Consider the following 436350-nt stretch of genomic DNA (forward strand, 5'->3'; position numbering starts at 1 on the left):
CACTCTCTGACTTCCCACTGCCATGGAGATGCCGTTCCATATTAATATTATTGTGCTGTAGTCTACTCAACCCTAAGAAGGTTGTTGACGCCTCCCCGTCGGCTCGCTCTCTTTCGCTACTGCAGGCTTCTGCTCCCTATTGTTCCTTTCACACTACAGGATTCAGAATCGTAAATATCTCAAACATGTTTGATATTTATCATTTTAAATCAGGGAGACTCTGAGTCAACCTTAAGATTATGTCTGTAAACCCCTCACACGGCAGGATCATTTGAGCAGATGATTGGTTCAGATGAGTTTCAAATCTTGAACTTGTGCAGTTTATTTTGAATTATTGAAATCAATTCTGTTATTTTGACAATCAACACTTTCATTCTTCCACAGTTTTGTTTCACCGGTCTGTTGTTGAAAAAAACAATCACAACAGTTGTGTGTGATTACATAGAGTTGTTATTCTCACTATTATTCCGTTCTATTTAACGATATTAGTATTGGATGCTGACCTGACCTAGTTTCCCAACTTTGATCAATACAGTTTCATCTTATTCAATTGACTCCAGTTCGTCTGTGCTCCTTATGAAGGGATCGATCCCAGCGAAGGAGAGGTCACGGGTGGTTCACTGGTGTTTGGTGGCTCCACAGTATCAAAGCCTTTCACATTGCAGTCGTTCAATAGGTTGTTGTTATGCCCGACAAGTTCATTACGGAGTCTGAGATGCAAGAGAAGAGACACTTACTCTAAATAAAAATATTTCACTCTTTAGGTTGAGTCTGCTGTAAAGACTTTTTGCATATGTACAGTAGTCTTTGTTGTTGAAATCATTATAACCCAGTTCCACCCATATGCCCCAAGGACAAATATGCTCTTTAATCTTTCTCAATGTCTGTGTCACTGACAGATGTTGGAGGAAGTTCAGTTCAGTGTCACATTTGGATGGAAAAGAGACAGAGAGAGAGAAACATATCATAAACAGCTCACATTATCTTTTGTGAAACTATGCAGCTTCCCCTCCATCAGCCTCAGTCCTGTCAGGATTGTTGTCTTCAGAGAGACGTGTTTTTACGTTCAGAATTTCATGATGTGGCATGCTCAGTGGATCAGTCAGAACCTCAAAGGGGACACCGGGATGGATCCAGGACGAGGAGATATGGACGCTCCAGCCCTCGGGCTGCCCAAAGGTCCCTGTGTATAGAGACCAAAATTCTTGATTTTAATGTTTTGCCAGATGGCATGGTGTAATGCTGAATGAATGTGACACAGTCACAACTTGGCTTCTTAAAATGCCACAATGTCTGAACCCATTTGAAATCATTTCTCTGCAGCAGTGCCCTACTGTGCAGCACACCTCTTAGAGTGCCAAGGAAAAATGTAATCTTTATTTCCACAGTTTTAACTCAGTTATATTTTAATATCCATGTGAATTTCATTTTTTTCTGTCAGAAGGCAAAACTGAAGATCATTGACACAAAAAACTGATCATTATACATTTTTACACAAAAAAAAATCATGTTATATATACATTAAAATTCAGCCACTTTCTGCCAAGTTATTATTTAGAAACTATATCAAACAGTTCATTATGGATTCCAGCTCCAAAAAGCTTTTAGTTCACTAAACATACATTTGTTTGTTTGAAATATGCACAAAGCAAAATCACAATTTTAACCAAACTGTTAACTAGGTCCTACTTGATCATCATTTAAATGACTTTGTGTTACGAACAAAAAAGTAACTGCCACACAAACCAGGCACCAGATAGAAGAGGAGTGCTGGCTGTTTATCGGCTCTCTAATCAAAATACAATTAAGCTGCCACGTAGTTTGCAGTGTGAACTGTCGCTGATGAGTATTTAAGGCTGACAGCTACAGCTCACTTTTACCCAAGGGCATTTAGTGGGTCAGTCAAGACATGTCATTCACACTGAATTCATTAACATTAATAATGTTTGAATGAACATTATTAAAATGTAAAATATGGGGACTGACGTGTGCAAAATAACACCCACCTATTAATTCTCCTCGACCACTCCAAAGGCGCACAGTGCAGTCAGTGGATGAGGTAAGGACCACTTGATCACTGTCAACAATCTGCAGGCTGGACCAGAATAAAGAGACATGGGATGAAATGGGAGACGGCATCTCTGGGAGAACACTCTAAATCATCCACTGCGCTGGTACTGAGTCGGATGGCAGATGCACCCCAAGCACCATCTCACCTATACTGATTGTCATTTTAAGACCTTCCCACCCACAGTCTCTTCTACACTTTGTTTGTCTGCTGCCGCAGGAAGAGGTTATGCTGTAACTGCTGTCACCAACACCTCAGACAGAGAATAATGAGACCTACTCAGCACATACAGTACCCACGGACAATTTTAAGCATGCAACTAAAAATTAAATCTACGTGCCGCCGGACTACAGTTATCGGATAGTTAACCAGATGAATTTGTGGCCGACAACAATGAAACACATTGTGTATTTTACATACCCAGTAATGGTGCTGGTGTGGGCACGCCAGGATTTTTCAGCTGAATTATTTTAGAAAAAAAATAGAGACACTGAAAATGTTCAAGTAAACAGTATATATTCATATTTTCTCTGCATGTCTTATCAAAGGCAAAAGCAAGAAAAGAAAAAAAAAATGAAGCTAACCTCTTGGTGATTTTTGCTCAGGGGTGAACTTCTCCATGCTGTAAACATAGATGTAACCGATTCTGTCAGCCGCGTACAGCAGCTTACTCTCATCTGTTTTAGCCAGTTTGGTTATCTTTTGTTGGAATTCAGACTGAAAATTGCAAAAGGCGAGAAGAATTCGAATTCGAATGGGTATTGTTACACAGACATATCACCAAACATTCATATTCATTATTTGGTAATGGGTGTCCTCAAGCAGAATACAAGGAATAAAATCAATCAGTACCATTTGAACTACATTTTACCTTCCCTGCAGACTGACAACGCATTCTACAAAAAAACAGTTCTCTTCAAATAATAATATATACACAGTAATTTATTTCAAAATGTGCCAGGCAGCAAACCCTTGAAAGTAATCATGAAGAAATGAAAAAGCCATTATTGGTAGGGAACTTAACATAAAAGGGTTTTGACAGTAAAGTCCAAATTATTCAGATTCGGGAGTGTTTTGTCTGTCATTTTTTAAAAGAATAACAAATTTCTTCATAACATAGTGTAAAAAAAATCCATTCCTGCTGTTTAAGGAGAATTCTATTGTATGTTATATGTTTGATTTCAGCTTTGAGAAGTACCGCTAGGATGCCCCCATCTCCCAAAAAGTAAGAGTTCCTGCTTTGCATTACCTGCAGTCACTGCAAGGAAAGTACCTGCTAAGCAAAGAAACTGTACACCATTAATTATCTTATTCTTAATTCAGCAATTTAGAGATAAAAGAAAGAAAAATAGTGTTCCTTCATAGCCAAAAGGAAAACCGAAAAATATTGCAGAGTAAAATGTCTCACCACTTTGAAGCTGCTCACAAACTTTCTTCCACTGAGCACATTCCAGAGATTTACACAACCTATAACAGAGTAAATACATAATTAACGCTGTATTGAAAAGCATTATGGAAAGCAGTAAAGTGTAACCGCGCGTGGTAATTAGCACTGTTCTTACCTTTGGCCCCTGACGACAGGAGCGCTGTAGTCAAGGAAAACTGCTGTAAGTCTGAGTTCTTCAGGAAAATTATGCTCGGTACACTTGTATCCAGTCCTGTGAGACAGAGGAAATACATGAGATAAATGCAGTGACTGGATCACATGAGAGTATATTATCTCAGGATATTTTACTGAATATCTTTCACTTTGAATCTCCAAAATCACCTTCAACATTTTGGTGTTCAGCTGCAGGAGGGCCAACGAACCGACACTGTATACGTCCAGAAACCACATTCCACACGATGATCTCTCCATCGTAGCTGCTGGTGGCCAGGAGCGATGGGGGACACTGCGTCACACAAAGGATGTCCCCCTTATGGCCGTTTTTCTGAAAAGAGACGAACTGTAAGTCTCTCTAACCCACTGCAGTATAATGAATTTAAGTTGAAAAACACTGCAGTTCAATGTGACTGTGAGGTATTGTGAGGAACTTCTGTTAATGTGTATATAACTAACTATGGAAATGGGTTGACACTTCAAAATGAATCTCAGACACTGGAAAGGCAAGGACTCTTCTTTTAAAACCAAAAGTATTTTCTTAAAGATAAAGCCTGATAGGGCAATAAAGGTACAGATCACATCTTTAATGAAAAGACACTTTTTCTTACTGTGCAGTAGTTAAATGAAAAGCTCAATACCATGTTTAGAGTGCATTTCTCTTTTCATTTAACTTGGCAATAAAGCAAAAAGGCATATTGTGTCACAATTTATATAATCTTATACATTTAAAAATGATCAAGGGGTTTGCACTTTGCACAAAATAAGTAAACATCTGAAAGGTCACAGTGCGTAAACCAAAGACTTAATGGAAACGAAAAGTCAAGTCTCGTTAAAAAGCTGTGAGGAATCTGGATGAAAAATATTTCAAGCTTTGTGTAAATGTCAAAGAGTTTTCACCAAAGTCTAAATATTACTTAAAATATTCCAGCCAAGTGTGCCACACATGGATTAGCATCTGATGTGATGTGAAACCCCTGAGCGAGCAGACAAGCCAAACATTACTCCTGCTGCTGCACTTCACACCGATACAAAGTGATTAATCTTATTCTTCATGAGCTTATTTCCCACTGAACCCAACAACAACATTTGCTTGGGAGTGATGCTGCCAACATGACATTGTACACACCAAGTACCAAATCAGAAAAGCAGATGGCATTTTGAACTTTTATTCCATGCCAAAGTGAAATATTTATCTGAACTGGGCCATGTTTTCAAAATGTAATGAGATGAAACACAACACTGACCATCTGGAGGAAGAGAAAAATGCACAGTGAACCCGAGGCTCACTGGCTGAAGGGAAGAAGAGCAACACATAAAACAACCCATTGATCTTCCTCCTGCAGGCCATTAATGAAAAACAATTTCAAGCCAGTCCTCTGCAGATAATCAAAGGGGTCACTTCTCTTCTTGGCCACTGTAATTTAATCTTTCTGCTCTGTTAACGGGCGTTTTTGGGAGTGAATGCAACCACTAGCCATAATGAAGGAGAAGGAAGGGCTCTGAAAGTCACCTCATCCAATGGATCATGCAGCATTAGCGAGAATCAGTTTTCCCTCCTGCAGCTCATGAAGAGAGAAATGTATCCTGCCGTCAAAACTAATTTGACCGCATTAAACATTTAAAAACTGTGTTTATTTATCCTCTGATCCAGCTCTGAGGCCTGAAAATATTCAAAGAGGAAGACTGATCCCTGCACATGGCAATTTTACTTGATAATGAAGTGAAGCATCGTTTGATTTGTAACAGTAAGTAAACGATTAGAGCTGTTTAGCACAAATGCCTTAAAAAAATGTTTATGTCCATGGTAATTAGACCGTGGTTACAGTAGTGATAATGCTGAGCCATCAGTTAAAAAAGGGAATTTGTCCACTGCTTTGATTTTTTTTTTTTTACCAAATACCTGCAAATCTAATGATATTTCCATTGGCCTCAGCTGTGCTAGTGCTAACTAGCAGTTGTTAACATGAAAACACATCAAACTAGGGAACACTGTAAACACCATACCAGCTGAACAGCTGTATTTTCCCTGTTACCATGCCAGGAAGCTGACATTAACATTCAGCTCCAGGTACACTGTTCCAAAACACAACCTAGCCCAGCTGCTAACACTGGAGTATTGTTTATATTCACCAAATAGTGTTAAAGATAAATACTATCTGAATGCACCTTTCAGAAATCTAAAAGTTTTGTAACAAGTTCAAATGAGTATTATTTCACATTAATATGGCCCGAATGGAGAGCATACGTTGATATTCCGATGAGCCTTGGATCGAAGGACTGTGGTATTTAAGAAGATGGAATCATCTGCATTTGTAATCGTATTTTTGCCTTTTTAATACTTAATAATTGTGTGTCTAACGTTTTATCCTGAAACTCATTTAATAATATCACATTATGTGCTCATAAAAACGCATGCGAGAATTATGCTAATACTGCAGACAGCCTTTAAGACACTGTGGTAAGAGTTTACAGCTTTGTGCTCAGGCCTGAATCAGTGATCAAACCATCCTCACATTTCAGGCTCCGTGGAGCAGACCTGGTCATAAACAACAAGCATTGACAGGTCAAAGCTCAGCTGCACTAAAACGTTAACATAGAATAGTACATGATATGTACAGAATAACATGAACTACGAAATATTGCCAGTAATTATGATTTGTTTAACTAAAGTATAAATGTGTTCATTTGTGTAAAGGGTACATTGACGGAGGTAAACTGAGAACATTTCCAAATATGAATTCTCTACACTGAGAGAAATGCAACAATAAAGAGCGGAAAGAAAAAAGGGAGAGAGAGGGGATGTGGAATTTCGCTGCTGGTGTTAAAAATGTCTCTACAGGCAACGCTGCGCAGTATAGGGCAGACATCAGGGAGGCTTTGTTACCCATCCCTGACGGAGTTTTCCGGCTAGTCAGCGAAAATTATTCTTTGGCCCTTCTTAAGACGACAGTGTCCTCTGTGTGTCTGCGTAATGTAAACACAGAACCAGCAGGAAAGCTTTAGGTCCAACAGTGACTGAGACAAAGCGTGGACAGAACTGGCCCGGCACCCCTCACTATATAATGTAGAAAGATGAGTTTGTCTGTGGCAAATGCAATGAATAAACTTCAATGAACTTGGATTGAAGCAGAACAGGATGATGGTATTTGACCGTTTGAAGACCTTTGTTAAAGAGATTACCTTGATCTGTCTGAGGGGCGGGGAAGAGATTATATTATCGGTATTTGAGTGCAGCAGAGGTGTTTTGCCATGGAAACAGAGATCGCACAAAACGCTTTATATTTTAAGAGTGAATTGCCACACAATATGAATACATTTTGATTACATATCTTATTTAGTTGCCAACTTCTTGTATAATATTGCTTTATTTTTTGATTATATAGTTGCAAACAGCAATTTAATGATACATTATGTCAATTTTGAAACACTTCATGATATACTACCGGCTGGGTTCTTTAAAATACGACAATCGTTAACTTTTATTAGTTTATCATATCATGTGATCTTTTCTGCAATGCAGCAACAGAACAATACAGTCTGTAGCTAAAAAAAAAAAACAGCACTGCTTTTGCTGTGATTTTTAAAAATAACCACTCGCTGTGCATTTGTCTTATGTGTTTTTGATCACATCGAGTTCCCAACAGAAAAACCCACTTTGTCTTTGTGTCACTTTCAGTACAGAAAACTGTGTTTATTTTAGAGATGGAAGAGGAACAAATGAATCCATCCATTAATTCTACGGTTGTCATCTAGTCTGCCTGAAATAAATCTCAGAGGGGCAACGCTCAGTCAGAGCACATTGAACTACCAACTTTTTTTTGGGCCTACCCGAACATCTGATGTCAAAGCTGTTGTCGAAAGAGTTTTCTGTTCATAATCACCAGATCATCCTGCCATGAAGGCTGCGGCCTCTGGACATGATGGAGGTCCTCAGGTATGTCCTGACAAAATATAGATGTTCAATTAGCAAAATAGAGACATTTTATATCTTAATATTTATACGTGTGGCATGTTTAAAATGTCCCACTGGGACACAACCTGATAAGAAGTTTCACTCGCCATGGAGTAAGAAATATACATATTTCTTTCTCAGTTTCCTGCTTTTATAACACATTCATAACAGGCACTGTGTGGCATGAACTGTTAGTATTTTTTTTTTCTATTTTAGGATGGCGTTCAGGTGGTAATGAGAATGTAAAGAAATGCAAATTGAATGCATGGAAGGATGGGGGATTGGAGAAATAATTGGGAAGGGATTTCTGAAATACAGCTGACAAATAATACCTTGAATTCCATCATTTCTTTTGTACTCACTGAATAAATGTCAATCCTCCGGTCCCTTCCGACAGACATCACATAGCTTCAAACATAAATTGTAACAATTCAGCATAGATATAAAAGTACACGCAGCCAAGAACACTTGCCAAATATCAAATAATTACTCACGAATTCCTGTGAACTTTGAGGAAGATGCAGTCGCATACCTCATTACATTCACCATCTACAGGAAAGATTGAAAGTCATTTTTCACAGTTACTAGATAAAAAGGTATTTCAAAGTATATGTTAAGAGGGAAATACAAATTTACAGTACGCACCCTTCTTTAGTGTCTTCAGGCACTGACCGTTGTTGAAGTTCCAGATCTTTAAACACCCATCTCTTCCACCAGTAATGAGTCTGCAAACACACTAGCTGTAGTGTGATAAAGAAGGGGCTGATTATATTTTATTAAGGGTGAAAATACTTTTTATACCTTACCTCCTCCCTTTGGGGTCAAATGTCATGCATGTGATGGTAGATAGATCGTGTGTGCCACCAAACTCAAAATCCTGACATCCAGTGTCAAAATCCCAGACTTTCACCACCTAAAACCAGTCACAGCTTGACTTGTATGGAAAGTTGATAGGCACCATGTCAAATATGACAGTCATGAACATGTGCTAGCACAACACGAAGCCATTTTCAGACAAAATGTTAAGCTGCTTATCAAGTTGCAAAGCAATGATTTACTCACAGATCCCTCGGAGCAGCTGATAACTTGACGAAACTCCTGATTGAAGCCGCAGCACCTTACAGGCTCGTCATGTGAAACGGTCACATGTCTGTGAAGCAGTGGCCTGACAAAGGGAAAAGATAATAATATGTCTAAAAGAGACATCAATATTAAGGAGCTGCAGCCCATCTATGCAGAAAATAAATTGAAAATATCTATCTTTGGAGTGAAAGTGAGGTGTTAAATCCATCAATCAGCTGACCTTCTTTTAGAATCTCAAAAATCGCCCAACTTACATGAGTTTATTTGAGGAGTATTTTCAAAAAGATATCTTCAGAGCATGCTGTATTCCGTGATATAGACTAGAATAAACCACAAAGGCATAACAACCCACCTCAACTTTAAGAACAGTGCAGCCATACAGTCTGCTGCAACGTAAAGGCACTTCATAGCAGGGGAATAGCAGCATGCAGAAATATCACCATGAATCCCGCTCGTTTTGGGGTCTGCTGTAAACAGGCAGCACTGATCCGCAATGTGCCAAATCTGGAATGAGACCAGGTGAACAGCAATGGAAGAAGTGTACACATTGAGTAAAGTAGCAATACCACACTATAAATTATTTCAATGAAAGTTTTGCTTGTAGAGAAATATTAGCAATAATATACAGCAAGAAAAGTACAAGTGTTTATCATGCAGAATAGCTGCTGTTAGTTTTATATTATACAGCTGGATCACGGTTATTAATGTCTGTAATTACAGTTGTAATAATGCATAATGTGATATGTGAATTTCTAACTACAGCTATAATATAAACTTAGTGGACCAAAAAGCACAATATGTTCCTCTGAAATGTGGTGTAAAGTTCAGATGAGTGCAAAAAAGCATTCAAAACTCAAGTAATGTAACATTTTACCGTAGCAAAGTACTTCAGTAAAATGTAATTTGTTACTCTCCACGACGGCTGGAGAAATGGTGGTTGATTCAGTAATATGGATTCTGTATTCATTTGGATCATCTGAACACACTAAATCACGTGTGAAACTTCTCAAACAGAGTCATGACTCACCTTCACGGTGTTGTCTGTGGAGACAGAGAAGATCTGACTGTCCTCTGAGGAGATGCAGAGGGACACGATGGGAGCAGAGTGGCCTCTCAAAATACCAGTTGGTTTCCTAAAAAGAAAAAAAAGAAAAGAATGACGAGTAAAGAAATTGGCTTTTTAATTGAATGACGTTCTGTATTCCGGTTTCTCACCCAGAGAAATGTGGGTTCCAGAGGCGTATGAGTCTGTCCATGCCTCCTGTGACCAGCAAACTGTGCTTCTGAGAAAGGTCAAAGGTCTTGACACCTTTGTTGATGGTAAAAACGGTCCGATCACACAGCGCCCGCACCTGTGGAGTCCAGCTCAGTTGGATCTTTTTGGTTTTACCTTCATAGCAGGCCTCTCTGATCTCAGTCAACTGCTGCTCAGCGTCTGTTAAAGGCAGTACACAGCCTCAAGAAGGAAAACAAAATAAAAGCATTTCATTACAAGGCCGTGCCTAGGAGCATCGATCAACACATGCTTTTTGGGAGCAAAGGTAAATCATTATCAGAATAAATGACCAAGCCAGCAAGGGGACATGCCCACTTACAGGGTGATCACGCACACACACATGCTGGCATTGATTGGTCAATTTCTGATGGATGAGTCATCGTGAGTCATTCCTCACGGCTTGCTCAAGCAGCCTGATGTTCAACACCGAGTTCAATTACTGCACACTCTAGATTGAAAAGAGCTGATACTTTTTTTTATCAGCTTTTTCAGAATGTGTCATGTTTTGTTTGGCTCTCTTGTTACGTGTGTGTGTGTGTGTGTGTGTGTGTGTGTGTGTGTGTGTGTGTGTGTGTGTGTGTGTGTGTGTGTGTGTGTGTGTGTGTGTGTGTGTGTGTGTGTGTGTGTGTGTGTGTGTGTGTGTGTGTGTGTGTGTGTGTGTGTGCAAACAAACAAGCATGTAACAAGAATAAACATCTTGAATAGTTTGCTTTTGTGCTGAACATATACCGAAAAACAAGAACACGGAAAAAACAGTAACAAGCAAACCGCAAATTACCTATAACAAGAGAAGAAGATTCTTCATTTGACGAGGAGACGACACCTTGAAAACTATGAAAATATTTTGCCTACATTTAGAGAGAAGAGTTTGTATTTCAGGATTATCACTTCATCATACAAGCTAAATGTCACACAGCTTCTATAGATCACAGAAGTTGTCACTTCACTGAATTTAAATATATTTCCTTGTGAAGGAAGTGGACATAGAAACGGAGAGTTGAAATGTCACCTGTGTCACCCAGTCATGATGAACCTTCCATCTCACAAATGTCACATTTGGAGAAAGCGCTGCATTGTTGATTGCTATGTCGGGTATATTTTCAGTCTTTGGTAGTTTATTCCATAATCTGAAAACAAAAAGCCAGAAACATTTTCTGAGATTCAGCCTCACACATACACACTAAAGATAATTGTTTTGCCTGGCAGGATACTGAATAGAAGCAAAGGTATAATTTTCAACCATATATTTGAAGTGGCCATGCTCACATGGCTCCGAGCTAGGCTATTATGAAGGCGGTCATACTGTGTGCCTGTAAAACCTGAATATAAATGCATGATTTTTTTTACTGTGAAAGGCACTCTGTGAGTCAGACTCAGACACATGTGTTTTCATCTTAAACCCATTGAAAGGTTCCACATTGAAATGAAAAAAAGACTTTAAATGGCTTAATATTTCATATTAGTGTAATACACTAAAGACACTATTATATAACATAATTTTTTTTAAATGGTATTATATTAGGAGAACAAGAAAGTTGGATCCATTGTAGTGTATCATGAAGAGTGATGTGACATGAGTAACAGTATTATGCATCTAATTGAGCCACTCGGGATCTAATATGGCAGTTATTGTAAATCTATGCTATGATTGAATTATGCTGCTTATATTCTGTAGACAGTCCCAAACTTTTAACTGTTGTGAATTTGCTCAGGAATCCATTGCATTGTATCGTTAATACTTTTTGGTGTATTCTAATTCTTGCATAAATAATACAGAATAACAGTTTGTGTGATGGTTAATTGAACAACTTAAATACGAGTGAGTGTCGTTGATAATTAGAAAAGCAATACCTGAGGGTATCTCCAACAGAGGATATTAAAATTATAGTCACACATCCCTGAAAGACAAACACATAAATTAACCTCTCCAGGTATGTATAATTTTTGTTTGATACATTTATCAGGTTCGAAGGACTTACCTCAGCATCTCCATACACAACACAACATTTATCAGGGCCAGTGTTACTATAAAGAGACAAACACATGTTAATGTGCTGATAATTACTGAGGCGTTTCTAAAATGATGCTGACACGCTGTTGTGTCACTCACCTGTAGTCTAATGTCAAAGGTATTGTGTCGAGAGCACTGATTTGACAATAAGGCATCAGAGTGGAAACCTCATAGAGTTGGATCTCTCTGTCCCTACAAGATTAGGAAAATATGAACAATAAACAAACTCAGTATGGTCTGAGGATTGTTGTTAACAAGAGTAATCAGCGTGCTCAATAAATAGTCATTTTATTTCCCCGTTTCTTATTACCCTGTTCCAATCATCAGCTTGTTCTGCTCTTTCATCAGAGCAAAATCACTTGCCCACTTTGACTTTCTATTTGCAGATCCTCCATTCTGTGAAAAGCAACACAATAACACATGTAGTGCTACTACAAGTGAGCAAAACATCAAGGACTCCAGAATAGACCTGCAATAAATCCTTTTCATGACTTAATTTGTGGTTGTCAAAGAAACTGATTTAATGCTGAAGTCAACATTGGTCGGCCATATGCCACGTGACTGATTGACGAAGTTACACCATTCATCGACCAACATCCTGTATCCGTTACAAATTAAAAGCTGTCTAGCAGAGGCGGTCCAGTGTTATTCTTGTTACTGTCATAATTGAAATTGTCGTCCCTCTGATTAAGTGCATTCATGTGTTGAACATCTGCCTTATTCTTTACTATTTTTACTCAAATTAAAATTCAGATTGTAACTATTTGCCGATACTGCCCAAAACAAGCATCAAAATGTGAGTAAAGGAGTAGCCTACTGGCGCTTATTTTAAATACAACTTAAAGCAGTCCTCAACAAATATCATATCACCCCAACTCACTTGATATTCCTACATGAGGAATTATTTCTACAAAACTACAATGCCTACCTTTATTAAGAAACTACTATACTTTTTTAACTCTATGTTTGTGAGTCATTATTTAAGATCTGTGTCCTCAGCAGGAACCATTAGGTTTGTGGCTGAGTGCAAAGACAAAGTAAGAAAGTCAGAAAGTATTGATAGATGAGACTTTAAAACCAAGACAATGTTGGTTGGGATGTTTTGACAAATGACCTCTTGTAATTAGCCTATCAGGCTAAGTAATCGCCCGATCATAGTTATTTGAGCATCATTGTCAACATTTTGCAAAATCAGTGGAATCGTGTTTTTGGTTATGTCTATAAAGTCAGATGGCTGAAATTAAAAGAGATGTCATATTTTCATCAATCTTTTCACGTCTTTTACCGTCATTTAATGTTTGACTGGCGCTCTTTTAATGACATCATCTCATCTCGCTCCCTTCTTCTGTTGTGGTTTGATGGCACGTGAACAGAGAGCTCAACTTGTAATATTCTACCGACAACATTCCCATTATCATTTATAGACTTAAAATAGACTTAAAATTTGTGGTGGCGGGGTGTGGTTAGCTCAGCTGCAGGGGGTAGAGAGTGAGAGGAGTGGTTCAGGGAACGGTGCCGGGCAGGTGTAATGAGCCGAATACGGACTGATGAGCACAGCTGAGCTGGATGTGGACTGATGAGCTCTCCCCTATAAAGGGAGCAGGGAGAAGGAGGCTGAGGGGGAAGTGGTTGCACGAGTATATTGGTGTATGGACCGGGCAAATAAAAGCATTTTACACCTGAACGTACGGCTGAGCGTGTCATCTGTATCCAGGAGAGATCCCGGTAGCACCAACCTTGCTACAAAATTATTGATTTATTTGTAAAGCCAAACACCAATACCTATAAATGGCTCTTCTTCATAAGTTCTATATTATCAAAATATAATTAGGCTTTACTATAGCAGTGGTATAGAATGGACAGAAAAAGATCAAAATTCATTATCATGAAAATGCTAATTGACAATAAGAACTATGCAAAATCCTGAACACGAAAATAATTCAGATAAATGTAAATTAAAACATACAAACACGTGTTTGTTCTTCTGTGGTTTAAGTTCAGGACTCCAGAGGCAAACAAACCCGTCTTCTCGCACTGATGCAATGGTGCCATCATAGGTGGAGTGGATGTTGATGATAGGAATGCCATAACCAAAGGTGTTCATAGTGGCTGGCAAAGTGAAGGCCACTCTTTTACTGCGTCGTGCAGTTTCCTCGTTCTCTTTATACTCCTGCAGCATGTGTGTGCAGAACTCACCCTGCATCACATTACTGTGTGTTAGAATGACAATGTTCATTCTGTCTATCCTGCATACATTTGGGACTATTCTTTAACTCTAACCAAAAAATAAGTCATACTCCAATGTCAAACCAGCTACCTACAAATATCTCATTCAATGAATGTGTACAAACAAGGACGCATTTTGCAGCATTACAAACCATACAACCTGTAAAAAAAATTGCTTTATAGCCAAAGTGACAAACAGGATATCAAAAATGAAGTCTAAAAATGTAAGTCAACCTCAGCTTTTACTTTGCTTTTGAGTCAGCACAAGACGAGTGTTAGTGTCCACTCAACCTGGTGCAAGTGAGGCTAAAATAGTCCAAATACCTGTGTTTAGGTCAGTTTTAATTTCACATGCTCCACTAATCCTGACTCAATTACAGTGGCAGAAAAGGCCCTATTGCATTTCAAGCTGGCCTAACTTTTTATTGCAGATTCCCCGTCTTGGCATGCATCAGAACGTGTTACAACTAACACAGTTCTCCTTACAATGAACAAAAGGGTTATGTGCTCCACAGGAAATAAATTTCATCTCACCCATGAAATCCTTCCTTGGCCTGAATAATCAATCTTCTTAAATAATGCTTGAATCTGTGCATTGCCCTGTGAAATTTAAAGAACAAAAGAATAAGGAACAATGACACTTTCTGTACAGTAATTAGGTAATTGTAAAGGCAACTGACAAAAAGTGAGATTCAGAGAACACAGACATCAGTAAATCAGAGTCAAAGGTATAAAGAGAAACGTCATGCTGTCTTACTGCGTTAGGCAAACCCAAACACTTCTTCACTATTCGTCCAAAATTCTTCACATCAATGCATCTCAAGCCACCCGTTTCAAATTCCTTCATAAAGAAAAAATACAATCAAATGTCGGAAACGAATAACCAAACATGTCAGTGTGTTTTATAACGATGCAGTTCACACAGTACCTCAAATGCTAGTTTCAGTTTTTGTAGGTTCTCGAGTGATATCTTCTCATTAATCTTAAGGGAGAGGGGTGAAATGGTGACAATTACTATTATGTAGGGTTATTATGAACCTTGCAGTAAATCAGCACAATGAAACCAGCAATTAAGTTTAATTAACAGGAATGCTCTTTCTAATTTTTTTTCAGTGCTCTCAAATCCACTCACCAGGTAGTTGATAAAGTCTGAGTGCTAAAAAATACAAACCAAGGTTAGAGAGGAGATGTTCATGGTGAATTTTTTTCAGCAAACCCTGTATCATTATGAACATATAGGATTAAAGCTCTATCTCTTAGTATTAGTGACAAATGGCCACCATAAGCACCACTAGCTATGGCATGTCTGTGAGATACCCAGCCAAGGCCAGATGACAGGCCATGCTCACTGTGTTAATGGCCTCTCTTCAATTTCCCATGGTTTCCTAGCAACTGGTCCTTGATCCATGACACTCTTTGATCTGTCATTAATAAATAACAGGGATAAACAGCCTAATTCCTCAAGGATGTAACTAAAACCGAGGTTTCCCCACGGTATCTTCTGAATTGGTGAGATAATTGTTTAATCAGTCAGAGTGATGGAAGCACTGAAAGTGTTCTCATAATCTCTACTTGCTTTCCAAATCCCTTTTTATTAGCGATGCATAACTTTGAACTTCTGAGCCTGTTCCACCTAATCTGTTATGGCACATTGCTCATTACATTAAACAGGAGAGTGAGACTGACATCTGCAACTGAAACCTACAAACCTGAGCTGGTGCATTTGCAACCAGCCACCTACATTGTTCTATCATTCCTGTCAGCTTGAAAGCTTGAATTTGAATCTACTGGGGACCTTTTAAGTACTTGGCTCAGGAACGATGTTTGTTTTTCTTTATCCTGAAACATGGGCTCTGGAATAGATTGTGCTGCCCTATTCTCTGTCATGCTGCAAGTAAATTGATCATCAACTTGATTTAAAATTGCATTTTTGGCATTACCCCACACTCATTCAGCTACTGGTGGGACACGCTTCAGATGAGTTTGAGCACATTGGAAAGGTTGTCCAATCCGGCAAGTTAAGCATTGTAGCACTCTAGTGACATCTTTAGGCTAAATGTAGCCACTGTAGAAAATTAGGCTGATAGGTAAGGGTTAAAAACCTATGACACTAAATCATCTCGACATCTATTTTCTGTTGGAGAGAAAGAGACGTTGACATTTATTCACATATCTGTTTTTCATACTTGATTTGATATTTTGAAAATTGTACCTTTAGGCTGCAAGTCAAATCAGAACTGTGGTGTGGCCGAGTCATGACTTGAGCCTCATCTCCAAGTGTGACAGAGTGTCTTCGCCTCTTCTGTTTTAGCAGCTCTCGCGTCAACCATTCAGGCTGCTCTTGTCTGTCCTTGCTGACACCCACATGTCTCGATGCTGAAAAACCATCTGCTCTCTCACCCCAATGTGCTGGCTCAGCTGTGCTTCTTGTCTGCTGCCCTGCGCTGCCCAGTTCAGAGAGCATGCTGGAAGATTTGACAAGTCATTTTCATCAAAAGTATGCACTGTTCTTTTAATACACATCTGCTATGGGTTAATATTGTTTAGCCCTCATTTAAAGTATATAAAAGGAAACTTTTGAGGGTATTCACATTGTTATAGAAAAGAAGGGTCAGCAGAAGTTCCACATGATCGATTTAATCCTATGAATATGATTCTAATTCCCAGATGACCAGACCTGCTTTACAAGGTAGCTCCTCAGTGCACCCACGGATGGCAACTCAAGCACCGTGACAACAGCAAACATTTTATGAAGAAGGCAGAGGAATATGTGACAGAGTAACAAGGCAAAGCCTCAACCTATTCTCTCACCATCCCTGGTCTAGACAACTCTTTGTGTAAAAAAAAAAAAAAAGTACAATTAAAATAATTAAGCATTTGGCATGACATCAAAAACACGGGATTTAAAATGCTGGTGAGGTGAACGAAAAAAAAAACAGATTACCTGGTTACATTTTGGGTTTGTAATCTTCCTGTAGCTGAAGAAGAGCGAGCTTTTTTCCCCAATGGCATTATTATTAGTTCCTTTATCTTAAAGATTGACGTGACGCGCCAAGCAGGTTTAAACGTCGAGCATTTCTTCAGTAAAACCTCCAAGCAGACGTTAATGAGACAGATCTCACACTAGTCTACCTGACACTCACTCTAGCGTTACACCTGAGCAGAGCAGGTGGCCCCATGGTAACTAAGAGACCAAGAGTGACAACTGAGACTACCAAACTCAAAACAAGACTCTTGCTGAGAGAGGAACAGCTTTGTGACCATGTTAAATGTTTAAAATGAACTGTATATTATCCTATTCACATTGAATTACAGTGACAGTTGTTTTGGTTATTATCATTAAATTCATTAAATTAATATTAAAGAAATTTCACGTGTTTATTGCAGCTGCAAAACAGAATAAATGGATGAAAGAAAACGTGTTTAAAATTCTTTCGGGATCCTTCTGGAAGATCTGAAAAACAATATTTCATAATGCAAAACTGCTGGTGACATTATGTGTAGACAGAAGTGATTAAATCAATGCAACACGTTTTATTGTTATCACGCAGACTGAATAATATCAAATAAGAAAGATAGAATCAGATAAATTTCTTCTTATCTGGCTCAGGTGTTTAATTATCACAACACACAAGTAACCCACAAACCTGAAACAGCAAATTAATTCTGTCAGACACATTTAAGTTACAATATCTTGTGCTATTTTGTTCATTTTCTTTCACATTTCTATAAAAAATTATTACATGAAAACAAAAGCACACTTCATCAAACTACTAATAAGCAGTAAGGTTCAGAGAGGCCCTGGCCAGTTTGTTATCCACTCTGGTGTGCAGGACCCATGCACAACAGCTGGAAGTTTGTTCATTTTCTCCCTGTTGTTTGGACGAGCATCTTTGCTCAAAACTGTTCTTAACGCCTCTTTTTCTGCAAGGCCAGAAGACATAAACGAACACCAGTTACCGTCATTTCAACCGGACAACCTGTTAAAATTCTCAAACATTCAGAGACAAATCGATGCTCACCATCCTCAGGTAAAACTCTGCGTAACTGCTGCAGCTCCCGGGGCAGCAGAGACTTTAGGATAGATGTGACATTACTGACTCGCTTCCCATAAAACCGGTCATAGGTTGTCAGATCTGATCCTTCCTGCTGAGAGCGGATGTGCCTTTGTACAACAGTCGGAACTGTAACACATGGAGAATGATCAGCGACCAGAAATCATTGGAACTTGTGTTTCTGTGCATCCCCAGTGGTTTTTGAGTAGACCGTACCTATTCCACAACATGCCATGTTGGGATCTGTGTTGCAGCTGTAGTGAGAGGGAGTGCCTGGCAGTGCAGGGTTTTGCTTTGGTCGGCGGTAATTGTCCCGCATCTCAGTGTCAGTAGAAAGTGTTTCGTGGCGCCTGTTGTGCATAGGTGCGAGTTGTCCTTCCGCTTTATAAATGTCATCATAACCTGTCAAAAAGGTTCCACGACAGAAGAAAAATGAGCTGCACAGAGATAATGGTTTAATCTGGACATGCCTGAGTGCCGGGCCACGTTCAGTTCTGCTGTTCTCGCATGCTCTCATATACACACGACTGACACAACAAGCACATCTTACCTTGCGGCATACCCAGGAAGTCACATCTGTAGGTGGAGTGGTACTGCGCTGTTCGGGCCTTACGCATCTCCTCCTCAGATGGGGGACATTTCCAAGGTAACACAACACACTCAGAGCTTTGTGCAGCATCCCTAGGCAGCCTCCACGTCATGAAAGACTTGAGGAAAATATAGCTTGATTTAAAGGTTACGATACACTGCGAGAGGTCAAGCTTGGCATTCGACTGTAAATGTACAACTGAGGTTAACCGTATACCATATAAATACCAACCTGGCTGGGATGTGGATTGTTTCTCCTCTGTCCCGAGGCTGTTCCTGTGCGAATGCATTCAGGCTTACAGACGGGCTTCCAGCGAAAGTCCTTATTGTATACAGTTGAACCAAAAGGTCTAGACCGTGAATAAGAGTCTATAAATGATGATGACATTGGGCACCTAGAAAGACATCAACACAAGCATAAAATTACACAGACAAGCATGCAAACTGTGTATACATATTCAGAACTATAAATAAACCTTACAGCAGAATTTGTGTAGCAGAGTTCGGCCGGCAGACGAAATGTTTTCTGTGCGATGTTTCGTATGGATCCCACCACTGTTTGTCCTCGACTAAATAAATAAACACACACACACACACACACACTATTAGATTGTCATCAATGCAAACATAGCAAAAATAAAACTCAGCTAACTCAGGGTTTAAATCAAACGTTCCTTCTTAGACAGTAAAAGCAGTATAACAAAAGAAATGTGTACATATTTGTATTGCAACCCGACTCAAAATCATTTTTAGTCGCCTTTATAGATACCTGATACTTTCTGATAAGCTGTGAAGCATAACCATAACTTATATAATATAATTTTTTTTTTTAACTGCTTGTCAGCTCTTGCTTCTCTTAAGGACAACACTTTCTATAAATTGTTGTAAGGACAATATCAAATTTTAAATGCTAGAACTACATAGGTGGGGAGACAAAAGCAGCATTTTGAAAAGTGGGAGGGGGGAAATGTCCTCCCCAGTGGAATTTCCACATCTGCTCATACTGGCATTAGAAGGTAGAAACCAAAGCTAGTCTGGGGAATTTAATATGAATGTTAATGCTACGAACAATGCTGTAATTAACATTTAAAGTAACTACACATTATAATAATTAAACGTGACTCTGCATGACCAAATAATATTGTAAAATACCAGCCTGATTTTATAGCCTAATTACACACAATATAAAATAAACTTAGCATCTTACAGTAAGCCAAGATGTAAATGAATTGTAAGAACATAAAATGTTGCCTGCTAAATAAAAAAAATACATGTTTTTACAGTTAAAAACTTAACTTCCTGGAGTCTTTGTCTCTTTACATATCCTCGGTTTAACATTACCTTTGGCTGCCATGGGTGACCAGTTTTGTTTCGGCACCTTGTTTTACAGTTGCTTTCATTGAACTGAAATCCTTTCCACTTCCAGATGAGAGTTCACTTCATGAACGCATCCCCCCAAAAATTTAACTGACAACTGTGGATCCTGACGCCTGTGATTTGAAAGCTTCACTTTCAAGTATAATTTTTATGTATACGGAGGCAGAGCCGATCCCAGCAGGATGTTTCTCGGCGCTGTGGTAATGGAGACCTAAAACATTTGAATGTCTGCTCTGAGCTGCACAGCAGGGGAGATGTTGCATAAAAAATTTAGCATTGCCAGAGATGTCTTATTTATGTCTCTTAGTGATGATAGTGGAAGGTACTCAAGTACTCAGCCCATGTCGAGTTTTGACGAACTTTATAACTTCATTTTATTAATCATCTTCATCAACTAATCTTCTAGTCTGCAACATTTCAGAAAGAAATACCGTAGCCTATTTTTGACTGAACGAACCCTTACTGTATAACAGTTAATGGTTCCTTTGGAGATAAACATTTTATACACAAAACATAAAGTCATCTTTTTAAATGATAGATTGTGTAAAGTAAATTATTAGTCATTGTTTTATTTAAAAAAAAAAATCAATATTCTGTGTCAAAACGTTCCAAATATATATTTTAAATACTAATTCAGAAAATTGCTCATTATTTTAATAATTTTTTTCAAACAAGTTTAAATATACCATAACATAAAGTCATCTTTTTAAATGATAGATTGTGTAAAGTAAATTATTAGTCATCGTTTTATTTAAAAAAAAAATAATAATAATTTTTTTTTCAATATTCTGTGTCAAAACGTTCCAAATATATATTTTAAATAATAATTCAGAAAATTGCTCCTCATTATTTTAATATTTTTTTTCAAACAAGATTAAATATACCATAACATAAAGTCATCTTTTTAAATGATAGATTGTGTAAAGTAAATTATTAGTCGTTTTATTAAAAAAAATAAAACATAAAATTCAATATACTGTCAAAACGTTCCAATTATATATATTTAAATATTAATTCAGAAAATTGCTCCTTATTATTTTAATAATTTTTTTCAAACAAGTTTAAATATACCATAACATAAAGTCATCTTTTTAAATGATAGATTGTGTAAAGTAAATTATTAGTCATCGTTTTATTTAAAAAAAAAAAATTTAAAAAAAAAAAATTCTGTGTCAAAACGTTCCAAATATATATTTTAAATAATAATTCAGAAAATTGCTCATTATTTTAATAAATTTTTTCAAACAAGTTTAAATATACCATAACATAAAGTCATCTTTTTAAATGATAGATTGTGTAAAGTAAATTATTAGTCGTTTTATTAAAAAAAAAAAAAAAATTCAATATACTGTCAAAACGTTCCAATTATATATATTTAAATATTAATTCAGAAAATTGCTCCTTATTATTTTAATAATTTTTATCAAACAAGTTTAAATATACCATAACATAAAGTCATCTTTTTAAATGATAGATTGTGTAAAGTAAATTATTAGTCATCGTTTTATTTAAAAAAAAAATTTAAAAAAAAAATCAATATTCTGTGTCAAAACGTTCCAAATATATATTTTAAATAATAATTCAGAAAATTGCTCATTATTTTAATAAATTTTTTCAAACAAGTTTAAATATACCATAACATAAAGTCATCTTTTTAAATGATAGATTGTGTAAAGTAAATTATTAGTCGTTTTATAAAAAAAAAATAAAAAATAAAATTCAATATACTGTCAAAACGTTCCAAATATATATATTTTAAATACTAATTCAGAAAATTGCTCCTCATTATTTTAATAATTTTTTTCAAACAAGTTTAAATATACCATAACATAAAGTCATCTTTTTAAATGATAGATTGTGTAAAGTAAATTATTAGTCATCGTTTTATTTAAAAAAAAAAAAAAAAAATCAATATTCTGTGTCAAAACGTTCCAAATATATATTTTAAATAATAATTCAGAAAATTGCTCATTATCTTAATAATTTTTTTCAAACAAGTTTAAATATATCATAACATAAAGTCATCTTTTTAAATGATAGATTGTGTAAAGTAAATTATTAGTCGTTTTATTAAAAAAAATAAAAAATAAAATTCAATATACTGTCAAAACGTTCCAATTATATATATTTTAAATACTAATTCAGAAAATTGCTCCTCATTATTTTAATAATTTTTTTCAAACAAGTTTAAATATACCATAACAGCTTTAATAATTTAGTTAATCTTGAAAGAGGGAATTATAGACCTATGTGCTTTGTTCATCTCATTTCATTACAAATCAATTGATTGAATCCGTTCGATGACTTCAACAAAACCCCTCTCAGTCAGCCCGATGAAGAAACCCCCGCGTCCCGTCCGCGGTCGTCCCACTTTGTCGCTCGTTAAAAACTTCACGTCTCAGGAGGAAGCTTCTTCTTTCCTTTTTCCTTTTCTTTTTTTTTTTTTTTTCGTGGCTTTTGACGTCCCGGAGACCGCGATTCAAGTTTAGCGCCGCGGCTCGTCACATCGTCGGACAACCAACCGTACGACAAGCAGCGCCGAGACAACCAGTGTCCAATAACACACTCCAAGGAGTTGGCGGCAGCCAATGTCGGACAGCCGACAACAGACGGGATAAACACGGACGGATCGTCGGCAGCCAGAAGAGCGCGCACCGACGGAGCTCCTCGTCCCCATTGTTCGAGACGTACCGACGTGTCGCCGGCCTGATTCAAACCGCTGCGAAAGGGGGTTGTTGTTGTTGTTTTCGGGGGGTAAGCTTTTTTTTTTTTTGTGTTGTTTTGTTGTAAATCTTCTCTTACGAGCGCAGAGTGCGCAGCTCTTATGAATGAAACCCGATGCGTCGGAGGGTTTTGTTGTTGTTGTTGTTTTGTTGTTGTTGTGGTTTTTTTGCACCGATTTACGAAGGTTAGTCGCGCGCGCGGCTTTGAGCACGATGCTAACTCCCCCTCCACCGGAGCTAAACGGGTTTTTTTGTTTTTGTTTAAACTTAAAAAAAAAACAAAAAAACCACACCGAAACTTTTTCAGGCTGCGGATCGTTAATTAGAAAAGAAAAGCTCCGGGAGTTAACGCGTTTCTAACTATGATCTATTCTCCAACCTTGAAATCGCCGCTAACTTACAAAAGCCTGCTTCTGTTAGCGTGTGTTGCTAAAAGCTAAGCTGCTAGGCGGATGCTAGGTCGGCGGCGGCCCCGGAGGCGGCGACACGCGTCCCCGCGACATCACGGACGCTTTGACCGACGCTCTTAAAACAAAAACATATTCATCTCGTATTGTCTTAAAAACAAAAAAAAAAGAAAGAAAAGCAGGCCCTGAAGGCCCCGGTGTGGCGGTGGTGGTGGTGGTGATGGTGGGTAAAGGGGTGTGACAACAGACCCGCTCCGCTATTGTGGGCAAATCAAATCAGCCATTTTAATAATCGTCTCGTGAAACGAGCACGGTTAGCATGTTAGCTTAGCGTAAATGCTAAAAGGCGAAAAGAAGATGACACAAAGCAAAAAAAATTAATTAAATAAATAAATAAATAAATAAAAGCCCGTTGTTGGCGAACAGCTAGCGAGGAGAGGCTAACGCAGTCGTCTGCGTATCCCAGCTGGCGAGCTGCAGGTTTTTTTTTTTTTTTTTTTTTAATTTGATTTATTAAATGTATTTATTTGATATCATTTTGAGGGAGTCTTTCGTGTTATTTACACGTTTTGCTGCTTTCCGCTCGTTTGCGTCGCGTCTTTCTTTCTTTCTTTGCGGGAGCTCGTAGCGGCGGAGGAAGTAAGTTCATTGCAGTTGTAAAAGAGGAGCATCGTTGTTGGCCCTCTTTTGTACAACGGATCATCTGTCACCCCAGACACCCTCCTCCTCCTCCACCTCCTTCCTCCACCACCACCTCCTCCTCCTCCCCGCTTTAAACAAAAGATGGACCCGACAAAGCAAAGAGGCAGACAATCGAGCAGCACGGGGCATATTTAGATATCGTCACTGCAGCTGCACGAGTGGACTTTGGATCCGGGTTTTTTTTTAATTTATTTATTTCATAGCGTATTTATTTATTTATTTGTTTGTTCTCTCTGTTTTAGTAATCCAACATGGGGAAGGACCCAAAGAAGCCCAGGGGCAAAATGTCCTCATATGCCTACTTTGTGCAAACGTGCAGAGAGGAGCACAAGAAGAAACATCCTGATGCCAGTGTCAACTTCTCAGAGTTCTCCAAGAAATGCTCTGAAAGATGGAGGGTAAAATCAATCATTCTTGATATCTGATTATTATTTAATAAAAATAAAAATTAAAAAATATTTTTTTTTTTTTTTTTTTTTTTAATTCTCTATCCAGTATAATTTTCTTGAAAGCCGTGTTTATCTTTCAGATTGCTTATTATTACTGCTTCTGTTTTCTCACAGACGATGTCACCAAAAGAGAAAGGCAAGTTTGAAGATATGGCCAAACTAGACAAGGTGCGCTATGAGAGGGAAATGATGAATTACATTCCCCCCAAGGGCCAGAAGAAGAAGCGATTTAAGGACCCCAACGCCCCCAAGAGACCACCGTATGTAGAACGATCAGCATGTACACAATAGTCTTTTTTTTCTTTTCTTTTTCCCACAGTAAGTGCTAAGTGTGTTTTCCCCACAGGTCCGCTTTCTTCCTGTTCTGTGCCGACTTTCGCCCCAAGGTAAAAAGTGATACTCCTGGACTTTCTATCGGGGACACGGCGAAGAAGTTAGGAGAGATGTGGAATGGCTCATCTGCAGAAAACAAGCAGCCATATGAGAAGAAGGCTGCCAAGTTGAAGGAGAAATATGATAAGGTAAAAAGCCATCGAGCGACCGAAGATAGATTTGTTCATGTTAATCTAACGAGCATATTTTTTTTGTGAGACCCAGATTTGAATGAATCGGCTTTCTCTGTTGCCCTAAAAACACATTTGTCATGGTTTCCAAAGGACATGGTTTCTTATCGTACAAAGGGAAAAGTAGATTTGGCATCTGCTGCTGCAGCTAACGATGATGATGATGAAGATGAAGAGGAGGAGGAGGAGGAGGATGATGATGACGATGACGATGATGAGTAGACTGCAAACGGATGGGACCTGAAGTTTTGTTTATGCCATATATATACTCAATTCACCATCTTGAAACAAGTCAAACTGAACAAAAACATGTGTATATTTAATGTTTTTAAGATGTACAGTGTTATTCTCCTTTTTTTTTTTTAAAGTTAACACTACATATCTTAAGTTTGATATTTTCTAGTGGTAGCTCTTTACCCTTTCCATTTTACGTAACTATTTAGGAGGAATACAAATACGTATCAAAGTAACTAGTCTTTCGGTGTTACAACTCAAAAATGTGATTTCTGAGTTGGTAGTGTATTTTTCTTTATTTTGAAAAATATTTTTTTATGTGCTGTCCCAATGTCTTTTTATTGTTCTTTGAATACCACTCTAACAATAAATACCAATAAAGGTAGTTTTTTTGGTTTTTTTTTTACGAAGTTGTTCTTTTTAATTTAATGAATTAGTTTTTTTGGGTTTTTTTGCCTCTTAATTTTAGGGCTCTCAACATCTCCAAGAGTCCGGTCAGTTATCAGACCCAACACGTGGAACATGTAGCGACATAAATAATTCAAACTCTTCGGGGCTTTTCATTTAAAATGGATAGCTGATGTTCTGTGAAAAAGTGCAACATAACATAATGTCGCTTTGTTCTTGTTATTGCTGTAAAGTTCTTTTTCACAAGGATAGTTGAGTTTTCTTTGTTTCTTATGTGATGTATAAATCTCTAGAATGATGGTTCTGCTGGATGGACGATACATGGTTCCATTCAATGAAATGCTCATCAACAGAGAAGGAAATTGGCAACAGTAAACAATATGAACTCTTATCAAGAATGCATTATTGCTTGATTTGGAAATAAAATCAGCTTTTGAGGCGTTTATCTAGTCCAAGCACACGTTGCCTAAGGACTGTGATTATTAAAGTGCTTATGAATCCACACCCTGCAGGATTATTTGATGTTTTTTTTTTTTAAACATACTGTGGAAAGTGAGTAACTTCTCTGTTCATTGTACTGCAGTTTGAGCCGACCGTATCCAGAAGGTGGCGCCGTGAAGAAGTACATCGTGCAGTATAATCAGTAAAAAGTTACTTTTTTAGTATAGTTTTATTTCATGTACATACAGGTGCCCAGCCTGAAAGGACATATCCAACAAACAGAAATGACTTTTGTGTTGATGAGACACCTACTTCTTGAAAATCTTTGCTAACAAAGACCTTTTTATTTTAATTTCATCAGAAATTAAGGACAATTTAGAATAAAGATTGTCCTAAAATTATACGATGAGTAATCAAATACAAAATAGACTCCATTTTCAGTCTCAAATCAAATAGTAAATAATATGTATTCTTCGGGGAGACCACTGAAACCTACATATTGTATCTGAGCCTCATTGTGCACACAGATCTTTGACTTTAGGCTAAATGTTGTTTCACATAAGGCTCTACGTTCATGAGTTACATCGACCTCATCCAAAACATAGAATTGTGAGTCCATTTGAGTCTTACCAGGGTACCAGTAGTGTGTTGTGTGTGTGTTCTTCCGCAGTGAGTCGAGGCAGAAACCTTTTGTGATCCCTTGCAAGGATTGATTTCCCATTCTCTGTAATTAGAGACAAACTCGCAGTCACGGGGGCCTCACAGTCACTTAAAGGGGGCTCACATTTCCATTTATCTGACTTTTCTCAGCAGTACTCTCCTTTGCTGTATAAATAACTACTCAGAAGTGTTTGCAAATATGAATGAAGACATTCGTCTCCTGTAAAGTGGGTCTAACATAGGCTCAATGTTCCTGCATGTAGTTAATATTAGGGTCACAATAGTTGTTTTTATTGGAGAGTGATAATGGTAGTTTTTCTATTCCCTTGCAGCCACATGTTGTGCTGTAGTAACAATAATTATGTAAACCATAAGAGGCAGAAAGGTCATAGAGAAATGCTCGGGAATTCCAGACAAATTCTAATTATTTAATTCATTATAGTTGCCCTGAGAAACTGTTTATGTTGTTACACACACACACACAAAAATCTGTTTTATCATTTTGTGATTCAGAGTGGAGGGTTTTTTTTTCCCCCTCTCCTTTTCTCCTTTTACCCATTGAATGAATGCCTTGCAGTCTCTGAATGAAACCTCTATCTGACATGCAGCAAGGAAGCCTCCCTCTAGGCTACCTTACCGCAGGCAACTGTTCAAAGATTCCATTTCATGTCTACAATGAGTAACCTCAGTCGGAAAATCCACGGAGAGAAAACAGGACAAGGTTGATTCATCCAAATATTGTATGAAATACAAATAACAGTCACTAACTTTTAATCAGCTTCATTTTGGAACCTGAAAATATATAGATTTTTTTTTCTGACTGCAGGATTAGCATAGTGATGTCAAAGAGGCGTGTCATTCAGGATTACAAACTGAGAAGATTGAGTAATCACTGGGGATACAGCCTTTCTAGTTTTCCAGTTGTTGGTCTTGTGTGGAGGTAAAGCTGTGCAGTTTCCAGGACTTTACTTTTTAATGCCTCGCCTGTTTCATTATGCTTAGTATCCTAATTTCTTACTAGATTTTTTTAATTTTGACGAAGACAGAGGCATTTAGGAAGTCAACTTTATAATGGACTCTTCCGGACAACGGACGATATGTATCATTATTTTGTTTCATTTTGTGGTAAGTTGGCCTGTTAGCTCATATGTCGTAGTAACTGATAACAACTTTTATCAAATTTATAACGCAACAGTGCCTTTATCTATATGGAATGTGAAAAGAAATCTCCCATTTTAGTTATTTAGATGCCTCAAAAGTTGTAAATGTATGCATATTTCACCAGGCTGCTTTTTTTTTTTTTTTTTTTTTTTTAAGGTGTTAAATTCTGCAACCTCTCATGAACCTTCATCTGGAAAAACACTGAATGTGAGTCGTGAGAGGGACTTTGCAGAGATTGTCTCAGGGCAGCAGACGCCTCCCTCCTGGTATCATACATCTGCTGATGCTGTGCTGAAGCATGGCACAGCCAGCTTACACTCTCGTAACAGATGGCGATCACAGATGGCTTTCTCCAAAAGTGTGTATTCATTTCAAGTGAAAGAAGACACACTACCAGGTTAGTTATCTTTCTTCATGGGAGCACAAATGTATGTTATAAGTGCATATGTTAATATATATTGTTGGCAACACATAATTTAATGTTTTTTGCAATACTAATATGCAACTAATTTGATCTTTGCTATGTTTGCCAATAATGTTGTCAACATTTTTGAACTTTTTCACTTGGCAGTTATTAGACCACCCTGTAATGATGCATTATGCACTGTGTTGACAGGAACCGTTGTGGGAAAGGTGGAAACGCAGTTTGAGAGTCTCACGCCTATCACTTACTCAGTTCAGGAGGATGATGGAGAGAACCTGTTCCTCCTCAGCCCCATCTCAGGGGAGTTCCTATTATCCCGCAGCCTGGATTTTGAAACACAAAGATTCTACATTCTCACAGTTGAGGTGCAGCAGGGGGATTCGCAGGTATCTGGTGTCAGGGTCTACTTCAATGTGCTGGATGTGAACGACAACCCCCCGGTTTTTTGTCAGGAAACCCTCTCTGCATCGTTGCTGGAGGACACATGCATTGGCACCTGCTTCCTGTCATTGAATGTGTCAGATAAAGATGATGGTAAGTGTGCAAAATACTTCTGAAATATTACTACCAGCCAACACGAGGGAAATTTCAGTGTTACAACAGTCACTTTATGTAAAAATGTACTCTTGTAGAATGAAGACTAAACATAGAACCAATATACACTGAGAATTCATGCGTGTTTGGGAACCTCACCCTCCTATTGCTGTGGACAAATAACATGCCCACCTTTTGCTCTGGAGGTTGAAAGGTTCTTTGCTGCCTTAACATCATCTATAAGCATTTGATCAAAATATATTATATTAATGAATTATGTTCCTTATACATTATTCATTCATTATATACAGGATGTAAAATGAAAGAATAATAATAACAATAAATAATCTATCTGATTAAACAGCTAAATACACATTTTAATTTAGTCTATATGATTATGATTGATACAAATCTTAGAAAAGTGAGCACAAATATACAGATAATTAAAATCCTAGTTTTATACGTTATATATTTGCATTGATTTTTACATGAATAGTTTGAAATCTGTTTGTACTTTATACTTTCTCCTTCGTACACACTACAAATGCAGGATTTATTTTCACTGTGTTGTATCCATTCTTTTTGTAATGGAGCTGCTCCTCCAGCAAGGGATTTATGGGTCTAAGCAATTTATGGGGGTCAAATCTACAACCATCCCTGCATCTCATGGATCAGCTAAAGTTAATGAGAAGCTAATGCCATGTATGATAAAAAAATAAAAAAAACATTTTGGCCAATAATATATAGTTTTTTATAATTAGCATTAACACCATCCACATCTTTCAGTGTATATAACTCCAAATGAGTTAGACTGACCTTTTGCACAGATAACTGTGAAAATAAAACCTTCCAGGTTTTGAGTGTGGAAGCAGATAACTCATTTTCACACATTTTTCATTACACATGCAACATTTGGCAAGTCAAACCTAGACATGAATTATGTTTATTTTTTCTAAAAAAAATATTTAATTATAGCATTCAGAAAATGGTCCCTTAAAAATGCAGCATTAGAAAAGAAAGAGTATTCTGCAACAAGACACAACACTTTTTTAAGTTAATGAATGCTTGATTGTAGTGTCATATGTAAATAATTCTTGAATATGCATAAAGGGCTAGAACATAAGGTTTTTAATTGGGATTTAAGAGTGTACAGTATGATAATTCACTTATTTATGCTTAAAAGAGAGGTCTAAGAGTTCCCATATTACCTTACAACAGGTCTTTATCAGAAGGCTTTTCTATTATTTGTGATGAGTCGTTTGTTATCTTTTCTTTTCTGCCAGGTGACAATGGAAAACTGAAACTAAAAGTGGTCAGTGGAGATGAGGAGGAAGTGTTCTTCTTGCACGCCTCTGGTAGTCTATGCCTGAACAAAGAGTTGGACAGAGAGAGACAGTCCTCCTACAATCTGACCGTGTCAGCCAATGATTGCGCCCAGCCTGCCTCTTCACAGTTCACCAGCACAGCACATGTTTTTGTGGAAGTTGAAGATGTCAACGACAACGCTCCTTTCTTTGTGTCAGCCAGAAGTGTTAGAATACCGGAGGACACTGCACTTCACTCTGTTGTCATGACTGTACACGCTGAGGATGAAGACACTGGATCCAATGCGAAGGTTTTGTATTATTTAAACAACACCTCTGATGGGATATTTAGCATCGATCACAGAAGTGGAAAAGTATACTTGGAGGAAATATTAGACAGAGAAGAAGTAGATACCCTGACTATTACCGTAGCAGCCGCTGATAGAGGCTCACCCCAGATGGTAAACACCATGAATCTCACCGTGCATGTTGAGGATGCAAATGACCATGACCCTGAGTTGTCACAAAGCAACTACAGCCTGTCAGTCAGAGAGGATATCCCCAGGGGAACGAGCCTGTTGCAGGTTCAGGCTCGCGATCAGGATATTGGGCGAAATGGCCAAGTGCGGTATATGTTGACCCAGGCGAGTCCGTTTGTGGTGGATACAGTTCGAGGTGTTGTCACAGTCATAAATCAGCTCGACAGAGAGAGGGACTCAAACTACACATTAGTAATAACTGCTGTAGATCAAGGGGACATACCCAGATCTGCTACAGCAGCTATCAGTGTGACCGTGTTGGATATCAATGACTTTGCGCCGCAGTTTTCACCAGAAACACTGATCATTCATGTCCAGGAGAATGAGGATGACCCGTCTCTGCTGATGTATCAGGTGCGAATGGGTCTCAGTAAGAGTTCACTAAATGTTGATGGAGAAGGTTTTGATGTTAATTTCTTATTTTTGATCAGGTGTCAGCTTTGGATGAAGATTTAGGCATCAACAGTCAGCTTACCTATTTTATACAGAAAGGAAATAGTGATGGTTTGTTCTCCATCACTCCCAGTGGCACGCTTCAAATTTTACACAGCCTGGACAAGGAGAAGGAATCGCTCTACATGGTCACCATCACTGCTGTTGATTCAGGTCATTTAGACTCTTAATTTGATATGTAAATAATATCCTACACAAACTGTTTCTTCAAACAATGTGATAACGAATGTCACTTTGTCATTTGAAGGACTGCCACCGTTAACAGGAACTTTGACTGTACATGTGGTGGTGGACGATGTCAATGATAACCATCCAGAGTTTACAGAGAAAGTCTACAACACCATCGTGTCTGAGGACAGTCCTATAGGCACGGTGTTCGCCATGATAACAGCATCTGACATTGATGAGGGTGTCAGTGGGGAAATACGGTAAAATGTCACATCATGAAGTCACTTAAAATTTGAAAGATTATTGAGAAGGAATTTGGGGTAATTGCTTTCTTAGTTAGAGGTCTAGGGAAAGTTATTGGCCGTTTTTTATTTTTTTATTTTTTATGTCAGTTCCATGTTTGTATGAGATAAGGATAAAGACAGAATCCATATTTCTCTCTATTTCTTACACAGTAGTCTCTTCTTGAATTTACTGCATATGCTGCATAGAGAACCTTTCAGGATATACAGGATGTTTACCTATATTCTACTGCAATACACTAAGAATGTGTTGTATTTTTCACTTTAGGTATTCCATGGAAAACCTTGATGTACCTTTTGCCATTGAGGAAAGATCTGGAGAACTTTTTACAACCAATACCCTCGACAGGGAAACAGCAGCTATTTACAGGTTGACAGTTATTGGCAGTGATAAACATCCAACCCGGCCTCTCTCGAGCTCCGTGCTCGTGACTGTACTTATTGGAGATATCAATGATCACTTGCCTCAGTTCATGAACAGCCCCTATGTGGCCTATGTGCCCACTGACTTGGCTCCAGGTGAGGGACTGTATTTACTTTTGACATTTTATACTGTATCTCATTCCAGATAACAATGATAAGATTGAGTTTTATTTCTTGAATGTTGTTTTTTTTTTGTGCAGGCTCAGTTCTTTGTGCTGTAAAAGCAACAGATGGAGACACTGACATGAATGCAGAACTACATTATTCATTGTCTGGACAAAGTTCCGATCTGTTTTCCATTGATCCACAAAGTGGCACTGTATTCACTTCAAGTGCTCTCCGGAGAACAGATGATTTCATCGTCAATGTGCATGTGGAGGATGCTGGAGAAAATCCCAAATCTGACATCACTACTATAAGCATCAGGTTTCAGAACGCCTCGGATTTCCCAGAGATGAATGTGGACGTTCTGAGTTATTCCCTCTCTGAGGATGAGCCAGTTGGGACCCTTGTGGCTGTGGTCTCTGCAGTGAGCAGCAGAGCTGAACCGGTCTCTTTTTATCTTGCTTCTGGAAACGATGAAGACATGTTTCATGTGGAACAATTAAGCGGGGCAGTGACAGTGGCGAACCCTCTGGATTATGAAAACAAAAAGGAGTTTTCTTTGTTGATAGAAGCCAGAGACTCTGGTTCTCCTCCTTTTTCCTCATTTTCCGAAATTCACATAAACATCTCTGATGTAAATGATAATTTCCCTCAGTTCACTCAAGCTGAGTACAGATGCGAGGTTTTTGAGAATTCCTCACCATCCGGGTTTTGCGATGTTCTTGCCGTTGATGCAGATTCTGGCTCTTATGGCACAGTGCAGTACAACATAACAGAAGGAAGCACAGATCCTTTTTTTACAATCGACCCTGAAAATGGTTTATTGAGCACCACTGTAAGTCTAGATAGAGAAAATACCCCTGAATTTAATTTAACAGTTGAAGCTGCAGAACTAGACAACCCTCATCGTAAAGACAGAGCGACCGTCATCGTCATTATTTTAGACAGAAATGACAATGCCCCTCGTTTTTCTCAGATTTTTCTCACAGAAGTGCCGGAGGATGCCTCTGTTGGACACACAGTTATACAAGTCACCTCTGCTGATGATGATACTGACGCTAATGCAGTCATCACTTACTCCATAATTGACCAAAGTGACGGGATGCTTTTTCATATTGATGTCACCACTGGTTACATCACTGTTGAGAGACTTCTGGACAGGGAGGTGCAAGATCATTATATCTTGAAAGTAAATGCAAATGACTCAGCATGGAGTATAAGCACAGATGTCACTATCGTCATTTCAGACGTCAACGATAATAGACCAGTGTTTTCTGATCCTTTTTATACTGTAGTCCTCTCTGACACAAAAGACCAAGACGTGTTTGTTTTGCAAGTTCATGCTACAGATGCAGACGTTGGGCAAAACCGTGAGATTTCTTATGTTATTGAACCTCCAAATGAGGAGTTTTGGGTGAATGCTTCCTCTGGTCAAATTTATACAAAGCAGCCACTGATGTTGCATAATCCTGCTTTTGAACTCTATCAGTTTACAGTTATTGCTTTCGACTGTGGCCGTGTTCCCCTGTACAGTAATGCCACTGTCGTAGTGAGATTGGAACAGTACAACCACCACCCACCAATGTTTCTGCCTTTCCAGCCTCTGATTGCTCTTCCGTATCACCTGGCTGTGGGAACTGAGGTGGTCCAGTTTACCGCAATAGATCTGGATGTCAATAGTAGCCCTAATATTGAGTATCTTTTAAATGGAGGTAATGCAGCCGATTTCTTCTGGGTTCAAGCCGACAATGGAAAAGTAATCTTAAATCAAACTTTAGCACAGAGTGAAAATCTGTCCCTCACTTTATTAGTTGTGGCCAAAGATCAGGGCTTCCCCTCTTTAACAGCACAGACTGAAATCACTTTTGAAATCACGGGCAGGAATCGATTCTCTCCGAACTTTAGCAAATCACATGTTACTTTCTCTGTCCCTGAGGATTTGCCTGTAGGATCGGTAATTGGGAAAATTCAAGCAGAAGATGGGGATCGTGGTCCCAATGGTGCAATCATGTACTATATTAACTCAGAAAATCCTAATTTACCATTGTCTATTGGAGAAGTGTCAGGACTGCTGACACTAATCAGAGAGCTTGACTTTGAAAAAGAAAGTATTTCTTACCTTCAAATCAAAGCCATAGACGGCGGTTGGATCTCTAAAAGTACCATGTTAAATGTTACAGTTATTGTAATGGATGTGAACGACAATCCTCCAGTCTTTTCATCCTCAGAGTATACCACGTCCGTGCCTGAAAACTCAGAAATTGGAACAAATGTTGTAGAAATGAAGGCTGCTGATATTGACTCGGGTGCAAATGCACAAATATTCTACTCTGTTATCGCTGGCCATATGGATAAATTTGCAATTGATTCAAGAAACGGCACAATCACCACTTTGGACGTCTTTGATTATGAGCGGGAGCAGATCTTCGATATAACGATTAAAGCCTCAAACACTGGCGGACAGACTTTATTTAGTTTGGCACACATTGTCATCCAAATCTCAGATGTCAATGAGTTCACACCTACTTTCAGGAAAAAAGAATTTCACTTTTCAGTATTTAAAAATGTGCCTGTTGGAACTCTGATTGGAAAAGTGAAGGCCACAGATAATGACCGAGGCTCTGAAGGTCAGGTGTTTTACTTGATGTTTGGCCAGAACAAACATATAGGCTTTGAGATTGGCAAGCTTTCTGGAGAAATATATACAACTGCTAGTTTGAGGAAACAGGGCAACAGCCGTGCAGTTTTAAAAGTTCTGGCAAAGAACTCTGGTGTTATTACAGGCATGGACATAAATGAGACTTTGGTCCACATCAATGTGATCGACACCAATGATGCACCTATGTTCACCTCTGCGCACTATGTGGCAAATGTCACAGAAGACAGCCCGGCTGGGATGTCTGTGATGACTGTGAGTGCTCTGGATCAGGACTCCTTCTTGGACTGGAATCGTTTTTTCTTCAGCATTGCAAATGGAAACACAAACTCCTCTTTCTCTGTTGATCCATCCAGTGGTGCTATTTCAGTTAACTCTCCACTCGACAGAGAACTCTGGCCACTTTATAATCTGACTGTCACAGCCACTGATAACGGCACGCCACCAGCCACTGGGACCACTAATGTCATGGTAACTATTGGCGATGTTAACGACAACGCCCCCGAGCTCACATCCACGGAGGCTCAGGTGAAAGAAAATCAGCCTGAAGGCACCGTAGTGGCCAGATTAAATGCATCTGACCGTGATTCACCACCAAATCAGGGTCCTTTTACATACTGGATAATAAATCCCTCAAGAGGAAGTGCTTTTTCTCTCACTCCTGATGGAGTTTTACTCACCACACGGACTATTGATCGGGAGCAAATCTCTGCATATCGAGTCCTCGTGGTTGTCAGGGATGCGGGATTTCCTTTGCCACTATCATCTACAACAACGTTCCATATCAAGGTTGTGGATGAAAACGATAACCCTCCATTACCTAGAAATATCTTCATTGAGGTGAAATATTTTGGCACTTCTTTCCAAGGAGGCATGATCGGTAATGTACATCCGGAGGATCCGGACGAGTCTGATACATTCAACTGCGCCATAAAAAGTGGTTCAACTAACATGTTCACAATACCTAATGGCACATGTGAGCTGTGGTCTTCTCCTTTTCAAGGCGAGGCAACGTTTAACATCACAACCGAAGCTACAGACCAGCTTCACTTCCCAGTAAACAACAGCATCTATGTCAACTACAAAGGTTTCACGAACGCTTCTATTGACAGCTGTATATTATTCTATGTGTCTTCATCCTCAATGGAAGAGTTCTTGTCGAATAAGTATTTGAGGTTTGTGAAAGCTCTGGACAGTTTGTTTAACCTACAGGCCTCTAAGACTCATGTGTTTGGAATCAAACATATTGGCAGTGAAATCCTGCTGTTGGCCGCCGTCAAAAATTACGACGGTCAGTATCTCAGCAGAGAGGTAGCGAGAGGTGTATCTGCTGGACATAAGAAATTACTGGAGACTCAGAGCAATGTAACGATTTCCCACATCACCAGTGATCCGTGTCTTACCAGCCCTTGTCAAAACGGGGCATCGTGCAACAAAAACATTTACATCAGCCAGGAGGCGGCTGTCCTGGAAAGCGTAGTGGTCATCTTTGTGTCACCACAGAAGGAGATTCTCAATTGTACCTGTCTGGTCGGATTCACTGGTTCCCTCTGTGAAGATGACATTGATGAATGTGAGGTGAATCCCTGTGAGAATAATGGCACATGTGTGAATACAGCAGGAAGTTTCTACTGTCAGTGTCAGAGCGACTTCTCTGGCTCCGTCTGCTCCGCTGATGTAGATGAATGCCTGAAGGTGAAGTGCCAGAATGGTGGAACTTGTAGTCCCTCGCAGGATGGATATCACTGTCACTGTGTGGCTGGATTTGAAGGTATGTTTCGGCATATAAAGAAACAAAAAAAAAAAACCCACCTTATTATGTGTCAACAGAGGGCAGAAGTTCTTTACAATCTGTGCTTTATTTCATTTTGCCAGGGGAAATGTGTGAGGAGTTAATTGACCACTGTAGATCAACACCCTGCATTCAGGGCACCTGCATCAATTTACTGGCAGGATTCTCCTGCAACTGTCCCTTTGGTGAGAATAAAACAGAAAAAGGGATCTTTATAGCAAAAGTTCAGCATTTTAGAAGGAGAGTGGTGTCAATCTTCTCATTATTCTTCACAAAAACAGTGTTTTCCCCAAACCATTTCACTATTTATTTGAATTTGAGAAAAAATGCACGAACTTTGTCAAGTGTTTTTTATGTACCAACACTGCAATTCATCTTTATTCTAGGTGTCAGTGGAGTCCACTGTGAGGAACACAGTTACGGCTTTGAGGATCTGTCCTTCATGGAATTTCCCCCGTTGGATCGCAGGACTAATTTAATCTCTCTCGAGTTTGCCACGGCGCAGAGGAACTCCCTCCTCCTCTACAATCCCGGAGGAGCCTCCAGCAGGGAGTTCCTCGCACTGCAAATACTGGATGGGGCCATTCATCTCTCTTATGACCTGGGCTCAAGAACTGTGAGGCTGCAGACACACAAACAAGTTGCAGATGGATATTTTCACAGTGTCACTGCCAGGAGGATCGGCAATGTGAGTTGTCGTAGCACAAGTTTAATCAGTTTTCAACAGTTTTCAGAGAGGAGTGAGTTTGAAAACACTCACGTAGTTCTGTTTGTATTAACAGATGGGTTCTTTGCATGTGGACAACTGCACAGATGTTGAGGAAAATGGATTTTGTTTTTCAAAGAGTGATGGCAGTGTTTCAGAAAGGTAACAGTGAAACAATATCATTAATGCACATATGCCTTCTTTCCAATGACAAGTCAAAATATCTGCCTTCTGAAAGGTCCATTTATCTTCTCTGTTTTTAGCCCTGTCAGCAACTACAACTTGTGTCAATCATTTCTCTTTCTCTGTCTTTACATCCAATCAGGACACTTGATGTTGGCAACAATAATATGACATTTGGAGGCTTGAGGACTATTGAATCTATTTCACTGCACCCTTCTCAGATAAAAACCCACGACTTTGTTGGATGTGTACGAAACATTCATGTTAATGGCATCCTGCTGAGACCTTCGATGGCCCTCGCAACATATAACGTACTTGATAGGTAGGTTTATTAAATTTAAAAGGTAAACCAACAACTCAGTCCTTATTTTTGAAATACTTGAGTGTTTAATACATAGTTTATTACCATGTTGTTTTTGCATATGTCTGAGGTTTACAAACGTGTCTTTCATCTTTGTTGTACACAGGTGTCCGCGAGCAAAAGTGTCAGCGTGTCTCAGTGTCCCGTGCAAGAATGATGGTGTGTGCTATGACCTCTGGTCTGACTATCTTTGTGAGTGCAAAAGCCCTTTTACTGGGAGAAACTGTTCTAAAGGTACAAAAAAAAAATAGATAAAAAAAGTATATACATGAAAGTGACTTTTGATTTTATGACTTTATGATTTATATTTTATATTTAATTTCGAAATTAAGCTTTTTTTCCCTTTTTGAACAGAAATGTCAGAAGAGCTTGTGTTGCGATTTGATGGGAATGACTACATTGAATATGTTATTAAGGAGAGATTCAAGAGAGACTACCTGCTAAAATACTTGATGGATGATGAAAAAGAGGGACAAACAAAAGAACAAAATGTTGTTAACATCAAGTTTAAGACCAAAGATGATGGAGTGTTAATGTTTGTTTTTGGACAGACTGGATATATTATGCTGAAGGTGCGTATTAAATACATTTACTGTAGATATTTATTCATGTTGCTTTTACATTTGAAGTGTAAAACCTTGTTTTTCCTTATTAAGATAAAAGGCAGAAAGCTTGTGTACATTTCCAAAGATCCACTGTCAGAACACCTGTCAGAGTTCACTGTGGACCTTCCTGTGGCTGATGGGGTCTGGCATGTCCTCTCCTTGTTCAGCAACGGGCAGAACACTTTCCTTTCTGTGGATGGTAGTCCTGTGTTGAACACCACCGATCAAAGCATGGATCTGACTCCTGTTAGTGTGGAGAAGATCATTCTTGGTGCAGCTCCAGCTGCAGAAACAAAGCTTCAACAAACAGGTAAAGATGTACAGTTTATCTATTTTGAAAGGATTCCTGCGTGAACGATTTATGTACAGCACAGTTCTTCTCCTTTTCCCATCTAGCTGTTCTTCCAGCTGCTGAGGTTCTTGCATAGAGACTTCCTATTTCACTTCTTACAGGAGGTTTTCTTCTTTCTTTTCATGACAGGGTTCAGTGGATGTGTGCAATACTTCAATGTGACCGGTTACACTCTGCCTGTCAGTGGACACAGTGTAATGGTGGACGTCTGGCCGAGCTCAACCCTCACCCAGTCCAGCTGCAGCTCTCCAGGTGTTTGCCTGCCCTCGCCTTGCTCTGACGAGGGCGCTAACAGGAAGACGTGTTCCTCATACTGTCCAATCCGGTGGAAGTGCGGACCTGCTGTGCAAAACAGGTCCTGCATCTGTTTACATAATGTCTCTGACGACTTCTGTGATGTATGTATCTCCACAGCGAAGAGCCATGATCATTGCTCTGAAGTGCAGGGCAGCGTGCCGATGTGGCTCTTAGCTGTGGTTCTTCCTCTGATCTCCATCTTGGTGATTATAGGAATGCTTTATGGCCTGTACAGAGTGAGGCAGCAGGATGCAACGTGTCAGAGCGAGCGCTTCCCACAGAGAACAGAGCAAGGGACAGACGACATAGCTTTTTGTTTTGATGACAGCACAATCCTCACAGATGCTGTGTCTCCAGAGAAAGGGAAACGACATGACCCAATGATCGCCGATCAGCAGAGGTCAAGTGTGGAGTTTTACTGTGATACCAGCCTGTCAGGTGTTCAGCCGGTGCCAAAGAGTGAGGTAGACTATTGTGAAATCGGCAGCATCTGTAGTGCATTTCATTCCGACAAGACGTCACTGAAGCTCAGCTGGCACAAACATTTATACAGTACAAAATATGCAAAAAGTGATTCTAAGCATTGGGGAGACTTGAGGACGCTGTTTACAGGATTTAAGAAAGAAAGCTCCAGTGAAGAAAAAAATCCTACAAAGCCTCAAAATGTTGCTTTCCTAAACAAGCAGTTGTTGACTAAGCTTGACACAGAGCAGTCCCAACGGACACAACCTTGTTACATGAAGAGATTCCAACAGCCACAGCTCCTGGAGCCGATACAAAGTCTCTCCTTTGAAGAAATTAGAAAGCTAAATGCTCCTCTGGAGCAAACATCACATCATGCATCCCTGAAGTCTGGACCTGCCCAGTCCACCTCAGTCCCATCTGAGAGTGAAACATACAGCACATTCACCTGCTCAGAGTCTGAGTGCGGACCCTTCACTGTCATCAGGGGCCAGACATATATACATGACCAGTCAGCCTTGTCAGAATGTACCTTAAGGCAACAAGGCTTCCTGCCTGCCAACTCATTCTTAAAACAAACCTGCCTCTCTGCCGCAGGTCAGGATGAAGCTGATTGTGCTCCCTCCGGTACGTTTGAGGAGCAATGGGGAAATGTTTTAAACATGCACTTTCTTTTTAGCAGCTATGCTCCCGTATTTGAGGATATTGCACATCTACCTATTGGATCTAGTCATAGCTGCGACATGCAAAGCGACATAGAGGAAATGATTTGACTGTAATTACACAGGTGTAATTAATAGGTCAGATGGATTAATACATTCTGTTACTTAGATATTATTGACATATTTTGTATGTAATGATATTGTTAAATGTATCTAATCACTCAGTCATTTACTGTGTCAGTAAATATTATTAACATCATAGCAGTTTATAGAATCATGCTTACCAGTAAGCTGAAGGACTGATTTAGTAACATTTTAAAACTGCATGCCTCCACCTTCTACAATCCCATATAACCTCCTTGTTCAATTTGAAATTAAAGGTGTAAATTGACTTACATCTGTTTCCTTCCTTTATCAAACATACAGTAATGGTTTGGCTCCACCTAGTGGTTAAATGCAAGGTTACATTCCAACATGTTCTGTTCACAGTCCTCCAAAAGAACATATCCCCATAGATTACTTAAAACAGGCAGTGCATTGCAACCCAGTTACATTTTATTGTGAAAGCATCAATCATGTGAGACAGCATCAGTTGTTATTGTTCCAAAAGCATTTTATCATACATTTCATAAAGCCTTCTTGTAGCCATAATAATTATGATGGCCAAAAATTGTGTTGAGGTGAGCTTAAGATCGCGGTCTAGTTGAAAGATTTGTTGCCTGTTACACAGTATACATTATATATTTGGCATACATACAGTAGTGGAGTGCTGATCTTTTAAACAGTTATTCGATTTTATTCTGAGTATATTTTAATCATAAGAAATATAGTACAAGAAACCTGAGTAAACAGCACATTACACAATGTATAGAATATTACACAGCAGAATGTTTTCAAAAAATATTCTGAAAGTTTTGAAAATTGTATGTATTCTTTGAAAACACAAGTAGAGATTTTCAATGAATTATAGCATAATTGTAATGACAGTTACTCTCAGTCTGTGGAAGGTTTATTTCGCATTTCAGTGCAGACCATCACATATTTAGATTTCAAGAACTACTGACATATATAAGGTGGATTTACATCCCCAAAAAACGATTTTCGGATTAATCCGAATGTAAGCAAGAAAGTAGGATTCAGCACTTGACCGTATTCTGTCTCCGTTTTATTTTACAGGTTAATTTGGGCAAAGAAAGCTTTACTAAATCAATTATAAATTCAATTAATTTATTACATAAAAATATAGACACTAAAAGCACATCTTGAAAACCATTGAATGGATTTTTGAAATGAACTCCAAACTTCAAAATAAATACAAGAATGGCAAAGTACTTTTCAAGTATATATACGAATTGAACTTCTCTTCTTTAAATATTTATTATTATTTATAGTGTTATTTATTTTGGTATACAACACGTTCTGCACATCCAATAAGATGTCTGTATGCAACATGTTATTTAGTTCTTTTTTAACATTTAGGGTAAAAAAAATGCAATCAGCAAAACTTTCTAGAGTACTACGTAATACCAGTGTTTATTTTTCTATTTTTAAGTCTCTGCATCAAAGCTTTTTTAATGTCTTTAGTCTTGAAACAGTATATTATTGGATTAATCACTGTAGGTATGAGGCTGTACATCATTGCTATTATAATACGAGCAACGAGACTAAAATGTAATCCCAAATTGTTAGCCAGATAAACAAAACATCTTGGCACATAGTAAAGGCAGGTAATAAAGAGCTGCGGAGCACAGGTGGACAGAACTTTGTGACGCCTCTCAGTGACAGACATTCTCAGAACAGCTATGATGACAGAAAGATAAGAAAAAATGATGAACGTTAAAGGAACTAAGAGAGTCACCATTGCATTTGCAAGTGCAACATTTTTAACATATGCAACATTTTCACCACATCCCAGCCGAGTTATTGATATATGATCGCAGTAGCAGTGCATGATGGTATTTAGGTTGCAGTAAGGCAGAGTTGAGGCGTGAAGCACAATCCCCATCATACGTATGAATGTTAAAACCCAGAACAAGCTACATGCAATGGAAATGGTTCTGTTTGTGAATAAGAGAGGATATCGGAATGGAAACCAAATGGCAACGAAGCGATCCAATGCCATCATCATCAAAAGCAAAGAATGAATGGCTCCCAAAGAATGGACAAAATACATTTGTGCAAAGCAAGCTGTAAATGAAGATATCATGTCATTCCACCAATATCTGGCAATGATTTTTGGAAGAGTCACAGTGCCAAACACGATGTCTGACATTGCAAGGTGAAAAAAGATCAAGTATGTTGGTTTGTGAAGAGACCGCTCACAAATGATAACAACTAAAACAAAACCATTTCCAATCACGATAGCAAGGAAGACCAGGAGGAGGAGGAAAGACACAGCTTCATAATAGTCAGGTGAAAGTCCGGGGAATCCAGTGATAACAAAGTATTTTATATTGGTAACATTGGTGTATTTCATAACCACAGGTAGAGAGAAACAGCCTGAAAGAAAAAAGAAAAAAGAAAACAAACAATCCTGGTTGTAAAATCAGAAAAGAGTGAATGAATAAATACCACTCAACATTCAATACTAATCAAATATAAGGCAACAGGGATACAATAGGATATTCCAAAGGTTATAGCAATGAATCCTCTTCCTGCATGTCATATGTCATAAACTACATCTCACCTTTTCAGCCTTAATTTTGAGAGAATGCGGTCTGGTTCCAAAAACAGTCTTGATGTTTTTGGCACTTTATATTGTAAAGGTTTCCAACAGAGTCTGGTCTAATGATGTGTGTGGAAATGAAAACTCAGAGGAGCCAACTCTCATGTGTACTCAAGCTTTTGAAGTGTCTCACTGCTTATCTTATGAAACAGATAGTGAACAGTTTCAGGTCTGTGCTGTGGTTGACTGTTAAAAGCTTTTCTGAAAAGTTATGTTTGATGCATCTAACAGAAGCAGGAATAAGTTTGTGCATGCATGGAACAATTTCATGAAAGAGTTGTTTGTTTGAAACATGAGTCTGTGTGGTAGAAGAGAGAACAAACATTCTGAGTGCATAGAAGTTATTAGAAAACCTGTGGTATCGATACCACAAATTAAAAAACTATACAAATAAATTTCATCGATAGTGCCCTTAAACAAAAGATTGCAGAAGAAGCAGGATGTCTTTGTGAAAAATTCAAAACCACATCTTCTGCCCCAGAATTTGTTGCTTTCTGACATTTCTTAAATACATTTTTGGTAAAAAAAAAAAAAAAAAAAAAGTACCTGTTTGGCTGTAATGTCATATTTTCATGTTTTGTCATCTGTATATTGAATATTCCTGATGTTTAAATATCACATACGTGTGCACATATTTATGTAGTTTTATCAAAACATTGTGAAGAGAAATTGGTCATAAGTATTCAGACCCTTTGCTCAGTATTGAGTAGAAGCACCCTTTTGAGCTAGTACAGCCATGAGTCTTCTTGGGAATGATGCAACAAGCTTTTCACACCTGGATTTGGGGATCCTCTGCCATTCTTCCTCGCAGATCCTCTCCAGTTCCGTCAGGTTGGATGGTGAACGTTGGTGGACAGCCATTTTCAGGTCTCTCCAGAGATGCTCAGTTGGGTTTAGGTCAGGGCTCTGGCTGGGCCAGTCAAGAATGGTCACAGAGTTGTTCCGAAGCCACTCCTTTGTTATTTTAGCTGTGTGCTTAGGGTCATTGTCTTGTTGGAAGGTGAACCTTTGGCCCAGTCTGAGGTCCAGAGCACTCTGGAAGAGGTTTTCTTCCAGGATATCTCTGTACTTGGCCACATTCATCTTTCCTTCAATTGCAACCAGTCGTCCTGTCCCTGCAGCTGAAAAACACCCCCATAGCATGATGCTGCCACCACCATGTTTCACTGTTGGGATTGTATTGGGTAGGTGATGAGTAGTGCCTGGTTTTCTCCACACATACCGCTTAGAATTAACGCCAAAAAGTTCAATATTGGTCTCATCAGACCCGAGCATCTTATTTCTCATAGTCTGGGAGTCCTTCATGTGTTTTTTGGCAAACTCTATGCGGGCTTTCATATGTCTTGCACTGAGGAGAGGCTTCCGTCGGGCCACTCTGCCATAAAGCCCCGACTGGTGGAGGGCTGCAGTGATAGTTGACTTTGTGGAACTTTCTCCCATCTCCCTACTGCATCTCTGGAGCTCAGCCACAGTGATCTTTGGGTTCTTCTTTACCGCTCTCACCAAGGCTCTTCTCCCACGATTGCTCAGTTTGGCTGGACGGCCAGGTCTAGGAAGAGTTCTGGTCGTCCCAAACTTCTTCCATTTAAGGATTATGGAGGCCACTGTGCTCTTAGGAACCTTGAGTGCTGCAGACATTATTTTGTAACCTTGGCCAGATCTGTGCCTTGCCACAATTCTGTCTCTGAGCTCCTTGGACAGTTCCTTCGACCTCATGATTCTCATTTGCTCTGACATGCACTGTGAGCTGTGAGGTCTTATATAGACAGATGTGTGCCTTTCCTAATCAAGTCCAATCAGTTTAATTAAACACAGCTGGACTCCAATGAAGGAGTAGAACCATCTCAAGGAGGATCAGAAGAAATGGACAGCATGTGAGTTAAATATGAGTGTCACAGCAAAGGGTCTGAATACTTATGACCATGTGATATTTCAGTTTTTCTTTTTTAATAAATTTGCACAAATTTCTACATTTCAGTTTTTTTCTGTCAAGATGGGGTGCTGAGTGTACATTAATGAGAAATAAAATGAACTTTTTTGATTTTAGCAAATGGCTGCAATGAAACAAAGAGTGAAAAATTTAAAGGGGTCTGAATACTTTCCGTACCCACTGTATATCATGTATATATTCTGACTGTCTTCATTACTTTGAATATTGCTTCATTCCTTCTTTTGCTTTTTGAGATTTGTACGACACAATATCGTTGAAATTGCTGGTTTTAAAGCAATATGTGATTGGATTAATGCACAATGAAAGGGACTGCAACAATCCTGCAGCATGTTCCCGGTGGCGGTTGGCGGCGTCTAGTGGGTATCCCTGGGATTTTTGGAGAGGGCAGCAGATCGAGGGCTTCCCTTGGGTGTATGGGTGGCCTGTGTGAAGGCAAAACAATCGTCATCATCGTCAGGCGGGCTGAGGAACAACAGATCCATGTTTGGTCCAAGGTAAGATCATTTTTGTTTTTGTTTTTTCCTTCTGCGTGGTGTCTGGTTCCGGATGCAGAAAACGCGAACAGGCCGAGGTTTAGAGTGGGTGGATATTTATAGGAGTGTGGCCCGGAAGTGGGGGAGTGGTTGAGGCGTGGTCCTGTTCCTGAAATTCAGCTAAAACTTTATCTCCAATTAAATCAGCGTTTGATAGGAATTTAATTATTTTCTCAGCACATACTTTATTTGAACAACTTTGACAGAGCAAATTTGACACCACATATCAATTTGAACACATTTAAAAACCTAATTTTATATAACTGTGAAATCCTCATAGGATTAAAAACACATAATGTCCCAGTTTTACATGTGCAGCAGCTAATGTATTCAAATGTAAGGCAGTAATTTGTTTTAGTGGGTGTTAATTTCTTGTTTGATGAGAGATATTGTGTTTTTTTACTGAATACAACTTGTTGGGCATTTAAGCATCACATGACCCATGAAAAGAAAGGTGGGCTGTTCAGTGGACACATCACCAAATCTGACAGATGAGCGGAGGACCGGCAGCCAGATCAACGCCACATCTCATCAACAAATAATTACAGATAAGCCTGAGACTTTATCAAACTCCATTTAAATGTCAAAACACATAGTGATGATAGAATACGGTGGTGTTGCTTCACAGCCCTGAGGTTTAAAACTGTTCTACTGTGGTGAACAAAATTGCACCAGAGCTTCCCTGGCTCCAGAGGATTGTTTGGTTAGTGGTTCACTATTGAAGTCAGACAGAAAATCTACCTGTTGCTCTATGTCTGGGGGGACCATATACCTACCACATGTGTCGTTTCTGTGCCCTTCAAAACAAAATGTTTATTGCCCCTTTTCTTTGTAAACATCCTAGAAAAATGCAGATGTGAACAGGTTGTAAAAAAAAGTCCATTCCTAAAAGCTTTTTATGCGTGTTAGTGAACATTATCTACACTTTAGACAATGGTAAAATGCAAAGTGCTGCCCAAAAGGAAAGTAAAATACACCCTTGTGTGTGTGTTAAAATTAGAATTTAGTGTTGGTATCTGGAATCCCATCATAATTTGGGAAATTGTACAGTGCAGAGCGGAAATTGCCAGTAAGTACCGTTGAGATATCATTATCATCTGAGCTGCTGCCAAACACATGCTTTACAGTAATGAAACACCCAACGACACAAAAGACATAATTTACACATTGTCTTGACCTATTTTAAAATATTTTTCTATTATACAGTCACACTTATGTCATCATTCAGTAATTAGATAGAAAGTTTCACCTCTATTCCAATCCTAGTTGTTCTGAGCTCCTTTATCAAAGTCTGCTTGATGTCCTGGGTCTTGAAACAGTATATGATTGGATTAACAGCCGCAGGAAAAAGACTGTACAACAATATCAATATAATGCGAATATCTATACTGAAAATAAAGCCAACAGCACTAGCAATATAAACAAAACATCTGGGTAGGTAAAAAAGACATGTGATGAATATTTGTGGTGTGCAAGTTGATAAGGTGCTTTTACGCCCTCCAACGGTGGACATTTTCAAAATAACTGCAATTATGGAAATGTAGGAAAACAAGATAAATGCAAGAGGCAGCAAAAGACAAAACATGGCTACACACAGTGAAGTGACTGTAACTATTTTAACATCCTCTCCACATGCCTGGCTTGTTATGGAAATGTGGTCACAGTAGCACTGAGCAATGACATTTAATTTACAGAAAGGTAAAGTAAGAACATGAAACATAATAGCTGCCATTAAAGGCAGAGGTATCAACCAAGCAAACCCACACAGCACAGATACGGTTCTGTTTGTAATTAGAACAGGATAACGCAGTGGAATACATATAGCAATATATCGATCCAGAGCCATTACCAACAAAATAAAAGACTTGTAATCCATTAACCTTGGATATGTTTCTTTAAAAGTTGCTCAGTTGTTTTTCTGTTGAATAACTCTCACATTTATGCTGCTTACTAACATAGGCTGTATATGAAAGTAGATGTACTGTATCTTTGTGGTCTGAAAATTGAGGCCAATGCGGAAGTGCCTTAAACTGCAATATCACTGAGGGCTGTTAAGGGTTGGTTCCAAAAAGGCTTTGTGTTCCATGAAAGAAGTTAAATGGAGGTCTATGGAGCCAAAGTCAATACATTTTTTCCACAAGGCATGTGACATTCACTACAATTCTTCTTATTAGTTTTTTTGGCAGTCCATCTGAAAATAATTCCGTAGTTAATTGGATTTTAGGCCTTAAAAAGCGATATATTTTGGGGGGGAATTTGTGTTTGATGGACAGGCCTGTGGTGCGGTCACGTTTCCACTATAGGTGGGCAGGCGTAGTGTCCTCGGAGATTGAGTCTGATCCACCGCTTGCTCCTCCCCATCTTGTCCAAATATTGTCACTTCTGTCCCAAATATAGCAAAATGATTATGGTCAAAATACTTGAGGCTTCAGAATGGGAGTTCACAAACCAATGGGTAATGTCACGCTTGATTGTAACTTGCTTACTCGATAGCTTGTTTAGTAAATAAATAAAAACAATGGACACTTGCTAGATCTCCATCATTATTACCAAAGGTCATCAGATTTTTAGGTTAGGATACGGGTTAGGTTGTCCAATTAATCAGTGCAGATTGGACATTTTACAAACTATCTTTTAGGTTGAATTTGGACTCTATAGTAATGTGATACCGTACTCCTTGGGAAGGAGGCTCCATACAAACAGTCAAGGGAATTAGGTAGTCATTAGAGTAGTCTGTTAACTGCAAAGCATACCAGAACAAAACCCTTTGGTCAGCCACATTAGTGGGCTGGTGGACCCACAAACAAATCTGTAGTTTTTACCAAACCTCTCAACGTACCTGTCTTTTAGGATTCACAGGAGAGTGTGCTTTGTGTGGGCTGGGCTAACTGGTCAATCATTGACCAAACTTAAAGTTAACTGAATGCAAGACAGATTTATTTGTAGGTTCTAAGCATGATAAGGTTGTAGGTTATGTTATGGCATTAGTAATGCAATAGATTGAAGATAACCTGATGCTCTGCAGAGAGCACGCTGTCTGTTTTGCTAGAAAGAAATTAATGTCAGAACTTGAGAGACAGGGAGAAGGGCTGGCTGGTTTAGAAACATTTTTATTTTATATATATCATGTATATATTCTGACTGTCTTGAGTTTCTCTGTATGATATTGTAAAGTTCTGCTGTAAGGACTTTGATGTTAAGTGCCATGAAATAACCTTTGTTGTGATTTGGCGCTATATAAAAAAAAGTTGAATTGAATTATAACTTGAGAGATGGGGAGGAGGGCTGGCTCGTTTAGAAACATTTTTATTTTATATATATAATGTATATATTCTGAATGTCTTCATTACTTTGAATATTGCTTCATTCCTTCTTTTGCTTTTTGCGATTTGTACTACACAACATCATTGAAATTGCTGGTTTTAAAGCAATATATGATAGGATTAATGAACAATGAAAGGGACTGCAACAATCCTGCAGCATGAGCTAAAAAGCAACAAAACATTTTGGCTGCTAATAAACAAAAGAAAGAAATAACTAGCGGTTAAAAAATGTGAAATGATGACAAATGGAAGTGGAAGCTAGAGACTAAATATTGCAAGATAGACACCAGGCAACTGAACATATTTTCAACCACATGCCAAGTTTGTAATGAAAACAATGTTATGTGGTCACAATAATAAGGCGAGGTAAGGAAGTTAAGTGAATATTGCTTGTTGTTCATATATAAATGTATATATAGAGAGAGAGTTTTGTTAGTAATAAGACCAGGATACTTTAAACTAAGACAAACTTCAGTTAAACAATCAAGTGCTATATTTAGCTGATGAACAAAAATGATACCGCCCAAAGAATTAACAAAATACATCTGCATGAAAGAGGCACTATACATTTTATTTCGTCCCCCTAAAAATGTCTTCATAATTTTTTTTTATCAAGTCACTTTCCCACATAACATATCATTCATTGCCAGAAGACAAAAGAACAGACATGTTGGCTTATAAAAAAAAGACCTCTCAAACCCAATGAAAACTAAAATAAATATCTTTCCAACAAGAATAACCACGTAGGTGAAAATGAGAAGAGCAAACGCAAGCCTACAATATGTTGATTTAAGTCCTGGGAGTCCAAGTATCATAAAATCTTTGATTGTCAATATGTTCACATATATCACTATTTATAATTAAAAAATATGTATGTTTTATAATAGTGGGAAAAAAAGCTCTGAAATAAAGTTTCCAATCTCTATTGGCCATCAATAATCATTCATTATCATCATCCCCATGAGATTGCTGATTTTTTTTTTTTCAGTCAAAGTGACTGAAATGCATCGATTAATCACTTACTAATAGCTGAAACTTTCGCTTTTTGTAGAACCTTTTTTCTGTGGAATTGCTTCCGCAAGCTTTCCCTCATGTCTTTAGCTCTTAAACAGTAGATAAGTGGATTGATCATTGGGGGGCCAAGGCTGTACATCATGATGATTACTATTCGCACATCAGTATCAAATTTAATGCCAACATTGCTGGCTAAATACACAAAACATCTGGGCAAGTAATACAATGAGATTATTATCAGTTGAGTACTACAAGTGGCCAGAGATTTTAGACGACCTTGCAAATTGGCAATCTGAAGCACTGCTCTAATTATAGAGCAATATGAAAAAATTATAAACGCAAGAGGTCCCATTAGCACAACCATTGCAAACACAAAAGCAGGAAATCCATAAGGAGCCCTGTCGGTGCATGCCAGCATTGTTATACTGATATGATCACAGTAACAGTGATTGATTATGTTCGAAGCACAGTAAGGAAGAGGGTATGCCCGAATAACTAGCATTAAAGCTCCTGCCTTAGAAACAATCCATCCAGTAACACTGAGAATATGGATAGTTGAGTTTTTAAAAACATTTGGATATCTGAGCGGATGGCAGATAGCCAAATACCTATCAAAAGCCATCAGGAAGAGAATATAAGAATTCACTGTGCCAAGATAGTGAACAAAGTACATTTGGATAAAACAAGCAGTAAAAGAAATGGTCCCTGACTGAAACCAATACTTACTGATGATCTTTGGGAGAGTGGTCGTGCTAAAGAGAATATCACATGCACACAGGTTTAAAATTATATAATACATCGGCTTATGAAGAGTCCGGTTAGTTGCAAACAGAAAAAGAACGGTAGCATTTGCTACTGAAGTTAACAAATACACCAAGAACAACACAGCTGAGGCAAGACCGTTGTATATTGGAGGAAGTCCAGGGAATCCAGTTAAAATGAATTCTGTCACAATGCTGTGATTTCCCTCTGGCATGATGGAGCAGAAATACCCTTTAAAGTCTGAAAAGCATACAACACATTAGATAAAACACTTTGGCTGAACATTTAAACAAAAGCTGTACTACATATATTACATATAGAGTTGACAATTGCTTGTTTTACAATTCTTGAATCCCCAATGATATGCATGAAAATAAAACCTAAGCATTAGTTTGACTATAGTTACCTCTATCAGCTTACATGTGCGCTCTCTCAAACAACATAGTCGTGAACTTTGCTGAGTCTCCTGCTGGTTCACCACTTAAAAGCACTTGCCTAGTCATGAAGGTGTGGTTTCCATCCTTTTTGTGTTATCTGTGGATCATTAATGTTCAGTCAGTTAGTCTCTCCAAGCCACATGATTGGCAGTTTTTTTTTTTTTTTTTTGGGGGGGTCAAGTAGAAAGACATCCATGAATGACTCTTAAGAATAACAAAAAGTGCAGTACACCCACTGGATTCATTAATGGTGTAATATTCTGTAAATAGAACAAATCTTAATAAGAATATGTTTTCAGGTGGTGTTACTCTACTTTTTGTGCTCTAATTAATAATAACATGAAATTAACCAGTGAGGAGATATTACATATGCTTTGCATAGCGAGGAACACTCAGCTCATTTTAGCTCATTGGAAGAGCCACTGATTTAATGATGCTACTACTAATGCTAACCGTACTGCTTGGGAAGGAGGCTCCATACAAACAGTCAAGGGTATTAGGTAGTCCTTCTGTGACTAAAGTAGTCTGTTAGCTGCAAAGCATACCAGAACAAAACCCTTTGGTCAGCCACATTAGTGGGCTGGTGGACCCCCAAACAAATCTGTAGTTTTTACCAAACCTCTCGATGTGCCTGTCTTTTAGGATTCACGTGAGAGTGTGCTTTGTGTGGGCTGGGCTAACTGGTCAATCATTGACCAAACTTAAAGTTAACTGAATGCAAGACAGATTTATTTGTAGGTTTTAAGCATGATAAGGTTGGAGGTTATGTTATGGCATTAGTGACGCAATAGATTGAAGATAACCCGATGCTCTGCAGAGAGCATGCTGTCTGTTTTGCTAGAAAGAAATGAGTGTCAGATGTCCCGCAATCGAGCTGCATGTCTCTGCTCTGCGATTGTCATCCCCACCAACAGTTCTTGTCTTGTATATCTCTGCTGTCCTTTTCTCTCTGCTCTCCTCTCACCCCAACCGGTTGAGGCAGATGGCTGCCCACCTCTGAGCCTGGTCCTGTCGGAGGTTTCTTCCTGTTGAGAGGGAGTTTTTCCTTCCCTCTGTTGGGGTTTTTTCTCCCTTAAAGAGGAGTTTTTCCCTTGCAGCTTATGTGGGAATTGTTGAATTGTTGGGTTTCTCTGTATAATATTATAAAGTTCTGCTGCAAGGACTTTGATGTGTTAAATGCCATGAAATAACCTCTGTTGTGATTTGGCGCTATAAAAAAAATTGAATTGAATTAGAACTTGAGAGACGGGGAGAAGGTCTGGCTGGTTTAGAAACATTTTTATTTCATATGTATCATGTATATATTCTGACAGTGTCTTCATTACTTTGAATATTGCTTCATTCCTTCTTTTGCTTTTTGCGATTTGTACTACACAATATCATTGAAATTGCTGGTTTTAAAGCAATGTATGATAGGATTAATGAACAATGAAAAGGACTGCAACAATCCTGCAGCATGAGCTAAAAAGCAACAAAACATTTTGGCTGCTAATAAACAAAAGAAAGAAATAACTAGCAGTTAAAAAATGTGAAATGATGACAAATGGAAGTGGAAGCTAGAGACTAAATATTGCAAGATAGACACCAGGCAACTGAACATATTTTCAACCACATGCCAAGTTTGTAATGAAAACAATGTTATGTGGTCACAATAATAAGGCGAGGTAAGGAAGTTAAGTGAATATTGCTTGTCGTTCATATATAAATGTATATATAGAGAGAGAGTTTTATTAGTAATAAGACCAGGATACTTTAAAGTAAGACAAACATCAGTTAAACAATCAAGTACTATATTTAGCTGATGAACAAAAATGATACCGCCCAAAGAATTAACAAAATACATCTGCATGAAAGAGGCACTATACATTTTATTTCGTCCCCCTAAAAATGTCTTCATAATTTTTTTTTATAAAGTCACTTTCCCACATAACATATCATTCATTGCCAGAAGACAAAAGAACAGACATGTTGGCTTATAAAAAAAAGACCTCTCAAACCCAATGAAAACTAAAATAAATATCTTTCCAACAAGAATAACCATGTAGGTGAAAATGAGAAGAGCAAACGCAAGCCTACAATATGTTGATTTAAGTCCTGGGAGTCCAAGTATCATAAAATCTTTGATTGTCAATATGTTCACATATATCACTATTTATAATTAAAAAATACATATTTTTATAATAGTGGGGGAAAAAAAGCTCTGAAATAAAGTTTCCAATCTCTATTGGCCATCAATAATCATTCATTATCATCATCCCCATGAGATTGCTGATTTTTTTTTCAGTCAAAGTGACTGAAATGCATCGATTAATCACTTACTAATAGCTGAAACTTTCGCTTTTTGTAGAACCTTTTTTCTGTGGAATTGCTTCCGCAAGCTTTCCCTCATGTCTTTAGCTCTTAAACAGTAGATAAGTGGATTGATCATTGGGGGGCCAAGGCTGTACATCATGATGATTACTATTCGCACATCAGTATCAAATTTAATGCCAACATTGCTGGCTAAATACACAAAACATCTGGGCAAGTAATACAATGAGATTATTATCAGTTGAGTACTACAAGTGGCCAGAGATTTTAGACGACCTTGCAAATTGGCAATCTGAAGCACTGCTCTAATTATAGAGCAATATGAAAAAATTATAAACGCAAGAGGTCCCATTAGCACAACCATTGCAAACACAAAAGCAGGAAATCCATAAGGAGCCCTGTCGGTGCATGCCAGCATTGTTATACTGATATGATCACAGTAACAGTGATTGATTATGTTCGAAGCACAGTAAGGAAGAGGGTATGCCCGAATAACTAAATTTAAAGCTCCTGCCTTAGAAACAATCCATCCAGTAACACTGAGAATATGGATAGTTGAGTTTTTAAAAACATTTGGATATCTGAGTGGATGGCAGATAGCCAAATACCTATCAAAAGCCATCAGGAAGAGAATATAAGAATTCACTGTGCCAAGATAGTGAACAAAGTACATTTGGATAAAACAAGCAGTAAAAGAAATGGTCCCTGACTGAAACCAATACTTACTGATGATCTTTGGGAGAGTGGTCGTGCTAAAGAGAATATCACATGCACACAGGTTTAGAATTATATAATACATCGGCTTATGAAGAGTCCGGTTAGTTGCAAACAGAAAAAGAACGGTAGCATTTGCTACTGAAGTTAACAAATACACCAAGAACAACACAGCTGAGGCAAGACCGTTGTATATTGGAGGAAGTCCAGGGAATCCAGTTAAAATGAATTCTGTCACAATGCTGTGATTTCCCTCTGGCATGATGGAGCAGAAATACCCTTTAAAGTCTGAAAAGCATACAACACATTAGATAAAACACTTTGGCTGAACATTTAAACAAAAGCTGTACTACATATATTACATATCTAGTTGACAATTGCTTGTTTTACAATTCTTGAATCCCCAATGATATGCATGAAAATAAAACCTAAGCATTAGTTTGACTATAGTTACCTCTATCAGCTTACATGTGCACTCTCTCAAACAACATAGTCGTGAACTTTGCTGAGTCTCCTGCTGGTTCACCACTTAAAAGCACTTGCCTAGTCATGAAGGTGTGGTTTCCATCCTTTTTGTGTTATCTGTGGATCATTAATGTTCAGTCAGTTAGTCTCTCCAAGCCACACGATTGGCAGTTTTTTTTCTTTCTTTTTTTGGGGGGTCAAGTAGAAAGACATCCATGAATGACTCTTAAGAATAACAAAAAGTGCAGTACACCCACTGGATTCATTAATGGTGTAATATTCTGTAAATAGAACAAATCATAATAACTCTACTACTTACTCTACTTTTTAGGCTCTAATTAATAATAACATGAAATTAACCAGTGAGGAGATATTCTATATGCTTTGCATAGTGAGGAACACTCAGCTCATTTTAGCTTATTGGAAGACCCACTGATTTAATAATGCTAATGGCTTATAAATCCCCCATGAGCTAATAACTGCAATTTAACAAAACCCCAATGTGTACTTGAATTAATACTGAGCAACGTAGTGTTAATATCCCCAGGGTTTAATGGTGGTCCCTCATCTCGTGTTCAATGTTAGGCAATTTCTTCACCGCATAGCCCTCAGGGTTACAAGCAAATATGCGAAGCCTTTGGTCTTAATGTCTGCCTTTTAGTTTTTTATCATTACCATTCGGTAATAAATTGTAGCTGTGGTTTAACTCCAGGGAATGTAAGTTAAAAACAATTGTATATTTGGCGTACCAGAATCTGGAGTTCTGCCAAAAAACAGATTGTTTTGTGATGCAGATTACTTTTATACTGTAGCATGCATTTCACCGCATTTATATTTCTTTTTCATAGATTTAATAAGATCAACTAATATGTCAGCTGATATACAAGGTGCATCATAAAGTTGCGAGACTGCTCCTGTTGCACGCGAACAGCACTGTGACGTGCATGGAGAAGGAGGAAAATACAACCTTAATGAGGTAGTGTTACAAATTTCATCGCTTGATGAAAATCAGCACCCGAGTTACGCACGTTTTTGTGAGTGATGGTCTGGCGTGTCTGCTATTGTGGACATGACCACAAGGTGCTCATCAACTTTTGTGTCGAGCGCTGGAAATCGATCACAGAAACCCTTCAAATGCTTCAGGCAGCCTGTGGATATGAAGCAAGGAGCCGGGCGGGCTGTTTTGAGTGACATTCATGTTTCCGCAACCATGAATTTTGTCCCTCATACTGTCCAACACCGAATTCTGATGTGATGTTTTGAGGTGTGAGGGAAAACCACCCATACTCGCCAGATTTGGCTCCCTGCTACTTCTTTCTGTTCCCCAATAATTTGTCACAAACTTAGATGTGTGCTCTCTGCTCAAGTTTTAGGTGCGTTAAACATCTCAGATGCACCCGGAACCACTGCTCACAAAAACATGTGTCACTCTGGTGTGGGTTTTGATCAAGTGACGAAACTTGGAGTAATTACTCACAAAGGTTATAGCTTCTCTGTGTTCCATACATGTCTTGGTGCTGCGCTATCTATCTATCTATCTATCTATCTATCTATCTATCTATCTATCTATCTATCTATCTATCTATCTATCTATCTATCTATCTATCTATCTATCTATCTATCTATCTATCTATCTATCTATCTATCTATCTATCTATCTATCTATCTATCTATCTATCTATCTATCTATCTATCTATCTATCCATCCATCCATCCATCCATCCATCCATCCATCCATCCATCCATCCATCCATCCATCCATCCATCCATCCATCCATCCATCCATCCATCCATCCATCCATCCATCCATCCATCCATCCATCCATCCATCCATCCATCCATCCATCCATCCATCCATCCATCCATCTATCTTCTATAGATTCCATTTTTAAGAGTTGACGCTCTCAAACATTGAGCAAAGAACTGATTCAACAAAAAATACATGTTAACTTGATGTTAAAAGTTCAGTAGAAAACAACATTGCACAAGATTGTTTTGACATAAGAACTGACACACAGAGGCCTCTACTCACACGCACACTTTAATTAAACACTTGAGATCACCATTGACATGAGACACTAATTAAGTGCCTCCATGAGCTCTTTTGTGTTGTTGCTTGTATCACTGGTCTAAAACAAACATGTTACTCTGGGAAAAACTTTGTACGATAAATTGTTGCACTAAATATAACATTAGTAGATAAAGATTGCACATATATTATTAATGTAGTCAAAGCCACGTGAATTGCAAAAGCTTGTTAAACAATTTTGTTGATGACAAACTGTAAGATGCTGTCTTTGAAATTATAAAACTACTTGTTGGATTATTATTCAGATTAAAAATTGATGATGTAGTTACATGCTTTTGCATATCTGCATCAGAGTAATCCAGATTCCAGAGACATTTAGTTAGGGTCAACTGCAATAGTTAAATCTTAAAGTGGCTATTAAACTATTAAACTGTCACACTTTAGTCACACTCCTGTTGAGGATGTAATGTAGTTTACAAATGTCGGTGCTACCTGCTGCTGGTGAAAGCAAAAATCTCAGCTGATCATTTTTGGCATTTCCATACTCCACACTATTATCACACCACATTGCATGAAATTATAATCTTACATTATATATATAAACTGCCCAAGAATAGGTGTGCCAAGTTTATAGCATCATACTCAAAAAGACTTGAGGCTGTAATTTCTGCCAAAGGTGCTTCAACAAAGTATTGAGCAAAGGCTGTGAATACTTATGTACGTGTTATATTTTCGTTCTTTATTTTTAATAGATTTGCAAACATTTTAAACAAACTATTTTCACTTTGTCATTATGGGATATTGCGTGTAGAATTTTGAGGAAAAAAATGAATTTAATCCATTTTGGAATAAGGCTGTAACATAACAAAATGTGGAAAAAGTGAAGCGCTGTGAATACTTTCCGGATGCACTGTATATGGCAGTTTTAAGGACACTGAAGTCTCAGACTGGAGCTATTTGTCAGGCAAAAACAAAAGTCTCATGCATATGAAATACTTACTTTGTCTCTGAGAAAAAGTATTTTTATTTTTTGTGATGGAGTAATGATACACTACATCATTATAATTTTAATTTAGGAGGAATTCAGTTGATAACCTCAGGGTCTTCTGAGAACAAAAAAAAAAGACAAAACTGTTCTGAGAGAATATTTTCCTTTTAATAAGAACATCAACAACAAAAACAACAAAACTTCCTGCTGATAACATAACTAGGACATAATATTCTCAGAAAAGTTTAAAAACAAAAAACGTTTCCTTGGGATGGACTGATCATTGTGAACAGAAAGAGGACTGAGGCCTTATCAAAGCTGAAGTGGAGGGAGTCCTCTCAAATGAACCCACAATGAGAATGCAAAAAGAACTGAGTCCCTTTTCTGATGGTCCACTTTAAGGAGACTGAGTTTGGTTTGTTTAAAATGGACCATATGTGAAAACAACCTGTTGACTAATATAATTAGTTACTACGTGCAGTTTACATCTAAGATCTTCTTGTATCATTTTCATGGTGAATTTTTTTTTGGATTATTTCTTTATAAAGTCCAACCCAGAGGAAATCTACTCTTTAACTTTCACAACTCTCCTGTCACTGTTGGAAATGTTGCCAAGTAAAACAGTAGCTGTTTACTGCACTGTGTCACCAAATCCTTTGAGGTTCATTACCAGAGCGAAGTACTGAGGACTCATCACTCTCGAGGACTGAGAGAGACACTTTCATCCGATCAACACTTTGTAAACAAAGAGGTCATTAACCTAATGAGCATAGTTAAGAAAACAGTAACCAACTGTTGGTAACCATGACGCAATGAATAGCTGTGCCTCGCTCAAAGTTCCTCTGAAGGCTGATGACACACCCACAGTTAACCAATCAGATGTGGGTAAACATTACGAGGAGCACATTTTGATTGGTTCTGTGTTTCCCAAGGTTCATGAACTGCAAAATGAGAAAAACATATTTTTGATATATTTCTGAGAAACTGTTTCATAAGCTCTCCTACACTCGATGAAGCAAAATACAATGTAGAGCACACATTGGGTTCTATAATCAACTGCGAGGAAAAAATATCGCAAGGGAGACAATTTAAAAAAAAAGTGCCAATGTAAGTGTAGGATAGTCAGTCATGTAAAACAGGGCCCCTTCAAATGATGTAATACCTTTTATTTGAACATTTTTATTTAGGCTAATGTTTTATTGTCTGCCCATATTTGTGCTTTATGACACATTCAGATTTTACTCCCATGTCCCCTAAAAATATGTGTATTAAGTTGTACGGCTTGTAACGGTTTCTTTACTATTGATGTTGTTTATTTTGTTTCTAATTTTGTCAGCGTTCATGTTTTATGATGTAGTAAAATATTTGAAAATATAAAAATATAACAATATCATATTTGCCACCAAACAAGTCACATCACTGTTTATGTGAGGGTAAATGTGTATTGTATTGTAGACACCTTTAGTAAAGTCAACTTTAGCTGTGGTGAGTAAATAATCAAATTATCATCTCACCCCATCGGTATAGTTCAAAGCACATTTTATCCCGTGGTGATCAGAATTGAAGAATAGCAGTGAGATTTTGTACATTAAATCATTTTTGTTTTTACCGTTTACTTGCAGAAAAAAAGTACAGCTGAAAGGAGCTGTGAAATACAGATGTTCATTTTTGTGGCCTCTTATATATACAACAATTAGTTAGTATTATTGGAGTTTTGTAAAACTGTAACATCTCTCTGGATCATCAACTAAATCCACTACATCAGGAAAGTTTGTTGATAACTCTTCCATTGCTATTATTTGTTTATTAATGAATATTAATATCATGCCAATAAAAGCTTAATGGAGACAATGAAATGTTAGTGTACAGTACACTATAAATGAATCATGAGGATGAAGTCAGATCAATGTGTGCAATATCAAACTTCACCACAGAGTGGAGACAAAAGTATATTTTTGTTAAAGTATCTCTAAGAATGATTATCAAACAAGTAATTATGTTTTTCATGTGTCAATTTTGAGGAATTATTTTCATTTACAGTGTTTCTAAAGAATTTCAAAATAATACAATGTTGGCAGGGAATGTTTTCCTCTCATACAGCTATAAAGACAGCATTTAACATCAGCAGAAGAGAGTAGAATAGATGACTCAGGTGTCAAATTGCAGATTATGAGATTTGCTGTCGTGCCTTACTCAGTCACAAATTTAAACACTGTAGTAAAAGGCTGTATGTCTCTAAGTCTAATATTACACCAAGAACAAGAGTAATGTGCTTTTGTACAATTTTACAATTTAGACTTATTTGATAACTTCACAACATGCAACCTAAAAGCATTAATTTAATAGAAGACAACACCATTCTTTATGAAAATCAGCTTTATTGGCCAAGGTTGTCTAAACTTAAAAGGAATTTCAGTCAGATTTCGAGTTGCTCTCAATGTGCTCGCACACAGTGCCAAGAACAAACCTACAGCAAGCGACACTGACATATTCTGACAAAACAAGGACGACAGAGCTAAATAAAGCAAACATTTAGCCATAACAACATATAACAACTATGGACAGTTATTCACATCATAGTCATTAAGTAATCAGGGTTCATTATTTATGAACATATTTATAACAAGATAATCCTCATTACGGTAAGGGTCAGTCAGTGTACTACAAGGTAACTGCAACAGGTTCAGTTTTATTTACTATTACTTATATTTAGCTGCATAAGAAGATTCTCTTGAGTTTCTGGCAAAAAAATAAATATATATATTTATATAAATAAAAACTATATATATATTCACTAAAGATAAAGAAAAAAACAATACATTTGTAAAACAAAAAATAAACAACCAAACCCAAGGCACCTTAATTAAAAGCCAAGCTAAAAAGACATAATGATAAGCGGTAAATTTCAGTCTAGGTCCATTAATTCAGTCTCATAAAGAATGACTCCATATTTTCTATGGCAGAGAATAAGATGCATCATTCAAGTTAGGTCACATCTAATCAGTTGCATACAAGACCTGAAGACAGATAAATAGAGTTTTTTCTGAACTTTAATCAGTGCAGCTTTGATAATTTCTGAATGGAAGGATGAGACAGTCCTCAAAAAATTTTTTTGAGTTGAGTTGAAATACAGTGCGCTAAATTGGATAGATTTTATTCCTGGAAAAAGTGCACCATTTTTTCTCGAATTTCTTTTGTTTTTAATCCATAGATGATTGGGTTCAATGTTGGTGGGAAGATTAATGTCAACATCCCCATGAACATTCCAAAATTGGGTGAAATGTTTTTGAGTCTGTATGATATGATGGTGAAAAGGCCGAGACATTCCAGCAGGAGATAAACCAGGAGATGTGTGGCGCATGTCTGCAGAGCTTTGGCTTTCGTGTCTGAGCGTTTAGATCTGAAACATGCAATAAGGATCCGGAGATAAGTATACAAAATCACTCCATTTGCTAACACCTGTGAAAGAGTAGACCAAGACAGCCCATAAATGTTATTGATGGTTGTGTCGGCACAGACCAAAGTCAGCAAAGTGGGATTATCGCAGTAGGGGTGTGCTATTTCAGATCGACAGCGGGGTAAACGCAAAAGTAGAAAAAATAGGACACCTATTAGAATTAAGTTACTTATCCACACACTTGTGATTATTTTCATAATGTGAGCAAAAGTCATCAAAGTGTTGTACTGCAAAGGGCAACATATGGCAATGTATCTGTCATATGCCATCATAGTCAGAATGAACACAGAACCTGCTGCATAGATGTGGACAAAGAAAGCTTGAGCAACACAAGCTGAGTGCTGTATTGTCCCACTCTTTGTCACTATTTCTTTTAAGAATTGTACAAAGAACGCTGAGGAACCGATGAGGTCATTGATGGGAAGGTTCAGCAGAAATATATGCATTGGCTGATGCAGGGATTTGTTCAGCACAATGGTGAGGATTAGAATAAGGTTGCAGAAAACTATGATCATGTAGCTCAGAGAAGCAAAAAGAAATGCAGGAAAGGTGCTTTCAGAGGAGAGATTAAAGCCCTTCAGCTGTAAAACAGACGACGTGTTGTGCTGGTTGTCCATTTTTATGCTCTTCCTCCCCAGAAAATGTAAAGCTCATTCAGAGCTTCAGTATCAATTCCCAAAACCACTTTAGGACATAATCAGATAGAAAATGTGTAAATAAGAAATTATGTGAAAAGAATGAAAATTACAGTCATATTTGAGTTTTAAAGAACAAACTGTAAATTCTCACCACTGAGGGCAAAATGTATCAAATTAAAAGCCGAATACATCCACGTCACTTCCCTTTGAGGCCACATACATTTCAGTTAAATATGACACATCATATATAATAAACAGTACATAATGACAACTCTAATGTTTTGGCTCTGAAACTCCAGGAGCAAAATATACAGAGGACAGACATAAAACAGTTCACTCATTCACTTCCAAGCAGAATAAAGATTGCATGAAGAAGTGGATCATCTTTACCCAGTCATGGCAGTGCTCTCAATGAAGAACTGCTGCGATGTTCAGAGGGATCAGCAGCTCTATTGATGTGACCTTTGTTGAACAGCAGGCAGCTCCTAGGTGGGTTTGGGTTTTAAAACGTATCTTTAGATTGTTATTGTTGGCCCACAAGGGGTTTAGGAAGAATGTGAAATGTGTTAGTTACTGCACCACCTCCCTTAACTTAAGATAAAGTAAACAGAAACAGATTATTAAAATGAAATATACTCCCTATAGGTATAAAAAAAAAAAAAAAAAAAAAAAAAAAAATTCACTAGGATTTTCTACAGTTAACTTTGACATCCTTCACACCACTATATCAGACTAACCGTGCGTGTAAAGGTGTATCAACCATCTTTATACACAGTGTGGCCCTTATGGGTGAACAGAGATACTGGACCATTAAGGTCTTCTAAATGTAAGCACATTTTAAACAGCATTTTCTATGGAGATCACAAAGTGGCTGCGCATTAGACTAAAATGACTGCATTTTTTCTACTGCAATAAAAATATGCTGCAACAGGGAATTGGATCTTGATACCTCCTGTATAATTAAGGCTTTGCTAGCTAATGTTCCTTTAAGACATTATTTTGATCTGCGGACATCACGTCTGCTGGTGAGGCAGACAGACAGAGAATTTGTGACCTCACTGTTTTCTTTTTCCATCGTCTTTCAAACAGCTAATGCTGATAAGACACACAGTATGTAAAGCTTCAGGAAAAAAAATACAAAAATAGCGAGGTGACAGTAAACTATGTACGTAAAAACCTAAGTTTGGACCACAGATAGGCTTCCTCATATTAAAGTGAAGAAGTGAATGGGCAATGAGCCTCCTCTGAGAGTCTGTGGTGGGAACCAGGACTTGGAAAATCAAGATTGAAATGTATGTTGTGTATTTTTTGTTTGTTTATTTGTTTGTTTTCCTATGGCATGCATATGTATGTTTTTATAAATGCTGTTATGCAATGTCTAAAATGCCGAATTACATCTATCAACTGCAGCAATATGAGTCCAAAACAATTTGCCAACGCGGACAATAAAGAATATTGTTTCACAGCAGATTATCTAATCAGGAGATGATGATATTTTATCACAATATGATCTCATATACTGCTGTATATTCACTTCCCGTACCTGAGAAGATCATTTGTCGTTGAAAAGATGTCAGTCACATTCACAATATTTTTCTTTTACTTACACAGTTATTTGCTTCTCAAGTATTTATTTTTTTCAGTTGTCACTTTCTAACTCAAGTTGTGATTTTGATGATTACTTTTACAGTGGTGCTTGTAAATGTGTGAACCTGAGAATTTTTGATATAAACATGACCGTAAAACCTCATCAAGTTCTGACACAAGTCCTCTAAATCGATAGAGACCCCAATTAAACAAATGAGACAAATACAATGGCAAAATGGTTGAATGTTACATATCTGACCACCACTGCACTTCCACATGTTTTGTTTTCACAAAGTAAAGGTACTTTAGTTTAGTTTAGACTCTGCTGCTGATGTTCTACTTTCCTGTTTTAAAAAGGAAATACATATATTCACTCCAAGGACATCAAAACAAAACTCTTTCGCATTGCAGACAGAAATGTGTTTGCCATAGACACAAAACAATGATTTGAAGACATAGTAACTTGTCTAAGTAGTTGTTTCTTGAGATACAGTTTTGATCAAGTCATAGATCTTAAAATATATTCATCTTAAAAATATATTAGTCTATTCAGCTTTCCCAAAACACTCCCAGACTAGTGAATATATATATATATAATTCACAACCACAGCATTTTTAATACATTTTTCTGACATTGTCAAGGAAAACATAAGGGCAGCATAATATCAAAAAATACATCACTTAAAGTCATTTTTCTTGTCTATTGTCCAACTTATCAGTTATATATTTGCAATGAGCCAATCAACCTGGAGATTAACACACATGCTAATCCATACATTTCATATAAAACTGCAAAATGACCACATAAAGCAGACTATTTCATTTGCGTTTTGTATTTATTTGTATACATTTCACAACATGTACTTCATTATTTCCAAGTGTATTCACCTGCAGTGGAATATAGACCGATTTTCCTTTACATACTGTATGTAAGATGGTTTTTATATCTTTCAGCAGTTTTGAAAAGATCTATCATTTCTCATATCCTTTATTAAAATTAGAAATTACCGTCGGTCTGTAGAGGTTATGATAATGCAGAGGAAAAGGACAAAACATTCACATCTAGGTGTTTACATGTATTTGTTTAGATCTCCATTAGCCTTTGCATAGCAGCAGCTACTCTTCCCAGGGTCTTCATAATTTACATTATGACAATACAAAGATACACTTTATACAACTCATACAAGACAGAAACATAATACATTGTTTTAAGGTGTGAATTGTATGTATAACTGTTGAAGCATAGTTTTATTTGCTTCTTTCTGTGATCTTTCAGTTCTGAAATGACTGATAGTAGAACAAAATAAGTAGAAAAAGGCTTGTAATGCTCATAAACATACATGTTAACATAAATTAGGACAAAATACAATTTACACATTCACAAAATATCTAACAAGCTGAATGGAGAAATTTGTACATGCTTGTATTTATTGTGCATGTTGAAAAAAGGCATAACAAATATTTTTATGGAGATTATTTATGCTCAAAGTTTTAAAGGTAGGTTGTCAATAATTTATCCAAATAAAAGTTTAATTCACACTTATTTAAAAAAACAATTACAACATCAAAAAAAGTAAAGGCACAGTAGAAAAGCAGTTATTTTGTGAAATCCACATTTCTTTTTAGGAACATTATCATGCACTGCTTAAATTCTTTAGTTTTCAGCCCATATATAAGCGGGTCCAAAATAGGGGGAAATACCAGAATTGACACGCCAAAAGCCCTTCTTATGAAAGGGGACACGCCATTAATGCGATGAGAAATAAGTGTAAAGGCAGTATTGATTTGTAAGATCAAGAAAACCACTAAATGTGTACCACATGTCTGAATGGCTTTTTGACGTGCATCCGCATGATTAGTCATGAGACAGGTACGCAAGATTTGTGCATATGTGTATATTATTATTGACAGTGGGCCTCCCTGAAGCACGAATGAAGCCATGATTCCATAATAGTTGTTCACTCGGGTGTCCTCACAGGTCAGTTTCATTAATGATGGATTGTTACAGTACAAATCCACAATGTGTGTCCTACAAATTTTAAAACGCACAAGCAGCATAAACAACGTTAACATTATCGAGAAATTTATAAACCACACTGAAATAATCATTTTAATTAGAATATGTGTATTCATAATGGCATTATACCTCAGTGGCCGACATATAGCAGTATATCGGTCATATGCCATAGCAGTCAAGATCAACAAGTTGGCTGTGCCGTAAACATGAATCAGAAAAGCCTGAATAATACATGCAGAATAGGAAATCAGTCTGTTCTGTGTCGCAATGCTCAAAAGGAGTTGAGGAAAAAAAGCTGTAGCACCCACAATGTCACTAATGGGCAGGTTGAACAGCAGGATGAACATGGGCTTATGGAGAGTTTTACTCACAGCAATAGTTAATAAAACCAGCAAATTGCAAAAGACAATAATTAGATAAGTAAGTGTTCCAAATACAAACGCTGGATACATTTGAAGAGTAGATAAGTCCAATGTTTCCAAACTTAGTACATTATTTGAAGACGAATTTGAAAACATAATTGTACCGTCTTTATTATGTTGTTGCCCTCCCACTTGTAAAAAAAAAAAAAAAAAAAGTTGTCCACTGAAGAAGTATTCTCACCTGACAGACATGTTCTTATTAACTAGCAATTTCAAATAAGCTGCTATTCATTGATTCAAATGTTCCAGTGGTTTTCTTTTTTTACCTATTGCAGTATGCTGTGTTATCCTCACCCGCACTGCCTTGACAGAGAAAGATTTAGTCTTTTATATAAGACAGTGATCTCCCATGAGATCTTAGAGCAGAGGGAAGAGAGCTGGAGTCCTTGCATAGTACTTCTATCTATCTATCTATCTATCTATCTATCTATCTATCTATCTATCTATCTATCTATCTATCTATCTATCTATCTATCTATCTATCTGTCTATCTGTCTGTCTGTCTGTCTGTCTGTCTGTCTGTCTGTCTGTCTGTCTGTCTGTCTGTCCGTCCGTCCGTCCGTCCGTCCGTCCGTCCGTCCGTCCGTCCGTCCGTCCGTCCGTCCGTCCATCCATCCATCCATCCATCCATCCATCTCTACCTGTGTACAATATATATTTTAATTGAATATGGATTTTCTTAAATTTACACAGGTCAAAAATATACACACACCCGCTTACATTATTAATTTGGTAGTGCCGAAAGATCCAAAATGTGTTTTACCTCGCAAAGACCTCTTAATTTCTCCATGCCCACATAGAAAGAGCTTGTTTGACACCACTCATTAGAGTGACCAGCACAAAGTACAATGGGAAAGTCCAAGGAGCTCAGAGAAGGTCTGAGAAAGAAGATCGTGGATTTGGACAAATCAGGAATGTTTCTAAACTGCAGATGCCAAATCATCGGTTCAAACAACTGTATGAAAGTACAAGTTATTGTCCCCCTTAGCTGAGAGGAAATCCGTTGGGATTGGTCAGGAATAATCCAAGAACCACCAAGGCACATTTCTGCCATGGACTGAGAGAAAGAAGCCTCTGCTCCAAAAAGGACACATCTAGCGCTACCGACGTTTCCATTTTTCGAGACCACATGGACAAAGAAAAAGACAAATGGAGGAAAGTTTTCATGACAGATGAGACGTAGATTGGGTTGTTTGGCTACAAATGTAAAAAGGCCGTCTCTAGAGCCAGTGTTCAGTTTGTCTGCACTGAACTACTGTAGAAACATGTGGGTGCAACATGGCGTGCTCTTTGGAAGAGGACCTGCTCTCTATGTATATAAAGTATTGAGGCCTCATTCTCAAAGTGATTCAGTGATTATACACTAATGAATACAGTTATAAATATTATATTCCATTTCTGCTCAGACATCGCTCTAAGTCCTACACACTGAACCCTTACAATTAATATTAGGGGATGCACATGTGAAAAGTTCACACACTATATATATATGTATGCAATACTGTCCCATATGTGCTAAATTTAGTTTATGGATATATTTTCTTCCTAAATTTATTTTGTATCAATCAGCTTATTTTATTCTTATTTAATATCAGTGTTTATACACTTTGTGGGTGAAGGCAATGGTTAAAAAGATGGAAGAAGTCTATTAGTTTGTAGTAGAGTTCCTTAGTCTGTTGTATAGACGAATATATCACTGTTACAACAAAAGTAAGATTAGGGAATTTTTTTTTCACTAAAAAACAAAAAATTCATTCATGCTGCACATTTCTGTTACTTTCTTAGCCTTTCGAACAATTCTTCCGGAAAAAAAGAAAGATCATTTATAACTATGTACCTTTAGCAATAATAATAAACCTTTGTTTTAGTTAAGAATATAACAATGATACCTGACAAACTTTGTTTCAGAATAGTTGTATTTTATTAATGGACCACAAACATCACACAACAATCCATCTGTTATTTTACATTCCACCTATTTTTGTTTATTTTGAAGACAAAATGAGGGGTCATATATGTGAAGTCATTTGCACTTCCTAAACCAGGAAGCTGTGAAACATAAAGTACACCATCAGTACATGAAAATGTGAACAAGTTAAGATGGGCTGCAGAATTCCCTCCTCTTTATAGAAAACAATATTTAAACATACAATCCACTGTGAATATGATGAAGACAAGTAAAGAACTGGTTCAACATCAAGTCAGTTTTAAGTCCTTAAATCAAAGTATGATTTGAAGTATTACATGTTGGTGCAGTATACGGTCAGTATTATTGACTGTTATGTATTAAACAACACAAACCACTGTACACACTAAAAAAACACACAAGAACAGATCCCAATAATGAGAAACAATTATGTCATCTAATATATTTGAATGATCAGAGTCAGAATCACAGACTTTCACCCAGATTCATCTCATACTTATAAATTGTGACCCCAACACTCTTAAAGCCCAGCTCACTATTGCTGACTAAGATAACTTGATATTTTCCCCACACTTCACTAACCCTTTTAAAAAAAAAAGTATATTACATTGATTCAAAACTATATGAACAAGAAATGTCAGTCAATGAAATAAAGAATACAATTTCCTGTTATGAAGCTTAATTTAGAATTCAGGGTTTCCACAATGAACACAATGCAAATATGATTTTAGTTTATGCTCAAGTTCATATTGATATTATGGATCCGTTTAGAGTTGATATTGCTTTTACAATATGTCAGAGTGCTTCTGAGATAATACAGTTTTATGAGGATGATTGCAGTTTAGAAAGAAAAAAAAATTCTCTGCTGCAGTGAAACATTTACAAGGGCACTCTGTTTTTTAAGACTCTGAGGAGAGTGGTTCGAATTTCACTTGTATACAGCCCGTATACAATTGGATTTAGAAGCGGAGGTACAAGAAATATTAGCATGCCCATGATCCTTTGCAAGTCAGCCGAGACATTTTCTAACCTGTGTGATAAAATTGTGAAAGTTCCCACCACTTCAAATATCATCAGGATAACTAACTGTGCGACACACGTGTTGACAGCCTTCGTCTTTGCTTCGGATTTCCGTGTCACCAGACACATGATTAGAATTTTAACATAGGAATACACCTGAACAGACACGCTCACAGCCTGCATGATGGCTGTGTTAAACAGGCCTATGATGTTATTGACTGCCATGTTTCCGCATGTGATCTTCAGGAGAGACGGGTTATCACAGAACACATTCATGATTACAGATTTGCACCTTGGAAGCCTTGTCTGCAAAGAGAACAACGATACAATCAAGACAAAGTCAAGACCCCAAACTAGAGAAATGATGCAAATGACAACTCTGGGGGTCATTAGAGAGGTGTAGCGTAACGGCATGCAGATGGCAACGTAACGATCAACGGACATTGCTGCAAGAATAAACAAAATCCCGCCACCGTACATGTGGAGCAGGAAGGCCTGTAAAACACAGAGAGGGTAGTAAATCTTATTTGTCTCTGTAACGATATCTGAGAGTACTTTTGGTAGCATTGCACTTATTCCTATTAGATCATTGAACGGAAGATTAATCAGGATGAAATACATGGGTTTGTGAAGGTTCCTCTTCAGAATAATCAAAGTCAGCAAGGTCAGGTTGCAGGAAATTCCCCAAAAATAAATCACAATACCGAGAAAAAATATGGGATACTTTCCTCCAGGTGAGATAACAAAAGGTTGGAGTGTTAACTCAGAACTAAATCCAAAAGTTTTGTTTTCCATTTTTGATTTGACTGGCGAAAAGAAAAACAACCATGAAAATTAATTAATGTAAATCAAGTCAATGTCTCAGCAGAAGTCTGGACAACATGTCACTTTCAGAGTGAAGCTGCCTGAAGTGCTGAGAGCTGCCCTGCTCATCTGGCATCACGCTTGTGTCCCTGACCGTAACTTGTTCACGTCATGTTTGCCTCTGGGATTATCAGTGGCTTCACAAAGATAAACAACATTCAGTATTAGAGGGAATAAAGTTTTGAGGAGAGCCCGACTGATATTAGGGCATAATTAAAATTCCAATATTTATACATCGGCCAATATTCTTTACATACTATGTACTGTTTATACAGTATATACAAACACTCTTTTTTGCAGTGATCCCTCGAATGTGTCTATTCAAAACTTTTGAGACCTGTGTGAAAGAGATCTAATGGAGGCAGGATATTTGACCATCTGTGCACTGAAGCAGTAAACTTCACTGGGGAAAAAACACAAATACAACAATTTTTTTTATGCACCCCAAGCATCTTGTTCTGCATTATGCTCTGTAAAAACGTTTTCAGTTATTGAAAAGTTATTGATGGGTTCAATGTCTGTATGTTTGAGTAGGACCCTGTCTGCACATCCACCATACGTCCAAGATGGGTTCAAAATCCTTCTGGCTCCTCAGAAGACATCGGCTAAGATTTTAAACTGACATCTTTTGGCTAATTGTTGAATAGGAGGAGAGGAGAGGAGAGGAGAGGAGAGGAGAGGAGAGGAGAGGAGAGGAGAGGAGAGGAGAGGAGAGGAGAGGAGAGGAGAGGAGAGGAGAGGAGAGGAGAGGAGAGGAGAGGAGAGGAGAGGAGAGGAGAGGATCAACCCTGGTCCTGCAGTCCTGGGTTGTCGATCCATACTACCTCCTACGTCCACTCACCCGCAACCTGTCGTCAATGCTACCAGCCATCTGTCCTATTCCGTCGTCTTGCCGCGGACTACCTCTATCTAGCCTGCTGCCCTGTGTCGGACCTTGGGAGACCACACACTCTATCCACCTTGCCAGCCTGCCTCGGACTCATCCTCCACCAGAAAATAAAGTCTGTTCTGTACTTGAACTCGATTCTGTGTCTGCATGTGGGTCCTATCCAGTCCCACCTCATAACAATAGCAGTATTAATGACCAGTCTAAAGAAGTAGGAAACAGATGAAGAACATACAGTGCATCCGGAAAGTATTCACAGTGCTTCACTTTTTACACATTTTGTTATGTTACAGCCTTGTTCCAAAATGGATTAAATTCATTTTTTTCCTCAAAATTCTACACACAATACCCCATAATGACAAAGTGAAAATAGTTTGTTTAACATTTTTGCAAATCTATTAAAAATAAAGAATGAAAATATAACACGTACATAAGTATTCACAGCCTTTGCTCAATACTTTGTTGAAGCACCTTTGGCAGAAATTACAGCCTCAAGTCTTTTTGAGTATGATGCTATAAGCTTGGCACACCTATTCTTGGGCAGTTTCTCTCATTCTTCTTTGCAGGACCTCTCAAGCTCCATCAGGTTGGATGGGGAGCGTCGGTGCACAGCCATTTTCAGATCTCTCCAGAGATGTTCAATCGGGTTCAAGTCTGGGCTCTGGCTGGGCCTCTCAAAGACATTCACAGAGTTGTCCCGAAGCCATTCCTTTGTTATCTTGGCTGTGTGCTTCGGGTCGTTGTCCTGTTGGAAGATGAACCTTCGCCCCAGTCTGAGGTCCAGAGCGCTCTGGAGCAGGTTTTCATCAAGGATGTCTCTGTACATTGCTGCATTCATCTTTCCCTCCATCCTGACTAGTCTCCCAGTTCCTGCCGCTGAAAAACATCCCCACAGCATGATGCTGCCACCACCATGCTTCACCGTAGAGATGGTATTGGCCAGGTGATGAGCGGTGCCTGGTTTCCTCCAAACATGACGCTTGGCATTCAGGCCAAAGAGTTCAATCTCTGTTTCATCAGACCAGAGAATTTAGTTTCTCATGGTCTGACAGTCCTTCAGGTGCCTTTTGGTAAACTCCAGCTGGGCTGTCATGTGCCTTTTACTGAAGAGTGGCTTCCGTCTGGCCACTCTACCATACAGGCCTGCTTGGTGGAGTGCTGCAGAGATGGTTGTCCTTCTGGAAGGTTCTCCTCTCTTCACAGAGCAACGTTGGAGCTCTGTCGGAGTGGCCATCGGGTTCTTGGTCACCTCCCTGACTAAGGCCCTTCTCTCCCGATCGTTCAGTTTGGCCGGGCGGCCGACTCTAGGAAGAGTCCTGCTGGTTCCAAACTTCTTCCATTTACAGATGATGGAGGCCACTGTGCTCATTGGGACCTTCAATGCTGCAGAAATGTTTCTGTACCCTTCCCCAGATCTGTGCCTCCATACAATCCTGTCTCGGAGGTCTACAGACAATTCTTTGGACTTCATGGCTTGGTTTGTGCTCTGACATGCACTGTCAACTGTGGGACTTTATATAGACAGTGTGTGTCTTTCCAAATCATGTCCAATCAACTGAATTTACCACAGGTGGACTCCAATCAAGTTGTAGAAACATATCAAGGATGATCAGTGGAAACAGGATGCACCTGAGCTCAATTTTGAGTGTAATGGCAAAGGCTGCGAATACTTAAGTACATGTGATTTTTTTTTTTTTTTTTCGTTTTTGATTTTTAATAGATTTGCAAAAATTTCCCCCAAAAAATATTTCACATTGTCATTATGGGGTATTGTGTGTAGAATTTAGAGGGAAAATGAATTTAATCCATTTTGGAATAAGGCTGTAATAAAACAAAATGTGGAAAAAGTGAAGCGCTGTGAATACTTTCCGGATGCACTGTAGATAAAACAGAAAAAGATTAATGGACATTAACTAGTCTTTTAAGACACCAAAAAGTGGACAATTGCGCCCAGACCAGGACGGACTGACTGAGTTTTTGTAAATGTAGAGCTGTTAAATAAAATATGTCTGTTTCAATGTTTAAAGGTTTACAAATCCACTCAGAGAGCTGATTGCAGCTTTTAATGGTGGACTATCAGGTCTAATAAAAATTACATTTAAGTACTGCTGGTAAGATGTGCTGAAGATAGAAATGTGGCCACAAACTCATATAACATCTACTTTCAAGTTGTAATAGTATAACGATATAATACATATCATCAGGAATAAAATAAATCATATTTTCCAGGAACCTTTTTAACTAAAGGGCTTCTGCAAAACTATTATGTTGGCAGAATTACATCAGCTAGATGCCTCAAAACACAAGTATTAATGGGCCCCTCTGAGATACAATTGAATGATGTGTTATTATCTGTTTCCCTTTGTAATTAATCCCTGGACAAATGGTAAACCTCCGGTCGGTAATGAAACACTGTTGCATTTGCTAATGAGGGATGTTGTTTAATATCACCCATGGGAGGCTGCATGTAAGTCAAATGTTTCCAAGTTCTTATGTGAGGTTGCATTTGACTAGTCAACATTTGATTCCATAACTTTAATCACTAAGTGTGTTAATAAGTTCAGATTTTTAAAGTTAAAATACGAGAATGTTGTTTTTCTGAAAATGCTTTTTTAGTCATTCCTCTGAAATTTATTCACAAAGTATTTACAGTATTTTCATATTATGATTTTTAATTATTTATAAAAACTGTGCATGTGTTACAACAGTTATTATTTAGCCTTTTTACTTTTGTTTTCTCTGTCTAAACACTAAAATTATAATTGAAACAGAGCGCTGAAGTGGTTGCATCAGGCCACACGGAACAAGCACCTTTTTTAATTTACACAGATGGGCAGTTAGGACATGAGGACATTAGGAAAGACTAAACGTCTCACCGCTGAGAGATGGACGTGATGGACCCTTGAGCGGGTTTAATAATTGATTTGACCCTCTAATTACTTTGTCTTGCCTCGCAGAAAACTCCATGGTGTGTACCAGCTCTCTCAGGCCTTTCTTTGTAGAGTTTTCCGTGATCTTGTGTTCTTTCCATGAGTTTTGTCTGAAACTATAGCACCCTTAATTTGTGGATGATGTAGAGGTGGCCTCTGGGTTTGCTTATAGGTATTGATCCAGTAATAAACTGGTGACCAGTCAAACTCTGCATGGGTTTATTTTTTCTGACATAACACTATTCTGTTAGTGACCATTCTGTTGCAGTGTGTTGGTTTTGATATGACTGAGGCCTAAAGTAGCTCTGAGATGGTTTTGTGCAGTTTACATTGTTGGGCGTTTGTCTCTGGAGAAGGCCTCAAGGCTCAAAGAGTGAGTCTTTTTTGTTTTATGTCTCTCTGTTTATAAAGTTGGACTGTGGTGTTTTTACACATCCATACAGTAAATATTTTTAGTTACTGAAAAGGATACATTTCTGGGGTGCTCAGCCTCCGAATGGTTAAAGTGCATCATTGCACTGTCCACAATTCAATTCATAACTAACTCATTTTTCACAACCTCCTCATTTCTTGACTGTTTCTTCATTTACCCATTCCAATAAAAACAATAATTCCAAATAAAAAAGTTCAAAGTCCTGCAGGGTCCTGGGCTACCAGTTCTCATCCCATTGCGTCAAATACTGCAGTTGTGTCACAACTTGCTGGCCACTATGTGGCTCGGTGTAGGAAAAGATGATGTTCAGCGGTAAATGTGGCACAGTCGCAATTCTGCTTAAGTTTAGGGATCAAAACATTGGGTGAGGTTTGGGAAAAGATCACAATACAGCTCAAATTAGATAATTCTACATGTTACACTTAAGTCCGATAAGTAACTTACAAAGTACTTATGTTACTTAAAACTCATCAATGTGTTTAACCAAGCTGTAACTAAAATACAACTAAAGACTTCAGGGTCGAGACACCAGGGGACTCTTTGAGGAGACAAGTCCTTGTTAAATTTACAAAAAAAAAAAAAAAAAAAAAGAGCTCAAAGGCAGAAGACAGTGAACTGACATCATATGTTACTCATCCTGAAGATAAAAGAAATCAGCATCCAACAGCTGACCTGGGACTCCCTCCTCCATAGGCCAGGTACTTACTGACATACAACAGTGTTACTATGCCTGTTTGGTGGTTAAGTTGAGCATTTATTTCTAAATGTGTAAAGAGAAAAGGTGAGCAGCATTGTTTCACTTTAATATACTGTTGTTATGCCTATTGTATCTTTATAATGTAATTGTCAGTAGTAGCCAATAGTCAGTGATGATTTTTTTATTCAATTCATGTATGTTTTTTTTTGTGTATTCTGATATGTTTATGTTGTCATGTTTTAGATTTTTTTTTAATGTTTCAGACAAAAAAATTAAGCAAGTAACAGAATTATACCCAATATGTACCATGTATCGTTTACTATTTTTGTTATTACACATATTGTAAAATTTAACATGTTTCAGTGATTTAACTTTCTTTTTTTTTCTCTTTCAGGTTTTCCATCAAATTAAACAGAATGGAAAAAAACACAACAATTTCCACTGATATCCTCGAGATCCAAGGTTTTGACATCTCTCCAGGGTTCATACATCCTGTGTTTTTCTTACTGCTGTTTGTGTACTTTTCCCTGCTTTTTTCTAACATTGGAGTTCTGGTGCTCATCATCACCGAGAAGAGTTTGCACCAGCCGATGTACATTCTCTTCTGTAACCTGTCCGTCAACGACCTCATAGGTAACACGGTCCTGCTGCCTCGGCTGATGGCCCACGTCCTTTCGACAGAACGGTTCATCACCTACAACCAGTGTGTGGCTCAAGCCTTTCACAGCCACACGTTTGGCTCGGCCTCGCACATGATTCTCGTCATCATGGCGATTGACAGATATGTGGCGATATGTTACCCCTTGAGGTACAGCTCCATCATGAGCACCAGGACTGTGGTTGGGCTGTCAGCAACTGCATGGGGGGTCTCCTTAGTGCTTGTGTCTATTCTGATAGGGCTAACTGTGAGGCTGCCACTTTGTAGATCGGTTATACAAAACGCTTACTGTGACAATGCATCGCTGTTCAAGCTTTCCTGCGAGGACGTGTCTATCAACAACATCTATGGACTCTTTTTCACGGTGCTGCTGTTTTCTTGTTCAATCGGAGGCATAGCTGTCACCTATTTCAGAATAGCTCTCATCTGTTGGATCAAGAAAAACAAAGAGCTGAATAACAAAGCGCTGCAAACCTGTGCAAGCCACCTTGTTCTTTATCTTATCATGCTCTGGTCAGGGTTTCTGACAATCATATTGCATCGTTTCCCCAATTACCCCGATTTAAGGAAGATTGCGTTTATTTTATTTCATGTTGTGCCTGCTAATTTAAATCCAATCATTTATGGGATGCAAACAAATTCATTACGGGATAAAATTATTCAAATACTGCAAAGAAAAGTGACTCCAACATAGCTCTTTCTATCTTCTATTCATATCAAAGGCTTAAACATAAAGACATGTGTGGTTGATAACTTTCACTCCTGTTCTAAAGTCGTCTGTATCTGGAACACAGAGATGTTGTTGGACACTTTTGCCTGCTTCAGGAAATGCTTGTTTCCATGACCCCTTAAAATCCAACAAGCTAGTCTAGGCCGAGTCTGTCCTCTCTCACTTATTTTGATTATTGCAAATCCACTAAAATCACAATTTCTTTTGACAGAGCATTAAATATTCCTTTAATGAACTTTAAAAATCATGCAATTAAAGTATATTCATATATTTATTTTCTGTGCGTTGCATAGATATGGTGATGCGGTGTATCTGTTATGAACAGCTTATTATTCTAAGACTTTAACTCAGAAGAAGTTGTTAATGATATTTTTAACTTCTAAAAACTCTGCATGATATATTTTATGTCCAACTAAATTATCCAAATATCAGTTTCTGTTTGATGGCCTGCTAATGTGAGTGAGTGTTATCTATTAGCCTTTTTCACTTAATTTTACTGTTCAAATTAGTTATTGTGAGTCGTATTGAACATATTCAGGGTCAGTAAAGAATAAGCGGTAAAGAATGTATTTGAAAACATTTGTCTATGATAAAGCAATTACATCCTCATAACATTTTTTTCTATTGGAAAGGTGCTTATCTGTTCTCTTTGATCCTATGTGGCATTGCTCAATTTTCTATTGTAGTAGTGACTCTTCTTTTGTTATTATTATTATTATTATTATTATTATTATTATTATTATTATTGTCTGTCACAGCTGTGTATAATCTTAACAGAATGTTAACAGAAATTAACAGAAATTTACAGTGGTGGGCTAAGTATTTCTGAATAGGAAATTAATTAATTTTAATCCTCAAAACATACAGCCCTCATCTGTCCTTGATAACAAAGAGGAATTCTGCTCTTATATGCCACAGGGACCTCAGGGACCTACATCTTCCAGGTTTAGTGGCCTGATTAAATTGTCCATCACATCTCAGTTTAATCCAGAAATTCTTCACTTCTCAAAATGTGCATTTTAATGCTCTTTCTAACAGTTCTTCAAATATATTCAAACACAGTTCTGCTGTTCATTCTATTATTACTAGAATGGTCGTGATTTAAATTAAAGAAGAATAACCCATTTTGCAGCATAAAGTCCAGAGATAACACAGATGACGAGCAAAGGAAATGGTTGCTATCCAGGGGATTAAACAGATAATCCATGAGTCTCACTGAGATGTTTTTTTTCTCTTGGCCTGATTTTTTTGTTCTGGATTTTACCTGGTTGTGTTTCTGAACATGTTGATGCTTCTGTAAAAGTAGGTCACACGCTTTCTTTTACTGATCGGCGGAATAGTAATTTTTTTTTGCATCTTCCACTTGTGTATTCGTGTATTTTTGTATTTATTTTCAAAATTGAATTAGTCACATAAAGAAAACGTAATCTAAACTTTGTTTTCTGGAGACCAAAGTCCGGCTTCATCCCCTAAAGACACCAACAACAATATTCAGTGTTTTTATAAATAAATAATAATTATTGGTGTCTGGCCTGTTCACCTTTTAGTCTCCTTCTGAAACTCACTATCTGAAAATAATAATTATAATAAAAGAGAATTAATGTTTGAAATTTGTGAAGCAACAATGGATGCTGTCGCCTTCGTCACTTCTTGACATGCTTTTGTAAATTCCATGATAGTTATGAAAGTACCATCATTAGAAAAACGCATTGATTTGCCTGCAGATTTGTAATTTCTTCAGTGGGTGTAAAAACTTTTACACAACATTGGGGCAAATGTTATCAACAACAAAACAGGTAAACAACACGTTTATCAAAGATCTAATTCTACTACTATATATATACTGCAGTAGGGCCTTTAGAATAGACCATCTCTAAAAAACAAAATCTGAATGTTAAATAAACGATTGGATAATACTCAAGAAATCCTGTAACCTCTGTGTTATGTACACCAGACCAACAGTTAGATGGCTTTGCCCATGATGAGAAGGCTCATTAAAAACACCATGATGAAAAATAACCACATAAAGAAGCGGTCTAAGACTTTGGCCACCTTCTTCCACTCCCCAGTTCTTTTCTGTGTGCCCCTCTGATCTCTGTAACAGTTGGCTATGTACTCTATGTTTCGCAGCAGCTGCATCTCATTGTTTTGGGTGCTGCACAATATCTCTCCGTCTTTTCTCTCTCCGTCGCTCACTCCTCCCTTCCTGCATCTCCTCGGACCCTCCGAATCGCCACAGTCCATGCTCATGAATGTGCCATCCTTCCAAGCGCTGTAGTTTTTGGTAGGGTTCTTCCCCATTGAGCCTATCGGACTCATCATGTGATCGACGTCTTCTCTCTCCTCTGCGGCCGTGTAGCCGACTTCTGTGTTTTTCACTGAAATAAATGACTGCTGTACAGCTGTCTCTTGCCCTCTCTCCATTTTGAAAGCACACTCCTCTCTGCCCGGTCCTGCCTGGCCATTATTGGTGCAGTTGGTGTTCTTTACAGGCGGAGGTTCCTGTTTCTCCGGCTGTGGTGACATGCAGTTTTCCCCAACTTCATAAACAAAGCACATCCTGGCCATGTGCTGCAGAATGAATGTCTTGGCCCACTTGGGAACAGGCTTGGCGTCCGGGCCACAGTGGTGTATGTTCATGATGAAGATGGTCAGGGCAGTAGAGGCAGTGATCATGGTCATTGTTGCAATGTAATATTTCCCTGTGGAAGGAAATAAGACAAGGAAATCATCATTGAGAGTTGTAGTGTACAGCCATTACACATAAGCCCCTTTTCGGTTGCTGGTACCAGCTCTACTCTACTTGACTCGCTTTTAGTATTTCTCTATTCTGTTTTCTCCCCCTTAATGTGGCATTGTTTATTATAGTGACACCTCATCATCTTCAAGGTAACAAGAACACTGACAATGGAGATACGGAGGCTTAAAGCAGGAAGACAAAATACAAAATAAAAAGAACAGGAGAGTTTAGTATTGGAAGGTTTTTGCAAATGCAAAGACACAGGCATCTCTCTGACCAATCATTGGTATGCATTTAAGTATTGACCTTGATGGGGTGATAACAAAAACTTGGGACAGGTACTATCCACAACATTTGCCCAACGGAAAACCAAAAAAAGCGAGCACAGTCGAGACCAGCAGTCTCCAGCAGTGGAAAAAGGGCAATATTAGGATTTGATCCCAGTTTACTACTCTTACCAATAAGTGGGACATTCTCAGAGGGTGGCATGATTTCTGCAACCAACAGCTGAAACACAGTGAGTGCCAGCATCACAGTGACACCCAAAGACACCTTTTCTCCAGAGTCAGCAGGAAGGTAGAAGCCCAGCGGAGCCAGAAAAGAGATCATCACACACGGGATGAGCAGGTTGAAGACATAGAAGGAAGCTCTTCTCTTCAGTTCCAGTGTGTAGGTAACATCTGGGTAAGGGTCAGCACAGCAGCCATACACAATAATGTTCTTCTTAGTTGGCATGCCGAGCACCTCCCACTCAACATTGTCCACCAGGTCGGCCAGGTCTGCACTGTCCATGGCATTCAGGATGTCAAGCTGGTTCCCGTTGTAGGTCCAGGAGCCGTAGGTAAACCTGCATTGCTGAGCGTCGAAGGGGAAGAAAGACACATCCACTTTGCACGAGCTCTTTGTGATAGCCGGGGAATCCCACATTATCTGGCCATCATGTTGGATCACCACGTTGGTGTCCATGGGGCCAGTGAAATGATTGTCTGCACTGAAAAACAAAGAAAACTTATCCTGAAAAAGAAATTAGAGCAACACTGTTCATATTCTGCGACAGAGTATCAGGTCCACATTAAGAGAAGCAAAATAAAAGCAGAACGTTTTTTTCTTTTAACTTTGCATTTGAAAATAAAGTCTGATAACATTTTGACATTTTCATTTTATTATCGCCATTTTTACTATATGAAGGTTATTTCCACTGCATTGTCAACAATTTGACATGTATAGCAACTTTATTTTCCTCATCGATCTTTACTATCTACATATTAATTTAATTCTTGACATTTTCCCTTTTATTCTCAAAATGCAAAATCATAATGTGACCCTAATATTTAGTCGTAACTTTCACACAAGAGCAAATATATATTTTGGACACCTTTGAAAAAAAAAAATCATTGAGGACCTGCTGTGACTAGTTTTAATAGCTGGAAAATGATTTGAGAAAGAAACTTGATCAGAATACAAAGGCACAAGTAAACCAACTGAGAAGAGAGTCAACACATTTTGGAGAGTTGCACTCATTCCTCAGCATTGTGTCTGCATTTTATATCCCTTCATAAATGCAACATGCATATTTTTCTATGTCATTATGTGGTCGGCCTACATTATTGTTTGAGGTTGTCATAATCACTGTAATTTCCTCAGAAGCATCACGAGCAAGGTAAGCTACTTGGCCCCACATCCACTCATACTGCTTCATCTCTATGTCACAAAAACTGTGCCTCTGACTTTAATATCAAAATGTGTTGTTATCAGCTGAGCTGTTGGATAAGTTGGGATATAAAAAGCAGACGAAGGCCTGAACACTCCCATAAATAATGGCTTCAAGGAATGTTCAGATTGTGCCTTTTATACTGACCAATATAAGGCATCCTGGGATGGCAATAGAATGATTAACCCAGTACCAGTCCGACCTACTTGTTATATAGGACTATATCAGGTCTCCATACATAACTACCAGGTATGCGGATGGTATCGAGTCCATCGTAATCATCTTTATTCCATTTGAGGTGTGCATCAACCCACACTTGCCGTATCCATAAATATGCAGTCAAAATCTGGTTTCGCTCATCCTGTGAAATATTGACAGTTATGAAAAGTTTTTGACAACAACAGGGTACAAATAACCACTGACAAGATCAAATATCAAAATTCCATGTCTCATTGATGTACGGATATCTCCTCTGATAACTTTTACACATATAATCTTGAGCTGAACTTGTGTGCACTGCGGGGTTTTACCATGTCAATAACTTGTGACAGTGTAACCTGCAGAGTCACATTCAGGATGGTGTTAGTGTCCTCTACGGGCCTCAGTGCGCTGGTGTAGTTAGTGAATAAGTCATTCAGGAGCTTCTGGGCATATTTTCCATTAGCGCAACGACAGGCTGGAAGGCACGAAGAGAAACAGGTTACACTTGTATTACCATAAAGCAATAATTCAATATTATTTATTTCAATAATTATGTCAGTCATGTTACATTTTAGTTAGAGAATAATTAAGTATTTGCTTAAATCAACAGCCTGATGTGATCAGAATGTTTTTTTTAAACATATGACGAGTTATCTTTTCTGGCCAGTGACATGCAGAGTAAAGCCGGTGCATTTGATTCAGCTGAGGTTGGAAGAAAAGGAGAAACATGTGAGCCAAAATGCGAACGCATGGCAGATGGTGAGAGGGGACAGAGGGGATGTCAGGCTAGATTACCCCTCTACAAAGCTCTAGAAAGAGATCAAGCAAATCTGCCATTACGTACACAGCAGCAACTTTCTCTGCTTCGGCTGGGTATGTATGAGTGGAATGTGTCAAATGAATGCTTAATCCACTGGACACACATCATATGAGTATGAAAATGAGTCTTGACAGGGATGCTGGAAATTATTCAGCAAAAAAAAGCAGCCATCTTTTCATTTTTTTTTCTTCATGTTTTATAAGGGAATTATTCATTAAACCGCTTTCATCTCAGGTACATCAGCCCAGCAATCAATCTTCTTCTCATAAGGATCATTATTTTCAGTTATTTAGTCTAATTGAGAGAGCTGTTGATTTATTTGAATGGCAATTTTGGAGATTGTAATTTTTTATGTTGTTTACGGGTTATACCGCTGGCAGGTGTCCCCAATATTTTTTCGACCCAGTTCATTGAAACAGGAGAGGCAAAATATTAGGAACACCTCTCAATACAACACCACAAATTACAGTATCCAAAGACGCCATTTAAATGAATCCACACCGCTCTCAATCAGACTTAGTGATAACTGAAGAGTAGGATTTGTTGCTGGTCTGTTGTTGTATTGTATTAAATGCTTCACCCGTCCGTGGTTGTAATGTTATGGCTGTATATTTGGTGTATATTCTAGCTGGCATTGGTTTACAGAGTCAACAATTCAGGCTGGCCAGATGTTAACACTGAATCTCTGTCTCAATAAACCTCTGAGACCCTCTGCAGCTCTGTGGCTGCAAGTTTGCGGATTTTGAGGACCAGCTTGCGTAGGAGAGGAGAGGAATTCCAAGAACCCGTAAAATATGAAAACGATACCCTCCCCCCAAAAAATAAATACAGTCGATGAGGATCGAAGTTGACAGACAATATTATATGCAACATTTCAAAACATTTTGTCTTCATCTTTACAGGGACTATGTTTGAGATCTTTTCGATCTCACAAATGTTGGTTTCTTTTTCATATAATATTTATCACTATGAACAGTATGCTATTTTCAGGGAAATTTCACTGCCTTCATATCTTGGTCATTTAGCCATTCTTGTTTTTTTCAGAGCAGTCTCGGCTATGCAAATCTTTCATCATTTGATTTGATAATATTTTCAGATTTTTTTTTCATTAGTCTTCATATGAACGAAAAACATGTCGTTTTATGAAATTATTATGATTTTCCTCTCTCTCAACATAAAATATTGGAAGTATAAATATTTTTTTCATAATTGTATAGAGGAGATGGTCTGGAATCTGGAAACATCTGAACCATATTTGTGGGATACTCTATGACTTAACAGTTTTGAAACATATTTGCTAGGTGTCATTCGTTTATTCAGTTAAAATCTTGCTAATTTTTTGACCACAACTTTTGTATCATTGCTGAGAAATCTATTTTTGAATCTCTTCTCTTTTATCTCTTCTATTTTCCAATAGATATTATTGACTCCAGGTAAGAAATACAAGTGAAACCAAGTCAACATTTTAGATGACATAAACCGAAAATAAAATGAAAAGAAACTTACTTGGCAAAATACACAGACAGAGAAGTAAGGGAAATAACGTTTGGATCCCCCATTGCTTCATCTTGCTGAAGCAAATTATCCAGATCCCAGGATCATTTGTGAAGCTCTGTGCCAAACAAGTTCCATTCACTAAAGATAAAAAGAAAATAAAGAAAATATAAATAAAAAGCAGAGAGACGGCGAAGTCAGCAGTGCGTTTGTAATCTTCTCCTGCACAAAGAGCACTGAAAGGAAAACGAGAGGAGGGGCAGAGGAAGTTATGATACCATCACCACATGCACACTGGACATCGGATTTGTAAACGACAAGTAACCTACCACACGTGCATCTTTAATTTCGGGGGGAAATAAAAAAACAAACAAGTAAAAATCGGTCCCTAGTTTGTGGTTCAGCACCACGGGGAGCTCCCAGCTACTAAAAACCGAACATTAACACAGATTCTCGCTTTTTGTCCTCACCTGCTTTTAACATTATTCATCATGTGGTCTGTGCATTATTGTTGACAGGCTACGTGGTCCAAACGCAGTGAAGCAGCCTCTCCTCCGCTCGCTTTCTCTTCCGGGTGCTGGTGCTCCCCACCTACTCCTTTCTCCTCCTGCCTCACATGGAGGGTGTTGTTGCATCCGCAGGCCTGGTATCATCTGGTGGGAGCGCTCACCTGGACTCTTGTGGATGCACAACATGTCGCAGAGATTTAACAAGATGGCTGGATCATCCTGACGTCCTTTTCACCCTCTCGGTGATATCTGGAAGATTCATGTCCATCGCGCAGCCGGATGTAATGAATAGTATCGTTGTAGCGTTGTTGTTGTCGTTTATTAGCCAGTGCGTGTAGTTGGGGAGGACATTCTTGGTAAACAGTAAACAGAGTGGAGGTAGGTTGTTTTCATGTTGATTTCAGATTGCATATGTCCAGTAAATGCGTCCACATATCAAATATCACGTGTAAAGGTATGCACATATCACAATTAAAATGTGTAAATGCATGCATTGCATATAATGAGGCAGATTAAATCAAGATAAAAAACAATACATAAAAAAACGTGTATCCTTCACCCTTTTCCAAACTTATCTCTCAAGTAGCCTATTGAGTTCTGACTCATTATTGCGAGTGCATTATCGCCTTGTGTGATAATCTGGACAAGCTTGTGTTAAATATGTTTTTAATCATTTATTTGTCACTGTTGCAGTTTTAAGATGCTACACGGTTCAAATATCTTGGGGCATGAGCGGCCCTTGGTCATCAAGGTATCCTTCGCCACCTGTGTTCTGGGTACTGTGTGCCTACCACTGCTTGGACTAATAGCTTGTGTCTTCATCTCCTCTGTTTTCCATTTTGAGGATGCTACTGGTACACATTGCCAGGTACTGTTATTTATCAAATGAAGCAAACCATTTTTTTCCTTGCCTGTTAATTCAGTTTTTTTTTTGTGGTTCTGAGAAAACTAGGCTGTTATATTCAATGTGTTACTTTTTGTTTTCAGGTTCCTAATTATCTGCCATCGATTAGTGCCTCAATAAGCCTAAGTCCTGAGTGCTACATATGGCGGTTCTGCATCGGACTGCACTCTGCGCCGAGGTTCCTGGTGGCGTTTACCTACTTCAGATTTTACAAGACACGTTTTGCCTCTCGGTTCCCCGAGAGTTCATTCAGCTGCTTGAATCTGGCCTTCTCTATTTCTGAAAACCTTGGCCTCTTGCTCCTCACGTACGTGTCATCCAGTGAGACATACTGTGAGTAATCCATATTTTCTTTACTTTTATTTTGAAGGGGTTTCATTCAAACATGTACTTTCCCTTTGCATCACTGCCCAGTGTGAAGCTAATCTACCTCCCAAGTTAATGGAAATGTTGATTTGTTTTATATGAAGTTTTTCTGAGATACTTTTAAATACCCAGTGGAGACCATATGGGAGGTTTTAATGGTTTAATGATTTGTGGAAATGGCAAATAAAACCTAATTTATTTTAAGCTCCTCACCGCCTATTTGGCAAAATAACGTATATTGAATCAGTAATACAAAAAAAAAGAAATAGCAAAGTATTATTTCAGTTGTTTGAAGTATGGCACAGAGTTCAGTCACTGTGACAAACAAGTTTATGCATTGATTCAAAGTTTAACTTTCATTTTGGTAAGTAATTATTACAACTCTTGCCCTTTACTGACTAAAATGCACCTTTCTCTTTTTGTTTAATTTGTCTGCTTAGTTGTACATAAGGAGGGTTTTGTCCTCTTCATTGTCAGTTCCCTTATCCACATGTTGATAACCTGTCGTTTATGGAAGGCTATTAAGAAGTATTCATTAAGTCCAGAGGTAAGAAATTACAAATCAAACACTACAGACTGAAATCTGTTGTGTTATTTTCATCATTCTAGTCCAATTCAGTCTTTCTTTTTTTTTTTTTTTTACCTTTAAAGGATGCCAAGTCTCATCATTGGAAAGTGCGCTTCTTACTTCTCTACGTGTGCTTCTGTGCTTTTGCCGGATTCTTTTACTGGAAACACAACATGTACTGTGAATCAGGGAGTAAGTATTAAATCAGTCCTGTGGGCTGTGCATTAAAGAAGAATATGTAATTCAAAAACATGCTGGTCCTATGAGCAGTAATGCAAAACCACAGCCACAAAATGCTGACCAAAACATATGCCATATGTCACAGTATACCTCTGTTTCTTCTTTTAACAGGTTACACATTTTTTGCCCTGTTTGAGTACCTGGTAGTCTTCTCCAATATGGCCTTCCATCTCACAGCCGTGTGGGACTTTAAGAGCCGGGAGGTCATGGTCATTTCATCCTCTGAGGATAAAGACTTCTGACTAGAAATTCAAGGACTCAGTAATAAATGTACAGCCACTGAACCACCTGATGATAACAGCCTTGATCCTGCTCAGGAGGAAGAGTGGGATGAAGGTCTTTTCCATATATTTCCATGATGACAGCTTTCAAGTCCTTATAGAGTGTCGATGTCAGATGAGTATAAATGTTAGGGTTGTTCAGTTCACTGTAAGTGCTTTTTTTTGCCTCGGTGTCTCATTCATGGATGCCTTCACCTAAATACAGTATGTTATGTAATTTGAAATTTCCACTTTTGTACATTGCACAGCACAAGTGTGGTCATACTGTATGTGTGCCAAAGTAAAGTGACTTTTCTTCAAATGTGCTTGGCTTTTTTGTTTATTTTTATTTTTTTTGTACACAGCACAGGGGTGCACTGGTTAGCATTGTCGCAGTGAAAAGGTTCAGGGGTTCGAATCCGGGCCTGGGCCTATCTGTGCGGAGTTTGCATGTTCTCTCTGTGCCTGCGTGGTTTCTCTCTGGGTACACTGGCTTCCTCCCACCATCCAAAAACATGCACCTTGGTGGTTCTACAAATTGCCCTTTGGTGTGAATGGTCTTTGTTTCCGTCTGTCTCTACGTGTTGGCCCTGTGATAGACTGGCGACCTGTCCAGGGTGTACCCTGCCTTTGCCCAAAGTGAGCTGGGATAGGCTCCAGCACCCCCGTGACCCTGTTCAGGATAAAGCGGGTACAGATAATGGATGGTGCTCTGCTTTTATTTTGCCAAATACTGAATGCTTTTCCTTTGAGGATTCCCAACTGTGAGTCACAGATACTGTCCAGGCTCAGAGAGTATGATCTCTGAAACTATGGTTTACACCATTCAGATTACACACAAAATATTTCCACCTAGAGCTCCTGTCCTGTAAAGAATGCAATATTAAGACTGTTGTTTGTAACAGAAGTTATGCAACAGTATTAAAAAACCCGTAATGCTCTGTTGTATGTGTTATGATTACGGACTGCTTACCTAACTGTGACCTTAAAGTTAATGCTGCTGAATAAAAAACCCACATATGAAAATTCCAAGGGATGCCAAAAAAATAGCATATCATAGCACTGCCTTGAAGGAAAAAAAAAAAATCTTAAAACTATATTAAATTCAACTATGCAATTAAAGATGGCCTACATTTGCAATGCTCTGGAGCCTCTTTGTATTGTCCATCCATAATTCTTACTCTGATGATGCAGGGGGAGTCAAGGACTGGTGAGAAGTCACTTTTTGACTGCAAGTCCTTGAATCATAACAGATAGACAGACAACCATCATACTCACATTCACACCTACGGGCAATGATCAGTTAATCTTTTGTACTGTAGGAGGAAGCCAGAGCCCCTAAAGGAGTGGGTTACACAGGCACATGGAGAACATGCAATCTTGCTGCAGTGGTTTGTTCCAATACCCTTCTTGCTGTTTTGAGGCAACAGGGATAATCACTTGACTGAAATCTGTACTTTGATACTAATAAATTAAGTTTTCAATATTAATGAATATCTTGACATGTTAATTCGAAAAATGAAACATGAGCATTTTTTTTCTCAGCAGATATTTTGAGTTATCACAGTAGGAGAAGATGTCACTAAAAACATTTAAAAAGACTCTTGATTATTACCATTTACCCAGGCCTCGCAATGCTTAAACAACCCAGCAGATGGCCCTACCTCTACTTTTTTTTAAAATTTATTTATTTAAATTTTAATGGACGTGACAGTCACACTCCCAGACGGTAGGGGGCGACATCGGCGGATTAACGACCAAGCGGACTGTAGAGGAAGACAAAGCTCGCGGTCAAGTCCACATCCTGCGGCTGTTCCGGCTCAGTCCGTCGGCCGGGGGAAGACTGAGACTTCCACAGGAGGTGGAGTTCGCAGTGCTTCCACTTGCCCGCCACCAAGGCGTCTGCTGCAATGGTAAACCCGTCTGATACATGACCGGTAACTTTTACGACTTTGTTCTGACACGTTGTAATCGCCTCGGCGGTGACGTTTACTGCAGCTGCTTTTCTTTAACGTTTCATTGTTGTTGTTGTTTTTTTTTTGTGGTGGTTAGCGGGATGTTAGCGGTGGCTAACGTGAGCGTGTAAGACTGCTTGCAAGTAGACACGGGGGAGGGAGGGGGGGGGGGACAACAAAACAACAAAACACGGAAGCGTTGGTCGGGGTGTTTTGAATGTTTCTGTGACGTTTCCCTCGGTGGACATTATTGGACTTAATTTCCTGGTTAGCCGAGATGCTTAGCGAGCTTAGCCAGCTAGCCGAAGGGTTGCCACACACCCGACTCGTGAGACGCAGACGGACTCGGCTGCTCTTACTTTTTTTTTTTTTTTTTATAATCCTATTATTATTATTATTTTTTTTCCCCCACTAAAGTGACACGTGTTTGCAAACACAGACGCAAAACCCCCTTAGCCTGGCTAAACCGGCAAAGTGAGTGTTTTAAAGGCTTCCTTCGCTGAAGCGTAAAGGTGTTCACGTCTCCATGTGGAAGAACAGGGCGCACTGGAGAAGTGATCTTTACGTAACTGAACCTGTTTCTGAGCGTGCTGTAAGCCGGATAGTGCGGTTTCCGTGGGTCGTCTGGCATTTTAAAAGACTTAAAACAGCACAAACGCTGTTTAATTGCGGACAGAAACCAGAGTTTTAAAGTCACTTTGCTGTCTTCCTTCCAGCGCACACCACCAGTCATGGAGCTCCCCAGATTGGTGCCTTTGTGGATATGTTGTTTGAGTCTCTTTGGAGAAAGTTTGACTGAAAAGCTAAACTCGCCAACAACAGAGAGTCACGTTGCGGAAAATGGGGTGTCAGGTGAGTAAAATATCACGACGTCGATTTCTTATATCGTAAGTCTGTTTTCTGTGACCTGTTAAACTAAGTTGGACCCGTTCCAGTTGATGACAAACCTTTGTGATTGACCAGGCACTAAATGTGGCCATGCTGAGAATAGTCCAGCTGGCATTTGGCATGAAGGGCTTCATGCGTCTAACTGAGATCAAAAGCCACGTAGTCAAACCGGAGGTAATTGATCAGATGTTAAGTGAACTTAATGACCAGGGCTTGAAGAAGTGTTGTAATGCTACTCGGTGTGTTAACCCATTCCCAATAACTGACAGATCAGGGTAACTATTTTTCCAACAATAATCACAATGTATTATTCATTTGCATGGAGTCGTGGTGCTTCTTAACTGAGTTACTTTGCATGTTAAAAGCAACATGGCTCTCACAGCAGCATATTTCTGCAGTGACCTAGTTTAGTACATTATACATCATGTGGCTTCTCCTTTTTTAATTTTACAACTTTAATTTAAAGTACAAAGATGCTGAGCGAGCTTCACAAGTTCTGTAAATATACAAATGTTTTTAGAGAAGCCTTCTTTTATTGTGGTAACTGCTCGCCTCAAAACATGGAGTGATGCAATTTCAAGCACACAACGTACTGTGATTGCGGGTTTTAAGTGCACTAGTGCAACACTTTGGATAGGTTTACAAAAGGTTTCATTGTTGGTCAAATGAACATTTGAAATTATTATTTCACCAGACATTATTTTCTATACTTTTCGCAACAACTGGACAAAGACCCAATGCTACTAACTTGCTCAGTTGGGCTCTTTGGTTAGTATTGCTGAACATTGTACGAAAATGGAAACTGCTGAGACATTGCCCAGATCACACACACTCCCAGCAGTCGCAACTGGCCACTGTGCATGAAAGAATGCATTCTTAACAACGGCAGTGATTTTCAAAGCTTGATTGGTATTCTACATGGCAATAGAAGATAGTAGCCGCTGTAGTTATGAGGTGGCAAAGTCATAAAGCGTATTCTTCATCTGCATGCAGCAACACAGAATGGCTTGCGTAACTCAAGCTCTTACAAAAAAGCAGACTGACGTGTATGTAAATATCTTATCTTGTGTCACCGGAGGTTTGCAAGCCAAATGAGGAACAGGGCCAGGTTGGGTGTGGGAATATGTTACAGGTGGTAGACTTTTTTTTCCAGCGTATCTGTCAGTCTTTGTGTGAATGTGGGACAGACAGATTGCCATTGTGGTATGTGGCTCTTTCAGGTTTACTAAAGCTGAACACCTTACACAAAGCGGCTCAAAAATTAACTTTTTACTACACGGAAGTTCACATCGTGCCTCCAGCCTTCCTAGTTCTGGTTTAGTGGTTTCATGCAGGGTGTGAGGCGCAGTTTGCCAAGTACAAAATGTTTACAGGCACACACATTCATGGACACAGAAACTCTTTCAGAGATTAATCTGTGACATGCTTTACTTTCTGTTTTGTCTCTAATCGCTAAGCCTACTTGTCAAAACATGTCGTTCCGGGAATACAGAAAGCCTGGATTGGTATGATGAAGTGATCAGTGGGAGGGGGCATTACATGGTAAATTCCAGCACATTATAAATCAAATGCGATTTGTTATACATAAGTATGTGGGTGACAGTGACTAATGATGAAGCAGCATCCGTTGAGAATATGTAGACCTCATCTTGAACATGTGGAAAAGGGGTAGTGAGGTTAATTTTGCACATACCGTATTGTTGTAAAAATGGTGAAGGCTACATGAAAAGCAATGGCTATTTAGGAAGTCATTCTTCCCAGTTTTCAAACCAAAACATATCCATCCATTAATTCATTATAATAAAATAGAATCAAGTATTTTAGTTGATAAAGATGTATTGTTATGAATACAAAAAAGTTCTGTACAAAATGTTTCAGCGGGAAGATGTTGTTTTTGATAAAACCCAAGCTGAGACCCGGTTAGAAAGTCAGAGCCACTATCAAATGTTGGCAGTGAAGGCCAACCTCACCCTTAGCCCTGACCTTCTTCTTCCTCTCTTTCTAGATGTATTTCAATGAAATACACAACAAAAGATTCTGTGCTTGACATATGCTTCTTAATATGAAAAATATATATGCAGAAGCTTTAAGGGGAACTCTTCTAAATTCACCTGAACCAAAGTGCTTTACATTGAAATAAGTACTTCAACCTCCTGTTATCGTCATGTCATTGGCAGTATATGCCAAAAATGGTTTCCTCTTAATGGGATGGCCAGCATTATATCTGATCTATGGCAGAAGATGTGTAATCCCTCGGGAAATAGAGGGAACACAGTGGGTAGAGAGACACATGATAGAAAGACGTACATTTCTGATTTGTCTCTTAACTGTGGAGCCCTACATACAGACATTTCCACACATTACTCGATCTTCAATATGAAAAAAACAAGCCCTTTTATACATATTAAACAGAATTGTGACATCCAAATTAATGCTAGATATACAAATTGAAAGTCCATAATTATTAAAGACCGATTCATCTTAGGATATAATCTGTTTTTACACTGTAAGTTGGTCTGACCATCATTTGTCTACACATGGGTCTGACAGTTACAGTCAGACAGTGTTGGGCATCTTAGTATCATCCCGACACTAAATCAAAGGCCTTATATAAACAAGGCCTTCTCTGCAGCCAAGGAATTTTGCAGTTCAGCAAGAGAGAGAGCGGTTTAGTGGTGGCCTTTTGAAGGGACGCAGAGATGAAGAGGGCAATGCTCTACCAAAAATAATCTACAAAAAGAGTTGGACTTTCTAGTTTTTGTTGTTTTGAAAACAAACATTAAAACCAGTATCATCTATAAATGCACTTTGTTTAGCTGTGCATAATTATGCCTATTCTCAATCTGTTAGGTTATTTATTTAGTCTATTATCTAAAAAAGTCAGCTTGAGTTTTTCCTTTTAAACAGGCTGAAATTTGATTTCATTAGTAGGAATATAAAGTAGAGATGTAAATATGATTTGAAGAATCCGTTGGTGTCAAAATTACTCTGTTTTTCCACCAGAGTTTTGTCGCATCGATCCGCCACTATGCAAGGACGAGAACGCTTTTCTCAGCTTCGAGGCCATCCGTGCTATCCACAAGCAAATGGATGATGATGCAAACGGCAATGTGGATGTGGCAGAGACAGACGGCGTAAGTACCAGCCTTAAAAGTCATAATCAGCACAAGCTCGCACTCTGTTGAATAGTGGGGTCTTCTGGTTTGTACAGTCACAGATGTGGTCTTTATTCAGTGTCAAGAAGCTTACACGTATCATTACTGTGATCCTCTCTGTCATCTGGCCTGTCATAGGATTTGCTGCTAAGGTGGTCAGTTAATCGCAGCCCTATAATATCCTCAAGGATTGCCGCTTCTCTTTTTGATACATTGCAGTTTAAGGTCTGTGTAATGCTTTTCTCTGACTGTTGCGTGTCAGACATCTTTGGTGCTTTAGGGGCGCTGCTTATAGTACGTTTAGCTTACATCCTGGACTTTAGTCTTCATTACAAAAAGCCTCTCTGGAGCCTTGTTTCGGTTTGGTTCAATCTGTGGCATGTTGTTGAGGCCGGTACAAAGCAAGCAACATCATCGCTGCAGCCGTTGCTGCTTTTAGAAGAGACACTCGCCATGCAAAATACCCCCCGAGGCAAAGACTCAATTGCAGTACAGTTATCTGTAGGGCCTTTGAGCTGATGAAATGGTGTTCAAAAGGATCAAGAATACTTAAGATGGTGTCTTTGTTTCCTGTTATCACCCAGTGATAAAATAAAGAGAAAAGTTTATTTCTTTACATCTAAGATCAAAAGGTTCGTCCGGCTTTAAAGAACAAGCTTTAGTCCTCTGTCGCAATATACCCAAAGTCCTGTGAATATATATATTGCCAGGAGTGCTGTATTTCACCTGCAGTACAGAATCTCCCTGCACTGTAGTAAAGTCCTCCCACACAAATCTATCAAGAAAGAAAAGCATCATGACTTATTACTTCTTTCACCCATGTTGCACGACTATGCTTTTGTGGGAGTGTTAAATGTTATGTGGGGTTCATTTTGAAAGGGCAAGTTAGCCTACAATATAGTGGGCATTCAGCAGTGTTGTTCCGTTGGCCAAGCAGGTGACAGTTCCAGTGGGGGCGAGAGTGGAAACAACAGTAGCATCTTTTTTTTTTTCTTTTTTTTTTTACGGTGCACCACTGTGACTCGTGTACAACATGCAGAGTTCTCATTTTAAAACAGATACCAAAACAGCAATCTAGAGAACCAAACAAATTGTTTCATGATATTTTGGATCCTTCCAACATTTTCCATCAAAATTAGCCTCAACATCCGATGTCGATTATATTTAATCAACCATGAATTTAGCTTATATTATGGTGTCTGAAAATGTAGGAATTCCAGTGTTACTTCTGTTCAACTTGGAGATAGCTGCAATCATTGACTATAAAATTGGACGTGGCTTCCGGTTATGAAAAATAAGGCGAAAGTGACTTAAACTGCTATACCAACAAGGGCCACTAGAGGTTGGCTCCAAAAAGGCTCTGGCTTCTTGGACTCCCATTCAACAACATCAAGAAAAACTTAAGTCACTACATTTTTTCCCACAAGTCATACCAGTGTAATTTGCTGAAATCCCTCCTTGTTATTTTTTTCTTTGGTGGTCTATATGAAAATAACCCCATAATTATTTAGATGTTAGGCCTTGACAAGCGGTATGTCTGGCGGTGCATCTGTTTGATTGACAGGTCTGTGGTGCAGTCAGGTTTCCGCTAAGTGTCCTCTGGTTTCCAATCAGATGGAGTGAGATTCACCACTTGCTCCTCGTCTAAATATGGTCACTTCTGGCTCCAAAATAGCGAGATGGTGACGACCAAAACCCGAACTCGAGGCTTCAGAACGGCGGTTCTCAAACCGATGGGCAACGTCACAGTTGCTTTTCGCTTGGCTGCACCTAATTTCCAGATACCCAACATGTTTTAAGTATTTTCGCAAACATAACTGTAATGTCAGCCAACTGGTTGCTCATGAAATCACTTGTAGCTGCTCTAGACAAGCACAATGAGAACGGGAAGGGCAACAGGTTCTTTGTGGTGGTACACAATAGCTTAAGTGTTGGTTCAGATATTAGAACTATGACACTGAATTCATTTTAGTCGGATTTCTGAAGGGCTGACTGTGTACTTGGTTGATTTATTTAAGGTGCTGCTTGAATTTTTTTCACGAATCTATCAGAACACTGCTGTAGCGCTCAAAGTCACCAAACCTATTCCAGTTGATTTATTTCATCTGTTGGTTTTTGATGATGGCACATTCTGACCTTTTGGTATTTGTAATCAGTACAGGTGATGTAATGTTGTGTAACTATTAGCACCAGTGAGGAGGAAGTCCTTTGCTCTTTCAGACCATTAAATAGTGACTCAAAAATAATCATCAGACATTTTTAGGGGCATGCAAGGTTGACATACTTATTGTGTCTTGTGTTTCTTTAATTGCACACATACGGCACAAGAACTGTATTTTTTTTTTTTATGAGGGCACTAAAGACCACAATATTTAACAAGTGTCAGTGCTCTTAATAAATTCAAACCTCAACCATTTACAATGGTGGTCTTTGTCCTTCATCTATTCATACATTTTATTTAATCAACCCCCACTCAGTCGGAGTGTCTGTGTTTTATAGATATAAATATATATATATATATATGTATCTATATATAAGATACAAGTATACTGTGTCTATTAAAATTCTACATTTGTCTTACTTCTCTTCCTAAAGTATGTTATGCTGACCTTTTGTTGGTAACTGGTAGAAACTGTGTTTTCTAATGTTTTCTAGCTACTTTTCTCACTTAACTCTTCCGCAAAATACATATTTTTGTAACAATTACAAACATCCTTGTCATCCTGCAGTTCCTGAGAGAAGATCTAAACTACCATGACCCCAAAGCCAAGCATAACACTTTCCACGGGGATGACCAGTTCATCAGTGTGGAGGACTTGTGGAACGCGTGGAAGGGTTCTGAAGGTAATTCTTTCAAGCCTCTCTCTTCCCCTGAGGGCCGGCAGTGACTACACAAATAATCTTCTCTGTCAGATAATTCAGATATTAAATGAAACACTTCTTGTGATTTTGATTGCCAGTTTAGAGGATGGCAGTGTGTTTTATAGCCACTAAATTAGCGCTTACGCTCTAATTATATATACATTTCCTTTCACCTGAGCGTGTTCCTCACACATGACCCCTGCTTGACCTTCCCATTCACCCAACAAAGGAACAAGTCAGATCAGCTTGCACGTCAAGTCAAGTTCAGCCTATTTAATGAGCTTCAGCCAGTGGCAGAGTGGACGTCATTGAGTCTGTCAACACAGAATTCACATCCACACTCTCACTTCCTCCTGTCTATCTGTTTGGCCGGGCTAATGTGTACTCACTGAGAGCTGTGCCTTATCTGGCACTCAAGTCTGTTCACGCCCTTTCCTCTGGCTGCTTTCCCCCCTTTTTAGCTCATAGCACTGACTTACCCTGCATTGCAGTTTCTTTATAAGGCTCTGGAGGTTTTGAGCAGGGAAACAGGGTTTTCTGTTCAAAAGAGCAACAGACAACACGCAACTTTGACTCTCTGCCAGGAGCTGGGGAGCAGGTTCGCCTTCCCCAATTATTACTGTTGGCAAGCCAATGCATATTATGCTATTGGGAACCTCACAGATCATTCAGGATGTGAATACACGTGATCATCTCAACCCATCTTTAATTTGACAGTGTTAACGTCTATTTCAAACGGCTGGTGTAGGTAGAAAGGGAGCAGACAGTATTTGGTCAAGTTATTCCAATCTCTGAAACAGTCTTTATGATTAATACTTAGTTGCAGAATTTTTTGTAGTGATTGATTGCCTGCAGTATATGACGAAGAAATCAAGAGAGCCCTCACCCTTGGTTTCTTTCCTGTTTAATGCTCTGCAAGTCTGAACTGAAGCAAACTAAAATTATTTCTGCTTTTAAGAACTTAAGTCTGGTCAAGTTAAACACATAATCAGGTCATGTTGAAATCAGTTGCCTGACTCCCGATTGTTTAGGGTCGCTGTGCTGCGGCATTGTTATAAGATTAATGGTTAGAAAGCTAAAGATCTGTACATTGTTCACCCTCAAACACTGTTAAATAATAAAGTCATTGTTTCTCAGTATTGATTTGTTAGATGACAGCAAAAACAGTTCAAAAGTCAATTGCTGCTATTTTCTGACTGCATTGTATGTGACATATCGGTGCCATGTAGCCTCATCAAGGTTAAATTATGTTGGTATAAGATGAGTGAGAATTAATAAGAGCTGCAACTTCATGCTTTGTTTCTTCTTTTTGTCCTCAGTGTATAATTGGACAGTGGATGAGGTGGTGGAATGGCTCATCACCTATGTGGAACTGCCACAATATGTGGATTCATTTCGCAAGATGACTTTCAATGGAAGCACCATGCCAAGGTAAGGACACCTCATTGTGTCAACTGCACTTTATGAAAAAGATGGCGTGTGACGACAAATACGTTTTGGGTTATATTTGACTGGGAATAGTGATGCATAATGTGGGAGTAAAGCCAGCACAAATAGCGTACTTGCAACTTCTTATTAACAGCGATAATACAGCATTTGCATTACCCTCTTTATCGAACTCATTACATGTCCTATTGTAATAAACAGTCAGGTTTTTTTTCATTTTTTTATGTCCCACTTTTTATATGCCTTCAATTAAAGGGGTCTTAATTTGTGTGTTTAATAAGCATTAATGCTTTAATAATGAACTGTTGGATTTGTTTGGGGGGGGCGGTGGGGGGGCGGGGGTTACATTATAGAGAGCTCACAATGTATTACACCCTCTGGTCTTTCTTCCTGCAAAATGAATATGTTGTGTCTGTTCTCTCTCAGGCTTGCAATAAAGAACGTCACTCTGACGCTCTCTATTCTGAAGATTTTGGATCGCAGCCATGTGCAAAAGTTGCAGCTCAAAGCTTTGGATACGGTGCTGTTTGGTGCACCCCTGAGTATGTAGACTTATCCCTTTCTTGCATTTCTGTTTCATCTTAGATTGATGCTATCATTTATCAAGGACTTGTACCTCAAAACCCCGACAAGAGATGCATTCATTTTCTCTTTCCTAACATTGATATCAGACTGAAATATTTTCCTAAATTGTCACATATTGTTCTGATACCACTGTTTATTAAGATACTGATCTAAACACCCATAAAAATGTTAATCTCTGAAGTGACTAACTGCAAGATGTGAAGTTTCCAGTTTTAGAGCGACTCATTGTTAATTCGATCAACTGTGAGTTTAGCTCGTAAAGGGTTAATGGGAAAAAAAAAACGAAAAAAAAAAAAAAACACAGTCAATGAAACTTTACCATGGCAACAGGTAGATATAGAGAATAACCTTCATTTTCATTCACCGGAGGTAGAAATATCACGTTGATGATGCACACTCATCTTTAAAAAAACAAACAGACGCAGCTGCAGTGAAAGAGACAATAATTAAGAAATTAACATTACATTCAGCATAGCTCAGTCATTTAGCATTTAGCAGGCTTCTATATTTAACATCAAATGTTAAAATGTGTTTTATTGGTTGTAACATGTAGGGGACAAAACACTGGTGTCAGTCACCGAGGAAGAAAATATAGATCAAACAGACAAGACATGCTTTTCTTTATTCACCTAAGACATAACCTCACAATGAGTCCAGCACAGTAATAATGATTCTGGTGCTCTGCAGTTGAAAAAGCGTCTACGTTACAACCAAGCATGCGCGTTTATTGGATTTTTAACATGAAGCAATGCCATTAAAACAAGTTAAGCTTGCAGTCTATAGTCAGTAACTGAATACAAAGTTCATTATCACAAAGACAGACAGTGTATAGATTTAATTCTGTGTTGAGTATGAGTCCGCAGTGTGTAATATTGGAATCTCAGGGCAGCGACTGCTGTTTTTGTCCTTATGTTTTTAACTGATTAGTTATAAAAGTTGCAATGTTATTTTAGCCTGACTTGAGTTTCCCTCGAGTCGAGTAAAGAATCTTCCAAACAAAAAAAAACAAAGAAACAACTTGATCCCCTGTGTGACTCCCTAACAGAAAAGCTCTAAATGAATATTACAGTACAGTTTTGAGTTGATGCAGTATGAACACCCTCCCAGCATAACCAACATCCTGACTACTGTTGTCTGCTGCTGTCATTTTTCATCAGCTCTTTGTCCCTGTGATGTGCTGTGGTCACATTTTGTTTGCTGTATTTATTAATACACCCATTTACACGCTCACTTCCTCATTTACCCACTCGAGCCAAATCGGCCTCGATATGTGGTAAAAATCCTGTTCCGCCTATATCTGTTTCAGGGATTAAACGAGTGAGCTGAGGGTTAGCCCACACTGCTCTGTATTCCAGACACACCCCTCTGCGCACTGAGACAAATCAACACACCGATCATCCTCTTCCTCTGCTTCTCCAGTTTCACTGCTCCAGTCTGTATTCACAGATTTTCAAACCTTCAGTTTTTTTTGTCTCTTTAGAGGTTCATAACATCACAATGGATGCGGTGTGTTTTAGTTGTTATACCCCATGGCAGGACTTCACTTTTTTTTTTTTTTTTTTTTTTTTTATGTTATCTGTTTTAAGAGCCCAGTTACAGTGTGACTGCTGAATGTTGCCATTTTTGTATCACTAGACGATCTCTTCTAAGTGCTTTTGTGTAAAAATATGAATCTTAGTTTACACACAATTTTACAGGTTTCTTTCGAGACCGTAGGGTGCATATTTAGAAGAGCGGTACTTATCAGAGCTGATACATGGAGTCATTAGTGAAGCGAGAAGAGCAAATGTAATGATCCTTCACAGAAAGCTGGCATTTCCAATGAAAAAAAGATGCACAGGCCAACAGTGTGTTATGGTCTGTATCTGGCATGTGTCATTGTGGATGTGTTTTGTTCGAGTCACACACGAAGAAAGACATTTGCAAGGGCTGTCTGGCTTTGACAGCCTCTCAAAGCCACAGCATCTCCCTAACAGTCAGACGGACCCACTGCACAGGGCAGCAGCATTTTAAGACACGCTTCACAATAGGTTGAGTCTAATCTAGTGGACAGTTGTATGATACTCAACCCAGGCACATTAGCATCCAGTTGTTTCCAGTTTTGTTGTTAATTAAATGTCACTTGATGCTCTCTGGGTGGTATTCCTCAATGGGATTGAATGTATTGTTCACTTTATGTCATAACAAACTACACAGGCTAGACTGATAGTGTTGTAATGGTAATAAATAGACCAGCAGAAGAGTAGCATTATATGATTTGATATTATCTCTGAGATAATGCTCAGTATTTCATTTGAGCCGCAATGACAATTTTAGCACACATGCATTTCAGTTAAATACTGTGACCTCATTTTGGGGACTTGTGTTCTTGGTGATTAAGAGGTAATGATCTGGATATACCAGCCAGTCAGATGTACTGATGCTGAAGTGCAGCTGCGTTATTCTTGCTGATCCTGTACACGAGTTGCAGAAATGGCAGCATGTTTGTAAAGAACTGTTTTTCTAGGTGGCATGTTCTCCTGATCTTATCTCAAGAACAAAAGAAAGCCAACACTGACTCTCATTTTACTTCCCTTTGTCTCACTCCAGGAAGTAGAAGTCATGTTTGACATCTCTTTCCCGCTCACCCCAATGCAGGTTTTGCAAGAAAAAACTTGCCTCATCTCGTGTATCTTGCAAGGCTGAAAATGAGGCTATGTTTTAGTTGCTGCATGCATGCTGCTCCTCTGATTTATGAAATAAAACATTTTGCTTCGTTAAACCCAAACTTGATTTTGGGTGTTTAAGATGGCCTTTGTATCTTTGGCTGAAAGGTGTTCTGAATCTAATCTAAGGCTTTTATAGCTGCTGTGGCTTTTAATAGCTATTAATCCCTTATAATGGCAGCATAGTCACAAATGGCACCTGAGGTTTGATTCACGGTACCTCGTGTACCAAACTGTTGTAGTTGCCCTTGTTTGGTTTTCTATGCATGATTATTATTCCTGGTTACCAGACTGAAATAGGTTGTGTTAAGCTGCCTTTATCGTGGTCTTTCGCACTGGGTTCTTCTCATGCACCCTGAGGTCGTGCTTCTGACTCCTATTTGTGTCACTCCACAACACTTGCAGTATGACTCGGCTGTGGTCAAGCTTCTCACCACATCCTTGTGAAGCTTGCTTATTGTCAAACAGCTTCATCATATGATCATGGTATATATTGCCTGGCTGAAATGCATCTCCTGAGCTGCTGAAATTATCAAATGATTGTGATGTTTATTATCTTACTAAAATGTATCTTGTCTTCTTTTTCTCAGTGAACAGACATAACCACTTGAAGGACTTCATGCTGGTAGTGTCGATAGTCATCGGCATGGGTGGCTGCTGGTTTGCCTACATCCAGAACCGTTACTCTAAAGACCACATGAAGAAGATGATGAAAGACCTGGAGGGCCTGCAGAGAGCCGAGCAGAGTCTGCATGACCTACAACAAAAGTGAGTGGTTTTTCCACCACCTACACAACCAACTTCAAAAGTGCAGCATTTTGAACACGCACCCTTGATTTTATACTTCTTTAAAACGCAGTATTAAGTCTTCCCATGAGAATGGTAACTCATAAAGTACATTTATCCTCACTATCTTCCTGTCTAAAGTATAGTTCTCGTACATTAACTTAAACTCACTTCAAGCTAACTTAAACACTGATAAATAAAAACGATTACTCTTAAAATTCACATCAGCCAGTGTTGGGCTGATGGTGATGCTTACATGTGCGCGTGTACATCAGTAGCTCTTCACTTGAGTGGTTAAACTTGAACGGTTACTCAGAGGAAAACCAGGTTTCCCTTTTCCCCTCAGGAACATTCTGCTTGAATCCGTTTGGAGGACAATGAAAACAACAGCCTCACCCAAAGTTTAATAACATCATCAAGCCTTCGTTGTGTGAAATAACATCCCTGCTCTTTTAGTTTTATTTTATTTTATTTCCGTAGTGTATTTATTCTTTTAGTCAGCTGAAGCAGGTGTTATTTCAAAGGAGGCAGCCAGCAGAAGGAGGATTTTACTGTGAATGCATGTTTGAATTTGAATGGTGTGTGTGTGTGTGTGTGTGTGTGTGTGTGTGTGTGTGTGTGTGTGTGTGTGTGTGTGTGTGTGTGTGTGTGTGTGTGTGTGTGTGTGTGTGTATTTACACAGTTATGTCATTGTATATGTTATCCTGTGAAAGTTATGACTCATGAGTTCGTTCACACGTAGTTTCACAGGATTGCCTGGTCGTTGGCACGTAGTTCTAAAATGGGAAATGAAAACTGTTGGGCAATGAACGACTGGAAGAGCTGCTGTTCATTTCACCGGTCAGGCCTTTTGACAAATAACTTGACACAAATTGGTCTTAAACACGTCACATTTGAACTCTATTTTACAATTGAATTAGTTGGTATTTAATCCATTTATGGGCAGGAAGTGCATGGAGAGCACTGTAGGACATTCAATAAAGGTGCAGTCAACCAGGAGTTCAGTAGTGAGCATTGCAGTAAACCTTTAGGCTACTGTGGCATACGCTCTAAACGGCTTTTAAAAAGGGAAAAATGTCCTAAGAATTACAAATATATTCTTAGCTAGTGACTAATCTATTAAAAGCCTTTCTTAACTCGTGGGTTAAATACAGAAAGATTTGCTTTGAGCGGTGGCGATTAAAGCCATGCATATGGCGTGAGTGTTTTTTCATTTGTTGTACCAGCTTTTATGAGGCAATTTCAGATGAGGACTAATTCAATTAACATCCATCCATCCATCCATCCATCCATCCATCCATCCATCCATCCATCCATCCATCCATCCATGATCTATTCCCACTTTATCCTGAATGAGGTCACAGGGGGACTGGAGCCTATCGCAGCTGACTTTTGGGCAAAGGCAGGATGCGCCCTGGACAGATAGGCAGTCTATCACAGGGCCAACACCCAAAGACAGACGGAAACAAAGACCATTAATTCAAACAAGATATGCTGAACATATCAGAGCTCTGTTAAAAGCAGGGACTTGTGTATTGGTGAGGTCTCAGACATGACTATAAAATCATAGGACAGCATATACATATGCTTCTCTGAGATCCTTCCTAAATTAAAGGTATATGTGGGGTCAAACTCATTATTGTTGGTAGCGCTGGCTGCAGCAATACAGGCTCTGTCTGTATCAGACTTCAGTGGTAAAGATATAGCTTAGCTCTCAATTTAGTTCCCAATTTTTTTTGTCTAGCCTTCACCTCTGGTCATAGTCATTTTTGAGAAGTTATCAAAAGAATAAATTGCAGATGCAAGAAATCAAGGTCAGACTTTTGTGGTCGAAGAGAAGAGGCTAACGTTTATAACAACATGGAGTTCAGTGAATTTTGGTTTTGAGCAAAAGGAGCCAGCTAATGTGATTTGTTACCTGGTTCTCAGGCCTCCTGCTTTACTTTTATTGTTAAGTTTAGATTGGAATCACCTTAGATCTTTTGAATATTTGGTCTTTTGAATTTATTTCAATTAATTGATGAAATGGCCGACCTCTGTACCTTGCAGTTTAGCCACAATTTAAAACGGCTTTTGATTAACTCCTGAATTGAGTGCTTATGCCTGAAGTTCCTCAAACTTTACAACACCTGCTGTTTACTGGCCATCGTGCCTTGTTTGCATTTGTTGCCTTTGTTGCAATTTGAAATGAGATGTAAAATAGACATTTGAAAACAAAGCCCCCTGAATGGAGTCAAATGCATTTAAGCGCTTGGTTGTATCACGTGGAATAATTGAACGTTGCAAGAGAATTCGAAACCACTTTGGTCATGTTAATACTTAAAGGAATGCTCAGAATGTGCTTTAAAGTGTGCTCAGTGTCCTCTCATTCCTTTAAAGGAAAACTCTGACACAACTTCAGGTTGTTAGTTCAGCTGTAAGAGAGCTGCCTTCACCACAGATGCATAGCATCATTATTCATTTTTAAAATATGAGAAGTAGCAGCTTTTCTATGATTAAAGACATCTACGGACACCTGCTGGTTTGTCATGAAGTAACAACATTAAGTGCTCCAAGGAAACACAAGAAAATACTCTATCCTCTCTGACCAATTTTGATAATAGCACCAAGTTAGATTTGGCTCGAGGTTAAGCGTAAAGGAAAGCTGATGGAAAGGCCAAACTGGAAAGATTTTAACCTCTCGGGATGTTACGTTTTGTTATTAAAACTGCGAGGATGTACTTGGGCCCGTTCCTTGGCCAGAGGAAGGTGCAGTGACGGGCAATGGCACATGACTCCACAACATTCCTTGCTTGATGAACTGGGGGCATTGAGCAGGCAGAGATGAGTTGTTGTAGCCGTCCACATGTTACTCTCACTGCCCCTATTACCCACATGAGTTGATCTTTGTATCAGCCGGCTGTTTAGGAGACAGGTTTTGAACATGGTCTGCTTTGATCAACAACAAAGAGACTTTAAAGACTGAACTGAGATTGGTGTTTGTGTCAGCCATCAACTCCTTCATTTTCTGTACACCTGTATCTCCTTTGTGTGCATATTTGATCTAAAACAAACAGGGTGTTCTTTGTTACAGCAGTACAGTAAGGGAGGTGGAAGTATTTTGTGGGATTTGTCTACTGAATACCAAACAACAGAACTACTGACTGCTGCAATGGGGACAAATCAGAGAGGTCAAACTCTGTCCCTCTGATAGACTGCCAGGTCATCTGTGTGTTGCCTCTGTGGCTTTATACTTTGATCAGCTGTAACAGATCTGCCACTGCCAACTTTGAAGTGGGCTTTGATATATCCTCCTTCCTAAGCTAATTGCTCGTATTTATTCCCCCCCTGCAGATCAAACCAGAGACCTTAGTAAATATAAAAAATATAAAATGATTTAGTATGCTGCGCAAATATCCAAACTTACCGCAGCTGCTTGTAATAGCTTGTAAGTTGTTGTTTGTGGGCAGCGTTGTGGTGCTTCACATTAAGCACCTTGACAGGTGCAGAAACTGCATTCGGCTCAAGTCCCTGAGTTACGGCTATTCATTCAGCATGGCAGTACAATCGTTCTGCGGCAATTCAGCAGTATTGTGCAACGACATTTAAATCTAATCTGTGGTGGGTAAAAGTTCAGAGACAGAACAAACAAACCAAATGTCTTGTGTCTGTTTCTAATAAAGTAGAACATTGTCCATCAAAATTAAAAGGCAATGTTAAGTATGTGAGCCAATGCACGTACTGCCAGAAGTAGGTTACTTCAAACCTCAGACATTTCAGACTTAGGGGGAGAGAGGGAGAGGGGGGAGAGAGGGAGAGGAAGAGGGAGAGAGGAAGAGAGAGGGGAGAGAAGGAGGGAGGGAGGGAGGGAGGGAGAGATGTCCTCTGTCTGTTGCTGTGCCTTTCTTCCTGATCCCTGCTGCCAGCTGCTCTCTTTCCATACATTCAAGCTGATCCTGTGGTGATATCAAGTAGCCTTCCCCAGACATGGCTTCCCTAGTGGGAGACAGTGGGAGGGGACTTTGACCAAAGCTGGATTTCCTGGGCGCCTTTTCCAACCCTGTTTGAGCCAGCCTCTGCCTCACTGGTGGGAGATGGTGTCAAGTATGACCGCTTAGCACGTCAACTCTCTTGCTATTTCACCCACATTTGGATTTGGGTGTGGTGTTCAGACAGGGGTCCTGAAAAAGGACTGGCAACAAGGGCAACAGCATTGCTTGTGATAGATAGTCATTCATAATTTTGTTGGCTGGTAAGATTAATGCAAATGTAAAATTAGTCTATATTATTTACCGTTACCTGCAAAGTCTGCAGAGACATTGTGTCTGCGCCCTGTGAGCGCTGTAATGCAGGTCAGTTGGAACAGCGTTTGGCATCTCCGGACATTGTAGCTCTGCCAGTGCTTTCAAATCTTAGCGAGAGAATGGCAGAGGTCAGGGTCGAAAGCATTAGCAGGACTGTCCACTAGCCACATTTTCCATAGCTTATGGTCTGGATCAACTTTCATTTCCCTGCCCTTCCCTCCACAGTTGTATTCAGCCCGGCTGGAGGAGTGTGCTGCCCCCTAGCGACTGAAACCGTACGCCCTTCAATGCAAAAAATAATACTAAAACCCTACAATTTGGATTTTGCTTTATTGCGTCACATCATAATACTGGGAGTTGGGGTTGGAAATGCCTGTTTTGGCAAAAGCCATAATTCCTATTGTGAGTTGAATTACCTGCAGGCTCAATCTCAAATTAGGTTACCAGGTTAATTAAACTAATTATTTTTAATTGAATGCATTGTATTTTATTACATCACAATTGCTTCGAAGTGGATTAGATCTTTTTACAGATTGCTGTCTAATTAAATGCGGTGGGTCATAGCACAAATAATTATGTAATGGGTGACAAACTCCTCCTTTTAAAATAGTTTTTTTTTTTAGGTTAATCTAAAAGTATCCCACACACAAATCAACACATGTATGTTCTGGACCCTGTAGGAGCATTGGGTATCACACTGTACTGTGCTAAAGTTACATGCTGACAGCTGTTCCCTGTCGTGGCTCTACCCCCTCTGATGTCAGTTTAATGTGAGCTGCTCAGCGTCTGCTCAGCGTCTGTTAGTTTCTACTTGTTAGCCATTGTTTCCGGTGATGCTTGGGTAGTAATGCAATGCCTACGACGTACCACACGTGCACGGCACCCCGATGCTCACATGTTATGCCTGCTCATGGAAAATTACCCTGGCACCTACCAGGCTTTGTCTTTTCTGCTCGTCTTTAGTAGGCAGCCACTGATGTCTCGCTTTTGTGACAAAATAAACCTGTAACATAACCGTTTGTACTTTGTTCCCCACCCTGTCCTCAGGCTGCAGATTGCCCAGGAGGAACACCGTACAGTCGAAGTGGAGAAGGTGAATCTGGAGCAGAAGCTGAGGGACGAGATAAATACAGCCAAGCAGGAGGCCCAACGATTGAAGGGGCTGCGTGAGGGCACAGAGAACGAGCTGAGTCGCCAAAAATACGCAGAGGAGGAGCTAGAACAGGTACTTCCAAACTCATCAATGCCATCTAAACATGGAGTTTTCACAGAGAAGAGAGTGAAACTGAGTGGACTTCCAAGGTGGCCCCTGCACAGTATGTTTAGGTCCATCAGATTCCCACTGGCGATAATATAAATCCACCCACTAAAGTCTTTGTCCATTAGAAATTTGGCAGGCAGAGTGCAGCGCTGTGCAGCCCACACAAGTAAGAAAAGCACATGAGTATTTGCTCGAAGGATTATCACAGTGATCTAAGACACTTGTGTCACGGTGAGTTTTTTCATCAGAATCACATTGATAAACTGGAATCAGGCGTTCAAGACCAGTCACCACTTACTGTTCACTCCTATATTCAGGATGCAAGCATCAAGATCTGCCCGTCCTTAGCTATAACCATGGTTCATAGTTACCTTCGAGTTTTGAATTTATGGGATGTAACGGCCATTTGCAAGACTTCTTTGCAGTCCTGAAATGTTTTGGTCCAGTGCTTCTCTGCTGAATTATTATTATTTTATTTTTTTTAAACCAGAGTCGAGACAACAGGGTCCTATTTTATCTCTTTAGAAACTAATGTTTTATTACTTTGCACTAAGGACACTTCATATCCAGGTCATCACACACACACACACACCTGTGAGATAAACATATAAACGAGAAACTCGAGAGCTCAACGAAAAGCACCGGATAGATGTCAACAATGGAACAATCAAAGATGATCAAAAGAAAACAGTCCTGCAGCTTCACATTACTGATGTCACTAATGTTACAGCAAATGTTCTGATTTGATAGGAGGACAAGGAAACACAACCCCTCTAAATTTGGAAAGATATCAGATTTAAATTTCCTGATTTAAAAAAACAACAACAACAAAAAAAAACCTGTTTCATTCCTACCATAGGAAGATAAACAAGGAGCCATTAACACTGGTCTCTACCTACAGCTCTGAGATGAATATGCAGGGAGCATCTGAAAATTACACAACACGTTTTTTTCAAACCAAGAGTTGTCGTGTTAACAACAGGAGACCATTAATATGTGATGCAGTGGTTGTTTGTCTGGTGCTGGCAGATTCACAGAAATGTCTCAGCAGGGTTTCACAGTGTGAGCAGACAAAAGAAACGTGCGTGCTCCCTTTACCTCTGCTGCTACAACTCCATCTTTTGGGGAAACACTGTGGTCCAGATTCAACCTCAAAAAGCACTCTGGAATGTTATTTAATAAGTGCCGTTTAAATAGATGTTATTATTATTATTTTGTATGTTTTATAAAAACGTTGTAACAGCTTACAGCAACTGAGAAAATCATGTTCTACTGCAGGTGCGCATGGCATTGAAGAAAGCGGAGAAGGAGTTGGAGTCTCGGATTAGCTGGTCACCACCGGAGTCTCTTCAGAAGTGGCTGCAGCTCACCCATGAGGTGGAAGTGCAGTACTACAACATCAAGAAGCAAAATGCGGAACGGCAGCTCCTGGTGGCCAAGGAAGGGGTAAGGATGTGAAAACCTAAAGGGGAAAGCCATTTTTAGCTTCAATGTTATTGCCTGGATCACAAGACGGTCTGCTTAAAATCCATGAGGCATCCTTGAGTTGTTAATTCAATAATAATAATTATAAAAAGTTAAATCGGCAAAAAAAAACAACGATTAATATCATTGAATACGCAGACTGGTGCTGTTACCTTTCCACTTACACAACAGAAATACATGTTTCATCACTTGTTTTCACAGGCAGAGAAGATAAAGAAAAAGAGGAACACCCTCTTTGGGACTTTCCATGTGGCTCACAGCTCCTCCCTGGATGACGTGGACCACAAAATATTGGCAGCAAAGTATGTATAATGTTAGAAACGCTGGTCATTTTCATGTAATTTGCATTGTTTAAAAAAAAAGAAAGAAGAAGTGGGTGAAGATGATTTCCTGCTGATTTATTTTCTAAGATTTCAAATTTAGATTATTATTATTATTTTGTCTCTTTATACAGTTATAATTGCGTGTCGCTTTTCATGTTTCCTCCCTCCTCGTTTCTTTTCATCTTTCCTAGACAAGCCCTCGGAGAGGTGACGGCCGCCCTGCGGGAGAGGCTGCATCGCTGGCAGCAGATCGAGATCCTCACGGGTTTCACCATCGTCAACAACCCGGGCCTTCCTTCGCTGACCTCGTCCCTCAACCTCGACGCCAGCTTCCTGGGCGGCAGAGCTACACCTCAGCACTTCCTCTTGTCCGACGACATGGACGACATGGACGAGGATATCGTGCCCGGAACTCTGCAATGTAAGAGTTCATCCGAATCTCTCGGCCAGTCAGTGGGGATTAGCAAACGAGTCCCGAAACAGTCGAAGGCCCTGCTGGGGAAATACAAAAATCAGCCCGCATGAGAATTTGGACCGTTTATCCTACATTTTGCCAGAATATGTCCTTCTGGCCTCACTGGTGTTTAAAGTTGTGAGGGTTAAACATGTCTGTGATTAAATGAATGTTGGTTTTTTTACATTTGCATTATGTAAATGTTTCTAATTGTCTTATCTTTTTACACACAATTCCATTTGGATGCATTTTTGTTAATTGCTCTCATTTTGGATACAAATGTTTACTTGACTCTCAGTCTGTGATTGAGACCAAAGACTCCTGTGACTTTCCTCTGCAAATTGAACTGTCAAGAAAAATATACTTTGTAATGAGAACACGTTTTTTTTGTGCTGACCTATTTGTAGTGGTTGTGTCCCAATATGTGCTACAGACACTTTGAATCAGCTTTTGGACAAATAGCTGTGTCAAAAACAGGCGTGTCATATGCAAGCTGTGGTCCAATTAAATTCTTATTTAGGTTAAATATGAGAGAGAAAAAAATACACGAAAGCTGCCAATCAAATACATAAAACATACAATATGTATCACGGAAATCGTCGGTGAACACATCTCATACTATCTCATCTCAAAAAGCACCACAATGTGTTGTAGCCATGCTGTTCCAGGTTCTATAATATATTTGACTCGTTACTGTGACAAAACTTGACACATTCGGTTTTGGGTTTGACTAACTGGAGTGTGGATGCTTCCAGAATCCCTTTGCGGCTGCAAAAGTGAGTGAGTTTTTTAATCAACATTAACAACACCCCCTATCTCACTCCCCTATCTCACTCCCCTATCTCCCTCCACCACGTCTCTGGCATTTGGCTCCCACTGCTGTCTCTTTGGCCTCACTACAGATGGCAACCGACCGTCGGAGCGGCGAACCAGTGACCTGTGGTCCGTTGGTTCGGACTGTCAGCCTCTGTGGAAATATCCCGGTTGGCCATTTATTCATGCCCCCCAGTTCAGTCTGTAGTCTCACAACCTTGTCTCTCCCCTTTGCCTAAAAGCCACAGATAGATGTAATACTATATGTAATAGTGCGCTGCAGATGGACACAGCTGAAAGGGGAGGAAAAAACAACAACGTCTCCATGCTGTGTTCATCTGAAAGCACCCCTGATCTTGCCTTCGTTGCTTGCCATACATAGTCCCTGCTCTAAATCTTGTCACCCCTGCGTTCTTCCCACTTGGGTTTTACTACTACCTTTTGTATATATGTATATATGTATGTATATATATATATATGTATATATATATATATATATTTCTTTATAAATGGGCACTTCCTTTCCTAAAAGGGCTTTTTTTTATTTTTTATTTCTCAATTTCCTGATACCTGTTGTCTGCTTTGATTGGTTTGAATATTTTCTTTGTTCGGAGGAGAGATAAAACAAGTGTTGGGATTCTATTTTATTGTAATAATATTGTAGATTCAAAAGGCAAAAATAGTAAATGGTATTTTTGAAATTTAATCATGTTTAAAGTCAGAGAAATGGATCCCACCACCTGAGTATATTTCCACTTATCTCCCAGCTGTCCCATCAGATTTGATTTCATGAGTGGTTGTTAATAACGCTGTCGTTTTGTGCCAACAGCTCCCAGTATGATGTCTCTGCGCCAGCGCCACATTGACCCGCAGCTGGCCATGGGCTCCCAGAGGTTGGTAGAGAGTTGCCTGTTGGCAGGGCAGCAGGGAGAGGGAAACCCCTACCCCTCCAGGTCTAGGGCTACCTTCAGGCAGTCACGCAGCCAGTCGTTCGGTCAGCTCGATTGTCTTTCCCTGCCTCCTCTTTCCTCGGCTGTTTCTCACCCGTCCATCATCTTTACTTCCAACCCAAACGCTCAGTCCTCGTCCTCCTGCTTACTCAGCTGTATGGGTGGGGCCGTCGCCCCTCACTCCTCCCATGTATACCATACTTCTTTCCAGCCCATGGACCCCATTCCTGATTTCTCAGACGTCTCCAAAGTGCTCTCATCATGCGGCGACAGTTTCGGGTACCCGTCTCTCTCCAGCTTTCCGCACGTGCGTGGTTGTTCTTCACCACCTGCTGTCGTTTCGTGTTTGTTTTTTTTAACACGTGTATTGTAACGTGTGTGTGTGTCTCATTCTGTACATCCTTTTGCTTTCATTTCATCACACCTGATGACCCATTGCAGAATCTGTACATTTACTCTTTTTCAACCTCCCTCAGTGTTCATGGTGTTCTTTGCCTGCATAACTAACGAGTGTAGAGTTCCAGTTTCCAGGCTGTGTCCATGGCTTTGCAGGGATAGTGTATACAAACCCAAGCATGCAAGACCTACTTTTAGACTATTCAGATCTCTTTTTTTTTTTTTTTTCTAATTTCCTATACCCTCTTTGTTTTCTCCCCACTACAGGGACCTAAATCGCTCTGACTCCGACTCCTCCCTGTCCCTCTCCCAAGTCGGTGATCGGCTCTCTGCCTTCAGCTCCAAAGGCCACCTGATCAAGCCCACCTCTCTCCTGCACGGCCTGTCCAGCCGGACAGATGATGCCACCTTTCTGCCTGCTCCCAACGGAGGGAACCGCATTCACGAGGGAAGTCCTTCAGAGCCCGTCCCCGACAGCCCCATACTCATGAAGAAGGTGTACGCCATTGAGAAGTCGCCCAGCCTGGGGGAGAGCAACAGTCTGTCAGAGTCAACCCACTCCCTCAGCCCAAACTCCACTGAACCTGACACGCCGTCGCCTACAGGAGGGCAGGCGGGAGCCGTGGGGGCAAAAGGCAACACGCGCATCCCACAGCTGTCCTCAAAGAAGAGCCCTCTGGAGGAAGACAGCGGCTCAACTGGAGAAGACACGGATTCCACTGCCAGCCGCAAGAAACACACCTTCAAGATCTTCAAGAAACAGAAGAAATGAGAGCTACACGAACTACAGGCTGTCAGAGCTATTCTGACTGTTTTCCTCTGACTGGCCTGTTTAAAAAAAAAAAAAAAAAAAAAATTACAAAAGTTTTAATGTTTTTGGGCTTCATCAGTGGTCAAATGATGGCACAATTTGTTGCCATTGGATCTTTTTGTAGGTTACAACACCTACTCTGAGAGACTGTTTGAGAGACTATGGGAGCAACCAGCTATCCAGCTGTGTCTGCTCATTTGGTCAGTGTTGAATGGGTTGGTTTGTATATTGGAATGTAAAAAAAAATATTTATTCTGCAGGAAATTGTGCTAGTCTCAAAGAGAAATATGGCTCCCACTTGGCTTTTCTTTCTTGTTCTACAATCTATAACATTTTGCATGTCTTCACTTTTGTTTGATACTCGAATGCTCTTAGTGTTTGCTTGGTTCTTGTCGTCAACCTGCTTAGACGACACTTGATGTTTCTTTTATTACTACCTAACCAGCTAGCCTACAAATCCAAAATGAATGCGCACTCCTTTTTTTTTGTTGTTGTTGTTGTTTTTTCCTCCTCTGGGTACTTTGTTCTTATCGATGGTTACATGTTTATCTGTCTTTTGTTGTCGTCTTGTTGGCAGAACAAATGACACATTTAGGGGATCTTCAAACACAAGAGTAGTTGGATTAAGTTCCAGTGTATTAATAAACTTCACTTTTGGTTGTCAAAAAAACAAAATGTTAGGTGTTTCAGCACAGTATGTCAGCAGTGGCTCCTGGGTGTGATTAGCTCCTCAGAGGTGAAACAGTATGGAGTAAAGAAGAGGCTTAATAATAATGTGCTGAGACTACAGCATTAGGCCTTTTGATTTTGTTTTTTTTTCTATATATATTTTGGGTTCAGTGCATGCGAGCCTGGGAGAGGGAGGGAAGTCTGATCTGTCTCTGCTGAAATGCTCAGCTTAGTTCAGGTTTAAGCACTTGCTGTATCTCAATCTCAAACATGCTACGTCATCAAATCCAACCAAAAACGCTGTTGAAAGATGTTAAGAATCGATCTTTTTTTTTTTTTTACCCACAATCACATGTGCACGTACAGGGGACTTTTCAGTGACACGCTGAGAATACAATACGCCAGCAGGTGGCAGTAATGCTCCGCCTGCTTGTAATTTGTCATTACAATGAAGAAGAATGACGGAGGGAGTCTCTGCCTGGTTTCTCTGTTACCAAGGATGCATCTCTGAGATCGAGAAACACCCACTGATTGATTTTTGGGGTTCACATGTTTGAAGATGGTGGCTAATAATATCCAGCTTATAAAGCAGCTATAATTGTATTGTAAGGTAGAAATGCTACCAAGAAAGTACCAAAAATTTCAACATGGCGAAGTCTGGACAGCTAACTTTTATTGAAATATGTATTGAATTGTAAAATTAGAAGATAATCCTTGAAGGAAAGTGTGCGTCGGGTGTTCGCTTTGTGCACCTCCGCACCATAAAGAAGAATAAACAGCTTTAGTTTGTTTATGAGGTTAGCTTCTTTAGAGTTAAATGGGACCCCACATCTTTCATTTGATGTTAAACTGGTGAACAGGGTACGAGTCCAAATTGAATTTATGCTTCTGCTATCTTGCGTCTTCTCGTTTTATTGTTGTTTCTTTATTTAGGTGGACAATTAAAGCTTCACAGCAGTTTCTCAGTGGAGGATGGGTGCTGATAAGGGCTACAGTTACAAGGAAAACCATTTGTGATCCACATTTCTATGAAAGAAGTTAAGAGACAGAAGACGTTAAAGTGCCAATCGCTATATCTGTCGGAGGCCTTTGTATTTGTATTGTGTTCGACCCTTTGAGACCCTTTTACACGACACAGAACAATAGAGACAGTACTGTACATCCAGAGTTTCAATACTGAATGTCCAATGGTATTGTTTCTGGAACGGTATCGTCTGTCCAGTATGTTTACATTTGCTACCGATGATTAGCATCCTCAGATTACGAAGAACTTTGTGCCAGTTTTATTACTGACTGCTTCATTTGAGCACAGAACTATGCATCAGTAGCTGTAGGTGATTTCTAAAGTAGTAAGGACGCCAGTACACGTAGGGCGCTCCTGATCCATGAACAACCAAAAAGTGCTGCAGAAAACGGTCGGTCTCCCCCTCAGCCTCGTAACGAAACAGATGGTTTGGATGTACAACACATGTTTCAATGTTTTATTTTAGAAACCGGTTACAAGAAAAAGATTTCCTACTGGTACTCTTTTTTTTTTTTTTTTAAGTGTCAATTGTAACTTTGCACGACACGGCTATAAAGTGGTTATACCCGCTGTGTGTGTGTGTGTGTGTGTGTGTGTGTGTGTGTGTGTGTGTGAGTGAGCGAGTGTGTGTGTGTGTGTGCGTGCTTGCGTGTGAGAGTGTGTGTGTGTCCGTCCGTCCGCTCCCAGTATATTGCACTGTAATTGTTGATGCATGTCAACTGTCAAAATGAAACCTATATTGGGTTAGAAGAGTGGATCAGCTGAAGCTCTTAAGTCCCGACTTTTCTCTTTGTTTTGAGCTTCTAATTATGAGCACATGCGGTATATTTGTACAGAGAAAATCATTTTGCATCTACTGTGGTGGTCTAGACTTTGATGGCACTCCTGCATGATGGCAATAAACTATTTTGAATGAAAGATGGGCTGATTGTTTTCATGCACAACACTTCCCGTCAGCTCTGCGGAATTAGACGAAGGTGTCTTCTATTTAAATGTGAATTAAATGTGTTTCCTAGAACAACGAATCCGGGCTCAAATGTAAATGTAGAGTCGCGTGAACGATCCTGGTCTATCAAGTATTGGAATGCAGCCTAGTTCACAGAGCTCCACCCTAACTACACTGTGCATATAGTAATTGGGTGGAGCTGTGTGCTGTTAAATATTTACCCAGCATTCAACTGAGGTGGAGCAGGATAAAATACGGATCTTGAGGCTGCTTGTTTCACTGCAGCTTGAATTTCCTTTATGGAACGTTTAAGGGAGCCCTGTAGACCATGGATTCCCATACAGTGTACAAATACATCTGCCAGTTTTGCCTGAGCATGCAGGTAGGAGCATCGTCTCCGGTACGCCGGTCCCTTTCAGCTTCCAGCTGATGTCATCAGAAACCGAGTGCATGTCTTCTGTCACCTGCAGATTGTTCGGGGTTTGGACGAGGTGACGCTCCTGAATCCTCCAGAGGAAGTTGTCCCAGACCATCTTCTGGAAGTGTTTTACTCCTGTGACGAACCTGCTACCGTTCAGCTGGACTTTGTTGTATCTTTTGAAACCGGCACAATTTCCACACTCCTGCTGACACGGTGGCGTTGTGACCCCGGCGACCCCGAAATAAAGACTGTGGAGCTGAACCTGCCAGATTGGTTGGTGTATCAAGCTGATGGGATCGTTCCAGACTCTCTCTGGGTGCTGAGTTGCATCCTCCGAGTTTCAGTCGGAAACGGTGGATCCGATGATACCGAGAGGTCCGTCACAGCTCAGGATGTGGCAACTCTGCAGCCCAAGCCCTTCTTTAGTCGACCTGCCAAGCAGCATCAGCTCTGTATTGCCTGGAGCTCACAAATGCTGCAATTAACTCAACAGTTTTTAAAGAAGCAGTGCCCCTTAGAGCAAGGTAAGGTTGGAGAAGGCGGCTCAAAACTGAACATGTCAGGCACCTAAAATCAGAAAAAAGTTCAAGTGGATCTTAGAAATTCTACATTTAATCTGACAGCAACTTGTTGAAATGTAAATTGAAATGATGTCATATCGGGGCGTGTGTTTTTACATGATGGTGATTAAATATAAAACCCTACTTCCTACTGAAAACTCTACATGTCATTCAGAAACAGTACATTTGCTGTCTTCAATTTATGCTTCAACCGGAGAAAGTTTTGGCATCACAAAGACGCTGGAGCCCTACAGGAGTGAGGCTCTGGAGTACCTGCGCGTTAAAGCCTCCTCTTTTGCCTGGTAGGACAACCAAACTCGCATCGTACATAACGCAGCTTTTTACTCTAACGATGCAGATTTGATTTAGGGTCCGTTCACCGTGTTGTTGCCAGGTGTACAGTCTCCATCTGGATATTCGTGACCAGCCACTGCCAGGAACCCTCGTGCAGTGTGTTTCATCATATCGACTCCCATGATAATTATGTCACTCCAACACTATTCCTCACAGATTCAGGTATAATTAAGATTATTATTTTTTTCCTCTCACCTCTCAGATATAATCATTGTCTCATTATCTGGATTTATGCGAGTCTCTCACCATTTCCTCATGAAATGCAGGCCAGCTCCACGTCCAGACGACAGGAGAGTCTGAGGAATCTTCTGCATTTCTCTCTTCATTCAAGGTGCCCTTAAGACAGTGGTGCCAACTCAGTGTCATGCTGCACGGCACAACGGTGAGTCGCCTCTTGTTGACAGAGGATATTATTTACTATGTGCATAGTGGTAATGAAAATAAATTGGTGTCTGTCGCTGGATCTCAGGTGACCGTCTCCATGGTGTGCATGGAGGAGGAGCAGAGAATAGTAAAAGTTATGGAGCAAACGTAGGTCTACCTTTAACACCACTAAGAGAGTCAGCTGTAACACAAAGAGGAAGAAAACAACAGCTCAAGTGTTCTGCTCATCTGTTCCCAACAGGTTGAGACATACTGTGGTGCTGGATGACACAGAGGGATATTTTGTGATTGGTGGAGGAAAATATATACGAGGTGTGGAAGGTTATTTTGGACCGGTGGTATATTACCGTGACAGAATATCACCGTACACCACGGTAACACTACTCCTACTACCACTATTATATCACTACTGTCTACAGTTACTGTCTGTGTCAGATGTTCACGTGATTTATTTCCTCTGCAGTCTGAAATTGTCCTTCCAGAAGTCATTAGGAATGTGAACCTGACCGGGTGGCTGCACGCCTGTCAGGAATTTCGTCTTGACATGAATGTGAAGATCAGTGGCTATTCACTCAAGGCCAAACTGGAGAACCCAGAGTCTGGTAATAGGCTTGTATATCCACTAGGTGGGGCTAAAGCTGCTGTATCTGAAATATATATATATATGTATCGTTTTTTTTTAAATAAATTCCTCTGTAAAGTAGAAGGAAAAGGAAAGTGTTTCTGTTTGGTATTGTTCTTTTCAGGAACCTGTTTGGATGCTTTCCACGAGTGGACGGTAAAGAAGAGACCACCATCATTTGCACAGAGTGAGCTGTGGGAGGCAGCTGACCCTCACAGAAGACATGCTGCTAAACTGGCCAAGTTGTTGGCTTTCAAACATGGTAAGGAGGAGGGAGTTTATTTATACAGCACCATTCAGAAATATGGCAATTCTATTTACTTTACAGAGACGTAGAAATACATTTAAAAAGACAAGAAAAACATTAAGAATAAGGAACTAGGAAGAAATTAAAATCGCATGTTAAAGACAAAAAAAATAAGGCAGGTCACAGTGCTTCATAGAGCATTCATGAATATTTGTTATTTAATGGAAAGCCTCAGCAAACAATAACGTTTCAGAACTTTATTCCACAGGTGGGAAGCATAGAAACTAATAGTTATTTCACCTTGTTTGGTTTTGATACTGTGAACACTTAAAGTAGTAAACTTATCTCAGATAATGTGAGGGGTTTGGATGTTTCATAATGTACATGTAAATCAAAGATTTAGTCCCGAGACTGTTCAGTGCTTCATAGGCGAGTAACAGGGTTTTAAAAGAGATGGACTCTACTTAAAAATATACAATTGGCGTCTTTGGAATCGCCAATACATTTTGAATTGAAATGTTTGGCTGCACAGTGAGAGTTTGAAATGACTGCTGGTTTTGCTGAAATACGGAAACACAGAAATAATCTTAATTCCTTCCTTGCAGGAGGAAGAGCAGTGAGCCTGCCAGCTGTGGGCAGAGCACTGTACTCCTTATCACTTAATAAGCTGGGCAGAGCGAGCAGCACTGGAGTGGTCAGCAGAATATTACCACTGCTGCTCCAAGCCGGCTGCCTCACTGATAACCAAGCTCTGCACATGTCGTCGGTGCTCTACAGCGCCGGCCTGGGAGTCCAGAAACAGCCCTATAAGGTGTGTTTTGCTGGGTCAGCCATAACTAAAGCACGCCGGTGGTTAAAATGTCCAGTTTTTCTATCCTCACCTGCCTCTTGTGTTTGGTGCCAGGCTTGGCTTCTCGCCCTGCTGGCTGCCCAGAAGGATGATCGACTGGCTCTTCTGCAGCTCGGGCACCTGCACCACCAGGGGCTCCACGGTCTCCCCACAGATGCAGATCTGGCCTATGCATATTACGCAAACATTGCTAAACAGACAACTGTTGACCGTCATAATCTCACACCACAGCAGGTAACATATGCATTCGCTAATGGGTGCTTTGGGGTACTACAGTACATCTAAACAGACCATATCAGAGTGCTGTGTTCGTACACTGCTTTACCTCAAACAGTAATATTAACGCAGAGGCTGTGAGGAAACTATCACATCTGATCTACGCATTTTTTTTTTCTCATATTATGTACCTGGCAGTTATTACAACATTTCAGGCGATATGCTAATACTTTTTTTTTTTTTTGTTCCTCAGTTTATTGGGGCTTTAGTTTTCAGATTTCCATCATCAATATGTTTACCTGTGTCACTGCTTTCCATATGAAACAGATAACAGTGTGGTAAAGGTGGTGTTATTACAGAGCAGCATTATGGACTATTTGGAAATGTTTTAGGTAGAAAATCAACAGTAGAGAGGAAAATACACAAACTTCTCTTTTTCCTTTTCTTTTTTTTTCCCAGACTTTTGTTGAGGATGTTTACTTGAACAACGAGGAGACGGTGAATCTGCAGACCAATAAAGACCACTACATCTTTCAATGGCTTAAGCTACAGGCACGCAGTGGAGCAGCTGAGGCAGAGGTAACCGATTGTGTTGTGAACCTGTCTTTTTTTTTTTTTTCAAGCATCTTGGAAAACTTGCAAAAATTCTTCTGTGGATGTATGCCGTCTCCGTTCCTTCTGTCTCTTCATATAATCCCACTCTGTCTCTGTAATGTTCAGAGCACGGAACGGCATAAACTCATGGAGCTCCTTGACCGCTCCGTGCCTTTAAGCACTGAAAGTCGCAGAACTTCACTCACCAGGCTCTGTATGGGCCATCTCTCACAGGCTTGTTCTCTATGCAGATGATGACAGTCTGATGACTTAATGATTCTGGCTGTTTTCTTTGAGCTCATTGTGATGATGCGGAATTAATTTAAGACCGCAGACACCTCCCCAACTTTACAAGAGCTCAGTAATTCTGAACAAATCTCCAATTCTGTTTGCAAAAATGCAGACCCGGAACCTCCACCACGCTTCACTGTGGCCTGCAGATACTCATCCTTAAGATAGTTTTTTTTTTTATTAACAACACAGCAACTGTCTTGCAGCAAGCTGTTGCCCGCATGCTGTTCTGGGGTCAGCAAGGAGTCGCTTCAAACATCCAGGAGGCCGTGAGACACTACAAAAGGGGAGCTATCCGGGAGGACCCAGTGTCAATGTATGACTATGGGATAGTACTTCTGCAGGTGAGATTATGTATTTAAATCTATTGAAAGTGTACTCCTTACTTCAGTAGTACTTATCTGCTGTCTATTAAATATGAATGTTTTTTCTCTGTAGGGACGTGTGGTTGAAAAGGACGTTACAAAAGCTGTCATGTTCCTGAGGAGAGCAATGGACCAGGTTTAGAAGTCCATTTGAAGTCTACTTTGAGCTGCAAAAAAGTTTGCACACCCCACATTGGTTCTTACAATAGTCTGCGTTACAGGGTTATGTTCCTGCAATCAACGCCCTGGCCTGGTACTACGAGCAGTTTGAGCAGGACTACGAGGAGGCGGTGCAGCTGTGGGAGCAGGCCGATCTCCTCGAGTCTCCAGACGCTGCTTTCAATCTTGGTGTCATGTACTCGCAGGGTCTGTATCCAGGAAAAGCTGCCAACCAGGTTAGCCCAGCTGTAAAAACATCATCTAACTCACTAGTTTTGAGTGCTTCAAGTAAGTGGCAAACGATTTGTATCTCTTACAGCGTAAGGCCTATAAGTACTATCTGAAGTCTGCAGAGAGAGGACACATTAAAGGAGCTATTCACCTGGCTGATATCTGGACCACTGGGATACCCGGTCTCGTCAACAGACGTCCATCAGAAGCCGTTTTGTCAGCTACTCTCCCTTTAACTTACCCCACTTCACCTACATATTTCCTCACGTCTTGACTAAAATGTATTTTTAACTGACTGCAGGTGGGTGAAGTGGGCCGCTGAGCACAACGGCTACTTGGGCAGCATCTTACGGAAAGCCTTGGATTCTTATCTCAGGAATGACCTGTAATTGTTTTTTTTCCTCTATTCCCACTCGATGCTGACCAGGTAGCGGTGACAACAAATTAACATTCTAGCTGTCCTACAGGTTCACTTCCCTGTTATATTACCTGATGGCTGCTGAATCAGGGTATGAGGCTGCACAGTTTAATGTGGCATATCTGTGTGAACAAAACACGGTGAGTGATAGAAATGTAAATCTGAAGTTAATTTCTCTGCTTTAGCTCAAGTGTCATGGTCATATCCCTGTTTTATTCCTGCATATGTTCATTCTTAGAAATTGTTTTCACTCTGTGTGTCAATAGGGAGATTTTCTGGATCCTGCATATGCATCACACTGTATGTGGCGATATTATAACTTCACAATCCAAAGTCAAAATCCTGACACTTATGGTAATCACTCGCCTTAAATTAGATTAAATATGTGCAGACCTGTGCATGTTACACGTCATTTGACCTCTAATTCTATTATCCCTCCAGCCTTTATTAGGATGGGTGACCTGTTGTATGAGGGACACGGTGGCAGGCAGAAAGACGTGTTTTCTGCAGCACAGATGTACACACAGGCAGCACTGAGGAACAATCCACAGGTCGGTTTCTTTTAGATAGATTTTCTTGCTGTGTGCATATTTTCTTCATAGCCTTTTTTGATCATAGTTGTGTGTCTGTGCGCGTGTAAGTCATACTTGTCATCTTCCACAGGGATGGTACAACCTTGGCCTGCTTGCTGAGGAGGGTTACCGGCTGCCTCTCTCTACATTGATTGAACTTGGCCTCTCGGAGTTGTACCTGGCAGACAACACTTTTTTCCTAAGTGCTTTGTACAAAAGGTGTGTTTGAATTGTATGTGTTTGTACATCAGTTGTGAAAGTGAAGTAAAGTGTTTGACATATAAATCTGTAAGGACAAATATTCCATATTTCCAACAGGTGCAGAGACTCGGAAGATGCAGATTCATACTTGCCTTGCAGCCTTGCCCTCTTCAATGTATATCTACAGTCATTCCAGAAGGACTATAGTGTTGCAATTAAGGTTAGTGTGATATGCTATTGTACACTCCTATATATTAACTCAGTAATCATCATAACATTTACCGGCTCAATATTTTCAATATATTATATTTAAACTTCATTTTATTCGGTAGGTGGACTCAAATATGTTTCCCTTGATATATGATGTTTGATTGGCCACTGCAATTCATAACACCGCATTCAATTTCATAACTTGATCTTACGAAGAACATTTTACCTTAAAGAAATAAATCATTATGGAGTTCAGATAATGCAGAACAATAGCACAATGTTTCCCTCTGGAATGTTGTTGAACAAAAGTAAAATGTGGCATCCAATAGAAAGTAAAACTACCTTGAAATTAAACTAAAGTACAAGAGCAGGTTCACCCAGCTTAAAATCTTACAGCACTGTATTGTTTTATTAACATTACTCGTGTTACTTCCCACAGTTCTGCACTGCTGTTGCTGTGGTTGCAGCTCCAACAACGTTCTTAATCCTCGGTGCACTCCGGATGCACGTCTTGTCTCTTAACTAGAACCGGGATCCTCGTACAGATTGTTGGCAAATCAAACTGAAGGTCTAAACAGCAAAGTAAACCCTCACTGCCACAGCACAGCAATATTTTGTATCTGTTTACTTCCTGTTTGCCATGGGTAACAAAACTGCTAGAAAAATGTATATTCTGTATAATTATAGAATTTTTTTGGACATATCTTGAAGGACTGTTTTTGGATTGTACGTTTATTCATGTTAAAAGAGTGAGTTTTCATTAAAATGAAAAAAATAACAACTAAACAATAAAGGGCCTGAATATGCGAGACGTGTCAGTGCAGATTTACAGGTAATAATGTAGCCTTAGTTCCAACATCATCGCTTTACAGAGTGCATCAAATGACACATACATGTAGCTTAAATTTGAAAATTAAATGTGGATTTACATACAGTAAACTGAATAAATATACACATTTGTTTATATAGAGTCCCGTTTTTTTTTAATCACTTGAGGGTACAAACACACTGCTGCTCAATAAGTACAAAGAAAACCCCAAGTATGCCAGAGAATTTCTAGCAATTCATATTCCTCACACCAAATCAAGCAAGCAATTACAAACCCTTCTCAAGAGACCACATTCATTCAACACAGCTTCTTATTAGCACCAGCAGAGTTAAATTCCATTTAAAGGAATGATTCAGCTCTGAAAGCTCTGAAATTTGTACTTGTAATCCTTTTTAGGAAAATGTGATATCATTGCTCTTGAACTTGATAAATATTGGATCATAATACTAATAACAGCAGATCTTTTTATTAATAGCCTTACAGAGGAATTGTAGTTCTATATTTTTTGCCTTTGATTCCTGGCAATAATTTCGTACAGCAGTTATGTTCCACCAGGCATCACATGACTGCAAATGCCATTGTGGACACTAAGTTACACGAGTGGAGTTTACGTTCTTAATTTAAAGGTGTACACATGATGGGTTTTTGCAAGCGGAGTATTTCAGCCACTGTCAGATAGTGGTGAGAAAAAGTATTCAGATCCTTTACTCAAGTAAAAGTACCAATACAGCAATGTAAAAATACTGCCTTGAAAGTAAAAGTACGACATTAAAAATGATACTTAAGTGAACGTAGAAAAGTATTTGCAGCAAAATGTAGTTAAAGTATTAAAATAAAAATAAAGATTTGGTCCCTGTGACTGAGATATGTTTGTATATGACATTAGTAGATTGTTAATGCTGAAGCATCTAATCAGCATTTTACTGTTGGAACTGCTGGAGTTGGAGCCAGTTTGAACTGTACACAGTTTTACATACGGAGACATCAGGTCAATTTGAAGGGTTGTGAGATGATTACTGGGAGAGAAAGGAAGAAGAAAATAAAATTTAAAAAAAGTTCTGATAAAACATCTGTTTTCAGTCCTCGGTGTCATTTTTGGTGAGATGTTGGGTCATTTTAATATTTATAAAAATGAAACCACGTGAGACATTTAGTATTGATATTATCTCTTTTTATTATTGTACTAACAGGCCTTTACACAGCATTTAGATATTTCTTGCAAACGGGTGCGTTTGAGTAGTCCCAAACATTCTAATTATTTGCACATCACATTTTGCCAATCCTGTATCATTAATGTATTTCTGTTGATGCATTGTGTCTTTATGTAATCTATAAACCACATGTATTGCATTTATTATCACATGCATCTTTTTTTTAATTTAGTTTTTCATGTATTTGTTTCTCTGTATGCGGTTGCAAATGTAAGTATGACCCTACATGATGCTTAATATACCTGCAACATCAGCTACGGTTATTTTGAGGGACTCTTGTGATTTAAGTCTCCTTTTTATATGCATTGTCTCAGGCTGTTGTTTTGTGGTTCAAACTGAACCACAAAACTATTTGTTCAAAACATTAGTTTTAGTATGTTTAATTCAGGCATCAATGAGTATACATACAGTGGTGTGAAAAAGTGTTTGCCTCCTTCCTGATTTCCAATTGTTTTTGCATGTCTGTCACACTTAAATGTTTCAGATCATCAAACAAATTTAAATATTAGTCAAAGATAACACAAGTAAACACAAAATGCAGTTTTTAAATGAAGGTTTTTATTATTAAGGGAGAAAAAAAAATCCAAACCCCCATGGCCCTGTGTGAAAAAGTGTTTTCCCCCTCCTTTTTAAAACATAACTTAACTGTTATCACACCTGAGTTCAATTTCTCTAGCCACACCCAGGCCTGATTACTGCCACACCTGTTCTCAATCAATAAATAATTTAAATAGGACCTGCCTGACAAAGTGAAGTAGACCAAAAGACCCTCAAAAGCTAGACATCATGCCGAGAGCCAAATAAATTCAGGAACAAATGAGAAAGAAAGTAATTGAGATCTATCAGTCTGGAAAAGGTTCTAAAGCCATTTCTAAAGCTTTGGGACTCCAGAGAACCACAGTGAGAGCCATTATCCACAAATGGAGAAAACATGGAACAGTGGTGAACCTTCCCAGGAGTGGCCGACCGACCAAAATTACCCCGAGAGCGCAGCGACGACTCATCCGAGAGGTCACAAAAGACCCCACAACAACATCCAAAGAACTGCAGGCCTCACTTGCCTCAGTTAAGGTCAGTGTTCATGACTCCACCAGAAGAAAGAGACTCGGAAAAAATGGCCTGCATGGCAGAGTCCCAAGACGAAAACCGCCGCTGAGCAAAAAGAACATTAAGGCTCGTCTCATTTTTGCCAGAAAACATATTGATGATCCCCAAGACTTTTGGGAAAATACTCTGTGGACTGACGAGACAAAAGTACAGCGCTGTAAAAGACTTATTGCAAGTTATCACGAACGCTTGATTGCAGTTGTTGCTGCTAAGGGTGGCCCAACCAGTTATTAGGTTTAGGGGGCAAACACTTTTTCACACAGGGTCATGTGGGTTTGGATTTTTTTTTCTCCCTTAATAATAAAAACCTTCATTTTTAAAAACTGCATTTTGTGTTTACTTGTGTTGTCTTTGCCTAATATTTAAAATTGTTTGATGATCTGAAACATTTAAGTGTGACAAACATGCAAAAAAATAAGAAATCAGGAAGGGGGCAAACACTTTTTCACACCACCATATAACGGCTTGAAATATTACAACATTGTGTTGCTGTTTTCTATTTAAAGAAAAGCTTCTGTGAGTTTAGGTGGTGCTGGTGGCACATGACTAATGTACCTTTTGGACAGCAGCTTGTAGTCAGCAGGGAAACTGTCCTTCAGCGGTACACTTGGGTTCAAGTCCTTGCGTCAGCTTCTGTTTTTGTGCAAGTTGCAAAATTCTTTGAACCTCAAGGGTTTCTGTTACCGTCCTGTTGTCAAGGGCAGTGACGCGGTTACAGAGGGTTGACAACATAACGTGAAGATTTCATTACGTGATTCAACTGCTTTACGAACACAGTTAAATGTGGACAGTGGCGGCACGGTGGTGCAGTGGTTAGCATTGTCACCTCACAGCAAAAAGGTTCCGGGTTCGAATCCGGTCCTGGGCCTTTCTGTGCGGAGTTCGCATGTTTTCCCTGTGCTTGCGTGGGTTCTCTCCGGGTTCTCCGGCTTCCTCCCATCATCCAAAAACATGCACCTCAGGTCAGGTTACCTGGCGCTGCGCTAGTGGCAGCCTGCTGCAGCAGCTCCCCCCTGAGAGCCCCCCTGCTGTAGTGAAGAAATTTCCCCTCAGGGATTAATAAAGTGAAAAAAAAAAAAAAAATGGGTGTTCAAAGTATACAGTACATATCTGCCTCAACAAATCAAGTATTAACTGGGCTTTACAAAAATCTGCCGCTCTAAATACTTTCAGACACAATAAGTCAAAGGTTGATTTTCTCTCTGCCCTGAACAATTTCTGCTAAAAGTGCCATTTTGTCAGACATGCACTCTCAACTATTCAAATGGAGCTACTCAATAGAAAAGAGCCAGACTGTGGTTAGGCTGTTTGTCTGATGAGTGTGTATGCTCATGATTTTCAATGAAAGCGTTTGCAAATTAGTCAGAGACTTCTTTCAGGTGTCTTTGAGTGCTTTCTGTTACCTCATGTTGCTTTATAGGACAACAGCGTACTGATTTCTGGACTTGGTTTACTGATGATAAAGTCTTTTGTGAGTTTGAAAAGAATCATAAATTGCATAATGCCCCTACCAATATATATATGATGAGCTAATACTGTGATATATTGATCAAACTTGTCCCGACGCTAGTTTTTTCTGCCCTGTGCCATTACCACTATTTGAGTGGATCTATTAAAAAAGAAAGGTAGCTTTTACACAAAACTTGTTTTCCGGCTTCTAATTGTGAATTCCAAATATTTTCAATTACTTTGTACATTGAAAGGCTTCAGCGTGCGTGCAGTGCTTCAATACAAATATTGTGGTTCAAGTGCACTGCAGCCAGCCTTGAGAATTGCGGAGAGAAATGAATAGAAAAGGAAACGGCAGCATTGTGGGAATGTGAAATCAAATTAGTTTAACTCTGCGAGTTTTACTTTGTGCACATGTGCTTACCATGAATGCAGCTCCTGACAATCTACATTATCATTGCAATCTGTCTCTCTTTTCTCTTTCTTCTCATTCCCACCCACTGTTTTTTTTTTTTTTCTCTCCTGTTGTGTTTTTTATTTTTTTCCTTGTTTACCCTCTGTTTCTCTCCCCGTCTTTGCAGAAGGGCTATTTTGGCCGATGAAAGGAAAGAGTGCTGTGCCAGTTGTGAGAGTACAGCGCCGTGAGAGCTCCACTCGTTGATGGGATATACAGCAGGGATGTAACACGGAGGTGCAGATACAGCACAGGTACTTTGCGTGTGTGTGTGTGTGTGTGTGTGTGTATTCAGGAGGCAAGTATAAAGTAGTCATCTGCAGTAGTAAGTTCTGAGTTTCTCAATATTTGGTATTAGACAGATGAGAGCCTTTCACTGCAGCAACCAAGAATTGCGGCATCTTTTAAATGGTCCTTTTCTGAAGCTCACAACAAATTTTAAAAGTTAGTTTTGACTTCAAATGGACATATGGAGACAAAGTTTTAGTCAGTTATCTTTAATGTTTAAAGGTAAGTCTTCATGTAACCGCGTTAAGTTTAAACATTCTGAGTATATAATGATTTATGCTGAGATATGTTTGCTGTCTTTTTTGTGTCTTCAGCTTAATGACTGAATCGTTTTCAGTTCCGGTTGATATTCTGCTATAATTTATTATGAGTTATACACCTCATAAATAATTCAAATTGCCAGCATGAAGTAGTTTTTGTAGAAAAAACATTTATGTTTGTGTTTTTGCTTTCATCTCAAGCAACTCGTTAGATGTCAATTGAAAAAAAAAAAAAAAGAAGAGATTTTTATGGTAATATCAATTTTATGCGATGATCAGTGTGCTGTAGGTGCAACAACACAAACAGTTGGATCCAGAATTACCCTGAAGTAATACATAACATTCATGGTCCAACTTTGAAAAAAGCCCCTCTAGTTACACTGCATGATGCTAAAGAGACAATATTTGGAATTGAGAGAGTGGAGGCGTGGGAGGACAGATACGATGCACTGAAGTTAAATTATTTCCATGTTCTTGTTTATTCTTAGCCCTGTAGCCCTTACTGCAGCATCAACAAGTCAGGCACCCAGGTCTAGGTAATCAAACCTGACCTGTTTTCAGCCTTATTAGGTTAGTTTAAATGTACTACTCGTAGTACCTAAATCTAATGGTCATGTTGAATATGAGAAATCCTCTTCTTTCCTGAGACTTTAATGTTGAATGAAACTGCTTTTAGAATAACTGCCGTGTATTTTTACTCTCTTTGGTGATTTTATGTGAATATTAATCCGATTCAATGTTACTTCCGATCAGAAAGTAATGTTGATATTTTCATTGGTCAGACTTGTTTTTTTTCTTCCTGACGTGAAGCACCGTTTAACTTGTCTGACAGCCGACCTCGACATGCGTTAAATGCACGTTCTTACCACTGGACATTGTTTGAACATGGCTTTCTTAAAGGAAATATTTGGATTTCATCAAATATGTGTGACCCCATATATTTTGTTGTTTGCTGCAGTTTTTGACCAAACTATCCTCACCAGCATCATCACCAAACGCTTTTGACATTTGACTTGTTTTTAGCTGCTTCACTATGTGTTTGTTAGAATGTTGTAAGAAATAATACCTCAAAGACATTTTTGAAAGTATGTTTACAGGTGTGTTATTCAAATATCTTTAATTGCTGGTCAGTTAATACTCTTTGGTTGAAGATGGATATTTAATACTAAACATTTAGTGAATTTAATATCTACCAGATGATTTGTCTTTCCTGCAAAGCCATATTTTTTCATGTCATGTACTAAATGTTTTTTTTTTTTTTTTTACCATCTATATCAATACAATGCAAGTAAAACAGAAATACTTGTCAGTATCCTAATAGCTTGTTTTTCCACTACATACAAGGGCACCATGGTCACTAGGAGCCAGAGCTCTGTGGGATTCAGAGCTCTCCCAACGGGTGGACCATCGGCCATCTTCCAGCTCCTTCTTATTCTCTGTGGTCGCTTACTGGATGCTCAGGGTCAAGGTAAAAATATTTTCTCCTATGTCTTTTGTCGTGGGGTATGCAGGAAGGAAGGCATGCAAAGAGCCGTTATATATTTATGGCACTGTGATGTAGAATATTTTTTCATGAAATGTTTGTGTTGGGTACGGCTGCAATAACTGATCAAAAGAAAGCTGATCACCAATGAATTTAATAACTGCCTCAGTTATTTATCAAGCACAGATGCCAGTTATTTTCAGGTTCCAGCCTCTCAAATGCGAAGATTTGTTTTGGTTTTTATTATTGTAAATTGAATCTCTTAGTGTGGTAACAAAAACAATCTAAAGACATATCCATGGGCTCTGGAAATTGTGATGGATGACTTTTTACTTTTTCAGTTCAATCAAAACAAAACAATAATTTGACAGATTAATAAATGATACAAAAGATTGGTACAGTTGTGTTTTTGGGACTGTTGGAGGATGACAGTCTTAAAATGTTGTTCAATATTTAAACAGATAAATAGAAAAGTTTTTGACTGTCTGCGCACGATGTAAGAAACAAGAATATGAAGTGACGACAGCAATGTAAACACAGCAGTTCAAAATGAGAGTAACAATAAAGCCTGAGTAAAATTATTTGGTCATTAAAAAATGGCATCAGTCATGAAATGCACAATAGTAGTAGATAAGATATGTAGCGCATCCATCAGTTTGTAGACCAGCTTTAATCCTCCCATCCTGTGGAGACAAGGCCACTATGCCCTCTGCTGTCAAAGCACTCCACTGGCTTTCATCCCTCCCTGTGACTGGTTTTATTTATAGCATGGCAGGAGTTGCTACACTAACAAGTGACAAGAGCTCAAAATGTACACACATGTACACGCACGAGCACGCACACGCACACGCACACGCACACACACACACACACACACACACACACACACACACACACACACACACACACACACACACACACACACACACATGCAGCACACTAGTGCCAACTTTCAGGGGTGGTAAGGGGCAGCAACAAGGTTAATGCATGAGAACTGAGAGTAGTGTATTCAGCCCTTATAAAATGAGCTCTGATTAATGGACCTCAGTTGTGGCTTATGACGGGGTAAACTGTGTGGAAGGACAGGAGAGGACAAGTGCCATACCGGGAGAAGATTAGAGCCATCCTATTAAACAAATGCCAAATATTGATCTGACATTTGGAATAATGAGTTCTCAATTCCAGTTTTATAATTTGATCTTTTAGCTGCTTTTTTTTTTTTTTTTTTTAAACAACAATTTATAAGTAAAGAAAACTATTTCCACTTGTGCTCTAAATCTAAGTTGCATTTATTAATCAGATGAACTTAAACTTTTGAGCTTAAAACCTGAAACTAAAAGATTGCTTTGTTTAATTATCTTACACTAAGAGGTAATTTAAAGATACAAGATACGTTTCTTTGTGGCCGACATGTGGTTAATGGCTTTTCTGCTTCCCATGCTTCTCTGCCTTCTGTTGAGGGTATGGTGTTCTTGTGAAGGTGAACTATCTGCTGCAGAGACACAGGCAGGAGAGGGAGCATGTCCTGTATGCTTTCAGTTTGCAGAGCCAGATGTGAATAATGACACATCACACTGGTGCCAGAGGTAACTAACTTTTCATAGTTATAGTTTTTATTGCTCCATATTCTGTTTTTTACTGCAACACTAAACTACAATTATATTAGAACTAAAATAAATGACACTCCAACTGGTCAAACAAATACTTGAGCTCTTTTTGTTGGATTGGCGGTTGGGAGAAGAGGATGTCTGTCGAAGCGGTAACTCATCTCATTCATTTCAAGAAGTCATCCTGGAAATTGTACAGGCGCAGCCTCTCCTGCCTTTTTCAAATAAAGTGGGGTCCATTTAACATTTCAGAGTTGAACCGCTGGTTGAGCAATGTGGCCCTAAAATGATATCACAATATTTCAGGGTATTTCTGCAATAATACTATTTATTATCTCACAATCTTCAAAAAAATGTATATAATTATTAATTTCAATAATACACAGTTGGATCAAAAGTAGTGTTATACAGTAGTTTATAGTTCAGTATAAAAAAAGCAGTTTGCCTTCAAATATTCAGTAAAACTAAAGAAATATATCTTTCAGTTCTTTAGTTTTCTAACAAGTAATTCAGAGTGAGATTCAGATTCTGTTTGAAATCTGGCTGCTTTCAACTGTGCTTGTTGCACTCGTAACACGTTTACAATGCGTAATGGTATGACATAATTACATCAACAAAGTCAGAATATCTTGCCATTGTTAAGGTATAAATGTTTTTTTAAAAAAATCATATTAAAAATTATATTTATAAAACTTAAAACAATATGATATTGTGCACCCATAAATGCATTCAATATAAGAATATTTTATTGGATAATATTAGTTAGCTTTTATTATGGGATAACATGAACTTGTTTGCCTTTTCATTGTTGTGTTATGACATTTCTAGCCCCAGATTGATTTTAGCACTTCTTCTCTAACACTCCTAACAATAAGTTTAATTTCTCAATTTGGAACACCCTGTAAGCTGTGTATTTATAGTTATAGTAATATGGTCATGTCAGCACTTGCTTTGTACCTCATACTTTTGGTTGATGTAAATCTTTGTGATCTTGTAATATGAGCTCATCTCGCTGCTGCACTCGTTCTTAATTGCACTGGACAAGAGTGTCATTAAAATGACTAAACTAGAACGTGTGCTGTATGCTGTTCCCGTGCCATCCCATAAAACTGTCAGACAACTTTATTACATCTGTTTACGGCAATTCTGCCAAGTCATGATCTCTGATTAAACAATCAGTGTGAATGATATCCAAGTAATTCTTTAGATACTGTGGACAACCCTGGAAACAGCACTGAAGGCCCTTCAGCTGCTTGTAATGTGCCAAAAGACAACTCTGCCTTATCAGCAGCTGTGGAAGCCTGCCAACTACCTTGCCGATTGATTTTCTTTATTTTTTTATTACCGAGAATAAATGGATATTGAATCTGTGAGTAACGGCGTGACCTGGCAAGGAAGGCACTTATGCATTTAAGTCGAGTGTAGGAAAGTACAGTTTTACAGCCAAACTGATTCTATTAGATGTAGTCTTTTAAATTTACACAATGAAAAGTGCAAGAAGGGACATTGAGAGACTCACTTCACTGACACTGGTCATCTTTTTTCAGCCCCTTCTTTTAGTACTGTTTGATTTTCATGCTCTATTTCTTTCTTAAACTAACAATCAGAATGTTTCAGTGTCTCTGGTGACTTTGAATCAATCTACAGTATATTTTAGAGCGCAAAAGTGTAACTTTAATAGCTGGACAGTGTTATGGTGGCTTGCCATAGCCACCTCCAGACAGCTCACAGTATGCTTCCACAAAAGTAAAGATATGTTTATACCCAACAAATATACCAGAGGGCTTAGACAGACGCAAGATACGACTATGACTACGACGCCATTTCTCACTGCCGCCATTTATGTCACTCCGGCACCTGAGTCAAGGTTCAAAACCTTGAGAGAGCCTGGCTGACGGTCTTAATGGGAGTGTGACGGAACAAGGTAAACACAACCGTAGCCGTGCTGAAGAAATATGTGATTTGTGGTTTCACTTTCTGGGGAGGATGTTGATTGACTGTAGAAAATGGAAAAACGTTAAAGGAATGTTAATGACTGAAAAATCCTCGTATAACCGAGTTCTTCTCAAAACTCAAAACTCTTTTTGGCGTTTGTGCAACCAAATGTAAACATCTGTACGCTTGCAAAAACTTCCGATCCCATATCTAGCATATAGTGATGAAGAAGTTACTATTATATACCAAACTGTGGGACTGAATTACATATTCTTATTGTAACCTTATTTTATTTTGAAATAGACAGGAAGTTTGCATCGAGGCAGGTGTGGCAGACATAGGATTAAAATAGGAAAGAAAACAAGGTGGCAGAAACATTACCTAATTAATAAAGAGCTCATTTCCCATTTTTTCATGTTCTTCTCTCTGTGATAACAAACTTACTGCAGTCTTTGGTGTTCCTGACTTGTCCATGCTGCAACGTGCTGCAAGTAATTTTCCGATGCAACCGTTGTGAGGTATGCAATCGTATTAATCTCATTTATCTCTTGACTTTGGACGAATGTTAAGCTGTTGAAGAAGTTGCTGTCAACATATGTTCTGTTACCATTATTACCAGAAGTTCCTTTCTCACATATTAATGGCTATTTTATTAGAAAAAACTTGACTCTAAATGTGTCAACAAATATATTTCAGTTTCATTACTTTTAAGATACAGGCTCAATAAACTATATTTCTGTCATGCTCGAGTCTTTAGTTTTCTTAAATATCCTTTCTGCCATTGCTTTAAAACAGTTTGGACCTTCTTTGTTGTTGAAGAAACATCATGCACAATATTTGAATTGCAGCCCTTCCTGTCTAGCTATAAATACATATGGCAGTGTTTTACATATCATTTTTGGGGATATACTGAATCTGTGAAGACAGTTCTAAATCTCTTGACACACTAGAGGGCACTGTTGCTTTGTTTAAAAGTAGTAATTCGCCCTATATTGTAGGTGGCAACAGTCACATGTCAAAAGGACCTGATATTTTTTTTTAATTAAAACTACAAAGGTACTTAACCTACAATAATTTTTCATTTATCTGTAACCATTCACATAACCTCAGTTTATTTGAGGAGTAATGCAGATCTGACATTAAAATACCCGAGATAAATTAAATTATTTTTAATTTTTATAACAAATCACTTCTATTAGCCAGAGATGGTATTATGGCTTAGAGTGGGATGATTTTGTAAATTTTGTTTTCCAGACCTGTGTGTCTGCAGTCTTACAGTGTGTCTTATTTTTTTAATGAAAGTGTGGAGAGTCAAACTCATCAAAGATTCATTAGCTCAAACACGGCTGTTGTAGTCAATCGAAAAAAAGCCCACAACACGGGAGGGTGCAAGTCCATTACAAAACAAATGACTTCAGGATACCATCTTATGAAAAACACCATTTAGGGAGTTCATTTAGGAGGCCTGGTTTCACTTGCTTACTTTGATGACCTTAATGTCACTGAGCCAAAAGCCATCACGCTGCAAGTGTTTTTGTGACTGTTTATTTTAGAAGACTTTGACTGTTGCTGCCGTGCTTTTCATCTGCTTCACTCTGATTTACCAATGTATAGGGTCATGAAATATTACACAGGGTCATAAACGCAATGGCACATCTACCGCCCAGTACCGAACAGGGGGAGTGAAGTCTCAGTGGACTATGTCACAGTCACAGCCTCTGACTCCCTACACACAGCAAGGCCCATTAAGTCTTAACTGTCTGACTTTATGCTTCCCACCAGCAGCACCTCTTTTACAACTAAAGTCGGCATGATAGTCATGTTTATTCAGGACAAAAATGATTTAGTGGAACACAGTAATTTGGCATAATGAGGTTGTGCTGTTTAGATTCTCTTCCTGAGGAATTGGCGAGTCACAAAAACATTGCGTTGAAGTACATTTTGTCCTCAGGCTGAAATTCCTACTCAGATCAGGTTGCAAAGAGTGAAACACACAAAACCCTCACAAGCAAACAGTCGTCAGACTTTCGAGAGGAGAGGCAAACGGCATTAGCAAAGCAAGTCGAAGTGAATTAATCTCAGCCCCTGAAATGATAAGTTGGTCGACAAAAATATCTCACCTTAAGGTCTCTTTTAGCTTTTCAGCAACTTCAATTGCATCACACAATCTCAAGATGGAGGTTCTCCTGCTGTAAGGGAACTGCAGATATTCAGCTGTAAATGGGAGTCCTATACAGGCTCCATGAAAAGAGATGCGTGATTTCTTCTGCAGCTCTGGGGATGAGCTTTCTAAAGGTTGAGAAAAAAAAATTAAAATCACCTTACTGACATAATCAGGGATATCTCGGCTTGAGCTTCTATGCTAGAGTTTTAAAGACGTGGCATTTGCTGTATAAGTAAAGTAACACAATATGCTATCATCGTAGCATTATGGAGATATAAGATCAGGCATTTTTGGAGCTTGTATTAAATCTCACCATCTGTTACTTCAATATTTATCATTCTCTTTTGTTAAATTTACAGGTCTTTCATAAGATTCCCAACTCTGTAAGTCCAGGATTAATTTGCTCGTCCATGTTTTAGTAGTTCACGTTGAGATTCATAGTTAGCTCTTTAACTTAGAAGCAGTAGTTTACAAAAAAAATCTTCCCACAAGGTCCAATAAATATCTTGCCTTGGCTTTAACCTCCTTAGCAGATATGTTGTGTAATTCCTTTAACCAAATATGTATGTTTTTGTTCTGGAGGTCATATTTTCCATAAGAAAGTTCCCCTGTAATGGCTCGAATAAAGGTCAGCCACATAACCCTCAAAAGGAAAACAACATGGACAGTCTGCAACAGGAATAAACACTTACAGCTATAATAGAACATGCTACTGTGGCTTTACCTGCCTTGAGGGAAGAGTCAAAGCTGTAGAGGAAAGGGATCTGAACCTTGTCATCATACACAATGACCCCTGCATTGTGTACTCTTATTTAATGCCCCTTTTCCCTTGAGACGAGCCCAGATTGGACTCTCTCCTTGTGATCCTGCAGCTTTAATAGCTGTGGGCTCAGGAATTAGGCATATCACTGCATGCCCTTGGAGAGGAAATAATTAAGGAGATTTGTTGGCTTTGGAAATCAGACTCGGTGCCTGTCCTTGCACTATGTGATGCTGACTATGCATGTGAGTCTTTTTTTTTGTGCTCACCAGTGTGATAATACGTTTAGCTGTGCTGCCGGAGTGGGACGACTCCAGATGTCCTCGGAGCGTGCAAGTATTTGTCCTCTGATCATGATGGTGTTGTGGTAAGGGGTGTGGCTGCGTGAGTGGGCTCCCGCTTTGGTGTTAGCACTGACACTGTTCTTCAAAATGACATCTGAGGGAGGGACCGTTTGGGTATGGGACCATATGCATCACAGTCTCATCAAGTGTTGCAGTCTGCCCAGATTAATGGGGCTGAGAGCTGATTATGCAGAGCTGTACATCATGTCTGTCTAACTGCCTGCTGCTCTCCATGCCTGTCAATGATCCACCCTTCTAAATTCTGTCCTTTTGATTTAAAAAAAGGCAGAAAAACTGGCAGTGTGGCCTTCAGCAAGAAAGAATCCCGTGGTGTACCCACTGACTTATGCAATATGATGTGTTTGAGCAGTTTGTTATTTATCTGTGGATAAAATACAGGTTTGTTGAAACATCCCTATTATCCTGAATACTATTCTCACTTGTAAAGTTGTTTATGAAGCATGTTTGAGGAGTCATCTAATGGTTTGGTAGAACGAACAATATTTAGGAAATGTGTCACAATGCGTGGTCTGCGTGACCTACATCTGTGTGGTACTAGAAGGTTTAAATTCTAATTAAATAGATAGGAACTGCTAGTATACAGGTATTTGAACTCCAAAGGCCTTAACTGCTGAGTTGGGATACCTGCATGTGTAAATTACCTCTGTCGTGGCACCCTGTGAGCCCAGCCCCATGTGGGGGATGGATTAATCTTCCCAGCACATTATTGAACGTGTTCCCCTGCTTGGGAGCAGCCGATAAATTTTGCTTGTCACAATAGCTCTGCACCTGCTCTCCATAGCCCTGGAATTTCTAACAAAGCATCACATTTCTGAACATAGCACTCAGGGCTATGAAAAAAAAGAAGAAAGAAAGAGTCATAACATGCACAGAAACGCTTCAGGAGAATATGAAGGATGGTGTTCGGAGAGGGTTGTTAGAGGAGTTGGAAATAAACACAGAAGAGGTAGATCATCCTAGTTGTGGTTTTACTTGTACAAAATACTGCATGCAAACACCTCTCCAAAGGTGCATGTTAAAATTGTATTACTTTGGTATCAACACTGTTATATAACACTATAACTTTTATAATATAAAAATACTCAACGTTCAAATGATATTCTAAATGTTCCTTTGCATTTTATTGTTGTCTACAAAGCTATTTCTTTACTTTCACAAAGTCCACATGCAAAGTTTTGACTAAAATAGGTTGTATGAAACATTTGTAGCAGTGATGTTGTGAACGAGGATCTTCTGCAATATAACTGCAGTGATACAATTTTGATACCGAAGATGATCTTTTAGTTGTCTCTTTATAAACATTTTGAATCTATACCTGTAAGCATCAGTGTTGCAGACCCCTGGATGATGGTTTTATTACAAATAATGTATTTAATTGACTTCTTATCTTTGAGTCTTACAATCGAGGACTCTGTTTTAGTGTCTTTCACTATTTCAGCCTGATATTTTGCTGTTGATGGGACTGGACATTTCTGTGTATTTGTAGACTCCTATTGGCCTTGTGATTCTTGTATAAGTGGAATTCTTGGCTATTAACAGCTATGAACAGTACACTGAGCAGAATTAGCCAGGCAGCTCAATCTGATACGCTTAAATACACATCCTCTATGAGTATTTCACATTTGGAAACAAACACAACACAATGAATGGACTCCTTTTACATCCTTTGCACTGCGCAATGATTGAAACAGCTCCCACAACTATATATTTTTCAGTCGGTCTGACCGCTGCTTTTTCCATGCAATTATTGTCATCCAAATCAATATTCAGTACACTCCACTGAACTCACTAACGACTATTGACTTTGTAAAACTCTTGGAAATGTCTTTGCTCCCCATTGCTCTTATTGTTTAGTTGATGCATGATTCAGCAACATTTCTAATATAATCACACCATATTGTTTCACTGACTGGATATTTGAGCCCAAAATGTTATGTTCATCTATGACTTATAATGAGGTATAGAATATGGTGCAAAAATGCTTTTTTTAGTTTCACCACTAGGGGGCGCTTGCTCACTTGCCATCACCTGTGTTCTTTACAAGCTCTTTTTGTCGTCATGTATCTATATTCAAGCCCTCCCTTATAGCCCTTTATAGCTTTTGTTTTAGTCTCCATCTTAAAAGGTCATATGGTGTATATTTTTATTGCTTTTGTTTTGCCACATTAGTTGTAAATGCATTGCACGGCTCAGACACCAGTGATTAGTTTGCTTATTGTGCAGTCAATGAAAACATTGGTTTCTCTAAACAAGACCGGTGACACCAGTTGTCAAATGAATTTCACTACATCTCCTACTCCATCTTCACCCTCGTCATTCTTGTCTCTTTGTTTTCGCTCACTCACTTCTCACTCTGTCTTGGCTTCTTACACATACCACCCCCTCCACCCCCGCTCCCACACCCTGGCTTCGCTCACGCAGTTTCATTCCCAGAGGTGAAGAGCAGACTCCTATAATTACCCAAGTGTCTGTGAAATGAATCATTGGGCGGCTGATTGAGCTGCATGATGGGAAACATCCATCCTGAGTAGTACGACTGAGTGTTCTCAGCCCTCTACACCATCTCTCTGCTGATGCCCAGGGCTGGCACGTGTGCATACTCAATGCCACTGCTGAGAGAGACAGGGTGTGGTCTGCAACCGCTGCACGCTGTAGCAGAGCCCACAACAGCTGACATGAATATGTAATAATCATGAATGTTCTTGCATAAACAACCGTTACAACACCTGGATTACTGTTCCTGTATTGCTTTATTAAATTGGGAATAATGATTTTAAATGAGCCAAATAAGTGGATGACCCACATAATAAGATTTATGTGTGTGTGTGTGTGTCCGGCTCCTTTTGTTTTCTCAATCTGCGTTGTCAAATTGAGTTTTTGGTACAGTCTCCTTGTTTTAATTATTTATTTTAGAGGCTTTGTTACACTGCCATCTTATAATTAATTGTGAGTGCTTTGGGCAGAAAATGAGGCTTGTTCACTTGTGCACATTTTCAAATTCATCATGATTTCTTTGTTGAAGGAAATTTGCTTGCAGGTGTGTGCACAGTTTTATAAATCCCTTTTTTTTGTTGGTCTGCACCGTTATGTCTTTCATCCTCAGTATGGAACCATATGCACAGTTTCATAAATGAAGACACAGGTCCTGGGTTAGTACTTATGTTAGCCACATATCTAGTAATGATGGTCATTTTAAGCATTTGATATTCACTGGGAACTATTTGATTAATACTGTGCTAGCATGCACACACAAAGAGAGGGAGGAACCCACTAACGCCATCAAACAACTACCTTCAAACTTCGAAAACGTTCTTTCAACAAATCTGATAAGAAGCATGTTTTTAGCTTCATATTCGAGGTAAAGGACCGCTGATTGCTATGAATGTCGAACATCAAACCTAACGGCTTAACTTTGACAGCTGTAGTCGTCTATGCATGTTTCTCCTCTTTGTACCGTAGCATCTAATCTTACAGTGCACAGACATTTTACCAGAGCCTCGTAGTTCCTCTAGTTCTTCTTTTTTTGCTTAGTGACGGTTGACAAAAAACTTTTAGGTGCATTACTGACACTCTCTGGTGTTGGTAACAAGTAGTGACAATATGGTTGTCGACAAATACTATACATACTATACGCATAAACTATTCGATTTTTTTCTTAAATATTTAATGATGAGTCACGAATTTAAAAATCAATCTAGTGATATTTCATGATGTGAGCAGTTTACAGAGCAAGCAGTATAGGATAATCAGGCATGACAATTTTCTTATTTTTTTAAAAATTTTTACTGATGCCAGTACATTACCCACATTTTGGGTAAGATACTAAATTGGGCACCTAATTACTTAAACTAATGTATTTGAAAATGTTTTTATTCAACATCCTTCATTTTAATGTTTTGATTACAATCTTTTTCTGAATGTAGCATATGTGTGCACCTGTTTTAATGAAAAACATCTGTGAAATTATATTTCTAAAATCAAAAATAAAGTTAAATAGTAAAGTGTGCAGATCAGAAAATATCAGCGAAAAGAAGAAGCTGTTTGTGAACACGTTTCTCTGTAAACGTCAGTAATATTTTTTTATCACGTTTATGTTTCCCAGTTTAACTGTGTTCGCAGTTATCAGACAAACACCACCAATCCTGCAACTCGTGTGGTACATCAAAATTGAGTATTTGTTTTCTTTTGTTTATTGACCTCATGTACCAGTGAACACTTAAGCTTTTCAATTCTCTAACTCACCATGACAACCAGCTTCAGAATCACAGTCGCCACAGAGCACAACAAACCAAATATGGCAATTTCATTGCCAATAAACCTCGGTGTCCTAAAGACATGCAAAACAAATTTGCAAACTAAGTGCCTATCTTATTATTGGTGATCATAGGTGCACCACAAAGTTGCATTATCCTGACTTAATCTCGTCCTTTTACACTGCTGAATTAATGTGTCACCAGTGATTTGAAAATGGCTAAATTTACAAAAGACACCCCCCTTCAGTCCTTAAAAAACATTATTGTTTACTTGGGGCAGGTGACTTGTTATCAGTAAATGTTTTCACATCTTGACAACGTGATCAATCTCTACAAGAGCTGCTCTTGCTGCCTTAAAGCCGACCAGAGCAGATCGTTCTGAAGTTGCCTGATGATTTCCCAGGAGAAATAAATGGCATGACTGTTTGCATGACTGACTGGTTTAAGTTCCTGGGGACTTAGTCACCTTCAGCTGTAATAACACCTCCATCTTTAAAGCTTCAGATACTCAACAGACACAAAACCTTTTTGATGATCCTTAACTTTGTAGTGCAGTTTAATTTCCATTTCTAATTTCCATATTTAAAGAGCAACTTGACTCTCAGTCTTGTCTGTAGGTAAAGCATTGTTGCACTAACCCTGTATGGGTCTGTTTACCTTTTAATCATTCTCCACTGGCAGTGGAACGGTACATAAAACTTAGGGTTTGGTACATATCACGGTTTTGTGGTCACGGTTGTCGGTCCGGTTTTTGGTATTTATTGACTGCATTTACAATGTTCTTTACGTTGTCTGTGGTAACGGGAATTGTACTGTTTCCAGTTTCCAGTCTGTCAGTGCATTAGAGAGGGGTTCGCTTATGTGTTTCTTATGTGTGTCGCGAGCATAAGTAACACGTGTTGCACAAAGTCCAAAAACAAGAAGTTTTACTGTTTTTTTTTTTTTTGTTTCTGTTTTTTTTGGTTGTTGTTTCATGCCCCATAGCCTATTTCAAATCGACCTAACAATACAGACATGGCCTAGACTGTGACCAGCAGGCCAAATGCAACTGACTTTTTATCTGGACTGTTCCCACTACTCTCAACTCTCAACCCATCACTGACTGTGATGTGCCATTCCTGTTTGTGCATTGCAGATACAGTGCAAATTATTTATCCCATCACATTTCTGGCTGGCAGTATAGCTTCCTCTCTTGAGATGTTTTTAACTGTCATTTCTTTATTCAACATTACATTTAACCGAGTTAACTTTATATAACTTTGGTTAACTTGATATTTACTGTGGGCGACATTGTGTTGAATATGGAATAGTGTACTTCCCAGTGTGCAAAGTCCTGTATATTCTTACATCCTATTATGAGTAAGTGCTGTGTCTAATGGTTCATTTCTCGCATCCATTACATCAAGAGAAAGTTATTAAAAGACACTTTTGGAGATTCAAGTCTGCAATACAACTTCAGTCATATTTGTGCTCAGCAGTTTAGCTTAAACTCAACACTTAAAGCTTTGGTTTGCTCTCTCAGAGCTCAGTATGCCTGCTGCTTTGATGCTGACTGTGCTCACAGAGACGAAGAGAGATAGGAGGACAAACAGTGTGTGACAACAGCCCTTCTCCCTGACTGGCATTAGACATGGGACTTTATACTGGGGAGAGGATGAGTGCTGTGACAAAGTCAATAGGACAGAAGGGGAATGGGACTGCATGGGCTTGATTGTTTAATTAGACTTTACTTCATGGCATGCCAAGCCAAATTTAAAAAAAAGGAAAAAATGATTGGGGACAAAATTCTGATATTCTTGGCTAGAACTCATTGTCACAGATTGTGATGGGCTCATGAGATTCTGGTAAGTTGCTGATAGTGTTGTCATTGTAGAGTTTGCATTTCTGTTCAAAGCCAAGACTTTGCATGTAAACAATAACATTTTTTACATATGATTTTATTTTTCATTTAATTATGTTAAACCTGCCAGCAAAGTCATGCAGCATGACATTGAACATTTTATTTTACTGTGTTTTCTAATACCTTTCAAACATTCACTGGTGTCACCCAACTGTGTGAAGATACATTAGAATTTAGAGCGCCACTGATGTCACGTTGGACTAAGATGGCCCAGCTTCTCAGTTGTTTCATGGATTCATCCTCGTTTGATGCCATTGAATGCTGCACATGTTACCTTAGCTGGTAAATGTGCAAATGATAGAGACTATGATTTATATAATCTATCTGGCAAATAAGGCAGTGAGCCTGACTGGAAGCTCTGATAAGACTGGACCCTTTTGACCTGACATGAGTTTTTTCAGTTCTGATGAAATTGTGTAGATCGGTTCATTAGATCAAATAAAATAACAAGTAGGGATGAATCATGATTTTCAGATATTCGAATAGTCTTTCAAAAATTAAAAAAATCGATTTGTATATGTGACTATCATTCGTCCTTATTTGCTGTTTTTACTGCCGTCTTGTTGTAATGTGTTACTTTTGTCAAAAGGGGGCAGTAATGTACCTAAAAGCTGTCCTGTTAGCTGCTGTTAATCAATATAAGGAGAAAAAGAACAGGTTTCTATCAGACTCTGGAGCTTTGAAAGTAAAACTGTGTGGTAGATCATCAGTTTACTACAGCTAGACACGGTCATTACAGTGAGGCACCAAACAGACAGGTTGAGTAGTTGATTAAAAATCTACTAGTTCCAAGTGATTATCTAATATCTTTGAAATACCCATCCCTAATAAGAAGTTTCTGAGATCGCCGTTTCATTGTTTTTTGTGTCACCTTAGACAGTATATAAAAATGGACATAACTTTGGTTTGAAAATTGAGGCCAGTGCAGAAATGCCTTAAAATGCAGTACCACCGAGGGCCATCAGGGCTTGGCTCTAAAAGTCAATACATTTTTTCACCAAGTCAATATGGTGTCATTTGCTAGATTCACTCCTTCTGATCAGTGTTCTGGTGGTCTATCGAAAAACAATTCCATCATTGATTAGATATAAGGCCTTAAAGAGCGGTATGTTTAGGGGTCGTGTCTGTTTGATTGATAGGCCTGGGGTGCAGTCAGGTTTCTGCTATATGTGGGTGAACGTAGCGTTCCCAGGCAGACTGAGTGATATCGACTGCTCGCTCCTCCCCAGCTCGTCCATATATGGTAACCCTCTAGCTCCAATATACCACGATAGCAACGGCCGAAATAACAAAATCGAGGCTTTAAAACAGCAGTTCACAAACCAATGGGTGCTTTCATGGTTGGTTGCCGCCTGAGTGGCACCCATGATGATTTCCCAGAGATCCAAACAGTGTAGCCTGTGTTAAGTTGTTAAGTTTTCTTAGGATTTGCAGTTGCTTTTGAAGTTTCTTCGTCTGTATCAATCTTTCTTTCTTTGTTCGTGTATTGTAACTCGCAAGGCTAGGAGAGACTAGAAAAACAGTACACCGCGTCTTCCTCTTCTTGTCAGGATGCTGCTTCACACACAATTGAGTTAAACAGTGAGTCTGTTGCCTTGCTTGTGATTTTTCTTGGGAATGTCACCACCCACACCCAGCTTATTCAGATCATAAGACTTCAAATTCAAGGGCTTTTATCAGCGGGCCAAAAGCTTAATCATCATCTTGTTACCTCATTTGGCGATAGCTAGAGACTTAAAAGAAATTCTTCAAGGTTATTACTTTAAAAGGTAAAGAAAGAAAACACTGTTTATATGTGTCTGTTCAAGGTACTTAAGAGTGACTCAGCATCAGATAAATGCCTTGTTTTTGCTGACTGTTTAGGGCTGAAGGAGGTTTGTGTTTTAGCCACCTGGCAGAGGAGAGAGAAAAGGGCTCTGGATGCCCTCTGTTGAAAGAGGGTAAACTGAGCAGTCACCACTGGTTTTTTTTCTTCTCTCCAGCTAAACCATAAACAACAAGAGTGAAGGGAAGACTAGTTGTCCTTGTCTGATATGGTTCAGACCTGCTATTGAAATGCTGTGTGACATGCTTTTGGACGTGTGACAGTTTTTACATTTTAAAACAGAAAAGGCCCAGAATGGATATTTCCAGCTTCATGCCAAGTTGCTCTTCGATAGTCACATAACCTCAGTCCTTCCACTGAACATTACTGTATACGAATACTGTGGCTATACCCCACAGACTTGTTTCAGTATGCTGTAATTCACACCTGATTTACATTACCACTGATTTAAGAGCGATTCCAACCTGTCTTGAGAAATTGACAGTATTGTATTGTGTGACATCTGCTTGCTGTTGCAATGTACTCTGGGTAATCCATTGCATTTGTATGGAGCAGCCCCCTGACAACTGCAGTGGCTCCCTAGCAGCCTGAGAGAGATTATGACTGCGCAGTTGATACACCTGATTATTATCGAGCCGGCACCTCCACCCACACACAATTTGAACGATTTGAGCCAGCCATCATGGACTGAAGAAGAATGATTGAGCTCTCAAAATATTAGTCCTTCTGGTGTCCTTTCTTCTTCTTCAAGGCTTTATCATGGACAGTATTTTCAATAATCTGCATTCAGTGAACAACAATCTTTTTTTCATAGGACATGTTCAGTAAGAAAAATGAAGGAACATGTTTCACATCTGTTGTCATTTTAATTATGGCTTTATCTTCTGTTGACTGGTAACCACAATAGTTCTGTCTGCAACACTGACCATATATTACATTTTTCATACGGATTCTGCTATGAAACAAACAAAAGATATTACTTGTTGTTTTTCCTATGTTTAATGTATTGCTTCTTGAATATAAGTGCTTATGAGGCCTGATAAGGTCTCTGATATGTGACACAGTGTAATATCACTGCTGTAGCCATCGCTAGTGTCTGAAATTGGGATATAATGCCTGCAAGGACTGGCTTCGCAAGGTGGTTTGAGTGTGACAGCGTGAGAGGATTGGTGCAGATTTATGGAATTTTTGATAGGAAAAAGAGAAGAAAAAACACTCAAACTAATAAAACACAATGGGCAATTTTCCTATAGGGCCATATTTATGACATTTTTCCTCCTCAATATAAGATCTGAGTGTCACGCCTTTGTGCATTTGTCTCCAGGCTATGTTGTAATTATGAACTCCCATTGCCCTGCTAAGAAGGAGCGGAGAGAGGGCCAGTCACACTGAATCCAAAATGACTTTGGGACTGCCTTTATTCTCCTGTCATTCTGACACAGTTATATTTAGTCTGTCTTTTCATTTGCTCTCCTTTATTGCAGTTTGATTTACATATGCAAAAGATAACATTGAAGTGGAAAGAGTGGAATGAAGTTACTGTGGTGTACATGATATGTTTACTCTAAGGGAACATGTGTGGGTGGGAACACTTGCTGTTTGTGTTAACACTATACTTCAAACCAAAAGGAAAAAAAACGTTAAGTCTTATTGACTGACAAATGACTCATTGGTGGGATGATTATTGAGACTCTCATCCTACATCAACTGAGCCACATGGACCCATATTAGAAAATAAAATTCAGTTACAAACATAGCCTGGTGTTGCCAAATTCCCTGTTTGAATATAAGGTGCTGGCCATTGGGAGTCATTTCTGGATGTTGCATCCACTAGGCCAATCCATGGGTTAATTTAGAAACTATTGGAGAGGCCTGCATGGTTTTCCCTATGTTTCTGGAGGGTTTAGATGCTGTGGTAGCGGTGGGGGATGGTGGGCAGTTATTTGACTGAAAACTATGCATTTTCACATAACTTTGGATGTTTACAATTACAATATTATTTAAAAAATGCATTGTCTGTCATATAAAAAAAAAAGAAAAGAAAAAAGAACCACCATTTTAACAGTTAAAATAAAGCTTATAATGAAGCTATACTGACTTAGGTGCTATAAAAACGCATGTTTGTGCTGCACCTAAGTGTCACAATCTAAATGAAAACCACAATATGTGCAATTGGAAAAAAAAAAAGCCTGACTTGAGTATAAGCATACCCTACTGGTCGCTGATTGAACTGCCCTTCAGAGTGGCTTTGCAAACGTCAATGTGAACATGGTTTCCAGACTATAATGACAGAAAGGAAAAGTGAAGCTGAGCAGTAGTCTGGCAGAGCATAAAGGTCATAAAGACCTGCATGTGCAGCATACATGTTTATGCAAATAAACACACATCATAAAGTGAAAAGGAGCTAAAACAACAGGGGGTTGTGCTACCTGACAGTTTCTTATTTAAAAGTCAGTGACTCGTACATTATGCTGATTTGCAGTCTTGACTAACAGTGAAAAAAAAAAACCAGATGGATGTAATAGTATAGCTTTTTGAATGTATGCTCAAATTAACTGACAGCTTTTACACCAACCTGAGCGACTTGAAGAAAACAGGCAACTGCAACATATTGACTGAAACGCACTAAACTAGGTGTGAGGCAAAGTGGATAAAGTAGCCAATAAAATATGAGCTTCTGTACCAGAATTTCTAAATGGGTCCCTCTTAATGTTTTCTTCTTGATTTGCTGGATTTAAACTCAGTCAGTGTCATGCATTAACAAATCGTTTTACCATTATGCTAATTTAGACCATATGGAGCAAGATATTTTAATTAGATAGCAAAGCCTCTTCCTCCTCCACATTTCCTCTTTTTAGCAGTGATAACTCTAATCATCAGAAATTGATATTTGAAATGCCAAGTCTGGGGCTTCATTATAGAGGTGTCAGGGGCAATAATAAATATATTTAAAGTAGGAACAAATGTGTTAAATAACGACTTTAATCTCATTCATACCATCATGTTCTCATGGGGGAACTGTAAAATCCTTATGATTGGCACATACCTCTTTGTCTGGAGGCTAAAATGAGCAATGGCCCATATTTTTGTTAGCATGATATAAAAGCATTAATTTTCACCAGCAAACCTGACAGAACAGGGCTCCCAGGGACGAGTTAATACAAAATTATCACATTTTCACTCATAATCAATATTGGTCAGTGACAGTGTTCCCCTATTTTTCATCCCGCTAGTTGTCTGGAGAGAATGATATGTGGCTCTTTCCTGGTAAAGGGCCCTCTCAGCGACTTGGAGATGGAAATGGCATTTTTAACAAGTGGCCTGGGAAGCTATTGATTATAGTGCCATTTCCGGGGCTGCAGTTTCTATGTCCTGAGAGCCTTTCCTGCCATGCCAGTTGGTTTTTAACAGTGTGAAAGCAGGAATGTTGAAATTGTATCTACTGTTGTGTGTTGTTATGTTTGGAACAATTACTGTGCATTCGTCAGGATGCCACTTTGCTGACTTTGTCAAATCTCTTATTTTATAATTTCCATCTCAGTTGAGCTACTTGCAGCAGCTGTTTATAAGTTAAGTGGTGTACTGTTGTTTGTTTCTGCTTTTACATTTTCGTATTTGAAAGCCCAGCAAATACTGGCAGTCCATCTGCAATGGACTGAGTTTTTGTTTGTAAACTTATGACAACCTTTAACTTAATATTTTTCAATTTGTGGCTGAAAACCTAGTAAACTATTTGCCTTCTTTGTTACCAATCAATCTTTTTTGGGGCTGTATTTTAGCCTTTGTGGTTAATAATGGATAAGGATATTCCATCGGGACATTGTGTGACTTACCACTAGTGGGCCATCAGTTTTCTGAAAAATATTTGAAATACAAGGTATTTGTCCAAATAAGACACACATTAGGACATGTCATAATCTTATGGCACAGCTACTGAGTACATTTCCACTACATACTAGATTGAACAAACAGTACTCTTTAAAAAATTCACCAGTCATATGACAAAACAGCAAACCCAGTCACAACTGTTCTCCTAACCATGTCTGGTTGTTGCTTTTTAACATTTCTATGAACTAATTAAAAAAAAATCTTTACAAATCTGCTGCGATGACTCCACTGCAAACACTGCTGTTTGAAAGATCAGCTTCTGGGAGGTAATACAAGATCCCATCTGCTCTGCTCATGAATTTGTAGGGAGACAATTCTTTACAGCTCTTTGTTAAATTGACTTGAGGCATAGTTCATTTTTGTAGCTTATTTCCCCTCTGACACCTTTTCTTCATTGCTCCCAAGCCTTCTATATAATATTGTAGCACTGAGAGCAGAAGCTGTCCAGTAACTTGGAAGCATCAGCACAGTAACAACTCAGATTGTTTTTGCAACGTTATAGGTCATAACCCAATCTGAACATAGGACTAGAAACCGTGGATGTCCAGAGGCGATCAGGGATCAGGTGCTGATCAAAGCTGGCAACAACTGAATTCAAGGAAGAAGATCAGTGTTTTGTGTCTGTTGAAGGTTAAAATCTTAAATGGTGACTGATGCATATATGGTTGAATTTCTTCTATAATTGTGGGGCACTTGAGTTGAATCAACAGTTTGTGTTAATTTGTACAAACTATGGAAATAATCTCAATATTCAAGATAAATCTCAATTTAATTACATTGCTATTGTAGATTTAATTGCCCACACAGAACACAAACAAATATTTCCATCACAGATGGCAGACAAATGAATGTGCATCTTGCCTGTCAAGCTTCTCAACAGGATTCTCTGTGACCTTAGGGCACCTTAACATTGTATAAATGCTTACAGAAGCATCCATTTTCATTGCTCATTAATTGCCTAATTACTTCCCAACTGTCTTTGTTTCAAATGATGGCTTACTGACCAAGAGGGCAAGTCTCCCAGCTGGTGTCTGAAAACAACTTATTAATCCTTTCTTGCAGAAATGCTATGAACTTGCTAGCAATAGCAGTCCATTCAACTCTTATCACTACTTGAACTTTGTTTTTGAGAGTGGAAATTGTTGTAATGTATATTATTAGTATAATTGTCAACACTGATGTATAATTAGAAACGATCCTGTAAAAATTAAATTTCATTATGTTGACCTTACTACACCTAATAAACTGGAAGTTGAATGAACAGTATAATGTAATATTTCTTGTATAGTAAACCATTTATAGAACAATAAAACCTCAAATCAATGGGGATTAATGTTTTTATCTCATCCAGAAAATCAAAAACTAAACAAAAATTGTATCTTACACTGTCATTTTGGAGAAAAATATATTTTTATCCAAATTTAGCTAGAAATCTGTGTGCAAATCAAATTGGGAACCACATGGCTATAATATCCAAACAATAAGAAGGTGAGATATTTTAGGAATACTACAAACATCACGGCTTGCATTGTACTTCATCATCTAGAAAGTAATGTTGGTTGAGAAACAAACTGGTATCACTAGTTATTAAAGAAACAAGCAAACAAACAAACAAAAAAACAACAACATAGTTCTCATTGGGGTAAAAAAAAAAAAATATATATATATTTTCAGTATACCATTATCCATACAGTGCTGATGAAGGATTTTCCCAGTTGACGCCATTTAAACCACACATTTAGGCCCAGTGTTTAACCGAGAAAGCGGCGAAGCAGCTATTCTAGTAGACATGGGAACAAATCCAACAAGCTTTGAGGAGAGCCACCTGAGTAGCACTCACAGTTTTGTGTGAACATCACAAGCAACTCTTTGGCACCTTCACCCGTGAACAGACAACTGTCAGCTCGAGTCTCATGTTTTGCTAACTATTGTAATTAACCAAGACTACACAGGTGATAATGCGAATGGGCTGTGTTATGCTGCTGCTGCAGATGAGTGGCAGTTTACAACCACAGATCTGGTAATTGTCGCTGATAACGTTGCGCACATGCTAGAGGTTGAACAGCTGGGCAACATCACATACGTAGCTACTCAAGGAGTCCTGTGTCTGAACTACCTGGAAGGATTAGGCAGATCACCGCAGCTAAATGTACCCTGGAGGTGAAAGAAGGGCTTCTGCAGTTGCCACTTTATGCTGCTAGGAAGTGGAACAGCGTCTTTCACAGGGTAAAAAGATTCCTTGTACAGTCATACTTGTGTTAAAAAAAAAAAAAAAAAAAGGTCACGTAACCTTAGCATAAAGAGGTAATGTAGGGTTTGAGAGTTGTCATCTATCTTCCTTTCATACAAGTATATTTTGACTTCAAAATTTTAAATCAACATTTTTTTGATAGCGCTAGGGAATTGGAATTTCATGCAGAATTCAAGGATTTACTGTACAGGCACAACAACCGCATGAACGCCGCCACCATGTGCGAGATGATAATCACCTTGTCCTTGTGTCCTCTGTTGTTGTTACGTGTTGATCATTAAAGCTGCTTAGTGTGGGGCCGGGCCACAGCTGTACACACGTGGCTATATGCAGCGATCTCCCTGTCCTTCCTCCTGTTTGACACATAAGCTCTGCTGGTGCCAGATGAGCTCTCACTGAAAGCTGGATGTAGGCCGGTCAATCCTCATGGGTTCACCTGTCAGCCTGTGTTTCTCTTTGCCTTCTAAAGCAACGCTGACACTTCCTCTGTCCCTCTCGTCTACTCCTCTGCTGTCACTCTTGCTTCTCTCCTTCACATTGTGACTGACTCACTGACTTCTATCACCAGTACAGGGTTAATCATGTAGCTGCCTGGCTGGGGCACATGTCCTTTCCAAGATACTAGATCCTCCTACACTATTTATCTGTCTCGTCTATATCCTTAGTTCCCCTTAATTCAGGACACTGTTCTTGCATCACTTCCAGTCTAAGGGCTTATAGCTCAACAGTGTGTCAGAGGTTTTATAAGACACAAATTCACAGTGTTTTATCACATCATCTCATTTCTGTCTAATCTTTTGTTAAATAATCACCAACCTGCAGGAGAACAATTGAGTATCGCACAATTCCTATTAAAGTAGAGCAGAGCATATTTACAAAAAACAATAAAGCCTTGACATTTTTAATTTAATTAATGTTACCAAACATATTGTCATAATAATTAATCAACCTTGTTTTTTCAGCTCTTCTGTTTGTATGTGAACAAACAACATATGGGGAAGTAATTTATTAACAAAATCTGCTGTGGGTATTAAACTTCAAATAAGAACAACATGAGGATAATTAATGATGTTAATATTGTATGATTCGTCCCACAATTGAAAAGAAATAAAAAAATACTGCTAAAAATACTAGTATTTATACTATAATAGCACTTTGACTATAATGTACATGCATGCAAACATACACAAATGCATTGACACGCATCCTTTTAGCAAAATGTAATGAATGCTTTGTGTCTCAATACGCACATGATATCAATACTGTGTGCAGCACACTGTTATTAGTAACAAACACACATCTTTATAGATTTAAGAAGCATTAAAATAAACCAGGAGGTGGAAATGGATTAGTTGGTATTTACTCTAACCACACATCTGTTTGATAAACTAACCTGCTTGTACCCTATTATTCTGCAAAAATGACTTCTTCCTCTGAAGCACACCATAATGCAGGATTGTATACACTCACAGCACACAAAGCAAACAATTAACATTTATGTCACACGTTTGTTGATCATATCTATGCTGGTTCATTTAATCCATCTCGTAGGAGGTTTTGTTAATTTGTAATAATATCGGCATCAGTTTTGTGGCTGTGATTTTTAAGTATTTTTGAGATTCTTTCTTGACTAGAAAATTCCTGAGAATAACAAATACCTAAAAACTGAGGCAAAACAAAAGCATTTAAACAGTATATGGATATTTACTTAATAGTTTTCATGACATTAAGATGCATTTGTCAGATGCGGAATGTTCAGCGTCTCTTATCACTCAAGCTCATCCAGCTCATCTTCGATTTCTCAGCTGTAGCTTGATGTTAATGCTAATGACATGCTGTATCAGTGGAGACCGTAAAGGTGATGGCTAGCCTGAGTGGACTTCTGTCCTGTATAAAGCCCCATCTCCAGGTGGACCAAGGAAGATTTAGTGAAGAGCGAAGGGGTCTTTTAAATGAGTGAGTGCTGGAAATGTGGAGACGCATCTCCACACCCGGCCATTTGGACTGGGATTGCGGCGAGGTGAGCACCGAGGTCCTGTCCATTTGGAAGAGTGACAGCACAATCAGGGATGTCTTAATCACATCTGGTTGTCTCATTAATCAAAGGAAGTACTATTGTTAAATGTTATGCCCCATGTCCATCAATGCACCAGTACATTTCCTTTAATAATTTGGCTAACCTTCAAGGAAAGTTCTTTAAATGAGCACAGCTTCCAGTTGATCTGCTATCTCTCATGGAATATTTTTGTGAAATTGTTCTGTGTAGCTCTTGTGCTTCTGAGAAACAGCAAGACAGTTCTCCAAGCAAAGTTTCCAAGTATTTCGGAGTGTTTTTTTTTTGTTAGAACTATAAAGCTACTACTTCAATCCTGGTGTGTACTGTACACCATCTCTGCCACATTTACAGTCACCTGAGTTTAATGTGGCCCGTGGAGTATTCTCGTCGACAGACTCACGTAATGTTTACATGGAGCAGTGTTCTTCTTCGTGTTTGTCTGGGCTCTGCTAAGTTGTTGAACGTGACTTACTCCAACTAGCAGTCGATCAAACTGAGAAACCAGCATCAGAAATGTTTAGCATGCGGCTTGTGCTCTCGCATCTTTGCCTCATCTTTTCTTGTCTTGTCTTTGTGCACAATAAAGACAAACAGAAAGTCTGTAATAAAAACAATGTCTTATAGTTTTTCCTGGTGTCCAAAAGTCCACAGTGGACATTTAAATTGTTGCCTCAGTAGTGAATGTGCAACTGGAAATAATTATTTAATTCACAGGCTCCATCACATTTACAGATTGACCATGTAGTTTATGACAACTTTTCTTTCTTTTCTTGTGTTTACAGTATTATTAACAAACACTGTTGAGAAAGACAGTACTTCTTGAAGCTTACCTATAATAGCATTTGTGCTTATTTTCTCTATATTTAGCCTCCAGAATATTTCTGATGATGTTTGTTGCTACAAGGCTGTACACACAACCTTGAATATAATGAAAGATAAAGTAGAGTTCTTTACTGTGGCATTTATCACCAACAAACTATCACAGCACTGAGCAGTTTAAGGTGGTCTGCTGCCACGGTCAAACTCCTCTTTATATCTCTACTCAGTTACAGTGTACTCATTTCCACCAGATTTCATTAATCTGCTGAACTATTATGACCTCTCAACTCTGGACAAGACTGACGTCTTAAACACCCGTCTACTACCCAGAAGAGTAGTACTTAAACACCCCTCCTGAATGTCTTAGTTGAGGTTGTAGTTCAATCATTGCACTTACCAGACTTCAATGTCCATGGAGCTTGACACCTCCCGAGAACATAAATTCATAAAACCAAATTGATTTGTTGAGTCAATCATCACCAATCAATATGTTGCAGAGTGACACTGGTCCTTCGTTGTAGGTGTACATTTTATTACCCTTTTTTTCTTGCTCCCACTCGCTATGACATGATACACTGATATAATGTTGTGGGAAAAGGCAAACAAATGGTTGCCTTCCCCCAGTGTTGACATCTCTCTACAGAAAGGTGAGGTTCAGTCAGGGACAAACACACAGACTCATGATGAGAGTCGGCTTGCAGCCAGCTATGACCAGATGACAAGCAATTTGTCTCTAAAACATTCATATTCAGTTTTGCATCATCACCATAGCCTCTGTGATGAATGCATTGTGGTCAGCTTTGTGTCTGGCAGTTACTGTGAACAGGATTTATGTACTAAGGCATAGTTGTATGCATAAAATCAAGTTTATGTTTTTTAAAATGGAAAAAATAAAAGTCCAATATAAAACCCTCTTCAGTTCTTTGTGGGTGAGTTTCAACTGACTTTCTGCAACCTTCAAGTTGGACTCATAAAAGCTGGCTAACTGTCACCGCTGTCAGCATAGCCTGAGAGGTGGACGAGACATGTCATCCCGACAAAATTTAAAATGTGTTCTGAGGCCCCCTCGTTGAGTGCCTGCCACTCTTTCTCATCCCCAGGCAGATTTAATGCCCTACACTGCTCCCGAGAGCAATGGGCCCACCCCGACACATCTAGGGGTGTATTTCTCTTGATCTCTCTCTGTCGATGTGAAGGGACCCAGGCGGGGGTATTCTGGAGCTTGAACCATGAAGTCCCTACACAATGTTACTTATAGGTCAGTAGTCTGACCTCTCTGCTTCCTGTTGAAGGCATCCGTATAGGAATTATGTGTATAGGAATATAGGAATTTGTTTGCCATTGCTGTACAGGAACCAACAAGTTATCATAATAAAGCATAGTAGTGGAACTGCATATTAAGTTTAATGGCATATTTTCATAGTTTAAATACCCTTGTGTAATATTTACATGGGTTACACTCTCTGACTCTAAACTGCATGAAAACTAAAGAAAAAAAAAGTGTCGTTAGAAGCCAAAGTATCAGCACCGGAAATTATATTATGATATTATAAAATATTTTAAATCATCAAATAATTGACCATTTATCGCAACTAGACATACAAGTGGATTTGACTGACATGTCTCTGCTCTTTTGAGGAAGCTCTCCACAAATCTTGGCAGCAAAAAAATATCCTGCTTGAGACCTACTATACCCCTAAACACAAACGGTGTCTCTGTGTGGTGGAATGAGTTTCAAAACTACATTTGAGCCAGAGAGCCTCTTTCTGTCTTCAGAAATTGCTTGAACACCACTCAGAAGATCAGAACATCACTTATGAGAGTACTTACTCACCTTGTGTGCCATTTCCCTTTATCTCTCTTTAGATCCGTCTCTGTCTCTGCCAAAGCAGCTGATGCATGAATAGAGTCGAGTTTTGGAGTTTTGGTTCTACAAAACAAGCAAAAATAAAGATTTGTCAAATTTGTACTGAGGGAGATATAATTTTTTCAGGAGTTCTGACATTATAGACCAAATGACTGATTAACCAAGAAGCAATACCTGATTCATTAACTGTTCATAATCATTATTTGTAGCCCTACTCCATATTTGCACCTCATTATTGAAGCTATAAGCTGAAATTCCTACTTTCGTTTTTGCTGTCATCTTTTCCAGCAGCAACATTTAAATTGCAGCAAAGATTGTGACATTATTTAGACAGTTGTGTGGAAGTGTGACGTTTTATTTAAATCAGCCAATGCCAGAATTTGCTTTGACATTGGATTTATGCTGTTGATTTGCAGGCATGGGAGTAAAAGGATGGTTTGAATTGTCAGAATTGTCAATCATGTTAGGTCAAACCGGGCAGTTAATAAGCCCTTTGAGTAGCAGAATGTGGATGTACAATATCAACAATTTACTGGTATTTATCAGTCAGACAGAAACATTTTCTCTGAAGGCAATGCTTTAAAGGTAGACACATTTTCAATATGCCCACTGTATGTATAAATAAGTGAAGTTGTAGGCTGCATTTTGTTCCCCGTATGACAAGTGATCCTATTTTCTGGAAGAGAACAAAAGAGTCCGGGGGAAAAAAATAACATTATGGAAACACCTGACTTCAGTCTGAGTGCACTTCTCTCCTGCTGTTTCTGTGTGGTCATATTTTGAACTGGATACAAAGGGGTACATTTCATATCGACTGGCTGATTATACTCATTCAATTTGCAGTGATCAAACGGAAGGATGAGCTTTATCTTTGGTGGCTGTGTGGATGCTGGGCTGGTAGCTCCAATAGAGCCTGAGGGGGGCTCAGGTCTACCTGGAAGTGTCTGGGAGATGATGTGATTGTTGCTGATGATATGAAGTAATGGATGTGTATAGCTTTCAATCTACTGACAGTCTCTCCTACTTCTTTGCCTTTAGTGGGGGATCTCATTTTGTAAACACCTGCAGAAAAGTATTCTGAGAGACTGGGTGTCTCACTCCATCTATCCCACTAAGTAGCACTCCCACAAAGCTTTGGGTGTGTGTTTTATAATGAGAGCTTCTTTTGCTGATCCCAGACCACCTTTTGGCATTTCTGCCACGGGGATTTTGTGTTTGATAATAAATAACCCCAGTGGAGTTACTTTATATTCTTTGAGCAAACAACCCTCTGGACTGTATACAGTTGATGATCGATTGGCCGACAGTCTAATAGTTTGCAAATGTACAGTATTCAAATGAATGAGACGGTGCAACAGCCTGAAGCAAAACTGAGGTAATGATTTATGTCGAGTGGCACATTGACTTCAGTACAACCCATTTCTCACCTTTCCATAACATAACCTATTATGCTTCCTTGCTACACCAGTATACGGTAGGTAGTAAGATTAGCATTAGTGTGCTGTGCACCTGCATGCTGTAAAATGATCAAATTCAAAACATAAATAATACAAAAGATGTAAAACTGTAATCTGTATTCTTTAAAACCAATTATTTATGTATTCATAATTATGAATATGTTAACAACTGACATGCAAGAGCTAGTCTTGATCTCGAAACCACTAAAAGCTGCTGGTCAAATGACCAAGTGACCTTTAGGGTTGCAACAGGTCAGATGAGCTGAGGTTGCTTCATTGAAGCACTAATAAACAAGCTGTAACATTTTAAAATGTAAACATGAAATATGCTAACACTGTGTACCAGGCAGGAGCATAGCTGCAGCTTTCGTAACCAAGTGCTACCAGGATGTTAGTGCATGGGCCATTTCAACATACAATAGTCTAGCTTCAAGTAGTGATGTTGTAATTCTATTTGTGGTGCTAAGTTCAGTTTCCTAGAACCGCACAGCTCCTTTGAGGATGAGGCTTCATTTGCATCATGTCAGGCAGGGAAGTTTAGTGTATTTACTGTCTGTGCTCCTGCTGAAATGACTTAGTGTCATCACTTAGTGTGGCGGCTTTCAAGTTGAAATGTTTCTCAAAAGAATATTTTATTCCCCATTTTACTTTTTCCTCCATTTTGAAAAGTTGTGATTCGTGTCCTGCAGCTTCACTGCACATTTATGTTGCAAAGTAATCAGAGTTAGATGTAGCTGTTGAAATACTAACCCTTATTTGGGCAAGTCTGTAGAAACTGTCTTGGGACATTTGGATAATTTATTAGCCTACAAATGTAGTCATGTTAGAGTGGCGGGTTATGTTTATTACATTATTCATTAGTTTGTTATACTCATTGCCACAACAGTAATCTGTGATAACTTTTTGATGACTGTGATGTCATTAAAATGTGATTTAAGCTGTGTATGTGACTTGTCATTTTAATAGCATCATGATACCAGCATTTTGCAGGACTTTGTAGTGAACAAGTGAATAGTTACAAACTAGGAAGCCTACATTCTACTAATGTCAATGCACTAGTAGAAAACAGAAATGTTGTTTTGCAGAACTGAGCTGAGTATGTAACATGATATTTTATGGTGTTTAGAAATATAAGAGACAGACGAGGAGAGAAAGTTGAAAATGGGACTATTTAAACCTGTTATTGAATTGAGTGTGTGATACAAAGTGTGCATTGCTGCTGGTCTGACGAGATGGTGACCTTCGCCAATGAGACTGTAATCAGGTGAGGCTCTTCAGCTCGAATAGGGGTCAGGGCACTGTCCACTTCTGTCCATGTACTGTTTCCCTCTGTTTTAGAGTAGCAATACCTATATTGTTGTCATTACAGTTTCACGCATAAACAAACCTTGTGCATGCTGTATTGGTTTGAAGCAGTGTAAATTTCAGCTAATGTCTGCATTACATATCTGCTGTGGTTCCCACAGTTCCCGATAACTTTAACGTCACCTCTGCCTTGTATTTATCCAACATATTTTCCACTGATCAGATTTTCACTTGGATGTAAATTGCTGTCAACTCTTGTTGATGAACAGGATTGCAGTGCATGTTTTTATGGTATGCTTTATTTTCTTGATAAGTTCAAAGCTAATTAAGTAAGAACAAACATTTAAAACACAGTGCTAATGTCATAAACCTTGACCTTCATGGTATAACACAGTTCCTATTACCTTAGCTTTACAATCCATATGTATAATTCCAATCTCGTGTTACCTTTTGAAATACTTTTTTTGAGGGGATTGTTTACAGCTTTTGTTTGCCAAGATAATTAGGTATTTTGTATTTCAAAGATTATATTTTTAACTAATATTGTGACTGTCAAAACATTGAAAAAAAAAATATAGTGTATATACAGTAGCCCCTTTGGAAAAATCATATTTTAGAGAGAAGGCACAAACATAATGGGAAATGAACCCAAAACCCAGAAACACAACAAATACCAACATGTGTTTTGATATGTAAAATGTGATACAATTTGGTCTCAGAGTATAAATATATTTGCTGCTGCCAGCTTACCTGAAGGTAAAGCAATGTTTCCTGGTTTTATGGGATGGTATGTGCAAAGGAATTTGGTAAAGTGCATTCCTCTGCCCTCACTTAAATGAATTCCGAGGTGCGTTTTAAAACTAAAACTCACCATACTTTTGAAATGGCACAACCTTTAACAAGCTTAATAATGCATGCTATTTCAGTGGTGTTGATACGAGTCCTAAAAATCCATAATGTCTGGGCGGCACGGTGGTGCAGTGGTTAGCACTGTCACCTCACAGCAAAAAAGGTTCCGGGTTCGAATCCGGTCCTGGGCCTTTCTGTGCGGAGTTTGCATGTTCTCCCTGTGCTTGCGTGGGTTTTCTCCGGGTTCTCCGGCTTCCTCCCATCATCCAAAAACATGCACCTCAGGTCAGGTTACCTGGCGCCGCGCTAGTGGCAGCCTGCTGCAGCATCTCCCCCTTGAGAGCCCCCCTGCTGCAGTGAAGAAATTTCCCCTCGGGGATTAATAAAGTGTAAAAAATAAATAAAATAATGAAATGAATCTGGACGCAGACCGAATCTTAAACGCTTACAATATACTGTCTACAATCACCTGTTATTCAAGACATTTCAATGACAACTGGGCAAACTCCAGCCGCTGAACAAGTCATAGTTGAAAGCGCTGCGAAAAGTGAGTTAGAACTGTCTTGCTAAACCAACACAATGACATTTGCCATTTTCACACTAACAGAACATCTTTGTAATGTGTGTCCAGCTCATAGCAATAATCAATGTCATATTTTGTCACATTTTTGTCCATTATTTACAAATTTTATCCCAATGATAATGCTCTATTTTTTCCCATGGCATGTGGAGGGAAATTAACCTGTTTTTTGTGAAGTAGAACAATGGATTGATGAGTTCTGTTTAAAAAAAAAAAAAAAAAACTGCACAAGGCAGCCGTTTGATTTGGTCTCCGAGATGAAGCAAAGCTTCCGGCTGGAGCCATGCTGCCACCAGAATACCATATAAGCATGATGCTGTTGCTTTTTTTTTTAGCGCCTGCTTTCCAGTTTGCAATGGTCTATTAGACAAAATGTCCATCTGCCAATATATTCAAAATGCACTATGCAGGTTATTAACATGCCCTTGGCAAAAAGGGTTTGGCTCCGTGGGGCAAGCATCTCCATAAATCGCAGCAGAGGCAGTTTTATTACAGGTTGTAAATAGAAGTCCCCGCCATATTTTATGACAGCCATCACTAACTCATTGTGATTCTTATTACTTCTCTGTTCTTTGACTTGTGGGACCATTCACAGACACATTCTGTGCACAAGTTTATGCGCTGTAAAGGATTGATTGTAAATGAATTTATTCCTGATGTAATTGCGCCCTCAGCTTGTGCCACACTTTTTACTTCAACTGCTGTTTTCATGTACATTATAACAAGCCCAGCCTGTTTCTGAATGATTACATATAAAATGTACATATGGATGCTTGTTCCAGTAATTTGATTTAGGAGCTATTTTGCACGTTATGAAGGGGCTGAACACAATACATTTGTGATTAGACCAGTTTAAAACAAAAAAAAAATATTCATCCACATTCAGTTTGAAGCGAATTGTTGAATTTTTCTTTTTATTTAATTAAGAGACCAGATCGCAGCTTATTGCATAGGAATTGCCATGACCTTTTATCAAAATCAAACTACTTCGTATTTAACAAACATTGTGATCTTGCAGTTATGATTTCCAGTTTTCACACCAACCGGTCATCAGAGAGACCAGCCAGGCACATGTGTACATCGCAAACATATTTACTAATCGGTTTCTACAAGCGCTCCCCTTTTCTAGTCTGGCTTGTTTACTTATTTGAATTGGCTGACAGAGCCATAATCAGCTTATGATCTTTAACGTTTGGTTGCCAGGAGCTGTACTGGCAGTATTTCTCTATTCAAGTATGTTGCTTTGTTGATGATAATCTATACATTTTTGTGAAAATTTTAACAGAAATACATACAAAGATACATATTTGTCCTTGCTTAGATGTGTTTGCTCTCAGTACTGGTGACTTTAAAATTCAAGGAAAAGACAGCATTTAGCTGCTCACTAAAGAAAGGTTCCAGTACTGATTATTTGATTGTTGTCACTTAGATTTTGGTGAATTGTTATTGGAGCGCTGTAACATTACCTAGAGGCTAGCAGTGCAGGAGAAAAAAAAAACATTTCAGTGCTGCACAACAGTCATTTCAAAAGAGAAAAAAGAATCTTTTTTCATTATTGACTTCCAAACTACACCCCTGTTCTGTGCTGGGACACACATGGGCGGAGTGAATGGGGATGGATGGTTGGATTAGGAATGCCGGGAGCGAGTAGATTATCCAGTATCTGGGCAGACAGATGCGCAAAGGGGAAAATGACTACACAAAGAGCCAGATCTCCATCAGGGGATCAATTCATGGTGCTCGGTCTGTCACTTCCTGTGAAAAAGCAAATTTCATGGTGTGTTTTCAAGAGGCCACCATCGGAAAAACATGAAGAAGTCAGCTTCTCTCTCTGTGCCTCGTTCTTTTTTCTCTGCTCGGTTCCTGTCTACACTTTAGCTCTTTCTACTCTTCACTCACCTACTATATTCTTTGGGCTTCTTTAGTGAGATGTGCACATACACAGTTACACTTAAGACACACGACCGCATGCGTGCAGTAACCTATATTTGCTGAGTATGGTGAATGCCTGTGTGTAAATTTTTTAAGAGGTTTAGCCAGCGAGAGCTGGAATGAGCATTGCTGTTGGCTGAGTTTCTCAGCCCGGGGCCCCTTGCCTCACTCCCCCATTTCGCCCAGTCGAGCTTCATCCTTATCGCTGTCCTGCACCCCATCACTGTTGAAGCTGGGCTCCTCTTCTGCTTGACCACATTTATCCAGGGGGCTCTTGTCTGGGGGTGATAAGCTGTCAGACTTACCAGTATGGGTATAGGGGTTCCCACATCCCCTCCTTAACTCCACTCTACTCCCTCCACAGTAGTAGGGGCTTGTTTGTTGACTTCTCCTACTATTGGTCTGCATTGTTTTCTGTGCATCTGCCTTGACCATCACAGGTTGTGCAGTTTCCCTCTCATCCATCTCAGCCCATCTCCGTTCCTCCTTTTCTGCATTTGTCCTACAATACTAAAACATCTTTGAATGGATAGTGTAATGAGCTCATTGGAGTCGTAGACAAAGTCAATGTGAGTGCTGATTTCAGGCACACTTCACCAGATTTTTGTCTGTGAACTAATTTTACGCAGGAGGCAGCTAACACAGTCTGTTCTTTCTGCCCTCTGATGACACTCGTAGTTTGTTTTTAGAAAATCTGTGATGTCTTCTTTTTCTGAAGTTTGTTCAGAACATATTCCCAATAGTTTTACAAACACATCTGCTACAGATTCATTTCTTGTGTCATTTTGCTGCTTATGAAGGGCTTGTGGTGGGCAGTAGCCGTGGTTTTGTAAATGTAAAATAACACCTAGGTATTTGATGTCGTAGTGCGATGAATTAATTAATCAGGAGGACAGTAATTATAACAATCATAGAAATAGTTGTTAATTAAAGGTTCTTGCTGTGCGCCCTTGATTTATGACAGACCTTTACCACGTGACACAGGCTGTAACAAGTTGTCACTGTAGACGACTTGATATTAACCACAAGCTATACCATATGCTCCATGTATTTTTAAGGTCATCCTCCAATAACCACTTGCATCCAAGCTACATTGCGCTTAGCCTTGCCAGCATCATTTGAATTTTGAAGCCCAAGGTACCATTCTAGGCTTTTTACATACAAAAAAAAAATAATCCCAGAGTATTACTGTTTAACACAAAAAGCTCCAGGCTACAGAAGAAAAACTCCCACTTAGAAGTGTAGACATGCAACAAAACATATTGTAGTAGTTGACTTTGAATTTATGTTGTCTGGTCTGGAATTGCTTTGTAATTTTTTTTATCTAAATTAACAAGGGGACCGTCGTACTGTAGACTTATATACTTTAGCTCTGGTCTAACCCAGAAAGGGGCAAACATTACGCTGCTTTATCTGTCATCGGAAATATGTATTGCCAACATATGCTCCTGCTGGTGTCTTAGAGGAAATACACATCTCTTTTTTTCATGTGGTGTGAGTTTAATTATAGTTCCTGGTGTTGTTGCAGGTTGTTATGAAAGAAAAGCAAGATAGCATGAAGGAATAGGAGAATGGAGGGGTAAACTGGTAAAGACTATGTGAGGGCTCAGAATTTTAATTTGCACCGCGTATAAAAAATTATGGACTTGATTATCGGTTTCCTCAGGAGCTGTAATTAGGACATTAAAGCCATGGTGTGTGTACGACAGGCTGTTCACACTCCCCGCTTGTGAAGTACCTGTTTTATGAACTTGGGAACATAATGACCTTGGAGAATAATATCTTGATAAATGGCATTTTTTCAAAAACAGTCTCCTAGAAATAATGGCTACTTATCAATAGAATATTGATATTTTTAATTCAGTGAAGTATTGGAGGTGCTTGTGCTTTTCCACGGTATATATTGCAGCACTACAGGCGCTAGCTTGAAGGAGTGACTGGGAGTAGGCAGTGTTATGAGACAGCTACAGTTGTTTCCTTTAGGTGATGAAAATCTAGTTTCATGATGGGATGTGCCATAGTTTATGACTAATTATTAGTCAACAGAAAATGAATTCAAAATTTTGCTGATGATCTCTTAATTGTTAATTATTTATCAATCAATAATGGCAAATGTTTTTTGTTTGCTATTTTTCTCTTTTTTTCAATGCAATTTGTAAATTAAATATCTTCAAGTTTTGGACTGTTGGCTGGACAAAACAAATAATTTGATGATGTCACCTGCAAAATGCAATTTTCATTATATTAATTGAACAAAATAATTAATTGGCAGATATAATAACCATCAGTTTCGCCGCTAGTGTGTCATGTTGTTACCATTTAAACTGTCTAGAATAATTTGTTTAACTTGCACTGCTCCAAATGTTCAAAATTCTCTGCAATGATTTTGTTTGACTTTGTAGACACAGTCCAGGCATATTCAGCACTCTTTTTCTGAGCGTGAGCTGTCGCTAAGGGAGTGGGACATAAGGTGAGAACACTACAATTTCCCCACCAGACTGCTCCTTTTTGATCCCCTAGTCTCTTTTCTCCGCCCTCTCTTTCTTCTTCACTCCTTGCTCCATTGCCCCTGGTAAAGCCCAGTCCTTTACTTCGTCAAGGGTGACAGAATATCCATTCAATTGTCCTGCTGATCAAGAGTCACCCTGCAAACATGGACCTTTCTTTTTCTCCTTTGCTCACCAGGTAGCTAATATTCCTCCTTGCCTGTGTGTTGGTATACACCACCAGACAGCCTGAGTCCAACACGCCCATGTAAACTCCTTTCTAGAGTGCCGAGGGTGGAGTATGCTTCCATCGCTTGTCTCCTCCACGATGTGAAGCTCTAAGCAAAAGACAGAGCGCACAGGAACAAATTCCCCGAGAAACACAAGCGGGAGAAGGGCAGGAAATAATCAGCAGCAGCCCCAGCAGCAGCATCAGCATCAGTAGTGGTGGCAGCAGTGAGCGTGAGAGAGACAGAGACAGAGAGAGAGGGAGTGTGTGAGTGTGTGTGTGCGTGTGCGTGTGCGTGTGTGTGTGTGTGTGTGTGTGTGTGTGTGTGTGTGTGTGTGTGTGTGTGTGTGTGTGTGTGTGTGTGTGTATGTGTGTGTGTGTGTGTGTGTGTGTGTGTGTGTGTGTGTGTGTGTGAGCAAGCCTGAGTGAGAGCGAGTTCCTATGCACTGTGCCGAGCGTAGCTGAGCCGAGCCGTCGCATGGCAAGCTGTGTGTTCCCGTTTGGTTCCCAAGCGCTCTGGTGAGGCAGAGCTTAGAGAGGCGGGGAGATGTGGCTTCACTCGGATCTCCAGCATCAGTGAAGACCAGCACCCATCTGGGGCATCACAGAAGCAGCATGGTAGGACTAGAGACCCACTGCTGACACAAGCGTGACTGATAATGACAGCCCACGCGTGGGTTACCATGCGCCACAGCCGCACCGCTCCAGGAGGACACACAGCCATGTGAAAGTGACTCGGCTGCCAGCAACTCTTGGACATGTTTTCCAGGGCAAAGTCTGGATTTCTCTTTGTGTTTGAACTTGTTTTTTTTCTCTTGCTGCTGTCTGGGTGCCCTGAACTCACCTATCAGGCAAGGACTAAAGGCAGATGGAACAAGGGGGGTAAGTAGTGATGGACAACAGTGATTTGTAATGTTTATTAATCAGAGTATTTGAGTTGAGTCATTGAACGAGCCTGTGCGTGGATATTCTGTAAACGATTTATCAGCTGGTGATCTCAGGTGGGACAGTGTTACAATTTTGGACGATGCCTTCTCATCACAGATTGACCTTGCCTTGAAACACTTTTTGGATTTTGGTGTTTTGCGGCATGACATTTAGATGTATGTAAATCTACTGTAACCTGTCTCCACGATTATGACTCACTCTGGCTGCAGAGGTGTGTTCAAAGAAAGTTGACCTGTTTTTAAGCACAGAAAGAAGTGATGACCACTCATGTCCTCTCACAGGTGATGCACAACTTTTTGGAATGTACAGCCGCCCAACAAGGAGCACTTAGATTAACGTTTATCATAGTTTGAGGTTTTCAGCACTACTTTGTTGTCTTGCAAATATCTTTTAGTGTTTTAAAGGTCCCTCCACACATGCTCACGCACACCCTGCTCTCTGTGTGGCAGAGCGTGTTGCGCGAGATCACATTCGTCTGGGCACCCTGGACTGTTTGGTTGGCAGGACATGCCACCTGTCTCTCAGAACTGTGATTTTTAGGTTTAAAGACTTAGATCACCAGTCTTGAGGGGAGGTGTAAATAATTCATCTCAGCCCCTCCGTGGGAGCGGTCCTCTCGCCTCTCTTGTAGCATTTAATCCCCTTTGTCGGATTAAAGGAACCTCTAATCTTAGTGCTAGCGCTCAGTGAGAAGGCTGAGAGATGCTCCCTGCAGCCTATCGGCATTGTTAGCACTCAAGGCTCACGCTCAGTGGGACGTATGTGTCTTCAAAGAGGGTGTTTCACCACCGTGATCTATTTAATGATTCCTCCACTTTGCTCTTGTTCAGCCTCAACAGTTCTCTACTTTATGTTTCTTCAAATGCAACTTTTTTACACCTTCCTCGCACCGTGTCAATGCACTTCTCACCGACATGCATCGTTAGCACACAGAAGTTCTTAATGACTTGAGCCAAGCTTTCACATTGACATAACACACTTTCAAGTATTGGGTAATGAAATAATTCCCGCTTTAATGTCCAGGTCTTCTTTTACTCCAATGAGTTCATAGGTGTAGAAATATGACAGGTTAGATATGCAGTGTATCATACAAATTCAATCATTTTATGTCCCCTGATGCATTTTTTTTTCTTTGACAGCAATCAACATAAGCAACATTTTCAGGTTGATTGAGGGATAACAAAGTTTTATTTTCCCAATGTCTTTTAAAAACAACAAGCATTTTCAGCCCAATTTTTGAATCACTTGAAATGCTGGGTAAAATGTGTTCGGGGGTGAAATTTGATGTGTTTGGTGCAAATATAAACCAGCGATCTGTTAGCCGAGGGTAAACAGATACAGTATGAAATCCCAGCTATCATTGGCCTCTGGTGAAATGGAGGGCAGAGACCTCCATCGGTGTAATTAAAACATCACCTACATCCCTATCTGTGCAAATTTGAACAAATCATTCCACAGCCATTTTCTGAATTGCAACCTTGCTTGCTTAATTATCATTTTGTGACACAAAAGGAGGTGAATATTTTCTGTGTTTAGGATAAGGCCTGTGCAGGGTTAATATGCTTATGGATGTCCTGTCATTTCTGATAAAATCTACTGGCTGGGTGGAACTATTTAGCATTTCATTTGTGTGCAAGTAATGTTATTGGATTTCTCTCACGATTGGTAATTTTCATTGGCTGTAAATTGCTATTCATTAACGCATTCAATATTTCCATTTTAGTGCTTGTGTAATTTGACACTGCACAGTGTCAGCTAAGATAACAACATTTACGATACTGTTGTTATTTATTATACCACAATGGAAATGTGTGCACATTGCACATTTACAGAAGGCATTTAACCATTGTGATTTACTTTCTCTGGTATTACTGCTTGATGAAGGTCACATAACAGTGAAATAAACAACATTTTGAAATAACCACCAGCAAAACAACAACAAAATCTGAACAAATTCCTTCTTCACAAAGAAATCCAGTTTATATTCATTTCAGTTACGCTGGATTCCAATTGTGACAAGTTGTCATGATGGAAAAGTGATCAAAAACTACTTCTGCCATCTAAATAGACTCCCATATTGTGCTGTTGAAGCTCTGTTGAACCAGTGTGAAAAAAGAAACTATGCTGCTAACTTTCACCACCATCTTTTGAGCCTGCATGTGATACGTGTTTGATACTCAGAAGAGCATTGAGTAAAGGGGGGGATACTGGAAAAATATATTTTTATAGATGTTAGAATCTGAAACATGGATGCATTGAATACAAATACAACATGCATGCATGTATTAAGTTGGTTAAATTACAGCACTGAAAAGGAGGACAAATTCTGTATAGTGGGTTGCAAAAGTTAAGGTCAAACTACGAAGTAATAACTAAATGTCAAAATTATAAGAAATATTTTTTGGAAAAGGCAATACATTTTACATCGTAATATATATATATTTTTTTATACACATACAGGCCTAGACATGCAAACCTATATACAAGACATCATTAGAAACACATGTTCTGGTACGTTTCAGTACTGGAAGGGGTTTAGTCTCTTGTTTCTTGTCTTTGGTCCATGGGTGTTCATTGTGCAGTATGAGACCAACATGTTGAGAGAAATGGAACATTTATATTTCTGATTGTGTGGGACCAAACTTTGTTTCCCAGTGACTTTCAGCCATCCTTGCACAGCCTGGTGTGTGCTGACTGTGGGTAGTCATTGGATTAACACCATGCGTACCAGCTGTGGTATGGTGAAGGTTGAAACAACGGGTGCATTTTATTTATTCTCATCCCATCTCTAGAGTGGGAGTGGAGAACTCGTTCCGTGTCTTTTATGATCAGGAAACAACCGTTTTTTTTTTTTTTACTTCTTGTGCTTGATGTCTGACATTGCCCAGAATTCAACAAATTACTGCTCACTCATATTGTCCCACCGCCCTGGAGAGAGAGCCTCCATAACTAATATCATCCAGGCACCCAGATCAAGGGCAGCGGAGATTGAAGTGAGCCTGGCAATTGGGGAGAAATCCAATTGGATGTATTATGATCCCACCAAGCTACAATAAATGGTAATGTGAAGACGGTACCAGGTGGAGAGAAGCCCGGCTGTGTTAACGCAAGCCTATGAAGACAAATGATACAAGCACGAGCGCAGGATTAGAAACAGGGTAATTCTTTTGTAATGTTTTCATAAACTGATTTACTAAACATGGGCCTGCTGAGGCAGTCAGTGTAAGAGTAATGGTAAAAAGAAGTGACCAACACCTATTGCAGTAATAACACTCACACTCCTCTATCCAACAGCTGAGTGTATCTGGCCGTCTGGAATGGGAGTGAGACTATCAGATTTATAGACCGGGAGAGGACAAGGGGAAGGAATATTTTCACTTCCTACTCACAAAGGCATATTGTGAAGCCTTCTACACATAAACAGTCCAGATTTTATACGTTATCACTATGTTTGCACATATTCCATAACTGTGCAATTACTAATTGTTATTCATTGCTTCCCAGACCACAAGAAACATTCAAACAACCATCTCAATATGTTCATCAACAACATTAACATTTATTGAGGAGACCTACACTCAAAGTCAATTCTAAACATTTTAATTAGTAAAACATGTTTTTAATTATCAGCTCATCCACCTAATTTTGAGAGACTTCCATTTTTAAAAGATAATTCCTTTATTTTTCACTCACCAAAATAACTGCTGAGACAAAAAAAATGAGTAAAGAATTCCTGGAAGCACAAGCAGCCTCATGATTATACAGGTTTTGAATAAAGCGTCAAGTTAGCCTGATTATTTAGAAGAACATACAAAAGTGAACAATTGTTATCCAGACAGTCATTGTAGATTTGAATGATATACAGTATAGTTTCAAAGAACAACATACTGACCAATTCTACTGGTCATTTTTGACCTTCTATGTTTGCTGTAGTCATTTGTGCACAACGCTTTCGGATAACATAGTTAACCTGCTGCCTGGTTGCCTGCTCAGGCTTTGTTGCTTTGTGATTTTGCACTGATTTGAGCTCCTTGAAATAAAAGTTTAACTAAACTTCAATTATTCTTTAATGTGCAGAATTCTGCAGTGTGGCATGGTATTACATTAATCTTACTTAAATTTATCAGTTCTTAAGCAGCTTATCAAAATATTTGTTAATTTATTTTGGAAGTTAAAATATAGATTTTGTCTTTATTTTCTATTAGCTAGTGGAATAAGTGACATAGCATGTCTTTGTGTTGTTATTGGAGTTGGTTTAGTCTTACAGATTTTTTTTTTTTTTTAAGCCTTAAGTGCATTGTTTTTATGAACCGGTCGTCTCTTTATGTAGGATTACTATCAGAGGATATCTTCTCCTACCCCCCAGTATGCCTCTCATGCCCTGGTTCATAGCAGGAAGTCAGAAGTGGCTGCGGGGTTAGAAATATACAAACTAATGGGGGGAAAATTAGGCAACAGCCCGACAGAAAAATTAAATCCCTGTCATTAGTTTTACAATTAATATGTTTTGATCTGTGTCTTGGGGGAAGGAGCACAGTAAGGGATGTCACAGAGCAAGGGGGAAATCACTCACTATCTGTTCCTGTGATGCCTGTTGCCATTTTGCTGACATTCTGTGGCTCAGTTTTATTTCACTCTGAGAACAGTTTTCAGCCTCCCGTGATTGCTGATGTAAAAATGTAGGCCGAGTTTTCAGTTCTGCTTAATATTTGATTTTATAAACAAAATGTTTACAAGACAGCCAGCTAGTACATCTATAATGAGTGAAGTAGCTCCCTCATAATTGCTCAATCATGATGAAAAAGGCTAGAAAGGCAGACAATGTGCCTGCTGTTCCTTGTTCAATCCAATTAGATCATTAAGCTTTGTGCCAATGCAAGTTGAGAAGAATCATCTTCTTAAATGTAGCCTACTTGCCTTATGTACGCCTACGCCTTGTTAGTAATAAATGCAATTTGTACAAGCCGAAAAGTGTGGGCGAGATTACAAACACAGTGGTAACAGGATTGAATCAACATTAGGTAAATGTTGTCGGTACCCAATTTAAAGCGTTTAGAGGGCTGTCATCACATCCAGAGTTAAGAAAAAAAAATTGTTGTACTAGCCTTACTATAGTGTATAATAAAAACTAAATCACGAGATGACAGACACATATCGAAACAAACGTTGAAAATATATTGTAATTACCATAACATTATCATATTGTAATATGAATCTCAGGTTTTAAGCAGTATAATTCCATCGCTGCTATACCTGGTGATTGTTAATATTGGTGCTGAAAATCACCTGCTTTACAGTCAAATATGTGTGTTTATTTGATATTATGTAACAGACTGGGTGTTTATTTGTGACTCATGCAGCCATTATGAAGGACTGTCTGAGATCATTCATTTATAGGTTGGCCTTAGACCATGTTTGTACATGTTGTTTTCCCTTCCTGTTTGAACCCTGAGTTTTCAGGCAGATGGTGTAAGTCTGTAGTTAAACCTTCCACAGCTTGTTTCTAACCCTAACCTTTCTATTATTGAGTTTTTAGTTGCTTTTGTCTTCGATGCCATTGTATTGATGATGCAGTTTGCAAGTTCAGTAGTGCATAGAAAGCTGTCATCACTTGGTAAAACAAAGAGTTGGTTTTGACAAACACCTGCGTGTAATGGCACCCTGATTAGAAAATGTTTTCTTTTCCCACCCAGGAGGATGGAGAGATGAGACAGAAAAGAAGAATCCTGTACTGGATATTTGTAGGTTTGCAATTGATTTGAATGACTACATTTACATTGCACTTTAAACTTTGGACCAAGTTAACCTCAACATTTGATGAGTCACAACTCAGTTTCTGTCATTCTTCAACTATCTATCTATTAGTCACTCCTATTTTAGTGTGTTTAATGAAATATGTTATTTTCATTATGGCAATGTTGAATAATGTTTTTAACTGTTTCACACAATTTTTTTCAAATGTGACTTTGGCTGCCAGTCAAAATTAATAAAAATGTTACTGTCAGGTTAACTAATCTTGATATCACGCAGCTATATATAAATAAAGTATTGTTTATTATTGTCACACCTAGCTTGAAGTGCAGATTTATCATCACGTAAGAACGTTAGCTGCGTATTTGATTAATCTGAAGAAATACTTCATATTGCGATAAATTATAAACTGAGCCAATGAAATAACTGATTCAGTAAATGAGTAAAGTGCCATCACTGGATGTTGCACTTCTCACTCCTCACCACCTCAACCCTCCTGCCATATACAGCGCAGCTTAATTGCCACATTCCAGTCACACGTCCTCTAATAAAGCTGATTTCTAATTGCAGAGGAAATTACACTTTACAATAACAATGTTTTATGGGTGAATTTCAGACTGTAAATATGACAACTTAGCTTGATGGATAGATGTGGGTGCGTTTTATGGCCGTGGCCCCTTTCACCCTGTCCTTCTCTGACTTGGCTGCAACCACGTTGCAAAGTATCAGCCTGATCACAAATGAAGATGGTCCATGTGTAATAGTTTATGCATGATTGCTTTACTGCACACACTATCTTTCCGTCTTGCTTCTCTCTCATTTGCTCACTGGGGATGATGACGGCTGTGATTGTGATGGAATGCAAGTTTTGCCGTTTAAATTTTTGATATGAATATTTGTAGCGCTGCACAAGCCAAAGTTAGTCTGCAGATAGTGTAAAGCATCCTCTTTCCATCCAAAGCATTTGTTTTATTTCCATAGAAATTCCAGCAGTTAAGGCTAGAGTAACATCAGTCTCTCTGCCCAATTGAATTTTTCTACTGTTGCCAGGAAGATGACGCTGTCACGGTCAGAAACAGGAATCCTTCACAAAGCATGTCAGTAGACAGAACTACGTCTCAGTAAGCTTTTTTTTTTACCTTATCTGTGAGTCTCTGCCTCACTCTAACTCACTTTCTTTCGATATACCTCCTTACCTCTCTTTGCTCTCTGCAATAAAACTTTAAAGAGATAAGAAGCTTTTTTCTATTTCAGGGTCACCATTAGCCTGAATAATGCATTGACAAGAGAAGAGCAGTTTGAGTTCTGTGGAGGATAGAAGCACAGCCTTCAATTAAATTATACATCATTATCACAGCTGGCAAGCCTGGTGCGATGGTACCCTCTCCATCCTCCTCTAAATGTTCCATGTTACTGTCTTGTCCAATATTGTGTGTCAAGCAACAGCCTCTTCCTGTGCCAGAATAAAGCCGGGATGCAGATACGATGCCTGTGCTGAATGGAGGAGCACATTTAGAAATGGGAACAGTCCAATGCAGGGACATATCTGGTGTTATTCTGACTCCTTGGTTCTTCCTGTCGTTAATGGACAAAAGTCCTCCAGTTTGATGGCGTTAAACTGACACAATCAGTCCATTAAAAACTTCAGCCCTGTGTTTAAACCAAATGGTGAAATAGTCTCTTGTTTGCATTTTTATATATATGCTGCTCTTAGTGTTCACCTTTGAATAGTGCGTTAGAGCCTTGGCACAGAAATGTCTTTTTTTATTTGAGGAACCCCAAGATAGGCTGCAGAGATTAAGTTGGCATACACAACATGCTGTAAATTGCCAAACAAATACAGAAGATATACGTCTCATTACTGTTTAAAGGTGAAATACTGAGGGTATGCATATACTGTCGCCACATACAGGAAGTTGTCATAGTCAGTTGTCCTTGAGTAGCAAACATGAAACAGTCAGGATCTGCCATCAGGACAGTTTGACACATGTATGACAGAGGCATAAACTACATTTGAAATTCATATGCATTCATGTTGATGACCGTTCCGGCTGTAACACATTTGCACTCATATGTTTACTATATGGATATCATACAGAATACTACGGCACACATGCAGAGCTTTTTCCTTGTCAAGCAGGCCCACTAAAGACTAAGTGTATTTTCAAGACAAAACAAATCAGTAAAGAATAATTCTGTGAAAACTGTATCGACAGATTTACACACATATCCAAACAAAGTTTGTTAAACAAATAAATGACCTTTTAAGGGAGCAGAAATACACCATTATGGTTCTTTAAAGTAGCTGTAGGCAGCCTGTTAGGTCAGATGAGGTTTTGTGGAATTTAAAGGCGGCTGCAGTTTTCTTCTCTGTGCCTCTCTCCAGAAAGTATGTCCAGCCAGATGCTGAATGTCATTTAGGACCCCAGGAGATGAAACAAAAATGCTCTGGCTTTGTGTGAAATATGTCAGTGCAGTATTTATGTGAAGCAAGGGATTTTCACTGCCAGATTAAGGTGTCTACAAAAGCCCACTTTACAGTTTGCATTTCCATGCATGTTATGCAGATCCCCCCTCTTACCCTCACCAAGATGTCACCAAAATGGCAGATGGAACTGAGCTATTCAAAACAACAACAACCATCTTTTTGGTTGGTTCTTGAACCATTTATGAAACTGAAGTTGTAAGAATACATCAGACTATGTTTCAAGGTCGATCGTCCCACGTACTTCAGGTGACCAAAATATTGGTTTTGATGAAATGTTAAAAATATTTGATTAAGTGAACAGATTTTCACTTTTTGATTATGTATGGAAAGGCAGTATAAGCGAATGGCATAAGGTTGGCGGTTTGATCCCTGGGTCCTCATGACCACAAGCCAAAGTGTCCTCAGGCAAAACACCGAGTTCCTCCCAATGCCAGGCGAGCACCTTCTATGGCAGCTCTACTGCCATTGGTGTGTGGGTGGGTGGGTGGGTGAGTGAATGGGAGGCATACTGTGGTGATTGAGTGCTATATCAGTGCAGACCATTTACAAACTGCTCATTAGCTGTGCATTAACAACAGTTCTTTAGTTGAGCTCTAACGTTGTAAAGAAGATGTCAGGTGTAAAAATCATCTGTTGTTCTCTGGCATCTGAAGGAATTTAAAGACTCAACAGGGCTACATCTAGAAATAACATACATTTGTAAAAAAACAAACCTCACTGTGAGAATTGAATTGCCTTGCTGTATTCCTTTTGAATTAGTCTTCAGTCAAGTAATCAATCTGATTCATGACATTTTGTTATCCTTTTGGTCATTTCAAAAAAACATTTTAATTTATTTTTCAAGCCAGAAATTAATGGCTCAGCAGTATTGGAAACTATATTTTGTCTGGTTAAGCTTAAATATGACTTTATGTTAAATAATTATAAATAGCAACTCTGCTTATTTCAGGATGGAGGATATAGTTTCTGTTTTAAGTGTTCCTATTAATGCAATGAACGGACTGCTATCACAACAATGTAATATCTGAGAACAGAACAACTTAAAGCAGTGTTAATGTGTGTTATTGTGAAGAAGACATAGAAAATCATAATTGTCAAGAGTACAACGACTTTCCTACTTGGAGAAGAACTGAAAGCTGGAGTTGAGAAGGACATTCTCAAGTGTGTTATTACCTGCCCCATATTAGTGCTGCATTATTAACATTGTCCTTAGCCCACTAGTTAATTAACCCCAAAGACCTTAATTTACTGACGAATAATGCATAACAATGGATTAACTTCCTGTTCTCATTACTAAGATTGATTGATTAAAATCACAGCTGCGTTATCGGTCATGTTTGAATATGACCATATTATCAGAGAGTGGCCATGATTGAGGCGCCGCTAGAAGTTAACTCCAGCTTACAGTGTTCAATTTTCTTTCATGCTGACAGAGCAGACACATGAAGCAGGTTTGAAACTAATCGCATGAATACCATATAGTTGTACGTTGATATTTTAAGTCAGACTTGTTGTTCCAGCTTTGTTGACACAGTGAACTGTCTTGTAGCAGCCAGTTTATTGAAAAACACTTGTCCAACATTGTCATGATGTGGAATTAAGTATCAATAACGTAATGTGGCACTTGTGCTAAAGTTGTATCTTATATTGTATTTGTGTAAATATAAACTAACAACTGACAAAGCTGAAAACTGGAATAAATTAGTTCAAAGGAGACACAATTGTGGTATACTTAAGGAAGACACTGAATTTGTAAACTTGGAAATAACTGGGCAGTTTTTCCTTGTTTGATGGATGGTCCAGTACCACAGCCGACTTGGGTGCCAGACATCACTGTTGGCTTCTCGTTTCCAACCGTGAGTCAACACGGTTTAAAAAAAAAAAAAAATGTGTTGAATGTTGCCATGACGATGAAGGTTGCATAACTTTAAGGAAGTTGTAACGTAAGCACACAGCACGGGTTAATTCAGCATTTTAACCCAAACCATAATCCTTCCCTAACCTTAATCAAGTGGTTTGTGTGCCAACACCTACAGTAACCAAGGGGAACTCATTTTGGAAACACTCCTGTGGGGCATATTTGAGCGTCGGAACAAACAAACTTTATGGCTGAACAGGTTGGAGGAATGTTGTTTGAATTTTGTGCTTTGGAAATATGGGAACATGAAAACTAAAGGTTCTCTTCTTGCAGTATTTAAAACATGTAATGGTTAATACCAGGTTGGGTGAACGAAAGTCCTTCATTGTGTTCGTCACACTAAGAAATGTACCTGTGTGTGCCTATACTCAGCCACGACGCCGTTTAAATTTCAATTGCAAAAAAAAAAAAAGTATTTGTTTAATAAACAGCTGCATGTGAGTCTAACCGTGACCACAACATTATTTGCTTTTGTGCCTGTGACAGGCAGTGTTCCTTGTTGTAGTAAGGTCATATTTAGTGCAGCATTATTCCTCCGTGCACTTTTGTGTCATTGTATTAGAGCGTTTATTGTCCAATTTATCATGTTGAGTTTACCTGCCGTGAAAAATCTCTCCCTATCTATGAATACGTAATGTCTCTGCTTTGCAAATACAGCAAGACACATATTAAGAGGTGGTCTCTGCAATCTTGCCACTGATGCCCCACAAAGGTTCGAGAGCACGATTTCCTGCAGAGACCAAAATAACTTGTAGAGTATTAACCCAAAGGCAAAGAGCATAAAACAAAGTAATTCTCAGGCTACTGCTGTACCTGCCAGGGTCATTTCTGCTTAAGCATATAAAATGTATGAAATAAGAAAATGCTGGCTCACGGTGAACTTCGGTCTTTCGGTTTCATCTATGTCACAAATGTTCATTCAGAGGTTTCTCACCTTTGCTTGCTGTAGAAATAGGTGGCTGTGGTGCAGTGGTGGAACGAAGAGATATAAGGCCTCGGATGCTTTGAAAGATGAGATGGACGTCTGCACACTGAGGCTGGATTAAGAGTTTAATGACTGGTAAAATTGTGGCATTTCATCCAAGGTGACCCCTGTGGAGAGGTGATCATGCCAAAGCTAGATGAATAGTGAAGGTAATCCTTTCTTCCTCATTTACAGGAAGCTGTCACCAGCACAGGCTTTGTCACCAAAGCCCAAGGCATGTAATTACACTTTTATTGGCTTTAGGGAGACTGCATCATTCATTTAAAGAATCATCACACTTGTGAGCTAAAGCCACAGTAAAGATAGATCATACCTGCATGAGAGCCTCTTGTTCTGACTTGCTGCGGTTTAATGGACTTCTATGAATATAGGTTTGATGCATTGTTAATAGTGTGTAGGGTGTTAATATCTGAGTATTATCCACAAGTCATCCCTCTCTCCTCTTCAGCCAGGCATTTTGTGAGTTGAAGAGCAAGGCCATATGAGTGTGACAGCGGCAGCATGCGAGTGTCTGGGTCTACTGCCAACCAGCCTTGACACCATTAGCTCTGGTGACACATTAAGGTTCTGTTTACCTTGTAATTTGTTTTGTCTGTCAATTTGATGGATGTCTTGTTTGCCGGCACTTCTTCACACATTGGGAAATGGTAGCTCGGGGACATTGTTAAACGAACTTCAGAAGGGGAGGCAGAAAGCATTTGTTTTCTTCAAACAGGTTTTTTTGTGTTAATGGGTGTGTGCAACATTCTCTCCACTCCTTACCAAGGCAGACACTGGCTAATTAAAGGTGAAAAGCTAATTTGAGGAGGAAGGCAGGGCAGGTCCAGGGGCATGAGTGAGCTGGAAATAGAGATCCCAGTGACACTCTTTGCAGTAAACGTCTCTGCTTAGATCAGTTGAAATTCAAGTTCTGTGTCGACAAACAGTTTGTGCTGAAGTGTAAAGACTGTATAAACTACTATAATGTTGATTTAAAGCCCATTTATTTCCTGTAAATGTATGCTGGTACCCCAGTACATTAATTCTACCACTAAGTAACCACCACTAATTATATTTCAGATTCTTTTATCATACTATTGACCTCACTTCTGTGACTGAGCAGCATGGCAATATCCATATAACTGCAATTTAGCACATTTGTGGAAGTGTAGAGGTGTGACCGAAAGGCTTCACCTGCTTCTGCTCAAATGACAGGTTGGGAAAGCGGCAGTGCGGGACAGTTGAAAATGTTGCTGCTTTGGCCACTCGCCCCCCAGCTGAGCAGTGTGGGAAGCCACCAGAGCCCTCTACCTGGACCACTGAGCTGTGGAAACGTTTCCGCTACACCACCAGCTCAGCCTAATGAGCCACCTCACCATTACCTACAGTACATGTAATGCCCCAGACGCTGTGTGAATGAATTGAAGTCCAGGCAACACACTTAACTTGGTAAACAAGCTGAAATGTTTTTTTCATTCAGACATAAGAGACTTTTATATTGTTGTTTGCTTTATCTTTATGCATAGATCTTGGTAATATTGCAAGATCCACAGGTCATGCAATATTTGGGGATACTATGGCTGCTTTTGAAAAGTGATGAGTTAACTGATATCAGTGACAGAGGTTTGTCAGTTCTTTCAAAGGCTGCATCAGTTTTTCGGTCAATTCTTAATGACCATTGTTCAGGGACGTTTGCTGCTGCTTCTCACACTGAATGTCTTATAAGTTGAATGCCTTTTTTAGATCATTGTACTGCATCTTTTATAATGTCCAACAGTGCACTCAAATGTTTTGATGGGTATTCTTAATTCATTCATTAATTCTTAATGTGCAATTTTAGGCCGTTTTGCTCCAAGGTGCAGAAAATGCAAATGCCATCACAGTCAGTTGGCCATCTCCAGTACAAACAATTATTAGATGGTGGTAGGGAACACTGCGTGGTGAGATATCAGGTGCCACGATACTGTTGTGTACTGTCAGCACCAATTGACAGTGTACGAAAGCAGAGACCACGGCAGCGAGCTTAGTCTCAGAACTTGACTGAAGTTAGTAAGCCCCGGGTGTCATTGCTCTTCACTCTTTCCCTCCACTGGCTTCATTTGTCACAACAGACCCTGAAATTTCAGAGACTGTGTGAAGAGCAGTATAAGACTGTAACAGACATATCACAGTCTCAAAGCCATGGCTTCCCTCTACATGTGGAGAAGATAATATGTTACAGCTGAATCTTTTCACCACTCTAATCCATAGAGCAGGGGATGAAATCTTATTTAGGGATCAGCACCAGTGCATCACTGCCATGATAGTAACAACATGCAACTCTAATGCTCTTAAAAAAAGAGCATTAGAGCCTAGAAATGAATCAGTCAGCAAAATACTTCTTGGCTCAATTATTTATTTATTTATTTGTTTCTTTTTCAATTAGAGCAGAAACAGCTGGGATGCTGCTTTCCTACAGTATGCTACTGAAATAACCATGTCTTAATCTCCATTCACTCCAAATATCATCCATACTAGCCACTAAATATGTATACATTAAATATGGATGTCTGCTTGAACTACTATAGCAAAATATTTGAGACGGAGAGCCTTGGATTATTCAAATACAAAAGCTCAGTGAAGGAGCTTTGCTTTTGTACGTGTTTGTTTCCTTTTCTGTCCTTTTGAATCTGACGCCAAGCCTGTCTCAGAAGGATATGCAAATTTAGAAGAAGAATGGCTGTCTGGCTCCCTGAGAAGCTCTTATCCTGTACTGTAGCTTCAATGCTGAATAGAGCTGGGAGATTTGAATGTGCTATACGGTGCCGTTTTGACAAACTCATACCTTTTAGGGAAGGAATAAATATGTGTTCACTGTCTGAAGAACATAACTGGACCCTTTGGTGAAGATTAAAGGGTTTGTGTTTCTCTGTTCTGTTGCTGATGGTCTGAATAATTCTATTCTTGTCTATAAATAGCTAATATTTATTATCCCGCACTCTGTCATCACTTTGATTCTCAAATCTTATTTTAGATTCTGACAAGCTAGTATTAGTTTGAATAACACCTACTTGTACAAAAGAAAGGAGGGCACCTCACTTCCCACTGTGCAGACTCATCAGAGGCTGAACTTGCTGCTCTGCTGCACTTGCATTGAAAATAAGAGTCTCCGAGAAGCCATGAAAATCTGGTGGAAAGTGTCAATGCTTAAAAACGGGAGCTCAGGAGAGGTGTTACTCTGCAAAATCTGAGAAGTGAAACTGCAGAACTGCAGTTTGACAAGCAGGTTCAGTCTCTGTGTTACTTGAGTCACTGCTGACTGTGATTGCTCGCAACAAATATTCTCCACCACAAAAGCTTTAATGGTCTCACTTTGGCTGCTAAGTAATGCTTGCAATGTTTCCAGCACTTAGTTGGACGTCTTCAGAGATGTGGTAATGCAATTATTCAGTTTGTCGATTCCGCCAAAATCTTTTTCCCGTCAACATGCGTTTTTGATTAGGAGGATGACATTAGCATATTGGAGCACTGTTCCAATTAATGAAGATAATTTCATCCATGCCCACACATGCCCCAAATCTGTGCTCGGTGGCAGCCTACAGTAACAGCTGAGAGGATAGACTTTGACTCAAACAGATGAATGAGCAGATGCCAGATGACAGTTTGCGACCACAGGTGAATCTAATGGAAGGGATATTAAAGAAAAACAACCTATGTACACCCAAGAATCATAATAGGGCTTCATTTTCAACAATGTACTGATTCATTTGAACATCTTTGGAAGATAATTATGTACCAAAATATTGTAATTATCCTAATCTAATTATTCTTTACCATATTAAACGATATGTAGTGTGAGGGTTTGTCTTAAAATTGACCATCTTTATTAAAAAAAAAAAGAAGTGATGATTACAGATAACAAATAACTGTGGCCTTCTGTGGTGGAAAGAAGGCCAAACGTTCTCGACCCTTTGAGCTGTACTGTTCGGTGGATAGGATGTAGAAGGTGTGGTGCTCCTGTAAATAGGCCATCATGACCACATGTGCATATTTTATTGCATGTGCCGTAATGGGTTACTTCAGCGAACCTCCAGGGAAGAGTATTTCTAGCCACAGCTACTCTGTAGTTTTGCCCCTCGTAAGTAACCTTTTATTACCCTGTAGACCCCATGAATGTAGCATCTAATGCTTAAAATGTTTGAGCCATTAGTTGAGCATTATTTTACTGTGTAGTCTTTTTTATTCTTTCAAGACGGTAATGGGTCTATAGGAACACATTTTAGTAAGAAGATACTTGTGTATAGTGTTGAATGTTTCTTTGAAAATGTTTCTTTCAGCTGGATTTAAGTCACAATAACAGCAGTAAGTCATTTGTGTTATTCTCAAATCCATTTGTTGTGTGTTTACTTGATCCTACTTGTGCAGGAGTGTGTGGAGTAGCAGAGATTGTACTGGTTGCACCAGGAAATTGTACTTCTGCCAGCTAGCGTTTGTGCCACTGGACACCTCAATTATAAAAAGAATGTGGACCAGGCGGCATGCCTTCTTGTCTCTAGTCTGTAGTTGCCGGTGTGCCTAGTTTCAGGCAATTACAGATATGAGCATTCTTTTGTCTTCACATACACTTTGTCCGAGAGGGACATCAAGTCCCTAAACGTGACTGAAGCAACTTGGTTGATCATCAAAATTAGGTACATTACAAATATCTCTGTATGTTTGGCATATTTATCTTTTTTAAATGGTAAAAGATTGAAGTTTGAATAGGACTTTCATTAGATAATTCCCACACAATACTTTTGTTAGTTTAAGCCCTCTACCCAGTAAGAAAAAAAAAAAAAATCAAAGACAGAGGGGATGGTTTATTCTCAACCTTGTCCCATTGGGATGACATGCTGTCTTTGTTATCTTACACCCAACATCAAACTCCTGATCCCAATCATAGCCTTTTTTTTTTATCTGTCCGTGCTCTGAGAGCACACTTCTCTCCCACGTCACCCCGCTGCTCCAGCGCTGCTCCTCAGATTAGAGAACTCGCCAGCCCTCAGCTTTATCTACCATTGTTCCCCACCAAACAAAATTGGCTCCAGAGGGGAGTAGGATGGAGAATCACTCGGAGACGAGACAGACTGGCTTTATCTTAATCAGCAGCAGGCATTAAAAAGTTACACAGAATTAGTTTTTTTTCTCCCTCCTCTCTGACTAGGGTCATTAGTGTTAACACTGTAAAGAAGTTATGGTATGTAGGAGAGATTTGTCTCAGTGTGCTCTGACTTAAAGTACAAGTCATCAAGAACAGTCGTGAATTGAATACACCTGGTAGAGTTTGGAGGGATAAGCACAGAAATAATCAATATGATGTTTAACAGCAGTTTCTTTTTTGGTTCTGGGGTCAAGAGCTCCTGAGGGATGCCTACTGTATAATGAGCTTTGCTTTGTTATTATAAAATGTCAATTTCATAACTTGGAAAGTTTGCTTTACTCGTATTCTCATGGCAGATTGTGTGGGTGAACAAGGCTTTGTTCTTAGATGTGTCAGACTCTTAGAATATCCATTCTTGTACTGAACTTAGAGATGTCGCTTTATAGTTTGACCAGATTCTCAAGATAAAAAAAATCTGCCCAACAAGTTGAAAAGGTCAGCTGGATCCAGCTTTTTCTGCTCTTTCAAGCAAGTCTGGCAAAAAGTACTGGTTGCTAGATAATACCTATTGTATCATATTTGAATTTAAGTTGTGCTTGTCTAAGCAGCGAGGAGGAAACGTGTTGCTTAATAGCAGTAGAGAGTTTCACTGCCCTTGACCCGGGACCACCAAATCCACCAGCTCCATCTAAACTAATCTAATATTGAGATGTGATTATAATGTAAGCAGAATTGCGATAGCGAGAGCACTTATTAATACCAAGACCCAGGCAAAGACCCATCATCAGATGCCATTTTTGAGATGAATCACTCTGATACAGGTTTTTCTTTAAATTTGAGGTGGAATGGGGGTCTAATTTCGGGAAACTTGTTATCTAGCTGGTTATTTAAAACCATGTAATTGGTAAGATAGTTATTTTTTTGTCATTACTACAAATCACATGTCACTTTACAATAAAAAGTTTCCTTAATGGGTGTTGGCCTTAGCAATCCATTAATATGAACCTATTTTAAACTGTTCTTAATAATGCTTCTGGTTCTTATCAGTTCTCACATAATGGACTGGCTTGGTTTCAGCTCCACATCACACAATATTTAAATGTGAGGAAAGAGTCAGTGCAGTACAGTGTCGATGTCCCTGCGGCCAATATCCAGAAAGATGGACTTCAAACATGACAGTGAAGGCCAGGGGTTATGGACAGAACCAAGTCCCTCATCAGAATTTGTATTGAAACCATAAGACAGTGACAGATTCACTATGACCTTGACCCAAGCTGACATGACCGCGGCGAGCGTGTCAAATGTCTCACCCATGACGAGCTTTCAGCCCCCTCAAAGACTTGACCTAACCACTGTGTTTCTCTTCCGCTCTTAGTCATTAACTAAGACAGAGACTTGTGGCTTCTCCTTTACTCATCCTCACTAACTCACTTCTATGTAACCCTTCACATCAAACCTCCCATTTGGCCTAATTTTCCCATGAGCTGCATGTATTAATCAAGCCCAAGGCCTGATTGACAGGTGTTATCACCAGTGAATCAGTTCAGCTCTGCCTATCTGGCCCTTTCCGTCTGACTGGGAGACTATCAGAGCTTCTGCTATCTCTTGCGCCTGCAGCCGGTGTCTACCATGAGGAAGGGCTGCTACATCTGCAGCTCCCTCTTATCTCTTTCATTTTTAAACATCCCGCAATCAAAGAGCCCGTAGCATTTCCTGGCTAATTGCCGGAGGATAATAAATTGCAAAATCCCCCAACAACCCCCCCCCCTTCTCTCCGTTAACCTCCATCTCTGGTGCTTACAGTAACGCATTGGTAGCAGGTTAGCTAATAATCCGCTTCATTGCCACCTCGCTTGATCGCCTGACTGTAAGCATATCCACCAATCAGTTACATGTTGAGTGACCCACTTTAATAGAAACTGTACCTGAATCCCTGAAACACATCAAACAAATGGAAAACTATCCTAAGCATCATTAGGCTACAGTGCCAAGATGGAAATATGGAGCACTGTGGATGAGCTAGAGTTTTTCATTTAAAGATATTGGTCTCTCTCATTGCCCCAATTTACAGGATTACTATCTTTTCATTATGAGCCGGTTATGTTAGACCAGATTTACTGTATTTAAACAGATGGCATACGAGGGTGTCAATTTTGCATGACAGGATTAGGCTGATCTTGCCATTTGGGTGTCTTTTAAAAAGCAGCAGAATATTAAAATATGAGCGCATTAGGCGAGATGCTTTTATGCAGTTTTGCTCAGTGTAATGCCGAGGGGGGATAATTACTGGGGATACACCCTTGGTCCTAATAATGCATGGCTTAATTATTCTTTGAAAAAGAAATGTTGCCTTTGGGGGACTGATGATCTCAACTCCAGCATTTCATCCCAGCCTTATCTAGATTCCTATAGTCTTTATTAGCTCTGCTTCAGCATTTGTACATTTTCTGATATTAAACAACATTGACCCATTGAGACTTATCTGTGTCAGGATGTTCTTTCTGATTATCACTTTAACAGGAGCACAGGAGCAATCTTCATTTTGACGCAAGTGTGACAGTTTATTAACTGTATTAACTCATTACACAAAAGACATGCATAAACACAAGCGTACAGTCCTGTCTCTTTTTAAAATAACATTATCTCATACTTAGGACATGTAAACATTTATCTAATGTTTTGGCACGTGAAGTCAAGGCTCCTTTTATGTTTTCTATACAACAATGAACCTTTTACCGACCCATAACCAATCATGTTGGTGTTTTGGTTTTACAGTTTGAGGACTTTTAAGATTAGCACCAAAATACGTAATGTTTTTAGCATCACCACAGCTTACAGCTGGTTACAACTGCTGATATTTGCTTTTAGAAAGCCCTTTACCAATCTCTATTCAATTTGATTTTACAATTCTATTTAATTTGCAGGAACATGGTCCCAACACACTGTACAAACACAAAAACAAAGTTATTATTAGACCAAAAAAGTGTATGAGTAAGGGACTTAGTTATGCATAGAATTGCAGTGAATAGAATGATTGACAACCACCTTGAATTAAAAATGTTGAAATATCAATATATGTAAAACAACATGCAATAGTGGCAAACGCATGGAGAGCAAGGGAAGGCATGATGAGCGGATGGATCAAGATCATTTTAGTCTGCCCTAATTGTAAGCTGTATCAAAAAGTAAAGTTTTAAGCTTATGCTTAAACGTAGAGAGTGTGTCTGTGTCTCTAGTACCAGAGACTTCATTCACTGTGACACATTACTGGTTACAAAATACAGCTGTATTTGTCTACGGATTTGTTGTTGCTTATGACATTTGAATGAACATTCAAGGTTCTGCCAAACAAGTTCACACAACTCTGCCAAACAAGTTCACACAACTCTGATTAAACCTACCAGTACCACATAAATCTCTCTGTATTTCACAGTAAACTGAGTTGTTACATCTGCTGTCTAATGGGATATTTCTGAGCTCGTCAGATGAATGCAAACTGTGCACCAGAGACTTCTGCCGGCTGACCGGACGAACTTCTGGTCTAGCCCTATGCTAACTTAAAAGAGATAAAATAATGAATTCATATGCCTCTTCTAGACTTTTCAGATGTTATCATACCGAACAGATTATCATGTAAGCACGTTACGACAGAGTTTTTGTAATTACTCTCACTGGCATTCGGGGGAGACAAAAGTTTCTTACTAAAAGGTTAGGTAAGTCATTACATAACTGTTAAAGCAGTGGTAATATGAAATAACGTTATAATAATTTAGGTAATAATATTTTAAATGTGAAGTATTTAAGTAGCAGAGCATTAATCTAAAGGTAGATGCTCAGTTGTTTAAGCTAGAAGGGGACAAAATTGTCCGATTGGTCATTGATTATTTCCTGGGAGATTTGTGAAGATTATTATTTTTGCTACTTGTTGGTAACAAAGGTTCTCAAAAACAAACTCGTCTCGTCTCTACAAGGATTTCAGTGTTTGTGAAAAATAAAAAACACCAGCCCGATAGTCTCAGAACAGCTACAGTAACAATAACATAGTATCATAGAGCGAAAACTTCATCTATGTTTCAGTAGTGTGTCCTCTGGAGTATGTGCTGTGCTCTACCTGTCATTAGGGGATCTCTGTTATAACCCCGCCCCCCTCCGCCCGCAGTCATCTTCCTCACCGTTCCTCTGTCCCAGTTCCCCCTCCTCTTCTCCTCTGGGTACTAATTAATGTGTGGAGGAGGCTGAGAAGTTAACCAGCAGCCACATTATAGCAGCATCCCTGTGTCTCTGTGGCCCCTCCCAGGACACAAGATGCTACTTTTAACACCATTTCAACAGACACACAGATACAGATTGGGATATTCACCGATTGAGCTCGTCCTCACGATCTCAACTCTTATTTCTATTTACTTTCTTTTTTTATTTACTTACTTTCCCCTCACATGCATATGCAGATAAACAAATACACAATGTGCAAAGCTCAAATCAGAATTGACCAAATGCTAGTTTAAACCATTTGACGCTATAATAAAATTGTACACACTCTCTCAAAAATATTCTACCTGTTACTTTAGTGGTCACATGCTGTCTTTGGCTAGAATGACCTCATATTTGGCTAGAATAGTGAACAGCACCAAAAGACCAGATTTAAACTCCTTTTCCTCCCTGTAATTAACACATACTGTATCCATTGCATAATAAAACATCCTTCTACAATAGATTATTGTAGTATTTTTAATTTAGTAAAAAGCATATAAATAAAAAGTTAACAATAAAGATAAAACATGCATAATCCCACTGATTAATAAAGCACGTAACAGTAATGAATATGAGTTAAGAGCTTCGTTTATCCTACCACGTGTTTTTTTTTTTGGACTCACCTATGTTGCGACATTGGGAAAGCAAGTCTATTACAGTGTAAGCAAACACAGTTCAAAGTTAACACCGATATATTTGTTATTGATTTTATATCAGTTGTAGGCATTTAATCATCACTATAGTTACTGCAATATGAATGCTAAATATATGTTTGCCTGCTCAGGCAGCTGTGATTTTTCTCAAATATTTGAGGGCACACATCTATTATGGACAGACATAATACAATTAAATCACACGTTATTAGAATTAATGAATAGCTTGTTTAGACTGGGATGCCTTCAACCAGACTTCACAGAACATAAAGAATGCAGCCACTTATAAAGGAAGTTGTTTGCTAATGTTGGTGTTTAGCAAGTGCATTATTGAATTTTTACCATGCTGTGCGTAATAAATCCTGTTGACTCCTATTATTCATTGTATGTTGGCTTCCATTCATCACTGAAAACATAAGGGATATTAGCCGGCGAAACCTGGTGGTTGGCTCCCAGGCTTTGCTGAAATAATCTTTTAAATGCTTTTTCCATTAGTTCATTTCAGAAAGGAAATCTTCCAAAATAGAAAAAACACATCATTTTTTTTTTTTTACCATAAAATAGCCTTTCTTAGAAACTGCCTTTACTCTTTACGAATGAAATATCTTTCTGCAGTGAAAATTTGTGCGCTATTGAATGAGAGATATTTGTATGACCTCACACAGTCATGTATTCCACAGGAAATAAACCTCACATTTCCTGCTCACAAGGGCTTTAATTTTTAGATCACATTGCACAGATGTGTCTCCTCCCCTTACTTTCAACCCTTCCCCCAAAATGATAATTATACAAGGAATGCGTCAGAAAGCCCAGAATTAAAAAAAAAAAAAAAATGTAATTATGCATCCCTCAGATATTAATCTTTCATGATTTGGGAATCAACATTCTTAATTATTCAAAACTGCAAAATGTATGAAAAGTTAAATGTGGAAAAGGCAGAACAGATGAATACAGAAATAAGCAAAACAAAATGCACATGAAGGTGGGCCTGTACAGGTCTGATACCACGTGGTGTGCAGCAAGGTTTTTCTCAACTCCCTTGTCCATAAATCAAAAACGTTGATCAGGGAAGAGGACTGGGTTTCAGTACCTGATCAAACTTTAATGCGGGGCAGAGGGACAGAAAGGCCTCAGTGGTGAAGAGGAGATCTTTGACCTGGAACAGCGGTCCTGCTGAGCACATAGACCAGTGGGGACCAACGGTCTTATTTGGCAATTGTGTTGGATCAAAGTGAGGTTAAATAAAGTAGCGAGAGTGTAGAGTATATCAATGTATTCATGGTGTTTTTTGTGTTATGTTCAGTTTCAGTGTTTAATATCAAGCCATGAGAGTAACCTTTATGCAGATTTTTGAAATTGTTTGTTTGTTTTTTGTAAATTAAATTGTTTCTCATAATACATTTTAAATGTTTGCAAAAGATGAAAGGCTCCATTTTAATCCACCCATAATTCAACAAAGACAACATCCCCATGTATATTTGTTATAAGGTCACACTAATGCTGTGCATGCTTTTTCAGTCTGTTTGTGTAAATATATACATTTTGTTTGTTTTTGGATAACGCCAGTATGAAACAAACTCAATTAGTCGCCCTCACACTAAATGCGTTTCCACTCCACTCTGTTGTGCATATAAAAGGGTTTCAAGTTGATGTATTCTGAAGGTCCTTCCGAGGTAGAAGTGGAACAAAGCACTGACCTGCGTCTCTGAAATCTTCTGTAGTCTGACAGTGGCTCTGTAAACCCCTACCCTAGGAGAGAGTTGTTACTGTGGCTGGAGGTCACCCAGGCTGGTCTGTGGGGATGGCACAAGGGCTCCCAGCATGTTTCCTGGCCACTGATGCTTCCTCCGCCGGCCACCAAAACAAAGACAGTGGCTTGAGCCAGTACTTGGCCTCTCTCTCCCTGGCCCTTTAAGGCAATCACAAACGTGCATGTGCATACACACATAACTGTGTTTTGGAGTTGACCAAGGTTCCCCATGAGGGTCTTGGCCTGTCATCTGACAAAGCCTAACAATAGCAGGAGCAGATGCCTGGGTTCCAGGGCCAAACAGATGGATGAGCCAAGTGGCTTTGGATAAGGATCACCTTCCTAACCCATAAAGGCAGCTTGGGGTTCTGGCTGTCATAGTGTTATGTTTTTAGATAAATTAGCACAGTGAGAGGAAAAACAGAGGGCCTTGAAAAAGTCCAGGAACAGCTTGCAGTAAGGCAGACATAAAATAGGAGGTTGCTCAGGGCCCAGAATCCCACCCTGTCTAATCCCTCACCCATGGCTTGGAAGGCCAGAAGGGATGACTGGTCTCTCTCCATGAGGGACTGAAATATTAAAGCAGTTATAAACCAGCGGGCTGGCCTGTGCCATGGCTGATGGGCTGGTTTGGAATGACGTCAGGACATAGGATGCCACAGGCAATGTGTCAGTACCTGATTAAACCCTGAGTGTAGCAGCCTTTACACTTTTCACTTGTCTGACTTTCATCTTTTTGTAAATTTTGCCAATGCTTCCAAGCTGCATTTTTTTTCTTTGCTTGTGTGTCGTGTCTAAATTTGCTCTTCGATGATTTCTTTGTTTCATCACATACTCCAAGCCGTCTCCACTGTAAAAAAAAATGTTATAGTAAGAGACCAGTAAAGGTAGAGTCTTCGCTTTCAAACAACCGCAGTGTGCTGCTGATGCTACACTGTTGGGCCTATGATGAGGCCTGTGTTGGCAGGCAGATGTAATTTGAGGAAGAGGAGGTGCTGGCTGTCTCACCCTCAGCTTGTCAGGCAACTCTCACAGCGCGCATAGTATTGAAACTCTGGCAGTCAAACAGGGAGGGGCAGCGGCATAATGGCCCTGAGTAGAGTGGGAGAGGGTGCTTAGCCAGGGTAATTTAAGAGCAGGACATACGGATGGAATTGGGGGCAGAGAAGAGGCTCTACAGGGCAGCAGTAATTAGACAGAAGGGCTCTGTTAAACGCACCAGTGGAACTCGCCACCATGACAGAAGAGGGGGGCAGAAGAAGGGAACCCACCTCATGACATCATCCAGGGGGTTAAGATGGCAAGGGTGCTGACCGTGGAGTTTGGGGACTCCATAATCAAAGGGCTTATGTGAAGTCCTTATGACACAGCTGATAGTGCTGTTTGTTAAAAAGCTCCAATAGGACACCAAGTTGCTAGGCTCAGTAAAAATGTCCCTGCGGTCAGCAATGTACAGTAAAGGTTTTCCCAGAGGATAAGGAGAGGGGCAGGTAAACAATCACCAGCCAAGTACTGTAATGCTATCCTGCAGCATCAGGCTCTGTGCACACACCATCACAATAATTAAAAAAAAGAAAACGAACAAAGCACAGGTCATCATGCAGTGGACCTGCAGGGTTGTTAAATAAACACCCTGAGGTTTAAGAGGTCCTGTTGATAAGGCAGGGAAACAATGAATGCGTGCAAACTTACCACATAGGACTTGATGGCAGGATGTTGCCGACCTATCAAACCAAGTAATGAATACACTATGCCTGCAGTCCTTATGGCCCCTGGCTCTTATTTATCTGAAGGTAAAACACAAATGGAAAACTGAAAATGGCACTCAGCACCTGCAATGCCGCACATGTCTGTTTGGACATTAAGGGTAATGAAAGCCACACGTCTCCTGTCTGGACGGGTTGGAAATGACGCAGCTCAAATGAAGCCGCCTCTCAGTTAAATGTTTTCTCACTTCACTTTCCATTACGGTGCCGCTGATGTGAGCGGCTCCAGGTGAGCAGCGGGGATGAAGGCTGTCAGTGGAGGAGAGGGGCTGTGGTCCTTAGAGTGGGAGTGGGAGAAAGGAATGAGAATGGAGCACAGCTCATTGGGAACATCCGCCTGCCAGGGAGAGGACAGGGAACATGACTCATTAGGTATGGCCCTCTGCACTTCCTATACTGAGCAGCATGCTAATGTAGGGGAGCCATGCCGGAACTGGGACTTCGGTCCGAGAGGATTACAATGCTAGAAAACTGAAAAAGGTTGTGGCTTTTCTGTGTAACATATGCTAGATGTATTAACACACAACCTTCTAACAAGCTTGTGTTACAGTCAACATGAGGTTCACATTGCCCTATGCGATCAACATTGTGTTGTACTTTTGTCTGAGTTTTTCTGGGAACATTTACAGCAAAAGCCACATGATTGACTTGAATAGTTAATGAGAAAATAGTCTTGGATCATATACATAATGTCCATTGAAAAGCAAATGAGCCCTGATGGAGATTGAAGAAGATGGAAAACCTTTATCATACTAATGAGCGATATTAGCCATACGTTCATGGCTTCAACGACATTGACAATTTTACACTTGACATTAATTGCCTATCTCAACAGCTGAAAATCTTTTTTAACCTCAAGAGTGTAATTTTATGAGCCTGAGTTAAATATGGAGGGGGCCGGTAATGACTGTGGACAGGAGTCAGCCAAAAGTTTCCTATTTGCAAGGTTGAGATGTCAATAAAAGGCATCTGTGATGGCTTTTATCACCAAAGGGACACACACACATCGTTTCTGTGTATACGAATGTAAACAAGGCAAGTCACATTTAGTGGGATAAGCCACCATGTAAACAATTATTGTACAACAAATACACTAAGACGAACTGTATTTGAACACTACAAAACAAAGTGTTTGTTTGCGCTTGATTTTTTTCTTCTTCTCCTGACAAAGCCTAATTAGATGCTTGGGGGATATATCTGATTAAACAACACGCCACTCTCACAATTAAATGTCGTGCAATTACTTTGAGAGCAGGTATCTTCATACCACATAACCCTTTTCTTTTAATTATCTCTACTGTCCTTCCAGCTCTGTTTTTGGCCTTTGCAAATGCAGATATTGTGAAAGCTGTCTAATTACTGCTCTGAAGATACAAGCTGGGAGAATTTTGGACAGAGTATACAAAACCTAGCATTTAGAACAATTCAATTTAGCATTAAATCAAATAAAATATAAACAATGTTTTTCAACTCTTTCATCTTAAAAGATAATGTCAGCAAAAGGGGAAAATAACAACAACAGCAAAAACACAAATACGTTTGACTGTTAGTCAAGCTGTGTCCATATAATTTAAAAAAGGCAAAATTATTTCTGCTCGACATACTTTTTTTAGCAAACATTAATCAAACATTTAGTAAAGTGTGCATCTGTTTGGGACAGTTGTTCTGCTGCAAGTTGGTGTGTTCACATTTAAGGCAGCAAGACAGTTTAGGATGTGTTATTGACTATACATATATATTGACTAATAAACAACAGTGACCATGTTTATTGTTATAATGCAACATAAGCAAATGTTAAACCTGTTTATTTCGTTTTAATTGTTATTTTATAACAATATAGAACCGTGGTAGAGAATAAGAGACATCAGGGGAATCAGTGGGATCTCTTCATTGTTATTTTTGGTGTTTGTTAACAATACAACTTATAGAATATCACTAGACTTATCATTTAACAACAACCGTTGATAAGTAGTACTTTAGATAACATACTTTAAGTTTTGCTGATGGTCCTATATTCCAAACAGAAGTGTCCCAGTTTTAAACAAATTTATGTGAGAATTAAAGTCCCCAACTGAGGTAGAAAACATTCCCTCTGGGCAGAACTCCCACTCACTCACACCAAAGTGAAAAAAGACAACTAACAGTGAAGTCCCTTTGCTAGTTGCCTTGAGACTTGGAAGCTTTCTGCTACATTGTTGTTGTGTTTTGCTTGTTGCTCACCTGCAGTGATTTGTGCGTATAGCTGGAGTGTTTTGCTGACATAGTTTAACTTTATTTTTAGGGCATTTTGACGTTATCCTCTGGCACTACAGGCTGGGAGTTAGACTTGAGCCTCAGAGCCACGTTCACCTGCTCCACACCTGAGCCTGCTGCATTATGGCCTGTTTCAATGTATCGAATCACTCAATCCCAACCAGACTCCTTCTGAAGAAGCACTTCCATCTGAAGTGTTTTTGATTTGACTCACATGAGGTGACCGATTCCTTTATCACAGTCTAGCCTACAACGCTTTATCTCTAGGGGGCTTCTTTAGATTTCCCCCCGTGCCACTGCGCCGCTGTGATCAGTCACCTGTTTTCTGTTTCACACAAATCCTGCGTGGGTCGTGCCGAGTTTTCATCCCCAGTCCTGCCATATCACTGGGAGAGGGTGTTTTCTCCAGAGTAATCCTGATTTACTCCTCCGTCGAGCCCGCACACTGCTACTTCGATGGCTGTGGAGTTGTGGCATCCGGCTAGATCCACCCTACTCTTCCTCTGTCTCGCACATTACCCCACCCATCTTACATGTTCTTCATCTGTTTCCAGAGGTGAGATTTGGAATCGGGTGGGAGTGTATCCAATGGCATTAACCCACAGTGGAGCTTGAATCACAGATTAGAGCAGAGGCGGGACCATACACAGTGGTGCTGGGTGGGAGGTGATACAGTGGTGAGATGGGCTCCGGGCGCCTGGGAAGGGTGGACAGCTCTCATCAGGGCCAGCAGGGATTGAGGAATAATACCGAGATGTGGGGCTTTAAATCCAGAAAGGAATAGGCTTAAATCTTCTGCTATTGAGATGGAGCTTTGGGGCTAATGAAGAATTCCCTTGAAGGAAGACTGAGAGCTCGGCAGCCTTCGGAGTTTGTAGCGTCCCTGCCGGTGCCAGTGTCGACCGATTTATCATTTGTGTTCCTTATGAAAGTTGCCACAGTCATGGAGGAGGACAATTTGCCTTCGTGTCAGTGTAGTTTACTTACAAGTCATTGTGGTCTCCAGTTTATCACTTTAAACGTGCTTTAAATGTGCTTTTCCCTTCCCTTTTACCTCTTCCTTTTTTAGTTTCCCTGTTCCTTTAATTTAAAATACTTCTACATTTGAGTGAGCTTTAAAGATAGTGAATACATCCATCATGTATTTTCTGCAGTGATTAATACCAGCCATGTTCAGAAATAAGAGGACTCTGAGGGCCTGTTGTTTGCATGCCAGTGGTACCTATATGTCGCCAGCACACTACACTCAGTAGAAACACTCTTCGTTTAGACCAGTTACTCCACTTCTTTCTGAGAATCACCGGGAGATCTATCAATGATGAGGCACTTGAACAGGCCAAGTAACATAAGTGGGTGGAAAGTAGTTGAAAGCGTTTTAGTTATTTGGGAGCAGGTGTGAGGGTCAATACACTGTGGCACTGTGAGCATTAGGGTGAAGTGCAACTGCAAGAATGTTGTTTGTATTATTATTATTTTTTGAATGTGTACTTGCAGGGTATGGAGCTGGTTGTAGATGGGTATCTAGGTTTGCTTTTGTGTAACAGCCTTGTTTTCTACGGATCATTGATGGATCTAATGTCAATGTAACACGTACTTCCTTGTCCTGCACATGCATCCCCAGATGTTTTGTTTCCATTAAGGCTGCACTACTAACAACTAACAACTATTTGATATGTCAATTATGTATTTCTATTTCTTAGTTAAATGTGTACTGACATTGTATAAAATGTCTGAATTAAGTGAAAAATGTCCCATCTTCAAATTGGTAATTATTTCATCACTACCTGCCTTTGTTGTACGCTGTTTCTCTGCATTATTGTAATCTGAATACTGTTTGGATATGAACTCGTAGTTGGATGTCACCTTGGTTTCTGGGAACATTTTATCAGTATTTCATAGAACTTTCTGCCATTAGATATAGGCTAAATACGATCAACAGATGAATCAATAAAGAGACAAATCCCAAGTGGCAGCTGCAGTTGGAGTCTGGCCTTCTTCAGATCACCTGGCATTGTTATCACCCTCCTGAATTCTTTAAGGAACCTAACCTCCCTTCTTACAAGTACAGAAATGAGGACAGCTAGCCTGCACCAGACATTTACACTGCACTAAGCCAAGTAGTCATTATTATGCTAATTCATTCAATTGCAGAAGTGGGGGAAGAGTGGTCTTATGAAGATGAGGAATTGCAGATAATTAGTAGGAAGGAATTTTGTTTGAACCCAGCCACTTCGACTTGGGATGCACTGCTAAGGTTGGGTAATAAACAAGCAATGAAAAAACACAAGGGGGAAAGGGAAAAAAAAAGACAAGAAACTCTTTCATCTAAACCGGCGCAAAGATAAGTCTCAGGAATAATCAACTGTTGTCTTGCTAAATGTTGTGGGTATACAGCTGTGGAATTAGCCATCTCCAATCTGATTGTTCCCGGCACTTCAATCTGTAAAGCAGACAAATGTGGCTCTGAAGTCTGTGGGAGCGAGTGGCTGCAGAAGCCCCAGGTCTGGCCATCTAACAGCTTCTGTCTAAATGGCTTTGACTGTCAATGAAACGAGGCTGTGGCAGCGGCACTGATGTGATGTTAGCTTGCTCTCTGTTTGTCTGTCTGCCTGCTTGTTGTTCGCTATAGGTATCATTGTTTCCATTCCATTTCACAGCAATCGGCCTCGGTGAGAGAAAAGTGCTTTTCTATCTCTGAGCTATGTCTTTGTCATATCAAGGCCTCAAGCTTGAGCTGCAGCTTTTTTTTTTATTAGCCCAGGAGTGAGTGTGTGTGTGTGTGTGTGTGTGTGTGTGTGTGTGTGTGTGTGTGTGTGTGTGTGTGTGTGTGTGTGTGTGTGTGTGTGTGTGTGTGTGTGTGTGTGTGTGCGTGTGTGTGTGTGTGAACTTGTATGTTTTTATGCTTAATCTACAGCATGTTATATACTTACAGCAGTTTAACATCATAGTGCATGGGTTTTTCAGTGTGTGCAAACTTGTACGACGAGTGTGTGAGTGAAGCTGTTTTTGTGAGCAGTGAATATGTTGAGACTGCTGATGGATCTATTTTAGGCTAAAGGAGTCTCTGCCAAAAGAAATTGCATTAGTATGACAAGAGACATAAAAGGCTTGTTGAAAGCACAGTCACTAGAATAAAGAATCTTTTATCACAACCGAGCTAGCACTTTTTACAAATTGTATGCAAAGACCTTTTTTGTGCTCCTTTATTTTTCAAAAATGACAAAACATATTTAGTGTGGCTATTTGAATTGCCTGTTTTTTTTTGGGTGGGGTTGTGGGTGGGGGCTTTCTTTTTTTGACAGATGCATTTTCAGGCACGTACTGACACTGCCTGGTTTTGATTTAGCGGAGTGTGTCCTCAATAAAGCACCATTTTTAAGCAAACACATTTATGCAACTGTACAACTCTGACAGTGTTAGAAGCTGATTCCTTTCAGTTTTAATTGTATCCTGATAACCCAGGTGGAAGGATGCGAGAAGTAATTAATCACACACCCTTTTTGCAAGTGCATTTATAACACACAAGCAGACTCGCGCAGACGCACACATGCAGGACTCCGGCAAGGTGATCAATCAACCCGCGACAATGTTCCAAACACACCATCATTCCCTCCATGGCTACTTTTATCAACAGGCTAATTTGTCTCCCCCTGCACCTCAAACATTATGAGTCCTCACACATTTAGCCCCACACCTTTCCCTTTTATCTTCCTACCCACCACTTAATACAGCAATTAGAGAGCTGCGGAGGTTGCAGCTTCCCATTAACTCATGCCAACGCAGGGTAGTTGCCACAATCACACACTGTAACCTGTAGCCTACTGTGACAGCTACCTCGGCCCAGGTCCTCTCTCGCTGCCTCTGCTCCGTCTCTACTTTTCATCACACATCCTGCAGATATTCTTGATTTTGTTTGCATACCAGTCTCATCGATTTTCCTGCTTGCAATTCCCCCATCTTTTACACATGCTCACTGGGTTGATAAAGCAATCAGCGCTTGCATTAAGTAGGTAAACATATTATCCACTGCTGCTGTGCTGCTTTATAGTTGCCCACACCTTGTTTCTGCTTCGCTCCACGTCTCTCTCGGCCGCTACTTCTCTCGCTCTCGCTTAGTTTTCTGCTTTTCATGTGCTCTCCTGCTCTTGTTCTGTCCTCATCCTCTAATCTTTCATGTTGATTTCAAAACTGGCAAATCCACAGTTGAAAAGTGGAATGGAGTCGGTTGAAGAGAGCCAATTTCCTCGTCTCTTGTGAAGATTAGCTGAGGCTCACTGGAACGTATGCTTTGTGTTAAAGAGCCTGCCAAATGACAGAACACGGTTGAGAGATTCATAATTATCTTTTTATTACTCCACATGTATAACGACTGCCCCCATTATAAAACCCAAGACGAGGTACACAATTACATTACCCCAGACATCACTGAAACAGGTGCATCTATTGCACATTAACGTTGATGTCTTCTTGATAACATGGCCATGTATTTATTTTTGGTCATTTTCTTTATTTGTTCATGTGTAATGAGTGACTGAAATATCAACTGTGATATTCTGCAAACAACATAACATTGTCAGGTGTTTTTTGCGTATTAATGTGGTTAACAGCACGCATAAAGCGTACGACATGTTTCTTCACTACTGGAGCTTCTGGGACAAAATGAATGCAATTTTCTTTATGGAGCAGCAAAGCTGTTTGCCATATTTACCATATTATCTGAATTATGTGTAATTTTGAGAAACAGTGAGACCTAGTGGTGAATAAAATATGAAGCCTCATAGAGGAAAGAGCATCTGTTATAGATGCAGCCTGAAGGCATTATGAATTACTGTAGATTGCCACACAGTGCTGCACCAAAAGTGTTGTCTAACATGTCGGGTTTACCTGCTGTTGCTGTATTATTTAAAGTGGAATATGGAGTATTATACACATTTTACCTGGCTGAAGGTTTAAAAGGTTTGAGGGATCACAGAAAAAAAAAAAGGCTAACGTTACAAAAGCTTAGGCACAGTCCATGCGTCAGCATTATGTTGAAAGCTTTTGCAGTCCCTGCATTTGCCCCTTTTGCAGTTTTTTTTTTTTAAGCAAAATCTCATTGAATAGCAAGGTTTTTTTTTTATTTTTTTTTCCTCTTTCTATTCTGTCGTCCCTTCTCAGTTGCTCCTGCAAACCTTGAGCATTACATTGTAAGGACAATTTTAGTTTTGTAATAGTGTTTACATTTCCTAGAAAATGTGTGCAAATGCAAATAGAGGCACCATTTGAGCGATTGTGTGCACATACATGTTCTTGCCATTAGTGCCAAATGGTACAGATGCAAGCGAAGACTGGGTTTATAGGCTTTTGAATGGGAATGGGACAGAACAAATGGGCGATTTGGCTGTAGTATTTCTGTCATCCCACCACAAACAGAAAAACAACAGGACTGCAGGCTTGTGAATAGACTCCGTTATTAACCCCATAAATCACTGGAGTGCTGATGGATGCCATATATGAGACAATTCATCAGATTTTCTCTCTCTCTCTCATTCTTATTTGCAGTCTCACACACACACACACACACACACACACACACACACACACACACACACACACACACACACACACACACACACACACACACACACACACACACACACACACACACACACACACACAAATAAGCACACGCACACGCGTGCAAACACAAGCTTGAAAAATGTGAAATGTTGCAGATCTTCAACACAGCAGCATGACATTGAATATTGGTCACTTGTGTTGTTTTGTTCTTTTCCATTTTTCTGCATATCAACACTAAAACGGATGATTTCTTTTAAAAATCAGTCGCATCCTCACTGGTTCTAAAAATTGCTGTTAAACAAGGTTTTTGCCACCTGACTACTTGGACTACTTGGAGAAAAAGATAATCTGTCCATGAATAATCCAGGTGATTCTCATGGTTTCTGTGAAAAGAATAAAGGATAGATAAGATTATAGGTAATGAAGAGGAATGGATTGAGGCAAAGCAGATGGAGGGAGTCTTAACTCCATGACCAGCAGCTTTGTGATAGTGATTTAAGAGGTCAGAGAAGGAAGATAAAGGCTTGTGCATTATTAATGCTGAAGGGGTCTAACTGGATGTGACTGGAAGTTTCTGCTGGTGCTCCTGCTGGAGAAAAACGAAAATTCATCAAAGTGTTTTATCACTGCCTCATGAAACGATATATTTGAATCCTGTTATTTTAGAGTCTAAAAATAGAACAAAGATAAGCTTTGTTTCGCTAGTTGCTGTTGTCCCAGGAGGAACGTATACGTGAAATGAACTAAATGCATCAAAATTAATTTTTTTTAACTCAATTGCGCTGAAAGTGGGCCTCATTTCTCAGCTGCAGTGATTTCAGGATGAAACAAAACAGTTTTCTATTGGTGTTTGTGACACTGGAGCATATCTATTTGGTGGAACGTTTGGGCAAAGAGCACAGGTGAAAAGGCAAACAGTGTCAGTGAGGCACAGTCAGGTCGGATCGGTCCTGTGTGTGTTTCTGTGTGTACTGTACTTGTACATGTATGTTTGCGTGCGAGACACAGTATGAGTTTGAGGTTTGCTGTCGCCGCCAGTGCAGACTGATGGCTTACAGACAGGTAATTTATGACCTTTCTGTGGCAGGCATGGAGAAGGGTGACATGTGACTTTCCCTGCAGATAAATAAGTGTTGTGCTGGGGCCCACGTCACCTCTACCCCTGCATGTGAAAGAATACATTTACCTCTGGCTTTTTATTTATTTTTTGTCTTCTGAAACATCTCTCAGCTTTCTGGGTATCTTTTCATCTTGTTTTCTTCAATACTATTCTGTCGCCCTCCACGTTAGGAACATTTTAAAGGTATTTTCCTAACCAATTGTTCTTAAATAAATTAAGGAATGAAATACAGTAGATATTTTTCTATTTGCTGTTGAAGTTGAATTTTGCTATTTTCTAAGGAAACACCAAGTCAACAGTGTGCAGTCCTGCTGTCCTGAGTGTTAGAAATGTTAGCAGCTACAGCACCGCTCTCTGCTGTCTGACCCTCATCTTTCGGCCTTCACTAACCCAGCAGCTTCAGACATTTTCTGAACTTTAGGCGGCTGTCTTCATCAACTTTTTTTTTCCTCCTTAGATGATTTTGGGAGTTTGTGCGAGTCCACAGACACACCTGCCTCTTGCTCTTTAATGTCATTAAAAAGCAAGTGGCTCAGTGAGGTACTGCAGCCAATCTGCGATACATTATCTGACAGTTACACTGCAAGTCCCTCGTTTTCTGCATTATACATTTAGAAACAATTTGATTATTAATGGTAATTAATCAATTAACAATTAACCATTAACAAACCTACTTTTCACCACAATCTTTTCTCTGTGTCCCTCATTTAATAACATGCTCCCTTCCTCCCTCTTTGGGTCCCAACTCTGGTTGTCTTTGTTTTACTCCTCTCTCAGTAGGGAGCTGGGGACTTTGACATGCCAGCCATCATTTATAGGAATATGGTGTGAAATCGATCTCATGGAGAACCCTGCCGCAACAGTAAATTTGGGAGGGCTGCAGATTAATTTCAAGGTCTTTTTCGCAAAACGTATGGTCTGTCTGAAACGGGGAGAACATATGAAGGTGTGATATCATATTGTAATTTATCATGTGGCGATAGACTCTGCTGCCCGCACGTCTGTGCCAGAGGATTATTGAGGGGACAAGACAGTTTAATTTGAGCTGAAATAAACATCAAATGGTGGCCTAGCTCAATCAATCCCTGTGTCGGTCCAAGTAATTCTTCCCCAGAGAGAAAAACTGTAGTGAGCAGGAAGGAAGGAGACGCAGAGAGATGTGTGAGCAGAGGTTGACTGATGGATGGGGAAGTTATTACACCACTGGGAAGACGTATCATTTATTGCCAGTTGCTTGTCTGTCGTTGCCTCTTGTTTCTTTTATGGCAGTGATTACCGAACGGATGCATGGACAAACAGCTCCCCCCAAGATTCCCATCAGCCATGTGAAACACATGCACTCAGAAATACACATACAACCTAGATTTTAACCTTCCACAGCAAAAACCCCAGCTGCCATCGGGGTGGACATGATGCAGGTAAAAAGGGAGGGAGTCATCAAGGAGAGATACGACGTGTGATGCCTGCTACAGGACCTTGTCTGTCACTAATATGATGACATGCTAAATCCCACAATTCAGCAGACTTTGATCAAGGTCCTCGTATGTCTGCCAGGGACCATTAACAAGCACGAAATCTGCCCAGACAGGAGACGTTAGTGCCTGTTTAAGACCGTGACTCGTTCCTACACCATTCAAGGGAAATGTCTGTGGGACAGCTGGATGAAACCGTATCACAGTACCGTACAAGTGTTTCAACAGCGTAGCTATGAATACATATTTATTTATTTTCTCCAAATTTGACTGGGCAACAGAATTTCTAGCTTTGTTGTGGACTAAGTAGTACTTTTTATGCATTCAAATCAATCAATTTTAAAAATGACATTAAGATATTATACTTGGAGTTGCATGCTGAACACTGTCCACTTAAAATAGTCAAAAGTTGGCAAAATTATGATTTTTGCCAGACCAGACCTCAAATGGCTAGTATTTGCTAAGAATAGGACCGTTTTACATTGTCCGTGCTAAGGGCACATTTAGTTTCTTATCAAAAACATGTTGAGGTTCAATCCTGGATGCCGCTCTGCATAGCACTCTCATGCACGTCATCCTTCAGTACCATGTGTCCTGAGTAAATAACTCACCACAAAAGGCATGTTGCTGCTTTACCTCCATTGCACCATGGCAACAAGAAAGATGCAGCAGGACAATTGCGGCCTGAACGTACAGCTCAGCCCAGCCCTAATTTTCTATCCAAGGACAGTGGCAATTTAGTAGTGCCTGTTCCTGGCACAGAGCCAAGTCATGCTCTTCTTGGTTGTTCTATTTTTCATAACACCACTTTCTTCCAGGGCTAAACAATAACAGAAGGGAGGGACTTTAATAAGCCTCCATCTCAACCCTGCGCAGCTCAGGGGCTTGTGGCAACAGTAACTGTGTGTATTTATTATTGATGGCTAGCACCTTGGCCCTGTGTTTGCAGTGGAGGAACAAAACAGGAGAAAAACCAGGTCATCTGCTGCACTGTGGAGAAATTGCCGGAGGCCCAGCTGACTCACCCAACCAGCATTATTGCATTATTATTGCATTTCTTTCATTACTGCTATCGCCTGCCTTTTCAGTACCTCTGGCTTGGAGTCACATTTGCCATAGAGTTTACCTTATGGCCTTATAGAGAGCCACTTCTCACATCGACGCTATTACATGCACACACGTCCCCGCTCCCCGTGCCTTTCTGTTTCTCACCTCTCAATCTTAACAGCTCCCGTACACTTTCTTTCTTCTTTACCCCCTTCTCCAGAGTTATTTTTCTCCTCTTTGAAGAGCAGTGATAATGATTTGCCTCGGAAACACTCCTCTACTTTACACTTCTGTTGAGTTGCTTGGAGGTATAACTTGCCGAATCAAAAAGGATGTTTTGCTATGGCCGTTTAAACAGTATTTTACTCTGGGGTAATATTCTAGCCTCGTAGATGATTATTTTCTGTTTAACAGCCTGGTTTTACACGTGGGTCTTTGCTGTGGGTGCAATTAGGTTAGAGAAAATGTTGTTGCTGAAAACAATGTTTTGAGGTCCAAAACATAGTAAACACCTGAGATATATCACATTGACCCCCTGTGTGTTTTTTTATGTTTTAGAGGGGTACATTAACTTGTGTTGCGGAAATTATACTGCATTACATGTAACGCCCACACATTCAAGGTGAAGTAATTCTAGTTCATGGGTTTAGGAGAATGGTCACAGAGTGTGTAAACATTGCGGCAGAACATTTTTATCCACGTCGTACTGCTCTTTCTGTCTCCAAGACGACAGTCGTGGGTGTTTGATCTCATTAATGTGGTGATTAAATGTTCATTGTCTCATATTTCTCAACTTGAAAAGATTTTACTCTCTTTATGTGCCTGTGAATTGTAAATGTAATGGGACTAAATGATACCATCACGTCCTGCATGAGCCATTACTGTTTCAGGGTAATTGTGTTTCCCAGAATTAGCAGTAGGTCAGCCCATTGTATTATCACACCCAGTGATCATGGAGATGAATACGGACCTGAAATGTTTCCTATTCAAACAGGTAAAATACTTAAAAGTGTATAATTTTAGCTTTTATAACTAAAGCACCTACCTCTGATTTCTCTCACTTTAAACCCAAACGGCCTTGTCAAGTACTCCAACATGCATGTCAAGTCCTACATGTTGGTCCGAATTCTGGATGTACTGTGAATGAAAGAGTTAGTTGACAGGAAATGAATCAGCAATTCATCAATAGTTTTGATTAACTTTCCACAGTTTTATCTTAATTTGTTTAACATCACAGTAAACTAAATTAGTCCAAAAATAATGCAGCTTTGGCAATGGTGGGAATAGTTTCTGTTTTCCTTCGTTGTCTTTTCACTGTATATCTAGAGTGCTACTGTATGCTGCTGTCTATTTGCATGTTGTAGCCACTTTGTTTTGTTTATTTTATAAAAGCTATATTATGCTCTGTCACAAACTGTTCCTGGCCTTGTTTAATGGAAGGGTCACAAGAGGCCATTGAGGGTCACACATTCCTTGGCTGAGATCTAATTAGCTGACCTGCTGCCTCGGGCTTCCATAAAATGCGATAGGTCGTCTCAGTCTCCAGTCCTCTCGGCAATGTTTTTTCCTTCGCTAATTTTAAATGTGTTCCGTGACCAACAACAAGTTGCAACTCCATGAAAAACTATACAATGTTCCTGCACCACCAATAGTCAAGTCGTGTTTTTATTTTTTATTAAACCACCATTGATAGGATGCATGAAGTTGCATGATGTCTGCCTTGCTTTCCTTTAAATCTTCTGGACATTCTCTGAATATCGTTGGTTTTGGCAAAGTTGTGTTCCCCTCATTAGACAAGTGTAATGTGGTTCATCTTTATTAGAAACCTGCATATCTCACTAATAATAACTAATAGTGTCAAGGCAGAGTTCAATCAGAGCAATAGCAAATGGGGTTATATAACAAAAGCACTGTCTCTGACACCTGAGTGTTTTGCATTTGTGATCATTAAAGCTATAATGAGTTCTGTACAGCAGCTCAGTTGTTTTATTTTTTATAGTTTTAATTTACAGCAGTCAAACTAGAGGATTACGGCCTATGCTCGATAAATTGGATTGACAAATAGCTGCAAAGAGAAAAATGCAGGGTGTAATTATATGTTTTACATGTTTACATATACAAATTGAGGTCAAAAATATACGTCAGTGTCAGTGGATCAGGGCAGGGAGTTTCTGTTATTATTGTTGGATGATAAACATCCTCACAAAACATTATCTTTAAAAAAACAGACTATTTTGTTATGAGTTTTCCTTGAGTGTATAATTTTCACGTCTTCAGCTTCAGCTTACTCACTTGTTCTCCAAAATCCGTTTTCAACTCGCCTTGCTATGATCATCATTTATCTTAATACTCCCATCAAATTCAGACAGTGGCTTCTTTTATGGCCATTATTAGAAATTATGTCTGTCTTCAAAAGCTAGCATGAAAGTGTGCGTAGTTCCTTGGGCACTGTTTTCTATCAAGGTTAACTTGTAGTGATTAGGATAAGGAGACGAGCAGTTGCCATGGGGATGAAGGAAACGGCACTGAAGAGGATGATAAACCTGGAGTGGCAGAAGTCTGATGTTTGTGTTGCCATGTATAGCTCCAGCAAAGTTAATCTAACTACGGTTCATATGTAGCCTACTATTTTCTTCACACGTTTTTTTTGTTGCAGCATTAGTCATGATATGATGACATAACAACAAATAGATCCCTCTTACATAATTAGGATCATAGTTAAATCATGATGTCTAACACAAGAGTGTAATATTAAGACTATTTTTTTAAATTGGTTTATTTGCAATTGTAACATTGATCAAAGCACAACAAGGCTCATGATATTTTCTGTTCACGGATCTTCGGTTGGCCATCTGAGCTTGGGCTTTTTGCCATATTTCATTGAAAAACATGTGGAGAACATGAGTCACCATTTTAACTGCATTCCAACTCTATATTAACTTCTTGAAGAGTACTGAATGTACTGCCAACAATGCAAAGGTCATTAATCTAAAACCTGTCTTGGATGAAAAGTTTATTTTCTTTCACTCATTTTAGGGACTATTAGAGGGTCTTTATGGCAAATCCCCTTTAAATCATAATCCCAATTTATGTAAAACCCTAATCTCAATCTGTTACTATCAATTGGGTCATCTTCTTTCTTTAGAAAAAATTGTATTTAGTTGAGGGATATCTTAAAATGATGCTTTAGACCATTTTAGAACAATAACTGAATTATTTTTCATTTAGATCATTCCTATACTGCCCTGTAGGTTGAGAAGACTTTGTCATGGCACCCACTTCTTTGCCGGAGTTGTTCCAAAATCCTCTGTGGCGTACATTTCCCTTGGCAGTGCCTCGAACACTGCATGGATAATCCTTGGAGCAGAGGGCTAATGCCCGCAGATCGCCCCCATGAGAGGCGCTATCCTCGCAGCCCTAATGCAGAGTGCTCTCTTCTCCCTGGCGCCGGCCCCAGCAACACAATAATTAATGAGCCCAACCAGCCTATCACTGTAGAAACCTCCCTCCCCAATCTCAATTATCCACATCATGCAATGATAATTTGACTTACGTAGGTGCTAATTTCTTAGAAATTAAAAGGCAATTAGGAAAATGTGTCTTTTTGACGGGCAGAGGGATTAAGGCTAAGCAGTGTTGCCACCAGTCTTCAGAGAGTACAGGCTTATACTGGTTATGAAGACCCCTGCTTGGCAACTCCCATTATCGGTCATCGCATTAATAACCCCACATTTCACATCTCCATTTGATGTGCTACATTTAATTAAAATGCGAGGTTGTGTGACGAATTAAGGCCTAATTGGAAAGCACCTTTTGAACATTCCTTTTGCCCTACACCAGATGTGGTTAGTTATGGGGTGAGAGAAGTTGTCTTATTTCTTGCCTAATAGTAAAATTAATTCACATACTGGACGTGTTTCTTTCGTTAGATATGTAAATCACTGTGCCACATACAGTATGTACAATATACTGTATTCTCCCACAATTCTGTCACAATTCTGGAAACAAAGGGTTCCTTTGGTAATGCTGTAGTTTGATGTGACAGTGTTTTTGCTTATTTTGCCTCCAAGAATAGCAAAAACACAAACCCAACTCACCTGTCTCCTACAAGTATGGGTAAAAGCCTTGCCTGCATGGATGTCACATATTATTGAACATGTGGACAACTGGCCTCCATCTCCTGTTTGGTACCCTCAACATCTGCAATTCCAGATTATAGTTGTAGTTTAAATCTCATAAAAATGTAAATCTGCCATACAGGGGAGGAGAGTGTGTAGAACATTATTTATAAATACCTTAGACAAACTGTCTATTTCTCATGCATTTATTTCTCCCTTTCAAGGCTGCTGGCTGCATACGAATTGGAGTTAATCTGACATTTCATACACATCAAACTATTTTGGAAGATATTTGAAGATACTGCTTCCCTCTCCTGCCTCAGCATTCCCATTATGGTGGAAGGATGATTATTATGGATTTGCTGAGAACTGGTGTTAACGAGTTTACTCACACTGTTTAGAGGCTAAAAAGCAATTTTAAGCAAGGCAATAACCGTGCAGGATATTGAAATATGATGTATGCTCAGCGGAGTTCCTTGACATATTCCTGAGGACATTTTGACTATTGTTTCACCTGCTGTTCTGTTTAGATCCGGTCTCTCCTGCCCCTGACTGTTTGTCTTGAGTGTTCTGCTCTGACAGCGACCTAACAAATTAAATTTGTCTAAGAGCGGTTGAAAAACTAAGTCCCATTACAAACAAGTTAACCCCATTTACTCTCCTGCCGTGTTCCAAATTAAAGCCTCAAAGTTACACCAGGCTTGTCCTCTGTTAGATTTCATCCTGTTGCACGGCAGTCAGATTTTTCTCATGTAGTTTTTATCCAGTCCCACTCCCAGTCTGTATTATGTCTGCATTTTTTTCATAATTTGCACCTCACACTGTGTAGTAATGACTCCCAATGCAAGTATTGATTTCCATGTTGAATGCATGGGCTCCAGTGCCATTCATCAAAATGCACTGGCATATTATTAAATTGTCTGTTTATATTTATGGCTGTGCTCAATTATAAATTATTAAACTCATGTTAGTATTATTTAACATAGGGCAATAATGCTGTCTGTAAACAGAGAGCAAAGGTTGAAACCTGATATCCATCTTTAGTGGAAGAGGTTCATCTAAAAACACAACATAAGCACATGGTCTTATTTTAGATGCCTGGTACTACCGGGGGCATTGAGTGCACATTAGTGCAGTGAGAAGATGGAAGATCAACATGGAAAATGTTGATGTAAAGTAATACTTATTATTCAGATGCACTAAGTGTCACTATTTCTTTTTTTTTTTTTCCAGCAGGCCTCATGTATTTCTGTATATTACTCTCTATAGCTGATATTTAAAATACAAGCAAACATTTTTGTTTGAATAAACAGGGAGTTAACTGGTACTGAATTGAAGTCATTCCCTTTATATATAACATACATGTCATTTTAAGAAGCCAATATTTTAGAGCATTCTAAAAAAAAAAAATCCTTGCCGAATTATACAATAAAAGCTTTTGGGAACCACCTCGTTTTTAGGTTCTGCCATTGCTTTTATCTCCAAGTGAGTCACCCGACTCACTTTCTCATCCCTGATAACAACCTCTACTCTTGGTACTTTCTCCCTTGTCCATCATCCTTACTATAGCTATACACACACACACACACACACACACACACACACACACACACACACACACACACACACACACACACACACACACACACACACACACACACACACACACACACACACACACACACACACACACACACACACACACACACACACACACACACACACACACACACACACCGTTTCTGGGTACTGGGATTATGGACTGCGTCCCAATGCATCCATATTTCAGAGTTGTATCTCCAGTGTCACTCTACATCTTGTCTGTGGAAGCAACATGGAGGATAGGGCTTGTGTTTAAGCATGTTTACGTTGCTGACCCAGTTACTGGATTCTCGCAACGTTTGTTATGTGAGCAGGGTGGGGCAGAATGTAGGCGTCATTTATTTCAATGTGGCGCTGCATTGTCAAGTATGCACACACAGGAAGAGATGTACAAGACCACAGATGCGCACAGTTGTAGACACACATGGACGCACACATCTTTACATCCATGTACATGCGACATGCACTCGACAACCTGACCAGTCCTTGAGCTTTTCATGGGATTCTCCGATCGGATGAATGAATGTTAGCATTACTCACACTACGTAGTAGGTAGGCAAGATGCTGTGGAGTTACTATGAGGTTATTATACAAATAGTTTGTGATGGATGGATAATTGAAGACCTAAACTGTGTATAAAAGTGGTGAGATAACCAGGGGAACACAGAAGCATGTGGAATGCTTTAGAATTTCATTTAAAATCCAAGGTATTCAATAATGCAGCAAGACCTTTGAAAGCTCAGTCGAGTATTCAAGCGCAGCGGATGTCAACAGTGTTGGGAAAGTTAAAGGTACAGCTTGTACCGAGCAATGTTTGTGGTGGGTTCGGATGCCCGTGTGTGATGAAGATGCTGATACAGAGGTGTGTGTGTGTGTGTGTGTGTGTGTGTGTGTGTGTGTGTGTGTGTGTGTGTGTGTGTGTGTGTGTGTGTGTGTGTGTGCGCGCGCGTGCAGGATTTAATGTGCGCTGTTGAGATGATGTGAAACACCAATGTGGCATCTTGTCGTGTTTACGATTTTCTAGTGCTTTTTTTCGCTCCTGTTGTGCTGCCTACAGTGGGTTGAGACTGATGAACTTCGTGACATTACATTTCCCAGAACTACTGCTCCACTCAAACACATGTAGTCAGCCTGCCATCTGAGCAACCAGGGATGAAGTCATACAGCCTCCTCTCTGATGGAGTCACCATCAATGTCCACCCTGTTATTTTATTACATCCCGTGTATGTTTGAATATCTCCTATATTTCACAGAAATGTGAAATATCTTGTGAGGTGTATTCACTGTTGACATTTGTTATGATATACATCTTTATTGCGGTGATTCAGAAGTGCATTTGGCAATTGAACAATGTAGCTACTATATAAAGCAGCATCTGGTGCTATTTGACGTCTTTTATGTCATGTGGGCTGTTATTTCGACTATTCCTGGTGTTGCTAACAATTAGGTCATCAGTCTGTTACGTTTGTTCTCAGAATCCGGAGCCACTGGACATGTAAAATGCATGACTTCACATGGCCGACCTTCCTGGTTTCTATAACAGCAGTTGTACATCTTCCATGAACCCAGCAGAGGTCAAATCATGATTGTGTTACACCCGTGAGAGTATGAATATCTAAAACAGAATTCAGAATTGACATGCAATTATACACACATGAAAGAACAGTGTGTACATTGTCATTGGATGAAAATTTATCAAACTTAAAACACCAAAGACCTTAGTCCCTGAAATCATTTTTGATGCAAAATATCAGACAATACAAACTGCAGAGATGGGACAGAGTCCCAAGTCCTTACTGTAGAGTCCCAAGCTGGAACCAATAACTCAGAAAGTACAAGTGCTAAACTTTATGTTTAAGTCCTAAACAAGTTGGTACAGGCTTCTCACCAAACAACTGATAATTTAGATAAAATCACATAATAAATACAAACAATAATGAAAGCAAGATGACTCATGCTCCAAATGGTATTCGTAAGCTCGTGGTTAAAACATGGGAATTCATGTGCACTGTATGCGTGGCGTTCAAGTGGTTAAGTTATAAAAACACTGTTGCTAGGCAACAGCAACGTGGAGAGTGTCTAGAAGCCCCAAAGGCTAACAATTTAGCAAGCTAACGGGGGGTAATGTAATGCAGGCACAGAAGGAAAAGAGGAGATGCAAATAAACTCGACATGACTAAATTCCAATATATTAGCTTAAAATCCAACAAAAAAAAGGAACCATGGTCATTTCCGTAAACGACAGCAAACACATCACAACTCGTGAACTCGAGGCTTATAGAGAATTTTGAGTTCCAATGTTGTGAATGCCACGAGGGGGCCGTTCATATGGACTCTTCTGGTGTACACGGTTAATACGACCCCATTTGAACACAGCATAAATTCCATTGCATGTTGTAAAATCCGATTCTAGCTGTGAATCCGTTTGTCTTCAGATTTCCACATTTGTTACATTATATCCCGGGAAGATGTGACCTTCGTTTTTCACTGTTGTCTTATATTTTATAGTCCAAACATCTACTTGAGAAACTTATCATTAGATTAATTAATAATGAATGTAAGTTTCAGCACCAAATTCAATATTCTCAACAAAATTATCTTGATTATTATTTTCCGAATAAGAATTTGCAAACAAGTATTATTTAAAAACTAACAAATTAATTTGGGATTTTTTATATCGGTGAAGACTTTCATTTGTTGTCATTAAAGAAGATTAATAATAATTTTATCCCTTTGCTGTGTTTTTATGTTTTGTTATGTGAACAGATATCCAACAATATTAGCAGATTATTTCACATGGCCCTACCCTGACCTGTTGCAATAGTGTTTTCTGTTTCTCCATTCTCAGTTGCTGTAGCTGAGTGAGTGGTATCTCTCACCTTGTTTAATTCCACTGTGGTAGCTTTCGCCTGTAAAATGCCCTACCGAATGTTTGGGCCCATCACAGTGTGCCGGATCCCACAGTAATGAGCCATGTCACCACATGTGAAGAAGCTGCTGTCTGTTTTCGGTAGAGACATGCCACACAGAAACCTGCACCGAGCCTCCAGCTTACACGAGCACAGATGCACGGCTCATTCACCTCCAGCTAGAACTGCCAGGTCTTAAAAGAGAGACGTTTCCTCTCTTGTGTCTCCAACAGGTGTACTGTCTCATGTGGAACAACAGTATCTCTCACAATCTGTTCATCAGCGTTAAGATAGGTTATCAGCATCTTGCTTTTTCCACACACACATCCACACAGGTAATTATTAAATGATACAAGCTGCATAATTTGCCCTTGATCTGACTGACAACACATCCATCTGTCTGTCCTTTAGAATCCTGCTGTTAGTGAACATGTGACACCACTTGTCCTTGTTGCGAAACGTGTTGCTCTGACGGTACTGTGAGATTGATGTATTCACAAACCTGCACTGATATATCTCTCTCTCCCTCTGTCCTCCTAAGCTGGAGACTGTCGGAGTTATGAATGTTAAGAATAGTATTACCATCACTGGGTTGTGCCTCAGAGCCTGTGTCCATGTTCCTTGTGGTCTCTGTGGGAATTTGCATGATGTTGTCACACTAAAATAAAGCCAGACAGCTGACATAATTGACCAGCTCCCCCTCTCTCTATTCTGCTGTCAGGATGGCACTGACCCTCCCTCCACTCTCAGCTAAGCAGAAGACAAAGGAAGTTAGCTGGTCTTGGCTATGGAAGTAATTGGAATGCACACTTGTTTGGTCCTTACATAAGTATGCTAATTCAATCCATTAATCTTGTCCCCTTGCATGTAAACATGGGAGCCAGATGCTGCACCAGTTGCTCCTCACACTCTAAACTCTGTTAATGCTATGCTGGTTTTGCTGGGATAGAGCAGTCTGCTGGAACATAATCAAGTCTGCCTGCTTTTTCTGGCCGGGGCTTCACCAAGGCAGCTCCCCATGACCCCTCCCTGTGTAGCTATCAGAGGTATCTGTGGATTAATTAGGCTGACTATGAATTTGCCCTCTTCCATCACCCTCGATCAGGAGTCCTAACTCTGTCCACTGTTTATACAATGGCCCTCTGATTGGAAAGGGCTCCCTGTAAGAACGCAGTGTGAAAATCAGTTTCTAATTGGTAAAACATTTAAAAGTGAATTAGTCGAATCAGTTTGCCAAAAGAACTGAATGACAAATTCAAACCAGGACCGTGGATTTCATGGTTCAAAGCTTGTGAAGGAGTTGGTAGCTTTAGACAAATTGTCCTAAATTAATTCACTGAGATAGAAAATTAGTAACAGATAAGGTCATGGGATTGACCCAGGCTTAAAGGTCCGTATTTGGGATTATTATTAGACACAAAGTGACTTGACTTTTGCACCATGTTGCTGTTGTAATCATTATGCTTGTACATCACATCATTATTTTATGAGTTTGTAATTCCCAAGTCCCTTATAATTATATTGGTAGCCCTTTATGTTTAAGTGCTATTGCTACACTTTGTAATTATGTTTTATTATGCCCGTGGCAATAAATATCAAAGCCTATTATAAGTCATCTACAAATCCATCATAAAGAATAATAAATATATCAATCAATCATAAATTAATCCCACTTAATTCACAGACTTCTTCTAGTACAGTATCTAACAAACTCAGTTGTACACAGTGTGTTTCTTGGACTGTTTAACAGCCAATATGACCTCGTGTTATTCCTTGTAAAACTTATGGCCCAATCAATCAATCAATGATTTTTCAGCCTGATAATGCTACTGACATGTGGGTCTGGTACAAGACTGGTAATGGTGTTCAGCCCATATTAATTTTCTTTACACAATAAATAAACACGTTTTAACGTTGCCTTCAACTTTTTTCAACCAGTGAAAGAAAATCTCTCTGGTGAACAAAACCTTCCATTTTTACTCAAAGTGTTGTGACTACTCTGGACCACTGACCACCACTGGTAGCTGATCAAGCCACTTTATCAGTTTTATCAGGCGCTCAGCTGTTTCACTTGTTTGGTTGAGGGGAGAGGGGGGGGGGGTTGTTTTCTTTTTTCACGTCATGCTTTGGTAGCCACAGCTTTGTTGACCAGGGTCTGCCTGTATGTGTACTTTGGGCTTGACACGAGTACTATGCTGGATCAGTGGGAGAATCAACGGAACAGAACTTGACAAGAGAACATGAAGGTTCCCTGTGGAGGACGTTAGACAGAAAAAGACTCTTCCTCTGTAGGGGAAACATTTCATTCAGTGTTTGTTTGACCCACTGTTGCTTCTTGTTTCACCTCGGATAAGCCCTAAGCATGATTGCAGATGGCTTCACTAAGATGCAGTGGATGGTTAAACTGTAAGCGTATTGTAACTTCTTTCTTAAAAGGGAACGCCACACTTTTTACATGTCAGTTATTTCTTTGGACTGAATGGTTGTGTAGTTCCTGTACCTTTTTTTTTTAGTTAGTTATCCAAGTTGAATTGTTCGTGTCATTTTAGCTGTCTTCTGCGCGGATTCATAACACACCGGAGGCGTTTCGGAAGCGAAGCGTTTTGTCTGCCTGTTTTTTGTACTTCCTGGTTTGCTCATGTTTTCTTGATTTTTGTGCTTCGAGCAGGTAAACCTTGTTAAATGGTTTCTTTTGTGTCTGTTTTGTGTTTATTGTTGTTATTTCCTACTTTGTGCCGTAGCCTACAGACCAAGTTAATAAAGCTTACTTTGTTCTAATCATTAAAAACAATTAATACTCCAAATTATTTTGAACTTATTTCACATGAAATGCCTATAGCAGGAGGAGAATGCATTTCTTGTTCTAATTGAAAGACTGCAGGGGTAGACGGTGATATGTAGTGATGTGTTGTACAATCAAGAGTCTGCACATAGTTGTTTTATTTTGAAAAATGACTGGATGCTCTTTGTTTTTCTGTGTCTGACTTCCTGTCCGGTCGACCTGTTTTGTTCAACTTGTTGTGATCTTAGTCCGCCGTCTGTCAAAAATAGACTCTGCACCTATATTTGCCATCGCTGAGTGCCGGCCCGCTTCTGGGTCGCTGCTGACAAGCATCAGTGTTCGACAGGTGGATGAAGCATTTAATTCAATGGGGGCCATCAGCTCTGGTGATTGTGGCGCCAACATAACTGGTGAAAAATACCCTTTGGGTTTGTTTTTTAGACTTTAATTTAACAGAAAACCTGGATTGTAATCTTGGTGCATGCAGTCCCTCAACCTTATTTAATTGCAAGACAAGTTCATGAAGTGGTCATTAGAAAAAGCTATTTCTTTATTTCTTTTTTTTTTTTTTTTTAAATTTGGCATTAATAACAATGATTTTTATTGGTTGTCAAATATCTCTCAGGCCTAAGAATTGTGTATTTAAAATGCTTTATGCATCAGTTTGATCAGTGTTGTGTGTTGGTGAGCAGAAGATGCTGTGACTTACTGTCATAAACAGAAGATGAAGTGTTATGCAGCTCAGCGGCACTAAGTTTGATTCAGTGGAGGAAGATTGCAGCAGAAAACTGGATATGAAATCAGATGAAAGGCTCAGAGAGCAGAATATTTATTTTACCGTAATGTAAACATTGAATTCTTGAACGCTCGGAGATACTGACCACGGTTCAGCGAAAACAAATTTTTTTCAATGTAACAAATATTTTACATTTAGGTTATTAGAAATGACACAACTGAATTATTTACAGTCAAACTGGTATAATGTGGTTGGCACAATGTTGTTATTAGTCTGGATACAAATATGCTTGCTAAAATTCCACAAAGGTTGGATGACCATCTTTCTACCTGAGGACATAAGGCTTGCAGAATCATTGACTTCTTTTAAATCACTTCTTAACACTTTTTAAATTTTTTTTTATAGAATTGCTTTTAAGTGATGTCATCCTTTTATGTCCTTTTATGCAGTTCTTTTGTTCCCCTGTTTTTATTTGTGTATTTTATTCATTTATTTATTTGTTTGTTTTATATTCCATTTGCTCATTTTGGTTACTTGTTCGGTTTTGTTGTATTTATTACCTTTATGGTATGGTCTTTTTTGCCTCCTGTTTTCTTAAATGTTTACCGGTATTGACATTATGTATGACTATGCTTTGCTTCTCTGCACTTTGGAAACTCTGTTTTTAAAGGTGCTATATAAATGAAATTATTATTATTATTATTATTATTATCATTATTATTATTTCTCCCCGTCATGATATCTCACTGTGAATATCTTTCTGTCGAGTAGAACATGGTCATTATGAGTTTCAAATGATGATTACCTTTCGAAAGTTTACTGACGTGTTCAGCGTACAGAAACACTGTGAACACTGACGTGTGTGTAAACATAATCTGCTCTGCAAACCCAGATTTGTCACTTGGCTGCAGGATCCCTTGCATGGCTGGCAGTGACGCTGTGTGAGATGGCTGCTCTTGTGATGGTTAGTTGATTATGGCTCATCTGCCTGCCAGCACCCTCAATCAACTTCCACAACTAAAAGGATGAGGAAGAGGGATGTTTATTTGGACCTGGATTCTGTAAATTCCAGTGTGGAGACATAAGCCCCTTGCCTTTTTCTGAGCTCAACTTTTCCTGCTTTCTCTCTATACGACTGCCTCTTTCATACTCCTTCTCATTCTCTCCCTGTCATCTTTCTACTCCTCTTCCCTCAGCCCCTCTGCCACAATCAGAGAGAAATGTTTATGAGCCAAGCTTGAAATCATGACCCAGGCCACCCTGTCCCATGTTTCCGTCACCTGATGTATTTTTCTCCGATCTCCTGTCTCCATGCCAGAGTCAAATTGGCCAACCCTTAACATCTCCTACAGCCCCACCAGACAACCTCCTCCCTCTCCCTCTAGCCTGCCTCAACCCAGTCTGCCAGTCTGCTGTGCTGTTCTGTGCTCTACACGCTCCAGTGCGCTGTCGGCTGGTGACAGGCTATTTGGGATTTACCCACTGCTGCTGTGCCTGTCTCTTCATCTGCAGCCTTTCATGGCAGTAAAAAGCAGCCTCTCCTCCCCTTATCCTTTTCCTCCCTTCTCCCTTCTCCCACCACCCCACCCCCAGCCCCCACCTCATCACCCTTCAGCTCAACTCATTCCACCATCCTGGCGCTGCCCCCTCCTCTCCTCTCCTGCCATCGCTGCTCCTAATCCCATCCTCCTAAAGACTGTAATTGAGCAGCTCGGCGTGCTGGGATTAGGACTGTTATTGGGGGTATTATCATTACAGGAGAAATTTGGGTGAAAGTATGGGCGACTGCAATCTACTGACACTGAGAGGCAAGCAGATGGTTGGGGATTGCGGGTTTGCAGGGCGAAAGAGGAGGGGGTGGACTTTTCAGTGGCGGGGTCGGCTGAGGGAACTGCCGTCACTGGACCCCAGTTCTGACAAGGTTGATCTCCGGGTCACTGCTGATATCCAACAAACTGACAGAAAATCCATAAAACCATCACGCTTAAACAATAAAACATCAGCTACTACAGGCCAATATGACATCAGATCACTGAACAATGATGGACATATAGTATTCTCCATATAGTATCTAACATTTGGAATTACATTTCACAAGAAGTATGGGGGCCATTTGAGTGATGGATAGCTTTAATAGCAATCAGTAAGAATTCATGGCATAGTGCCTGATCTGCTGTGTCCTGAGAAAAACGTATGACCTGGGTCAACTGGGTCTGTGGTGGGGATTTACTGGTCGGTGAGAAACAATGCTGGTTGCTTAGATGCGTTTGCCAATTATTATTGATCAGGTCCTTGGGACCTTGATCCTGTTTTGCAAGGCCACCATGTTTATTATTTTTATGTTTTCATCCTCCAAAGGGAGATCTGTTAAAAGAGACTACACAGATACGCTGATGTGGAGTTGATTTTTCCCTCCGAGTTAATTGAGGGATTTGCCATGACCCAGATGAATATTGATTCCTAATGGAAACCAGATATCAACTGGAAAAGCAGGCCGTTGAAGCAGCCAGTGGAAAAAAGGAGCATCAGTGTATCAGACAACATCCAAAACAATTAAACGTCTTTAGTTTGATATGTCGGAACTATACATATGCATTGAAGTGTGCAAGTTTTTGATCAGCCAAGTTGTCATGTGGCCAGCATGAGGTGGGATGTGTATTTAAACTCTTTAGGATTTAAAAAGTCTTGCAAACTGCTGTGGAATCATCAAGTTTATTTCCCTGTACTTTGTAAGCTGCTTAAGTCCTGTGCCAGCTTAGCATTGCCATATTAACATCACCCAGTGAGACAGCTCTGACAAGCTCCCTTCCTCCACAGTTGCCTCCTGCTCCTACTGCCTGACTGGCACTGTGGAAAAAAATAAAAACTCTTCAAAAAATATCTCATGAACTGCCATACACAACCACATGAATACACATGAGCACATGCCTTTTGCTACATGCACACAAACACACACTTAAATACACATTAGCAGATGTGGGTTTTATGTACTTCATATCGAAGCTTTGCATTTTGATATTAAACAACACTTGCAAGCTGTTATGTTTGCCAGAAGTGTTTTTTTTTTTTTTTTTTTTTTCTTTTTCTTACCGGAACGATTAAAAAAATATAGCTGAGGTATGTATATGTGATGATTGACAAAGCTTAGTGTCATTTCACCAGATGATCAACACATTTGCTACCCTTGCGTCCCTGGCTTGATTCCCTGTTTCCCTCACTGCTGAGTTTGTACTCCTGTGCCAGTGTAAACGTAGGCATACGCAGAGCGAGGATTATAAAGTCACTGTGAAGCAAACATAGGAACACAACACAGTTGAATGCATGAGGCGATTAATTAATGCCGTGTCATGTAAGTAGTTTGCATTACATCACCTTATGATGAAACCAGCTGCCCTTTGAGTTTGATGAGTGGGTTTGTTAAGTCTGGTTAGCCGTCGGACATATTAGAAGATCTCTCTGCCTGTGCGTTGTCATGTGGCCAGCCTTAGCTAGCTATTACTGTAGCTACAAATACGATTGTGGTCGGGGTTAGACTCGGGGAATGATGACTCCTAAAATACAACTTAGTGCTGCCTATTTGTCCTGGCCACCTACCAGATGTGGTAAGACAACACTCGTAGCTGTTTATAAAAGAAAAATAAATCGAGAGCTACAGAAACACGTTCCCTCCAAAGGTTTGACATGAGACTGTGGAGTGCAGCTTTCATCTGAGCTATGTGTCAGCAAAGGTGTGCTGACGAAAAATGTGTGAGACTTATTTTTGGAAGGTGTGCGAGTCTGTTACTAGATGTTCAAGCTAAATCAACCTGCGTTTCACTGAGTGCCGTTATGGTCCATGTCAAGTGTATAAGTGTGCAAGAGCAGCATGGGTGAGTAGTGAAAGTTAATGATTGGAATTGCCATCAGGAATAGTTTCTCTTGTATTGACATCCAAATTTTATACGTTTTTTTATTTGGTTTCATATGCAGACACTTTTTTTTCTCAACACATATAAGAACGTTAGTAATAATTCCTTTCTTCTGAGACATATTGTAAACATGGGATGAGCTTTAGCTTATGAAAAGTGCAGCTTTTTGTCTCCCATCCTGTCAGTGACTAAAAATAACATGCCTAAGCTTCTTACCAATGCAGCAGCAAAACAAGATGGACTTCTATTGGTTAGTACAAAACAAAGGTATTGTTATTATTGCTTGAAGGGATTTTCTCACAAAATTATGTTTGCCTGTCAAGTTGAGTTTTGAGGCAGTGCACAGCAATAAATTGGGAAAGTGAAAATGTAATTCTATGTGTGACATTCCATATTCCCTCAATACTGTAACATTTATATTATGTGCTGGGCTGGTTTCCCTCTGGAGTCCATCTCACCTCAAAGCCTTCAGTTTCCATAATGAAGACCTTATAATGGAATAAAGGATACCCAACATTTTCATGTTGCCTCCTACAAACAATTTGGCCCTGTTAAGCCTTTTCTATTGCCCACATTTTAACATAAACCCAAATATTTACCCCTTCCTTACTCACGGAATGATGGTTGGCACAATGGAGCCCGGGGTTGCTGTGTAATTTATAATATGGGATGTATGATTTATCTGGATAATGAGAACAGAGCTCTTTTCCAAGCTGTTCCACCCACCGTATGCCCTGATTGATTAGACCCTGGCAAAACAAACTCGGTGGATTCATGCTCCCTTAATGCTTTGGACCCCAAGCTACAATAATAACCCAGATGCATTACAATAAAATATTCACCTCCTTGTGCTTTATAAATCACAAAGTGAGCAGAAATTACAGTGAATGTGGCACTAGTGTGATCGGGGTCAGCCCATTTTCTGCTCTCCCTCTGCTCCTCTTCCTTCTCTGTCTGACTTCCTTTTATGCCGAGACAGTAGGAGCATGTCAAAGACAGACCACAGGGTGGGGTAGCAGGACACATAAACAGCCATATGTCTTCACTCTGCAACACAGCGGCCGTGGGGGGAAATGGGAACACTGCCTAATGCATCACACAGTTTGTGCACAAATGGACACACAGATTTAATTTCGTAGTCTTTGTTCTGAGAAGCTCTTTTTCATATTTTATATCTGCCTTAAATTAGATTTAGTAACATTACTAATTATGTTTTGGGACTTTTGTTTTGAGTGGATACAGATTTAGCTTTAAATTATAGTCTCTCAGAATGACATGATTAAGATACAAAAAAAAAACATTAATGACATGTATTATAGAACCCAAAGTACATTTGTTTTTTTTATTTAATAGGTTTTGATAGCCATATGCATTCCTTTTGTTTCGCTGTATATACCATCATGTGGGTGCTACGTTATGCCCCCCAGGCTGGATTGTCGGTGAATAATGGGGGTGTGAATGTAAACACTGAGTTTGAGGGAAAACACTTCAATCATGGGCTCATGTTTAGACCTTTAATATTGAACTGAAATTCCAGTTTGGCATAAAGTTTCATAAAAAAGACATGAGAGACATATTAACAGTGTTTCCCAAGAGGAACCAGAACAATGCCCAAATACACACACACACACACACACACACACACACACACACACACACACACACACACACACACACACACACACACACACACACACACACACACACACACACACACACACACACACACACACACACACACACACACACACACACACACACACAAGGAGACAGGAAGACAAACAGTTTCCCCGATGAGAGTGCCACATTAATGCAATTTAGAGATGAGTAACAGCGAGAAACAGACAGCATATTATCAACTAATGGCTTTGGTTTCACAATCCATCTAACTGCAAATGTGCATGCTGATATAAATAACGTTACTAACCGTGCTTGAAAAAAAAAAAAGTATCCACAGCAAATAAATGATCACGAAACTATCAAATGCAAATGAAATAGGCTAGATCCTGCTACAATGTTTAAATTCGGCCGAGACAAAGCTTAGACATGAAAGATGAGCAGCTCGCGTTTAAGCTCAGACCTGTTTTAAAGCATTTACCACTTGTGTGACGTGACGGCTGACATCAAAACAAGAACAGCATAAAAAGGTGTCTGAGTGACTGTATGTGCGCTGACAGCCGTTAGATTTATCAGTCAACAACATAGATTCCTGGAGTTTTCCTGGGTGACATCTTTTATTGCTTTCTTACTCCACTTTTTTCCCCCTGTGGATCACGCAATACTATGGTGTACTGTTTTCAAACATGGTCAATTTCACATCACTTACATCAGTGATTGATCTCTGAAAAATAAGGAAATGGATATATGGTATTAATTATATGTAAATATTACTTCCTATGCCAGGAGTCATCATATGTTCTGTATAATTGTTTCAGTTTCTATGTCAACTTTGTTCAAACTGGGACCATAGGAAAAGCTGAAGCAGTGTTAAGTTTCCTGTTGGCCTCATAAAATAAAAAATAAATAAAAAGTTTTCTATTGCTGAAAAATGACCTCCTGGCTGCAATATGAAAATCTGCAGTATGTCGTTCGGTTTCCTCCCAGTCAGTGGTCCAACAATCAGCAGCATCTGTTTTTACTGCACTCGACTACCATTAAAAAGGGAAAGGTAAAAATAGAAGGTTGCATATTAACCAGGAGGAATGAGATGTAAGTTTCACAGCCTGACTTTGCGCCTGCAGCATTGAGAATTTCTGAGAATGCGCATCGGAGTGTCTCAGGGTTATTATTGTGCCCGTCCTCCCCGGATGGGAGCTGGTGGCAGGAGCTGCTCAGGGGTACGGAGAAACTAACAGGATTAACAACGCCAGTCCCCGTTTACCTACTTTGGTCCTCACACATGTAAGGGGCCATTTCTATGGTAATTCACTGTTACATGAACGTAAAATATCTAATATTTGTCATTTTAGCTGTAAAAGCAATGGTAAATAGTTTGTTATCTCATCGTCACCAGATTCCTTGTAGCTTTATCCCTGTTTGGACTGATGTCCACACTTTAGATCGAACAGACTTTCGGGATAGTAAGTAACTGGAGTGCGATCTCAATCTCATTTCAGGAAGCTACATCTGTCTCCATCACAACAGCCTTGAATTCATACACATTTCCAGACGTGCTTTTTCTTCCCCTGTTCATCAAGGAAATAGTTTTTATAAGTGATTTCACAGCACATTTATAGCAGTACTATTCGTGATTTTGATCATCTTGATGACTGTAACCATCAGCTGTAGACACGTAATACACCCCGATATACACAGTAAACTGGTTTACACTGATGAGCTGGGACATAACAGAGAAAACCTACCAGCAGGGTGCACACTCCTCGCCATAAACTGCACCCCAAACAGCATGTGTTAAGATTGTCACGGAGGCACAGCTAGCTTGATTTCTACACATGGGAATGTCGCCATCACCTAATTGTTAGATAAGTATTCATATCTCAACAACTGATCCCTACAGAGACAACTTCACAGCCACACCCCTGCTGCCTGAACACAGTACTGCACCACAAAACAAAATGCTATTCTTTCTCCTTTTTGAATGTGAGAAACTGTTGCGGTGACAATGTTGTTTTCACTCCAGATAAGTGCGTTGACTCAGTTGCTGTTTACACTGTGTGTGTGTTGGTTAAACAACCCCAAGGGTTTTAACCAGGTTGGCATTACTCCACATGGAGGAGAGACTAGTGAGTTGGCTGCTGTCGTGTCTGCTAATAAAGACATCACATCCAATAGGCATGCATGCTCACGTCCTTCGTTGGCAAGACAAATAATACCATTAACCCTACCTCCCAAAGCAGCCATTTTGATTGATGTGCAAGCAAAAGAGAAAGGCGTGTGTGTGTGTGTGTGTGTGTGTGTGTGTGTGTGTGTGTGTGTGTGTGTGTGTGTGTGTGTGTGTGTGTGTGTGTGTGTGTGTGTTTAAACTACATGGCCTTTACTGCTCTGACTGTTCTTGTCTGTATGGTCAGCACTCCTATTAAAATCGGAAATGTTGCATGTGATGATTATGGCGTTGAAACCCAGATCAGATCTTTGTCTGATGCCTCCACTGATTTTTTTTTTTTGCTGAACACACATGGGGTGCCTGTAATATATCACCAGGTGGCAGCATTTATGTACAGAATAAGCAGGAGCTGCTGTCAATCTGAATTCCTGCACTCTGCAGACCCTTTTCGCTTTGCAAAGACATGCTCTATGGTTTTGCACATTTCAGATTAGAAATTAAAAATCTAATTTCTGAAGATCACATATTTCAATGTGTCATAATTAAAAAATGGAAGACATTTAAAGTGGATAAAAATTTAATGGCTCATCCATAATTTACAACAACAGATGGGCATTCTGGCACATGGGATTGGATGCATATGAAATGCTGTCACTTTTCAGGGGTTGTTGTGTGCTTTGTATGATTATAAAGTGATGGGGTCATTTTGTTTTGTTTACCCAGAAAATGATCTCCTGTCTCAATAAAACAGAAGGTCTTTTTGATCGTGAAAATGCACAGTTGCTGAAGGTCAGTGGTCACTTCAGAAATTATTAAGTAAAAGGACGTTTCCAGATGGTCACATTTATACAGTAATCAAAGGAACAGTGCTTTTCTTGTCTGGTATCTCAGTTTCTAATTGTGGATACACCGGCAAAGACTCTTTTATTTACTTGTTTAATTCATGCAGTACAAACTTACCAACAGCATTAGTGATGCAAAATGTTAGGGTGAGTGTGGTGCCTGATATGAGCGCAAGACAGTCCAACTCTTGTTGTCGGATCACGTCTAACTGTGTCACCAATTCGAAGCTGACAGATGCACTCACATTTTTTATTGTCCTGTTTACCAGTCAAATGAGTGAATTGTGTCCACTTGTGGCCTTCCAGAGTTCTGTGTGTCACCATTAAAGCCGTCATTAAACAGATTTCCAATTAACATCGCCTGCATTTCACCCCCAACAGTTCCAACAACCCCCCCCGTCCCTCCCCAGACTGCCCTTCAGACAGTAAATGCTGTGTGACCCAGAAGCGCTGAGCAGGACTGAATGTCTGACGGTTTTAATAAAGGAAATTGCAGTCAGAACACTCTGGACCCAAATCAGATTTGAGTGATGATGATTTGACTTACGGCAAGACACGCTGAGAAGTCTTTGTGTCCTGTGCCGTGTGCATGTGTGCGTGGGCACTTGCTCACTCGCACACACACATACACAAACCAGGACGTATGTGTGATTTGTGGGGCTGATTGCATTAGGTGCTAGAAGTTAGTCCCCGTGGAGAAGCCACATGCTCGTTGTACCCCAGCTGTAGCTGAGATCTAATATTCCTCCACCAGCACCATTATGTCCTTGATGGGCCAAACCCAATCTTCTGCTTCTTTGTGTCTGCCTGGCAGGGTGGAGAACAAAGTGAAACACCGTGTGAGGAAGCACATCGTATGCAATATTCATTTGTGATCTACCAGATTTACAATACCGAATGTGAGGCGACGTCAGCTGAAGATTTCTCTGTTTATCAAACTGGTATTTTTGGTTTCTGAGAAGCAAGAGAGGTCAGGCACCAGTCTGAAGAGTGACACTTTAAATGATTACTGAACGCACTGCACTCTTCTTTTTTCACTAAAGTAGACGGCGAACGTCTCCATCACTCCTTTGTTAATTTTCCCATATCAAGACAGGAGTTCATTCATTTCAGTCTGCATAATAATATGTAGTTGATGTTTTTGTCTCTTTGGCAGCAATTGTTGCAAAGGCAGGGTGTATTATGAAAGGACCAGACAGAGGGCACTATCGTTTCCTCTCTTAAAATTGCCACGATGAAAGCCTCTATTAGTCAGCATTCAAATTGTGTTCAATACCTCCATTCCAACAGAGAAGCCTCGTCCGGAGTGTGTGCACATCAGTTTCAGTTGGCCAATTCAGTCTTCATTTTAATATGCCCCCCATGCCAGATGGTCTAAGTGCAAGCTATATTCCCCATTTAGGATTAATTTTACAGCTGTTGTGTTTGTTTAGCATATAATGAAAATCCTGTCTTTTTTAAGAGACACAGCTCTTTCTCATTCCTCTGTACGCTCCTGTTATGGAGAAGAAATCGACCTTTTCGGTCTGTAATCTCACTCCATTGTCTCTGCTGATTACCGTTATTGTCATCAATTCATAAGCATTTAGGATGGTGCCATGTTAGATTGACAGTTGCAAGTGGAGAAGCAATTAACACAAACAGCTGGTTAGACAAAGAGACGGAGGCTGTCATCCATTGGGGGGAAAAAAAAAGAAAAAAAAAAGCACACCCTGTCTCTGCAATGCTTTGTCACATCGGGGGAGCTGATGCAAGTTGCAGGTGTATGGAGTAGCGTATCTATTAAAGTGTGACTTGTAGTATGATCATATGTTATACTTGCAATGAAAAATTAGATCAACTTAAAAAAAAATCTGGAGTACAACACAGAGTGACTGCATATGCCATTCTTTAGCTGTATTATAAGCTGGGAGGCAGGAAAACACCATGACTAGGTTGACTTGCACCTGTTTGGTTGATGGGAGTTAACATGCAAACACATTATGAAAGGTGGGTCCTGTTTATTTTGTAATCACAAAGGTAGCTGGATGCAGCTGTACATTGTACCTTCTCGAAGGTGGACTGTGTCGTTACCATAGAGAGTCATTCCTTATAGCCATCCAGTGTTGGATGTGTGATTATTTTACGCAGAGTTTATTTATAGTCAAAATCTTTTTATTCAAATTTAAATTCAAAAATGGCATACATAAAGTGCAGTGCTGCTCAGTCCATGGACAGCAGTAAAAGTCAGAGGTGGATACCAACCAAAAATATCAACAGAGGCGCAGTAAGAAAAAAACAACAAACAAACAGAGAAAACCAAAACATAACAACTACAGCCAGTATTTTCAAAAGAGAAAAAAAAGGACAAAACCAAACACAGCAAAACAATCCTTTCCCAGTCACAACCAGTGGATGACAGAAGTTGTTTTCCACCACTCACACTAAGGACCCGCCAATGTGTGGATCAGTGAAGCAACATGTAGTAAAACTGCACCTCAGTCAAGGGTTCACAGGTTCTGGAAAGCATTCAGAAAGAGTCCCCATATTTCCAGGAATTTCTCATTCAAATGTTGGAGTCAATATCTAATTGTCTCCAGCTTTATGCGAGTGTCTACCAACCATTGTGTGTGAGTGGGCGGGGCACGCAGAGTTTATTTATAGTTGCACGAGTTATTTTATATCCAACAGCGGATTTTCGATTTAAAAGTTTTGATGGCCACATTTATTGGCAATGCCACAGAAAAAAAAACATTGATTTATTTGACTGACTGGGTAGTTCAACTATTTTCCAGAGTAGCTACTTTGTTGCCATGGCAACGCTTCATTCTGGCAGCACAGCGAAGGCTATTGAAGATAAATTAAGCTAGCCATTTGCCACATGTTGGCTCTTTTGCCATATGCGTTCATATCTGACACCAGATTTATGTGCTCATATGAGCAGCAGTTAAGATACTATCTCTTTCTACTGAGGTGCAGATTCATTTCCTCAATGACCTGCTTGTTTACCAACATCTGCTTAATTAACCTCCTGCCTCGGCTGCCGAGGACCTGACCGAACAGACTAGTGAGCGCCATCGCCTCGGTCCAGGACAGCTGCCAACTGGCCGGCAGGTGACTGCATAAACCAGTAGACCCAGGACAAGATTGATCGCTCCAATAACACCTCAGGAATAAAATGTGGTAGATGATTGCTATAGTGATTGGATGCCCCTAATAAACAGCAGGACATATTTGGGAGATCTCCCACTGGGTCATTTAGAGTCCACAGGGTCCAAACGTGGCAGCTCTCTGTCCAGATGTTTGAAAAGTGAATTTCATCCAAGTTTTTCAACTTCAGTAGCCTTAAAATCATGGTTTGATGAACACAGCGAGACCAAATAATAATACATCGTTATGTCATTTCTATTAATTACAGGCTTTTTCAGAATACAAGTATTCCATTCTTTCGTGGTCATGTATGTGCTGTATAAGAACCGATTTCAGCACGAGGCAGTTTTCTGATTCTCCACGTTTCATTCACTTTTGTTTTTCACTGTTGCTTGATTAAAGTCACAATGTGTTCCAGAGACCAGACATCTATCCACGTAATAAGGCATTAGATTGTATTACAAATCTCTTATGGCTTCTAATCATGAAATATTAAACACACCAATGTGATTATTGAGAAATTATGTCATTCTCAATATTCAGTTCATGTGCTGAAATTATATAAAAATGCTTCATTGATGTGATTTAAGTCCCCTTCAAATATTTTGATCATGGCCGCAGGACACAGATGAACTTGTACTGGTTGTGAGAGGAAAGGCAATAAGAAAGAAAAAATTGGGAAGTAACCTTTGAAGATGATCTTCTTTGTCACCTCTCGTTGCTACCGGCGAAGTCTCTGGTGAGGCAAAAGCTAATTTAATTAAAACATGGGGGATGATTTGTGTTTGCCGCACAATTGAGCCTACATTATTCTATTTTAAACTTGGGCATTGTTTCAGAGAGAGTAAAAGGAAGATCAATACATCGCTCTGCAGGGGCTAACACCAAAGCAAAGTACCTGGCTGACTGAAATCAAACTGTGCATCCATGAATCAGCCAGACGGTGGGAACCGCAGCGGTTCAAAGTGTCCACGTGGGCAGCAAAAGTAGTGCGAGTCTGTGTTTTCTTGAATCTACTTTCTGCCTCTCACCCTTCTATCATTATGCTCCCAGCACTCAGGTGAGCAGCGCGAGGTAGATTGGAAGGGAAAGCACTCAGAACATGACTTTATCTCTTTTCACCAGCTGCTCTCTGCTCCCATCTATAGAGGGAGCAGGGCAGGCGAGGGAAACCCAGGGCCGCGGTGTTGTTGCACCGTTAACTACGACAACGACGGTAACTTCCAGAGCAGTGGAAACCAACGGGGTTCACTGCAAACCAGTAATTGGGGCTTAGCTTTGCTGTGTGCCTCAAAATTGCTGAATGAGCTGCAGTATAACCTCATAGTTTCTTCCCATGTACGTTCACTGATCTCTGTGTTTTTGGTTAGCCAGGCACAGTAATCCCACTGCACACACAGGCAGTGCAGTGCAAGCCAAGTTTAGTTGTAAAGCACATTTTAACAGCAAGGCAATTCAAAGTGCTTCACATAAAACTATTAAAATCATCAAAACATGACGAAAAATAAATGGATATTTAAAAACAATTAAAAAGAGTGATTGAAACATTCAAAATATTAAAAACAGTGATTAAAACATTAAGCAAGCTAACAATAGGATACAAGTTACAGCACAACTACAAAACGGAATGACACTGATGAAAGTTCTGTTCGTTAATTTGTAGGCATGACATTGAATTAAGGAGTCACTGATGGTGATTTTTTTTTTAATATGCGGACAGTGATAAATATTACCTGCCTAACTTACCTTCGATTAAACTTGAAATCTGTCATTACTCGGTTCAGGTCTAAATGATAACTTGACTCTTATTCTGAAAAAAAAAAAGAAAAATACATGTAAGGAAACTGTTGTAATTTGTGTGTGAACGAGCATAAGGCTGAGTAGGGGGAGGGGAGTCATGGTGCCCTCTGCTACTCCTAGTCAACATGTTAATTAAATAATTATTAGCACTGTTCCACATGTAGTCAGACACTGGTGATTAAAATGAAAAACTATGTTCAGCCTTTTTTTTGTTCTAATCTGTGAAGCTGAGCCTGTGATATGTAATTACAGCTGCGGTATCATTTAGATTAGAATGCTGCTGACATTAAAACGTCTCATTTAAATACTGCCGTTGTCAGATCCAAATTCAGTTTCAAGAAAACTCATTTGTTTGAGCTGACCTGCCATATTGCGGGTTGCACTGGTTTTAAAACATCTGACATCAACAACTGAAACCTATTGATTCATCTTTTAGACAGAGACTTTGCAAAGGAAAAAAAAACAAACATTAAAAGCAAAATGTTTGTAAATTAGGACATTTTCAGATAAAAAAACAACAACGTTAAAAACAAAATTTATGATACAGAGATGTGTTCTTTTCTAAAGTGAATGCAAACATGTAACGTGGAGCACTTCAAATATCGTTTTTTTTGCTTGTGAATTGTGAAGTCGACCGGCTGGTGAGCCAGATTTTTTGGATCCTTTTTTCCATTCAGAGTTACGGGGAATAGACTCAGCAGAAATGGGATTTAGTATTATTAGTGCTTTCACAGGATCACAGGATTTGCTACTTACAGTAAATGCTGGATTAGTGCAGAGAAATGTCAGTAGCTTGCAGAAATTTTCAGGAATGTAAACATTAAAAACAACATGTGTGCATTTAGTCTGTGTGCCTGGAGATATGTAAGCCTGCCCATCTGTTTTTTTTTTTTTTTTTAATTCTTGTGTATTTGTGTTCGTGAATGTGCGTGGGTGTACCTGTGTGGAGACCGGGTAGCCTTGTTGTCTTATTTGCCCAGCCATGGCAGAGCAGCAGTCACTGTTTGGCTCATGCACCAGCTCCTGTCACATTTCAGGACACACTGTGAGTCATTCAGTTTATACCCTTCACTGCCCATACACCTCCTCAGGCCTTTCACTTCTCTCATGGGTTAGCAAACTGACATCTCTGAATGTGAAGAGAATTGAAGTGCACAGTACACCAGGGATTCATTTTTTCATTCATTCACGCGGTCGTCAATTACATTTTTTTTTAATGTCTGCAGCTGAAGAAATATTCACAGTATTAACAGGATAATGATGAAAATATTTTTTTAAAGAAAATTAGAACTGAATTATTAGATTTTGTTTTCCAGGCCACCAGCGGGCAGTGGAGAAAATAATACATACAACACCTACATTTATAACGTTTATTTTTTTTTTCTGATTTAATGACACATCCGGCAGACATTCAGCAATATTTTTGGCCATTCATTCGGATTATTGTTTTTTTGGCAGTCTTCCTAAGCTTTTTGTTTTCACCAACTTCACAGAATAATTTCCGTCCAGCTGTTCACAGGCGAGCTGCTAACGTTGTCCAACTTCTTCGCTTCCAGGGTTTATCAGAAGTGTTAACTTGTTGGAAAACAGCTACTTTTTGCTGCTGAAACAAATTTTTTTGAGTGTGGAAATGTTCCAAAATGGGTGACAAGTCCAAACGAACAATTCCACTCACATGCAGCATGATCGAATTGTTAATATAAAAAATACTGATTGCTAAAGCTTATGCTGCAGACTGCGGCTAGGTGATATGGCCAAAAAGTTTCATGGTTGTTTTAGGTGACTGTCTCCTCCCCTTCTGCTTGCTGTGTCTCACCATTTTCAAAATCCCCATTGAAATGGGAAACAACAACAACAACAGCCTCCAAGCAGCAACGCACACGCTGAAAATGGGAGTTTGATACATGATACAGTCCTTGTTTGTTTCTTTTCAGTCTTTTGCTGGGATTTAGCCATTTAAATGCCAGGACTCACCTCCCCACGTGTTCCACCAAAACAAGTTCCCCATAACACTATTTTGCAAAGGCCTCCTCCTCACTGCATCCTTAGCGCCACCCAAAGTGATTGTGGTTGGTTTATAGAAATACAAACAAGCCAGCGAATAATTTACGAGTGCAGCCAGATTGTTCTTCAGCACTGGCACAGTGCGGTGGAGAAAGGTCTGGGTATGCAATACTCTTGTCTTTATTCAGCTTTAGGAAATAAACCAATGTTATGTGACTCGTCTTCACCACAATGTCCTCATTCTTAGCCCTCTGACTCTCTTCACTGTTATATTTTTACTTTTTCATTAACATGTACGTGTTTTCTTTCCTTGCTTTGACTCGACACTTGTTAGCTACATAATCCTGTTTCTGTCGGCTAATAGGATGATTGTGCAAATGAGGGATCACCCCAATAGAAAAAAAAAAAAAATCCATTTATATTTTACTCAGCCACTATTAGTTTATCACCGTTATTGAGGAAATTGTTTCATGATAATTATTGAGATGGCTTTATAACCCATACCGCACCGATGCGTCTGGTTCACATTTAAAAAAGAACATAAGAACTGAACTCTTTTTACATATAAAAGTTGAAACTGCACCTTTTTTCCTGTTTCACTTTGCAAATGAAAAGTCCATTTGTCCTCTGTGTTTGTACATTTTGTCATCTCATAGTGCCGTGGAGCTGCTTTTGAGCCTTAATGATAAGTGGTGGCCAATTCCAAGTACATAATGAAAGCGGTTTTAAAAGTACATGGTGATAATTCAAATAAGCTTGACAACAGAGTTTTGTACTTGCCAGTAACCAGAAAATCACATAAACTCCAGCTCATTTACCTCAACGAGAGGGACAGAAAGTAAATAATGATATATATTGCTTAATATTTTTAAAGAAGCTGTAGGGATTTGGTGACAATAAGCAGGTTTTATTGATATACTATGTCTTGAGCTGGAGAGCAAGAGGTTATTCAAACAAACCCCCTTCAAGCAAACATGGAGCTCTGGTTGTGTTTATCAGCGTTAATGCTGTGTTATTTAGCAGCACAGGCCCGTAGGGAGCAGGGTTCGTCTGCAGGGTGAATATTCATTTGGGACTGACACCTGAGACACGCAAGCTTCTCACCGAGCCCATCCTCATTCTGCATTAGATATGTGACGGATGCCCAGTATCGACTGCATTGTTTCAGTGAAAATGTTCAGTCAAAACATTCATTATTCACCTGTGTTTATTCCATATTAATGTTTTTGTGGCTTTGTAGAATTATGCTTGATAATTTGTTTATTTATAGAAGTGAGATTGTAGTACAAGGCAACTAGCATGACATTGCGGTAAAACCTTTGGACACAACTAAACAGTCAAGGTCATTACAAGCAGATTAACAACAAGAAGTAACAATAGATTCCAACAGTGTGTTATAATACAACATTTATGCCACCGTTTATGTTGGTGTACTGGGAAGCACAAAGCTGAAACGCCCATGCTTTTGAGCTCCCGTGGTCTTCTTTTGTGTGGGATATAATGAAGGCATTGAGTGCTTTATGAAATCCATTTCCCTTTAGATCAATCCGGCCTAATGTCATCTGTCTCATTCACATCTAACTGCCTAGGACTGTATTAATAATTGCATCGGCTGTATTGATTTCTATCGACTGTCGGAGCAGCCTTTGTGAAACACTGTAGTTTTCAAGCGGCCCGACCCTAAATCAAGTGACATCTCATTAGAACAGACAGTGGCTTTTAAACAGATCTTTTTCCGACTATAAAAATGGAAATGGGGATTGGCCACTAATGTAAAAAAGGATTGTTTCTTCATTCTTTGCTGATATGTCATTCCCTCAATAAGTCAACATGTTCCCTCTAAGGTTGACAAAAGCTGCCTTGTTAATTTTTTTGTTATCAATTTATTTTACTGCGTTTCTTTTTCTTTTTTGTGTGTGTGTGTGTGTGTGGGGGGGGGGTAAAATGCACACAGGTGCTTTTTAACTGGATTTTGGAAATACCTTTGTCCACACTCAGATAATAAACACGTGTATTTTGTAACTATGCTTCCATGCTCTTTATCTCTTCATTCTACCTCATCCTACACATTCCTATTATATTGATCTGGATGTTCTTTAGGCAAGAACTTGAATTGCTGTACTTTTCAACAATGTAAAAGAGTCAACACAGTTGCTTTTTGGGTCTCACATCGACCAGTTAATCATTTGTTTTCACATAACAGCCATGAGATGTTTCCGTTTTAAATGTATATCACCATTCTGTATACACTTGCTTGAGATGCAAAAGACAATGTGCCCAGAAAGTCATGTGCATCCCAAATAAAGAACTTGTAACGTTTGAAACGTTAACAATGTGTATCGTGAGAAAGGCATTTGAGATAGATGTTTGAAAATCAGTTGATGCAAATATTTCCAAATTAACTGAAATACATAGGTGCCATAATTTAGACAAGTACAAGTACAGAACACAGTCTCCTGAATTTGCAATTGTAACCAGCCAAATGCCTTCAAAAATAATGCTTTGAATAGTTTTCCTTACCAATAAACTTCATTGAAAGTCCATTTAACAGAGAACAACTAAACTCAATCTCCGGTGCATACTTTGAATTTAACAAGGTACAAATCATCCAAGGGTTAACAGTTGGAAACATTTTAAGGTGTGTTGGTTGGTCCAAACATCCTGGAGAACTTGCTACAGTTGTGAATTTAGGCTGTTTTAGTTGCTTCTGTCTTCAATCAAACCTTTCTGTATTTAGACCCACCAGTTTGTTTTCAGAGGAGGGTCACTGATTGTACAGTGTGTGGTTCTGATAGAGAAGAAGTAGCAAATGACGTAAGATCATGTGATTGTCTTTCTTGGTCATTCAGTTGTTGAAGGGCGCATACAGCCTAATCACTGAAATTCATGTTCTCCTTTCTCTTTGTTTTCTTTTTTGCCTTCCGATGTCTCCTTCGGTGGACCTTATCCCAACTAGGTAAGTGCACAAATACATTTACCACCTCATTTACGTGTACCATTTACCATCATATTCCATTGCTGAGTTAAGCAATGATATGTGTAATATACCAAAAGAAACATTGGAAGCGTGTTATCAATTGATCAAATATCAGAGTGAACAGAGGGCAGGACCTGTGGTTGTGAAGACTGCTTTCTTTCTCAGTCTAATGAGTCGCTGCTGACTGCCTGCCACCATCCATTAATATCCTACTTTGGCCTTCTTTTCCTCAGCACTGTAAAAAAAAAAAAAAAAAAAAACTAATACTAAACAACTTCAATTTGCATGGTTTTACATCTGACTTTACACTATCTTTGTTGTTAGACCACCACGTAACGCATCCATTAAAGTAAACACCTCTTTTGCCAAAATAATCTAATGAAATCTTAATTTTATACTTTATACTTTATTTCAAAATAGTCAAACACTTGTCCTTATTTTTTTTTTTATCCAGGCTGAGTTTGTGTAATTTTTGAAGTACAAAAAAAAAAAAAAAATCCCCACGCTGTTTAGCGTGTCTTTCAAATAATAATGTGCAATTTACATACAATGCTTGTTTCACTGTGTATTTGACATGGAACACAACATGCCACTGACATCGACAGAATAGATGTTGATTATCAGTTGAAAGAATGGCCCATGTTTTACAGTGCTGCCCAGGCCAATATTAAGGGAAATCTGTGGCTGGATCTGGTGCTAAATTAGTGCTTTATGATTCAGTGCTGCTCTCTCATGGCTGAGCTCCATTCAGTAATGAGTTTGTAATGAAATTTGGGTTGGTGGGTTCTAGGTAATGTGGCTAAGCAATGCGCTGGGGATACGTGCCATATGTTCACTTGCTTGTTGGGCCCTGGGCTCTGATAAACCCCCATGGGTTTTAATATTAGAGCAGAGGCCAGCAGTGGGGAGTTGGGCTAATACAGCCTTATTGCCTTCTGATAGAAGAATATAGAAAATGGACAGACATTTTCCACATCTCACCAAGTTGCACATAAAGAATGATTCACACATAGTTAGATAAATAACATATATAATGTGTCTGTAATAATTCTCTCTGATTCAACATTATGTCCAGCCGGTCTCCCACCTCTATCACTTCTCCCTCATTTTCCAATCTCTCCATCAGACTGCTCTGCTGAAAGCAGCAAAATGGGAACTCTCGTTTTCAGCTTTAATAGTCATTAGATTTGTAACAGAGCGACAGCTTCATGAATCCGGAAGGCTCCTTTATTGTGTTGGTATGCTCGGCCTTGTAAATTCCTTCGTGAGCCTTTAAAGCATTCAATTGCATTGTGTTGTGAAGATCCGTGATTAATCTGTGTGCTGAAAGAGGTGCTGTGCGGTCAGTCGTTGCATATATCTTAAAGCTGCCCCTCATTTTAATAGAAATTCTCACCTTGTTGTCAGTGTGTCAATGTATTGGTATATATCATTATTTTCATGACTGAATAACTATACATTTATATTCCTACCCTCACACAGTTCATCCACATCACAATTTAAATGTGACGTTGTATAGAGCTGCATCAAACCTGAAACCGTGGCATGTATTCGATAAACAATATGTCCTCCCTCTCACGCCACATGAAATTATTGTGTTGCCTCCTTCCACATTTCAATTTGTCCTTTGCAGTGTAGAGCGTCCTCTTGCTTGTGGGGATAAGATTATGTTTGTGTGGAAGTCAAGCCAATATAGCTACCATTTCCTCTGCAATCCTTCACTTAGATATAAGCCACTTTCCTGCATTGCCCAAGTCAAGCCAACCTAATCCACTGTGGGCTCCGCTGGCTTTCTAGTTTGCCGCAGCAGTGGTGGTGACACTGGACATGTATACAGCGCAGTGCCACATAAAGGCTACTTCTACCTAAGGGGAAGAGGAACCCCCGTAATGACTAGTTGAGACAGCGGGGATGAAAGGAGCAGAGCGGAGAATAGAACTCAGAGAGCGGCGCTCGGCTGACCTCAGGATCAGGCTCTGGTTTGGCCCCTTGGGGTTTAGATCACAACCAATTGTAGCAGCGTCACTACTGTGGTCTCACATGAGGCATATTCTGAGCAGCCTGTTCTCAACCCCCGCTACAACTCTGTCCCAACATACAGGGATACAGTATGAAGGAAGATCCCTGCTCCCCTTAGCATGCCGAAGGTGGTGATATTAGTATTAAAAAAAACTGCCCTTTGTTTTTGTCACATCATTAGGGTCTTTATTTTCCTTTTAGTGTGGTGTTTTAAAAGCTCGCCTTTGTTAATGTGTGTTGTTTGTTGCACTACACTGTCAAAGCAAAAGCAACCCTGTGCTCCTACAGTGCACCGTGAACCTCATTTAAATGGAAATTGTCCAATTATAACCCCTGTGAAACTCTACCACTGTGATGAGGGAATTGAGGTTTTTTTTTTAATGTCAGAAATGTGTTTTTTGGTAATGCAATTACTGATGCTGAGTTTCTTCTCTTTTTCGGTTGGAAGGAGAGACTGCTTAAGGTGTGTTTTGCCTCTAAATCTACTACACCAAAGACAATGGCAGCCATCAAGCTATCAAGCTTCTTATTCCATGAGGCCCACACACAGGGAGCCCATGAGAGCAACTTTTAGTAATCTTCTTTCCTGCGTGACTCCCACCTTTAGCTGTGTTCGGCAAGGACTGCAGCCACAATAGCTTCACCACTTATCATAACCACCTGCTATTTACTGTACCTTCAAACACAATTTTTTTCTCTGCCTAGGTAATTACTCTGTTTGTTTCCACATTGTTGTGCCTCCACCACGCTGATAGTCATGTTCAAAGATGACAGCTACTGCTGCTTCTCCAAAGAGTCGACATATGTGCCGATCCAATACTGTTTATCATTTTGTTGAGCCAAAAGCACCCTAAGGAGAAAAACATGTATTGAATCCTGTTTTAATACTCACGTAAAACCAATACAACCCTTTTCTTTTTCCTTTTTTTTTCCTTCACATTGAATTGTCAGTGACGTGGTGGGAGTGCGGCTATTCTTCCATTCTTAACACGGTAGGACAATTGACTCCACAGGTAGATGTTACAGTCAGAAGTATTACGATGGGTTTCACAACCTTTCTTTTTCTCTGCATGACAACAGCTGCAAGGTGTTTACTCTGGGCTCTTCCATAAATACAAGGCTTCTCGCCTGGCCAGGATTAACGTTGTGCAGAAGGGGAGGTTGTACAATGGGAGTGGAATGTGGTTTTTGGGGGCTAAAAAGCAGCTGTTTGAAGACTGTAAAAGCTTCCATGATGCAGGTCCTGTGCACTTGATAATGATGACCGTGGATCCCATTACTCCAGAATCAGGGAGTCAACATCCATGCCCTACAATTTAGAAGCAGGATTCCAAGCTGTAATGAGAGACCCCCTGGTCCGGACTACAAGGCACGGCCACGTGATTCAGGAAGTCACCCCAGCTCCAGGTCACACAGCAAACACGGTGACCCCAGCACTGTGACCTAAATGTAAAAACTAAACACTATCTGTCCATTAGGAGTATGGTTTTAGAAATGGACAAAGGTTTCAGTGATATTCAAACCTTTTTAAAAAAAAATTTATTCATTGCTTTTATTTTATTTTTTTCTAAAATAATAATGTTTTTATCTACCTTATTTCCTATATCTGAGAACTATTTGTAAATGTGTCCATATTGTGTGCACTTTTTTGTCTTTTCTTTGCTGCTGTGATGAGTAAATTTCCCCACTGTGGGATTAATAAAATAAAATCGAATCGAATCATCTAATCATTAATGAGAAGTGTCGTTCACTGCTCATATTTTAAGGTAATTTCACCATCTATAAAACTTTCATGGTTTAATGAGTGATTCTGAATTACTAAATCTTTTAATTACCAAAGCTCTGTCTTCTCTGATACTCATATAAGACTGAGATTTATTAGTAATGTCTGGGCATTTGTTCAGCATAAGTATTTAAACAAATAGTTTAATCTGGTCTTTTGTTAAGTCTGGTAAATATGTTGCTTGTTTAAAGATTGATAAATACGGCACCATACTGAAGCAAGACATATTTTGTATACTTTAAAATGTTGTGATTCTTTGGAGTCTGTTAAAATAAATTTAAGATCATTTTCTGATCGTTTTTTTATGTATTTGTTGGCAAAATAATCCGCTGCTACGAAGTAGCAAGTATGTTATACTGTAATTACAATTTCTGATCGACCATCACATCCCCAGAATAAATGTTTTTAATGTAACCTTTCCAAAAGTGAATAGCGTAGTGTTGTCAGGAGGACAGCCAGTATTCGTCATCTCAGGAGGTGGGGAGCTGATAAAATCATTTCAAGGAAGGACAATTGGTCTCTGCTGAATTTTAAAACTCATTTACCATGTTTTGGCCAATTTTTGACAGATGGTAAAGCCGATGTTAAGATCCCCAAAGACTAAACAAATGATACGTAGTGGGGTCACTGACAAGTTCCTGTTCTGAATTAACTCCACCCTCTTCATAATGGCTGCAGAATATCTGTTGTAGGTTGCAGCCCAATACTCATTGCTGTCTTCTGCACACAGATTTAGCGAGACCCTGACCCCCTATAGCTGTAATTCACATCAGGATTAGATTTCCCCTCATGCCTCTTCCATATTTTTTTTCCGTGATATATTTGAAACTCCATATAGGTGCACGCAGCATCGACATTCAGTTGATAATACAGTTTATTAAAACCCACAGTGGTGCGTCTGGTGGAATGGAGGTCATATAGGAGACTCTAACCTGTGTCATCTATAATTCATTGTCAGAATATGCTCTTCTTAGTGGGATTAAAGTTTAATAACTTGACAGGCTCTGTAAATACCCTTTTGTGCAGAGATAGTGTCTTGCCTGGTAGAGGGACCGGTGCAGGGGTGAGATCTTGTGCTGAGTAGGGGGGCTGGGAAGCGATAGGGAGTATCTGCTGTGGGAGAGAAGGTGCAGTAAACCCAGGTTAAGCCCTCAGAGCCCACCGTCAGCAGGTTGGTGTCCTGCATGGGGACAGGCCCGGCTGAAATGTGTTTCCCAGTAGATAAGGTCCAGTCCAGAATGGGGGCATGGATGAGATGTGGCCCCTATCTGTTATGGTTCTTATTGTGTGAGCTAGTGATTAGGTTAGGGGAAATGTAATACCTCTGTGAAGGCGTTTTGCTACATATCTACCTACTGTAGTAACCTGAGGTGGGGTTACACAGGGTTGAGGACATGTGTGTTAGAGTTGTAGTTTTACAGGCTCATCATCACAGCAACAATTTAGCAAAAACTGCAGATTGCGTGTTGCATAACACACTCTGCACTTGTCTGATTTGTGTCTATATTTGATATATTTTATTGTAGCTGTTTTGGATACTTACAGTCTGAAAGGAGTTTGGCTTCGCGGCGAGATTCTCGACTGTCTTTAGTGGGCCCTGTCATCATTATTAGGTCTGTGTTGTTTATGGCCACATTTAGCCAGTGGAGTAGGTGGGGTCACAGAAAGGAAACAACCTCTATTTGGCCATCACTCAGTGCTTGTTAAAAAAAATACAGCTGTGCACCAGCACTGAACCACGGTCTTCCTACAGCACTGCTCTGTTATCAGTAACTGAGTTATCAGTAACTGATCTCTGATGTGGTGAGACTGCACAGCACCACGTCAGTGTGCTGACCTTTCTCTCGTATCATTTGCCAGTTAAAAAGTGCATGTTTTTGTGGAAATTTGCCAACACCAACATGCAAACTAGCAGTGTTTTAGCATTCCTGGAAATCCTTTGAAATATGTGTCATAGCACAGACTCCTATTCATCTTTCATTTGGATCTGTTTGGCACCAGACCAACCAATTAACCTCCCTAAATGGCAGCCTGGATTATTTGAAATCCTTTTTGTCATATTTAGACCCCCTGTGGTTTCTATCAAGGAACAACGGTGAATAGCTGATGCATAGTTTGTGTGTGTGTGTTTGTGTGGTGTGGTATCATTGCACTGTATAAAGCAGAGAGTTTAAAGGCATAGTCTCAGAGCCTGGCCTGGTAATTTCATGTTCTCTTTAATATTGCTTGAACTCCCTTTAAAGCTACGGACATGCAAATGTATTTCTGCCATTTTCCCCCTCAGTGGTCCCTCTCTTTCAGGTTTATGGAGCACATTATGGCCTAATTGCTTTGATTTGGATCCCACTTGTAAAACCAAACCTGCTGCGGTGCACTTCAGACCCTCTCCTCACTTCAAAGAATCACCATCTATCCCTCCCATCCCCCCCTATTTACTGTTGTGGCTATAGGTGAGCAGGAGGAAGTGCTTCCCTTCAGACCCATCTCACTGATGTAGGCGTTAGATTGCGATTATTCATGATGGATGGGTTATAAAAGCTTTTCCTTCTTCACAAAACTCAATTCACCTCCATTCTATTGTTGTGTCCTTCATGCAAGTGATCTGAATGTATGCGTTGTCTTGAGAGAGAGTGTGTGTGTGTGTGTGTGTGTGTGTGTGTGTGTGTGTGTGTGTGTGTGTGTGTGTGTGTGTGTGTGTGTGTGTGTGTGTGTGTGCGTGCGTGCGTGCGTGCGTGCGTGCGTGTGTGCGTGCGTGCTGTGGTTGTCTTGTGATTTAACCACATAAAACAACTTGTATTCTTGGTCTCTCGGGGGCTGATCCTTTGACACTGAATGAATTGAACACTGCGGAAGATAGCTTTGTGTGCTCCATTGAGCAGGTGGGCATGTGGTACAAGAGCCAGGTAATGCTAGTGTAATGCACTCCTACCAAACCTTTGTCGCAGTTCTGAATATATGGCTAACAGCTACACTGCAGCTCTGATTGAGTGTTTTAACCGTTCCATTGTAACTCGCTGAAAGCCTTGTAGCCTGTGGTATGCAGTGTTGGTCACAGTACTAGCAGGGCAGAGTCAAAATTACTTAAAATTGTTAAGGACAGACGGTATATTTAGTTTTCATTTAAATCCATTTGTTTTTTAAGTCATCAAATTTAATAAGGACTGTTTTTGGACAGTTTTGCCATTACTTCACATTTTTATTTTTGGAAGTAGAGACAACATAAATCAGAACTAAAGGCAAAACAAGATTAAGCTATGTTAATTTGTATCTTTAAATTCAGTTCGGGGTAGTAATGGAAACATTTTTGTTACGATTGCAGCTGCGATGACTCATGCTTGGGAGACAAATCGCTAATTAGTCAGCACACCGTACTTCATTTGTCAAAACACCTCTATGTCTCTTTTGGCTGTATTACAAGCTTTTTTAAAGACTGCAAAACTTTGACCAACCTAAAGGAAGGAAAACCCAAAGTAAAAACAGTCACATAAACAAAGGTAAAATATGTATTTAAGTATGATGCATTCCTTAAGGGATAGCCATGTTTTCTGGGCATGAAAGGCAACTGACATAAAAATACATTAAAACGGCATGCGTTTTGCCCTCCAAGGTCTGTAACGCAGATTACTGTATAGCAATATGATGCTCAAAATTGTTAGTACAATTAATTCAACAATCATTGATTTCATGTTGTGTACATGAACTACATGATTTTTGGCCAGTGAGCCTTTGTTTTTTTGCTGAATAGACAGAGTCCTGTCTTTGTTCTCGAGGTTGATCAAGTTGGATTGTTTTGTCAAAGTTTTATGGCTGGCCATTCGTCTTCATTCAGTGAACAATTGCGGCGTAGCCGGCAGCCTCCCCGTCTCTATTGTTTTCCCCAGTGTTGTTCATTTTTCTCAGGTATGGTCATTATACTACATTATTATATGTCTAAATTGTGTACAGGTGTGAAAATCTAGTAATTGTATCCTTCTCATCATCTAATTATATTGTATACTCAAAGATAGTAAACTTAAGTCATTCATTCGGATCTGTAGTGTTAAAATGCTGTCTCCGTGTGATCCTTTGTAAACATTACTGTCAGAATCCAGTAGAGGGCACATTTTGCTAGCTGCTTTTCTCTTTCAGATCACTTTGTTTTTAAATGTACCAGACTCCCTTTGCTTTAATACTCTAACTATATAAATATATTGAACTCAAACAGCAGGCATGATCGGGAAACAGCATCGTTAATCCTTTTAATCTTTCGGCATTCTGTGTTTTCATTGATAAATGTTTTTGACTTGTTTTCTTTTTGTTGTTGTTGTGTGCCAGTATTTCTCTGCGAGGTAAAAGCTGTAATTGGAGCTGAAAGAATGGGACATTGTATGTGTGAGTTACGTGTAAAAAAAGAGGAAAGATAAGTAAAAGGTTGTCCTACTTGTGTGACTTATATTATGTTCTTAAAATTTTTCCTTAGATGTCATTGATTGTAAATATTTTCTGGTGTAGCTGCATGAAGTTAAAATATGAGAAGCACACCCAACAGCCCTGGCCATCATTCTGTTCACGTACACACACACACACACACAATTTATGACCACAATCATATAAACTCTGAGAAAAACTCAACATGATGGCAACACAGAGAACGTACAGCACTCGCCGTCACCGAGTTCAAAACTCGAATCTCAGAAAGAGATTTTCAGAACTGAACTTTAAAATCCTCAATGTTCATTGTATCATCATGTACATTCACATGTGTATACATATTGTAATGCTTCTGCTTTCTTTTAGTGTGGCTGTGTTGCTTTTCATAGAAGAGGAATGTGACTTAGATCTCACGCCACGCAGAGTTCATGGCACCCATTAGATGAGATTCACTGGCCTTTTAAAGGGATATTTCTGTGGGTTGCAGCTCTTCCTAGAATAGCAGGAGCTTGCAAGGACCGATATATTAAATACCTTTCCATGCTGTTTGTAAGAGAATGTATGAATGCATTTATTACTTTATTTACAGAAAGTAAGGGATACCTGCCTTGGATTATGTTACTCTGAACAGATAGTAGAATAGCCAGAAATGGCTCATGTTTTTGCTTTTTGTTAAGAACTATTATTTTAATCTATCTAAATGGCATCTTTTTTTTTTTTTTTTTTAAGTACAAAACTACTGTACCTCCTACACACTGCTGTATTTTCTTTGTTGTTGTGTGTCATGGTCAAAACAAGCTGCACGGTGAAATCTCCTGTTTATTGCATATGCAGTTAAAACCGCAGCTTAACTAAAAAATGCAGCGTAACATTCAGTACAGATTACTGTACTGATATTCCTCTTCAGCCTTTTTTTAGCAAAGTTGAAAAGCCTTTTAAAAAAACAGATTAAAGAAGGTTTGGCGGTACCTTACATGAAATATTTGTTTATTATAATACAAAAATATATAAAATGATGTAGTCTTTTCAAGGATTTCATGAGAATACAGGTGGAGAGATAACCACAGCACTATAGTGAGGACTATTAAAGACTTGCAGAGCCTTTGGTGTTGACATACTTCTTCAGTTCCTGTGTACATGAAGGACAGCATGCTGTTAGGAAGCAGCAGATACAGGTACACAAAAAAAGACGCATAAAGAGTGGCAAAAATAACAACTTCAATGGGATATAGTTTATGGTATGACACATGCTCAAGACATATATTACTTAAGATGAGGTGAAGTCAGTCCTAGTATTCTGAGTCTTGGAGCGAACATACTGTAAATATTAGGCAAAGCTCAGCATGTTTTAACGTGGTTGCATTTAGTCAATTGTGTGCAGTGATTGATTACTTATTGGAGAAAATATTTATTTATTTATGTACTTGGTAAAATAGCATCTTTTAGTTTAAATAAAACATATATTTATTGTTAGCTTTTGTATTACATATTTTAAGAACTTTCACCTTTTGGTAAGAAAGCTTCTCGGCATTGATTCCTTCTCAGCCGTTCTGTAAAGACTGTTACTACTTCATAGCCACTATTTGTGTCGGTTTAATCTTGCCACAGTAAACATGTTAAGGGTCTCTTTGTCTCATCAGGCTTGACTAATCTCTATTGTTCCATTTGATAACCGCAAAAAGTGTGTCAGTAGTACAAATGCAAAGATACATTTTCATTCTTGAACTGACGTTTGTCTCAAGGCTGCATTGTTGAATTTGTTTGTTTGAAGTAGGTCAACACAGCATAGAAGTGTGCGCGCAAATGTCTGCTTAAGAACCTGTGTCCTACTTTTAGTTTGATTTGTGATAATCCACATACTGAAAACTTAAACACCATTTATTTATACAGAAAAACCCAATGCATTATGATTAAATAATTATTATGGTTAGAACATAATTCTGAAAGCCCAAATGCTTTTTTCCTGGATTGTTCTTTCAAGGATAAATACAGCAAAAAAATACCGCACCTTTAATCAGAGTGTTAAAGGCTCTGAATGACTTGTTTGTAGCTATCTCCTGCATTCACCTATTCTATTTAATTAGGGCCTGAGCACCGAAGGTGCGAAAGCCCTATTCTTATTCAAGCAATTATTATGATTCTCTGTAAACAACTACATTTTTGGCAGCTTTATCATATTCAAAAACTCCTGAAAGTTGGTACACTCGTCTCTCCCGGTGAGAAATTTCGTATTTTAGTGGAGTCGCGAGTGGCCGTGGCCAAATGGCTCGCTAGCGCCCCCTAAACAGATGCCCCAGCGGCTCCATTTAACTACATGCATGAAATTTGGTGGACATGTGTATCACACCGAGATCTACAAAAAAGTTACATTGCACCATTACATCACCTCAACAGGAAGTTTGCCATTTTTAATTTATTTGCCATTTTTGGCGATTCACACATGTTGTACTTCAACAAACTCCTCCTTCAGATTTTTTCGGACCGACTTGAAATTTAGTCTGTGCCCTCTTAACATGTTTGGAATTAAAAGCTATCAAAATAAAAATATTTCGTCAATCGGTGTGCCCGTGGGGTGGCGGCCAAGAAATTACCCAAAAAGTAATGCTATGGCATGTTGTTAAAAAGATGACCGGCATTTTAAAAGTCAAAAGTGACATGATTTTGCTGCACGTCGGGGAGCCGGCGACCCCGACCCGCTGGATCCCCGACGTGCAGCGTGCGAGGGCCCGCATATTCCCGCTTGCAGTTTACATTTTTTTTTCTCTATCGTGTTTCTTATTCTTCTTGCAGTTTTAATTTTCTCTGCTTTTCACTCTTTACAAACCTAAACACCAACATAGCTGATTTTCAATTTTCAGTACCAGTTATAACCATTCCTGCAGTTATTGCATTTTTTTTAATTTCTACAATCACTTATTTGTCTTTGTGATGGCAAAATGTTTATTTTCCAACTCATGTTCAAGCAACGTCGACAGCTCTGTTCTGCATTACGGTCTGTAATCAACATCTCCGAAAAAAAACATGTATCACATCATACCATTACAACCACACTGCTCACATTAGAGCAGCAATAATGCCACTTTTTAGTGCTTGATTATATACCGTAGGACAGATCAGACAGTGACCACCTTCCTGCTGCAAACTAATCAGCTCCAAAAAATTAGTTATTGATCCCGGACCAGACCAAGGAGGGGGATTTAGTGGTGGGGTCAGTGGGAGGGCCGGTGGTCCCTGATTGCCAGCCAGCTTTTCTGAATCATGAAAAATGCATCTTTTCATTGATACACACAGAAATATATACACATTCACACATGTTGTAAATTCTCATTTCCCCCCCAAAATGAATCAATTACAACCCAAACATGTACTTCTAATAAGCTTCTCTCCAACAAAACATCATGAGAGATATAACAGTAACTGAATCTGGTTTCAGATGAAATTCTCCCCTGGCACAATATCTCTTCCCCTTAAAATACATAAATTGGAAATGGATTTATATATATATATATATATACTGTGCATGACATTTAGCTGGGAAAAGTAATATGATGGGACTGGAATTGAAAAATCTTCCCCAGTAAGAATGCTCACCGTATGATCCTGTTGAGTTTTGTAATAACTCACTGTTGGAGTTCGGACATGTATTGAAGTGCTGAAGGGCTCTGGTATCGTTTTTCTGCAACATTTATTTCTATGTTATATATTATTGATGTTACATGGTAAATGTGTTATTAGATGCAGTTGCAGTTGACCAATTTTTTTAGCAGTGTTTTATCAATAATTTCATTTTCATTCTGGTAACAGCTTTGACCAGACCGTGGTCTACATGTTTTTCCTGTACTATTCCCCTGGCATGGCAGCTCTCATTCCAGACAGCATTGATCGGATCTTTTAGAGATGAATGGATTAATTACAGGCAGTGAGAGGAGACGAAATACAGTTTGGCGTGGGGACGAATGGAATTGAGGGCTTGGATTGAGAAAGCCATTAAGGCAAATTGAGGGCATTAATGACTGTAGCACTGCCAGGGGGCCCCAGTGGCTCACCCTTTTCCCTGGCACTATAGCATGTGTAATGGCTTTCTCAGCTGCTCTTTTCAAGCATTGGTTGAGCCGTAGCTCTGTGGCAGCGTAGCTGACATGATGTTCTTTTCCACACCTCGGAGACTTCCCAAGGTCTCAAAAGAGGAGTCAGTAACCACATGAACCACCTGCACCACTCTGTGTTGCTCCCAAAGATCCTGCAGACACATCCCAACCTGACTGTAAATACTCATTAGATACATTTAGACTGGTCCACTCATGATTAATATTGTAAAAATATTAACTACACCTCAAGAGAAGGCAAATAGTTGTGCCTGAAGAAATACAGCAATCTCGTGAAGTCATTAAGCCCAGGCCCTGCAGCAAATTGCTGATACACAAAATAATAGTTCAATAAATAATGAATCACAAAAGGAAATGTGGGCTCTGTGTTTATCTAATTATTAAACATAAAATTTGAATGACAAGAAGTCATGGGTTGCTTATGGGCTTTATAAACACATCACTGTTGCACGGTCACAGGTTGCTTTAAAGTCTGATGATGATTTACAATTTAGCAACACTGATCTGATATCAAATACATTTTAAACACCAGTGCAAGTCATTGTGCAGGGTGCCCACATTGAACATTATGCATATGTGCTCCAGGTATTGATGCAGCAATCAATAATAATAGCAATAATTATAATTACCATAGCCTTTGTGCTCCTCTTTGTTCTTCTCTTGTAGATTTGTTTCACCCCTTTTCAATGTCTGGGCTGTTTAAATCTAATCTAGCCGAACACATTACTCCATTCACATGGCCCCCAGCTGAATGTAGCAACTCATAAAAGCCCAATATTTCAGCCATATTGATTCCTCTGGTAAAATTGGTTTGAGCTGTGAATGTGCTGCAGCACTGTACACTGAAATGTTTTGCAGCCCTGGGGGGAAACGAGTGAGGGTGACCTTGAATGTTTTTGTTTTTTTTCCCTTTTCTCTTACTTTCACATTAGTTTTTCCTCATTCTGCCTTTGAGCATTGTTTCATGTTTTTTTCTGATATCCTTACACAGGCTCCAACTAGAGTGACCTATGGTACGGTATTCACATTTTCTCAAACAGAATTACACTCTCTATTCATGCCTTCACAAAATAGGAAAATATTTGGAATTTCTCCCTCTCTTTGATTGAGGAAATGACATGAAGCAACTCTCGTTTGATCTCAGGTTCAGATCATTTATGTGACGCGGTCTCTGCCTTTCATCTTTTTTAGCTATTTCAGCAAGAGTTCACTCAGATGGAAAGCCTGTTCTGTGCTTGTATGTGATCCCTGACCAGTATTTAAATAGCACGCTTCTGCATTTCTCTTGCAGCACACCAACTATAGACTATGCTTTGCCGATAGGGAATGTAGCATGAAGAGATGCTACAAGGCTTTACAGTACGAAATAAGCCCTTACTATATCTGAACCTTCCTTGAACACATGCAGATCACATATGAACATATTCTTCTCTGTTTACAATTGTTAACAATAGTCCCCACATCAGCTACTCTTTATTCCCCTCTTATCTTGATTAGTGCAGACAGTCAACGATCACTGCAGCAGCTGACTGTTTGATTTTTACAGAGATCTATTCAGTCTTAAACAGCCACAGCCATGGTGCACAGTTGTGTGTGCTTTGGATGGCTATTATTAGTTGTTTTTTTTTTTTTTATAGAAACTGACATCGATACAGAATCTACTTTTTCAGATCATCTCAAATCTTTTCACAACTTCTTAATTTGAGGAAGATTTCCCAGATTTTCTGTTTTTCACCAACTGATCATGACATACAGGGACAGAAAATGTGTGTTGTTAGATCTAGAAGACTCGTGTTGAGAGAAGTTACTCATTATATACGGAGAGGTATCTAGTTTATTCATAAACGTGTAACAAATCAAACGTAAGAAAACATGAAATACTGCAAAACAGAGTTTTGTATTGCTTTATAGTGACAGCCTACTCAAGCTGGGAGAAATGAACTGCAGTGACAGCCAGGCAGCTGTGCAGCCTCCTATTCGCCTTGAAAATCCAAAACACCATGACTGTAGGGTATTTCCACATTATACAATGATTACAGAAAGCCACTTGGCAGTAGCTGTGTTTTCTTTTTCTTTAGAGTCCACAGAACATATCCACTATTATGTAGTGGAACAAAAGTGTGCGGCTCTGACTCAGTTCATTGATCGCAGGGTTGCTCGTTCAATTCCCAGTTCCTCATGAAAACATGCAGAAATGCCCTTGGGGACAACTGCCCAGTAGCAGGTCAGCGCTTTGCATGGCAGCTCTGTCACCATAGGTGCGTGAGTGTGTGAATGGATGACGATAAGGAAAAATGAATGTCACGTTTGCTCAGCCACTCTGAAGGGAGGACCAGCCAGCGACCAGTGTAGGTGTTAAAGTACAATGAAGCTGAAATTAAGCTTTTATTTTTTTTCTTCAAAATGTAGTTGAAGCGATGGAGTTTTGCCGCATATGGTTCTGAAAGCTGATTGGTTTCTAAAAAAAAACCTGAGGTCTATGCACAGTAGGATTCAACAGCTGTAAATTATTCTCTATGGAGTGTAGTCACACCCATATATTCATGCAGTGAGTTTGGGTCTGAAAACACTCGGTTAGTCAACTGCAGCGGTCCAGCAGATGTGACAGTTTGCTGTGAGTGGAAAAACAGTCGTATAAAATGTTCCTCCAACTTTTTGCTAGACGCAATACTTGATTGTGATCTTTTAAAAAAACGAAAGAAAAGAAAACTCAGCTTCTGTATTGCTGCACATTGTGCTGCTGTTGGGTCAGAGTTGTAAGTGAAATGCTGATCTGTAATAAAGTGAAGGGGTGAGACCCAAACTTGGTAAATGGAGATGGAAGCAAGCAGGAAATTGTGTGGCAGCATCTTCAGCAGGTCCATTGTGGTGAAATTGTGCAGCTTCTGAAAAAAGTTCTACCTGATGGAAATAAATTGGCTAGGGGAGTCGGTGCTGAGCTGGAGTCTCTAAAGACAGACCCAGCTTCTAAATGGCTCAATTTAGCTTTTGCGGGAGCCAGGAACCAGAACAGGTCACTGCCCCACAACCCGCCACAGTGAAAATCAATAGGTAGTTTCAGAACAAGGGGCCTTATTAAAACAGGTCCTTTTTCTGTGAGGTGTTTGGATGACACTGTCTCACAGAAATCATTAAGCCCGGCTCACACTGCTCACCACGTTTAAATTGTTGCAATCTCTTTTGACCCACACATCCTTTCTTGTTTTCTCTTATGTACTCTTTTTGATCCTGAAGATAGTGGGAGTACAATTACAATCAACTGTTATAGGATCCTACACACTGTATGGACATGGATTTTGCAGATTATAACCAAGAAAAGGAGCACAAAACCATCTCCATAGGCTCTCCTACACATAGGCTACCGCTCTAACAAATATGAACAAGACAATTTCTACAAAAACGCTATATTTCTGTCTTTACAACTTGCACATCATCCTGTTTTAAAAGTTGCTAAACATCAATCTTATCCCCTATATGCAAATTTCATATCTTTCAATAGTATTTACTTCGTAACTTATGCAACTTGCACGTTAAACGCATCGCACAACTAAATAGTAAATGGCCTGCACTGTATATTCCAGTTTTTCACCTTAGCGGTCTGAAAGTCCTTTACAGTTTAATGGGGCTAGCATCAAATATAGTTTGCCTGTATCACATATGCATGGATGCAGAGTGCTGCTACTCTTTAGCAGTCCTACTTTTTACTGTTCGCTCAGACACTCCGAAGGGCGGACCAAAAAGCAACCACTGCGGAGGCTAAATGCGATAAGGTTAAAGTTAAGTGTTTGTTTCCAAAATGTAGTTCCAACAATGGCAGTGGTAACAAAGTTAGATGAAGCTATCTGAACAATTGGAGCGACTCTATCAAATATCCAGGAATTTTAGCCAGAGCAAGATCAGCGTTTATTTTATCTTTCTGCAAGACGCCTTATTATGGTCAATGCTGATTGATTGATGCCTGCTCTAATAGTTTCACAATTAACCCGAGGTCTAGAGTCAACAAATGGGGACCATGGAGGCATTCAGTAAAGCAGAGTAGGTAGTATAGTGAAGAGATTCAGTAATGTTAATAGTTGTTATATGTATGTTCTGTAGAATATGTACATATTGCCATCTTTATTCATTTAACACTGTTAGTAATTTTCTGAGTTGAGGCTTTTCAAACTTTTCAACATTTATGACTACAGCTATGTGGACCTCCACAGAAATTCAAGTATCATTATTACTAAGGTCTCAGTAAATGAAAAGACTCATGACAAGGCAAACACGCATAACTCTTATCTATAACGATTGTAAGGTTGTTGTTCGCTATTTTTTGCATCAACACTCATCATTTGTCGACACACACACAACAGCACGGATGCTTACACGAATCCTAATGGAAAGGTGGAATGTTTTCTGTCACCTTCTCTTTCTCTTCTATCTTTATCCCTCTTTTCGTTGTCGGGTACAACCTCGTTCTTTTAGAGCAAAGATGACCTTTTCAGTTTTATGTGTGAGACCTCAATAGCACACAGTAAAGTCTCAAGGCCACCAACACTGCTCATCAGGGCCAGTGTAGTAAAATCCAAATAATTCTGTTGACCCAAGGCCATGTGCCCACACACTCTTTGCCTCCTAAATGCCTCCGAGCAGCACAGCGTCACGTGCAGCAATCTGAACATGGCGAGTCACGAGGCTTCAAACAGATAACTTATTTCTTGATCATTTCTAAAGCAGATTATTAGAGTCACTGTCTCACTGCAGAGCTAGTTCATCCCCCAGACTGCCTCCTAGTTTGGTTTGTTTGGTCCTACCACCATTCTGACTTTATAATGTGCTCCTGCAGGAAATGTATTTATAATTCAATACTGTGTACTCTAACATTGTTGCGTGTTTCTGACACACGTCTCTTTTGTTTTGTGTTAGCTGCAAATCAAAACAAGGGAACAGATACAACAAAGTGCCAAGCTAGTGCATCACGTTAACCTCAGCACAAACACCTATAAATGTTTTGACAATTACATGAGTGTGTGTAAACAGATGCAAAAAAAATGTGTGAAGCAGTTGCCAAAAAAGTGGATTTCCATCAAAATGTTGCACACACACAGTATAAGTCAACAATCTACATTTCCACTGAATTTTGCTATACTGCAGAATAACACGGCGCAACGACAATATGTGATTAAAAGTGCATTAAATCATGCCATTTACTTGCTGCTTCCCACATTATATACTCTGTCTAAACACCTTGTATTTGTCTGCCAATGCCTTAAACGTTTGGCTTGTGGTGGAGGACATACAGAAGAACAATATGAATATGACTTGAAAAGCAGGAAAACAGGTCTCCCAGCATGTTTTTTTTTTTTTTAAATTCCTGCTGTTTCTATGTAATGTTGTTACATACAAATTTAGAATACAGATGGAACACATTAATGGATCTGTATTTATACTGAGTACCAACCCGCTGCCAGAAGAAAAGTGCATGCAGAATCAAATTTTGTATTTATTTTTCAACATTCAAGTCTGATGCAGGAAAGGGAATTCGAAGGAATGAACAGAGCGGTCATTGAAGTGTCTTTGATGCAGCTCACAATCGTCTACCAGCCCAACGTAAATATAAAATCAAGCAATGTCTATGTTCTCCCTGCCAAAAAATTAGCAGGCAGCTTAGAAGGGCTTGGAGCACAGCAGTTGAGTGAAGGTGTTGGTCAGCACCGTGAAGGGAGGGGGTCCGGGAGGGGGACAGAGGGTGTGCCAGAGACCAAATGGTGCTTATGTTGTAACAGCAGAGTTATTCAGCAAAATCAGCATCTAATTGTATGAGTCCAGATGTGGCTGTCTTGTAGTTCAGTGGTAAAAACCCACGTGTTTCTCTGGTAGTAGTTTATTTTGCTCACACTGCTCTGATAATCAACACTATGTGAGCCATTGGCCAATATCCAATAATACTAACTAACATATTTAAATAATAAACATACAAGTGTCACTGAGACATAATGTAAAGACTCAACCTTCACCTTCACCCGTTGCACTCATAGACTCTCTATACAAATAGATGTGGTCTCCAGGTCTTTAAAGGCACTCCAATGTGGAAATGCCTTAAAGTGCAGTACCACTGAGGGCCACTACGGCTGGCTCCAAAAACAGCTCCAACGGACTCCCATTCAAACAGCGTCAACTTCTCTCATGAAGTACAAAGTCAATACATGTTTTCAACAAGTCCTTCTGGTCTCATTAGCTAAATTAACTAGTTCAGATAATTTTTTTCTGGTGGTCCTTCTGAAAACAATCCCATAATGAATTAGATATTAGGGCTGAAAGAGAGGTATGTTTGGGGGAGTGATGGGTTTGATGGATATGCCTGGGATGCAGTCAGGTTGCCCGAATAGTTGGACAGGCATAGTGTTGTCTGCTTCTCAGTCATATCCACTCCTCGCTCCTCCCAAGCTTGATACAATACTGCTCTTGGCTCCAAAAACGCAAGATGGTGACGGCTGAAATTCTAAACACAAGGCTTCAAAACAGCAGCTCAAACAACCAACGGGTGGCCCGGATGTGTGGCCAAATATCCAGAAAGCATACCGAACAAACAAAGGACACACTCTTACGTCTTTATTGTGTGTAAACCTAAATAATGTTCTATGGCGATCTGACATTAAAAATCAACTCACGTTTTCACAGCTGACAGAAGTGTGACTGTAAACATTACTAATAAAATGTGTATTGAGACACTGTAGTGAATAGAACAACTGTTTGAGGGATAATTTGTAATTGGGCTGTGATAAATATGAGATTGATCATCTAGTGTCTGTTGTACAAGTTTAGAGCTGAAGAGAGAGCTATTCTTGGAGGTAGAAACATTATGATACAGTGTGCTATGAAAGTTAACCAGATTAGACAACAAAGGCAACAGAAATAGTAATTTAGTGCTGCATTAAAACTGATTATAAAGTGTGGAAAAAATAAAAGTTTTTTGATGATTGCTTATGACTTTGATGTTTACTAGCTCCAGTTAATGTACAACGTACAGTATCTGTGGAAAATAACATCTTTGATGGATGTTAGATTTAAGCAGAAACACAGTTTCACTAAGCGTCTCATTTTTTGGCCTCATTTTATCACCTTTTACTGTGCTCTGTCGCACAAATAAATTAGAGGCAAATGCAGCTTTGCCCTTTTTTTGTGCTATTTTAGTATGGAAATGAGTTGTTTGACTAATATGCTTTGTTTCCTTTTCTAATTAGGCATCCTGTTTACTGCATAAAACACCAACAGCTTCAACATACCAGTCAGTAGACATTGTATAACATATCTGGAGATATATACAGTATTTAAAATACAATAAAACACCATGAATAAAGTGAAACTATGATTAACATGCCACGTAACTATAAAGCATTCTGAGTACCAGAGCACCATTTTTGTATTGATGACATCATGGATTTATGGGCTGCTACACAGCCTTTGTGTATTCATAGCTTTCAGGTCTGTTTGCCTTAATGTCCCAGTGCTGCCGACAGTATTTGTGGCACGGTGCGAAATCTGACTTCTTCAGTGCTCACACTGGGCCTGTAATGGCTCTGTTGGGACGCAGAAAAAGTGCTTCTTCAGCGCTCATTAATGGAGCAAATTGAACAGGTCTCCCGGCCTAAGCTCTATAATGAAGGCCTCCCTCTCCTCTGCACCCCCTACTTCTACCGTCATTCTGCAGTCTATTGTTCACCTACAGTTAGGGTCAGAGCAGTCGAACGGTAATTGTATCACTCTGACCCGCTTTTGGTTTTTATTTTGTCACAGAGACCTGTTCTTTATTGGGTGCAGGCCATCCCTCAGGTTGTAAAAGCCACAGTGCCCCTCCTCCCATACCTAGGGACAGGGGTGCTGCCTGCCTGCCTGCCAACGATCAATATGCCACTGTCGTTAACTGGATTTGTTGCTGTGGTGCTTGCTTATGAGGCAGCAATTAGAGTGTGAAGTGGCAAGGCCAGGGTACGAGGCTGCGGCTATGTGAGGCTTGGCCCTGTGGGATGGAAATGTCAGGGGCACAAGCCCAGTTTCATTTGAGTCTGAAGAGACTATGACGATCCATACTGTCTGTGTAATTCATTCAGCCGAGGGGGGTTTAGAATTATTTGTGGGAGACAGTTAGCAAACACAGAAAGAGGTCACAGGTTGGGAGTAGCTGTGGACACTTCCTAACTGTGAAATCCACTTACACCCTGTGGAATCCACTTACATGCCTCTATTGTTTTATTACCAGATCAGTGGTTTGAGGGGAGCTTAGCTCAAATGATGGAGCTGAGCTGAAGCCTCTTTTCATACCACCTCAACCATCATTTACAAACAAAATCAATCTGTCCATTAATGTGTTCATTATAAAGTGTATATTCTGAAGTGTTTCCTTAAATGTCATCAACAGCTGCTTGTAGACATTCATTGTGTTTCTTTTTGTGTGTGTTCAAGTCTATCCTTAGAAATAATTATAGCCCGGCATGGTCATGTCCAGCATCATGTCTGTCAGACCATCACTCAACTCAGATTGGTGTCATTGAAGCATTTATGGCGGTTGAGGTGGCCAGGGGCCCCTGTGTCTGGATATTTTTCTCCACCCCAAAAGGGTCATGGTGTCCCTGGCAGAGTGTAAGGATGGGGTGCTTTAATGTGTCATTTGGGATCAACTCTGACCTAAGGCTCTAAATCACTTTCCATTTTGGAGGACAATTAAGTTTGCACCTCTGATGTGTACTGCATTCAATTGATTTTGTCGATTGCCCTCAGCATGCAGCAGTGGAGCTTTCTGTTTAAGTGGAATACCCCTCAATTTGATAGAAAGTGTGTTGTGTTCAGTTTATTCACAGTGGCAACCCCAAAATATCCGTGAATGAGTCAAGTGTTGCTAACTGATTTTGTATTAATTTGGTAGTCAAGCTGCTTTGGTGACTATATACAAGACATTTTATACTGTTGTGTGCAAATGAGCTTGTTACTACAATAAAACTGTCTGATCTTTATTCGCAATCCCAACAATTAATCTTGGGTTGTGCCAATCTGCTCCATGGAGTTGCATTTGTTGTAACATTGCAGACTAAATCACACAACTAACATATATCTGTTGGTTTTGGCAATGATCAAACAATCCCAGGCCGGGGGTTACCATATATGACTATCGATGTTCTTCCCCCCAACATGTGTCTGATGGTGAGGGGTAAAGCAGACGATTTTGTGAGGGGGTGAAGTGTTTTTCTAGTAAGAGTACAGTCAGTTTACAGCGTGTTAAGGGAACAGGGAGATTACTAAAAAAAAAAGAAAACAAAGTCAAGTAGGAGTGCGAGAGAAGCCTTGAGAGGAGCAGTTTTAATTCTGGGCTCCATTCCAAAAGTGGGTGCATAGTTGAGAGTGTAATGGGGTACATATTTTGAGCAAAGTCTTGACTCTGTCTAAAAACATGCAGTCTGCTAGCAGATAGAGGCTGAGATTTATTTTAAACAGTTAATACATGGTCTCCAACCCGTAGCTCACTAAATACCGGTAGCCTGCGACCCGGGTCTGAGTAGATCGCAGAGTCCAATTGAATGGGAAACTGGATTTTTTTCTTTTTCTTTGGTTGATATATAGCCTGAATGCTTTATTAGACAATTTTCAAACCAGTTTGGCCATGCAAGGGTTGCGTGCACTGCAGTAGGCATGAATGGCACAGTTAACACTCCTGCACATTGGGCGGAGGGCTACAACTTACCAATAATATTTCTTTCTGATAAACACACCCCAAAGTCTCACTAACATCCCTATCCTCCATCTCCACCTCTGAGTTATCAGCTGCCTCGTACAGTAAGAGGAATTCAGTCACCATGCCTGTGGCTGCTCTGCAAACTGTGGCTTATTGTCCATTCTTGATCTATAGAGAGTGGGCAGAAAAGAAGGAGCATCTTTACAATGTAATGCCATCCAATGCATAATGCAATAAACACTACCTTTAATATTGTCTATTAAATACCTTTTGGATCTTTCAGTATTATGTTATTTCCACTGTACATTTGCTACCTGCTCGCACAGAAAATAAATTGCATGACTTTGAACAATTGGATAGTGTAGCAATCCTTAAATACTGTTTGTTGATCCGATGCCACCACTACAAAAGGAGGTTTAATTCAACTCTTAGTTCATGCTCACATTCACGCTGCTTCCTCAAACAAAAGTAATCTTTACAGCAGCTAATACCAGGATGTGTCTCTGTGATATTCAATAGGAATAGCTGGTGTGCAATAAGTAAAAGCCCTATTTGGTAATAGAAACAAAATCATACAGTATAGGCTATATATAAGGCTTGGGAAGCAGAAATAGATGCAATAAAACACAACATGTTAAGACAACCAATTATAGATAGGAATTAATGTTCACAGTAGAGTTGCTAACACATATGCGCAATAATACTGGCATGAGGCACAGTGCCACTGATCATACTAACACAACAAATCTGAAAACCTTTCCAAGATAATCAGATTTTCCTCTCATTGAAGATATACATTATTTAGTTAAATTGCTACTTTTGCTAAATATAATTAAATACGTGCTAAATAGCTAAAATATGCATGATAAATATACTGTGCATACTGAATTTTAAATGAGTTAAATCATGTGAGAAACTCAACAGGTTAATAATGGTATATCTTACTACACAATGCATGTCAGGCATTTGAATGTGTTGTGCTTCCCGTCTTTATTTCCCCAACAACACTTGTAAATATTTGTGCCTTGTCGAGGGTTGTCTTTCCAAGTCTTTGGGAGTCTTCGCGGTTCTTTACAATAATGTTTTTAATGAGTAGGAAGGAAATGAGAATCAATTAATGATACCGTTAGCTTGGGTGTTTATGAGACCAACTGTGCCTGTTTCAGAATTCCCTGCATGATAATGAAAATAAACAACTTTCCATTTTGACAGAGACAGATGTAGAAGAGACTGAGGCAATGGGTTTCCTGACACCAAACATAGAGGAGGTCTTATCAGTTTTTAATACTCTGGTCAGAAGTGCAGGGCTGAAGGATTTACAAACCACAGGAAACCAATCCTATCCAGAGCTTTGCTAATGATGTCTGCAGCCGTGGCTCTGAGGAGGAGGACTGCAGAGAGGAAGGACGTTGCCCTAACTGATAAGGAGGTTGGAGAGATACTTGAGAAGTTCTTGTCCTCCCTTCATCTCATTCCCTCCCTTCTGCCTCGTCAGGGCTCAAATATTCACCTCTAGCTCATTAGCGGGTGCTGCCCATCACTGTCTGGACCAAACTGTTTACCCTGTACCGCCCTGACATTGGCGTGTACCCAGTTATCAAGTTCTGCCCCGTAGGTGGGGAATGACAGTCGTGATGAGTTTCCACAGAAGCAGATTAAGCAGCAATGTTCAGGAAAAAGTAGGCCAGCTAATTAGCTATAGCTCTATGGACCCCGGGAGTGCACTGGTTTTCACCTACACTGGGAAATTCCATAAATGACAGGAATGTGGTTGAAGAACAGGAGCCACAATATCTAATAATAGTGGGAGGAAAAGAGAAGTGGAGGAGGAAAGCAGATCTTCCTGGAAAGTTCACCCTGAATTCCCTGCAACTGAACTCGCTATGTAATTTTACAGGTTCTATTTAGCCATGTGTGAGTTTGGTTATGTCTCTGAAGACGCTTTTTCAGCGAAATAATACAGACGTTAGGGCTAAGCATTAAATTAAAATTAAAAGTAAATTAAGCATTCACTATCAAAAGTCTTGAAAACATATTTTTGGGGTCAAGTTATTAATATGTGATTGACTTTTATGTGAAATTGAAGTTAAAATAGTTTTAGTGATTTCAAGTGACAGATTTCTGTTTTTGTGATGTTTTGATGTGGACGCAGCACAGTTGGTCACATTTATTTCCACTAATAAGTGCTGAGTCATGTTTTTTGTTATTGTTTATACTAACAGGCCATGAGCAGTTAAATCTGATCAAACTACACCCCAGACTCCTGATGAAACAGATGAACTGGATTTTTGAGTGTTAAACTCCATAGAAGATATCTAAAAAATGTTTTCTTTCCAGACTTGATCTTTGATTGCTGCTTGTGTAGTCATGAATATTTCAGAGAGAAGTGTTCAAAACTTGCAAACGACTTTTCAGGGGCTTTATACAAACCACATCACAAAATGAATTTCTTACTTCTTATTCTTTTTACAAATTAGTTAACGTGGGTATACATGAATGTGCTCTACTCAGGACCACATACTGTAACTGCTTCCTAATTGCGGCACATCAATTTGCAGACAAAATCCCAAACTGATAGCGAGTCTATTCAATACTTTTCTTGACATGGAAGCGAGGGAGAAAAACAAGTAACTCCAGAGTTGAATTTGATGTGAAAAGCATAAATTCCTGTACAGTAATCTCCAGTATTGCAACATTTGATAGGGTGCCCCTATCTCGCTTCCTGTGCCTTTCAGTGAACACAGAGGAAGAACAGGCGATGCATTACATACATGGTTTATGCCCCGCTGATAGAAGCCTCTCTCCACACTGAGCTCAGGTGTCCTATCCTCCGTGCTCTCTCCATGTGTCCGGCCTCTTCCTTAAGCCGCTCTGAGGGAGTATCAGAGAGTACGCATTTTAACATGTGTCATGCTGACTTCCATTAAATCTTTTATTGTCCTAAATAAACCCAGATCTGCTTTTTTATGTCTCCGAAACCTCGGGTTCCTATAAATGTCTCCCTGTTCCATGTATCATATTAAACCCACAAATAGCAAAAGCAGTCAAAGTTGCTGATGCTCAGCCAACATTTAGAGACTGTTCGTGTTTAGCCTGCCAGATTTCTGGACAGAGAATCACTGAATCTTTCTTCAGTATAACCTTTTTATAACTGCATGGATCTTATTCACTGCTGAGCCAAGTAATGTGCATTGTTGGACAATACATCATAGAGAAAGGTTTGTCACTTCTTCTGCATAATGTGATGCTGGGCTGTGCGTATTAAAGAGTTGAGGGAGAGGAAGGAAACAGATATCTAATAGATCTATGGACTCTTTGTCATACTGGAACGTGCAAGTTGCTTAAATAAGAAAGTCATGTTTCGGCGGACGTTAACCCACATGTAGCCACGTGTTTCTGAGTTATGCGTGTGTTGCACCGTGCTGTGTGAGTTTGTGTCTGTCACTGCACTGTATAGAGATGGCTGTGTCGGTGTGCGTGCGCCCGTGTGGGTGTTATTGCCGAGGCTAGTGCGGAGCAGAGCGCAGCTTAATATCTATGTTTGACATCGACGCCCATTAATAAGGGCCTGATCCGAGCCCGGTGACAGGACTGCTGACAGAGGAGGATCATGGGGAAGAATCATGCCCCGCTGTGGGAGCCTGGGCCGCAGGTAGGCCCATTCTGCCTTCCCCAGGTGTCATTACGGATGCTGTGGAGGGAGGAGAGGAGGGAGGGCCGCTACTGACATCTACATTAATCACCCCTCCCCACATCACCTCCCCACCCTCCACCCTCCCCACTCCTCCCCCCTCCTCCCACCTCCAGCTCCTAATCATCCACACACAGAGACCCAAACCCAGTAAGGGGATACTCAGCCATGAAAGATCTCCAGCTAAGAGCTCCCCAAATACCACTCTGATCTGATCATGAGTGATGTTGCTACCTGAACCTCTGACCCGCCACACAATTAAAAACACTTTTCTCCTTCTCCCCACCCGACACGCAGGAGAAGCAGTTCTGCTGAAAGTACACATTTTGTCACTGTCCGTGTTTGATTCATAGTTTGCATTTGAATCGCGCCGCAGTTTACATGCAATTAAAATGCTGCAAATGTCTCCGCCGGTATGTGTCGTCTCCAAACCCCCGGAGTGTGCTGCTGCTGTTGTACACACTCCTGATTGTCTCGTAGATATCAAGCTCTCCACTTGGGGACCCCCCATTGATCCTCGGCTATGCTTTTATCTACAAAAAACACTGTAGCGCTTTGTGTTCACATTACTTCAATATGAACTGAGCCACCTTATAAAAGATTATTAATCATCAAGAGGAAGCATGTATATAACAGTGTTAAATAAAGGCAGCACTTCAGATTTTAAAGTGATTACATCAATGTTTATTAAACTCTGAGCTTTTTTTCCTCTTTTACTGAATCGCAGGCTGATATTTAGAGTGTTAGAAATGAATAGACTAAATGATTTAGCTTATTTTTGCTACAAAAGTGAGTTGACTTTGGTAGTCAACTTGACCGATTGAAGTCGTGTCACTTGAGAAGTGGATGAGGATGGATGTGGGTCAAGCCAAACAAACCTTCCTAATGAATGGCTCCACCCAGGATCCATCAGTGAGCAGATGTTCTTACGACAATCATGGAAAATCATCTGATTGATTATTAGTTGTGATTTAATTCAAAACACATAATTGCACAAAAAAACGTGACAGTAATTGTGGCATGATTATTTTAGATTAAAACAAATGATCCGTTTCAGCATCTGGTGGTAAACGCAAATGATGTTGGTCTCCGGATGGGGAAAAAAAAAGCACTTTCATACAATACTTTTTATTCCTAAATGTTTTTAATATATTTGGTGTCTGTGTTTTTGATGCACTCGTTCCAAACCACCGGTCTCGCTTTGCCTCAGTGACATCACACTCATTAGTGTGCAGTTACACCTCATCTGCAAGCTCTTGGTTGTCGAAATGAAAGAACTGGTCAAGCCAGAAAACCCTGTTTGTCAGTAGTATCATGAATGTCACCCTAATGAAAGATTTGTGATGTATTTCCAGCAGTGGAATGAAGCATTAAGCTCATATCACAGTGTCCATGCGTTATCAGTCCAATGCTCAGCCCCTCTGTCTCATTTTTATGTAACATGCCCAGAGTAAACACAGCCTCCAGTTTAATTAAAATAAATCCACTTTGAGCTGATATTTAGAAACCCGGGGAATATCACTGCCTCTGCTACAGATGAAGTGATTGAGAGGGGGGAATAAAAGGCTGGGCTTGAGGGAGAATTACACTCTACTTACTTTTCCATCAATGAAGCCGTACACTCCATTGTTTATGTTTGAAGTGGGCTTTTCTTCTTAGTAAATGACCTTTCTCCAATTCTCTTTTTTCCTCGCTTTTATTTGCCTTGAACCGTCAGCAACACTGATGACACAATAAATTTCTGTTTGGCTCTTTGTCTGTGTGTGTGTGTGTGTGTGTGTGTGTGTGTGTGTGTGTGTGTGTGTGTGTGTGTGTGTGTGTGTGTGTGTGTGTGTGTGTGTGTGTGTGTGTGTGTGTGTGTGTGTGTGTGTGGCTGCACATGTGGTAGAATCTAGGACACTATGAAGACACTGAGAATACAGCATTTGCATGCGGCTCACAAACATATTAAAATGTGAAGACAAATCACTGCATCTGGCCAGCTGACAGCACGCCGCCTGAAATGAGAGCGAGCCAGCGAACTTACAACATGTCGCAGTTCCCAGTAAGCTGTGCAGGGCGAGCTTCAACATGTAGCTCAGCAAACAAACAGAAGAGGGGGGGAAGCCATGCACAGTCTAAGCTATTATTAAAGGCAATAGAAGTGTTTCTCTTTGCCAAAGCCATTTTGTCATGGTGTGAACCGCCATATTTTCTTTATTTTTTGTTGGGGAGAGCAGGGGTTTCAAAGATACCTTTGAGGCTCATACTTTGAACTTTGTTGTGTAGCTGCCTTTGATGTAAATCTGAATGAGACATGCTTGTAGGTGGCACTCCTGTTGGTGTTGTGTATGTTCAGGTAAACAAAAACAAAGGGTCAACTTGCTGGATTGTGCTTTAACATCTTTCCACATTGATGCACTCGTACTTTCCTTTTCATTTTTTTGTACAGATGGTTATTTCATCTTGTAAATTATCTGGATAAATCAGTGATGGATTGTGCGAAAGAAAAAAACAAAGGGTTTAGTACAGTTTTTGGAAAACATTTTTGTCAGAATGATTAGAAACTTCTTGATGTGATACAGTAAATCAGTTTTGTTCTGACCTACATATAAGACTGGCTTAGTTTTACTGTAACTAACCATGTGTTGAAACAGCCCCCCTGGTGTGATCGCTATTTATCAAGTCCTCTTACTTCAGCTGCTAAAACTAACACAAGAATACCTGCAGTGTCACAGTTCACTTATATCAATCACGCTGCTTTGATAAATATTGCTTTCGGGTCTTCATGTGCTATCTCCCTGTTTTATACCATTTCATAGGGCTGTATTAGGAAAGCATTGTGACAAGACGATTGTTATCACTGCCGCCAGTAGGGGGAGCTCGCAGCTCATAGCTCACCCTTTAATAAACAGTGTGTCAAAACATGTAGAAGGTTGCTGGGCAGGAGTTCAGACAACATACATTCTTGCCATCAACATGTCTCGGGTCCTGATTGCTGATTCCAATCATTGAGGCAAAATGAGTCTACATGATTAGAAATGGGACTGTAAGTGATTTTTCTGCGGCCTCTGTGTGGCTGCACATTTCAGCCTTAAACAATTAAAGACATTTATGTTTTTTATTGTTGGCATGCAGAGCTGCGTCTCTCCTCTTCCTGATGCAGAGTCTCGCTCAATCAGTCATTGATTTCTGATAAAGATCATGTTTACAATTCTGCATCAGTATCTCAACACCTGAACATTCGCAAACCATACAGCATCTGATTGTTCAGAGTCTATTGATTCATCATATTCTGAAATTTGCACAATGTTCTACACATGTAATGGTAACACCCACCCTTATTGAGGATGTTTAATATTTGTTCTCCAATTTCCCCCAGTGTAATGCAATGCACAAATGACTGCACGTGCTCAACATGTATGTCAAACTGCATGATGAGTAAACATTCTCGCGTGTAAAGAGGTTTATTGGTTTACACTCCTTCCATCGCTGCTTTGATAGATTTATCCTGCTTTTCACACCTTAAGAGGGATTTTAGCCAGAGATCCAAACTCTCCTCGACTTCCTCTGTCCCCCTCAAACTACTCTTTTCTCCCTGTCTCGCGGCTGTTTCACCGATCTGTGTTTTGTACTCGTGTGTCCAGCTTCAGTGTGGTGGCTGCGGGCTGTGCTGGGTGCGCAGTGACCGTGCGCTCCTAGCGGCCACGCTGTTGAAACCCAAAGGCAGGGAGGGAGAGGAGGATGTTGAACTGTAGTATGACTGTACATTTACAGCGCAATATTCCAGGCTAAGCACATGGGTCTTTTGGGAGCTGGTTCCCGTTGTATCAAAACAACTTTTTGGGAATGCGTGAGAGTTGAGGAATGGTTTACACTTAGACTACCAGCCGAGCCATGTGTTGAACTATGGAGATATCGGTGAAGATTTGAAAGGTGCCAGAGACGCGTCTCAAGGAACCGAGGACCTGCGGAGAAGTGCAAAGCCTCTTCGTTGTGTTTTCCAGTGTGGACTTTAGTCTCTCTTCCCACAGACTCTGTTGGTTTCAGCCTGTACTGTAGTTCATCTTGGAAAAATAACAGAGACTGCAGATGAACTCACGGGACAAGCCGGGACCATACTCAAAGACCGAGAGTTTGGATTGAAGGTTTGCTGGATATTCACACCCCGAGCAGCTCCGGGTGAACTACTGTTAAATGGATCCGCTCTGTTTTTGGACATTGAAACTGGCTTTTGTCAGTAATTAGGACCTGTCCATAAGTCCCAGAAACACGGAATAGACTTGACTGTCATTCTGGACATATTTTTCTGCAGTGAATTCGAGGATTTGCGCGCCCGCCGTGGATGTTTAATATGCCAGAATGGGTCCGCTAGCGTTCATCCTTGTTAGTGGATTATTGTATTTTCATGTCGATGGTAAGTTGCCAAGCACGTGTTGTTGTGTGAAACTTATTTTTAATTATTAAAAAACAATCAGTTCAGTTTTGTAGGGACTTAGCAAAACGCTGCCCTATAAACATTTCGCAAGTCATAATTGGATAGTTATACACAGTCTTGTTTATAATATCTTACATTTGTGTTGTTTTGTATGACAAAAAAAGTACTTTGCATTATTAAAACGAGTTTGAATTAAAACACAGTTAACTCGGCAGCTACAGATTCCCGGGAAATACTGTTGATGACTTGTGGAGTTGTGATTTTGATTCATTTCACACCACAGCGGCAAATATTTCCAATTTCCTATATTTTTTAATTGATTAAATGCAAACTAAAACAAGACCAAACAATTGAATTCAACAGATAGCTCCTACATCATCCTTCAGTTGATGATTGTCCTCTCATGAGATACAAATTTGGGGCAGAGATACGTTTTTATTCTAAGCAACAGATGACGAACCACCATGCAGACAGTAGAAAATATTATCATGTGAATTATGATAAAAACAAATTAAAAAAAATTAAAATGCTTTTGAAAGACTTGTTTTCTCTGAGACCGTATGGCACAAACACAGCCAGTGTTCGAGCAAATATGTCTGAATATGAATGATTCCTGTTAAAGTGACTACAGGTTATATCCAATGCAGAGGTGGAGAGCGTTTTGTTGAAGTAGTTTTGAACATGTTGGTGTTTCAGGTGGCACAAAGTAATATTGTAGAAAAGAGCAGAAAGTAGTCCAGATATGAGGATCTGGGGGCTCATTGGCTAGTTTGCTAAATGCATAGTGACAGTACAACATTCAGCCCCCGCACTGTAGTAGAAGATATTTGAGTGGTCATTTTTGTTTTAGGATCTCAGAGCTGTGGTCGTGTACTGTAGTGTAAGCTTGTTTAAACAAAAGCTGCAACACTCTCCATTTCTCTGATTAATCCTTAATAATGATGTTAATTGCAAATTAGATTGATACTGTTTAATTTCTTCATCCAGTCTGCCTCTGAGTGCCAAGTCAGCATCTTTATATCATAAGGCTTTTGTGGATTCACTGGCCTACAAGAGAACTAGTCTGATAGAATAATTAAGAAACCCTCAACTGACGAGGTAATGTGATGACTCACAGAAATCACAATAGGTCAGTGCCTGTAGGTGACGGAAATCATGGCTGGGCTTGGTCCAACCTGTGACTGTTGAAATTATAAACAGTATTAAGATGTTTTATACTTTTAAAATGCACAAAACTGACAAACTGATGCACAAACTGGTTTCATTTCATTTTTGAATAGGACACACCTTTTCACAGTTGTCCTACAAACACAAGCCTGCACAGACAATGAGAGGCTCATAATCATTGATTGACCAAAGAATACTCCTGACAAGTCACATACGTGAGCGATGATTCACAAGTGTGTTTGTATTGTACTTTGTACAGATTAGCTGTATGTGAAGCAGAGTATTTATTGGCATTGAGTGCAAAAGTCTGCACAGCCCCATTTTTTTCTTCTCTTTCACCTGTCAGGCTCCGCTTTTGTTCTTCACAGCTGCAGGTTTTGCTTCTGAGGCTTTTTAGTTCAGTGTTCACGCCTTCTATAGACAGCAAATCAAGTTCCCTTTCTGTTAGGATTTGAAGGTTGTTGTTTTTGTCCTTCTTTTACCTTTTTTTGTGTCTTTTACTCTGTTTAAGCCAAACTCACTGGTTGCTAAGCAGTGGCTGATGGCATTGCTGGCTGACCACTGAGAGAGGGTGCACATCTCCCCGGGAGCTGTGGATCTTCCCAATCATTTGCCTGTCACCCTCCTCCCCTTTTCTTGCTTTGCTCTCCTCCTCCATCCCAACAGAACTCACCCATCACCCAGCCTTTTAAGAGGTAATCGGAGGGTCCTTGGAGAGGGTGGAGCTTCCTCTAAGAGTCCACTTGGGCAGACAATAAGGCCTGGAGTTGTATTCAGTGGGCAGCACAGGCAACAAAGCCAAGCCTTGTGAATGGCGTCAGTCACTGTTTAGTGTGCAGTGATTAATACTGCGAGTGTGCAGGAGGGGAGAGAAAAGGTGATACTGAGAGAGAATAAAGGGAGAAACTGAATGTGGATTGGATGTTGTTGGGTGGGAAGAAAGAAGAGAATATTCAGAGATCTCTGACAAGTTGTGCATCTAAAAACAGGGTTAATGCACTTTATATATATATAAATATAAAGTATATATATAAATATAAAGTATATATATATATATATATATATATATACAGTGAACCCTCGTTTTTCGCGGGGGTTACGTTCCAAATAGAAACCGTGATAGGCGAAATCCGTGAAGTAGTAACCTTTATTTTACAATTGAAATAGATAGAACTGGACATTAAATATATCTACGTTACATATAGTCGTAATGTGATTTCAATGCACGATGCAAATCCGTGAAGCAGCGAGACCGTGAAAGGTGAACCGCGTTATAGCGAGGGTTCACTGTATATATATATATATATATATATATATATATATATATATATATATATAACAGGTTGATTGCAGTACAACATCTTTCCAGCAGCACCCTGATCAGCAGCTGTTTTTTTTTTTTTTTTTTTAACTCTGTAACTCCCCTGTGCTGCTTTTGAAGCTGGATTAGAACATGCTTTGCATAGTGGACATGCACTCCTGACCCTTGTGCTATTCTGAGATCTCATGCATGCTCGCGTCTGATTTAGGAGCTGGTGACATCACGTCCAGCCTGGGTGACACGCTGAGAGGTGCTGAAATATGGTCTGGTGAGGAGGCTTTGGAGACGGCCACTTGGGGATAGAGCTAGTGCTGGAGATGGTGTGCAGTTCTTAATATGCTCAGCAGGGTTGTGATTTCACTGATGCTGAGTCAAGAGAAACTGGAACCCAGAGAGTGTTTGTGAAAGGAAGAGAGGGAGTGAGAGACATAATGAGTGTAATCAAATTTAAAAATTGAGAGAAGAGTTGTTTAAACGGTAACATTCTTTAAAGGAAATTGCAAGGGTGATACTTTGTTGCCGATGGACTGTAGAGAGTAACAGCTCTGTTGATGGTCGTGATTAAATGAGAGAGGTTTAAAGTACTGGCCTATAATGGAAAGTAAGCCCAGATTAAAATAGTCTGGGTGAATGATGAGGAAGGCTGAGGTCATTGTGTAAGAGCCATTGCGATGTCTCGTCCCAAATGTGATTGTTCTGCTCGAGCTGGCAGCGTTTAGGTAGTGTTATTGTAATTGCAGTTCATTTGCTGGAATGGGGTTGCAATAATGATGAACCTTCATCTGAGATGTGCAGAAAGCTCCTCTCTACTGTCTCCGATAGTCTCATCACTGTCAGGGGAGCTGTGCCAACGAGGACTAGTGTTTATTCTCTGATTAATGTCAAAAGAGAGTAAGGACCTAAAAGTGGTGATCATAATAGGAAGTGAATGAACAGGGAACACAGAAATAGGATAAGGTGAGCACTCCTCCAATAAAATTCGGCTTTCAGGTCCTTGACTGTCTAAGTGATAAGTGTTACTTGACCAGTGACATGGGCCTGTCATCTCCTATGATATTTTAACAGCCAGGTCAGGCTTTTCACTGGATTATGTTTCATCAACCACATGTTCAGGACACAAAATTGACTTTAGTATCAGAAATGCTGCTGTGATCACTCCGAAATAAAATAAGAAAAAAGAAAAAAGGATTCTCAGCTGTTTTAATTCCTGGGATCACACTGGTTAATGCCTTTATGTTTTCATAGTGCAGGTGCGGGAGAGAGAAAATGGGAGCATCAGAAACTGCACGTGGCTGATTTCTGCTTTAAGACTTAACAGAATGCAGGGAAGGTAATGCCACGTTTCCCTGTTTTACCTCCACTTTATTAGGCCTCAGTCAAGCATACACCTGACATTTACACAGCAGGAAAATGCAAAATGCCTAAATACTTTTGCAGAAAGAGAAAGAAAAAACAAGTACGAGAGATTGCAACCAAATAGAGCTTTAATGCTAGTACGTAGACAGCTGCTATGTTTCCTCATATATCTTCAAACTTCTCCAACCTCGCCTTCCTCCTGCATCCCACATACACTGTCTTTGTAAAAGTATCCCGTCATTGGCAGTGTCAGTGAGGGAGGAATTCAAACACTGGGGGGGTTGTTGTACACCTGTGAGTGCAGTATATAATGGGGAGTGTATGTGGCGGTAGGGGTGGGAGTGGGGGAGCAGTGACATGATGAATCGAGCATGCTGACTATGAGCTAAAGCAAGTAGTAAGGGCCTTCACCTGCCTCACACACCTGTACCCTGAGAATACACACCTGTGCTTCTCCCTCTGGGCCCCGGGGCCACAGATATGATCCTTACTCTGCTCTGTCACAGCATCTGGTTTCCCAAATAGCTGATTAAGATGTTAAGGCAGGCCAACCAAAAAAAAAAAAAAAATGTTCATCTAATTACTGTTATATAATTCCTGATGATTAGATGACAGCGAATCAGCCCTTGTTGATCAATGGCAAATACTCAGCTCGTGGTTACAACCCAAACTGTCTCTGTGTCGGAGAGATAGTTCAGTTACAGTAGATGTGATGAGCTTATCTTTACAAAATTATTTGAGCAGTTTGCTGGCAGGAAGTCTGGATTGAGCATAACACAAGTCTGTGGTGCTGTGGTGTCCGCCGCCCTCGCTCTACCCTCTGTTTGGCCGTTACGCAGCAACCTTCAGACAGGAGGAAGGGATGTCAAGGTTGAATGACCCACAGAAGTACATATAGCTATATAACACATGCTCACAGATGCAAGCCCCCCCCCCCCCCCCACACACACACACACACACAGTAAGCACACAAAAAAGAATACAAATCTATAGTGGCAGCCATTAAGACATGACGGGATCGAAGTTACAGGAGAAAGTGAGAAGAAATTACACAGAAAAGCATTTGACACATTATTTCACATCCTTTTTTTACTTGATTTTTCTAATCTTGATCAGATATCCTACAACACTCTTGTTTTTGGCCACTAACATACCCTCTTGTTGTTGATGGTCCAGAGCTTGTGTGACAGTTGTACCTGAGCTGAGTACCTCACCAGTGTCTTGAAGACGAGGTCAGGGCTGGTGATAAAAATACATGAGCTGTCTCGCAGCGTGAGACGTGTGAAGATGGACAGCCAGCGAATGACACACGAGCACACATCCGTCACACACAGCAGCAGGCCAGCGCGGCTGTAATGCCGCTCGGAGCGGGGGAGCCGCTGAATAAGTGTCTAGCTCCACCATCTTCATCCCCAGTTCGGTCTATGGATCACGCGGCCGCGACAGCTTGGTGCCTTTTCTTCCCTGTAACTAACTGGGGAATTTAACCCCATGGAGGTACATAGACTCCAAACTATACACCTTCACTTCTCGTGAACAGTGTTGTAGCGTAACACCTAGAGGGCTTCTGAGGGGCCTGTCCCCCTTGTGAGGAGACTGATGTCTCCCTACATGTTAGTGAGGACAAATCAACATACTTCTTAAAAAAACATGTTGTGTTTAGCAGTGTTTCTGCTGTAATACAGACTATTTTCTCAAAAGGAATCAGCGCTTGTTGTGTCCCTGCTGCAAAAAACATGACCCCCCACTGCTTTGTCAAGCGACCCTCCACGGCCATGGGTGAGTTGATATAGTGTATATAATGTCTCCTGGTGAGACTCACTTTGTGGTTGAAGTCTCAGCATGGCACAACCATTATGGCAGATAGGAAAAAAAAAAAAAAAAACCCTAATCACATCCTTGAACATTTGAACTTTCCAGTTTCCCTTCCAGGATGATGATGATGATGATTTTTTTTTCTGGAGAGCTGCTCACAGACATTTGTCATTGAGAGGCCCGGTAACAAAGTGCCTACTGCACGCTTATGAAATGTGTATGTGTGTGAATGTGCTTGTGAACATTATTAATAACCATCAAATGTTTGTTTTTTTTTGCTTTTTTTTTTCCATGGATGTATGAGCCTGAGTAAATTGAAGGAGTCCCTCATCCACCTATTGCCAGCACCCTTGAACCCTGTAGCCCAAAGCAAGACCAGATGAAGTGTCCCATGGTATAGAAATTTAATAAATCTCATCTTGACTTGCAATGCTGCACCTTAAAAAAAACAAAAACAGAGAGCTATAAGAGCCATGTGATTACCTCGCTCTGCTCTCTATCACCTGCACTGTGGGTGGTTACACCTCCTATTCCTCATGTTCACATGTGAGGCTGAGGACCGCTGGAGGGGCTGGAAGTGGTGACACTGCGGGGACACTGCAGTGTGTTCACTGCAGGTCAGCACCCGCGGCACACCTCCAATTATCCACTCACCCCTCAACAACAGTGTATCATGGACACCTTCTCCTCCACCCGGCCTCACCCCCCCACCCCCCCTTCTCTTCATCTCTAAAGCAATAAAGCACTTATTTATTTCTCCCCATTCAATCTGCAGTGGCAGCTCAGCAATGCAGGTAAAGAGATTACAATGCTTGAGGGAGAATCAATTGATGGCGTTCATTTCATTGCACTTCTCTCAGTGGGAACCGTTCGGAGTAGCCCACACTTGAAAGTGATCGGATTTTTGAGCCAGCTGTGTTTACACTCACGCGCACACACAGATGTACCTTGAGGAGATCAACATGCTGCTTGCTTATCTAATTTCATAGCACATTAAAGGAGATTAAAATGGTCAAACTGCCACAGTTTCCTTCCGATGATCGCTGCATGACTGGAGCAGGTGGACATTACCCTTCTGGTGGGGTTTCTCTACCGTAGTGGACTTACTCAAGTGACAATATATATTATACAGTTTCACTCCTCAAAATGTTATTTCCCATCTGGAATTTGAATCGTAGATTTTCTGCACATCTTTAATATTGAGTCTATTGTCATGATGCAAAGCAGAGTCAGGCAAGCAAATGGCTGAGCGCAGGCTGCTCGGAAGGATCTGCAGGGAAGAGAAGGTGGGGTGGTGGTGCAGTGAGCTGCACGCTCGAGTGGCCCTGCCATTGGAAATCATTTAATCTGCATCACACAGTTTAGTGTCCCTACGAGTGGCCTGAGCTGGTGCTATACTCCTTTTTCTAATCAGCCTGTATACTGTATGTTAGAGAGCAAGCCGCACTCTTATCAACACTCTCACCTCACTATAAGGAGGTCTTAACACTTTTTATGTCTTCCTCCTTCTCCCCATTTTAGTCTTCTTGTTTCAAGTCAGCGATCTCAGCTCTGTTGCGACGAGGCAGCTGCTGAAAAAGAGATAACGCCACTCTCTCTGTTCATGGCTACTGATAGTAGGATGAAGAGTGAGAATGAGAACAGTTTGGGGGGGGGCTGCTTGAAATGCAAGCTATGTGAATCAGCCCTTTGCAGCAAAATCAGATATTCTGTTTCCCACAGTTATCTATTTATATATTCCATCTGCATGGGGGAGAGAGGGCAAATACACAGATGCAAAGTCAATACGACCCCACCTCGCAACTGCCCGGAATACACTGGAATTCTATCTGATATTTGTTGGAGGCAAGCGTGGATGCATTGAGAGGTTGAGAGCCGCTCATAGAATTACCCCTGTGTTTGCTTTCAGAGTATAGATCTCAGCAGGAAAAAGGAGGTGTGTGTGTGTGTGTGGGGGGGGGGGTATGCAGAGCACTGAGCTGGAACAGAGCCCATCATGTGAGCCTTCTACCTAGCTAGATTCAACCCCCTCCCTCTCCTGCAACAGAAGACGGAGTGGGAGATTCTGCTCTGCACCTGTGAACACCCCTCATTTGGTTTTCTGTGTCTTCACTGGGAGGATTTTGTGCCGTATCGAGTGACTAGCTGTATGCATTGGGCTGAGATGGCACTCCAGCAGATACAGCCGGCTGTCTCCAGTGACACCTCGCTGAGATGAGCTGTGTGTCTGGTATCAGGTTGTGTACTGGAGCTCATGCGCTGTGACGCCACTGACAGCCTGGCGTAAAGAAGATGAATCTCGGGTGCAGAGCGAGCTGCTTGGAAGTGTCACGGCAGGCCAGCGCTGCGGCGTGGACGGCCAGCAACATCATTCTTTCACCACCCCCCAGTTTCCCCCTGCTGATCTCTCATATTTCCTTTCTGATGACATGACGGATATGACTCCGTCACCCTCGCAGTGAGGCCAGGATGTAACTGGACAGGGAGCAAGAGAAGTAGACAGAGATATTGGGAGATAAAGGTGGATATACAGAGAGAGAAGGCGATGGTGTGGGAGGTTCAGGAGAAGTGGAAAGCAGGGGCAGAGTATATTTCAGAATAGACAACATAGATGTAATGCATAATTCATTCCATCTGAAATTTCTTTGAGGTCCGGTTTTTGTACAGTTTTATATTCACTCAGTTTACTGGGTTTCAGCACTTTCTGCCTGAGATGTCTCTGCCATTTCACCATCTGAATTACAGTGTTTCCACTGCATCTTGGCCTGAATCTTGTTTTTTTTTTATATTTGATGTTTTATAGAGCCTCAGTGACTGGAACTTCTTGCCTTGGTCCGAGGTTGCCATTGGTTACCTGTGATCAGCACACGTCTGTTGGCAGAATAACTAATGCGTCTTTGGGGAGCCCCTCCTTTTATGCTCCGCCTGAGACTGGTGCGGGTATTGATTTGGTTGGTGGGCTAGAATTTCTCCTGGGAGCTAATAAAAATAATTACAAAAAGATCATCAAAGGCCTGACCTTCTGTTGCACACATGAATAAATATGTGACAAAGATAACAGAAAAAAAACACTTCTAGGTGTGTGGTCGGAGGAATAGGTTGGCGAATTAACCGTTAGTGATAGTTAAAGTCATATTTTATCTTGGATTTAAACCACAAGGTTTTCATCCAAATAATAGTTAACTTTTATATGTCTTTTAGTTTTTATTTATCCTAATTGTGATATGTTGTCTAAAACATCAAAAATAAAACTAGAGGGAGAAAGCATGCTTATATACTGCACATGTTGTGGATAGCAGCAATGCAAAATTGCATCCATTTGAAGCTGACATAAGTAGACAGAAAGAAAAGGCAGAAAAGAATCAGCTTCTAGTTCAGTCATCCCTCTCTGATTTCATTCCCTGTCTGTGCGCTTGTTTGTTTGTTCTCTGGTTCCTGCTCTCCTCAAAGAGTGGATGACTGCGCAGCAGTGGTGAAAAGTAATGGTGGTGTTATTGCAGACGGGGGGAAACACGGCATTTTGATTGGAAAGTGTGCCCTGAGATCCAGTGAAGTGCACTCGCCTCAGCTCAGAGAGCACTTGATTGCACAGCACCAATGATCGCATTAAAAGGGCAACAGAAAGCCCATTTACTGTAAAGAGAGTGGGAGAGGCGGCCCAATAGGAAGCTGAAAATTGACTTTCCCTTCTGTGAGGAGCAAGGTCTGATAGCTGGGTGATGGGAATGTACATCACGTTTTTTATTTGACCTTCCAGGACACCACTAATTTAGGGGGCATTATTAGTGTCTTAGTGACACTCCTGCAGGCACAAACATTTTGTCTTGTGCTTTTAAAAGTGAAACAACATGTCTTTATTGAGATTGATGGGCCTCTTTCAAACCGTATTACATGGCATATGGATGGGCATTTAACCTTTTCTACCTCCACACCTGACTCCCTCCACTCAGGAAGGACACTGACCAGTCACGTCTGGCCCCCTATGCTCCCAGCTTTGCTTTTCCTGGCAGTGAAAGGACAATTGTAGAGGCATCTGCTGTGTTCATTTCCACAGGAAAGAGGAGAGCAGATGGAGACTCAAGGTTTAAGTGATTAGAAGGCAGTAGATTGGAATACAAATTGGATTTAAAGAAATTAGACTGATATAAATCGAATGGAGTCGCTGCAGTTTAGTGCTGTGCATGCGCACTGGTCTTAGTGGAAAGCCACTGCAGGGCTTGTGGATTATGGGGGAAGCAGATGCTTCAATGAGATAACAATAAATGTGCATTCGACACTCCATCTGAGGGAGATGGAGGTCTCCATGTCTGTCCTTTATCTTGCCCTCCATTTATCAATGTCATGGTGTTAATTACTGCTTCATTTATTAAGTCACTTATTGCCAGAATACAAACTTGCCTCTGTGCCCCTCCTCTGACAGACTTCTGTCTAGGTTACTGTTACTATTGGTGAATGAGATCAGTGCCAACAGCATACTGTGGGTTTTTGTTCTAACATCTTTGGTTTTCTGCATCATGCCAATGAGATTGGCTCATGAACTGTGGGAGCAGGAGATCATCACCCCCTCCACTACAGACCTCTGTCTCTGGCCACAAGACACAAGGCCTGATCACTAATCAATGACAGGGAAATGGAGGGAATTAGCCCAAATTAGGAAGAATTGAGAACAGACTACCTCCTGTTCAGGAGTCAATATACCACTGTCTGATGCCTGTTTCCTGACAATTGGTGGACTAAAGTGCACATTTGTAGAGAGCAAATGTGTGTGTGTGTGTGTGTGTGTGTGTGTGTGTGTGTGTGTGTGTGTGTGTGTGTGTGTGTGTGTGTGTGTGTGTGTGTGTGTGTGTGTGTGTGTGAGAGAATGTGTGTACACAAGTGCACACACATTCACCACACTCAGGCTTTGAAGTGTATTTTGTGCTGATCAGCAGGTTTCTACATGCTCCTGTTCTTTTGGCTGTAAACTCCAGAGCAGAAAAGACCGGTGCACAGCATGTCCCGGTTTCCCCCTGGGAGATTGGAGTATAAGGGACAGTGGAACATGTGCAGACCTGGCCAAACAAAGACCTGGAACCTCTATGCTTGTGCCTCCATCCAGTGTTGAAATTAGCCCTTATATAAGCACAAAGGCGTATGTGGTACACTGCGCCTCTGTACAGCAGGCATCGTCCTATTACCCCACTGCACTGCCCCGGGGAAGGGCACAGTCATCAACTCAGCTCAATCACAACAACTCATTTCAGGACAAAGAGCTCGGCTCTGACTGTGAACATTTGACTGAGTTATTGATGGGGTATTGAATATGGTTCTGAAGATAAAAGATAAACACGTGTGTTGGAAAAGTTTGCCTAATTCCCCGTTCCCTTTACTGTGCATTTGATTGTGGGAACAGAGATCAGACTGTTTGATTGTAGCATGGTTCCCATGGCCTCTGTGATGTAAATGTGTGTGTGCGAGTGAGTGTGTGTGGCCTACAGCGTCTTATCTCTCTGAGGAAGACCTGGTCACAGACACACAGACCGCTCTGACTCTGAGAGCATTATCTTAGCTGCCAGACTCCCAGAGTCACCCACTGCAAGCCCTAATGAAAAGGAGTGGGTCGAGGTTTTCAGCCACAGGGGATTAGCATTTGACATGAGCCTGGACCCCTGCATTCATATTCACATCACACGTGTGTGCTTTTGCAAAGTGAATGCAACAGTTTCACTTGGCTTTTACTTAAAGCCAAATACATAGGGCAAATAGACTGTATAATGTCTGTGAATAAATATGTGTGCATTTCTGTGTGTGTGTGTATGTGTGTGTGTTTCTAATGTAAGGTGATTGTATGGCTCCATTCACAGTTCACCCATTGGTCCACTTACACAGAAGCCCTTGCATATAAGGTTAAGAAGAGCAGATGGTGGCTTTTTGAGTGAAATAGTTCAATATGTGTTTTTGAAATGTTCCAAACCCAAGACAAGTTTTTAGTAACTATTAGTTAAGAGTCATCCATCCATTTGCCATCGCATATCCACGTCTAGGTAGCGATGGCAGCAAGCTAAGAAAACATATCCCCCATGTTATTGTTATCAATGCTGCCTTTTGGCATCTGACTTTGGATTATTTTGAGTGGCAGTCTTCTGGTAAAAATAGAGATACGTTTCATCAAGTTTGAGCAGAGCACTGCTGTTTTCTACATTTACATTGACTGCAGCTATAAAAAGTTAGTCCATAAAGACAAAATTTATTATAACGTCAACGTTGGAGATACACTTAAATACAAGATGTTGCTTTGTAAGTTGTCCTGTTAAATCAGGTCAGTTATGTGTAAGAGAAGATACTTTGAACAGCAGTATTTGTCACAAAACATCATTAGACAAGAAAAGACAAGTAATAGTTTATTTGTCGGCTCCTCCATCTTTATAAGAACTTCATTTTTACTTTTTTTTTGCTTACAATGGCTACTTTGCCTCTGAGCCTCAATCTGTTCCAAATCCCGATGAGAGAGTTCTTCCCAAGCTAGATGGCTCATTTAATTTGTTTCCTTTAGTGTTTTTTATTAATTAAACCCCTAGCTTTCCACTGTTTTCCAGACAGTTTCACTGTCTGCAATTATGCTAATGAAAGAGGTAGCTGAATTCATAAAGCACATTCAATACAATCATTTAACTGAAACCAGCTTTAAGGTCTCCCTGCTGTTGCTTTGTGATTAATTGCATCCCTCCTTTTTTCCATCAGGATCCCGTCTGCGCCAAGAGGACACCCAACCCCGGATTGTGGAGCACCCCTCTGACCTGATTGTTTCCAAAGGGGAGCCTGCCACTCTCAACTGTAAAGCAGAGGGGCGGCCGACCCCAACAGTGGAGTGGTACAAGGATGGAGAGCGGGTGGAAACGGACAAAGATGACCCACGTTCCCATCGCATGCTGCTGCCGAGTGGCTCGCTGTTCTTCCTTCGCATCGTTCATGGACGACGGAGCAAGCCGGATGAGGGAGCCTACGTCTGCGTGGCCCGGAACTACCTGGGAGAAGCCGTCAGCCGCAATGCATCTTTGGAAGTAGCATGTGAGTCAAGATTCCTCTTCCTTCTTAATTTATCCATCTTTGCTTTGTAATTTAATGAGTTTGACAAAGAGAAGTCTTGATCTTGCTGCTCCGAGATGATGAACAGACTGGATTTGCATTTACCACAAGAAAACTGAGAAATATAATTGATCCATTTTTATCAAACATTATCACTTTTTTCCAGTTATTCAGAAGATACAATTGCCTTGTGTTCATTGTAGGAAATAAGAGTGAATCAAATCAACATTTGAATTGATGAGCTGTAATTACACTTAGTTGATTTCATCTTCCTTTCCGTGTTCTCCATTTGCAAACACTGTAATAATTTCCTGCAGGTCTAAAAGGGGACATTTAAGCTCTATTATGGTCTCTCGATATGGAACATTGTTTGCTGGGATAATGAGTTGTAGCCACACAGTTTTTCAGCCATGGATGTCATAACTCTGATATATTCTTAGCTCAAGGGAGTTGTTTTGAAGTTGTCTGTAGACCTTTGAGTTGGTCATAAAGCTGCTGTCAGACTGTATGAGAGGGACGTGATGGCACAGCAGACATGGGTCTCTCACAGGTGAGTGGGGGGTAGAATGACAGGCCCGGCACCTGATGGACTCAGGCTGTCTGTGTTGGGGAACACTGACAGGCAGAACCTGAGCTGTGGATCAAATTACCTTTGAAGATGAGCCTACAACCCCCCCCCCCCCGCCCCAGGCTGAGCTTCCTATGGAGCGGCTCCCAGGCCCCTCAAACTGCCCCTGAGGTGGAGGAGGAAGTCCCCAGGTTCTTATGATGTTTTAACTTTATATACTGTGCATTTTATATTTTTTTTATTTTATATTTTATTTTTACATTTTATATTTAATACTGTTATTTTATTGCTTTTTATTGCTTTCCTGTATGCTGCTGTAGCGAAAATATTTCCCCTTGGGGATTAATAAAGTAACTACCTAACCTAACTTGTGATACTTTTAGTAATACAGCCGTGTAACAAGGGCTCATGAGACTGAATCCAACGGTCAAATGTTTTTTCAGTGGTATTTACTAATTATTTTGAATCCTTGTCTTGGTTTGCGTAATTTGTCATGAAGAGGGTTTGAAGATCTCCCATCATGAAATAAAGCCATTGTAGCATTGCCGACTGCAGAATTTACTTAATTCAATTCAATTCAATTCAATTATATTGTATTTATATAGCACCAAATCACAACAGAGGTTTCTTAAATGCCGAGTTAGCTTCTTGGTATAAAACAAGCAAACCATTTGCTAATTCAAATGTTTTTAAATAGAAAATATCAGAAATACCATCTTCCATGATAAAAATGGCCTGTAACTGTATTTCTGATGTGATTACTATGGCAGCAGGATTTGTAGTTAGTTTATGATCTTTGGGAAATTGAAATGGAAATGGATGGGGTTGGTCTGTGTTTCTGATCCAGTGCCCCGTCTTCCCGAGGGCCTTCCAGCAGCCCCCAGGTGCTAACTGTGTGACAGCAGCTTGATCTATCGATTGCTGTAAGAGGGCTCTCCCAGTCTAAATGAAAATTCATGAAAAATTGATGAACTCTCCAGATTATTTTATTTTTCCCTTCTCAGAGCGTTTCTTAGCCATTCTTTTCATTACTCTCTCTCTGCCTCTCTGTCTCATGTAATATGGGCTGAGTAGCGGAGGGGGCTCAATAGAGACATTGACTGCTTGAATGGCTGAAAGGTGGGAGGTGAGAGGTCAGGAGGCCAGGAGAGGAGGGGATAGCAAGGTGAAGAAATAGGAACATACATCTGATGGGTATTACCAGCGCTACTGGATTTGAGGTAGAGGTTCAGGCTAGAGACTCGGGACACAATCAAAGCCACAGAGCCGTCGACTTTTTATTAGTATTAATGTGTAGCATGCCAGAAAAAGCACACCCTCACATCCCCACGATGGCAAAAGTTTAGATTCTGACTACTTTTACCTCTGTGTAATAGACCTTACTGATGGAACACTATCTTGCCTGTTTTATTGTGTACCCTGTAACACCGGGCTAATTTACTGGTCACCTTGCAGACACCACGATGGAGTTGAACACCACAAGTTTAGCAAGTATGCCTTAAAGGAGTATAAAAAAAACATGCAGCATCCTTGCATTTAATCGGCCTTCTAACTGAATTCTCTGGTTCATATATATCATCTGCTACCTGAGGTCTACACCAACACACCCAGCAAGGACTATCTGTGGACCCTGATGAAATAAGCTGGTGCCTGGGGTGCAACTGGCACTGCAAGGACACCAAACTAACTTTAAATAAGAAACAATGGCAATTTTACTTTTTCGAGTTCATCAAAGGTGTTCTGCTGTTGCTATAACACTAGCTCACAGTTTTAGCCATATTGATCTGAACCGACCTGAGACGGTTTGTGAATGTTGGACTCACAGAGGCGAGTGTGGCTGCAGGAGGAAGGCTGTGCTCGTGGGTCAAGTGCAGTTCAACAGGGCCAATTACTGTGTTACCTGATTATAATGTGACAGAGCAATAAAGCTTTATTAAAGTAGAATAGTTTTCATATAGATTATTTGATGATGAGCAGATCAAAGCCCTCGGAGGCACGACAAAGAAAATGGAAAAGATGAGGAGACAGAAAGGCACAGTGTTATATGAAGACATTAATGGGTTGTTGCAATTTCAGTGGCAGGTAATCCCAGGGATATTGAGAAGGAATGTCCTGAAGCTGATGTGCAGGACTGGTTTCTGAACCAATAAAGTGTCTGGCCGGGGGCATCAAAATAATCAAAATCAGTTCTGCGCTCATGGAACTGAACTCCATTGTGATTTTTTGATTGTGCTATTTTCATTGTTTGAGTGCACGTCTCTCTAAAAAATACACACAAATTAGACTGTCCTATGCATGTAACTAGCAGATTAAATAGTCATTAAGTATTCATAGACAAATCCTATTTACTTCTTAAAAATATGACCATTTGCCGTGAATTTCCTTGTGCATTTATTTTTTTTGCAGAAAAAAAGAATATCTCAGACCCCAAAGAGGAAGGAGCACTCAATGCCTGGCTTGTTTTGAGCCCCCAAGCTTTCTCAGCTTTCTTTTTCAGCCAGGTCTTCAGGGGGCTGGAGGAGCAGGGAGGGGTGGGGATGGATGTAGGGGGTGGGGAGGGTGCTAAATCCCACCGCCTTGGCTTTACTGCAGTGATTAACTTTATCAGGTCCTGACATCCGTCTGGTGATTGTAAAGCCAAAGCTAATTGTACAAGAAAAAAACAGCATTTAAATCTATATCCATGTTGAGCTGGGTCTGTGTTTATGATGTGTCTTGTAACCTCCACCACCACCACCACCACCTCTCTCCCTCCCCCCATCTCCCGCCTCCCTCTCTCGTATTGAACACACCTTTGCCCCCCCCCTCTTCCGTTCACGAGTGGTTGAACAGGACCCCGGTGAGATAATTGAATTGCAGTTCTGAAACAGATTGAACTCAGTGTCCACAGAGCCGAGTGGCGCTGCTGCATGTCGGACTTCAAGCTGGGCAGTGCTCACCACTCTCTGTTAGAGGAGGAAAAGGTGGAGCGGCGGGAAAGAGAAGGGGGAAGAGGCCTCTGAGAGGTGCCTCTGCATTATTAATGTGGGCCAGATTGGGGGCCACTTGTGCCTTTACTGGACTTAGTCTTCCAACCATGTCTCCGTTAAGTGTTGGATGTTGAGCACACATTGTTCACAAATGGATGGACAAGAGCCTGAACTGCATGAACCGCCTCGTGTTATCTCGGGCCACGGGTGCATGTGCAGAGTGTGGGGATAATGCTCAGACATCACTTTGCTGCACTTGGGAAGAGATTTCATTATAACTGTTGTTCACTGTCCTGTACTTCAGAAGATAAGAGAACTTGTAAACGTGCTGCCTTGAGGGTATCAGAGCAGTCTGCTTTGTAATCTTATTCCTCTTCAGAACTGACTGCAGGGCCAGCTCTATGGGCTGGATATACTGCATGCAGGAGAATGTGCCCCCTTTTCTCTTTTCAGAATAAACTAGGTCAATGAGCAGGTTCATAAATCATTGTGAAGCCTGTGTCAGAAATGCTAGCTGCAGCCATCTCTGTTGAATAAATTGCTAGCATTGCATTTATCTGTGTATATGCAAGTGTGACAAGGCACACCTGGGGCGATAGAATCCTGAGGAAAATGTTAATTAGCCCCATCTCTTCAGGTGGATGACTAACACACGTGCATAGTGCGCCAGATACTAGCATGTAGGGTGAACAGTTTTGCTTTTAATTGAGTATCAACTGAGAGTCCGGCCCTCTGACGTGTATGTGGCTGCATGTGTATTAAATGCATGTCATCATGGGGGCGAGAGGCATCACAAAGGAATGATTGCACAGGATCTCGAGGTATAGGTCTATACACCTGGAGCTTTGTTCAGTTTATAACCTTTAAAAATGCAAATGATACTGAAACAGATGTCTTGGGCTGCATCTAAATGCCGCTTCAAATGGTACTGGATGACTTTTAAAAAGGTCCTCTGATATCAGCTAATGTACCACCTCTGCAATTAAGTGAATCGTTAGGTAGCATTTGGTTCTGGTACAACAAGGTAATTAGCAGGAAAATAGAGTTGGGAGAGGTGTGAGTGGTGAAGAGAGGAGGAGGGTACCAAGCTGTTCCTGTTGTGTCCAGCATGAGGGGAAGCTAATAAAGGGACAGGCCAAGAGGAGCAGGCCAGGCGGGGAGTCAGGCTGAGCTGCAACTGCCGAGCCTTTCCAAAGCTCATCTGGACTCATTATTCCAGGTCAGAAATGAGAAAAATGGAGTGACAAGCACACACAAACAACAGACACTCACACACTCATACACACACGTGTAGACAAACACCTGCCCTTGCGCTTGTATAAATCCCGGAAGGCTGGGGTTTAATCTGCGCTCAAGTCCTTGAGAAATAATGAAGGGTAATGAAGGAAGCAGCAACAAGGCAACCATTACGGCACATTAATGATGCTTGCTACAGTTAGGAAATAAAACAGTCTCAAAAACTGATCTCAGTCTAATTCATATTTAAATGTTTTCCTCACCCTGTGCATCTCGGGGTATCTGTTTGTTTAAGGGGTGAGATGAGAGCCAGTCTAAAACGATTTTCATACCCTCCGATTTTTCGGCACATTTGACTGTTTTCCAAAATAGGATCAAGGATTTACTTTGATAGGCTTATCGATTGTCTACTCACCTCACGCACACACAAATTCTGTTATATCTATCCATTATTTACACCCACTTTATCCTGTACTGGGTCACGGGAGGCTGGTGCCCATCCCAGCTGACATTAGGTGATTAATGATGTCATTAATTCCACTGTATACTACATTTATTATCAATAGCAAATAATTGAAATGATTATTGTTTTTGTTTAATTCCCCTGCACTATTGATTCCTGCTGGAGGAGACCAAGTTTAAAGCAAATCGAAGTAGTCGTGTGACAGAAGAAGCGCAATAGGTGGGAATGTTGTCCTGTGATAAGCGAGATGGTGAGAGCCGGCAAAGGGTGTGAAAAATGATGTTCCTTTCTGTTGGAATTTACTTAGTGTTCACACACCCATTTAAATTTCCACACACATAGTTCTCTCCAGCAATGTACAGCAGCATGTACATTCCTTTTATCTTCTTTATCAGCCACAGCAAATGAGGAGTTCCCTTTACTACACAACTCCTGCGCAATACATAGAAAGAGACTGGCCTACAGAAATGGAGCAGAAAATTTGGATTAAAAAAAGCCCCACTGGGAGATAAATCATAAGAATACACCGCGGTCACTGCCAAGCCCTCTGAACTTTCACTATCACACAAATTAGCACATTCACACGCACAATGCCGTATGTCCTGAGACTGCACTTTTGCTTTCCTCTGCGGGCTCTGTGTCCCAGCTCTGACCTCCCCAGCTCCACCTGGGGAAATAAATTGTCTGTGTTTCCTCCTTCAAGAGGAAGCGCGTGCCGTGCAGTACTGCAGAAGGGAAATACTGCACACCTACACTGGGGCACACTGGGGCTGAATAATGACAGCAGTAATGAAGTGGTGTAGCAAGAGCTGAGGACATAGATGGAACGTGGGGTGAGAAGGTGGCAAAGAGATGGAGCACTTAATACGGTCCAAGTTTGGAGTGACCTTTGACCGTCTGTCTGCACGCCAGTGTTTTTGTCTTCTTTGCTTTCAATCTCTACCTCTCTACTTTATTGTGTCAGCTTTAAGTGTACAAACCAGATTAAACAAGTGTGCGGCGCTCCGTCATGGATGCCACGGCCCGTCAGCGGAGGAGTGAGCCGTCAGGCAAAGAATGCTGAACCAGCCGCTTCTCACGCCCATTAGTGCCCAGCAAGATGAAGCACCCGTCGTACCGGGTTTTGTCGTGTTTCTTTCATCCACCCTACTCTCGCTCCTTCACACTCTCCCTCTTTTTCTCTTTATAGTGACACATGTATTGATGGCCTCTCCACTCTGACAATGCAGGTCTATTGCTTTGTCTCTCCTGCGTGCCTCTTTTTTTTGCCTCATTCTCCTTGCCCCATCCACCCCGGTGTGTCTCATCACTACATATTGTGAATGCTCGCTCTGAAGTGTCTGAAAAATATATCTTTGTATTAATATCGGGTCTATACATTGTATGAGCTCGGCAGCATTGTTGTAAAAAATGAGCACATTCAGACCAGCGCTTTTTATAAAAATAAAGCATCTTGCGGCTTCTTCTGCTCTCATCACACAGTTTGAGATGCAGACCGAGCTGTAAATTATTGAAATCTGTCCTCAGGCTGATTATTGATTAACTTTAAAACACCGACTAGGTGAGCGTGTCTTGCTTTCATGGGTGGATTGCACTTTGATTTCTGTTCTGATATTGACTTACGGTTGAAATCTATTCAAGACCTGTGTAGTTTTCAGTTTTTCAGTAAGCAGGTTTAGTATGATGATCATCGACATGTCTTCCAGAATATACCATTTATCAGTCTATTAATCTGCTCTTCAGGCTGCGTGTGTTGATAACCTCACACGAGGTGTCCGTTTTAAATTGTTGCACAGGTGTGCTATTCACCGGGATTTATATTAATATGTGTGATACCGCTCTATTTGTTGACAAGTGGATGAAGAGACAAGTGAGTGATAATAATATTAATCAAAAATGTGACCCTGAGTTAAGTCCCTGTAGACCGCTGCAGCATTCGGAGGGTGGCTTGCCATTGAGTCCAGCCGGGATTGGATCCTCTGACCCCTGAAAAACCCTTTGCCCTCTCCTATCCACCCTAGATCGCTGTCATACCATAATTCCTTAACCCAGCGCTACCCTCCAATGAATGTGTCCCTGTAGTGACTGCCCCCCCCTCCCCCTTCCCAGACCCTCTGAGACTGCTAGAGATGGTAATCCATCATATGGCGCTAGGGAGGAGGTGACAGGGCGGAGGGCTGAAGTTCAGCCACTAGCTGATATGGGTTTGAATCAAATGTCGCGGAAATTGATTCAGTCTCTGGTGTGTGGAACGCCGTGTTACTTCTGTGCTGATGTTCCAGGTTTCAAACGAGCCATTATAGCCTTGCTTACGTTCACACACACCCTTAAACACACATTCATCCACACGCATACATGCCTGTGCGCAACACCGTAGGGCGCACAATGCTGCTGGGGATTGATCTGTTGAAAGGGGTCAGGACTCAGCCGGGCCTGCAGTTCAGCCTGTTTATTTTGGGTTACGACTGTCACACTGCACACTGGCACTCTGATGGATTTGTCCTGTTGAATGCTCTTGTGCAGATGCACAAGTACACACACACAAATAGTTGCACAAGTGCACAAGCACACTCAGAAATGCTTAAGGTAAATGGCTTTTGTGGCTGTTTTTCTAATTGTGCAAACATTAAGAAAACCCCTCCTTAAAAGATCCCTTGGGGAACATAGGAGATGCAGCATTTCAGCTTCATTGCAGTCTGAACTGAACTGTGAGAGAAAGTAGGAAACTTGGGGAAGGGAGGATGATAAACTGACCATAGAAGGCAGAGAGTTCATTCTACACAATTTTGCTGGCCTTGTGGTTTTGAGAAAATTGGGACATCCCAAGTCACAGTATGGTTTGATTTATTGGTAATCTTTATTTTATGTCTTATTTTTATGCCCCTTGCAGTGAACTGTTACCGGATTTTGCTTGCCCCCGAGATCATGCAAGAGTTATCGTGGGTCCGGATGTGTTATGACGTGGTGATCTTTCCATGGCGTAGATAGATATTATGTTTGGCTTGGATTACATCTGCTGTAAGGGATACCTATCAGCGATCAGAGCCCTCAACAGCTGCAGACCAGAGTTGAAACCTAATCATCTCGGCTGTCTCCCTCTCTCTCCTTCTCCTTCCCCTTTTTCACCTCCTTCCCTCTCTCGTTTCCTTTACTGCTGTTTGAAAGTGATACTCAAAGTATTTTGGTCACTTTCAAAAGTGAGGGGAGACAAGATCAAATGTTTAAGAGTGCAGGTTCTAAGACAGCTGTGATTCCATTCCACTTTATAGCTTGGCCTTTACATGGCTGTGCTGCTGCATCCATTGGGCATGTCAGCAGAGGAAGTTGCATGGCTGATGTGTCTAGTTGAAGGTGACCTTGTGTGTTGCAGAGCTAATGGCTTCCCATTTCGATGTGGAGTGTGTCCTAGCTGCTGCCTCTGCCTCATAGACTGCTGAGGGATCAGGCCCATGATTGGCCAAGGAGAGGGAGGAGGGCAGAGAGGTTCGATGCTGTGCGTTCACTGGTGCACCGCAGGAGCTGCTGCACCCTCTCCATTGAGAAATAACCGTCAAAGGTCCTCAGCTACTGGGACTGGCAAACACATGTGATTTCATAGTGGGAAACTATCTACTTCATTTGTGGGTAATGCAGTGTTAGCAGGTGCAGTGAGATGACATCACATGGTGAATGAGACTGGGAGCTGTGGTATGTGTGGCCACCTGCTTCTGCAGCTGGGAGGATGATTAGCAGCTAGCCAGGCTGATTATTAACCAGCCAGACACTCATCCAGCCAAACTGATAGACAGACAGACAGACCAGGACACTGACAGACACTGCCAGAAATGAGGCTGCACATTGGTTGGCACAGTGGAGGCCAGACAGACTCGCCCAGACCACTTCAGCACTATCATGGCCAAAGGCCAACTGAATGGAAATCAGAGCTCCCTATTCAAATGCTAAGCAGAATCTTATCTCATTGCCTCTTGCTGCTGGCCCTCATGCCCTACACTGTACAGGGCAAAGCTATTAACGAGCATGCAGGTGCTGTCTGTGTGTATGCGTGTGTGTGTGTGTGTGTGTTGGAGTGTGCGTGTGTGTGTGTGTGTGTGTGTGTGTGTGTGTGTGTGTGTGTGTGTGTGTGTGTGTGTGTGTGTGTGTGTGTGTGTGTGTGTGTGTGTGTGTGTGTGTGTGTGTGTGCGCGGGGGGAGGGGGGTTATTGTCTCTGTGTTTTTCTTTGCTTGCTGTGTGTAAAAAAATGCTCAAGTAAAATCCTAAGAATCATTTCATATTTTTGGGGTGTTTTCTATGAATCCTGTTGATGCATTAGTCTAAACTCAACAATCGTATACACAACAGTACCCACCACCCAGTCAGGCACAAATCAAGGCAGTGAATCATTTTAAGCGCGGCTATAATTGCAGAGATTTGTCTTGGATCCGCCAAAATCTTCTTATTCCACAGGAAATGAAATCTAACAACACTAAGTGATCACCAAGGGGTGTGTGTCTAACTGATGAGCTCGCTCATTTGACTCCACCGATCTTTAAAAGCCATTAACGCTCTCCTGTTTCATGCACAAATTAAGTTCTACACGCACAAAGGCACACAGGCACATAGATGTTTGGAACTAATACACAAGACGGGGTTTGTAAAGACACACTTGCACACACACACACACACACACACACACACACACACACACACACACACACACACACACACACACACACACACACACACACGCCTGCACCCACACACTGTAACAGACTCCAAACTCCCTCTCTGTCGTCCAACTGGCACGGTGAACGTTTGCCCATTTGAGGCCTAAATGGCACAGTAAGGGAAAAATTAACCCCAAGACAGCGTGTTGTAATGGAGCTGAAAAGAACAGCTTAATTGGCCAACATAAGCCATGCCCCGACATTAACTGAAATGTACATGTTAGTTTTACTGCCATCTTTCTTTTAAAAGGTCCCCGTGGTGTCCATGTGGAACAGACATGTGAATTGCAACTCCGTGACACTACACACATATCGAATATGACTGCTTTTGCAATGCAGGATATGTAAAAAAAACAATATTATTCAGAACATGCTGAGTGGGACACAACTGTAATTAGTCAGTTGATAATTTGTGCAGCTAATATGTTATTAGTTAAATTGTCAGTTTTTGGTAATTCGCATACCCTCTCTCACACACAGCCTTGTTCTGAGAAAACCATCATTAACATCAAAAATATTAAAATATTGTCAATATGTTAATTGTTTGGATTCTTAGACTTCAAGCAGAAGGGAGTTGTCCTCATGATTTAGGGTCCTTTCATAGCAGTTTAGGGGTTGATAGGCCGGTTGCACCTTTGGGTCCAGATAGGATGACCTTTGACTAGCTCTGGATGTGACCTCCCATTGATTGACCATCATCTGACCCCGTGGCTTGAAAACAGAGCTGCATACAGGTCCATTTAGCAGTCCGGAGACGATCTCTAGCATGCACTGCTAATACAGTTATGCTAGTGTTATTGAGAGATGTATGAAAGGAGAAATAGGCAGGGAAGGCAGGGTTATGGCTGTGTCAGAGGAAGAAGAGCACAGATAATTCAGTTAGAGACTAAAGGATATGAGCACCTGTCATCTTATTCATCTTTATAGTGCTCAGGTTCTGTTGTTACTGCTATAACCTCAAAACTGGATTGCTGCCGGATTCAGCTCATTGCCTGCTTTATGACTGATGGAGCTCGGATTGGTATTCTGACATGTACCAATCTATACCATCCTTTATTTACCCTGCATTTTATCATTTTACACTACAAAGCTATTCTGACTGACTAAACTAGTCCCGAACCGTCCTTCTACATTTGTCAATTGCTTGACCAGAATGTGTTATCTTTCCTCAGCCTCTTGCCACTCTTCCACCCCCATCCCACCTCCAATTCTCCCTCGTACCCTAAATTGCTGTTCCCTTTACTGGCTGCGGATGATAACAATTTCAGTTGAGCAGCCAAAATTGCCCATCCCCAACCCTATCTCTTTCCAGCAATGAAAAAAAAAAAATCAAAGACCAACCTAGTGATTGACTGCTCACAAAATTAGCAGAGCTTATCATAAACCTTAATACAAAACTTGACTCAATAAAGGATGCGGGATGAAGGCAGGAGCGAGCGATTTAATTGGGAAGAAAAAAAGAGGGGGGTATATCATTCATTTCAAAATCACTCAACAGTGCCAGTGAGAGTGTTAATTGTCAGAAGGATTCTTTTTAGTCCACTTGCCACACCCTCACCTCACCTCTCAAGAACATCTCACCTCCTCTGGCTTCATCCGTGTGCCAGTGACATCACCCTTGGTCCTCCCTGACTATATGTCTCTTGGGGTGTGTGTGTGTGTGTGTGTGTGTGTGTGTGTGTGTGTGTGTGTGTGTGTGTGTGTGTGTGTGTGTGTGTGTGTGTGTGTGTGTGTGTGTGTGTGTGTGTGTGGGTGGGGGTTATGGTTGCCCAAGAACGTGGCGTCATTAACTTTCTTGAGTGGCAGACGTTAGATGTGTGGAGGGCTGTCCTGTCCCTCCCCCCTGCTGGGTGCCCCTCAACCCCCATCACTCCTCCCTGTCATCCTCGTCTCTGCGTTTCTTGCTTCTTCTCCCCCAAAAAGCCATCCACAGATTTCCTACACTTAATGCTCAGTCAAGCAAGAATGAAAGGATGCACTAAAGGATGCATATCCAATTTCAGCATTATGGTATCCCTCATGTTTGTGTGCACAATTTAAATTGTATGTCTGCACTTATCTTTATATATATCCCTTTGTGACTTGGATATTTGATCTATTTTGACTCTGGTTCTTCGTAAGTGTTGGAAGTCCACTAGCACACAGTGTCAGTGTTGTTTGTTGTTACCACCAGTGAGGCACGTGCTGCTGATCTCCTTGTGGCGCGACGCCCTGTCTCATTAATCACGAGCCCTGCACTGTCTGGAGCCCTGATAACCCCAACCTGGTGGCCCATCACCTCCCATCATGTATACTGGGAAGCTCTGCGCCATTATCAGCTCACAGGAAGAAGGCAACAGAGCAATGACAGCTGCTGGTGGTCATTTGAACCCCCCCACCCCCATTTCCAATTGAAACTCCTCACTTCCCATATCCCCCACCAAGCTTTTTGGCTTTCACTTGTCTTGGGTTCACAAGTTTTGAAACACTGGGTCAAAGGTCAGTGGATTTGCCAGAGTCGTCACAGAAACTCTCAACAACATCAGATGTCAAGAGAGTTGGCCGAGCATGACGGAGGCAGGCAGAGAGCTCGGCTGAGCTTGCCACTTCCCTCTGGAGAGCAGAGGAAGCAGGGCAGAGGGGGAGAGAAGCGTCTTTTGTGAAGCGTTCTCGCTCCCTCTTCCTTGGCTTCAGTCTGGGTTTGCAGTGATGGGGGTTGTGGCACAGGAGTATTTAGGCTTTTTAAGGGTGGAGTGTTTACGGGGTGTTGGGGTCCAAGTCAGGCTTGTACCGTGGGGTGCTGGGGCTCAGAGCGGTGCTGTGGTCTAGTTGTGTCATGACCATGTAGCTGAGCTGTCACTTGTCTCTAATTGGCTTAGATCAACCCACAAGAGGCTGAAAGCTCACTGACCCACCCTCTGTCTGTGTCTGTCCCTCTCCTTCTCTACCCCTCTCGCATGAGGCTTTTTTCCCTCTGCAAAGCTAAGACAACGGTCTCCACATGGTCTTTTCCAGTTTGATCCAAAAGCTCTCTCTTGTTCCAGAGGGCCTGTCACTTTCTGTGCCTGCACACATGTCCTGTTATTAGGCAGGGATGAGGGAGGATGCAGAGGGCAGCTTGATCTAATCCTGAATGGAGACCTGATTGATCTGGGCCCTGGGGTCACCATAGGGCCAATACATGGACTGATGATAACATGGCTCATCTTTAGGGAATAAACCTCCTGCACCACTTTCACATGCCATTACACCTCATATCTATCCCTATAACAATTCATATCAGTCTTCTCCAGCACAGTTAAAGACGCACACTAGCGCCTCATTTACCTGATCTGTAATCAGTCAGGAGCTCTGAATCCTGTCAGAGTGGGTGTTATTTGTTGGCCAGTGTTAGGATTTACGACGTGCTACAAGGGTTCAGGGAATGACCTGCAAGTGTGCATCCCTGATGATGTTCTAATTGGATGGGGTGACCTTTCCTCACTGTAATTTTGAAGCGTCCTTGGTCCTTGGGGGTGGAAACAGATTAAAAAGCAGCAGGGGTGGGCTGATTGATGTGTGCCGCGGTTGGTGTGCTTGTGGATGGACAGTGGCAGGTAGAAGGACAGTAACATATGAGTCCACAGCTGTTGAACGAGGACCTACAGACTGATACATGGGAGGTGGCTTCATCGAGTCTGACTGATTGCTACCTTCTGGTACATCCGCACTTGTAATGGCTGCAAAGCCTTTTCCTGCTCTGACTAAGTTGTGGTGGTGGTGGTGGTTGATTGTTTGGTTTGTGTATTCATCAGGAGTGTGTGTATAGATCTAATGGGAGCATGTCCCAAAGCTCAGAAAAACTAAAGCCTAAAATGGGGAAAGTAGACGCGAATGAGCCACAAACAAATGGGAAAAAATATTACCACACACCCAAATATATATATATATATATATATATGTATATATATATATATATATATATATATATATATATATTTATATATATGGTGCAAAGTTATGCTATCACAATAGTCCACTAAAATATACATGTTTTGTGGATATAAATTGTAGACGTAGATATTTGTGATATAAATACAGTATGTTCATGCCTGATTTGGCTGTTATTATACTTTGCATTCATGTGTGTGTGTGTGTGTGTGTGTGTGTGTGTGTGTGTGTGTGTGTGTGTGTGTGTGTGTGTGTGTGTGTGTGTGTGTGTGTGTGTGTGTGTGTGTGTGTGTGTGTGTGTGTGTGTGTGTGTGTGTGCTTGTGTGTGAATATGACATTTACTTTGCTTTTCATTGTCCCCAGAATGAATTGAAGTGTGGTGAATGGGGTTGTTTTGGTGCATTGACTGGTGGATCCTATTTTAACAGCATATGAAGCTGGAACTAATTCCTGCATATTTATTTGGCTTGGCCTCAGCAAGCTAAACACTAAGCCTACTTAAAATTCCAGAGGATACTAACAGGAAAAGACTATAGGTGATAGTGAAACAGCTTCATACAGGGTTTGGAAGATTGGGAGTGAAAAAATGTAGAACCCTCAGAATGTCAAAATAATGTTTTTGCAAATGAGCTTGGAGGCATGCATCCCTTTAATGTGTTAGAATTAAATTGTCCAGCTTTAACTGGATGTGTGGAGCAGGAAAGCAAGTCTCCTTCCGTTCCCCGAGCCATCGTTCCCAGCTTGAGACGCTTTTGTCGTGAGCTGCATTTAAAAAGAACAACTTTAACAACCAAAGCAAACATCCTTGAAGAGGCTTGTGAAGGGAGGACCTTGAACCGTCTATAGAACAGGTGTGTTTTATAGCACTGTATTTCTCCTTTGGGCTTTAATGCTCTACAGTCTCACATTGTATTTCTGTGTGTGTGTGTGTGTGTGTGTGTGTGTGTGTGTGTGTGTGTGTGTGTGTGTGTGTGTGTGTGTGTGTGTGTGTGTGTGTGTGTGTGTGTGTGTGTGTGTGTGTGTGTGTGTGTGTGTGTATTGAGGCTCCTCTGTAGCAGTGAGCCAGCCCCAGCAGGAGGGCCACAGTCAACCCTGTGCCATGTGAGAGCTGCAGGGAGCGGGCTAACGAGGTGTCCAGGCAGCTGACGGCTTTGTCCTGCCGCCTGTGAGTGGCGATGGCACAAAGAGGGTCCTGCAGAGAGTGCTGTCTGTTCTTTGTGTCTGCCTTTCTCCTATGCCCAGGACTTTGGGCTACAAAAGGAAGCCATGCAAGGAAGCATTATGGCATCAGGTGGATGAGGCACTGTGCCTGTCCCCCATTCTCCTCCTCCTCCTCCTCCTCATCTGTCTCCTCTATAGAACATTTAAAAAAAAAAAAACATATACTTAAGACAAAATTGTGGATCATGCATTTGGTAGGCTCCAGTGCTGTTTTCACCAAAGCCTTGGCAAATAATCATATTGTATTTTATTAGCTTCCCCATCCTCCTCTCTTCTTCCATCTTGCTTTTCTTTCCTCTCCTTCTCGGTGACATCTCACTGAGGGGAGTGATGATCCAGAGTTGTGTGTTCTCTGTCATGTGTTTGCTGCTTGTATTTGCTCAGTCCCTCATCCTCTCTTTGCTCTTTTCTCTAATTTATGAACTGCTACACTTGAGTGGGCCTTGTGCCTATTAAAAGCAGCACCATGCCTGTGTTTGTCCTGGCCTTTCCTGCTCCATGGGAAGCTCGTCGAAAGCCTTAAGTACTTAATGCCACTGCAGGAGGCGAGCAAGAAACACGGACCCTCTGAGGATCCTCTGGCCACTGGAGGGAGGGGGTTCTACGCTTCTTTTAAAAGGCCAGAGTCATTTGTCTTTGTTGTTTTCTGTCTCCGAGGGATTGTTTAGAGAGAAGAGGACAGCTAGAGAGATAAAGAGTGAAGGGGAGTGAGAGAAAGCAAGAAAACATGCCTTTTTTCCCAGGATTTGTGTAAATGTTGTGAATGTTTCTCATCTGGGACATTTTTGCTCTCTCGGTCTATGTTCAGGAGCCTCTGATAAGCATTTAAATCAGTATTTCTCCATTTCTCTCAGACGTCTCCCCTTTTAGCATTGTTTACTGCTGCGAAGTAAACTTAGCCAACCCCTTATGTGTGTTTGGGACTGTAAGTCTGCATTCATATTTCATCATGTGGACATCAGATGGTTGATCTGAATGATGGTTTTAGGATTCATGGTACCTCTGAACAAAGATCCCTCAACCTGTGTTATATACTTTTCAAGAGAAGTTGTGTTTGCTCAGGTGAGTCAGCATCATGAGGTGAATATCCGTAAGGAAGCAGACACCAGTTCTCTCAAATAATCCATACATTTATACCTTTAGCATCAACAAGCAGCACATTCACATTAACAGAACAGCATTAATGCAATGTTTCAAATGTGGATACTACTCGCTGTGCTCAAGTGTTCAACCGAGTGTCTCCATATTGTTGAAGTAATTGGATTTAAAACAGAGGAACACAGGGGCAGACAACCAGGAGAGAAGCACAAAAATCACAGAAAGGTTAGGATGGAATCCCATAGGAGTACAAATCCCCTCTCTGAAATCTCATTGTTTGGAAAGCATGAAACCGGATTCCTGTAACAAGTCTCTGATCACTGGAGCCTCTGCCCAAAGGACTCAATTAGACCAGAACGGCCCTTTCTGACCAGGCCCTTTATTTTGCCCCCTTCCGTCTCCCAGCATGCTGTTACCACTGCAGAGGAGTTGTCTAATATCCCAGACTGGGAGCGCAGCCATACAGCACACTGAGCAATCCCATCACTGAGCCTTTGCCCCCTCTCGTTACACACAAACAGCATAAATCCACATCAGAGTGTGTGTATGTATGCGTGCGTGTGTGTGTGTGTGTGTGTGTGTGTGTGTGTATGCGTGTGTGTGTGCGTGTGTGTGTGTGTGTGTGTGTGTGTGTGTGTGTGTGTGTGTGTGTTGCTTTTTAGTAAACCTGTGGCACTCCCCTTTGACTTAGTGTTTTAATTGGTGGCACAAGTACAGTAAACACATATTAGAAACACTGGCAGAAAATAGCAGTTAGTGAAACATCCCTGCAGTCAGAGGCAGTAATGCAGAATTTAATTTCAGTCATTTCGCCCTCCTTCACTTATGATTAGAGTGAATTATGATAATTTCTTGATTATGGTTTGGCCCCTGCCTGTGAGGACACCACTTGTCTGAGCTCAACAGAAGATGGCAATGGGGAGCATGTGCAACACACTGTAACTGCAGTGCTAAATACTCCCATCTGAGATGCTACAAACACAGGCTATCCCTGTCGCTGTGTTTGTCTTTAACTTGCCCTGCAGTTACTAAAGCGCATGATGGTAATGTATATTATTTTATTCAGATCAAATGTTCAACTCTTCATCTGTGTTTCAACATCAGACATTTGTAAGTCACCAGTTAAGGTATCAACGAAGATGGAGATGAGAGTGATAGATGGCGGATTTTACGGTTTTATGAATTAATGTATGATAATGAAGGACGGGATGGGTGATGCAGAGGAACATCAGCAGTCGGGTCAGCAATCTCCCTCACTGGTCTGCAGACACAATAGCACATCACTAATTCACATTCAATCAGCGAGTCAAATAATATAAGCCGGATCTGCCACATTGCTTTCTTCACACGAAAGTCAATTAGACCTTCATTTAAAAAGCAAAATTAGTTGTTATAGATTTAATAAGTGACCTGGGCTGTGGCAGACTGGGCAGCGCCGAGGAGACAGTGGTTGGAGGTCCATGGGGAAATGAGCGCGACATCACCGAAGCCCACTCGTAATGACTTCTGTTGAGTCTTGATAATGTCTACTAATTGGTTAATCAAAGACAATGGCCCTCTACATACACCTCCCACCTTAGCAGCTTCTGTATGCTTCACTGAACAACAGCTCAGAGTGTAAAGCCTCAAAATCCCCATTCACTCTCATCACTGGTGGACACACCTGGTTGGGCTCGGTGTATGCCTGCAGCAAGATGTACAACACATTAATTTGCTGAATTATGTTAATGAATGCAAGTGCAAAAAAACAATTATGCAATGTTCAGTGTTATAAAACATGTAAGAGGATAATGAAATATTATGAAAGTAATACAATTCATCCCGTGGTGTCCATGCTGGTCAGAGGGTCGATATAAAGACCCTCTGGGCTGGACAGAGTGGAAAAATAGAGCATTGACAAAGTGTCTCAGCACCCCTTGAAGCTGCCATCATTGGGTGAGTAATACTCTGTTTTCTCCATAATCAATTAGTAAGCCTTCATTAGCTTGGCTATTCATTATGTTGGCGTGTCAGGGACGGGACATGGTGCAGTGGTCACCCCTGGGATGGGCGCGTCAGTGGGTGCTGATACATGACGAGGCTCTCGCCATCGCTCTTGCATCTAAAGAGGACACGGCCATTACTCTGTTGCACAGTCAAGCAAGCATTAGCTCTGCGTGGCCAAGTCAACATTACTTTGTTGTTACACAGCCAGCCAAGTACACATTATTCATTTTAGTTGCACGGCCAGGCAAATATTATTTACTGCTTTTACACAGCTAAATATTCATTACACTATATTGTTAAAGCCATTTGGACTGATTTATTTTTCAACTAGAAATACTACTTCCTTCCAACATGCTTTTTTTTATTTATTTGGGAACTCACTGCCTGCAGTACATATTTAAAGATTCTTAATATAGAAAAGTGCAAGCAGCCTGGCAGTTGGCATTTAGTTTCGTACTACATAGTTACACATCCTAAACATATCCCAATTATTTTGGTTTCTCGCAGCCCTTGTGAATATTACAGTAGCTCGTGAGCTCTACGAGGAATCATTAATATAAAACAGATGTTAGACGCATTCCCCGGTGCACCAGCTTTTATTGCTGTGGAATCAGCTATTCCTATTTGAATGCATATTTAATGGAAACATAATTGATTATACTCTATATATACAGTGGGTGTGTTTTTAGGTATTAATGTAGATATACCTGTGTATATATATATGTACATACAGTGACAGAGATAGCTCATATGACTCAGTGTGTATGTGTGTGTTGGTGTGTCAGTGTGTGTGTGGGCAGTGGTGTCTGAGTCCCTCTTTACGCGTGTAATGGCCTGTGCTATAGAATTATGATGAGGGGCAGACAGAGATTAAAAGAGTAGGATATTGAATGGCGCTATGATGGATGAGGGCTGTTTGGAGATCTATTAAACAATAAGAAATTAATTCTGCCAGCGACATGCTCATTAAGGACTTGGTGAAAGGACAGCAAGGGGGAGAAAGGAATGTGTCACTGCTTTATTTTATTAATCTGGAACCAGATTTGCATTTTTTTATTTTTGAATTTGAATCTTTGAATTGTGTAGTTGTCATTCATTTGCCGTTATATTTCAGCTCATATAAACAATATATTATTCAGTAGTACTGAACCTGCTTATATACATATACAGTACTCACACTAGGTCAAGTCTTTGATAAATGATGTGCTGTTTGCATACAGCCTCTCTCCAAAGCCTCTCTTTATGTTTACCATATTGCAGTCCCCTTAAAGGCCACAGCTTAGACCTTTTTTTCTGCCTCACACTGAAAAGAAGCCACTATCAGGCTCGGGCTCCACAGTGCAGCGTCGTCTTTGTGTTGCCCGCTGCAGCTAGATATGGATGAGCGGAGAAACAGAGTAAAGTCAACTAATTATGGGAGCAGCTCATATCAAAGGGGCCGCTGAGTGCTGCAGATTCGGAAGCCAACAGATGTGAGTAACAGCTGCCATGTTGGGTGTCAACCTTCTCGCTTCTGTCAGTCTCCATTTGCCCTGTGCGCGGGTAAATAACGTGTTGTCTTAATTCATTTGCCTCCGTTCCCAACAGCCGGAGCGTAATGGATTCTAATATCAAACACGATCCCATTCCAGTGTGTAATTAGTGTGTAGCTCCACCTATTAACACTTACATATTAATGATGTCTCCCAGGGTATTCTGGATGGTGGTTGTGGGTCTAGTCATTGTAGGAATGGGACACAGGAATTGGCCAGCGCCAGCGGTTGGGGACCCATCAGTCTGCCTGCCAATGGAAACACTATGGAACTTCTGTGGTACTGCGGAGGAGCCAGCCTCCTCCCCCTCCATGGGGAAGGCTATCCTGATGTGCTCGCTCAGGGGGTGAGCACACAGACGGACAGGCGGAGCTATAGTTGCCAGGCTGGGCCAGGCTGGGCCAGTCGTGCTCGGTGCATGGTCTGTCTGTGCGTGCAAATGTCTACTTGGAGCGGAGGGAGAGAGGGGGGTTCGATGTGGATGGACTACTAAGTGGAAGTTGAAAGGATGGTGTGTGTGGGGAGGGGGCGGAGGGGGGTGTGGCTGCTAAGTGGTCGAGGGTGCACTCCGTACAGATGGGGGATGTAAGGTTTGCTTGCTGAGCAGATGTTTTAGGGGTGTATGTTTGTCTTGGGGGTGTGACATGGTCAGTGAAGGGCAGTCAGGGGACCGTAGAGAGGACAGTTGTTGTTGAGCCTGCTGTTCTTTAGAAGCTACTCAACCAAACGTGTTAAAGGCGAGGCTTGATGTATGGTGGTGAGCTCTGCGCTCGATTAATGGTTTTATCAGTCGCTCTTCAAATATTTATTTCATCCACAATGTGTCTAATTGTGTTTTGAAGATGTTAATGTGGCCAACTCAACAGGCAACTTACATTTTTCTCTTCAGCCTGGTAGTGAGAGTCCTTGATATGCATTATAGTCCTCCTCTCATCCCCTGTCTGTCTGTCTGTCTGTCTGTCTGTCTCTCTCTCTGTCTCTCTGTTTTTGCTTTTCTTTGGTGCACAGCAACAAAAACAGATTGCAGTTTTTATTTAGGCAGAAAACATTCTTGTCAGATTCTTGACAGCTTTTGGTCTGGACATATGCTCTTCTACAGTCGAAGCAAACACCGACATTAAGCAAGGAACATCTCTCCCTGTCATCTCTATCACTCTTTTTCCATCATATCGGTGCACTATGTTTCTGTCTACATTCATACTTCACCTGAAGTCCTGGAGAAGTGCTCTGGTCCTTGTTTTTTTTTTTTTTTTTAATTTAAATTGGTAGGTAGAGATGGGTCTTTGAATATGGATCATGGCTCTGTAATGACTCTCTCAGTGTGTAGGGGTGTGAGTGTTGGGTGTAGACCAGCAGTGAATGGGAATGAGATGAATGCTGGGTGGAAATGAATTTCTAAAGGCCATGGTGCTTCATCACTAGCCCAGCACTGCCCGTCCTACTCCTGCCTGAATAACACCAGAATTATCACTCAGAGGGAGGAGAGAGAGCGATGAATACCTCCAGCTACTACACCCTGGGGACTCTGGTACCCCCGCCCTTCCCTGTCACTTTTCTCTTCCACACACACACACACACACACACACACACACACACACACACACACACACACACACACACACACACACACACACACACACACACACACACACACACACACACACACACACACACACACACACACACACACACACACACACACACATGTGAATGTGCTGCACAATCACACAGGTAGAGATAGAAAGGGGGGCTAACATTATGCACTAATGGTGTGCTCCATTAATCATACAATGATGAAGGCCATTTCCTTTATTTAATTGGCTGCTAGTATCTCTGTGTCTTTGTTGCATTTCATTTTAGACTCTCCTGACAGTATGCTTGTGTGTGCTCCAGTCTTTCAACTTGCAGAGTGTGGTATCGGGGCACAGCTGAGAGCTCTAGAGACGCATCAAACAAGTGTCTTTTGTATCTGTTCATTGCATACCCCTAATAGACTGAACAATACCAGGAAAACAGACCCCTGTTTCTTTCGTGCAGTATCTCCACAAAATGTTTTACCATGCAGTTGGTCTCAAACTATTTATTTGAACAAGCAGTTGGGTATTTTTTTGTGTGTTTTATTAACGATAAACATCTGTTAGCATTCAACAGCTGTTGATCAAATCAGAATCTGTGCAATTTAAAATGTTTAGATTATAATCCATCTCATAATACCACTGGGAAGGTGTCGGATTAGTCCCAAATCATTCTGTAGCATGACATTGACCCCCAAAAAAAGAGTCAGAGCCATAAAGAGCGATAAAGCCATAAAGAGCCCTGCAACAGATGGCAGGACCTCCACAGAACCCGGATCTCAACATTATGGAGTTCAGTCTGGGATTACAAGAATAGACAGATGTAACGGAGACAACATACATCAACTGAAGAAACGCCCGGTACTACCAACCTGTACCTTGGAGAATTAAAGATAAAAATGGTGGTCACATAAAAAAAATTAAAAAAAAACAACAACATTGTTTTATTGTTGTTGTTGTTGTGGGGTTATTTTGTTTGTTTCTGTACTGCAATTTTATTAATTTAAATAATGCATTGAAATATTCATGGTATTATTTTTGAAAGCATTCTCCCTCTACTTTTAGTACTTAAACCTTCTCTTTACAGTACTGCGTCTATAACTGCATGGTACTGTATATTTAAGACTAATGGAGGCAATATGTTTAATGCTCATATCCAAAATAATCAGTGTTTGCAATGCAATAAAACTAGAAGGAATTAAAACTAAATTAGGAAAGAAACCATTGAGAAGGAAATATGTTTTGGGGGTCAGTGTTCGTGTTGCCACTAATTAAACAAGACAGCTCTTCCGCTGCAACAATAAACACAAAGTATACAGTTAATACTGCTCACCAAGACCTTTTGGATTCACAGAACACTGCAGCTTTACACAGGCATGTCTATTACCATAATACATACTGCCTGTTCACAGTGTGGAGAGCAGAGCAAGAGAGGCAGGATGCTGCGGTTGGCTTGTTTTGCTCTTTGAAGGCTGAAGGAGGGCATGGCAATATTTACTGAGAGTGCCCCCCCTCGGTCTCACCCTGCTCGGCTGCCGTTTGAGCTTCACAGCCGGGGGATGTGTTTTGCACCAGTACATCCCTTCTCCCTCCCCCCTCAAACCCACTCCTCCACCCCTTCACCCCCCCCCCTTTTTTTTTGTGTGTTGCAAGCCCTCCGTGGACAGGCTGCACAGGGACACCCACTTCCTCATTAAAAAACCAACAGCCATTAATGTTAGATGAGGGCAAGAGGAGCTGGAGGAGGGAGAGCGGGGGGAGAAAGAGGGAGGTGTTTTCCCCTTGATCGACTCCTAAGGATGCATGATGAATCCTCACAGACACACAGGCCGACACGCTGAGAAAGGGGAGGAGATGAGAGGCTGCAGACATTTTTTTTCCATAGACAGACTGACAGACATAATCGAGGTCACATAAAGGGACTGCAGCACCTCCCAGAGACACAGTTTGACATGAGGATAAATGCATCACAGATTCAAACTGAAACATTTTGAAGTGCAGGGTTTTCATGATGGCAGGAAGTATAGTTAATGACAGATTTGTTCAAAAATACTCTCCCTCCCTACATCTCTGTCCTCTCTCTCTCTCTCTCTCTCTCTCACACACACACACACACACACACACACACACACACACACACACACACACACACACACACACACACACACACACACACACACACACACACACACACACACACAATGAATATGGATGCAATGAGTGCCCTGTGTAGATGGCCTGTTAATACCCAATATACCCCTCCTGTGAGGTTTTAAATTGGCACGCTCCCTTGAGTGGAAGAAAGTGACAGGGCGAGGAGGCAGCATCCCAGGCATAAGTATGGGGTCAGAGTGATAAGACATGGCTTAGAGCTTAAACATAAACAAACAGGAAAACTCAAATGCAATAAAGAGTTCACGGATCTCTGCCACTGCCACATGCTCTTTTAACATAAGAGAGCTGAAAGTTCTTCACAGTTGCGGCAATCCAACAGTTTATGTTGTGATCAATTCTCTCTGGTCATCGACCGATCTGCTAAGACCCTCCGCTCAATTCCTCATCTACCTTTCTAATTGTGATAGACAGTTTGGATCAGCGAATCAATCCCATCAATTTTGGATTCACCCCAGTTGTACAGTCTGTGAAGACGTGGACACACAGGCTCAAAAAGCAAGAGCACATTTAGATATTAACATGCCAGTAGTTTATGTATGTCATGCAGCTTTTCCTTTGCTGTGGTCATGAAGATCAGCACCGTGCGCTCAGTGTGTGTGTGTGTGTGTGTGTGTGTGTGTGTGTGTGTGTGTGTGTGTGTGTGTGTGTGTGTGTGTGTGTGTGTGTGTGTGTGTGTGTGTGTGTGTGTGTGTGTGTGTTGATGTATGTGGGAGGAAATTGGGGTCAGTGTTATTCTGCTGTCCTTTTTTTTTTTTTTACAGAGAACCTCCAGGAAGAAGCAGATATTACAGCCCAAAGCAAAGTGGGTGGATGTTGTGAAGGGTGTGTATGTAGTTGTATTGTATTTATGTGTGTGGTACTGTATGTGTACCATGTTCATCCAGTATTATTGGGGTTGCACAGAGAGTTTCAGTGCCCTGATGAGAAGAGGGGGCTGTGGCTGCAGAGCTGTAGCCCTCTAGCGTTGGCTGGTCTGTGGGGAGCTTACTGTGTGCATGCGTGTCTGCGGGCCCTGTCTGTGTGCACGGAGCTGGGGGAGACCGAGACGGAGAGAGTAGGCAACTAGAGCTAGCTGGCTGGGTAATGAATTTACTCCTGCGGCACTCTTTAAAGCATAATTACACTCATCAAAGCCAGGAAGGCCTCTCTCGCCCACTGACTCTTAGCTAAAACAAAGGCAGAGCAAAAACACTGCGGCTTAGTTTTCTTTCCATATTAGCGTACCAAAGTCACCACTACAAACCACAATATCAATGCTTATGTCTTTTGCTGTCTTGAGCCAGTACGCAGACTGTAAATCTGATTTTTCTGTGTGGAAATGAATAACCATAACAGTTTGTGGTCAAGGGCAGAAATACTCAAGAGTTCAGTTGAACCTATTTGAACATACAGAAAAAGTCATTCTACCTTTACAATGTGCCTCCCTTGATCCCCCCTTTCACCACATTTGTCTGTGGGAAAAGGTCAAGGTTGTGTGCGAGCACTTGGTTGTGTGTCCAGGACTCAAAGGGGTGTGTGTGTGTGTGTGTGTGTGTGTGTGTGTGTGTGTGTGTGTGTGTGTGTGTGTGTGTGTGTGTGTGTGTGTGTGTGTGTGTGTGTGTGTGTGTGTGTGGTTAGCACACAGAGAAACCCAGCAGGGAGTGTGTTAGCCCAGCTACACCTGTTGTAGCTCAGGAGACGACAGGGGGCAGAGATGAGGGAGCTTAGCGGACCATCCAGCCCTCAGACGGGGAGGATCCAACTCTGCTGGGTCCAAGTGAATTTACAGAGACACATGTGTACACATGCAATTTTCACTGCATGTGCACTGCACATGTGCAGAGTTTCATTCATCTTTCTCTCCAGTTTTGTGATGACGGTCTTTTAGTGCTCAAATTATTAATTTACTAAACACGTAAGTGTGTTCTGGAGCAATGGAGGTTTCTGTCACGTATTTGGTGCCCCTGACACACACATTACCAGCCTATCGCGATAACGACTACCACAAGAATTTGCCAGAGGACAGATGTGGCTGATAACTGTGGGCGTACCACCACTATATTCTTCCACATAAGCAGGTCGCTTAGACGTCACACTTCTATAGCAAATGGAGCAAAAACAGCCACCTCATTGATAACTTGAGACACGGTGGGTTTCCGATTTGAACCAACGTGATTCAGCATCATAAAATCTGACATCTGCAGTGAGAAATTAATGATGAGAAAGCCTCTTTTCAGGTGTGAGCAAAATATGTTCTGTCTCTGTGTGAATCACTGCAAATGAATCAATGTGTTATTGCCACAGTGTGCCATATACCAGTGAAATTTATGATATAAACTCCATTTTGTCTGTAAAGGCAATGAATATATTATGTGCGCTTTTGCTTTGTGTGTGTGTGCATGGTATTTGTGCAGGGTGTGTTTAGTCTAATTACTGCAGCCCTCTGCTTGGTGAGGTGATTTACGCATTGTTTTTCTCCTTCGGGTTTTTGGGTAAATTTGAGATAAGCTCTCTCTCTCTCTCTCTCTTTCTCTTGCCCTCCTGTCCCAATCAATCTTCCCTCCAACTCAATGTAATAAACAGGTCCAGTGTTTCGTTTTCCTCTGCAAGGCCTTTGTGCCTCTTGAGGATTTATCATCTGCCCACAGTATTTTAGGGGTTTTAATCTGCTACCATTTGATTACTAGCAGCTAATTAAAGAGAGGGGATGCCAAGCAGGTGACAGAGGGACAGACAGGGCTTCTCTCTTGCCCTCTGTTCTACTTGCCACATTTGGAAAGTATGTGTTTTTGCATATTCTAACTATAAATTGCAGTTTATACAGTGAAGTACAGTATATTTTTAGTATATATTCAGATCTGTTCCTTGAGCTACTGTGAGTTGTTTTTTTGCTTCTTGGTTAAATCTTTTTTTTTTTTTGCTTCACCCTCTCGACTGGACTGCCAGAGGCCGGCGAGAGGGGGGAGTGCTGGATTTCAAGGCTCTGCGGCTGGAAGTAAGGAACTGCTGACATCAGCATCCAAAAGCCATATTAGTGAGAGGGAAAAGAGCACAGTGGGAAAAAAATGACTTATAGATTTATTTTTGTAAAAATTGAAAATGGCTGCGGTCTTTCTGTCCAATTTGCTCCCTCACAAAGTTCAATGCTCCTTTATGAATTGTGAGGTGAATATCTTTAGTTGTGCGTCCGTTTGGTGTGACACTTTGCCGCCCATAAGCTTGCTTAAATTGGGAAGTGAATTCGTGGCATGCAGATATGAAGGCGACAATGATAAATGTCACAGATGACAATGAGTTTGTCGCAGCCGAGAGATGCCCTTTTCCCCAGTCCCTCAGCAGAGATGCTCTCCTCACAGGTCTCAATCCCTTGTCAAGTGGTTGAACCTGGACATCCATATGCATGCTGCAACACATGAAACAGAATGCATCTGCTTGTCGTACTCCTCCCGGCTGCCCCGGCAGACAGGCAGACAGGATGTTCTTAGCCCCAAGGCCAGTGAAGACAACACACGATCTGCTGACCGGGAGAAAGGGGCCACGAGGATCCTCAGGGCAGAGCGATGCACTGCTGTGACTGTGGATGAGCTACTGTGTCTAGTTGACAAAGTAGACTCTGTCAGCAAATCAGCAGAGCGATATTCAAAATGACCTCTTCTGGCACTTCACCAATATACTTCCTTATGGGAATGCATAATCTTCGAGGGTGAGAATCATGGTATTACTTAAGGTGACCGAGCTAAAAGACCCCTTTTATTTTCACATTATAATCTTGTAAAAGGCCAAGAGCATATTTTTATATTTTAATCATGGTCAGTCAAACAGATAATTTAACTCCAGCACAGACATGGAATTGTACCTAAAGCCTTTAATGGGGTTAAGTGTGAGCAAGAAGCTTTGCAATGAAACAAGCTATATTGATTTTTACTTTTTATAATTAGTAGAACAAATTACTTTTGCTCTTTGTAATCAGGTTGCTTTTTATTTTAATTGTACAGAAAATATATACCTGCCGCTTTTGAGCCTCTGCTTAAAACAACCAAAATCATTTGTCACAGTTTGTGTTGGTGTCCATTAATGATTGGAGAAAATAGGATATATTTTTCTTAGGTATTATCTCAAAAAGATTTATTGAGTAATGCTGTAATCTTTTTATATTCTCAAGTCATTCGAAGGAAATTCTTATAAAATTATGATTACATATGGTTCTGTAATGCACTGCTTTAGTGAAAAAACAAAACAATATGAAGAGCCACAGTAACACTTAATTAATCTTAATTGCTTTGAAACAAGCCAGCCAGCAGAATCACCTCGTTTTTCTAAACAACTCTTCCATCAACAATATTGCAAGCAACCATTTTTCCCCATATTTCCTGGCGTGATGAAATGCGCTTTTCCTCGCTATCTATTCCTTATCCACTCTGTTCCGCCACACACTCCTCTCTCCGGCTGAGGAAAAGCTTTCGGAGGCTGCCAGAGCAGACCCGTCATCTGCTGGCAGTCTATTTGCTGTTGTTGGTGGGGGATGAGTAATGGCAGTACCACTGTCCTTATCACCAGTCCACACACCTGCACTCCTGCTTGTACCACACACTTAATTGCCCCCCCCTCCCCCCGACACACACACACACACACACACACACACACACACACACACACACACACACACACACACACACACACACACACACACACACACACACACACACACACACACACACACACACCCAACCCTTCTTCAGGCCCTGATATCTGCTTATGCTCCACATTCCTGGATAGAGGCTTTATGTCCATTAGTGTCATGGCTGCATGGGATTTATAGCCTTGCTATAGCCAGAAAGCTAGAAATCAACATTTCTGACTTCATGGGGCAGGGAGTGCTGTCATCTTAATGGGAAGGGTATTGTTTTTGGAGCACTGGAAGGGGGCAGTATTAACCTCCTTAGCAGGGAATATGCTGAGGAAAAGGAGCGGTGGCATTTGTCTATGATTTTCAGAACTGACAGATCCCTCGTGCTCAGGGTCAAAGCTGGCACCCCACTGAGAAAAAGAAAGAGACAGGGAAAGAATAAGACAGATATAACAGGCCAAATGAACATTACAGTCACGTCCAAACAGACAGTCCCAGAGTCACGGTTATAACAGCGTGTATGCAAATTGAATAACGGGCTTGTTAAGGTTAAAGTGGTCTCTTTACTCACTCCTTTACTCTGACCTTTTCCTTACATGAACACTGTCTTATTATTTGCAAACAAGTAGAAAGACAAACAAAAAATACTATATTTGTTTATTTATTTCATTATCAATCAAGCTTGTGCCATCCACACATTTTGTTATCCTTTCCTTTGCTTGTTTCAGGTACCCAACCGTCGTATACGCCCCATAGTGCAAAACATGGTTTTAGTTTAAGCTGTTGAGTGAATGGACTATAATCAAGAGAGCACCTGCCTCCTTTATTTGTGAACCCTTGTCTTCCAAATGTTGCACCTTATCCCTCTCTGTTTTCATTTGAAATAAATGATAAGCAGTCATTTTGTCTCTTATTGTAAATGTCAGGTCACGATCTAAAATTGTATCCCTACTTGCAGAGCCAATTATAATACTCATGACAATGTAATCAGAAGTTCTACTTCCTTGTCAGATATGTATGTTCTTATGGTTTTTATGTCCATAGAACAATGGTCATCAGCTTGACAATGCAGGACCAATAATCAGGACCTGCCTGTTGGTGTTTGCTGAGCTCTTTCCAAGGCAGCATTACTTGGGACTGTTGAGAGGTAATTGGAGAGCCATTTGAAGTCCTGCAGCTGTAGATTTCTCTTTTGACAGGCCTGTAATAGCCTTGTCTCTCAGTCACGATGAGACAAGTAGAGTATGCCCAATCCATCCTGAAGGTGTGGTGAAAAAACTCTCTCAGGAGATCATGATTGTAGATTGTGTATTATCTGTCTTTCTAATAATAGTGGACTTGTGTGGGGTTGTTGGCCTGGAAGGGCATTTTTCTCCCTGATAAATGCACTTGAATATATTTATTCTCCTTCAAATTGTCTTTTCTCTCTTAAACTGCAAATGTCACATTTAGAAGAAATTATTATTAGCATGCTCTCACCACGCTTTACTTTTTTCTGTCGTTGAGGGCTTATTACACAAAGAAGGTGGAGCGAAAAACCTGAGACATGCAAATCATTTCCGTGTGAGAGACTGATTGCAGACAGTTCAGTGAAGCGAGCTGCATTCTCAAATAGGAGCGGTGGCAGCATCGGCTGCAGCGCTGGCCTGTAAAAAAATCAGAAGCAGCAGCTCTAGTGTCTATTTTAAAGTATCCCTCCTTCTCTAAGCGAATACCCCAGAGAGAGGCTCCATTAGGGCTCCAGCTGGAGACAGTAGCAGCCACAGTTACACTCTGGTCCTGCCACCAGCCTCCCAGGTCAGGAGGGTGCTAAGAGGCTCCTATTGGCAACCCACCCCTCCCCAGTGATAAATATCCACAAGTCCACTGGATGACACCAAATTTTTCATCATTAATCTGGGCCATTATGAGGCTGTTTCCCCGGCATTGATCCTCAGTCCAGTCCAGCTGACGCAGCCCCTCCAGGTTGGATGTGTGTGTGTGTGTGTGTGTGTGTGTGTGTGTGTGTGTGTGTGTGTGTGTGTGTGTGTGTGTGTGTGTGTGTGTGTGTGTGTGTGTGTGTGTGTGTGTGTGTGTGTGTGTGTGTGTGTGGTGGTGGGGGGGGGGGGGGGTTGGCTGGTTCACTGGTGGAACTGGGATGCAGCCAGGCTACCCAGTCAAGTGCAGATTGGGAAAGCTAGTATAAGCACGAATGCGAATTGTTGCTTGTGCATACTCAGCACCCTGCACTGTTCAGTATGTTTAAATATATATACATATTTTATACAAATATAAAACCAAGATGCCCTGCTTCTGTGGGGAATAAGGTATTGTGAATCGGACCCAGATGTCCAAGTCTGCTGATGGTGAAGCCTTAATTATATTTACATGGGCTACACAGAGACTGTTGCCTTCCATTACATGTTATCCACACACACACACACACACACACACACACACACACACACACACACACACACACACACACACACACACACACACACACACACACACACACACACACACACACACACACACACACACACACACACACCAGTGAGCTCAGGGGAGGCAGATGCACAGCTTTTGTCTTAATTTCATTGCAGACTTTCCCTCGATTTGCTCTCCTTTACCCGTCCTGTCTGGCCCAATTGCCTGCTGTTGCTCGCTCCCAGTATTCCAGAAAATGAGACGAAAAGAATGCATTATATCCCACTGGGGAGAGACGTAGAGCAGAGGGAGATTTACCTTCTTTTTTACAAATGATATCAAATCAGGGAACGGAAAATCTGTCAGCTGTGAAATTACTGATCATCCGGGTCTTTCTTGTTTCTGCTCGCAGAGAAAGAGAGAGAGAAAGAGCCACAGAGGGCTGTTAGAGAGAGGCAATAGAGGAAAAGAGGATGGGAGGTATTTTAACTCAGCATGTGTTCCTCATCTCCCATTTTTCTCCTCCCTGTCATCAACTGTTGAGGACAATCTTGCCAGGGCTGATTGTGTGTCCCCCTTCTCTGATGAAGGCAGGGATAGAGATTGTCATAGGGGCACATGGAGGCGCTGAACTTTACCACCAGACTGGCAGTCGGGACCGCTGAGGGTCACTCCTCTTTAAATGTCTCTCTTTCCTATTGTTGCCCAGGCGGCACGGTGGTGCAGTGGTTAGCACTGTCACCTCACAGCAAAAAAGGTTCCAGGTTCGAATCCGGTCCTGGGCCTTTCTGTGCGGAGTTTGCATATTCTCCCTGTGCTTGCGTGGGTTCTCTCCGGGTTCTCCGGCTTCCTCCCATCATCCAAAAACATGCACCTCAGGTCAGGTTACCTGGCGCCGCGCTAGTGGCAGCCTGCTGCAGCATCTCTCCCCTGAGAGCCCCCCTGCTGTAGTGAAGAAATTTCCCCTCGGGGATTAATAAAGTGTAAAAAAAAATAAAAAAAATAATGGCTTTGTGAACTTCACAACAGCCTAAATGAGTATTGTTTGGCAGTCTTTGCCCTCAGTCTTTGCCCTTAAATTGCGATGCAGAGGTTATCCTTAGGTTGAATGTATAATAAAGCCGTATGTACTGTCCATATAGCTCTCACATACCGGTCCTCATCGGTTTTGTGACAGCCAGCTCGGTCAGAGTGGTGTGGCGGCGGTGTTGTGTCTGAGGGAAGGGGGTCAGATGGACGAGGTAATTACCCGGATCAGTGAGCATGAAGGTGGGGCCGTGGACCGCTGTCATCGCCGGGCTAACAGCTGGAGGCTAAAGCCCCTTCAACAGCTGGGTGATTACACACACACACTCACACACAAGCATACGCACAAACACATGCGCACAATCCACAATAATTATCTTCACCTGAGCTGAAATGAGACAAGTGTTCACTGCAGTGATAATTAATGGCACCGCCAGCCAACTACTTTAGTCTTTCTTTACTGTGCTGCGCGCTCCATGAACGAAGCACTGAACATATACCAGATCCTCTCTCCATCCCACTGTGAATACCGTCACTGAGACTGTATGAGAATGTGACCTCCCTCCATCTCCTCTCGTCCTCCTACGTTCTCGAGCTGTTGACATCCCTGTCTCCCTTCTTCATCCTCCTACATCCTCCTACATCCTCCTACATGAGGAAAATAGAGACGTTAATGGAGCAGGCAATCCTACTGTGTGAGTTATTACTCTGTTCTTTCCCTAATGGAGAAAAATTTAATTATCAGCTAATTTGCTGTGTTGTCTCTGGTGACACAAAGTTCCCCATAGTGTCGGCTCCCATTAAATGTTCGGCTTTGACTCTTTTAGTCAGACACAGGGAGTGAACAACCAAGGTAGGCACAATACAGTTCGAAGCTTTTTGCTCTTGTAGCACATGCAACGCAACATATGTTTGCATTTTTGGAAGAAGAAACAACAGGAAATCAAGTGCGTATTGTGTTGACCTTTTCTTTTGTTTATAATGTCAGTTTTTTCATCTCTGTCAAGTGTTTTAACAGGCATCGCAGTTTATCGTATGGTACGTTGATCAGACTCCATGATCACAAAGAAAAGATAAAATATGAATGAGTAAATCTGTGAAATAAATAATTCAGTCCCCTCTGAGAACTAAACCTCTTTTAAAAAAAACAAGGAACCTGCATCAAACAGTCTGCCTGCTTGTTATCCACTAAGTGTATTCCATAGTGTTCCTCATTTCTCTGTCGGTCTCCGCTTGTAACCACTGGGTATAATAATAGTCAGCAGTGGAGCTGTCTTCCTTGGACATATAATGTGGATGCCATCCAGTGGGACCATTAAAACAACGTGTTATGATTGGGCGTCTTGAGCAGTGAAAGGGATTGATTTCCATTTACCCCCCATTAAATCCTCAGACATCTGGCGTGCCTTTGCCAGCATGTTTCCAACTCCCCCTTTTTGTTTTCTCTTGAAATATGCAGGAGTACCTCTTGCTTCTGTGCTCTTACTACCTCCCTGTCAAAATACGTTCAGCCTAATTTATTTATTTATTTAGTTTAAGGATGTCTGGGTGTCTATGCAGGCTTTGTGCATTAAACTTTGACAGCTGCATCAAAATCAAGTGATATTATGTGATGTGACTCCATGATTGTTTTACTTCTCAGTATCATTTTGCGTACCTGCATGCATGTGGTGCCTGTGATTGAGTGAGTTTCTGTGCAAGCAGTTGTGTGTGCACTGTGCCCATGCTATAAGGAAGGTTCTTTGGATGCTGCTGTTGTGTTGTTGTCTGTTAGACCTGCAGGCCAAGCATAAAGACTGAGAAGGCACATGAAAAATACATGATAATCATCCCACTAGAGTGCACACAGCAGCCTAATTGGAGAGAGGGACCCCTCCTTATTTGTGTGCAGAGGAGCACCAAAAGAATTGGCGTAGTCAGTTCGTGAGGCCTTTGTTTTATCTTTATCCTCAGATACATGGCTCGGCTTTTGTTTTGCTACTTCACCAATATTGCTTTCTATTTAATACAATAGTTCAGTGTTGACATGGTGGATAATAATATGCTATCAAAAGCGTGCAATTTTACAGACATCGTTTATGTTTTTGATATTTTTCTTTATCCATTTTGTTTTTAACCAGTTAGCTTCATTGCACTAAGAACAGTGCTCCAGTTTCAACATCTTCAATGTGAGTATTCTAGTGGCTGTTATTGAATTCGGCCTGAGGCTCCGTCACAAGAGGTATAAATATATGGGTCAGAAGTGCGAAATGTTTGGCCACCCCCGTCTTTGCTCTTTCAGCCATTAGAACAAAATACGCACAGCTGTTTATCCATGCATACCTCGTCTGCAACACAATATCTTATCAGCTGAGAATCTACACTGGCCAAATCAATTAGAGCCTGTGAATATCTATGGATCTGCAGCATGAAAGCATCAGCAACCCCCCCCCCTCCCCGGCTCCTCCTGAGAACAGCCAAATTAATAACTCTAAGTGGATAATGCCCTTGCTCCTATCAACATCAAAATTGAATTTTTGCAAACAGCTGAAATATAGCCAGGGCAAGTTGCACTGCGGTAGTCAGCGTTACAGGCATTTGCTTTGATAGCCGGGTATCCTAGGGTCCTACTCTGCACATTGAAATTCAAAATGCAAATTCTTAACAGTATCTAATTGGCAGGGGGTGTTTAATATAAAAGTGTTCCTGGAGCGGTTTCTTTCCAGACACTCTCTGTTCAGCATTGATTCTCTACTGAGTGGCTGTGTTGAACAAAGAGACTATGAGCAAGGATCTACAGCATGGAAAAATTGTCGTGTCGAGCAGAAACGGGTCAAACAGGAGTCAGGTCCACTGGCTAGCTGTGAAACTGCGGGGACTCCTGGGGAGGGAAACCAGCAGTGCTTTTGAAATGAGTGGAAAGGACAGTGTAAGTGCTTTTACATAATACATAGTAACATGAGAGCCCCCTCCCCTTTTTTTTTTAAACACCCATGGACTGTTGAGCTCCCAGTGCAGTCTCTCATTTGTGCTGTTTTATTCACTGCGGGCCATCTACAATGCCAGGAGCACCATAACACACTCATTCAGAGAGTCCTTGTGTTGGCACCACTTGGACTTTTCCCCATTCACTTTGGCTGCGATGGCATGGTTCGGGAGGATGCATTTTAAAAATGTGAAAGATCAAACTGTTTTCCTGTCTATTGTCAACACTCTCGGAGGCAGCCCTACATCAATATATACTCTCTCAGCTGTTTCCCCCTGGAGTTCGTTCAAGTTAGTCTGGCTCTGATTAGCTCTTTTAATAAGATAAAGTGTCTGCTCTCTGGAGTGGTTGATTCTTCCCAGGGAACAGGCTTCTATGGGTTTTCCATGTTGTACTTTCCAAGGACTTTATATCATATTTTACTTCCTGTCATACATTCCAGTCACTGATGATCCTGATTCACACACAACCTCTTTCTTATCCTGTTTTGCTAAAGGAAGTTTTGCTTATTTCAAGGTCACCCACTTCTTTCCTTTTTTTCCCTACGTAGTCCTCTTGTCCCTCTCCTGATGTCCCTTTTGTCCTCCTTCATTTGCGTCATCATTTGCCTCTTCTCCATCATGAGTGGATAGTCAGGCTAAGTAGTTCTTGTCTTTGTGTGTCTCCAGTACGATATCTATGATGGCCCTTGAAACTGCCAAGAAAAATAGCGGAAACATTGACAGAGAAGGCACCCCCTCTCTTTCAATGTCAGAAGAGAAGTGGTCACAAATAAGTGGCAAATAACTGAAGTAGTGAATATGAAATAGCACCAAATAATCTGCCACTGCGCTGTCATGCAAAGAATGCTTGGATGCTTCTTCAAGATAAAACATGTGATCCTATTCAATATAAAACATCTCCTATGAATGGCAATGAGGAAGACCTATATATAACATGCTGATGTAAATAAAGGTAAAACAGTAGGTATTTCCAAGTATCCATGTTTAATTGGTCAAATATCACACCTTGAAGTAGTCTTTTGAAATATATTGGTTCGTTGCTCTGATTATCTTGGTCCCACCATTTCTAAAATGGTCAATGAGGCGGATGAAGGGTTAAGAAAGCTGCTGTCTATCCTCTCCTTTGTCCTCCTCACACAACATTGGTACACAAAGTTATTGGGGTCCACTGTGATCTGATACAAGGGAAGATGGGGTCAGGTACTCTACTGGCCTGCCTGCAAACACTCTTTCATGCTAGACTGCCTTTCAATAAATAAGAAATGTTGTCTGTGTCTCCAATATAATATTAACCTGATATCCCCCACGGAGAGTATGCGGAGGTACCTCTTGGGTTAGTGGTGGCAGAAAGGCCTCCAGGCCACACAGCTAATGGATACACACGAACACAGTGTTTGAGGATTAGATGAAAACCCGTCTAGGGGGAATATAGTCGAGGAAAGCAAGGGGGAGTAAAGGCATCTCATTTCTGCTCATTTCAACAACAAGTCGGGATCAAATTTTTACCTGGTGGTCAAAGAGTTCAAATTCAAGACTCCTGGTATGTGTAGACGTAGCATACCTGATATGTAGAAATAAAAACAGTGTGTTTTTCAGTGAAAATGTCAGCAAGAATGGGGCCAATTAAAATGCCATGTCTGTGTTGACTCATGCAGACATACAGAGAGCTGAAAGTGAGCTGTGAAAAAAGCCATGTTTTCATTTGGATCCCTCTCGTTTTTTGCTCATCCTAAATTCACTTTTCTCTGGTAGACAATCTATTGGTCACAGTCTGGGAGTAAAGCAGCTCGGCTTAGGCCACAGAGGATGAGCTCCATTCCAAACAGGTAATACTGGACCCGTTTTGGTCCAGCCGAAGTCCGACCCTCCAGCCGAAGTCCGACCCTCCAATTCAGCTGATTCCAATCACCTTGAGGATTATACAAGATAAAAAATTATGCTGGAGACACAAAGAATAATTGCTAATGGAGGCTTTAGAATGGCCTCATTCTGGAAATGAGAATGAGGGTGACAGAGAATATTTCAATTCTTTATCTTGAGCTTTCATTAATTCAAGTTTAATGGAAAGGATGCTGAGAGAGGAATGTTAATTATCACTCTTCATTTTTCAGCGAGCAGAAAGCCGCGGATGGTTCCATCGGAAGAAGAATGATTCAGACTTGTTGTTCACATAACCTGTGCTTATGTACCGACCCAATCTGTCTTGTTGCATGTTAGTGCTGCCCACAATTGGCTTCTGTTGCACTCCTCATGCATTCAACTCTTATTTTTAGTGCAAATCACAATTATAGAACGCCTTCTATGCCTGTAGTCAATCAATACTCATGCAGAACTTTGAACTGCTTTGTTACCGATGGTGTAAAATCTTTATTTATGTCTCCGCCGTGTTCTCATATACAAGAAGATTGGTCTGAGAGGTTTGTCTCTTGATCTGTGGAGGAATGCAGATGTAGTGGTGAATGCAGAGTGGATGCACCATTGTTCACTGTGTGGAAGTCGTCTATAATTTACAGGGTCTCCACCCCTCTCTGTCACTAATGGATAGGGGTGTCTGCTCGGAGACTGAGGGGGGTGTTGAGATCAGCTGGAGAATTGCCTCTTGAAGACCCCCCTCCGCCACCACGGCAGATAAAGAAAGCCACATTCAATTTAGTGCACGTCTAGCCCGGCGCTACGGGTTACCAAAGATACAGAGCCAAATCTTGAATATAGCTCTCAGGTTTTGAGGTGGGACACATCTCATTGAGGGTGGATATTTGAGGGAGGGGTGATGGAGGTACGGAGAGGGAGGGGTGTTACAATGCGGAGTGTACACAGATCATTACCATCCCCTATAGCTCCGGGGCTTGTCATGCTGAAGGCAGCCAGATTGAAAGGACTAATGGGAGCTGGGGTGATGCTGTGTGGAGTAATTTAGTGCAGGAGGCGTGGTAGTTGAGAGAAAAGGGGAGGAGGGGGGGTGTCTGTAATCCTTACGGTTAAAAAGAGAGATATACAATTTCACCTGCATGAAGGGGTACCTTTGATACATTTAGAACAGGTGTTCAAATGAGAGAATGATGGAGGTCACTACGGCCTCTAGGCTACACTGAAATGACTGGACACCAAAAGATCTCCTTCTCTCTGTAGTGTCAGCTCAAAGGAGGACAGTCTTTGTTTTTGGCCTGCATTGAGCCCTGATACCAGATGTGAGTGTCAGCCACAGGATGAAGAACAGCTGCTGTGGGGTTGGAGTATGGTCTGGGTAAAAATACTCTGCATGTTTGCCTGTGAAGTTTAGTGGCCATGGTGACAGTATGTGTAGGCTGGTACGGCTCGGCTGGATGGGGCTGTGCTGCTGGATGGGGCTGTGCTGCTGGATGGGGCTGTGCTGCTGGGTGGGGCTGTGCTGAGCAGAACAGTGTACCGAGCTAGCAAAAACAGCAAGCAACAACCATGCCCACGGCAGCCATCGGAAAATCTCCATCACCCTGTAGCTTTGTTGTTACGATTCTCATGCTGATTGACATTCACATTTCCTTTTATTATTCATTTATTTGCTCTGCTCTTAGATGGACTAACCCCACTCTTCACTTATTTATACAGAAAGACAGAGACATTTCTCTTCTGCCGGCGGAGGAAGGATCAAGAAACAGGGGTTCCATCCAGATAGCTTTAGGCAAAGCTGTGTGATGAGAGCCTGATGAAATCATTGTTTGAATCTGAAGGACACAGAGGAAGCTGTCGGAAACAGTTAGAATCAATTTAATTTGAGCTTTGGGATCAAAGGCAGGCCTCTGGGCTGCTCAGTATTTTTAGTGCTGCCTTTAAAGTCATCAGTCATTTTCAATCCTGATTAACTTATGGAAATCACAAGCTATTTTTGAGGTGTTCATTCTCATTAGATTATTGATGGGTGGATGCTGACTGATGCATAAGCACAGTGATGTTGAGTGCAATTTGGCTGGAGTCTCCATTCATATGTTTTATATTCAGTATTTCCTATGTTTTTTTTTCCCCATTCATTAAAGCCTTACAACTAGGCAAACTTAGCATGCTGTTGGACCATGCGGTTTACAGTTAAGTAATGCTGCTGGCAGTGGTACCAGTGTGAAAAGGGCTTTGCTGTAGTTGCTCGGTGATTCATAAGAAATTGCCAGTAGTGGACTTCCCCCTCAAAAACTAAGTAAAAGCTTTTGTATTTTCTACCTAATGTTCTGGCTATTGTACGTAGTGTTTTTAAAAGGTTAGATGTTCTGTCTGACCTGTTAAGAGGTGGCCTGAGGACACAGCATTCTAGTTTAGGAAAGAGTACATGGCTCTGGACAAAGCTACTGATATAATCTGCACCTCCTCTGAGAAGACCAGAAGTGTCATTGAGCGTGTACATGAAACCAAGAGATGTAGAAGTGTATTACTATTTATGATAGAGAGTGAGCACACTCCAGTGCACCAGGATTAGCTTGTAGGCAACCTGCTGTTTTCTGCATCATTTCCAACCGGGTTGTTTTCAGAGGAAGATTAGGACAAGGCCAGATTGTTGAGTAATTGGTGGAGAGAGGCCACGGCTCCCTGTGATCCCATCACACTCTCCACACCTCACTGGCAGTCCCCTGAGACTATACGTGTGCATGTATGAGTGTGTATTTGCGTCTGTGTGTGTGTGTATGTGTTGCAACAGTGACAAGAGGCTGAAAAGGACATGATGCAGAAGAGGTGTCAGAGAAACAGACACATGTAGATGATATGTAAATAGTGTTGTTTTGTTTTTTTCTGTATTTTTAAATAAGCGCATACGTCAATCTATCTGCCTGATGTTGGTGTGTGTGAGTGGAGACTTTCTAGTGTCAGAGATGGAACTCTGTTGACCTGTGTGCCTGTCCTGGGGTTCACGCCTGGATATGCAATCTTTCCTCAGATAGCTCCCATTGGCTTTTTTGTTTCTTTCCCGCTTTTGATCTCAGACGGATACATTCTGCCTGACTGCCCCTCTGTCAGAGAAAAACCCAGTGGTGGGTTAGCCAAGGTCACGTGGAGAGAGGGACACGATGAGGGTACAAGACAAGGATAGAGTGCGAAGAGACCAAAATAGATTGCAAGGCAAAAAATAAATAAATAAAAAAAAAGGCCAGCAGAAAGTTCCACCTGTCAATTTACTGTACAGCATCAGCAGCAAACACTAGTTTCAAACCAGATTTAATGTTAAGACTGCAAACATTGAAAGAGCACACATTCCCTGTTAAGTGGATCACAGAGATTAGCAGGGATAATGGGCCAAGGCAACATTGATACCATCTACTTCAGTTCCCTTATCTGGACTTTTCCCTGCCTCACCTGCCAGTCAACATCCCTTGTCCTTATGTGTATTTGCTTAGTGGTTAAAAAGACACAGAGGCCACTGTCGTGTTATCATCTAGCAGGGCTCTTTATTTATTTACCCGTCTATCCTTTCTGATTCTGCTCATGTCTCCCCTCTGTCCCTGACTCCTTTTCCTTTGAAGTAGGTCATTTTATAGAGGGAAAGGTCCTTCCCTGTGCTTCCCTTATGCATTCTAGCGCTCTCACTGACTCTCCATTGACTATCTATCTATCTATCTATCTATCTATCTATCTATCTATCTATCTATCTATCTATCTATCTATCTATCTATCTATCTATCTATCTATCTATCTATCTATCTATCTATCTATCTATCTATCTATCTATCTATCTATCTATCTATCTATCTATCTATCTATCTATCTATCGGTCTGTTTGGTATTGAGGAAGGGGAGGGAGACTGAGACAGAAAATATTACTGAATATGAATGTTATTATGTAGGCGATGCTGTTATTACTGTGCGGCAGTTTTAGTAATGAATGAGTCACTGTCAAGGCTCATGTGCTTTGACAGGCCTGTTGACAGAGTCTGTGACAGAGTCTGTGTGTATGTGTGTGTAAAACGGGGGAAGCTCAGCTTTGTCACTCTTTCAGCGCCCGGCCTTATAGGTTGGACACATGACCGCAAGCCTGCAATTAGCAGCATACAGACACACAACAAATGCATTTTTATCCCTTGCATGTGCGCACACACACACACACAGGCATGCGTCTTTACATGCAATCAATCCATTTGTGTGGATACACAATGGCACACACAGGAAAGTATGTACCAATAATTACATGAAGCCTATATAGACAACCTACACAAGCCCAGATGCTAGACAAGGCTGTCCTTTGTTTGTTTGTTTTTTTTAAATAAGGGATTGTGTTTGTAATAAATTATGATGAAGAATAACAAACATCTCTGAGTATTCTCCACCTTATAAGGCAATAAATAAAATCTGTTAAAACAGTCTTTTTTAAGGTGCCTTTCTTATTTTGTTGTTATTTTTTCTTCTACAAGTCAACAGATGCAGACAGACATGTCCATTTTTGTCTGCTGTTTACACTGTTAGTCTTTCTGCACAGCTACAGGCAGGCAGGAAAACACAGTAGATGTGAGGTTGGAGATTTGACCTAACCACCAGCAGTTTGGTGCCCTCTCCACCCTCCCCCTCTACCTCCCCCTCAAGTCTTCCTCCATCCTGACTGACATCCCTCTATGGACCTCTACCCCCAGCAGCGATGGTCAATAAATCCCTACCTGATCCAGCACTTCAAAAACAAGCAGCCCCGTTCCCTGCTCAAGCCAACAGCATCATGAATAACAATTAACACTCCTCCAAAAACAGCAGTAACCTCCGATAACTCCAGTCTATCTGGCATCTGGGATGCATTTGCATTAATGATTTCTCTTCCTTCCTCCATCTCCCTCTCTGAGGCTCTATTGCTTTGTCCCTCTGCTCCTTTCTGTGTATCTTCTTTTTTAAACTACAGGCACTCTTATTTTAGCCAATCTACGTTCTCTTTTACATGTTGATCTGACAGTTACAGCTTTAAATAAAAGGTTATAATGTAGCTACACAAATGCAACAATAAAAGTTCTCATTTAGAAGATTATTTTTATTGTTCCCAACTCAGTTCTGTGCCAGGAAGTAAACAATAGTAGTAAACAATATTTCAGATTACATGTAAATCCAGTCTGTTTGACTGCAGCAGTATTCATTTTGCAAATATGAAATACTCACTGTGTTTTCATATTTATTTGTGAACTACTGCCTAACGTTATTGCTCTTGTCTCTTTCCTCTCCTTCCTGCCACTCATGCCTGATGACGTTGTCCTTTCCATATTCTCATCATTCAGGTAAGTCATTGTTTGAATCCTATTAAGTAATTTCATCCTTATTTTAGAAAAGAAAGCTTTTACACACTAATTGTGCTCAAAGCTTCCTCATGTAATGTATATATAATGTGAAGAGACACTACTGAGTAAGGTTTGCTTATTTCTGGGCTTATTACAAATCATGTATAGTTCCAGTGCAGTTTTCACAACACTGGCATGGTAACACACCCAGAAACACAACTGTAAACACATACAGTATGTGAACATGCAGACAGTCACACCTGCATCCATAACTGCTTTTTAAATGAGCTGCTAGAATCGTCCCAAGAGATCCGACTGAAATAACTGTGATGTTCCTTTGAAGGCCCCTTTAGAGCACAAAGTAATGAACACTTCCAGCATGGAGTCTGCATTTTCTGCTGTGAATAAGACATGAAGTAAAAAAAAAAAACGAGATGGGAAATAGACTGGCTTTTTTAGGGAGTACAACCCCCACACTCCACACCCACTTCACTTCATTGTTTTACCAACTTTGCTCATTTGCCTCTGGTACCTGCTCTGTCTCTTCACCTGCCTGTAGCATCTCATTTGTCTTCCCTCCCTCCTTGTTACCATATTTTTCTTTCGCTCATATGTCTCCCTTGCTCACTCTTTCTCCTCTCCTCCTCCCCTCTACCCTCGCCTCCATATGGTGCGTCTAGGCTCCTTTACATGGCTGCAGGAAAGGAAAGGAGAGGAGAGGGCTAGTCTGAATTATACATGCAGCAACAGTAGCGCACCAATCCAGTTGGGACCCACCAGATGCTTGCCCTCCAGATTCACCGCTTTTGTCTTGGTTGCCTCTCTTTACATGCACTCTGTGTCTTTTCTATTGTCTGTGTGTGTTTTTATGTGCAGCCCTGTTTAATAGTTTTTTAGAATGGTATTTATAGTTCATCGGTTTGTAGATGAAAGTGGGCTTTCGTTTGCATTTCAATCAACAGCGCTGTACATTATGGGGGCCCAGCGTGCTTATAATTGTATTTCTTGTCATTAAGCTCCCCTCATTCATGTTTATCATATTCATGAACCCAACCTTTTACTGGGTCCTGGGGTTAGTGGCTCCTATTTCTCAGGTGAATGTGATTAAGACCCCCCCACCCCCTACACACACACACACACACCACCCCACCACCCCATGCCTCTTCAGCACCATGCTTCAGATGTGTATGTCTGTGGCACGTGTGTGTGTATGTGCACGTGTACCTGTATGTGTGACAGGGAGATTTACATGCTCTAATGATGAGGGATCAGGGCGAGGACAGGGCCTGTCAGCACTCCTAATGAGAAAGGGCCTGCCTGTAGCCCGGGGCGGGGGTAACGAATTGGAGAGGAATATGGGTGGGGGGCTGGGGTTGCACTATGAAGTGGGGGGGTCCGAGGCAACAGAGGCTGGCATCTGTCTTTTTGGTGACACTGCCCTCATTGGTAATTCACGGCATCCTTACATCCTGAATTCTTCTGTGCAGAAATGATGTGGATACAAGAAAGTGGTGTCTCTGCTCTTGTGAGGACGGACGCTGATTAGGACTGAAGGCTTCTCACTCAGGCACATAGTGTCATCCCGCTGTCTCAACTCTGATAAATTATGCTGCTTATTAATTCACCATCCAGCGATAACAACCCCATGCTGTAACTGGGCTCAGACTGAAAAATACAAATGAATTAAATCAAGCATGTGGAGTGACTTCTGATGTTAATAATTTATTGACACATACTTATAGTTGTTTATTGATTTCAACCACATGCAGACAATCCTCATTTTTCAGGTAGCGTTTTTTTGTTTTTTTTATGTTTGCTCTGAACAAGGCAGAATCCTAAGGATTAGTAGAGTCTTATACTAAGCCTCTAAAGATGCCCTGTAGACCTGAGCAGTTTCTCTACACTTGTCTCCACCTGAGGGATTTTCCCAAGTTCTCAGCTCTGCATTAGTGTGAGATGCTAATGTGACCTCACACCTATTTCTCTACCTCAGGCACTCAGGCCAAATGTGCCCAAACCAGAAATGCCAAGAATGACCTCCCCACTGGCTCTCTTGCCACATAAAGACTCCACTATCGTCAGCAATACAGTGCAAATGCTCAATGTGCTGGGCTACACAAACAGCTTTGAATCAGGTTATTATTAAACAGTCATTTGTCATATCATATTGATATTCTGCATTTTGCTTTCTGCAGAGTAGACCTGCAGGGTCATCAAAATCTCCCAAATACCTTTAATGATATAGTTGAGCATACATAGTGCATTAATCCAGGCCATTGACTTGACCTCTGACACCGGGGACATCCTCAGGGCATGCCCTGGCTGCTGCTCTGTGTCCACATGTGTTGCAGTACGGCTTCGCTAAATCCATTGCGAGTGGAGCTAATGAGTGTGAGGGGATGACCAGGATTAACCCTCTTTAGCATCCCACAGTCTACCTGCCTATCTGGCTCTGCCTCACTGACCTGCAGCAAAAAAAGTCAATCAATAACACAAGATATGTCACGTAGAGCCATGAATTTGATCCACCACAAGGTATTTTGAGTTTAACACATCATATATTTTGCTAAGAAAAAAATAACACACATTTCTCTATGGCCAGTATCGTGCAGCATTTACGGTATGCTCCACAGTCGCCCCCATGGTGGTCTCCGTTTGGTAAAAGACAAAAAGGATAAACATTCGAGAGCCTTTTGCAGAGGGCAGCCCAGCGCTGCCACATGCAGCAGGCAAGGCCCTACTCAGGGAGATGTTGTGTGCCTGGTTTCACCACATCAGTAGAGGGGGCCTTATCCAGCAGCCCTGCCTCCGAGCTCCTCTCCACCTCCTAACCCAGAGACCAAACCCAGGGCTAGCCTCCACAACTCTAATTATAACGGGAGCTCCACAATCTGTAATTTATAAGTCTAAAACACTGTAATTAACTACAGCTTTTATAGAGAGTCATAAATAATGCCAGGCCCCTTATATATATATATATATATATATATATATATATATATATATATATATATATATATATATATATATATATATATATAAAGCTAACTTCTCTGCTCTGCTACGGCTTTGTTTTGGAGTAACATCGGGAGACCTGGGATAATTATTTAACCCACCTACCTCACACAGCCCTTGTCAGACAACCTCAACGATTTTTTTTCTCACTGGTATGGGGGGATTTTGTGGGGTTACCCACAACATTGCGTCAGAACATCTTGTCAAGTCCTGCCAGTTTTGGGATGTTTGACTCAGGGGTTGGTGGGGGGCGGCTTAATATGTCATTGGTGTTCCTGGAAATGTTTCTAAGTGCGGTTAGGGATCCCTCTGAATGATCCTGATATACTTGTCTTTAGAATAGTGATGTAATTAATGACTCTAACAGAGTAAGACAGAAAACCACAGAAGGCCAGGAAAATGTTACCATATGCCTGAAGGAAAGACCGATTTCTCCATAATGCTCTGAGAAAAATATAGGACACAGTTTTCAGGTTAACAGTTAAGAAGAGGCTTTATTTAATGTGGCTGCAGTATAGCCTGGTTTCTCTGTAGTTTAAAAAAAAAAAAAATCCGCCGCTGCCTGTCCCCACCTCCTTATAGATGTTTTACCCATGCAGTAGCAGATTTTCTGAAATAGTTGAGACTGTCAGATGTACAGGGGAAGATGATGGTGCATATCAATGATGGTTCCTGCTGTAATCAGCTGTATTGTCTGACGGCTGTTTTCTTCCCTGCTTGTTTCGGTGGCTGGTGATTTATGTGGTGGTCTTTACATCCAGTCCTTAGGGAGAGGGACAGCCACCAAACATGCTGGAACAGCGAGACTCAGCATTCTTCTCCTGTCAGAACCAGTCTTCTAACTTGTTCCACAGACAACACAAAACAGCCCATACAGAAAAAGATGACACCCCACCCCTCTAAATAAGACAGAAGAAAAAAATATATTAAAAAAAAGTGAACAAAAGTGAGAAACATAGTGAGGCACAAAACAACAGCAAACAAAACAGAGTGTAACAAAGCAAAAGGCTGGGGGGATACAGAGAGGTGAAGTATAGGATAAAAAATGGGCCACCCTGGGCACAAGGAAAGCTCTTAGCACCCACTCCCCTGGACTCAACAGACAATAGTCCATCTGCTGGAGACACACAGACGCTTTGAGTCTGCAGAAAAGCCCCCTGTTTGGATTCAGCCTCAGAGTATCTTTCACTCCCCTCCCTTTTCGACCACCCAGACACTGCCGCCGCCCCATCTCCCCACTCCTGCACATCGCACATATGCAGGAGATGATTATAGTCCTCCCTGTCTTACGGCCCTGCCTCCAGTTTTTTTAGTATCCACTGGAGACAGATCCTACTGATAGTTCAAGGCAGACAGAGGCTCTGTTCTATTGCCGCTTAAACCCTTCTCTTTAGCCGACTATTCAGCTTGGAATCAATTAATCTCAAGCCTGCCTGTTAAAATGCCTGCAGGAGGGATTTTAGTTGAAAACAGCATTTTGTTTTTTTTCCAAGAAAAATTCACAGCAGCGGATTTAGTTTTAGGTGTTATGAAGAGCTAAATAGAATACTGATCCATTCCACAGTCTGTCTCAAGAGATAAACTTTTTAAGATTGGTATAATGAACGAGCACACATATGTCTGTCTGCTTGGCAGTCTGTGTTTCTGCTTGTTTGTGTGGGCCTTTGTTTCAGTAATGCTGTGGCTGGAACTGAGTGCTGTCCTCAGCGGAGCAGTTGGGCCTCCTGAGATGTGGTTCTGGGGTTTCCTGTGCGCCCTTGCTATGGCACAGTCTCTAATGACAATATGGTGGCCCAGGCAGTGGCAGCTCCTCTGAGAGAGAGGGAGGGGAGGAGGTCGGGCACGGCAGGGGCTGATTAGTGAACAAGCCAAAGATGTTTACCAGGCTTTACCGTTCACTGTTTTAACCCCCATCAGGCACTCCGTAGAGACTAGGCTTTCATTTTGACTCCACCAGCCTGTATGCAGCTTATTTTATTTTAGCTTTCATCACCTTCACTGTTTCCTGATCTGTTATGAAATAATCTAACTTTGTTGTTTGGTTTGTTGTTGAAATCTGAATTAGATTTTAAATTTGACTGAATCACAGTAACAAATTCAAACAGGTGAAAGTTTCCAAATCTACCATGATTGTATGGTAACCTGTGCCTCTAACCGTATTTGCTCCCTTGGCCCTCCGCCAGGCTCCTAAGGAATCTTAGGATGTTGTGGCCTAGATTCCAAATGTTTTTAGTGTGTTTACGAAATGGGTTTTAGTCTTAAAATGGTTGGCAGCTTGCCATTGGTCCCGCACCGATTCTGTTGAGGATAACTAAAGTAATTGCATGTGTGTGTGTGTGTGTGTGTGTGTGTGTGTGTGTGTGTGTGTGTGTGTGTGTGTGTGTGTGTGTGTGTGTGTGTGCGTGCGTGTGTGCGTGCGTGTGTGTGTTCTTGTGGACGTTATAACCCAAAAGCTCTTGACGTGAAGTAGATTTTAATCCTCCCTCTAACTAAGCTGCCAGCTCTTGGGTATAATTTGAACCCATCCAATCTAAATCTCAGTGTGCCTCTTCACTAAGTGGTAGGTTGCGGACCGCAGTTTCTGTCTGTGCGTGGCAGCTTTTCTCTGATGACATAATGTGTTGTGACCCTCCTTGTGTTCCATGCGTTGGACTGTTGGTTGTACAATCACATAATCCGGAAATGAGTAAGTGGCAGGGAGTGGGGATGTTCTCTTTAAAGCTTAGCTATCTGCCTTGTAGTGATGAGAGGTTTCAGTGTGAGGATGAGGGAAGCTCAGCACATCCCTGTGGTCTTACTCCTGCCACAGCCACTTTCCAGGGACAGACAGAATGGATGCTGGCAGGACTCCTTCTGTCCCTTGTTCACGCGACTTTACCGCGACTCTCCATGGCAGCACACACACCTGTGGGAGTGATGACAGCTGCCTGTATGACTATTAGTATCGTCTTTACCAGTAAGAACGACACGCTACTTATCACAACTCTGTGTGTTTTATATCTCAGATATAAATGCAAATATATTCTTCATGGAGTCTCGTTTATTCTCTGCCCTTTCATTAAATACCAACCAAACTAGTTCTGAATGCTGTAACATCTACCTTGGGAGATTTGTGTACCGTGGTCGGGGATGCTGCAGAGTGGCTCCATGTATAATAAGCATAATCAAATCAATGCCGGTAAATATGTCTCTCGGGCTGAGCAGTCTTGACATTAATGACAGAAGTGTTGAGATGTAGCACTATGCTGAAGAAAGGGATGAGATGATTTATTTGCTGAGGAAATCGCTGTCACAGCAGCCCCGCTCTCAGCCCCCCCCCCCCCCCCGCTCTCAGCCCTGCTCTCAGCCCCGCTCTCAGCACCGCTCTCAGCACCGCTCTCAGCCCTTTCCCTGGTGCCCAGTGGGCCAATTAGACCAGCCTCTAATCCAAGGTACAACACCTAACTATGCCACCAGAGAGTCGAAGCATACACGCACAGACTGGCTGCTGTCATACACATTTCCATCACAGAGACTCTCCTGCTTCTCCGTTTTGCATTCGTATCCCCCTTCTCGGTTTCTCCCCCCTACTTCCTCTCCCCTGTGGTACCTGCTGCACAGTGGGCCAGTCAGGCAGTATGGCTGCACGGCCGTAGCCGTATGGTCGCTGCCATGCTCAGGTGATTAGGCCTCATTATGAAGACATTCGTGCAACACTAATTAATGAGCCTGTTGTGTTGACTCTCAACCTCCTCTCCCCTTCTCTCTTATGTCCCTGCTTAAGTTCAGCCTGTGGTCTCACCTGCCCCGCTGCCTGACGTTTGGCTTTGCACCGTAGCAGCAACCATATTGTTCTCTTCACACTGTGACGACACTCCCTCAACCAGCTGTTGACAGTTCATTTGACTTAGTCTTCATCAAGAGCAACAATAAATCTGAAAATTGCTGTGACACTCAATCAGAGCAGACCTGAAGTATGAGACATTATGGCTAGACGCTCAAACGGACAGTCAGTCACTCCAACAGTCATGTCACGCAGCCATTAGGAAAGGGACAGCCCTCTAATCACTGCAATGTTGAGTACACAGAAAAAACACAGCATATAAATACCCAAAAGACACTCAACAGAAGGGTCTCAACCTTTTGCTACTGCTACTGGCCTTCCTTGACAGTGGCACTATTAGCAACTGGTGTCAGGGCGAGGGCAAATCTGGGCGGAAAGGATGGTCTCCGGGGGGAAAACCAGGAGCCATGTGGTGGCTGAGGATGAGGGGGGATGGGTGTCATATTGCAAGTCATCAAACAAAGTAATGCTATTACCACCGGTAACCGGTTTTAATATCAGCGCTTGGATATCGCCAGAATCTCCACTGTGCCAACTTAAAAATGTCAAACATGATTTAAAAGGTGATTACACTGTCTGGTGGGGAAGAAGAGACATTTTCTCCATTTTTCTTTTGACTCTTTTTTTCTCAGCTGTGAATTTTATATTAAAAAAATATATATATATCTGTGTTATCCCCACTTTAGCCATCCTGTCTAGATTCTGACAAGTGTACCAACAGTACAGTCTGAGGAATAATCTGCGGGAAAAATACCCCCAAAAAAATCAAAAGGTGTTACACTCATTCCATAGAAATCAATTTGTTAGCTGCTGTGCTCCAAAACAAGTTATTCAATTGGAAGTCTCAACTATCCCCTACAATGTCCAGCATTGATCTCAATGTGGGGTCTTTTGTGGGCTCATGTTGGCTCTTGTCATGATAGGAGCCTATTGTGTTGCCTGTTTGACTGCGCTGTGATCTAAATTCACAGGGAGCCCCCCAATCCTGTTGTCTCCCGGTGTTGTTGCCGAGGGGGGCCCTGTTGGAACAGGCCTTTCCAGGGGCAGGCCTTTGATACTCACAGGCACCATTAGATGTCTTTTTCAAGCACATTAGTTCCAGTGTTGACGAGGGACGACTCCAGAGGACCGGGGCAGGCTCAACCTTGATGTTGGTCTCAGGAAAACCTTAGTTAGGCTGGAGAGCAAGGCAGGCTGAGTTTGCAAAGCCCAGGCAGAGGTCAGAGAGGCTACAATTTGCCTTGACTCCAATTCTTCACATCCACTGCTGACTATCCCAGCTGAGCATTATTTTTCCTCAAGCCATAGCTCACTCTATAAGTCTGCGTGTCATGCATATGCAATGATCTCTGAATTCCCATGCACCTGCTCTGCCTTCCCCGCTGCTTCCACATATCTAGGCCCCTCAGGGGAAGTACAAAACTGATATTCCTGCTACCCCCACCTCACCCCAACCCCAACCCCACCCCACTCCACCCTCAGCCTCCCACCCATCACTACCACCCACTAGTCAATCTCTGTCTCCTCACTCATTCCCCTCCTGCTGGAAAGCCAGCATGAAATAATGTGTTTGACAAAATACAGAGAAACAGAAGTAAATACATGCATACTAATCCAACCAGCTGAACTGAGATGATACATCAGACGTTACACCTTCATCATCATCTCCTTCTTTCTGCATTATAAATACAATAATTGGATAATCTCTCTTCCTTTAACACCTGGCTGTTTTTTGTCTCAAGCTTGAATTGGTTTCATCTTCTAAATGGAGAATCGTATGATACATAGAAGCTCTTTACCCCCCCCAGAGACAGAAGTGTATATGTCAATGAGTTGAGCCAACGAGCTCCTTACTGCACGTTCTGCTCTTTTTGTCTCTCATCAGCAGGTTTGTGGTGTGGCATGTTGAAGTGGCGCATGCTCATTTACAAATTTGTTTGCTTCATAAATCATTGGCTTTCTCCATGGTAGATGAAGAAGGGAAACTGGCAGGGAGTGGGGGAAAAAAAAAAAAAAAAAAGTGCCTCTTTAAGCACCCCAGCTGCTCAGCTGTCCTCATCGTACACAATCCTCCTCATATTCAAGTGAAGACTGAGGCAGTACAAATTGAACCAATCCATCAAACAGGGTACAATTTGTTTAACTTTCCCCGTCAGATATTTAATGGCTCTGTTATTATGTGTAGGAAAATGCCACACATTCTTTTGACAACTTAAATAGTTCTAGATAAGAGCACAGGTACAAAGAAGCATGTTGCTATGTACACAGACTTGAGTGACTCATGCAGTACCATTAAATAGAATAGAGAAGTATTCCAGAGAACACAGTAGCAAAGAGCAGTAGACAAAAACCAAAAAGAATGCAGGAGAATATGCAGAGAAATGGAAAGAAAAGTGTAAGAAAAATAAAACAGTCTTTCTGGCAGGCAGCCAGGCAGAGTGTGAGGGCAGGGTTCAGATAAAAAGACGAATAGAAGACTTGGAAGTAAGCCAGTCAGATTTCACAGTTTTTCGACTTCCCTTCTCCTCCCCCCATTTATTGTCAGCGCCAAGATCTTTTGCCAGAAAGTAATGGAAACTCCCTTGTAGCAAGCGTTCCAATTGTGGAATAGAAGAGCAGGTTTGGTGAAAGGCCACTTTTGATTCTCTCACATGCACAGTATGTATAGTTTGCGTCAATATTCAAATAATTATCCTCTGTATCCGACATCCTTTTAGCATTTTATGTATAATTTTTGTGTTGTACTTTAGCTGTCCTCTGCACACCCCACCAAACGTATGTCATCCGAACAGTCCTCGAGGTGACCCAGCAGAAATGGTTGCTGTGCTTTTCAACATATGTAGTCATTTAAAGTCTCAAAACCAAATACCATTAAGAGTACCCAGGGAAGTCGGCGTGGAACTGGAAGGTCCCTAATTTCACTCCCATGTCTTTCCAGAAATCTGGGTGGAAAAGCACAATGTTCAGCAACCACCACTGAGATGCGGACTTTAACCTTTTTTTGGGGACAAATATTGGTAGACTGGGCAGCCTCCATGTATAAATGTGACAATGCTAATGTGAAGCAGAAATAAAAGATTGGAGAAAAAAAATGTGCATCGCGCTTCTCTAAACATTCATCATTAAAACATCAAATACAGTGCATCCGGAAAGTATTCACAGCGCTTCACTTTTTACACATTTTGATATGTTACAGCCTTATTCCAAAATGGATTAAATTCATTTTTTTCCTCAAAATTCTACACGCAATATCCCATAATGACAAAGTGAAAATAGTTTGTTTAAATTTTTTGCAAATCTATTAAAAATAAAGAACGGAAATATAACATGTACATAAGTATTCACAGCCTTTGCTCAATACTTTGTTGAAGCACCTTTGGCAGAAATTACAGCCTCAAGTCTTTTTGAGTATGATGCTATAAGCTTGGCACACCTATTCTTGGGCAGTTTCTCTCATTCTTCTTTGCAGGACCTCTCAAGCTCCATCAGGTTGGATGGGGAGCGTCGGTGCACAGCCATTTTCAGATCTCTCCAGAGATGTTCAATCGGGTTCAAGTCTGGGCTCTGGCTGGGCCACTCAAGGACATTCACAGAGTTGTCCCGAAGCCATTCCTTTGTTATCTTGGCTGTGTGCTTCGGGTCGTTGTCCTGTTGGAAGATGAACCTTCGCCCCAGTCTGAGGTCCAGAGCGCTCTGGAGAAGGTTTTCATCAAGGATGTCTCTGTACATTGCTGCATTCATCTTTCCGTCCATCCTGACTAGTCTCCCAGTTCCTGCTGCTGAAAAACATCCCCACAGCATGATGCTGCCACCACCATGCTTCACCGTAGAGATGGTATTGGCCAGGTGATGAGCGGTGCTTGGTTTCTTCCAAACATGAAGCTTGGCATTCAGGCCAAAGAGTTCAATCTTTGTTTCATCAGACCAGAGAATTTAGTTTATCGTGGTCTGACAGTCCTTCAGGTGCCTTTTGGTAAACTCCAGGTGGGCTGTCATGTGCCTTTTACTGAGGAGTGGCTTCCGTCTGGCCACTCTACCATACAGGCCTGCTTGGTGGAGTGCTGCAGAGATGGTTGTCCTTCTGGAAGGTTCTCCTCTCTTCACAGAGCAACGTTGGAGCTCTGTCAGAGTGACCGTCGGGTTCTTGGTCACCTCCCTGACTAAGGCCCTTCTCCCCCGATCGCTCAGTTTGGTCGGGCGGCCGACTCTAGGAAGAGTCCTGGTGTTTCCAAACTTCTTCCATTTATGGATGATGGAGGCCACTGTGCTCATTGGGACCTTCAATGCTGCAGACATTTTTCTGTACCCTTCCCCAGATCTGTGCCTCGATACAATCCTGTCTCGGAGGTCTACAAACAATTCTTTGGACTTCATGGCTTGGTTTGTGCTCTGACATGCACTGTCAACTGTGGGACCTTATATAGACGGTGTGTGTCTTTCCAAATCATGTCCAATCAACTGAATTTAGCACAGGTGGACTCCAATGAAGTTGTAGAAACATCTCAAGGATGATCAGTGGAAACAGGATGCACCTGAGCTCAATTTTGAGTGTAATGGCAAAGGCTGCGAATACTTAAGTACATGTGATTTTTGTTTTTTTGTTTTTGATTTTTAATAGATTTGCAAAAATTTCAAAAAAATGTATTTCACGTTGTCATTATGGGGTATTGTGTGTAGAATTTTTAGGGAAAAAATGAATTTAATCAATTTTGGAATAAGGCTGTAATATAACAAAATGTGGAAAAAGTAAAGTGCTGTGAATACTTTCCGGATGCACTGCAAGTGCATGGTGCAACAAATTGCAACCTGCTTGTGCAGTTGACATAATGCCCCCACAATGACACAATGAAATCATAACAAGCGCACACTTGACACCCGGTCTTTGTCCCCGCAGCCTCTTTCCAGAGCCCAGAGGTTTGTCAGAGCACTGAGAGAAAAATGCTGACATTGTGGGCTGCTGCTGTTCCTCGTTATTGCAACCCACATTTCAGACCTGTCACGAGCTAGCTAGTGGTGACATGGGGAAATTGGACTGACTACTTTCTGGAGGCCCCCACCCACCCCCCCGCTATGCCATGACCTGAAATATGAGACAAAGGCCACTCGTCAGTGGACCATCACCAGCTGTAGTACTGCAGAAACAATGGCAATTGTACCCTAACTAGAGGCGGCGGTAGCCAGCGTTTGGATTTCAGACTATGTTTAAGAAAGGAAGGTCACGGCTTAGTTATTTTCCTCTGCTCTCTTTCAGTTTAGGCTGAAGTGAGAGGATTCTTAAGAGAGAGGGATCTTGAACAGGACTCACCAGTGGAAAGAATTTATCAGTGATTAGTACAAGATTGGATGAACTAATCCTTGGGAGCCACTTCAAGGCTCCTCGGTCCCCCTCTCCTGGGGGATAGAGGCCTGTGTCTGTCATGCTAATATTCAGATATCCACACATAAACACATGCACACAAACAATCGTATGAACTGAAATAGAAAATAAAGGATTTGGCCATTAAACAAGGCTTCGCAGTAATGCAAATGTATTCAGATAAACACGTGCTCACACACATGCACGCATTGAAACACACACACTCATGCACCACGCGCAAAATCCTTTTCCCACCACCTGCTAACTCACATCCATAATGTTTTCCTCTCCCCTGCAGCTCATCAGGGATTAGGGAAATTGCCTGGAATGAAAGAAATATGTTCTTTGATGGCCCCTTTTCATGCATACGGTGGCACAAGACGCAGCTGGAGGTTCTTTCTGGAGCCAAAGAAAAGGTTCAGCCGTAGAAGAGCCAAACGGCGAATGATGGGGCGTTGTGTCCTGCTTTCACACTGTTTCTATATGGATATTTTTGAGTCAGTTTATCCACTATTTATCCACTGTAGAGTGGTAATGTTATGGATGACGCTTCAGTTGTCTGCTGCTGAAGTTTACCATGAATAGCTTCATACTCTTTCAGCAGATGTTAAGTGAATTGGGACATCCTGTAACCACACGTTTACCCTCCTTTAATCTAATTGGCTCTCCAGTCTGCTGAACTGCTGGAACATCTTGCTGTGGTGTTACGTGATGCTGCTTTAGTTTTTCTCAAAAAGCACACATGGCTTCTCCCTCAGCTGCACCACATGTAGGCACGTCCAATGGATGCCAGCAGCCCGATGGAAAGTGTAGAGGTAATGACCCCCTGTGCATGCGTGGGTGGGGCTGACGGGGCAGACGAGCATGTAGTCGTCTATAATTGTACCCGGTGTGACTACATGTTGAGGGTTTCATCTCTTCATTTGATGGTCTGCAAAAGCTGTACATCCTGTTGGGGGCGTTGGAGGCCGGGGAGTTAATTGAGTGGTTTTAGGAAGGGCTGCTATTCTACCACAGAAGGTTATTACCACAGGAGCACAATACATAAGGTCTTTTTGTGAGGCATGTGAGAAACATCTGTGTAATCAAACCTATCTGCTTCCTAGGAAGTAGGATAATAAAACAACATATTTTTTCTCGATTCTCACCAACCAAATTAAAAGGAGTCTTAGATTGCATATGCCTTCTATGGGCAGATGTAAACGGTTTAATTGTCAAGGAGAGATATATGCTCCTATGGCTCATTTTTATGTCCACCATTCTTCATGCGGCTGCCTCTGTACCAGTCAATGTCAGTCCTTGCTCACATCGATCTATTAACAATGTGTACATATTGACTAGCTGTGCGGTAATGTATGTTCCTGCAATTATTTGGGACCTACTCTCATCCTTATGCATTTTCTCACCTATGACCTTTACATAGCTGCAGGCATTGAGGCCATGTTATTATGATAAATCAATTCTGATAGAGAAGGGCATATACTCTGTCAGTATTCAGTTCTGTCTTCCACAAACTGATTAATGAACTAAAACTTTTTTGGGTAGAAATGAGTAGTAAGTGCACTTAAATTATTGCTGTTAATACATTATTGGCTCTGAGAATGGGCTCTACTGACAAAACATATTTCCTTCTTTTTCTGTTACATTAGCGATCAGGTTTTATTCGTTATTATTTGAAGCTGTTCTTTGCGCTTCCTCTGTTGGCCTCTTTCTCTCTGTTATTCACTTAAGAATTAAAATCCCACTTTTTGTGTCTTTCTGTTGTTTCCACTTTGTTTTAACCACAGCAGAGAGAGACTCTGCTTTTTTTTAGGACGTGTCTGTTAATGATCAGCACAGAAGCATGTGTACAACACAGACTGTAGGCAGAGAGAGTAGGGAGGATCATGCAGACTACATGTGCATGTGCACATTTGCTTGCTTGTAGGCCTGTTCTTTCATTTTGAAATAACAATGATATTGTTAGATTGAAGAACACTGTGGCCTGTAGTCTTCACAATCCCAGTGCAAAAGAAATGGGAGAGAATGTCTCTCCACCCCACAGTGGGGACGTTTTGTTGCCCCAGTGAAATGAAGGGTGGAGAGGAGGAAAGCAAAGGCTGGATCTGAAATGGACTCCCAGCCTGGGACCCAGGACTGTGTCCAAGAACCACAAGCAGACCAGAGTTACTCCCCTGCGGTCACCCCAACCTTGTAGCATCCTGGCACAGGCCAGTGGCACAGAAATAACAGCAAAGAAAAGGGAAGTCATTATGGGGCTGCATTTGTGCTCACATTGAATTATTATGATGGTGTCCAAAATAAACATGTGCACCACAGTTCGTTGGTTTATGAGTAAAAGGAGAAAAATAATCAAGATGGAAAAATGAAGGTAATGATAACAAGTGGCGTCGCATTGCCTTTGAAGCCTGTAATTTTCTAATTTTGTTTTAATTCTGCTCTTTCGTCCAGCTGGCAGTAAATCCCTAAAATTCTTGATTTGATCTTGGAGTGTTGAATGTAGAAAATAAACATGTGGGATAAATCTATTTAAATATTTCACTGAATGGATATCCAAGGACATCCGTGACAAAATCTGTTGGCAAAGTAATATTGTCCAGTTGTCCAGCAACACAGTCTAGTTCTACCTCTTAATATTTCAGTAAAAGAGAAGATAAATCTGCAGCTTCACCTACTGTGCTAATGGAGGGATCATATCTTCTAAGTCCCACAGGAAAGTTGCTCTTTATACCTTCCCATTGTGAGGCTAATCTCTAGTTTATGAGCCAGAGACAATCTCTCTAACCACAACAACTACTCCTCAAAAAACTCTCCCACAAACCGCAAAGGGTCGTATCTCAGGCAATTAAGTGAGCTCAGCCCAACACATAAGCTGCCTGCTCCCGGGCATTGGGAAAGGACGCCACTCGCATGGGGTCCTGGGATGGTGACTGCCCTGGGGGCTGTTGGAATTGATTGGCTATCCATACTTAGGAATGACCGAGCTTCTCTAAGCGCTCAGTATTCTGACCTAAGAAAGATGAGGTTACTGTCCTCTTGGCAATTTCCACACAAATCCACTTCACTTTACTTCGGTGCGGCGCTCCACTTCAGTACGCACTTTCTATTCACTTTAGTTTTCTGTGCTCTGAGAGAGAGAGAGAGAGAGAGAGAGAGAGAGAGACACGAGATGCATGAAATGAGATTGGGGGTGGTGCCTCTTCCTCTCATCACCCTTCCTCACCCCTTTTTTTTTTATTGCACAGTAGCATTAATGCCCACCCCAGGGTCACAGCAGCAGTGTGAAGGTAAATAGCTGCGGAGGGTAATGAAGTAGATGAATAATAAATGTGGGAGTGTGCCATGTGGTGCCAGGATCCTGGGGCCGGCAGGAACAGTGGGTTGTATGCATGCGGACCCCGGGGTCATAGTCCGCACAGTTGGAAGAGTGCCAGGCAGCCAGATCACAGCAGATCACAACAACAGGAGCATCCTGAACGTCCTCTGTTCTGATCAGCTTAGACTTTAGTAAGAGTGTCTGTATCTCCTGCTGAAGGGAGTAGAGGACGGGCTGATGCTGAATATAATAAAGAGTGTTGTCAAAGTCTGATCATATAGAATTGTTTTTAGAATTTAGGATCGTTTTTAGGACTGTTTTGTAAAACTTTATTTAACTGATGTTTTAGTCACTAATAGAGAGAGCATGGAAAACCTCTGGAGAAGTTATGTAAATATTATAATATAATGTATCTGCTATTTCAAATAATCTTTTGTCACATTTTATTTCCAATAGCTGTTCTTGCCTTGGGGATGCAGATGTAAACTTTTCACCTGAGAATTATCTCCTCTGTGATTTCCTGTGACATTTTTAGGCCATTGAAAGCGGTCTAAATTTCATCCTGGAAATGCCTAATGCACATTTCTCTTGCCCTTTCCTTCGCTCTCTTTTTGGTCTTTTGATAGTGTGTTCAATTTCACATCCAAGAAGAGATAAAAAAAAAAAAAAGAGTCTTAAATGTGGGGGATTATGTGGTAAAGAATCCACACGTTGATCTACGAGTGAGTGAAAAATGACAGAAATATCCAGGCACTTTGCTCTTAACAGCCCACCAATGGTAATTTGCACACCATGGTAGCATCCAGACGGGTAAAATCTAACATGTAGTGTAATCATGATCTGGGTGCATTATTCATATAAAATTCCTCCCATCTGTAGGAATAAAGTAAAATGTAATTCCACAAATCTATGCTGGAAGTGTGGAAGATGTCTTTGACAACCATAAAATATGGATTGAATAGTTGTTTTCTAGTAGGAAAAGCAGTATATGTGCTTATTATTATGTTTGGTAAGAAATCACACAGCCTGACTATCACACCAGACACAACACCTTTCAGCCCCACATGCCAGTATATACCCCCAATTGCCTTTAGCCTGCAAGTGGATGTCAATCCACGGGAATTTAAATTGTTTTTCTTGGCCTCAGACAATGGAATGATAATGGATAATGGTGATCCGGCAGGCATAAAGAGGGAAAAGAGAAATAAAATGGTCAAGGTTGAGAGAGTAAATTTCCTGGGGTCAGAGGTCTGGGGATTAGCAGATGTCAGAAAGAAAGCTGGAAGGATTGGGTGATGCAGGTGGTGGTGGGGAGATGTCGAGGGCAAGAAGAAATGGGTTTGGGGATATAATCATGGTCTCAGACTGGGTTCCCCAGGCCATGCTTAGTTCTTCTGAGACCCACATGAAATGCAGGGTTTGCATTACCCTCTTTATTTCTGAACATTGTTGTTGCTTTTTATTTGTTTTGAACTAACCAGTTCTTCTCATTTTTCTTCCATGCCTGTTCCTGACAACCCTTTGGTCGCCTGCTGTATCCGCCTCAACAATGGCCTTGCCTTCTATAGGTAAGTGAAACTATGTTTACCAAAATACGAACATATAAAGCTATAAGAAGAAGTCACATTCAGAAATGTAGCTACACTTTAAACAACATAAATTTAATCTACACAAGAAGGATCAATTGGTTGATAGAGATACAGAGATCATGACAGCTAGTGGAAGCCTGAGAAGAGCAGACACTAGATTTAGAACTAATGCCTTTAACAGGATTTTCAACACATGTTCTCATGGCCCCCAAATTACACACTTTAACAAGGATCCTTTTTTCAACCCTCCCTGGCTGAGGAGTTAATATTTGTGCTGAGGACCCGTCTGTGTGTGTTTAAGCCCAGCTGGGATCCTGGTGTGTGCAGAGGGACGCAGGAGAGAAAATAAAATCTAGAAAATCAGCTTAATTGGCTTAAATTAAAACGACACAGAAGAAACTGGAGCGGATGTGGTGTGAGGTTATCTGGAACGATGCACTTGTACAAATATGTGTGTATGTGTGGGAGGGCACCGCAGCAAGCCGCTGGTTTTGCGTCGGCTCCTTCCTCTGGGTTGCTTGGCACCAGATGGCCTCGCTGAGAGAGGGGCAGCTGACGAGCCCTCGCGAGGCCTCGTGTAGAGATGTGAAAGAGGGCCCTGCCTTCCTTACATGCAGCTCTGTCGGAGAGGGGGAGGTATATAGGCCTTGGGAGGGCCGTTAAACTTTCATCCACACTTGTCCTCCCACTCCACAGCTGGTTCAACGCATGCCCGTGGTCCTGAACAGGCCACAGCCGGGGTCGCACCCCGACAGCCATAAAACATGCATCACTCCCACAAAATATTTTACTTGTGCACAAAAATATTTGGAGCAAACTCTTTGTGTTTCCCCTTTAATATGTTGGTCTACTATATTGTTCTTTTTTCATCCTTTCACTTTCAGGGATTTCACTATCACTTTTTGTAGGAAGGCAAATAAAGGTATCTTCTGTGTTGACTATCACACTCCTTGTTGCCTCCATTTCTTAAAAGCAAACAACAGTCCTCCTAGCTTGGTGTTATCTCCCCAGGGTCACTGTTGGGTGGGAGGTAGGTGATCCAGACAAACTCCATCTTGTTGGAGCTCTGTAAGATAGCAGCATGTGAGGGCGTCCTTTGTTCGGATGATGTTGTGGCTCATGGAGGGAAAGGCACAGAGAGCAGACAGAGAATAATCCTAGAGTGTAGTGTACTGTGTCCTCAGTGTAACTCTGTCTGTACAGTAGAAGAAACATTGCTATACGGCCCTTCATATGTGAGCTCTTAGTGTTTTTTGCAGTCATGCTGGTTCTCTGGTTTACTTTGCATACTGTCATTACCATGGTACAAATCTTACGTTAGGCAGGTTGTTCAGACTCGGAGCAGCTGGTTCTCGTCCCAAGGCAGCAGTGGAACATACAGAAAGTGTCTCAATCCAGAACAGATTGCATGCTGGCAGTTCACTGATAAAAATACTGCAGCGTGGTGCTGGAGTTGATGAGTCAGGAAACATGTCCTCCTCAGTTCAAGTTCAACCCGCAGTGACAACTCAGCTGAGGTGTGTTAGAAAAGGATCCTGAATCACTGTCAGTTTGAAGAATGTTTGTTGACACTAAATGTTGACTGTACGGTGGAACTCAAAAATTCTCCTAAAATAAAACCAATAAAAACACAAGTGAAACAATTGTGTTTGCCTCTGACCATGCACAATAGAAAAGGGGCTTTTTTTTTCTCCCCATGTCTGGACTTATTTTTACGTCTCTCCAGAGGCACTTGATGACATTACCAGAGCGAGTGAGAAAAAAAAAAAGAGGAAATGGCCATCCATAAACATGGCATGTTTCATCTGTTATGTTGTGATTATTGGAGAAGGCACAGGAGGTTGTCTGCGGAACATCTTTAATGGCCGTCTCCTCCTTTCTGTGACTTTGTGGACAGGCTGACATGCTGTATCTTTGTGAAGCTGTCCAAGTCTGCCAGCAGGGATTCTTTCAGCCTGAATCCCTGCGTGTCTCACTGTGCATCTGTGTGTTTGGGTGGCATTGTAACATTGTGCACTCACATTCTGCAGAATTTGGATAAATTCATGGCAATACTAATTTTAGTCTATTTGGACTGATTAATGGGGATTTTATGAGGTTTTTGAAATGTATCAGTCCCAAATTTGGTTGTTAATAAATTGGGAACTGGACCTTTAGACATAAAGGAGTCACGCTGCACCAACACTGACTAAATCAACGTCTGTAATTTGAAATCAAAGCTTTTTATACAGTGTGTTTTTCATACATGTTCAGAACGTAAATTACACTGCAGCTATTCTAACTGGAAAATTGCACCCGGCTTGATTTTTGTGATACAGTGGAAAAGCTGTCTTTGTAAACCTGTATTACTGCTACTATCAACAGTAATATAATTTTTGCAAATTTTTCATCGAAATAAGTTGATGCTAAGGGCTTTGTAAAAGCAGCCAGTGTCATATTCTCCTGTATCTGCACTCAATATGTATTTGCAAACCAATATATCAAATCAACTCTAATGTGCATACGTGCATATGTGTATTTATTATCATGCGTGATGTTTATGCAGCACACAGGAGTAGGGAGAGGAGACATTAAGAATCTGGCATTTCGGTCTTGTCATCCTCTTTTTTTTAATTATCAAATCTCCATGTTACACCGCACTCCTTACTGCATGAAACATTTCCTTCTGAGATGACATATGGCAGCTTAACCATGTACTTGTTTGTCGTCTCTGCCAACTCACGCCAGCTTTTACTGTTGCAATAAAGCCTGAAAACTTTCCAAATGTTAGTTTGGAATTCCCAGGTTATCGCTGCCTTGCTTTGATTCCTCCTCCCCGCCCGACTTGACGGAAGGAGAGGGCAGGAGAGGGGACAAGATTTAGACAGGTTTTATCTCCCCAGCCAAGTCGCAGTGGAACTTTGAACTGCCTGCTAGCTAACCCTGTCAGGACCAGATAGAGGACTACGGTGGAAGGAGACCTGAGGATGACTTGTGTGTCACTCTTGGCTTGTATCTTCTCCTTTTACTGCTTGAAAGCCACAGGCTTAGTGAGGAGGCATGCTGAAACACACAATGTGGGCAGTAACATTCCTGACATTGTTGCCTGAGCCAGTCAGATGTAATTGTTTATTTGAATATTCTTGTGCGAGACAGCTTCCTCTTGTCAGTTGCTCAGAAAACAAATTAGGATGAGCAGCATTGTTGTGAGAAATTGGGTTGATGAATGGAGCTGCAAGTCCCCGTGTGCAGAACTTGGCAGAAAACCCCAGCAGTTTATGCAGCATAGTTGTATAGACAGACCGAATTTTTCTTCTGCATGTACGGAAATGCAATCATGCTCTGACCCGAGTATTCATCCTGATCCTCTTACCGACTCCATACACACTTCCAGGTTTTGTTTACAGAGTTTAACCTGCAGGGTAAAGGAGAACACAGAGGAATCAGCAAAGTAGTCTGAATAAACACTGGAGACCTTGAATTGCCACGTTTGTGTAATAGTTAACTATACTAAAAGTTATCCCATGGCCTTTTCTTCGCCCTGATGGTCATGTCCACATAGAACGTTGGTGTCGGGCAGCGAACACATCAAAGACTGTTTACCCATCAAACAGTCTATGCGGAGTGGGAGATGTTTATTTGGCCCTGGGCTCTCATTCAGCTAATAGGCAGGGCTTCACTCTTGATGAATTGTCAAAAAGAAAGTGCCACATTCCTCCTCTGATGGCACTTTGAGAGTGTTATTGCTTTTTTATTGCTTTCCTCCCTTAATGAGTGGAAGGGAGCCCAATTACCATCAGAGGCCATCAGGTTTCATCTTCGTAACACATTTCAACCGGAGAGTATTATTATTGTTCATTAGGTTAGCTCAGTAGCCAAGAACCCTCATGTACCAACAAGACCACAATTCAATTAATTGTAACATATTGCCTAATAATGCCTTGAGAGAGAGGCACGATCATCAGTTCTTGTTTTCTTTTCTCTTCTTCCTTTATAGACACAGCGCAGCTTGTGTGTTTGTTTAAACAGCAACTCTCTGAAGAAGTTGAGTCCGGTAGAGGACTGTTGAAAGAAAGCTCTGTGTGTTTGTTGGCAATGAGAGCAGATTGGGATGGAGGAGCCCTGCCAACACTGCTGTTTAAGTACACACAGCGTTATTGGGTTACTCCAGACGGGGTGGGTGTAGACTCGGTAGGCCTGGATTAGCATTGGGGGCAGAGAGCGGACAGCTGGGTGTTTCTGGTGGCTCAGAATCAGACTAAGCAGAGAGGGAAGCAGAGAGAGGAAGCAAAAGAGGAAGGAAGTGAAATAGGGAGCATGCACCGCCACTATAAAAGCCACTACTCAACCATTTTTTCCGCCACATTTATTTCTCCTCCTTTCGGGGCCATTTCTGGTTTATAGTCTGTGGCGTAAACAGCGAACTGCTTCCCTCGTGTGAAAGGGCTTCAGGTGAAAAACAGAAGCTATCACCTCCATCTCTGTCCCCAGTGACTTACCTCATCTTCCAGTCTACCAGTCCCGAGCTCACCAACGTCTAATTAGCTCAGCGACACAGAACGCAGCAGAGTAATTGCGCTGAGTGTGGAAACTCAGCCCGTAGCAACCTGGCTTGTGTACACACGGGGCTGCTTAAATAACGTGGTGCTGTGGCAGGCGGCCACCACAATCTTCTCTCCTTTATTTATTCACTTACTCATCCATTGACTCACTTAGCCCTGCTTGCCATCCTCGCTCTGACGCTTAATCAGATTTACCACGCAGTTAGGACTGTTTCAGTGTTTATGTTGTTCTCTGGCTTTACTGCTTTTTTTATTTGAAACTGTCAATCATGTTTGCATCCCTTCCCTCTTTTTCTCTGTTTTTTTTCTTGTCATATTTTTTCTGTTTTCCTCTTGGTGACTCTCTAACAGTAATGCTGTAATTTGGGTCATGCATTCAGTCCTCTTTCATTCATTAGATGCTTGAAGTGTCTTTCTCAGCTAGCTGCTGCATTCAGTTTGGAAACACCAGAGGCTGAATCACAGATCAGTGACCCTGAGGGCTGTCAGGCACAGAGAATGAAATCCTGTTTTTGACTGGCATGGGTTCACACAAATATGAACAGATATTTATACAACTATGCCAATGTTATCACACAAGTTTTTAAGGATTATGATGAGTCGAACCACAGTGTGCTTAAAAAAATAAACTGTGGCTTTGGATATATTTCAGCCAGCTTCAGGTGTTATGGCACTTACCAAATAAAAGAACACAAAACTTAGGACAACATTTGTTTTCATACAGGCTGTTATACATATACAAACAAAAATACATTAGGGCTCACAAAACAAGAGATTGTAAGTATTCTCTGAAATAAATGGGGAGACGATTCACTCCCCTTGAGACAGCCGTATTTAGTAACGTCACCTGGGGCAAGTGGGGATGGGGTCAGGAGTCGGGGTGAAAATGGACCCATCTAACCTTCACCATCGTTCATCATGATGGCTGGTTTAAGGAGGGAAAAAGGGAGGCTGGATTGGAGAGGAGGACAGTTTAAGCAGGGAGTGGGGGTGAAGGGGTATATTCAGACCAGATTTCCCGCTATGATGGATAGAGGATGTTTAAAGAGAACGGAGCACTTGATGCTAGTGTGGCTGCAGAGCAGGGGAATAAAAGAAGAAGGCTGAATTAAATGATTCATCACTTGGGAAAAGGTATTAGTGTGATTGAAGCACCAATAAAGAGAGTAAGAGAGATGGAGGGGTGGACAAAGGAGGAGGGACATAATCTCAGAGGTGTAAAGGTGAAGATTTGGTAAAAGAAGGGATTAATGCCAGCCAACAGATGGAGAGTATTCCAGGGAATGTTAAATAATCATGCTGAGTCTGAAGAGAACTGGGAGAAATGGGTATTGTTTTGTCTTATCCCTTCCTTTCAAAGTACCATTTTCCCCCCTGCTGTCTGTCTAGTCGTGGGTCGTGGGTGTTATGGGGGATTATGAGTTTTGCCAGGCAGACCAGGGTTAAGATAAATGGTTGTCCTTTTGGATCCAAGATGGTCATTATCATTCCCACATGGAGCCGCCAGATAAAGCCCCCAAAGCGCTTTGATTCACGTGGGTTTGCTGTCCGTCTCATTTTTCTTCCCTTTTCTTTGTAAATGCAGCACTGCTTTACACCTCCTTCCCGGAGCAGAGTGAAGCCTGTCAAAGCCTGTTTGTTACTTCTACATACATTGTGTTTTGGACTTAGACTGTGACAATAGAAGTAAATGAAACAATAGCGGTTTCCAAGTCACTGCGTGGAAATTATTGTTGGTGAACACTGTGGGTAAGAATGGTTACTTAAGTATTTTTTCTTGGTTAACCACTCTTTTTTTTTTTTAAACATAGAGGCATTAATGATTTATCAATTAAAAATGTAATGTTTGCATTGTTTAAAATTAACAAATCAGATTACTGCTGGATAGACTGACACAAACATGCACTTCCTGCCTATTAGCTTAGCTAAGCATCTAGTATTTTACCTTACTCTGCAGAGTTTTTAGTGTAGGATTAATACGAAATCTAGTATCTCAACATAAATGAGTTTAATTGCTAATTTGGACCATGTGTACACTTGCTGTGACTTTCAGTCATTTTTAAAAAGGGAACTGTGATTCAGTTGTGTTACGTATTGCACAGTAGGGTTTCTTATTCACTGACAAAGATAGTCTGTGGCCATCCGTTTTTGTTTTTTTTCGTCCTTAGTGAAACACAATAACACGTGTTTCTATATGTTGCCTTGGTAGCAAATAACAGGTTTTAAAACCATTTCTCACATGGATTCACTTAATGGGTTATCTCTCTCATTCTTCTCCAATCAGAGGCTGTTGTGATTAGCCATGTCAGTCACTGGTAAAAGCCCCTCAACCACAGTGCTGCTGCAGTTATCTGTATGAATAGACTCGAGAGGAAACTCTCCGGTGGCAGTCTGGACACTGGAGCCATTCATATTCACATCCGCTTTTGTAGTGTCACATCAACATTGCAGTAAGGGGAAACGTGTTGACGTTCCTCTCAGCAGGATTATTGTCAGTCTTTGTGCTGTCCATTAAGGCCAAGCTGCACATTATTCTCTGTAAATAATAATACAGCCAGGCTCACGATGTGATTCTCTCGGATGGAAATGGGCTTCAACTGACAAGGAGATGAAATGTCAGACTGTCTGGCCAGCTCACTGGCTAATGTAGCTAGTTTGGACAATTTCAGTGCACCCCGGTTTTGATTGCATGTGTGCATATGATGCTGACAGCTTGTGGTGGTGATCTGAGTATGCGTGTACGTGTTTGCTCATGCATGCTGATGTATGTCATTGTATTTTTTTTATGTTGATTGTTAAAACACACATAATCCACTCTGTAATGCACTGTGCTTTAGCCTTTTGTCTATGCCCTACACTCTTCCTTTGTGCTGCCCATGTTTGCTCAGCAATGGACACAGGCCTCGTCTAAGAGCATCCGGGGTGCTATGATTAAGTATTAATTCAGGCGTGTGACCGATTTCCCTCCAGCTTCTGCAAAAGAACTGAGCGGGCAGGGCAGTGTTCAAACCCTGACTCGGATTTATGCTCAACAACAGATCTTTGTTTCTGTTTTACTCTGGGCATTATGTTCAATATTCGCTGCTGAAATGACCAGACACACCACACGCAAATAAAGCATTGTGTTTCCTTGTATCATCCTCACATTATGCTCTTTTATTTTCCCTCTGGTCAGAAATGTTACATAATTTTAAACACAATGTTTATTTGCACCGTCCTTTTATCAAAAGATGTATTGTTTCATTCTGACACATAATCTTTCACTCTTTCTGAAAGTAGCAAACAGGAGATGAATCCTTATTGCTTCACTTCTCCCTCTCCCGATCACTTGATCTCTGACCCCCTGCTCAGGATAGATTGACGCTCATGCCACTCAGTCCGTGCAGAGGCCTCCTCAGCCCATCTCTAACCCTGCAGGTCACCAATTAGGCCGAGCGTCCTTCATCCAGCCAGTCATTCCGAACCCCCCTTTTCTAGATTTTCTATTTTGTAGATGATAGTCTGCCATAGAGAGCCCATATTGGTCATGTCCATTTGTCTTCATCAGAGACTATCACAGTAGAGGCCTCTGAAGCCCCCAAAGGGCCCCCCCATCACTGGCCATGTCTCATTTACTGCTTCTAACGTTCCCTGAGAGGTCCATGCATATTCTCATCAACCCTTTACCTTGAGAAGCACCTGACGGTCGATAGATCGGCACCCTATTACAATAGAGCCATTTTGTTTTCAGCATGATAATGAAGAATGGGAATGGTTCGCAAGCAGAGGACAGCACACTGGATAACGATGGCTTCTGAGGAGCCGTGGTGCACTGAAGCGTACAGTGGGGCTTTGCAGACCAGGATATTTCTCCAGAATTGGAGTGTCAAACGAGACTGAAATGGAAGGCAGAGGCCAGTTAATGGGCCTGTCAACACAGCCAACCTTGTTTTGAGTTTACTGTTTTAGTATCATTTTCAAAGAGTGTTTGTTTGTGTGTGTGTGTGTGTGTGTGTGTGTGTGTGTGTGTGTGTGTGTGTGTGTGTGTGTGTGTGTGTGTGTGTGTGCGCGCGCACGCATGTGCTATACTGCATATTTCTAGCTATGTAAGCATACACGTGTGTACATATGTGTGCGCGAGGTCCTGCTCCCTCATCACTCAAGCTGAATGGACGTCAACCAGCAGTGAAATTACGCTGTCTCTCCCTCAGTGGTGGACTGTCACTGCCGAGATGGAAGGAGGGTGAGCGGCCTGGTCCCAAGGCACTTCTAGTGGAGGCCCATTTTGAAGCATTCAGTGCTTGACACGCACACTGACATACTGTCAAAAGCACATTGACCTACAAACAGCCATATTCTCTATCAAAAAAAGGTTTGGCAAAGCCACAGCAGAGGACCACACACTCAAAGTCACACACCCATTAAATGAGGCAAGCAGCAGCTCTCTAGTTTATGGAAAGGCTTCTATTTGGCGCTAATTTAGAAACTGGCTGCTCGACTTCCAGTAAACCAATTAATTTGATTGCCTGTCAATACCTTTTTATGCTTAGATTCAGTGATTTTTGGAGTGAGGGTTTAGTCATTTTTATTGAGCTCAAGACAGACTCAATTCACTCCTCAAGAAAAGCACATTATGAAAGTGAACAAATATCCCCAAAACAGGCACCCTGATTTGTGTAACCATTTTACAAAGAGAGCTTTGGAAAAACAAATGTATTCCCAGTAGGACTTTATATTGCTGTCTATTGCTATACTATGTAAGTTTCAGAAATATGATTAGCATTATGCAGGCATTTGCTTGTGTTGGCACATGTATTTCAAGGTTAATCGCCAGACCGCCCTCTGCTTTTACAAGCTTGTGATTATAAGGTTTAGTAATTACTGTGGAGATCATCTTCATACTTTTATGTTTCTCTCACCGTTGGCATTCCCCATCACCCCTCATCTTCTAGACGTCTGATATACGACTGTTTCACTACTTCATCTCTTTCAAACCCTCATGCTATAAAAGTACTTCTATCAAGATTCTTTCTGAAAGGTTTTTTATTCATTTATTCCACTGTGCAGAGAGGCAGATGCAGGGCTCGGAAACAGCTGCTGCCGACACACAGCATGTTGTGACTTTATGGTGATACTGCTCATCCACTCCCTAAAGCATCTCTTTGTCTGGTGGCTAAGTGGAGTGAGGTTACAGTCTCTTATTTTATCAGGCTTTTACCACTCCTCCGCTTCCCCTTCGATCCCATTACAGGTCATCCTGCGGAGTCTCCAGCCGCTGTGCTTAAATGTTTAAAAGCCTTTTCCCCATTAGCTTTACAGTTTGTTTACCTGTTTATTATTATACTATCCCCTTTACACGGTCTGTTATAATATTACTCTATCTCTCCTTTTTCTCTTTTTATATGTGGATAGTTTTTTTTTTTACTGTGTTTGTGTGCTTTGATGGCATTTATATGTCTATCATTGGTCCTGAGACTCACACCAGACCAGATATGTCCAGTGAGAACTGGAGGAGGACATTTTCCCTTATATACTATATCTTTTATTTGTTCTCTTCTCAGTTAATTTACACAGTTATTGGATTCCTCAGGTCCCATTCTTAGCCTGCCCTGTGATCCTCTAGTTTATACAAGGTCTGGTTGTCCTTGCAGATTGAGCCGCTTTAATTTGTGGTTGCACATAACTGCAGCGTTGATTCACAGCTGGTAATTTAGCATGTGGCCACAAGGGGAGTGGACAGGCCCCGGTTCCTGGCCATTAATAGTGGGGCTGTGACAGAGAGAGAGTGGAAAGTCCTCCAGACTCCATTGATTCACCGTCTACAGGCTGCATACTGATGCCAGCAGCCCAAGTGCAACAGCCACAGTGGGTAGAGGGTGGACGAGGAGAGACAAGACATGTCTTGGCCTGACACAGATGATAGTGTCCACCACTCTACTCCACTGTAGGGAGAAATGTTTTCTCTTAGGTTTTCACCGTTTGTCGCTGACACTTTGTCATCTTGAAGTTGGCTTTACAACAAATCGCTGTGGATAGCAAGTATCTCCAGTGTGTATGATTTAAAACATATAGCTTGTAATGTGTTGGTCGTACTTTTGTACACCGAGTCATGATGAAGACGAATGGGTCATTAGCTTCCACTTAATCACTGTTGATGTTCAGTGAAAACAGTCATGACCTTGATGGCCCGTTCAAACACCCAGGGGCTCAGGCAAGTCAACCCCGAAGGGTTAAAGGTCGACACAAAACAGTTAAGAGAGATCGGAGTCGCACCTGACCTGACCCCAGTGTGGAGTGAGAGGCAGAGATTGGCCATCACTTGGAATCTCGGTTAATCCATCAGTTCAGACCCTCTCACATTGGCACAGCACACACACATTGGTGGTCATGGACACTGGAGGAAGATACAGTGAATCTCTTCCTTGAATAGCATAAAGAACAAGTGGAGGTGCAGAGTTTGTTTTGATAGAAAGACAGAGAGCGACTGACTATAAATGTATGCCACTCAAAAGAACTATAAACAGTTCAGAAATCTAATATTTTTTTGCAAATGAAGTTTTTGCCTTTAAAAAAAGCAGAAAGTTGGCTCAGTATGCACCACAGCAGCTACTTCAACAGATTAATTGGGGCTGGGAAACATGTGCATATGTTTGTTTTGGAGGCCTCTTTCTTCTCTAACAAAGAGTGTGGTGCTGCCACCTTTGTTGCTCGTCTGCGCTCCAGTACGGTGGCTGAGTGTCTGGTTGGCCTATGTGTCAGGGCTGCTGAGGCCCTGTCTCCTCTCCAGGGAGTCTCCTTCCACTTGCTCACTTCATCCTCCTGCTGTTGCTGCCTTGTGGGACACGGAGGCGCACAGAGCCCAGATTGAGCCACTCTTTCTTGGCCCTGCTCCATTCCTCCAATGACGCTAATTACATCTCAAATGGTAATAGATGAGGCCTCGTTAGCAGCTCTCACTCCCTTGAAAGATTCACAAACATACATCAGAGGGGCCACTGATCGGTCTGAGCTCCCCTCCTTCAAAGGCCGGACTTCACAGGGAGCTAGGGGCCCGACTCGCTAATTACTCCTGCAGTTCCACGCTGCTGCCTTGCACACACGCCTGCATCGAGCAGACAGTTCTTCTCGCATCACCAGCGCTACTCTCAGACATGCCTACCCTCAAAACCCAGGCCAAACTACATAGGCATGTTAAATCTATAATTCAATGATCAAATTAGCTCGCTGTCTATTTTTGTCTTTCCGTGAACCAGCTGCTAATGTGATGACATTGCAGAAATCACTTCTCTCATAGTCACTGACGGTTTTAACTTCAACTTTGGTACCTCTTGCGTGTTAAAACGGGACACAAATAAATATTATGTTATCATAGTTCACAGGAAGAATTCTGATATCTCAACATTAAGTGTGTCATTAGCGCTTCCCCTTACAAAATTTGTTTAATTAGGCTAGAGTTCATTATTAAATGATGTTACCACAGTGCATGTCATTTTCTGCGCTCAGAGTTAGAAATGTAATTCTATTCTGCAGAGATTCACTTAATTGGATGAAAATAGATCTAAAATTCTGGTTGTGTTCACTCGAGTGTGTCATCCTTTTCTGTGATGTCGACTGGTATTTGTGAACGTGTGTATGAATGAGCAGATACTTGTGTATTTTTTCTGTTTCATAAGAAATACATTGGTATAATATTTATTCATATCATTCATTTGATTATATTTTGTTTCTAATGAATGTTTTTCACCTTTACCTGTTGAAAGCTGCCAGTCCAAATGATGTATCACCACAAGGAAAAGCTGCTCTATAGGCTTGTTAAGCCTGGGTGCATATGCGATATTGATTGGTATATACGTCTATGTGGCTGGGTTCTCTTCATCGTTTAAGTAATTTAATTCAACAGAATCCCATTAGATTTCATTATCATTTCTGTTTTATTTGCCGGCTGTTATAAGGAAGATGGAGTCAACAAGAAGATTAGGCGCTGCTCTAATTGTGGTGTGGTTTACAGTGAGCCTGTTTGCCTCCATCGATTCGCTGTGAGAAATAATAATAAAATGAAAGTAAAGCGACACAGGAAAAGAAGAGGGCGGCAAACGAGCAGGGCCTTGTTACTGAAGGAATGATGTATTGATTGCGTCTGACGGGGTGCCGTGGACTGATCAATCCTGATGGGCAAGAGGAGCCTGTTAGAAGATTCTCCTGGGTCGGAAGGGTCGTTTAGACAACAGGCAACGGGAAAGAAATGAACTCATCAAGGAAAAGGCATTGACGGAAAGATGGAGGGATGCTTGATTAATCAAAAGAAAAACCGTTAGGGTAATGCAGAAAATAATTCATGATAGTTAGCATGTTGTACATTTGTGTGTGAAGGCATGTTATGACACGCATACAAATGAACCTCCTTTTACCTGTTCCATACTGGTGTGGGGGAAAACACCAGGCGCCTTTGTGTATATATATTCTTCCGATATGTTTCTTCTGCATATGGACACACATCTGTTAAGCTATCTGCTGTTTTAGATATTTAAAAGGACACTAGCCAGCTGGAAAGATGAATGCTTTCCGTCAAAATGAACAACTCACGAACAAATAAGAAACCACTTTAGTCTAACAGGTGGATTTAAGATAATGAGGGAGAAATGAAGTAGAAAAGAGAGGGGGGGAAAAAAGCTCTAATGATGGTAGAGATGCACTATTATCTGTGTACGCTGTCCAGCATCCACAATGCTTTTCTCCTTTCCCCTTGAGTACACTATGCCTCGTCTTGCCCGAGCTAATTGATAGCCTGTACATTAATTTAAGTCAGACATGAGTGGCTGCTGTTAATGAAGGTGGAATTTGCCGGCCTGACAGTGAAGTGAGGGCTCGCGGGAGAGTGATCTACAGCTTGAGGCACAGTCTAGAGGCAGATGCTGGAGTGGTGTGGAGTAGAAGAGCCATTACATTTCAAGAAGGCATTCACTGTGAACGCCGAATGAATCCATTTTCACACTAAAATTACCTCTGTAAATTGGTCTAGGACCCATTTTCTGCATGTAGAGTAGAGACGTTAGCAAAGTTTCCACCCCCTCCCCCCCCTTCCCTCAATCACTTGGACAAAACCAATAGAGTATAATGATGAAGTGAGCAGGAGGGGTCACCCTGTGGTGGCAAATGCAAGATTGGGTTTGTTTTGTGCTTTATCTGCCACGATCGATAGGTCCGTCCACTCTGGCACCCCATTTGCATTTAGCCCGCATAATTGCCGGCATTAATAGCACACACATTTACCAAGTATTGTCAGCCATGAAATGATTATGGTAATCAGCAGATGAATTCGAAAAGGCAATTTCGAACTGCCATTTTTTTTCTCAAATTAGTTGATCGACTTCAATCATCTGAGTGCTTTAGGGAAGAGTGGCCATCAATTATCTGTTAATGACAGGTTTTTAGTTGGGCAAAGGTGTTTGCACAATGATGTGATAAAGCAGATACACACGCGTTGTTGGTGTTTGTTATCGTAGCTCAGCGCCGCAGGGTCATGTTGATGTAAAACACGCAACAATTACCTGGTGAGATCAGACTCCTGTGGGCAGTGCTAAGTGCTGGTTGTCACTGTGGCATGGTGAGGTCAGAGGTCTCTTTCCACAGCAGAGTGCTCACATGTCACATTTTTTCTATTTAAACTGAGGCACTTTGCCCCTATCCCCACTTCACCCCCCTCCAAACCCCGCCCTCATATTTAATTCAGCAGGAGCACGCTGTGTGGGTGACTTCTCAAAGACTGGACTGCGGGAGGGACAAAACATTTTGGACCTTTTTCTGATGGTAGCTGTAATAACAATGATTGACCAAACCATCTTCACCGACTCATTGATGTAAGACACATCGTAGAAGTAGACATTCGAAGCATCCTTATTTACTTTTGGAGTCGACTAAAGGGGCGGGGTGGAGAGGTCCGTGGTGAAATGGAAGGAGAGTCATGCATGACTGGAGCTCCTAGCTCTTCATTTAAAGACCTCTTTTGGAGGAGGAGAAGGTTTTCTTGTGGCGCGTTATGGTTCCCCCCACATTCAGACATGCTGTATGAAAATACAGCTCTCCATCCATGCTATAGTGGATTCAGTTATTCAGTTATTCATGGCTTGAGGCTGAATAATGAAAGATGGTTAAAAAAAAAAACACTTCACTGTGTTTCTCTGTGCCTGTCTTTCGACAGAAGGAGAGAGAGGCAGAGGGGCACCTCCAGCATCTCTGAAATCAATAATGTTGGAGAAAAAGTCACTAAAATGACATTTGATATTCAATAATGCTGATGAAAGCTGAAAGTGATTAGGTAATCTATGCTAATCAAAACATCTAAAACAGTGTTACCCAAACATGCAAATACACGCCCACGGAGAGGACACGCATGCACACAACCTTCCTATATGTGTATTAGCACAGAATGCAGAATCATATATTATTCTGCACTCTTTTCCAGCCATACAGTATGTTTGTCAGGAACCTCAGCATCTTGACAGTGATCTGTGCCATCAAAGAGCCCAGAGTGACGCGGCGCATGAATACAGAAGGAGCTCTTTTGACGGCTGTGGCGGAGCAGAGTCTTGTGCAGCACGGTGGCACACGATTGCCACCACTCTGTTCTGCTCTTTCATGTGTCTTTGCGAGATGGAGGTGTTTGAAGACAGGGATAAGACTGGTGTCGTGACACTGTCAGCAACCGCTTCGTTCCTCACTTCCAGTCATTTGAAAGCAAGAAAATGAGCCCTCAGATGTGCCGTAAAGAAACAGCCGTAATCTTTATTTAATTACACGTGATGCAGAGGGAGACGATTTTCTTCCATCAACCTGAGATATAACTGTGTAATTATATATGTTGAAAGATACACACATACAACATGTGGTTCTTGTGTGTAGGGGGGGGGTTGCCTCCGTTTTCATGTATAGCATTATGATTTAGCACTTACCAAAACAAACGCGTGAGGATTTTCCACTCATTTATCTTGATTAAGCTTCCTATAGAGAACACATTAACCCAGAATGCATGATCACAGTAATTCATTCCCACAGAGTCCTTATTTCTCCACATGTACCTGCTTGGCTGTGAGTGTCCAGCAGGGGGCAGACAACCAAACAGGCACAAGACAGTCTTGTGGAAGCTGTTCTCTGTTTGTGTAGCTCTAACTGAGAGAACTGATAAAAACCACACACACTAATTGGGTTTTACAGCAACCACAATCTCACAATGCTCCTTCATTACCCAGGGGACAGACTGTCTGGTTGTTCCAGTGTTCATACAAGGGGTTTACAGCACCGGTTTGTGCGTGCGAGTGTGCTCGTATGTGTGTGTCTGTACCATATGTGATGTGTGTCAACCACCCCCACTACTCTGAGAGTCCAGTGCCTGCATGCAATCAGGGATTTCAGCAGAGGCAAGAAATACTGCTCAAGTGGTGTGTGTTTAGCCACACCACAGTGAATGTCCACTCCGACCACCAAAGTCCCTCTTAATGGCTCCCCAACGTCCCTCTTTCTGGGGTTAGACATGACGATTTCAAATGTCATTGTATCACAGTGACCTTTCAAGAACCTGGAATTAATCAAAGAAAAAAAAAAATCTGCTGTCTGTCCTAAATGGCAAGAATAGTCACCTTTGATCCGAGTGTTTGATGGAATTGTCTTCATAAATGAACTGATTGTAGGATGGTTCAAGGTCTGCGATGGCTACAAAAGGTCTGTGAAGGATATAACATATTGTGTTATGTTTTTTCAGATACACCAAATAACACATTTTTGGTCACGCCTGTTATTTCTGATTTCCTACAGTGGATGTTTTTCTTAAAATAACTCTTATTTAGTATTAGTTGTTGGAAAAATATGAATTTATTTGATATTCTTCATTTAAAGTTGAGTAAATATCCCATCAACAACTGTTCATAGTTCGTTTTTTTGAATGCGTGACTGACCAGCTGACCTGTTTGTTCTTGCAAATCTTTGGAATTTATTGTGCACAAATTGGACTCTGTCTTTATTTTCTTTATAACCTTGCTGGGCATTATGAGTATTTATTGTTTGGAAATTCTCAAAAAAAATGCTGGACATGTTAACTAAAACTTTATTTTCCCAGATATAGATTCCCAAAGAAGTCTCCATGTCTAAAATTCATCTGCATCCCTGGTCGAGTTTTGTCAGGAAGTCTCTCCTAATGTTCCCTGCGGCGGAAACACACCAGAGAATCACATTTGATTATATCCTCTTGGTCTTATTACATCCATGCTCAAATCTTCAGTATCAAACTCTAATTAGCATCTTTCACAACAGACATGTTGTGTCACAGCCATACCTTCTGCACCCCCCACCCCCACTGCTACAGATAGCAATCTTTAGCAGTTCCGGCTCAGTGGGTCTAGCTCATTGAATTATTTGCTAATTGCCAGGTGAAATCGATATTGATTGTGTGTTGCGCAGCAGCTAGTGGTAATAGTATAGTAGTGTGTAGCTGGTCGCAAACTGGATCCTCCTACTGGGTCATATGAAAGCTGGAGACTGTAAAGATAAAGGACACTGCGTGGGTGGAAGGAGGAAATGCTTGCACACACACACACACACACACTCAGTCTCTTTTCACTGTTTTGTCTTTGCTGCAGAATCTTTGCCCTGGAGAGTTGTGGGATCACTGTGCTGTGCTGCTGTTGAGCCACTGTCTTGTCCTTGCTATGTAGGTCATTGGTGCCCTCCAACGATATCGTATCCCATCTGCAGTGCAGTCAATACTGTTGACAGAACCCCAAATAGCATTTGATTAGAAGTTGCCTCACTAGCTTTGTTCCTTTGCCTAAATTATTAACGTCCCATCTCCAACCTTACAGAGATGTATTGGACAAGTTTGTGGTACCAACACATCAAAAATCAGCACTGGTTCATCTGCCTTTTTTGATGTGGTGCCTGAGAAAATTTAAGAGGGAGCTAAACCAGGAGGAGAGAAATAGAGAAGCTTAAAAAGGGGAGGGCTGAGGGCCACGACAGGAATGGTTTAGACACAGCGCTTTGCACTGATCCTGAGCATGGCAGCCAGTGGTGTGTTTCAGATTGGTTACCATTTGCATGATAATATGAGCATGGATTGACTCACACACACACACACACACACACACACACACACACACACACACACACACACACACACACACACACACACACACACACACACACACACACACACACACACACACACCAGGGTTATTACATACAGACTGACGCTTCCAACAGGCCAGATTACCTGAATGAGTATCCTGGCTTTTACTTCATGCCCTAAAATGAATGAATTTCCCCTCATCACTGCGCAGGTTACATAAGCCTGGTGTGCAGGTATATCCAGCTGCACTAAGGCAGTAAGCTGATTACAGATGGAACTAAGACAATTACTCCTCTGTACTGCAATTAACATAAATTGGATTGTGGAATGAACAACTGGACTGTGTTTCTGAATCTCTCAACATGTAGAGCTCCTCCAGAGAATCACGCCAGAGAAGCTATAAGTTGATAATTCATGTAAATGCTCCATTAAGCTAGTTAATGCCGGAGCATCTCAGCATACATGCTAAAGTCTTTCAAACTGCATGTACAGTAAATGCACAAACGTGTGAATCAGCTGCACTGTAAATCGTCTTTGTGAGTCCATTTGTGGATGTCTTGTCATCTTGTTGATTTTTTTTTTTTTTTTAGGTAAATGCAATGGGCTGTATATGAGTGCAGTGTGTACCATTCTAGTGAAGTATGGAGTGATCAGGTTGTTTTTAGTGCTGTTGGTGCATTGCTCCGCCGTGTGCTAGCCAACTGCTTTCCTTACAAACTGACAGAGTGTGCAGCACAGACACTTCAAATTGTAATTTGCGTGTGTATGAGAGTGTGATACTTAGGTGAGCCTAATGTAGCAGTGATTTGCTGAGCAGGCAGCAGCACTGCTACAATTTATTCCAAGTATTTAGATGTTATGTGCAGCGTTCAATCATGCTCGAGCAGAGACACATAAAGTATATTGCACATCTTCGGGATGATAGTTGTGCTGGTTGTACGGAGGGGAATTTCCAAACACACTGTCTGACTAAATGGCGAATTGCTTCTTTCCCCTCAATCATAAACAGCTCACATATATATATATATATATATATATATATGCAACAGGACATGGAGATGGCAGAAAAAATACCTATCCATGGGCAAGGCGGTTGTAAAGGTCATCTCTGTATCCAGTTAAATTTTTGCTCTTCCTCAAGAGTTAAGATCTATAAAACGATCAATAAATCTCTTTAAATGTCTCTGCATCAAGGCTGTGTGTGATTTAACACGCCGCCTCTTCTGCTGCCTGCTTTCTGTTCGCCTCACTGACAGACGTCAGCCTTCCTCTGCTCGCAAATCTAGCTACATCACCCCCTGCCCGAGCCCACCCACCTAGAAAACGGTCAGACATTTGATGGATATCCAAACTGGTTCAAAGTCTTCTGTAAGGTTCTGATCCAGAACCATCAGGTGAGGCCCCTGTATGGAAAATGTGTCACCTGTGATCTACAGTGGGGAACAAAGTGTCCTTAGGTGTGGGATTCTTCCTTTCAGGCAGTATTGATTGAAGGACAGATGATCTGAAGAGGCCATTAGGTGGATTGAGGAGGGGTGGAAAGGCAAGGAAAGACTGTGATGAACACCCTTCTAATCATTATGCCACGTACAGAGCTGCCTACAGAATCCGCCTCACATGCAGATTTATACACACCCAAGACAGTAAAGTGGGATTCGTTCAGAATTTACTGCAGCAGTGTGAGAGATCTGTGTTCTGTTGTGTTCATTTAGATTCTTGTTTGTACCCATTTGCTGTCGCCATGTTGCGGGGATGGCTCTGCATCTGCACCAAAGTACACTTGACTGCACACCACTGATGGGTGGGGCTCTGTCACAATGAGCACAAGGAGACACAGTAATGGCACACACATACACACACAAACACAATGATTTTTTATGATGTCTCAGAGTATCTTCTTGGTCCAGGCATGTAGATTGATGTCTGGGGAGGCTAGCTGAGTATAGTAAACTGGGCTATCTACAGCTGTTGCAAACACCTCCTTTTGCTCCTCCCCTTGCAGTACGGTGTGGAGCGCGCTTGTATTCCGGGCTCATCAGACCCGAGCTAGATAAAAGCTGCTCAACTCCAGCCGAGAGCTTAATTAAAACGGCACCGCCATCGCGGAGTGACACCTTTTACAAGCTCATAACAGCTCTCTGTTCACCGTTACTGCCAATCCAATTATAGAGCAAAACAATAAAATGGACAGGGAAGGAGCTACAGCGAACAGAAGATTTTGCACAGTGGACAACAGAACTAGACTGCAGAGGTTTCAATTTCACCAGAGATGCCCATGCAAGTGTGTGGCACCGGATAAGAAACCCAGCTTCTGTGTGCATGCTTGTGTGTGTGTGTGTGTGTGTGTGTGTGTGTGTGTGTGTGTGTGTGTGTGTGTGTGTGTGTGTGTGTGTGTGTGTGTGTGTGTGTGTGTGTGTGTGTGTGTGTGTGTGTGTGTGTGTGTGTGTGTGTGTGTGTGTGTGTGTGACTCTAAGGGAGTCTAGCCCTGCTCTACCAGCATGGACACAGTTCAGCAGCATCCTGGGGATTATATTTCCCTGTGGAAGGAAACTGCCTCAATGTCATTAGGCCATAGCTCTCTCTCACACACACACACACACACACACACACACACACACACACACACACACACACACACACACACACACACTGAAGAAACCAACACGCACACAATTTTTCTTCTTTTTTTTTTTTCTTTTTTTTTAAATCCAGCGCTCCTTTGATTTGACGGTGTGTCACAGCTGGACTTGTGACACCAGTCACACTCGAACGACTACATAGGAAAACTGTGGGGGGTTATACGTATTAAAACTGTAGCACTGCAGGTGAGAGGGAGAGATGATGATGAGGAAAAATAATTAGATATAAAGACATTATTTGAGGTTGAACTACAATGAAATCATCATGGCCAACTTGTTTTACAGGGCTGTATCCTTGATAAGAATAAATACATGTCACAAAAAGAGATAGAGTTTACTTTCTCAAATATCCCAAAATGCACAAACGTCCTATTTTCTTGGGACTATTACACTTGTGCTCATGAACCTCCAGCACCTTCCACGCTGTATTATCTATCATGTTGCAATAAGAGACTGATTTCTCAGAGAAAATACATTAACAGTAGACATTTGCCTGTCTGCCTGAGTGCACTTCTTCTTCTTCTTCTTCTTCTTCTTCTTCTTCTTCTTCTTCTTCTTCTCTTCTTCTTCTTCTTCTTCTTCTTCTTCTTCTTCTTCTTCTTCTTCTTCTTCTTCTTCTTCTTCTTCTTCTTCTTCTTCTTCTTCTTCTTCTTCTTCTTCTCACTTTACTTTCTTCTCCACTCTTCCTTTACCTGACGCAGGAAGCAGACCCACCTGCTCTAACATGATGGCTCGCTGCCTCTGTCTGTGCTGGAATTGGCAGAAAATCAATCCCACTCTCATCTACAGCGAGACCCATCTTCCCCACCACCACTGCCCCCCCCTCCCGCCCTCCCCTAAACCCCTCCTTCCTCTTCTTCCTCTTCTTCCTCCCCTTCCTCCTTCACGTCTTACTCCCCCTTCTGGCTGTAATGTGTCCGTTCTGGACGGAGCACAAGCATCAGCCGCAACATCATGCCTTATCAGAGCAGGCACAAAGGCCCATGGGCACATTGTTCATCAGTATCAGCCAGCTCCAGTTTCAGCACACTGTCTGCCTCTGCCAAGCCCCACAAAACACATTCAGCACCATAAACAAGACAACAGGATGGAAACTGAAGTGGCCACCAAAATCATTCTTTGGTAAAAATGCATCTTTAATTGTGGCGCCTGTTAATTACAGAGTGGTATGAGAATAGAAAACGCTACAACGGAGGATACAGTGCATCGGTATTTATTATGCAAATGTATTCCATTTTAGACACAATTAAGTGATTAAAAAGCTGTCGCTCTCTGCTGTCTTTCTTCTCCTTGTCCTTACTTGTCATTTTCTTTGCTTTTCAGCATATTACTGTAATAAAGCCATTACTTCTTCAAGTGAATTTTAATGACTTTTTAAATAACATTTTAATGAGCTATACATTACCATAAAGCAGGAATTAGGCTAAATTGAATTGTGTGTGTGTGCATGAATGTGTATGTATGTGTGTGTTGGTATTGTTAAAGGGTGTAAAGGGAAGAGGTTCATTAAGAGTTAATTATATTGTTTCTCGGGAGCAACACCACACAGTTTTCCTGGCCAGCAGACCCGCCCACTGTGGTCCGACTGCTGTTACCGAGCTGCTCAGGGGCTTGTTAGGCCAAATTAGGGATGCTGTTTGAAAAATTAGCTTTGAATGTAGCTGCTGTTCAAATAAAGATGTTTATTTAGGCTTATCCGAAGTAGAAGCACAGTATGAGGTATGTGATGGAATTTACGTTCAGCCCCGTTGGACCCCTCACCACCTCTTCAGTTTGACCTTGATCAGATATCGTCTCATCATCCCCTGTTGTGTTATGTCTTGCCTCTTTCTTTCCTTTGTGCTCAAACCATAGCACACAAGCTCTGTCTCTTGTATTCGCTCCAAGGCTCTATTAAAGATGCACATTTCATGCGGTATCACCAACTGTGATTCCCCCTCCCTACTATAATATCACTGCCAGTCATATGATTCGCTTTACTTTCTTTATTTTCCATATTTCCTGCATCTTATCTGTGAAAGTGACAGTGTTATTTACAATCCCTTAGCTCAGGATTTGCAGATAGGGAGAATGGTGGTGGAGATCATATCAGACCTGGCCGGTCTGTGGAGAATGACTGGGTGTGCATGTATATGGCTTCATCTGCAGAACCTCATCTGCAGTCAGTGCAGAGAGAGCACTGACAAGCCAGTGAAAGTGAGTGGAAGTGGGCAAGATGCAATGCATGGGACAACGCTGTGGGATTGGGGGAAAAAAATGATGAACTGCAGCGCTGCGGAGCTAGAAGGAAAAGACTGACCCCCGATGATGGTGAGAATAAGGCAGACAGAGAGAGATGGTTATGAGCCGTGCTAATGATGAGAGTCTTCTTTTCAGCTCTCGGAGGTGGTACAGCCTTGGGCATGACTAGACGGCCATATTTTTGCAGCTGTTGCTCTGGTCTGACCTGCAACCCCTCAGTTGAGGAATAGAGGGGATGTGTGAACCTGCTGCTTGCCTGCCTGCTGAGGGGGTAATTTTCACATCTGGAGGGGGGTCAAAGGTTAGCCCTGGCCGGTGGGAGGGCAATGAGCGAGCAAAAAAAGCTTGTATCCAGACAAATGGAGCATATCTCCTTTCAGAGTTGCATTATATTGTGTGGTATTATCCTTCTCCTGCCTTTAGCGTCAACAGTAATACAAAACATCAATGACAGCACATAGAAGGGGGTTTGGTATGTTTTTGTCAAGTGACATATATATTGTCTCTCTTCTCTAAGGCTAGAATTGAAAATGGCGCTATTGTAGTAGCACTCTGCTGGATGAAGCGCAAAAAACACTCCAATGAAATGATATTATAGCTTGGAGCTACCTTTCTACAGCTCTCCCAGTTTGTGTGTGCATGGTTTATTTTCTAATCAGAGTGTGGGTAGGAGGTGGTGGGTTTGGGTGCCAGGGGTTTGGCCCCGGGCCCCTCGCTGCTGTAATCTCTCTGTGTGTTTCTTAGCCCCTGACCCGGGAGAATATCTCTGAAAGCACCGAGAGTCTGTTCCACAGTAAATAGAGAGGGAAAAGTAATAACAACACAAACATACACAAACATTCCCATTTGCAGTTTTAAAAAAAGATACCAAGCCCTGCAGATTTTAAGCTTCTCAGTTGTGTGTGTAGGTTTTTGTGTGTGCGGTGAACGTCTATCAAATTGATGTGAATGTCAAAACAGAATTTAAAGAAAAAAAGGTTTTAGACATCTGTGGTGTTGTGGCAGCAAAGCGAGGTGCGCTCCTGTAGGTGAATGTGTTTGTCAGCACTTATCTCAGTATGCAAGCTGGACGCTTCAGTCAAGGCTCCCCACTAATCTTTCCGACAAGCAGTGTCACCCTCCAGTGAGTAATATCTTGGGTGGGAGAAGAGAGCGCACTGTACAAAATATTTCTCCTCATCCTGTCCTTGCCCTGCCACCTCTGTGTTATGATGCTGGGTGTTTGTCCCATCATGTTCCTGTGTCCAGATGATTTTCTTTGTATGCTAGTTGTGTGTCAGTGTTGCGTGGTAATAGTGTGTTAGTTGTGTGTTTGCGAGTCTATCCTGGATTTTAAAAAACACACACAACTGTAGACTGTGCTAATGGTAGCTGGCACAGGCCTCTCCTGCCAATGTAGGACAGTCTGGGTTACAAAGTAACTGTGTGGGTGTCTCCTTTGAGTTTTTGTTTTGGCAAAGACGTCCCCTCTCAACCCCTTGGCAGTTTCACAGTGCAAGTTGCAACCTGACTTCTTCCCCTTTAAGTCTGAGGTGTTGAAACCGTGCCAGCTGAAAAAGCTGCAAATTTGCCATGCTGTGCCCCCTGCCTGATGCTCCTTCATTCAAATCAGCCCACTCCTCTGAAATTTTGGAAAGAAAGAAATAAGTAAAAATACAGGAAGGCAAACGCATATTAATATTTTTCAGACATGGGTTCTTTTTAGCCTGCAGCCGGATTGACAGATGTAGCACTTGCCAACAGAAGGGTGTAAATGTAAAAATATATAAATATTAATAAGCAAGTAAGCAAGACGGCAGAGTTTGAGGCCTGCTGGAACTCCTTGGGAGGTTAGATGTTTTTAGTGGCAGAAGCGCTGAATGTTTCAGGGGGATAGAGAAGCAATTACCTAGCTGATTCAGGCCTACGTGCCTACAGGGCCTCTGAGTCGAAGCCAGAGTTCACCTCCTGACAGCGTACACACGGACCCGCTTAATGATACACACACATATCAGATGCCTCTCACAGATTAACACAGAAGTCATGAACCAATCATAGTAGGATGCCGATGCGAATGCAATTGCTTGTCTTATGATTACCACCACGTTATAGTCGCTCCCATGGAGGTGCCTGCAGGCAAATGTGGAACCATGGATGAGATGTGTACGATTAATGAAGCAGCATAAATATGTATATTTGAGTTGTGTTTGTGCTTGGACTGTAGGTTAATGACCTTGATGACTGTGGCCTTGTCGTCAGGATTAGAAAGTGTGTTTGGCTTGGCCTCTTCCCTCATTGACTTAGTAAATGTATGTGGTGAGTGTTGTCTTGGTATCAGCAAGCCCTGAACCTACGCACAGGACATAATCCTCTCGCCAGTGTTGTGGCTGTTTATTTGCTTGTAGCTGTTTGTAAGCTAATGTTTATTCTGCCCTCAACAAGTGTGTGGACGCACCGTATTTTATTTGTCAGAGCGTGCGGCTACTCTGTTTATGTATTTATTGTGTCTATTTGTTGTGTATTTATTTCGATTGCAGAGTAGGGATGCATTTACTGTGACGTACTGTGTGCTGCGTTAGATTAGATTAGACAGCGTGGCACAAGCACCGTAATGATGCACCTAATGTGTGTTCCTTTTGTCACCGTTCTGTTTCAGAGGAAATTGATTTTGACAAAAATCCCACGGGTGCTATCAGCGGTGAATGGAAAGGAGCAATTAAATCCAACGTGATCTTGAAAACAACAGCCTGTGTATGGTCCAAACCCGGCTATGATTTCAAACAGCAGGACATATGTTTGTAATGCAAATGCAGAGAGCCCAGTGGTGGTGGCTGTTATGCCCACCCTGGCTAGGGGGTCCAGCACACTGGAGCCCCCTAATTACCTTAGCTCTCTAGATTAGAGGGCAGCCCTGCATAAGAGGAGAGAAAATCTCTATCTCTACCTCTTCTGTATTCTCTCCTATTACCCCTGTGTAAAGGTTTCATTTGAATTCATGTCACACAAAAGTCCCACTCTATACCCCTGTGCATCCCCAGGATAATTGGGTTGAAAGCTTCCTCTCTTCCTCCACTCTGCTTCCCCTTGGTCTAAATAAATAAATAAGAAGACAATGGCTGCACAGATTTCTGCAGAGCGGGTAAGAAGAGCGAATGAAGAGATGAGAGTAAGCCTGGAGCGCAGGGACCAGTTATCCCCTCTTATAATCCCGGCCCTCACTGCCCCCCCCCCCCCCCCCCCGTGCCACATGGAATTTACATAAGGACCTGTGGTGCTGCCCTTAATTTAGCCCTCCTCAAGCAGCTTCAAATACCCCCCCCCCCCCAAACAAGCCCAGTCCTTTTATCCATCACAGGAGTCATGTGTCCGGTGCTGCTGCGTTGATGGACACGTCCCTGAAACTGGAATTCCTAAAGTCCTATTGCACGGGTTAAATTTATTGTAGATGAAATGGGAAGAAATCTGTTTGAGTACACACAGCAGGGGAGTCGGAGCAACCTGGGTTTTATAGCTTTAAACCATTTCTTTGACCACGTAGGGTGTTTTGTATCTTCACTCATCGGTATGGAGGTTGTATCATGTCCTGAATACACCATCCACTCAGTTTATTTTCTTCCACCTAATTGTGGCTGTTTGTGTATGTTTGTGCTTTCACATTTGCATTTGTGTGCTCATTGGTGTGTTTGCGTGTGACAGCAGCTCTCCTTGCTTGATAATGAGCCGGTGTTGTGTGTTCACTGAACATTATGCATGGCGCGAGGCTATCTCTGTGACAAAAGCCCTACCTGAGGGTGATTAGATTCAAGGCCGCAGTTGTTCAACAGACCACCCGCTGTTCTTCGTGTGTTCGCACATATCAGACTGTGTGGCAGAGTGCATGTGTACTGTGTTGCTAAAATGAAGCGGTGTCGCACCCCTGTGAGCTCTCACAAGTGAATGACACGAGGCTTCGGGGCGTTCTGACTCTGTTTGTTCTGCTACCTCCACAGGGACCTTCATTAGCTCCAATTAGCTTTCACTTGCGCTTGCCCAGTCAGATCACATCACATCCTGTTTAGATAGCTTAGATAAATGCTGAATACATTCACACTGTTGTGCACACCACTTCATATAAGAAGACATTTTAAAACACATTGTAACACACTGAGGCATTTAAATGTATACTGTTTGCACTTTAGCCTTCTTGAATTGGTTTCCCTTTTTATTTTCATCAGTGCTGCGAGATGACTTCAGACAAAACCCTACGGACGTGGTGGTGGCAGCAGGAGAGCCGGCCATCCTTGAGTGTGTCCCCCCCAGGGGCCATCCGGAGCCCACCATCTACTGGAAGAAGGACAAAGTGCGAATTGACGACAAAGATGACAGGATCACCGTGAGTTTCATTACCATCTATTTTGATAACAGGAATAAATAAGGGCTACTATCAATGTCCACTGTTAACATTGCGATTAGTATCTGAGCACAAAATAATAAAAAAAAAAAAAAAAGCCCTTGCCTCTGGAATAGTCTGCCGTTGAATACGATACATTGGACGGTGCTTTCATGCATTGGGAGCCAGTGAAGGAAAATAGTTTTACTGCTGCAGTTATGACTACTAATGGTTTGACAAGAAAATACTTCAGAAGAGAAAAATTGGAGAAAAATGGGAGACAGGACTTTTTTTTTTTTTTTTTTTTTAAATCTGTGAATTCAAAAGGAATTTTTTTTTTTTTTTTTTTTCTTTAGATTCGAGGAGGGAAGCTAATGATCTCCAACACAAGAAAGAGCGATGCTGGCATGTACATCTGTGTGGGCACCAACATGGTTGGTGAAAGGGACAGCGAGACAGCACAAGTCACAGTGTTTGGTAAGTTATATTTCTCCAGGTGTCCTAAAACTTGTTTCTACTTGATGTTGTAGGCTGACATCCATCAAGGTTACTTTATTATTATCAGGAAATACTAGAAATCCTTTGAAGCCAAATGTTTTCACTGTTTGATTTTGATCCCTCAGGATTATCCTTTTTCACTGAGTTACATACAATTTGGAGCATATTTATTGCACATCATATTTGAAGTTAGCCATTAGGCCGCCATAATGTTACACTAAGTAAAATGTCATGCGTAAATTGGTTCAATAAATGAATTCAGTTACCTTTGCTATATTGTTTTGCCAATGTAATGATCATGAAAGAACAGATGATCACGACATGGTAATGAGCAGAATATGAGTGATCAGAGGGAATCATTCTGCAGGAAGAAGGCTCTGTGAGGAATAATACATGTTCTGTGCTGCCAAAATGTGACTTAATGAAATTATGTATTTCTGTCATCATCCTGTAGAGCGACCAACCTTCCTCCGGAGGCCCATCAACCAGGTGGTCCTGGAAGAGGAGATGGTGGAGTTCCGCTGCCAGGTTCAAGGAGACCCCCAACCCAATGTGCGCTGGAGGAAAGATGACATCGATGTTCCTCGTGGGAGGTATGTACATCTACTAGAATAATCTCAGAGAGTCTTAAATTCCGATAGCGATGAGGGGATTTCTCTTCATTCCTCTATGTTGAATATGACTTTCTATGTGTTTGTGTGCATGTGAGTGTTTGTGTGTGTGTGTGTGTGTGTGTGTGTGTGTGTGTGTGTGTGTGTGTGTGTGTGTGTGTGTGTGTGTGTGTGTGTGTGTGTGTGTGTGTGTGTGTGTGTGTGGGCACGCCAGTCTATGTGCTATGTCGTCATATGACAGACTGCAGGAGCTGTTCAGGCACTGATGTCAGTCTGAGTGTCCGTTTCAAACTGACTCACTGTCAGCTCTCACCTGGGGTAGGTGCTAATAAATACACCTATTAGGCTGTACAAAGTGCACATTACACATTCGGGGAAACATGATTCCACCTGTGGATGCCTCAGAAGTCATGGATAGACAGTGTCTCATGTCAAGGAAAAGGTCTGCATGAAGACAAACAGATATTGAGCAAGACAATTAAATGTGAGTGACAGGTAAGTCGCTGGGGAGCCTGAAAGGAAGACGTTTAGAGGAGCAGGAAAAAATGTGCCACGTAGTAAAGTAGACAGGTAGAGACAGAGACAGATAGAATGACAGGAGATAAAAAGAGACAGTGTATAGCAGCTGACGTGACCCTAGAGTGTCTGTGTACAGGTGCAGCTGTTCAGGGGAATTCTTGGCACAGAGAAACCTGGAAGATAATCACTACCTCCTCTACACATTTTACCCCATTCAGTGTGTGTATCACCACAGACATGACACATTCATCCGTGCACACGTCCAAAGACAGAAACTGATGTAAAGAAAAAGCAATACAAGTCTGTAATTGGCAAAGCAATGCGAGCAACCCTGCCAAGTATAGCCTGTCTCACTTCCTGTAAAAAGCCACTGATGATAGTGATACTGTTCTCACTGGGTCCTGTGTGTTTGCCTATCGCTGCACTGAGTCACTTGACTCACAGTCAACAGCAGTGTCATTGTCAGGAGTGGACTTCAAAGAGACCAGTGTTCTGTCCCCAGCCAGCAGGCCAGTCACACACCGCTTGGATCACCTCATAAAACATACACTCAGTGGACCTGACATCTCTCAAGGCTAGCTGCAGAGCTGATCGTGGGCGGGTTGTTTGTGCCTGATAAGGATTTGGTTCACTGGGCAGTGGGACATGAGCGCAGTGCCAAAGCAAACACATAAAAGTATTTCACTCATGTCTTTGATAGGGAGTTGGCTCTCGAAATGAGTTCATTTTGTACACTAATTAAGAGATTTATAACAGAGTAGGATGGGTGTCATGCGCTTTGCTTACTGTATTATCTCTTTGAAGTTTGTTCTTATTTGGATACAGTACACAGAAAAAAAGATACTGCCAAAATTAATAAGCAATAGATAGTACAGTATTTCTAATCACAATGTAAGAACTATTGTTTTCCTTGCTAGTCTCCCGGAATTGCTTTGATGCTAAAAACATGAAGACAATATTTTAATTCTGACATTTCCTGCTACAATTTGTTTCCTTTCAAAACAAAGACTCCTCATATTTTTAAGTGACAATCAGTTCCTGCTTTCTCTACTTTTTTTAGTAGTTTACAGTTTATTAAATGGCAAGTGTTCTGAAGAAGAAGAAATACAAAGGCAGCCGTTGTGTCTTCACGCTTTGGGCCCCCACCAGCTGTATCAGTGCCATAAGAATAAAAGACGACTAAAGATCAAGCAGGACTGTATGCAGTTGGGAGTGGTCTTTTGGTCTGTTTGCTCTATATCCAGAAAGGTTACGCTGTCCTTATTATTATGATAAGCTGTAGAGAGAGGGAGACTTAGCAAGATCGCTCCTCTTTACCATCAAATTGTTTCAACTTGTCTTTGCTGGTCCCTTTACATGCCTGTGTCTCTCCGAGGATGTCTCTGTGTGCTACTTTCATACTAGGAAGAAGGGAAATGGAGCCTCCGCTGAGTAAACAGGTTGTTAATATGCTCAGTGGCTCCAGCAGCCTCCCAGGCAAACACATGCACACACTGGCACATCGACATAAAGCACAGCAGGCTGGCAGCGGCTTCAGTCTCTGTGGGATGAAAAAGGCGAAAGAGACCGAACAATAATGGTTTCAATTAGAAGACAAAGGCAACGGTGCTGCTCGTTTACCTCTGCGTGGTTGTTTTAATATGTTTGTATACAAAAATTAAATCAAAATCACCAAACAGTCACACTGTGTCTACATGCTTCAGTGCTACAGTGTGATAAAATAGGTCAAATCTAGTTTTTCAGTTTACATTATGATGAGAAATCCCCAGAGATTTCCCTGTGAAACCATTAAAATTACAGTCTGGCACATGTCAGAGTAAATAGCTCAAAACTGTAAATGAACATGTCAGGGAACAACTGGTGCAACATGATGATACATATTCCTTTATCTGCTAAGGAAATATTTGCATTGACTGCATTTAGATTCCAGGCCAAATCTTTATTTTTATTTTTGTTTTGTTTTGTTTTGCTCATATGTGACTCAGATTAGATTTTTTTTTTCTTCATATAGCATGAAATCTGATCTTTCCCATTTGGATTTGGGCCACTTTCATTGACTCTTGACTTTAATTCAAACAACAAAAGATGTAGTTTACCAGTCCACTAGAGAACAGTGTATGTGATGGTTGGCCTCACGAGCTAGCGAGCTAGGTTATAAATTGTTGGATGGATAAAACAGCAGATTTTTTTCCACAGTAGGCTTGAGTCTGCGAGGAATCAATGTGGATTTGTTTAAAGTAAATCTTTTCTAAACCAAACAGCTTTTCAGTCACGTGGTTTTGTTGTTTTTTAAACCTAACTTCATGGTTTTGTTTGTCTAAACCATGTGGTTTTGTTGTTTTTTTAAACCTAACTTCATGGTTTTGTTTTTCTAAACCACATAGTTTTTGTCACTTAGTCACTGTGACACTGACATGCTGCCCGCTAGTGGATTGGCAAGATATTAAACGCTTAAAAAAAAAAAAAAAAGTGCACACCTACTGTCACACAGAACTCTAAACTGTGTACTGATCTAATTAAACTAAAATCCAAGGTGTCTCTGAGGACAGGACCTAAATTATAAGTGTGGTGAAAAACAGAAGGTAATTGGGACTTTAATTATTACCAGGGTTGGAGGAGAAAAATCCCCACATGTGCTCCAGGCGGGATTAAAATCACTGACCAGCACATGTAATATTAAAATCAGACAACCTCTCCTCAATAAATCTGGTTTGGATGGGGCTCATTCTTTTTACCAATATACATAAGATTAGATTCAGATGGTGGAGCAGTGTCTTCCCCAAGGAAAACTTGCATTGCAAAACATTGGATTGCAGCATGTATCTCAAAATACTGTAAAATTCGAACAGATCATGTATTATATCTACAGTTCTCTCCAGTAATGTAGTTATAATTAACATTCTCCATATTTGTTTACTTCTCACTCAGCTACATATTGGTAAAAGTGTTTTAATGTGGATTATTATCAGATTAATATCCATCTGTTGGACATCTCTGCAGAATTTTGGGGAAAGCCCACCATAGCTGCTCCTACATCAGAGAGCCAGGAGAGGAGAACCAGGGAGCGTTGTGTCTCCAAATGGAAGATATTCCACCACAGTCTATGAACTGCAATGAAAAGACTTGTGCGGTGCCTATTATCTCCCACTGCCTACCAGCTTAGTGTGTGGCCCATGTCTCTCCCTCCTTTGCGCTCCCTCCTCATTTGCTTTGGAACCCTGTGCCCTCTCCTGTGCCTTATCAGAGCCCCTTTGGTCCTGCAGTCCATCTGTATTCAGGCCCCCAGCCCCCATTGACCTCCACAGCACAGCCTCTGCAACATTCAGCAGAAAAGCCTTTTTTTTTCTCTGACTCAATTCCTTTGTGGCGTGTGCATGTGTGTGGTGTGTGGGTTTGTGTATGATAGAGGTGTGTGGGTCACTCCATTTGAGAGAGCTGTTAAAGCTAGTGTGACAGGAACGCCTGTGTTATGCTGACCGTCCAGTTTCAATGATTTCTCTCACCTCTGCAACTCAGCAGAATGAAAAGACGACAGGCTGTGGTTCCTGTCTCCGTTACTTCCCTTGATATATAAGTAGATACATCTGCTATTTATGAGTGCATGTGTGAGGGGGGCTGGTGAGTGGAGTGGCAGCAGGATTGTAGGGAGTATATTTAACTATCAGGTTTATCGACACCGATTGTGTCAACAACAAAGTATGGTAAATCAAATAATAACTAAATGTCCATAATAGAGAACATAATTTATGTTTTTGCATTAATTAGGAAGAAGTGCAGTTGTTCATTATGTATCGGTACTTTTCATTTGAAGGAATGATGAAAAATATACCTCTCTACTGCTGAGAAAGCACAAATACATCAGCATATATGTCTGATTTACTCAGTATTTTTCATGTTTGTGTATCGTTTGTTCTTCGCACACAACACACACACGAAAACACATAGAGACAAAGAGTACGCGTGGCTTGCAGGCATTAGTCAGTGAACTCTACTTCACTGTTTCTTCTGCAACATTTTCCAGTCAAACAATGTTGTCTACTCCAAACCATAAACACTGCCTAAGTAAACACTAAGTAAACACTGCCTTGCTGCCACTGTTGATGTGTCACTGATTGGAAGTAAATCTTTGATAAAAAAATAAAATAAAAAAATATACATTTTTTTCCCAGAAACGGCCAACATTATGTTGTTGCTACACCATTCTGTGATTAAGGTAGGTTAAGGTGATGAATGTCAGTTGGACTGTTGGGAAGGCCCTGACTCTGCTGAACCCATGAGAGATGCCGCGACCAGAGAAAGAGCTTTATAAAAGTAAGATGAGAAGCGATAGTGGTTAATTGATCACCTCTTATGGGTGACAAAGCCTCGACAGGTAGATCAGGATGAGGTAAAGTAGTGGTGAGATGGTGTGAAACTAGATCAGACCGTCAAGAGTGAAATGGAGCAGAGAGGGGACTTTGTGTCGGAGCAGCTGGGCTAGAGAGAAAGCTGGAATTAGTCCTTTTCTGTATCTTGAGTCTGACTCAGAGTTGGCACACAAACCCTCCTGCCGACTACCAGTCCCATTCACGTGTGCTCACAGAGGCGAAGCAGATAAGATCCTCTCATGTTGAATCGTTTTGTAGACACTCTCATTCATTCGTGCACACAACCAGGAGATAAGATTCTTTTAATGCGAGTGAGTGAATTGGCACGAGTCTGAAGGTCAAACATGGCTGACTGTGTTCCTGACAGACAGTTTATAGACAAAAAAGATCTGGAGGATGTAATGCCTTTAAAGTGTGTCCAGTAAAGTTTTCATCTCTGCCCCGCCGCCTTCGTGCAAACTGACAACAAAGAAAAATGCTGCTTTGTTTTGGCATTTGCGCACATTCCCATCACTCCTCATCTCCCTGCATGAGTGAGTGACTCTGCGTATGTATGGACATTTGCTGGATAGTTGTATATTTGCTCTCTGTGTTGAATGTCTGTCTACAGTGTGCCTTCTCTGGTTGAAAAGGAGGGAGAGTCCAGTAGGGTGAACTTGGCTCTCCTATCCTTTCCACAGCCCCTCTACATGTCCAATTACATTCCTCCTCTAATAGAGAACAGAGCTCTTCCCCAATCCAGTCGCAATAAAGAGCTACTGTTCCCTTGCCATGCGTACTTACGTGTGTGTGGCCACAACTGCCTCTTATCCCTGAGTATTTCCACTCATCTTGTCATCTCGGCTGATTCCATATGGGAAGTTGATTACAGATTGATTGGGCTCATGTCCATCTAATAAGTCACGGCGCAGCCTGAGGTTCTGTTTCGAGAGACGAGACCAAGAACAAAAAGGATGTTGTCCATGTGCATACCTGTATTTTCCACACTGCAAGGGCTCAGTCGAGACTGTGGGAACCTGAATGAGCAGTTGAGCTGTTTGTATGAGTGATGACAATATCTGGAACTCTCATGAATGGTCTTAATATACAATGAAACATTAAAAATGAGCTGAAAGCATATGTATTGTCCCAATATACTGTATTATATTAAGGATAGAGAAGCAGATAATAAAAAACCTTCCTTTGTGTGTTGTAATATGTGCGTATTTGTTGAGTTACTATTTCTTAAGTAAGTTTGCCTCTAACTAGCTACCAGTATCATGCATTGTACTTCGTAGTTCGTGGAAAATGTGTCTTCCCTGTCACACACCAGTATCCTTATTAGTCATGGTTGAAGCATGACGCTTCTATGTTACTGTCAGTCAAGATAAGTCAGTGGAGGCTTTGCTATGAAATTTAAAAAGTACATTCATGGTCCCCAGAGGAGGAATTCTGTTTACTTTAGTCATAGTCTGACTTTATCTCTCGCCCCATCATGATGCTGGCCTCTGTGACTTACTGTGAGATATCTCAACAAGATGTGGAAGATTAGCGTGATATTTGGTGCAGACATAAATGGCACTGAGACGTTGAATCCTACTGACTTTGGTAAAGCCTGTACATGTTATCTCGTGCCTCCATCATACCAAAATTATTTTGGTTGGTTTTGTGACTTACTTTATGATACAAATCTCATGACATTCAAATATGTTGTATTTTGTGCAAATTACCTGACAAACACCTTACCTCTTTAACGTCAGCATGATAACATCAAGATATTAGCATTGAGTTCAAAGTATTGCTGTACATCTGCACAGAGCTGCTAGCAACCTGTAGACCTTTAGTGCACAGATCATCTGCTGCTTCTGTAAAATGACTCTCAAAAGTACACTGGATTGCAAACATAGTTTTCGATTGAAAGTAAAATATGTCAGCAAATTGTTGTAAAAGGGTCTTTGTTGACACAGAGGGGGTTAGGTTATCTTCTCTTAGGTTATCTTAGGTTAGGTAAGCTTAGCTTAGGTTATTTTATTTTAGGTTCGATTCGGTTAGGTTAGATTAAGTTGGGTTAGGTCAGGTCAGGTCAGGTCAGGTTAGGTTAGATAAAGTTGGTTAGGTTAGGTTAGGTTGGGTTGGGTTGGGTTATATTCGGTTAGTTATGGTGTTTATAAGCCCCAACTTGTCCCTGTCACTCTTCTGTTCATCTCCACCTCCTGTTGCAAGTCAGGAGTTCATGTTGCGCTACCCGTCCTTTCCGGAGGGCAGGGTATGGAAGGATGCTCTGTCTGAGCATATTTGGTTTCCATCTGACAGCAGGCCTGTCCAAAAAGGTGCTGTCTCATTCCTTTTAGATGCCACGCACTTGGTTTCAACAATAAATGCTTTATTCACATCCCCCACCATTACCTGAACTGTACATCCCCTCTCTCTGGAACAAAGCATTCAGTCATGACTCAGTCAAATAATCATTACGGCTCTTTAAGTACCAGTGTGGAGAGGTGGAACTGGCAGTCATACTTGAGGAATGCACTTCAATAAAGCTGCCTTTGAATGCTTGCTCAAGAAATGTCATAACAGCAGGTAAAAAAAATAAGACATGGATAGACAGGATGAATTAGTTTTGCAGCTGCCAGTGGCAAACAGCCACGAGTACACCTGATGGTTGAGCAGAGGTTTCTTTCTCAGTCCGAAGGAAAACTAAAAGGATATTGTTAGTATAAAGCCACTTTAGAAAATATTTCCGTAAACCATAGTTTGTTACCATATCTAGTAGTCCAATGTGCTATACTGCGTAAACATGATCTTCCTTCATATAACCTGCAAACCTCACAGTTTAAAGTATGAACTATTTTTTTTCAAATATCAAAAAATCAAAGCTGAATTTACCTTTTACACAAGTATTGTCTGTGTTGTCGATGTCTAGCTTCACTAATTATTCTGTGCCATCTATAAAAAAAAACAAGGGGAGAGTCATACTGTTGCAGTGGGTCGTATATTTTTTCATTACAGTGAACATTGTCAGCATAGTTTGTTCTCTAACAACTCTGTTGGCATTTTCAATCTCTGAAGGTTTAGCTCTGTGTTAGGCAGGCTTTGCTGCTCTTGGTTCTTTTATGTGTTTTTAATAGTTGTTGGACTAAAAGTTTGGAGTTTTATGGCTCTTAGGCATACGCTATAATAAAAGGGCAATAAAATGTCAGGCTTTTTCTTTAAAGCCCCTTTGTGGATTTAAAAAATTCTCACTTTGCAGTTTCCAAGTAGTCAGATCAAAAACACAATGAAGCATCAATTGACTCAACCAGGAATGTCTCATTTCTTTCTGAACTAATCATTTAAAATATGCTATAATCATATAGTGTCTACAAAGAATATTTAAAGGGTGCACCGTAGTTCATATCCACTCTGTTCTCAGCGTCTGTGAGTGACAGACTCAACAGCAGAAGGTTGTCAACCTGACAGACCACCATCACACAACACCACCTCCCCCACTAGCACACTACTTACCCACTGCCAGACCTGTTCAATTCAATTTAGGAACATATTTGCCTTAGTATAGTTACTGTATTGATCCGATCAGGTGAAATGCATTACAGTGAGAAGCTGTAACGCTTTATAGATTCATGGTAACCATACGTGTATGCACATGGTGTCGACACACAATGGCACAGTTAGGCACATGTGCACATGCACAAGCTCTGAATATGACATATATGTACACACACATAGAGAAACCTCATGAATATTGAACAGGTTTTGAGCGTTCCAACTGAATGCATAACCTCTCTGTGTACTGTGTGTCACTGTTGAATAATTGATCCGCCTTGCAATCTCCATTTGTCAGAATGATGCTAATGTGTATCTCTCCAAGAGGGAAAAACCTTTAACCAGCGTGGATGAACTGCTGAAGCAAAATGTATTTGTTTCTGGGTTCAAGTTTCATATGAATTTATATTTTTTTTGCATCAATAATCATAAGGCACCTTAAATTTCATGATTTTACTTCTCTTTTTACAGGTATGAGATCAAGTATGACAAGGACGACTACGTACTGAGAGTGAAGAAGGCTTCTGTTAACGACGAGGGCACGTTCACCTGTGTGGCAGAAAACCGTGTGGGCAAGGTGGAAGCCTCTGCCACGCTCACAGTCAGAGGTATGAAACACCTTAGTTCTTTTTTTATTTCCTCGCACTAACTCGCACGTAACAACACATAGAGAAGTCATGGATCACTGAGGTTCTCGTGCACCAAACACGGGGCTCAGATTGGCAGTTGACTCCATAGGGTCTCCTCTAAACAAATGGAAATGCAGAATGCTGACTCCCGTAGCCAAGAGAGATGGAGACAGTCTATGAATCCGTTTAATTATTTACATTTCCAAGTGCAGCGTCGACACACTCTGCCACCCTCCCCCCGTCCCCTCCCGTCGTGGTGGTCTGCTAGCCACGCTAGCCCTCCATGCTGTAAGCACCAGTCAGCAAAGCCATTTCACAGATTACTGGTGCACACCGTCGGTACCGCACCTGGGGTTTGCAAGGTTAATAAAAACATTCTAACAATCATTTTCCTTCTTTTCACCCAAGTGTTTAATGTCTCTGTGGAGTGTTTTAGAGCGACACACGAGGCCAGAGGGAGGTAAAACAGGGTCTTGGTTGATTACTCTTTTTAACCTTTTGAAAACTAGATTATGTTAGAGTAGCATCTTAGTGCTTTACTTCACAGTAAGGACACATAGAGTAACACAGAGGAAACAGTACCTGCACCAATTATTCTACGTGTGGGGATTTCAGAATATGAAACCTACATACAGACTTAGTCTTTTGAGTCTTTTTTTGCTCTCTCTTTTTCTTTTGCTCTCCTTTTTGTGCTCTGTCCATCAGCAGTTGTTACAAACACACATCACCCATAGAACAGTAATTCTCCTTTACGCAGACAGAGAAGGTCCTGTGGTATATTTGTCTCTTTAGAGCAAAAATGACCCACACAGCCATGCAGGAATTTGAATGCAATGACCACCAGTGGGTGCTATCACCAGACTGTCTGTATCATGCAACTGTCCAGTGGGCAGTGGACAAAAGCTACTGGATCCTCTCTGTCATGCTAACACTGTGCCAGAAGTGTGTTGGCCCCGACACAACATGTCATTCATGCTGATTTTGATTTCTTTTTGTCTTTTTTCATTATGTTTGTTCTGTTTTTCTTATGTTTTCTTTGTGTGTCTGTGTCTTAATTTGTTTCTTTTGTGTATCCACTCCACCATTGTTGTGTCTCCAGCTCGCCCCGTCGGTAAGTACCCATCCTTCTGATTTGATCCCATCCTGCATGCCTTCTTCATACACACACTACTGCATTTGACTGCTTGACAATCAGTTACCATTGCTTTAACATTGCTGTCCTTGACTAATATGGATGTTGCATCAAACTGTCTTCTCTTAAAATCATGTTTTCAAATCAAACAATCTTTGGTGATGGTACAGCTGTACATGAAGTACTAACATGAAAATACTCCGAATATTACCACAGGTTTGTCTCTTAACTTAATTTAATACATATTTAGTTTGCAGTGACTTGACAGAGACACAGCTTAATGTGAATACTTTATATTCATTTAGCTTTTAACTCTTCTGGTAACACATGTAGAGCACCAACTGTAGGTATTTGTACTGTGTACTCATTTGTACTTATTCAGCCTGTGTACTTCAGCACATTCAGTTTGGAATACAACTCTGGATACTATATTAAAGTGGCAAGTTTCTGCTTTAATTTACATGTCAATATTGTGACCTCTATTTAACACATAGGGCCAAAGGTTTAGCAGTTCTAAAGTAATTGGACAGATACACATGAAGTCAAACAAAATCTTCATGTTTATTGTTTTGTGGAAAAAACCTTTGCGGTCAATGACTGTCTGAAGTTTTCGACCCAGACATCCTAAAAACGTTAAATCTTCACAGGTAATGCTCTCATTGAAGGATGAGTGTTTCAATTTCATGTAAACTGCAACCAAATAATATTCCAATTCATTATGTTTGCAAAGTTCTCACTCTGGTTTTATAAGTTTGTATTTTTATACTTTACTATTTTATACACTTGAGCTCAACTAGAGTTTATGATACCAGTGTTTCTCTCTGCTCAAGGTTCTTTATATTGTAGGCACTCTGCTAACAATGAGTGAGTGGTCTGGCAGTTTAATAGTCTCAGACATTGTCAACTCATATGGTCCAGGACGTGTTTAACTTGCAAGTCTTGAGGCCATCTGTGGGCTTTTGGAACACAGAGCTGAGATCTGTTTGTTTTGGACGAGCTTCTTTCCGACTAAGCTCAACTACACAAAATGGGGAATCTCATTTTATTTCCCCGGAGAAAGAGGTAGGTCAAGATATAACCACAGTAGATACACTTAAGATGTTATATTGTTAGAGGAATCAAGTGAAAGCGGGCTTTTTGTGAGGAAAGTGTTCTTTTAAGAGCAGAAACAGGAGGAATGCAGTAAGAAGAACAAGAAAAAGAAGAAGAAGAAGAAGAAGCATGCAGCAGGACAAAGATAGGAGAGGAAAAGAAAGGCAGAAGTGTGTGTCAAGACAGGCTTGACTGGCAGAAAAAAAACAGACTCTGCCTCAGCAGCAGGACTTTGGTTGCCAAAACAGCAGTGGCTGCTCTGCGATTGTCAAACTGTCAGCTTCCAAGAAGATGGAGGAAATTACACATCCAGTCTGCCTGTGGGAAGAGACAGTAATTGCTGTCCACTTTTGAATAAAATATGATTGAACATTGGATTTTTAAGGGAGGAGGAAGAAATGTTTGTGCCTGAGTGTACTGAATGGATCTCTGTCTCTTTGTCCATTAATTCTCTTCACCCCGACTGCTGTTTTATGCTGTGCTCTCTTTAAACCAGGCAGATGTGACTTGTCATGAATTAAATATGGGCCCCTGATCATGTGTTTCCTTAGGAGGGGACAGGAAGGAGCTTATCATATGTCACTGAGTTTTCTCTGAATGAAAACAGGGCCAATATGAGTCAGCCCTGAGCCAGGCTATGAAACTGTCACACACTGACTTCTACTTGATTTGCCTGAATTTTTTTTTTTACCCTTTTGTGGGCCCCTTCTTTAAACTTGAGGTCAATCCCCATCACAGTATTTCACCTATTTTCAAATATAATTTATAAGATTGAGAGTGAGATGAAAGTTGTGCCACAGGCACAGAACGAGTTCATTTCTAAATTTATTTCTGTATTTATCACAGTCAGCCAAGCTGATCTATTTTTCACTCAAATATAAAAAATGTATTTCATGTTTTCACCAGATACCAGTGGTTCTAAAATGTCAGCACAATAGCACAGTGGGAAAGTCTCTCTTTACTTAATATATAAAAAATGTGTCTTGGCTGTAGAAAGCCTGATTCAAAAATATTTGTGCTAAAATATAATAACAGATTTCTTTCTTTCATTTTTTTTGTTTGTAGAAATCAAGTTGAACGTTAATTTTTTTTTTTTTATTTCAACCAGCTGAAAAAAAAATGTATAAACCTCAAAAACATTCACGCAACTCCTGCTTATTTGACAGCAGTTTGTATCATAAATATGGATTGAAATTGAGTCAACTCTTTTGTGTAATTTTTTTTGAATTTGTCTGCACAACATGGAAAAGGAAAAGAAGGAATCATTAATGAAGACAGGGTGAAAAAAGGAAAAGGTTGTGCAGCAAAATGCAAGGGAGCATTCTGTAAGGTGTGAAACTATATTTTTAGTGAGTAGTCAGTCATGCAGTGTGTGGGATGTAACAGAGAAGAGGATGAAAAGGGAGGAAACGGAGTCCTTGCCAGAGCATGATTTAGGAGCTCTGTATCAGGCCCGGCATTGTGAGCGCCACAAGATGTCCAATCTGCAGAAGGCCAAACGGGAAGGCAGTAAATCTGTAGCCATCTGTACCATTCCCAACTGTGTGTATCTTTGACAAATATACACCCCCAAAAAGGGATTACAGGGAGAAAACAGCCAAATGGGAAGAGTTTGGCTTTACTGGAACCAGCTGGCTTATCAGTAAAAGAACAAAGAAATCAAAAGAAACCGAAAGGCTGCAAGATGTTGGATTGCAACAAGTCCGATTTCTTGTCATAGAATTATACCACTATCTGTAGAAATCTCCTCATCTCTGATTTTGTTTGTCTTAAAAAAAAAAAAAGATTGCTATAACCCGTTGTCAGCTCCTACTTGAGGTTGTGGCAGTGACTTGTGGTCTTTAATCTGTTGACTTTCATTATCTCTCCAGGAACCGTGTTTCCTCCTGTAAGAAACGTGTCATTGATGCCCTATCTTGGCAAACAAGGCACTTGTCAATATGGGGCTCCATGGCCGTGGGTGACAGGCATAGAACAAAGCAAACAGAGGCCCTGGGTCATGCAGTAAATTACCTCTGGGCAACGTTCAGAGATTTTCAGACATCTCGCTTTACACTTTAGATAATTAAAAGTAATGTTTGAGAAAGTTGGATCAACCTTACTGGTAATCCATAAAGATGATAACGTTTCCGTTCAGATTTTGATTATTTCGAAAAAGTATTTATTTTCAATTGATCAAAGAGTAACATATTTATTTTATGATATTATTCATATATAATTTTCCATGGGCAAATACACATGCTAAGCTATGCAGTTGGATTCACCAGCCTTTGTTTGTTAATTGTCCCGTGAAAAATCATTATGAATGTCGCAAAAAACTTTTTTTACGTGTAAAATACTATCTCCCTAACCTGCATGGAATGGTCAAGGAGTAAAGAGAAGCAACACGGCACACCATCTACTCTCTCAACTCACCTCTCTTTATTGTTGAGCCGCATCTGTCAAACTGTCAGTCACAAATGTGTCAGTCTGTCCCGCCTGTGCGTCCGTGACAACCGGTCTGGCTGCTGATAGAGTCATGGATATTGACTGAGAAAGCTTCACACTTCGATTTCCAAGTTTGATAGCTTTCCCAGCCTCTTCTCTCTTTGATGGAGAGGTGTTAGCTGGAAGCGTGGTGAACACAGTCTCTCACTCTCTGATACAGCTTTGATCAGAAGTTGTATCATCAGATCTTGACTTGTATGAGATGCATTCTGATGCAGAGTAAATCCTACATATGGAATTAACCATTTATGTGTATACCTGTTTATCCCATAGTTCTGGATGTTCCCTGGGCATGGTTGTGCCTTTGTGTTGTCTCGGATCTAAACGCCATTGTGACTGAGGTGCTTTCTTGTGTGAATGCCAATGTGACTGTCATTCATTCAGCTTCAGCCTTACCTGGATGAATGGCCAACCCGGTTACCATGGCAGTGATAGTCACTGGTGTTCTTCAACTGTTCAGAGCAAAAAAAAAAAATCCAATATAACGTTGCATGGAAGCTCTGTACGGCACTCCCATTTTGATTTGAACATGTGGTATATTGCTTGTTCTTGCTTGAAGTCCTGAAGCCCTGATAACGTCCAGCCCTAATGTTTTGCCACACTATACTCCACTGGTCCTCTAACAACCTCTGTTTTGGCCCTTTGACTTTAGCTGCGCCCCAGTTTGTCATCCGTCCAAGGGACCAAATTGTGTCACAAGGTCGGACTGCCACCTTCCCCTGTGAAACTAAAGGAAATCCTCAGCCTGCTGTCTTCTGGCAGAAGGAGGGAAGTCAGGTAAGCTCACACAATCTCATACAACCTGCTGTACAGAAAACATTTAAATCTTTTTTTTATTACTTTTCCACTTTATTTTGTTTACATGTGCAAACAAATTGCTCTCTTTTATTATCTACTGTGCATCTAGCGTTATCAACACTCAGTCCTCTGTTCAGACTCCCCCGGCTGTGTGCAGAATCACTGTGTGCTTATGGTTGCCATGCCCTGAACACACACACACACACACACACACACACACACACACACACACACACACACACACACACACACACACACACACACACACACACACACACACACACACACACACACACACACACACATGCAGACACACAGCACCTTAAACTACATTATCTTTCATCAGTATCTTTACTACAGACTCACAGATACACCTTTGTTCTCCGGAGCTGCCAAACGACAGTGTGCCTGGCAAAGTGCTAATCGGTTTTCTGTGACCCTGAACTGATAAGAACGATCCTATCCTTCACTCAAGCAGATAACCCATTCAAATACCTGGGTGTCCTCACAACGGTCAACAACAGTGCCAATTAGGAGCCTGTTGGGGCTTGTAGATGAGCCAGAGATAAGACTCAGCTCTGGCTAAGTGAAACACACACACACACACACACACACACACACACACACACACACACACACACACACACACACACACACACACACACACACACACACACACACACACACACACACACACACACACACACATTCATTGCCTGCAGGCCAACAGTTGCAAAAACGTTATCTGAACAGAAGTGAGGCACATGCTTACATGTTCACACAAACATTAGGTGTGATGCTCACCCACCAATGCGTGACCTAAAGCGTGATGAGTCAGTACTACTGTGATGTTGTGAACTTCGATACTTCATGTGACTCACATTGTCATTAAAGATGAGGCTTTTAAAATGAATGTTCTACAAACACTTCCATACAAGCAGCTGCACATCTCCATCATCTCCGCACCTGACCGCATCCCTGTGTTTATCAATGATTTCTCAACCTTTACCACACTGATGTATGAAAGGCATGAAGGTATTTGTTTGGAAAATAAATTAAAGGTAATTAAGTACGGCAATTAAATGACATAAAGGCTTTTTTTTTCTCACACCGGAGATGCATAGAGCTTACTTTTACAAAACAGCTTGTAATTTGTGGCTTTAAGTGATTAGGTGTAATTAAACCCTGCTAATGTATTTGCAGGTTGCCTATGGGGATCACAAGAAAATTAAATAAGCTGGGACAAGGTGGCAGAATAGTTAATGAAAACAGAGGAAATGTTTGGTTGTTTGGTCCGTGCCATCACTCAATCTATGCGTCAGATTGATTATTGCCTCCTCTTTAGCTATTGTAAAGTTAATGTGCAATATATTCAGTATAAGTTCAACTACATGGGGTGGTCTCGTTAAAAAAAAAAAAAAAAAAAGCAGCTCTAAACCACTGCGGAATTGAAGCAGGAAGGAAAAGTAGTCATGAAGCCAACAAGAGCAGAAGTTGCCTTTAGAGCAGAGTGGAGCCTCTGGCTTGGCCGGAGAATAAGTATGAAACCAAATTATCAAACTGTGTGTGTGCTGTGCAGTTTGTGAGCTTGGTTAACCAAGTAATAGATGAAATTGTTCATGCTGTAGCTGTAATAGTCTGTTCTGTTTCAATGAGAGTATGCACGGTATACTGGATGTATTTGTTCGGTGGTGGGTGTCTAAGCGGTTTTGTCATTTTTCCAGGTTGTACTGGTTCCATGTTCTGACTAATTGGCTGTTTGTTTCACTTCCTGCAGAATTTGCTCTTTCCCAACCAACCCCAGCAGCCCAACAGTCGCTTTTCGGTGTCGCCCAGCGGAGACCTGACCATCTCGTCTGTGCAGCGGGCAGATGCTGGTTACTATATTTGCCAGGCCCTGACCGTTGCAGGCAGTATCCTCGCCAAGGCTCAACTGGAGGTCACAGATGGTGAGGGAAAACTCCTGCGTTACTTCTTCCCTGCCAGCATACTGCTGCACACTAGCACATGCCGAAGCACCACTGCAAATGTGGTGAAACTGGTGAACCATCAACAAACAAATTATTTGTACGAACGTTAACGGCATCTGATTTTAGTCCGTCGTGGTTTAACTGCAACATCTCTCTTGCCTTGTTGAATTGGCGTGGGGATTTAGCCTTTAACACCTTTTGAATAGGTACACAAGTCAAAATTCAGTTGTATTTATCCCATGGGCTAGAATATTTTCAGCTTTCATTTGAGAAACGCCGGTGTGCCCACGACCTTCAGCTACTGTGGTGTTTGCGCTTCGCTTTTTGTTTATTTTTTTTTGCCCACGCAATTTAATTAAAAATGTCTTATTTCCCTTTTGGAGGGTAAATAAAGAACTGCCCTTGAGTTCAATCAAGTTTAATTGTCAGTGTTTGGATGAGTGGGTGAGGCACAACTATGTGTATGAGGGAGGGAGAAAGAAAAAGAGACACAGAGAAAGCGATTGAATGAGTGAGTGACAATAGCTTCCGTGGAATGAATTATGTTGTTCTGCTAGGCGTGGGAGCATCTAATCTGTTCAGCTGCTGTGATGGCAAGATAGATGGCTGTCCATATGTCTGCTGAAGTACCTGCTAGCAGAAAGATTAAAAGCACCACAGGAAGCTGTTTTCAATGTTTTGTCTGATGCAGGTGCAAATTGCTGTCCTTCAAATGCCTGCAATAATACAACTTAATGCAACAAGCTGAAGATGTCTTTTATAAATCCAATCTTAGAACAAACTGCACACTCTGTATGGCAGCAATAACAATTAATCGCTCAAAACAAGCCCTGCTCAGACGCGACCACACTAATTGCAAGGGACAAATATTAGAAATACCAGCTAATAATGCTCTCAAAGGATTAAGTGTTTCCAGATTCAACCTGTGTTGCACGTTATTTCAGAAGTAAAGTGCATATTACCATGAAAACTTCCTACCTTTATCAGAGGTGGTATGATGAACTCGGTTGTGATCTGGTGTCGTGGCTGTTAGCTCTGATCCCAACGAAAGAAAATAAAATAAGATATCTCAGAAGCCTTACAGATGAAGGCAGGTGTGGTTTCTAGATGCTATAGCGATGACCATCCAACTCACAGTGGTGAGTGTGGCAGCAGTCGAGAGTAATAACAAATTAAATGGCAGTGTGAGGTAGGCAGCCTTCATGCTGTTTAAGGGAAGTGCCAGCAACATAAGCATACACAATATCTTCATCATCCAATATAGAAAAGGTGGTTTGTAAACAATTTTTTTTTTTGTTGTTTTTGTTTTTTTGCCATTTTCAAATTAGAAATGAGAAAAAAAAAAAAATCCAGTTCAAAGTTCACCTTTTTATAAAAACAATTTACTCATTCTTTTTTGTTGCTAAAATATGTTAAATGACCTGCATTTTAACAAAGCGGGTGTCAGGCAGGTCTACAGGAAAAAAAACAGCGGAAGGAGGATAGAGCGAGGGAGGGCCAGGGTGAGGTCACGGCCACACCTGCTGCAGTCTTCGTGTGATTTACTGCCCCGAATCCCGCCAACAGTCTGTGGAGTTCAAGGATATCTGTAATGAGAAATTCCTGATCCAGAGACCCAAGGCCTCAGTCGAGCTCCGCCTCCTCCCTTTGTCACTCCTACATGCCTTTGACACATTCATCAGATGCATCAAATCCCTTGATCGATGTAATGCCTTCTGTTTGTCCAGTTGTTTCTGTCAAAACGTACAGCTTTTCACTGGTTGAGTCAGGATTTTCACTGAAAACATTCATTCACAAATTATATTTCAGGTTATTTGTAGTGAAATAAAAAGGCTTCATCGTAGCTCATAATGTCAGTGTAAAAGCAGTGGTGTATAGAAAACCTCTCAAGTGTGTCAGAGATAAGACAATTCACAACATGGTCCCTGGCTAGTAGCAGGTGCTTTGAATCCTCTTTTGGCTTAATTTCAGATTTACATTTGATTCATGGGATCACATTTGGCCAAATACCCACATTACAGAAGAGTCACAACAAATATGTGAAAATAATATATTACATTTGGCTTGTGGTGGGTAATAGATCAGGTTCTGCACTGTTATTCTCTACTGTCTTAGATTACTCCAGGCACAGGATGAAAGTAACACAGCAAAAGTATATTACCTTGAATCACTTCCTTTTGTCACATGTAACTGCGAGAGAGAGAAAATAGGGGTGGAAGTGAGGGGTGATAATGTGCTGAAAGGTTACAGAGGTAGACTCGGTAATTAGCCCCTGCAGGTCTGACATCATTAATCTATACTTTCTAATTAATGTGGCTTCTGTGATGCCAGGGGTACTCCACATTATTCAACTCTAAATATATAAACTGCCTGTGTGCTATAGTGCTAAATGTCTCAGAGATCACCTCTGACATTCCCACTATTTTACAGTAGTAACCCACAGGCTTTTTTTTGGCACATTATAACTAATGAGTTTGCTCATATAAATGAAATTCATCATAGTGTTAGCATTTATTGAAAGTGAAACTGGAAAGAAAATTAAAAAAGATGATTGTCTGATTATTGGAAATAAAGATTTAGACACTTCTGAAGTTCACCTTTCATTGTGCCCCACGCTGCACATAATGAAGTATTTATTTCACCACACTGAGTCAATATGCAAGAGTCTCACCGCCAAACTACCACAGAGTCTAGAGTAGTGCATATAAATAAGGCTACCCCGGCAGTAACTGGAAACCACTTAGCATCCCTCTGCCACATCAATGAAACTAGAAAACACTACTCAGCTGTTCTTGCTGTGCTTCCTGGAAATACAGGAGACGGTCATTGTTCTGCGGCACAATTACAAGACCTGCAGAGAAAATAGTCTCCTTTATGATAGATACCCACATCCACCCCCATAGTTGTTTTATGATCAATGCTTTCACTCAGGTTGTCTGATGGTAACACCATCATCCATTTATTCTTCCAAATACAGATGTTCACATTTTTCTCTTTGCACCACAGTGCTCACAGACAGACCTCCACCCATTATTCGCCAAGGTCCCTCCAACCAGACACTCGGGATGGACAGTATGGCACTGCTGAAGTGCCAGGCATCAGGAGACCCTATCCCCTCCATCAGCTGGCTGAAGGATGGGGTCAGTCTGCTGGGAAAGGACTCCCGCATGTCCCTGCAGGAGCTGGGCAGCCTGCAGATCAAAAACATCAAGGTAAAGGATTTTAGTGTTCTCAAAGTAATAATCTTGAAGATTTTCATCCACATAAATGTCTGTTGAGTCATGATCTATCACCGAATGAGGTTACATAATGGTGATTGAGCTTGTGTCTATTTTTTTTTTTTTTGGTGCTTAATATCTTAGTCACCACAATATTTATCCACCAGTGTAGCTGTGCCGGCTGAGATGGACACCAGCTATAGCAGGAGAATGTAGTATTTATGTAGTATTAAACAGTATACACACATGTACCCACATACATGTTTAGAGTAGATTCAATTTAAAAGGTTCACGTCCTCCTTTTCCCACCCAGAGGCCTCCGTGGAATACCTATTATACTTGACAAAGCTGCCGGCCACTGACATGTTATTTAATAAATAGAAGGAAGGCACAGGGACAAAAACCAACAAACAACCAAAGTTCCTAAGAGGGATGGAGAGACAAGCCAGCTGTCATCGGTCCAGGGGGGCTGCAGCAGCCCACCCTAAATGAATTAGCCTGGCTGTGTTGTGGTCGGCAGGACAATGTGGGGAAATGAGGAGGGGGAAGGGAGAAGTGATGGAAGGGTGGTGAGTAGAAAATGGATTTCATTAGGAAATTAGCGTCAGCACTTTGAGGCACTCACAAATGACACACAGTTTGTCCGGCAGAAGCCTATCCTGTGTGATCCCCCATCACTTTTCAGTGTTTCAGTAATAGGAAGACCATGTGGAACCAAAATACCGCTTTCACTATGAGTGAAAATATTAAGCTCTATGTGTCGATGTTCATTTTTATTCATACTTGTATGTATTCTACTGTACACCAGCTGTCAGACTCTGGGATCTACACATGTGTGGCCACCAGCTCCAGTGGTGAAACATCATGGAGTGCTTTCTTGGAAGTCAAAGGTGTGTTAAAAGAAGATTGCATAAAAGTCCCTTTTATCATTTTAACTACAGAATTTTTATTTTATTTTATTTGGCAGCTGTAGTTTTCATTAGAGCAAGCTTTCTCCTCTTACCTGTCTCTTCTGTCTCCCTCTCTCTGTGCATTCAGAATCAGGTGGGATCATGGTCATGAAGAACCATGATGAGAATGAGCTTCCAGGCCCCCCATCCAAACCTCAAGTCACTGATGTCACCAAGAACAGTGTGTCCTTGTCCTGGCAGCCCGGGATGGCTGGAACATCTCCTGTCTCCTCCTTTGTTATTGAAGCATTCAGGTTGGTTTTACCATGCACATTAAACCCTCACTCACTGGTGAGCAGCCTGGGTTCACATATCTTATACCACGTGAAATGACTTTGACAAAAAACGTGAAATTGCTCTTTTTCTTGCATTGCAGTCAATCGGTGAGCAACAGTTGGCAAACAGTGGCAGACCATATCAAAACCACCCAGTTTACTGTCAAAGGTCTCCGTCCCAACACCATCTACCTGTTTATGGTCCGAGCCGTCAACAGCCAGGGCCTGAGTGATCCGAGCCCCATGTCTGAACCTGTCAGAACACAAGGTACCTTGCATAACATTAACATAAAAGGAATTTCATCACATTAACAGTGTTTATTGCAGAGATGTAGCAATAATGTCTCAAAAACCTGTAATAATGGCTTTCACTGTTGGTATGTTGTTGCCTTTTTTGCTGTGTATAATTTCTGTGTCTACTGATACGGTAATATTGTTGTGCTCTGCTTCGAACTGAGATACTTATCAGCCACTCTCAGAAATCTGCAGTGAATAGCTGCACCAATACACTGCAGGACCTTCCAGAGGTCAAATTCTTCAGCTCAGCTCATTAAGGCCACACTTAAGCAATTATGTAAAATAAGCACGTCTACTTTTGGAGGGCCTAACACAGTCAGTGCTATCTCTGCTATGTTAAAGATCATAACAAGAGAAAATGACTGTCTCCAAACCCAGAGAATATTTGATTACAGTGACGGACAGATCGCAGTCTTTAGATTGCAATGATTTGATGATTACAGCCCAAGAAAAAAAGAACACAAAACAGAAATATTTGGCCAAGCTGTCAAATGCAAGCCAACAGCATATTCTTTTTAAAAGCAGAGTGAATTTGAATAGCAGCATTTCTCTCTCATGTTGGGGTGAAGGTCTTCAGATGATTTATAGATATGTTGACTGACAATGGTATGCAGTGATGACAAATTGATTTTTCACTTCTTTTTAAGTGCGTTTGGCCCATCCTGCCCGATTAGTGTGGCCTGTGATTCATGACTGTATTGCGTTGTCTGAATGAAGTTTTTCTGAAATACAATTTCCTCTTCTTTTTTTGTTTCGCTTCCCTTCAGTAAATAACTCAAAATGTGGCTCGCTTCAACCACACAGCGTCTCATCCACTAGTGTTTTTTATTGCTTGTAACTCGAAACACATGCACGTGGGAAATGAGCTGGAAAATAGTGTCATAGTGTCCCTTCGTCTTGCATCCAATATATCTGAGGGTCACACATTCAGAGTTCATTCTTTGATGTGGTGGTTCAGTCAGGCCCCGGTATGTGCAGACAAGTCACAAATCTACAGAACTTGACACAATGCCAAGTCTACTTTCTTTTCTTCATAACAGGAAAGTGCTTCATGCAAAATGGAATGAGGTTATTGTAATGCAGATGAAGTTGCTCCTTTTCAAATGATGTCGTGATCACCCGCCTGATCTATTCAGTCTCTCTTTTATTATCTCACTTCTGATGGTGATGAATTGAGGTTAATTGTGAGGAGCTGAGTGAACCCTGTGAAAACTAAATGGAGGAGAGTGAGAAACATTTTACTTTCGTTTGCTTTATGGAGGGGCCTCTTTGTCTCGTTTTCTTATTCTGCTTTCATGCTCTCTCACAGATATAAGCCCTCCAGCTCAGGGTGTCGACCACAGGCACGTACAGAAGGAGCTTGGCGAGGTCATAGTTCGGCTGCACAACCCCGTCGTCCTGAGTCCCACAACCATTCAGGTCACATGGACGGTAAGTACAGCTTGTCATTTTGCATACTGAATTAAAACTTACACTGAAAACCAAGTACATATTCTCATTTGTTCAGCTCATGTCTTCATCCTGCAAGAGCTGAGATTTTTCAAACAATTTCGGTTTGCACAAAGTTTTTTTTATCTCTCTGCATTCTTTACATCATAAAGTCAAGATAGTTGATATTAAAGATCCTCTTTGAAGTCGGAACGATGGTCCTCGGGGCTACCATTTGTTTTATGTCAGGAACATTTTTGTCAGGTTATTTCCTAAGACTGCAGCTTTGAAATAATGTAATTGGTGACTTAAAAGTAACTGAACATCAAATAGCTGCAAAGTGGTTTCTTTAACCACAGTGAACATCAAAAGAGATGTCAGAGACATCTGGTTGTTCATCAAGCTTGACTATGTCTTTGACTGCTTCCCTCTTAAAACAATGACTGAAATTAGATTGAAATTAATGTTTGTGGTTTGGAATACAAGTTCTCCTTTTACCATGAGATGAGGCATTACTCTTCTTTTATACTCATACATGCAAACGATACAAACACACCTGCTCATCCTTCATACATATACACAAATGTAAAACATTTAAAAACACCTGCTGCCTCGATAAAATGGTTTTCATTTAATTGTGTGGTAATGAGGACAAAATAGCCACTTAGGTTCTCCATGGCTGAGGTGTTCATGCAGTATATGTGTGGATTTATTTTGATTATGGTGCTATAAATCACTCAGGTGCAGGTATTTACACATCACTTATTGGCGTTGGGTGCTGGTTTGCATTTTCAAATGAACCACATTAGCAGTTTTCCTGGTGACATGTTTATTGACCCCTGTAATAAGTCTCACCCCGAGACTGGCTAGATAATTTAATGCTAAAGCATTGCTTTATGATTTTAATGTACAGCCAACACAAAACATGGCTTCTTAATCAATCAGGGGCCCTTTCAGTAAACAGAGGGGCCACTCTCAGAAAGCTTTTATATTCCCAAATCATTCCATTAATAAAAGTCTCGCACCAAGCAGGGAATCCATTTTGCTGATTTACTCAGGCTACACTGGCGCAAAACAGCTGCTTAATATCCCACTTGAAAGCCCCACTCACTTCTTCTACTGTTAACAAGCCATTACAGTGAGTTATGCGCCCGTTCTTCCTCTGCATAAATTCAGCTTTTTCTGTCTCGGTAAATGGGACCAAGTTTTAAAGTAAGGGCCCTTTGTGGATTTCAGGGACTATCACAAATCCTGTCTCTCCATCTCTTCTATGGGACATATCTGCTGTTATCACCTCAGTTGTGTATTCTCCTCATCCCCAGGGTGTATGTATTTGTTGCAGCGTGACATTCTCCTAGTCACAGCCCATCCTAGATGTGGTAGGACCTGCTTTACGATGTCACTGTTTGGTATTTATAATACATGTGAGACATGCACATGTCCTTCAAGGTGGCATTGCGCAAAAGTATTTTAACGGAGGACTTTTGGCGAGGAGCTGTGAGAGTGAGGTAATGTCAGGGAGTTAATTGAGCTAAGTGTGGCATGGCTGCCGATAAAAGCGCCATTAAACAAGTAGAAGCCTCTAAAGTGTCATGAATGCAAATCGTGAGGAAAAAGTACATTGCAGAAAACATCAGTGTCTTATCTAGTGGCTGTCTTCAGATAGCATCTACCAATCTTCTCTGCCTTGAAACACACACAACAATAATCCCGTATTCATTTGCTTTCTCAGGTGGATCGTCAATCCCAGTTCATACAGGGTTACAGAGTTCTATACAGGCAGACGTCTGGACTGCCTTCACCAGGACTGTGGCAGACTCAGGATGTGAAGGTCCCCTCTGAGCGCAGTGTCATCCTCTCTGCTCTCAAGAAAGGAATTGTTTATGAGATCAAGGTCCGACCTTATTTCAACGAGTTTCAAGGCATGGACAGTGAATCTAGGACGGCGCGGACCACTGAGGAAGGTATGAAGTGAAAGAGCTCACGGAGTACATGTAGGTGATGTCGGGACCAATAAAATAAAAACGTCCAAATGTGGACGTGCACTCATGGGTGACACCTAAACCCGCTGGCTGTTTTCATGTTGGTTTTTGTTGTAGTATCACAGATGACGCTGTCCCTCCCCTGTGGTACTGAAAACTGAGAGTCCACACATGAATGTATGTGTATGTGCATCCTTGTTTGTGCTTGTCTGTCTGACCTTTCTGCTGTGTTTGTTTTGTTTATGATTGGTGGTGTTAGCACCAACCGTCTTCTAATCCATCAGCCAGCAGCCTCAGAACTGAGCTGTGATTGGACACGGCACACATTTCCTCCTGCAAAGATTATCTTTCACCCAGAACTTGATTCATACAGGGCCTGACAAGGCCACAGAGCCGTGTGGCACAATATCACACACAGGCACATACACAGGTCTGTGTTTGGATCAATTTACTATTTTGACCTATGCCGGAACAAAAACGCATCCACCAGTGCTGCATCAGCCGAGCTCCAACTTTTAAGTCCAAAAACGTCAATTAAATTATGACTTGATCAGAAGTCGAGACACAGTACATGCCCACTACAGCACAAAAAGACAAATACAGACACTTTATACTGGAGACAAAGCCTATCTTGCCACAGCATATTCAGGCCTGCATGTATAGGAGACAGCTCGCATCCTGTCAGGATGACAGGCCCATTTATTTTCCCTTCCTCAGAGGGACCGTATCTCCTGTGGCCAGCCAGTGCATGTGCTGCAGTGGTGGAACTGCCATCACATTACAGCTGTCCCCAACACAAACTCTCACCCAAATACACACACACACACACACACACACACACACACACACACACACACACACACACACACACACACACACACACACACACACACACACACACACACACATATAGCAAAGCCCATACATGCCAGCACACCTTCTTTCCCCTAAGGCCTCCACAGCCTACATGTCTCAGCTATTACCACTGCTGATAACACTCCCTGCTTTTGCCCTATCTGCATCCCAGTTCCTTCGCATCTCAACCACTTTCTATTTCTGTCATGACCCTGCTGCTGTCCCTGGTCCTCGCTCATACACCATCAAACACATGGCTCCAGGCTCCTCGGAGGCTCTGGGACGAAGGGTGGCGAGATGGATAGAGAAATCTCGTCCAGAGAGTGATTAAAACTGAGGTTGTCCATTAGGTAACACAATTAAACAACCCCCAGATTAGGTCCAGGCGGATGCTGGGTTACAGTCTGCCCAATGCTCCAATACAGCGTCCATCTTTGTTGTCTTCCTTTTCTTTTTCACATGTTCTCTGGACAGTCATATCATTTGCTGATAAATTAATTCTGGCCGCCATCTGATTGCCACAAAATGAAAAGTCACTGAGGCGGATCATCTTTTGTGCAAAGTCATGCTAATATGGAGGGGAAGGGAAGTCAGTAATGTTTGTATAAATGTTTATTTTTAGACTAATAATCTTTGCTGATCTCAGGGGAATCTTTGCCTTAGCTACTTCTTTGTATGGGTGTGATATGTTTGTATTCCTTCATCATTCAGCACAGCGTGGCGTGTGCATGCAAGACAGGGGGTCACATTCCTGCCTGCCATACATCACTCTGCTAATGGCTCTATTAGCACAGCCTCTAAGGCCTCTAATGAAAAATGTGTATTGTTTAGCACAAATATGCATGATAATAAGCTGCTAAATCATTCATAACATTAACTTTGAACGACATTGTCTCTGATGGCTGTTACGCACAAATCCAGCACTTTGTCACCTGGATGTAATGCAGCGTTGGAGAGCCCTGAGCGTGATGGTTGATCAGATGCTCCCTCCGTAGATTGTTTCTAATCTGGCCAAGGTGTTGGGATCATCATTGGACCCATTCATCTTCTACCATGCCAGGGCCTTCTGGATCTCTAGGGGCCAGTGTAGCCAATTGCGCTGAGGGATGAGCACAGATTTACAGGGCGACACGTGCCATTTTGGATGGAGGTGAGGTGAGGGAGAGGCAGCCCAGGAGTAATTGACCTGTCAGTATTCTGCTGTGGTGCCGCTCCCCTGCCAGCCTCCGCGGAAATGAGAAAACATTATTTTTAAAACGTTATTTCCAGTTGGACCAACTGTTATTTATTTGTCCTCTTACCCCTTGTGGGGTCAGAGGATTGTTGCCATCAGAATAACAACAAAGGTTTATGAAAGCTTGGACTCGTCTTGTTTCTATCCACTGCCTGTGGACAGAGCCCATTCACTGAGATGTGTCTCACTCTGAGCGTCCCTCTGATCCTTACCTACTGGCTTTAGTTTCATCATGCTGATCGATAGAACCGCTCAATATGTTTACTGAGACCTTGTTTCCTTCTCCTAAAATGTTTTTTTTTTTTTTTTTTTTTCATATTTCCTGCTCATATGGGCTTCATCCTATAAGCTCGTTGACCCACTTGCCACCCCGGTTCGGTCAATGCCGGAGTCTTAGTGTGACAGAGAGCACTTGCCTGACTGTGCTAGGCCATCATTCCACAAATCAATATGAGCATTCTCTGTGCAAATCCACCAGGCTTGAGGAAAGAGCGATGTATTACATCATAGTGAAATGAAGACAGGCTATAACCATGTCGGAGCGGCCCTGGTCTTCATGAAAATCCACCTTTAATGGAACATCTTGACAGCCTTCAGTCACTTGTGCCATCACTACATGATATCATCCTTTAGAAAACTTCAATCTGTTTTTTTGTTCCATTTTTTTTAAACTCCTGTTCAAAGGCACTCAGATGTGAAATGTTGCTGTGAATCCCACTATTCTTGTTACTCATGACTACATTTTTTGGTATTTCGTAATTCTTGTTTAATTCTTTTGTCTGAACTGCAGAAGAGTGTTTTTGACTGTTGACGTGGATATTTTGTGATTATTTTTTCAGCTCCCAGTGCCCCTCCTCAGCAGGTAACGGTCCTGACTGTGGGAAACCAGAACAGCACTTCCATTAGCATCTCCTGGGACCCCCCTCCACCAGACCACCAGAATGGCATCATCCAAGAGTATAAGGTTTGTCCCAGCCAGTCAGCATGGACTCTCATTTAACTCATACAAAGGCAAATGGAGTCAACTGCATGTCTGTTTTTTTTCCTCCTCTCTGCTTCAGATCTGGTGTCTGGGAAATGAGACGCGTTTCCACGTGAATAAGACGGTGGATGCGGCCATACGCTCTGTGGTGGTGGGCGGGCTGCAGGTGGGAGTGGTGTACCATGTGGAAGTGGCTGCCAGCACAAGTGCAGGAGTTGGAATCAAGAGTGAACCTCAGCCCATCATTATTGGTAAGTAGAAGAAGGAATCACAACTTTTCTACTTCTAAGAGTTTTCACACAGAATAACAGTGTCCTTCAGCATAAATGATCTCTGTAAAAACTAAAATATTGTGAATGTTTTCATGAAAGACAAAGGGAATCATCAAATGTAGGACATTGGTTAAAACCCTATTATTTTGATATGTGGCCTGACTGCATATGATTTATGTGAAGCTGTGGGAGATTGTGCCTGATTTGACCCATAACTGATGGCTTGGCCTGAAGCATGTTCTTATTTCCCCAGTGTCACTCACATAATCCATCTCTGGGAGCAAAGCCTCGAGCTTGCAGTTGTAATATGTTACGTGTTTGCTTATCTGGAGATGTGCAAATGGCTTTGTTCTTGTGGTTACACAGTACTATAAAGATAAAGAGGATTTGGGCAAATTTGCATGTGCATATGCATATATCGTTTGTGCATTGTCGTCTTTATGTGGGTGCATTTGTTCCTGTCAGTGTGTGGGAACAATAGTAGAACATAGTTTATGCTTTGACCGTGCTGCAAAAAATAGTGTCAAGCCGGCTAGTGCGGGTGAGCTGTGATTGGAGATCAATACAGACCAGCGTCCTCTCCTGTCATTTCACATGGTGTGTTTTACCGGCAGCAGAGTGAATTAGAGGCTGAGCTAAGCAAGTAACCTGCTCACCTGGGGATTTGTTATAAGCTTTGAGGCTCTGTCTTTTTCAGTCTGCACATTATATTTTGCTGCACATCCTTTGGATCCATGTCCTGCTTTGCTGGTGAATATTGCAGCTGAAATTCATCAGACCCCCCAACCCTGTCTTTATGTATCTGTTCATCCAAAAAATGTGGAATAAATCCAAGCCCTTCAGTAGTACATGGGCAACTGTGTCCACTTTAACCTTGAATTATCAAACGATGCACAGCAGCACTGATGTTTCCTGTTTTTCTCCCATTAACTATCCACCCAGCAGCGTATCAATGTTGCCTGTTTTGTCCCTATGCCCTCAGGTAAAGAGTTCCGGGACGTGATTATACACGGAAACCGGAACAACAGCATAACGGAGCAGATCACTGACGTGGTGAAACAGCCTGCTTTTATCGCCGGTATCGGAGGAGCCTGTTGGGTCATCCTCATGGGCTTCAGCATCTGGCTCTACTGGAGGAGAAAGAAGAGAAAGGGCCTGAGCAACTACGCAGGTTAGACTGATCAGATGGTCTCATGCCAGTTTACTCTGACATGCTGCTCTTGTGCCTCAACAAACAATAGAAAATTCCTCTAACCCTCAATTTAGGATCGATTTTTTTTTTTTTTTTTTTTTTTTTTAGCTTTCAAAGCAAGAGAATTTTACTACCAGATTATCATCTTTAAGTCTTAATGAAATATTGTAGAAGCTGTTTGCAGTGAGTTGTAGAAGGCTCCTCTGTTAAAGCTCAACAGGGAGACAGATGTCAGTGTGAATCGTTTCCAGAGGGCTACAGTTTTTGACAAATCCACCCACAGTGTTGGTTATGAGCCCAAGGTGATGGAGCTGAGTGAGCAGACTGGACTCTGCTGGTCACTGAAGCTGGAGTTTGTCCAGCTTTCCTCCCACACACTGACCCTGACATCTTACCGAGTGACCCCCAGTCAATACCAGCAACCATTAAGTCCACATACTCTGCCAAGAGTACAAGATTTAATTAGAGAGCAGAAAATGCGAGTGAACTAACATGTTAGTGTTGCTGTCAGTGCAACACAGTATTTTCACATTATTTCTGTCTTCATCAATTAGCAGAAATTCAAGAGAAACACACATTTAAGTTGACATATTTTCTTATTATTTATACCAAGTCAAAAATAGTATGTTCAGGAGCAGCTGCTATACACTGGCTTGGTTAATTTACTCTTCATTTCTGTTACATTTATATGTTTGTGTGTTTTATTGTTTTGTTTGTGCCACCGTCTCTACACCTCTGTGGCCTCTGAGCTGGCTGCTTTCCTGGCTGTCGCTCTGCACACTGGGTGACATGTGCGGTCTCATATTCCCCTGACCTTCAGCACCGCCCAGCTTAACCCCGTCCCCAGTGTGCAGATACCCCCTAAAGCACCGCTTGCCTCTGCAGGCTTTTAACACACAACTTCTCTGTCTTCTTGTTTTGCAGTTCAGTCCTTCACCTTCACCCCTGCAGGTACTGTTCATTTGTCCCGTCTCCTCACTCCCCTCCCCTCCCCCCACACCCCAATCCACCCCACCCCAGCCCAGCCCAGCCCAGCCCACCTGAACGCAGATTCATCCCCTGCCCGCTTATAGTACATATGCTTGGATTGTCAGACTGATGGTCATGGCTAATGCAAATTGAAACCCTGCAGTGATTAAGGCAGTCTAACCTGCCAGAGAATTGAATTTACAAGTCAAAAGAAATTTCAGTTTGTCTTTGGCCATGACCATCGCCCTGCAAACTTCAACTCTTTTCCATGGCCAACCTGCAGCCTTATTTACATGTTGTGTTGTAACTTGTGTTTGTGTGTATGTCTGTTAGGGCTCTCTGTTTTTGAATGAAGTTTCATTCTGTCTGGTGTATCTTTTTTTGTGGTGCAGGGTAAGACTGACCATTTTCTTCCTCCTTAAATAAGTATCTTTCTCTATTTTCTTTTCAACAATCAAGTTGTGTTGTTTCCTGTTTTTCCTTGGTGTCAATTTGTCAGCTGGGTGGTGTATTTCATTTTTCCTTTACCTTCTGTTCACTTTTGGATTTTTGTGTTCTTTACTGGGGAGGATTTGCTCCCTAACTCTGGATATACATATTTGGCTTCCTTGGCAACATTTTTATTTTTGATGGGCCATTTTGATCTGTGTCACAGTGTTATATGTCTGCCCTTTGCTGAATTAAGCCTGAGGGGCACCAACGCTGTACAAATAATGAATCTGTCTGTTTGTGGATGGAGTGGACTGAGAGAAGACTGTAGTCTCTCAATCACACTGAGAAGTCGGGTCTAAAGAGTTTTAAACTGTAAAAGATGAGAAGGAATTACAGGTTAATATGGAAACTGGCTGTGTTAAAACACATTCAGGGTCAGTTCACTGCCCCTCCCTTTGTTTATACCTTAACTAATAATTTATTTGGGGTAAAATATACATGTAGCTATGTGGTCTCTGTGGAGCCTACAGCCAAAACCCAATTTACCCTGGCCCTTCCACAGCAGTTGTAACAACAGATTATAGAAGACATTAATATGTTAGAGAAACTTGTTTGATTTTAAATTGGAAGCACACCTCAAAGAGGCCAGAGAGGAAGCAGGTTATTCCACAAAAAGGTTTTGAGCTGGAAGCACAAAACGAGGTCAAATACAGCATAGATTATAGAGTTAGGGCGAGGTGATATTTTGAACATAAGTCAGAGTGCGGCTGGAGAGTCTCACATCGCCGCTCTTCTCCGTACTGACAATTAGTTGATGTATCAAGAGTCTCCTGTCTCAGCCTCCTAAAGCTGTCGGTGCGGGAGAGGTAAATCACAACACTGTTGAGGCACACTGCCAGCAAGAATGAAATTTGATGGAATTTTTATGTGCTGATTATGCCCCGCCCACACCCACCCCCAACAATGCTTATTAAAGGGGATTAATCTTTATTCATATTGGAGAAAGTGCTTATCTTGGAGACAAGGCGAAAAGCACAGCCCTGCCGCCGTGTCACTCTGGCTAACATAAAAGTGTTCTACAGCAGCCCAGAAATGTGCCTGAGCACAGATAGGGACTTCAGAGGACTTCCCGCTGCACAGCCTCCCCTCTGCCTCCAACTCCGCCTCCTTCTCCTGTCAGTCCTCACTCAAACAACAGAGTATTCTCGAATGCAAGTTTGGTGGTGGTGGAACAAAGAGAAACGGCTTTGGCTATGACTGAATAAAGAATGCCACATCTGTCTTGAGCTTCAAAGCTATATTTCACACCGACAGACCTGCAATGTCGGTTTTATCTGGGTAAAACGAAGTATTTTAATTCCACCTGATGATATTCAGTTGCTTAAACCTTGATGTTGTAAATAAACTCTCAGCTGCTCCAACACGCACACTAGACACAATTTTAAATGTCTTTCTCTCGTTTAAAATCCTAAAATTGTGGCTTATAGGAGAGGAAATTGGATTAACTATACTTAGGTAATGTTAGTAATACATTAAAATGTCTTGTGAACAGCCTTTCTAATCCATTGTGGGAGTTTCCGGTCGCTGTCATCGGTTACTACGTCAGCCACAGAAAAGCCCCCTCTCTCGGAGGTGCCTGGGCTTGTTGTGGAATCAACTTGACTGAAACAGAAAAGAGAGGAGGAATGTTCAGCCTTCTCCTCTCTTTAATCTCCATCTGTGGAACAAATGAGCCAAATTACTAACTGCTCTCCTTCTCTCCTTTGTAGTAAAGCAGCTCTCTTATTTACCCCCCCCCCCCCCATTGGTATGGGGTGATTTCCAAAAACTCTTGCTGCTTTTCTGTGTTTCCTGTGATCCACTGAAGTTCTTACATGCTCAGAACCCTCCCCGCTACTTTGTCATGACAACAGAGATATAATGGATCCTTCGCAGCCGTCTCTCACTCTCAGCCGCCGAGTTTTACTAGCCACTGATAAAGAGCGGCCCTTGTTATCTATAGATCACGGTAATGGAACGGGCCACATGCCTGGCTTCTGGGGAGACCTAGTAGCCAGAAGATCAGTAACTCAACCTCCATCCTTGCAGATAAAAAACTCAATGTGATTAATGAACCGTCTGCCTTTTCTAATCATTTTTTGGCTGAGATTTAATCACAAATCTGATAATAACTCAGCAGCAAAAAAATAAGAACGATGAAATGAGTTTTCCCTCTCATCAGGCATCTTGTCCTTGAGGAACACATGACGTATCCACTTATGCAAAAGAAAGCAATATGCAGTCCTCGTCATTGCACTTGTATTGCGAAATACATGAAAGTCTTTGGATTCAGAGGGACATCTTCACCCTTTAGTGAATCCATCAACTGTCTCTATGGAAAAGATAAATACGTAGCTGTTGAAACACAAGGGCAAACTGTGCAATATCAAAAATAAAGTGTATCTTATCTTTATTATGGAAACGAATCCTGTTTGTTTTATTTGTATTACACTAGAAAAACTTAATATCTTTGTTTTTTTCTCTCTCTCTCTCTTTCTGTCCTTTTTTTCTGACTTTAGTGACATTCCAGAGAGTTGACGGTGGTCTGATGAGCAATGGAAGGTGAGTGTCCTACAAGAAACAAAACGGTATCTGTATTCGTGTGCAGCATCACCAGCAAAAAAAACAAAAACCTTTCAATCATTATTATTTAATCCTCTCTGTCCACAGCTTTACACAACATTTCCTTGACAGTCATGCATGAAGTGTACAGCAAGCTGCTTTTGATTCTAACACTAATGAATGACTGATATATTGACAGATAACCAATACCTGGGGTGTGCCTACCATGCAAACCGGCGTGCAAATATATGTTTCTACCACATCTCCATCCATGCATCGATAGATGAACTCATAAATCTCCTCAACAGAATTAACAGAAACAATTTAAGCAGAGAGTGCTTTTATTTTGTCATTTATCTTCCGCTGCTGGCTACAGGCAACCCTGAAGCCCTCTGGAGTGATAAATTTGCCTGTCACCTTGCGTAGGCGGCTGGGATCTGAGCACATGTAATAATGTAAAAATAATTACCCAGGGGAGAGGTATGTGGAGGTACCCCACTTGCACCCCCATCCAGCCTGCTCCATTTCACTGTGTGTTAGTGAAAGAGAGAGGGGCTACAGTGAATAGGGCACAACTCAATGACACCAGTTACTGAGCCTTTGTGGTTATTCAGGAGACTCCCCTGAGAATCCCAGGCTTCTGTCTATCTACTGCTTATCACACCTGACTAGGTAAAACCTCCAGATCTCAAACACTCAGGGAGAGATTGCAACTAAATCTGACCCCGTGTGTCTTTGGGCTTTTGGGAATGCATCTGCTCTGCAGTCTGGGTGCAGCACTTTTGTATTTATGCTTCCCCTCAACACATTTTCTCCCTTTTTCTATGCGTATAACTGAATGCTACAATGGGCAATTTTGCCTGTATTGTTCTGTGAGCTGTTGGCAATCTCCTAATGAATTAGCCATGCCACTTGCTATTCCATTTCTCATCTACTTTCTGCTGTAGTGTTTTTTTCTTCCATTTTCCACATAAGAGGTTCTGATTTTCATTCTAGTGAATGGGATTTGAAATGTATGTATTTTTGCTGCTCTATATTTATCATATGTTTAGTCAGTAGCAGTGGCTCCTACCATTTTTGCAATACTGGAATAATATGCAGCCTGGAACGCTAACACAAGCCTGTGATCCGTTTGTCACTCTGGTGCAATTAAATCCCAGATGTTGCAACTTCCCCATCTGCCCTGAGTATGAAAATGTGTGGCGGAGTATCTCGGGAAAATGTGTTCATTTGTTGCATGAGATGTTCATTGCATTAATTAGACAATAGCAAATGAAGCCACGTCTGTTACCAGTTTCTCATTGGCTCCTGCCAAATTGCTCTGACTGAACAATTACACTTAATCGATCACAAAATAGATGATTCATGGAAGATGAATAGGCTGCAGATTCGTGGACCTGGACGATTTTTCTTTGGCTGCTCAGTTTAAATTGATAAAAGACGATAAGGCTTCATTCCTTATCCCCCTGCCAACAGGGAGATGGTAATTAGAAGATAGTAATAACTTCCTATCCCAGCACTGATCAATATTTTATCAATGCACATTCTCTCCTATCGGCAGGGAGAATGGGCTGAGCATTTGCAGTGGACAGGTTTCACTAACACTGTTGCTATGGAGATTCCTTTACATCCCAGGATCTGAATACTAAATGGCAGCATGTTCTCTGAGAGTTTAATCTAGGAAGTAATCTGTGTTTCCCATTGCTCTAAGTGTTATCTAATGGCTAGACTTTTAATCCACATTCCATTCACTCGTCTTTGGGACCATAAACACCTGATTTATGAAGTTGCTTTGGAATTAATCTCTCTCACTTGGCTTATTTATGGGAAGCTCAGTGTCAGGCATCTTAGGCAGTATTTATGGTTTCCTTCCTACTCATCACAAGCAACTGAAATGTCTAACAGCAAGAGGAAACGCTCCAAATCAAATTCTATCTGCCAAGGTTGCCATCCATCCTAGGTTGGGCAGGGATTAAAAGTTAGGTGTCAACTTTTTATTAGACGTATGACCCGATGTCTATCCCCCACCCGTACGCACCACCAAATCACACACACACACACACACACACACACACACACACACACACACACACACACACACACACACACACACACACACACACACACACACACACACACACACACACACACACACACACACACACACATATAACAAATATCCCCAGTAGAAATCAGTCCTATTCTAATTATCCTTTGCAGAAATATTGCTGTGTGATGAATACAAGGACGATGCAGCCATTTCCACTGTCAGCTCCTTGTCTTTCAAATGTTTTTTCTCGAGTGGGCTGGGGGAGGACTTGTTGTAGCACACGGGACAAGCGAGGCTGGTGATGAGACAAAGGCATGGCCTTTTACGTTTGACAGTGTACATTTCTAGTGCAGTCTTGCTGGAGTCAACAAAGGTGAATAATGTCCTCTTGCTTTTCAGCCGTTTGGAATTTTCAGCCTGACAGATGCTTAGCGTGCGGGAGGCAGGAAGAAGATAAAGAAAGAGGAGGTGGAGGTGTATAGGAGGAAAATAAAGGGAAATAGGTTTAGGGAAAGATTGCATGGCAAGAGAGAATAATGGCAGTGGGGGTAACATGGCTGCCAGAAACAGAGGTAGAAGGACGGGGTGAGATGTATTACCCTATAAAAGTGCATGTGTCTGATGCACAGCCATCAATTTGAATGACTTGTCTCCCCCGAGGGCCTGTTTTGGCATTCAGGAACCACAGCGAGGGCTCTTAGCTTGCCAGGGCTGCAGTTCATTTGTACTTCCCCCTCTGTGGCGCAGCTCTTCTCATTAGAACCTGTGGCTTAGGCAGAGAGGGACTGCAGCACGCCCATTACCTGCCCTTGTCCTCAGGGCTTGACTCTCTCCCAGTCCCTCAGAGCCAACACATCATCTCACCAGAGCTGAGACAAAAATCCCCATCAAGCAGCCCGGCTGGTAACTACTGTGTTTCACAGCACCTCAGAGCACATGTGTGTCTAATCTGCTACACAGAACTCTGCCGTGGGTATGCTGTGTATACTTGTAATATTGTAGTGGCTTAAAATGTGTTTATTTTGTATCCTTTATCTCTTATGGTAAACTGGTGACAACACATTCTTGAATTTTGTTGGATTTTTAATCAATTTTACTGGTCAGTGGAGTGTGGATGAACTGACACATAAACGAAGGCATTTAACCACATCTTTCATTCTCATTTAACTCCATCTGTGTTACCCATGGTAACAAGCCTCAGACGTGATTGTACAGTAAAGTGGCCCTAATGGCCCCCAGCAGTCACCCATGACAGGTTAAAGTCTTGATGGCTGCTTTTATGGTTCTCACCCCCTCAGGAGGGACACAACACCTGTTAAATGGACCTGCCCTCTCCCGTATGCAGGCATCCCACGAGCTTCGTGGTGGGGCGAGAGCGGTTGTTTGACTTCTCATCAGATAAGATTTAGACTGTCTGGACATCACCACAAGGGGTTGATGGGAAAACACAGCAGAATGTACTGGATATGAATGATTAAGGAAACCTATACACGTGGGTGTCAGCATGTGCTGCTGCACATGTGTGCAGTGAGTAAATGCATTAGAGCCTCCACAGCATGCTTTTGCATCAATAACTCTGAGAATGTGACAGAGACACTGCAGGAGAAACAGAGGAATAAAGGGCTGTGTTTCCACTTTGTGGGAGGAGAAATGTATCTTTATAGTATTTCCCCCGTAAGTATCTAATTAGCTTCAGAGGCTTATGGTAAGCTTATCTCAGACAAACACACATTATTGTGTGCAAAGTAACATTTAAACATAAGTTTTATTTTATTTTTTATTTTTTTTGTCTTCCCAATGTTTTGCTGTTGATTGCTGTCATGTTGGGTGTTTTTTTTTTTCATTATTTCTGAATCCAGTTACATAATGCAGAACTAAACCCTGCATAATATGCAATTGGGATGTTCCTGCCCACAAAAAACTCTTGGAGTAATGTAATTTCACAGCCTATGTTTAATCTAGCATCTCTTCCTGTGTTTCCACTCAGCCGACCAGGCCTGCTGAATGCCAGTGACCCAGGCTACCCCTGGTTAGCAGACTCCTGGCCAGCAACCAGCCTGCCTGTCAACAGCAGCTCCGGGGGACCGAATGACCTCAGTAACTTTGGGCGAGGAGGTGAGTGCCCCGGTGCTGTCCCATTTGCTTTGAGAAAGAGACCATAAAAGATGAAAGATGTCGGCCCCACATGCTTTTCTGTTCTACCAGAGCGCCTGCTGTTTATCATGTACATATATGCATGAAAGATGCATACATATATGCATATTGCATGTGTGTTTAGGTATACATTTATATATCACATCAGAGGACAGCATTAACAGCAGGGCCTCCACTGTCACTGGGCTGAGTGATGGCAGATAGTCCAGCCTGGTGTCACAGCCCATACCTCAGAGCAGGAGAATGTGAGGGGAGAGAAAGGCAGAGGAGCAGGGGGTGGATGGCTGTTTGAAAGGATGGTCTTGAGCAGCCAGTCGTGAAGGACAGGCGCAGCTTGACTGGCGCAGATACGGACACTTCCGCCTCGGCTCTACATCATCTCCCCTTCACTGGGTATGCAAACCATGCACTATGGAGAGAGTCTGCTTTTACTTTCCCGAGCGCTCTCTCTCTCCTTGCCTCTGTTAGCACACACACAGCATCAGCTTTATGAGCAGGGAAGGGAGGTTAGTGAGATAACCAGAGGATATGTGGAGGGAGAACGGGGCAGCTCGACTGGATGGATGAGGGATGGAATGCTTAAATAACTGGGATTTTTTTTTTTTTTTTTTTTTTTAGATGAATTTTGAATGTGCTGTTTCTTAAGATTTTAGCTGATCCAAAAGGTCCAAAATCCATAACTCCATAACGCCATGTGCACTTAAATCTCAGTTAATTCAAGGCAAGACGCACAGCTGGATACTCATTATCTGTCGTAAAAATCAGACAAGCTTTTATTTAAATACAGCAGGGTTACAGGTGAGGGGAATTATTATTATTTATTTTTTTTACTTTGCTATAAGCTCCCCCGCTAACTATTTCCCAGATCTCCCCACTGGACAAGGGGATAAGACCGGTACCATGCTCTCTGATGGAGCCATCTACAGCAGCATAGACTTCACCACCAAAGCCAACTACAACAGCCCCGGCCAAACATCCCAGGCCACTCCCTATGCCACCACTCAGATCCTGCACTCCAGCAGTATCCATGAGCTGGCTGTGGACCTGCCTGAGGCCCAGTGGAAGGCTTCCCTCCAGGCCAAGCAGGAGATGGCCAACCTGGGCTACTCCCTGCCTGACAAAAACTCCTGCAACAACAGTAAGTCACACTGACCAAGTGAGTTTGTCATTAGCTGTATGTGGGATTATTGTGTGTGTCAAGTTCAAAAAGGTTTTTGTTTGAGTTGGATAATATGTCAATTAGAGACATTACTTTTGTGATGTTATGAACAAATCTGTTTAGATTTTTTGATCTGGATTCAAGGCCTTAAATTTACACTTGTAACTTTCCCACCAAAAGTCTCTGAGGCCTTGCTAACCTCTCTGTAGAAGTTGTCTTCAAAAAAATAAGTATGTTTCCCTCCAGCAGACATCATTTTGGTTACCTTCCAAGGTTGACTAAACATCTCACGAAGAAGTAGTACAGTAAAGTGATCCATCTATTTTCCTGCCGTTTCCATGATGGTACCAGGCCTCCTGCAGTTTCAGAGTAGTTGCCAATCCATTTTAGCTTGACTAATATTTAAGAAAATAATCCAAATGAATTACCGTGGATTTGATGCAGCATTTTTTAAAGCCGAGTGGAGTTCCGTACTTGAGGTGTAATGAGTATTCCCCGGCTCTATCCTAATACATATTCATAATCTCATTTTCGAACAGTCTAAAACAGATTAATTATAGTTTTTACATAGTCCTTCTAATGCAATAAATCTTCAAAAACTGCTTTTCTAATTCTCCCTGGCATTATTTTAAGAACTATGATCAAACGTGATTATGTTTGATTATATCTCTCTTACGAGAGACAAATATAGAAATAAAATCTCTTGACTCATTCATCCCATTTCACAACTGAGACGAGCTCTGTGAAAGATTAGAGCCATGCTTTTCAAATCAACAACAAATCAAATTTGCCCACCAAAGGTGTGGTCTGTTGCATACAAATCAGACAGTGAATGGGATGTTAAATACATGCAACGTGATAAATGTATGACTCCTGAATTTATCCTGCTTGCTTGATGCTCTAACTGCATGTTTGCATGGGCTTGTGCTAACTGCCAATCACTTGATGCCACTGTGATTTTTGCCCTTTAACCCCCACTGTAGCCCTCCTTTTCATTCCTGACTACCGATTGGCCGAAGGATTGTCTAATAGAATCCCACACAACCAATCACAAGATTTCAGCACCACCAGCTCTCACAACAGCTCAGAGCGAAGCGGCAGTCTCTCAGGTTGGTTTTTACGCTGCAGAGAATTAAGCAGACTGGGACACTCTGCTCTTCCGCCCCACTTTATGATTGACTGATGTCTTAATTGCTTTATTGATCTGTTATTTGCATGTACAAACCTGACATCTAAGACATTTCTATTAACACAATGCCCTCTCCCTCACCCGAGATGTTTTGCTCACTCAGCTTCCCCCACTTCCAGCTAATTACATGTGAATGCTTTATTATTTTTCTACATATAGTACAGCTACTTCTGTACTGTATGTAGCAGTGTTGTGATATAGGATAGGAGTTGGCAACCTATCAGAGCATAAAGAGGCAGGACATTTATGTAAAAAAGAAAGAATACCAGTATAATCGTCTGACAGAATATGGCTGCAAGTGCTAAAGCTGGGTCTCTGCCATCACTGTCGGTCCTTGTAAAGGCTTTGTCTCTCACTGTGTGAGTGAGCAGACAAGAGCAGGGGCAGAGGGAGTCTTTCAGACAGAGTGGACTGTATACACACACACAGACACCATTAGAGATGCTTGGCTGGGTAAAGTGGCAAAAATACCTCCCTTCTTCCCTCTTCCCCTAATGGTGGTCGACTACACTAAAACCCATGTTCGCAGAATTACAATGTCATTTATAGGACGCCAAGGCAGCCCTCTGCCTGCCTCCCCTGCACTGTCCTCTTTTATCTAGTTACAAGCCACTGCCTTAACTGGTCTCTAATTCAATACTCTGGCACATAGCGGGCTGGAGAGAAGAATGTGAAGTGGTCATGCCTTGCAGGCAGATTCTTCTTATAGACACGCAGGTTACTAAAGGGGCTGACTGGTCTTGGCACATGCTGTATTTTTACTTCATTTGATAAAGAGAAACGGTGAAAAAATATACATGTGAAAAAATATACATGTCTAAAGGTAGTGTGTCAGAGAATGCAATTTAAAAGCATAGTTTGACACTTTGAGGAAATATTCTTGTTCATGTTCTTGCCAAGAGTTAAATAAGAAGATTGATGCAAAGGTAAATCACCTAACTCCTCCAGATTAAAACATATCATGTGTTAATTAGTGAGCTTTAGGGGAGATAGGAAGCCTTTTTTTTTTTTTTTTTTTCCGTTTTACCTATACTGAGCTGTTTGGTCCTTTATTCAGTCTCAATTCTAATTAAGTCTTCTGGCTGAAAGTTAGGGTTAACAGATAGGCAGTAATCTTTTCTAACACGTGGCAAGAAAGCTAATATCAGTATTTCCCAAAATGTTGAACTTTAAAGCACTGAGAGTTAAGAAAATAGAAAAAAAACACCGTTTTATAATAATTTAATGCAAAAAGGTTCCAATAACTCTCCTCTGTTAGTAACCTCTCATCTACCTTTAAATAAAAGCCTGTAACTACTATATAGTGTCTAATTTTCAGTTTCAGCAGGGAGTTACACGGCATCGCACCTGTAATGATGAAAAAATATACATCTAAATAAAACTGAAATAATAATGTATTAATGGTGCTATAAAAGTGAATAAATATACTGCTTAGTGCAACTTACAACAGTGCTGAGAATTTGAATCACCACAAGCGAAGCCTTGATTCAGACTTCAACCAAAGTCAATTTGAAAAGAGATGGAAGGAATAATGAATGCCAGGTCTGAAGAAGGAGAGCAGGATGAAAAGGAACAGAAATAGATCAGCTTTCATGACAGCATGGATCTCCACCGGGGACATGAAGCTGCTCATTAAAACCTCTCTTGGTGTAAGAGCGAAGAGGCAACTGGTGTTTTCTGTAGCAGTTAGAGACCCCGAAGACTCTCTGCTCTCCTACACCCTCACCCAGCCTGTCTATGAAGCTACGGAGTCCAGGACCATGTGAAGTCCACAGCTGTGTGGCCCATTGTTCTGCTGCACTCTCCATATATGTTGCATCTCACTTCATTATTTAACATGTATTATTAAAAAAAGAAAAGCCTCAGCTAAAAATAATGATACATGACTTTAAGCTATATATTCTCCCACTCATAAATTATATCTGGTTGCATAGTTTTTCTAGAGTGTTTGCGCTGTGGCTTTCCCCCTCAGCACTGATGCACCCAATGAAAACAAAGCAAGCTCAAGGCTATGCAGCCCTGCAGTTATAGGCTGGGAGTGCCCAAACCCCGGGTATAAATACCCAGAGCTGGATCTATATTTAGTATCAGTTCCCCTTTGAAGAGAGGCCCAGTTTTGTCAGAAGAGATGAGTTCGCTGTGTAATTCCTGTTCAGCTCCTACCCACAGCTTTTCTCTGTATTTTTCATATTTGGGTTGAGCTGTTGCGTTTCCAGTGCCAGACCATCCTTCCCTGGAAGTGGCTCATTTATAATATTGATGGCTGGTCTTGTGTAGAGGGACTAAGGATGATTGAACAATCACGTCAGCTCACCATTTATTGGTAAAAGTCAAGCGCTGCCCAGAGGTGCGATTAGCAAACCCAATTACTTCCAGACTATGCTTACACTGTGGTGCCACCTGCCTTGGGCTTACAGTTGTTTCCTTTATTACTTCCATTCTTTATTAATCTTATTCTGACACCTCTTCTATCTCCTCATGCCTGAATCTTTCTTGCATCAGGATTTTTTTTTTTTCCATGCTCATTTCTGTTGTTTTTCTTGCTGGAAAAGCAACATAATCCGAATTCTCAAGACAAACTGTACAGTGTTTCTGATTTCTTCGCCATCTTGCTCTCATAAAAATCAATAGAAATGTACCTAATTCCTTCTCTTTCTTTTGTTGACTGACATACGTTTTACTGTGCTTGAGTCAAATCAGTTTATTAGACTACACAGTGCAGGATGTTACATTGCACAAGATACAATATGAGCAGTTTTTTGGGGGCACTGGGAGAAGTTATTACAGGCATTTGGCAGCAGAGGCTTACCAATAGATGGCAGATACAAATGTGCTCAACAGATTTTTCCCAAATTGGCTTTCACTAGTCTATGTGGCTGGTGAAGTCAGCCTGTGGTATTTTCTGGATTGAGATGTAAGGTGTTTACTTGTAGAGACATTTCATCCTGACACAAATAGATTTTTTTTTTTTTATATTAAAATACTGTAAAGTGTGTCTCCCCACTTCCCACAATCTAAGAGGCCTCAAAGATAAGTAATATGAATATTCTATAAATCAAAATTTGTGTTAAAAAACTAGTGATGCAGCACAGGTTTGCTCTACTTGGAGATCATACTCAATGCTTGAAACCAAAATCTAAATGTACATTTTAAATGTGTTAGCACTGTATGCATAGACAACGATCAAAGTGTGTGCTTTTCATTATCAGACTGAAGCAGAGATCAACTTATTGTTAGTCATTTAAAAAGATACTTTAAGATAATGCGAATATCAAGTAAATGTACCTTTATTCTTAGAAGAAAAACATGTTTGTAGAAAGCTTAACTGTAATACTTTGGCTTTATAAATGTACAAAGTTAATATCACAATATACCGTTACTATACATGTTATATTCAATGTAAACATACAAAGTATAAGTATTATGCATCTTGTCTTTTTGAAATATTAGTAACCGTTTCAAACATTTTATAGTAACAAATCATAAAGCACTAATGTTCAGAATACAACACATTACGTTGCATAATTTTGATTTACGGAAGTTAATGTGTAACTGTGAGGTACGCAGGAGTAAAAAAATCTCAGGTCAGTTTTTTTTTAACAGGTGTATCTTATAGAAGAGAAGAGTTATTGTATCTGTTGTAAGATTTCTATTTAAATTATACTGTATTTGCTATATCATATACAAATAATGGTATATGCATTTTCCCATATACCTACAAGTAAAGAATAAATCATTTGTGTTGTTGTTTTTGCACTTCAAAGCATTTCAAATTGTATGAGTTGACTTTTTCTTCATCAGCATGTCTTCAGAAATATGTGTATAGAATATATACCTCCACTTAACAACAAATTTGGGCTTGAAGTCAAGTGTCTTTTAAAGAATTTTTTTTTTTTATTTTCCTCAGTGACCAAATCATATAAAACTCAGTATTGACCTGGCTGGCAGATTTATGAAGATGGATGGGGCAGTGGAGAATCTGATGTTGGAGGGATATGAGTGGAAATGGATGGGGTTAGTGGCTCTCCGGTGTAATAAAAGAAATGAAAGTAGTAATAGACTCTCAGTGAATTCCATTAGGGACACACTGACACTACACAAGCCATTCATTATGATGATGCCGTGAAGTGAGATATTTCATTGTGGAACCTGGTGTGAAAGGGGACACTGAGGGATGGGTGGAGCCCAAAGGTCTGCTTCAGCCTCCTTTACTACCGTTCACCTCTGTTTCTATGGAGATTTGAGGCTTTTCAGCCAATCAATCAATGGAAGCACACTTTTCATCAGGCAACCTTGAGATTTCTATGAAAGACATGTCAGGTGGGAGCTCATTGGAATCTTGTGTTTGAAACTGTGTACGACTTTCCAAGGGTATGTTGAAACTGGGTCCAAATGGATTTGTAATCTAAGTAGCATGTTTGGATGTAATTGAGTTTCTTTGGTATACATTTGTCACATGGCAAAAGCAACTACTGTTATTTGCAATGCTATTCCACAGGTATATTAGTTTTTAATGGATTGTTTTATACAATCAAATTTTAAGTGACTGTGTCTACTAAATGCATCAACTCCTTTTGTAGGTGGGAAGGGAGGAAAGAAGAAGAAAACCAAGGCTGGCTCTAAACCTACTAAAGCCAATGGGTCCAACTGGGCCAACGTTCCCCTGCCCCCTCCCCCGATTCACCCTCTCCCTGGCACTGAGATGGACCATTATCCCAATGAGCACCATGAGGGAGGAGGGTAAGTCTGCTAATGATGTACACAAATACATTATTCTGATATAAACAGATAAACAAATAACACCCTTTAAAAACATATTAACAACATACACATATGCTTGCAGTAAGGCTCAAATAACAGTGCAGTACAGGATAATATTTGATTGTTTAATATTTACCTGATGATTAGATTCCAAGTCTTGTAATTTTCACTACTTGAAAGCAGAGAGGAAACTGTCAGGCTGAAGTTATCGATAATCTTAAAGGTGCTTTGCAAATTTTCATCAACAGCTTTCTAAATTGCTTTCAAAGGCCGTTCAACCCATTATTTATTTATTTTTTTTAAATCTGAACCTCCTACTAATATACAATCAACTTCCATTTAATAAGAAAATGATGCTATATGTGTGAATGTAATGCTACTAAAACCATATTTTGACCCATATCATTCACAGTTATCCAACTTTTAGTTTTGATTTTGTTAATTTGTATTTTCTAAAGGTGGGCTCAAATACAAACCTTACTTTATTATTTGTATATTATAAACAAAATCTTGAAGTACTATGCTTCAAATGTTATATTGCATGTTTGGTGCGTAGCTTAACATATACTAAAACTTACCAGGAGTAAAAATAGCAGTATAAAATAACTGAACACAAACAATTAAGCTTTATTGATGATGAACAACAACATTTTACTGTAAGCCACGCCAACTTCTGCTATAAATCTGTCTCTATTTATTTTTGTGAAATAAACAGATGTAGATGGTAGCTTTTTACACCCATAATGTTTACCGACTACTCTTCACATAGATTGAGACTGATTTATTTGCATTGCTATCACTGTACATTTCTTTCTCTGAGTATGAGCAGAGGATCAAGTGTCTCGTTTGCTGGAATGAACAAGACCGTTCTTGCCATAACGTTTCTCTTTGGTGTAAAAAGGTTCAGCTTTGCCTTCTCTGCAGCTAATTACTGTATTACTGTAGATGTGGAAAGAAGTGAAGGATCAATGTGTGTATAGTCTCCACAGGCAGTCAGTTACACGGGCTCTTTCACAAAAACTCATATACAGGTGGGTGCAGATCAAACTATCGGCTGATCCTGTCTTCAATCTATGAGATGATTTCAAGACTGGATAAAAAAAAAAAAACCTGCATTTGTTATCAGGCTCCTGCTGCTACTAGTGTGTAGATGGTTTCAGATAAATTTGTTTGCTGAAAATCCTTGGAGTGTTGTTTCATAAAACGATAAGTGAGAGAGAGATGGAGTGGAGATTCATGCAGTTTGTTATGTGTGCTATCCACCAACTGAGGCTGAAGTAAATATCAAAAGCTGACTTCTCATAAATGTTTGATTCACTACCAATCGATTCTTTAGCTTCTCTTTACACTAATTGCATTGCTTTTTCAAATTAGCTGATGCTTTTTAACATTTTATTTAGTGCAGTGAATCTAACAGAAGCTCAAACTTACTGTACTGTCAGTAACAGAAGCTTATTTAAGTGATTGTGAGTGTCTCTCTCTTTGGTCCAGTAGGTGTGATGTCCTCTCACTCCCATTTCCAATCTGGGAGAGTCATCTGCTTTAATAGGCTATCTGGCAAATGAAGACTCCCGAGCACTGTAAATCTGAGGCTGCTCTTAATGGCAGCAGATTAAAACAGTTATGTCCTATGGAGTGTGCACTGACAAATTTCTTTAATGAACATTTTCTTTATGGCCAGTATTATTTCAGCATGTATAAGCACAGCTATGAGGAAGTGAAGCCTGACAACCGCTGTAATTTTTCTCAGGACTGTCGTATAACAAATTCTTACCAAAGTTGGACAAGGTCACAGAGCTCTGTGTTAGTTTACAGACCTTGATCTTTAAATATTCGTACTTTAATGCTATCTGCTTTTCCCTTACTCCTTCAGTAAGCATTTTATATATGCAGGCATTGACAATACCACACACCATATTGTGTTGCTGTATATTTTCCCATCTTTCCTCAGTAATAAGCATAGCTTTCAGTGTGCTGTGTTAATTATGTTACATTTTTAATTCTTTGTTGTGTTTCCTTCTTTGCGTCTGATAGAAATGACCAGACTAAAGCTGAAACAACCAACAGCTCAAGTCATACATTCCTCTTTTGGAAAACAAATTAATCAGCATCTAATTTAATGAATTGCTAGTTTGAAATGAATCAAGTTTTAAGCAAAAATGTAAACTTTTTAATTTCCCCTTCTCACATTTTCAACATAAAATTATAGATTGAATAGTTGAGAATATAATGTATAAGTAGATAGTTACTAGTGTAAGTTTGAGCTCTAGAGTTGCTGAAGAACTCCACATATTAAGTGTCAAAATGTTTGTACAGTAAAAACTATTCTTTACTTCAGGTATGAGAGTGACGGTTGGGGCCCACCCATGCCTGTGCAGACATATCTTCACCAGGGCATGGAGGATGAGCTGGAGGAGGAGGAGGAGAGGGTTCCCACCCCGCCCATTCGAGGGGTTGCCTCCTCCCCAGCTGCTGTGTCCTTTGGACAGCAGTCCACAGCCACCCTCACCCCATCTCCTCGGGAGGAGATGCAACCCATGCTCCAGGCCCATTTGGATGAGCTGACCAGAGCATACCAAATGGACATGGCAAAACAGACATGGTAAACACTACAGTATTAAACGACAGTGATTTAAATTTATCTATCTATCTATCTATCTATCTATCTATCTATCTATCTATCTATCTATCTATCTATCTATCTATCTATCTATCTATCTATCTATCTATCTATCTATCTATCTATCTATCTATCTATCTATCTATCTATCTATCTATCTATCTATCTATCTATCTATCTATCTATCTATCTATCTATCTATCTATCTGTTCTGGGTTTTGTACCCTCATGGTTGAAATGCACTTATTGTAAGTTGCTTTGGATAAAACCATCAGCTAAATGAAATGTAATGTAATGTAATATATATATATATATATATATATATATATATATATATATATATAGATAGATAGATAGATAGATAGATAGATAGATAGATATAAATATCTATCTATCTATCTATCTATCTATCTATACTACAGTACTACAGTATTAAACGACAGTGATTTAAATCTATCTATCTATCTATCTATCTATCTATCTATCTATCTATCTATCTATCTATCTATCTATCTATCTATCTATCTATCTATCTATCTATCTATCTATCTATCTATCTATCTATCTATCCATCCATCCATCCATCCATCCATCCATCCATCCATCCATCCATCCATCCATCCATCCATCCATCCATCCATCCATCCATCCATCCATCCATCCATCTAACCATGTTGACAGATATATTGTTATAGTTGATAATGTATGCATTGTTGTCATTTTAAAATGCTTACTGTACATTCTGTCCCTGTTTATTGCTGCTAGGATTTATTTTGGTCCTGCAGTATTCCTCATGTCAACTGTGTGTGCAGTGGAGATAAACCCATTAATCATTCCATTTTAATGGGCCCATGCTACCTCTTATGCGACTACTGTATTTTGCTCACTCTAAGAGGCACAATTTCTTACCCATGGTTGTTTACTCCCCCAACACCCATACGGCACATTCCATTGTTGTTGTACTCATGCAAGTCAGATGAAGACCATGCTTCATTCTGTCAGCAACGCACAGAAAATGAGAGACCGCCATTCATTCACAACAGTGAAGTGGTGGTGGTGGTGGTGGGGGTGGGAGACAGGGAAGGGAAGCCTTGTCAGGAAGGAGATGTCATGTTACACCGTAATGACTATGTTGGTTAGAGAGCATCTTTGACAACACCATAGGGCCAGTAATTACAACCAATTCCCACTGCAAACCGCGTCAAAGACTTTGCACTCCTCTAACAAACGCGGCTGTCTGCAGAGCAGGCTGCCACTGAGGTGACAGCCATGTGTCGACAGGCCTGGAGAGCGTGCCTTTGTACCCTCCGTAGCAGCAATTAGCAGGTCATTGTGATTGCATACAAGCAGCACTGTAGAAGTAGTGGAATTGTCCAAATTTATTCAGCGGTTCACGACATAGGTGTCTAAAGTTAGCGTTACATTTCCCTATACGTCCATGTTTTGTCCTCTTCCTGTGCAGAGAAACCCCTGAATATTCCCTTTATTCTTATTTATATATTTTCATACTCCACAGTCCCTGCTATGGGCTAATATGCTGTCTTTTTTTCTTTTTTTTTTTCCCCGTCAGGCACATGCAGGGAAGCTCTCATCCTCCCCAGGCACCAGCTCCCCCAGTGGGCTACGTGTCGAGCACAATGGTTTCCGACCTGGAGACTGACCTGGCTGATGAGGAGGAGGAGGAAGAGGAAGACGAGGAGGATGAAGGCTATGGAGCCAGGCATCCCCGCGGTATTGAGCACACACCAGGGTCTAGCATGGACAACCTGGACAGCTCTTTAACAGGTAAACCGGGGCTCTAATCTCATGTACGTTGTTGGGGACCATACTGAAATTTATAATAATATATGAATAATTGTGATGTATTTATTTTTGTTCTTAGTTTGGATATAAATGTATTCAAGACTCATTGTTGTTGCATCTCGTTCTACAGTGAACGGATTGTTGATCGTGACATGTTCCTCATGAGTGTGCTCTGTGAACATGCCAACTGTGAGTCCCTCAATTAAGTTTTTGAAGCACTTTTGGCAGACTCAGAGGAATTATAATTATCATTTCCAAAAAAAAGAGATAAGAAAGTCCATGAATTTTAAACAGGATAGTGAGAGGGAAATTAAGAGGAGGGAGAGGCAGGGCAGAATGACTGTGATTTAACTCGCACATGGCTCCGGAGCTGGTGCCACTCGTATCTTCCCGAGGAGATTTGAAATAAATTTCACGTGCAGCATATTCTATTCCAGACTAGAGGCATCATTTCCATTTTTACAACTCACTGAAAACTTTTACAGCCGTCTGTTAGGAGGACGAATGAAGGGCATGACATTGCAGTTGCAGAGCTGGGTTCTGGACTGCTGCTCTCATACTGACCGGGCCTCATTTTCTAGATGTAATATGGAGGGTAAAACTGAAGAAATATTCACAAACAATCCATGAAATTTGAGGGACAGGTTTGATCGAAAATCTCGATTTAATGTTCCCCCTCAGGTTACCCAACACAGTTTTTGAGTACTTAAAAACACAAAATCCATATTGGAATATTTATAGGTGGAAAGAAACAGGAAGACAACAGAGAATAAGAGGAGCTTATCCATTTGAGAGAGAGCATGAGAATAAGAGGACTGACAGTGCTGCTTGTTGGACTACCGTGTCAGTGGCAGCCCTAAAGAGTAGTTTTCCATGAGATGATGGAACAGTGGTTTTGGTAGCGCTGACACATGCTACTGCTGATGTATTTAGAGGAATATAAAGCAGCAACTGGGCCCTAATCTATTGCATCTCTCCTCCACTGTATTGCTCTGAAGACATCACTATTTATTTTTATCTCTCTGCAAGTCTGCCTCACAGCGCATCGTTTGACAATACAGACATGGTCCCAGCTCCAGGGTTAGCGGGAGAAAGAGAGGAAAGATAGCGGAAAAACTGCTGAGATTTATTGCGGCCACCATTTTGAGGCAATACAAATCGGGGAGGGTTGCAGTGAGATTCCTTTCAAACATCGCTTGATAGATTTGTCATTGTTTTAATAATATGGAAATAGGTCTGTTTTCATAATGTTACACCAAAGGCCAGTTAATCAAACATTTCACTGATGCCCCAGAAAAAAAAAGAAAAAAAAAAAGAAAAAAAAAACAGCGTCTCCTCGGGCTATTTTTCAGCAGCAGATTGTCTGCACAGGCTTTCCGATGTGTTATTCTTAGCTGAACTAATACAACATATTTTTAGCTGATAAATGACAAGTGCTCATGTGGTGGGTACTGCAGAGCCATTTCTTGCTCAAGCCACAGAGATGAAGTGAACACATCGACATTACCTGGTATTACTTGGCTCCGTATAGGTTGTGCAAAGCAGAGATGTGGTAGCAGTGAAGCTGTTACGCCTACCATGAACTGAAAGCTTGGCTGTTCTGGGCGATTACTCTCCTATAAAGCCTTGCCAAGTTTGTGAGGAGCAGGGTAACGTCTCCTGACGGCAGGTAGAGACGCCTGCTCGTCAGGGGGGGGGTGATTTTCCCACTTAACGACATGCAGATAAGGGTTTCCTTCGGTATAAATCAGTTTTAGTGGCCGAGGGACCCAGCCTGGGTTTTACTGCCCCCCAACCATCTAACGTTTACTGGCCTCGCTCAATCTGTACACAGAGCATGTGGGGGTGGCAGCCAATGTTTTTAGAGAACATGGTTTGGCCCGTTGCTCTGGTTCAAGACATAAAATGACAGACTCGTAGTGCAAACCTTGGTCTGCAGCCACAGAAAAAAAGATATATATATTTTGAGGGCAAAAAAGAAAACTAGATTGAATTTTTTATCAAATTATGTTACAATGATCACAGTTTGATTGGACTGCTGTACCTGAGAATAGAAGTGCTCCAGAGGTTCTGCAGTAGAAAGTGGCAGTTAGTGCGGCTGAAAAGTCATTCTGTGATGTGATTTGCTGAGGCAGTGTTCCTTCGCTGAGCCGGAGGACTTGGAAGCTTCAGTGCTTTGGCTGGCACTGCCTATACTTCATTATCTGCTCTATTCTTTGTGGGAGGATTGGACCCAGTGGAATTGCTGTCTTTCTTTCTTAGAGAAAAACTCTTAGAAAAGAATTTCAAAGAAAATGGCTCGGAAAGATGGAGGGTTCGAAGTAGTTATTGCCTTGGATTTCAGTTAGCGCTGTAAAAATGGGTTGTGTAAGGGGGTACTCTACTTTATGCAAGCCCATATTTCATAGAAGTTTCCATTAACCGGAGAAAATGTTCCTGCAATAGGAACAAAAAGCTGTTGCAACTTTTGCGGTAGAAGCTGCAATTCCCACTTTGAGACACAACCACCGCTTTGAGAGATCCAGTCAAATATGAACAGACGTGCAGATGGCAAAGTTGGAAAACTCTTTGAAGGGGATTTCCCAGTGTGCTGAATCAATAAACCACGGACATATTACCAAGTTTTATGTCCAGTTTCAAATGTGTTCCACTGTATTGTGAAGGGGACCATCTGACCGACCAAACTGCCTCTGATCCGTGTGTGAGTTGTGTTCATTTGAATCTCAATCTGCAATCTGCTGCCATCCTGGCCGGGATTGTGCCACCTTTTGTATCGACCTGACCTTTTAATAAATCCTGCTGCTAACTTTTTGTCCCCATCGCTCTCCCAGCAACCTTTACCCTCACACCTCCCCACTTCTCGGTTACACCAGTCTGTTCAATCACATCACTCAGTGTGAGGGAGGGATAGAGTGTGTGAGCTGAGCACTTGGGTTCATGCCACTTAAGCAAAGTCTGCCAAAGCGGTCCCACTGAAAGCTGTCACATTAGCCGACTGTTCGCTGTGTTTTTGCTTGCCAAAGTGGCACATTTTTATTTTCAGAGTGATACTTTTATATTTTAAGCGCCCGCCTTGAAAGCATAAAGAAATATTGTAGCGTATAAGGCGAAAGTCTGACGGTAAATACATATATTCCGTATGTGAGCCCTTGTGATCCAATCAAATATTGAAAGATGATTCAGTGTTTGCAGCATGTTTAGTAGGATATTGATTAAATCTTTTATCTTTTAATCGCCTTTAAATCCTTTAAGTTACTCATATGAATAGAGATATTCAGAGCTATAGCTGTTAGTGAGATAACTAAATATCATTGCAACTTTTTAGACAGTGGTGGCTGTGCATTTTTAAGCAGGAACAAAATAACTGTCTGTGCAAACCACCAGGTGTTTGATTTAATGCACTATTTTGTGAGATGTCACCTGAGGCAGCCGTGCAGCTAACTTGGCTCTGCACAGGTGCGCTCATTGTTGTTTATCAAAAGAAGAGCAGAATCAGTTGATGACAGTCCTGCTGTTCCACTGTGTACATTCTGCCGTGTGTTTGTCTGCACTTTTGTGTGTGTGTGTGTGTGTGTGTGTGTGTGTGTGTGTGTGTGTGTGTGTGTGTGTGTGTGTGTGTGTGTGTGTGTGTGTGTGTGTGTGTGTGTGTGTGTGTGTGTGTGTGTGTGTGTGTGTGTGTGTGTGTGTGTGTGTGTGTGTGTGCGTGCAATGTATGTTTGTAATAGATGAAAGAGGGCAGGCCAGAACAGAACGACTATACAAAAGTACCCACCTGCAAGAACAGAAATGCCCTGCAGCAAATGTGAAATCATTTGTGTGTAGGATGTTAACATTAGCTCTTTTTTTTATAAGATCACTCAACACCTTCATCCATCTGAATGCCGATCACAGCACAGATGTTCAGAATGTCAGATCATATATCCATAAAGGTTATTGCCACTCAGCTCAGAAATATGAAAATGATGTGGTAAATTTAAGTGTTTTGAAGTAAAAAGTACAAAGATCCATTCACACACACACACACACACACACACACACACACACACACACACACACACACACACACACACACACACACACACACACACACACACACACACACACACACACACACACACGTTTGCTGATACCTGTGGTGTTTAACAGGGTCCATGGTGAATGGGTGGGGCTCAGCCTCGGAAGATGACCGTAATTTCTCCAGCCATAGGTCCAGTCTGGGCAGTTCATCTGATGGCTCCATCTTTACCCACTGCAGCTTTGCCCAGGCACTGGTGGCCGCTGCAGACAAGGCAGGCTACCGCCTCGAGGGCACTAGCCTCAGCAAGAGAGGTTGGTGTGTGGAGACCAGATTCCCACTGCTGAACTGGAGCTTCTACCAGTGGCAGATGATGTGTTCTTTTCTGCTCTGATTGTTCCTCTTGTCATCCACTGGCTTATTTTTTACCTCAAAATGCTGTTTGGATATTTCCTCTCTGATGCTTGTGGATGCTGTGCCCAGGTTGTGCATGGTACCTGTTGTATATGGCTATACCGCGGGTATCTCCTTATCCTTAACTTTAACTCAGCTTCTCTGTAACTCATCTGGCTTTGCACACCGGCTTTCTTGGGTTTCACGTGTAATAACTTGGTAATATGTTATACTTACAGCCTTTTACAGCCTTTTACCTGGGTGCTTTCCCTTCTAATGAAAACCTTTATCTTTCTTTTCTAATAGGTTTTTGGATCTTGATTGAAAATCTTAATCTTTCTTGGTGACAGTCTCAGTTCCATCGTGTAGGTGTTGGCTCTTTAATTTATTTATTAACCAGCTGGCCTGTGTTCCTGTATTCCTGCTGCAGGTAAAGGGTTGTCCCACAGGCCCCGGCCCAGCAGCCCATTTTCAACAGATGGCAGCACAGTTGGGACACACAGCTTGGGCCACCAGAGGGCCACCAGGCCCACACGCAAACCCCGAAGTCAGGGCACAACTCCCCACCGGAGAGATGCTGGTGCAGACGGTAAGACAGCGACTGGGAACTGGGATCTCTTGTTGTTTTATAAACAAGAAGGATTTATGTTAATATGCAAACTTATATTGGATGTAAATGTGTTCAAACTTGAGTCGAGTTTTTACAGCATTACAATATATAGGTGACGTATGGCTCTATGTGATTTACTGTGGGTCTCCCTCGACACAGACCTACCTCCTCCCCCGGAGCCTCCTCCCTGTCAGGGGCAGGGCCGTGTCCAGGGGGCCCGCACTGTAAGCAGCGTGGTACCCCCTGCAGACAGGAAGGCCTCTTCCCTGGAGCGCCCGCCCATGTCAGGACCCCTGTGTGGGCCGGAAGACATGAAGAGCTCCATTGACAGACAGACGCGCACTTCGCTGGACCATCATCGCCAGGCTCAAGACAGGCTGGGCTCCATGGACCGAGCTGACGATGGACGCAGGGGACACAAAACAGGTAGAGATGAGAGAAAACTAAAACTACAAGCTACACAAACAGTTCTGTGGAGCGGAGTTTGTTATGGGACTCGTGTTTATTAACACACGAAGGCTAACATGCTTACAATTATGATGTTTACATGTTTACAATGCTACATGAACATGTCAAAATTAGCATGTTATTCCACACTTTTAGCATTAAGCTGAACATCAGTTGAGGATGTCTATTTAACTTTTAGGTCTTAAAGTATTTTGCATTTTCAGGAACTAAAGTGTTAGACAACTGGATATCTGGTTTGTGATGGAGGATGAAAAGTCAGTTATTTATTTAATTTATTGTTTACAAATTGCAAATGGAATTCAAAAGTTGTTAAGGCAGTTCAATCTGAACCAAATGTGAAACAGACAGTGTGAACAGGCTGACATCCACATCAGCGCCATGCTGCTGGCATGGTTACAAAAATTACAGATTATATTTATTTCTATAAAATGTAGGCCAAGCAAAAGTAGCTGAAATAAATATCAGTTAAATTTGACTTAAATACAAATACTAATTCTGAAGAAAATTAGGAATGCAGGCTGCACACTCTAAACAACTAAAATCAGAGTGGAAGTTGAACATACCTGCAAGAACTTGAAGTATTTGTCTTAATAAAGACATAATTTGTTACATCGAAGCAGGAAAACAACAAGGACATCAGAGTTTAGCTGCTGCGGTTTCTTGGCAGCGGGTGATTTTTCTTTAAGTTCTCGTGTTGAAGTTAGCTTTCATGCTGCTTTGAGACTGGGCTCCCATGAACAGATTGCACTGTCTGCCACTTGCTCTGGTTTCCAGAATGCCCCCCTCAGCCCTCCCTCAGCCTCCCCCAATCCCACTGTAACTGTTGCCAGTCCTGGCCTGCTCCGCTCCAAGTAAGGCAGGAGGCCCCAGCCACTGAAATGCACTCTAATCGCTTCAGCTTCCTTTTCTCACACAAACACCAGCCACTCGACAGCCCATCTGTGTGTGTGTGTGTGTGTGTGTGTGTGTGTGTGTGTGTGTGTGTGTGTGTGTGTGTGTGTGTGTGTGTGTGTGTGTGTGTGTGTGTGTGTGTGTGTGTGTGTGTGTGTTTGCTTGCTACTGTTAGAGCTCTCCATGCTGTGCTCGCTGGCCTCGTTGTGCCAGGAGTTTTTCAGACAGTTAATCTGAGACTGTGAGACAAAGACAGGTGCCACAATCAGCATCTTTTAAAAAAAAAACCTGTACGTGAATTCCCACATGTGTCAGAGCGCTGACTGATTCGCAGTAGAATCCGCAGAGATCGGGGCAGGCTCTATTACAGTCATTAGCGGCGCAGTGGGGAGCAGTTTGATGAGATTTCATGCAATGACGGAGACTGCTGAGGGTCAATGTTATGCTGCCCTGCAGCAGGGGGTGCCACAGCAGCCAGTAGTCCCTCTGTTATTGCATCTTTCCCCCCTTATAAGGCTGGTAGCTGTAAGGCCATGTGTGAGGCTGAGAGTCCTCTCTGTGGCACTCCCTGGCACTCCCTGGCACTGCTTGTTGGCACCGCCACTCTGCAGATGTCAGGAGGGGGCGGGGTTTGCAAATTGCTCTTTGTCTTCAGGCATCAGATGTTAGATGTGCATCACTGCAATATCAAAAGTCACGTATCTATGTCGGTCCCTGTGTGCGTGTTTTCAGAGGATGGGTGCCTGCCATACAGTAAACCATCGTTCCCTTCCCCTGGTGGCCACAGCTCCTCTGGCACAGCCTCCTCCAAGGGCTCGACGGGGCCGCGCAAGACTGAGGGTCCACGACAACCACAACAGTGGACCGCCACAGAGCATGCTGAATTTCTGGGGACCAATGGACAAGGACAGTACTCAGGAGAGTTATGTGAGTAATTCAGTATTCTAATGCTTCACAGCGGTGTTTTATGATATACCTCACGGCACATCGTTGCAGCTACCATTCCATCCTACTAGGCATAGACCTGGGGTTAATTTGAACAAATCAGCATGAGCTGAAACCAGCCGACACTCTGCCACTGCCAAAACTGAGTACAGCATATTTGTTTAATCGTTTTAATGAACGCCAGCAGTTTGATAAGATGCTGAATGTTTATTCTGTGCTGAGCGCTGAACATTTGGTGTTATTTTTCCAGTCACTGAGAATTTAAAAATGTTAACGGTGCGATCGCCACTATCAGTGGCCTTCCAATCACAGTGAAGGAGGGGCGGGACAAACGCGGTGAACCACCACCACTGGAGGCTGATTGGTCCGCCCTTCAGAGTGGCTGAGCAGACGCTAATACGAGCTGAGTTACCAGACAGTATTCCCAGCGAAGAAAACTTAAGCTGTAAGCCACAGTCGGCGCAGCCGGGCTAATTCTGACCATAAAATTACCATAATTATGTCAAACTAAAGTTAATTTATCCTTGCGGTACTCATGTGAACACTTACTGTGTTGAGTGTGTCTACAGTTCCAGCCTCATCTTCTGTCTGTACAGTCATTGTTTTAACTAGAGTGAAGTCAGACTACCTGTTTCCACTTTTATGCTACCAACTGACAAAAAAGGAAAAGAAAACACATATCCCAAAATGTTAAACAGCCTCTTTAAATAAAATATTATTTACAAGAGTAAATTACTAGAACGGGCTCTTTTTTTGACTATCTTTGCGTGTTCTTTTTTCCCCTTTCTTGTCACAGAGTGATCTGCCTGGGGTGTGAACTGCAGAAAACCCAGTGTGGTCTTGGAAGAATGACGCCCTCCTTGATGGGGCAGTGAACTTTGTCCTCACCTGTGTGTTCTCGGAGGCAGCAAAGAGAACTCCAGAGAAAAGCAGTGTCACAGAACTGTAAATGTGATGTATAGACACAGACATACTGTACATCCCACTATGTTTTCGTCCTCAAGAAAATATTTTCCACCTCCTACCTTACTGTAATTTTCTTTTTTGTTAGAAAAAGGCAAGTAAAAAAGAAAAAGAAAACATCTATATGAGAACAAATTTTCTGGTAACTGCCCTTGGGGAAAAGGGATTTTTTTTTTTTCATGTAAATATATTCTTTAACTTGTTGTTGCATTGCTATGCAAGCCTACTTCAATTTGAGCTTTTTATTTCCATATACAAGAACAGTTGGGTTTTATCTGGTTATTTGTATTATATGTGAATTGAGTGGCTGTTGTGCCATAAAGTAATTGTTTTATAATCCATTGTTTGTTGATAGTTACCATTAATTATTATCATTTTTATTATTAATTATTGTTTTTGCACTGCAACTTTTGGTGATAAGCACAAAAACATAGCTCCTGCTGACATGAAGAACCGGAAGAATATGTGAAGAGGAGTTTCTGTACTGTAAAGTAAAGAGAAGAAAATTATATACTAATGTACAGAGAGATATTAAAGAGTAATGCTTTGCTCACAGACAGCAACACATAAGATGCCCTTTTCCACAGTTAAGACCAATTGGGTGGCAGACACACAAGGTTCCTGAGAGTCTGAAGGGCAGACATGAGGACAGAGGGGTTAGACAAACGATACTGTATTACTGTCAGTGACTGAGGTGATTATTTAATTCCTAAATGACTGTCCTACAATAATAGTTTGATATCAGGAACATTTTGTCCGCAATGTCTTTGGGCAACTCCAGACATTGTCTTGTTTTCAGAAACAGACTAAGTGCATTTTCTGCATTTATATACGAGGGTCTCCGAGCATTTCAAGGTTTATTTTATTAGTTATTATATGATTTACTGCCAAAATAATTTTACCACACTGAGTTTATGCTCCTCATTCAGTATAACAGCACACTTACAATTCAACGGTCAAAAAGGTAGGAGGAGTCTGCGAAATCTGTCCGCATGCTGCAGTCCAGTCAAAGCACTTATAGAGGCAGGCTTATGACTCTTTTAAGGCCTTAATAGGTAGAAAACACAAACAAAGGAGTATTTATCATGATTAGTAGTACTAATACTCCCAAACCTACCTAAAATATCAGTGGAGCAACATAATTTGTTTACATCTTTAATGTTTTAATTGTTTTATTCTTTTAGTTCCCACCATTTTAATATTGTTTTATTTTAGAGCACTTACTGTTTTATGTTTGTAATATTCTCTGTGGTACAGTATCATCCAAGAAAACAACACATTGACCTGTTGGGTCCAGCTAAGTGCTGTTAAATTAGGGGATCTATTGAAGCACGTGTTGCTCTGAAGGTCGGTGCCTCAGTTACCAATACACTAGGATCAGCACAGTCTTGTGTCAGGAACTTTGTGAAAAAAAAAAGAAAAAAAAAAGTGTACGATTTACAATGTAGCTTTGAGTCGGAGTGATAACGGAGAAAGGCCTTGTATATTAACTCGTAGGTCCACTGCCTCCATGTCTACAGCCACAGTGTGGAGCAGAACACTTTCTATCTGCCTGACTGCCACAACACACACACTTCTCATCTGCCGCTTTCGACTTCTCAGCCTCTGATTCTCAATTTGTGTCTTTTCAGACAATGTTTTTATTGGTTGTCCTTTTTTTAAGAGAAGCTTGTTTCTTTGTATGCCTTTTATGGACTCCAAGACGCTGCTTAACAACAATGTTTTCAAATGTTAATGTTCAGGATTTGTGTGGTTCAATGACTGTTTGTTTTGTCTTTTTTTGTACTGCTAATGTTGATAAAGGGGGGTGGGAAACTAATGGCCATCAGATGCTGTTGTACCGTTGTCGTCATGCCATCGTCATTTTTTTTACCTTCCAGCCTGTGGCCAGTGTTCTGGAAATGAGGTGCAAAGAGTATCTCAGGTTATTTTACATTCTGGTGGTGTTTATGTATGTGTATATATGTGTATATATCCATACGCATCTCCACTTGATTATGCCATTCCATTTTCAATGACAAAATTATCCCTCTCATGTCCGTTCTGTCGTCCCCTCTTTTCGTTTTTTGCTGTGCATTTTGATTCTGAGTATAATGTGCTGGTTCATCCACCTTAAGACAAGATGTCAGTAAAAGAACATACCAAATTAAGATTGATATTTCCAATGTCTATTGCGTTTTAGTGTCTCTTTAATACTCATTTTTTCTTTTAAATCACAGTGTCGTTTTGTATTTATTAAAATGATAATAAAAGTATATTGTGAAATATGCATAAAGATTCGTGAGATATAAGATGTGTTTTTTGTTCCTTGTAAAGTTTGGTGTCAGAGCCGAGCAGCGAGGCCATAAGGAGATGATTAGGCACACTGTGCTCACAGCGTGGTGAGGTGCCGGGTCAGTAGTCGTCTGAGTCACTCTTCGTCTTGCATGTTCACTGCACTGCTCTTCTCATGTCAAAACTAAAGAAACTTAAAACCTTTTCAACACAAGGAGTAAAAATGTTCACAATTTGCTTGTCGAGACAATAGAGAAAATGTCTTTTTGGAAGGATGAAAGTGCTTTCCCTCTCTTTTGTTAATTTTCTCAATATTGTTGGTTCTTTGTAGCCTATCTGTGTGTTGCCTTTTTGCTATAAAAGAGGATTAAAAATGACAAAAAGAGAAAGTTGTTGGGTGAAGTCTTTCTGTACAGTATGGGGTGAGCTGACCACCCAGTCCAATGGCATTTCAACAGTAAAGTACATTCCCCTTTTTGTTTTGTTTTTCCTGTAAACCACCTTCTGTATTCACATGCATGTCCTTGTCCAAGAAGAGAGTGGATCAAGAAAATAAACTTTTACAGTCTCATTCCCATGTCCTGTAAGATAAATTCATGTTCTTTAATTTCCTTGTACCTGGATCAATATCAAATAAAATATTTTTGAAAAATGACTTAAATTCTGGTTGTCTTTGATAGAAAGACTGCTGCACAGGAGAACCGATAGATTTAAATTCAACAAAAAATATTACCGAAAAATACATTGTGAAATGTTATTTATAAGATGATTTGCTTTAGTTCTTGCCGGCTACTTACTGCAAACTTACAACAACATTAAAAATGCAACTTTGCCTATTTCTACAAAACATGCCCCCTCTGATGTCCTTATAGTGTTTTACTCAGCAACATGTGTGTAGTTATTTCGAGCTCTGTGTGTGTGTGTGTGTGTGTGTGTGTGTGTGTGTGTGTGTGTGTGTGTGTGTGTGTGTGTGTGTGTGTGTGTGTGTGTGTGTGTGTGTGTGTGTGAGAGAGAGAGAGAACATGCACACCAGAAAGCCCACTGTGTGTGTTTGAAAGAGTTCCTGACTCAGCTGTGTGTTTTATGTCAAAGCAATCCCTACCTTGATCCTTCTGGAGGAGCAGCTTCAAACACAAATCCAAATCTCCTAAATCACTGAGACAGGCAGCTTGCTTTCAAGCTCTCGCACACAGAGCTCCACAAAAATTTACTAGTGAAAGAAGTGGCGCAAAACTGGATACATAAAACTTGGAGCAGCTTCTGAATCAGCATTAACGGACAAGTAAAAACTTGTATAAATTAGCTGGTCCTCCTAAACATATATCTTGCTTCATAGAATCAGTCTTTCCATATTTTGTATGATGGAGGACTGACACCATGGTAGCAGATCAAACACACGACCTTTCCTGATCACAAATGTGCAATACTTGGTTAATAATAACCACACTTTTGGGTCACTTACTTATTGATTTCCAATCAAATTATATATGTGTTTGGTATTAAGTTGTTGGTAGTTGGCATTAGCTAGTCATGCTCATCATCTAAGGAACACCATGTTGGCGGGAGACATGGGACTGGCTCAATCAAGGGTTTGAACTTTGTTGGTACCTTAACCTCACTGTTTGCAAGTGTTTGTAGCTCAGACCTGAACAGCACATGAGAGTGGATCATTTCTGAAGGAAAGGATGAAGACATTGTGGGACACCCTAAATGGGTGCTGCATGAAGACAAAGGCAGCAGTGGATCTTCACCTCCTGAAGTTTCCCATAATTACTCCTTACTACAAAAGCTATTTACACTATTTGAGCCCATCTGTTTGATCTGAAATGATTGCTTCACCACACAATCCATTCTTCTCAGACTTCACACCAACTCAATTGACGTGAAGTGCTTTCACTCCTCTTGTGATGAAGACCACACCCAGTGGGCCTTGGGCATTCAACATGAAGATACTTAATGGGCCTTGTGGCCAGGTGCCCTTTGTTCAGCGTCCCCACCATTCTGGTGTATGACCATGTGTTTAGTAGACAAACTAATATTTAAAGTAGAGACTGTAAAATACTTGTAAATGTTTTTGAGTAATTTGTGCATGCAGCTCCAGTTGGCTTCAGAGTTTTTCAAGTTTCTTTTTCAATCACTGAGGCACTGCATTTGTTTGAAAATGAAGAAAGCATAATTTTAGCAATACACCATTAACTTGTTTTGAACAATATTGCAATGCTACACAGCACACATTACGCAAAGACAGTAGCCTACTGCAGCATTGCTGCATACAGTGCTTACAGGTTACAGTCTCTATACTCTATATTGCTTTTAATCCATGATATTATACTCTTATTGTAGGTTTAGATTGGAGTGTAGGGATAATGTTAAGGTAAACACATACAGTATCACCATGTAAACAGACTGTACCTTGCCCTCAGGCTTTTTTCTCCAAGCTGTGGATTTTAGTATGAGGCATCTCCTTTGGGACATCTATTTAACCGCTGTTATGTTCATATGTGAAATCATGTTTTAGTTTCTAGGCCAGCTGATATCCCCCACAAGTGAAAAAAGGCCAAGGAAGTTATTACTTTTTTAATTTTAGCCACCGTCACCTCAACCGATAAGTGGACTCTTCCATCACCCGACTGTAAATCAGCTAATGAGGCCGCATGTCCGGAGTTTACCAATTGCTGACGTTCTTACGTGAGTTGAGTTGCGCGCCCACCCAGGACGCAAGATACAAAAAAAAAAAAAAAATTCGTCCTGAGAAATGTTCAATATTGTCTATGATTCTTGTTTGGCGAGGACTGGACACCTGGTTTAAGATAAAAAATAAAAAAAATTACTCTGATAATGCATCTTTGTTAGAAGCTGGTTTAATAAGAAGAGAAGTTGCAGTGATTGTTGGGCTGTTTAGTTTGGTGACAGCTAGGGGTGGCTAATAGAAGTCAGTCTTAATTAAATGGCTCCAATGTCTTCAGTTCGTTTTTATGCCCTCTTGGCTCATAAACAGTCATTAAATCATTTATTGACAGAGTTAAAGTGAAATGTTAATGTCTTTATATATGGCTGGTATCTTCTCAATGTGTCTGGCATTCCTTCCTGGCGCTTGTGTTGCTGTGGTCCAGGCTGGTGCCAGACTTCTAGCTGTAATTCCATGTGATGTGGGAACCATCAGCGTGTTGTATATAATTGCAAGCTATCGATGTGTAGTCTGCCTTGAAATCTTACTCATCATAGAATGTTGGTCAAGGGAAGAGCCGGTTTTATTTTGTGTATAACAGCTGAGCAAACTTGTGACAGTAAGATGATGAGTCCATTAGTTTAGAACAGCTGGGTAATACAGTGATAACCACAGGTGTGTATTAGTGGTTAGGTCAAGGTAACATGGGGTCCGCCCCTCCTATTGAATGTATGGGGAGGAATAATGGGTACATACAAAACCAATCACTCTGCTTTGATCTTCTTTACATATCTTAAGGAAATGTGTTGTGACTCCTTTAAATTTTGACTCATTAATTTGTAAACTTGGGAAGATTTAGACATAGTTGTTTATTTGTGACAGCTTTAAATCAGTGTTATTTCTCCCCATTATGACTGAACGGCATGCTTCTACTTTCTTTGTCAGTTTCCTATAAATGCCACAAAAAAAAATCCTCATCAGTTTTGTTTTTGGCTCGTATCTTACACTCCCTTTTTTCCAGGCTCTCCTTCCTCTAAAAAACACATACATGCAGGAAAAACAAGCTAAACTTTTGTTTTTTTTCTAACAGAAGTAGGTGTTACCCAGTTCTTTTAATTTTCTTCGGTTGTTTTAACACATGCCCCAATTGAGACTTTTGTTGTTGTTGTTGTTGTTGCTACCATGATGCCTTGAACGAGATTTATTCAGACTTTCGAGGGCTGCTTTGGAAATGTAGGAGCACTAAGGTATAACATTTAAAACATCCCCAATCAAATTCCAAGAGTAATGTTGTGTGAATACCTCATTTTCATGATATTTCTTTGGGACGGTTGGGAGGTTTTTGCATTTATATTTTTGGAAAAGGTTCACCGATCTATCCTGACCCTTTAAACAAACCCATCAGTGCAGGCTAGGAGGGAACTGCCGCCGTTTCGCACCTCTTCCTCTGCCTGTGCCTGAGGGGGTGGAACGAGTAATGACTGCTCTGCTCCTTGCCAACAAAGCAACTTTCCTCTTCCAATCCCATCTTTTATTTCCAACTGTTTACCAGTATGTACTCTACAAAATGTGCAGGATAAGTACCTGTTCTCTGCATAGTCCCTGCAGCCCGTGCTTTCATATGGCTGTATAATTGTTGCATCAGACGCTGGTGGAGATGGTCTGGAGAGAGCAAAAACTTGTTAGCCAGGCAGAAGAAAATAAGCTTTGCTCAGCAAATACATTTTGCAGTAGGATACAAGTTATCAGGGTGTAGGAGCAGGAGGGAGTGTGAATTTGAATGTGTGTGTGCTTTGATGTCTGCACCAGTGTGTTTGCGCTGGGAGAAGGGAAGCTGCAGTGTATGTGCTTGCATACATTGGTGTGTGTGTGTGTGTGTGTGTGTGTGTGTGTGTGTGTGTGTGTGTGTGTGTGTGTGTGTGTGTGTGTGTGTGTGTGTGTGTGTGTGTGCGTGCGCGTACGTGTGTGTGTGCGTGTTGATGAAAGGAAGCATCTACTGCTTGTGCTGCAGGATGTTTTTTTTTTTCCTCCCCTTTGTCTCTGGACTGGTGACAATGAGTGGAGGCGAGAGGGCAACAGTACCAGTGCAACACCATTCATCACACATGTCAAACAGTTAGACCAGCTGCGTGGGACAAACAGCCAACATTTGCATTTCATCCCGCTCCCTCTCCCTGTCTGTCTCAGCCTGTATATCTCTGTATATCTCTACCGTTAGCTCCACATGTGATAAATGGCTCCAGAAAGCCACATCATGTCCCTGCTGTTTGGATGAAAACATGGTGTTATTGACCGGTATACTTTCCATAAACTGAGCTGTGTGTCGTAGCAGACTAGTGTGGCTGGTTGCATGCAGTTCTTCTTTGATAAGACGACTGCCCCCGTGGTGTGTAGATCTGCCTCTGATGATTGGTGGTCCTTAATGATGCTGTGGGGGAATGACACTGAGAGTAGAGCGTTTGCCAGAGCAATGTGGACAATCTCAATCTTTATTAGGGCCTGAACTAATCCGATCAGTTTGATAATCATCTCATTGATTATAGTTGTGGGGGAAAACATCAATACAGCTGTATCGCAATAGCTTGCAAATAAATATTGTATTCATAGATTGATCCCAAGTATCAATATTTTATAGCATAAATAACTAAATGTTTGGATGACAGGCTGGGTCACTGGCTGCTTGATAATCCCATTTTTCTGCATGAAAAATGAGTGATTTTCATTGTCAAACTTTTCTTTTGGGAACATATTTTACTTTTGAAAAAAGGGAGTATATCACATTATATATTATGCAATACTGCTATATATATATATATATATATATATATATATATATATATATATATATATATATATATTGCTATATCTTCAAAATCGAAATGATAAATTCTTGTGAATTAAATATTGTGATCATTTTTATATCGTGGGGCCTCCGGTGATTTCAACGCCAGTCACGAGCCATTTAAGGAGACTTTTCAAATAGCTCGTTTTGTCAAGCTAACAATCCAAAACCAAAATATGTTATAAAACTGAATGTAAACACACCTTCACCTTGAAGAAACTGGAACCTCTGAATCTTTGGGAGTTCTTGGATGCTGACTTTTTTTTTTTCAACATCCCATTATCATAATAGATGTCCATAACATTTATGTTGATTGAGTAATTGATTTATCAAATAATTCCTTTGGTTTAAACTTTATAGATGATTGAAAATGCAAAATAAACTTTGCATTCTGCATGGGAGCCATTCCAGCTTGGTCCAAAGGGTCGTCAGGCCCAAATCATCATCGTCATAATCAGCTCTACAGTTGTAATGTGCCAAGGATGATTTGGCCTTGTTGTGGGCCTATTACTAGTTTTATGTTGCTTTCACAGCTTGCTTATTAGACTGCTGATTACTAAACCTCTTTCATATTTAAGTGCTGATAATTGGCAATCAAGCTAATGGAAACTTTGTGGAAGTGTTTGTAATAAATTGTAAGTTTTCTTATTTTTCTTTTGTTTGTATGTGAGTTGCTAGAGTATGACATGCTGGTAGATAGTTAATGGATATTTTCTCTGTTGTTTCTATTTGATGCCAACCCTGAACTTATCTTTCTATACAACTGTTCTGAATCATTTTTTGTCTCACTGTCTTCTGTTTACACTCTGCCATCATCCTTGCCTGCCCACTCTTTCCTCTTTTTTCATTTTATCTGCTCTCCTTCAGGTTAGTGGTTCAGTTAGGTGTGCAGTATGCGCGCGCGCGTGTGTGTGTGTGTGTGTGTGTGTGTGTGTGTGTGTGTGTGTGTGTGTGTGTGTGTGTGTGTGTGTGTGTGTGTGTGTGTGTGTGTGTGTGTGCATTTCACCTTGCAGTCTTTTCAAAAAGGACTATTCATCCAAGCTGAGAGCAGGGATGTTCATGAAAGCTGAGATTTTGATTCAAAAGAAATGAAAAGTGCTTAAAAAAAAAACAATGAGAAAAAGCAGCATTAGGTTGTCATATATTGTAATGACATTCCTGGGAAGGTAAAAGCCTTTGACAAGAAACCCCTGTATGCCTTATTTTACTTGGCTAACTTGAATAGTTTGTGTGAATTTGTGTTTGGGCGTTGCCACTGGATATTTGAATCTATGTGTCATATGCTGCCCGTGTACCAGTGTTTATGAGAACAGAGCTCTACGTGCAAGGCATCCTGTTCCTGTGGACTTTAAATATGCTATTGGCTGTGAGTTGGATGGCTTGATGAACAATCTCTTAATCAAAGCTTAATTGTTTAGCATGATCCTGAATGACCTGCTTAATGGAACCCCCCCCCCTTGATTAATGATGTGTGTTGGCAAACACAGTGGGAGACACCCCAAAACCTTGTCTGACTCTTGTTAATTAAAGGCTGGTTCCGACAGTATCTTAGACTGTATTATGCAGTATAATTTCATGGAAATAAGAACAGAAATCCTTAAGTTTACAAACGTCTGTCTTGCGTCTGTGTGGCAGGACTGTTGTATTATAATTTAATCAATATCACAGCAATGTCAGACTGATTTTTTTTCAAGGTTTCTGTTTAATAGTGAATCAATAGATAACAGGTTTTCTTTATATTATTTATTTCCTGTAGTGTATATCCAAGGAAATTAAGCAGTGCATACAATGAAAAGATAAATTGTGAAATGTTTTTCCCTATGAACTACAATGTGTCCCTGTGCATGTCCTTCATTTTTTTCCACCAAAAAAAAGAGGCCTTTCTAAACGTCTTCTCTGCTTTCTGCTCAAAAAACATAAGAGAAAAAAGCAGCAGCTCCACCAAGGCCAGCTTTTGTCTCCGGTTGTACAAAGTGGGGTGGAAATATGTAAAACCATCCTTTTAAGCTCACACATACACTCTTATAAAGCATAAGATTGAGAGATTTTGTTTTCCCCATGTCACTTTTATTTCAGCTTGCTTCTGTTTTTCACATAGTAGCACTTGGGAAAACTGCCAGGGACATAATCTGGAAATCTGCTTTCACTGTTGTGGCTTTTTTTTTTGTCACCGCTGAAGGATGCATTCATTTTAGAATGAAAAAAAAAAATGTTTAAGCATGTTCAGCGTGTGCAGCATGCACTGTTTGCCCGACGCTCCTTTCATTCGACAGGATTTTGCTGCAGCATTTAAAACAAAGCTCATTGCTACATATGGGACCACCTGCTGCATGTTCCTATGAAGTGATGTTTCCACCAAGGAAGACAACTGCTGGCCTCCAAGCATGAATGTCACCACTCTTTCCAGCATAATCAGTGAATCAACCCCAGACGGGGAAGGTCACACGCTGCCCCACCACTTATGTTCTACGGCTCAGCCCACACAGGAGGCAGGAGACAGGCAAGAAGAAGGACAAAGGGATGGTGCAGGAGATAACTGTAACAGGGAATTTTATATTATCCTGCATTTGCAATCTGTTTTGGTTCCTTCGAGCTGAATGTCAGCATTGCTTAATTGCTTAAAAAGGTTTTTTTTCTTTTATGTACATAGGTTGGATAACTTGAGCATGATTTGACCCATCTTAGCTGCCGTGTGGGTTGTTGGTATTTTTTTTTTTTTACGTCTCCGGATGCACCCGCACACCACTGCCCTCTCAAAAGTCCTCTTAGACTCCTTTTTCCACTCATTACTTCGGTCACGGACAATAGCAGATGGTGCAGCTGTTGCTTTAATTGTCTTTATTACCGAGGCATCTGCTTTCTGCTTTTTTAATCCAGAACACCGTGGCATCATCCAGGCAGTCTAGGCCATCTTTATAAAATTAACAAATGAACATGGACAAAGAAAACCTGTTTCTCTGTTAGACTGTAGTGATGCCACTCATGTAACTCGCAGCATATTACAGTAAGTTGTTCTACAGCTAGGCTTGTGTTGCTGCAACATAAAAAGTAACTGAAATAATATCAAACATTATCGTGTGGGCATGTTTGCATCTTGCCATCTGCCTCACACGTGTTGCTTATGTCCAAAAGTTTGTAAAAGAGAAAAGGAAAATCCCCGTGGCTCTGTTCAGGTATTTTCTCAGCTGCTGAGATGTGTTGTACCGAGCCGAGGCTGAGGGACACAACAGCAGATGTTGGGCTCTGACAATCCTTCTGCCTGGGATCTGCAACAACAAAGCAGCTAAGGGAAAATGTCATCTGCAGATCATCCTTGACGACCCCGCTTGAATGAATAATTCTTCTTCTTTGACTTGGGTCAGGAAAAAGAAGGTAAAAGCACCTCTAACCCTCTTACATTGAAACCCTTTCAAATGAGAAGCACTGCTTCATGACATGTGATGAGACACTGAGGAGGCTGTGCCATGCACAGATCCTTCAGAATTAAAAAGATTTTTCTTTTGGCAAAATGTTCAGGGAAATGAAATGATTCACCCCAGCAGCTCAGAACGTGCTCTTCCTCAAAAAGATGAGACGGGGACGTCGGGTTCATCTGTGAAGAGGGAAGAGGGGGAGGGAAAATGTTGGAAGATCAGTTGGCTGTGTTTAGCTTACTGCAGTCATGTCAGGAAGGGAGCAAGGCTTTAGAAATGCATCATTGTCACCATTATGTTTAATAATTTGAATGACATCTCAGTGCGTGACTCGAAGGCACTTGTATGGGGGCTGGCAGGGTTATTAGAAATGACTCCCCCAATGATGCGTGTCACTGAAGCAGCAAATTAACATGAGGAGATGGAGGCATGTTAAAAGCAGCAGAGAAAGAGAGGAAAAGCTGCGATGGAGGGAAGAGGGAGCGATGTGAAGAGGAACAGGGATAGATGCGGAGAAAGATGTTGCTATTTTCACCCTCTTTGTTAGCTGAGACGCTCTGGTTGTGGGGTTCCAGCTCCTGCTCTCTTAAAGCTTTTTCTGAACACCAGGTGCTCCTATTGTGATAAATGATTCTCAACTGTGCCGAACAATGGCAGAGGCACCCAGACATATCCCTCATCAAAGAGTTCCATCGCTCCTCTTCCACAAACTATACAATGAGCACACTGGATTGTGCTGGTGGGTGTTTGTCTTCCCACCACACAAGACTAAAGGCTATTTTTGCCTCCTGTTTACCATGTTGCTCTTATGGGAGTTGACAGTCCCCAGAAATACACTACTCGTGGAATTTTCTGCCTGTTGACTGGCCAGGTTCTCGTCCAGCAAACCTTTCCATCAGATTTTGCTGTTCTTCTTATCCTCTATGACGCTCGTTTTACATCCTGCTTCCTCCTTTCCTGTCGTTGCTTAGCTCCTGTGGGTTCCTTTGTTTCCCTGTCTCCTGTCTCTGACAGCAGACGAGCCTTGATACATGTACAGTGCCTTCACCTTTTTCCGCCCAGTAATTTATGCTGTCAGGGGTTCTACTCTGTTTGGATGGCCGGGCTTTCATGTGTGTGCAGAGCAGTATCTCGGGGTGTTGACACATTCCTTCGTGTTCAGCATGAAACAGACTGAAGCAGGTAATTGATGGGGGTTTACTGCCACGGGTACGCAGCACAAACTGGGAAGAACCCATCACTTTTTAACCCAACCAATTAGATTAGCAAAATGTAGTGAGGTGATCTCAGCAAGGTGCTAATATTGTAAACGTTTTAACTATTTCAAAGAGCCTAAATGAAACATCAGAACAAGTACTGTTTGGTCGCTGAGCTAGTCTGCAGTTTGCTAGTTTGCAGTCTGATACCTGAAAAATAGTCCTGCAGTAGATCCTCCATTTGTGAAGGTAATGAAGCTCATTTTTTGTTGCCCACATCCAAAGCAAACTTTAATATTTAAGGCATTACGATAATACAATACAGTTCATGAAAATAGGGCCTCCAAAATGACCATAAATTTGTTGACAGTTCTTGCCTCATTGGCTATTCAGTACTAGGGATGGGTCATGAATTTTTAATTTCGAATCTCCAAAATCGATTAGTACATGCGACTTTCATATGCGAATATTCAAAGAAAAATCGAATAGTTCAGGGCGAATTTCAAACAGTAGTTTTGCTTGAAACACCCTACTGTGCTGTTTGTGCACTTTCAGCTGCAGCACATAATCTTCCTCTACAGATGAAGTTTGCAATTAGAATAGTAGATGTCTAAATTAGAATTTTCTGCGCAATTAAAGGAATTCTTCTTTGCTGCACGGTTTTATTTATTTTAGCTGTATCCTCAATAAACTGGCAACACTGACAAACAGTTAATCAGCAATAGTGCCTCAGAAGTTTACAAAAAAATGGTGTGATTGATATCATTTAGAAACAATCTCGGCATTAGATAGTTTGTCCACGCTTAAGCATTGACAGGTTTTTCAAACTTGATAGATCATCATATATTTTTTTTCATTCGATATTGATATTTTTATTGACCTTAAAAATCCAGTATCGGTTGCACTCTAATTTCAGATTGTCCTAAAATGATTAGTCGATCTATCAGTTAGTCCTTCAACAATTTGAATAATTGATTAATCATTTAAGTCATTGATAAATCTAAAATGACAAATATTTGTCGGTTTCGTCTCCTCGAGTGTGAAAGTGTGGGCTTTTTTTCTGTTTTATTGAACATGTTTGGTTTGACTGCTCATCAATCTGATGTTATCACTGGGCTGTGGGAAAATATACGTTTTATATATTATCTAAAAAAAAGTGATTGTGAATTGTGGCTTAATTTACCACGTGTTACTTGTTGATTCTGGACATGCAATATATTTCTGAAACCATGTACATTTATCTGTAAGGGAGGTTATGTTCATCTTCATGTTGGCACAAAACCTATAATTCTTCTAATAACGTCAGTTCTCGCACACCTACTTGTCCTCTGAGTAAAACCTCTTCCTATCCGTCCTCACTCCTCAGCTACACAATAGTCCTGTTCAGTATTCAGCCAAGCACACCGGCCACAATTCTGAAGTGATAAAACCCCATTTATCAGCAGGAAGTGTCCGCAGACTGCAGATATATCCAATCTTTATGCTTTTGGGTCACACCAGTATGATTCTGAGTGGCTTACTGAACCCCTGGTGGTTAACTGCTCAAGCTCAAGATCTCATTACATGTTGTGCTACTTGCTAATGAATTTGTCTCCAATCATGTTATTTGTTAGTTGTTTGGATAAGCATGCTGCAATTCTACAGGAATAGGAATGGAAGTAAAACCGCTCTGTGGATTTTTGAAATGCATTTATTATTTTACAAAACATATTTGTTTACATCCATATTTTTTGTGGTTGATTTGGCAGTTTATTTCAGGGAGCTAATGGTAATTGGAACCGTTTTGAAACAGTTGAGCGATGAAAACCATTTGGATTTTATTTCCATGATTTATTTCATTCCAAGCAACCAAAGCCATGGTTGTAAACTTCCATATAATTTTTTTTTCTCCCAGCTACACATACTATTTTCCATCTTGATTACTGGACCTGTTAACATTATTTCATAAATGTATGTACATGTATGTAATAGAGCTTTTTTTTTCTTTTTTTCTTTTTAAGTGCTGCAGGAGCATTGTTTTAATCGCTTTGCAAATATTGCCTCAGAGGAATAAAAATCGCATCACGCTTAAATCCAATTTGCGCTACACTCACCAATTACTTTCACGGTCCACTTCCTGTCTAATACAGAAAGGCCAGATTATCCGCTGGATGTCTGGGTGCTGCACACTCTAATTATAAACACAAATTGGAAAAACACAACTTGTGACAAAACATCTAGTTTGTCCCGTTTTCCAAGACAAATATTTGCGCTAATTTACTTGGACTCTCAGTCGTCAAGGAGATGACTGGTGTTTGAGAAACGGAAGACCTACTTCTGTAAAATGTGAAGCGTTTTTGATCTTTTCATTGGACTTGTAATCAGATAAAGCTGTAGCATGGGTGTAGTGTGTCTAATTGGGTTGATGTATAATTAATCCAAACAGTAGTACAGGCGTAGTTCATTACATGACTTATTAGGAGGATATAGAGAGGGAAAAGACAGCACATCAGGTTATCAAATATAATGTAGTGCTTTGAAGAGCTGTGTAAAACTACAAAGACTGCGAGCTGGAGAACAAGATTTAGCAGGCTTTTAAAAAAAAGCACCATAACACAGTGTTAACTGACTGCTGAACTTCACTCGCAGCTGTTTTTTCTCTTTATTGCTGCTGCACAAGCTCACTGCAGTTTTTTCTGTTTCTGCTGTCTGCACACATCGCATGCCTGGACTCAAACGACACGGGTAGCAAGTAAGTCAGGGCCGATTGTGGTATCTAACTGAAGAGCGAACCAGTGGCATTGAGTGCAACATTAATGCATGTGAACTTCGAGTCACATCCATGGGTGTTTTCTGCTTCACGCTAAGTTTAGCTGAAGGACCGGTCCAACCTGAAGAGGCTGCGACACAGTGGACTGGATCTTTAATGGCCTCAGATTTAGATATGATGTGCACATTAAAAGTCCTAAGGCGATTATTGCCGCCAGTCCTTTCTGAAATTATACAAAGTACATTTAGGACTGCAACTGATGATGTTTTTCTTTTTTCATGTTATATCATTTAGTCCACTATGTTTTACAATAGTGAAAATAGCAGAGCCATGGAGTTGTTGTCAAACGGTTTGTTTTCTCCACCCCAAAATCCAAAATATTCAATTTGCAGTCATAATATATAAAAAAGCTGAAAATTGTCACATTTCAAAAGATAAAACCAAAGAATGTTTGGGGTCATTTTAGCTTGACAAACTGATTAAATGGTTAATTAACTGGTATATAAATTAATGTGTTAACTAGTCAGTTATTTGGCCAATCATATCGAAACAAAAGACAAATTTTTCCTCCCCTGCTTGAACTAATTCTTGCCTTTAATTTAATTCATCCCACTTGATTTATCTAATCTCAATGATAGAGACAATAACAGTCATGTTGACAGGAGTTTTAACATGATTGACTTGTAGCAGGATGTTGGAAAAGTTTAATTTCCACTCAGTAAGAATTAACAGTCTTAGATGAAGGATGTCAGGAACTCATTTCTGAAGAACCTGTGACATGTTTCCTAATTTTACGCAACGGATTTCACATCTGCCAAACTCAAAGCAAACTCTCGTGAGGCAAAATTGTTAAGATGAAGTCACAGAGCCCAGGGCTGCAGGTACGACTGTGAGCGAGTCAGGAAGCAGGTAGAGAAAGCAGCGCTCCTCAGCCTTCAAGGAGATAGATGCATCCTGCCACTGTATAAATTGGCTGTCGGAAACATTTTGTGAGGAAAATCGTGCGTTGCTGGGAAGTTAGAGGCATGGTGACAATGATGGAGAGATGAAAAGTGCGAGGGGGGAGATGGGGTGAGGGTCAAATGGAAGAGGTAGTGATGTGAAAATTGGGAAAAAGCCAAGGTTATTGTTAAATGTCTCATAAAGGGCTGGAGATTGAGAGACAGGACAATAAATGATGACAAAGATGGGTTTGATTCAATTATGGACAAAGTATGCCACACAGAGTGTCGTCATCAGATCTCTGTAATGGAAGAAACCCACTGTACAGTCAACATCACGTTTTTCAGCAACAACTGTGATCTTTATCACATTTATGAGGACTGTGTTATTATTTGTGGCGCCTCTGTGCTTCACTTATACAGCGTGCCACCTGTGAATTACATCATAAACACTACAGTCACCTCCAAGCTGACCCATGACTGGCTTGGATTCAGAGTAATAAAGGAAAGAGCCACACTGTAGAATAGCAATTACTCAAACAATCTGGCAGGTCTGATAAAATGAATGAAACCTTATGACTTGGCAAACCAGCTTCATGGTTAATGCAGGACTTCCAGGATGGAGGTGGAAGTTATTGGAGGACTGTTTCCCTGCGGGATAGTGAAGCGATTTGGCCATACTCTGCAAATGTCTGCCAAATAGAGGAAGAGATAGTGGCTGTCCGCCGTAAAATGGATGAGAAGAGGAAATTAAAACTGCAAGCAGTGATATGCAGCCCTCGCGCGCCGCACGTCGGGGACCCAGAGGGTCGGGGCATACTTAAAAAAAAGAAAAAAGAGTCATGTCGTTCGAAAAAATGAAACGAAAGTTGAACTACAGCATGTCATCCAAAATATGAAAAAAAAAAAGTCATACTAAAGCATGCCGTCCGAAATATGACAAAAAAGTCAAACTATTGCATGTCGTACAATTTTTTTTTTTTTTTAAAGTCATACCATAGCATGTCCGAAATATGAAAAAAACAGTCATACTATAGGAAGTCGTTCGAAACGTGAAAAAAAAGTCATACTATAGCATGTCGTCCGAAATATGACAAAAAAGTCATACTACAGCATGTCATCCGAAATATGACAAAAAAGTCATACTACAGCATGTCATCCGAAATATGACAAAAAAGTCATACTATAGCATGTCGTCTGAAATATGACAAAAAAGTCATACTATAGCATGTCGTCTGAAATATGACAAAAAAGTCATACTATAGCATGTCGTCCGAAATATGACAAAAAAGTCATACTATAGCATGTCGTCCGAAATATGACAAAAAAGTCATACTATAGCATGTCATCTAAAATATGACAAAAAAGTCATACTATAGCATGTCATCCGAAATATGACAAAAAAGTCATACTATAGCATGTCGTCTGAAATATGACAAAAAAGTCATACTATAGCATGTCGTCCGAAATATGACAAAAAAGTCATACTATAGCATGTCGTCTGAAATATGACAAAAAAGTCATACTATAGCATGTCGTCTGAAATATGACAAAAAAGTCATACTATAGCATGTCGTCTGAAATATGACAAAAAAGTCATACTATAGCATGTCGTCTAAAATACGACAAAAAAGTCATGCCAGAGCATGTCGTTCCAAATATTAAAAAAGCCATACTATAGCATGTTGTCCTCAAAAGCACAAAAAAACATCAAAGTATCACAGGCACGATGGTGTAGTGATTAGGGCTGGTGCCTCTCAGTAAGAAGGTCGTTGGTTTGATTCCTACGTGAACTTTAGGACCATAAAATAACATTTTGTAAAAAATTGTCATTTTGTCGGAAATATGAAAAAAAAGTCATTTTTTCATCGTTGAAAGTCGTTGAAATGGTGAAAAAAAGTCATACTATAGCATGTCGTCCGAAATATGAAAAAAAAAATTACTATAGCATGTCGTCTGAATTCTGAAAAAAAAGTCATACTACAGCAAGTCGTTGAAATGCGAAAAAAAAGTCATACTACAGCAAGTTGTTGAAATATGAAAAAAAAAAAAAAAAGATCATACTACAGCATTTCCTCAAAAGCACAAAAAAAAGTCAAAGTTTCACAGGCACCATGGTGTATTGGTTAGTGCTGCTGCCTCTCAATCAGAAGGTTGTTGGTTTGATTCCTACTTAAATGTTAGGAGCATAAAGTAACGTAAAAAATAGTCTTTTTGTCGGAATTATGAAAAAAAAAGTCACACTATAGCATGTCGTCCGAAATATGACAAAAAAGTCATACTATAGCATGTCGTCCGAAATACGACGAAAAAGTCATACTATAGCATGTCGTCTGAAATATGAAAAGAAAGTCATACTATAGCATGTCGTCTAAAATATGACAAAAAAGTCATACTATAGCATGTCGTCCAAAATACGACAAAAAAGTCATACTATAGCATGTCGTCCGAAATACGACAAAAAAGTCATACTATAGCATGTCGTCCGAAATACGACAAAAAAGTCATACTATAGCATGTCGTCCGAAATATGACAAAAAAGTCATACTATAGCATGTCGTCCGAAATATGACAAAAAAGTCATACTATAGCATGTCGTCCGAAATATGACAAAAAAGTCATACTATAGCATGTCGTCCGAAATATGACAAAAAAGTCATACTATAGCATGTCGTCCGAAATATGACAAAAAAGTCATACTATAGCATGTCGTCCGAAATACGACAAAAAAGTCATACTATAGCATGTCGTCCGAAATATGACAAAAAAGTCATACTATAGCATGTCGTCCGAAATACGACAAAAAAGTCATACTATAGCATGTCGTCCGAAATATGACAAAAAAGTCATACTATAGCATGTCGTCTGAAATACAAAAAAAAGTCATACTATAGCATGTCGTCTGAAATATGACAAAAAAGTCATACTATAGCATGTCGTCTAAAATACGACAAAAAAGTCATGCCAGAGCATGTCGTTCCAAATATTAAAAAAGCCATACTATAGCATGTTGTCCTCAAAAGCACAAAAAAACATCAAAGTATCACAGGCACGATGGTGTAGTGATTAGGGCTGGTGCCTCTCAGTAAGAAGGTCGTTGTTTTGATTCCTACGTGAACTTTAGGACCATAAAATAACATTTTGTAAAAAATTGTCATTTTGTCGGAAATATGAAAAAAAAGTCATTTTTTCATCGTTGAAAGTCGTTGAAATGTGAAAAAAAGTCATACTATAGCATGTCGTCCGAAATATGAAAAAAAAAAAATACTATAGCATGTCGTCTGAATTCTGAAAAAAAAGTCATACTACAGCAAGTCGTTGAAATGCAAAAAAAAAAGTCATACTATAGCAAGTTGTTGAAATATGAAAAAAAAAAAGATCATACTACAGCATTTCCTCAAAAGCACAAAAAAAAGTCAAAGTTTCACAGGCACCATGGTGTAGTGGTTAGTGCTGGTGCCTCTCAGTCAGAAGGTTGTTGGTTTGATTCCTACTTAAATGTTAGGAGCATAAAGTAACGTAAAAAATAGTCTTTTTGTCGGAATTATGAAAAAAAAAGTCATACTATAGCATGTCGTCCGAAATATGACAAAAAAGTCATACTATAGCATGTCGTCCGAAATATGACAAAAAAGTCATACTATAGCATGTCGTCTGAAATATGACAAAAAAGTCATACTATAGCATGTCGTCCGAAATACGACAAAAAAGTCATACTATAGCATGTCGTCCGAAATATGACAAAAAAGTCATACTATAGCATGTCGTCCGAAATACGACAAAAAAGTCATACTATAGCATGTCGTCCGAAATATGACAAAAAAGTCATACTATAGCATGTCGTCTAAAATATGACAAAAAAGTCATACTATAGCATGTCGTCCAAAATATGATCAAAAAGTCATACTATAGCATGTCGTCCGAAATATGACAAAAAAGTCATACTATAGCATGTCGTCCGAAATATGACAAAAAAGTCATACTATAGCATGTCGTCCGAAATATGACAAAAAAGTCATACTATAGCATGTCGTCCGAAATATGACAAAAAAGTCATACTATAGCATG

General features: G+C 40.7%; 17 protein-coding genes across 37 annotated transcripts; 7 read left to right on the forward strand and 10 right to left on the reverse strand.

The window, feature by feature from the left end:
* Positions 1-1005: 1005 nt before the first annotated feature.
* wdr95 (WD40 repeat domain 95) lies at positions 1006-17571 on the reverse strand. The gene is made up of 27 exons (XM_069707282.1): positions 17164-17571; positions 16432-16684; positions 15148-15201; positions 14977-15060; positions 14754-14819; positions 13960-14190; positions 12304-12389; positions 12093-12185; positions 11962-12007; positions 11834-11880; positions 10992-11109; positions 10761-10830; positions 9922-10162; positions 9734-9839; positions 9059-9210; positions 8686-8788; positions 8430-8536; positions 8269-8348; positions 8118-8184; positions 7986-8031; positions 7553-7612; positions 3837-3999; positions 3631-3726; positions 3477-3535; positions 2653-2785; positions 2007-2095; positions 1006-1183 (listed from the first exon to the last, which is right to left on the reverse strand). Exons 1-26 carry the CDS (start codon positions 17229-17231, stop codon positions 2010-2012), a joined length of 2715 nt encoding a protein of 904 aa, XP_069563383.1. The 5' UTR covers positions 17232-17571; the 3' UTR covers positions 1006-1183; positions 2007-2009.
* On the reverse strand, positions 17569-20595 carry tex26 (testis expressed 26). Its single transcript, XM_069707286.1, has 7 exons — positions 20204-20595; positions 19344-19431; positions 19095-19257; positions 18825-18981; positions 18491-18676; positions 18242-18403; positions 17569-18143 (listed from the first exon to the last, which is right to left on the reverse strand). Exons 1-7 carry the CDS (start codon positions 20214-20216, stop codon positions 18010-18012), a joined length of 903 nt encoding a protein of 300 aa, XP_069563387.1. The 5' UTR covers positions 20217-20595; the 3' UTR covers positions 17569-18009.
* A 3686-nt stretch (positions 20596-24281) lies between these two features.
* Positions 24282-25721, forward strand: hmgb1b (high mobility group box 1b). The gene is made up of 4 exons (XM_069707287.1): positions 24282-24469; positions 24635-24780; positions 24867-25041; positions 25177-25721. Exons 1-4 carry the CDS (start codon positions 24323-24325, stop codon positions 25303-25305), a joined length of 597 nt encoding a protein of 198 aa, XP_069563388.1. The 5' UTR covers positions 24282-24322; the 3' UTR covers positions 25306-25721.
* Positions 25722-28144: 2423 nt separating this feature from the next.
* LOC138625954 (protocadherin Fat 4) lies at positions 28145-40712 on the forward strand. 7 transcript variants are annotated; one of them, XM_069707288.1, is made up of 15 exons: positions 28145-28384; positions 28604-28945; positions 30229-31142; positions 31220-31394; positions 31489-31669; positions 31980-32230; positions 32335-36666; positions 36771-36872; positions 37074-37375; positions 37470-37555; positions 37719-37898; positions 38044-38171; positions 38292-38509; positions 38594-38852; positions 39024-40712. In XM_069707288.1, exons 1-15 carry the CDS (start codon positions 28330-28332, stop codon positions 40424-40426), a joined length of 8928 nt encoding a protein of 2975 aa, XP_069563389.1. In that variant the 5' UTR covers positions 28145-28329; the 3' UTR covers positions 40427-40712. The 7 variants fall into 7 exon arrangements, with proteins under 7 accessions (XP_069563389.1, XP_069563390.1, XP_069563393.1 ...); XM_069707289.1 differs by lacking the exon at positions 36771-36872; XM_069707292.1 differs by lacking the exon at positions 39024-40712 and having other exon boundaries at positions 38489-38509; positions 38710-38846.
* A 1119-nt stretch (positions 40713-41831) lies between these two features.
* Positions 41832-42791, reverse strand: LOC138625972 (olfactory receptor 52B2-like). The gene has a single exon (XM_069707334.1). The coding sequence runs from the start codon at positions 42789-42791 to the stop codon at positions 41832-41834; it is 960 nt and encodes a 319-aa protein (XP_069563435.1).
* Positions 42792-46755: 3964 nt separating this feature from the next.
* LOC138625974 (olfactory receptor 2AT4-like) lies at positions 46756-49662 on the reverse strand. Its single transcript, XM_069707335.1, is given in 2 exon segments — positions 46756-47391; positions 49363-49662. Coding segments are annotated over 2 exon segments (936 nt in total).
* Positions 49663-49862: 200 nt separating this feature from the next.
* On the reverse strand, positions 49863-50837 carry LOC138625975 (olfactory receptor 2AT4-like). The gene has a single exon (XM_069707336.1). The coding sequence runs from the start codon at positions 50835-50837 to the stop codon at positions 49863-49865; it is 975 nt and encodes a 324-aa protein (XP_069563437.1).
* Positions 50838-53371: 2534 nt separating this feature from the next.
* Positions 53372-54346, reverse strand: LOC138625976 (olfactory receptor 2AT4-like). The gene has a single exon (XM_069707337.1). It carries the CDS (start codon positions 54344-54346, stop codon positions 53372-53374), a length of 975 nt encoding a protein of 324 aa, XP_069563438.1.
* A 6373-nt stretch (positions 54347-60719) lies between these two features.
* On the reverse strand, positions 60720-61640 carry LOC138625961 (olfactory receptor 52B2-like). The gene has a single exon (XM_069707304.1). It carries the CDS (start codon positions 61638-61640, stop codon positions 60720-60722), a length of 921 nt encoding a protein of 306 aa, XP_069563405.1.
* A 3204-nt stretch (positions 61641-64844) lies between these two features.
* On the reverse strand, positions 64845-65783 carry LOC138625960 (olfactory receptor 7G1-like). The gene has a single exon (XM_069707303.1). It carries the CDS (start codon positions 65781-65783, stop codon positions 64845-64847), a length of 939 nt encoding a protein of 312 aa, XP_069563404.1.
* A 2710-nt stretch (positions 65784-68493) lies between these two features.
* On the reverse strand, positions 68494-69429 carry LOC138625977 (olfactory receptor 1E16-like). Its single transcript, XM_069707339.1, has one exon. The coding sequence runs from the start codon at positions 69427-69429 to the stop codon at positions 68494-68496; it is 936 nt and encodes a 311-aa protein (XP_069563440.1).
* Positions 69430-74857: 5428 nt separating this feature from the next.
* LOC138625980 (olfactory receptor 52N5-like) lies at positions 74858-75796 on the forward strand. The gene has a single exon (XM_069707342.1). The coding sequence runs from the start codon at positions 74861-74863 to the stop codon at positions 75794-75796; it is 936 nt and encodes a 311-aa protein (XP_069563443.1). The 5' UTR covers positions 74858-74860.
* Positions 75797-76691: 895 nt separating this feature from the next.
* Positions 76692-83531, reverse strand: chrna10a (cholinergic receptor, nicotinic, alpha 10a). 2 transcript variants are annotated; one of them, XM_069707306.1, is made up of 6 exons: positions 83469-83531; positions 82811-82939; positions 80814-80959; positions 80490-80644; positions 79031-79563; positions 76692-78534 (listed from the first exon to the last, which is right to left on the reverse strand). In XM_069707306.1, the coding sequence occupies exons 1-6, from the start codon at positions 83491-83493 to the stop codon at positions 77795-77797; spliced, it is 1728 nt and encodes a 575-aa protein (XP_069563407.1). In that variant the 5' UTR covers positions 83494-83531; the 3' UTR covers positions 76692-77794. The 2 variants fall into 2 exon arrangements, with proteins under 2 accessions (XP_069563407.1, XP_069563408.1); XM_069707307.1 differs by lacking the exon at positions 83469-83531 and adding an exon at positions 83128-83257.
* A 63-nt stretch (positions 83532-83594) lies between these two features.
* Positions 83595-85971, forward strand: LOC138625965 (post-GPI attachment to proteins factor 2-like). The gene is made up of 6 exons (XM_069707308.1): positions 83595-83685; positions 84001-84175; positions 84295-84544; positions 85018-85124; positions 85229-85337; positions 85497-85971. The coding sequence occupies exons 2-6, from the start codon at positions 84008-84010 to the stop codon at positions 85625-85627; spliced, it is 765 nt and encodes a 254-aa protein (XP_069563409.1). The 5' UTR covers positions 83595-83685; positions 84001-84007; the 3' UTR covers positions 85628-85971.
* Positions 85972-87459: 1488 nt separating this feature from the next.
* On the forward strand, positions 87460-111578 carry stim1a (stromal interaction molecule 1a). 5 transcript variants are annotated; one of them, XM_069707310.1, is made up of 14 exons: positions 87460-87582; positions 88317-88452; positions 91492-91622; positions 94373-94487; positions 95825-95936; positions 96378-96493; positions 99832-100009; positions 105358-105535; positions 106850-107017; positions 107258-107358; positions 107571-107800; positions 108736-108816; positions 109476-109875; positions 110260-111578. In XM_069707310.1, exons 2-14 carry the CDS (start codon positions 88332-88334, stop codon positions 110762-110764), a joined length of 2436 nt encoding a protein of 811 aa, XP_069563411.1. In that variant the 5' UTR covers positions 87460-87582; positions 88317-88331; the 3' UTR covers positions 110765-111578. The 5 variants fall into 5 exon arrangements, with proteins under 5 accessions (XP_069563411.1, XP_069563410.1, XP_069563414.1 ...); XM_069707309.1 differs by having other exon boundaries at positions 87460-87558; XM_069707313.1 differs by having other exon boundaries at positions 87460-87558; positions 109476-109539.
* A 2192-nt stretch (positions 111579-113770) lies between these two features.
* On the forward strand, positions 113771-122266 carry LOC138625967 (protein sel-1 homolog 3). 2 transcript variants are annotated; one of them, XM_069707315.1, is made up of 23 exons: positions 113771-113824; positions 113913-114387; positions 114599-114725; positions 114818-114939; positions 115044-115159; positions 115247-115308; positions 115403-115535; positions 115625-115787; positions 115908-116045; positions 116636-116841; positions 116935-117114; positions 117556-117675; positions 118188-118325; positions 118420-118482; positions 118568-118741; positions 118825-118952; positions 119038-119121; positions 119204-119294; positions 119421-119508; positions 119596-119705; positions 119818-119945; positions 120045-120147; positions 120577-122266. In XM_069707315.1, the coding sequence occupies exons 1-23, from the start codon at positions 113771-113773 to the stop codon at positions 120661-120663; spliced, it is 3090 nt and encodes a 1029-aa protein (XP_069563416.1). In that variant the 3' UTR covers positions 120664-122266. The 2 variants fall into 2 exon arrangements, with proteins under 2 accessions (XP_069563416.1, XP_069563417.1); XM_069707316.1 differs by having other exon boundaries at positions 115625-115763.
* A 39713-nt stretch (positions 122267-161979) lies between these two features.
* On the forward strand, positions 161980-419128 carry robo2 (roundabout, axon guidance receptor, homolog 2 (Drosophila)). 9 transcript variants are annotated; one of them, XM_069707327.1, is made up of 30 exons: positions 161981-162628; positions 271911-272237; positions 357712-357869; positions 358223-358343; positions 358819-358957; positions 367855-367991; positions 369112-369123; positions 373376-373500; positions 375299-375470; positions 378498-378703; positions 379518-379599; positions 379748-379913; positions 380036-380202; positions 381541-381662; positions 383392-383623; positions 386570-386694; positions 386792-386963; positions 387967-388155; positions 389101-389127; positions 392136-392178; positions 396216-396343; positions 397248-397520; positions 398525-398650; positions 403311-403470; positions 405830-406093; positions 407682-407896; positions 412753-412911; positions 413092-413358; positions 415079-415218; positions 416033-419128. In XM_069707327.1, exons 1-30 carry the CDS (start codon positions 162505-162507, stop codon positions 416051-416053), a joined length of 4599 nt encoding a protein of 1532 aa, XP_069563428.1. In that variant the 5' UTR covers positions 161981-162504; the 3' UTR covers positions 416054-419128. The 9 variants fall into 9 exon arrangements, with proteins under 9 accessions (XP_069563431.1, XP_069563428.1, XP_069563432.1 ...); XM_069707323.1 differs by having other exon boundaries at positions 161982-162628; positions 415024-415218; XM_069707329.1 differs by lacking the exon at positions 161981-162628 and adding an exon at positions 258797-259510 and having other exon boundaries at positions 415024-415218.
* The last annotated feature ends 17222 nt before the right edge of the window (positions 419129-436350 follow it).

The sequence above is a fragment of the Brachyistius frenatus genome, unplaced genomic scaffold, assembly GCF_029030835.1.
Source record: "Brachyistius frenatus isolate BFR_SWC_R1_liver_20210118 unplaced genomic scaffold, ASM2903083v1 Contig_68, whole genome shotgun sequence".
NCBI lineage: Eukaryota > Metazoa > Chordata > Actinopteri > Embiotocidae > Brachyistius > Brachyistius frenatus.

Coding starts and splice junctions, on each gene's coding strand:
- wdr95 (XM_069707282.1), bottom strand. CDS start 17,231: ATGCCATTGGGGAAAAAAGCTCGCTCTTCTTCAGCTACAGGAAGATTA. Junction 10,831..10,991: donor ATCATGACTGGGTGACACAG/GTGACATTTCAA, acceptor CTCTAAATGTAG/GCAAAATATTTTCATAGTTT. Junction 7,613..7,985: donor GGAGGATTGACATTTATTCA/GTGAGTACAAAA, acceptor ATATTTTGTCAG/GACATACCTGAGGACCTCCA.
- tex26 (XM_069707286.1), bottom strand. Junction 18,677..18,824: donor CTTCCTGGGTATGCCGCAAG/GTAAGATGTGCT, acceptor CCTTTTTGACAG/GTTATGATGACATTTATAAA. Junction 18,144..18,241: donor CAGAGTTTTACCTGAGGATG/GTGAGCATCGAT, acceptor CTGGCCTTGCAG/AAAAAGAGGCGTTAAGAACA.
- hmgb1b (XM_069707287.1), top strand. CDS start 24,323: ATGGGGAAGGACCCAAAGAAGCCCAGGGGCAAAATGTCCTCATATGCC. Junction 24,781..24,866: donor AACGCCCCCAAGAGACCACC/GTATGTAGAACG, acceptor TTTTCCCCACAG/GTCCGCTTTCTTCCTGTTCT. Junction 25,042..25,176: donor TGAAGGAGAAATATGATAAG/GTAAAAAGCCAT, acceptor TGGTTTCCAAAG/GACATGGTTTCTTATCGTAC.
- LOC138625954 (XM_069707288.1), top strand. CDS start 28,330: ATGGCTTTCTCCAAAAGTGTGTATTCATTTCAAGTGAAAGAAGACACA. Junction 28,946..30,228: donor TGTGTCAGATAAAGATGATG/GTAAGTGTGCAA, acceptor CTTTTCTGCCAG/GTGACAATGGAAAACTGAAA. Junction 36,873..37,073: donor CTCCTGCAACTGTCCCTTTG/GTGAGAATAAAA, acceptor TCTTTATTCTAG/GTGTCAGTGGAGTCCACTGT.
- LOC138625972 (XM_069707334.1), bottom strand. CDS start 42,791: ATGAAATACACCAATGTTACCAATATAAAATACTTTGTTATCACTGGA.
- LOC138625975 (XM_069707336.1), bottom strand. CDS start 50,837: ATGCCAGAGGGAAATCACAGCATTGTGACAGAATTCATTTTAACTGGA.
- LOC138625976 (XM_069707337.1), bottom strand. CDS start 54,346: ATGCCAGAGGGAAATCACAGCATTGTGACAGAATTCATTTTAACTGGA.
- LOC138625961 (XM_069707304.1), bottom strand. CDS start 61,640: ATGGACAACCAGCACAACACGTCGTCTGTTTTACAGCTGAAGGGCTTT.
- LOC138625960 (XM_069707303.1), bottom strand. CDS start 65,783: ATGTTTTCAAATTCGTCTTCAAATAATGTACTAAGTTTGGAAACATTG.
- LOC138625977 (XM_069707339.1), bottom strand. CDS start 69,429: ATGGAAAACAAAACTTTTGGATTTAGTTCTGAGTTAACACTCCAACCT.
- LOC138625980 (XM_069707342.1), top strand. CDS start 74,861: ATGGAAAAAAACACAACAATTTCCACTGATATCCTCGAGATCCAAGGT.
- chrna10a (XM_069707306.1), bottom strand. CDS start 83,493: ATGTTGTGCATCCACAAGAGTCCAG. Junction 82,940..83,468: donor GTGCATCCACAAGAGTCCAG/GTGAGCGCTCCC, acceptor TTTTATCTTTAG/TGAATGGAACTTGTTTGGCA. Junction 80,960..82,810: donor CTGTCTGTGTATTTTGCCAA/GTAAGTTTCTTT, acceptor CGTGCCTTCCAG/CCTGTCGTTGCGCTAATGGA.
- LOC138625965 (XM_069707308.1), top strand. CDS start 84,008: ATGCTACACGGTTCAAATATCTTGGGGCATGAGCGGCCCTTGGTCATC. Junction 84,545..85,017: donor GTCATCCAGTGAGACATACT/GTGAGTAATCCA, acceptor TTGTCTGCTTAG/TTGTACATAAGGAGGGTTTT. Junction 85,125..85,228: donor AGTATTCATTAAGTCCAGAG/GTAAGAAATTAC, acceptor TTACCTTTAAAG/GATGCCAAGTCTCATCATTG.
- stim1a (XM_069707309.1), top strand. Junction 100,010..105,357: donor CTGCATGACCTACAACAAAA/GTGAGTGGTTTT, acceptor CCCTGTCCTCAG/GCTGCAGATTGCCCAGGAGG. Junction 109,876..110,259: donor TCATGCGGCGACAGTTTCGG/GTACCCGTCTCT, acceptor TCCCCACTACAG/GGACCTAAATCGCTCTGACT.
- LOC138625967 (XM_069707315.1), top strand. CDS start 113,771: ATGGATTCCCATACAGTGTACAAATACATCTGCCAGTTTTGCCTGAGC. Junction 118,953..119,037: donor CGTCCATCAGAAGCCGTTTT/GTCAGCTACTCT, acceptor AACTGACTGCAG/GTGGGTGAAGTGGGCCGCTG. Junction 120,148..120,576: donor ACTATAGTGTTGCAATTAAG/GTTAGTGTGATA, acceptor TACTTCCCACAG/TTCTGCACTGCTGTTGCTGT.
- robo2 (XM_069707323.1), top strand. CDS start 162,505: ATGTTTTCCAGGGCAAAGTCTGGATTTCTCTTTGTGTTTGAACTTGTT. Junction 272,238..357,711: donor TGCATCTTTGGAAGTAGCAT/GTGAGTCAAGAT, acceptor TATTTTCATCAG/TGCTGCGAGATGACTTCAGA. Junction 358,344..358,818: donor AGCACAAGTCACAGTGTTTG/GTAAGTTATATT, acceptor ATCATCCTGTAG/AGCGACCAACCTTCCTCCGG.